Here is a 545241-nt window from a genome sequence, read left to right on the forward strand (position 1 = left end):
GAGTCAAGATGGTGGCCAAAGATGACTTCCAAGATGAAATTTTACATAGTCCTAGAATATTGTGTCTAGAGATAATTTAGCTGCTTGTAGTCCAGTGTCTATTTTTCCAGGGGGCTTCTGATTTTTCCTGATGAAAATGCCCTTAATATCTGGTTCCAATGCCAGAATAGTTCAAAAGACAGAGGGTGACTGAAATGATTCCCTACTGCAGATTGCTAAGGAGGATACATCATGGAAAACATCGTATTTTCCCACACTTCCAAGAGTCTATTTTATTAAGATCCAAATAAATGCTGTCAGAACAATGAATAAACTGTTCTTCCAGAGTATGAGAAGTGCAGTCTTTCTTCAGTATACTAACTCCCTCTCTAAGGAGCAAAAAAGGATTTGCTTTGGTTAAAAAGGCACTCTGTTATATGACTTTCTCTTTTGTAGTATCAGATCTCATGTTTCAATGAGTAAACTTTGCCAGACATATATGTATTCAAGTCTAAAGTTATGTATTGTTGCAGTAAAAAAAAAAAATAATAAAATCAAAGGAAGCAATGATATTGATCTATGGAAGAACAGGTGGGAACTGAACATATCTTCTCAAATCTTTTTCTATACTTGGTGGCACTCACGTGCCTTTAACATATGGAATGAATTTTACCCATTGCATGTAAAGTTAACCTTGAATGGTATGTAGATTGTGTAAGTGCCTGATGTAATTATTTGAGTTAATTAACAACTTGTACTTTATGACAGTTTGGAGATTTTGGTCACAGTATTTTGTCCTCAGTGTTCTATATTTAAAATAGATCTCCCACTGAGATACCTCTTCCCTTTTTTACATTCAACGCAGTGGGCTGAAATTCCTCTGTGGCCTCCAAAACATAACTTTTAGGAACCTCAGGTCACTATCCAAGGCATTTTAGTAATTTTAAAGTCCATAAAAAAGAGCTTCATCTTCCTATTGAAGTGACTTGATTTCAGTTTAAGGATTAAAAGTAGGAGTAAAGATTAAACATAGGCTAGTTTAAGCGTGAGACTGAAGCCTAATGACTACAAAAGAAATGGGAGGTTCCTAAGCACCTACTGCTCTATGTAAAACACATGAAATTGTTTTGTGTAAAATACAGGCTGTAGGAGCACAGACTGATATGCCTCTTTCAAGTCTCCCTGCAGCCACCCATCCAAGCTAATCTGTTCGTAAAAGGACTCAAAAAACTGAAAAATTGACATGGTATGTATGGCATAAATATTAGTGAATTATTATGCATTATGTATACTAAGTGGTTTTCAATTGAAATATTTTATACTTAAACAAGTTTAAAATATTACCAAGCAGTATCTTCACTACATCATTTATTTCATGCTGATTAGAATGACATTGTTTGTTATCTAATTAAGCACTGAAAAATGCAAGTGAAATCTTGCTATTTTAGACCAAAAAAAAAAAAAAAAGTATACAAAGCTACGGAAAGAAAGCCAACACTAATTGTAATGGTTGACTAGTTCCATCCCAAATGAAGGTGAACTAAGCTGAAAGAGATGCTATGGGGCTGTAAGAGCTAGGAGGGGAAAATCATCCCCAAATAATAGTACTAGTTTACTTTCTTGTACTTGATCTGCTTCTTGAACTGCTAATACTGCCTGAAAATGCCCAGGAGCAGGACAGAAAATGAAGACTTACATAAGTCATTGTCTGTTGTCACCATCTTTCAGTGAATATTGAAAGATGCATCTACTGCGTCAATGCCACTAAAAGGATTTACTAAGTTAATGCAATAAAATGTAATTATCTTGATTTGAGTGACACTTTATCTGTTGCTTTTACATGACAACAGTGCTGTAGGCCTCATTATTTTAAATAAACTAATTTTCTATTCATGGTTGCTAAAAGAGTTGTTCTTGAATCAACAGCATGAAAATGAACATTTTATTCACTTCTGCATGGTCAGAAGAGTTCATACTTGAAAGTTCATAGAATCACCAAAGTTGGAAAAGACCTGGATGATTTTGGAATCATCCAGTCCAAGCATCCACCTAATAACTCAGGCTTTGTCCTGAGCACTCAGGATGTCTGGACTGATGTTGATCAGGCTCTCTTCAGGGCAGAACTTGAACTGCCTGGAGATGAATTTTACTTGGATAGCTGCAACAACAGTTCTTCTAAAGGCTCACTGATTTCTTTAGGTAATGTTTATATGGCACATCCTTTGGTTTTAAGTGTCTAATAGTAACAAGTAGTTTAGCTACTCTTCACATTACAACAAAAGCATGCTACAAAACTTTAAAAAAAAAAAAATCATTAAAAAGTGAATAGAAAGATTAGGAAGAAAGGAGGAAAAAGAAACCCTCACAATCAGCATCGTACTCCCTTGGAAAAAGGACTTACGTTCTGATTGAAATACCATAAACCGTTACCCCAAATCCAGATTTCCCATAATTACTTATAGATTAATAGTAATTCTTTGATTAGACAGTTGAGATTTCAATAATACCCACAATAAATTACTCTCTTTTCATAGAAAGTATTTTCTTTTAGACCCTAACAAGATCTTGAGCACAATATGCACAGTAGTCTCTGTACTGTCCTTACCTTCTAGTGGAAACTATTTCAATAACATAAAACAAACAAAAAGCGTAGAAAAAGTAAACATTCTACCTGCTTCCTCAGTTCTAAGGCTATTAGGAAATCACAACCTTTGCCTGAAAACACTAAATTTAACTGAAAAAAAAATCATAAGATGTCAGAGAAAATGTAGTAGATTGACATAAGCACTGCAGTGTATGTTTGGCTGATGGATGTTTCTTCCTTGCAGCAATTCATATTCTGCAATCCAAACTAGTCCTCCTCTTTTCCTTAACCCTGTCCTCCAGTAATACCCAGAAACAAAAACAAAGCATCAGAAATACATGTAAATGCAAGTAATGGAAAAAAAAAAAAAATAATGAGAAAGTTCACTGGAGTAGCAATTTTCAGGTCAATCTTTCTATCACTCATCCTTCCTAATACTTTTCATGCTTAAGTGAAGAAACATTTATAAAAAGTTGGAAAATGGGTTTAGAATGACAAATACTATTAAAAAAAAAAACCTATAAAAACAGTAAAATCTTAAAATATTTTTTCCTATCCAAAATTTATTATGAGTAATGGTTATCATTGAGGTACTATGTGACATACTGATTAAGTCGGGTTTCTGTCAAAAAATACACAAAATGATTTCAATTAAATTATTTATTCTTGTAAAACACTTCTTTCTCTACTGTGTAATTTTCAGGATAGAGGATAAAAGCTTGGTGCCACAAGTATGTATGCTGCATTATCCACTTTCAAAAACAATGCCATGCAATAACTACTGTACACACATCATGTGTAAGTATCACAGAACTCAAAGGAATTTGCAGATCCAATGATCCATAGAGAGGAAAAAACAAGGTATTTAATTCCATCAATCAATAAGCTAAATAGATTTAATGAAACTACTTATAAAGGTTATTTTTACCATAGGCCAAGCTACATCTGATCTTGTTTTCCACTCCTTTAGCAGTCATATGACATTATAATTTAACTTGAAAAATTGCACAGAAAAACAGTCTTAAGGCCATAACAGTTTAATTTAACATGTTAGACAGTAGCCAGATATTTCCACACTCTTATCAGAATCATTAATATGCTACGTGAAAACACGAACAACAAAAATCCCTCATTTATTCTCCCTGCATATCAGCAGGATTAACATCAAAAGCTCTCCAACTTCCTGAATAAAATGTTTCTTGTTTTTGCTATGACAAATGAGAAAGAAATCTCAGCCTGAACTTTTTCAACTGCAGATTATTTTCTTTTGTGATATGTATTTTTTGACAGCTCCAGGTAGACCAGAGTTAATACCAGACACCGATCTTTGTTGGCAGAAAGGCAGCAGAAAACTACAGATCGATACAAAATCCTAAATCTCAGTGTCCTATTTTCATCTCAGGTTTTCCTTCCTATACTCTGCGAGTTAAAAATGGTGATGCGATTCCATTAAAATAATGTTAGGACATGGGTTAAAGATTTCTCTGATACTGTTTGTTACTTCTCTGGTGTAAAGACCTGTGCAAATAATCACTCTCGACATGGTCTACAAGTATGTGGATGCACATCATCAGGGACTTTGTACTACAGAGTCTCTACCCTGGAGAGGCAAACTAATTCTATTTGCTCTTTCTTTCCATAGAGAATAATAACAGTTCTTCCTTGTCCTTCAGAAACGTGCAAAGGCACTATTAATACAGCTCGCTCTCTGGAATTTATTAAAAAGCTATTTTCTTAAATTAGATCTGAAATCTCTACTTTTGCAGAACTGTCTGGATCTAATCATGGCTAAAATCATGAGCTAAAAGTGAATATCTGGGAAAAAGAAATTGCCATTGCAATTTCAAATTATTCACCCTAGATAAAAAATATCAGGTATTTTTGTATTAAGACTTCTTCCCTTTCCAAAGCCACACAATACAGCTAGGGAAAACAGAGGAAATCATAGAGCATTAAAAGAAAATTCTTCATTCCTCCAGCCCTACAACCTGTATTCCACAAAAATATTTTCATGCAGGATTAATCCATATCTAAAGTAAATGAAATAATTATTTGTGCAGAGTTTTTTCAGATCAGAATGAAATGGAATCAAAATGGGAATGAGGTATAATTTTAAGTAGTCTTAATGCTTCTGTGCTACGAATTCCCAAATTCATTCACTTTCTCTTGCAAACAATATAATTTTGCTTGTGAGTTTAGTAATGCCAAGAATAATATCTCTAAAATGAAAGGATCATTGGACTTGATGATCTCTGGAGGTCCCTTCCAACCCCTACGATTCTGTGAACTATTCTCAGTGACAAAGCTACAATTTTCAGTTCAGCTAGACTAAAATACTCTTTATGAGCTAGATGCAACTATCTAGAATAATCATAGCAGTTACAAAAGAAGATGACCAGAAGTTTCAAGAGACAAACTTTTTTTCTTTCCTTACCCATCACTCAACGGCAAATCTCAGTACCGTTTGAGAGTTTCAAGCTGATACACACTAGATTTTTGATGGCTAAACACAGTCATTGTACAGCCCCAAAGCTGACTTTAATACTAATAAATAAATAAATCTAAAAAGCTACACCTAGAAATAATGAAGTTACTGTCATTCATAGGGCTCAGGCCCTTCAGTGAAAATTTCCAAGATAAATCTTTCTAGAAAATTCCACAGAACATTTGTTGTAGCCTGTCCTAATGCTTTGCTTCAGACTTCATCTGCCCAAAGTTAGTGTAGCTACATTAAGCCCAGAGCTTCTGAGTCACCTTAGCTGGCTTTCAACCATTCAACATACTATGCTTCAGTTTGTGTACTGTATAGGCAACCCCATGTGATTTTATATTTAGGACTCTCTCCATCATACTGTGACTCTGGATCATAATGTCTCCCAGAGCAGCAGTAATACTACATTCATGCAGTCACCTACAATGTTTTCTGCAGTTCAGAAATCAAATTTTAATTAGTATCAAAGAAGACAAGAAGAGGGAAACTATTTTTTTCCACCTTCCTTCTGGATTTAAATTGATCATTTGATTAAAGCACTGTGGAACCTTGTTTTTCTTCTTTTTTAAATTTGTAGTTACTCAGTGTTTCTGAAAATGCTTTACCTTTCCCATAGATATGTAAATTCTGTTTCTTGAACCACTAGTACCACAGTGGATAATTTCAATTCTTTTTCTCCCTTCACATCTCTGAATAAGACTTCCTGAAGTCATTCTGGCACTAGTATGACCAACTGTGAAACTTCATCTGAGTATGAAGTCTTTGTATCCTGATCTAAGTTTCCTAGCTAAATTTGTGGCTGTGTGAAGTCCTAGTTATATCCATCAACATCACACATTTAGAAATACATTCCTACAAAATAAAGTACCATAGAAGCACTGATGAGTTTGATAGCATATAAGATATGCTCTCCCATATGAAATTGATTTCTGAAACAAACTAACTTGAATAGACAGTACTTTGAAGTACTGTTTTCATCTTATTATATCATTTCTGTTGTATGGTGCCTTCTGTCCCCAAATATATTGGCTTGTCAATTAAATAATAGTCTCCTTAAATTAGAAATTTGAAACAAATAGTTACATACATTAAATACAAGAGTCTCTATGAAAACTAATTGGATTGTATATGGAATTTATTGACTTGTAATAAGAATATATTGGTTTGTATGTAGCAAATTGTTTACACTGTGTATGCCGTCTGCTGTGATTAGTAATCATCACATTTAAAACAGATGGGACTTCTTTAAAGAGCATATTGGGTTTTGTGTGCGTTATTATATACTGTAGCAGTTGACATGCTCAAAATCATGTATGAAGTTAAAGAACTCAAATGTTTATGGTTTTTTTTTTTAGCCTCCAGCCATAGAACCTATGTATTTCAAGAAACAGTCAAGCTATTAGAAATGTTTATTTATGATTCTATTTATTCTATTCTCATACTGTGTCCAAATGAAGGAACTATATCCCACTAGCTGTTAATGAAATGAAGATTCCCATTAAACTATATGAATTTTACATGATTATATTTTGCCTTTGAAATGTATATTTAATCACACTAATATATCCAAGAAAATCTGATGATGGATAGCACCTGGAACACTTGTAGCAGCATGTAACACAGTGGAGCATCAAGGTTAGATCCTTATAAACAGATGTCCAGTTTTCTTTTGTTTCAGTAAATCTGTGTGTTACACCGTGAAGAAATATCAAGCTTATGTTTGGGACTGCAAAAGACCATTGTAGCAAGTGGACCTCCATAGACAATGATCACACACTGACAGTCTGCTTGAAGTCCTAAACAGAGACAGACTGACACCGCAGTAATAGACAGAAGCATCTTCAGAGAGACATGGAAAGGAGACATGGGAAACCTGAGCACTGCAGGACATAATCGACTTCAAACTCTACTTATATATGAACTATCGGGAAACATGAGAGAATTACAGATTGAGTTGCATCATTTTGGCTGCCTACTCTGTAGTGTCATATTTTATCAGACTAGAGCAATGTAAATAGCTTTATAATACAAGTGGAGGAAAAAAAACCAACTATTTTCACTGTTTGTCTAAGAACAAAGTAAATATGTTTTTGTATTGTTCTTTTTTTCGTATACTTTTACAGCCAGCAGACAGTTGTGTGTTATTTCCTCTTTCAAAGCTGTTATTAATTTTGAATAAAGTGGCTCTCAATATTGACACAACAATTATAGAAGTATATTAATCATACATAATATAGACATATTTAATTGAAAACTTCATGATTATTGAAAAAATGACACTTTTTATTCTATGCTATTTTGTATATGCTGATGTATATAAAGTTCAATTGACTCCTTCTGAAAAGTTATTTGAGTACAAGGCTTATGGGTGGCTGATCTCAATTAAGTAGAGTGCCCTCAAACATCAGGTGAAGCACCTGTTGCCCTGTTAAAATAAATCAATTGTATTCCTATAATAAGAGACTGTACACACACACACACACACACACACACGCAAACACTGTAACAAGCTCTTAATGAGGAAGTGCCTTTTCCTCAGCACTGTTTGGGAGTCTGTGCTTTATGGCTTTCTCTGGTGTTTATGGTCTTCTCAGTTTCCCCTTGGGCCCACATTCTGTGGATCTACTATTCAATTCCAAAAGCCTTGTAAAGCTCTCCATGCTTTTCCCCTCAATGTGCAAGCCTCTTCTCTCCTTGGTCTCTTACTGCCACATTATCAGAATCTTGTAAAATCTTCAAAGTAATTCAGATATTGACACCCAGAGAAAGATTTTCTGAGAAAGCTAAGTTCTACCACATTTACCGGAAGCCCTTCTGAGTCAGATCCACTGTACATAATACAACTTGAAATCATGAAGTGTTTGCTTTTAATTACAGAACATATGTACTATACAACATACCTATTAGAAGGGTCACTAACTTTTCATTATATCAGGTTGGCCAGGAGAATCTATGATATTTGGATTGATAACAAGAAGAAAAGCTACAAGATTTCACTTCGACAAAAAAAGTTTGCCATCCGCAAGAACTATGCCATGACTAGCATATAAAGTCATGCCTAGCTGTCTAAGGAAAAGGAGATTAAGATGCGTTTGCATATGCAGATACCCAAGACCTATGATTGCTTAATTTTGATTGTTTTTGTTTTCTTTTTTCCCCCCACTGTTTTTCTGGGCAATGAATTTTACCCAAAGCCATTATGTTTTTAGATGACCTGGGATAGTTTCCAAATTTATGTTAATCTCCAGGAATAAATAGCATTAAAGAAATGAGAACCACAGACAGTTTCAGACAATACAAGTGACTTTCCATATCTTAGTGGTTTTCCACATTTCAAAAGGCTGCTGAGTTCAAGAACAGAAAATTGGAAAAGACCACAGACCAACAGAACTTCAAAAGCCAATTGTCCTTGTTAGACCTCAAGCAAAATGCAGCACAATGCATGATAGAGAATTAGATTTTAACTTGTTTACTAATGGCTATTTCTACATTTTTTTTCCCTAACTATATTTTCATGTAATCAATAAAAATAAATTCATTCATTTAGTCATTCACTTTAAGTTTAAAATGTAGCTGCTTTTTCCCCCCATAGCATATGAAAGTACTTTAAAATAAGTTTATGAATAAGTTTTGGCTCTAGTAGAACTGGAAAAAAGTCATATGTAACACCTTAGACTCATAGAAGACCACTGCCTGAAAATTAGCAAGTTGTTATCTTGCCTAAAATCCTTCTGAGAGTTAAGAACATTTTTAAAACCTTTCTCAGCATGACTTTGTCTCATGTTTCTCACAAGTTCGATTTAAATGGAATTATCCTCATGTTTCCAGAGGCAAAAAGGGGCCAGACATTTATGTAAATCCTCCAGCTTCAACCTAGCAGGATAGAGGCGATGACAAGTCTTCAAAGGACGATTTTTGTTTGTGTACATATCTTCACAAGTCCTGGAGCTTTGGAGAGTTCATTCCAATTTAGAAGCAAGCATACAGTTGATAACACAGATACTTAGTATGTAATTAGGTAAATGGACTCAAGTGCTTCAGTTAAACCCATTCATTCACAGATCTACTTGTGAAAAACAAGGGCAATGAGAAACAAGCAGAGGATGCCCTAGAGCAGTAGGTCACTCTTCAGGCTATAGACATGACAGTTCTCAGGAAAATGAAGTAGCAAAGCACATATTCTCCTAAACAGAAACTTTAAGAGGGATTGAAATTAAAAAGAACAGAGATGGAAGGGATCAGCTAGTTCATCCTGCTGACAATTCAGTAATGTTCCTGTGAGGATTAGCATATTGTTCAGCATGGTGTTAAATATTCCCTGCTAGGAGCTTCCTCTTTGAGACCATTTAAACTAGAACAGATCTTACTATCAGGAAGTAGGCTTGTCTGTTACCTAAATATTCATATTTCTTAATTTTATCCTATTATGTCTGCTTAAGCCATGACACATTCTGCTCTGTCAAATAATGCCTATCCTGTTTAACTCCTTCAGATACTGAATATTGCTACAGAGCCTACTAGGGCTGTGTCAAAAAACAGTTTTGTTAAGTGTTCTTCTCACTCTTGCTTCATGAGTGAATTGCCATTCCAGCAGACTTATTATCATCATATAATATACTCACATGTTACAAATGAAGTGGAGTATTTGATATTTATCAAATGAAAAGCAACATGGGAGAACAAACTCCAGAGTGAGTTATTTTATGTCAACTGTCTTAACATTTGCTTTAAAAGTTCTCATCAGTCTGCCACAATAAAGCATGAAATAGAAGACATACGTTTCTCTGAAAATATCCCCAAAGGTTCAGACTTAAAGATTCCTGCTGTGGCAGTCTGCCAGTAAGCTCAATTAGAATTTTTGACTGAATTAAGTAGTGCACAATCAGCATACAAAGAAAAAAAAAAGCACCCTCAAAAAGAATAGCATTCCTGTAGGTGTAACAAAATCTTTTCTTCTCTGCTCAAAATAAGTCTTAAATTACAGTGATGTTATTTGACTTTAGGAGTGCACAGATGTGTTAAGTATTTCATTGGGAATACAGAGTGGTTAGTTGGACAAGCATAAAGTATACATAATTAATTTCAGTCTTGCAGAGCCTCTGCTCTTTAACATGATATTTGTTACCGTAGTAAAAGAAGCTTACTAGGCACCATGTTTAGTTGACAATGTTGAAGGGAATTGTTAAAAAGAAGAAAAATCTGTTCGCATTCCACTCTCAAATTTGCACCTAGTTTCAGACCGTATGTCTGCATTTAGTGTTTTAAAGCAGGCAAAAGAAGAATGGCAGGTTCCTGGAGAGAAATATGTCACTGGTGATAAACAGTCAGTAGAGCAGATAATGCATTGCAGGTCAAAAACTACACCCCTGACAATACTGCACATGCAGGTAATACACTAAATGTCACATTTGAAAGGGGTAATGCTTTTTCTACTGCTACATCCTCAACAAATTGTAGTACATAGCTGAGTTACAAATTGTAGTACCCAGCTGACATGGAAGCATGAAGGATTTTTAGGAGGCAGAAAACGCAATGAGAAACTGAACAAGATAGACCATTGAAACAACAGCAAAATAAACAAAAAACCCAGCAATATTAACAGCCCAACTCTCAGGAGTAATATGAGCCACACAACAAATCATTTTAGACTGTAATCATAATCTATAGAAAAGTAATTGTTCTGTATAGCTCTGTATTAGAAGATTAAGCCCTGTACACATAAAGGCATCAGACATCAAGTTAAAAATTGCTTCTTTTAGTATGGATACGTTCTAACCTTCATGAACAGAATTTCTAACTGCACATTTTCTTCTCATAAATAAAGCTGAATTCATCTATTTTGTTTATAACTCTTAGAAACATATATATAGACATATCTTTACAGTACTGACATTTAGCTTGCTCATTCTGACCATACACAGATGAGCTAAAGATGTTGAGAGATGATAGTACTAGAAAATCTGCCTAAAATCATGCTGGCATTGCTACTGGGATGCAGTATTGGTGCTCCATCCCTGGAAGTGTTCAAGGCCAGGATGGATGGGGCTTTAGGCAATCTGATGTAATGGAAGATGTCCCTGCCCATGGCAAGGGGCTGGATCTGAACTGTGAAGTCCCTTCCAACCCATGCCATTCTGTGATTTCACTAACATGCTATTCCCCTGGCTGACATGTCTTCTCAATCACCATCCTCTTAGACTACAGAGGAAGACATAGACTGTAAGCTTACTTTTTTTTTTTAATGTAAGAAGTACTGACAGTCTGAAGTCCCTAGTGAAACTTCTAGTCTGGGCCAAGCTTTCTTGGGTAAACAATGCAAAGGTCAACACATGGTGTATAAATAAGCACATATGCATGCAGAAGCAAGGACACAATACATGAAGAAAATGCAGCAGTCTCTAACACAGAACATAGAACATAGTGAGAAGCAAAGAAGCACTGCTGGTTAAACAGACTCCCTGAGTCCCAGGGCAACCTAAGAAAACAAATTCTAAAAGAACTTTCTTTTGCTGTACACAGCATGCAGATCCCAGATAAGCTCCACATAAAGCTGTTGTATTCAAACTACTTCCAAGTAGGAGTTTCTTAAAATGCAGGAATATTTTAAACAGGGGCAAATGGCCAGTCTGTTTTCTATAATGAGTCACTTCTTGATTGCCTGAAAATGCACCTTTTAGTTTGGGAATCAAAGAAAATTCTGGAATGTTTCTGTATCACCGTTTTCTTAGCCAGAAGGTGATTCTGCTGGTGACTTATCAACTCTGTCTTGTGCTCAGGTTCAGAGATCAGCAAATCTGCACCTAATAGAACAACATGGTAGATGGTCTCCTTTAGCATAGTAGAGCTCAGTTAGCATTAACCCTTCCTGTACAGTAATCAAACAAGTATGAAGTCTTGATTTCTCAGCTGAGAAGGATATTATTTTAAGTAAATTTTGCCCCCCACAGAAAAATCATGCAATTATCTGTGAACCATTTCTGCTGACTGTAATAGGAATGATTCAGATGTTATGCACACTCTATAATCCACTATTTTTGGTGAGGTTTTTTTTTGTTTATTTATTTTTCATAGTGCTTTTTGCAGTATCTTCTAATGACATGCATGACGATTCCCAGGATTCATGCAAATGATACCGAAAGCTACAAAAAACAAGTAAGTGATGGACAAACACAATGAAAGCTGGGAGCAAACGTGTAACTTTGGTTCTTCCTACACTGTGCAACATTTCATAACCAGCTCTGTAGCTTTTTGCAATCCTGTGACACCTTTTAAACTCTAGATTTTTAACTCATGGAATAGGGAGAAAGTGTCTAGGAAGAGGGAGGCAATACAGATGATGAATAGAACTACTATGAAACAATATTACATCTACATATGTACTCAACCTACATTTACCCAAAAGACTGTAATGAGAAGGCAAATTTGATGAGGTATATGATAGAGCTTAGTCAGCAGGTCATTAGTGGATGGCATTTGTCTTTGCATTCCACTTCAGTTACATAAATATGTATTAAGAAATCTGCTACAGCTTAATTCATCAGAAATCTCTAATCTTCCAACTGGACAGGAGGACTTGATACAACATGCTGCCTGTACTACCACTTTTTAACCTTTCAATTTTCATGCTTTTTCAGTATTGGCAAAGAAATCCTCCTAGGCCTGCTCAGCTACACAGTTACCAGAAAACTTGCAAAAGCCTGGCATGTCAAATTCAAATATAAAATACATGATATGACAATCCCAGATTAAAGTTGCAAACTGTATACATGACAGCTGTCTGTAACAATTGTCTTGTCAAGTACAGACATGATGGTTAAGCGTCTATGCTAAGACCAGCTATGGAACCATGCCTTCTGACAGACAATAAATTTCAATAGTTCACCTTCTACATCTAATTTTGCCTTAATTTACATAAGATCAGAGATCAGCGGATGTCAAACTCTAGGTGAGAAAAGATCTGAAATCTCAATTTTCCCTCACTCTTAAGAGCAATAAATATAATGTACTATAAGAAATAATATAAAGGAGCCCAACTCTATACCGTTGTGCCATTTCTGCACATCTTGTCATCAGTTATTGAGCAGAGACACACTCATCGCTCCGACAAAGCTACTCCACACATTGTGAAATAATCTTTGTCAAAAATAGCAACATTTCAATTACAGTTATTAATTTATTGGGGGGGGAAGAAAAAGAACCAAGACAGAGTAACAGTACTCACTGCCCTGACTAATCACTTCTAACTCTCCCTCTCTGATTTTGTATGAAATAAGATGACATGATGACATTGCCTCCCACATATCTTCCTGAATGACCCAGCACCTTACCATGCCCTATAGTTTATTTCCAGTCAACAGAAAATTAGTCAAATAAAGCATCCCTTGAATTGTTTGTGTCATGATGCTAAACCTGTGAAATATCTTTCCTCATTAACATACAGACTGAGTGTTTGCTTTGATAGCAACAGTTCATACTGCCACAAAGGAAAAACTATGAGGATAGGAAAGATTTGAAACAATCCTAAGTGAAACCTGAAGGGCTTTTCCTCACTGAATGGTAAGGAAATTGTGCAAGAAGAGATTCGTCATGTATCAGGAGAAGGAATGTAACAGCCAGCTTTTCCTCCAGATTTTTTTCCTGTTTGTTACCCACAGTGGTTATTCCCTATGAATACATTGATTTTTACTCTTTTTTTTGTCTGCACAACTCCCAGGATGCAAAAATCCCTTTGCTGAAATGCTGCACTCGGATCATGTGCTGAAACTGCATCTGTTTGATTTTCCCTTGCATTGAACAGCATTGATGTTTTTAGCTTTCTGACATACTTTTCAAGCACAACCCATTTCCCTTTCTCAAAACTGGGATATAAATATTGTATCACCTCAGCTGTGTGAATATAGCAGCCCTTTCCTAGGTCTCTTACCAGCATTACTAAACTGTCTCTCAGAGTCCTGGATTGTTGGGTAGTCCTATTTCAAGGATGATTCTCAACACACACAAGAGGGCTGATGCATGGGTTTTTTGTTTTTTTGGTGTTGTTTTTTTTTTTTTCCCAGACTACAGATGAACTTCAAAAATAAACAGAATAAATAGTCTTCACTTAAATGTTACAATAAATCAAAAAGAAGATAAATTTCTCAGTTTATTTCTTCACCCAGCTCCACTACCTGGAAACACTTCTCAACATTTACACTGAGGTTGATGAGCTACAGGTTAATCACAGAATATCCCAAGTTAAAAAAACAAAATGAAACAAAAAACAAAAACAACAACAAAAATAAACAAGCAGAATCTGCCTTTTTTTTTTCTTCTTCTTAAACAGCTTTTTGTTCTGGTTGTGGTTTCCCCCACTTTTTACTAAATAGACAGAACAACTTTTCTTTCATGAAAGCAAAATCTTTTTGTCATGAGTCTGTTAAGATGTATCGTGTCCAAAATCCAGGTGGTGTGTAGTTTTGCCTGTGTTTGCCTGTTAGGGTTTATTTCTTAAGGGCAGCAGTGTGCTAACTGCAAAATCTCCTGAGCATTTTTTCCTAGTACAGGACTACACCTAAGAAGAGCACATGTTTTTGGTATGATTGTTGACCTCAAATGTCATCTGACTTTTTTCTTGCATCTACAACATGGCTTTACTTTCACTGCAATAAACTTAGCACACAAACTAAAATGAGTAAAAGACTGAAATCAAGGAGCAGGACTACATAAATATTTTATATTATGTTCACAAAACACTAATATGAAATCAGCTTCACCAGTTTGGTAAATAGGAGGATTTTAATGCGTGGTATTTTATACAGGTATAAATGCTCTATTGCTTGTGTCTATTGAGCTATCTGTGTTTCAGCTCAAAGTAGACTGATCTGTAAAAGCAGTATAAAGCTATGTTTGAAGAGAATTTTGCCATTGTCTAGGTTATTTACTTACTGAATGATTTTTCTTCCAGCACACTGGTAACACTACTACACCTTCAAAATTACAGATGAAACAAGAGAGTTATTTAATAGATAGGTAAGTAGAGTAGAAATGAACAAGAAAATACTTATTAGATCAGTCAGCCTCAGATAAAGAATTTCACTTGCTTATACAGAACTTTCTCTGATGACTTTCTTTTTCTCAGATAGCTCAGAAGATGTGTTTGGATGAGTCATAGTGCTCTATATCCAGTTTGGCAGACTCATTTTTTCCACTTGGCCTTGCAGCACCATCATGTGGTCACTCTTAAGGAAATAAGATTATTTGGCCTATTGCCAAATACCACCTGCCTGCCATAAATACAGATTAAATTTGTAAGCAGTATAGAATTAGGGAAAAGTCTGTTTAGAGGGAAAATGCAAATAACAAGTGCTAAAAAATGAGGAACACTGCATGTTTTCTCAAGGTCATTCGGTTTCTTCTCTGTAGTAAGTTTAATAGTTGATATTACTTGAGCTTTTTCTGCTTTCGATGTACATCTCACTTGAAGAATGAGAGTCAGGTCTTTGCTTAGGCTTTCTGAACATAAAAACTTCACAGATCTTCACTTCCTCACAATGCCATCTGTACAATAAAACTATGGTCTTGTCAATTCAGTGTTGAACTTTTAAATACAATCTAATATAATAACATACACGTGTTAGGTCACAGATGTTACAATGAGAAATTTTAAATTATACTACCTGAAGTAGCAATAGTCTGTTTTAAATTCTAAGTATTTTCTTCTCTTAAGTTACAAAATTTGATTGAGACATGGCCCAGAACGCATCTTCCCATGCTGTTTCCTTTCAATTTCTGAGGTTTTCTTATAGCACTTTAGAAGATCAGTTATAAGAAGAAGTCTCACATACAGGCTACCAGTTAAATCAAAAAAGGGTGTCTGGCAGAGTAGGGTGACAGAAATCATCCATTCAATACAGTGATTATACTTCCTCATACTTAAAAACTCTTTCTCTACATCTTTCTTGTATAAAGATGGAATATCTACTTCCCTGCACTCAAAAGAAAACCTCAGGAACATTCAGCAGAAATAAAATTCTACTTGTAACAGAGTGCATCTGTCCTCAACTGCAAAATTCATAGGTTAAAATTGATTGGTATCTGGTAATACAGTAAAGTGAAGCAAAAGCAAATAACATTGCTACCACAGGGCGATCAACAAATTCTATGAACAGAAGGTAATGCAGTATTGCCATATTTCATGCTTCTCAAAGCCTGGCTACATCACACTTGGAGTTCTTGGAATAGTTAAATATTTTAAGCACATAGCTTGTCATGCCACAGAATCTGAAGCTGGTTTCAGAACTGTTTTGGTGTTTTACAGACCACAGAATTCAGTGAAGGTCTTAAACTAGACAGGATTATTGGTCCTATCACTGTGCTGTGAAATAACATTTTTTTCTGTAATGGTTTAAAATGCTCGTTGTCCTTTTGCTTAGTATTCACCAAACTATCCACTAATGACTACTTTATGTCCTAATCATGATCTTCATTTATGCCCACTGGGTATGTAACTGTTTACAAAGGGCATCTACTATAATTCTCTACCAGTTCTATTTTTTCCTCCTAAGAAATATTTATCCTGAGCATTATAGTGTTGAACTGTGAGGATTTGCTGCACCTCTGGGATAAATTCAGGATATTGACATCTCCTGTGTTCTCCTTTAAGAGATATTACCATATACCTGGGATTACACAGTCTGACCTAGAAATGGATTATTTTGTGATAAATTCAGAAAACTACTCGCTCTTCAATGTTATTGTATCAGAAAAATCTCTTATATTTTAACATGGAATGAAGCAATCTTATTTGATTAAGAAACATCCGCATTAACATTCTCAGCTTGTCAAGAATTCTGTTTTAACAGCTAGTCTGTGAGCCTGTACAGTTCATCTAGAAGTGCCTTAGGTGTTAAGGATATGAATATTGCTTAGTATAAGGGAGATAGCAGGTCTCTACCCCAGTGAGTATTAGTACTTGTTCCTTATCTAAGAAGATAGACTGAAGAATTGAGTTGAGCAAAAGTCACAGCAGTGCAGGTGGTGTAAAAGACTATTGGAAAGAGGAAGGTCATGCTTTCAATGTTCACAAGAGCACAAAAAACAGCAGTGAATCACATCACAGTAAAGCAGACTCATGTCAGACAATATGAAAGGCATTGTAAAATTAGAAACAGGTAAATTTTGAAACAGACTGCCAATACAGACAGTTGTAATAGCTTACAAAAAAAATCATGGTCCTTGTGACTGTTTTGAGCTCTTTCAGACAAACATCATTACATCATTTTTTTTTTTCTGAATATTTTGTTATTTAATGGCAAAATGAAAGATCAACAGGGGGATGAAGAAGAATTCATATTTGTTTCCAGTCTTCAGATACTGTAATGCTATAATGCGATAAAAAGTGCAGTAATAATTGCAGGGCAGCAAAATCTTTGGCTGCAGCAAATGAGAACAAATCCAAATGCAGCAGCTAAGGACACAGAAAATAATGAAGGAATACTGCTTACCTTTAGAAGGGCTGAAGTAGATAGGAATCACCAGCAAGATACCCTCACCTCCTCTGCCAACACTTAAGTGAGGTCTGGGAAGTGGTGGCTCCTGGCTCCACACCTTCCAGTCACTCAGGTGTACTGCATGCACCTGAGCTCCCCTGGATTGGCCCTGCCTTCCCACCAGGTGCTCAATCACTGGTTCAGGCTGTGACTTAGCATTTCTGCTACAGATACCCTTTTTGATTTTTTTCTTCCATATTTGTCTTCAGACAAAGAATTCCACCATTTTTAACAGATAAGCAAGGGACCTGACTTTGTTTATGTTTTACGCCTCTGAATTCCACAGATAGTCTTCAGCACAGTCACTGGAATAACACTGCTAAACACTTCAGTGATTTTGACAGCTTTCCAGCTATCACTTGCTGTTGCTTTCACAACCGAAGATCAGAGTTGTTATCCATAAAATATGAATGATGTACACAAATTGTAGCCTTCCACAAGTTCTCTGGTTTTCGTGGCTGTTTTAGACAACACATGGTGCAGCGTACCAATGAGGTACATACTGCTCCTTGTCTTCTTTGCTGCTCTACCATTATCCTTGGACTGCAGAAAGAGTGGAGGGCTGAACAGCAGAGGGCCACTGTCTCAGAGTGAACATGCAAGAAGCAGACTGAGAAACCGTAATGACCAAAAATGCAAATACTTTTCCTCAATCAGGTTCATTATCTATCCTTTTGCAGAGTCGGACTGTGATAGTCACACTGATCTAGCCTGATAACTGATAATTTATCCTCACAGTCAAGTGAAAATTAACCCCTCAGGAATATTGCCATATCTTGCTATAGTTCATTTAAGTATCAGTTTTAAATATAGAACCCCCAGTTTTAAATGGAAGAAACCCTATCATTTTAATAGGCATCATGGATTATAAAACAATCTCCAACTTAATACTTTTCAAAAGTAGATAACTGAAATACAAGACATGCCTAATATCTTCCCTAAAATTTTTAACATCCTACTACTTTTCAGTTTGAATTCAGAATGTTTCTTGTTTTAATTCTAGTGGTATATAGAGCACCTCTCTTTCCTATCCATATTAATAACATATTAATCCTGTCTTTAGGATTAAACTTTGATTAATCAAAGCCATCAGGAGCTCTTCTGATTTGGAGAGTGTGGAGGGGGAAACAAAATCAATTTTTTTTACTTATTTAAAAATACTATGAAAATATAGAGTATATGTTTATCTAGAATAAAATGCTTTAATACTGACTCCCCACAATACAATCTAGATGGACAGATGTAAGGAAATGGATTTGGTACACATCTTCGTATGTATGTATGTAACTACAGAATGTAGTCACAAGTTGATGTGAAAGAAATGCAAATACAATTATTTTTACCGCTAAAAGAACATATTTTAAATTCACAGTACACACCACTGAACTAGTCCAAGATGACCCTGTGAAGGAAAGGTGTAATATGAGGCACTACCTTGATGGACAGAAATAGTCCTGGATTGACTGATGATCTCCTGTTAACTTCCTGAGAGAGGAAAGATTTCTTATTTACTTTATACTGCTGGAAATGCCTACTCAGATATTGTGTGTCACCGTGAACTGAGCTGGTATGTCTAAGTGCTATTTCAGGGCACTGTTGCATAAGCTAGATATTACACTCAATCGTGTTTTGACCACTGCTAACAAGAAAAATCAATAGAAATTCCAAAATATGATTAAAGCATGTCTGCCCAGGAAAATGTATTGATATACTCAAACCAATATAATTATACCACCCTTGAGGTTACTGTAGGTTTTCACTTGTCTTTGAAATTTGTGTTATTTCTTTTTCTTTTGTTTTCTTATTTTTGGCATTTTTGCTACAGTTGAACCACTTCCAAGGATACACTAAAGAATACTAAATCCTGGGATGTGTTCACATCCCAAGTTACATCACTACATCTGTATCACTAAATTTCCTTGCTTGAATACTCCTCATGTTATGTTTAAGCTTATTTAATCTCTTATAGCTTATTGTGCTATTCATAAGCAAGTTGTATACGTGATAGCAGAGCTGTAAATTCACGTTACAGAACGACTGCAATTGCTGTCACAGTGAAATACCAGACAAGTCACTAAAGACACTACAGTGTTATGCACTGAAGTGCAAGATTTTCTGCTGCACAATGTTCATGTATTCTAAAGCACATTTACAGAACTCTACTCCTGAATCCTGTAGTAATCAATAAATTGAAACCCACTTCTTTGCTGAAGCTATCTTATTCTGGCTGCAGCTTGATCATGCTGGATTTAATATAACATGTATAAGAAAACAACTTTAAACTTACAAGAGAACACATTTTTAAAAAGCAAGTTGTTTAATCTTCCCAGGACTCCAGATGGCACCATCAATTAAAAGCAAACAAACATAATAAAAAACTGTAGGTAAGTTACTGTACGTATCTGATAGTTAACTGCAGTTCTTATCATCTTCTGTAAAACTGTTGAAAGAGAATTCCTAACAGGGATAAAGTAAATAAAGCAAAAATAAAAGTGAAGAGGTCAGGAAGTTCTGATTGATTCTCCTGTTGAAGCTTTCAAAGATGGCTTATATAACGAGTCACGTGTATATGAATTGTATTCAGCTGTCATTGACTTGTCATTGATTTCTTACCAATTTTTTCTATCATTAATTTTATTGCCTTAGATTTTCTTATTCATTATAAGGAAAATATCTTTACAAATGAGAATTCCCAAACTCCTGTTAGAACTATTAAAGCTTGGAGACAATAAGAAATGTCTTCTAACTGTGGAAGACAATTAATCATCTCGATTCAGCAGCCCATAGCAAGCCTGCCTCAGATGGGAGAGCCAGAAGCCATGGCGTACTCACTAATTCCATAAGAGGCAACTCCTTGTAACACTTGGTTTCCACCCTATTCCTAGCCCATCAGAGGGGTGTATCAGCATTATCTGCCTCGGCATTAAGGAAGAAATCAGTAACATCTTGATTCTTGAGAAGGAAACTCAGGAGGAGCCAGGAGACATTGAGAATACATAACCTCTAATTTAGAAAAAAAAATCAAATTTAACACTTAAATGAAGTTGCCAAAGCTAGCCTGGAGGCCAAACCCTCCAACTGTTTTGATCAGTCATCATGTGAGATTAGCTGACAATGAAGCTATGCTGAAAATTAAGATAGGGTAAAGGATATTCCATTTGATAATTCCCTGATTACAAAAAAAGAGACTGGCACACATATGCATGTACATACACAGAGTACAAAGATAAAGTGACACTGAGAGGAGTTCAAGAATACTGAATGATTCCTGCCAACATGAGCCATTCATTGTTCTCTGAGGCTGGAAGATTATCTATTAGACTACGCTTGTCAGCCTCTCAATGGAAGAGGCATCTACATTGTTACCAAAATTATAAAATAAATACCCCCCATTAACTGGGGGTTCTGCACAAACAAACCATGAAGACAATAAGGGCTGACCCTACAAACAAACAACATTTTTTCACAATAATTAACCATGACCTAACCCAATATTGCATTTAACTATATCCACATGAAAGTCTAAACAAAATTTAATGTTAAAAACGTTAAACTGAATGTACAACTTTTTTTTTTCATGGTAGAACTAAACAAGCTACAGTCCCAGACTCTACTATGCATGTTAGGCAAGACCCATTTCAAGCACATTTGTTCCTGAGATAGTTACCAAGATAACAGTGTAAGAAGTTTCAAGAAAGCAGAACAGAATTTCAGCTCTTCAGGATGATTCTAAAATCCTTTTATTTATTTATTTATCCATTCATTTTTAGTGTGTCACACCAGAACTAAAAAAAATTTAACTAGTAATTCTGTCTAGGTAAGAATGTTTGAGAGTCAGATTTAATGTTAACCAAAGTAACTGGTTGCTACATGTTTGAAGAGCTATCTTGCAGTTAGCCTGAGATATGGAATATATTGTTAAAAAGCCTTGGTAAATTCTACTAAACCTAGTAAATAGCTCTGAAGTAAGCAGTTTATATTCCAAGTTCATTTAATCTCTAAAGAAAGCAGGCTGAATAAATATAAGCTTTTGTTTTTGATTTATACAAAGAAGAATCTCTTTATGTATAAACCCCTGAATTGGCATGTTTACTTCAGTTGTAAGTTGTGACAGGAAAGCAAATCTTTTGTGGCTTTAATCAGAAGCATTAGGGCTTGAAGTCTGAACAACTGTTTACTATTCCACTATCTGATAAAACTTCAGAACCCTAGGGAAACTAATTGAAAGGAAAGACCTGAGACATAGACAAGCTACTGCAAATCTAAAACTAGTCAGTCAAGATGGAAATGAGAGTTTCAGTTTACCAATAAATCTCTATCTGAACAGTGGTGTTACAATTAATGAACATTAACAAATAGAAGAACATGACAACTACTTTAAATCCCTTGATTTGTAAGGCTAAAAACACAATAGAAGTTGAAAGAAAACAGGTTTCAGGATAATTTTAGGTTTTAGAATACTACATTGTAAAGAAAAAGAAAGTGTGCCTAACTCTAAGTACTAGTTAAATGAGTAACACCAGTCTGCTAAATTGAGCTTTGACGTATTCAAGTTGATTTAAGTGGAATCTTCAAGGTATTGGGGCACTTAAAGTGTTAGGAAATTAAGATTTATTAGACCCTTATTCAGCAAAATACTTAAGTATCTAATTTAATCCTTCCCTATTCAGCAAAGAACATATTCATTTATGTGCCTGACATTATACAGACTGTTGTATAAAAAAGAGGGAATTTTGAAAAAAATGATCCTTAAAGAGAATCAAATTTAATACTGAAGTGGAAGTAAACATATTTACTTTATTCAAACACATTTCCATTTTCTTAGAGTTCTTAAAAATGTTGCAGCACTCTTTACAATGTATTAAGGAACCCCTTTAAAAATGAAGAATACAGAAGTGATGCTAAACTTTGGTATATTAAGCATGCAAACACTGTTAGCCAACCAAGTAAGAATTCAAAAGAAAAGAGAAAAAAAAAAAAAAAGCATTAGAAATCAATGTTTTTTTTTCCACATACATCATCAACAGAAATCTTTTTGAAAAAAGTCTGTAAGGTCAATACGCACACTCCAAGAGAAACATTCAGAGAAGATAACACTACTTCTGAGAAGCAGTATTCTTCATATATAGTCCCTGTGGCAGAGATAGAAGAGATACTTGTGCCAGAATCATTCTCTGTGGAGGGCTCAAAGGATCTGCCTGAAACTGAAGTGACTACGAAGAGTTTCCTGGATGTTTTCACATTATGAATAGCATCAAGTCACAAGGACTAAGTGGTACTCATCCACAACTTCAAGAGCCAGATTATTCACAGCAGCAAATAATCTTTCATTTAAATCAGTTTGGCTGAGTATTGGGGTTTGGGGTGGAATATGGTACCAAATTTTAAAAAGATGATGGAAGAGACATGAGAAATAGTGTCTGGAAGTCTGACATCTATAGAAATCATTAAAAAAAAAAAAATGGACATCTGGATAAAAATAATGTACTTTTAGAGAGTCAACACTGCCTCCTACTAAAAGAAACTGCCCCTCATCAACCTAAAGGAAGTCTCCAACAATGTCACCTCTATGAAGTTAAAGTGATCCAGATGATAAAAGTCTTCAAACACTTCAAAGAGGCTTTCAACAAAATTTTCCATCAAGTCTTTGAAGGAAACTAAGAAGCCATGGCATAAGAGGGAACGTCATAGATAAATGATTGGTTAAAAGATAGGAAACAAAATGTAGGAGTAAATGATCTGCCCTCATGAAGAAAAGAGGTCACTAATGGCATTCTGCAGGAATCTGTATTGTGACTACTGAACATTCAAAAGAGGGAAAAGGGAATGAGCACCTGTGTGACAGAAGTTCAACAGTATGAAGTCATTCAAGGCACTAAGGACAAAGAGTAACTACAAAGAACTGCAGAAGGACTTTAAGATGGAGCAGCTGGGCACTAAAGCCAGAAAAAACTCAAAGAGGAAAAATACAAAGTGATGCATGTTGGGCTATTAGCACTCAGGACAAAGACATTGGCAGTTATTATACATAGTTCCATGAAAATATTAGCACACCTGCAGTCCAAAAGACAAGGCAAATTTTAACCATTTGTATAAGGAAAAGAAGAGAAAGCAGCCCAAGCAACCATGGTAATACACTACTCCTTGATATCTTGAATATTGTGTACAGTTCTGGTCCTCTCAAGGAATAAAAATAGACCTTGAAAAGGTTCAGAGGAGAGCATTAAGCATTATTAAATTTATGAAGAGTCTTCCTCATGAGGAATGATCAAATAACTGAAGGCTCTTGAGCCTGGTAAAGAGAAGTCTGAGAGAGGAGTCTCTTACAAATCTGTAACCGTGATTGGTGTTGAAGTGGCCTTGTATCAATTTGTTCATTGATTTTTTATTTATTTATTTATTTATTTATTTTGTATGAGAACTAGATGGCATCAAGCAGATAACCAGGATTCGGGTTCCAACCTATATCATTCTAATATTAATGCAATATGTCATTAGGATATATAACTCTTTGCTAAAGAATATCATTGATGCCAGAAGTGTATATGGGTTCAGTAAGAGTCTGAATGAACCCACAGAAGAGAAATTCTATATTAATCAGGGATTACACTTGGTATCCTGGAATCCTAAATAAAGCCCTAGACCTGAAACCAATGCAAGAAAGTGTAATAACAAATGGAACAGACATCTTGTGTTACCAGAGAAACTGACGTCCCTTTTTTTCTCTAATAAGAACATCATAAAAATCATTATCCTTTGGTAATAACTGTCTCTGTTTTCTGCTAAATACAGAAATATTCAGGGAACTAGAACAGGATGAAGAAAAGAGGGTTTCTTATATTATGGGACCTGATAGCAAAGATTAATGAAATAATAAATTAAAAAAATACATTCTAATGGCCACTTCTTTTTCCTTATGACAACCCCTTTGCAGAAAGGCTTGACAAAGAAATGTTACCAAATCAATAAAACTGCCCTATAAGCCTCTAACAACACCTGTACTGTGAGTGGGTAGTTGCTTCTGTAAGACTATTATTTACGCTATTTCAGGATCTTTTCTCAGATAGCAACATATATTGCATGAAATTCATCTCAGGAAAAATAAAAAATCCCAGAAGACTCATACTGATCTGAGGCTATGCTTTGTCTTTCCAAAGCTCCTCCACGGAGTCTGTCACCTTTCTTGTGTAATTTTGAAATTTGATACTACACAGCTCAACCGATGTGCTGACGCTCATAGGAAGAAGATCTTAGTTTATTAAAAGCTCTAATTCTAGATCACGTTATGTATTTACTATGTGGGATGTTCCATCCAAAACAACATAGGATACAATAGCATACAACACAAAGCATGCTGTTGTTGATACTTCTGCTTCCCAAAAATTAAATAGTAGTGGACACCAGAAAGATGTTTCCTTTTTTTTTTTTCTTCAACACCTTAATTTACTTTTCCAGAAATCCAAAGAGGCATAGCAATGTAAGTTAAGCATTGCAGTTGCAATAGGTAATACATCTTCTAGATCTTTTTCAAATAGTACAGACACGTGACTATATGAAGTTCATATTTTAAATAATGAATGCAAAAAAAGGGCAGTGAACCTGTGGCTATTATGAAAATGTTTTAAGAATGAAATCTGAAAAAGAAAAGAAGCTATGGCTAACTATAAAGAGTAAGATTTTAACTACTCGCATAGCTGTATACATAGCATACTCCTAATTTCCTATTGTACCGGTTAGCTTACCTCCCTCTCTGTAGCTTAGGGATGTGAACAAAATAGTTTGCTTCCGTTGTCAAACAGTTAAAAAATGCAGATTTAAACATGAGAAAAATATACATAAAGAAATAAGAAAATGCCTGGCCTCACCAGGGCAGAGCAGAGGGCAAGGACCATCTCTCTATCTGCTGGCTATGCTTTTTTAATGCACTCCAGAATATCGCTGGCTCACAAGGGCACACTGCTGGCTAATGGCCAATCTGTAAACCACCAAGAGCCCTAGATCTTTTCCGCAGAGTTTCTCTTTAACAGGTTATCTCCTAACCTGTACTGATGCATGTAGTTATCCTATGGTGATAAATAAATCCTCATTCCTACTTGGAACATCCTGTACTTCAACTTTTTTCCATTTTTTTTCTCAATCTGTCCTCCCTGTGCATCTCCAAGAGAAGTCTGCCTCTGCCCTTTCTGCATCTTCACACTGGGTAGCTGTAGACAGCAACAAGGTCATCCCTTAGCCTTCATTTCCTTATGCTGAAGAAATCAATTTCTCTGACTCTCCTAAAGACAAGAAAAGAGGCCACGACAGGCAAAGATCAGCCCATAGCTAGTATTAAGTATCAGCTCTTCAGAGTGATCTTCCTTTTCATATAGACTTGAATCCTTAACAAGATTCTGTAACAGTAACATAGCGCAGCCCTGATCGTAAGGAACAAAAAGGAAGTCCAAATCATAAAAATAACCAGGACAGAGGTGGTCTTATTTTTTCAAAGTTTTCTATAATAAATTTAAAGTCTGAAAGATGCATTTTCATCTCCACATACTTGGCCAAAACATGCAACTCTACTCAAGACAGCTCAAGGGGCCTGGGAGGAAGCCTTGAGCCCTCTCTGTCTCCCCAGTGTGATCTCAGCCATACTGGGAGTTGAACCACTCAGTGGTCACCAGCACTTCAGCAGCTCCACTGGAGGACACTTTCCAGCCCTATGTCATGTGCCTGCAGAGCAGGCTGCTGCTTGCTGCTAGAGAGGAGTCCACACCTTGCCACCAAACCAAGCAAGCAACCAGCAGCCAATGACCAGCCTGAAGACATCTCTCACTGAAGAACCACCCATTAGAAATCAGGTAACAATCAGTCACACTCCACAGACTCCAGAAGCTTCTAGAAGCTTCCAGAAGCAATCAAAAGCAGCAGTGCAGAAAAAGAAAGTCAAGTAGATAAAACAACGGAATGGCGTTGAATAAGAATGTTATGAGAGCTGGTAGCTGGTAAACCCAAAGGTCTGATGAGCTCCCTGGGTATACACCTTGGCACAATATCAGGAAAGTGCTGAAGAAGCAATGCTTTCTCCTGACATTTGGAGATTCAGCTGTTGCTGAGCTGACATTGTTGGTTGGGAATGACATTTAATAACATAGAGGATTTCTCTTCTGGTAATTCATTGTGTCTCTTGAATTGATTACGCTCTAAGCAGTGCCTGGAAATGCTAGATGTGAACCACATGAAGAGCCACCTCCTTTTGTGTGCCTTGAGTTCTCGCTGGTTTTGGTCTACTTCTTTGATGAAAAATTAATTCCTCTTTGCCTGTTAGAGACCCCTCATAATTTTCTTCTTACTCTACCCATGAGCTTATTGCCACTTACATCTTGTTACTGACTTACAGGACCAAATAAACCTACGACTGCAGGATAAATGTGGGCCTTGAAGAGATCTAAGCTTTGCTGGATAAAGCTGTGCTGCAGCTATGTTTGCTTCTTAGAAAAGGTTCAAATATTAGGTTTTCTGAGAGTCCTGAGACAACGGCTTCTCATCTGTGCAGACATTTCAGTCACTCAAGGACCTGAATGGTGCTGTGTTTACTCCTGATAGATGAGCTCTGTTGTCAGGTGTCACTAGCGTTTGAATCTGAAACATCTCATGCTATCCACTGTTGATCTGACAGATGTTGAATAAGATGGTGAACAGTATTTTTTCACATGGGACTTGACATATGAGAGCTTTCAGTATTAAAAATAGCTGCCCATCTCAGACCTATGAGATATAACAGGAAAGAAATGAGTGAAGACAAGATAAAGTCACCCTAATGATTCATGCCATGTTGTGTGGCTTGGTCAATTATACGTTATGACTGACCGATAAGACAGGAGGCTGAAATATTTTTTCTATGTCCTATCAATGCTTTGTGATCTCTGTATTATACTTTAAAAGAAATTGGTTTTTAGAAATGATTTCTATTAGCTTTTGAATCCCTCCCAAAACCTTCACATAATCAGGATTCACCAAATTCGTCCTAGAAGATGGTTCTCTGCCAGGCAGCTATTCCTTCTTCCAGGCAGAGGTACTTCTGTGTAGCTCCCATATTCAGCCTTTACTAGGGATTCAACAAGCATTTGCTGAATGCTGATCATCTCAAAATCACTGCATAAGAAGGTACCCTTACACTCTGAAAGACTTACTACGCTTGTAATTTTTTCTGCAGATGTATTTCTGTATAAAAATACAGAGGAAATAAATTGTTTATTTTATCTTCAGCATAATAGTCTGAAAAGAAAATGAGAATGTGTAGGATTCTAACAGCAAGGCAACCAACATACTCCCAAATACTGAAGTTAAGAAGAAAAAGAACTAATCTTCAGTGTAAATGTTAATTCTAAACAGCTTTTATTAAATAATGCTGTTATTTTTCGACAAGTATTGATACAGCAGGTATGCCTATAAAAATAATTAGGAAAAAATCATACATTTTACACTTCTATGAAAGAAGTCTTAATCATTTAGTATGTGACTCAAGGCCCAACAAAAGTTAATGAAAATCTTTTGGTGGATTTCAATAAGGTTTTGTTCTGATGTCTCAGCTCCTGTAAATTCCAGCCCCAAGCAAAAGTGCATGGAACAAGGACTTAAGATTTAATTGGGATGATCTGTATTTCTTTCAAGGATACATTAAGAAAAATCATCTGGGTAAAGAATGTGCCTAACATTTTATCTATAGTATTCCACCAATTTAATCATTCACCTGCCTGCCGTATTTGAAACAAGAAAATGTTTTGTCAAATAACTCTCTCAAACTGCAGCAGAAGTTTTATCACAGGTTTGAAATGGAAAGTAATGCTGTTGTTAAAATCTAGTCTTGCTACCACATAAATCTACTGACATTATTGAGGTTGTCCTTCCAATGCATTTCAGCATGTTTTGCTAGATTTATGATGAGTACGCATCAGTGGAAAAACAGATTAGATTGAATGCAAGGTATGACAAATACATTCTCTCTGGCTTTGCTTTGACTGGCTTACACTATAATGAAAATGTTCTTTTGTGTATGTATATGGATAAATAGGTATCACTTGCCCACTTACCTACCGTTAACTGAAAATATTTTAAATAAAATATACAAAAAAAATGCATTTCAACATTATCAAAACTGGGTAGAAAAATATATTAATACTTGCGTGGCTCTTTCTTACATTTCAGTTAAGCAATATAGAAAGACTTCAATTTTCCAGAGTAAGCGCTGAAGAAAATTTGCATATACTCCAGGAAGAACATGCCTTTCTTCAACATATTGCAGAATTCTTCAATATTTTGAAATACAAGCAGATAAGATAACTTTATTCCAGAGATGCAGCACATAAAGCTAATGAGAACACAGGCATGTTTGGAGAAAATTTTGTTCCTTCAGGACTAAACACAAGGGGTAAATGTGTAAATCCCATAGCTCCAGCTTGTAGCTTTCCACTTGGGAAAACAGTATCTGAGATGAAAAAATTATCTTTCTTTTTGTCACAAAATACTAACCACATTTGGTTTGAACATATGGTCACTAAATTCAGTGGAATTTCAATTCACTGAATTTCAAAAACCCATTGATTTCAATCAGAATTGGATCAGTTTTGAGTTCTCAAACTTACTAGTAGATCCGAGCATAAATGTGGCATCTCTGCATAGGATCGTGGATTTAGACATGTCTGCCAAATCTCAGGCTCCCAACTGGATATGCAGTCTTCAAAGCACATTTAGAAATATACAACTTCCAGGTTGATGTCTTCATTAAAAAGCAGCTACATTATCTATATTGTAGCATATGGAAATACGTCATACTTGGATGTCTACAATATGCTTCTTCAACATTAACTTTTAGGTTTGCATAATCAAAATTAATTTCATAAAATTGTTCAAAACTATTCTAGCAGCTCTTTAGCTTATCAGTCTCATTGACACGAAGTCAGTAACTCTGAATATGCCTGAAGTACCATGCTCTCACTTTTCATACTTTGAAAGGTAATATTTATGCCTTCTTGATCACTTCTTTCTCATTCTCCTTTGAAAAGATTTCACTGTTGGCAAAAGACTAGGAAACTGCGTACGTGTTGAGGGGGCAAAATGAAATTGAGGAGGAAGAATTGATTATCCTGAGAATTAAACATCAGATCACAGAAACAGCAAGAAACCAAATCAGAATCTCTTCTCTATTGGATAACTCTGTTCTTATGAACAGAAAAATTTATTGAGAAGGCTATTTCTTTACGGCAAACGTATGAAAATGCAGAAACCTAGCATGGACCTTTTTGCCCTTCAAGAAGGGCAAAATATTTGCACTGATTAAAAATAAATATAACAATCCCATTTCCTGTTGTGAAAATTGAGTAATTAATATTACTAGAGATTCTTTTTGTTATATTGTGAATATTCTCTTCACTATATTCAATTTGAGTACAAGTTGCACTATTTGAGATTCTTTGAATAATTCAGATGCATTCATTGAATCTTGATTAGTGGATCAGGTTCTTCAAAAAGTGGGTATTTATTTTATTTGATGACATGTAGCATTAATAATGTATTACCTTTCTCACAAGCTGCTTTCTAAAGAAAGCAATAGAAATATGCAGGGAGAGAAGATTTCTGAATAGAGATTAAGGAACCATGAAGCCACTTAAGCTGTCATTTTGAAAATAGCCTACTATAACTGCTATTTCTCAGGGAGGAAAAATACAGTCTTGATAATGCAGAAGGGTGAGTAACCTGTGTGGAACAGGTGGTTGCAATGCCAGAAAAAAGCAGCACTGACTTCCATACTGTACAAGACAAAGAGGTATTCTATGTCTTCACCGTGATGAGTATGTGTTTGGAGAACAATTTTGAATACTTTTATGAAATATCTCTGGATTCTCAAAAACTGTGTGAAAATTGCAGTGGGCAAAGGCCAAAGAAAATCTCTAGGACCACTAGTAATATTAGTTAGGGCAAATGAAAAGTAAATCACAGCTGAAATGTCTGAAGACGTTAAAGCTCGCATTCAAAGGAGAAAAAGTGTTAAAAAAAAAAAAAAAAGCATATGCTTATGTAGAAACTCTTTTGAAGAGTTGCCATATGTCTACAGACATATTAAAGTAGTGGCTCTTGAGAAACATGATCAGTCCCAGTGTGCTGTGGGCATTGTTAATTGACCAGGTGTCCCTGACCGCCTGCCCAAGCACATGAGAAATGCCCTACCTGGGGAGACCAAAAGTGTGTCTGGATCTGTGGTCACTTCAAGGGACCTACAAGATCATTGAATCCAAAGGCAAACTTCGGAAGATTAGGAAAACTCCATTATATTTTCTAGGTTCATTTCTGTCGTCACAAGTAAATTACTCTAGAATACAATAAGGAGAAAAAACTGAGAGAACTTAGAAAAAGAGGTTAACACAGTCATACTACGAGGAGTATGTTCCAGGATTTTTAAAATGTTTGTGATACAAAGAATCAAGCTGAGGAGAAAATGTAGAGTAAATGATGTACAAATACCAAATAAGTAGAACAACACACAATTCCTATTTACACTACTATGCATAATCATATGCAACTGAAATAGCCATTTATTGCTTGCCAACATCCATGCTGCTAATTTACCTGTGCACATTTCTAATGTTTGAATGTAATTCTCAGGTCACCTGTTTTGAAGAATTCTACTAAAGATGCTTATCTGTCACAGTCTGAAATCATCATTGTACCTGCCTCAAACTTTCTGGCTATATAAGTTTCTCATAAAATTTCTACCAATGGCATTATTAAAGTTGCTATTTCTTTAAGTTGCTTCCAACTACAGCCACCCATGATCTTTTAGAATGTTTCAGGAAATTTCCTGACTTGAAGGCCTTTCTAGAAAGCAGAAAGTTGACAAACCTGGAAAACAAATCCCAATTTTAGCCTTTTAAGCATGTCAGGCAGACTAAGCCAGCTGCTATTAAGTTACAGACATGTGGCAAATTAGTCTTGAAGACAGGAAGAGCCCACAGTGTTGGCAAAGTCCAGCCAACAGTGAATTAAAAATGGGGAATAAACTGTCAAAACCGGCGGTGTAGGTTGGAGAAAACTTGTGAAACCTGTGAGAATGAGGTTGAAATATGCATAGGATCTACTGAATACTGAAAGAATTTACTGGAGAATAGGTCTTATCACTTTTCCTTTTAGAAATGACAATGCCAGGTTTGTGTGACTGTACAATGTGGATGATCAAGTTGCAGGAGGTCCTCAAGTAAAAGAGACCCAGGGATGTCACCAAGATCAGTCCAGTACGTCCTTCACACTGAAGTGCTAGTTCCCTGCATATAGCCTTCCTTCACGTGACCAGCCAATGCCAAGGACAAGCTGACATAATTATTTCTTGGTTTGTTGCAGTTAGAGGTTATTCAGATATAAGCACTTAAATAGGTAAACACACACACCCCAACAAAGCCAAGACACCTCTTCCCAGTTCATAAGAATTGTCTCATGAAGAGACAAATCTATCAATTTTTCTGTATTGTGGCAGTGCTCCTCGCAGCATCTTTTTGCTGTTGATGTTTCTCCTGCATAAAGGGAAACATTATTTAATGTTTTCATTTGGTTTCTCTATGGTACAGGTGCACATGCCTAAGCACAGTTGGCTCCCTGCTAGCTTTCCGAAAGACTTGTCACAGAAAAGAAAGTGACGTGCCAATGCAGCATTTAGCAAAAGAGTGAAGAAAGGGAAGTGAAAACCCAGCAATTGTTCTTACCTTCTTAAATAGATTCTGTTTTGCACTATAGGAGCACACTTCTCTGCATGGCTGGCTCTTGTGCTAGTTAAGCAAAACTTGTCACAGGAAACAAAAATATTTGCCAACTTGGCTTTAATGCAAAACCTATTCTTTGTTCTTTTGCATACATCAAATGTCAGCCTCCCTATACCCCTCTGACAGGAAGCTGGCATGAAAGACAAAACACAACCAGGTGCATCCTGGCAAGCAAAAACTATTCTGAAGAGCTTAGTAGCCCTGCTTGGTGGGGGAAGAGGGGGGCTGGATTTGTTTTATTTGCCACCGATCAGTCATTCCAATTTTCATACTTAGAATATGGAATACAAATTTTTATGTAAATACTAGACCTTAGAAACATCTGATTTTAGTAATACAAAAGACATATCATCTTAATTTTCTAACTTTCTTCCTTCATCAACTGAGTACACAGAGATTCTGAAGGAATTATCCTTGCAGGTACATTTTTCCCAAAATCCAGCTTAGAAGTCTATTAAACAAAACATACCCCTACAATTAGGGGTGATATATCTGTCTCAGTTATTGTGCCTAATTATAAGTATTATGAAAAATACATTTTTCCTGGATGTAATAGGCAAATACATATATTAGTATCCTTGTTTCTATTTAACCTATTGCCTAGATTTACTTTTGTTGTGATTACTGTCATGTACTCTCTTTACTAACATCAGGCGTTCTTCGTACAGGAAGCATTATTAACATTACTGAATTTTCATTACATGTATCTTAGGAAATGTTATATGCAAATTCACCCAAATTTCACAGCATAAATCTCCAATATTAGCATTTTTTCTTGGTCTTTTCTGCATATTTTAGTAGCATATTTTGAAGGAATTTCAGACAAATACTTCCAAAACAACAATAGGCTTAAATAACTGCCTTTTGTAGACTGAAATGACAGCTTTTATATAGGAAAATTTAATCTTTTCTGTAATATTCAGTAGTATTACATTAACAAAAATACATTTGTAATTTCAATAAGATGAAATCTGATAAAAAGCATTTAAAAATCCTAGTAGATCGATTGTGCGTAACCATTGCAAGAGAGCAAATTCAACTAACAAAAAGGCTTTCTAAATACATTTCACTGTGCAAATTTTTTTTCTATGGGTATAACTGCGTGATACATTATTTGAAGTATGTAAGCAGCAAATATGACCCTTTATATAATTTTTCTGCCTTTAAAATACTTGTTTAGAATTTCAGAGACTTGTTTTCTTTGCCAGTTTCCGCAGCATAGTTTTTATGAGCCAGTCAGCTCAGATCGTCTAATCTTTTTAGATGTCAAGGTCTTGTATTGTTTCCTATGTTACCAGGCAAGCACAGTGCTAAATGTCTCTGCTGCAATTAAAAACAAACAACTTGTATCTGCCAAGACAAGCAGCTTGACTTTGTGCACACCTACATAATATAATGAGTATTCTCGGAATATAAATAGTAATCACTGAAATGCACTGATGGCATCTGACCCATATACATAGAAGAGGAACTTCAAAAGCAAATAAAATAAAATTGAGAGTGTGTTTATCTGTGTGTTGATCAGCTACATACCTTTATTTTTTCATTTAACTTTAACATTCAAATTTCTATGGCCCGTATTCCATTAGAATAACTGGAAAGCCCTTGCTCTTGTGCAGCAATGGGAAGAGATCCTTTGTATTCACTAGAAATGAATCTGTAGGCCTACCTGAATATTTGTTAGCTGGAAAAGTTGACCATATTACCTACTTGCCTCTTTCTTTATAGTATTTCTCCTATTCAAAATATTCACCTTTTTTCCTACCTGCTTATAATCACTTCATTTTTTTCAGTCTGATTTTAACTTTTTTGTTTGATTATCTTCCAGAGAACTATACAACAGTTATCCAAAAAGCCTGCACCTTCAGATTTAGACTTCTGAAAAAATAATTACTTAGCCCTAAACATGAAGACAAATTTCAGATAAGAAATGCATTTACTATTAGAACTTCTGCTTTAAGCCAGAAATTAAGCACCATCAAAATACCTCTATGTCACTGAAATAATAAAAAATGGAAATATACCATGAGTCTCATTGCAATTATGATTTATTGTCATGATGGATTGTGAATGCAAGGACCAAAGAAAAAGATTACATCTTAGAAAAATACCTGTTATTTGCAAGTAGAGTTACATGGACCTTCTGAAAGTCCGACTTCCACCACCACACAAAGGAGGAGAGCTGCTTTTTGTTCACTGTAGAAACTAGCTTCTTGCTCATTTTCTTCTTCGACTTGATACTTACCCATTCTAAGGAGAAGCTAGCTGCTATTCAATCCAACTGCAGCTCAATTCTAATGTCACACCTGAAAGAAACTTGAAGAAAAGGCAAAGAAAGTGCTAAATGATCACATAGGCAGCACATCTCCAATATTGCCTGCTACTGGTAAACCCAAGTTCTTCTTTAAATAAATCCCTTTGTACATTCTAACAAGCAATTACCTTGCTGGAAGACTTCCTAGCAGGAAGCCTTGGAGTCTGTCTTAAAGGCTTTTGAACACTGTATCAGCCCTTAGTGCTGCAGCACTTTGGTGAAAACACTGCACCCTATATAGTTACCCAACAGGTATCTGGGATTCACTTATTTCCAGCACGGCCAGAGAAGCGTACCATGTATTCTTCTGTGCTCATAGGAAGGAATGCAAACAGATGATTCTCGGGGAACATTATTTCTGCAATCCTGCTGCAGTTTTGCAATACACCAATGCTAAAATTATGCAAATCTTCAGATACTGCTTACTTTTGTCGTGCTCTATTATTCTTAAAACTGGCTTATAATAGCTCTGTGAAATTCGAGTTTCATTGCTTCCTGAGTTTGCCCTTCCAAACCAGTACTGCTTGAGAATTTACAATCCAAGCCAGGGATGCCTTCTCTCTAATATGGTGTGGGTTTTTGTTGTTGTTGTTTGTTTTTGTAGGGTTTAATTTGTAGGCTAAGCATGTTCTTTTCTTGAAAGAGGTTCAGCAGACAGACAAGAAATCTGGCTTCCAAAACCATAATTGCGTCAAAGAATAAGATACCACTGCCTTGATGTCAAGAGAAGTTCTCTTTTTAAATATTAAATAATACAAAAAACGCATGAAACGTTATTTCCTTAGTTTCTCATTTGACTGCTAGTTGACTATCATTAGATGACAACTATAGTGAGAGGCTCATCCCTTTACCTCAACAACATACTAATCATGTTCTCTCAATCAGAAATAGCTCATTTTCTCATGTTCTAACAATACAAAACCTATAAGTGTTCCAAACTCCAGCTTGTAATGATTTTCAACAAATAAGTGTACCGGAGGCATAGTAGAAGGTGGGAGGTTTGTACAAAAAGAAGCAACTCAGAAGCATAAAATATATCTAATAGTAGAAAGCTAGACTGCTATACACATTGAATTGTGAACATTTCCACTGCCTATCAAAAGGATTCTGTGAAGCAACTGCAAGGTAATCAACTTTTCCTTCTTCACAGTCTGGGGGTTTACAAATAAATGAGTCATGGGAAGCAGGGAATGAAGGAAGCAGAGGTGGAGGAATATTTTAAAAAAAAAATATTAAATCTGCATTTCAGAAACTCAAAGAAGACAGTGCAAAGGAGAAAACTGCTTTTGTGGATCTAGTTTATTAATAAACATTGTAATTAACAAGACAACATGCTGTACAGAAACCTGAAATAGAACTACTGTAAATTTACTGGACTTTAAAAGCTGCTGGACAATGATATATGGTGTCCAACTGCACGATTTGTAAAGCATGGTTAGGGCTGCTTCAATACACAGACATATACTGCTCACTTTCAGATCCTGTAGTATGCCATAGAGCAGGGATATTTCCCAGAAATACAAACCCAGATATTTACAAGAAATTGTCAGTCTCTTTTCTTCACTAGGGATAACATGTTATACACAATTTTCCTACATATACCAAATAAAATCTTTGCCTTCAACTTTGCTTTGTGTCTGCACAAACCGATCCCTCCCTTTTTACTTATCTAATTAAATAATGGTAGTAAACTGCAGTGTAATCATGTAATAAATGATTATTTAATAAGGAGTAGCTTCAAAGCTGCAAAAGCAAAACTTGAGCTAGAATTGTTAAGAACAAAATCAAGTGTAAATGATCAAACTTTCTCAAACCTTATAAGCTTGAATCAAACAACCTTGTGCTAATCAACCATTAATGACTTAATTGTTTAAGTCAACTGTCTCACTCAACCATGCTAGAAGCGTGCATAACAACGATAACTTGAGGCTGAAGTGGTTCCTCACTGGATTAGAGCTTGCCCAGAACACAACAGAGCAATGTATCACATCTCCCAGGGGGGAAAAAAAAAAAAAAAAAAACACACAAAAACTGAAAACCCACATATCTACATACACAGGGTACATTAATACCTGATACTACCTGATACAAAGCAGCTAGAGCCTTCGTCCCTGTGCCAAACAACAACAACAACAAAAAAAAACAAAAAACAAAAAACTGCCCATATTCAGAACCACATAACTAACTTTCCATCAACCAAGCTATCACACTAACACTCTTAAGCCCTCAGGTCCTATTAGCGTGGGCTTGCTGCCATGATAATTAGCTAAATGACCCTGCATCTGCCTAGCTCATAGCCCTGAGAGAGCAGGTGCTCTGTAGCCTGTTTGGCTAAGCAGACAGGGCCTAAATATTCTTCCTTTAGAATTAAGTTATACAGCACAGTTTAGGAAAACAAAGACCTGGCTTTTTTTTTTTTTTTTTTTAAACAATGAACAGTTTGACTTCATCTCTTTTTCTTACACTTGACTATTTTACACTATCAAAAAAAACTATCTGTCTTTCTGCTGCTACCACTTATATTCTCAATGCAGTAGTTGGAAGTGCAACAAGCATGTACTGAGCTTGGGAAAAAAAAATCTAGGCTAGACTGTGTGACACATTACTTTGAAGGCAAAGGTTTTCCTTTATTGTTACACTGTATGAAACAAATCTAATCATGTAACTACCATTTTACTGTATATTGTATATAGGATCGTTTTCTTCACAAATTCACACAAGTAAGATAAAATAAGTTAAGTGACTAAAAAAATTACACAAAAATATACAGCCTATGCACGAGATAAATTACTTATATATATGGCAAGATGTGTAATGAGTCTATAGTAACGTTATTCCTCTGGATACTGACATGATACTTGAACAGTCCACAGAAAAAAATGTTGCCTCAATGCATAATTTTATATATTAGATATATAATATGTAAAAATGAAAGCAACATTTAACTCCTGATACAGTATGTATTTACAATTAAGTGTTACATATCTTGATGACAATACCATAACACAATTTCCTGGATATGACATTTAACACTTCCTATTATCAGATTCATCTTTACAATTCTTGTTTAAGCAGTTGTTCTTGGGGTTTTTGTTTTTGTTTTTGTTTTTGTTTTTGTTTTGTTGTTGTTGTTGTTGTTCATTTGTTTTGGTGTTTTTTTTCTTTTGTTTGTTTTCTTTTTAGAAATAATTTGCTAAACTTTTTTTTGTTTTGTTCTTCTGCCTCTGAAAAAAATATAATTCTAGTGTCTTTATCTTTTCCTGTGAAAACAGCAAAACTGTAGGAATGGATTGCTTTGCCAATAAATTTCAATTACAATATTCTGTCAGAAAGGACATGTTGAGAGGAAAAAAATAAGTTTTCAAGTGCAGCTGCCAATTCTATACAAACACAGTATAGCAGACTTCTATAATAAAAACTAAAGTCCTCTGCTTACAATAGGAAGTATTATATGCCAGCCTTATTCTAAATTTGCACAATTAATGTGTTTGGTAAGGCTGTGTAAACTACAGATAAGCTTTTTTGTATATCCCTGAAAAGGACTGCTGAATTTTTCTAACTACAATGTCTCCAAAGCAAACAACAAATGGCTCTGTATATATTAGGTGTAAATTAATTTGTCAAATTTTTAGTTGTCCTGGAACTGAAAATGAGCTGTATCAACCGTTGTGTGTCAGTAGCCAAAGGACTGTTTTTTTTTTGTTTTCTCCCAGGATTTACATGCAACCAGAAAGCAGTGTGCCACATCTTTTCTAAACATTATTGAAAATCACATTAACAAAAAAATAAACAAACAAACAAAACAGAAGTACGTAGTCAGATAATCTGATGTTTATGAATTAAACCCTATCAGTAGATTAAAAGTGATGCTTTTTTTTTTTTTTTTTAATTTTGCACATAAAATGTAAATGTGATTTGAATAGCTTTACAGTGGGGACAACAATATATAAAGCTACTTATACCTGCTGGGCACAAAATAGAAGCTCTTTTAGCATTCATTGGAAACCCTCAACAACTTGAACTTCTGTAAATTTTACAAGCAGCTAATATTACAGCATTTTTACACTCCTTTTTTTTATTTAATTTTATTTTTATGTTACACGTAAGTTACAGTATGAAGCTTACAGAGAATTCTACCCATAGGAAATATTCATACACTTTCCAATTTCCCTCCACGCAACTTCAATTGTCTCATTTAATGTAGTAATAAAACTAAACAAAGTTATGCAGTTTGTTAAGGAAAAAGATCTTGGTATGTACACACTGTAAATGATGATGGCTAAACAGCAACAGAATGCTAAAAGGAAAATGTGGTGTTTTTTCTTTTTTTCATTGAAGAAAGGAATCTCTGTTTTATCCACTATAGAATTTACTAGTTTTATTTCTGCTACTATTATAACATCCAGTACACAAAACACTGAGAAAAAAATCCTAATCTTTACAGAGAATCATACTGAGACTTTGTCAAATAATATGATTGGAGTGTGTTTGTAATTATAGTTATCCAGCACTCATTACCTGGATTCCTCTTTCTTTGCTGAGAAATGTCTGTGATTCTCTAATAACAAACTAAGCTACAATGACAACTACTCCTTTATCTTATAAGTTTGGGGTGAAGTAACTAATAATATTGCTAACCTTTTACTGAACACTTGCAATAGGTGATTGATTATAGCTGTAAAACAAACATATACATCGCTATAATATTTTAAACACCAGTAGCTTAAAGCCACAATAAGACATCAGCCAAAAAGCTACCCCAGTTTCCTACTGATTTCAGCAGTGCCCATGTAATTTTCAACTAACAGGAACAGTAGCCAAAGCAAGCTCTGCAAGATAAAAAAAAAAAAAGAAAAGAAAAAAAAAAAGAATTAGACTTATAGCTTGAAAAGCATATGCATTATACTGTTGCTTTTATTATTGTAGAAAGGAAAATCTTAGAAGAAAAAAATCTTGTAATATTTTTAGATCTATATTGTATCCTGTTCTGTTGTCTATTTCACACAGAAAAGCCTAGTTAAGAGCTTTCTATTTCATCTACTGCATTCTTTCAAAGAATAAATACCTGTAGATTCAACAACTGAAAATTAAAATCAAAAGCAGTTGTCATGTCTTTGAGTACATTCTCCTTCTCAATTACATGAAAAGTAAATTTTGGTAGAAATGTACACCATCCTTCCTAAGTATATCTTGTTATATTATGTAAGGTAACCAAAAAAGAAATTGACCACTTGATCTCTATTGGTAAGCAAACGGAAGGTGAAATCTATGAATACCTTATAAATTATAACAATGAAGACAGAAAAAAATTGGTAAGTTATGTTACTGCAATGTTTCCTAAGCTGTATTAAGAAATTGCTTTCAACAGGGAGGAAGACCTGCTAGCAGATATTTGCACCATATAGACCCATATAAGAAAATAAGCAGGTTTTTATGGTTTTCTTTTGATTGGCTCTGGATTGCGAGTTTTCTTCCCCATTTTATATATTTTACCAAGAATTGTGGTGAATTTTCTTTAATTAAGTCAAAAGGATTTAGCTTTTCAAGTTCAAATTTAGGATTCTATATACATAAATATTCACAAGCCTAACAAATTGTATATGCACTAAGAATAGTGTTAGGCTGTGACTATATACAGTAACACCTTAAAGCCTGAAATAGCCGATTTGTTAGATAGGCATTTATAGCTGGTGCTCATGGATAAATGTAGTGCTACTCCCAGACACTGCTGCCTGGTGGGACATGGCAAAATTTGCCAGAGGGATGACTTTGACAGGATCTTCACTGGTGCAGTGTCTTTCACAGGTGTTGTAGAACTGGGGCCTGGGCCCACCTTGGCCTTTGTCATTGTCATCCTTTGGAAGGGGCCTCCCAAGAGTGTGTCGTCCGTCAGACCTGGCTCCTCGGCCCCAGCTTTGCTGGAAGCCAAATGATGGCAAAGTTGTGTTGGATTGTTGATACTGTGTCAAAGAAGGTGGCATCCAGCAGTTGTCAGAATGGCCCAGGATGAGACACTCCTGTGTGCAGGTTTCAGAGGCCTCAGCCAAGGCTTTCTGGAGATTTACTTCAATAGCTGGGAGGACAGAAAAAGATAAGAAATTATCAAAAGATTTAAACAATGATGTACGTAGGGAATGAAGGTTAAGAAAGCAATCCCAGTTCTAAAACAAAGGACATATTTTGGAAAAAAAATACCTGCAGTAATACGACTTAAATGAACATATAGATGCTTTCAATTTGGAGGCCCACAGTGATGTCACTGGCAAGCATCAGAAAAAACGTTAGCATTTTAAGAACAGATGATAACATCACTACAGCCCAAGTAACTAAAGCCCATATACAGTCTCCTTATAATGATGTTTTTACTTTCTAAAATCGCCCCTTTAGTAATAAAGCTAAAAGCTTTACAATGATCTAGCAATATAACACTTTTTTGCATTCGTGAAAAAAATAAGATTAAAATTAGATTTTAAAAATATGCTCTTAACGCTGGATTTTTTATTTATTTATTTTTTGCTCTGTTTAAGGAAAAAACAAATTTAATTTGGGTATAGTCAAAGGTGGTACATTGGTTTCAAAAATGCACTCAAGAACTTTAAGAATGAAAGACAGCATTACAGTTGTTTTAAAGAGGATTGATTTCTTGATGCATTCAATACTGGAAACGTTGAAAAAAATCAAAGGGTAATAGCAAGAAAAGCTGTAACTTCTGTAGTTTACAAGTAATCGAACCAGAGCTCTTCAGTAGATGCAAGGTTTGTGCTCTTGAAAAGGATTACAGAAATGCTAATGTGTTCAAAGGCCAACTAAGAAACACATAATTTTCAATACATAAAAAATCTTGATCAATTTCATTTAAATGATTGTGGTTTTTCTATGTAGTGTAGATTCTAATTAATGTAATTAAAATTCTAGAAATCATCCCTTGAAATGTTTTTCATATTATATATAATAATTTTATATGATCTTACTATGAACAGAGTTAAAATATGTCAGAAGAGAGGAAAAGTCTCTGTTCAGATATTTCATTGTGTCTTTTCACAAAACTTCAAGACTATCCTTTTTTGTGACAAAAGCTATGTATGTATTTTTAATATCTAGCTTCATGAAGATAATCTTTAGAAATGGGTTCTGGTTCACAACTAGCACAGAAATTATGCTGCTACAAACTACTTATTGCAATATGAGCTCTGAGTAGGAGCCTCTCATCATTTGAGCTTTGTTTGTAAACAGATGCTGTATTTCTGCTTTAATTTAATGTTCTGTTTTTATTTTGAATGTTGAAATCTGTGTAAACTACGAAGCATAAGTACATATTTCCATATTACATCTAAATACAAATGGATTTAGTTTTTCCTTCAGACATTAAAATACATTATGCTGCTGTCCAAAATACAGGCTGCATCTTTTTAAGTCTATCACTTGTAAGTAGTCAATTGGTTTCTTGCTGTTTCATTAATGTTATATTCTTGATTATTTCTCCTGAAGGACACTGTACATTGTATCTGCCTGTTAGGGAAATGAGTGTTTATAAATGTTGCTTTGCCCTATTATTAGCATTACAACATGTCTACCGTCATTTTGTCTCCATATGTCTGAATGTAATCCTGACAAAGCTTTGGCACCTTACTGTTGAAATACTAATCCGGTTTTGATGGGTGGAGGGATATATAAATATGAAAATAATTCAGCAGAGAAAGCAGTTCACTCAAAAAAAGTTACTACTGCTAGATTAGTCTAATCTGTTTGTGTCCTACTATGTGCTATTAGAGACAGAAATCTGAGTATATATAAGCTCTTAAAACTCTTCATTAATTATCTCTAATTATCCAGGTTTGCTTCTCTTCTGATCAAGACAATTCACTAAAATCAGGTACATCCTTGACTGAGAGTTGAGTAACCCCTGACTTATGCAGAATCTGATATTTTTGCATCTATTAACAAAACATTTTTGATACTCAATCCTTCAGTGTTCTTTTTATTTCAAGATATCACTTAAAATTTTAATTAATTAAGCTGGAAAAATACAGTTATTTGTTTGGAAATAATAATTCTTATGTATTACTAGCTCCACATAGCAAGTAGTTACAATACTTGTAGTATTATCTAATGCTCGAATAAAAAAATAAAATTAAACAATCAAAATCTGCATTTGGCAATAAAAACATAACATTTAAGCTTTAGACAAGGCAACTACAGAAATAAAAGATCACTTAAAAAACATTCTTGACACCATCTGGATAGATCAGTATGACAGTAATTTTGTGTCATGAGTTGTCAGACTGCATGTAGACTTGGAACATGCTAGTGTGCAAAGAACAACAATGTTCTCAGGATGCCAGTCTCATTTATTATCTTAATAAAGTATTTGTACATGAGTTTTAGTTTTAGCAAAAATATTACGAAGAGACGCTATCAAATCGTTAGTACAACTCTAGGCACAATCCTGTGATATGACTACAAATTATTTTGGCTTTGAGGTTTGAGTTTAATTATATAACAATCCTGCACTTGCAGACTGTTGAGAAGATAAATTTTTTTGTAGCAATCACAATCTTTCAGTGTAGGCATTTGTAAGACATAATCTTGATTGTCAAAATAATTCTATTTTTCATCACTACTTATAATTAGTGACATGCAAAATATACAGTTCTCATTAATTTTGAAGAGTTACTTCCATTTTCCACTGAGCAGCTCTGCAGTGCTGTAAGAGAACAGGAAATAAAAAAGTATTTAGCACATACAAGTACTTTTCTGTATGATGCCTGACTCATTTTTTTTCCAACAGTAACAGTCAAGTTTTGTTTATAACGCACTGCACTTAAAAAAAATTATCAACCTCTACTGTAACTTCAAAAGGAGAACATGTTTTATAAAATGAATAGAATAGTTTTGTTTTGTTTTTAATTTAAAACATCTGCATATAGGCCAGCATTAGTGCAGCCCTGAGGCAGTTTTTAGGAGATTGGATATGCTGTAGGAAACCAAATTAACTAGGGGTGTGACAATGAATATATTGTGAGACAGGCAAGGTCCTCACTATTTACATTTAAAGGAATCTTAGAAAATCTCAGCAACTGATCTGTTGCAGTAAAAACTACTAGCAAGGACAATCGGGATGCAAAACAACTTCTATTTGGCATGAATTAAAAATAAATAAATAAAACCATTATTTTTTAGCACAACGAAGTAAAAATGACCATTGGAGTATAATTCTGTTTTTCAATGACCCAGCACAAAACATAGGATTTTTTTATTCATGAATATTCATGAAATGTAGCTTCTTTCAGTCCTTCAAATTCAATCTCCTAAGATATCATTTTCCTAAGATATCATTCTTCTTCTTCATTAGCACTTGAAATCTTTCTCACTTGCTTCCAGGCTCTGGCAGTCTATTGCCATCTAAACTATGTTTAGATGCTTTAGTTATAAAAATTTTACTTTTAACAATTCCATATTTTATCAAACCAAAGAGCTTTTTATCAGCAGTAGAGTGTACTGCTAATGGTGCCAACTTACAATACAATGCTGCTGATTTCCAAAATTCTGTTACCAACTTAGAATGAAAGGAGTCAATGTAACTAGCACTGAGCCTGGCTCCCCCTTCACCATTTGCTGCTCACTTAAAAGGAGGGAATCAGGCTGGCTCCACAGAGCATCCCAGAGGACAATATGAAGAGGAATGCAAGCACTGCTGGGCGAGTGCCAGTTTCAGTGCTCAACAGGCCGTTTATCCAATGCTGTACAAATTGACCATCGAATTTTTCTAGATGCTACTCTTAAAGCTTCCTTTTGCTTTCCATCTTTTTATGCAGGCTACTGTTTGTAATAGTTACTTCATGCAAGTCACTGTTAAATGTAGGCGAAAAGAAAACCTTTTTAGTCTTTCTCTCATTCAAAATTGGTAATATAGGTAATTATTCTTCCAGTCCCATAAGTATTCTGGTGAGAAAAATCTGTGGAGTCTGCCTCTAACAATCAAGTTAAAGGTAGTTTCTTCCATTTCTGAGTATTTTCAGAAGAGATAGTGGTTTTCTGTACTGAAATTCAGCGTCTAGTAACATCTCATGTAGGAGAATCATCAACCATGACATACAAGTATGAAAGAATTTTTAATTCATCCAACAGATCACTCTCATACACATGTGAATTTACCAGTGTTGTTTGAACTCTAGATTGTTTTAGGAATGAAGGTGTTATTTAAACTGCCTGCCTCAGAACTAAGAACATTTTTAAAGAAAATGTATGTCAGTTCTTATGAAATGTTTAGATCAGAACTGTCAAGTATAACTAAAAGCACAATAGTTAAAAGGCTTTCTTCATTGTTCCCCAGTCTTTATCATTTATAGGTCAAAACACTCTTCAGTAAGAATAATTATTTTCACTTAAAACATTGAGTTTCAACTTTGTCAGGTAGCTATCCTTCAGTAAAAGCAGTTATAAAAAATACTACTTGATAGTTTTGTTTGTTTTTGGTTGTACATTTCTATGATTATAACGTCCGTATATGGTATAGATAGAAAATACTGAGTGTTCTTGCATATGAAATAAAGCTGAAGAATTCTATAATGCTTTTTGCACTATCAGTCTACAAAATACATAGCATAATGCTGCATACTTTGATGCTTCCAGCTCAATATTGGAAGCTTAAGACTATTCCTCAAAGAGAATTCTCAAAAGAAGACAAGCTGTTAATATGACTGTGTTACCAGCATCCTCATAATGCTGTGTACATTGCTGTATATAAGATACACTTTCTTTTCTACTCCTATACCCATATGTCCATGCCAAACAGGAGGTGTACTACTAAGATAAGATCACAAAATTCATTACTTGCATTATGGCATCATGCAGGCTTAGGTTGGAAGGGACTTTTGAAGATAACTGGTCTAAATTACTGCTCAAAGCAGGCTGTCTTGATCAAGGTAAGTGTTTTTCCAGAAGTTTAGGCCAAATTTTAGGAATTGCACATCTCCCCTGAAACACATTTTAAAAGGGAGCTGCACATTCTTAAAGCTGACCAATCAACAGTGTGAATTTCTGGAGAATCCTTAAAATATCCCTAACTTTATCCACATTAAATGTAATAATAATCAAAAGGAATTGGTAAATTTTCATTAGGAAAGTATTCATATTCCAGGCTTAGGAGCTTATAAATTATATTTAAAATTTTCAAAAACAATTAAAAAAAATATTAAAAATGGAATATAGATAGAGTGGTTGAATTTAATACTGAAGTCTTAATGAAAAGCCAGTACTGAATATGATACATTTTGGATGCAAACCATCCAGTGTTGCATTTAAAGCACTCTTGTTTCATAATAAAGCAAGCAACAATTAGCAAGCAATTAAGCAAATTGCCCATAATTATGCCATTGCTGAGCTATTTTTCATATTTTCACAACACAGCACATATATGAATACATGGCTTGCAGTGCCAATGCTATTCTGTCAGCATCCAGAAGTGCCTCTCATTTACTGAAGCGTTTCATATTAAACAGCTCCCATTGCACTTTCAGTGCTCTCTGCTCAGCAGGAACTCACCAGAGTGATGAAGATGACAATCTTATACTGCTCTTCTCAGCCAATGGCTCCTAAGGAATGGGTTGTGTTCCCTCCTGCACTCTCCTCTTTCCCTTCTCCCCCTCCTTCTTTTGCCCATGTGTATGTACTAAAAGTGGTATTCAATCTAAGCAAGAATTCAAGCATAATATAGGGAAATAATAGCCTAGAATTACCCTGGTGACCGAAAGCTGCCACTTGGGCAACATCATTTAGCAGTCTCTGCTATGTTAAAAGAACTAAAATGACATTAACAATAAGAAAGGAAGGGCAGAATAGTTTGTTAGTATAAACTGGGCTGTTTTAATAAGTTCAGGAGGAAGAAGCTTGAATGTAAAAACCCTGAATAACTGCTGCTATATCTTTTTTAGCTTTTATAATAGAATCCCTTTAGGAGAAGCTTCCTATGAATATTTTATTTCCTGTATATATCTTGGTTACTCAAAAACCTAAATAAATTACTGAAGTTTTAGCCTTTCAACCTTTTTATTCAAAGAACAAGTAGGACACATCACTGCCTTTACTCTTCAGCCTTCCATACAGAGCTTGCCTCTCCCATATCCCATGTTAAATTACACTCTGAGGAAGGCTGATTCTCCTGACATTCTGAATATGAAATCAAGAGGCATGCTGGAAATAACATATCTCTGTGTGGCCATCTTGTGCTGGATAGAATTTCTAGAATAGGCTCTCCTTCCATTCCAGTCATCACAGTTACATATCCTAACATCCATGTTTTTAATTTGAATTTAATCCTAAAAGATGTTCTGAGTGAAGCTTTTTATTATAAAATCCCACTGGTATGAAATGTGGATATTTTGCATCTCGCTTCAACTAGTCTAACAAACATTATTAAAGATAGATAGGGAAAGTTGGTGAAGAAGAAGACAGAGAAGGGAAGATGAATCAGGGCAAAAAGAGAGAACATATGGTAATTCCTGTATAATTAACTACACTTGTGAAGTGAAGTGAATCTCTCCTTCACAAATAATAGTCTTAGAAGGAAAAAAAAAGAAACAAAAACAAAGCACATTACTCTTTCATTAAGCTTCTCATTGTTATTCTGACTGGAATTCCAATCTTGTATTAATCAAAACCAAGAAATTGTTTAAAAGCAACAATCCCATAAGAAGTTTGATTTCAGTAATTGCTGTTTTCCACAGAAAGATATTTCACGGAAAAAAAATAAGCTTCTGAAAAAAAACTGAGCTCCTCAAACACCACCAACCTCTTTTGCTCAATGTTAATGAACAGGCATATGAGAATATTGCAGAGTGCATGGTATTGACCCTTCTTCTTTCAGCAGCCCAACTGTATTATTGATCTTTAACGTATGGGCCTTGTTTACAGCAAAACAAATATTCTAATTTGCAAAAGACATATGTTTCTTATATTGAGTTATCAATGAGAATTTTAACCATACCTTGTAAAGTATAATAAACATCTGAAATGAATAGCCTAAAATCTAGTCTATTGATTAAAATAGCGAGTAATACAATGTTCTTTATTTAATATTTAATTAACTGCTTTACATTTGTGCTGAAGCTTTTTAATTATTAATACGGAGTTCATTATTTAACACAGAATATAAATTTAAATTCAAATCAATTAGATAAGGTGAAACTACACAGTGAAGAATGGTTTTTCCTCCAGCAATAACCTTCGACCTGGAGACAAAGTAAAGAGTGAAATCTGTATCTCTTTCCCCCACACATGCATCTTCAGTGGTATACATCAAGCTTTTCTACTGACGTAAAATTTCTGCAGTAAACCCAATATCCCGCAAAAAAATATGCTGGATGAAAAAGACTTTCAGCTGTGATTTTACAGCTGGCCCCTGGAAGAGAAAACACTTTCAGTAAGAGTTTTCTGAAAGGCATTTGTAACACAGCAAATTTTTCTTCCTCTTGATGTGTCAAACTTCTTTTTAAGCCTCTAAAGATAAAATTATTGTTTGCGGGAAGGAAAAGAAGAGTCTGTTTAAAGTTTTAGATACCCAGCAATTATCATCTTGGAATAACTGTCTCCTAAGTATTGTTTTTATCTTAATGTGGTGGGCTGACCTCAGCTGACAACTAAGTGACACACAGTGGCTCACTCACTCCGGCAATCCCAGCAGGATCGAGTGCAGTGAAAACCTTATGTCATTCTCTGCAAGATGAACTTCTCTCATCAAAGCCATTTTTTAGAGTGATCACAGAAATGGAAGGTATAGTAATGCTAGTATATCCTCAAGCATTTGTAGAGAGTCTGAAGCAATAAGTACAATACTTATTTCACTAAGTACTCTCTAATATGATGATGTTTCTAAGGCCTTACTGCCCAAAAATACGTGTATTCATATTTAAAAACTAGTTTTATGCTTTCTTAAATATCCTTAAACATTACTTGAAATTTGTGATGCAGAAGTTCTATGAGGATTAGTATATCTCTTATCAACTTCAAGAGATTAGATTGCAAATGTGTTGTAAAAATTGCTTTCCATCTTTCAAGTGGAAGTCACCCTTCAATGTTATACAAGTTGTCTCCAGTTTCCTGCTGCTTTTTTGACAATTAGCCCCCTTTAGATATTTCCAGCAAGAAGTTACATCTAACGTTTAAATATCTATGCCAAATAATATTAGAAAAAAGTTCTAAAATAAAACAAAACAGAATTAAAAAAATAAAATCTGGAATAAAAATACCTGCATATTTATTTTCTCTTTATTAGAACCACAGACATGTTTGTTACCTCAGAAAAAGTAAGAACACGTTAGAACAGAAGGGGGGCTAATTGACAGAAAATTCATTTAACCAATACTGGGTAACACTGGACATTCTGAAGTAGCATTTATATCTCCATTTTTGTGATCAAATACTTATCCAAATGCCTCATTAGGAATGCACATGAGGAGCCCTTACCAATTAAACAGATGTGTTTTGCTTAAGTTCATTTATTTATTTAATCAAGAGTCAGTTCAACATGATACGTTCTCTCATTTAATTCAATAAGAAGAAGCTTTTGCATGTGGGTTTGCTGTGGGATTTAGTAGTGTATCAACATTATTTTGAGAGGCACTGAGTGGAAAAAGAGAGTGTATTATACAAAGGAAATATGTGCATTGCTATATTTTCTCTTCAAAAAACGGGAAAAAAAAAACTATATTAATGTCATACAAAGAGCTTGAGGTTTTGTTTGTACAGCGCTCCTCAAAATGCAGCTTTTTAAGCTCATAATTTGAAAATGAAATTTATTTAGCAGTCATTTCTACTGATAATTCATAACATCTGTTTTTTCTCTTCTTCCAACCTTTCAAAAGAGTTTTCTCCCTTTTTCATTCATAGTTCCATTCTTACACACGCACACACACATATATTTAAGATTCAGAAAAGAATTATTGTTTACAATACCTGGACTTTAAGTATACAGGGAAGATTACACCATGCTCAGTTTTTTAAGGCCAGGGGTGTGGGGGAGAAAGAGGAGTGTGAGAGAGACAGGCAAGGGGACAGAGAAGTAGGTCAGTGTTTTTGTGTGTGTTTTTTTTTTTTTTTTTTTTTTTAATAAATCACTAAATACTTAAAGCATGAAGATTCATATAGAGAACTAAGAATCACTAAATCTACATAAACTCATTTACTGTGGAAACAGCAGAAAATACATTCTTTAAGCTTCAGCTGTGAACACTGCAATCAAAAAAATCAATTACCTTTTGTGGTTCTCTGGCTAGAGAACAAAGATCTATCCTCGGAGACAGGAAAATAGATGAACTTCAAAGAGATAAGGGAATAGAATTTCTAGGTAGAATAAGGTCAGTAGCATTTATTCTTGATAAATGACCTCCATCAAAATATTAGTGTATACTCATACTACTCTAATAATGAATTCTAACACTCATGAGTTAAGGAGATCAGGCCAGCAAGTCATCCTCAGCAGTGTGTAGGGTGATGAAGAGGACAAGAAGTTCCTCTTCAGGTATATTTGAGACACCTCACATGCAGCATCCCAAGGGATAGGCATGGGATAAAATAACTACATTTCTCCTTTAGTTTTCAGTATTTACACTCTTAATTCACTTTAATAAGTTTCTTGATGCATTTACCAAACTGGGGCTCTGTTTTCAGAAAGTTCAAAGAGCTATTATTTTCAATAGTACTGAATTTACAGTAAAAGTAATCTAAGATAGAATACTAAGCAGTTATATAAAGTAACTGAACAATCGTTTGCAATTGTTCATAGTTCAGACGTATTAATGAAATCTTTATTTTCAAAAGGAATTCATAAAAAAACAGATGCTAAGTAAATCAGTAAGCAGATTTTTCCTGTGCCGTCCTAAGCGGTAGGTAATAAAAATGTGTTTTAAAAAATTTTGCTTTCATCAGGTATAAACAAACAAAATTTAAAGTCAAAGACCAGTAGAGCAGCAAACAAAAACCCCTACAACATTCTTCAAATATTCTGTAGCTTTTATGCTGTGAGCCCAATTGCATTTCAAGAAAACAAAACAAAACATTTCCTTTATTACAATGCAAAACAAACACCATAAAAAGGTTCTGTTTTTATTTTGAATATTACTCTGTGAATATTTCTAGATATTTTCATGATGTTCAACTGTAAATACCTATGTAATACTGCTCATTTGAGTGCTGTTAGATACTGCATCTGATTGATCAACAGTACTAAAACTATTTACTTGAGTTCAGTATTCAAGTAAAGCTGGCTGAAGCTTTTCTGGCAAAGCAGTTTTCCATCAAAGTTGTTTTTTTAAGTTCACCTGATTTGTGACAGCATTGATTCAAATGAAATTTTGGGGTACAAGGTATAGGAACTAATAGTTTCCATTTTGCCTCCTTATTTCCATGTAGATTTTTCAAATATGAGAATATCTGCTAGTCCAACATTATGCAGTAAGGACATTATTGAAAGGAGATATTCTCATTTCACCGAAGCTTTTCCTCAGATTTTTCATTTCACAATGTCATGTTCAGCTTATGATTCTGAAAAACAGCATTACTTCCATTTAACTGCACCTGCAACATGGCCTAACACAATCCACATTCATTTCCATTTTCTAAATTTCCTGTGATTCCCTTACCATTACTACAGAAGGACAAGCTTTATGCTCCACCTAATTCTGTTTTGGAGGATTTTCAAGTTTTTATGAATAATTATTTTAGAAATATTTTAAAAATAACTACTGCAGAGTCGGGAAGTCACACCCTTTCATTCCCCTGTACTGACCAGCAGCTTGTCAGATCTCTTGCGCTTATTAAACTCCTTACTCACAATGCACAACCTTGTGCAAAGGCAGACAAGAGATGTAAAACTCTGACATTTCATCTCTCCACAGGACAAAAGGATTCCCCTCCTGCAGCTTCTGTCCTCCCCAAGACGACACTCTCCTCCATATGGCTGAAGCCCAGGTGGGTTTGTTTCTTGGAAAACCCTCTGAATTGCAGGCTCCTTGATAGCTAGACAGCATTTTCTAACCAATTTTTCACAGCAGTTTTCTGTCACTACCACTTTGTCAATCTGCCACAGATTGCCCTCTGTGGAACCATGTAGCTACTCATCCCTTCGAAAGAGACTCCCAAAAAATGTGAAAGGGCCATGTTTGATTAACAACTTTGTGATTGCTGTAAAAATGAAATTTGAAAGGTAATAATTACACTTGTAATTACTTAGGTCTAAATCTCTTATGTCTTCTGTTCTCCCTCTTTCTGGGCAGCTGGAGCAATGACTCATTAATAATAATAAAGTCATTTAACCCTGCAGGCACATTACAAGGAGAAAGATGTCATTTGTCACCTACACAAATAGAACAATCACTGAAGGATACAGAAAGAACACTATTTCATATTTATTGCAAATGATAAAAGGGACATTTTGCACTCATTCTTACCATGACATCCCAATCTGCTTTTAATTATCAGCAAACATAAGGGAACAGCGTACAACATATGAGAGGCTACTAATAATGCATTGTCCTGCGGTGACATTTCCATAATCACTTTAAATCTATCCTATACATATGTACTAGTTAGAGCTTTCTGCTCATGAAATCATACCCCCTAGTAAGGAATGAATTATCCTTTGCAGATTTACACAAAAGCAGCTCTCTCCAAGAGTCTGAGGGTTTGACAACTGACATATGTATTACTGTTACTTTAAGTGATAAGGTTTGGCATTCTATTTCACTTATGGTTGAATACAGCTTGACTTATATTTAAGTACATTTGTACATTTGAGTTCTTTAAGCCAGGATCTTTACAGTTACAGTTCCCACTGGCATTAATTCAGCCAAGGACCTCTGCAAGTTGCTCCGTCTTCCAGTGCTTTTCAGTATTGTTCTGAACTTCACTACAAGAACTCTGTATGAAGCATTCTCTATTAGATGATATAAATGCTGTTATTCATAGGGAACTTGTGTCAGTACCTCAGAATTCAGTGTATTTTAAAAACAATCACAGATGGGACTGCCTGTCTGTGAACTAAAATTCTGAGAAAGAGATGAGGCTATTCTTTCCCTAAATAATTTGTTCAGATGTGAAACCTTGAAGAAAAACACAAGAAAGAAACTTTTACTGTGATATTATTATAAAAACAATTGAAAGAAAGTTTCATGTAAATAAAAATCACTAAAATCTGAGTTTCAACTCCTTCAGGCTAGAACTACAAATTCTTTTTTGGCTTTATGATCAGCACTTATCTGACCATGAGGCATCTGGAAAAAAAACAGAACAAATTTTAGCAGTATGAAGTTATAAACTCTTATTGTGAGGGGCAAAAAGGAGGTAAGCAAACCTCCTAAATCTGTTTATATTTTCCCTAAGTACCACAATAGGCTATATAAAAACATTCTTTAAGAAAGTTAAATAAGTAGTGTTAAGAAATAAGGCACATCAGGAAGGAGTAAAATGCACAGAGTAAAATGCATATTTTCACTCAAGATAGTGACAACACAGAAAAGCTTATACATGGAGTGAAATGTTTTGTCAAATTGAAAAATGGAAATAATATGAACACTACAATTTTCACATCAATTCGAGGTAAAATGTTTTGAATTACAGTCATTTTAATCTTGTTTTATAAAGAAAATTACTTCAAATGGGTGATAATTTAAAACAGCATAATCCAAACTCATTGTACTCCAGTCAGGCATAGAAGTGAGAATGGCTCTGAGTGATTCGGAGCAATCTCTACACAGTAGCTCAGAGCCTCATTCAGAATAGACATTTGAAAGAAGAAAAGGGATACTTGACCAGAGTTTCCATCTGATGAGTAGAGAACCACTTACTGACTGTGATGGGATTTTTAGGCACTGCTAGCACCTTCAGAAATTTTGGCATGATTCTGCTGTGGTAATACTTCTCAAAGTCATCTCTTTAGGTGATCAGTTGTGACCAGTTACTCCGCTGGAGTGGAGCTGTTTGGTTATAAGTTTCTCATATCACTTCACATAAGCCTTTTCCAACTGTTAAGAAAGTTTTGGCACATCGAGGACTTCTGTTGGTACATGTGTATTATTTTCTCTTTTTCTTTGTTGAAAAAAACTCTCAGAAAATACACTGCTGAGTTTTAATTCTCATTTAGCTACCATTGAACAAATTCCCGCAGTGGCTTTCAGATTTTCTTTGACATTCTTTTCACTTCTCCAAAGCATTTTATGATTAAAATATAAAAATATTCTAACTTTAACTAGGGTGATATGTGAGTAGTTTGTATTTCTAATCAGATAATTTTCTCAGCAACTGGACAACTGACGCGTGATGGGAATAATTTAGGTCATATCTATGTTTAACGCAATTTTTCAAAGTAAGAGATTTCACATAATTTAAAAAAAGACAGTTTTAGAGAACAATTATAGCTATGATTATTTGGAAGAATTTAGGGTCAGCAATATCATCCTTGGAAATGTGAATAAGCATCTGCTGACAGGATTTTTTTCAGCCCATTTTGATTGCTGTCAGGACACCCACAAGGATTACTTTAACTGTTGAAGGAAAGTGGTTTTTTTTAATTGCTATTGATTTTGTTTGTTTTTTTAGAAATATTTTTGAGCACACCAAGTATAGGAGTATAAAGTCAGGTATCCAATTTTTCAGGAAAAAAAAAGGCATTATTTAAAAAATAAAACTGTTTTATAATTGGAGCGTAATGCTGATTAATCTTTAAATTATGCTTTCTTGAACTTAGTTATACAAGCATCTTTCTCTTATCACCACAAGCTGTCTAAATTGAGGATGCTGGAGATCTATTTGTGGAGCTTTGACTTTCAGAGTGTAGATGTTAAGTTTTCACTCAGCTCTTTTTAATAACAAGATGTCCTAAGATCAGACAGTAATTTCATTTATATACATTTAATACACCATGACTTTCTTTGCAAAAGTGATTTTCACTCTTATTTGATAAGATTTGATATATTTATGCTAATAAAAATGTAATATATATTAAAAAATGAAGTTAAAAACCAGCCTTCTGATTTGTCAAGGAACTTCCCACTTTCCTTAATACATGAGATTTAATTAGCCATTTCTCTATTGAATTTGGAAGAGGATCCTATAGAAACAAGGTTTAAAAATGCTCAATTCATATGGAGTCAGTAAAACGTAGCATTTAGCACTTTCAGAAGTTTAGTTTGTAAATCTGGGATGTAGGAGACATATGTCAAATAAAATAACATCAGAACAATTCTTGTTAGAAATGGCAGTCCATATACTGCCCTTAAATGTAGTTTATAAAAGCAGATACAAAAAAGCACATGATTTATGTTTCTTTTTTTTTTTTTTTTTCATAAGCTTTACAGAAAGGATTTTTTAAGTCTAGGGTAAGTGCTGCTCTGGCAGATGTATGTCAAAAGTTCTCAGCATGTTTGGCACACAGATTTCTTTTTAAAAGGGTTCAAACCTGAATTTCAGGAACTAATGTTAGTTAGGCTTCAGTGGAATAATGTGACAATCATCTTTTCTACAGCAAGTATGGCTGGCAGGAGAACTTTATGTCTGTATTCCAAATGGTTGATTTGAAATCTTTCTGTGGTTTTAATTAACCATAGAATACAAAAAGACCTAAATAAAAAGCTACCAGTCAATTGCTGACCAAGTGTTCACTAGACTGTTATTGAATCTCTTCAACTATTTATTCCTTAATTCATTTTTAGTCTCCTAGAGATGTCATTAATGATCAAAGTTAACTCATTATCATCTATTGCTTCTATTCCAGCTCATGTTAACAGAATAAATTCATGAAAAATGGTCTGACTTGAAAAGGAAGATTTGGATTCTGACAGAGAATAATTTATCATGGCTGGGTAAAAGCCTCCCACCAACTGGGCTTTATGAATGCTGGGAGATGAAATTGTTCTGCAGAACCTCTGCAGAAAAGGATATTAAAGTCTCAAGGAGAAAACAAACAAACAAAAAATACAACGCAGGCCCTACTGCCAAAAAATTTAAGTTCCTGACATGGATTCTCTTTTATTTTTACACTCACTGGTCCTTTCTCTCACCTTCTGTAGTGCCTTGAGGCAGAAGTAATCATTAAGGCTTTGCTGTCTATTTGCATATCACAGAACCTGTGACACACAGACAGGCACCATCACACAAGGACAGGAGAGACACTGACAGTGACTTTCAAAGTTGTACAAAACATTACTGATACTTGAAGGTCACAAATTGTTAATCAATAGATCCATGAAGCAAAAGTCTTCACAGTAATGCTGCATAATGTACCAATATTTTTTTATTTTTTAGAAAACTATTTTGTTGTAATTATCACATATAATAGTAATTAATATTGAGTAATCTACTGCTCTAAGTTTTATACAATATTTTCTGAACACAGTTTATATGTAGATACATAGAACAGCTGGATATAACAGCATTAATAACATGTCTTAGGTGCTAATAAATTGCTTATTCCCAATGTTGGCTTGGGCGTGTTTTTTGTTTGTTTGTTTGTTTGTTTGTTTTTGCCATTTTAAGTCTATAATATAGTAGAATTGGAAAGCATCGTGATACTGTCATGAATATGGAATATGACTTGTGCAAGTTTATTTTAAGGCCTGGATACATTTGATTAATCACAATATTTCAGTCAATATAGTAGCCAGTACTATTTCACTTAGTTACTGTTCTTACTCCCTGCTGTAGCAAAAGGGGAATTTTCCCTCACGTGCACTAGAATCTGCTGTATACTGGACATGGCCATTTCCCTACAGAGTTGTTACTCCATTTATCTATCACTTTATAGACTTATATTCTAATTCTCTATGAATCGGAGCCACTTTTCTGTTTCTTGTCTTGTCATAGTATGAGTAATTATGCAACTTCAGGACTTGAGGAACTTAATTTCCCTGGGGAAGGGAAAACAATAAAACCAAAAAGCTGGCAGCAAATACATCAGACTTGCTCAAGAAATACAAAACTTACCAGGCCTAGATATTTTGCAGATTATCTTAAATGTGTATAATCATAACTATTTGTAAATGGGAGTAAATCTGAATATGAGTGTATATATGTAAGTTTATCTGTCTGATTCAATCAGAACACACATCCTAGTTCTCTTCCCCCTACTTTATACTGTATTCCAAATTCAAATGGAACTGTGCTTTCAACTTCACTGCTATCAGCATTTTGGCATTCCTATTTAGATTGAAGATATATACTTATTATATTAATGCTGTCAATTTAAAAAAATCAGTGGGGTGAATATGTACCAGTCAAGTGTCTGACTGATACATGATGGCTCACTGAAGAACTACTACTGAAAAGCACCAAAAAGTTAGGAAGTACAAATTCTGCAGTATTAATTCAGCTCCCTTGTGTAAATATGTTTTGATGAAAATTTTAATTAAATTATCATAAGCTGTTTTTGTCACAGGACCCTTGGGCCCAATTCAGACAGTAAATATTCGATATTTCTCTTTATCTAGTTTAATCAGCATGTGGCCATATACCTTTTTAATTAACACTTTCAAAGCCTTGTTAGGAATGTAGATTTCATTTTTTATTTTGTTTTCACAGCACAACCAAAATTTTCATGAACACGAACAACATTCCACTTGGATTATTTGTTTTACTGAGGCTCTTTGATGTGAGGAAACTGAGGCATATAGAAAATCCATGTCTCTGGCTCAGGGCTTCAGAGCTGGATGCATTACTTCAGATGGGGCTCAAGGACATCGTAGGGGGGGAGAATCACCTCCACCATCCTCCTGGCCACACCTCATTCTATGCAGCCCAGGACACATTTGGCTTTCTGGCCTGCAAGTGCACACTGCCAGCTTATGTAGAATTATTCATCCATCAGCAGTACCTTCAAATCCTCCACAAGGCTGTTATCAATCCATTCATCCCACAGTCTATACTGGTGTTTGGGATCACCTAGAATCTCGTGTAGCACCTTGCAGCTGGCCCTGCTGAACTTCATGAGGTTTGTGTAGTCTCAAACATGTTCAAGTCCCTCTGGATGCACCCCCCTTTTTAGCAAAAATTTAGTTCTCTCTCTACCAAAGTGCTGTGTTACACATATTTTAAAGAATCTTGAAGCATAAATGAGTGTGGTTCCCTTATACTTCTATCAATTTAAGAAACCACTGTGTTTTTTACCAGATTCAATAGTGCAACCATCAAAACTTATTTTTGCCAACTGCCTTCTCCTAGAACATTATGAATTTATTGACTTACTTTAAAATAATAATTGTAAATAAAATCTATATTTTAAAACTCATTGAAAGCAAGAAAGTAATGTTTCTGACATTGCTTGAGACTTTTATTTAAGAACAGATTAAATGCACCAATTTCAAAATCTGAATTTTGTGAACCTTACAAATTCCACTCCATTCCAAATATGGAGAGTAATTCTAGTTTTTCTTCAGTAAGTCTATTCATATAAAGTTAACCATATGTATGACAATATTATATTCAAGTGGTGAAATCTGTATTGCAACCCTGAATTTTCCAGGGCAAGGTCTTCTGGGGTCAAAACTCTGAGTTTTGTGCATCTGAAAGCAAAGAATGGCCTCTTTTCCTATTGAAGATCTGCTTGAAATGTTACTTGAATTATTCACAACTGTTGTTTTATTTTTCTTCCTGCTTAAAGTAGAAGTATTAATGATTTATCTTCCATCGTCATTGGTAATGACAATATATATATATGTATATATATAATCGACTCTAATTTAATAAATTGTAATTCTTAATAATATATAAAGTTTTTTATCATTTATCTGTGTAATTTAAAATTAGATTTTGCCTCATGTAATTAAAACTACACATATGTATCTTCAGTGCTCAAAACTATAGTGTTATCTTTACTAATTAGTATTTTATTTTGAAACATTTTTGGTGTATATTTCTGACATGAGCTGTAAACTTTCTTTCTTAACTGCTACAGACAGGATACAGTTTCTGTACAATGAAGTTAATAACTTCTGTCCTCAGTGAAAAATACAATTACAAATACGGATAATGTGAAGGAAAAATTTGCAGAAAGAAAGTGTAAAATATTTGAGTGCTGAAAGTCTGTTCTCCCCTCCTAGTTGCAATGCAATCATCATCTGTGTAAATCTTCTAAATTGTTATCATACAGATGGCAGAAAGTTCAGAAGTGATTCAGAAGAGCTGTGTACAGTTACATACAGGGGTCTATTCAGCAGTCAGCACAATATGCTCATTTTAATTAGTTCTACTCCAGTCAGCTCAGGCATAACTAACGTTACGGCACTGGCACCAGGGAGCTCAGTTACAACTGTGCTGTGCAGCTTTTCTGTGGAAACACTTAAACTACATCCATGTTACTGCAACGCAACACTCCAATTTCCTTGAATATACTTGCATCCACATATGCTATGATTAAAGTGTTGCAGTTACAGAGGAATTAAGAGACACATAAAAACATGTTAAAATTTGCTAATTTGTATAGATTATATCAATGTAATTATATAACAGTGTATAAACAGAGTTGAGGACAACCACAAAGGAGGAGGGAGAGGAAAAGACAGCTAATTTATTCTGTAACACAAAAGCTTCTTCACATTGGCTCCTACACATATGTCAACTTGAAGATTAAAAGCTCTGAACAGCTATATTCCTGTAATCCAAAAAACGAAGAAAAACAACAGGACCATCTTTCCTTCCACGAAACAACAACAACAAAAAAGTAAAGTCGGGAAAGCAATAAGTCTAGCAGGGCTCTGGTCTATCGAGTTTCAATGCTAGACTTGTCATTATAAAGTTTCGCTTTCAGAAGCAACAATTTGCTGGCCAGGTCTGTTCAGAAAACCATTTTCTAATTTGAGCCTCAAGTATCCACTAGAAAGGTTTTTTGTCCAAAGATTTTTAGATACAACTGTGCTTCAGAAATTCCACCAATTCACAGCAAGCATCTTGAATCCAGGAGGAAAGGAAAAAAAACCAACACAATAACCTTGTACAAAACCTTCTGAACACAGTAAAGATTAGGGTTCATAACTTTTGCTGATCCTGCCAACCAGCCCAGAATAGTAATGCACACATGCAGATATGCCCAAAGAAAAAATAACTATTAAAAAGCACGTTTATATTAAAATCAAAGCTAATAAGGATGGTATTCCAGTCAAATAATAGAACAAGTAGCTCTTGAAATAGAGTATATCTGATGTAGCCTAAGAGTACAAGCAAACGGGAAATTATACATTAAGGGAAAATTAAGTTGTAATAACTGCCCTTCAGATTGTTCACTGACACTATATATCAAAATCTGATAGAATCATATACTAACAACATGGCTTTTTACTTTCTTCTCCTAAATATATACTTTTTGTCACTCACTAGTCATGCATTGTTCGTTAGAGACTCCATTTTTTCTGACTTTATGTACAGCTCATCCTATTTACTGTGTTCGCTTCTCCATCAAAAAGACAAATACAAAAAAAGCATAAAGCACCTAAAATGCAGCTAGCATGATGAAAAATTTCATAAGCTTCCCCAAAGCCAAGGCATGATCATTTTATTTCCTCCCCTTCATAACAAAGTTAGGTGATACTTTAGGAAATCTTTATTATACTCTCAATAATCAAGCTCTTAAGCACCTGCAAAAACATTACCATGCTAAATAGTATGCCATTACCATAACATCACATTAAATCTATTACATTCACACGTTATTTCCATGCAAAATGACCAATAAAAAATTACTGATCATGGCAAATGGCTGGTAAAATGGATCTTCTTAGATGACATACTTGATTTCTAGGTCAGCCAGGTATGCCCTTCCTCTCATATAAGACATTGGAAAAAACAACAAAAGTCATGCTTACATCTGAAGAATCCAAACTACTTTTAAATTTCTAAAATTTGATCAAAATCTCAGATTCTGAAACATAGTTGTATTTGGGTACTTCTGTACATGAGTCCCACTGACAGCTCATGCCAAGCGTTCTGTGGAACTTCTGCCATAAAGCATGGTAAATTGCTCACAAATCATGTTGAGAAACAAGAAAAAGGTGAAAAGAAAAAAAATCTTCAAATCACCATTTTGAAATTGGAACGTATTCTCCTTAGTACAGACAGTTAATTCTTTTAATGGATATGCATCGTTATCAAATTTTGAGAAGCATTGCTGGTGACGATGCAGGAAGAATGAATAAAAGAATAACAATATACCCATAGGAAGTGATCGGGATTTTTCTCTTGACTATAATGTGATATTGCTATGGTAAGTAAGCCTATATTGCAGGGGAAAAAATCTTTAGGCATTTGGAAGTCTATTTTAAATGAAGGCTTTTCAGAGTAGCTTTCATAAATCCAATAATTGATAAAGAATTGCTTTAATTTTATTTATCAATTTTGTTTCTAAAGAAATAAAATGGTATTTTAACAAGTGATTGAGTACAGAATATATAGCAACTACACACAGTTAATTTGTTGCAAAGAAAATATGTTGTGTTTTTACGATTTTTGATTGGTATTCCACATCATAACATCATGCAGTGCACTGGGAGTTAACGCTGCTGTTCTGTGGATGGTCGATAGTTCTGGTTACCTGGTCTCAGAAGAGAAGAATGAACTGTAACTCCCAGAAGACTTCATTTTTCTGTTTCCATGTTCTTTCCAGAGGGCAAGATAAAACTGACTGGGAGTCATGAGATTGCACTCCTTGCTCTCTATGCTCCCTGACTGTCTCAACGATAGCATTAGAGTAAGGACTTTGGTTTCAGAAACAGTCTCTCTCTCATTTTATTTGATTTATTAGCTTCAATTTCTTTCCCAGGGAATGGGTCTGTGGGTCCCTTTGCCTCCTTTGTCACAAAACTAGGCCAAGCCAGGCCAAACTGTGACAGAAGGAAAAGATTTCAGTTTACAAAGGACTAAATATTTATCTAACTTATTCTTTCTTCATCTTTCCCTTTCTTTCATACCTCCCTTTCTTTCCTCTGCCTCTTTTTTTCCCATACGCCATGCAGAGGTGGGCTCTTCTGTTTAGACTGTAGCCTATTACAGTTTCTCAGGTGCAGTTTTTCATCACAAGGGAATTTGGTAATCTTACACTGATTAATTAAACTAGGGTCTCTAAGCAAACTGCTAAAACTCCTATATTCACAGCTTGCATATCTAATCCAGATAACAGGATAAACGACGAGACTGCCAAAGTACACGTAGAAATGAAAACAAAAACACCCTGTATTCATTCTTCTTTGTAGAGTTCCTAAACAAAGAATAAGTTGTACTTTCGGGTAGAAAATCTAATCTGCATTTAAATAGAATTTTTCCAAATAATAAACAAAAGCCTGAAGCAACATTTTTACAGCAAGTCTTGCTGCTAGTTCACAGTCTAATCCTTCTATCTCTATCTGTAATTCTTTCTACCCTGTATATTCATTTTCTTACCAGTTTATCAAGGCATCTTGGCAGTTTGAGTTCACAGGAACAACAGTATTTGCCTTTCCTCAGTTTTTTTCAAAACTGAACCTAAAACTGTTAAAACTTTGGCTGGTCAGCAACTCAAGGCAAAGGGTAGAATCTCCTTTATAAAACCAAGGAGAAATGATTAACCTAAAGAGTGAGCAGCATGACAGATGAAAGGGATGTGCTTTCCCTACGAAACACTGACTACTACAGAATGGCTTCTAGGAAACCTCTGACGCATTTGAAGCTGCCCCTGCAGCTCATATAGACAGCTATGCTTCTCCCATGATCTAGAATATCCAGAATGGCAAACCAGATGTTACCAAAATCAGCAAGCAAATGCAGCATAATCAGCAGCTAGCCAGACAGCAAGCAGTGGTGAAAACGAGCATCTTGTAAACATAAGTGTGTTTACTTATGTAAGTGTGGGCTACATTTTCATTCTCTGGCTATGACTTTGCTTTTTCTCGAGGCTGTAGAAGAGAATCTAAATGAAGAAATGAAAACCAGCTCCAGTGTAGTATTCCCCAAAATGAGAATTTTAAGTCTCAAATAGGAGGATATTAAACACTAGAAAATACTTTTAAAAATATTTTGAAATAGGAGGAATTATTTTTTTAGATTCTGCCTTCTTACACCAGCAGAGTATATTATTCTGTTTAAAGGCAATAGACCTGATCTTACTTCCAAGTACCCACCTCCCCTGCAAAGCTACTGCTTTGTCTTTGAAAATAATGCTTATGCATTTCAGTGCAGAAACTGAAAGATGGCCTGAAAAAAGACCTCTGTCCTAAACGTAAAAACACTGAGAAAGCTATTATTAAGTGAGAAGATGCCTCAAAGAAAAGGATTGAAGGACTGAATTAGCATACTAGATGAGATTTACCAAATTCTCGGATAGCAAGAAAGCTAGTGCCAGATGAGCAAAAACTAATTTAATTCAGACTGCTTTACTTTAATAAATGCCACTTCTAATTAGACAAATGCATCCTGGGTTTTTTTCTTCTACCTGACTCCCACTTTATTCCTAATATTGACAGGCAATCAGCACATTATCCTACAAAATATTTTCTCATTCTGCAGCCCAACAAATCTGACCTATTACTATTGGATTATTAGATGTGTTCTAAATGCGTTCATTCTTTACATGGCAATGCAGACCTGTTTGTCTTTGGATTGACAGTTTGCAGTGCCAGGCAGGCACTGCAATAATTTTGTTTAGAGGCCTCAGCAATGTAAGTTGTTTTTTTTTTTTTCCTGAAAACAGAGTTATAACCCAACTTGTGATTTTTATTTACTTTTTATATCAAGAAAGAGATAACTAAGGAATCAGTTCTCCTCCAGTCTGTCTGTAGCATTTATTCACATTCAGGAAATTAAAACAAGATTACTAAGGATCCTTTAAAAAGACTTGATAAGCTTCTTCAGTAATCAGGAAAAACAAACTAACAATTACTCTCTCAAGGAAACATTCTTGTTATGAGCTAAAGCAGTGTGACAATCAGTCTTTCTTGTATTTTAAGTAGAAAACATTCGGTCTTCAAGGTAGGAGATGGTCACTGAGTAAATTGTTCAGCTGAAGACAAAATGGTTCTAGGAAGAAAAGCCTGGCTGAGAGAAAAAAAACTTTCCGCTTCACAATCCATGATAGCAAGTTCAAGAAAGAAAAACCAATATATATATAATTCATTCATTATTTATGGATAAATAAAGTATTTATTGCAGAGTGAATAATAATAATACACTTTTCATCATCACAAGTGCTGTGTATCCAGAGACTGTTACACAAAATATATGAGGAATATTTTAACTATGGCTGGAGGCTTAATGTCTCACCATTCCACTGAAAAGCATGTAGGCATCTACTTTCTGGCCTATTTATAAAGAAATATTTAAGTTCCACAAATTATAATCTGCTAGAAAACAAATCTGTCTATGTAATATTTCTTGGAATTATGTTTCCTGTACATATTTTGTTTTTTTGGGGATTTTTTTTTTTTCTGAAAAAAAAATAATGTTATCAGAGTTTTTCCTTTAGGAGTCATACAATACAAATAATTACATTTATAAAGTCAATTAGAAGTCAAAAGTAAATAAGTGTTGAACTGCAGTAATTAGACCATGCAGTATAAATAATTAATCCATTATAGTTCACAGCAAAGGTAAGATGCTGATCCTGCATGTACAGTGCCACTAACAGAGAATGGATTTAAAAAACCCTTCTAATTAGATGGAATTAAGAGGTCAGCTCTCTTAACTGGAAGAAAAGTAGAATTCATACATAAGAGCTCTGACTGCTGCACCCTGAGCAGCTGGAGGAAAAGGACACTGCTGCTGAACACGTAGTGCCAGCTCTCCCCCATCCTTAGGGAGCTGAGCACGCTGATTTCTTACTAAGTTACTGATGGCCCACCCCAATGGATGAGATGGAAATAAAAAGGTAAGTACTGGTCCAATAGCCACTCCAAAAAAACAGGTATTTTGCAGTATTTCTTAGAATAGTTATTAGCAGACTTGCACCTCCCTGTCATGAAATCAAGTTTCACCTTGAGAAACTGGAGCAGTTGAGATTGAAAGATAATGGGAGAGCATTTTGGAGCCAGGTGACAGAACGAAAGATTGAGTTGTATTAAGCAGTGCCAACCCCAGTACCACAGACATGACCAAATTATCAGAGTACCTCCAAGTTAGCATTATCCTCACTGGGAAAAAAAATAATCAGAATAATCAGAATTTTAGCCTTAAAGCACTTTCTTTATTTTTGAGGAACACCACTAAGACTTTACCAGCCACCTCTGAGCACAGACTTTTTTAAAATTCTGTTTGTTGTTAACATAAATCACACTTCTCCCACAATCTTCCTAGTACACATGTGGATACCATAGCAACTATCACAATGTATGAATCCTACGCTCATAAAACACACAACTGAGTGATGAAAGGATTGCTATCTGTAAATCCAGAGATCTGCAATCACCTCATAGCCATGGCTTAATAGTACAAGTAATTATAGAATAGCTTAAAAAAAAAAGAAAAAGAAATCCAGCAATTACAGAACAATCACATATTGCTTTTCCTACGTAACTATGTAAAGATCAGCATCACGGCTCTCTTAAAAAGCTGAGTAATTAATTATATTACTTTCAATGTTAGTGAATAACTGTCAGAAAATGGACTTAAAACTCAGATTCTGTTTTATGTTATTTATGGGCACAACTGAGGTTTTCAGGTCAATTAATACAAAATAACTTGGATTGTGAATTCTAAAATAGCAGTAGATTTAAAATAGATATAGATTTAAGTAGCATGCTTAAAAATGAAGAATTGCTTGAAAATCTGATGATCAGAGAAAACACAAGGATGGGGGTAGGAACATAAGGTCAAGGTGCAAAGAAGAGCAAAGCCAAGATCGTGCAAGCTAAGATCCAAGACACTAAACCATCTCTCAAAACTAAGCCATTGCAGACCCATCTCACATCCTGAGCCACACGGAAAGAATACTTTAGAAGATTTTGTAATCAATTAAAGCTTCTTTTCCAAAACATGTACTTCTGGTTTCTGTCAGATGAGAGAAAGTGTATAGAACAAGTCTTGTTCAGAACTGTTCTTGTTTTGCCCTGAACTGCCTTTTCTCAATATCCACACTAATTAAAGAATGTTCAGAAGAATAGGTTTTCCTCAGCCTTTTTACCATGGGCAGGGATTTGCTTCTGTGTTATAGGTCTACAGAGGTATTATTCAGGTAATTGAAAAGAAGGCCAGATATTTGTGAACTACAATGGAAAACCAGCCTAACCATTTGATCTGTGCTTCCCTAATGGTTGCTATTACACAGTGTAGTTTGTTATTGTATTCAATTCTTCCAGAAATATCAGGAAAAAAAGGAACTATATTTTTGTTCGTTTTAACTAAAGTTAGAGTTTCTCTAAGCATTCATATGCTTAGATCTGCATTCTATAGAAATCAGCAATTCCTGAATAGCTGAGGCCCTTGAAGAAGAATCCCTTGGCCATATATTCCCTTTATAAATTCCCAGATGGAGCAGTTTTGCAATGCTCCACTGAACTCTGAACTTTGAGTTACAAAATATAAAAGAGAACTGCATAGACAACGTTATTATGTTATCCAGTTGATACCTGCTTAATTAAGACTAGTTCTTTATTCTTATAATTTGCACAAATAGATTAAGAACAACTTTCTCCTCAATTTTGTATTTTTGTTGTTGTTGTTTTTCAGTAGGGACTACTCTTCTACAATATTTAGCTAGAAATGAACTAAAAAATACACAAGAATATCTCCATGGTATGACTGTATAGATTACATAAAGATGTAGATGGAATTCTTTTCCAAAGAAGTGGCAAAATTGCATCTGAAATACCTGAAACCACAGAATTTCACTTTGATTCTTGCTTTTGGGAAAACAGGTGAGTCTTTTAAACTCATATTTTCCTGTTTAAAAGGCTTTTATTTTTTTTGTGTGTTACACATTTACTTGTTTAGCTCAGATGATACAAGCATCAACTTTGCAAATGGCTGCTTACATATATGCACGATACTTCAACTGTAAATCTTCTGTGCATTCACTTACAAGCCAATGGCAATTAAAGACACAATAGCTAATGTAATAGCATTTTATAATTGCAGGGCCATAAGTCATGACAATGATCAAGAATCTAATTAAAGTTTTTACTAGAGTGTCCGTGACAGATGCCATTCCTCAAAATATACCAACAGTAATAAAATAAATACATGATCTATCCCAAATGAGGAGAGCTTTGAGGGGAACCTATGTTAGGCTGCTGCCAGCTACCTCTGCCGTGCCCTGGTGTGCTCTTCCTCCATCTATGACAGCCACATATATAACATACGGCAGCCCTGATAAAGCAGTCAGCCTTCCTGTTTTCTGGCTGTGCCATGTTCTTACAAAAAATAGTAGCATAAAGTACCAATACAGTAAAATTCAAAGAAACAAATCAGCATCCATCATAAAGAGTTACACAGGATTAACCTGACATGTCAGAGGAACAGTTACAGCATTAACCAGCAAATGCAGTGATTGGTGATTATCATCACACTGTAGGGAATCACTGCTGTGTTATTTTGTTAGAAAAGCACTAACAACCCCGGACTAAATTGAAACTGGTGTTGGAAATGCTGACTCAGATAGATCTTGCATGAACTAGCCATACAAAATAAAGAAATTGAATTTTTTTCTTATGTGAGTGATCGTAGCAAAGTCATCTGTCATAGTCTTTAATCCCTCCATTTGGAAAAAACAGAATACACCATTTTACTTGCTCTGTATCTGAGAGCCCTGTTAAGAAATAAAAATAAAAACAAACAACAGTATGACATTATGTTCTGTTGTCCCCTGAAAATAAATGAACATTTTAAGAAAATAACTTCGAGAGTTACCATTAATGTGAGATGTTAAGACGTTAGTAACAAGGTATTGGAAAGGTATTGTACACATACACATATATATATTCTTTTACTATTGCTATATAACTTCAATTTTCATGAAGCCTGAACCCTAGAGTAATAATGCTTGGATGACTGAGAATATATTAAGGCAATCTCAAAACCTTGCTTGACAAAAAATGTCTAAAAAATGGTTCAAAACACTGTTAATCTGTTACCAAAAGAAAAACATATCCCAATAGATGTTTCACAGATGACTACATTTATGTGAGAAAATATATGGCCCTCAAGACAAACAGGTTACCTGAGAAAACGTAATCTGATGGATGGTCCTAAGAATGGATGCATTAGAAAATTAAGGAAAACACAAACCCTTTGAAGGAATTCATGTACAGGAATTGCGCTACTTAAAAATGGAGAATCAAAGTTGACCATAAATATAGACATATAACAGGTAAATCACATACAACAAAACTTGTTCAGCTGCACAGATACTCTTTTTCTTTAGCATTGAGCTTAGAAAAATTAATCATTCTGATAGCCTGTATTGCACTGCTTCGTTATATAAAAAGTACTGTCTTCTCATCGTTAAAAGGAACTACATCTTAGGATCTGGCTTAAGGGTAATTTTGTTGTCTGACTGGTCCAGTTATACATCTTTGAGGACTGGCTGTTGAGACTTAGTGCAACAACAATGAGAACACTAATGAAAATATTAGCTGTTTTCATTCAAGTAATAACTTGTATTAAATATCAGAAGACATTTTGCTGTGCCAGAGTATGCCAAATGTAATAAACAACCAGGCACCATGCCCCTAGAAAAATGTAAGCAATATGATAACCACTAATGAAGGCAGAATGAAAGGTTAAGTGAAAAATAATGAATCAATGGAACTGCTAGACATTCAATAGAAATCCCAGTTTCTCCTCTGAATACACTTCTGATGAAATTTGTCTAAAGTCTCAGATCACTTGCAGATTACACTCCCTGCTTTTTGAGTTGTAGAGTTTGAGCATTTTGAAAAGATCCAAGTGAGTTCTAATTAACACTATAACATGAACAGCAAATTCACGTTTGGCCTGAACTTTAAGACACTCATTGCAATCTCCTTGAAGACATGACATTGTAAGAACCCCTCACAAATTAGCTCATATAATGGAAAATAAAATTGACTTTACCCTTTAGTAAGACAGAGTTCACAGTCTTCAGGTTCTGAAAGTAGAAATTGGAGCTGAAAAGACACCAAATTGTTTTAACATTTAACCAATTTGGATCAGACAGACTGAAATCTACGGTCACGATGAACTAAGAAAAGTATAAGGGAAACTTAATTGTCCCATTTTGTTCTACTGAAAAATAGGTTTCTGGAAAAGCAGTCAATACAGTGAGGAAATGATCTGTCATAGTCATGGCACAATTGTGACAGCAGTGTTGCAATTTATGAATGACTATTTGTCTCTTCTCCATATACCAAATCAAAGGCTGATGGATGGAGCATTCCAGGCCTGTATATGAGTTTGCCAGCTTGTGCAGTGGATCCTTACAAGATAAAATATCATCTATATTTACCATTCTGAAAGTTTGGGCATCTACATGTTAGGACAACTAAATTAAGTATATAGCTTTAGCATGGCTAAAGTTTGATGTGGAGCCCTTTCATTTTTTTGGACTGATTTTAAAAAATAGTAAATATTGCCCTTCCTTGCAAATAACACTCCAAGAAATACTATCAGAGGATGAGAACAATTTTGATAGGTGCAGGATACACTTTGCCTTTGCCTTTGCCTTGATTTTATTTTTCCTGCCTAGGAATCCCTTTAATGAAGAATGGAAAGAGGTGCTCCTGAACTAAAAGTTTCTCAAAATGTTATTTTACACAGATGCACAAACACAGGAACCCATGCAATGGAAGTCCATTTGCTACTTTATGTACTGAGTAGCAAGAAAATATGTCCCAGCTTTTAAATCAAATTCCAGTTCAACTGACCTACACTTCTACTTGTGAAGAGATGAGGTAGATGGGAAAATGTAATAATTCCCACCTGATAAAAATTTCCAAGACAATAATAAATTTCAAAACATTATTTTTCTTTGGGTTGATAAAAATACTATTTCTGAGAAGGCAGAAAATAAATGTATTTCTGCTTATTGATCTATTCAATCTGATGAGAATAGGTATTGGAATTCTTACTACTGTGGCCTGGGAACCAGTTATATGATGTGAAAGGGTAAATCCCAATGTTAATAAGAATGTGTAAGAAAAGCTCCCTGCTCAGTAGCATATGTTCCAAGCAGACCATCTGAATTTCTGCTTCAGGAAAATAAAAAAAAAAGAACATTCTGCATCAGTGGCAGACACTTTAAAAAGAATTTCCAACACAAAAGGTGTAATAACAGTAACAAAAAGTAACATCTAGCCTATGATGGACATGCTGCAAATTGGATAGTACCTTAATAAGCAGGGAGAATATGTTTTTTGCAGATGAAAAATAATTTGGAAGAAATGGAAACTGTTTCTTCTGTATGTGGTAGGCTTAATATTTAAGTGGCTATTACTCTACTCCAGAAATTTGTTCTGCTGTGTGTTCTACTGAATTAGATCAAGAATAAATTTGGGTGAAGTTAAAGTGCCAGTTCCATCAGTGAGAGTGGAATAGAGATCACACTCCAGTCAGAGGAATAAAAAGAATGATTAAATGAGTTCTATGTGCTTTTTGTAGGACATAGGGCTGGAGGCTCTTTTATATGAATCTAGAGTTCAAAGCTATCTCCTAGGAGTACATTAAAAATAAAATAGCACCAAAAGAAGATCGGAGAGGGCAGAATTTTTACCCTGAATATTTCTACTTTCTGTGTAAATTATGGATAACCCTTATCAGCTGTACTTAAGCCCACTTCTCTTCCAAAAGCTCAACAGTGGCAGCCAGGAATGTGATGATAGTCCAGCTTCTTTAAGAATTAAAGATAGAGCATAGAAACACCAAAGTGACAAGAAGACAATCTTAAAAGTATAGCAATTGAGGGAAAATCTCTATACAGAAAAGCCATTTACATCATATACTGAAAAAAAGACAACACAAAGATACTAAACTGTATTTTCTAATCTCATAACAATTGATTTTTGTAAATTTCCAGACAGTAGTCCTTACTGTTGCTGTATCCAACCCAATACTACATGTGTGCATTATATTATATATCTTCGTATCTAAGAGAGGATGTCACCATGGTTCCATATTGGAGAACTAGACTTGTGGAAAGTTAAGCCTACTGCCTTAAGTTTTTGGGCCTGGGAGTCACTTACTTCATGTTTAACGTAGGAAGGGGCAGCGATATGAAACAAGGGTTTATGTTGCATTAGCAGCTCAGATCACCAACCATGAAACAGATTGAGAGCCTGATGAAATATGAGTTGAGAAATCTTTCCATATACAGAGCAAGAAAGCTGTACCATCTCGTGCTCCCTGCTAGCTTTAGCCATGCTCCTACCCATAGGAAAAAAAAACAACATAAGAAACACTTCATTTTTTCATACCTTCCTTATTTTATTTCTAGTTGTAAAAGAAGATCTTTCTGCACAGAGATTCTGTGCAGAATTCTTGCAAATTTTTTTTCTACATCCTGATTTTTGTATATAATAACCTCTGTGCAAAAGAACCCCATTATTTATGGAAGCACAGCTGGTGATCTCCTTTCAAATCATTTGATGCATTTTTACGGCATCTGAGTAAGATTGCATACAAAATAAATAGAGGAGATATGTTGCAATATTAAGATATATACTCTTGAACAATAATGTAATATCAAAATCTGCTATGTTCTTAGAAATAATTTATGGTGGGGAAATAATCTAACGAGGGATATGCATACATTTTTGTGTGTGTGTGAAATGAGTGTGAAGAGGATAGAGTAGAGAACAATGTACAGGCTTGAAAGAGAGTACTTGCATCTGTTTCATTTGTCACTTTTTTTTTTTTTTTTAACTTTACGAACTTGAAGGTAATTTCCAAAAGAATTTTCTCCCTTACAAGTTAAATACTTTTTCTCCACCTCCTGTTCCACTGCCGTTAACAAAAAGGAGCTCATAAATCAAACTTTAATCAAGCTGAAAATCCCAATTTTCTTTCTTCACTTCCCTAGGGGGTCAGAGCATTTTGCAGAATCTTTTATTTTCTGAACTTATCCACTTCAGAACTTCTGTTTGCTACTTGCTTTCACTCCTAGTAAAATTACTTTCATTTAGGATTACTACCCTCCTCCTCTTCCTGACATTGCACTTGCTTCTTCAGCCTCTTGTGATTGAAACTATTTAAAGCCTTGCAACTTAATTGGAAGAAACATGACTGTAAGGGATTAGCAAACCCTCAATTCAATATATAGAATTATGCTTATATAGCTACAGAGAGATTCATCTGCTATTTCTCTGATTTTTCTTGTTTTCCTAGCTTTACACTTCAAATCTTTATAAATCAATACAGAGTAGACAAATGACATGGATACAGGACATTATCACAAACTACTCATGCTGTTGACAGTGATTATGCTGATTTAACTTCCTAAACTTTCCAGCAATATATATAAATTTAACTCCTTTGAAACTCTTTCTCATGGTACATTTCTGAAAAACAACAGCCTGATGCAAAGTTTAACTGCATCAGCACATTTAGTGTATTTTGAATCAATTCCTGGATTAATTTATCCTGGAATGAGGCATGATATCTTTTTAAGATTATAAACATGCAAACTGGTGCTAACAGACCACAAAACACTGATTTGAAGCAGACAGGTCCTGCCTTAAAATTTTGAATAGATTATAAATATATTGTTTCTTATTACTGTTTTTTAAAATATAGCTTAAAATGTACTTGAGGCACCACAAGGCCTTTTAAAGGCTTTTTTAATAGGATAGGGGCAAGAATGAATAAAAACGAGTGTTTGGATTGCATGATAAGAAATTCAACCAGAGTAAGCAAATGAATGTTTCCTATGAGATTCCGCTATGAGATTTCCAGAATGTCTAAAGATTGTCTTTAAGGTGATAAGCCAAGTTTTATATTGTAGTTCAGGGAATCGCTTCCCAAGAATGAACAGAATTACGCCTGTGGCATTTAGTAAAATCAATGTTGAAGGACAAGAAAACCCCATAGCTAACCCTGAAAATCTGTGTCTCTTGCTTCTTTTTTGTTACCTAGCTGTTTTCTTTTGTTATACGATAAGGATAGCTCTCAGCTATAAAATGTGAATCAAAAGGAAAACTTTTTCACACAATGAAACTTCCCACTTCAATCTGTAGTAAACTCAGACATTCCAGTTACAAAATTTAACTTCTTTTCAACTTACCTCATTACTCAACAACAAAAGCAAAGGAAAAAAAAAAAAAATCCTACCAGTAAAATGAAAGCTTTAAAAGGCACATGCCTTCCTTATCCCTTAAACAAGAAACCAAAATAAAAGTTCTGAGCAAAGCAATCAAATTGATACATCTGCCAAACACCTGAGTTCCAAGTACATATTTTTATAGCAAAGAATCCACGACACGAAGCTCAAGATTGACTTTCCTGTCATATGGAGGGGGAATGTCTGGATCCTCATGGCCAAACAAAGGAATTAATACTTTGGGCAAGTGGCGTGGCAACGGTTTGCTTTGAGTCACATTAAAATGATACAATTGCATAGAACATTTATGTAAGCATCAAAGTGGAATAGAAGCAATACACATAAATCAACACCAAAATATACTCAAGTACTCGAGAGTAAGTATGAAGCATTTTAAAAATGATATATTACAGCCTACTTGTTTCTCTGTTTCTTCTATTTCTATAAGTCAGAAGTCTCTCCAGGTAGCTAGTGTTTTCTAGATTTCAATGAACTGTTAAATATTTTTTGATTTTGCTGACTACCATTTTTTTGTTGACAATTAATAGTACTTCAGTGTTTTCCTGCACATAACTAGAAGACAATGATTGTCACAAAAGCTTCCAGTGTGTTAGTCCTTTCAACATCTGATCAGTGAATGACAAGTAAGAGCCTACTGTAAGGTTACGATCTACATTTCTAAAATAATACAACTAGATAGTTCAATAAGAAAAATTTCTTCTGCTGTACAAAAGTCATTGTAATACATTTAGATGGAAAGTCTTTACATCTGATTTTAGTGGGCTTAATGATCTGATTTGCTTAGTAATATGAACAAAAAACATTTAACTCATTAATGCATTTTCATTTCTGGGTTTTGTTTCATTGTTCAAATAGACTTTCAATAAAGTAACTTGAACTTGACAAATAATAGATTAATTCTTTGAGGAACTACTATTAATTCAGCACTGAATGTCATGAGTTTACCCTCCTCCAGAAGTATTAACTGCTTTTATAAAATTTTGTTAAACCCTTAATGAGACTTTGTATAAAATTAATTCTCAGAGTAATTATCCATAATAAGTAGCTGACTGCCTCCGCTTCAACTTAAAATGTTGAGTGTGCTGCATTTTAGGTGTATCTAGCTACCTAGTCTGCCTGTGAACAAGACTGTACAATTGAAATATGATTCAATGGACTGTGTAGATAGTATACTCCATCACTTTCAAAAGTACAGGTAAGAGAATAGGGATTTGCATGAATGTGCTGATGCTTTGAAGAAATGGGGGACTACTCTTACGTGTCCTTCACACAGCAGATGGTATGTGAAATCTGTTTCATGGTTGGTAAGCTTTGTAAAGGCTTGTAAAGATTTGTTGCCTGCTGCTTTAGCCACAAAATGAAGATATATACCTACACCAAAAACATTAAGAAAAAAAATCAATTGTAATGGTATAATGTCATAAAATAATGCAGGTTTTTCATAAACTAAAAGAAATACTCATTAGTTTCAGTTAAATCATGGCTTTGACAGACTAAGAAATTTTGCACTCCAAACAAGAAGAAGCTACACTTGTGTTTCTCTGAAGCCACATTTCCAATTACAAAAATAAATCAATCAACTAAAGTAGGAACAGATATTTACAACTTTCTAAAGGATTTAAACATATATTGCCACAGCACTTCATAGGAACATGTCAGTAGGACAAATTCACTTGATCATAATGTGCACATCATACTCATGCCTCAGACATAGAAGAAATCTAGATGAATATCTCATTTTAAAAAGAATCTTCTGCCATTCATGGCAGTATCAAGTACTAGATAAATTGTTAACCAGTGTTTAAATATTATTGAAATTTAGTTATAAAATATATTTTCATTTCTGTATATTCTAAATGTAAAGCCCTAGTCAGATTCAGTCACGTGAAAGCCAAGAGACGGTATCAGACTTGATGAATGTAGTAAAAAAAAAGCAATCTTTACAAAATGGTGTCACAAGGGTTGTAACGTGTAAAGCATCGGGAACATTCATATTATACCTTACTATAAGGACACTGAAACAACATACTATACGGCAGTTCTTCTTTTAAATATAGCACAATAGAACCTTGAGGCAATCCTATTTAATGCTTTGCCATCTTCTAAATTGTTTACTTATTTCTATTCTATTTTTGGTATCTTATCAAGTTTCTAATCCAAAGCAATAATTTACGTGACAATTCATGACAACTTCTTTTCTATTAATCTGTCAGAGGCTTTAATCTTTTAGTGCAGCAAGAAATTATTCCAATACGTTCTAGCTTATCTATTATTCAATCAACAAGCCAAGGAAATTCTAAAGAATCAGGAAGTAAAATGTGCTCTTTCAGAAGCTATACTAACAATTCAGGTTTTCAGAATTATTTTTAAAGTAACTGGAGGTTTCAGATTATTTTGAAACACTTTCTCGGAAAGTTTTCCAATTTTTAATGATCCCCAAATCATTTCTAGCATTTAAAAAAAAAAAAAGAAGAAAGAAAGCTGCTATCTTTTCCCTTCTATCATTGTTTATTTAGATGCAAACTACACACTTTTGTGAGCTTGCTCCTGTTAGTATGTGCCTTCAAAATTCATTGATCATTTATAATTAGATATAATTTATGCTTTTTTGTTTTTTTTTGCTCCATTTCTAGTGGCAGTAAAATAATGAAAGTAAATCTTAATCTTTCACAATCATGATTCCCAACTAAGCTTTCTATCTCCTGCAATTTTGACATCTTCTGATTCTTTCACAATCTTCATATTACCAATTCATTCAGTACATTATTTTCCATTTCCTTCTCATAATTTGTCCAGTTGTTCCATGTTCTTACTTTAGCTTTTATGATTTTCTATTCACATAATTAAATTAACTTTCCACTTCCTATTTGAAAAATTTACGTCAGACTCTACTATCAAAATCTTTGAATTAACCAATATAATTTTTTTTAAAAACATACCACTAATACTGATGACTGTTTTTTTGTTTTTTTTTTTGTTTTTTTTTTTGTTTTTTTTTTTCCCCAAGAAAAGAAAATACAACATGCACATTTTACTGCATATCTAATGATGTTAATATTATACACAGAATACCTCATGGAGTATACTGAGGAACGAGTTCTTGTTCTACTTCATAGCTTGAACCTTCCACAGTAAATGGCTTGCAAAGACTCACAAAAGGAAAGGTTTTCACATTCTCTTCTGCTGTACACAGACCTCCTTAAGCTAACTGAAAAGACTCATAAGTAAGCTTTTACACAACTGAACTACTGCTGCAGCTGACCGAAAACAGGGGAAGTGATAGACCAGACTTGTTGCTTAACAAAGTACAGAAAGAAAATTGGCAGGCATTGACCTTACTCTCTCCTAAATTTAGTTGCTTCCAATTTCAACCTATTGTTGCAATTGTACCTATTTCCATTCAGAGCTTTCCATTAAGAACTTGTTAACAACTTTATAAATATTTCAGAATACTGTGGTTCTGTGAAAGATCCTTGAAATGTTTGCCATAATTTAAGGATGTTGGTCATACAAAATAACTCGTGTACTAACTACACCATTTACACTGTGATTCAGCTCAGATTTTAAAAGGGGTTATCAATATCCTACTATTACACATATGATATACATTTATAATAATTCTACTGAATTTTTTTAAAAAGGCAGCTATTAGGGAACAAAATATTCAGATTCTGCAATTCTCTAAAAGTTTTCTTCAGATAAAAACACTACACAAAAGACTGATTTAACAAAGTGTGCTATCCTCATAATGACAAGGAGAAAAAATAAACAAAAATAAAGAAAAAGAAAATAATGAGACAAAAATTTACTGATTTTAGGAAAAAGTCATTTGTCTCTCATTAGTGACTTTTCTCCTCCTTGACCTTATTTTCTTAAGAGATGGGATTTACTAACCATCTCAGCTTTTATCATACAAGATTTCTAAGAGCTACATTCTGGAAATTGGGTTTGTGTATCATGGCAGGTCTGGCATGCGAGGAAATCAGCTACATGCTGAATTTTTTCCCCATTCCTATCCAAAAATACACAGCACAATTTCCATCCCATCATTTCAGCTAAGAAGAAAATCTGACAATTTATTACAGTCCTCCTGTGCCAGATAATAGTCCAATTGATGGTATGTGACAGAGCAGCTTAACTTCAAGAGCAAGCGCTTCTTCATATAACTGCTGTCATTTTTGCTTTTCTCAACTTCACCTCAGTAACTTTTTTCTGTTGCTGTTGTTGCATTCTTTTTTTTTCCCCGCTCTTTGAATTTTGATATGTCTGTTTCCTCAGGAGGTTGCCAAGAAAGTGAATAAAAAAATAAGTTGATGTAAAATGCTCTGTTTACAGTGCATCATTTTCCACCTAATGTATGTACAGGGAAGAACAGAGTGCAGATATTTGACATATCTGCACACGAATGCCTAAAGTGTTCACTTGGAAAAGTATCTAATGCTACAGATCTGACTATACTATCTATTCAGAGGAGCCTTTTTAATTTAGGCTGAGTGCTGAGGTCAGACTGCTACTGAAATAAAATTGCCCATATAAAACTATCTTGGTTGAGTTACATTGCAGTTACAGCTAAGTATTTACAGTACAGAAATGTGCTACTTTAAATAAGGTGGAAAGGGCAAACAGGAGCAAGAAGTTTTGAAAGTTTTATGCCAATTTTTTACAAGCAAATTTCAGAACACTCTGCATTTCAGTTCAAGGTCTTTTGACAGTTTACACAATTCCTAGTCATTTGTAAGTACTGCCTATTATTTTAAGATTATAACGCAAGAATAAGAGACATAATTACCTCTCCTCTTTGCTATCTTTCCAGCCTTAATGTCATATTAACATTAATGTCATATTAACATTACAAAATATGCAATGTCTAAAAGAAATCATAAATGTAACTTGAATTTCTAACATTCATAAATCAACCAGCCAAAGGAAAAATACTACAAAAGTAATTTGAAAATACAAGATCCAAATGATTTCAAATCAATCTTTACAATTTCACAAAATTGTCCTTTCTTTAGACAAGCTTCCCTGGATCGGTTTAAAGAACTTGTGTTGAAAATGATGTATTAAAAGGGGTCCATCCTGAACTCTTGCACATTAGGACACTGATTAGGTAGATAACTAAAAAGACTCAATTTACACAGCAATGGATGCAATAACATCAGTGGAATAAATCTGCCTGAGGAGAACTATATTTACGCATGTGATCACATACTCATGTATTTATTCATATGCGCATTTAAATTTGGAAATAGTTACAAATAAGCAAGAAACCTATATACAACATAACATGTTCATATGTATCCATATATACAAATATTGAAGAAAACTCATTATATGTAATATAAGCATTTTAATATTCAACATTTTGTAATTTAAATGCGTTCATATGTGTACATGCTAATGTAAATCCATACATGAGAAAAACTTCTCCCTCTCTTTCTCTTTCTGTAGTTATAAACATGCATATGCATACATTTCAAGGTCAAAGAACTCTCTCTTAGAACCACCTTAACCTCACTATATGAGGACATTGCCACTTTATGAAGGCATTACGACTGTAAGAGGACATTGCAAGTGGGTCATGATAAAAGACCATCTGCCTCAGCATTGTGAGTCCAGCAATGACCAAACAGATGACTTTGCTGTCCCAATCTGCTGTAATTGAAGATCAGGAACTGTCTGAAGCTCTGGAGGAGTGGTGTTCTTGAGAATTGAAAATGCACTCCAAACGAGTGTTCATATTCATTTGCTATTCTCACAGCACTCTGCATATACTCCCACCCGCACACAGTGTTTTATATGCATAATTGCTAATGCTTACAGGTTTTTCCCTCTAGTAAAAATCCTGCCTGCCTCAATTGTCAAAGAAGTCAGTGAAAACACAACTGATATAATTATTATAACCGATTTTAATTTATCCATTTTTAAAATAAAGGTAATACAAACAATTAATTGTAGAATATAAGTGCTCAATCCTTGCCATAGCAAGCCTGTACTTAGCTGGAGACTCTACAAACAGGGTAAGTTTTGTTAATGCATACAGTCAGGCTTTTAACATACTAAAGGTATCCACTTTTCAAATGGACCAAATTGTTTGTAGTGATGCTCAGCTTAAACATCCATCATTAGAACAGATGTGAATGAAACACAAGTTAATTAATCCCTGTCAAGGTTATGCAGGGAGTCCTCACGTATTAGCTGTTTGCTTTAAAGATTGCTCAGAACAGTTTTAAAGCTTTTTTTTTTCTTTTTAAATAAACTCTTAAATAGGAAAAAAAAGTTAGACTTGTTCACTGAATTTTTCAGAAAGTATCAAAACAGCCTGTATGTTGGAATCCTGTGCTACTGAATCATACTTAAATCTTTTATTACATCATACCATACCATGCCATTTTATATTCATATTTGAAAGAAGCAACAAAAGCACTTCTTCAGAACACTTACAAAGCATTTTTATTTTAGAACTATGTATTTTCTTATAATATTTCCTACCCCCAAATCTTCCCTAACACATTCATTTAAATAATCCAGCTGTAATTTACTAACAGTAGCAACACAAAATAAAACAACAATCTGATTGTCCTATGGAGATACACCTTGACTCCTCTTCTGTTCCTATCTCTTCTCTGCCACTCACAAAGAAAGGCCTGGGATAACTGCTAGACTAGACAGAAGTAGTCAATACTTAGTACACACTCAGACGCTGGAAAAGAAAAGGTGAGCATTGTGCATTTTAATTAACTCTGCACTATAAGCATCTTCAATGAAAGGGATTTTTAAGGTTTTTGTCAAATTTTGTATTTCTACACCACTCAAAGACTTGGGCATAATGTTTCACTGTTAAACAAATGTGAGTGTGAATCATATTTTATCAGATTAATACATAATTTAATACACTATAAAGAACAGCAACAAAATTTAAATCATTAGTATTTTTAGTGAATCTGAGCTACTAAGTCTAGTGTAAAATTAAAATCTTTTTAGCCTTGGCTACTAGAGCCTGAGATTTCAATCCAGTATCTACTGAAAGTCAGTGAAAGGGCTTTTGGTGCATTACATGCGCAAAGGGAAAAGCACAAAGCTTACCAGATCAATTAAGTCACATTGCAAATTGTGTACAGCTGAATGAGGGAAGAGTAATTCTGTCAATGTGAATCACCCTTAGACCTTGCCCTGAGGTTTCTGCTCACCATATGCACACGCTAACTCATTTACAAAATTTTTTTTGAAACAAAAACAAGAAATATTCCACTAGATGAAACCTGGGGCTTTGATCCACTGACTACTATATGAGGTATTAAGGCAGAAGGTGCCATCGCTCCCCCTGCCTAACTCAGCCTTCCAAACTGTCTTTCAGAACCACTCTCAAGCACCCTCTACATGCTTCACAGTGCCCTGCTATAAAAATACAACACAGCTCTCTGTGATTATGCTGAATAAACTATTAATACACTTTACTTCTTAAATTAACTCTTTAACAAGTTTCAGGCTCAAAGAATTACTTGAGCATCCACTGATGGCACTGAGGCAGATGGATGACGAACTTGTGATGGCAGGCCTCATACTATCTTAGCCTTACCAGCAGTACGTGGGACTTCTGTGAAAATCTTCATGACCACTTCCAGGAATGAAACAGTTCTGTGATTCTGACCTAGAGTACTCCCTGAAAAAGCCTTCCTTAAAGTCCTATAATGAGATCCTAGAGAATATAAAGCAGTAAGGATCAGGCAAGCAATCCACCAACTGAATTTGCACAGTAGGAGCCGGTTAAAATTTATTTTAAAAATTCTAAGACACGATGGTCACAGTTAGGAACCATTAGCTACCAGACGGTATCACAAGACTCTCCAAAGCCTGGAAACTTTGCGTACCATATGTGCTGTGAAGCTGGCCTCTTTTAGAACTATGTAGTGTTTTGTGTTATATATATATATATGTGTGGTTAGATTATTCTTTCATAAAGAAATAAAGCAGAGGGAAGGAGCGTGTGCACACGTGTGTGTGTACACAAGCATGCACAGTTCAGTGAGCAATTCATCCAGTTAATTAAAGTAAAATAATGTAACTTCTGGGAACAAAACAGGATCCTATTTCAGCACTTAGGTAACCATAATACTGCAATTCTTCAAGCATGTACTCCTTAAACATAGTATTTTCACCAGAAGTACTAGCCCTGTTTATGACATTATCTAATTGTCAGAGGCACACTGACCTTCATTAACAATGAAGAAACAATGCTTCTAAAGAGCTATAAAATGCTGGTATTTGGGGAATAACTTCAAACATCTGTTTATTCCACTCTCAAACCTTTTCCAATCCAAACAAGGGCATTTTTTTTTACTCTAACCACTGAAGATGTGAAACAAAGAAAATCCAAAATGTTTAGCAGATTATAATATAATCTCTAGAGTATTATCTGATGCCCTTTTAATTACAGTAGCACAGACTACTCAGTGTTAACATCTCCTTCTCATTTTCATTACCATCAACTACTTTTGAGTAGGCCATAGTTATTCAGTGAATATTCACTGTGGCTAAAGCTTGACTGAAATTCTCAACCCATCACAGTCCTTTGTCAGATCAGGGAGCAACCCTCCATCTCCCAAGGCAGTCAGATGATCAAAAACCTTTAAGGCGACAAGTTTCACTCCTAGAACTCCTTCACTGAAGTGTCAGAGGAATGGCCAGCACAGATCAAAGCAGTCATCCATCTAATCCCAAATCCTGTCTTGAACAGTGATACTGTACAGGAAAAAGAACCAAACTCTTAATTTAGGAGACAAATCTACCGCTTAAAAAATGTCCTTTCTACCACATGCACCACAAGACCATTTATGCAAGAAAATATGAAGATTTGTAATGCTTTCTGTACTCTTCACATACTTTTAAATACTAATCATTTCAAAGTAGCACATTATCTTATTCTTATTAATGTTCAGTCCAAGATGCCATATGGCAATGTGTGATGCAGATTAATCATTAGTCCCAAAGGAAAAACAGCATTTCTGTGTTGGTTTTTGACAGGCCAGCTTTCCATTGGTGCCCTTCCTCCTTAGAACATGAAGAATTTAAAAACTCCAAATCTATCCTTTCCACATCTTCCACGATACAATATCACAGCTTTATCACATCTCTTACAAAATTATCTCCCTTTTATTAGAGGAGCTCAAATGACAACAATGGAGACTCAACTGGGTTGTTGAAAAATTAACAGAGGATTTTTTTTTGAGGATGTGTTAAACATTAGGAAAAAAATCAATGCTTCATAATGTTAAGGGATGGCAGGGACATAAAGAAAAAGAGCATGAAAGCTGTCTTTGGAGTAGACCACCAAATATCTGGAGAGTGTCCTAAATTTGGAGACTCTTTTCAGTTGTACCTTCTGCATGACCTTATTATTATTTTATTTATTATTTCTCCCATATATATTCACCTCAAAATTCCTTGATGAGATTCAGAAGGATTTTGAAGTGCCCAAATACAAATTCAAGCAAGAACACTAAGTGCGATAATAAGGATAAACAAATGAGTCCTGTAGTATTGGAATGACTGAGAACTGCACTCTAAAAGTGAAAATAAAAGAAACTTAGACAAGATGGAAAGGTGAACAATGCCTTTTTTTCCCTTCTTTTTCTAATGAGAGAAAATTACAGTGACTGAAGTGAAAAACTGCAGGTTTCTAGAAACATCCTTGCTTCTTATCTATTTTTTGTGTAAGCCCTTTGGCATCATAGCTAATGTTATGTTTTTGTACAGTGCCTACTATGTCTGAGAGGCTACTATTAATAATATATAATCTAGCTAGACTTGCAAATGTTTTTTTATTACTTTTTAGATTTATTATAGCTGCTCAGGCAAGTTTGACAGTTGAAAATAGTCACTAAAATGGTATCTTAACTTACAAGCATACAAACAGGTCAGTGCACGTCATAACTTAATATTTTAAGTTAGACTTCCTACATTAGGAAAGTTGTTTAATTAATATACCAAATCTCAATTCACGACAACTTTGAACTTTCATTGAGAAGTTTATATCTAAACTAAGGTTAGGTGTGGGATTTGCTTTTTGGCTGTGACATGAATCAATAAATGCTTGATTTTCTCATCACTGGTGACAGGTGACTTGGGTCATGGCATAATTAAGGGCAGTGTTAACACCTGTATAGGAGACAAATTTCAGTAAAGTCCATAGGTGCACCCTTAGAGACACAGTCTCTCAATTTAATTAAGACTTATGCTTGATATCACAGGTGGTTTGGAGGACTGAAATGCCATAGGCAAGACTGGAAAATCACCTGAGGAACTGCTTTTAAAATGCAAATTCGTTACATGAAGACAATGTAGGATTGATTGGTCACATTCGTGTACCTTGTGGCAGAATGACAAGTCATTGTCATTCTGCTAGAAAGAGTTCCATTTACAGTGCCCATAGTGTATACTGTCAACTGGTTAAAAACACCTAATATTGGTATTTTAGGGGAAGTATGAGCAAACAGATAATAAATATCAAAACAGAGCAAAACATTTGGCTTTCCTATGTCTTCATGGGCTTAAGCAACAGCCAAACTCAATGCTGTAGGAATTCATTCCATAGATATTATACCATATCTTGAAAGCCAAATGGACTTTCATAATTCTGTTTCCATTGGAGTTTCCTCACCCTACAGGAGAATTCCCTATTAACATGGAATAGCTTTTAGGTTCTTTACTTCCTCTCAGTACTTTGTAGCATGACTGGGCTGATGGCTCACATCTTGACTGTTCTCATTAGTAATTAATTGTTCACTAAGTAAATGGTCACTGCTACCCTTTACCCCGATGAAAGAAACAATGTAAGAAGTCTATAGAAATGCTAAGGTATATTTTCATATTAGCCCTCATAACTATTTTTACTGTAGGCAAGAACAGACGTGCATGGTATACATCTGTTTCCTCGCAGTATAACCAGCCACATGGATCTGCATAGAGTACATCACACTGCTTAGTGTGTATTCTGCCTGCGCTTTTTTCTTTATACTATTACATGATTATATATATTCTGTACATTATCTGAGTAAAGAAAGTATACATTACTGCAGTTTTGCTCTGCAAAAGTCACTGCAGAAAACAAGTCTGACTACATACTCTTGTCAGTTTTTCTTTACAGAAAAGTGATAGGTGCATTGCTTATACAAGTACAACAACAACCACATCAAATAAACTTCATTTTTCACGGAATAAACTGACAGTGACACTTAAATTGGGGATCAGGGGACAGATCTTCACATCAATGGAAAGCAGCTTAGATACAAAACCAGGATTGGATACAATAGCTAGATCAGGACAAAATAAAGTCTCACTTTTTAATAAACAATAGAACAGGATTTTATAACTTAGCTATTTACAGGCTACTCTACTCAAGGGTATAATCACTATATTTTCTCAAATCAACTCATGATTCATATTCATCATATTTAAATACATTGCTTTAAAAAGGAGGTTGAATATCCTTAAACTTCAGGTGCAAAATTTCTCATGGTTTGCCTCTAGAACAGACAACCCATATGAATCCAATGAATAAAGGAAAAATGTTTATATTTGAATTTTTAATTTTGTGGAGCAAAGAAAGGAGGGTTTGATAAGGACCGTAAAGAGAATTTCTGCCATATTAACATCTTTACCTTAATTCCTGGAAAATAAGTGGGGAAATACATTCACAGACAGTAAAGAAAGGGAAACTTCAGATTTTCATTGTCCTGTATGGGATCCAGGAAACTAAGAATCCTAAATGCAAATTAATGCAAGTAGTACTGGTTCCCCACAGCATGTTGTTTTGATGGTATAAAATAAAATTAGCTTTTCATGAAAATGAAATTTGGCATTGAAATATTAAGTTTATGAGTTTCAGAACATTCTGCAGGTTATGTATTATATGGTAAAAACTGGAACATTTTAACTAAGAATTTCTATCTCTGTTTCCAAAGAAAGCACAACAGCACAAGAATGCACCCTTATCTTGTTTGCTCACAACCAAATTGAAACAATGAGGCACTTACCAAAGCGTGAACATCCCTCATTTATCTGGATAGAATGTTAACATCCAAATGCAATTTGCACAGATTAAGTGCTAATAGGTGTATGGATAGTTTGTACACAACAAAAATTAGCTTCTACCACATTATACAATATTGCTAATTTAGGATTACTGAAAAAACAACTACACTAAAGTAAAGGTAACTACACAATTTTCAAAATAATTATGAAATGCATGACAGTACGCACTTCAGTTTCGTGACACATAGTTTGTTTCTGAAAAGCTGACACAGGATGTAATTATACACTACATTTTAATCAAAACTGGTTTAACACACCCAGTCCAGACAATTATTCTTCTCACTCACTTTACTGGCCCTCCGAACTGGAACTGCCCCAGTACAGCTATTTGCAGGTCTTTGTTATAAATCAAATTAAAAACAGCAGTTGAAAAGATTTTGGGGGTTGGGATTATAGAGAGGTGTTTGTTTTTACTCAGCTAGAACATTTTTAGGGTTCACAAGTAGATGTATCAGTACAAATAGGGTAGAGGAGGCAGGAGAACAACACACCTGCTGTAGAAATGAGAAGGGCAGGCAGAATTAGTGAAATAGGGCAGGACCTTCTCAAACCAGATCTACAGCTAAAGAAAATATGTTGTGTGCCTTGGGGCTACAAGAACAGCGATGGTCTAGAGTAGAAAATGTATGAGGGGGAACCATGAAGTTACACCAGGGGAAGTTCAGAGAATTTGATTTCAGACAGTTTGATTGACTGAGAGAAACAAGACAAAAAGGCAACACTCAGTGAACATTATGATTCCACAAAAGAGACTTGATTTACTTGCTGTATAAACTAGGAAATAAACAAGCTATCTTTCAGTACTCAGCTCTCCTGTGGTCAGTTTCCTTTCCCCATGAAGTTAGGAAACTTGTGAGACACTCCTTTCCTTGTAAAGACAAATAATAAATAGTCATATAGCATGACTTTAGCCACAGCTTTGTATGTAAGAATCAAAAATGAAATTATAAATAAAGGAAATGTGGTAGAACTAATCTTTCTGAACTGCAGCATTAATTATTTGACACATATAGTTAACAATTAGTTAATCTGAAGGAAATTGCAATAAAAAATTGTAAAGGTAAATAAGGAACTTGATAAGGTTATTGACTTAAGGTTATTGATTAAGGTTATTGCTCCTTGTAAGATAAAGGTACTTAGCAAAGACACTGCAAAAGAAAAAAGAGCAACTGGGCTGGAGGCTTTTTATCTAATGTTAATGACTTCCCATTAAAACAAACAAACAAACAAAAAACCAGGAGGTGCTGGTGGGGTTTTCTTGTAACAGGAAGTTGGAAGCCATCACCTTGAAGGGCAGTAGAATATCAACCATGATGATGACCAAGATGACCTTGAGGATGATGGTAGAATGAAATTTCAGACTATTAAATTTTAAGTGTACTAATAACAGGAAATGGTAGCCCAGGGGGTAGTTCATAGGAAATGTTACAAGATAAAAATATCCTTTGAATATTAATTGAACACGGAATGTCTGTCTCCCAAAATTCTTCCACACTAGCAATTCCCATTATTCCTCCATAACTCTTTTAAATGCCTCAATCTTCCCATCTCTGTTTAGAGGTATCCCTTTTTTCTTTATATTATGTATATCTAAAGATTTACAAAGGTGTTTCTGCAAGTAGACCTGGAAGAAAATGGGTTTCTGCAAAAGTGCTTCAGCTACTCCTCTTTCTAAGCATCCCTAGTTATCATAACTGTGAAGAAATATATATGTATATTGCATTTCTCTAATAACATTTTTGGTAGCTTTCTGTAGATATGAGGAAAACCCAAGCTCTATGTCAGTACATTAGGGTGTCATCTAGGTTTTCTAGAATTCTTGTAACCAACAGTGAAAGAGAGATGTTAAAATGTCATGGGCATAGAGATGAATGGCCAAACGATGAATGGTGAAATCTCTCGTCAAGAATGGACTACAGGATGCTTGCTCTTTTGCTTACTAAAATGAATTCCAAACTGCAATTGTAATTTATTTCCAAACAATAAAGATCAGAAAATTAGAAGTTATTAAAAGAAAAAGTTTAGTAAACTTGCATGGAAATTAGAAAACTTAAGAACTGTTAAAGGAATTTGATAGCTCCAAGCAGTCCTAAGGGTAATTTTTAAATGAGAGCTTGACATAAAAGACATTATGTGATATGGTTGCCAGAGACAGAAGCTGAATTTGTTAAGCCAGTGTTCTATGGTCATTTGGTAATCTGCCTGTGCCTAAAATGAGACAGACTTAAATCCCAAGAATCTTTCTTGGTATATAAGAATATTCACACGAGAAACTTAAAATATGAAAATATTCAAATAGGTTTTAGTCAGAGAGAAACACATAGATCCATGCATGACTGACTTTACATAAATGACATTATATTGGTATTGTTTTATGAGAAAAGAAGTACATTTCCTTCAATTTTATCTACTTTTTGTGCACAAAGATGCACACATATATGTGTATATCTACATATTTAATATATATATATTTGGAAAATAACTACAGAGATTTCTGTTATTTAGGGTCCACTGCTGCAGTTAGCAAAAAGTGTTTGTTACTGTAACTATGAACATGAAATAAAACAATAGCAGTACTTCAGTGAACTATCAGTTAGGATGACTTATCAAAGCTATGCTATTTTTGCCAAGGGTTGAAGGCTTGTAAACATTTCTAGTGAAAGTCTATACTAATCTCATAGTTTGAAAATTCACTCTACAAAAAATACTTCAACCACATTTTTTTAAATACACTTTATACACTAAATACAGTTGATTATTTAAAAAATAAGCCACATTTTTTTTAATTAAAAATTTAAAAAGATATTTTTATTATTCTTCTGCATTGCACATTGGAAATGGATGTACGGGAAAACCCTATGTTTGTGATTTTGTGATCAGCAGTTCTAGCCAAAGGATAGGTACTGTATGTTTCAGAACAACTTCAGCCTCTGAGGTACTTGTCACCTACATAACCAGAATCCAATTTTGTGTGCAAAGCGCATCTTAAAAGTGAATAAAGTAACTAGTACAGTATTAGGAGTTTTAACTCATAACTATTGAAATGGCACTGGTACCACATAAAGCGGTATAAAACTCTTCTTAATTTATATCTGCTTAAACTCCATTGTGAAACAAATATACATAACAAAAATCATTTTTTATCCTCTGAGTAAAAGTTATTCTAGCCAATAGCATGGGCAATTCTCTAATTTACTAAAACAAATCTTTGAAGCATTTACTGTCTCATAGAGGCATTCCCTAGATATTTTTGGACTTGTATTCTGGAATTGCCATGCAAGTAACGTATCACACACATCAGGATTTGCTTCTTTAAAAACATCCAAAATATTACAAACCACACTGCATTTATTAAATAGTCAGTTTAAATGCTATAAAGCAACTCAAACAGTACATTTTTACTTGCAGGCTGACTTCAGCAAGCTCAGCCCACACAGCTGCAGCCCACCACTGGGTACCAACCCAGATGTGTGCATCAACACCTTGCAAAGCCCACTCACAAATTACAGAATCATAGAATCACTGTGGTTGGAAAAGACCACTGAGATAACCAACTCCAACCCCAGCCCACTCCCACCAGGCCCACAACCAAATCCCTCAGTGCCTATTTCCATGGTTCTTGAACACCTCCAGGAACAGTGATTCCATCACCTCCCTGTACAGTCAGCAGCAATGCACTGCAACTCCTTCTGAGAAGAAGCTTTTCCTAGTAATCCAAACAAGGAATCATTAATTCACAGCACATGTGTAAGATACAATGACTTTCTAGAATGCTCCTCCAGTATCTAGTTTTACTACCTTGCTGATAAAAGCAGGATACAAAGACTGGGACCTGACACTTAGATTAGGAGTTCCCACGCAGGTGCTGCTCTCCCAGGGAGAGGCAGTACTGCACTGTTGGATGTGGGATTTGTTTTGTGTTCTCTCAGTCACATACCCTTTCTCTAAGAAGAACCTCGCTCAGGAGCAACGCTTAGGAGTGAAGGAGAGCTGCTCTGCACTTCAGAGGCCGCTGGAAGCCCTCTAGAGAGGAGCTGGATGAGGTCCAGGCTTGCCTGCTCTTTGCTATTATATCTAGGCGTGCCCTGGGGCTGACCAGTGCTCCTACAGCTCAGTCAGGTTCGTGCATGAGGATGATTTTTTTCTTTTAAGCTAAAAACCCTCCAGGGAACTCTAAAATAAGATTTAATGCAACTAATATATATAGTTCTGAAACTTCACAATGTTATTTGTTTTAAGTGGCTGCTAGGGTGAGTTCATTAAGCCTTAGACTAGGTGCTTACCGTGCTTTAAGAACAAACTAGTACAGAAAAGAATTGAAAAGCTAATTATGTATGTTTCCATAAAGAAAAATCTTTTAAACAAAGCTTAATGCTCAAATGGTTGGTTTCATACTGTTGACATGTAGTTTATGTGCAGTTCCTTTATGTGCAAACAATAAATATTTATTTCTTTAGATAGCCTGTCAGTATATATTGGTTTGTGTTATTTAGGGTAAAATATCAACACAAAACCTCCGTGTATCAGGTCCCCTGTGTTTTAACCCATTTGGTGCATACGATTCTATCACAGTAAGTCTGTATATGGAAAATATGCACAATTTTTTTTCTGCTTGATAAGACTACACTTCAGGGATCCTAGTGTATTGAAACAGTTATGCATGTCCCATAAGCTATTTTACTTTTTCCTCCTATTTTTGGATTCACATTTATTTTTGTTTTTAACAGAATTTAAAATTAAAATTTTTTTAGAACACTCAAGTGCTCACTGATGCTTTTAGGAAAATCCCTCTTTTGAATGCAAAAGATGTTGCAGTTCATGCTATCCATAGCAGATCAGGAAAGTCTAACAAGCTTCTGTTGAAGCAGTGAGCTTTTTTTTATTATTATTCCAGTCAGTCAACTGACAGCAGCTCCAACTCAGAAATCCTTTAAACTGCACTTCAGAAATCACCATCACAATTGCTACTAATTGGCACTTTTGTTGGCAGCCTCAGGAAAAGAAAGAAGCCAATGACTGAATGGGCCATGCTCGTCAGAAATCTTTTCACCAGAACAGGGTGAAAGCACATTCCTGTAGTAGTGTTTTTGTATTGAAAAAAATTTACATATATATATATGCCCATAACGCACAATATCTCTGCTCTATCTGGTTTGCAGCTAGGAAACATTACCCTTGGGACTAGCAATCTGAAGTGTTTCCAGGATCTTAAGAATCATTAGGAAAGGTTGTTGGTTATTTGTGGTTTTTTTGTTTGTTTGTTTTTTGTTTTCTTTTCGTGTTTTTTTCTTAAAGCTAACATTGAAGCATTTAACTTTAGGAAGATCAGTTCTTATCTCATGTTAAGGGAAAAGCTTATTCACAGGTGTGAAACTTGCAGAAATGATGTAAATTACCTAAATGACTTTCCCATTGATTCCTTGATAAAGTGGCTTTCCTAATGTGTGGCAATTAAAGGATTGTGGTATTCTTTTCTTGAAAGGTACATTATTGCATGTCAGCCAAATACAAAGATTTAGGTTTGTGCATTACTTGAAAGTCCTATTGCACAGCTGGATACTTACAGTACTTCTCTATAACTACTGAATTGCTGACATTGTTGGGTTCACTAAGCATATAATTAGCATAAGTAAAATCAATCTGTCCACTAAGTTTAAGAAACACAGAAGAAATTATTACACTTATTTCACATACTAATGGACAAAGCTAATTTTCCTATTTTGAGCAAGTCTGTTTTTCACTGAAAGCTCCTTGCTGTCAGGCATCCTCATGCAATAAGACTACTGTGTGGCCTACTGCTTAGAATTAAAGTCAGGCCGAATGCTTAAAATTATTTATTGTTTTCCCAAATGGCAGTTTAATAAGACTAAAGTCTGTACATTTCAAACTTATTTCTTCTTATGCTGAATAGGTGGCAATTGCAGATCAAACACACATAGCTTGGGTCATTAAAAAAAAGGGGGAAAAAAAAAAAAAAGACATCTTTAGCCTCTATAAAGTGTCAGAGCAGTAAACTACTGATCCTGTCAGTGCACAAAATGGGAAACCAGGAAACAACATGCACTTGCATCTCCCACTCACGACCTGTGAAATAGGTCTCCTGGGCTGTACAGAGACTCCAGAAACTCCCAAACAGGAGAACTTGTTGCCATCAGACATGTTTTTAAAGCATTTCCCCTACTACATAAGAGAATAGGCACTGTCAATAGGCATTGGTTGTCCATTGTGACAGCCAAGAAACATCATACATAACCAGCCCAGCACTATCTAAAGATGAATATTTAATTTACTTCTGCAACAATGATGGTAGAAATGAAATTCTTAAATAAAAAGCAGAACTTCACTTTAGCTGCTCAAAGAGCATACCAGCCTGAGCTAGAAAGTCACTCTGTTAGCACAGGCAGCAGTACTGTTCAAAAAAATAAAAAAATATTGAAACCAACCAACCAACTAAACAAACAACAAAAAAAAATAAACAAAATATAACCTCTCTGTGTTTGAGGTTAATTATAATTTAGTTACTTCTAGTTATATAATGTTAAAATGTTCATGCAGTATACAATATATAGTGTGCAAATATTACAAGATAAAACAGTTTTATGCCAATTTAGTGTAATACAGCAAACAATTATTTTCTGGATTGGAAAAAGAAACTTTAAAACACTTTTTTTCCTTACAATGAAAGCAGTTCTTGGCAGCACTAAACATTTTTTCTACATACTGTTTTATTTATTGTTCTGTCAAGCTAAGAACATTCAAAGCACTTCAGTACTAAATATATTCAACTTATCAAAAATCATGTACAGAATAAGATGTGTCAGAATAAAATTAACAAGATTTTTTTTTTAGTGTAAGTCGTAACAAACAGAGCTTTATATTTGGTGCAATGTAATTTTTGCTGTAAAGCCAAAGATTAGCCTTTAAAATAAACTACAGATTTAAAAAGTGAAATGCTGTTTGTTGAAGAGGAATTTAGAAACAATGTTATGCATATAATTTTAATTAATGAAAATTACTGCAATACAGTAATTATAAGACAAACATTTGATTGACTCCTGATATTCAAGTGGAAAATGAGTAATGTTTTTTTTGGAAAAAAAAGACGTAGTTGTTCAACATGTTATGCAAGTGCAGTAAGAATGGGGAGTAACAAAATTAACACCCACAAGCTTTTTATTTAAGAAATCCCTACAATTTGAATTCAACTGAAAAAGCAAAAATGAATTAGCTATGAAATATTAACAGAAGTTTTCTCCAAATTCCTAAAGGAAGCTTCTAAAGGAAGACAACTTTGTAGCATGACCCTTGGTGCACAAGTTGAGATTTCTGTGGGTAAAATGTAAAACTTACCCAAGAGAGGAAGGACATTAAAACATACTGGCTTTGCTTTCTTGGAGCGATCAGTCAGCAATAGAGAGGCACAGTGTACCTGATTATACTTGATTTGCACAAATATCAGCTATTCCAAGATATTTCTGGGAGTCTCATTTGCTACCTATTTTCTGGAGTAAGAAGTAGTAATAATTGCAAATTTAGTTTTAGTAGTAGCACTGCGGGAGAGTTCAAGACTCTTGCCTCACAGATTTTTCCAGAAGCTTGTTATGTAGTAATGTCAGATGAGCAAGAAAAAAATATTTCTTTATTCTGATGGTTAAAATGCTAAAGTGGAAAGTATGAGATTTTTATATATCAGATGACCTGAAATAAGCTGAAATTTTGATCATATCATGACAGACTATAACTCTCATGTACATTAACTTTCCATAGCCTTTCTCTGTTGTTAGCTCTAACATTGCTTATACAGGTCTAAAAACACTGAATTGCCTTGCACTACCAAGATGCATTTCAAGAAGGACAATGCTATACTTGATCTGAATGCCCAATTTGCAGTGCAAAGAGAAGAAATCAACTACTTGTTCTCAACACATATTTTCAATGAGCTTGTTATTTGCTTTGCTCAGTGTTTGTGCAAGAAAAATTGCTCATTGGAAAGTAAAGTAGAAAAGGACAAAGAAAAGCGTTTTTAGCTTAATTTTAATTTGTACATGCTGGGTAAACAGCATGCATTTTCTTGTAAAAATTGTGTTGAAATTGGAGCCATTGAGCTAGGGAGTGTTCAGTCTCAGTTTTGCTTGTTTAACTAGTTCTTGATTTCTATGCAAGTGAATCTAATGTAGTATGGCTTGGGGATGTTTCTTACTGTATTTCATTACAGCTGCAGAGAATTTAAAGCAATTAGCTTTTCATGTTTCTTTCTGTTTCTTTTTGTATAGTGTTCCCTATCATGGGACTACTCTTATTATCTCGTATGTTAAAGCTCATCAAATTTGTATCCTTGTTTGCCAGGAAAAAATCAGCTATAAGCCATATGAGCTGAGTTTTAGTTATGTACTCTGCTGATTTTACAATATGCTTCTCTTCAAAGATCAGCTCGTAGATTACTGGTGCGCCTCAGGGCTTAAACAGATGCTTTCAGTTTTGGTTAGTTCATATGAATTTGGACACCAAACACTTCTTAATGTAAGTGTCCTTTCTCATTGTCATTGAGACTTTCACACTCTTCAGATGTATATTAGGAAATGGATTCTAGTTACAATTCTGAAAGATCAGTTGCACAATACTTGTTTTCTTTTGCACCAGTGGAGGTTGCTTTTTTTGTTTTTTCAGTTTCTAAAAAGTCCTTCTAGATCCTGACTGCCCCTTAATTTTGTGACATTTCTGATAATCACTCAATTTTAAATATACTCAAATGTGCTTACAAGTTCCAGAATCTGAGGTAGGCATTTAATTGCTTTGAAATGAACTACCAAAAATCTCTAGCAAGATTTTCTCAGCATGAATGAGATCTTTTAATTCTTCTCAGACCTGCAAACTAGAGTAGGGAAACCTACTTTCTATTTAAAATACTCGAAGTTGTAAGAAATGGCTGTTTCATTAGTTACAAAAGTGCTGCCACTGTGCTGCAATAATGTCCCAACAATGCAATGCTTATTTGAATGTTTTAAGCTTGAGATTATGCAAGGTTCCAATTCAACCAGGCTTTGAGAGCCTGGATCTGTGTTGTTTTTCTATTCATAATGAGGACCATAAGAAAAGGTCTTTCAAGCTCAAAAGACAAGTTTGATTAGAACACATCTGGAGCTATTAACTTCTAAAATAGTTCAAAATCAGGATGAGACAATATAACCAAAAGATTTATAAGCAGGATGCCCTCTTTGTCATCATGTTTTAACAGGATATTGAAAATGCTTTCATTTCAAACTTGCTCTCAGTCTAGTAACTCTGACATTGTTACAAACTTCATTCGTTCTGCTCTAAGTCCCTAAGATGTTTCTGTCTGCTGCATCCAAGGCCCCCACATCTGTCTGTATGTCAGCTCACTGCTGGTTGCCTCTCACTGTCAGTCTTTTCTCTCCTTCATGCATTAGAAAACCTGAGAGTTTGATCAGTTGACCTCTTCAATTAGGAGGAGATATGGAAGACTTACTCTTCTCTACCCTTCTTGCTACATGACCTAATTTGCAGTCAAGAGGTCCATACAAACAGCAGCATATAACCACACTTTTTGAAAACAACATTGCAAAAACAAATAAAAAAAACCCTTCACAAGGTAAGTCCAGCTTGTGCATAATGGGAAAATGATCAAAAAAATCCCTGGTAGAAAAACAAATTAGTGTGAAAGTGTATTTTGTTAAAACCAGGACAGTAACCTCTAAAAAGAAAAAAGTGGGGAAAGCCTCAGACAACCAAGGATCTGAAATTTTGCAGTAGATCTACCTTTGGGTACCATATGCAAGATGAAACAACGGCTTGCCACATTATGAATGCCAAACTGGTTGACAATTATTCTGAAAATGACAATGGGGCTTAAAAAATAGTAAAATTAATTTTGTTCTACAATGTACTACAACTCCAACCCTAGCTGTGCCTGTGGCACTTCAATACCGGGTAGTTGGCTTCATACATAAAGGACACAAACACAGAATCATAAGCTCTGGGAAGGAATATGACAGTATACAATCAAATACATTTACAGAGATGTATCTTTTCAAACAATTTAATAGTTCACAGCCTTGGTATTGATGAATGGTTCTTGAACATCATTCTTATTTTTTACCACTTTCTGAAAACAAAAACACGCAGGCAATAAAACTAGCATTTGATGAAAAAGTATGACTAGACTAGTTGTAAGCAGTTTCTATTTTACTCATGTTAAAGACATGACAATAGCAGCATGAGAAATGTCTTTAGAATTGATAATTCCATCCTATTCAATTTTTGATCCGTCTGCAACAGTTAACAATGAGCAAATTAAGTATAGTGCTCTTTTCTGTTACAGACTTTTTTTTCTAGCAGAAACAGGTTAACTCCCATTTATCTGAATGCGCTGTAGACAAATGAATCCTACATAATAAGTACTACCTCAAGGCAAGGCTTCTTAATGGAAGATAAATACCATCTCACCATCCAAGCGGAAAAAAAAACAACCTGGAACTAGTCCTAGTTTTTGGTGGTTTTGTTTTCTCCTGTAAGTGGTAGTGTGTGGGAATGTAGATTTCTTGCTGCAGAGGCCACCTTAGCAGTCAGGACCCCAACACAACCTTGCTGATGTAGCAGTTGCAGAAGGCACAGTTGTCTGAAGCTCTGGCATAAACAAGATAGCGCGGGCACAACTACTTCTGTGCTTGTTCTCTTGGTGATTTGAATGGACTCTGTTCTGTTCTCCTTTTCTGAAGATTCATGTTCCTCCAAAAAAAAAGTTGAAAGTAGGACATTTTCTTACATCTTCTCTATTTCCTCAAAACTGTCATACAGTTAAAGCTGAAAGGTTTTTTTTTTTTTTTTTTTCTTTTTTCTTTTTTTCCTGGAATACAGTTCTTTACATCTAAACCTCTGTTCTGCATTTTGACAGTAAGCTTGAATCTGGTAATCTAACAGAAGAAAAAAGCAGTCTCAGCAGACGTGCTCCAACCTTGTGTTCGACCATATTAAGAATTAATACTTAGTCTTTCCGTACAACCCAGCTTTAATAAAGCTACCTAAATCCTCTTGGCTGCTGCTTTGGCAAGGCAGCATCAATCAGAGTGCTCAACTTTTGTATTTGCTAATTCAATAGGCAGCCTGACAAGGCTTTCAGATCTGCATTTATGGGATAATGAGGCTTTTTACATAGTTTCAATTTTTGCTATGGTGACAGAAAAAAAAAAAAAAAGAAAAAAGAAAAAAAAGAAGCATTTTTGAAAACGATGGATTTTAAGAATATTTTCCTAATAAATGCTTCCTGCATATTGAATACTCTTGATTGGGCTAACCATTTCAACTTTCTTTCAAAGTGTTTAGTAGAACTTCAGGAACCTGGGGCAGGGAATATGCTCCAATTTTGTAACTTCACTGGCTGTTTTTACGAAAGAAGTCTTAAATTATCGTTAGCTTAGAGTGAATCTAAAACATTTCAAAATTGGAGAACAGGCTTTTTGTATCTTTTTCTTGTATTTTATGTAGCTTCTGCTTCTCTGGAGTAATACTGCTACCCATTTTGGCAGCTTCACTTACATTTTAATATTTTAAAAAGCACAAATATGCATGTTTAGCCGAATGTTTGTGCATCTGAGTGGAAATCTGGAAGCCTGTTTAGTGCTGATCTGGTTAAACACACCACCTCCACAAAGAATTTTGTCTGAGATCTGCCTGCACACAGCTCTTTGTTAAACTTCACAGTGCAGCAGAGCAGCTTGTCTGTACAATGGCCAGCTCTGGCTCACTCACAGGACAAATGTTAACTTGCAGATCTTTTTGATACAGGTTATAAGAGAGAAAGAACACTGCTATGCTGTGAGTAAATTCTACAGTAGATTAATAAACCGATACATAAGAAAAGTGATTGTTGGAACTGACAATACACTCTGCTAGGTACAGAAAGTTTAACACATTCTGACTTGACCACCTTACGCTCTCGATAACTGACAGAATAAAATTTAAATAGAACTTGTCACGTGACTACTTGTTTTGCCTCTGCAACCAGATGATGTTTGGGACTCTATAGAACAATATTTTTAAACACATACCCAAAACGCCAATGCAGGGTTAGGAGCTCTTAAACTACAATGGAAACAGAGACTGTATTAGTATACAGCCTCATATCTTGTTCTTGATATTTCTCCTCACCCTGCTTGCAGACACCTTGTCTCTGTAACCTGATAATTTAGTTGTTTCAAGCTCTGCATCTTTTGACATTTACCAAGGTCCTTCATTGATTTATCTTAGTTAAGTACATTCCTATGTTGACAGCTCTTGATGGTTTACTCTTATCTGCCCAAATGTAGCTGTACAAGACAATCACTCTCAATCTTCTAGGAAAGAAATTACCACAAATCAAAGCCCTTAGGTAACTAAATAGAAAACTTAGTGGGCAAACTTTGCAAAAAGAATCAACTGTTATCTTTTTAAAGTAGGTTTCCCTTAGTTTTTCCTCTATTTTGCACTACCCTGAAGAGAGCTCTGAATGGAATTACTATCCAGTAAGAATCAGTTGTGTTACTAGCTCTGTTTATGAGGTTAACTTGTGGGAAAACATACATAAACAGAATCTGGCACCTTGCTGTTTAAGAGCCATACTTGCTAGTTGCTCAAGTCCGTGAATGGCAGTGCTAATGTTGTTAGGGAGTTAGTCTCCTATAATACCCAGGTGAATGTAGATGCCTGTTCACATTAAAACCCATTTCTCATGCAATATGCAATGTTGCTCAAAATGTGAGTTTGTCTCCTGCTGCTGCTGAGCCATCCCTTCACTTCTCTAGCCCAGGGGCATGCTGGTTTCTATTCATAAAAGCTTCACATCAGTGTCCCACTGCTGCCTAATTGCAGCTAGGAACTCAAAAGAGCAGCACCGTGTTTTTTTCTAATGGGTTGTGGTTAGAAATTCCCATGCATAATATACTGTGGCAGGATATCAGATTCTTGTCACACAACAAAATTCTAGTCGGCCATTTGAGTTGTAATTGTGTTAACAGCAAACTGGCTGTTGCTGAATTCTTTTTCCCCAGTAACAATTTGTAAAACTATCACAGAGTTTTCGAAGTTGAGAAAACATTATTTTCATTAAGTGTGCCTAGATTTTCCCCTGCTCTGGCAGTACTGTTGTCGTTGCCATTTCTAAGCCTCATAATTCAGTGAGTTACTCAGTCCTGCACTCTCACCACCACTGCAGGTCAGAGATGGTGACAGTTTTGCAGTCTTGAAAGACCTCGCTGATCTCGCAAGCCCTGTAATGACAGTAGATTTAGACAATTATCAGCATTTTTAACTCCAGTCACTATGGGGTTTGTGACTCAGCCATAAAAATAATCATGTAGTGCTAAAACATGACAATGAGCTCTAACTTGTACTGCTATTAATATTGGGTTATGCATTTTAAAAGGAAGTCAACAAAAAAATTTTTTTTTGTTGTAACTGCATGCCAAAGAACAAATCACTGTGGAAGCTATTATTATTATACTCTTTCATTATCAGATCTGTTTCCAAGGAAGGTGTTTGATAAGATGAAGCAATATGGAAGATAGCTAGTTATTTTATCATAGTGGTTTGTTGTGTATATAGCCTACAAGCACAATGAAGCCTTGATTCTCCTTGCATTACATATATTTGTTAAAGAGGAAAAAAAAAAAAATCTAACAGACTACTTAAAAACAAACCCTATACTTTGAACTCAATTTCTTAATCATTAGATATCCCAAATAAGCTGACTGAAAAAAGGCATAATATCAACCTAACTAGTAGCTTTATAAACATGAAAGATGATGTACGAGTTGATGATTACATAGATAATAAAACTATTTATGACTTTCTGTATTGTAATAACAAACAATGTCTCATTATAACTGAATAAATTAGTGTTAACAAAGAGTACAAGTTTTTGTAATATCAGTAAGCAGAAACCATTACAGCACTGTCCTTGTTAAAAAGGTAATGCAATTAGATCCAAAACAGAGTTATTGATATATTTATCACAGACTTTACATTAAAAGTCTGATTAAAATTTAAAAGTTAATCTGATTTTTTTAACAATTTTAACATAATCACAGAGACTCCTCAGGAGTATACATGACCACTATCAACTTACTGTTCATGTTCTGGAAAGCTACTACTTTGAGACCTCTCTTCTGCTTATCACCAATTGTTTGATTTTAGCCAAAGAATATTAGACTTACTATATATAGCAGGAAAATCTAACATAACTGACATCCATGCATAATTTTGTGTACATGTATGCTGTAGTTCACTAAGACAAAGGTCTTGTTATATCTGGAAGTCTTGAGAGCTGGCTAACTACACAGTTACATATTAGAAATACTAAACTTCAAGCTTTTAATTCTAGTTTACATTGCTCATTTGCAGCTGCCAGGAAATTGCATTCTGAATTTCTGTTGCCACATTTCAAGTGGCAAATAAACAACTCATATGATAAACAATTGTGTGACCTCTGGTTTCTTGCAATTTGAAAGTGAACATTAGCAACAAAACAAGCTTAATCAATTAACTGGTTGATAGATACTTAGGGAAACTTGGTAATATCTATCACTGAGATCTATGAATGAAAATATCTAGATTTCATTAAGCATGTGCTTAAGCATTGTTATTCCCACAGAATCAGAAGAGGAAGGTTAGAGGGACAACAAAACCAACTAGAGGTTTTTCTTTACATCTCTAAATGCCAGGTTTATAGAATCTACAGCATTAATCGCTTTCATGCCTATTTTCACTTTCATTCTTACTTTCACACTGAATATAAATGTATGTATTTATCCATTCTATATGCACAATCACTTCTAGTGTGAATAGTTTTCATCTGATACCAAGAGTGCAGAATCTTAATACAATCATCTATTTCTATAATATAAACCTTATTATATAAAACAATCCCTTTCATTTTTGCATTTTGAATACAATGCTAATTTCACATTCATATCAATTTCAAAGGAATACTTAATCAAAATAAAGGATTAAATGGAACCAGTCAGTATAAAATATATAACACAAGAATAAAAAATAAAAATAAAATTAAGAAGCAAAAAAGAATTTCAAGTCAGATCCTTTAAGAGATATAAAATGTCATATTTAATTTTTTATCCATCTAGACTGGAGAGGGACTGCTGAATTATCCATGAAAGTGAAATAACTTTTGATAATTTGACAGCAATGCTGCTCAACATTATCCAAAAGAGCAGAACCACTCCATCATTTACTATCTTATGTGCAACATCTACTAACTATTAAATACAAATAAACAGTGAACTTTCCAAATTACAATATTCTAATTCTTAATCATTAGAAAATGAAACGTCCATATAGTTGCTAAAACCACAAAAGTCACTTTATTTTTTTACTTTAGCTGTTGTTTTTTTTTTTTTTTTTGGCCAAATATTTAGAGCAGTTGTGACACAACTTTAGATGATTTTACCTTGCAAGCAAGGTATCAGTGAGAGCACTTCCATAGCATGGCTAAGGCTGGCAGGACCTACTCTGGAGACTGTCTTACCCTCTGCTCAGAGGAGGGCCAAGTAGAGCAGGCTGCTCAGAGTTGAGTCCTCTTAGGATCTGAGTATCTCTAAGGATTTCGTTTTGCAATATAGAGAAAATGTAAACCATTGAGATAAAGGATGTATGTGCTTATGTGCTGTTTTTTTCTGGAATGTTCTGTGTGTAATGCTCCCATAAACCATGAAGTTTTTATTTAATAAAAAGTCAGAGAAGGAAGTACAAATAGTTGCGTTCGCTGATGTAGATAACTAAAATCTCTCAAGTTACAAAACTATTGCAAATAAAATAGTTTGTTTTATTCAATATTAATATTAATCAACTTTTGAAAATGAACTTCCTCCAAACTTTATTCTACCTAATCAATTGCTGAATTCTTTTACTCATATTCAATTCTTAAGTGGCTGTTCTTTAAAAAGCAAGTAAAATCTCTCCTCACTCATTCAAAATCTTCTGAAAGATTTTCTTCTGGTTTTGTTCATCTCAAATGCTCACATTTTAGCCATGGTGATGGCTACTCTCATGCTGAAATTGCAAACACTTACGTAAAATTCCTGTCCATCAACTTTAAACAAGACATGTATGTTACAACCTCAGAATGCAAAAAAATCTGCCTACTGTTTCTAGCTATCAATCTTTTGCTGTCTTAGACCATACACTGATGATATTTTCTCCTTTGTTTTTACTAAGGCATTTTTTTGACTTGTCTTGGTGGTAACTATGGTGACAGTGATGTCAATGAAGAACAGAGCAGGTGAGATAGAAATGATGAGACCTCAAAAACTATATAGTCCTTGGTATATTAATTTGTATTTATCAATTAATCCAATTACAGTTCTGTGTATAAATGTTCAAAAAATACTTGAACCTAACTGGCAGCCATCAGCTTTTTTGCAACGTTGAAAATGAAATCATGATTGGATTACAAAAAAAAAAAAAAAAAAAAGGCATCAGTCATACTAAGCACCCATCTGGAAATTAAATGTCAAAGATAAATGCAAGACAGGGGAAAAAATCAAATCAGAAAGGCAGTGCGCTTACAGGAAGACACAGACTGTTCTGAACAAAATTACCAAAGAAATATTTGCTGAATGTCAAACACTTGTTTTGATGTTTTTTTTTTTTCTTCTGAGTATGCCCACCTTAGTATGTTCTAAAAATATAATATTTTTGTAAACTCACAAACAGCTATTTCTCCGATCCTTTTCAGAGGAATTCATCTTGTGCTTTAATTATCTTTAACTGCTGATAGAAAGGGCCACAGTATGAAATACAGAACTTCTTACAACTTTATGACACAAAGCAAATCACCAGATATAAATGGTAAATACTTGCAAGCACTGAGATAGTTAGTTCTGAAGTAATAGGAAGAACTATACTCAATTTGCTTTAAACTTCAAGTAGAAGTATGAGTTCTTTATGGCTTATTGTACTGGATTCATTTGAATAGACTATTTCAGTTAGTGTTGCAGCTATCGAAAGTGTTCATAATTATACATGTGGAGATATTCAAGCTTCTGTTAGAAGAAATCGCCAGAGTCAACACATGGCACAAAACCTGAGCTTTAAGGAGGCTGCTGAAGGAGAAGTTCTGGCAGGTCGCCTATGATAACTAAGGAGTTAGCAGCTGCTCCTGCAATGCTTCCCCTGGATGTTAACGCACACAAAGGAGCTGGGGGAAGAATGGTGAGAACAGCTGGTGGCTCCATAGATTCTCACAACCACAGCAGTCGAGAAAAGGGAATGTCTGCGTGCATCTTCAGTACTGCAGTGTGAAGTCTACAAACTGAACTTAAATCAATGCAGCAGCAAAGTTCATCAGAACTTACTCTCAGGCACGTTTTGCTGCTCAGAGTGCACAGGCACAAGTTTTTATTTTGATGAAGTTTATCCATTGTTAGGGCCACTTTTCATTTGTCTCAAGAGTGAAGCTATGACACATTCAAAAATTCAATTCAAATTCACATTCAGAAACCTATTATAACTGTTGCTGGATGTAGAATCCACTTCAGTCAGTTTTTACATCAGAATTAGGGACTAATGAGAAACATATAGTTATGAAAATCATAAATATGCCCTAGAAATTAATTTATTATTGTTGTCCCGTTTTCGTTATACACTTGGTCTTGACAGGATGAATGGTGCTGCTAAAAGCACTGCAACAGGTTTCATGATATCTTCCTAAATCTGCAAGCATGAGCAAGGTGGATGCATCACTGAATATTACCACATATGAACATCAGAGGATATAACCCAGTTACAAACTTGAACACTTCCTTGTTCTAGGTGCTCATTAATGAGTGATTCAGACATATGTCAGATTTGGACTTCTGGGAAATAATCATTTAATCAAGTATATGCAACAAGTTTCACTGTTTCACACACATTCAATCATCTTGTATCCTATTGATTTGCCCCTCTGTACAGCACTAAGCCACTTCTTTTTTGTCCCAAGAATTTTTCTCTTGAGAGAGTTTCTGCAATATTGAATGCCCCATGGCAGATGTGAATCAAATAAAAGCTAGCTTAGTTAGCCTTGATCTAGTCTGGCCCCTTTTTCCATGCAGCAGGAAATATGCAGTACTTTGCAAATTGGATTTTGTTAAATCAGTTAATTTAAAAGAAAAAAATACAAACTTGAAGAACATGTGGCTAACAACGCTGAAAAAACAGTAAAAACAATAAGGGTATTCAGTTTCTCTAGAACTTCTAGGAAAATGATTATTTGTGTTGCAGTACAAAGGTAAGATTCAGATTGTTATTAGTGTTAGTGACAAGGTAAGACAGAAAAGGAATTTGCTAATTAATTAGAAAATATCCTGAGATAGCCATTAGGGACTAATCTGTATGAAAGCATTAACATAATCAATTATCAGGGATGCATTCTTAATTAAGTTTAAGCAATGAGAATGGTTTATTCTGCTAGGCTAGTATTGAATTATTTGTAAATAAAACTGTGGGTAGAAACAGCAACATAAAATTCATATGAAAAATCCACTCTAAGTTAAATTTAATTCTATATTTACTTTAAATTTTCCATTTTATGACCTTTAACCTTAACTAATTGAATTAAATGATATGATTAACAAACACACAATGCTGCCCAGGAGAGAAGTACTTTAAAATAAACATATTTATCATGCTAAATTCCAGCATTCATCAACATCCATATGATGGTCTAGGTTCACAAAGAGTCCCCAGTCATAAATAACATCACTGGGTATGACATTTTAATTTTATTAAAGTTTCAGTATTCTCAAAGTCTATTTCCAGGAAAATAAATTTTCTGAACTAAGAATTAACTACTTTCTAAGATTTTTAGGAATACAATCAAGCAGCTAATGCAAGGAATGACCTATATCATTCCTTGAAATATTGGCTTCAGTAGCGATATTATGGGACACCTATTACTTTATCTTCTCTACAGATCATTTCACATAGCTTACCCTTTTCAGGTTATGGTGAAGATAGTCTTTCCTGAGGCAGACAGAAATACTTAGTACTTTTGTCATTCTACTGAGAAGAACTTTTTTTCTTGGATTTACTATGTAAAGATCAAGAATAATTTACTTAAAAACAGTGTTGTGCTGTTTTCCCAATGCTCTTTCAATTTAAGCTCTGGATGCCCTCCAGAGATTCTTTAAACTTCTAGAAGTACGTGTTTCTGTGCTTCTAGTATTATATCTGGAATATTTCCTCCAGTATTGGAGAAGTTTAACAAGCTGGTAAAAAACTAGAACACAATGCTGTGAGAGTAAACCTATTGGCAGTGGTACCAGCTTGTTAGTGAATAAGCATGAATGAAAGCATGAAAATAATTTTCTACAAATGTGAGCAGTAGAGCCATGTCATCTTGGAGAACAAGGAGAATGAAATTTTAAAGTTAGATTTGTAACAATTACCACATATCCAATGACAGATACGGAGATTACTTTTCATATACAGCATGACTGGTGTGCAAGTAAGCTGTTAGTGTGCACTGCTTTCTTCTATGGGAGCATCCTAAAATTGAAGGATGACTCATGCCTCAGGGATTATTTATGCTACAAATCAACTGAAATAACTGAATAGGAACACCTTACTGTCAAGGCAGTTATTATTAGGCCAAATCAAACTATATAAACGTAAGATTTTCTTACTCTGAAATACCCATGTCTGTTATGATCACAGAGTACTAATATGACAAAACACATCAGTGAGCCACTTTAAAGTGAAAATACACTCTGGGCCCACACCTCATTCCTTCCTCTTGCCTCATGGTTGAGACCTTGCTTACTGGGTGAAAACTTCTTAATATTGATTTCTCTGCCTCTGTGAGAAAAACTCTTAAAATATATATTGGTCTCTAGTTCTTTCAGCATGGCTGAAACAACTATAAAACATTTTCTGCATACAAATTTGTAGCTGTCATCACAGTTTTGGCATAGTGGTATTTAGGTATCTTCATGTGCCAGTTAGATTTGTGATGCATGTGACATGCAAACATTCTGTGCAAACACAATCAATTTGACATGTTCAACACCAGGTCTACTTTGCATGCACAATATGTCTGCATGAAAATATGTACTTTCTCGTCAAATCTGATGCTAAGCAGGTGTGTTTTGGAGATTCCTTCACTCCAAAGGCTTCAGGCTCTGAGCAGAGATCATGTGAACCCAGAATATACTAGCAATGAGGCTACAATCTACCCTCATTGTCATGTGTCTTATGGGGACACCAGAAATGAAGATTTTAGTAATCCAGGTTGGATGCCTTTTTCAGCAAGGAGGCAAGGTACTGTTTCTTTCTTCACTTAATTCATAAGGAGGCAGACTGAGCATTGGATAAGATTAGAACCCACTTTCATTTTAGCCTTTAGTTGTCTATTCATTTTTTAGTATCTATCTGGCTTATATCTGACAAGCTGAAGAACACAATTTATCAAAAATGACTGAAGTACATGAAACAGTTTTAATAAATTCAGCCTTAGGTTCTTTTTCTCTGACAATGCTTTTCAGTATATCCTATATTAAGAAACTTATTTAATAGTGGCCCTCAATAGCTTAGAAATACATACTTACATGTTAATTATGAATTGATTTACTCATTGGATATATAATACTGGCTCTCCCTTAGCCAAAGGCATCTATCCTAAGAGTATGCTTTGTTAACTTTCCAAGGAAATAGGATCCAAATATATTACCACAGCTGAAGCATCTAGTGACGGAGTCATTTTTTGAAATGCCTTTGATTGAACTGCATTCCTACAGCAGGTATGCAAGAGTGCACGGTGAATGCATTCTCAAAGTGACCCTGTCAGACTTATAGTGACTGTATCTTCTCTCTGAACTTTTGATAAAATGCTCATGATTACATGCTGATTTTGTCAGAAACGCCATCCAGGCATGAACAGCGTATCTAGTGGCAGCAAGGTCATGATACAGCAAGTTTGCATCCCACAAAATAACCTACCATTAAGAACTCATTTTTACCAATTTATAGCCAAAGCTCCTGTGGAATGCACCTACAGATGTTTTCCTTTTATACATAACTTAGCAGGTGATCAGGTATCCAGTGAATTCTAGTAACAAAAAAGTGCAAAGAAATGCTACTTGTATACAAGTATATATACAAGATATTTTTCCAGGCACTGTTGATAGTTCCATTTCTCAAGCCTCTAGCATTTTAACTATTCATATTATCACTGACTGCATTTATCTTATAAAAATCAAAATGGTGGCAAAACAAATTCCATCCATTTTTACCACTTAAATGCACTTATTTGTTGGAATGCAAATACTTTCTATTAAAAGGGTATCATCTGGTATGCTTCAGTTCAAATTTGATATGCAGTGTTAAGCCTAGCTGTTCTTTTTTCAGCTTGCTTTCCAATCTCTTCTGCTTTCTGAATAGTATTAGGAGAGTTTTGTGTATTTGAACTGTGGAGAAACAGTGGTGTTTGTGGAGATTCTCATTGCTTTTGCATACCTGTAGTAAATCACAGTACTTTCCCTCTGACCACATTTAAAGATGTTCCCTATAAAAATTTATTATTTGGAATTGGACTTTCTTTGTTGTTTGTGGTTTCTCTGTGTGCAGAGGTTTTTTGTGAGTTTTTTGGTGTGTGTAGTTGTTTTTGCTTGTGTGCTTTCCCAAGCTGTAAGTCCTCTCTTTTTTTTTTTTCACAGCATTGTCATGATCTGTTACCTGATTCATTGTTCTTTCACAAAAATATAATTATACAAAATCATTGAGATTATTTGATTTAGATGTCAAGAAGCACATAACGTACTATTCACTGAACATACTGTAGTCCTGACCTGTTTAAAAACAGCAAAAAATGATGAAGAATACCTCGTTTATTGGTTTGTTCATAGATTTGAATCAAAACAATGCCAGAAAATTCACAATCTACTGGAGAACCTGTCCCTTATGATTGGAGCACAAATGAAAACTGTTACATAGATTGTTTCCTGATTAGGTTTCCAGGTTTTATTTTTTCTGAATGTGCCAAAAAAACTGGAAGTTTCTGTAACCCTACTGAATGTTGAAACCCAGAGTTTGCATTTAAACCATGTACCTCAAGGCTCCGTCTCACAGTCCTACTGCAGTTTTCCCCATTTCTCCTTGTTAAATCATAAGACCTCATAGGAAAAAGGTTGTATAGAACACTATAAAAATTAGTAAAGACTAAAAAAAGACACTTAAAAATACCGACACTTTCTATAAGCTTAAATTTTCATCCTCTTTCACTATTTGTCTCTTGGTTCTGCTTCCCAAATTTTCTGCAGTCTAGTTGTTTCTCCCTGACACTTCCACAGTTTTACCTGACAGAGCATTAGAGGGTAAAGGCTTTTAATGAGATCTCTTCACCTGTGCTGTATATTATTTGAACATTCTTCTCTTTCCCCAGGAAAGAAGTGGTGTTATCTTACATGGTGTCTTTTTGTTTACTATTGAGTCTCTCTTGCATAACAACAGGCAAGAGAGTACAGTAAGAAAAGAAGAACTTACACCATTATTGAGATTTAATACTGCATTTATAGTACTATTGGCATTATAGAAAGAGGGTACAAAAGTGTTTGCTAAAAATAGAAGCAAAAATAATTAGATAGTAAAAGCACTATCACTAAGCTTTGATCATTGCACAGAACCTCTTGCATACTGAAGGAGTTGATAAAGCAGCCTTGTGTAACTGTTTGGTAGAATTGATATGGTTTGGCAAATGTTCAGTGTTTAGCTGTGTAATGTGAATATGCTTCTAACAGATGAGTTTTCTTGAGACAACTTTTATGAAATTCTTAAGAAACCAGTTTTGACCAAGTCTTTGAGACCTGAGGAAATATCTAATATAAACTGAGCTTTTTTAAAGTCTCACCCCTTGGCTCTCCTGTCTTCTCAGAGATAAATAATTGGTTAAAATGATTTACTTCATGACTTCACAAGCCTGCCACAATATACAGTGTAAATCACATCGTTCTTTTTACTGTATACCTCCTTTGCTGTGGTACCTAAGCTGAGAGAAAACTTTTCAGTGTACTCTGAGGATCACAGATGGACAGAACGATTATATTTGTCATGACAGGACAGATTTGTTATAAATGCAAATCCTTCAGGGCCTATTACTGAATTAGAAATGTATTTTATGTAACATAGTGTTTGATGTACTAAAATATGACATGGGCGACAACATCAGTAGTGGAACCAACCAAAGTATGTTAAAATAGCTGCTTAGTAATTCCAGAAGTGTGTCTTGACATGTGTCTTCTAGCATTGTCAAGGAATCTTTATGCCATTTCCTAGCCACCTCCAGCACTGACTTAAGTCAGAAAGGTTTAATACTACTGCTGCTGTTAACCTCATATTTCTGCAACAAGGTCGGTCTTGAGCTTTCTCAACCTTGAGGCCTTCCAAGGGAAAAGTATCTGATCTTTAAATCTCTAGTGACCTCTAGCAGATTTGAGACAAATTGAGATAAGCATATACTTTGTTTTCAAGATGAGGCTCCTCCTAATCTTAACAATTGTAAAAGATTACAGTTTGGAAATTGGTTTACAGATTCTTCTAAGAGTTGGTCTCCTTTCATCCCTTGGTTTGAATTACTGATGCTACTGCTCCTTCATATGGTATGTATTTACTTTTACCATGTGAAGTTTTAGCCTGGTGGCATGGATAATGACAAATGCAAAAAAAAAACAACAGTCATTTCATACTTCTGCACTAGTGAGAGCTGATCTATCTCCGACATGCACCAAAATGTAGGCTTACTCTTTTTTTTTTTTTTAATCAACAGTGCTTTTAGCAACAATGTTTAAGCCATCAGTCTTAATCTGTTGTGGGTCTACTTGCTAAACAGTGACTTTATAATGGTACTTCATGTTGTGCGTAGTAGGAAATTCATAGCATCCTCTGATGATGTGTAAAGTCCAACCTAACAAAAGATGTCATTCTATGCAATGTCTCTGAAAACAGCATCCATTATAATTGTCTCAACCCTGTGTTCACTCACTTTTTGAGATATTATGCTGAGTTGGAGAATATTCACAACTTCCTGTAGGGGCTGCAGAACAACGTCACTGCACACAAGTATGTTTTAAGATATTCAACATACTCATTTAAAAAATAAAAAAAAAACAAAAAACAAAAAAACCCACGTTTACTGTACAGGTAGTTTTTGTATATTTACATAGTTTAAGAAAAAAAGTATTTTTGACACATTTTTCCACTGCTTATTTCTAGGTTGAATCTTACCCACAGTTTCAAATTAATGAGGTACTTGAATGGCATAGTTTGCAACAGTGCCTTCCAAACACAGTGATTTGATCAGTATTGACTTACAGTGCAATTTATTCAATGAAAAGACTCTAAGGAAAAGAAGGATGTTTCAGGAATGGTATGAAGTACTGACCTAATGCAACCTTGTTTAGAAAAACTAGCAATATGAGAATTGAAATTGTACATCTGGAGGCAAGAAGAAAAGTGTCTGGTGCCTCTACAATTTACATATTCTCCAAAGCAGTGATATAAAATAAAGCCTGAACTGCTTCTGTAAAGCAAGCCTTCTGGCTATGTGTAAATTTCTGCACAAAATTCTGGTAGCAGATCCTGAGCTGACGCAGACTTCAGACACAGTAATTTACATCTGCAGATGATCTAGCTCTGTTTGTGGTTTTTTTTTTTTTTTTTTTTTTTTTTTTTTAATGTTGTAGTGAGATAGAAAGATCTGGAACCACATTTCAAATGACTGGCTTATGAAAATGATTTCCCACATGGCTCACAGACCAGAGGAAGATCACTGTGTGATCACATTTTAGCCCATGCTGCAACTTTTCAGAAGTAGAAATAGTGATTATTTTTGACCCAAGGGAGTAAGAGGAACTCATTTTCCTGTATCAAATGTAAATCATTGCAGATGCAAAATAAGAAAAAAAAAAAAACAAAAACAACAAATCAACAACAAGAACACAAAACACAAATAAGACATGCTCTCTTTACTAAGCATGATACTAATATCATAACAATTTCCCCAGTGACAACCTCATAACAATCCACTTATCCTTCTGACCTGAGTTATGGTGCAGGCTAACATTCGGTTCCTCTGGCATACTAAAATGCTTATTCAAAACAAGATCAGGAGAGAATCCAGAAGTTCTGCCTTGTTTAACATTGTCAGCACACACATTTCAGGATTATTTTTTTAATAAATGTCAAAATATTTTCCACAAATATTTTGGCACTTTTGAAGCCAGCATGTGTTGCTTCATTTGAATTCAGCTCACTGTTTTGATATTCTTTGATATTAAAGAGCATTTCTGACAGGTACACTATTTCCTAAGAGCTACAGAAAACTCGGTATCCCTTTTGCAGATTTATCTCCCATTGGGGCATCCTCTCACCTAAGGAGTAGAAATATTTTTCCGTAGTTTCATTTTAGGCTTTCAAACATACTCTGCAGTTTGCCTTTAAGAGAGTCGTCTTGATTTGAGGGAAACCGTAGTCAGAAAATATGACCTGAAGTGCAGCTTCTCACAGCTGCTAAGAAAAGCAGGCTAGTAGACCAGCAGCTCTGCATTCTTGAGAACTGATTAAAAAGCGTTTCAAGGTCAAATTAAATTGCATCACTGATATGAAAATCATATTTTTCTTATTTTATTGGTGTAAAAATTCAGATTTTCAGCATAAAAGCCTTTTCTTATTTCCATTTTACAGCAGCTTAATTTTTCCTTAATGAAACTTTGCCTTTAGAAAATCCTCAGAATAAATCAAATGGAAAATCCAAGAAGAAATACATGTGCTCCATGGTGCCAGTCTGAAGGGACACCTGTTTATATTCCTACGGTACTCTCTTGATTCTGCAAATTTAATGAGAAGTGGCCTTTTGCAACACTGGTACATATTCTTAAATTAGAAAAGATTAACTAAATTCACACATGGAATAATGGTTTCTACTTCCAGGATTATTCTGACTTGGTGCTGAGCCATCACTCATTTCATCATGTGGAAAGTCTGGAACAGAAAACACACATATATACAGACAGACACAGCTATTAAAAGCTCTGATTTACCTAACCCAATCATAAAATAAAAATTAGTACCTTTCAAACAATTACTGATTCTGCAGTAACAATCTGTGCTGAATAACAAAACAAATATCACTGCTGCAGATAAGCAGATGTGTCTTCTCTTGGAGCAGAGACAATGTTGGAGCCCATCATTTCTTTCCATTCTTCTGTTTGTGTGCTTTGTTAAGAACTGAATATCTTTTTTTTTTTTTTTTTTTTTTTCAATTTTCCCTTTTCGTTTTCTTTTCACTATGGAATAGTTAAAAGACATACATTTAATCACTGAACAGTAATTGGCCATTCACAATCTGAATCTCCCCCTAAAAATCTCCCACAGCCAACTTTAGTCCTATAACTAACTGATCCAAACTTAAGGCTGGTGAACAGGTTGGATCAGAAAGTGCCATGTCATTGAGTCACTTCACCTACCCTAGCTCAAGGCTCTCTTCCCTGATCTCCCTCCTAGCCCAATGCTCCTGCATTTGACTCCCTACTCCATGCTCCTGCCACAGCAAAGATCTTATTGGAAGAAAATTGTGAAGAGAAAGAGAATTTTGAAGAAGCAGAATGTATCTATTCAAAGTATCTATTTTGCCTGATTACGCTTATAATCAAAGTATTTCCTCCATTGTTCTTGTTATCCTCCAGATCATAGTGAATCTTCATTATTAAAAGATGGGCTTTTCTTGCTGTTTTCATTTCTAAATCAGTATTAGTTGTAAGAGAAGATAATTGGTTAGTTTTTTATCTAAAGTTCAATGAAAAGTAAATTATTGGATATTTTCTATCTGAAGTTGCATGAAAAATAGAATATTTGAGATTATTGATTCATGAATTTTATCACAGACTCTGAGAAAAATATTATTAAACAATGTATGGACAATAATAATAAAGATTGCAAAAATGATTATTTGATGTTTAAGGGCATTCTTGCTGAAAAGTTGAATTACTTTAATGCAATGATCCTACACTTCGGAGTTAGCTTTATGGAGATAGCTTTATGAATATGTATTGCATAGCTGTTTTTCTTTTCTAACTTTATATAAAAAGTCTCATATGCAAATTCCCACTGCAGAGAATCTCTAATGAGCCCTGAGTATACTTCTAAATTATAGTCTCTTTTATTATGGACTAACCTTAGAACATTTTTACTCAGTGTTCAAGAAGAAAATTTACTGTCCTGAAGGTCAAATCATGTGGAAAAGTCCAAGTGAAAAACAGCATGCTTGGAACATGCAATGCCATAATGATTCTGTATCTGTCTTTCTCTCAAGTAATATTAATTTTAATAATTTTCTAACATTACTAACAAATGCAGAAATGGTCAGTCTTTCCTATTGCCAATTTTAGGTCATTTGGCTTTCACAACTCATGAAAATAACAAAGAAACAAATAAATAAATAAATAAAAACCAGCAGAAAAAAAACAGTTTAAAAATACTATTGCAAACAAAAGATGTTGAGAAGACTGGTGGCACTTAAAAGTCATATGAGCCTATGTAAAAATGACCTACTTTGACCACAACACCAAGAGAATTTAAGATACTTCTAAGTAGTGTCAAACCTCTCAAATTACCCACAAAACACCACTGCTCTAATAATGTTACTGAAAACCAGAGGATTGAAGTAAGTTGTTCTTGTTAAAACAGCTTAATCCATTCAACAACAGAAGTTCATGTTTTACAAGCCATTTAATTCCTCCCATCATTAAGAGTTTTGGAAACATTTTGTTTATACAGTGAGGTCTTGATGTATGATATTGCATGATATTCCGTGGTAGTTTTTCAAGGACATCTGCTGGATTTTGCAGAACAATTCTCAAAGGTATTGCTGAAAAATATCCACGCTCCAGCAGTTTCAGCAATTTTTAAAATTTTGGTTTTTATTCATGGAGTAAGTGAAAGTATTTGTTGTTGTTGCTCCTTCTTAACAGTCACTGCAAAATGCAACACAATTAACTGGACTGATTTACTATGAATAGTGTAGAATAACAGTGGATTTTTTTTTCTGTTTCTACTCTCCTATTTTTGCTTATGTGATAGAACATCTCTTCTATATACAAATATATATAGAGAGAGCTGCAACTACTGGATAAAATAATTATGGTGCCTCCAGGTAGTTGTGGAGATATTAGGCCTCTAGCTAGGCCTAATTTACAAGGGAAGTCAAGTTTTGCTTGTCCACAACTCAGGATAAAGTAATTTTATTGTCTGTAACCCTGTTTCGTTGCTGTGGATAATAAATTTAAAACAAAGCTGCTGCCAAACCTAAAAAATCAAAGGAAACAATTTCACTCTGAACATTCTTCCTTTCCAGTACTGAGACAGTACGTATACGGCTCTACTACAGCTATATTATTACTGTACCATAATTGGTATTGTAATTGCATATAATGTGGTGCAAAATGTCATTTTCTGAAGTGACAACCTTGTCCTTTCAAGTCACCATATTGAGGAAAAAAAAAAATAAACAATATGTTTAATAATGAAGGATTCAAAAGTAAGATAAACAGATTGAGCCAACACTTTTTCTTTTTTTTTTTTTTTTTGTTTTTGTCAGCAGAAATGTACATAAAAGCAAATTAACTTACAGATTTATTGCTATTATAGTCCCTGCACACCTGACCATACAGAAACTTAAGAGAATCACTCAGTATGAGTATATATATACTCACATATACTGGTATATTGTTACTGAGCTTACACTTTTAGATACTATCTTGGATCTTTTATGGCTTAGAAAAATTTTAAGTATTTTCTTCGGGATTTTTAAGTGGCTGCAAGTGTTAATGGTTGACATCATGTTAAATTTTAATCATTTTACGTAAATAAGCCTTTTCCACAAGTTTTCAATGTTTTTTTTTTTTTTTAATCATTACTTAAACTTCACTATTTTATTTGAATCATTATGGTTGGAAAAAGACTTCTGAGATCATTTAGTCCAACCGTTCACATACTACTAATGTTGCCCATTAAACTATGTTCCTTAATATGACATCTAAACATTTCTTGAACATCTCCAAGGATCGTGACACAAGCACCTCTCTGGGCTGCCCATTCCAAGCCTGACTGCTCTTTAGAGAAGAAGATAAAACAATATGATGTCAGGAAAAAAAAGTAAACTAATTTATAATGTTATCATTTGTATTATTACAAAAATAGAAACCCTATATATTGAAGCTAAACAAAAAAAATGGTGTGCTCTTAAAGAACAAAACAAAATAAAACAGATGGGAGACAGATGCAGATAGATTACTTAACAGAATGGAATAAGAAAACATGAGGAATGACAAGATATCAAAGAAGTGCATGGCTGACTGTTAAAAGCATCTGATCGCTCACATAAGTTGGGAATGACTAAAAATGTGTGATTAAAAGTTTAGTAACAGTAGTTTCAATTGAGTGCAGAAGCTGGAGTGAGACAGAGAAAAAGAGTTCCAGACAACCTTAATGAGAATACTGAATATAACAAAGAGAATAGAGAGAATGGAAGCAGTGTTTTGTGTCTTTGCTTTTTTTTTTTCTTTTTTTTTAAAGGCTGAGATGTTTAACACCTTATCATGTTTTCATTTTCAAGGAAAATAAAGAAAATGAAAGATAAATACAGAGCAAAAAGAAGAAGAGAATGTGATAGGATTAGTAGAATAGGAAGTAGATGAGAAACTTGTGCTTCTTTGTAATGAAGGATGTTTGTGATGGAGAAAAGAATGTCAAAACAACATGAAGGCATATATAAACACCTCATTTTTTCAGTTTTATTTTCAGAAGAAAGTGACAAGATATTATGCAGAGATGTAAAAAATTTGATGGAAGCAAGAAGGAAAAGAAGGGAGCACAGATTTGAAAGAAGTTTAAAACAAGTCCAAAAATGTAGGATGCAATATACATGAAGAGGCTGATGGCAATATTGAATGCATCCACTGAAAAGGAGAAACAACATGCCTCAAAGAAAGAAGTGCTCAATAAAGTAGGAAAGAAAAGTTATTTTGAAGCAGAGAACTCATGAAGTAGGGCCACAGATTAAGTGAAAATGTGAACAAGGAAATATACAGCTCAAAAGAAATTGGTGATAAGCCTGTAAGTTGAAACATCCAGAATGAAGGCAGAATATCACAGGAAGAAAAACAGAGAACCAGGTGGAAATCTGCTGCTGCTAATGGGAAGAGCTGATTGAAAAGCAAATGTCAGTAAGTTAGAGCATGAAAGATAGAAGCTGTCTGCAGTATCACTCTGGGAAAAAGAAACCATGGGGAGAGGAAAAAAACCCAAAACTTTTAGAAAATAAAGTATTTCAAATGGAGTGTGTAAATAGAACCTGTCCATGCCTACTTTCCATTGGTTCAGCCTGGTTTTCCATTTTATTTTATTTTATTTTAGAGACTATTCAGAAATATGTTTGGGCAGACCATAGTAAAGAAAAAGATTCTGGAGGTTGAAGGTTACAGGTCGTGAAGGAATTTTCTTATAAATTCGAATTTTATTCCTTTTTGATAAAGAATTCCTTTTTGATTAGAGATAGCCTGCTTGCAGGAATTTACCAATGTTGCCATCCTCAAGAAGGTTAATTGGAATTAACTAAAATAGATGAACTTTGAAGTGAATTAATTACATTACCCCAAGTCCTGGTGCAGATATTCCTATTTAAAATTAAAATGATCTTAATTTAGTTTAGCTTATTTCACTCTTAAACTAAAGATAAAATGAATTAAGATAATTTCAAAACTCATTTGCATGAATTTTCCTGTGTATACATGTGTAAACAAGCACCAAGATCCTAAAACCTCATTTAGTTTTATTAAGCATATCAATAATGTATCAGAACTGGAAGACTGGTTTTCAAATACAAGTTCTTCACATTGATATCATTTAGGATGATCATAATCTATGAGCTTTGTAAATTTTTTTAAATTTTTCTGTAGAAGCAGAAATTCCTTTAACAGAAATTACTTTTTACACAATGGTACTCGTAAGTGGGGGAGAGCAAATGGCAAATTATAAACATCCTGATTTATACATATTTCATCTTTGAAAATGAAGAGTTTGCAGACGTATTTCACACACATAAAAAACATATCCTCTGATTACCATGCTTCTTTAAAATCGATGAGCCTAAAACACATGGGAAAATATGGAATTCTGCACCTCACAATTAGGATAAAATAATTTTTGAGCAGCCCTGATAAATGATGGCAGTTTATTCATTGAGATTATTCAGAAAATAGAGGATGAGTAAGAAATTTTAATGAAACCTATGTACATAACTAAGGAATTCTGAGCAGAACACTAGATATGTAGTAAAAAAGAAGTCTGAATGCTCTGTCAAAGGCAGCTTAACTCGTATTATTGCAGAAGAAACAGTAGTGTAACAACGATAACAAAAATACTTAAGAAAACTAATGAGAATGTTCTTCTAGTAGAAATTCCTTTTTTTTTTCCTTTATCATAGTCGAGTAATATGTAAACTGGCAAAAATTTATTCACGAGAGAACTGTTGAAATGTTTCATGAGTGAGAAAATGGTCCAGAGAAAACAAGAGATTTGAATACAATTAGCAAATTAACTCTTAGTGAATAACACTATTAAAGGAGCAGTGCATTGCATTCCCAGAATCACAGAACAGTAATTAGAAGGATTTTCATCAATAAAATACAAATTACACTGTACTCTCTAATGACTATATCTTATTAATTATGGATATAAAAAGCATCAGAGGAGATGTATTTCACATTAGTAGATAAAAATATTTTTTCTTAAAAGAAACAATATTTCTTAAAGTTTTGCTAGATATATCTTAGATTACAGCTTTAAACAATCCACCTTCAAAATGTTCTTTTCTAATGTTTTTTCTGACTGTCTTATGTCCTGTGCAAAGATACAGCTTCCTGAACACTTCTATGATGAAGCAGTATAATGGTAGTAACATTGTAAACAAGGATGAAATGTTGTAAGGAACAGGAATCAGGACAAACCATCACTGTTTCTAAATCTAGTTGAAGTATTCTGCGTGTATCTAAACACACAACCTTGTAGGTATTTATCTCTTTTCCCCAATTTTTCAGTTGAATTTGGTTGTCTTTGTGATACATAAAACTAAAAAGAGATGTGATAAAATTTCATGCTGTTGAATAAGATTTTTATTATTGTTAGACCATAAGACTTTAAAAAAGAAAAAAAAAAAAAACAACAACCCAAAAAATCCAGCTTTTCAAAGATATTCTCAGCATGGCGCTCAGTTGCTCTGTCAAAGAATGGGAGAATGCCTGAAAAACCCCACAGTCCTTACCTGACAAATGAATTTGTTAAAAATAGTGGAGGAAGATCAGTCAGGAGTTAAAAGACAGTTTTGAAAGAATTAGAATGCAAAGTTTTCTTTTAGATCTCTGTCAGACTCGAAGTCCTCTCAGTTATGTTTTGCATCTTATAACCACACACAATTTATACTGCAGTTTTCAACTACTGTTATTCCTCCTCATCTCAGGCACACAGCTTTGGCAAAGCATTTGCTGCCCTTTCACCATAATCAGAGCACTGAGAGAAGAAAGAATAACATTAGTTCATATTGCTGCTGGTCTGACTGCAATTATAAGACAGAACTATGACTAGTTTGTGTTCATTAAATAGGAAGGTCACAGGTATCTTTGAACTGACACTCATTCTTTGTGTGAAAACATATTCTCTTTCATGTTCTTACCCTCAGAAGGTGGCTTTTAACTAAACTTAAAAAAAAAAAAAAAGAATTGGCAGTATATGCTTCTTCTTTCATAATATCTAACATGATTTTTTTGAGACTTCTTAAAATATTTTAAAGGAAACATTTAAAAAGTCAACTCATTAGGTAACAAATTTATAGTAAAAACTTCTATAACTGAAGGCAATAACAAAAACCTGTCTGAAAATCTTCTCCAGACAATAAACAATCTCTTTGAGTTTGGCACTTTCTAAAGTGACTGATGATGACTTTCTCAAAAAGTTATTTTCTAGATGTACTCAATTCAAGGAAGTGTTGCCGAAAAAAGGAAAGTATTCTAAATTCTATTTAATGTAAGTTATAACATTTTATGTCCTGAGATACATTAGAAAGGTAAAAAGCATTTTTTGAAAGTCCTGTCACTTTCCTATCATTTCCTCTATTTGTGACAGCAAAAGTTGAGTTTGCTTCTGAACCGTACACTAACTGTGAATGAGCAGGATCTCCAATAAAGATAGCATGTAAACTGCATGCTCATGAGATGCAGTTAATGGACATCTCTGTTAGTTTATGTGAGGCAAGTAGCAGACATCTAAGTAAATTCCAATTCAGGCTACAATGCTGAGTGGAACCTACCTTTGATTTCTCTGGAACATCATTCACAGTAAGGTCTATTCAATATTAACCAACAATCACATAGCTCAACAGTAAGTACATGTTACTTATTCTAGTTGCATAAATGCAGAGCAATGCAAGACACTGAGATTACACTATGTAAACATAAAAAAAAAGAAAATCATTAACCTGCAGGTCAGGTATGCAGCACCAAGAAGTTGAGTTAGAAGCACTACAGTAAGTGAAATAGTCTTTCCTTTACAATCCCATCTAAGGTACATTTGTGGGATACTTGCTGCACACAAAGTATTTGTGCAATATCTGAAGGACCTCCTATGTCAGAAAGCTGCAAGGTTAAATTGCCATTTTAAAGCAGAGTGTTTGGGCACATCCCGATTGCCTCTAAGTGCTCCAGATTCTTTATAAGTCTGCTTCTGTTTTCTTTCATTTTCATTTTCTATTGCCCATGTTTCCACTTTATAGAATAACTGAATCTCGATTCTTTATTTCCATCATTGCTGCCCATTCAGGTGGAGAACAGACAGACAAGTGTTGAACTTATTCTTATCTGAACTTCCTGGTTCAGAGCTACTCAGCCAGGAATACAAATTACACATCCACGGTGATCCTGTAAATTATATCACTCTAATGCACCTCACGCCTCAGCAGACTCACACTTTTTGATAGCATAATATGCAGAACCAGAGAAGCACTTTAAATATACCCATTTCTAATTCAGTAAAGACAGAAAAAGAAGAAATGTTTTTTGTAAGCTGTCTCTTCTGCATCTCACACTGAAAGTATTTCTAGAAAGAGGATAGATTTTTGCTCTTTTAAAAATGAGTTACGTGATGATTACCTCAAGGAATATTAAGAGAAACATGAGGATAATTCCATCAAGGCTTTTAAAAATCCTGTATGTAATTTGTCTTTCTTTTCAGAGAGTTAAGAATCTAAACTGCAGTGGCAGAAACAACCATTTATCTGCCATTGTTCATTCCTGGGAGTTATTCATAAGCCCCACATTAGTTTTCAGAAGGAGCTAACTACCTCAACTTTTATTCCAAACATGTACTGTCTGCGCTGTTCATTGGCTGGGTCATACACAATTTACTCTTTTATGCATTCTCATCTCATTTTTGCTTTCTTATTTAAATGCAGTATTATTTATCATAATGTAAAAAGAAAACAGCCTCAATCCAAGGTGATTGCTAAGACAAAGCAAGTGCTAAGTAGCTTTTGCCATTACTGTCCTCATAATGTCATTATCAACATGCTTGTGCTTACCATCGGGAAAGTCCGAAGTGGTTCATTTTTTTTCCAGATCTTTATTTCCAAGGTAGTTCTCAACCACTATTTAGTTACTGAGAAGCCAACAGTCCAAAGAGATATAGGAAATGAAGAAGAGTCATAAGCATACTATAGCAGTGTACGATAGAATCAAATCATAAAAACACAGATATTGACACAATGGATTTTAATTGCTATCATTGCATCTTTTTGCCCTTTCTATTTCTTACAAGCTTTAAAATGTACTTGAAGATAATATGAATTATGCTATTGACTGTCTTCCATAAGCTGTAGAAATGTGCAACCTTTGATCAATCAGTAGGAATCATGTATGCACTCATGACATCACTAATTTCAGACAGTGGATTGTTAAGATTGAAAGAGTCAAGTACTCAGAGAGATGATATGTCTCAGTTAAGCTTGTCTTTGCAACCTTTGAGGCCTTTCTATGTCTGTAGCATGATGCAGTTTTTGATTCTAGTATCTTTACTGCCAAGTGTTCATTTAATTCATTCATTTTGTTGGTGTGTCTTCATTAGTGAATGACTAGTTTCTTTTTATTGCACACGTCAGGCTCAGCTCTCAGGATGGAGCTGTTCACCTCTTCTTGGGAGAAACATTCATCTCTCTACTACCTCTTCTATAACATTCATCACTGAAGTATCTGACTTCACTAATATTAATGTATCTACTTGGACAGAGTTTTTGTGAGATGAAATATGTGACAGACTAGAACTATGGAAATTAATGTGGAGAGAAATAAGATTAAAGGTACTCTCAAAATTCTGATTATCAGTCTGAGGCAGTTAGAACCTGTTAGTTCAGAGTACTTATAGCACTAATGAACAATATACTTTCCATTTAAACTCTTAAAAAAAAAAAAAAAAAAAAAGCCACAGTAGAACAAGTTTACACTTACACAGGCTTTAAGAAGTTTGCCAGAATAGTTGCTTGTCATTCTATCAGTTTCTGATTTCTCAGTACTCCATTTTTGCATTTCTGCATGCATGACAGCAGTACTACTCATTTCTTGAAAGCCCTATTTCTACTTTATTTCCTTCAGGAAAGCATTTTACATTATCTTAAGGAAAATGATACATAAACTAAGCTATACTGTGTTCACTTTGGAGTACAAACAGGCATTGCTATAGATACTCCACCTAATTGGGAGATTATATGGATCAAGATAGTCCTTTTCTATAACTATTTCCCATTAAGCTACCTAATGATCCTAGGATATTGGTGAGTCCTAACTATTTTTTAATAACGGATATTATGACTCATCCATCCACCCTACCTTACTTTTCAGTGCCCCATGGAAAGGATAGGAAGCCTTTTAGTAACATATCCTAATATATCATAGCAATTTAACTCTTAATAGATTTTATTATTGCTTTTAATTCTTTTTTTTTTCCCAAAAATATTGATTTTGAGAGTACAGTATTCTTGCAATTAGATACAACTAGTTTTTCAGTATGTAATCATTTTTGTTTTGTAACTTTTGCTGGAGACAAACTGCCTTAATATAACCTCAGATCTCTCTGGCTTGTACAGATGTTGAAATAACAAGAACATAAATATGATACACAAGTAAGTGAATATAAAACAAGACTGTATCTATAATACTTTAGAGAAATGGCTCTATTTTCTGACTTGTCAACACATTAAAACTTAAAACTACTGTATACCTATAACACACAGCTCTTAAAAAACAGTTAGGTGAAGCAGACAAAGGTAACATAGCTTTTCACTGGTAACATGAAATGCCTTTGTGGTTTTTTTTTGAAGAGTTCTCATGAACAGCCTACTAAGAAATAAAGAAGGCATCTTCATGGCAGTCTCAGCCATCCATTTCTCAGCAAGCACATACTCCAGCCTCAGCAAAAGTATTCTGTAGAGAACATATTTTATGGTCTGCTTCCCTGTGAAAATTTACATAAAACCAGCAAGCTTCTTTGGTTAGAAGGCAGAGTTTTACAGGGCTAGATCACTGTTTGTTCTATCAATAGTACTTGCTTAAGCATTACACTGTGAACTGTTTCTCCTTTATTAACAATTTTGCTGCTGTTCTTCATATATTAAGCAGCTTCCCTAGTGAAGCAGAAAGGAGGCATTAAACCGTGACTAGAAATGTTATTCTAATATCATCACAAAAAATATTATATTTACTATTCACAGGAGGAGAATCAGTATTGATGTTTAGTTCTTTTTGAAACGTAAAGTGTTAAGCACTACATAGAGTTATGCCAGTATCTTTTTTCACAATTAATGCTGAGTTTTATATATATATATGTAAACCAGTCAAAATGTCTGTTTTGTTATTATAACTTTTGTTTCCCACTCACAGCCTTTAGTTTTTAATCCCAAGTTACCTTTTATTTTTGGGGTACTTAGAGCAAGAAATAGTCATTTTTTCTTAGATAGCAGCAGGGTGGTACAAGTCCTTTTATTTATGTTTTTCCAGTGCAAGACTAAATGACAGATCATTGCCAGAGAATATAACAAACTAAGCAAAGATCCTGCTTAGCACTCTGGAGTAGAAATAGTCATTTCTCATTATTCTGTCAAAATTTAAATAGGATTTAAATGACTTGAGAACCTCAAGTACAACTTGAGGATGAAGATGTCATGTTTTAAACACCTTCAATGGGTACATCAGCACTGTAGTCAATACTGCCTCAATATCTTTCTTAAGCAATAGGAGAAATTACCCTAAAACCCTTCATATTTTTAAGTAATTATTGTCTTAAGTGATTAAGATAAGTACAGTTTTTGAGAAAGCACCAGAAAATTTGATTTATAAGAGTTACTCAAATAAACTCCAAACACCTTCAGAACCACACAGAAATCATTGTGCCATTGATCACCAAGAGCTGTCATGAAGTCATCTAAAAAATCTGTGGGAACAAATTTAGGAATTAGCCTTTCTGTTTTTGTCTTCCTACTCACAAGAACTCAGATTTTTTTTCTGCATGTATATCTTCTTTTGCTGTTAAGAGAAAGATTAGCTTATAGCGTTTATAATAAAGACACCAAGCACATAGCATCTTTCCTCAGAAGCAACAAGCTTCTGCACCAGCACGGGTATCTGAAACACACAGAAGTATAAAACTGTCCAAGACCATTATTGATTTTAACATGTATAAAGCAACTCGAGCATTAGACAGCAGACATTGCTAGTCATAAAGATTACAAGGTATCGCTGTATCTTCAGCAAACACATAATGCTTCTGTTAATGCAGCAGATTATTCACTTTGGAATCAGAGTCCTGGAAGTGTCCTTGGTATCTGCTTCTACATACTTCAGTTGCAATCACAATAAGAGGGTTAAGGCTACTGCTACGTATCACAGTGTAATGCCATCTTAAGTAAATACCTGAATAGCCATCTTGCTGGTGACTTTGTAATTGCAGTTGAAAATCCATCCTATCTGGGTGCCTAAGGAACTTTTTGTAGTCTTATTAGACACTAGAATCAAGCAAGCTCCATGGTACTGTGCTAATGAAAAGTAACCCAAAAAAGCTTAACCGACTGTATCACTGTAAGTATACAGGAACAAACAATAGGAAACCAATAACAACAAAAACCACTCAGAACTGTAATGGTCTTATTTTAAATCACACACTGTACTGGGATTACAAAATAATTTTTCTTCTTTTAGGTAAAGAGATTATCATTCTACTAATTATTCTCAGCAGAATATAAGAGATGAGAAAATGATCTAAAACTTTTCTTGATAGAGCTAAACACATGACTAGGCCTAACAAGCTCATTATAATGATCAACAACTTTTGCCTTGGTAGATCTAGAAAGAGAACTGCTATTAAGATAACATTTGTAGCTGATTTTCAATATACAAAATTCTGTTGCTGCCTATACTATCACACAATTAAAGCTGAAATAATGCCTTTGTATTTCAATGCAAAGAAAGTTCATTTAAAAAATGACTTAAGGGTAGTTTATATACAATTTGGGCATTTTAAAAACATCTGACCTGAGCAAAAAGATAACTGGGCAAATTTGGTTAACAGATTGGGCTACCTATAAGAGGGGTAACAGTGCTCCCAATACTCAAGCCAACATGCTCAATGCTTTCTCATATGGAGATGTTCTTTAAGTTGGTGTGCTCTGAGGGAATTATGAACCTACTGGCATCTGAGTGTCCAAATTGTAGGTTTCAACTAGAACTATGCTTGAAATCTAAGTTTATCTAAGTTTATCTAACTTTATAAGTGCTGATTGTAGCAGACCGACTCACCACAAGCAGTGATGCAATACTTGCACTTTTAAAGATTTTACTACATGCAAATGATTGAATCAGTCTCCATACAGTTAGAGAGGAGGAGTTAGAAATTGTTTATGAACTGTATGACAATTTATAGCCCAGAAAAATTAACACCGATAGTAGATAGCTGTTTGAACAAGAACCTCTACAAACTGTTTTCTTGTTCTATGACTGAGTAAGCAGCCACATCAAAGTTCACTTTAGTTTACTACTGCAATGATTTGAAATGAAATTGGAACTTGTTATAGGAATTACTGAAGTATAAGATCATACTCTCTGGGTGGGTTTTCCCCAGAAACTTGCAATGCTGATTACAAAACTCAATTATGAGCATTTTTAATTTTCAGTTGTTTATCACAGTTTTATAATTTGCTATCATAAAAAAAATATTATTTTACAAGTTCATATTTACCTACATTTAACAAATGAACAAATAAAAAAATAAGAAAATGATAGGTTAGCTCCCGTTAGGATTTTCGTTTAGTTTCAACGGAGTACTAAAATGTATTTAGTTTATATAAACTGAATTATTCAATGACGGGTCACAAAACAAAATGTATAAACAGAAAAGGGTTTTTTGAGAATGGTTTTGCAGAATTTGTTCACACAGTCTGTTTTAGAATTTATTCTATTTATTGCAAAGTGCGACTAAAGCAGAATAATGATGCTGACTTCTTTTGTTGAAAGTACCATCTAAATCAAAACCTTAGGATGCTATATTGTCTACATGAACAACAACAAAAAAAGAACAAAAAAATGTACTCATTTACTTATAAACATTATAGATTACACAACCTTATAAATGTTATACATGTGAAAAAAAAAACAAACAAACATGTTGATCAGGCCTTGAAACTAGACAATAATATTTGCATTTGAAACCGACCATGCTATTGAAAATCATCAGTTTCCAGTAGCATTGTAGAACATTTTGTAGCTAATACTTTAGTTTATGGTGAGAACACATTAAAAATGAGTTGTTAACAGAAATAAAGAAAAAATATGTAGATATATTAATGAATAGAGCTTTTGTTTAAAGAAAAAATACAGATCCACAATGAAGGAATTTTAAATGAAGTAAACAACCTAATAACAGGTTATTTATATTGACTCTTTAATTATAGAGCTACCATAGTCATTACATGTTACTTTGGTTAAAGTCAATCAAAATTATATAAAAAGTCTTGTGAATAAGGAACCAGAATATGGTAAGAACAATTTATTGCCATATCCTCTCCATCACAGATATTCTAGGGGATAAAAATGTTTTATTAAGTCTTTTTCTGCCTGAGTTTCCACCTTTAAAACAGAATCCAATGACAGCCTACAGAAGAAGCTTTACAGAGATGAACTGAACAGTGTTGATGAAGTACTTAGATAATGTCAGGAAAAAGGTCAAGAAGAAAATTTATCAAGCTTTTCTTTGAGTGTTTCTTTGAACAAGCTAATTCATTGCAATATGAATACAACAAGAAAAAACACTGATATAATGTTACAAAGCATTTCCTCATTTTATGCTAGATTGGTAGCACTGAAATCTGCACATTTGTCTTCCTAAAAGATGAAAATAAAACATAGCAGTTGAGAAACCGCAGTAAAATGTATTTAAAATTGAGATTGAAAAGAAAAGATCAGAGAGAAAATTTCCCTCTCACTGGAAAGGAGCAGTGGGCAAGGAGGAAATTCAGAAAATGGTTGTTTTTACTATTTGATGTTACTTGCTGTACAACAGTAAATGCAAAAAGGACAGAAATTTAGTATTTCTCTCCATGTATCCTAAAGCAAACAATAGCTGCTGAACCGTATCTACTTCAACTCAGATACCCAAATCTCATTAGCTAATATCACACTGTTAATCCTACTCAGTCACATCCCTACAGATGAGAAAGTTTTATAAGGTATATTGTGTAATGCATTCTATGATTTATATTCTGCTGCAGAAATAAAGTACACAAAACAAAAGCATTGATTTCCCTAGCATAACAATAAAAAAGTATCTGTAAGAGAGATTTGCATATAGAGGACAATGAAATGTCAAGTTTTTTTATTCAGTTCTCTACTTTAAGATAAATAACACTGACTTTAATCTGCATTTACAGATACTCCACTCTGTTACTAATTAACCAGCCACTTTCCTCATGAGCAGGCACAACACATGAAAGCAACTAGAAACACGGTTTGATTTTTGATTTCTCATGTAGTCACATTGAATAATATCTATACTATCGTGCATTCAGTTCTGATCCACGCCATATGTCCTCTCTGAGAATAGACTACTTGATCTAAAAAAAGCCATCCCTATTCTTTTCCACTTGTTTTAAAAACATTTTTTTTTACTATTCTTTACTCAAAATATAAGTAGTAGCAGCCATTTCACTAATTGCATTCAGTTGTCAAAACTAAAACATCTCCAGAAGACTGAAGATTTTGACATTTAGGAAACAAAACCTTCCCTTAACATAATTTCAAACTGCATTTCTTTCGTTAGATTAAAAAAACAAAAAATCTTGAAAACTCAACAACAAATTATGTGATTTCACCCACAAGTATTGTTTTAATTTGACTTTACTGGGTGTAATCTCTAGCTTTTGCTTTTAAAAATAATTTTTCAGAATTTTTATTTAGCAATGTATAAGCTATTTGAACACCTCAAATCCTTTTCTGTCAGGGCTTAACTGGTCTTGAAAAATATGAGCTACTGTGACAAATGGACAACTCCTCAGAATATTTGACAGCACACGTATAAGAGCTGATGCAAGTTTCAGTATGAAATGTTAATTGAAAACTACAAGTTCCAAGAGTTTTGGACACTGGGTTTTGTGAGGAATGTTTAAAATTGTACATTTAATATGTTAAAAAGTATTAAATATTATAAACATATAAAAGCATAATAGTTGAGTACTCAGTTTGGTGACTCAACTGTCACCAGTTAAGAGTAATAAGACACTTCAGAATAAAAGCTAATTAAAAATTAGCCCTCCTTAAACATGAAAACAATCAAATGGTAAATAATCACCTTAGTCATGTGACTGGAAGTTTTAATTACAGAGGCCAAGTTCATCTTTCAGTTCCACCATGTCACATGCACCTATATCTTCCATGTACATATCTTGTTCATTAAATGTACATGTCAAGTTCTGTTTCCACTGTAAGAGAGTAGCTTATTTCATTGTATAAGAGGCAAACCAACATTGCAGATTAAGAATTAGCAGTAAATCTGCAGTGAATCATAAGCTGATGCAGCACTTTTGCTAAGGCCTTAAGAAAAGTCTAGTTTGTTGCCAGCTACTTTGTTGCTTTACTATTTTGTTTTGGAGGGATTCACTCCTGATTTGTTGAAGGCAGTTACAACACATAAGATATGTCAGGCAGAAGTTGTATACATTTGCCTTAAAAACTGGGTCAAAAGGCAACCCTTTTAAGAAATGTTAAAAAAAAAAAACAGGAAAAAAATGTACACAAATGCAAAATGCATTACTTAGGGCATGAAGTGGCTTACCTTCTGTTAAATAAACTGGGCTGGTTAGAGCAACAATATTCTGGAGTTATTTATGAGGTGAAGATCATCTCTTTGTAGGAAAAAAGAAAGTTTTGTAAGCATTGTGGAGATTTTCAGAAAGAAGAAAACAGATAAATTCTGAGAAATTGTTTCTGATTACATGAATCTAATCTTACTGTTCTTAGTGATACATATCACGAGCAAGATGAATCATTAAGTTAGCATAAACAGGCCAATCCCCTAACAATATACTAAACATTGCAATAAAGAATGTGGCTTGGATGTACCAGCCAGGAACTGGAAAAGACTCAACATTATTATTAAAGAGATGGGAATCAGAAAGGGTTAAGTGTAAAACAGATTTTTGTTTATTTTAAATGGTCAGTGCAATACATGAAGATTTCTAGGATAAGAAGTCAAAACTGTATAGTTTGGCTAAAATTAGGCTGCTTTGCAGTTTAAAATGGTATTTTTTCAAGGTTTTTGAATTACCAGTTGAAGAATGTTGGTGAGTTCTTTTGCCTCCAGTGTCTTCTTAGTCACTACGATCATTGCATTTGAGAGATCATCTCCCTTGGGAACTTATTACGCAGGAAATAAGGCTGTTAATTTATAGGGCACTATACACTTGCTACACTTGCAGACTCCACTACTATGCCATAAGAATCCTCTGTCAGAGTTTGCTCTTCCTTTTCAAAACCAAGTAACAGTAAACAAAGAGAACACGTGTGGGGAAGCAGCATGGATCACTAAATGTGATGTAGCTTCCCAATTAAAGGTACCCCTTTCAAATACAAAGTTATTTATGCAGAATGCACAGTAAATTTCAATCTTTATGTGTGAGAGCACTTACTATAGAACCTCTTGCTCAAATTTCCTTATCCTGAGAGCCCCCATTAACCACTGTAATATGATTAACCACAGATAATATGATTAGATTTCACTCTGCTGTAGATGTCAGAATTGTTCCTCTTTATTATAAAGAACTAAAGGAAATATAGTTCAGTACAGAAGTAAACATAAGCATAAACAATAACTGCAAAATATGAAAATATTATCTTTTGAGGTACATTAAGTTGTCCTTCAATGTCTTAGAAAACACTGCATGCCTACTAAAGTGCCATCCCCATTAACCTTGCATCTGACTTGTTCCTACAATTAATAGTAACAGTGCTAAAACACAGAAGTTTTAAGAGCTCAAGCATGAAATGTGATCTTTGTTGCAGTTACTGTGCGTTCTGAAGTTTTGCATTATACTGCTGCTGGAAACTACAACGCTTGGTTTTTATTCCTTTCAGTCGAAAGTTGAACACTTGCAAATGTTACAACTTAGCAAACTTTCATGGTCTTATACAAAAGCAAAGGGTGAAGCTAGAAATTGAAGAAAGAGATTTGTTAGATAAAATTTAACAGCTACTTTGCCCTGGATAGAAAAGAGAATTTTACATAGAGTTCCTATGAGAACTTCAGCTTGTATGCTGTTTTATAGACCACAACATAGCCTGAATAAGCCTTTGAATCTTGTATTCCTTGGCTCTGCCTCAATTTATTTGTTTTATTAAACTATTAGCTTGCAAATGTGTTATGGGAAAGTGAAAGGAAAAAAAAAAAAGCATCAGTAGGAAATCCAAAACCAAGCGTTCCTTTCATTTATGGCTGCCAAGAAAACTAACTAAATAAATAAAAGAACAGGAAATGTAACAAGTTTTATAAGAATAAATGGAAAATACCTGAAATGGTCACCCACAGAATTCAAAATTCAACATTAATACTTGGAATCCTTCCTAAAACTCTCTTTATTAAATGTGAATACACATAAATGGAATAATGCATTGTACTTTAAAATCTGTAGCAAGTGACCGTGCTGTGATGTCACATGTTTTTCATCAACTATCTGGAAAAGTAGAATTTTCCATGCTGTTAATAATGATTCAAACTTACACAAAAAAAACAAAACAAACAAACAAAAAAAACCAGAAAGACACAGAAATAGAAAAAACACAGTAGTGCCACATAAGCACTCCTCAATCTATATGACTTTATGACTTTAATAGTGATATCTGACCTTAAAGTGTTTTTTTTTTTTCCCAAACATTTCAATATGCTCTATCCATTTGAAAATAGAAATGATAACCTTCTGCACTGTGAAGTATCTACATGAGCTGAATTATTTGAGGGTAGTTCAGCTCATCACATTATTTGTGGCATTTCTTAAAGCAGGATGTGAATATATTCAGCTGAAGGCTTTCCAATACAATTTGTAAAGAGTTATGAAAATTGGATGTATTTTTCCTTTTACAATATACACTACATCACTTCTCCAAAGCCACTGCCATTCTTTAATGAATATTTCTGATTATTTATAACAGAGTAAGGGTCAAGGAGCATTAGAAACTGAACGCAGGCAGAACAGAGCTGCCTCCCAAGATACAACACTAGCAGGCAAAGTCTGAGATTTCTTTCACTCTGTTGTTAGTGAGCTCTGTCCTGACCCATCTGTAAATGTGAGAGGTAAATATGTCTGCTTCCAGCACAGACCAAGGCCTTTGACAACCATATACCACGCAGTTGTACATGACTGAATATGTCCATCAGCTCGTTGAGCATGGTTTATACTGCAGTCCACAAACATGTCTACAGACATCTTCTGACAATATATTTTTCCTACCACACCCCAAAAAACTGATGGAATTTTATCTTTGTTAGTTTATGTTAGTAATCTCACTTACCAAAAAATTATCAATGATATTTCAAAATTGATTAAAACGTGCAATATAAATTCTGAGCAATTTTAGCAGTAGTTTTTTAATAACATATCTACTATATAGATTGCATATGTTATAGATTAGCTAATTCCAAAGTAATGGGATAAGTGTAGCAATTGTCTGTTTCTCAATATGATAAGGTATCTGTGTATCTGCAAGAAATTGTTATCTCAAGACCACTTGCAAAGCAAAATTAAATAGAATTGGAAGGTGAACTGGAAATGGACTAAGCCAAAAAAGGAGTCGTTAATAAAAGAAACTGAGATGTCCACTGTTGAATGTACATATATATACACAGAGAGATACAGCACTATATAGTCCACGTACAAATATAAACTTTTCTACTAAAGTCTATATGAAAGAATTCCCTACCCAGGCTAGAAATAAGACAAAAGCATTAAGATGATATAATACTTTTTAAAAGTGTGTTTGGTGGGTGGAAGTATAATCATTTATTCTAATTCATGTAGTCAGCAATATCATATTCTAGTATTAAATAGACTCATCCAAATTTATGAATATAATCAAAACTGTAAAATGTAAAGGCTATTATCTTATATAGTCTTGTTCTTTTCTACCTATGATCACCTTGTAAGTCCTAATGTACTAATTCTCCATCTGCAATTCTATTGCACTGCTAATTTTCAGAATATTACCATATCACCTTTGGAGCTCAACAAAGGCTTACTTGTGTTACCTCATTCAAGTGAGATACAATAACAAACAAACATACAAACAGAAAAAACAACAAGACCAAAGAATTAAATAAATCATTTCTGCAGACTATTTCTTTTGCTACTGAGATACTTCCTCCCATTATATAACATTTTTAAGATGAGCAAAATTCCCACTGGCAAAAGGGTTAAGTCAGTACTTTGGAGATAAACAGTTTTATTTAAAGCATTTGGGAAAAAAAAAAAAAAAAAGTTTTCTTTTTAGAGATACACAACTGTCAGATATCATACTGAGCCTTCTGTATTCCAGACAATATAATTTTAAAATTATAGGCTCTGAAATCAGTCAGAAAATGTTCTAAAAACACCAAGTAGTCAAAACACAGGACTGAAATTAGCTCTACGAAGAAAAAGCAAATAAAAACTACTCCATAATGGCAGACTTCAAAAACACCTGATGGAACACATTTTCTTAAATAACCCACTGGACACTCCAGTTTACTGCAAAATAGAAAGTGCTGCACTCACCCTTTGAGTCCATATAGTGATATTAATTCAAGTTGGAAATACACTATTTATTTCTGTAGCCCCATCTACCTTCCAGTCCAGACAGTAGCTAGAGAACTTAGCAGCGTTGTGACTAAAAGTCTCTTGGCAGAATTACAAACTGACACACATACACACAAAAATATTGTTCGTTATATACAACATTCTATCTATCTTGTTTAATTTTGGCAGCTCTAGAACTAGAAAGCTTCACTTATACTTGGATGTTCAAACGGACAATCAGCTCTTCATGAGCATTTGGCTTTAAACTATTTGACTATTTCAAAATTAGTGCATTGTTACATTAGATATATAAAAATCATAATTAATGCTGCAAGCATAGTGCACAAGGAAAAGATGTGACTCAGATCATGGGAGTCTTTGGAGATTTATCATAATTATGAGATACTGTGAGTTATGAAGTATTAGGAACTAAATCCATAAAATACATGGGTTTTGCCCTGAGCATTTTTAACGGGTTAAAAGACATTTCACAGACAAAAGCAATTAGAGAGTATGTTTGGAAATGGGTAATACCATCTTGATGTGGCTCTGAAGATGCCAGAGGGTTCAATTTGAATCTTTTTGATGTTTCAAATTTTAGTTAATGATAAATCTTTTTCTGCAGGAGTTATTCATCTACGTATATCAGGCAGCAAAATTATGTCTGTGTCCTTCTCCAACACCTCCCTTCTTCCTTCCCCTCGTTCTTTCTAAGCATTATAGATAGTTACTACAATTAGGAAATATAATTTTAAAATATTAGTAATAAATACATCAATAAAGTTATATCAATGACTGCAACTAGGTCAACAGATTAAAGTAGAATTAACATATTCAACCTTACCGAGATGCCCTTTAAGATGTGGTCTTGTAAAATACTTAGAAAATCATGAGAACTTGGGCTATATGGAGCAGTCTAATATCTCACTACTGCTCATAGAATCACAGAATGGTTTGGAAGAGACCTTACAGCTTATAATGTTCCAACCCTCCAAGCATGGGTAGGAACACCGTCCACTAGACTAAGCTTCCTAAAGCCCCATTCAATCTGCCCTTAAACATTTCCAGGGATGGGGCATCAGGGCATCCATAGCTTCTCTGGGCAGCTGTTCCGGTGCCTCACTACCCTCACAGTACAGAATGTTTCCCTAATATCTTATCTAAATCTACCATCTTTTAGTTTAAAACTATTTCACTATGTAATGAATGGCTTTACTCTCAGCTTTTCTGCAGGCTTCCTTTAGGTAAAGGAATGCTGCTACAAGGCCTTCCTGCAGCCTTCTGTTCTTCAGGGTGAAAAACTCCAACTCTCTCAGACTGTCTTACTAGGAAAGGTTTTCCATAGCCTTCTGAGCATCCTCATGGCCTCCTCTGGACTTGGTCTAATAGATTCATGTCCTCTTGGGGGCTCCAGACCTAAGTATGGTACTTCAGGTGAGGTCTCACAAGAACAGAGTAGAGAGGGAGAATCACCTCACTTAACCTGCTGGTCATGCTGCATTTAATGTAGCCCAGCTCAGAGCTGGCAATAACTGATCATTATTGCAGTAACTCATTAGCATTCCATATGAAAATAGAGTTGAAGATTTGAACCTTTTATTGTAAAAGGAGATTAAAAAATCCTCTTTAATACAATAAAATCATTATTTCTTAATTTTCTTTTCCAGACATCATCTCTTTATTTGGATGACAATTATCGAAAGCCCAGTTGCTCTTGCAAAAAAAGATCCAGTTGAACATGTTATTGAATCTCTCTAACATCAAATAATAGAAAAACAAAAATATAAAGTTGGAATACGCAATGAAGAGTAAATTCCCAACTCTGGTTGCCCTTGTTTAAGACCTACTTTGACTTGTATTTTAACTCTTTTTTTTCAGAATCCCCAAACAACTGATTACTGTACAATAAAAACACATCTTAATTTCTTAGTGCAAACTGTATGAAAGAAGATCTCTAAGATGAAGCATAAGGTAAAAAGGCAAATACATACTGGACAGTCATGGTGAATTAATTCTGTGCTAAGGTCTAGACAATGAACAGATCACAGAGAAAGCAAAGACTGTATGGATTTGCACATAGATATCTCTTTCAGCTACTGAAGAAGAGTTCTGGAATGAAGAATACAATTTTGTATTCAGGCCTTGACTTATTACACGTTAGGCCTATCCTGGTAAAAAGCAGTCCATTCAAAAAAAGGAAATCTTTGTGAAGAGTTTGAAGAGAGAAAATGTTATTGTCTATGAAAATGTCAGTACTAGGCTCAACCAAGATTTTCAAATAGGAAAAGAAGGAATTTTCAAATTCCTTCCAGAATTAGGCAGTTTGCACAGTGAAGAGCAAGTAACATTTTGGATTCTATGGATTCTATCTTAAAAAAAAAAAAAAAAAAAAAAGAGCAAATGAATATAGTAGAGAAAAAGGCAACTTCATACTTCAGGATATTGTACCAAACTCAAGAAATAAAAAAGAATAGCTTCTTTGTAAAAAAAGAATAAAACTAGCACTTGTAGTGATTATATCTTCTATTGCTGCTTTACAAATCTTTGCATATTATATGATTTTTGTCTATCAGGCCATTCATTGCCAACAAATTATTAAATGAATTATGACTCCAAGTGCATTAGAAAATGCAGGACCTTGTTTCTACATGGATTTCACAGGTATTTTCATCAATGGCTTTGCACAGTACTGTCTTTAGTTTAATGTTCAAGTATACAAATATAATTTACTGAGCTATCATTTTTTGGTAAACTGCACTTTGCAGACAGCACAGAGTGATTTGATGACTCTCAGGGTGGATAATAGCATGAATAATTCATTAGACTAACTGAAGTTGTTGTATTCAAGGTTAATCATAGAATCATAGAATGACTAATGGTGGAGGTGACCTTAAAGATCATTTAGTTCCAACCCCCTGCCATGGGCAGCGTTGCCAACCACTACATCAGGCTGCCCAGGATCTCATCCAACCTGGCCTTGAATGTTTCCATACATGGGGCATCCACAACCACTCTGGGCAACCTGCTCCATTATCACACCACCCTCCGAGTAAAAACTTTCTTCCTCACGTCTAGCCTAAATCTCCTCTCTTTTAGTTTAAAGTCTTTCTCCCTTGTCCTATTGCTATGAGACCATGTAAAAAGTTGGTTTCCCTGTTTGTAAGCTCCCTTCAAGCACTGGAAGGCTGCAATGATGTTTCCCTAGCACCTTCTCTTCTCCAAGCTAAATAAGTCCAGCATCCTTAACCTTTCTTCATAGAAAAGATGTTCCATCCCTTTGACCATGTTCATGGCCTTCTGATCATCTTTTGAAGCTGTTCCAACAGCTCCACATCCCTCCTGTGGCCCAGATTTGGACACAGTACTACAGATGGTTTCTCACAAGAGCCAAGCAGAGGGGAACAATCACCTCCCTCTCCTGCTGGCCATTCCTCTTCTGATGCAACCCAGAATACTGTTGGCATTCTGGGCTGCAAGAGCACATTTCTGGTTCATGTCCAGCTTTTTGTTCATCTGGACCCCCTAGTCCTTCTTAACAGATCTGCTCTCACTGAGTTCTTCTCCCATGTCTGAACTTACATCCAGGATTGCTTCGACCCAACTGCAACACATGATCTGCTGGAGAGTAGCTCTGCAGAAAGGGATTTGGGTGTTCTGGTGGACATTAGATTGGCCATGAGCCAGCAGTGTACCCTCGTGGCCAAGAATGCCAATGGCGTCCTGAGGTGCATTAAAAACAGTGTGGCCAGAAGGTCAAGGGAGGTGATCCTTTCCCTCTACTCTGCTCTACTGAGGCCTCATCTGGGCTCCCCATACAAAAAAGACAGGGACTTCCTTGAAAGAGTCTAGCGGGGGCCCTTGAAGACAATAAAGGGCCTGGAGCATCTCTCTTATGAGGAAAGGCTGAGTGACCTAGGTCTGTTCAGCCTTGAGAAAAGAAGACTGAGAGGAGTTCTGATTAATGTCTATAAATATCTAAGGTGTGGAGACAAAGGGACGAGATCAGGCTCTTTTTGGTGGAGTGACGATAGGACAAGGGGAAACAGCCACAAATTGGACCATAGGAAGTTCCACACAAACGTGCATAAGAACTTACTCTTGGTAAGAATGACGAAGCATTTGAATGGGCTGCCCAAGGGGGTTGTGGAGTCTCCTTCTTTGGAGATAATTCAAAACCCACCTGGACGTCTACCTGTGCAACCTGGTCTAGGGAGCCTGCTTTGGTAGACTGATTGGACTAGATGATCTCTAGAGGCCCCTTCCAGCCCCAACAATTCTGTGATTCTGTGATTGTTAAACCTGATTAGATTCTCAGATTTTCATGTGCCCACTTTCCAAGCATGTACAGATCCTTCTGGATGGTGTACCTCTCCCTTCTGTTGTGTCAACTGCACCACTCAGCTTGGTGTCAAAAGCAAATATGCTGAGGGCAAACTTAGTCCCACTGTCTACATCATTGATAAAGATGTTGAAGAGCACCAGTCCCAAGATAGACCCCTGGGGGACACCACTCATGACCAGCCTCACCTTGAGCATAGTGCAAATGACAACAACCTTCTAGCTATGATATCTAGACAATTCTTTATACATCTTATAGTCCAGCCTTCAATTTAATATGAATATGGCATGGAAACATATCAAAGGCCTTGCACAAATCTAGGTAGACAACATCAGTTGTCCTTCTTTTGTCCACTGATGCTTCCACTCCATCATAGAAGGCCACCAGATAGGTTAGGCATGATCTGTCCTTGGCAAAGCCATGCTAGCTGTTTCAGATCACCTCTACATTTAGCATGTGCCTTAGCATCACTTCCAGGAGGACCCGCTCCACATTCTTTCCAGGCACTGAAGTGAAGCTCACCAGCCTGCAGTTCCCCAGATCTTCCTTTCTACCTTTCTTGAATATGGGAATGATGCTTTTCTTTGTCTAGTCATTTGGGACTTCACCTGACAACCATGATTTTTCAAATATGATGGAGAGCAGCCTGACAACCACAACAGCCAGCTCCTTCAGAATCCTAGGATGCATGTAATCTGGCCCCATAGATTGTTCATAGTTAGCCTCATGAGGTGGTCTCAGACTTGCTCTGCTCTTACACTGAGAGGAATTTGGCTCCCCTGGTCCCTGCTTAGAAGTTCAGGGACACGAGAGGCATGAGAAGCCTGACTGGCTGTGAAGACTGAGGCAAAGAACTTATTAAGTACCCCAGACTTCTCCACGTCTGAGAAAGCCAGCTTTCACTTTTCATTTATCAGAAGGGGTACACTCTCCTTTGTCTGTCTCTTCTGCCAATGTATCTAAAGAATCTCTTGTTGTTTTTCACATTCCTCACCAAATTTAATTCCACCTTCGCCTTGGTTTTTCTGACACCATCCCTGCACATCTGGACAGCATCCCTATATTCTTCCCAGGCCACCCACTCCCATTTGCACTTTTCCTTTTTTTTTTTCCCTATACAACTAACAAGCAATTTCATTTATTAAGGACTGTAAAAAAAAGCAAAATTAAGGGACAATGTCTAAATCAGTTATGTGTGATTAACAAAACTAACAAGAGTAAAGCTGTGTGCTATTTAGTAAAAAACACAAACTGTAGCATTCAAATTATCCTCTGGCAAACTGGGGGGGAGAGGGAAGAGGGGAAGAACACGTATACACAAACAAAAACCTCTGAGAAACAAGGCTATGGAAATGAGTCAAGTTGTTTGGCTTGTGGTTGATTTAATTAGAAGCAGCAGTCAGGCAGCTAACTACACCTAACAAAACAGCTTTACTGTGTCCTCTATGAGCAAGTCCTTCTGCATGGCAAAACCAAATTCTGCAGAACACAAAGTCCTTTCTGACAAGAGCCACTTTTACCTCTAGCTAATAATTCCCTGATCAAAATCCTGTTGAACCCAGGATGAAACAAGAACTTTGTTGATCATTCTGAAAAGATTCAGCACCTTGAAGAGGGATATCTTGGCCTCTGCAGTGATGTACAATGCAGATCATTTGGAAGGGAGTATTTCCACAGAGACAAAAAGAAACTCACTTAAAAGTTCAAGGGACAGTGGACACCAGCTACCTTAGATTCTCCTATTCTTTAGAAACTAGAGTACATGTTAAATAATCTTGATGACTCCTGCTGTAAGATATTTCCAATATCTTAGAAATATGCTCTACTTCAGAATATGGATACTCTCTCTAATCACACTGAAAGAACAAAAATAACTTGAAAGCATCACTGAATGTATCTATTATTAATGTACTACAGGTAATAAACTATTGTGGAAAACTATTTCAGTTTGCTTGCATTCTACCAATATATTTCAAGGGTTTACTCTTAGTGATATTTACTTGTTTTCTACCATTGCAGTGGTTCTCTTCATTTAGCTGCTTGCCATATCTCTTCTTTCTTCCTTCAGCACATGATAACAAATTATTAATTTGTCTACAGATGACATCTACTCACAGCATAAAGCAGAAAGCTACACCAAAGAAAACAGTGATACAATAGCTTAAAAAGGCCTAATTGTCAGCTACCAGGTACTGTCATCATTGAAATAAATTAACTATATTTCTGTTCTGTTGAAGAAATAATAGTCCACGCTATGAAAGCTGTAATCATAAAGCAAAACTGCACTCCAAAGGAAGTGTCATTTAACAAGCCTGGGAAACTGAAAACAGAACCAGTCACATACTACTTTTTACTCACAAAACAAAAACTGAATTCCCTGAGGGGAACTGTAACAAGACCATATGATTTCCGAATGTTAGCAAAGGTATAGGACATATGAGGTTTTCACAGAGTTCAGGTGAAAATAAAAAGCTATGTAAAAATTTATTATCATGGGAGATAATTAATGAGCTCTCTAATTCCTGCTAACAAAATCAGGAACTCTTCCCTTCTAACATAGGTATGCGCACATTCTTTTCCCACAAAGCATGCATATAGTATGAATACTGCAGAAAGTTTTGAAAAATCTAACTTGAAATTACAGTCACGAGTTCCAGAATTCCAGCAAGATGACATAAAAGTAACAGCATTTTTTTTCCTTTTTTTTTCTTTTTTTTTTTTCTTCCCATCTTGAAACTCAAATAAAATAATGACAAAAGATTAATTTAAATCCTTAAATATATGTCTAACATGCCAACCATTCCATGGGCACAAAAACCATTAAAATAGACAGCAGGCACGCATCTCCAGGCTGGAATTCAGAGAACTTACCTAGAATTACAATACAGCTAATTGCCAGTTCTGAATGAATAAGAGCATTTTCTCATTCTGAAAAAGCAGGAATGTATATCCATGCTTTCCACATTATTTCAAGACCATATTAATTTTAATTTAAGTATTAGGAGGTAGAGTGCAGCATTATGTTTCTATGTGAGCACGTTAGAGAAAAAGTCACAGTGGTTCAAGAGGAAATGCAATATATAGGAAGAAAGTAAAAATCAAAGATAGAAAATGGCAACCTTTAATTATTAAAGAGTTTCCTTTTTTTCTTTAAGCATAATATACATGGATCAATTTTTAGCTAACTCCCTTAAGAATATTTTCTTTCTCTACCCAACATCACCCAAGAGCTTCATGTTTCCCTAGCGGGGATTATAATTTGTTTTCCTGCAAAAGTTGGTCTAACAGACTATCTCCTCTTCAACTGAAGTTTTATCTGATGGTAAAAAATCTTTCGATTTTCAGTTTAAATTAATTAATTTAAATTAATTTAATTAATTGCATCATCCTAATTAGGATGATTAGCCTATGGTACTGGGACTTCTTAAATTAATAATTCAAAAATATGTTCAAAGTTGCACAACATGAAATTTAAATTCACAGCCATACAAATAGAAAATAATATAGGCCATTTATATGTACAATTTAACATAACTAATCTGATTACTTTTGGCTAATACCAAAAGTTGTTAATTTTCCTTTTTAAGAAGTTAATGTAATTGACATTTTTATTTATAAAGACAATGATAAATACTTCATTTGAAAGTAAGATTGATTTGTCATTTGAAAAAGAGTTTGTATGCTCTAAAAAACATTTCTATGTTTAGTCAGCTTAATAACTCCCATAACTGCTTAAAGGTCATTAACATTAATATTTTGAAGTCATAAAGAACATGCATTTTGTGGGAGATTTCTGGAGGGGAAAAAGACAGGCAGCAACTAGGAGAACAAAGTTACCAAAATGAAAAGGAAGCCACCAAAAGCGCACCAAAAAAAAAAAAACCTAAGCCCAAAAGAGACTGAGCAAATTAAGATTCATAGGATAATACTGGCTATGGATCCCTGGCAAGCCATATAGCTCTCAACTCCAATTTCCACTGTCACATGTACTACTCGGATAGCACAGTAAATGATTTTCTAATGCTGGCAGTAATATTGTGTCGAGCGAACATTTGCAGTTGGACAGTAAGTTCAGTCAGTCACAATTATCTATTGCCAAAACTCAGGAAAATATTCTCTACAGCTGTTATTCCAAAAGCACTTCTAACCATTTCAGATGAGTGGGCTTGCCGATCTTTCGACTAAATTTTTATGAAAGGCATCTTTTGCTCCTATAAATTTTATATATGTCACTTTATTTTTTTAATTATTATTTTGCTCTCAGACATCGGTGACAGCACATAGCAGTCTCTCCAGGAAGTTTATGAAGGCTGAGATGCTACTGCTGGATTTCTGTTTCAGAATAATGAGAATGAATGATACCAAACAAAAGATTGGGAAAATGAAAAATGTCAGCAAAGCTTTGAAAATACATTTGAGGATTTCTTTCTACTTTTGTGTGTGTGTGTGTGTGCGTGTATGGACTATTCCTAGGACATTCATCTTACGTACTCCTTGTGGGAAATGGGGGGTTTGATCTTCAAATCTTCTATATTATCTTTTAAAAATTCTACTAGTGAGAGTAGATTTGCAGAGGTGTGGTTTTTTAACAAAACTTTTCTTTATAAAACAAAACAAATTCATTTTTCTTACAACTATTAGAAAAATCCAACTACTAAATAGGGCAATAGAATTCATATAAAACTCCTTATAAACCTTTCCTTATGTTACTTTGATGTAAACATCATTTGTGTTTGGCTACCTAGAAAATTATTTAATTATAATTATCAGCTAAGATGAATGTTTAAAAATATTATCATGAAGAAAATATTTGAGAAATGTATTTACTGAACTCTCAAATTCATCTCTGAAAATTCTTGTTACTTCCATTGCTTGATTGCCCTCCCACAAGTAACTACCAGCCATTTTTCCAGCTATGTATCACACATTTTCATACTTTCATGACTCATTTATCAGACAACCTCTTCACATAACAATTTGGATACATATTTTTACTGTATCTTAAAATGAAAACGTATCAGACTATTTTTAACTATCTATGCAAAAACAGGTTTTGTTTGCTTGCTTGTTTGTTATTTCTAATTTGAGACATGGAAAACGAGACATTTGAATATGGAACACAACCAAAGGCAAACAGAAATTACAATTTTCTCTTCCCTACCTTGAAAAAGAGACACTATTTCAAGTTATTATTCACATTGATGAAGACCTTACGGGAGGCTATGCCACTTTTGTACAGAGAATACAGGAAGGTGTCCACCTTATTTTCTAGTACAAAATCCAACTTCTGAACCACATATTCTATGTATTATGTCAAGGTAAGTGGACTAAATGGGCATTTACAACAAAGTAAAATCACAGGGTCAAACCTAAGGTACTGGAGAAGTTTTCATATCCTCTGTAATTGAAACCCATCCTTATTTATTAACATTGACGAGATATGAAGACTGTGGTCTAAATAAAGTTCTTGAAGATGCTGATAGGACGTCATCCTACATATTTTTGTACTCTAGTTTATCTTTTCAAAAATAAATGATTTTACACTTCCTTGCTTAATCCTGCTGAAAACCCTTTCATTGTCACATTAGGCAGGATTTATGAACATTTATAATATGACAAGACTACACATTCCTTCATTACCGCTTTTTAGCTATCAGGAAGGCCTGTCACAGCCTTGCCAGCTTTTCAGATACTGTAATTTGTTTGGTATGTATAGTCTGTTTTATCAGGAGGCACAATGTTTACTTCTCTATTAGATTAAACAATTACTAGATAATAAATACACATTTTTAGTATTTTGAAAATGGAATGGAAATGTTTCACTCTATCATTTCTATCAACATATTAATTTTTTCTTTGGTATTGATTATTATATATACCTAATGCATACAGTATCTGTAGAGGCAAGTTGTAAGCTACCATTTCTCCCAAGATGAACATTTATTCAGTCAGATTCATATTGTAATAGTTTTATCTATGCATTTTTTTTATATCTTCCATTATTTCACTTATTAATGTTTCCTAATATTAAAAAAAAAACAACAACAAAATCATATCCCTGAAATCCTTCCATCATAAACATTTCTTACAATTATTCCGTATTTTCAGAGAAAGCAGAATGAAAATCCAAAAATGCACACAATGTTTGAAGGGATCACTTTCACTCTTCACATGAGACATACGTATGACATCTCTTGCATTTACTGCATAACAATATTTCCATATGAATATGTGAAATCTCTGCAAGGAGTATGTGTTATTCATAAGCACATAACTTATAACATTCTGCAGAGATACTGATAAAGTTTTCAAATTGAGGGTTTTCTAATCTCAGTTTCTCTTTCCTTTTCTTCTATTTTCTTGGATCTTACAGAATCATGTCTTTCTCCATGGATCTTTGTGTTTTTTTCCAGATAGGCAACCCCAAGCCTGTATTTTCCAGAAGTAGGCAAGACCTGAGTTTGTGACTATGTTGCTACTGGAGAAAGCCAGATTGAGTTGGCATTGTCTGCATCAAGGTGGACTGCTATTCACTGCTGGTGGCATACATATACTATGAAACACATTGAAAGTCTTGTTTTCTATTATAATTTTGCAAAATACTTCATTTTTTAAAACAATTCAAGTTCTATATGCTCTGTATTTATGTATATGTAAACATAAAATTAAGTACATGTATTTAATTAATTAAATTTATATTTAGATTGGTAACGCTTATATTCTAAAGAGAGTAAGAAACCAGTATAATTACTAACACCCCGGTTCCCCCCAAATAAAGCTGAATAAAAATCAGTTAGAAGAGATGAGAAGTTTTTGTATTTCCTTATCTTTAATCTACCTGCTGTTCTCTGCTAGAAAAGCATATTTTATCAAACATAACAAGACTATTATGGTTTGTTAAATGGAGACACTAAAAACCATTTTCTGTGAGAAGTTCACTAACAGATTGAATATGGTGGGGTCAAGAGTCATCCAAAACACAAATTTTCTGATTTTTTTCATCAATAACTGAATGTCTTTTCTTGTGCTGAAAGTATAACAGCATGTTATTAGATTGGCAAAGGAAAAATTATGTGCATGAAGTGTATATAATGTTTGCAATACATTACTTTCAGCACCTCTATCTTGAAAAGTACAATCTCAAGTGAAACATGAATTTCTTACAAGTAAAGCATTGACATTACATTCATTATTAACCAGTCTTTCTACAAACTTTTCAGTATTTATGTCACAGATGTTTCATTGTTGCAATGCTTGATTATTATCTTATGAGTAGTCTTAAAAGTTACACAATTCAAATGTATTTTTTAAAGATATAACACATCAGAAATAATGTCTTTTTTTTTTTTCAAAATGAAGTTATTTATATAGTGGCAATGATCTCTTATGACAGCATGATCAAAACCCAGGGGACTATGGATAATATTCTCTCAACCCTACAGAGGAAAGGTAATCTTCATCCCACACGATTCCATGCAGAAGTCTTACCTCATTAAATCAGGCCAACCTAGGAAAGGAGAATATACAAACAGGTGTTTTCTCAGGTGTTTTTAAAGAACTCATGATAAAATACCTACTCATGAAGTACATTAATTTTTCATCAATCCAGTGTGATGCCATGAATGTCAGTATCAATACTGTGCCTGGGAAAGAACCCAGCCATTATGGCCATCATTCATTAGAGGGATTTTAGAAATCAGAGCGTGCTCAGAATTACTGTTACAGATTCCCATCTGGATTCTTTAACAGTATCTGGAATAGGAATAACAATAGCACAGAGTAACTAGCACTTTTCTTTTAATGTTGATAATGAAGATAAAATCAATGCTACCTCATATAGGCAGATACACTGCCAAACAGCTTGTTACTCTATTAATAGAAAACGCAGTTTAAAATTGAGGAGATTTTTTTGAGGGTGCCTATTTTAATAATTTTCACACAAATGGAAAAAAATAAAAAAACATAGGACAACCTAGATTAATGAAAGGAATTTATACCTATGCTCTTCTTTCAAAGACTGAATGCTTTTGTGACCAGAGAAAGCTGTGAAACTACATTGCCAAGCATTAAAAATTTCAGTCATTTTTTGTTACAAAGGAAGAATAAATAATGTATCTGTTTCAGGAAATGCACTGTTAAAATTCTACTAATTAATGGGGAGAGAATGTTGCTAATTCCAAAGAACACCAAAAAAAGCAGACTGCAAGCTGATATCATCTCAGATGCTCACTAAGCTCCTGCAGCCCCCACAGAGAGCATCACTGTCTGTACTCTGCTCCTGCAAAGCCAAACCATGGTACAAACTCATCATAACCTGTACATACTTTTACCAGTGCCTTCTCCATACTTTCATGGAGGGAAGCATGCACGCTTGAGACACTTTATTAATTTTAGCAGAGTTCTTGATGAGGAAAGGCAAGATAATTATAGTGTCCTACAATGAGTCTGCAGAAGTATGTATGCCTCTGACAGGCTGGCATTACTGATAAGTTTTCTGAATATCCAATCTCTACATTATGCAGAGTGTTATAATTGTATATTTGTAATTTGTGTAGCTCCTGTATAGTTCTGGATAAGAGTTTTTACAAGATTACTTTCCCATTTGTATATATAAAAGTATTGTAGCAACTATACTGTTGAAAATAGTGCACTTACAAAGATTTAGCAAAGTTCTTTACTAAACACATACAGTTATTACAATTCAGTATAATATAAGTCGTTTACAGAATTTGTTTTTATAAAGGGCTTAGGGAAGTAGGATACCAGGTCTCTTAAAAAACAATGTGTTTAATTATAATTAAATGTCTTCAGTGTTTTAGATTTTTTTTTTTTCAGACTGGATTTCAATCATCACTTCAATTAAATTCAGTGACAAAATACAGTGCAATCATCCATTTGTATTTACCCTTTTTTATGACTGTTTATACTGGGAAAATTAAGTCTCAAAAAGAAGCTTGAAAACGTGACTCTGATGTTTGTTCTGTAAGATATTATCTGTGGACAAAGCTTTACTTATCTCCAGGTCTCCTCTGTTCCTCTGATTGCAATCTCATTTCACTTGTCCTTGGAATCTCATGTCTGCTATGACCTCCAGATTGTTAAATATTCAGCAGAAAGTTTATGGACTTTCCCATAACCTTGATTAAAAACCTATGGGAAAGCTGAATGCTGAAAAAACCCTTTATTTGAAAAGTAACTCGAGTACACTGTGCTGATTTCTGTTTCACTAACAGTATTTATAATCAGCAGTCATTGGCAAGGAATCGAAGCCAGAGGAAAAAATGATGATTCTATCTTACCTGTTTAATAATTACTGTATTATCATGCTGATATTTAACTAAGCCAAATATGTGAAGCAAAATAGAGATGGAGTGGAAAATTCATAAAGAGATGCACACAGAAAGAATATTTGCAGAACTACAAACATTTAAACCTCTGTCCACCTTATGGGAGGAATATTATCAGTATTTTTAGATGTGAGTTTCTGTGGTCTTGGGTGACTCTGTCTCCTAACACAAAGATGTTTTGCAGTCCTGCTCCCTTTAGCAGTCCAGGTCTGTCTGTTGGCTTGCCTTACATCTCTTTCCACAGCTCAAGTCCTGCAACATTCTGAGTCCACCCATTGTTATTGTGAGACAAGCACTACAAGAAAACGAGCAGATATCCCTTTTTTGTAGGGTCTTTTTAATATTTTACCCATCACTGTTGGGCCTGAATATATAAGCAGTACAGGAGACAGATAAACTCCTTCTCACTTTTAGTTTGTCATTGTACCTGCTCCTATTCCTCGACTTTTTTTCCTCTTTCAGTAAAGGACAGAGATTTTTCCCTCTATAATTGTCAGGTGATTAAAGACCCATGAGGTAATTTTGTACTTAACTATTATATCCTTTCTACTTTAGGCTTCAAAATAATTTGCTCTGAGTGATTCTATTTTTGATCAAGACACACTCACTAACTGAAAGATATGTCAACTTTTATTGGGTCTTTTCTGTTATATCAGTAATTTTCTTCATCAGCACTTTTGGAAATTATCTCAATACATGAGGAAAAGATAGCATAAAAGGCAAGTGATGTCCAAAATTTAAAAATGTATTTAAGCGTTAAGTAGACTGACAGAGGATGCTATACTGTCCAACACAATTCTCAATCATGCATAGATTTGTCACATGGTGGGAAATGGTTTCATGACGTAGGAAGACATATAAAGCATACAGTAGAACAAAAATTAAGACCTTTCCAAAACAAATTAGATAAAACATAACAATTAACGTGTCATTCAGTCTTTTTACTCAGAAAAGCATTTTACTGCTATTAATCATTGCTTTATATTTAATTCTCCCTCAATTATATAATAACAGGAGAATGAGTGAGATAGATACAAATTCTAACTCTGTCCAAAGGCTAAAATGGAAATGAGATATTACTTGCCTTAGGAAATCCTGACTCTTCATCATAGCTAATTACCATAGATAGTAATACTTGCAAGAAACTATAATAAAATAGAACATTTATGTTGTTTTTCATTATTGCCATCTTATATTAAATTATCCTTGAACTGAAGTGACTTTATAAAGTTATTTTTGTTATATACAATTGCAAACATGTATGCAGTTTTTATCTAACTATAATCATACTAACAGCATCATTTTCTGAATGGATTACCCATGTGTTGCATTGATTGGGATCCTTGAATAAGATGCAAACCACTGAAGAGGTTTAAACAGCTATATTCTTTCTAAAGTACTCTTTAATTAATGTTGTCTAGAGTACTAATTATGAAAGCTCATAAAGCCCAAAGCCTGAAAACACTTATGCACCTACTTAACTTTGCTCACTCAGAGTAGACTCACTGAATTCTCGGAACAGTTCAGAGCATGTAACTTAACTACAAACGCACAAAGACTGTTGCAAGTTAAAAGCCAAATAGTGAACATCATTTTGCACACTTATATCAATGAAGGACTTTAAAAAATAAAGGCTCTTCCATTAGCATATTTGCCTTTCTCCAAACATATGTGGAATTGCTCCCTAATAGTCTCTTGGATAAAATGTTAAATTAAGCAAAACTAAAATGTTGAATTAAGCAAAACTAAGCCAAGAGTAAGTGGGATATGAGATATAAGTATCTATATACGCACATGTCCAAATGCACATATAATTTGTTCACTTCATGAAGGCAGATAAATCTGCACAAGTGTGCACATAGACAAGCATATCTCCTATACAAAAAAAAAAAAAGGAGAACTTAGAATAGAAGCTGAATTATAGTCTAATGTAAATGGAAAACCTAACTTTTAAAAAATAAAAAACTAATATTTCTAGTTCATTTATTTTAATTGCAGAAACCACACTTATTTTGCTAAACAGATTTCCATTTATGTAAATAAGAAATGTAAACAGAGAGAATTTTTAAAAGCACAGACTACCAGGACTCCTTTTTATAAACACTCTTAAATTACTATACTTTATTTTAAAGAAAAAAAAGCCTAACTCAAGAGATGACAAAGGGCACTAGATGCCTCAATTTTATTTCAGTGATATATTCCATCTTCCTCATATTTTTATCATTTCTTTCTAATTTTTGGCCTGGTTGCATATGTGCTGGTTGGCCAAACTGTTGGCAAATATTAAACATATTTGCTTGTCCCAGCTATTGGCAGGTCAAACAATGACTCTGGAGGAAGTGGTTGGCCAAGTGGGCATACAGGTCCCTTTTGTAAGCTCGTTAGAAATATGTAGCTAAATTCCATCACTGTGTCCAAGAACCATTCCTCTGCCCAGCAAAACCAGACTGTGATCCCAAAGATCAAGACTGCCAATTATGCTAGTGTGTCAACTGGAGCATTTACAGCTTTGTCAGTTGTGCTCCCCAGTTCTCTTTGTTAGGATCAAAAAAGTGCTGAGGAGCAAGAGGAATGCTAGTCTTTATTCAGACCAATTTTTAAATAAGATATAATAATTGCATGGTAGAGAGTATTCATTAAAGATAAAATAAATGTTAAGAGGCAACTCAAACTGCACTGTCTATTGTATGACTAAATAAGCAAGATTTGTTGTAGAAAAATAAGATTGGATTCAAAGATCAAGTAAGCATCATATAGTATATGCAAAGAATACCAAACTAAGATCATATAGGCGTTAATTCTCATTTTACTCTTTTGTGTATGTTTGGTTTGGAAATTTTAACCAGCTCTACATGTAAATTATGGCCATAGTAACAACAGTGGTGTAATTCAGGCTTCATATGGAACTCCCGTAAATCCTTCTGTTTTCGTTAAATGAACAACTACATAATGCAAGGCTAAACAAAACATTTACAATAAGTCAAAAAGTAACATTTTTCATTTAGATATATAAAAGCACACTAAAAGAGGGGCATCTGACTCAGCAGAGAATTTCTCTATGATTCACTGTGTTGTTTATGGAACTATGCCATTAGCAAAATAACAGTATACTGTGTAAAGGAGTCATTGGTTCAGACTGGTACACTCCTTTCTCTGCCTTACATTATTTATGCCAACTGCCTTAATCAAGACTTCAAGTTCCCCAATAGAAATCTTTTGCAGCTAGTAATCATCTCATAGGTTTAAACTAGCATATGATAGTCGCATTAAGTTATACGTGGATTTGAACCGTTCCCCATGATAAAGAACACTTAGCCTCAACTTTGGCTTTAATAATGGAGCATTTTCACTGACAGGAGACCGTATACTCTGTGTAACAGCAATAAAAAAATCTCAGGAAATAGCAGAACAATATACACTTTACTATATATACCACATAATTTCTAGATCAGCTGGTTTGTTCCATACAGTTTCAGGGAAAGGCTAGGGGATAAAGCCACTCTGTCAACAGCAAGTGTTAGGTATCACAGTGATCAGCGCATGATTTAAACCTACAGATGCAGATAAATCATCTCTGCTTTCAATGGGGAGACATCAAGAAGAAAGAAGTCGCTGCAAGATGAAAGAAGTAACTTTGAAACTCAACACCCAATTGTATGTGCAACATTTGGAATGGAGTATACAATTATGAAAGAAGATCATCCTACTGCCATATACTTCCTTATCCATATGATCCTCTGGACCAGAATTTGAATCTCCAAGAAAAAGACAGGTTTTTTTTCCTCCCCCCCCCACAGTTTTGACTTGCAGTCATGTCTTAACTATAGTAAGCTTCTCAATGTATCGTGAGTAAAATACTCCAAGATTTTCCTAAAAAGTTAATGTTCTAGTGTGTAAACAGAGCATTGAATTGTTCCTAGTGACATTCTACCCTCAGTGGGGTAGGGCAGAAGCTTGTGACATTAGCAACAAGTAAGACTTTCTCCACCTACGCATTCTTCTGGAGAGGCTCTGTGGAGGGCCAGAGAGACTTGGCAAGAGAAGTACGGACACATTCTCTGCTGCTTGTCACCCTAATACATCTGAGCTGAATCCAGCTTAATACAACAATGAATCAGACAAATATCGTGGCATTATAAATCAGCTTTATAACACCTGATGCTGAAGATGGTAAGACCATCCTTGAATAACTAGACTACAAGTAGACATTTCCGTTCAAATTGCAATCTGGCTTTGTGTATACATTTCATAGTACTAACACTCAGACAGGAAATAGAAAACTCTAAAGTGAGTTTTCCAGCACAATACAGGTATTAAAAATGCATCATCAGTTCCTTCAGTAAAGAGATGGACAACAAAAATTGAACCACAAAAATTTCCCTATGTGTCCACATAGTCATGCAGAGTTAATGCTCCTTTTAGTTACACGTGTTTGTCCTCAAAATTCTAAGTAGCAGTGCACTTCTAGACAAGATTGAAAACACATTTCCTACAATGTGTGACTTGCTTGGTACAGTACTATCTGATAAGGCATATGAAAGGCATTATTGCTACTATGTAAGGATCACTGAGTCTTAGTTCATCTCACACAAAAATGATGCATGTTTACAATCCATTTCTGTAGTTGCTTTACCAAGTGTAATAGCGGCTAGGGAACTGAGAGAATACAAATGAGACACTATCATTTGATCTACAGCATTTCCTTATATTTCCAAATCCTGCTACAGGAGCTTTCATGCATACTTAACACTACCATTGTTCGATAATTACTCATTATAAATGAGCACAGGCTAAAGCCTGACATAATATTCAGTTTTCTGAGCACATATAGGTTTCAATGTTAAAATGAAAATATAATATACTTCAAAACAATTTCAATGATCAAATGAGCTGGATTTAAATCTAGGATAGTTTGTTTTTCTGATGAAGAAAAACCTATCTTTGCAGCTCCTAGTGACTTGCAGAATCACAACGTAAAAGGTTACTTGAAATTTACATTAATACATCTCCTCAGAGTTTAAGAATACAGACCCTTGAAGAAACTGTCCATATGAGACTGTGTGTTAACTAGATCTCTCTTTGATTTGATATCATGCCTGTAAGTAATGTGTGCCGCATTACTAGCAAGTGATATCTACTGAATGCTTTGAAAACTACCTTGATAGTTTTACTCCATTTTCCAGAGGGAAACTGGAGTTATGCTAATCTTTCAGAAGCCCATGACAGGTAGTTTGTAACATATTCAAAAGTCTGAAGTAAAGCATACTAATATCCCTTGGAAATACAGTCTAGGATCAGTGTTGAGCTGCTGTAATTTAGTATGTTGTGGATGAGAAGCTCAACCCTCAAGTTTGTCAGTTATTCACAACCCCAACCTCTCACATTTAAGAGTTACAAATTCTCAAAATACCAGTGAATTTAAGATAGGCAATCTCCAAAATGAGTCACTTCTAAAAGGTTTAGTTATATATAAGTATACATGCACTTCAAATTCATAACATGCCGTGGTTGCTACAGGAAAAGCCACAAAGATATTATGATCTTATAGTCTAATAATAATCACCTAAAAGTGTCCACCTTACAAACACAGGAAACCTCTTGTGTACTATCAACATTTTTCTTCTGCTGTACCTCCTTCTGCAAATACAGCAAATTTTTAGATGCGGTTGTATGTTAGCAATGGTCTTTTGTCTATTGCTTTAGCTACTAAAAAAAAAAGTTATCTCCACACATCCAAATAGTCTGATTTGTTTGCATTTTATTCATAGAACCTGTGATTTACACAGATCTATCACTTTATTTATTCATTTCACTTCATAATGAAGTTTGGCCTTGGTTGTGCCTCTTACACTGGTGCCCTGAGTTACTGAACTTGATATTAACATTTGAAATTGCACAGTAATTGTAATGATTTATGGACTGATAGTTCTTGTTATTATTCACAGTTTCATTGCATTTGAAGCCAGAACATCTGTCCTACAGGTCTTTGTCATATATAACTTCAATCCTGATCAACTATATTAACCCCAAAATTAGACTAGAAAAATACATCCTTCAAAAGCCCAAATAGATTGCAACGGGCAGAGCAACAATAACTAGAATCACACCAGTACTTGAGACCCACTTGGTGATAGATGATTATTTAGATGAGATATGCCCAAAAGATCCAGGATGGCAAACCAGGGCTTTGTTGAAAGGTAATTCTATTAGATACGACTGGGAAAATCTATTACAACCCTATCACTTGATGTTGAACACATGAACAAGCTGAAGCAGACAAAAATAGAAAAATAGAGAAAACTTGCACTAGCTCTGTTGAAATTTTCAGAGCTTTTGTTTCTTCTCAGCCATTCATCTGTCTGCTCTATTTAATCAAGGCTGCAAATTGTCCAGTTCAGTTAGGGTTGCTCAACATTTTTCAAACAAATCTAGTACAATCAATGCAATGTTACTATTATGTGTTATACATGCTGGAATCAAACTAGAATTACTTTCTCACCAAATAAACCAGAAGGTGTTTCAGTTCAAGATTCTCAAATAGCAATCTACAAATACATTTTACAACTGATACATTTTCTGACATGAACAGAAGGTAGATAAATTCCTAGCACAATGGGAATGAAAATACAAGTTCCATCAAGGACTCGCAAGCAAGTTCTCATATTCTCACAAACTCTGAATGATAAGTGGCATACCACTTGTTAACTGAAGTTGTATTCTGAAAAAAGAACTTGTAGAAACATAACTACAAAGTTTGGTCTTTATCTTACTGATTTTAGAATGAAGTCTGCTGAACACAATGCTGTGTTTCCTTACTGATAGCTTTACATACTTACACTCTCAAGCTTTCTATTTTTCATTTCTCTCTTCAGAATTTGAAATTATTTCTTGTATAATATCAAGAGTCAGACAGACTATGAGCAGCCCAAAAGTAAGCTCTGAACAGAGATGACTCACTGTGCAACTGTACAGTGCTGTAGCATAAACACTCCTCACAGCAAGAGCTGCGTTTATACACATACTCTTAAATAGGTGACTTTGCATAGCATACACGACACACAAATGCTATGAAGTTAACTGGTGGTACAGAGAATGGTATGAAGCCATTATTTACATACTTACCAAAAAAGAGTTACGGAAACATTTGTAGGTGTGGGATATTTTAAAAAAATAACTTGTGAGCCCATCCCAAGCACAAGGAGCTGCCTCTAGGAAATCAAGGACAGAGAAGAGAACATAGCCATAAACACTGCCTCACTCAACGGGAGCTAAAAAGGAAACTATCTGGACTCTAACACAAGAAAGGAATTAAGAGAGTAAAGTTAGTCAGGAGTTTCCAAGAATTTTCAAGGTCAAGATCAGAATGTGAACTCATGCTTAGTTTTGGAAGGTAGTCATGAACATAGTTGACATAACTGAAGGTTGAAAATATGTCCAGTCTAACAGATATGAAAGTCACTGAAGAAGCTGGACATTCTCACTGCATGTTAATTGCACTGCATTTGAGAAAATCATTTAGTAAAAAACTATGTCGCAAATACATATATAAGAGTACTTTTTAATTTGCTAGTCTTTTTCTATTATTATTCTTACCAGCGTAAGTGTATTTGAGAAGCTAAAATTCTGCCAGATTTTTCCAATTGTATCAGAGATCTGCCAAATTTTCTCAATAAAATGAAATCATCACCCACATAATTCTTATTTAGAAATCTTATTTAGAAATGTACACAATGACATCAGATTTTTAATTTTTTTAATGCTTTATTAACAGCTTTTTATTTTTTAAAACATTTTTCTTTCTTTGAAGTGGCCTATATTGAAGGAGAAATGCCATCTTTAGCCTTGAGATACCTGTTCCTGTTGGATTGTGTTCTAACCTTATTATATAAAAGCAATTCTTTGTATTTAACATCTTACCTCAGCATGCTACATGGTTATAGATTAGAGTGCATTTGCTAGGAGAAAAAAGGATAGAGTGGCTGTGAATTAGAAATGCTGCCTGATTGGGTCATCATTTCCCTTCCAGCTTCTGGGCCAGAAAAAGTCTCTTTGTGAATCCCCCTTTCCTTATTTCAAAGGATAAACATCCATGTGCTTATTTTAAAATTATGCTGTAATAGCTGAAGAAGGGTTAGCAGAGAATGTTAGATACAGTTTCTCTCGTTCATTGTAAATACTAAGATACAGTTACAGTATATGCTTAGAGTGCAATCAATTTTTAAAGCATAAATGAAACATAATACTGTACTATATATTCTGGAGCTTCATCTATGTTCCAAGTAAGAAACAATCTTTTTGTCTACCAGTGCAGGAAGCTGTCTGCTTCTGGTTTCTAAATTCATGGATCGGGCCACCTGTAATTCAGCTTGCCAATCATTTGACTAAAAAGCCAAGATCTTTTCTGACATACAGTCTATTCTAACCAAATAACCTAGAAAACTACTTAGGTAATGCCAGTTCCAGTTGAATAATACAGTGGATAATCTGTGTCTACATGTCAGTGGCAATCACATGCCCTGTCTGCAATGCTGCCTGCGTACAAAGCACCAGGCTGGGGCAGGCAAACCCCTCAGGCTGCAGGCCTGGTGCCCTCCTTCTGAAATGGGCAATGACTGTAAGACCACCTTGGGAAAAAATTCAAAAATAACCAACAGCAAGAGCATCACAACAACGTTGTTATTTGGGGTCAGCATTTCTTTAACAATTCTCAGACAACATTAAAATTGTAGGGGTGCAGTTGGTAGCATTAAAATACATCACAACCACAGCATGATGCTACAGAAAAAGATTATGGGAGAAATGGCAGCTCTGTCAGAGAATTAAACACTTCTTTTTATCGTGGCCGTGAATAAAGACTGAACCAATCCACATTTCACAGACTTGTTAAGTCTTAAAAAGAATGAGCAGCTACCATTTCTTTTAAATTCACTCTGAAATTGTTACTGGATAAAGTATTCCATCAAATGGCTGTGCAGCACAGCTGTTTATCAGATTCCTATTTTTACTTCTTGACTTTCGACTGTGACTATGTATAGGAGTTTCTTCAGCCAGTAAAGCACTTTTTAACAAGAAATATTAATGTACCATTATATATAGCATCCTCACTCCTTATTCAGCAAGGATAGCTGTTATACAAAACAGAAAACATCTGCTTAACAGTGGGATAATTTCTCTTCAACCCACCAGATTAGAAATAGAAAGTTAATAGCAGAGGTTAATGAAGATTGTACCAAGGAGGACTGAGTTTCTGCAAGTATGTTTCAGAAGCAAAACAAACCCTAAATTCAGCGTTTATAAAAAACATAAATAAAACTATTTAAAAGAGTTTCTAATAAGAAATCTCTACTGACTACATCGTTATCTTAGGCTTTGTAATTCCTTTAAGTATAATGATTCACTCCTAACTCAGGAGCTAGAATCAGGTCAGGGCATTTACTTGTTTTCCCCGCTCCCAGATATTTTGCTTTTCTTGGGATTTCTGCCAGTATTGTCAAGCAGAGTAGTTGATTTTTATGTTGGTGCACTGAATTATCATGATGTGGACAGCTGTCTCCTTGGCAATTTTATGTAACGTGAATCTCTTTCCTTGCTTTCAACTGCTTTGGCTCTGTGAGAAGAGATCTGATTGCAAGATGCCTGTCACAGCATGCTCTCTATGAGAAACAAACACTACTCTGAAATGCTCCTTAAAGGCCTCACTGTATTTGCCTCATCTTAGCTCAAAGATAGAAAATCTCCTGCTGCTTGCAGTGAGATTTTGTGAGTTGGCTTTCTTGTTACAAAGGCAGACACTTTCACATAAACCAAGTGCACTCATTAAGTTTATTGGGCAGTTAAGTGTTAATATTAGAACCCTCCTAACTATTATAATAGCTGATACCAGTAGAAAAGTAAGTCATAGTAAAGTCAGAGCTCGTTCCTTAGTCCTTTCTTTTATTGCGCCAGTTACAGGATGACAGAATATCATTTCTGAAGCTGTGACACAAATCTGGCAACCCACTCCATTCTGACACAAATTAAGGGCCAGAAATCACACAATGATTCTGACACAAATTCCCTCCACAGAAATGCCCTCACTCTATCAAACAATCAGAAGAGTATAGAAAAATAAAAAGGGAAAACAAAAAAAAAAGAGAAAAGAATTGTCCTCTTCCAGCTCCAGAACACTTCACAGCACTGCACTTCTGAAATCAGTCTGAAGATTAATAGAGTCATATAAAAGCATAACACTGAATTGAAGAGAAAGTACCTTCACATTTTCCCAAAATCTAATACCTTGCAATTATGAATCCTCAAAGGGAAAACTGGATATTTTGATAAGGAAGTTGATATCCAACTGCTCCTCTCCTTTAGAACATACAAATCATAATTTAATCAACTAAACTAATTATCATACAATTCAGATTCCACATAGAGACATATCTAAATGCCTTTCCATTCATAGGACTCAGCAAAGAATTGTAAAGGATGAGCTCTATCTGCAGATCTCTGGCACGGATCTTTTTCACAATGATGTGAATACATTCCAGTACGGGAGTAGGTCAGAGTGATGACATGCTGACAGTCAGTGGGGCCTGTGGAAAGAGCTACTTGCAATCTTCCCAAAAAAGAGAATTAACAAGCTAATTTTAAAGACAGATGTATAGGAGCTCCACCCCCAACAGAATATGTAATCAGCGATACTTGATTCCCAGTGAAAAAAATTAGCATGTGAATAAAGAAGAGCTTTGATATCAATTGTATTATGATAAAAACAGTTTTTGCTTTCATAGTTTTCAAAGTGCTTTCTCTCACCAACCCAATCTGCCTTTATTGCCACTGTTTTTCTTCATGTGTTACCCTACTGCAGAGTGGCAGAGGTGGTCTTTCATTTTCTAAGCTGCTCTTCAGTGTGTGATTGGTATGAGACTCAAGTACAGTCTTTTTCTTCGTAAGAGAAATGTTTGCTTTCTGTTAAAGTATTAGGTGAGTGAGGGATGGACTTTATAACATTTCATCCCAAAGAGGACACATCTTCTGAAACATTTTTGGACCATCAATCAAGATAACTAGACAAAAGAACAGCTATTGAAACAGTGCCATTGTTCTTCCTGATATGTCAAGGAAGCAGAGTTCTTCTGGATGAGAGGAATTCAAGCACAGTAGACAAGGCAGAATTAGATCCAAATCCTTAAATGTGGAAGGAGCATTTCAACTGGATCAGTTGTTGTTTCCAATGACTATGTAGAGGGGATTTTAATTTGAGGACCTAGGGCTTTAAGCAGAGCTTTAAAACATTACTGAAGAAACATTGCAGTATTGCTGTTTGAAAGCAGGACACGTCAGAAACAAAATTTTAAAGCACAAAGCAGAAAGAGGGGAGATGCTGTGAGCTCCTGTTCTATCTCTCTATCACATCTAAACTACTTGATTTAGGCTGCAACAGTTATGATCACAGACAAGTAACACAAACAACATAATTTTTAAATAAAATCAGCAAATCAGTGTTAATAATGTGCACAGATTCAGGTGAACATTTGCCAGCCACTTTACATGGTAAGGTTAAACTAACCTCCTACTGCAAGAATCTGAAAGAAACAGCTGATCTGGCAGACAGGTGACTGCATATCAAACCAGCATGATGCTGGCCCACCATGGCACTGCACAGCACTATTAGTGCATGCTGACATCTCCACATTCAGAGAACACTCCTGCCTGTCCACAACATAAGTTACCCAATCCATACCATTATTAACAGTGTGATTAGGTTTAGGGGATATAGTACAAAACAAGCTAACTACCTAATTTAATAGGATGAAATGATAGGAAAAAAATCTGATATGCACTTAGAAGAATTGCTAGTACAGGCTATGTTGTTTGTATAGATTAGCACCACTTATATTATGAAAGTATTAGAGATCATTTTTACTGCAATTGTACCAGGAGCATAAAATCAGTGTAACAGCTGCATTGTGCTCGGAGCCACACAAATACATAGCAAAAGTGCTGCCTGTAATACAGGGAGTTTACATGGATATGTACAAATAACCAAGACAGCATGCAAGCAGGATGAAAATTATGAAAAGAACACATGAGAGATCAGCGTCTGGCTGAAATTATTTTGAGATCAGGAATATACACAGTTAGCTCCAAAAACAACTATGAACAATTAGAATGTCACTTGGTTTCATAATATAAGTATAGAATAACATTTTATTCTGAATAAAACAATCCATAAAAAAAATCTTGCAATATCGCTCAAAAATTGTCATCATAAATATTTGGTTTATGGCCCTCCAGCTTAACTCAGACACATTTATTTCATCTTTCAGAATGTGTATATAAGAATAGTGGCCAGCAGACTTCAAGAAAAATTGGCATTATCACGCCAGGATCAACAGTATATTGACTGCCAACAGCCCTGTGTTCCCTTGATGCAGGGCTTGCACAAGTACTTCTCTTGACCTTACTATAGAAAGGTTAAGGTTTAGTAAGTAACCAGAAAATAAAAGCATCACAATGCAGATTAGATAACCTCAAAAAATACAGAAACAGCAGTTTGTTAAAAAAAAACAAAACAAAAAACATGCTGTTTTTCCAGCAAGCAAAACGATCTTTGAAGAGTGAAGGCAAAATATCTCACTCATTCAGCAATATGAGAGTATACTTGAGCTTTTTAGAACAAAAATTCTAACTGTTCTTAATCTGCAACCAAAATTCCACTTAAAGAAAATTTTTCAACCAATAGTCATCCAGGACTACATCTCCACACAATGACAACAATCACTAGATTGACTGAATTGATAAGATTTGTCTCAACAAATACTGCAACTTCAAGAGTACAGTCAATTATGAATCTTCTTTCTTTCTCTTAATTTCTAAGGCACATTGGTAGTTGTAATCAAGTAATAAAATAACATACTTCAAATGCAATTATAAACATGCATTTTTTTTCATATGGTTTAAGTAATTTAAAATGTAAAAAAAAAAGAAAAATAAAAAAAATCCTTTTTAATGACTAACAAATGTCTTAACACTTCATATAGCCAAATGCTCCTCTTGGTGCTACTGATCACTTTAAACTGAAAAAAAGGGAAAGCAGACTGCATCACTGTAGTCTCAAAAAAAAAAAAAGCAGCAGTGAAAGTATCAGACAAAATAAGACTGACAGAAAGACATGAAATGAATTGCCTCATGTAACTGAGAAACACAGATGTCATATTAAGCTTATTTTACTGTATGGGTGGCCCAGGAAAAATTGGAAGCAAAGACAAGCTTACCAAGAGAAGACCACCTCTTCCCTCTGATGGAGCACTCACTCAAGCTGCGTGACATGGCAGTCCCTGTGACTGCTGTTGTCACTTGGCACTTGTGCCAGGTCTTCACACTTGTCATTTTCAAACAGAGTGGACAAGATAAGGGATTGCTTTGCTCACAGAGGTCTGCTTCTCTGTGATAAACTTTTATCTCATCCATAACTAGATTTAAGATAGGTAGGATACACTCATCTTCAAAGCTGTCACCAGAAGGGAACTCTATCAATGGCTTCAGCTTTCATACATTACAGATAAACTTTCCATTTTAATCACTGCCCTTTGTGACTTTTCAAGGTATCATAACCATCAAACACCTAATATACTCCCAGATATAGGGTGCTCCAAATTAGATTCCAGTTACCCAGTCAAGCTTCAGGGCCTCTATTTACTGCAAATGTGACAGCTAATCAGATATAAGAGGAGTTTGAAAAAGTAGAGGGAAGAAATTTCCCTACCCAACTCTGTCCTGCCAAGCTGCTTACCACAGCAATGTATTTTAAAACTTTTATAAACCTCAAACAGAAAAAAAAAAAAAAAATAGGTTTATCCATTACCATGTCAGCTTAAGTGATAACATAAATTCATATCATGGAACGTCTGCCACTACATCACTATTTACAGATGTCAGAGTTCATTTATTATTAAAATAGAAAAACAAAAAACCAACACCACAAAACCAAATGTTTTAAAGTCTTCTTTATTATTTCACAAGAAATGACTGATTTCTAAACTGTAAGGTGAAGCTATTCTTTCTAATCCTTTTATGCTGACTTCTATCATAAATGCTATTGGATGCTATTCACAAACACAACATTATTGCCTGGACTACTTCTTCCCAGTGTGTAGTCTAAAAGATCAACAGAGTGTGATGAGGCCTTAAAGAGAACTGTTGCAAAACAAATTTTCCCCATTGATTTTGCATGAAAGAAAACAACACATCCAAGAAAGTGTGCATTTTATCTTCCTTATCTTCCCAAAGTAGAAAACATTAAGGTTTTATTAATAGCCAGATATCAATAAAACATCCATAACTATTTTTAAAGAAAATTTATATAGAGTGCTCCTTATTTCCTGGAATGAAGAAATTAAAAAAAAAAATCACTATCTCTTTATAGCACTGTTGTCCTCTGTGTGTTAGAGAGAGCTGCAGAACATTTTGCATTTGTAATTTTTATTTCATTCACTTTGTCCATTTTCTCCCCTTTGTGTTTGCCGCTTCAGTGATACTTAAGTCAGGCACTCAGGGATCAAGTTACCAAATTACAGAATTATTTCTGAATATGCAATCTCCAGGTACAAGTAAAAGTCCACTTGTAAAAGTCACTCACCTGCATTGCTGTGAATTCATTTCTACAATGTGACCTTCCCCCCCTCCAATCTCCAGTCATCAGCAAATCAAGAATCTCATAACAGTTTGTTCATCAGTAGTTTTTATAATCACAGAATCACTAAGGTTGGAAAAGACCTCCAAGATCATTTGGTCCAACCATCCACTTATCATCAATATTCCCTCACTAAACCATGTCCCTTAGTACAACACCTAAACATGTCCAGGGACAGTGATTCAACAACTTCCCTGGACAACCACCTCCCTAGACAGCCCATTCCAGTGCCTGACTGCTCTTTTAGAGAAGAAACTTCTAATGTTCAATCTCTCCTGAAGCAACTTGAAGTATTCCCTTTAGTCCTATCATGAGTTACACAGAAGAAGCTGACCCCCACCTTGTCACACTTCCTTTCAGGTAGCTGTCGAGAGTGATAAGTTCTCCACTGAGTCTCCTCTTCTCCAGGAGAAATAATCTCAGTTCCCTCAGCTGCTCCTCCACAAGTCCTGGAGACTTGTGTTACAGACCTCTCACCAGCTTCATTGCACTGCACCGGACATATTCCAGTGCCTCAATGTCTTTCTTGTAATGAGGGGCCCAAAACTGTACACAGTACTCAAGTGCAGCCTCACCAGTGCCAAGTAAAAGGGATGATCACTTCCTTGCTTCTGCTGGCAATAATATTTCTGATACACGTCAGGATGACATCGGCTTTCCTGGCCACCTGGGAACAATGCTGGCTCATGTTCAATTGACCAAAAACTCCAGATCCATTTCCTCCACACAGTCTTCCAGTCACTCTACCCCAAATATGTAGTATTGTATGGAGTTGTTGTGGCCAAAGTGCAGGACTTAGCACTTGGTCTTGTTGAACTTCATCACATTGACCTCAGCACAATGATCCAGATTCCTCTGTAGGGCCTTCCTATCCCCAGGTATATTGACACTTCCTTCCAGCTTGGTGTCATCTGCAAACTTAAAGGTGTACTCAATATCCTCATCCAGGTCATCAGTAAATCTATTGAAAGAGACAGGTCCTAATACTAAACCCTGGCAAACACCACTAGTGATCAGGTGTTGGCTTACTTCATTATATGTGATGATCAGATAGAGATTTTATTTTATGAACAAATTGCTAAAACGTCTGGAAAATATACACAGTTGTCAGCCTCAACAGACATTTAGTACCTTCAAAGACATGCCAAAACTATATAAAGGTGCACTTCACACTTCACTTTAAAACATAAATGCTGAGTACATCCCAATTTTGATCTCTGCTCATTTCCCACCTTTTAAATCAAATGCCTAGATGATGACTACCCTGCTGGCTGACATGCACGTGATTCATGGTGGTGCTCTCCGGAGGTCATCAGAAAGGTAGGCATTTCATAAGAGGGGTGCAGAAAAGTAGTCAGCCACTACATACTCCCATCTACATACAAGCTAATTTGATTAAAGGTAGAGGATCAAACTCTGTTGCCTCAGAATGATTAATTACCTCAGCACTTTCAGAATTAATTATTAGTACACAGCCATGGGGATAGGAAAACTCAATATAGCAGAAGTAGAGGCACCAGCAGGCAGATTTACTACACTGGGATCTATTTTAGCCCAGAATTTATTATCCTTAACTAATGACAGTGTCTTACTATTTTTCTCAAATTACAGTTAAGTGCTATAGTGAGTTTACAATTTAACAATGATGGAATTAAAATACTCTTAGATTTCATCCTTACTATGAAATGAAAAGCACATGAAAGCAATAATAAAACAATAACGTAAAAATTACATCAGTTTTTGAATAGGGAACAAAACGCTTAAAATGCTGAAGTTTTATTTTTTTCTCGTGCCTCAGTACAAGGTCCCAAGTCTAGCTGCCAGAGCAAAGTTACTGCTGATGCTTAAAGAGTATATTTCAGCATCTTCAGTGTTTCTGATTATCAGATGAATCAGTATGGCCAAAAATGCTGCCATTTTCACCAGGGATAGAAAGCTTCCTATCACCAGCTGTCTGCCAGCAGCAGCACTGGCCCCATCTTCATAACAACATCAGGGAGATTTACTGGATCATGCACATCATTACGAAGGCTTACTTCCCACAGGGCCACCAGCTTGGCTCAAACAGCCTGTGTGGTCACCAGCAGCACACTGTGGTTGGCAGCCAGGAGCTGGAAGCAGAGAGTAGAGCTGAACTGAGATGGCCAACATTTACTGACAACTTTTGTACTGTGAACAAAGAAAAGAGGACCTCCTGGACAACAGGATACATTTGCTGCTGTTACACAAGGCATTCTGTTTGCTCCTCTCATAAATTTATCAAGCTCCTGTTTGAATCCACTTAGTGTTCTCTCTCTGTTTCTTTACTTACTGTTCTCAAATATGAAATCTCAAAATGTCTGACCTATCCTGGCTTACTGACAGCACCAACTAATTTGTCCATAGAGCAAACAGGTACTTTATTCTGCCACCACAAACTCTCTTCCCCCATTCTCTATTATTTGAAAACAGTCCTGGTTCTCAGCCAGATTTTACTCTGCAGTTTAAACAAACTAATATTAATTTCTTTTTCTGTGTCTAGGTGTTCCATTCCCTTATTATTAGTAAATCATTCTTTATACCTGTTTCTCAAGTGAGTTCCCCTTTATTCAACTTGGAAAGTCATTCTGTTTATTATATTCCAGTTGTGGTATCATCATTGCCTTGGTTGGTTTTATTTTTTTGCTTTTCACTTTTGCTTTCTTTTTGTTGTATTAGGAATAAACTGGGATTTTTTTCACATTGCATTTGGTACTAGTGATTTATAGTTTATCTTTGTCATACTCTGCTTTTTTCTCTGTCATTTTCAGCTGGAGATTTATATACTAGTTACATACACCAGTTCCTATGAGAAAGACTTTCTATGAGAAAGACTTTCAACTATTAGTTTTCATCCCACTGCTATTACTCCAAATCCTTAGCAAAATCCAGTTCTTATGTCACCTCCTTCTCCAAATTTTTAAGTGATGCTTGGCTTTGAAATAGTAGAATTTTTAATTGTCACGTTCCTACCTTTTAATGACAATTTCATTAAGATAGATAATGAAGATTTTTCAAACCTTGCATTAATGTCTTTCCCTTAATTATTAATGCTCTACCTTAATGTCATAATAATAGTTATTAGGTCTTAAATCTATATAGATTAAATCTACATTTGTTTCCCAGTATAGAAAGTGTAAGTGAAATTAGATAATAGAGCTAATCTAGTACCATACTGGGAGATTTATGATACCATTTAGTCTCTTCTGTTTATGCATATCTTGATTTCTTTCTTGCAAAGATGTTCCAATGGAGAAGTCATATCATAATGTCACCACTTGCTCAGGAGCACAGATTTTTCTTGAAGCATTGTCTCCTAGAATTTCAGAAAAATCAGTACAACATTATCAGTTTTGATACTCTGGAAGAAATATCTCCTCTCCACCACATGAAGGCATTGAATCTGCTTTGAACTTTTAGTTCCATTATCATAACTCTTCATCAGCCACTCACCTACATCATCGTCAACCTCTACAAAAATTAAAGCAAGGTAAAACGGTTCTTGTGTTTTGGAGGAAAAAAAAACCTATGTCATCTTTAATAATCAACATACATTTTTGCTGCAGACCTCATTTGTATGCGGCTAAATAACCATAGATTACCACTGTTAAGTATTAAGACTGATTCTCTTGAACTTTGTTGATCATTTAAAGCCAGGATAAGCTTTGTCCCAGCTTTTCATTCACTCCTGTTTGCTGGCCACAGGTAAGGTCCCATGTAGTAAATGTGAATGTGACTAAAGAACTGATCTGCTTAAAAAATAGTTTTTTTTTCTCCACAAGAGCAAGTTGAACTCAGTCTAATTCTACTATCCAGTTTGCCAAGCAGTTATACACATGCTTTGGCTATCACAGGAGAAGGTGCATCAGTTTGCCTTTTGACCATTCTCTCCTTAGCTCTACATCAGGTCAGAATTGTTTTCGTTTTTTCCACTACTGACTAAATTTGCCACACATGCATTGATGAACGAAACAAACCTCAGTCTGAACACTTTCACAGACTGGTACAAGAAAAAAAATACTCCTGTTGCTCTTACCTTGTAAAAGTGTCAATTTTCAGTAGTGTACAGAATATAAATATGTCACAGGTCCTCCTTTTATCTCTTGGTTAAATGTATGAAAGCAGATAAGAGATATCCATTTATACATCCATGTTTTTCTGCCACTAGTTGCTGCCATTAATATAAGCAAGAAACAAAAAAAGGACTGAAAACTACACTTTACATACTGTAAGCATCATGTTATATAGTGTCAATTAAATTGATACAAAAAGATACAAGTTAGAAAGGCAAAAAACCATGAAAAAGAAATGCTAATTAAACTGTGATTTCAAGTTTGAAACTAAGCTATCAGATAATTAGACAGGTGATTAAACTTTCTTCAGTTTTCACACTTGAAGAGATACCAGGTGCCTGTACAGTGATGTGTCAATGAGATTCAGATGTATTGGTTTTAGGCCAACAATTTAGAAGAGTTGTGAACCCTATCTCTCCTGAAAATGCAACATACTGGCAAGTCCAAAACCCAAGTCTCTTCTTATATAGCCAGACAGAATCCACATTCCTCTGCTAACAACTCCCACATACCCCACTCTCTGCATGAGATGACCCCAGTACTGATTTTATGCATGTTCTACATAGCAGATATAAGAACTACAAAGAATAAAAGGAAGAGGGAGCTGGAAAGGAAGTTTAGATCACGTGCATGCATACAAAAGACAGCAACCAATACATACTTGAAACTTGCTTTCTTCTGGGATGTATGTGTAGCCTCTTAGAGTTTCATTTTGTGAAAAACACAGGTTGACTAACTAGAACATTCTTAAGGGTATATTACATCCTCAAATACGTGAGCACAAACAGAAGCAAATGAACAAGCAGAAGTTTTGAAGTTTTTGTCAGCTGTCTCATCTCAGAAAAAAATATTCTGGCATTACTTCAGGAATCATAATTTTACAAAGTTTTTGAAGTCTTAACATTAGGATCCACAATTAATAGTTACTGAACTAGAAGTGAAACAGAGACAGGACCTCATTCATGCAGACAAATCCCTCAGACTCTGGTCTCTAGTAGCACATGGCAAGGACAGCAGCATGATTTCTAAAAGCCAGGATGACTTTGTCAGAGGCAACTCCGAGTCAGACCTAATGCTCTCTGCTGGATGTTGTGTTTGCCATTGCCGAGATATACTTCACAGAGCTATTTCAACCTCACTGGATTTACTAATTCATCCGTTAAAATATAATAAAGCAGACATAATACACGTTTTGGGTCAAGTTTTGCCCAGAACAGATGTATTTCCAAATCACTTATTAGGTCTTTAACAAGGCCTTAGAGGCTTCCATACTTACAGGTTTCTTTCCGTCAACAGCATAGTTCAATTTAATCTAGATAAAGAGCCCCTGGATAATTAGCAGTTGCCCAAAGTGTACTAGAGTTTCTATTAGGTCAAGTCAGAGAAAGCAACACTAGTCTCTGACTAGTCTCTTGCAAACCTGGATTTTTCCTGTTTTCCATGTCACAAAGAGCCAGTGATAACAGCTGAATTAAGTCATATAGCAGAGTTCTTTGAGATATCTACCACATACCACAGTTGCTCTCAGAAGAGAAATTGAGAAACCCTTATTTCTAAAGGCTGCAGTGCCATCCAGAAGTTCTTCCTGTAAAAGCAAACTAGTGTGTGCAGTAATGTTGGATACAAAAACAAAGAAGAAAGCATAAACTCTCTCACAACAGTGTTTTCAACTGCAAAGGCAACAGTGTTAACATCTTCAGGAAGTGCCTATGTGTACAGCACCTCAGATTTACAGAAATACCAGGCAATCTATAAATTCTTTATAGCTCAAAACCATTTCTTTTCAAATGGGCAAACTTACCCTGCATTGATAGAAATACAGGCCATTCTGGCTACGTTCAAATCAACATTCAGTTTCGATCAGTGCCTAAAAAGGAAGCCCTCTTCTGCTATTCAAATGATTTAATGACCAACACGACCAGAGATCGTCACTTACTGGACTCAGGGTCTGAGTTTCCGTCTCCTTCTGTCCGGCTGTTGGGTGATGCTTGCTCATAGTACTCCTCCTGCGGGAAGCCGAGGGGCAGCGGGTGCGATGTGCTGGCACCACTGCTGGGCTCGTGGTCTCCAAGTCCACTGTCACTGCAACTTTCCTGGGAGCCATCTGGTAGGTGAAACGTGACACGGCGCTGAGGCTACAAGGAAGGAAAAAAATTATATGGTTTCCACTACAGTATCAGTAATTGCTTAATGCAACCAATTTAGGAAATGTATTATTTCAGTTATCTGCTGAAGACGCATTATCTACAGTTCTGCACAATTTCAGGCTTTCGTGAACAGGCAGCCTGCTTTCAAACCCGCTTCACCTGACATCACTGCTTTTTTCTACTTTTTAGAAAAGTAAGCCCTGATGCAAAATGAGAGACACCACAAACTAAGGAGATTCTGTCAGACTTCACAAGTCTTTGGATGCCTTTTGTATACTGACTTGTAGATTTCAATCAGTTTTTGAGGCTCAATTTATTTCACTACTCAGTTTTCCAGTTTCTAGAAAACATTTTCTTTCCCATTAAAAGCTGCTTCACACTTTTGGGCCTAAAGAAATGTGACATACTTCTAATGTTGTTGTATTCTTCCAAGTCAGAGAAAGAACAAACAATAATACACCTTATGTATTGAAAACAATTTTAATAGATTTTGCACATCCATTAAATTAATGAATTGAAAGCAGATTCCACTACTCTGCTTCAGACATTTCATTACAACCCCTTTGATTTCCATTATACCACAGATCTGCGTCTAACAGTAAAAGACTGGAAGCTGGGAAACAGAGGAAGAAGCACAGGTAATGACTTGAAGGAAGGGCCAGGAGAGTAAAAGACTTAACGCATCAGGCACAGGACAACATTTTCGTTCTTAATGAAGTGTAAATCTATCACTGTATTGAAAGAAAATGTAGAAGCAAAAAAAAAAAAAAAAAAAAGAAAGCAGATCTGCTAGGAGTATCTTGAAAACTTGCAATGTTAACATTAAAAAAGAAAACCACAAAAATAACCAAACAGCAATCTGAAATGCATTTAACTTAATAATAAAAACTTTTATTTCAAAGTCAAATCATCAAAATTCCATCTGAAAGGGAATGCAAAACTGTCCAATTCCAGAATTGCTGAAGAAAGTATTTTTCAGCTATGATAAAAAAAGATGAGAGTATACACTACCCTGAGGTGTTTAGTCACTTGTAGGGCACAGTGTTGAATGCAATGAAGTATACGAAATTTTTGCTACAAAGTGAAGTTCCTCTTTTTCTTCAAAATGTCTTGCACTGTGGCAATACTACATATGCTACAAGACAGCTGCTGCACAGTGCAGCACAGCCAAGATCAACTTCACTTACGTAATTCCTAACAGATGTGAGTCAAAACTGTTCTTAGAAGTTACCAATAAGAAATTCATTGCTTTCCCAGAAAACTGGTTTGAGTGCTTCACCATTACTAATGGATAGGTTTTCTTCTAATGTCAAATCTGACTCTTTCTTGTTACAAAATAAATCACTGCTTCCGTCTCATTCATCATGCTCTGCTTATCCCCACTCATCTTTCTGGTATTCGGCACTTTAGTCTATTTCAGATCTTATTATTTCAATCTGTCTTGTGCATAAGGGAGAACAGTAAGAAATATCAGAGAATACATGCTTGCACATGATTCCTTGTGTACTGCTTAAAACTTGTTACAGAGATTCAGTGGATGTCTTCAAAGCACAGAGAAGAGATGAAGGATTATTTCACATCTCCACCAGGTTCCACTGCCTCTGTCTATTTTTAAAAGTACATTTTCCTTGCCAACTGATAACTCTGTCCTAAGTTAGGGTGAGGGCTAGGGTCCAGCTCCATCTCTAATGATCTTTTGCCAGTTGTCTCCTTTCTGGTGTACCACTGATCAGTGCAGCGTAGATCAGCACTTTGCATTCATTCTTTCTGGCATTCTGTTTTTCCAGATGATTTCTCTGGAAATCAAGTACTCTGTATGTTCCAGTCCTGCTTTCTGAAGCAGTTCCATACATTTACTAAATTTCTAGTGCTAGATTTTCCCCTCATTTGGCAGCTGAGGGAAACTGGAACAGATCAAGCCAAGAAATCTGGAAACCTGAGCACAGAGCAATTCTTCATTGCACTGTATGGAAAGGGGTGGGAAGATCACAACCAGGACCATAGAAGTCTCAGAATCCATTCAAAGTAAATTGCTGCCATCAGAATAATATTATTTCACTCTTTGGAAATAACTAATATATAACTTATGAAAGTTTATAACTCATAAAATTTATAAGAAAAAATAACACACTATTCTACTTCTTAACTGGCAAGTGCCTCTCAGAGCCCTATTCACACCAGCAATCTCTGCCTACTAAAAAACTAAAGTTTTGTGGAGTTGATATAGGAAAAATATCCCTGTAATGATCTAGATTTACCCCCCACAAAACTGCACCTGCCTGCAAGCCATTGCATGTGGGAACTGATCAGACAGTTGCCTCTGCCTTATATGAACCTGCTGTTCACAATAGCTATTGGAAATCCGAATGTCTCTAAAATTACCACAAAAACTACAGAACTGCAAATACTTAGCTGTATAAATTGAGACGTTAATTGTAAGAAAGATGAAAAGCAGATGATGTAAGATTAACCAGAATGAGCTAAAAGCTCACCACTTAGGATTTGACAGCGCTTATGTCTCACCTGACAACACCAAGACAGGGCACAGCACTTCTGGCATAATTTATCAAGATGAAAAAAACATTTGTTTCTCTACTTAAAAGTATTGCCATACTCTTAATTCAAGCAGACATCAGACAATGATCTGGAACAAGTCATTCTAATAAAACTTGGCCAAAATCTGGGACTTATCTTCTGTCACATTTATTTTGTAAATTTCCTCCTTGAGGCATTAAAATTTCAATTGATATGATTATAAAATATCCTCAGCCTCCAGCTGCTTTTCTATTTATTTCCAAAGGGAGTTACACTGATAGCAATAGAATAACGAGATTATGGTTTATTTTATTTATTTGAATGACATTTACTATATTTTCTTCAAAAAGGGACAAATGCGAGCAAAATCTTTATGTATTCTTACTGCATTTCAAAAATGCTGAGGAACTTGTAATACTATCTGACCAACTAGTTAAAAAGAGGAAAAAAATAAGAAAAAGTATCCAGAATTATATGATTTCTCTGGTACATTAAACAGTATTAAATTATCTTTGTTGTTCTGAGAACAAAATTCTGGTTCCAGAGACGTTATGAACCCAGTCACAAGTTCTGTCAGAAGTCTCATATGGCATCCCAAAATGAAATGCATTTAGTAAAAGCAGCCTGTGTCTGGAGGGATCAAATTATCTCAGAAAAACCTCAAACCTTTCACTCTCATTATTGAAATTTATATGAAGACTGATCAAAGCCCCAAACTATTATGTGTTCAATCTTTCACTACAATAATTAGGCTGTGGCAGAGGGAAGAATAAAAGATGAGTAAATAGCTTTGGATACTCTGAAGGGATAATTTCTGGAATTATACACCAGGGGTTAGCCAATTTATAATCAAAAACTGAAAAAAGGTAATAGAAAAAGCAGCAGATATCAACTGAAGAACATTAAACTATTAACCTTATTATCTTCATTCGTTGAAGCAAATTAATATCCTTTTAAAAGGGGATCATAAAGAAAAAAATTACTGTTTAGTTTATGTTGAATTTATTATATTATTTAGATGATAATTCTAATTTAAAATAGAATTTGTTTAGGAGACATTCTGAGGTAGCATGAAAATAAAAGGATTACTTCAACATTTTTTTCTACTAATATGCAGTCAATGTATATACAAGTACTGAAAATATTTTTTTTATATTAAAATCTGTTTTTGCTATTAGTATTCATTTTCTCTATTACTTATATCTTTTAAATGCTAGGAAAGTAGAAAATGGAAAACTTTAAGAAGATGTGGTCATTTAAAGTTTTTAAATAAAATTCCTAATCAAAAGGTAACTTCCAGGTCAAATCTTTATACACTATTGCATTTTGTTCCATATGCTTTGATAGAGTTACACCAATGCTCTCATCTTCCACTTACAGAACAGAGGCCATTCAACACTCATTAAAACGAATAATTAATGAAGAAAGTGTTACAAACCTAGAACTTCACAAGCTTCTGACAGAATCTCAGTGAGTATTTACTTTCAGAATCTAATCCTCCTTTTACCTAATACGTTTTCCAGTAACATTTAACAATTAAATTGATTTTTTTTTTTTTTTGCTTCTCAACATAACAAAGAACTGAAAGAACAAATAAAACTGAAAATAACATTTAAAGCTTGTCAAACATTTTATTTTGCTTTTGAAAGGCAGTTATTGTATGCTAACTAGATGTCAAAACGAAAGCTGAAAGCATGCTTTTTAAAGTATAATACATGTAAGTCTTCGGTTTGACATGTGATTAAATAAAAATTACACACAAAAGTAACACTAAAGCAGTGCTGCTGCCAAGGCTGAGAATTGGGGAAGTCTAAATTCTGATTTTTTTTTTTTTTTTTTTTTTTTAGTATCTTCTTCACTTTCCAGGTTATCATTTTTGATATTGTTATCTCACATTATTTCTAATAGGAAAAGCCATATCAGTTACAATAACATAATAGATTATGTAGAAATATTTTTTTTTTTTTTAACATTTCACATCACTTCTGACTGCTGACCCAACAGCATGTCTCTCAGAAATATTGATCAGATGTTACTAGAATCGTGAATATTTGTTTTAAAAGCAGTAATATTGCTTACCTCCTATTTTCTGTGTGTTTTCATTGGAATAGAGCAGAATTTATACTTTCATAAATGCACATAGCACTCTAGCTCTACCTTCTTTCTGTTAATTTCAGTTGTGCTTCATATAAATGCATTTCATCTGTAGGTATAGATTTATGGAATAATAAATGATGTTCAAATGAATTACTGTGCCTACTTTTGCATTGTGCCAGTCAAGGCTAAGGCACTAAGTTCAAGCAGAATGAGTTATTAAAGCTTTTAGAGACGTAGAAGAAATCAAGAACTTGATTCGATTTCCATGCATGATTTTCTACTATTCATTTTTTCATTTAGAGATCAAAACTTTCCACAGCAATAGACATGCATAGAACTTCATAGGCCATCATAAACATTCACACGAAGAAGCTTAGAAGTGTGCCCTCATCGTTTCTAACCAATAAATGGAGCTATTTTTAACAGTGTTTCTCAGAAAAAGGGATTTATATCTAGTTTTGGTTCTTTTAGTTCAAAGTATACTGAAGTCAGGAGAAAAACAGATACACATACAAACTAAGACATGCTGACATGCTGAAGCATTGTCATTAAATACTCTACTACAAGTAGTTGTGCATCAGTTCATCTGTACTTCATTCTACAAAATAAATCCAGGTTCTGCAGAATTTATGACTGCAGTATTGCTGGATGAGACTATTACCAAGTAGTTTATATTTGATACAGACCTGATGCACAATATTCACATACATATTTGTAGAAAATGAGTTTGCTCTACAACAGTTTTAAAAAAATAAAAAGAGAAAGGAAGAAAGAAGAAAAGAAAGACAAAAAAAGGTGAAAGTACATTAACAGAGAGCAAGTGGCAATATAACTTTTGGAACCTAAAGAGGTTGAGACATCTAGAATGAAGATAAGAGAAAGAAAGACATTCTCAATTTGTTCTGGATAACAGCCAAATATTTTTGATTCCAGAGGTTTTTAAACTACATTTCCAACAATTTTGACATCTTTCACAATAGCCTTCAAAAGCCATGGGGACCCCCGTCACTCCTGGTCCACAGGAGCAGCCAGCTTTTGCTGCATGCTGACACAGTAAAATAGCAGGCTGACACATCTCTCTAACAAGACTCAACACAGAAGCTCACAAGAAAGCAATGGACCTTTTCTAAGTGGAGAAGAAAAGAAGTGCTTTGGCATATCTGGGCTAGATTGCTTCTCTAGAAGTAATGCTTTGAAGGTGGCACATTTTCCCTTACTTTTATCAAAACTGCTACAATCTTCTTATGATACAAGAACGTGTAGCATTTCAGAGTGTTTCACCGACTGGAATGTTATCTCAGTATGTTTATTACATTAGTATTTGTTACAGCAGTATGACTGTGATGTTAAATATCACGTATTTTATTAGCTAGAATGGAAAAGAAAAATAGTTGAAGTGGAAAGATAAAATTAGTATATTTTAGTATAGTATATATTAGTATATAGTATATATATCTTGTAGTTGTTAAAACAAACACATTGCTCTTCCAGGAGAAGAATGACAAGAAAGATACCCTTTCATTCCAAATGGGCTCTCAGAAAACCTCAAGACTTACTAAGACAGAAGTGAAATCACTCTTCTGCTCTTTGCATCAATATTTCCTTGCAACACTTATCTTTGTGTCCTTCAGAAAATATCCATCAACCACCTAGCTTGCCGATTCTGATAAATGGATAGTGTTTTTGTCATCTGAGGTAACGTAAAGTACATTCTGAGGGCAGTTATATTTAGCCCATCTTTGGGTGAAATAGTTAATGAAGTGGCAGGAAAATATAAAGAACATCTGCAGGCTGAAATTGTTTTGTACTCTGGCATTTAAGAATGGGAACTTTTATCAGTATTATGTTCATTAAAATCCAGTGGTCCAGAATAATCTGTCCTGAATCAAGAAGAGATACCACTGAGAAAGATACAAGAATGGTTTTCAAGATCAAAATGTGCATCCTGAATTCCAATTGCAATATGAAAGTTTTACTCCTAATATGAGAATTTACTCCATACATTGACATAAATGAATTTCTGACTGGTAGGCTTTGTTTTGTTTCAGCCACAGTGAACACTCTGTTATTCCAAATGTCTAAAATATTCATTTTATTCTCAAGTTGTTTTAAGAAGCATTACATTTTAATCGATTAAAGCCAGAAATCTCCCATTTCTATGGCTAAATGATCAGGTTGGAAATGAATAAATTTTTAAATTGTTTACAGTAGAATACATGAAATATTCAAAATTACTAAAATATTCGAGCTACGTTCTGTTAACATTCTGAAATGGATGTCTGAAATATGAATTTGTAAATGAATAAAGTGTTATAAATTTAAGTGCTGTATTGTATCACTGATAATATTCTTTGCTCCTACAGAGCTACGTCTCTGCAATTGTCCTCTCAGGTAATCAGAATAAATAATTGTCTTTCAGCATTCACCACTTGCACGATTTCAGTAAAACAAAATATACAGCCATTAGCCTTTCCCTGTTTCTTGAATCTTCTTAGTTCATTTCTACATTCACTGCAGCCATTCTTTGTGACTATTAAGATTACTATCTTTCTTCACACAGCAAAATACACAGTGCAGCATATGTTAGTTTGTATAAAGAAGTAATGCAGCTCTGGGCAGGGAGAAGAGAGGTCCTGGCTCTAACCTGTGGAAAATCCTTTCTGCAGCATCCACCCTCAGCCCAAGAGCATGCAACCCACCTGTACCTGTTGCTGCTATGCCTGCAGCTGCCCCTGCTCAGCACCAGCCCTGCCTTTAGGCAGAAGGTGTGTCTTTGTAAAACACAACCAGAGTGTAGCTGTGGAAAGCAGCTGTAACTCTGGGCTTGGTTTTGTGAGGTTCAGGTCTGTCACCACAGACCTGGTTTGGTAATGCTCAGAGCTGTGGGTTCCTTTCCTAGAAGATAGTCTTAATGGCACGAGTGAGAAAACAAACTAAAGCCATGCAAAGTAAACTGTAAGAAAACAGAAGTGACTCAAATAGTCCAGAGAAATATACTAAAGCAAAAAAACATAACACCCCTAGGAGAAGTAGTAGAGTGATGCATGCACACAAGGACAGCTGTGGTGCATAGCCAAGGCCAGATTTTCCTCACAGGCCTGCTGTGCAGAGCAGAAGCATTGAGCACACCACTGTTTTACACCAGAGCAAGCTAGTTCCAACCATTTACTGTATAATAACAAATAACATTACTGGCATACTCACAAATCACACCATCCTAAGGAACGATGTCCAAAGAACTGAGAAATGGAGGAGGGTCCAGAGAAGGACAAGGGCACAACAATGAATGCCATTTCTGAAACTTCTTGAGTGCATGCAGTGGATACTATTTCCTCATATGATGCAACAAAAGATAAATACTTCTACCATCTTTACTTCAAAATTATTCAAATTAAAAAAAAAAATGTAAGTTTCAGTAAGATCAAAGGTAAATAATCAGAGGTAAATAAATGCTCTACTCAACTTGCTACACTTGGAGTACTGTGGCCAGTTCTGGGGTTCCTTCCAACCTTAACCAGTCCATAATTCTGCAATGCTGTGAAAATACTCTCCACACAAGCCACACAGAACACACAACCAATAAACCTACAATACTCTAAGAACTCTTACAGCTTGGAGATGATCAAGAAGGGTGAATGCCTGCTCCAGGTGACCCAAAAAAGTAGTCATTCTTCCTTGTAAAATAAAGTTCTTTAAAAACAGATGTAAGGCTTTGGACCTACACTATGTTCTTACTGCTTAGGAGAAGGAAGTGAGATTGCTGAGAACAAAAGAGCACCTTTGAAAGAAACCAGCAAGAAAAGAGGGCTTGTGGGGGGAAAAGCATTAGCATTAATATCAGCAGGGCTTACATAAAAGTCATGTGGGCAACAGGTGAATGCAGTGGGCATGGGCATTTTCCACACACATGCCCACTGCACATGCAGACAAACTCCTGTATCAGCAACACTACTGATTACCCATGTAACTGTCCTGCTAGCTCACCCTGAAGCTATCACTATACATGAATTTGCCTGAATAAAGAAGTCATATTAATTCTACTCCAAGGTATTTCTTATTTTATATGTTTTATTATTATTTTATATGTATTATTATTTATTTTATATGTTTATAGGCATACAGTAAGTCTGTGCTTTGCGCAAAACAAGTTGCACTTCACTTATTTTCTAGTCAAAGTGTTTAAATACAAATTTGCAGCACTAGTTACATTTCTTTGCCTACTATTTTTAATGAATTTGACATCTGTTTTTTTTTTTTTTTCCATTCAGGTGGCATATTGCAATCAGAAGAAAGCTACTGTGTAAATATCCTGTTCTGCAAGTCACCAACTAAATGAGTAAGCAATGGAAAAAATCCATAGCATGCAATTAGCATTGTTCTTTTGATTTTTCCTTTACAGCACTGAAGTCATTAATAACTTTTAGTAGGTAAAATTGAAGCTAGGAACCCTCCTACACCTTAGGTATATTATATTATATTCTACCCTTGCACAAAATAAATTCTTTTGATGTACTGGAAATCTTATTAATAGATTCATCTGAAAACAAGCATGTAAGCTGGCAGAGGCAATTGCAAGAAGTAAAATGAATGTAAATGACAGATGAAAGAAAATTTCTATTCCGTTCAGATCAATATAAACAAACAAGCTGCAACAACCACAGCACAAAGTGAATTCATCATACTTGTTTTTTTGGATTATTTGTCCTGTACCAAATGCACCCTCTTGTGTTCCTGAGCTATGTTCTTCCTTCACACAATTAACACTACGTTAAGATGCACTCCTGCAGGGTTTTTTTTTTTCCTTTTGTAGCTAAATTGAAGTTTTTCAGAACACTCAGATATGGGGTCGGGAGGATGGGGAGGAAGGTGTAGAGAATAGCTTTCTGCTTCTCTGTACTGTGATTCAGAAAGCCTGTAATTGCAGCGCTTAATAACTATCTAAATACTTAAGCCAGAATTAATTACCCTGCTATTATGGCAGAAGTATGGATCATATATTGGGTATGATGGAGAGAATGTGTGATAAAACATTTTATTGTACTCAGGGCATGCAGTGGGTGTGCAAGGTACTTAAACTATTAGAAGCAATAGGCTTCTCTACTTGGATTCTTCTCAGTGTGATCACCAGCTATCTACACAGCCTTGCTCATTTCATATCTTTTATTGTTACCTAATTAAACTAAATTAACTTTCAGGACACTCCATTTACCAGGGACTAATCATCACTATAAAGTAAACCTGACTTTCTTTAAAATCATATTGATACTTGATGAAAAATAAAAGGAATGTAAGTGCTTGTTGTTAAACAACTTCCATTGAAGGAGATTTTGAAATGTACAGCCAGATTAGCAGCCAGAAATCAAGACCTTTCATCTAGGCGAATTCCTCTGTCAATTGGCAGGTTTACATGGTTCAGAGAAATAAAAAATATCTGTAGCTAGTGTTAAAGCTATTTGTTCACATTATTTAAAAATCCCTTTATACAGAAGCTGGACAAATACAGGAAGGTGTAATGGTTGTGGAACTGATGCTGTAGTCAATAAAGCTGTAGAAATAATATATGTAACGTATAACACATATGCATTTCAACATATATAACAAAACAAACAAACAAAATAAATAAAAAACAAAAAACCCAACCCAGATAAACGTGGTAATCATAAGGGGAATTCAAAACTCCAGGAGATGAAGCTTCACTCAGAAAACTTGATTCAGGCCTTTATGCAAAATACGAACTATAGTTATCTTCGATTTTATTCAACACATTAAAAACAAACAAAAAAAAAACCAACCAATTCCCTCCCCCAAAAGATAATGCCTAAGATTAAGCAGAATAATTTCTTAAGGTGGAGGCTGTTTCATTGATTGAATAAACTTTGGCAGCATTGCTTTCGTTTCACAGTAGTTTATCAGGAAATCAGAAATGCTGAAACAACAACTTTTGCTCTAAGTTCAAAAGCCTTGTGCTGTGAAGACGTCAGTAGCTGAAGCACATGCAGGGATATATTTACTGGAAAAGTGTACAATCATATCTCAAAATAACACAATCAGAATTAGCAAAGGTTTCAGCCAGGGTTCATATAGGAAGGTGGCAAGTCCATCACTAACATTACAACTGAAGTAATTAAGTCCCTTTCAGCTATGTAGAGTTGCCTTTTAGACTTGAATGATGTTTATTTATTTCATAAAAACATTAATGACTAATACCAAGAAATTCTCACAATAGAGATCACACAACTGTGCAAGAAACTTCCTTAAGCTGGGGAGCTATAATTTCCTCTCATGTTGTATGTCCTTGCGTTGGCTCACTCTAAACCCAGCCAACAAATTCACTTTCTGTAATTGTTTACAACCCTGCCTCAAGATAAGTCCCATTTTCTCCACAGGTAGACTATAAATCCACTCTCAGTACAGACTACAGTCAAATTCCCCACTGAGTCCCTAGGGACTCATAGTAGAAAGAAGACAAACAACAGCTACAAGAAGATGACTTTCTAGCTCCAATCAATAATTTGCTTGTTGCTCCACAAGCACATCGCTGTATCAGCATAACTTTGCAAAGTTCCTTATCAGTGATGCACTCTGCACTTACTAGGTAGACATTAAGCATTTTTGCATCCCATGGGTTTTGTATTTCAGTAAATCTCCTTCTCTGTGATACAAATATACAGTAACTGCCACAGACTGATAATAGAAGTTAGAAATTTGAAACAGTCTATAGTGCAATAGTACTTTGCACATATATATCATCCTTTTCTCCAATGGGCTTCAGAAAAATGAATTCAGTTTTAAAATAACAGAACAGATAGTTATTAAACAGTTTTCAAATCAACAAACCAAAGCACAAACAGCAATGCCCTCTTGATTCTTGAGATTGAAGGTTAAAGTTAAGTCAATGGCAGAAACAAGAAATGAAATAAGGAATCATGGATACTGCTATGCAAGATATAATTACATTTTATGTTTTCCATCTACTGTGCCTCCACAGAGAAAACGCTTTCTTTTCTCAAAGAACATATTTTTTTAGAAAAAGTATTTACCTGATGTAAAGCATGACAATATACTACTTTATTGCCTAGAGAACTATGGATGCTTGCTTTATAAGAATAATGCACATAAAGCATTTCTTAAAAATTTATAAAAGCCAGAGAATTCTACACAAAACGCAAAAATATACAATAGAACTGCTTTCTGATCAGTCTGGCCAATATGTTCCAGGTATTCACTGAAGTGAGTGCTAATGCAGTCTGTTTCAATGGAGCCATTTCTTAAAAAAAATGCTATTAGCAATACCTCCTAACCTAAACCTCTGTGAACAAGTGAGAGAGTAGTAAAGACTGCTCAAGACTGGAAGTCTAGTGACTGCAGAAGACGCATTCTACCAGATATTCCATCTGTGAATAACAGACCAGTTCATTAATAGGAGTCCTCCAATTAGAACTAACAAACTCAAAGCTAGGAAAGGACTGCCTTGACAAGTAAAGATCCTGTTAAAAGCTCTATGGTTCATGAAGTTTAAGATTGAGCTATTATAACTATCTGATATCTCTTGAAAACATGGCTAGCTTTTGTTTCGAAGCTGCACCTGCCAACAGTGCTCCAGGCAGCATGTGCCACTCATTCCAGAATTGCTAGAGCACTGAGAATGAACTATGTCTCATATAACATCTCAGCAGTATACTGAAGAATTTAAATTAGAAGCTTGGGTGTTCTTCTCACTGTTTAGTCTTACAGTCTGCTCACTCAGACATTATAAAATGCTTCTAGGCAGTACCATCACACCCTAGACAGAAGAAGCTTTACCTATGTGTAGCAGTTTATCTCCCTCCAAATAACTACTGGGTGAAACAAATGATAAAAGTTTGAATAAGATCCATATTGATAAACTAGACATGAAAGATACACAAGAGTGCTAAACCTTGAGTTTTGACATGCTGTCACCAACAAAACTAGATATCCTCAGAGGAAAAGTAGGTGCTGTTTTGAATAGTACATTTCCCTTCACAAAGGAAACATTAGTAGACAAATATTCAGTGATTTTCTTATATTAGTCTTGCAATTCAAAACTGACACAATTTGTACCAAAACATCAGAAGAAAAAACATGCTATGGAGAATGACCACAATATTTTTTTCGGTATTAAATAAATGCTAAAATATTTCAGTGTTACTCATTTTGGAAACCCAGGCAGAAAAAACTACAGAGCTCCAGGCCCTCTGCAACAGCGTTTCATCTAATTTTAAGGTTCTGGGAGCAGAGCTGCATTCAGCAGGAGGTCAGAGGAGAAGTGACAATTAAGCATTGGGCATGTTTTTTTTTTTTTTCCCCCCTGTAGCTTTTTTTTTTTCTTTTAATTCAAGTTCACCAGAATGGAACCAAGCAAAATAAAAAATTGTCCGACCCTACAATGATACATCCGAAGTGACTATATAACAATACTGAGCTTCTGAATGAAACTGAAACAGAACTCAGGACCAAGAAATTCCGAAAATCTAAAGCGCAAAGCATATTTCATCCTGTCTTAATTCCATTTAAGTGAATTAAAATCAGACAAGCAAATAAATATTTGCTTAGATATTCCAAATCCACATTACTCTATTCGTACAGTATTCTGCCATCAGAAAAAAATTCTGAAGGTTGATACTCTTCAACTCACTGCTAATGCTCATCTCCTTGAAGCAGGCTCCCAACTGCTGACAGCTAGGCACAGAGCTACAGCATAACTGTGCCATTAGTTCTTTAGTCGTATGTAAACCCAGTAAATCTCTACAGACAGATCACACAATATCTTTCACACTGGAATGGTGGCTATAATCTGGCACATAGAGCACTATTTGCTGCTTAAGCACAGTCACTCACCCTTGGGTATTTTGTAAGGAAGATTGATTCTTCCATACACAATAAAAATGCTAAGATGCTGAAGTACTGTTACCATAAAACAGTAGCTAGAAGGCTGGAGCTCCAGCAGTACACCAGGAAGGCAGAACATCCCTGATGTGTGTCACACGGGAGATCCTTGGTTCCTTTCTTTACAAGACCTGGATTACACCTGGAAATATTTTTAAAGTTGTTACTTCAAAACCAAGCATATTTCTCTACCTCTCCCAGGAGGAGGAAGGTGTGAAACAAGGTGACTGCATGCCAAGAATGAGTGTAGCAAAAAGAAAATATGTCATTCCTGAACAATGTGTATGTATTTATCTCTTACTGGCTAGGTGATTTTTGGCAAAAAAAGCAAGTGACAAAATAAAAATAGGGAGAGCATAACACAACTTTATGTTATACCTACAAGTTGCACAAGTTCAAATATTTATCTTCCCTGATTTGGTGATATCTAGTAACACTGTGGTGCATGCTTACGAGTAAAAAGTATTTTAGACATTGTTTGCCTACTGTATTTGTACTTTATACCTATGTTATTTTCCTGTCAAACCCAGTAAACTGTGGAACAGGCTATGTATGCCTAGGTAGATGAATCATGGTATGCTTTACAGTAAGTAATGAAAATCTAATACTGAATAGAGGAAATGTACACTGGACAACTATTAAAAATCCCACCTTTGAAATAAACAAGTTACCTTTTCTTCAAAGAAAGGAAAGCTTTTAAAGAAGACTGAAAGAATGAACTATTGGTCTATTGGACAGCCATATATCTTAAATTAAGAATTTTCATTATGTAATCTCCCTAATATTTGAAGAGCTGGTCCGACACTTGTAAGTGCTAATGAGAGGTCAGCAGTAATTCTGCAAATAATAATTTGTAACGGAACTGCTGCCTCTCTTTTGCATTCATTATTATATACTATGACTCAAAAGCATAGTGAACAAAGGATAACTCATTTCAGAAAATGCTTAAATAGATCATTTAACCTTAGTACAACATCAAGTATTACACTCTAAAGTCAAGCAGAAAACTTCACATATTGACCTCTGTAAAGCAAAGCTGTTGTGCAAGTACAGTTATCACACCAAGCACATAAAAACAGCATCAGGAAGATCTATGCTAACTCAGGAAGACAGATAGATGAACGTTTTAGGTATAGGCTCACAGTTTAACCTCCTCTCCCCTTCCCCCTCCCCCCCCCCCCCCAAAGGCTTATTATTCATTTGGGACCATGAATGCAATCACATGCATTACTGTCAGCATACAGGCAGAGCAGTGCAGTAACAGCCTACTTTTGTCCATATCCTCTTCACGTGGACATTTCCATTATTCCTTAAGATCTGACATTCTCAGAATCTCTGAACCAAACTAATCTACCATAAAAAAAATCCTTGAGATCTTGGACAAATACATGAGAACTGGTCACATGTGAAAAAAGAAAAAAAACAGGTATAGCAAGAACTATTTTCTTACCTTTTTTCTCTCATTAGTTTGTTTTCTTCTCAGTACCAACTAAAAAAAAACAGAATTACAAAAACCCACAGTAACAGTCCCAAAATGAAAATTGATATAAAGTCTTACATTGTACGCAGTTCATGAAATGGGATACTGTGGTTATTTAAGTTGTGCTCAAAGCACTACCAAATCAACACTCCCTTTTTTTGTTGATACTTGAGGAACAAGCCCACTTCATGGCCTTCTGGAATATTTAAGATTCTTTTAAGCTTCTGAAAAAGATTGATTATTGTACACTTACATGATACAAAATATGTGTTTTGGAAGAGAAATACACACATGAGAGACCATCCACAGATTCCAAAACTTAGTGAGATTCACCAGGAAAGCAATTTTATGTATTATTTGATTTTCAACATCCATTTTTTCCTTCTCTTCTTTGATTGCTAATCATGGGAGGAGTAAGCATCATTATTTAGAATGCATATTACAAATTTCTGTGAGCTCAGGTTTTTCCTCTTGGTGTGCTCAGTACTCAGCATCTCTGCCCAGACACAGCCCTATTCCCTCTACCTGAAATTCAGAGTCTAAAAAAAACTAGGGGGAATATAGACAAGCTTATATTTATCCTCACTATTTGCTAAGGGGGAATCAAATATCCAGCATTCAGATCTCTCACAGAACTTTTTAGGTACCTTTCATTCACAGATAAAAAATAAGCAGAGTCCCAGAACATGGATGACACAAGCATATGAGATCTGGGTAGAAGGAACTGTGAGAGCAACAAGGATAAGTTCGCGAACAGGTAAGTGTGAAAACAGCAGTTATAGGTTTTATTTCACTGTGATGAAAGAGAAAAGTGAAACGTTTAGTTTACAGTTATGTTCACAGAGAATAAACTTGCTGGTAACTCAGGCTTTTTCTTAGTTACGTAGCCCTGTAGCACAGTAAATATAGTTGCCTCTGCTTGAAACAGGCCACATGCTGCTGACTTACAGCACAGACCTCAGGTGTTCTCAAGCTCTGTACGGTCTTTTCTTGGCCATGCAGAGATGTGTTTTTCTTCTTAGCTTGCTTTGTTTCCAGAAGCAAGCATCAGAAAAGCAGACTGTTGTTTCTGTACTTCTGGTATAGTAAACTATCTATTGTTTTTTATATACACATATAAATATCAACCATGAAACTAATAGACAGCAATAACATGCTGCTACTCTAGTTAAAGTGATCTACAACCGTAGATAAAACACAGCATAGGAGAATATAGGCATAGGATTACAGTAGTGGTCTTAAAGTACAGGCACATAATGATACAGGAGGCTAAAGAGCTGAGAGAAAAGAAAAAAAAAAAAAAGAAGATGGTGAATTCACTCCTGGGAGCTGGTCTAACTAGTTCTAGGCTTAACAAAGAGAAGGAAGATCAAGTACCTAACACACGTAGAAGTCACTGTATACTATCAATTTGTATGCAAGCAATCCTATGAAAAAAAGAGCAAGGTGCAGAACATCCGGCTGTGCAGAAAGATAACTCTAGGCTGGAGTGGAAGGCAAGGAACAAGAAACCACTGACATCAACATCACACACTTCTGGAAAAGGACTTGAATGCTCATGTCTGACATTCTCATCTCCCCATAGAGCAAGCCATCCAGTAGAGAGACAACCAAAACCTAACTTAATATCTGAGAAAGGGGAAGGTACTAGAAAGCTTGCATACATAAATTTTCATCAGTATATAATTTGAGTGATAAGTGGAAGTATCAGTGTAACTGCATGAATAGTAGTTCTTTTGGACCATTAGAACTTCAATTACACTAAAAAAATGCCTGCTTTGGCACAGAATTTTTTTTTTTTTAACCTGCCACAGGATTTGAACTACAAGCTTGCAGAAGTCAAGCAACCTGCTTTGTGATTCAGATGCAATAAACTGATAACTGTTACAGCATACAAGACTATGTCTGTATAGCAAATTGGGAGAGATGCTTACTCACTTGAGAGGTTCTAAAATCTGTGACCAAACCCTACATCAATTCTGTTTTCAGAAAATGGAATGGAGAGATTGAATTAAGAAACTTGAAAAGAGAATTATTGATCTCATTCCTTACAAAGCAAATTAGTGCTGTTCCTTCTTCCCAAATAGCTTGTTCTTAGTCTGCTTTCCAGATTAACTAAAATATTATGTATTTTGAAATGACAATATGCAATTCTAAATAACTGTTTAGGTTCAGAAAAAAAAATGAGAATGCAATAACAAGAAAATACACTAGCATCTCACTACAATGAATAAGGATGCAAATATTAATTAAAAAAGCAAAAAAATAAAAGTAGTTGAGCTGATACTTGTACAAGCATAATTATATTTAGTACATCAAGACCTTAACACTGATTAATTATTCAACTCTCATTTTCAAAGGTGGGCTCAATAGCACACTCAAAAATGCAATGGCTTTCTTAGAGCCAATTCCTAAGCAAAATTTTTGTGGCTTACTCTGCAGAAAAGCCACACCAAATTTTGAAAATCAATAGTGTAATTAAGGTGAGATGAAAAGCAGCTCACACTCACAACGAAAATAAACTTTGAGTTCTTAACAGATACCTCAGAAAACTGGAAAAGTTTCCTTTTCAAACTCTTTTTATGAATATTAATTTGGATTGCCGATAGTCAAAACTTCTGGCAAACAGTTCACTGAAGTTCAAATCATATCTTCATTTGTTAGAGGCTGCTCCAAAAGCAATACCTTCAAACTGAGTACGTGGCCAAAAAAATTATAATGAGCTGTGATGAAAAAGAGAGTTAAGCCCTTAATCAATATCCTTTCAAGCCATCCTGACAGACTGGAGCTAAAGAGGTGGTACAACTAATGAGATGAAACTCCAGCAGAGAAAGAGTTCCATGACCAAAGCACTGTGCAGAAGTCAAGGGGGAAATCATTTCAACCCTTTAAGCTATAGGGAAGACCTCATCAGAGCAATCTTGAGTTCATTTCTTTTTTGTTTCTGTAATAGGAACAGAGGCATCCGTGTCTAGGGTTTTCATTACATTCTACTTCTACACTACTTAACCTAATACCAAGAAATTTGAAAAACTATTTGAAAACTTCATTTGCTTTGTGAAAATTGGTAGCTTCTACAGGAGGACGCAGATATAATTACAGGGTACAGGATATAGAAAGAACAAAACTTGTCTTCGTTCCCAATTAATACCCTAACATGCATAAGCCACACCAGCTCAGCATGCCTTCATTGGGCCACATCTTCCTCAGATGACTGAAAAAAGGAGTGGGATGTGCTCCACATGCTTGCATGACAGAACTCCAAGCTTCCAGTGTGTATCAATACTTAAGGCAGACAGGTATCATCTCAAAACCAGACTTTCTTACAATGGTCTTTTAGATACAAAGCAAATAGATTATTTTTGAGCTAAAGTGAGAAGGAAATACAAATTATAGTGAAAGGGTCGATAGAAAGTTGAAACCCAGAAATATAATTCGATATCCATTCTTGACCTATCATTTTTTTTAATAGCAACACAAACACTGGAGCACTGTAAGAGTTCTCTGGCATTGTAGGCAGGACCCACAAGGAAAACTCCCTTCACACATGTGAATATTTCTCTTTTTTTTTTCCCCCCACTTTTAACAAATGGTCACCATAAGAGAAGATGAACCAAAATTTAATATTTTCCCCATTAATGCCAGGACTGAAATGCAACTGAAATGTTTAATATCCTGTCATACCAGAACCAGCACCTTAATAATACTCCTATGTTTGGAGGCAAAAATCAGTAACAATGTGAATGAAATGTCTGCTATCTTCTGTAACATTATATGAGCACAAGTCTAAGTGCTATACCAAGTTGGAGTCAACACGATGAGGGAACAACTGTGCCATCTTTTCTAATACTTTTACTCATTAGTAACCCTGAATGCAAAAGTTTGGAAGTTGAATTTAATTCCATGCAAATGAAAAATAAGGATTCTGGATACAATCTTACTTATGGTACAGAATCTTTACCACGTTCTCTCTCTTTGCAGACCTATTTTGCCTGGAAGGTAGGAAATTTAGAACACTTAACTAAGTGGGCAATCAGACATTTCTAGTAATGACAACAACTGAGCATCTGAGCAATTCACAAGCTGACATTTGTCTGCAGGAAATACTTAACAGGTAATTCAGAATCAGAAAATTGTAATGATGAAAGCTTGCAAATGAGACACAAAATTTGTCAAGTAGATTTGCTCATTATTGCTGAGTTCTGCTAGGTTTACTTTGGAATGTTCTTTTCATTGATGTGTGCCACTGCATGACTGTCTGCCTTTGCAGGTGCTCACTATAGCTTGGTTTTTGTTTCAGCTGTTTGTTGTCTGAGTAATTTCACTTCATTGTTTGTGTGAGGTAGTGACAAAGTAATAAACTGTCTTTTGGGAAACAGTCTGATATGTGTTGAAAGATGACTCTGTGATCCTGCAGGTTCTGTCTCATAGCAATGCATGCTCCACTTTTCCTCTCATTCCCACCCGCTCGCTTTAGCAAAAGTAGTAACTAAGAAAGCAGACAGCAAGTCAGCCCATTTAGTGACAGCAAAACACAGTGATCTCAAAGAAGATATATTTTGGGAAGATAAAGTGTTATGGGATTACAAGTTAAAATCCAGATATGCTTTGTTTCTGTAGAACTAGATCCAAAGGTTTAACCAGGGACTTCAGGATGGTGAACAACACAAACATCACCACTCACCGATCAGGAATCTTCTTACCTTTCTACAACAGTATTTTAAATCCTTTTCTTAACTGACATAAAAAAAATGCTCCATTAGTACTCTGAATAGAAAAAGTATGCTTTGTTGCAGCTACCTGGTAAACAATTAGAAGGGTGAATAGCATTTGGAAAAAATATATACCTGATTGCAAACACTTTTACAAGGAAAAAAACAACTTTGTGTTCATCTCAAAATAGCTGCTAGAGTTTATGGAACGCTGTTTTGAAAAACATTTCTGTAATAATACATTTTAATTATGGAAATCTATAATTAAGAATCTAATACCTGAGAGAAGTAGAAAAATATTATTACTAATTTCTTTTATGTCATCGCTTTTAAATTTAATGTCAGGATTCATTTCCAAAAGTGTGATCAATATTGTAAAACAAATCCTCAATGTTCATCCATAGAAATAAATTAATTTGGAAGGTGGACATTCATCTAAGAATGAGAAGGACATTCTCATGTTTGTTCTCACTAGTTAAAGGGCTCAGAATGGTGGTCACAGTCAAAAAATCCTTCATTTCCTCCAGAGCTTGTTCATTTTGCCATACAGCACAGTAGTTCCCACATAAGGCCTAAAATTTAGGAGCAGACTCAAGTAGACTGTCTTTGTCTATTTATTTATTTATAACTAAAGTGAATGTTGTACTTGATCCAAAGTATCTGAAATAAGTAAGGTCAAATTTTGCTATAAACTATTTTCTTTGAGGATATAGATGCTCAGAATAAGAAAATAGATCAAAACACAGCTGAGCAGCAAAAGACAGAATGGAACCCATATCAAATGCCTTCAAGGAAGTATGCCTGCGCAACAATAATGCAAGCTATGCAAATAAGAGAATGATAGAGGCTCACCAATAAGAAAAGAAATAACACTGAGAACACCTAAGACCAATACTTTATGCTTTTCCAGTTTCCAGCTGAGCAGGTTCTTGTTGCATTTCTTGTCATTGTAGCTCGTTAGTATCCCTGTTAAACAGGAAATTAATTTGAGCTATGACAACAGCACCTATAATTGTACTGTTATAATTTCTTTCACTATAATTTCAGTCAAACAGAAGCATTGAATCCTGAGAAGACAATGCTCAGAATGAGCAGCATCAAATATATTCAGTGAATAACCTCACATGAATAGTTAGACAATTATGTTTGAATGAGAAATGAACACTGAAAAGCAATACTTGATCTACAAAACAATGGGCTTAAACACAATCAAAGCACTGGAACCATCCAGTTCTTCAGTGACTTAAGTCCCTTAAGGTCATAGGCAATCACATTATACACGAGCAGTAGAGAGTGAGCAGCAGTACATCTTATTTCAAAAGTCATCACACAGATGAGACCACTGAACATATCCCAGTGTCCAATAACCAATTCTAAGGATGCAATGAAAGAAAAATCAGAAAAATGCCAAGAAGTGTCAAACTGTGGTGTATCAGAGTGAGATGAAGAAGGATCAGATTTTAAACCAAAAGTGCACCCCACCTTAGGTAATACAGAGGTGGAGCTAAGACTTGAGTGAACACAAGGTCTTAATCTGTGAGGGAGACCGATAATGACTGCATGACAATGTAACTTGGCTTCCCAAATACTGAAAGCAAACTTTTTGACAAGTTAGATTAATATCAAGAAAGGAGTACTTTGTACTGCATTTACTACTGCTGCTCCACTAATAGATATCTTACTAGCAATTAAATCACAGCTTGGAGTTTCATAATGTGAAAGACAAATCACTAGCACAGTTAGTGCAACAATAAATTAATGCATAAAAGCCTCAAGTACATTTTGGAACCAAGGCAGGTGGACAAACAACATCAAAGGTGACAACACAATAGAGAACTTGACCAGAGTAAAACAAAGCAGCAATGTAGGGAAACACAAATGTCACTGCAAGCAGTAAGATAGATGAGCCATCATGATGGATACAGACTCAATTTTCTAAGTAGACTGGATGCTCTTACTCACTACTCTGCCTAAAAGTAGAGAACTGAATATATTGTCCTGATAAACTCAGATAATGAGTTCAAATTCAGAAAAGCCTATATCCAGCACAACCCAAATTATTCCCATGTCCTGTATCAGATGAAGTATTTGCCACAGCAGGGTATTTTAACATTGCTTATATTTATTGAAAGCATACTCACATCTGAGTTATCAGCAATTATGGGAAAAGTAAACAGTCAATCCAACTTTTAAAAGAAAAAAAAAAGAAAAAATCTTAATAAGTTACATACATTCAAGGCCAATGATGCTTGAATTGTCTGAGTTCTGGATTTTTCACAGGCACTATGGAAAATTACTGAAGGCTTATTTTAATACTCTGAATGTCAGCATTTCCGAGAAAGTCAGAATGACAGCTGTAGAGAAAGAAACGTATTTATGCCTGTAGTCTCAGGGGAGTTACTGTGATAAGGGTAAAGGCATGCAGCAGTAAATTTCAATTGTACCAGAAGTATTCAGCTGACTCATCGCACTACATTCTCTTATTACAAGGAGAAATAAACCAGGAACCGAACAAAACAGTTGAAATACACAACATACTGGGAAATACTTAATGAAACCTCCAGATCTCTGACTGAAAAGCAGACAGCTGCCTCTAGATTTCAATAAGAAACAATTGGCAGAAAAAGGCGGAAGTTTACAGCATTTAATGTAAGAATTTAATGTAAGAATGTAGACTGGACTATTCATGCTTATTTCTCTCTATCCATATAAATATATAAAGTAATAGTATTGTCTGTTTAAGAGGTGAATTTCATTACATCATTAAAACCAGTAGCTAGTTCCTTCATTTTAATGACTGAAGAATGTGATGATTAAATTAATCACAGTAGTTTTGAATACAAACATCTGAATAGCATGACATATTCCTGCCTTCTGACATACATTAGCAAAAATGAACAAAAGTAACTCTAAACGTGGTTTGACTGAAAAAAAATGCATGGCTTAGGGTTTTTGAAGGGGAGAAGGTTAGTTGGTTTTGTTATCAGTGGTGGTTTTCTCGCTTTTCTACAAATCTACAAACAAATCTGGTGGATACAGTTTGGCAGTGGTAAGCTATTAGAAAAGTGCACATGAAATGAAAAGAAAAATAGTGTTTTTTGCCCTAGGCATGAAACAGTGCCCTTGAATTATGTGTAACAATCAATTTCCAAGCTTACACTATAGATAACATCTTTCAGTTATGTCTCATCAAACAAATTAGATCTGACCAGTGAAATACTGTAAGTTAGCTAGAATTGATGAAAATATTAATGCACTTGCTTTACTGAGCCTGTAGCGCCTGAAGTATTAACTCCCTTAGAGACCAATAGCTACTTTACCCTAAGCAGGGATTTCTGACCCATGGACAACAAAATCAGTGTGTATTTACCGCTAAGAAAAATTAGTATTCTACATTAAGCAAATGCTCTAATTGAAATCCAGAGTAGTAAGAATGTTACTTTTTCTTATTAGACAACACAACAAAACCAGCATTTCCGGAAAAGAAAAGAATCCCAACACAGATACAAATCATCATTTGTTAGAGTAAAAACTTAACAGGTGGCATCTGTTTGGCATCTCTTAGTTAGACTTCACAGAATGAACAATTCTTAAAACCTTCAATAGTGACCTTTAAAAGTTTGGTTTGAACCTTATTTATTTCCAGGTTGCGTAATCAATAAACATACAGATGTTATAATTAAGAAATACACAAGAAAGTTAAACTATACAGGTTATCACACTAAAGAAGAATGGATGGAAAGCTTACCCTTGTCCCAGGCTCGCTAAGAAGACTCCAAGAGGAGCAATCTCCAAAAGAGATCCTTCTCTAGTGGCAGTCAGCTCTTAAATGGGGTCTAGGAGAGGTGCAGCCAGGCTCCACGCCTTCCCATAGCACAGGAGAATTGCCTTCACCTGTGCTCTCAGGGCTGACTCATTGCTCGCCTCAGGTGGTCAATCAGAGGTTCAGGCCCTCAGGTTCAGCAGTTTCCATACACAGGTGAAAACAAGCTTTAGTTCAGAACTAAACCTTCAATGCTAAAGTCGCTATGCCATTCTTACATATTTTTTAATAAAAATAAAAAATAAAAAATATTTGCAGCATTTGACATACTGCAAATGAGAAGATCAGAGATTCGGGCTTTATACAAGCACTTAAAACCTTGTATGTTTATTTGTTTTAATTATGTGTTTAAAGGAACGTTCCCATATATATTTTCACAAAACCAAAATCTGTCCTTGTGAGATGTGTGGGAATTGCAAGTGGATGACATTTAGAAAAATTAGGTCAAAACTTGTCTAGGAACTGGAATACTGCAATTTCATTATGTACATCTAATTTCATGCACTTCCTTGTATATACCTTGGCTTTCATTTACTTGAATGTCAGAGTTCCCACTGATAAAAAGTTCTGTCTCTGCTATTCTGACAATTTGGGATACCTAAATAGTGTAACAGGATGAGCTTTAGAAAATACAGCACCCTCCTTTGAACATACATATTGTACCACTGTCACATAAAGACACCAGAAGGTTAACATCTACCTGCAGAATAGGATAAGCCATATATATACCAAAAATTATTTGGAAAAATATAAGTTGATAAAGGATTTGCAATAAATTAGTATTTAATTTAGGTGAATCCAAACTAAACAAGCCATAAAAGATCTTCCTTCAATTTGAATAAGTAAAAAAAAAAAAAAAATACAAAGGGAAAATGATTAATCAATACCCCATATTGATACAGCATTAAACTCTTAAACACCATTAATGGCATTTCTCTCTCCCCCAGAAAAAAAGCAAATTAAAAAAAATTATAAAGCATCTATTTAGATTATCTCCCAGGGACTATTTCCCTCACGGATTGCAATGTGGCTGCTTGCTAGCAGTAGTAACAGAAAAACATCTCAGGATATTTTTACATCACAGAAAGGAGAAGTTGGTGAAGTGGAGGCTTTGTGCTCTTCTGACCCTCTGCTCTTCACACGGAGCAGATAGACTCTGCTCCTGCCCAGAGCACATAGCAGATCTGCCATCTATACCACCCAACCATGTAAGACAGCAGAACTTTCCTTAATGCTCTACTAGGATACCTGTAAAAAAGTCAGCAAACCCAGTGGTGCTTTGGTTTCTCTTAAGAGTTTGAGAGCTGAGAGTCTGAGATTTAGACATTCTTGAGGACTAAGCAGAAAATAATAATGACAGGTTATGTCTGCACAGACACTCGGGTGTCAGATTATTGCACTGGAGAGCTTGGCCACATATCCACAAATAATTCTCAAGGCAAATATTCCTATCACCACAATCATACAGTCACTATCTGCTTTAATTTCTTGTTGAAAGTAATAAATAGAACTTCACATGTATTATCATGTGGTACACACCATTGAGCAGCATCCCTGATTGTTTATGCTACAAGAGCTGATGGCAAACGTGCCAGATCTCTACCCTACATAACTACATCTGAAGGAGGCTTTAATGCAGAACAACACAATTTCTTCTTATGGAATGTATTGGCAGTGCCTCAGACCTCAGAGCAAACAAGCAGCCTGTAATTTGCTGATGCAGTAATGAGGCAACCAGAAAGATCCTTACAGATTAGCAAGCAATCAAGGAGTTTCACTGTATGCTAAATGCTTCACTGTTGGCAAATGTGGAAACATAATAAACATGGTGCTTCATGCTTCCCTTACTAACATAAGCTTTTTAATCAAAGCTGAAGAAACATATTGTGCAAAATGCTGAAACACAGGACAGCATTTTAAAAAGCCTCAATGCTAATCGATGAATGCTACACCTATTAGTAACTACAGAGTAGGAGAAACTACTACTTATGCTTTTAACTCTCAGTAAGCAGGTTTGTGACACTGGTCTTTCCATTATTAGGCCCAGGGTTAGTGTGAAATTGTGCAAGCAGATGTTTCTTTTTATCGATCTCCTTAAAAAAAACGAAAAGGAAAAAAAAAAACTCTAAAGGAAATAGAGAAGCCAAACCTGCATTGTTATCCCACCTGACCTCAAGAAGCCAAAGAACTTTATATATGAGGCTTTTCTGAGCTCAAAACAAACAAATTTCAGATCTCAAGATGGTGTAAGGTCTCAACTGATAGATGCATTTATGACCTACACTGTACAAACACACTGAGAAACCAAATTTTGTCTGCAGTTTCCCTGTACAAATCAGTGAAAAGGGATTCAGACTTCAGTACAGTTAGTGGTAAATTTGAAAACTGTAAATATAAAAGGCTCTTTTATATTTTTGCCAAACAGAAAAATTCCATAAATCAAGTTTTTGAAAGCATTTTGCATGAATAGAATGAAGATAAAGTTATGTGTCAATTAAGCTAAAAAAGTTTGTTCAGTGTTCTAATTGAGAAGAAAAGTAACTTCTGCAATAGATTTTAAATATATTTGCAAAGCAAAAAGCAGAAAATTCTACCTCTTCACTGCTCAAAAGTTTGAAAAACTTTTTTTTTTTTTTTTTTTATATTTATTCAATCTTGATATATTCTTCCAGGAAAACACTTAGGATGCAAATGTATCACATTTATTCACCGAGATTTCCACATAATAGGACTATATGTAGAATATGCAGTGTGGGCCCACCATTCCCAAACTGTCAAACCTCCAAATCTCCAAAGCATAGCCAGTAGATACTCAGCAATTTGAATATGCTCAAGGCCTGTGGGATTTATTGTGAAAGCAGAGATTACCACACAGCACTTACAGAGGCGATCCAATCATTTTATTGGTCACTGCTAAAAGAACCAGTTTTTCTGAGTGTGGCTGAACCATTATCAGGGCCAGCCACATGTCAGGCAGCCCTGTGAGATAAGTATTTAGGAACAAATAAATTCGGCACGTCTATGGAAAAAAGGGGCAGATGAGTATGCAGTAACTCAAGGCTGTGTAAAAAATACATGGTTACTTGACGTGATCTGAAAACACAGAAAATGATTATCAGAATTAGCTGATTATTACATCAGTGGTCACCTAATTTTCTTCTCAGACAAGAGGGTCTATTCACGATGCTCACTTTCAGATATATAAAAATTTAAACGGAGATATCGCAGAGATTCCTTCCATGTATTTGGGCAAATCGTTGACCATGATGAGCTTGTCTAAAAAGTAGAAATGGTCAAATGATTTGCAAATATTTTGCAACTTGAATTTTAAAGATAGAAAGTTACATTATTTCCTTATAAATAAAATTGTATTAGTTAACAGTGTCAGGAATTCACTGAAAGAAAGTATTTAGGGATTTTCCAGTGATGGACAACACTTACCTTAGTCTTGTTCACCTTTGACAAGCTACCTTGAATTGGGAAACTACATTTTGAAATAGAAAAGTGAAAGGCACATAAAAATATTAGTACATATCCCATTGATGTCCATATCTAGAAGTTCATGGAGAGAAGCATATGCTAAACTAGACTCATAATCAGAAGCTAGGGAATTTTTGAGGAATACATGTCTGTCAAATGTAGGCGTTGATCTCACAAGTCCTTCATAGCCTTAACTCAATCTACCTGCAAAGAATAAGTTTCCACGTTACATAAAATGTAACTTCCAAATTATTTTGTTCAAGTAAATTAAATAATTAAGTTCCAAAAGCAAGCATAAGAAATCAGTGAATTAAGGACACTACTAGTGCTTTAGTTTATTCATTGTCACAGATACACCATGAGGCTGTCCTTAATTAAGAACATGATCACATAGGATCTTTCCTGCAGGACTGAAGGCTCATTCACATAGAGGGCAGATAGTGCTCCATGGATAAGGAGCTTTTCACTATTTCGTTCTCTTTGCTTAGTGCCAAGAAGCATACAGTATTTCTATATATTTTTCAAAGATTTTCTCATACTTCTGATTAATATTTCATTATTAATCTTCTTAATAATTTTTATACGTTGTCCATTAGTGTAGCTTCTTAGTGATTCAGAAACGCTATTTACTATTGAAATAGTAACAGTAAAATACTTTAACTAAACTTTTTTTTTGTAGTAGTAGTAGATTTATATAGAGAAAAGACAAGCTTTGAGAGCTCTACAGACAGTTCTCATAAACAATGAGAATGTACAGCCATTCTCCTGCCATCCCTTACTCTTCCATGCTTGATGAGAAATATACAGGGATTCCCCAAATCCCTCTGGGCATCAAGTATCACTGCATCTGGAACTTCACACCAGGAACCTGATTCATACTCTCCAAGGCAGAATAATACATGATTACATTATAATGAATATGCATAATAGTATTGACAGCTTCACTGACACTGTATTTCTAATACTTTGATTTTTCATTAATTTTGTGATTTATTTCCCTTTTTTGTAATTTCCTAGATTTAAATCAACTTCAATCTCATTCATATTACCAAAAAAATTACAAATCTCAAACCCTTTCATTTGCTGCATTACTCTTGGGCTCAGTGACCCAATCAAATAACTGATAGCAGTAGGTTTTTTTCTTCTGTAAGAATCAGAAATGGACTGAAATACAAGATGCACTTCATATCATTAGGACCAGTGAGACACAAACACACTCTGAATAAATCATCCCTAAATTCCTTCATTTCCCTTCCTCTCCAGTCAATTGTCTTTCAGATCTAAACATTGTTTAAAACCCTGCAATTTGCATATACAATTGCTTCAGGAATGAGACGTTGTCTTTACTCAAAAACACAAAGGATCCTACTCTCTCAGGAATGACTAAGATGCATTCCTGCTCCATCTTACATTATCCTCTGACACACACTGCTACTGGGGCAATTTTTTCTAGTGAATCCCGTTATGTTTCTGAATTTAGAGGAGTTCCAGCAGATGTGTCAAGAATAATGTTCTATTCATATTAAAAATGAACTTTTTGACAAATATTGTTAATATCTTGCATAGAGTTTATACGTATTCTCATTAACTTGGGCAGACAGATTGGTTATAAAACCTTCTGACTTGTAATATGAAGTCAGAAAAAAATGCAAAACTGTCTTCATTTTTTCAGCTACTTCTGCCAATCTGAGGAAAATAGTAGAAAGAAAATCAGTACAATGGAGGTTAAAGCCAATCTTGTAAAGTCAAGATTATTTTAGGTTCTGAATACAGAAGTATCTGATTAGGCATTATTGTTTTCTACAGTCTGCAGAACAATAGAACTGTGATCACTGTAAATAAATATTTTGCTTTGTATGTTCTTTAAAAGCTGCAAATCAACTGGCAGGCTTACTTTTCCCCTCTGAATTGTGAAATGTTCTGTATGGGTTCAAAGCTTCAAACAATCAAAGGCAAAAATGCAGAGATGAGTGCCAATTTCCCATGCCTGTTACTAAGCAAATATTTTATGACAAAACAGAAAATAATCAAGGTGGTTGAAGGGAACAAGGAAACATTTTAATAACATGGTAAGAGGACAGAATATAAAGTATATAAGAAAATTTACACCACTGCCCCTCTACACATACACATATATTTTGAATATCCCAGTGGAAGTCTTTACAAGATTACCTTTCCATAACTGAAATAAGCAAGAGACAGTCAGAGCCTGTTTCTTTGTACTCATGAGAACAATTTATCATGATCTAACAGAATACTAATATAAAAAATATGAGCAGATGTGATATTATGAGAAGAACGTAGACTTCCAAACTGCAAATAACTGAAAGGAAGAGGACGTGGACAGAGTCCAATACTTCACACCTTGACAGACTGAGATGCAAAGTAAAGCTGAGTTGTAAAGCACTTGGTTAATTATGAGAGGAGAAAGAAACGACATTTTTGTTTATTTGTTTCTTTAAATGTTGTCTTAGCTTTTAATATATAAACATTTAGAAAATACTATTATTGTCTGCTTCCCCCTTGTTTCAATTTACTTATGCACTTCTAAAAAGAATTTCCATGCTGTAAGCAAAACTTTAATGGACACGTTAATACACATTATACAGATGGGTGAGCTAAGGATTTATTAGAAACTCCAACTGTTAAATTTCCTTTGAAGTGTACAGATTCAGCACATCCGCACTATAAACTCAGAGGTGAAGTGATAAATTTTGTAAATTGAAAACATAAGACACATTGAGCTCCCAGTTATTTAAATGGCTGCTCAAGGGATTTAGGGCAGCAATTGATTAGTTTATGCAAGAAAGTTAGATGACATGGTTACCTAGGATAACAGGGAATCCAATTGTGCTCCAGGATTTTGCTGTCATGGCTGAAACTCACACCTTTACTGTGTGAGTGTATCAGCAGAGAACTGTCCAGAACTTGTTGTTCCTCTTCACACTCAACTGCTTCATTCCAATATAAACTGTATTTGCTCTAGCTTTGATGCTATCAAAATTTTGAATTCTCCTTGAGATCCAGAATAAGATGCTTTGTTGATCATAAACAGAAAACATAAAAGAATATTATTAATGTAATTATCAAACTTATCAGGAATGTAAAAAAAATAAAAACAAAAACACCACCAACAACAAAACAACTCTTCAATAAAACCTACTTAAAAAGATTAAAGATTCCCAAGAGACTCAGAGACATTTATGTGTTTTGATCTGAAAAGAAAGGTAAAACAATACTAACGACAGCAAATCACAGCACATACCAACATCTCATTGTCTCTAGAGAGAGAGTATTGAATGAAATAGAGATAAACTGGCATACAAAGCTCTGCCCATCAGAGGTAACTCCTGAAATCTAGGACAAAACTATGTAGATACATTTGACTTCTTTTTTATTGTAAACTCTGCTCAACAAACAGGACAGTTGTGCTTTGTGGCTTGTGAGGACTGAGAATTGATGCCAGCCTTGTTTCCAGCTAAAAAGCTTTCCAAGGAAAGAAATGTCAAGAAAAAAAAAGTTTTGAGGATGAAAAATGAAATTCAAGTCCAGAAAGTAGAGGGGAAGGACTAAGAAGAGAACTGGCCTTGAAAAAAAAAAAAAGAAGAAAGAAAGAAAATATTACCATAGGCAAAAAGTGGAGCCAGCACTCCAAAAACAGGAAGCTACTAGAGAAAACAAAAGGATATGAGAAAAAGGAAGGGGGAATGTGAAATGGAAGGGGAAAGGGAACACCAGGAGTAAGGATCAGGGGAAGAAAAATGGGATCTTAGCTGCCAAAACATTCACCAAATCCAAGTCTTGCCCTCATCTGCTTATTTATATCAGCCTTCAGAAGACTTGGAATTAAATTCCCTGTTTAAGTAAATAATCAAGTTTCTGTATTTTTCAAATGGTTGTTGATATTCCAACATACCTAATGTTAACAAAGACATTGACCAATTGATGTATAATGTCATGTTGTTATTTCTGATAGCGAAGGATTTTAAAAAGCTGCATCTGGAGAATAAGAAACTATTTATAAGCAATTCATGTCGTCTTTTGTATTAAATATAGTATTAAATCAAACTGCATGAATATGCAATGCAATATATTTTTCCATCACTTCTGAAATTCCTTAATAGGTAATTTCTGTGAAAGAATTATTTTATTCATTACTTATTAAATAATATTCACCAATTATTGCCAGAAAAAATGTGAAAGTGTTAGCTATTAAAAAATTTATCTTTCTTTGAAGGATATTCCTTACGTAAAAGGGCACAGTAAGAAAAAAAGCTACAAAGCTGATTAAAACTCAACACATGCATACAAAGGTACACAGAGGAAAAAAAGACACTCATCTAAAATGATTTTATTCTATATTCTAGAAAAATCAAAACTTCCTTCAAGCTTATTAATTTACAGGTGGGAAAATTTTACCTCATTTTATGCCAAGTCTCCATGTGTACAAAGCATCTAAATGCACATACACACACTTAACCTAAAGGTAGACTGCATTTAAATCCTTTTTATTTTAAGCTGGGTTGTGGAGTTATGTTTCTGAACATAACTCCACAGAGCAATAAAGGAAAAGCTATTGCTCTTATTACTATAATTAAACTATCATGACTGCCAACAATATTTTTTTTCCATTTTTATATAGCCCGTAAAGGTTAAAAAGAAGAACAGAATCTTGTTTTATAGGTAAAGGAAAGCTTTAAAGCAATAATTTATTGAAATAAATCATTTAGGTAAATATACACATGGCAGAAATAGATTTAGAAGACAGAGTAGAGATGAAATTAAAATTAAAGCAGTACAGAAATGAAGTTGTTTCTTATACAGAGCTCAAAGGAATTATGAAGTCAAACTTTATGTAGGTAATATGCTTTTATTTACAATCCTTTCCTTTGTGCCTTATAAGCACTACTTGCTGCACCACTGCTCTTAATCACTTTGGTCAATGATTTGCTTGGCTTCTCAGGCTGTATGTTCTGCCAGAAAGGAAAAAGAACTTGCAAAATCCACTCTGAGTAAAAACCATGAAATATTTTCACGTAGTAACATCAATCTGGCCTCAATGAGTCTTTTATTATGTTTAGATATGTGATACAAAGGATTATTTTGTCAGGAATTAGGAGTCAAGAGAGGCTGATTTTGGAGGAGAACAGGAGAAAGGCAGACTGCATGAAAGAAGGATCATGGTGCAACGTTAGAGGAATCTCATCTGAAGACGACTTAGGATTCTGTTATCACAAGGTTTAAGTAGTTTAAACTTTGTGGTATAAGATAAAGTATAGATGTTTTGCTCCAACATGAATCTCCATCTGGGCTGTTCACTGACATTAAACAGACATTTCTATTTTACAGGAGACTATGACTGCCTGATAAGAGAGACATGACCTTTCCTTTTCCTCTCTCTTTTCCTCAACAAAAATGGTCTACTTCAAAATGTCATGGAAGTGTAAGGACTTAATCTCAAACGTGTCACAGGACCAATAGATTCACTGCCAATGCAGTATCTTTTTTTCCCTGTTTTTAACGTGTGATAAATAGCAAATCAACCTTTGCTTTCCTAATTAAATAAGCTCTTGAGTTTACCCTCCATAGAAGTACAGAATGTAAATAATAGTATTCGACGAACTGTAGATTTACATTTTTTTTAGGTTTTCAAAATAAGTTTAACTATCTATGATCATCCTACTAGTTCTAGAGTATGCATGCAATAAGGTATTTTATTTGAAAAAGTATCATGTTTTGGATGAAATGACCCAACTAGGAAGACTGATTTTTTTACTATCTGTTTTGCACTCGTGTTTTATCAAAAAAGTAGCAAATGCTTCTTGACTGCAGCTCTGAAATCCTTTAAAATTTAACAGAGGAGTAGATAGTAATCAGAACCAATACTCATCAGTTCAGAATGAATACTATAGTCTATAGTTCTTCCCAGAATGAGATTCGAAAGACAGGTACTTGCTGCTGACTGAATAGCAGGGTGCTTATAGACATATGAACCAGCCCAGCTTGCAGACTGGAAGAGTGGAGGAAAAAATCATAGTATGTCCAGTCCCATGCAGTTTTCTATATAAAACCTTTTTTCTTCCATGTCTTATATTATAAAAAAGGTGCATTCCCTCTAATCTAAGCCCTATAACTAAACAGAACTGGTATATATTAAACTTATTTGTTTGTTTACCATCTCTTATTGACAGCCTGTATTTTGCTGAGTTCCTATTTATACAATCAAGTTTAAATAATTTTACTTCAACCCTCCACATGCATAGTCTGGAATGATCCTTCTGCATTTTCTCATGACTTTGAAATACTTTCTTCTTTAGGATAGAAGTAATTTAAATTCATTTTGGGGAGAAAGTGGACATATAAAGATGCATAAAGGACAGATAATTCATTTGATTTTCTAGTTGGATTTTCTTTTGGAAATGGTACTATTAAGAAAAGTAGAATTCTTCACTTTCATTTCCCAGTAAGTCTTGATTAAAATATAGCTATAATAGAAGTATTTTAATTGGCTTCAGATGATGTAGAAATGTGGCATTATTACAGGTACTACCTGTTCAAGATGGATCAATGCATTATCTAAAATGTTAAGAGTAAGTTATAGTGAAGACTCAATCTTGCAATAAGTGTAATGTCCTTTGCTTCAACTCAGGCAGTCCTATCTTCCAATGACTTTAAAAAAGGTTGAGAGAACTCAGTAATTTCTAAGATTGCATCTCAAATGTACATAATTGACCACAAATTTGTGAAGTAGTAGAGTTCAAGGACATGACTACTTAATCTCACAGATGTCACACATCAACTTTTTAACACCCCTTTTCTCATTAACTTTCAAACTCTTCTGCTTAATTACTAAATGCAAGCAATTCAATAACATCAGAGAAAGATATAAAGAAAGTTCTGTATTTCATAGCCTAATTTAATCCTCTTCTTTTCGAATTTCTTTTGAAACTGTTCAAAGCTTGGATGGAACTGAGACTCTTAGGTATTGCTCTAACTAAGAGTGGAAGCAATACATAATCAAAAACCCTTTGAAGAAGCAGCTTTACACCTCATTTTAAGATGCAACCCAGCAGAGACCATGACCTAATGCCTGAGTGTGCTACAACAAACTAGAAATTAACAACTCGTATGGAGCGGGCTGTCAATGACTTGCAAACAGTCAAGTGTCAACTGATTTCTGAAGCCTTCCTGATGCAATGCTGTACCAGGCTGCTTCACAGGTGAACCTTTCAGGCATGCAACATACTGACATAATAGCACAGAATGTGGGAAAATACATGGGAAAGCATTATAGACCAGTAAAACACTGTTATGCAGTGGAAGGCATCCAGCTTTTAAAAAAGCCTTGTTTATTTATGTGCCATCCTGCAAATTCAATTACAGTATTGAAAATCAGCTACAGGTGTTCTACTTAAAAGTGCTTGTACTCATTTTAGTATAGACTTCTTTCTGTTTCTATGCTTAAATTATTCCATTAAACGTAGCAGCACAGTGACAATCTTCTATGGTTGCAAATTCTGCACAGTGCTATCCTACCATGGACTGGTCAGACTAGCAGAGTATGGAACTCATCTTCTCCAAGACATTTACTATTAACTTTGTGAAAAACGTCAAACAAAGAAGAAGCAGCTATCTCTATATATTTACTTGACATGCAGATTTCAGTTATAATTATACTTTGTCAGGTTTACATGGTCTGGAAAGTGTGTAAAGAAAGATCTATGGGAGTTATCGTTGAATACGAACATATTGCCTTTGAAAAGTTCACAATCGCTTTTGTAGAAGGAATTATGAGTCAATTTCTTCCTTCTTCCCACAATATTTTGAAATCTAATCAAGGACTACAATCATTTCTTTTAATTAGTAATGTAAGATGAGGAGAAGAGGGAATATACAACAGTGGCTTACTGTTTTGTTGTTGCTGTTTTGTTTTGGTTTTTTTTTTCAGTCATTTTGGAAAACAACATAAAGGATATCATGTTGGATAAAATGTGTATTTAAAAAACCTATGACATCATTCCTATGAGCTCAGATAAAATCTCAAGCTCTGCAAGCAGTTTCCTCAGTTTTATACACTCTTCCTGGCCTTACTGCCCTGTGCCAGCTTGAAATAGATTTTGTTGTAAAGACTTAATAGCCAAAAAAAAAGAGATAAGCATGCTAACGAAGCTGTCATTGTATGTATTATAAACTAAGCTTGTAATGGGATTATTCTTTGGAAAATTCGTTAAAGAAATGAAGTTTGTGGTGCAGCAAGCTTGGAGAAAAATTAATGAATTCACAGATGTTCACCTTAATGAACAACAGATTGAGAATATATTATTAAATTCAAAAGGAAAACTTTGCATATGTTGTCAAAATTAGGTTTTGATCTTTACAAGCGTTGTGCTCATGTGAATAATCAATTAATAATTGATTAAAGGCTTCCTCAAAATTTATCATGTCTGTACACTTTATTATTTATTTAATTCCTCATGAGAACTCAATAGATCAACCTATGAATGGTTTCCTCCTGGGTACCTTAATATATAATATGCATCCCTGATTGAAAAAGTTCCATTAGAGCGGTTAAGAAGTTGTCATACTACCATGGCTAAGAAATAATAACCTTCATAACACAAGAACCTTTTTTCAGAGAGATTTTTTCATTTTCTCCATGCTTATGCCAAGCAGCAGATGCACCAGCAATCATTCTTTCAGCATGAGAGACAGAGGTATTGGGTTACTGCAACAGAGACAGGGCTAATGCGGGTCGCTCACTTTACAGAATGGAAGGTGGGGAAGCTGGCAGGGAAGCATGGCCTGCTCCCAGCTCTCACATAAAGCCCAGGCTTCAATCCATTTGCTCCTGGTAAAAGGCCATCTAACTGATAAGTTAGAAAATGTGAAAGTAGTGCCATGTATAGGTGCAGTTTATGGCCGTGTAATTTAAGGAATGAAAGCAAGGTGCAAATCAGCTCTATATTGCTGCTTTGCATTTAATCCTCAAATAATTTGAAATTCAAAGGTGAAAGAAAACCTCTAACAAACAAGAAGAAAATCTTATCATGTCAATATTTCTCCATAAACTGCAGTCTGGACTTTGGGCCAGTCTTGTAAGCAATGCCATATTAAATTAACAGCAACAAACATCATGGAGCTTAACGAGCTCCCTGTGGATGGTGGCAAGGCGCTCGCTGGATCCTTCCTGCTGACAGCGTGCAATGCCTCAGACAATAAAACCTTGTGCTATTTCAGTGGATTAGCTATTCATATCAGCATTCTGAGCATTCAGCCATGCAGGACACCAAGACATGATGAGCAAACATTTTACACTAAAAAATTAAAACTTTGTTACAAGAAGAAATGATATCTTTTATGTGGTTTTTGCCCTGGCCTATAAAGTGAGCGTGGTATTTACTATTGATCATAAAAGAAGAAATCAGAGAACAAAAATCAGTTCTCTGTTTTTCACCAATAATGGGGTAGCGAAATGATGGTAAAAAGAGGCATAAACAGTTTTGCACCTATATGTTTATGTTACTTTTCTTAGGTTTGTTTCATATTACTTACAACAACATATATACAATTTTTAGAACTAAACCTTACTGGATGGAGTCTGGCTTTGGTGCCTACAGGTATTAACACACAGCACTTACACATAATAAATGCATTGACATTTGCTTCTATACATTCTGTATATGTAATGTTCAACATTGTATGAAAGCACAGAACAAATACATTAGGAGTTTTTTCAAGTCCATCCAAAACTAGCCCACATTCATGTACCTTGTTGCCAATAACTGAGTGCACAAACAAACAAGAATGCAGCTTAAATGCTGTTTTATAATTGGATCAGATACCAGAAGTTGTTGCAGTAAACAAACAAATCAAAGTTAATGACAGACAAGACTGCAGTAGACCACATGGAAGAAAGTACCTGAACTGCTACAAAAACGTAGGCAAACTACAAAGGAAATTCTATATTCAAAGCTACAAAAAAGTAACAAGAAAAATTCCTCTGAAATATTCTTCAATTTCCTTTTGACAGTCACAATGTGAAATAGTGATAATTTACTCACAAGATTTAACACTGTAAACACTAAGCAGGTCCAGCATGAAGCAAAGTGCAAGGGAAATGGCAGAGGAGCCTGTACATATGCAAAATCCTGCTCTAAGTAGCTGGCCATCCACTGCAATGTAGTTGAAGATGACACTTATAGACTGAGACCGCCTGTAGCACTTCAACACATTTAACTCAGTAGTAGGGGCTTAAATCAAATCGACAGCAAATTCTACTGGGACAGCTAGGAAATGACTCTCACTAGTAGCCTGTCCAAATCCCCTCCTAGAGGATGCTGCTCTGCAGCCCCACTGCAAGATCACTGAGGAGCCTCTGCTAATGCAGCTCACAGGCCAATGGCTTAAAGGAAACAGTTCTGCTTTTTTTTTACCCAGCTAGGCTCCAAGAGAGATGCTTGAGTGCCTGCAACTTCTGCAGGGGTATCACTTTCACAAATGGTATTCAGCTGCCTCTGGACAAGGCTGAGAGAGAAATGCTCACATTATTCACTTAACAGATGCTGGAGTTCATTACCTCTCCTAGCCAAATGTGGTAAATTTTAAATGAATGTTTTCAAAGGATTCCAAAACTAAAAAATGTGGAGTAATCTTACTTTTCTTGGCAAAATCTTTGCTATTATAGAATTAATTATGGATTGTCAACAATAATCTATGAGGAAAAGTTGTGAGATAATGTTTTGGATTTACAGCTCTGTATGTAATAGCAAGCTATAACAGTAAAGTGAATTCATGCCACTGTAAAACCAGCTAAAAGTCTCCACACAAAATCAAAGCCATTTTGCCAAGACTTAAATAGCACAGCTTATTTTCCAAGGCATAACGAAAATAAAAATTCTTCTCTATACCTGTACTCCTTCATTCAAATTCCAAATTTTTCAAAAGTTTCAAAATTTCAGAAGTTAATATAAGTCTAAAATGATTTCACTTTAGATGAGCTGATTTTTAATACCAATACTTTAACTTAGAGCTATAGAAGCTCATCCAGAACATATAACAAATGTATTCCTCACATATCGACTCATTAAAAAAAAAAAAAATTCAAGATAAGGGCACAATTTAACAAAGCTTTCATCTCTAAAATAACAATTTCTAGCCTGGTGAGAAAAGGCTATCTTGTTCAGATGCAAATACACCAAAACCTAGACAAATGGAAAATGAAATAATGTACTTTGAGAGAGCTGATAACAGAGCTTGTAACAAAGCACTATTTTTCACCTGGCTATGGCAGTCTAGAAAATATGTTAGACAAATTCAAATACATATTAACTTGTAATGGAAAATACCCAGATACTCCACAAGATGCAAAAAAAATCACTGAGATAAGCTGTTTTCATCTGCCTACATTTGAAAAAGGTTTACAATAGTTCATAGAACCACAGAATGTTCTGACTTAGAAGGTATCTACAAGGATCGTCAAGTCCAACTTCTGGTTCCATGCAGGTCTGCATAAAAATTAAACCACTTACAATGCATATAGAAACTGGTCACCAGAGACAGTTGTTTAATAGTTTTATTAATTCTGTTTGTTTATTGCAAGTGCTCAACCAAACTGAATATTAATGTTATTTCTTCAAGATGTCCTAACAAAGTTAATCCTCAGATGAGTAGCAAATAATTAAAAAGTTGTGCAGATGAGAATTGGGTTACCCTTCACTTTGTCAGCAGGCTTACACATCTAAGCATAGATTTCCTCTACTTGTTTAGAATGAAAAGGATTTAATTCTGAAACAGAATGCAACTGCAATGCAAAAGCAGTTTACTGCTTTACTGAAACAAAAGAAGTAATTGTAACTATGTAAAAGTGTAAATTCAGACTATGTAAATATAATCTTTTACTATGAAAGTGAATGTTTTCTGAAATAGTTGTGATCATGAAGACAACATTGGAATGCTGAAGAAATGCAGTAAAGCTAAGTAGAGGAAAATTAAAGCTTTTTAACAGAAGAGAGACTTTTCTATAGAAACAGTCATATTTGCCAGAGATATCACTCTCATGCAACTATTCCTATTATCTTTTGCCATTTCAAAACTACTTTTAGGCATAAGAATAAAAAGAATAAAGATATTGAGTACTGAGCAGTTGAGTCTAGACAATAAACTCAAGAAAGCCATTATCTTCTATTGAGGGACCTGCTGAGATTAAGTGATATAGTACCTGGATTTTATTTATTTTTCCTGTGAAACGGATGATTGAAGTCAGCAAATAATTTAGACAATAGCCATTTTTTGGAAGCCGAGTCGGGAGAAAATTACTCTGATATTTTATATTTTTCACACAAATGTCTCTATTCATTTTATGAATTTGAATACAAAAAGTAGCACTGAAATGAAGATCATCTTTCCTTTAACTCCCAAGAATTCCCAAAGAATAAAATTATTAATAAAATCAAATCAGTCAGTATTTTCTATTTTTGTAATCACTGTTTACATGGGTGGATAGAATGACTGTTTACATGGGTTGATAGTGCCAGGACAAGGAGGAATGGTTTTAAACTGAGACAGGGGAGATTTAGGTTAGATATTAGGAGGAAGTTTTTCACACAGAGGGTGGTGACACACTGGAACAGGTTGCCCAAGGAGGCTGTGGAGGCATTCAAGGCCAGGCTGGATGTGGCTCTAGGCAGCCTAGACTGGTGGTTGGCAACCCTGCACACAGCAGGGGGTTGAAACTTGATGATCTTTGAGCTCCTTTTCAACCCAGGCCATGCTGTGATTCCACAGTTCTTCTTTTAAATACTTTTTTTTTTCTTTCTTTTTCCTTAAATCTGAAAAATAGATGGCATTTTAACCCACTGTCTGTATGTGTTAGTACTTCTTTGCTACCCAGAGTATTATTACTGGAAGTCAGAGACGAGTGTAGAGACATACAGGGACATGAGAGCGTTTTATATGTTTGCCAAGATTATAATTTCTTGTATACCTAACATTCAAGACTAGAAATGCAATGTGCTTGCAAACACTGTTTTTCTTCAAGAAAATACGACTGATATTTATATCCCTAGAAGACAGCTTTCACCTGTTTACATACAATCTATTTGAAAAACAAATGTCAGAACAGACTGCAGATGGAAAGTAAATGGATTGTCCTGATAGTTAATTACAATAAATAAATAAATACATACATACATGCATACATTAATCTATTTATATTTGTCCCCAGTTTCAGTGGTAAAGATTAAAAATCTGCAGACTGTAAGTAATACACAGTTTTGAATGTGTCATGAAATTTACATTAAAAAGTTACTAGAGAATTCACTAGTTTGGTAGATTCTAAATGAGGCACAGTCTGACCTTGGCATTACCCAGTTCACTCTCACAATCTTGCTTGGAGCAGCAGTTTGTGTCATGCTCATGGAAGAAGTTCCCTTCTCAGTAATTCAAAAAAGAACCATTACCCCTGCCAGATTTTAGTACAACTACATGATTACAGTTCCAAGACTAGAAGAAAAACTAGAAGAATAATCAGTCTTCTAAAATGATTAAGTATCTCCTGCCCCCCATTTATTTTTTTAAGGTGTCCAACATCTAAATTACAGGCAAGATTATGTCTTCTAAACTTACAAGCATAAAATAATAAGATGAACCAAAAAAAGTGTTTATTTTACACTTGCAAATTGCTCTCCTTGAAACACTTTCTACCATGTCTAATTTGAATGCAAAGTTCTCATTATCTTAGATATAGCTTTCCTGGCCAATGTTTTGTCAGTCCAATCAGGTTTTTATAACGATACAATAATTCTAATGCATGAGAGCATCCATGGGCAATAATCAACCTGTTGTAATGCAGGAAGGACCAAATGAGACAGATCTACATTCTGGAAAGATCTTTAAGTGTCACCTATCTTTTATTCTAAAACAGATGTTTGTTTCTCCTTAACTTGAAATACTGATATGCCTAAGTGTTTATAAGAAAGCAGTAATATATAGTAAATAGTTAAATAAATATATATATAGTTAAATTAATTGTATAGTAAAAAATATAGTAAACTATAGTATTTTTGGATCAGATCAAAAACATATTAAAAAGATCCTTTTTTAAAACTGAAAAAAATTAAAAGAAAAAAACATAAATCATTTTATGACTCAAATTCTTGCCAAACTTGCAAGAATTATGCATGTTATTATTGCCACAGAATTTTTTCTTACTCACATTTATGAATAGAGTAGAAATTATGTGGCATTATGTGGCATGATTTCTCTGAATCAAAGACATGATCCAATAATAAAAAATTACAGCCAAAGTTCCACTTTCCATCTTTCTCTTTCAGATGCATGTGATACGTGACCTATGCAAAACTTGTTTTGCTGTGTTCACGTGCCTTTTAGTTTACAAACTTACTCTGAAATCTATTCACATCTTTCAAAGTCTCAGAAATACAAGCCCTAGACACAGATTTACTCAGTTATTAAGTAACACTGGGAAACCTTGATGGCAATATAAAGCATTTTAAGACATGCTGCAGCAGGGTGCATACATGCTTTGTACAGCAGTCCAGTGTGCAGTCAGCAGACTGCAACATCACAGATGAGAAATGAGAAATTTTGAGGGCAATTGAGCACAATGAATTTTCACAGTGGATCAACACAAAGTCATTTAGAATGGCTATTTCTGAAGCACTGATACAATGAACACATTTACAGCGTTCAATGGCCCTAAAAATTCACCCTTTCACCTGTGGCATAGCTACTGCTGTGAGTTCTTAGCTATTTTTTTTATATTTATATGCAGTATGTGTAGCTGTACATACATATACATGTGCATACCTTAAATGTATTAATCAACCTGTTGGCACACTATAAAAGAAAGCACGTATCAGAAGAGAAAAACATCACTGAACTTTAGAAAAATTCCACCTGTAATGTAAACTCCATGATAAGGGCAATCGATGTCTCAAGAATGCAAAATAACCCCACCAAAGCTAGTCAGCTCCAGAACTCAGATTACCTTAAAGAAATTGAAACCATTATCTTCTCCAGACCTTTTCTTGCAGGAGAAAGAATCATGGCATCATAGAGTGGTTTGAGTTGGAAAGGATCTTTAAGATAACTTAGTTCCAACCCCCCCTGCTCTAGGCCGAAACACCTCCCACTAGACCAGGTTGCTCACAGCCCCATCCAGTCTGGCCTTGAACACTTCCAGGGAAGAGGCATCCACAATCTCTCTGGGCAAAAGGGATGAACTGAAGAGCAGGGTTACCATCAGCTGACTGTCCTCAGTTTTGACAAAAAAGCTTGACTGTGGGAGGGAGAATTATAAAACACTGTCTTCGAGTTTCTAACAGTTTGCCTATCACAGTTTCCAGGACAGCATACACATACATACTCACTGATACATTCTTATTTTTCTTTTGGATTTTTATACCTGAAGTTATTTGAGGTACTAAATAACAAGCATCAGATCTACAGCTTTTACCAACCAGCTATTCCAACTGACCCATTTGTTAGTATAGGGTGTTTTAAGGACACTATCTTTCCATTAAACTCTTGCTGTGGTCAATAGCTAATTATTTTATCTCCAGGCATGGCAGCTAACAAAAAGTGACACATCCCAGTTTTGTTTCAGCACAGTCTCCATGCTTCTCTCCTCAGAAATTAACTATGTTAAATAAACCATCTTGTTTCTTTTTTCTGTGACCAATGATGGTTATTTCTGAAATAACAGTGCATGTTTAATTAACAAGTTATTTCCCCTTGCTTTTACTACAGAATGGGTTTGCCACATACTTAATCCTTTTAAGATCAGTTAATTTTTACCTGTATAACAGAATGCTGTCAGTGCACTGTACCTTTCACAGAACTTGACAATCAAGTATGTAAGAAAGGAGAGGTCAACATTTACAGATTGTGTAAAATTTTGGCATATCTCTGCCATTTGAAGTAAACAACTTGCTACCTTATGCAGAGGCTTAACAGCAACCACAGGAGTTTCTTTTCCAGCAACACAATGAAGAATGGACTGAAGTGTAATAATGCTGTCCCAACACTTTTACCGAACTTTGTTTATATTAGAGAACTCAGAAATTTCTAGAAGCCACTCCATGCTTTCCATAAAAAAATAAAATCGTTTATTTACAAAGACAAGTCATATTTTACAGTACAAGCAGTTCTTAAAAAATAATAAACTTTGTGCCACATAAGGCAGCAAATGGCAATCACCTGCTAGTTTTAAGAGCAGATGAATCCTCATTATTCTAATATTCTGTCTCTTCTGACTTCTCCAGTCATCAAAAGGTTGTTGATGTGTCAAATTGTAATGACATGAATGTGTGACACCAAAAGATAACATCTGGTAACAAGAAAGGTTATTTTGCTAAAATAGGGAGCTAAAAAAGGGAAATTTATCTTGATAGCTACATGCCTGCGCTGCCTCTCCTCACTCTATGATATACATCTCTGGACTTCATAATACAAAATACTAATAAATCCTATTTTGTTGTTTGATGTCTTTTGAAGAAGTGTTGTGATCGGTGAATAGTGACAGTCAATAATAATTCTGTAACACTACTTTTCTACAGTCCTTTTCATGAAGGGTGCTATCTAAAACCCTTTCCTTATAGAGGTTTTCTATTAGTAGAACCAGGAACAAAGCAATAAGTAAACCTACTAAATCTTGCTTCAGTTCACAAGGCCGTTGCAATTGCTGCCAAAGGTATCTGAGGTATCACTGAGGTATCTCCTTATCTGCACAAGCCAGTTTATAAAGTCACTAAAGACTCTCAAAACCCAGAGTGTTTTCAGGACATTGATAGGTATTCACTCACTGCGTCCTTGTACATTTAATAGCCTGATGCAAGTCCTCAGTGCCAAGATGGAAATTAATCTGTGTGAATCTCAGAGATAGGCAAACACAGGCTGTCAGAAGCAATTGCAGTTAGGAATGGGAAAGCAGAACTTCATCTGCAAAGCTGTTAGCTTTTTGACTTTGCAGTTCGATGGTTGAAATGCGATAGGGAACAGAGTTGAGGAAATACCAAGTGCATAGATTACGATGCTATCATTTGCAGCAAATGCAACACTCATTTCCACTGTCACCCCAATACTACAAAGATAACTTAAAAGAGTTTATTTCTTGAGTTTCTCTGAGAGAGTTCTGAGATCTCAACAACCTTTATGAGGGTTTTTCTGGCTTTTGTCCTCTCATCTAAATGCTTTTTTCCACAATGGTAAATATTGGTCAATTTGTATGAATATCTGCAGGAACAAACAGTAAAAAGAATCCTCAAATGTAAAGCCTTTTTATTTTTCCCTTAACTACTTTTGTAGATGCTGAATACATTTCTGACAAGGTTGAGAAGAAAAAAAATCAGTCAGTCATTTTGGTTGAAAGCAACCTCTGGAACTCACCTAGTCCAACCCCCTGCTCAGACCACATCCTCCTGGAATAGGTTGTCTCATGCAATGCTCAGTTGGATTCTGATTGTTTCCAATAATTGGGATTCCAGCATCTTGGGAAATTGGTTTGACTGTTTGAACACACCCATGGTGAAAATAATTCTCCTTTAATCTAACTGAATTTCCTATTTTGTAACCTGTTTCTGCTGCCTTTCATTCTATGACTGTGCATCTTTGAGAAAAGACTCCACCTTTTCTCCATACTTTTATCAGAAAACTGCAGTTTGCAACAAAACCTTCATCTCCTCTTCTCCAAGCAAAACAAATCCAATTGTCTCAGCCTCACAAGACAAGTACATCAACTCACTGCCTATCTTAGTGGCTTCTGCTTAGCTCCCTTCAGTACAACAGTGTCTAAGACCCCAACCCTGGAAACAACACATCAGACATGTCTCACGTGCTGAATGGAGGGGAATAATAATTTTTTTTGGATCTACTAACTGCACTCTTGCTAATGCAGCACAGTATGTGTTTGTATTGCTATATATGTAGCATTTTGGCATCGAAAATCCCTTCTCCGTCCGTTCTCTAAGTCAAGAAAAACAAAACAAAAAAAGACAAAAAAAGACAAACACATGCAAGTCCAAATCATGTATTCCTAGAGTTCAGGTTCTGGAAACTTCATTGTAAAGGTTAGTATAGGGTGTTCTCCCAGGAAGAGCTGACAGAGGAAAAAATCTGAGAACACAATAGAATGCACTGTGCAGTGCTCTTCACAGCTCACTCCAATTGGCAACCAAAGGCATAACCTCAATAAATTCTTAATAAGTCTACAAATGCTTAAACTACAGTTGTTCACAGACCATTAATATCTAACCTCCAGAACACTGTATCTGATAGTATATGAACTTTGCAGAGTCAAATACAATATTTTCTGTACTTGGACAGAAAAAGCAAGTACTTCAGATATTGTGGCAAAAACAGTGAAAACACAGACCAGTTTAGGTGCCAAGATTCTAACAATCTAGACCAAATTTGTTTTAATATTTAATTATATTCTGAAACTATTACAAAGATGCTGATCCGAAACATTTACTTGAAATTATTGCTCTAATTCTCAACTTCACTGAACTCACTTTTTTGCAGTTGCCTAGACAAAAGGATCATAAGCTCTATAAATTCTTCCCCCATAGAGTGAAAAACTGTTGTAAACCAGCCACTCCAGCACCAGCCCTGTCAACTTAATGAAAGTAATATGAAAAAGAAGATAAGATTTGTGATTCTCTGCAGACTCATCTCTTCTTCCTAAGAGTGACCCATCAGAAAGAAAGGAGTAAAGTGGCCCCGTTGATTATGATCACTCTCAGGAGATTCTCTGTACTTCCCTACAAGACCTCAAGAAGCTCCAGAACTGGCCACCAGAGTCATTCAATTGCAATTGGAATACAATTTTACCATTAATTTATCTTTTTATCAGGTTAATGACGATTTAAAATAAGTATTCTTTAGGGAAAAAAGAATTGTTACAGTTTTCACTGGGTTTATAAAAGTTGTTTACAAGCAAGCACAAACAAGCATTCCTTCTCTGCTTCATCAGTCAGTACTTTAGTTGCACATTTCTTCATAACGTTTCGGGTTTTGTCTGCTTTTTAGTAGCTTTCTTAAAAAAATTCTTGCAAAAAAATAAAAAATAAAAATAAATAAAAAAACACGCAACCAAAACCAACCAAACAAGGAAAAAACAAAGAAACAACAAAAAAAAAAAGCCCAGACTATAATCTTATGAAGCCTAAATCAGCTAGAGAAACAAAACTGAAAATGAAAGTTGCACTGTATTGTACTATTGTAAGCATCACTTGGTATATTAAAGTTACTTTTCTCCATAGAAGCTCCAATCAAACTGCAGGTTGGTCATCAAAAACAAGTAAGACAGCAATTCCAGTTGCTGACTTCACTCAAATCTTCACATTAAAAACTATCTGCAAAATCTTTAGATGCAAACAATGCACAGCATGAGACTTATGCATCTCAATGGAGCAAAGTCCATGAAAGCAAGTAGATGCTAGGAAACAAAAACACAGTAATACCTTATTGCAGCTAGCGGCTTTTCTATTTATTCATGCAGGACTCTTTTTCTCTTTTGGAGCCTGTAACAGCAATAGTACCCACCCATCCTCCTCTGCACCTATTACACTTATCTTACACACGGGAAACAGGGAAGCTCAGCAGTTTGAGCACCAGTGAGGGAACGACATACAAAAACTGAAATATTTTTTATATTGCTATAAAAGCAGACGACAATATAAAGGCAGTGCAGTGCCAGCTAAGAGAGTATTGTTGACAGGTATATGGATTGAAAATATGCTGGCAATTAGAAGCGTTGGCTAAAAAAAAAAAAAAAAAAAAAAAGCAAACATATACAACTTTCAAACTATGCTGCTGTCTACACATTTCAGAGCAGACTTTGAGCTCTGGCATCAGCCACCAACTGGCAAGAAAGGAGAATTGGTCCTGGAAAGGCTTTGTTTCTCACATGTCTGCTAACAGTGTGTGGTGGTGCTGAATGGGGGCAAACACCTCCTACTGCAGGGAGTTGATTTGAGCAGCAGGCCCCAGAAGAAGGATTAAGGATTGGTAAGGAAGGCAGCATGTATGGACATCAGCCCGTTTGTAGTACCAAAGCATTCTTTATGAGAAGAGCTTTTGCTCTGCTTGAGCAAAGTACTCAAGCTCCAGCTGCAGTGCTCTGTTCTTGCTGGATCCCTCCAGCAGCCCATAGGCCAGAGCCTGGATGCATTCCTGCAGATGTCTGCTCACAGGCACAAATGAGCAGGAGCTGCAGGCCCAGCCTGTCCCTGGCACCTGCAGGTAGAAGCTCTGATGGAGTATATCAAAAGTTTTTTTGCAAAACTTCTTATTTTTCAATATTTTTCCAAACAGGCAGGCAGGGGTTTGAATGTGGCTTTGGAGGCTTCCAAGGCCAAGAAAACAGCTGATTCAGTCAGGATCTCGGGGGCATTCTGTTCACTGTGAGGTTGAGGTTTTATTTCCTCCTCTGGTAATTTGTCAAACATATTGTTATAAAGAGTTACAGAATCAAAAAATGTCAGACAAATACAGAAAAGCTTTGAAACCTTTTGTGATAACGCAGAAGTAACAAGTACAGTTACAACAGCTGCATGCACAACTGTGTTTCCAAGGCAACAACTCACAATCCTTACAGTTATAAAAAATCCTATACACCATGGGGGAGTTGTGAAATTAGGGAGAATCCAGCTAAAATAGAATATAGAAAAATAGACTAAAACAGAGAAGCCACAGGAACACTGAAATTATGAAACTCATGCTGTTTCGAACAGTTGGAGCCTGACAGAGCCTTGGCTGTGTTTTGGTGAAGTCTTGGCCTTCAGATCTGTCACACAGGTTCTCCTTTGTCCCTTAGGTTGCAGATTGCGCATTCACTGGGGTCACAGGAAAAAAAAAACTATTAGCCAAAAATTGGCAGAGGTTTTACTGTCACTCCATTTACTTGCAGAGTAAAGGCACAATCCTGCCCATGTTATTTTCTGGCTTAAGCAAGCGTGTAGCCTATTAGCAAAGCAGCACACTGTGACAAGCAAATTCTTCAAAACCCCTTCAAAAAAGGAGAAAAATATCCATTACTTTCCTTTTAGTATTACTGTAATGCTTATGCGACAGTAAAATTTTAAACCTTAGGATTTAAAAAGCAATGTTTGTTAACATGCTAAATTCTTCAAAAATAGCTGCCAAGTTTGCATACAGAACTTCTTCAGCTTTTGAAAAAGCTGCAGCTGTCCAATCTGCACCATCTGACCAGCGAGGGAACCTGGGACATGCACTGAAAACTGCTTGTGAGATTCCTATCAAGGACTTGGACTAGTTTCTAGTTACATGCTTAGCTGCAATTACAAGATAAGTCAGTTTTGTAGCAAAGCCCCATTTGTAAGTACTGTGGGTGTTTCACAGATGCACTGGATTATATTTTATGTAACCAGGTATGTTTGTGTGTAAATTGTAATCAGAGAAAAATAAAACTTGTTAAAAACATAATTAAACACCATTGCTTTGGAAGATGTAAACTGGTCATTTTGCTGCTTTTAGGACCTTGCAACTACTGAAATGTTAACATTTACAGTATTTAGTGTTTGCTATCAGTGTACACTAAAGACTTTCATCTTTAATTTTTGCTTACTTTCACTTATATTCATTTTTACATTTCTCTAAATGCAGCCAAGGGGGCCTGATGGCTGTCTAGGCTGTCAGGGACCTCTTCATGTTGGTTAGCACCGTGGCTCTGGACAAAGTTTGACTGATGCACTCAGCAGTGCGTGCAACCGAAACCTGTGTAAGCAGAGGGATGGCCATCCACCTGCCTCCGAACTCTGCACAACTTCCAGGTCTTTCTTCCTGTCTCAGGAAAAAGGAACTGCTATTGGTGCTAGTGGGATGCGCTCAGAGATGAGAAGAGGCTGAATGGTATTTGCAGACCCTGTGCTATTTTTATATTATTAGTCTCACCGCATTTCCTCAGCGCACATATTGGTAGAATGTTTTGGCAATTCCTCATAATAAATTTGGTATTTAAAACGTGCATTTAAAATAAACAGCTACATTGAAAGGTTTAAGACATTTTAATGAACATAGCGTTACCAAATTTCAAATTACAAAAGTTTATATTTTCTGTAGATGTTTTCTCCAACAGCATATCAAGAATAAAAATGTTGCAGTCTACATGGTAGCTGATGTATTTATTAAGAATTTCTATATTTGCAGTCAACTGGCATTTATCTTCTCTCTAAAGTATTTGAATTTGCCATGTGAGGATTAGTGAGGTGCAAAATCAAGTTAGAGAATTTAGCAGCTATTTCATTACCAACCCTAGTAGTTGGTGCTCTGAGGAAAATATCTTGGACAGGTAATCAGGCACTGAAGAGATTTACGTAACAGTCTCCTCTGTTGTGTGAATCCAGAAGAATATGACTGAAATCAACAGTTATTTTGCACTTATGGAGAAGTAAAGGCACATCTTTGCCAAGTGCTTCTGCAGAACCATTGGCCTTGTTTCTGTGTCATTGATTCAGCTGTTTATTGAATACCTTCACTTCTTTTCCTTTGAATTCAGGACATTAGCTCTCTTATACCTTAATGGTAGGTGGGAGAATACAAATATTTGATCTGAATACGATTTGTAATTTATTACATGTAGCCAAGCTTCCAGCTAAATCTTAACACTCCGTTCCCTTCAGAGCATCACTTCCCACTGTTCACCAGGACACACAGACACTGCAACTTGATGATCATGCAGCACATTTCCCCCACTAAGTAGAATTTCCTATAGAGGTGCTGATCAAAGACTAAGTGACAGACTCCATACCCTGATGCCACTTCCTTCTTTCATCAAGTTGGTATAAATAAGAGATGACTACAAACATCCCTTCAGACACACCTGGGGAATTTTTAGATCATGATCATTGTTTTTCTTCTTTGTTATTTATGTGAGTAAAAACAGATTTTGATTGCAAGGTAAACTTTACAAAGACAGCTTTAGATTGACTAATGTGAGCTGTGATCTCTTCCATACCTTATTTTCTGTTAACATTTATTTTCGTTTTAACAATGGTATCAGAGCCACAAGGATAATTCATGATTTCAAGAATCATGGAAGGGGTACAACTCAGGCCAGTGCTTGCAGCCTACAGAAGCATTCATATTTTGATGGTCAAAAACCTTGAGGGAGAGTCTCACTGCTGTGTATATTAAATATACTTATTTCAGAGAGAAAGCAGAAAAGCAGCACAATGTACATATCCTCTGTTGAAAAGAACCAATTTTCACTAGCTAATTAAGTGGCTAGTGAATTTTAATGCTTTGGAAAGCATTAATCAGTCACTTCTATTAAAATATTGAAGATAGTACACGCTATGTCATAACCCCTATACATTCAGTGATACAAAAGCCTATAAAAAGTAATATGAATATAGCAGTAATGGAATTATTTTCACAGTCTTTGCTGTACAGTTTTCTCATACCTTTGTTAAAAATGGAGCTAAGCTGGAGATTCCAGGTTGAGCTTGTTTCACTGTCAGTGTCTTTCCCCCCTTCACACATTACAGTCAGTACTCCGGTATTTCTACAGAACCCAGAGCTGAGTCTGGGTGGATTTTTCTACCACACTGAAGGTAGAGAAAGAGAAAAATCCAATAACACCATTGACAGGTGGATTGGATCCAATCTTATCATGAAATATTGGCATTCAAGAAAATATAAACGGACTAAAAAGCACCACCTCCCTTTAGGTAGGAAAAGATTTTGCCTTTTCTACTGAAAGTATTGTTAACAGTTGAAGACAAGGGGAAATACCAATAGCTTCTTAGAGATTCAAAGCAGCAGCTATGTAACAATGCTTTTGTCTCTGATGATGAAGCTAATTGTTCTCTACTTTCTAAAATGCCTCTATGTCTCCTATAGATTTTCCATACATTATTTTTCAGCCACTCTGGACAATGGGAAGCTTTCTTAGAGTTACAATCAATAAATGAAAATATAAAAGTCTTTATTTACACAACCAGACAGGGACTCTAATGCAGTCCTTGTAGCACAATACATCACCGTACTATAGCTTTCCCTAGGGTTTATTCTCTCCCTTACACAACTGCAAATGTGTTTAAATCAGACCAAACACCTGGAGACTTTACAGCTGTATTTTTCTATCCTAAACAAGTAGATGTTGCTCTACCTGTCATATACTCAGTCCACACAACAGTGAGAAACAGTTTCAAAGTAACAGAGAGGAAAGCAAGTCACTGGCAAATCCTCCAGTCTGTGTGATACAATAGTTTGTGCTGACATCTATCCCTTCCTATTTATCAAAAAGAAAAGAACACGTATCTAATTGCCTGTATCCTTCAAAACAAAGGAATCCAATTTGCTCTAAATAAATACAAGTAACATTAACCATTTGAAAAATTTTAGAATGAAATAGTCCTAAGCCTTTCTAACAGCAGCAGAACTAGGTGCTAAACACATTGTTTTCACAATTCAGACACATGATACATTTATCTGTAGAGTAGGTTCCCCTTTTTCTCTTTACAGCTGCAGCAGCAATTACAAGTGCAGTGAATATTGACACAACATAAGAACTAATCACTTTTTCTTCGTGCTGCTTTTAAATATTTTATAAATATGCAGATATTTTTGAACAAAATTTCACCATGAATGATAAGGCTGCAAACAAGAGATGGCTGAAATGTCAAACATGAAATGTCCACAACAATAAAGACAGACTCTCAGAATAAAAATAATACGAGACGTATATGAGAGAGAGAGAGAGAGAGAGAGAGAGAGAGAAGAGAGAGATTACAGAGAATTGAAGATAAAAATCTGTCCTTTCAGCATTTGAAAATAAAATACTTCATAGATATTTATGTACCTGACTTCTTTGGGAAAAATTCCATGCATATCCACAAGTGTCAAGCAAACGTGATGTTATTTCTCAGCATGTGACTGTCATAACTTTCAGACACACACATAACACAAGACTGGCACTGACACACTTAAGCAGAACTTAAGCTGCCAGGACTGTGAGCATGCTTCCTTTCCTTTTTCTCTTTGTTCGTTAATACATAACTATATGTATCTTGCTTTTTTTTTTCTTTTTTTTTTCCAATCAGTGTCATGGTTTTAACCATGGACTACTGCATGGGTAATACCTGTTCAATCTAGCACCTACTAGCATCCACTCTCTACCACTTCTAAAATATGCGGGAGGATCAACTCCTCTTCCAGAAGTAGCCTAACAACATTATCAGATTTATTCTTAAAATAAACATGATAAAGGCAAAACAGCTTAAAAAAGTATAAATTGTGCATATCCTTTGCATAACAGTCACTGGAGCAATTGTCAGTTGCTCATGCTATTCCATGTATCTTCAGTAGTTTGACAAGACTGTATCCCTATAAATAAAACAAATGTTTTTAATGCCCAAAGACAATTTCCTCTTGTTAATCTGTTGCAGCTTCTGGTCTATAATTCTTGTCATCTTGTGCAACTTGTGGATCACCTTGTTTTGGTACTTTGACAAAAAGCATAGTTACTGTCTTCCAGCTGCCTTCTCTCCTGTTCGTGGCTGCTGGTGGTTGATTCATCAACACAAATTCCACTTTCTAAAGGCATTTTCTCCATTGGATTCTATGTGACCCTAGGAATGAAGAGCTACTTGCCACTCTGTAGGAATTGAGAATTTTCAGAAATACAGATCCACCTGATTGTCACTCGCAAAGGTAATTCTGAATATGATTCTTGTAAGATTCAATGAGGCTCATAAAATTTACATGAGGGTTTAAATTTCTAGTCAACTGTACAAATTTCAAGCTCCCAAGCTTCCTGGTTCCAATTCTAGTCAAAAACTTTTATGAAAACAGAATTATATATACCCATACATATGTATAGACTTTGGCAGCAGACAAGTAAAATTCACAACTTCAAATGATATAATATTTCTAATAACTATGAATCTTAGAACAAGACACTATTCTCAATTGTTCTAATGTTATATATGAAATTACTGAACTAATCAAATGCATAAATTACCCATAAATCCTATGCTAACTATAAGTCTTTGGGAACGTTAAGAAAATTGAGGTGAAAAACAGAAGGGTATAACTGTAGTCTAAAATTATAAGTAGGCCAAAAGTCCATTGCAAATGTAACTCACTGGATTAACAATATATAGTTTTTTCTATACCTAATAGCTGAATTTGTGTTAAAAATGCATTCTAGTAATCCAAATGAGTTTGTCTGACTACCTAGTAAAGTATATATTAGATGGAGTTGTAATGATTTTTTTTCCTAATTATTCTATACATGAGAATAAAAAGAGGAAAGTGCTCTAGAACAGAATCATGGAAATCTACCAACAAGTCTAATGAAATTGTAAGTCATCTTTTGAGTCTAGAGGGATTAAAAATTAAAAAGTAAAGCTTTTGAATGTCCTCCAGCCAAGTAAATGAACCCCGCATATGCCACACTACTCTGTGCACCTCAAGTCTACTCACTTCTGTTAAGACAGCTATTTTAGTTTCAGCAGCACATTAGCTCTATGACTCTTCCTTGTCCTAACTTGAGATTGAGCTTAAGTTTAATGTTCTGTTTTTCAGAGAGCTGTGTCTCCACACATTTTTAACCTTTCTGAAAATCATTATTATAATTAACTTTTTTTGGAACTCTCTGAATTTCCTTCAGCCATTTTTCAAACTAAGCTTTTATTTTCTCTTCTGTTTTAAATTAAAGATAGCTGCATAATGCAGTCCTTAAACATTTATCTATAATCTGTATATTCCCGTGCAGACAAAAACATTCTGAATTATATTGTTTCAGGAATGTAATTTCAACTGTATGCATGTTCTTGTGAGCAGACTTCATGTTGGCTTCAATATTGTTTGAATAATCTCATGTAGCACATATTTACCTTCCTTTGACACTAAATCCATTTCTTCCATAATCAGTTTGGTTACTTATTTTGAGATACAAATTTTCCACCATTTCCATTTTACACTGTTATTATCAGCAACTTTACTGTAGAAACAAAATCATGCTTTTTGCACTGAGATTTGGAAGCTCACTGCTAATTGCTGCATTATTAATTGCTAAGTCAACTAGTGGCAACAGGGAATGCAACCACTGTCTCTGGAGGAGCAAATGGATTGTCAGGGAAGTATCTTCTTTATCAGCTGCTTTTTTCTCTTCCTTTCTTTCTTCCTGGGAATGAAGCCCGTGTTGTTTCCTTGAAAACATGTAAGCAGTGACAGAATACAAAGAAACTCTATGCAATGGACTCTGCACTCTAAGAGAAGCACACTTTAATTTGATTATGTCGCTAGAATTGCTTAGTAATGACTATTGAAGGCACAGAAGAAGAATGCTACAGCTATAATTATACTACCTGACAGACCAACAAATTAAGTACTAGATACCTCCAAATTTACCAACCTTCCCCTTTCCTGTCTTTCTACTGATGCATATTTAAAATGCTTCACACAGATTCATGCGTGTGTAGCGTGACAATTGATTGGCAGGAGGTGATTTGTTTTCCTGAATGATGCCGGTATGATCTTCACTCACAGTCTTTTATTGATCCTTGAAACAAATATCATCCTGTACTGGTTTCATTAAGTAGGCTCTCTCTTGTTAATTACCGCTCACTCAAATCTTTTGGTGTTTCATTAAGGTGAACAAATTGGTAGAATTAAATAAACAATCCATGTCAGCCTGCCACTGTCGTTCTCTCATTCCTGGTCTTTAATTCCCCAGAATGCCAATAAGGAAAGGGATTTTTTCCCTCTTTTTTTTTTTTTTTTTTTTTTTTTTAAGCATTTCTGACATCAAATCACAACAAAGTGGTGCAATGCACCATAAGAATTGACTAAATCAAGTTGGAAAATAGTCTGAAAGACTTGGCTGACTACACTGCAAATCCTTTTGGACTTTAGGGAGAGTTCTTCTACCTAACTGCAGAAACATGCAGTATCATCAGCTTCTCTGCAATGGATCAAAATTGTTCTTTTTCTCTATTTACAAGGATGAAAGGGAAAAACTAACAGCAAGGATGATTTGTATGGAGGTTTCCAAAGAGTTATATTAAATTGCTTTGATAAAAAACACTTAAAAACTGTTTCTATGAGGGAATAAATAAATAAATAAAGTCTAAATAAATTTCCTGTACAAATAAAATAAACATTTCTCTCTCAATCAGGAAATTTGAAAGAAGGAGAAAAGTATAATGCTACTCATTCCTGATGCTGTATGTAACTGATTTTGGAAGGCTGCATAACACAAGACATTGGAATTAGAGAACATTCTCTGTAGTTCAGAGTATCTAATATAAGCTCAAATTCAAGATGATTAAGAGCAGCCAGGGCACTTTTAACTAATGAATCCTTTACTCTGTGTGTTCTCAGGCTTCTGGAAAGGTCTGAATCTCCCTAAGCATATTTAGCAGCTTTATCAGTATTAATGTAATGATTCCTACACCTCTTTTCACTGTGCTGTCATCCAGTCACTAACAGATTTCCTTATGACCTGCAATGAACTGCTAGGAAAATATAAAGAAGCAGAATTCAGAAGAAGCTGCTATTTTTCAGAATCTTCTAAAAAGCAAAAAGATCTGAAAGTAATTCAGCTGCTGCTTCAGTGTCTTTTTTTCCCCTTCTTTTCACTTCTGAATAAGCTTGCCTTCCTCAGGACACAAGTGCTGTGGAAAGAAACCTCAAGACCATCAAGAGCTAAGCTGCAATAAATAACAGACCAGGAGTGGATCTAGATAACCACAGTCTATGTCATACTTACACTAAAGAAAGTGAAAGGCAATAATCTTAAGACATAAAACAGGTATATTTTTGACATCTCAAGCACAAACTTTCAACCGATGCCTTTGATTTAGGGGTTAGAGGAGTGCTGGACTTAAGCTTTCAGGAGACATCTGCCCATTTTCAGAAGGATAAAACATGCTCAAAAATTAAATTGATGAGGGTCACTGTTTATTAATAGAAAGCAGTAAAAATTAACAGTAATAGTAACATATATTTAAATGGACTGGAGACCAAAGGAATACATATACAATGTGAAGTTGAAAACACTGATTTGCCATCCTCCCTTCCTCCTCTATCCCCTTTTCACTCCCCTTTCTCTTCAGTTTTCTGTCGTCTTCTCGTCTTTATCTGAAAGGGACCTATCAGCTATTATGTGGCTGACTGGTAGTGATGAGACTGCCAAAATGTGACAGCCTTATCTACAGCACAGCCTTGCAAATTGCCAACCATTGATCCAGTAGTCTGTGCCAGCTGATCAGTGTAAAGCTGTTTTGATTTCTTTTCTTCTGGGAAAGAAATGAACTTCTCTGCCAGCAGCGACTATCCTGCCAGTGCTATTCCCCAGTCAAACAAAGGGCCTGAAAATTAGAATTTAGTTAGATGAATTTAAATGACATCCCTTTCTCCTCACTTTATTTCTGCAGTATTATGGATGTTGTATCCGATTCCAAAATGTGAAGAAAAACAATACAATTGATTATAATAATTTCCCTTCAGGCTTTATGTACATAAACATCTTTCAGGTATGTAGTTTAGAATTGCCAGATCCTTACAACCTTATATCACAAGAGCTTTTCAAAGTGGTCTTTGTCTGTTATTACAATCAAATTTCACAACTGAAGAAATTTCAGCTAGTTGTATCCCATTGTGCGAAGGATTAATATTTTGCTTAGTTTCTTCTCTCCAAATGATGTCCTTGTTGGATTATTTGGAAAAGTGTATTTATTTCACCACTTACAAAGTAAAAAGAAAAATAACAAAACCTAAATAGGCAATCGCATATTTCTATTCTTTCATCTACATTCAGGAGCTTATGTACATTTATCCCTCAGTTTATAAATGCTGCCAGCTTTACTGAAATAAAGAACAGATGTACTCTTCAACACAAAGAGCAGTCTAGATATGCCCCCAAAAGATCAACAGTATCTTTTTCTTTTTTTTTTTTTGGTCTGATTTAGTCCAAGGGGGACATTTTGTAGCTTTTCTCTGTTTAATTCTGCAATCCAAACAGCCTCTTTATGGATCACGGATAGGTTTTTATTTGTTTGTTGCTTTTAAAATTAAACAGACACATTGCTAAATATGAAAATAGCCCAAGGGTTGGCAGAGAACTTGATGACACTGAAATCTTGAAGATTTGACTCTTGATTTAATATACAGCAGGATTAAGTAAATAAATAAATAAATAAAAAATCTTCACACCAAATTCCTTCTCTACAGATTTGTTGTCCTTACACTTTTCTGTATTCTTTCTGCTTCATCCTTCAAAAATTCTTAATTTTGTATCACCATTTCATTCCCTAACTATTTCTCAGTTCAGCTAAATTTCCTGGGAGGCATGCTTTCATTGGATTTAATTCTACCTCTGCAGACACTTTCAGTTCATTTTCTATTTCTTCCACATTCCTGAAATATTTCCTCAAACTATTAATTGACTTCATCATAATACTTTAAGTCAGAATATTTATCAACCTACACAGGATTTAGCAGCATACGCACCAAACCTTCCCTAAATTCCTGAGTCAAGGTTGAGTGTATTGGAAAACTGGCTCCTTTCTAGTTGCAAAAGATTTTTTGCCCCTTCACCCGAAACAAAGTATTTTATATTGATGGACATCTTCTGGCTCCAGGCAAGTCTAAATCTGTTATTGCCATCTCCAAAACGTAACATCAGAAAGGAACTCACACCTTTCATTACATCAGAGAAAGATGTAAAATATGCATCATGGCAGCTGAACTCTTCAAAAGAAACTGGGTTTGTCACACTTTATAACAGTTCTTTCCGACTGCTGTGTTACCTTTAAAGAACTCCAGTCTATGGGATAAATCAAAGGGGACACAGGCACTCAGGAGTCCACAGGCAACCGTTCAGCAACATTAGCACAGACCTCTGCAAATACAAAGCATTTTGCAAGCCCTAAAGAATATTAAAATGCTTTCTATCTTAATTCATCTATATAGACTGAAGTCATATTTCTCTCTAGTCTTTCTGGGAATGAAATTGAATTCCTCTTCTACATGTTACTCATGATTCCCCCTACGAGCTTTAAGTTTTAATTATGCACACAAAAACACAACGATTCTATACCAATAAAAACATTTGAAGAATGAAAAGTTATGCAGAAAAAGAATGAATTACTGTAAGATTATTGTAATTAAACAGCAAACACAAGATAATTCATACTGTTAGCACGGGAAGGCACAGGAAGGCATAACTCCACTTCCCTCCAATTTCCTTCAGTAGAAAGCAAAGGCTGTAAAATCTGCTGTAACTTATCAAGGTATATTCAATATTCTGCTTGACCAAAATGTAATGGTATATGGAAAAATAGCATTCAGATCTAAATAAAGCACTTGCACTTAATTGCTTGGAAAGACTTAAAGTACCTGAGTAGCTGAAACTAAGTATCTAGTTAAATAAAATTGTATTTAAGTGCTAAGTTAGACTAAAACAACTCTACTGATTTCTTAATCTTAGTATCTTCATCTGGATATCAGATGAAGCAGTTTGAAGTTTCATGGGAACGCCAAATTCAAAATAATTTCAACACTAATGCTAACTTCTCATTAGGATTTTATTTGCTGACTGCAGATGTGCTGGGGTTTAACAGCAGCCTATCCTTGAGGGTTCAGGAATCAGAGTCAATTGCAATTATGACTAACAGTTCTCTTCCATTACCTTTTCACTACCACTTGCACAGGTCTCAGCCATACAAAGAAAAAAAAAAAAGAAAAAAAAAAAGACCAGTCAGCCTTAAAACTCATATAAAAAAAGTCACTGCTTGGCTTCAAGCAATTTGCCAAAAGAAAGACTCAGTCAGAACCAACAGCAGAAAGAGAGAGCAACAACAGAATCCAAGCCAATGTTCCACAAGCTGAGGGTCTAACAGCCTATTGACAAGGCAGGCAATTCCAATTAAGAGCAAATTATATAAACAGATGAATGTGCAGTTCTGAACTCAAGACTGTGTTCATAAACTCACTATTTAGAAAATAAAAATTTGTTGAAAGTCTGGGCCAGGAACTTTCAAAAATGATACTGTGAAATTGAAATATGTCATTGAATGCTTCTTAGTTATCTAGAAAGCCTTGGAAAGGTTTATTACACCACTTATTTAACAAAATAACAAAACAGTTAGAAAATATTGTTTTCTGTTTCTGCAAAATCCATTCTTCTGACTAGGATCAATGCATATGCACACTCACTCTGAATTCACACACAAACCTCCACAAACATCTGTGCAAATATATAGAAGTCCACAGGCATTGTCCATTCAACAACAACAAAAAAGTATACAGACGTAGTTTTAAATTAGTTTATCACTGGCAAATCTTTCCCTACAGCACCATTCCATCCATGGCTTCCTAATTAAGCTGTGGAAAGAAAGATAACTATAGAGGCTCTCCGGCGTGCTCCTAGTGCAGAACTGTGCAAGAACAAAGCTTCTCTCTGTTACGTATTTCTGTGAATAGGACAGAGAAGATAAATGTACTGGGGTCAGGAATCTGGACTTCTCATGAAACTATTAGTGAATTCTTCGGGCTACAGACAAGTAAGAGAAAGGATCTACAGCAGCTCAAAGATGCACAGGGTTCTGTGTAGGCTGGAGAAATCTGTTGTGCTCAAAGTGTAATATGTTGGTTTATTTCTCCTTTTATAGGTTTCTAGGAAGTAGGTGAATTGTTAGAGGGATCTGACCTCTGTTAGCTAATGCCCATTCCTAACCCTCATTACCGACAGGAGCACAAAGCCTGCCAAAGTGCTGCTGGACCACAGGCTAACAGCGCTGCCACAAACTAAGACAGCACTGATTTAACTGTGCCACTGAACTAGGCTCTTGTAAGCTGTTATTCTGGCGGCTAAAAAACTAAGAAAGATTTCCACATTTCAGAAAGATTAATGCACCGCTTGTGCTTAAAACAGTCATGGTGTGGTCTCTGCTGAGAAAGGTCTACTTCAGATATAAATCTAATTATTGCACACTCATTCAGATACTGTTTTCAAACAAAGTTGAATAAGTTATTTCAAGCTTTCCTTCTTCTAGAAGGGCTCCTGCCATACCTTCTTCAGCTCTCCAGCTAGCAAAGATCGCTTCTCCCAGCATTCTGCATCTACAATCTCCTGTCAGAAGCCAACAATGTCTCTGCTGGTCTAGACCACGTGGTGGTTTTCATTTTGTTCCTTCATAGATTTTCATGAACTCACACAATGAAGTGATGCATTTTTACAGCGCTCCTTACTAATTAGTTTACACCCTGAAGCAGGAAGATTAAGAATCTTAGTAAACAATATCTTTTGTAATTAATAATTTTATTTACATGCTGTAAATCCTTTCCAAATCTAAGCTATTTAATCAATGAAGCTATGTTGTGTTAAATGTTACATTTCAGAATATAGTTTTCATTTTTCTTCCTTCTGGTATTTGAGATATGAACAAAGTGCACTAATGAGATATGAGCCAAAGCCACTTCTGCAAAATTAAAACCACATCCATCATTTCTGTCTAGCCCCTTGAAAACAGAAGTCAACCTGAAAAAGCCAGATCATCCACAATGTATGTGACAGAATCTGAACTTAAAGCTAGTTGGTGCTCAGAGAATCTGCTGTAAGTTTGCATCATCTTATTTTGTTACGAGTTTACCCAGCAGTAACACATACTCTTATCAAAAAAAATTTAAGTAGTGTAACAAGCAGTACCTGAAAAACGCAGCAATGACCGAGTTTGACCAAGCTTTACCAGAGTGAGATACTGTAAATCACTCATCAGGAAAAAGGAATGACATTGCCCAAAACTCACAAACAGATCTAGATTTTTATTTTAGTTGCCACAGATTTTTTAGAGCTGTGCAAAATCTGCAATTATTCCCAGTATTGTTTACTTGTATACAAATTGTGGATCTTAATAGATCCAGATCCACAACTCTTTATGAATTATACACCTGGCACATATCAATAATGGGGAGGCAAACAAATATTAAAATTACTGCTGAGTTTGACAGCATAATGTACACACAGGATTTGTTTCTATCTTTGCCTTTGGAATATGTTGAGCTTTCAGAATTTCTTCTTAGTTACTCTGTGGTTGCATCTGTTCCCCTCCTGAGTAAATCACAACAATTCACCTTCTAGTTAGAAGATTTCTGCGGAGGAATGTTTGTTGATTTTCATGAACAATCCCATAAGATTCATGCATGATAGAAAATTTAATTCTTTGAAGAGAATCAAGCACTTATATTAATAATATCTTCTTGGCCGTAATTCAAAATGTCATTTATGACAAATATCCAAATCCCCTTGATATTAAAAGGTAATATATTGCTGAGGTGAGCCACAGATATAAAAGCGGTCTACGACTAATTTATGAGATGGTAATGGCACTATTTCTTGACACTAGATGAGAAAGAGAAAAGGTTGGAGAATGACTGAGAAACATCCTTAAAACCAGAACAACAAACAGAATTGCGGAGTACATTTGACAGTATTGCATGCCCAAAGTCAAACTGCCTTCTTTGTGTACCTGCTTAAATGGTACACAATTCAAAATAACTATGAGGCTAGATAATATTAAAAGAATATAAATTCAGATCTGATATTGAATACATTCCCCAGAGAAATAGCATTTTGAATTTCAGAACTACAATCCCCTTTTTATTCAATGGTTTCATAAGCCACTATTAAATAAAGGTAATTATTTGCTATAGCAACTATAACAATATGTAATTTACATATAGTTTTGAGCTGTAACAATCAGTCCATTTCATTAAGGAGCACAGTCAATGTACAATGAAAATATCTGTACTCTCAAGCAAAAGGAAATTGTTTGACAAGAATGAGAAATGGCTATTTGTCCCTATTTTACAAAAACAGGCATCTGTTTTTCTGTAAATCAGAGTTTCATTCTGTACTTGATTACATTAAGATAGATCAAAGCACTTAGTTCAGTATGAAAATACAAGGTCAGTAATTGAGATGATTGTCATTTAGCTTAAAAACAACCAAACTAAAAGCTAGTTTACACAGAGACATTTAAAACTGTATGCTCAAAAAACATCCTTTATTATATTTCAGCCATGGACATTAGCACCCAAAAAAGCTTATATTTATCCATTAATTTTATCACTAGTGTCAAAGCTAGAAAAAAAAAATTGGAAAATAGAAGAGTTTTGACATTTCATTCAGATCTTTTCCACTTAGGATCATATACGCCTGATTTTTCTTACTCTGTAGTAGCCTTTTAAGAAGGAAACCTATTTTATGATAAATGGGCTGGAAAACTTGATCCAGACGCTTCCATTTTTTCTGTAGTTACACAAATCTGATTCTCTTCTGGCACTGGGCTGCAGTGGTATGGAAAGCCGCTGCCACAGTGCCAAAACACATCACAGGCCTTGAACACTGCAAGCCTGAGATGAATGTTTGAGTTCCCCACAAGAATCTACTGATGGGAAATTAATAAAAAGTTGCAGTCCAAGGAATTTTAATTCCAGCCAAGAATTTAGCTGGGTATTGCATTATTCTAAAATAATTATTGTATTATACTAGAATACTGCAATCACTCAACTGCTGGAATACTGTTAGCTTGAGTTTGATAAACTCTGTTTATGGTCTGCAAAACATAACTAGTCAGGCCATTAAGGATATCTGACACATAACTCAAATCAAATAATGAGTAAGAAAGTAACTCAGGAGGAGAAATGTTTTCAAAGTGAGCATATTTGTTAATGTCTTCTACTGCACTTGTAATTTTATTTTTGCATATCCATAGTTAGCAAGCTATCATAATGGTGACATTTTCTGAAGTCATTAGATCAGTCTGAAAGGAAATGTCTTCCTAAAGAAGCATGCATTTATACTAGTCATTGTACTATAAGGGAGTTAAATTATTTAAATGTGATTACAAATACAGCAAGGCACTGAAGCCATGTACCAATATTACAAGCTGACGTGGTAACAATACATAATGTATTTCTATGAGGTGTGTCATGAATGCTAACAATTTTTTTCTTGTATACGGAGGAGTTTTTGAACGTACCTGTTTAGGCGCAGAGAATTCACCTCTTCTAATTTCTTTCTGTGATACTTCTACACATTTCTTGTATAAATCTAGCTACAGTGTGCCCACTAGATGATCAGGCTTGATTTAAAGCAAAAAAAACAGTACAAAACAAAACAGAAAGAGCAAAAACAGCAACAAAAACTAATAGTTCACCACTGCAGAGGGAAGTGAATGACAGCTGATAGACAGAGAATCCCAGAAATACTTTCACACCTCCCCCCCTCAAATAAGTAAACTGTATTTCACATACAAAACCATCGTGATGACGCAGCGCAGTTGTTTCCATAATCATAATATATCCATTTGACTTCAAATCTGTGGTATCATATCCTATTGAAAACAGATGCACTTTTCTTATTAGAGCACAGTTTAGTACTGAAAAAGCAGTTTGACAAAGATACTCAAAGTCTGATTAGAAAAGTGGGCTGACTTTTACTAGTCTTCAGCTAGTAAACTACTACTTCAGCTAGTAAGTCAAATTTGGGAGTTTGAGGCTAAGTGCTAGAAGGCAAGAGAGATGCTATAAAAAAAATGAACAACAGAAAATGGACAACATAATGTAAATAAGTACTTTGATCCCCTGTGTGTATTGCAATCAGCTTTTCCCTTTGTACTGAGCCTGAGTGACCAAATCAAAACCCACACAGAGCTCTGCTTCTGGAGAGATGTGATTATATGATATTCAGAGATTTAAGAGACTGCAGAAGGATTCAGTATATGAACCTTAATCAAACAAAGCTGTAAGGCAAATGTAAAAAAAACCTCCCTAAAATATTCAATGCAAATTTTATGATTTCCAATACAATCTTATGATCCCCAAACAAATGAGACTGGAAATGTTGGATAAAAAGTTCCTAACTTTGCCAAAAGAATATGCACCTCTTTTTAACTTATTTTTTAAGGATTTCTGACATTACCAGATGAGATAAGCTACATACTTCCTGTAGCGCAGTACTAATTAAGAGTTCCAGCACAAAAATCCGTCAGAGTATCTGTGAGAAACAAATATTTCTCCTCACATTATTTCTTTTTTGCTCATTTTCTAAGACAGTATCTTCCTTGAAAGATAGTTAGCTATGATTCTTCTTATCTGAAGCAAAAAATAAGTACATCAGAAGTGTCTCTCCAGAAGGTTTACAACGGTGTCCTAAAGAAACAACTACTGTCATCAAGTTTATGATCAGAATATTATTTCTCCCTAAAGTGCCCTCCTACACAGGCTCAGGACCACAGTAGAGCCAGCAGTCAGTTTCCACCACAAGGTGCCAGTTCTTGATGGCATGACTGTCTGTGTATCCTGTTCCATCTTGTATTATAGGTTCACGGCTTCAGAAAAAAAGTAAAATGAAGGATTTCTAAAAAGAAAAGTCCTTTCCCAGTCTAGATATTCCAGTTTCATGTCTTCTCTTTCCAAAGCCAGCAGATGTCATTGTCTCCTAATCTTCTTTTTCTTATCAGGAGTGATATATTTAAATTGAAAGCTCTCATTCATAAGCAGAGAGTCAAGTCATCCAGCAAAATTATGTTAGCTAGAAAAGAGGAAAATTGGATGATTTGCCACTTCAGCTCCTTCCAGAGGATTCCAGCTGCCTAGGAAGTCCCAGTACACACAGCCTGCTGTGTAGGGTCTCTACTCACACCTATTGCAGTGCTAAAGCTCTTATTTGTTCGTCATACTGTGCCTTCTGGCTTCAAGTCCTCACTTGTATGGGTAACACAAGAACTTCTTCCCTATTAGGAACATCTCCTACTGGAAAAAGCAAAGCACCATCACCTTTAATGATAAGCATCCCTAATGCTTTATAAGTATTAAATTGATTTGGTTCCAAAGATGAGTCCAATATAAAAGGTCTGTGTATGGCTTTTAGCAGTCTTCCTCAAGTGATGATAATGAGACCTAAGAACGTAAAAATGAGGAAATGTAGTTTTAATCTTTTCTGGTAAGAACTCTCCATCCACTTGCAGAACCAATGAATGCAAATAGAGGCATGCATAGTCTCATGTTGAAACAAGAAAAATGAAACGGAAATGAAAATAAAATAATTGCAAATACTGAAAAGTAATTTTTTAAAGTGCAAAGTTCTCAAACAAGGACTAATCTGACATTTTTCACCCATTGAGTCTGACTTGGTCCTCTTATTCAGATCATGGATTTTTATTTGCCAATTTTTTTTTAAATTATGCTTTCAGGCTCAGAATTCTGCTCACAAAAGTGAGCACAAAAAAAGCACAAAGTGCCTTTGATTTTTTTTTCATCATTAATATGTTCCTATTTCATTTACTGAAATTACATCAACATTGGTTTTATTTCCTGACTGAAATATAATCATACTCTCACTCACTAACAGCAGACAGTGCCACATTGCTAAAGTTGCTACCACAAAAAAAGTCAGTTACAGTAATTTACCAGCAACAATACAGTTTTGATTGGAAGTCAAAAAGCTGTAAAACTCTGAATCATGACTCATGTACCTGTTTTATAATTTTGTCACATTTAATACAAATGATTCTTCAGACTTCAATCACACTACGAGCGTCTTCTACAGAATTAGTTCCATAATAAAAATATACTCTTCTGTGACTAATGAACATAGAAGAATTTTGCTCATTACCATGACTGTCATCATTTTAAGAACTTTATTAATATAGTTACATGTTATTGCTCTCGTAGGAGTTAACAGTCTAGCAGTTGTTGCTCATGTTTAGAGAGTATATAGAATTAATATTTTGAAAGTGGTATCACTCTTAAAAAAATACTCAAAAAAATCACCTCCATGGAACATACTTCTACTTGTCTATGCAGTGAACTATATGATATGGAATCTACCTTGTTAAATTAATATTGGTATGATTTTGCTAGAAATGAAATCAAATCCCACAGTAGTTTTTGTGATGGAGATTAGAAAAACCCACCAAAATCACAGAATCATAGACTCATAGAATGGCTTGGGTTGAAATGATCATCTAGTTTCAACCCCCCTGCTATGTGCAGGGTTGCCAACCACTAGACCATGAACCAGCTGAACCAACCAAACCAAATAAAAGCTCCACCAATGAATTAGAATTTCCAGATAACAATTTAGAGGTTTTTTTTTTTTTACTAAATAGAGGTGTTTGGTTATAGTCAAACACATTTTAAATCATAGAAGATGGAGACTTCAGGTCTATTCAAATTTCACAATTACAGAACACTTACAGTACAATAGTTAAAATAAATGAGAAATTCAGCTCTGTACAGGGAAGTCATGTAGGTCACCTCAAAATGCATCATCTCTTAATATGTCTCCTAAAATGGATTTCAAGCAGTATGCATGACTTTCTCTGGACAAAAATGAATTGGCAGATGCCGCAATTCATATTAAAAAAATGTTTTAAATTCTTGTTTCACTGTTTATAGATGTTTCCACGCAAAATGTGTATGTCTTAAATAGACCTTGATAGCATTTTTATAACAGTTGCTCAAAAAGCCAGACACAGGTACCAAAACCAAATAACAGATGAGTTCATGAGGTTAAATGATCATTTTTCTGTCCATTATTTGACAGAGCACTTACAGATACTTAAACTGTTGCTATTACAGTGCGTCCAAGTAATTTTTTCTTAATAAGTCATCCCCTTAATTTGTTTCCACTGCTGCACTAATATAAATGCTACATGAAGTGAATATGATATTTCTATCTCAGACATTTATTCATTTTGAAATTTTTGTTGTAGTATTTTTTCAGAAAATGTGTGCATGCATGTGTGTAGTTCTTTCCTATAGACAACAGCAACATGGAAGTAATACAAGCAAAATTTATTGCAAACCAAATGTTTTGATTTCTGTTTAGATAAAAACAAAATTCTGGCTTTGCTTTAGCTATTTTTCCACTGCATATTTACATGTTTCACACAACACTTAAAACAGCCTAACTCGTGTTTTCTGGTTGATCCTACTTCAACTTTAAGATAGCTCCAAGCTGCCACATTTTATTCAATGATATCAGAAAACCTATGATGATACAACATTATATTTAATTCCTACATATTACATATTACACAGTAGCATCCATCTGTTTTCTGTTATCTAAGCCACATTTTCATGCTTTAACATTGATTAGTTCCCTAGCTCACTATGGAGCCATTTCTGTCATGGTATCAACCTAATAACACAGCTAACAGAATGTATGCGTCCTTGTGTATTATTTCATGACATAAAAGAAAGAACCTCTAAAATAATGAAATTTTAGGAAGTTAAAAGTCACATTAGATTGAGATTATCTGTGGTTTAAGCATTTTAAATACATATTTAGGAGAAAGATCATTAACTAAATAAAAAATCGCAGAAAGACTGAGAAGATTTACATTACTGAAGAGGTATCGGATGCAAAAGAATTCTGAAGAATTACTTAAAAACGAATCAGCTACAGATAAACCAATTTCACATTTAATAAAATAGTTTGTACTATAGACCAAAAGTAATATCCTTCTCCTGTCACTGAGAAGATCAGGAAAGACTACATATCCTATAATTACCCCAAAATAATAATTTAGCACTTTTGTCTTTAAGCATCCCTCAGTTAATCAGAGTACAATGCACTGAGAAGAACTAGTCTACCAATGATGCAAATACCTCTATGTCAGAAACTGCGCGTTAATATAATTATTCTTTCCATATATACAGTTATGGATATTTACAGACATATAGAGTACAGTCTCTGATTCATGTTAAATGACTTTATAATGGGGATATCCAAGGTATATGAAAAATCCAAAGTTAATTAAAAATATGTATAATCTTCTTCTGTGTAGCAGTTTCATTAGAATTTGCAATTCAGAGAATTAAAACATTTCTGATGCACTAAAATAGCAGGTACAAAACCATTTGCTGTGCAGTTCTAAATGAAGGTGTACCTGCACCTGAAGTAAAACTGTTCTGTCAATAATATCCAGTATTTGCTGCAGTCAAAGAAGCGCTTAAAAAGCAAGCATAGTTTAATGCCAATATAGCCCTGGGTTTTAAATTCTAACATTTTACAATGATGAAAACAACATTTGAATGTCAAAGTATTGTATTGGGAATAAGACTATAAAACATTCTGAAAGCTAATACATGTACTGTTATTTAAAAATCTGCTTACACTCATGGGTGTCTTCATGTGTGCGTGTTCATATTCAGTAAAATGTATAATGTCCCTTTGTCCCTAAAATGTCATCATCATGTTTTGCTTTTTTTCTCTCCATCCTGATCTAAATTCTCCTTAATACTGCAATGCAACTTGGTAATTCCATGAACAAAAGGAAATCATAATGTTCTGCTAGCATATAATGAACAGAAAAATAAAATAATATGTATTTTATTGTATGCTTGAGGTAGTTAACTGGAAAGTCTTAAAGAAAGCTGAAGTGTTCTTATTTTTCCAATTTTTAAATAGGCAAAGAAAAAAAAAAACAAAAACATACGTAGGTTAATCTGTCTTTCACTGAAGAGTCAGAATACACACATCAGCAAAGACACTTGAAATCAACTTGCATTCTTGCTCAAAAATAGTATTAGTTTGCAAGGGCTATAAAAATGCCATACACATTGTTTCCTATTTAAATAATTTTAAAAAGCACATACTGCACATAGACTTAGACCAAGACTTTTCAGTTTTTGTAGTTTTGTTTTCTTTCACATTGCTGGGGTACTGGAATGCAATCATAACTTACAAGTACTTTTCTGTAGCTGGCTGCTGCTGCACATGTTCAGGGAAATCTGTCTACCAGGAACAATTAATTCCAAAGAGGCCATGATGTATACTGATGTGCATTTATCTCAAAGGAAAACAATTTCCTGTACTGCTCTCTGACTAACTGAAAAGTAGACAAGTGGGCAGATTTCATTCGAAATATGGGATAAACCTCACTGCTGAGGAGCATTTATTTTGGTATCTCCACAAAACCATTCGTCACAGCAGGAGAAGTGCTAACCCCATTGTGTTAGAAAATAATTTGATTCATGGCACTTGATATGGAATCATCCTGAAGCGACAAATCAAGCTTTAGGCACTGCATCAAAAGCTGTAAATGGCGAAAAATGTATCTGGAAGCACATATTCCATCTTGGTGGGTGGTAATATGAAACAGGTCCCAGAGTAAGGATATGGTGATTCAGGTGAGAGGCAGTGTGTTAACTGAGCGACTCCATGCCTTTGACACCAGCCTTTCAACTTAGTTGTCTTTATTTCAGGAGAGACAGCTAGAAGTCCTCTCAAAACGAAGGCTGAGAATTCCTGGAAGTCACAGGACAACAATGCCTGCTCACTGTGATAGTGATCTGCCATTAGCACCTTCTCTCTTCTGCAGAGAACTCTCTCCACACCACACACTGACCTTCAACTAAGAACCAACTAACTAGTTTAATTATCCCAATCATTTCAAGCTACTAATGCAAATGGGTTTTTGCAAATCACAACTCAGCATACAAACACAAACTTTCCCCCAGGTTCTTCCACATCCCTTGCTCTCCCTCCTGGGCACTTTATGTCATTCTTATAAACAGCACTGCTCCTCAGAGACATTCTTTGATCACACATTGTAATCCGCATCTGGAATCACGGTCTGTGTGTTTTTCTTTTTCAGCAAGGTTCTTATGAGGGAGTAAATAAGGTCTCTCTGATGGGCAGATTTTTGTTGTTGTTGTTTTGTTTGTTTGTTTTTTCATAATTTTATAAACTCTTTTGTTTGCTGAAATAGGTGTCTTATAGATGCTAGAAATTCATTTCTCCCTAAAATGTCCAATCTAACATTGTGGTGTGAACTATCACAGACAAGGGTTCTTGGGATTCAATTGTTCTTGAAGACAAAAGTCAACTGACTTCATGCATCATTTTGATGAAGATCAGGCTACACATGATGTCTTGTCCTCAAGGACAGAATCATTTTCTAGACAACAAAAACACTACAACAGACTCAGTGTGAAAGACACATTCATTGATCTGGATTCAGGTGGTAAATCCATTTTAACATCTAAGAAGTTGAGCACTTGGTTTAGACTGTAATAGATTCTTTCATACTCTGTCTTCTTTGATCCCAAGTACCCTCTAGCTACTAACCTTGAAGGTAGCACATAGATTAAATTCAGAATAATATTCTTAAATAAGTTGCTGTTAGCAATCGAGTTATCTTTTGACACTTGGGTCTTTGAATTCCTTCAGTCTTCAATGACAGCTTAGTGATAAATTTCCCTCTCAGCCATAACATCCCCTGATGCACCTTATTTTCCCATTTGCTTTTATGTTTAACAAAATGTCATGCAGATATAAACAAATATGAATATATTGCATCAAATATTACTCTCAGTAGCATTTTCTTAACAGACAATGACACAGACAAGAGATATATTTGTTTCTTAAGAAATTACAAGAAAATATTGAATCAACTTGTTCCTGTTTAAGCTTAGACCCCTAAGCAGAACAGAATGTATACTGAGCTTCTTCTTCTCCCTGTATTTCCAGTTCTAAAATAACTCATTGGTTCGTATTCTAACCGCCCGAAAAGCTAAATTTTGGAAGTGTTAACCCATTGCATCTTTCATTCTAAATTGTTGTTTTCTTCCAGTAATACCTTCTGATGAGAAAGGTTAAAGAATCAGGAAACTTTCCCTGAAGTTACTAGAGGACTTCACAGAAAGCACTTGAGATCCCCATTAATTAAGGAAACTGCCACAAAAAAAGTGTTATGCTGCCTCAGCATCAAATAGCTGACCCCAAAAATGTTGTTAAGCTATCTAAACTCCATATAAACTATAATAATAAAAGACTCATTTAAGTCACAAATTCAATCTTTTTTTTTTTTTTTTTTTTTCCCCTTAAAAAAAGAGAAGGAAAAAGGATATTACAATTTTGGGTGTATTGAGAAGAATAACAGTCAGTATTCAGTATGTTATAATGGTCACACACACCAGACAGTATGGCATGTGAAGCAGTGTAATGAGGGTGCAGAATTCCTGGTTGGTTCTTTGATGTTATGAATAACACCAGGATATATATATGCATATTTTAATTGTAACAAAATCTTTCTCTGTCAGAAAATAGCAAACATCAATAATCAAGACAATACATAGTTCAGTGTATAATAAATATTTTCTTTGAATGAATCTTTCAAGCCTACATCAAAGATTTTTATGTAGCATAGACTCCTATACACACATAAACTATTTCAACAGGCCATTTATTAAACTGGGTCAATAATCCCATTTATTGTTTACTGTTTCTCAACCTCTCTTCTTGAGGTGGTCTTAGTATTCAGCAAACACACTCATTCACACCACATACCTACAAGCACACTATAAAAAAATGCATATTCTCTGTTAACACAATTATTGTAATCAGATGTTTTCCTTCTTGGTGTTATGCTCACATTCATACATCCAGAAAAATGGTATGTTTTTGTTACAGTGCATAGTATACAAGGATATGCCACAATTCCACATTTTCCACTCTGCAACCTATGAGATCTAAGTGATATCATATCTTCTTGATTATTTTATAAATATAAATTTATTCAAGTATGGAAAAAGAATAGGTACTGTAGAGGAAAATAACAAAGAAAAACTTCTAACTTGAACTAGAAGAAGGAAACTTAAAGAGGAATAAGCAATATGCAACACAGTAAGGGTCCAAATGAGGTACTAGTTATTGGCAACTCTCAGACTTGTAGGGAATGCTATACTCCAAAAATAACAACAGCAACAACAAAAGAGTATTCTAACTTTAAGTAAGCATACACATGCACATAAAAACATTACAAAGGGCTCTGATCAACGCACAGGAAGTATGTATAAACCCGAAAATCAAAATAATGCAAAAAATAAAAATTAAAAAAAAAAAAAAAAAAAGAAAGATGAAGTCAGTGACTGGTCTGAGAAGACTGACAAGTTTTTCATTCATTTATTTATTCAGCAACCCAATGCCCAAAAAGCTGCCAAAAGAGTTGCTGGAAAACAAGTTACATGGGTTCTCTGCCACATTGGTTCCAGCCTACTGATAGTACACAAAGCATATGCCAGTCCTCATTCAGGATTATCAAAACAATGTCCTTACATGTTTGCAGCCTTAAAAAAGAAAAAAAATTCACAAAGATCCACTTTTACATTAAAAGCCTAATAAAGTGGACAAAACTACTTTTGAAAATAGCATTTAAAGTACGGGAACAAACTGAAAGCTTCAGAATTAGTTATTCCACTCAGAAATATACTGCATCCTTCTTCAGCAATGAATATGATTTGTTGTTTGTTTGAGGTGAGGTAGCTGTTGTATTTGTGTTTTTTTTACAAAGGAGAGGATTTTTCTATATAATAACTTACAGTATTCTGTTCATTTCCTATTCTGTCCACCATTTTTCTCTGTCTCCCTCCCCAGGTTACATTTGTTAATACCATACTTTCAATTTATTCTACTGTTAAATCTATGACTGATCAGAGGCAAGGTGGAAGGAGAGCATTAGGCTCTTCTGCATCATCTTCATTCCAGCAACTGTGTTACGAGAACAAACACTTCCAGTTCTCTGAAACACTCTGGTAAACACTTCACAGCAAATTGTTCCTTTACAATATAGGTAAGTGAAGCACAGGTAAAGCTGGCAGTCTGGGCAAAACCTTCCTTTCGCTGCTCAAGATGGAAAAGTTATTTAATTACATTAACATCTGTAGGTGGCTACTAGATGATCATTATGGTCCTGTTCAACCAAAGCCATTCTACAATTCTATAATTCTATATATATTATATACAAGGTATTGATTGACAGTATTTTACAGTCGTTAAGACACAAGAAAATTAAGGTGATGAGTTGGCCTTTTTCTTGGGCCATACAGTGTACCAAGACACAGCGCAGTAGTCAAATATTGTGTAAGTATTCAAACATTCAAACAGGATCTTGATCAAGATGCTTCTTAAAAAGTTAAAGTATCCTTTCTGAAATTTAAAGACATAACTAAAATCTCTGAATCTTCTTTCAGAAGTTATATGGATATACATAAAGCTTCAGCTGTTGATGTGCTATTCTACCTAAAGATTTAAAATTTAAATGACTGCTTATGCCCAGTGTCCAGGTAGCTAGATTTCAATAAAGCATTAGGGCTGCTATTGTCAATGTAATCACCATCATGTAAAATTTATTAGAGCATTATACTTCTAACAAGATGTACTGGTGTATATTTTCTTCCATTGAAACTGGAACTCAGTCTGTTTGATGTTTCAGGGGAAGCCATTAAATAAAAGAAATGTCTACTTGCAGGAAAATTTTAAAGGATTTCAATTATTTGCTCTTAAAAACTAAGCTAGAAAGTATCCAAACTACAAAGAGAAATATTAATATAAGATTAATATATGACACCCAAATCCATAATATATACCTATATGAGGTGGTCTAGCAGCATTTCAACAGCCACAGAATTTGCATGTTAGAAATTGCTAAGACAGGCAGAATGTAATGCCTGATGAGAGCTGACAGCCAAGGGATTAACAAGAACAGAGACAAGTAATTCCACTACAGGTTTTACCTACAACTGACACAGGTAGAAGTATTTAATGAATTATTGCGAAGAGATGAGAAGAGTGACAGAGTACTCCACCTGTCTCACATCAGCTCAGGTACCTTTTGATAGCTATTCTCACCTGTTAGCATCCTGAATAAATCCTAGATGGGATTGCTCAGTTACTTCCATAGAACTGGGAATTAGTTTCAAGCACGTGAAATGCGTACTGACTTTAGCGTCCCTCAAGGTACAATCTTCATACTGAATATGGGTAGAAAGCCACACACTAACAATAGTTTGTACTGCATCATTACATTTCTTTCTGAAGACAATGGAGAAACAATTAAGCAATTTGCTCAAGAATACATCACGTTACTCTTACAAGGAGTCCGAGCACTCTGACTTGCTAGTATTATGCTTTCCTTAGAGGATTACCCTTTCATTCCCTTGGCTATCTCAGTGCATTATTGAATATTCATTTTGCGATTCACGGGACTACAGCATTTTAGAGTTTGCCTCTGGATCAGAGATAAAATTTCTGAATAGAGCTTTGTAGCTTGGAGTGTTTAGCTTTCCTGTAACATCATTACTGAGCTAGCTATGCACATCCTAGGACATCAATTCCAGATATCCTGCCAAAGATCAGATGAGATCCAAAGGGCTACATTCATTAGCTGCCAAAAGAATGCTGGGGGGAAGAAATAGAAAATTGCCTACATCTGTGACAGTGAAAAAAAAAGAAACACAATAATGTTAAATATGAAAATACAAGCAAATATTTATACAAGTTAAGAATGAGTGTAGCAAACCAAATTTTATTTTCAAAACACAGATAAGCTTGCTGAGTATTAAAGAGAATAGACTTTCAAACAAAGTCTTATATAAACACTAAAGGAATGCTGTCATTCAATATTTAGGTAATATTTTCATTTGTGGTTTTTTTTTGTGTTGTATTATCTTAGTATTCTCCCAGGAAGAATGCGAACTGCTTTTCTTAATTGTTCCATTATAGTATCTGAGCTTTCTGTATTATCTACAGATGGAGCTGTGTATTAACAGAGCTGGTTTTGTACAAACAGTTCAATCAGTGTAACACAAGAATTAATCATCATACTCGTATGACTGATTTCCTGTAAATGCTAGGGAGAAGAACAGGGACTTGTAAGAAGACCCCTTTCAGCTCTCCCAGACGCTGTTTTTCAACATCTTAAGATACTTGGGCCTCACAAGGAGCAGAAAACATTTTATCTTTTTACTAGTAAGTATCCATCTACAGATCTTAAATGTAGTATGAAAGGATCTGGGGGCATAATCCTGTTTCCTGGCATTGATCTTACTTATTTTCATTGTTCACGTAACACAAGTTCCCTTTTTTAAAGCATTCTTACTCTAAAGATGCTTTCTTTTACAGCTTCCATCTCAGAGGAAGTATTTGATTATTGTTTGCATGTGTATATTGCTCATCTAGCAGCTGTTCAGTCTACACTGCTAAGTGAATATCAACATAGATGGATCTATGCTGTTAGTATTTTCAAAAAAATAGTGATTACACCTTTAATGGCTGTACATTAAAGCAACATACATTAAAACCTTTAAGGTGTAAATTATTAAAAATACACAAATCTAATGTTTTCATCTCCCTGTTATGCATACCTTTGTAAGGTTAATTTGAGTCATGTAACATCATCAAGAATATAATTCCTGGAACTGGTAATAGAAGAACAACATTGCTGATAAATGAAAAGCAAAGAAGTCAATTCCATTTTCTATACTTTGTCACAAGCACACTGTTAACTAGTATTATCTTGCTGAACTACCATTTGAGATTTTAAATATATATATGAAATCTAAAGGCAATCATTTTTCAGAAAGGACAGTCTTACACATTGCCTTTCAGACAATTTGAATTTCCTTTCTCCAAAGTAGAATTGCACATAGAAGCAATTATATAATATTTATATGCATTATATTAGAATCAAGAAGGCACCTTCGATCCCAAAACAAATTCAACAATTTAAAAGACTATTTATTATCATTTCAGTGTGAACCGAATCACAGAAGCCTGCCTACCCTCGGAATTGAAGCAGATGTAGTTTCACGGCTCCATTCCTCCTTGCAAGTTCTTTTTGAGCCCTGCATTGACAGTAGTTTACTCCCTCTCCTGCCAGAACTGATTGGTTCTGACCAGACAAGCAAGCAAGTACAAAGAGACAGGGATTTATTTTCATATTCAGCATAACCCTACACATCAGTAAGGGTAACTCCTTTGTAGGACTGCATACGGATACAGGAGCAATGTAAAGCATCACTGACTTCCTTCAGAGCTCTTTCTGAAACACTGGAAGGTAATTTAAGGATAGAAAAACTGTGAGGGATATTTCAGCTGCTGCATCCATGAACTAAAATAAAGAGGGACTACTGAAACTGGTTCTAAGGGCCTGAAATGGCAGCCAGTTTTATACAAACACAAGGCATCTTGGGGTATTTCTCAGAAAAAGATGCAGCTGAAAGGCCCTTCACAACTGCTGTGTCTCCTCCCTTTCCCTCACATCTAGTTACCTCACTTGAGTGTATTAGCTCTGTAAATTTCCCCACTACAGGAAGAGGATGTAACAGGGAGCCTTGCTAACCACAAAAGTCTACATAATTAAGATCTAACTTCCTATTTTACAAATCATCTTTGACAATCCTTAATAGCTACTTAGCAGAATAACAGCATAAATATTACTTTTATAAATAGGAATGATCTATTTAATACCTTTTCCTTTATTAAGGTATTTAATATAATTATAGAGGAAATAAATTTCCCTAATTTGAAGCCAGCCGTGCAGCCTGTGCACTGGAAAATCTGACTTCTCCTGTTCTGCCAGCACAACGCTGGGCCTGAGGGATCTGCTCCGCTGACCACCAGTTACTGCCCAGCCTCCATCTGAGGAGAACACAGAGGTGCCGAGCCCAAAGAGCAAATGAGAGCAGTGCTCTCCAAGGCACAGACTGACAGAATCACAGAATCACAGAATGGCCAGGGTTGGAAGGGACCTCCAGGATCCTGAATCTTCAACCCCCCAGCCACAGGCAGGGCCACCAACCTCCCCATTTAATACTAGACCAGGAGAAACTGTCAAAAACTGAAGGAGATCAGTATGGGAAATGGTGTCTGGTTGCTTTATAGAGATATGAAGTGGCTAGTTGGCTACTTCAGGATGAAAAGGTACAGTGTGATGCTTGCAGGCAAACAGGGAAGTTGGTGTTGGAACATATGTTCTCCCAAACCCTCCAACGGTTCCGCACACCTTCATGTCGAACACACCGACTGTGTGGTGACAGCTGCTTTAAAGGCAACTGGCCAGGGGCAGGCAGCGACTTTTACATTGCCAGCTCCCAAGCTTCTATTTCAGTTACCTGCCTGCCTCGACGGATGGAAACCACTTTGTAACTTCACCTCAGGCAAGCACGCAGCAGTACGTAATGTGCTCCGCTGAGAATCCCCATCAGTTCAGCTCCTGCCACCTCTCGTTTAGCACTTTGGTGAACACACTCCTTTACAAGGCTGGCCATTTGCTCAGGGCCTCAGGGCGATTTAATTTTAGACATTAGTAAGGAAAAAATGCTGCCACATTGAGCAGAAGCCTTTCCACCTTAGGATCTATAGGGCAGTTTAACTACAAGAACAGATTTCTGCTTGTAGGAATTTCATCTCTTTGAAACAGCTAAACAAAGAAAAAGAGTCTCTGAGGGACAAAACCTCTACCTATAAATATATTCCAGACAGAGCCCTGAATTATCTACTTATATTTACATATGCATGCACAGATTCATTCCTTGGGTGTTTTGTACAGAGGCAGCAAAACAACTCATCATCTATGCATGGGTAGTATACAGAGTTGACAAAAGCACAGTGAATATGTGCTTATTTGCGTGGTATTCATTGCTCTCTTCTCTAATGCCCTTGCTCTGAGAAAATTGAAACTTGTATTAATTAAGAAAAGTTCATTAGTTCAACAGATTCATTAACCTTTTTTGGGAAAAGTACACTCAGGACCAAATTAATCAGCATTCTGAAATCAAGTCACAATTTATCTCCCTGTGCAGTAATTTTTAAAAATATTTTTCAATACAAATGTGCATAAGAATCATTTTGGGAGTATTTTTCTTTATTGTAAATCTGTAATGGTCAGCTGTCACATAAAGATACATTATTTTACCATATTAAAGCAAAAGACCAATATAAGAAACCACCTGGGATTTCAAATGTTTTCAGACTTTATTAATTTGGAAGCATTAGGCTGTGCCCTCTGCTGACTCCAACAGTGCCTACTGCAGAAGTCGTCTTTCCACCAAATTAGCCCAGTCCCCACTGATAAACCCCCTTTAGATCTGCGCGTTCCTTAATCACTGTCAGCCAGATGAGTTCATTTATTTTAAGCTCAGGCTTTGACTACCGGGTCTTTACCAAACATCTTCACTTTACTTGCAAGGGCATACCTGAGGCTGTGATAATGTCAGGCACATTTTGATCTGGTTCTTTTTGTCTATAGATAATTCCAAGAGAGCTGAAGCAAGGTGAGCCGGTCAGGCTGGTAATTACTGATGTTGCCTAACAGTTTCTGGGTTATGCCTTCTTTATATTTGTTTATAAAGACATCACCAGATGTTAACAGTTCCATTTGATCTCCTTTATGGCCATGTCAACTTAGCCCATTACTGAAAAAATATGAAAAGTAGATTGCTTTGTATTAAAATCTCACAATGACATTTTACTTGAAATTTTCTCTCAGTTCCCCAGTTAAGGAACATGTGCTAGTGACATGCTATTTGTCATGGATTTGAAAAACTGCCTATAATGTAAAACCTTTGTTCTTCATAAAAAAAATAAGGGCAACAGCTTGTGGACCTACTCAAGACAAAATTAATTTAGGACTGATCAAGTCTTTTCAGTGGCAATGTCAACACAGATATTCCAGCTACCCTTACAGCAAAGGCCAACCTCATCACCATTTTATCACATTTGTTTCAGAATCCCTCTCATTACCTTACAGCTCCTATTCACTAATTTTTTGACATGGTTATATGAAAATTAACATCAGTGTAGTCCACTTTATCACAGTGTGTTACATTTTAATATAAGAATATTTCAAAGTGATGTTACCAGCTGCATGTAGTTTCCAAACAGCAGGAAATACATTACTGGTGGGAAAATAAAGACAGGCTGAAAATTGCTTACAAGATGAGTATCAGACATTAGTATTTTAAAATACTTCTTTCACAGAAATCAACATTTCTATATGAAGCCAAAGAATTTCAGGAAAAAAATTCTCCTCTTCATCGATATGCAGCTAACGCTTAATTTTCTTTTCCTAATGAGTTTCATCTTGAAAAGCTTCTATACCTTTTGCAAGATCCCAGTTTCAGAAGAAAATCTCCTTTTCAAACAAAGAGAAAATCATAACTGCCTGATCAGCATAAGAAATAACAGAACGCTATTCATATACATACTGCCTACTCCCATCTAAAGGCCAGAAACTTAAGTACTGGAGAGACTAACTGGAAGCTTCAGTTACAAATATATACTTTCCCACATATTTGATAAATTCTGATGCAGTACAAAGATTACATTAGTTTAAATGTTGGGGGCAGTTACTATTTTGTACCTATTATTAGATTTTATACAGAAGACCAGCCCTTATGTCTTTGAAATTTTACATGGCTTTCATGTGCAGCATAACTCAAAGGCAGTTATCTATCAGATGAATCATTGAGAGACAAAATACTATGTCGTATCTACACACGTGGAAACAAAGGTGTGGTTAAAAAGCAGCACTGTGTCTTTACAAGAGTATGATGAAGAGCAAAAGCCAAAGCACAGTCAAATTCCCAGTCTATGCAGGCTGGAAATCCAAGTACCTACGTGACTTTTTGTTGTTACAAGTTGTAAAATCGTTCACCTATACCAATGACCTTCCTAAGACTAGTGACCCAAGTGCTGAATGTCACCAATGCAACCAAGTCATGCTGCTAACTGAACACAGATCTCACATCTTCCTCCTCTTGCCCTTTTTGCTTATGAATCTATAGCACAATCTGTGCCAACTTCATTCTGTTTCCCTTAGGGAAGTCAAACTGTATTCTGTGTGCTCTCTTTTAATAGAAATATTGGATACCACATCCCCAGAGAACCTTGAAAACTTGCAGTTGAATGAAAAGAATACACTTGACCACATACCTCAAACTGATGGAGATACACTTCAAGCAAGTAATATAAATAAAATATTAATTCTAAGGTAATGGAAAAAGTGCCTTCCTAACTTTTTCTTCAATTTAAAAAAAAATCTTGTGACTTTCTTAGCTCAAGAGAAAAATTCAAGCAAGTTCTGAATTTTCATAAAAGCAATAAAACTCTTTCAGCAAAAATAAAAATACAAAATCTTCTCAGATCCTCAAAGACATCTGGACATTTACCTCTCTGCTGAAATCAGTTAAACTTAGGCGTCAAATAATTCTGAAAATATGCCTGAAAAATGGATTCTTATTTATTCAAGTGAAGACTGCATGCACCCTTACAAAGATACACACATACATATTCATCTTCATGCAAATTTTACTAGTCAACACTTAGGAGTGTTTTGGTGAAACACATGATTTATTTTAGTGCTGTTACAGACGTAAAGCTGATTTCACTGAGGTCATGCTCCAAAAAAAAAAAAAAAAAAAAAAAAAAAAGCACAACATAGCTGTAAGCCAGTATAACAAAGTATTAAATCAATACGGTGTCTCACATTAGCTAATAAATTAAAAGTGTGCTATCAGACCATCTGCTGGGAGTGAAGCATGATGAGTCGCAGTGATCACACTGACTGACATCCTTGTTTGAACATCTAGTCTGCCTTAGTTCACCTTCTTGGCTTCAATACCACTTTACTTGTAATGCATACTTACAACATTGTTGCAGGCCAGTGGGTAAGAGGAAAGTTCAACCTTTTCCTCTCATAATCCTTTGCACTTAGCCTAACAGAGTCTCCAGTGAATGCCAAAGATAAGCACAGTTTCATGTGCAACTGATTGCATTAAGCTACTAATTTTATAAATATAAATTGATGGTTTGATACTCTTCACAGAGTTTCTACACACCCATCCTAAGCCAATTTTAAATCACTGAAGAACTGTTTTTATTATGTTTTGCAAGATGATAGAACTGTCATCTGAAACAGACAAAACAGGTTGTATGCATAGGAGAAAAACTGTGATCCTTAGGTTTTCCTTAAGTAACACCCTTTTATACCAAAGAAGTTTGTCAACCATTTGCATTTATTTACACATGCCCTGTGTTCACTGGCATACAGAGTTACAGACTAATTCACTCTGGGATCTTTTGTGCTGCATACTGTGTATTTATGTTCTCAAGAAATGCTGTTTATTGTTATCATCAGAATGCTGTAAAATTTTACTTAACAATACCAGCTAGTTAAGCCTAACAAGAAAACTCCAATGTATCTGCACAGTTTTCTATACAGATACAATATCATTCTATCCTTCCTTGAACTGCACTATTCCTAAATGTAAGGAAATTGAAAATGAAAGCATGGAGGGTCCTTATGTCAAATATCTAAAGTAAGGCTTGGTAAGGTCTCCATCTGAGTAGCTTGTGATGATATTTTAATTTTGAAAATCTACAGAGAGAATTACTAGGGGATTGAAAAAAAAAAGTTGTTTGAACTTCATCATAACAGTGGCTTAAAAAACAAAATATAGAACAGAAATGTTGGATTCAGATCAGTCTGATTCGCCAAAAATAAACAGTTGTGCATCGAAATTTCTTGCAGACACCACTGGAAATATTTGCTTACTTAGCAATTCAACCACAATTACATCATGAAGGCTGACCAGCAGAAAAATCTCAGAGTCCTGGCGCTTAATCCAAAGTAACCACATTAGTTGGTAAATAAGCAGTATGGGACCATTTGAAACATAAGCACCATGAAGGTTGGGTCATACATTGTAATCATGTAGCATATCTACTTCTGTTCAGAAAGCTAATGTGACAAATGAATACAAGCAAGTAATTCTCAATACCTCCTAGTCAATAATATGTTAACAATTCAGAGTTTAAATATTTTCACTTACTATCATAATTGAGTAAAGCAGGCACTCACGATGCATTTATAGTACCATTTCAGCAGTATAATTGGAAATACATTTCCAAAATCTTTGCTTTTCAAAGATTTACAAAGTTGATCAACAGTAAGGAGATGAAAATACTTTCTCATAAACATTAAGACACAGTCAGTGACATTGCTATCTATCCCTATGCAAGGAACTCAAGGCATTGAGCTTGTCATTCACCTTTGCTGTCACTCAGCAGAAGATTAAATGGAGCAAAAAAATAGCAGAATCATCTTTGCAGTGTTCTATATATAAGGCTACCAGAACAGAGTGAAGAAAGTTAGAAAATAGATTTCTGTCACCTAGCTAAGTTAGAGCAGACTTCAGGCAGCTGAAGCATTCACTGTGCAGTAGAGGTCACCTAACTATCATTTCAGAGTGCAGCCGTACACCAATAAAGCATTACCATCTGGCCACATCTCTTCTGTTGCCACTAGGACATGAAGGAGGATGCAAGAGCATCTAAGGAAATAACACCCTAAGAGTGCCCAATATATCCTCATGCTTCAGATGCTTCAAGTGTAGCTCCAATGCTGTAGCATGGTGCTGCTGTAATCTGCAAACAAACGCAGGAAAATTTAAATGAAAATACCCTGCCCTTGCTGCTTGGCTATGGGACAGAGATATAGCGCAACCCAGGTCCATCTGTGTGGGAACAGAAGCAGAGCTCTGCCTGTGAACAACTCCTAGCTCTTCACCTTCAGTTTCACAGGTATGTGACAAATGCTTTCCCCCATGGAAATGTTTTGCTACAAGGTGCTCAGATTCAGATACACAATTGTTCTACCTGAACAGACCTTATATATAAAGCGCTTCAAAGCAGAATAGCAATGGTTAGCAATGATTATGAGAGGTGCTCCCTCTGATAGTTGAATTCAGAAATATTAAAAAAAGAATCCTAGTGAGGCTACTAATAAGTTACCCTGCCTCGTTTGCTCCAGAATGACTAAAACACACCACCAAGCTGAACAAGCCAAAAAGCCTAAGAAGGAAACAACACTGAGATACCTTTTCCCTTCTAACCCTGAAATGAAGTCCTTAACTGTTCAGAAAATAACAATGGAAATATTTTGTCCAACACAGAATTGCACAGAGCAACAAGGAAAATCTGGTAGAGGCTGGCAGTAAAAACAAAATTTACAATCCATAACATGCCCATGTCTTGACATAAGAATTACTTTTATTGAAATGGTTATATGTTCTCCAACATAATTTGAAGCCAAGTTCTACAGATGGCATCTATAATGAAAACAAACCCTATAAGACAACTTCAACAATAGAGTGAAGTACCATGAAGGAAAAATGAAAAAGCAAACATTTATTGCTAAAATCATTAAACATTTCATGCGCAATGCTGTAGAGCTGATATCATACACAAACACACTACACATATTTGCAAATATACGCCTTTAGCCAAAAATTGAAACAAAGAAATGGAAAGATTTCCTCAGATAGTATGTAGCTCAAGTTCAAGGTGAATTTAAAGCCATAAGTTACAGGAGACAAAAAGTGCCAACATAATTTACTGAGAGAACAAATTAAATATGCTGAAAAACTGAGAAAAGCTCTGAAGTTAATTTAAATGTAAGATACAGAGTAGAAAAACATACTCTGTTTAAACAAAAACTCCACGTAAAAAGTAATTATTATTCTTCTGTCCTTTGTTAAGAAAAGTTTCAGGGATTTAAAGGATTGATGTAAAGTTGAAGAAAGTTTCCTCACAGAATTTATATGAAAAGCCTGACATGCTAATTTTGCAACAAGACTTACGATAGTGGTTTTATGGAATCTAGTTAAATCATCAGTAATTGTTTTCAAGGCACAAGTCTTAAAGCAAAGTACTCTCACACAAAACATAAAGAACAACATATAGATCTTTTGAGAATCCTAAATATATCAAACAACTGTAAACTGTATCTTTTTCTAAACCAAGATTCCTGTGCCTGGAAAGATAGAGTGAAAGAATAATAATGAAGGACATGAAAGGATGCTATGCAAGAACGCGTGAATATTGCCTGTTGTTAATATCCTTCCATATTTTGATTTTACATAGATTCTGTTTCACCACTTCTTTTACTGTTTTTATTTTTTATTTTTATTGCTTATTCATTTTATCAATATCAAGTGAAAATGAATACATTCAGCTGATGGCAGAGGGATTTCCTTTTCCCCTCTTCCTTTTTATTCTTGCCTTTCCATTATTTTAAGATTTCAATCTGCAGTAGATGTCATGATCTGGAGCATATATTTGTCATTAATGAATCACAGCCTTTCACAATCTGGGTGAAACGAGTCATCATTATGATACCTTTTTGCTACACTGCATTATATGATAGCAGGATCCCAAATGGCTATACTTGTCATAATATGGATGCTGCTGGTATTCTCAATCCTTACAAGAAGGGCACAAATAAGGAAATTCTATTATTTGTAGTCCTCATGGATGAGAACACAAGAAGTCTTTCTTCATAACCCACGGAATAGTAGAAACTGGCTGCCCTGAGATATCCCATCTCAAATGCACCCCCAAAAAAACACATATACAAACATTCACTACAATACAGAGAAACTTCATTCCAGAATAGTTTTGAAGTATGTTAATCTGCAATATTCTCATCTGAATTTGTAGCATCTCACTATTTTACTACTTATATTGCATATATAAAAATCTGTGCAAGTATGAAGGAAAGAATGAAGAAAATAATAATAGGAGAGGGAAGAAATCAGTTATTCTAAACAGCTCTTTTCATTTCTTTACTGTTCACGCTCTGCTTCTCAATGTGATCAGCAAAGTGAGATCACTGTTTTGAGATTTGTTTTATACAATATTATGAATTATTTATGTATCAAAATACAATAACAGAGTTCACATATATAAAAAACCATAATCATGAGTGTTAATTAAGGATGATACATAAAGTCCACACCTTCAGGTACTACTTAATATAAGCTTAGTAACAAAAAAATACTATATGCCATTTCAATTCCATTCTGACAAACTGGGACTGCATCCAAACATGTACAGACAAAACTTGTGGCAAATTTCAGACAAAAGATGATAAAGTTTAACTATTCAAACATAAAAGATGGCAATCTGGTAGCAAGTGTGAAGATGATGATGATTTTCAATCCTAAACTACTTGCTGTAGTTAGTTCCTCCTGTGCAGCAAAGTGCTATCAACACTGTGAAAAAGGAGACAAAAAAGTGTTTGTAAAAAAGTATTATATAAGCCTTTCAGGAACTTGCAGCACTGTCAAAAATCTAACAAACAGTAATAGTAATAGTTAGCGAAGACTTTAAAAAGTAATTTCTTTTCTGTAAATATTTCATTTCAGTATTTCTGCTCCTCACATTCTGTTTCCATGCTGTTATATAAATTCATATTACTTTATTCATTTGGTCTGTGCTGAGACTTCCATTGTTTACACTATCGCTTAAAATGAGCACATCTTCCCAGAGTGTACTCTTCTCAGACTACTAATTTTGAACTCCACTTAAAATTCTCAAAATTCTGCATGCAATCACTTTATGATGAATAGCAAGAATGAAAAATACCTTTTTTAGCTAGTGAAGAAAAAAAACCTTTTCAGTCAACATCAATATACCTTCACATTTATAATTTTTCCTTACATTACTGCTGTGTAGTTCAACGTAACATAACTGACAGATTTGAAACCTCATAAAGAAAGGAGACAGGGAGTATAGTAGCAGCAATCGAGGTTTAAATTTGTGATCTTCAAATTATTTCCATTGCTACTTATAGTATGCATGTTTTTAAAAGGTTACACGGAGGAAAGGTGACTTTCCTCCATGTAATAATAAAGTCACATAACTCAGTCTGTTGGTATTATACCATCAAATCGCTTTGCAGTTCAATTCCTTTGCTCGTGAAAGACTATCGATTTTCCCCCTATTGTTAAGAATTTTTATGGAAAAATGAGCTAATGCCACATGAACTCCAATTCACCTGAATTTAAGTGTCTCCATTCTTCAAACATGTTCCTCTCTCCACACTGCCAAGCAATGACTTCTTTGTGTACAAATTCTCATGGAAAACTAGCTATCTCCAAACTCTCCTTTCAGTGCAAGCATAATTGAAGGAGAAGTAATAAGGTTTTACACAGAAGAAGGGAAAAGGTCTTAAAACACCATCCAGGAGAAGGAGTGATGTAACTGAGCCCCACTCAGAGGTATAGCCCCCTTTAACTCTAGTGAACTTAGATTCTGTTAGTTTAGACTAAGCAACTAAAGCTTCCTAAGTTGCATCAAATCCTTACTTTGAGTCACATGCTTCACCAAACTGCAGGAAGCAACATCAACTGAGCTGAACGACTCAGATCTGATAGTGATGAAGCAAATAACCAAGACAAATAGTCCACTGCGTCACAGGTTAAATGAAGAGGAGCAACAAACATCATGAAGGAAACCAAAACTTGTTTCAAACTTGGAGTTGAAAAGGAAGATAAATTCACTAAGAAAATTACAATCTGATTATTTTCAAATCTCGATTTCAATAGAAAAGCATTTCATTAGGCTGGTTCCATCTCAGGTTACTTCCTACACTTGTTTTAGATGGTTGCTATGAACAGGAAGCCATCCACTCTTTAGAACAATAGTGCAATTTAGAAAGTGTACAGCTCTAATACTGCCTTGAAATTAACAATTTGATCCAAGCTGTACTTTATGTACATAGAAAGTAGTTATATTGTTCTACAAGATGAATTACCCCAGGTATGATTATGCTTCAAAATTCAAATCAGCATCCAGAATTCACTCGCCTTTAATTATATTTTCAACAATCTTGTCACCAGAGAGGTCTTAGCTGATTTTTTCTGTGTGCGGGGAAGACTGCTTTATATCCTGGTACTTGCAATGACTAAGTGATATCCTATGAATACTCTAACTAGGAAAGACTTACAAAATCTTGTAGTATTTGTGCCTTAGAAGGTTTAATTTGCAAATACTTTAAAACCTATGTTTGTTTTTAGGAAATTACTTGTGTTTGACTAAAACAAAGAAATGCAGAGATTTACCATAAGAATTCATGATTGATTAAAGTGTTGATAATTCCAACATATTTTCATGCTTCTGACATGCTACTTTTGCCATTTGTATCGCATTTATACCAGCTTCCTTGTGATGTCAAATTATTATTCCAGTTGCTTTAGTTACATCATTTCAGTATCTAACATACAGATACCTGTAGCTTATCTATACATAAAGATTTTAGAAAATTCTTCATTTTTCTATGCATGGAGTCTTTATTCATTGAACGCTGCTTGCACATTGGTGGCTTCATTTAATTCTGTACTTTGATCAGATAACAGAGAGAAAGTGAACCTGAAGAATTTCTCCAGAAGATTTATACGAAATATGGCATTCTCTATTTTCAGTAGCCTGACATACTTGCTTTTCATGCTACAGCTAAGTTTCTATTTGGTTATACAAAATCAGGTATGCAAACTCTTTTCCAGTTTACAATTTTATCGCACATTGGTTCAAACTTCATTTTTTCAATGAAAAAATAAATAAACATATCCTTAATTTCAATAACTTTCTTCCAGGGAGAAGGCTGGGGTGTGGGTTCATGATCCAGCAACTGGGATGCCAAATCACCACACAGAGATCAAACTATAAAAAACCATCTGGCTTTGACTATACTCCTGTCGTCAGGTTAAGTTTATTAAAAGCTTTAAACATTTATAAATCACCAGGGAAACATGACTTTAATACTTAGCGTTTAAAGTCAAATCACTGGTGTAACAGAGAGGCTCCTTCCTGTTACCTCCCGGGATCAGACGATGAATTCCTTTATCATCTTCACTCTAATTGTAGTCTATCTTAAAGTGATTAGATCTATTGTTAGAGCAGGCCTTGTCAGCAGCTAGGACAGTGATTAATAGAAATTTCTCTTTAATTCCTTAGGATGTAAAAGTCTAAAGTCACAGTTGAGCCTTGGACCCCAATTATTAGGTAATTAACGAAATTATAATTGCTACCCTTTGGTTCACATTCATCACTAGGTTTACTATTAATCATTAGGCTGAAAGCACGAGAGAAAGGAAAATAATTTACAAGCAGTATGCTATGGGTATATGGGAGAAGCATAAATGGGTCAGGAAAATGTTCTCCAATGCACCAGGTTAGAGCAAATGTGTATTACCAACAACTCAACTGTACTGACAGTTCGAATGAAGGCTGAACTTACTAGTAGGAATCACTTTTCTGCCTGATGACAACCTCAGGTACCACCTTACTCTGCACTTGAGAGATAAACAAAGACTGTTTGGCCGAGAAGGTAGAAAAATTTGTTTGTAGCTAATCAGTCAATTAATGTAATGATCAAACCCAAAAAAGAGAATTCTTTTCTGAGCATTAAGATTTTTTCATCTAAAAAGAAATGCAATATTAAAACCATATCCATAGTTCATGCATGTCTGCTTGCAGCCAGTCTTGCATGGTGGACATGTTCCCCCTACAACACGCATCCAGCCCATACTGGCCATGTTTTTTGCACCGTGTTTTCCAGCATTTCCCAAAGACAGCTTAAAGTGGTTCATGTGGTTCCACCAGGAAGTTAAATGAGTTATTTATTATATTATATAATTTATTATTATAAATGAGTAGGAGTTAAACGAGTAATTATCTTGTCTATAAAATACACAGCTGTTAAAAAAATAGTAATTCAAACTGCTTTAGCCCCGTGGCATTAATGTAAGGAAAGGTCAGATCCAAGATGGTTTTCCCCTTCTTGACTGATCAGATTTTACAGAAAGAATAATTTGTTTCTCACAAATCAAAATCCTGTGCAAGGAAAGGAAAGGAAATGGGACTGAAGATAATGACTGAGGACCCTTTATCTCCTCTGACACAAAATATTTAATATCTAAGGGCTCAACTTTCACCACCCCCCCACACAGACTGCAGGAGGAGAAATGAGGCTGCTCAGGTTGCACCCAGCCCTGTCCAATCCCCTGCCTCAGACAGAACCCCCAGACAGAGAAAGGAGCAGGGCTGCAGCCCTTCCTCCTGAACAGCCTCTGCTCATCAGCACCGCAATACATATTCATACACCACAGCTACAAGGTGTAATGTAAATGACTATTTACTTTGCAATGATCTATATCAGGTGAAAAATCACTGTAATTTAAATCTCATTTGTTTATATAATAAAAGATTTGTTTATAGTGAACTTGATGCTTTATCTCAGCTACTTGAAATTTCATTAAATAACAAATCACTTGTAAGACCATGTCTCACTAATTCAGAAAAAGCAAGTCTGCCACATATGCCCTCTCTGTATTAACATCCAAAGCATATAAACTACTTACTGTGTCTACCTGCAGAAAGTAATGATTTCTAAGATCAGCCATTTTTTAATATATCTGAAATTCCAACTGCATGTACCTTTCTCCAGTGTCAATTTAAGCAAATAATTCTCAACTTTCATCCTGTGAGTTGGGCTGGGTGGTGAAAATAATGCTCGTTAATTTTCATATTAAGATGCAGTCTCCCAGGGAAAATAAAAAGACCTTAACCGATCTTTGATGTAATTCATCTGAGCATATGCCAAAGTGTGCCAAATTGTATAAGAGAGGATAATAAATAACTACAGTGCATGACAGAGTGGGAATAAAGCACCGCAGAGTTGTACTGCACTGCTCAATCAGACAGTTAGGTCAGTTAATGCATGAGCTCAAGGCTGGAACATCAATCTTGTAAGCTGTCGGGACATCCAGCACATGCACCCCTAGGGACTCAGAGTTCCTCAGCTGAGTGAGGACGAAAACAAAAACACCTCAGAAATTTACAGAAATAAGCAATACTATCAGTCATCTTACCCCATTTACTCTGTATAAACCAAGAGTAAACTCTATTCATGTTATTAACACCATTTCCTAAATACTATTACAAAGTCTGATCAGGAATTTAAATCCTAACATCTCTTATTTCTATCTGGAAGCTATCTGACATGTCTATAAATTGCGTTACAAATTTGGTACCTAAAAATTTGGCATCTTTTTGACAGTGGATTTCTCCTCCTGCAAATTATAAAAAAGTTGCCTTTCATCATTTTGCAATCTGATAACTAAATTCTGAGTAGATGCTAGAATGATGTTGTCTTTTTAATCCTAGAGTTTTGTTGAAAAACTGATAAGCTTTTCTTATTCCTCATTCTGATTTTCATAGGATAACAAAATATCCTGTTCCTTTTTTCCACAGTTGCAGTTTAATAGTCATTTCACAGTAAAGCAAAACAGCATCACCTAAATGCTAGGAAAGATTTTAAAGTCATTTTAAGCTAGTGATCACTCATTTCTATTGTTGAGATGACATTTCTTTCTGCTAATATTTAGCTCAATGATGCAGCGTTTTAAAGAATTTCTTTTCTAGTGAAGTCCACAAATATTCTTGCTCTTGAAATGATGCTATTATTGTTTAATGTGCTAAATAACATATTAAACAGGAATAATCTCTCAAAGACAAGTGTATGTATTTCAGTCATATAAACATCTCACATACATCACATAGATATGCTGCGCTCTTTATCTTCTCACATGCACATAACAATTTTACTTGTTTGATATTGAGAAGGAAAATCACTTTAATTTAGTTCACAAGAATAGCGGAACTTTTTCACAGATTTCGTACAATGTAATTTAATCTTAAGAAGTAGAACTTATTTTGCATAGGTTAATCACATATGTAAAAATAAGAATTGAAGATCACCTCAAAATACTCCTTTCTGGATTCCTTAAAAAATTGTTAATTGTCTGTATCATTAAGAAATGAGAAGTCACTAGTTGGAGAACACATTTGTGGCCACCGGTTCAGTCTAAATGCAACATGGTATGGTTGGTGCAACAGATACATAACATAAGCTAACTAGCTAACTAGATATGTAAGTGGATGTGCCATAGAAAGATGTACTTAAAAAGAAGCCCAAATTCAATAACTTCTTGAATAGATTAACTCTAGGGAAACAGCAGCTTTCTAAATAATACAGCACATGTTATAAAGGGTCACATTTATAATGGCTTTAACAGACCCAGGAGGGAAACTACAGCAGTTGTCTTTGATCTATTGGCCTATATTAAACAGTGATGTGCTGGAGCACTGGGAAATGTTCTAATTTATTCCTGGAAAATATGTGTGCATATTGTGAGATGGAACATTCTTTATACTGCACCAGTCTATTATATGGGAAGGATTAAAAAAAAAAAAGTAAAATGAAACAGAGAAGTACATCATTCTTCCAAAATTGAACAAAATAGATGGCTAAATTGCTGAGAAGCAATTTTGATTGAACGTCTTTGCATCAAGATATTCACTTCATTTTCTCCAACAAAGTGCTTCTATTTCACCTCAGAAGCAAAGTAAAAACGAGTGAATAATAAGTGGCTAACTTCAGATTACAGATATTACCAGTAAAAATAAGAATTGATAATAGATACTAAAATATGTGACGGTACAGGTAAATAATAGAACACCTGGATTAGAAAACTTGAATTTGGGAGCTGAAGATTCAAGAGAAGGAGCATGAAAACATGAACACTGCGAATTTCACTACGACCTGAGAAGAAATTCTAAAGCACAACAGTAGACACTTCATAGTCTTAAATTCAATGGTGGTGTTCACAAACTTCCTGAATTTTAGAGAAAGTTACATCTATATCAGACATATTCAACCTACCCCTAAAATTCCATCCACAGCTGTAATGTTTAAGAGTTTTGTAGCAGGAGTAGAAAAAGAAGCCACAAAAGAAAGAGCCTCTCCAAACACTGTCAAAGAGGTACAGCTCTGTTCTCAAGTACTAGTCTTTTATTTAGAGCACTAATACAACATAGAAGAAAAAAAAAAATCCTTTTCCTTTGCTTATTCTGAAATTGAGTTTTCCTTCTTCTTCTATATGCTCATATAGCAATGTAGCATTACAGCCTATACTACACAATTCTGTCTGTAATAGGAAAAGTTGCACAGCTGTTTCTAATCAGAACTTCATACCATTCCAACAATCGAGGCAGTTTGCATTTATACCATCACTTTTATTTCTTATTATTATTCATAAGAAAGGAGTGTGAGCATTTGTTGCTGGCCAGAGTAGCTGTGGACATGAATAACAGTCTAACAGCCTCCTTCTGCATACAAAAAGTGTATCCCTTGGTTCCAGATGAAATTCTAATCAGAGTTCCCTCACAACACAGATATTGTAGGTGTGCTACGCTAGTCATTTCTGTTATTATAAACGACCTTTCAGGAATTGAAAAAATTGCAGCTTGTCAGCTGAGACCTGTAATCGTTATCCATTCAGCCAAAGGATTTAACAGGACTGCTTGTAAAGGGAGAAAAAATAGATTCCCTTCTCACTCATCTCAGAAAGACACAAGTGGTCTAAATTAACAATTACGTTAGACATCGAAGGAGATTTCTAATAACACTGTATTAGAATGGAAGTTAGTATATTCTGATGGGAACCTAATAACCACCATCAACTGCAGCCTTACGAGAATATGTACAACAGTTTGATCACAAAAGAATCAGCTGTGATTTCTCTCTCCCCCCTGAACTGCTATCCTACAAATGCCTAGTGAATCTCTCTGCTTGGGTTACATCTGCATTGGTTGTGCATTTAGTGCAGTGAATTTGACCATGCTGAGGGTCCAAGGGGCACATCAAACAACACAAAAAGTTACATACCCTAAAGTAGAAAGCACATGATAAATTTACAATAGAAAGAAAAGCTGTGTAACCTAACAGGATTTTCAATGCCTGGTGCTGTTACATTACAGCAGTCTTGAATAGGAAGTTACTTTAATATTAATTCCTTATGATTACTGTAAATTGCTCCTTAAAATGTAGAAAGTGAGAAAGACGGTTTAAACTTCCAGATCTTTAGATACTTACACATATAATCAGTATAACATACCCGCTATTGTTTTCACATGAAAAGGGAACTTATAGTGAGAAATCTAATGTGTAAGTTACACTTCTAACACTTTCAAAATATTTAACAGGCTTTCTAGATGACAACCTACATTAAAAATAAATGTTCAGAAAGAACTCATCGTACAAGAAGATAACTATGCAACAAGCTGTGAAAAAAAAAAAAAATAAGAGACATGTATCTCAGTTCACTAGATTATTTCTAAATTTTCAAAACTTACAATTCTCCATAGAGAGCCTCAGCCATTACAGCTGAACGGAGCAGCCTTTTTTCCCTGCTCTCTCCTGTGCTACTCCTGCTGCTACAACCAAAGCACTGCTGTCAGAGCAAGTTGAAATCACACTGCCCACTTACTCATAAAATCTGAGCTACCTCTCCTTCACATGAAGCACTTCATACTCTAGTAAGCATTACAAAAAGTATGAAGTGCTCCACAAAGAATGGCCGTGTAATAAAAGTATAATTGAAATGGCTCTGCTGCTGCCTCATTTCATCACTCACGCTGGCCTCTGCTTGTTAAATTTTAAGATCTCTTGGGAAACCAGTGCATAATATAACTACACTCCAGAGTGTCAAAACAACCAGAGCAATGATTTATCTTATGCATTACATCAAGGGACTATTTTAAAGTAAGGATTTTACCAGTAAAACAAACTCTTAAACTTTCACATTTCCCGTAATTTAAAGAAGGTGGTGTAAAAATTTGAGGAACTTAAGGAACCTGTAGAGTTTCTATTGCTGTCTTTGCCTTCTGGAAACTTCTGAGCAGCAAATGTCTCCTTACTCTTTTTGAGTGTCCAAACTCACTGTCAGAGGACTATATAATGCAGAATTTTTGAAAGAAAGTTACTGTAAGAAAAAGGTACTCATGTTAACAAAAATTATCAGATGAAAACAATTCAAATAAATACAAAATCCAATAAAGTGACCTAAAATAAAGATTTTCTAAGGAATCTTGTAAGCTATCCTAGGTTCCATTCAGCACACAGGGCTTACAAATACGACATAAAATAGGCTGCTATCACTCACTTAGGTGACACAAGTAGCACTTGAAAAATTCCTTCTAGCTTCACAACCCACTGCAGTAGATAAGGTCATAAGAGAATTGTTTCTTGAAATTTGTTTCTAAGGAAAACTAATACATGCACAGCAGCAGAGCAATTTCTTCATTTTGCATTTATTTCACTGTAAAGTCTTCCACATCCATATGATGTTACCTATAGGAAACAGCACATAAAATTTATTTTGCCTAGGCTTAATTACCAGTTATACATTCAGTTCCTTCCATTCCATAGAGAAGCCTCGATTGCTATGTAATAATGCCTATAAATCAGTAATAGGCCATATAACACGCAATATTACTTTTTCCTTTCTGTTCCAATATCTTATGGCAACTATGGAAGACTTATAAATTCCAGTTTGCTTTTCTTCTCAGGAAATTTCTTCTTTGTGTTAGGAAAGAGTGGCTAACTTTTAGTAGGATAGTTAGCTACCCCTACAGAAGAATATTCAGAAGAATGCAAATGTAATTATGTAATGTAAGGATTTTAAACAAGTAATCTTTCTCCACCTACTGTCCCCATAACAACTGACTGAAATATCAGAAAAGGCTAAGAAGTGACCAAAAGCTGCTTCCCTTCAGGATTCTAGACCTGACATTTCGTTCAGTCAGTTTGACACAACTGTGTGTTCTGAAATAATGTATGCATCACATATTATAACTCTGAGAAAAAGAGTAATAGGACACAAATTACAAGGGAGAATGAATTATCTTTTTGAAAAAATCACCAGTGCTAATAGCAGATGAGACTTTTTTATTCTTAGTTTTACTGTATCTTCCTTGTAGATCCACGAAACTAAACCTTCAAGCTATGACTACTATGCATCACTCAGTATTCCTCCATTTACTCTGCATAAACTGGCATAACAAAGTAGTGAATTTCCTAGCCATTAATAAGAGGAGAGGGCAGCAGGATGTCACCATTAAATCTGATTATTACTAGCTCTCCTTCATTGTCTCACAGTTTTGGTAATTGGTGCTCAGTCCTCAGAAAGTGACCGAATCACAAAATACCAAAGTCATATCAATGCATATGAAAGTGAAATCGTGTGACTGTCTCCACAGTGTTAGCACATTCTATCTATTCCCCCTAATTTCTACATAAATTTGATCCAAATCTTGCAGTCTAAAGTATATTAAAGAAGTAGAAATCAATGGAAGCTTTGTTATTTTAAGAAAGCAATTCTAACTAGTCTGAAACATTGCCTCCTTAAGACTTCAGTTTGCATTTTCATGCAATTCTGTGGTGAATTCTTTGGCTGTAGAAGAAAAACGAATGATTTGTGTGGGTTTTCTGTGTAATGTTCTCTACAGAAAGTAATGAATACGCTTTTTTGACCTTCATTTTGCATAACCAGCATTGCTCATTATTTGACTAAAAAGAAAAAAAAGAGATCTTTGCAGAATCTAAACTTTTTCTGAACTCTGCAGTTGTCAGGTAGATAGACTGTAATGATCAAGATCTCAAGGTCAAAAATATAAAGAGCCAAGTAAAACAGTAATTTCATGCTGTGAAACAGTCTCTGAGAATACTGGCCCCTGACATATAATGCCATGAAAGAAAACAATGAACTTTCATTTTTGATTTAAAGAGTGTAAGTTTACTCAAAGGTGCTTTGCTATCCCCCAAAGTTTTAGAGCAGTATAACCTGCCTTTACCACTTGTCAACATTTAATAGCCTACACCCCAATGATTGATTTTGTTCAATTGTGTGTTTTTTTTCCTCCTCAACTCAGGTATTTAGCTTTTAGCTGCAGCAGGTTGACAATGCATCTATCATACCCAAACAATCTTATTCCGAAGCATTTATTTTCTAAAGCTATATTTGCTTCGTCTTCTGCTATATAGGTTGGGTTTTTGTTCCCTCCTAAGAAACACAAGTTTACCTTGCTTCTGCTTATAGTATGAGCTATCCTGTTTCGTGCCTCTTCCTCATTCTGAGTATTTCTCTATATCACCCCTCCTGCTTCCAGTGCCTTGTAAGGGATCTTGGTTTGTATGCAGAATGATCACCACACAAGGAGCAGTGTAAGAGTTTCAGCAGTCACTAAAAAACATTTAAAATATTCCTATGCTCGCTTCATTTAAAAATATGATGTCTCCTCCAGCAAGACGCTACTTAAGCAGAATGGGAGTTTTACTGTATAAAAAGGAGGCTGTTATATTTCCCAGCAACTTAAATTACACCCTCTGATAATTCTGATTTGAGTGCAATCAAAATATTATTTTAAATGTATTGTGTCACTGCCATTCCAAGGTTTCTAAAGAAAAGCTATATGACAGAAAGAAGCTTAATAAGAACAACTTCTATTATAGCTAAAATATATCCCTTAAGCCTTAAAGTCTGCTGTTGTGAGGAGTGAGGTAATTCAGTAAAACATACAGCCTCTTAAGCTGATATCAATGTCAGAAGGCCTCACAAACCGATGGGACTGATGTAAAAGAAAACAGTAATTTTGGGGTCTGATCTTCAGCTGTCTCTAAGTGTGGAAATAGAAAAGTCAGAGAGTAAATCTGCCCAGGAAAAAGGCAGAAAAAAAGAGAGAAATCTACCAGCAATTCTGCTTCAGGAAACAGGTTTAGGCAGTGTTTTCAAGGTGCTTCTTAAAGTGAAGTCCCACCTCCTTTTTACAAAGATAATTATGAACTGCCTTTCAGCTTATTCCTGTCTGGAAGTTTGGCGAAGACAGGAGCAATAAGCAATTACTTGAGAAGCATGAGTTAAATAATGTCTGTTTGCAGAAACCAAAATCAATCAGAGTCTGAGCACTATTTTGCAAGACATCTGCATAACCAGCAGGGCAAAGAGGTGATTCTCTCCCTCTGCTCTTCTCTAGTGAGATCCCACCTGGAGCAGCTCCACTGCCCCCACAGAGGAAGGAGGAGGAGCTATTGGAGTGGGTCCAGGGGAGGCCATTAGGATGCTCAGAGGGCAGTACCTCTCCCATGAGGACAAGCTGTGAGAACTGGGAGTTGTTCAGCGTGGAGAAAAGAAGGCTTTGGAGAGATCTTTTGGTACTTAAAGGGGACCTGTAGGAAAGCTGGAGAGGGACTTTGTCAGGAAGTGTAGTGATAGGACAGGGGATGACACTTAAACTAGAACGGGAGATTTAGGTTGGACATTAGGGAGAAATTCTTTACTCACACCCTGGCACAGACTCCTAGAAAAGCTGTGGATGTCTAATCCCTGGAGGTGTTGAAGGCCAGGATGGGGCTTTCAGCCAGCTGAACAATGTTTCCCTGCCCATATCAGGGAGGTTAGAACAAGCAAATAAACTAATATTCTACTGATATATGAAGAGCAACAAGTTCATATGTAAAGAAAGACTTTAATAATTACCCAGCTTCAAGCTCTTTCTCTTTTTCCTAGGTAGTTCTAGCACAATTTATTTCATATAAATATTGGTTTCTATTGCAACTGAGAGCCAAAAATCTCTTTTTCTTATTCAACAAAGATGCTATAAAAAACTTCGTAGAAAAGTTGCCTAAGCAGAGTGCAGTTGTCAAGCATGATTGGCTTACTTTACAATGGTTAGCAAGAATTATTCATTCCTTCTACGAGGAAAACAGTATTTTTCCATTAAGTGAACTCTTGTATAATACAGCAGCATATCTCTGCTTCTTAAAGTATGTGCAGTGCTTGCTATCCCTGTTTCCAACTGAGTTGTTTACTTTCTCTCAAATCCTCAACTTGGCAGAGCTTGTGAACAGACTGCGACTCTGACGAGCAGAGTTCCACATTTATGAAAGAAAGAAGCAATTCTGAAGGAAGCACATCTGAAAGAAGCAAGATAAAATAGTGATGGCACGCTTATTTTTATTTTATCCAGTTGTTGTGAAACTGCCAAGCCTAGAAGCCTACCATTATAGCAATGTTCTGAAAAATAAATAAATAAAGCAACCTGGCCCCTCTTGTTTCTCCTCTTTAGAAGAAAGTTAAGATGTTTCTTGAGTTGCAACACAGTAAATCCTGAAATGGAGAGAATGGATTACAAAGCATCATTACTTTTATTTACACAAAGATCTGTGTTTGACATATAAAACAGTTAAAGAAAAAAGAGATCTGAATTCAGAAGCACCAAGAGCTTTGTTCTCAATGAGACCAGACTGCTTTGTCCCATCATTTCATATGCAAGCTGCTGAAGACAAAAGTAAAATCAGCAAATACAAATCATAAGTATTTATTTTGTATAATAGAAGTTGTATGGATATTGACAAATGATCAACAGCATTCAAAAATTAAACCCAGAAGGAGAATATCACAACTCACACGTGCAGAAATGACAAGGTAAAGCAAAGGAAAAAGCATGAGTATAGACAAGGAAGAACTTTCTCATTCATCTTTGAACAGATGTACACAGTAGAATAAAACTACAGCAATCTGGAGGGTAAATTCCAAGCAAAAATAACAAATTTAAGTGCAGAATATTATCAGATAAACAATCCAGTACTACAAACATCCCCAAATTGCAGATATTTACGGAAATGTTAGTACTTCAGTTTTAAGAAGATACAGCCCTGAAAGCCTCAAAGTGTAAAACAATAAAATAATCTTGGCCATCATAGTAACTAACAGTGGGCACCTCAAGAAAGAAGGTTTCCACAAGTCATGGCATCATGACGAATAAGGTGCAATTTCTCCTTTGCTTTGTGGCTTACACCATACATACTGCTATCACACAGTGAAACTCATCACATTACCAAATTTTCTGTCACTAGTGAAAATTTATGGATTTAAAAACAAAGCAGTAGAATATGCATCTTTTCAGGGATGATGGATTCTACTACAAACACTGATGGCGGTCATAGTGTTTGAAACCTTAATTCCTTTCTGTGTCTGATCTACGTCTACAATGTATTGGAATTAGAAAAAAAAACAGTATAATACACAATAAATGTATTTACTATCCTTATGTGGTATTTGGGACAGCACAGAGGCATGTCAAAATAAATTCAAAACAGAAAACTGTTGTGATCATCATTTTCCAAACTATAGTCTTGGTTTAGTACCAGAATCTACTAGCTGGAATGTGACATGCTTTTCTAATGGCACTTTCTTCAACCTAGCTTCATAAATAAACAAATCAATTAGAATTAGCTAGTAAAATCCCTATACATAATAGTAAGGAAGGTTGTGTGAGCCTTGCAAATAAATGAAAAGAATGATATGTACTGAAAAGCTATCTCCAGAAGTCAAAGCAGAGTTCATGGCTCCTAAATGGAATACAACATATGGCCAGGAGAATTTAGTTACCTTATAACAGTGTGAAAAACATGTTTGTTCAGATGCAAGTTATATTTAATGGGAAATATCTCTTCTCAAAGCAAATTTTATTAGTATATTCAAAGTAAAATTTGCATTTCTATTATCAACGTTATCCATGTATACCCAAAGTATTTCCCTGATTACTGTCTTCTTTATGGAGTTTTCAGTCTTTATGCTAATTTTTTATCTTGTAAATAACTACAGATTTTGAATTGCTAAGAAAAATTTTAAGATTCCACTTACCTAAAACCTCATGAAAAGCTATAAATTATATTGGAATGCAACTCATTCAATTATTTAAGAAAAAATATGACTGCAATGATCAATTCTGGAATTAATTTTTTGCATGCATCTCTTGGTTGGTTAGTAAATAAAAATATTTTAGTTTCTAAGAGAAGACAAGTACTTGTACAAATTTTGTGATGCTAGAAGACAGAGATAGGATCAGAGAGATTGACAGAAATGGCTTGAAATCATCTTCCAGCTGCCACCAGAGCAATCTCCCTTTTCAGATGAAAGCCTTCCTGAGTATGTATTACAGCTACTCATTTTGATGACCTGCATGAAAATCAGTAGTTGCTGCTGAGGTGCAATGGGATAACATGACACAGATGAAAGAAAGATGGAAGAAGGTCTTATTTCTTAAATTCTGAGAGGATGCACATCCTCTGTGCACACTGCACAGGCACTTGGCTGTAGATCAGGGGGCACCTGTAAGGCAGCCATGTGGTCAGGCTGGACTTTGCACTCCCAGCACAGCATCAGAATCTGCAGCCTGAAGCAATCAGAACAGGCAAAATCCCCATAATGTTGTTGTTTTTTTTTTAATCCTCTCCCTACTTTGCAGTCTCCTGCAGATCAAGACAACCAATAAAAACTCAACATGAGCTTTTAAGAAGTTGTCCAGGCTCTGCAGCACAGGATGTTGGGAAGAAGCACGCAAAATTCACCTGCCACTTTGCTTTCTGCAAGCCTACAAGGCCCAGCCTGAGGAGCAGAGGCCCAGCCTGAGAAACTGAGATGGGTGACAATGGCCACCTGCAAGGCTGGGCCGGGTGAGGAGCTCAGCACAGGTGCAGTGCCTGCCTGCTCCAAGTGGGCTCCTGTCTCCTCGCCAGAATTAATGCACAAACTATACTAATTTATACAACTTACAATTAAGCTACTGTAAATGCTGAACACAATGTGATAATCCTCCCTTATATAACTCGTTATTTATTGAATTCTTTCTCAAAGGCAGATGGAGAGAGCAGTGGTGTTAATCTCATTTGGGCTTTCAATGGATATGTAATATCCATTACTGGATAGCCACCGGCGAACCAAGTTGCAGTGTATCTGCTTTATACACAATAATTCGCAGCCAAAAAATTAATCAGTCCATAAAGCATCCTTCAAGAAAAACAACTGATTTTGTAGCCGAGAAAATGACTGTGAGGGGAAGTGACCTGGCAACAGCAATCAGGAGAGGCACAGACTACACAAGGGATGCATGACAATAATAATATAAGTTAACGGACTGAAGAAATACCTTATTTCATCTCACAAAATTCAGTTAAACACCAATTTCCAGCACTGAAGATGCACGAACAACAGTTTGATCTATGTACAGAGAGGGCCCTCACTGAGTTTGTGAATAATTGTCAATATTTGCATTTTAAATGAATGCTCGCATCGGGTTTTGTTCTTTTTCCATTACCATCAATAGAAAAATGTTCAGCATTACAGGATCGGGATAAGGGTGCATCGCATCAGAGGGTGGTGATGCACTGGAACAGGTTGCCCAAGGAGCTTGTGGATGCCCCATCCTTGGAGGGATTCAAGGCCAGGCTGGATGTAGCTCTGGGCAGCCTGCTCTGGTGGTTGGCGACCCTGCATATAGCAGGGGGTTGAAACTAGACGATCACTGTGGTCCTTTTCAACCCAGGCCATGCTGTGATTCTATGACATGACACATCTAGTATCTCATGTGACAAGATTTTATGGCAGTCTGTGTTTGCTCTCCTGGAAAATAAAATTTGCATAGCTAATGCATCAGGAGGGAAGGCTTAAAATTCTTATTAAACCTAGTAAAAAATGATAAATCATAATTAAAAAAAAAAAATAAAGTCACCTCCAAGAAAATGTGGTTAAGTTTCCCAAAAGCACAGAGAGAGAAAAACCTCAGGAAGTTGCCAGTTAAAAGCCCAACAAGTCGAAATTCATTCCCTCATGCACTCAGCCATGCAAAGGTCCTCTCTGATGCCAATTTTAAGGTTTAAAACACAAGAATGCTGTTACTATGTTCATGCTTTCCTAAAGCTTTTCAGCCAACTCCCTCCATTCTGAGATGCACCAGGACACTCAACAGCAGCAGCAGCAATCAGAGGGATGTTTTTGTTCCTGAGTACAACTCAGCCTCGTGGTACCACTGACTGCTCTGTGAGGGACATTGAACCGGACACCGGAAAAACTGACACCTCTGTGAATGTGCCCAGTTTATGTTTTCTATTTTAAGATTTACGCACGTTGAACACAGCTCAGAACATGTAAGTTACAGTCCAATGCAACTTGATGATTCTCTTAATGCTTTCACCTGCATAATGGGGCCGTCTCGGCTTTCTTGTCAAAAAGGAGAGATGCCAGAAGAAATACTGTGGGAAGGAAAGCCGTTCTGACAGTCCCAATAGATAACTAAGCACCTTGAAGATCTCATCTACATTTTCTGAAAGCTGCTCTGAGGTGATTTACTTAAGCACTGACAGGGCTTTCCAGCACCTTACAAGATGAAGGAGTAGCTGTCTACCCACCCTTTTTAAACACCTTCACTGGATATTTCACTACTGAGAGCCCCATCTCATCCACCTCAGCATACAGCAAGGGAGAATAAATCAGCTGCCTGTTATAAGCAGTCTTCTCCCCTCCTACAGATCCAGTGAGAAGCAGGTTGGCAGCATGCTTTCTGCATTATCTGTTTTCATGCACAGTGGACTGCATTTGTGGGTAATGCTCTGCAGCTGAGCTCCCTTCCCTTGTTAACAACTCTTTCCCCATTTCCACTGCTGTTCAAGTCTGTAACAACAACTCAGACATGTGACAAGCAAGAGGAAGGAAAAGATTTAGCACTGTGAGCCAAAGAAACTAGACACAGAACATTGCTGCTGCGGTGGTTGAAAAAGGAAAAGATGTTCTTCAGTGTCTGAGTGAATGAGTTAAAAAAGATTTGAATATTTAAAGGTAGCAAGGACCTGAAACCTTCATTACCCCTCACTTTTCCACCCAGCAGTTTTGACATTTGGGAACTGAAAGTACATGGAACAGTCTGACACAGACAAACATGCAAGTGTCTGTCCACAGAGATACAAACCATAAAGTGACAGGCTTTTCGCTTTTACAGATCTGAACATCTGAAAATACAACAAGGCAAGTATGGAAACTGCCTTTTGAGTTCTCATTTATTTTAATTAACTCATAAGAGAACAGCAGCTTAGATCAAACCAAGAGTTTTTAATCACAGAATCGTCCACTGGTGTGGAAAACAGACAGATAAACTTAAAAATGAAACAAGCATTTTTTCTGCCTCTATAATGGTGTCCCCTGCTGAAATCAATGCAAATCCAGTGCTTGCAAGGCTCCGATATCTTCTGGGTTTTTTTTTTATTTTCTCTGAGAGACTTTCTAGCTACATCAGCTACTAACTTCCAAAATTCAAATGCTATAGCAAAAAGTAGATCTTGAAAAAAATTATGCATATACATACATTCATACCTACATATATATAAATTGTATAAGTATATACACAGAAAGCACATCAAATTAATCCTACTAGATTAATTAAAAAGAGAATTATTGTTGCCCAGATTATCTAAGCAACACTGCTCCATGGCAGAAGTGCTTATTTAGATTTTGAATAGTTCTTCAAATAAATTAGATTTTATTTGCATTTGCATTCATCTCTAAGTTAATCGTCACACAGAGCAAAACAAAATACAATTGCACTTTTGCCATCTTCTTAGTTTTGATTTGCAATAGCATATAAAAAATACAAAGCTCCATAATATTTACATCACCTATCATGCTTTGAGGCACCACTTTAAGGAATTCTATTATTCTTTATTTATTGTCACAAAAAGGTTTTCAACCTTCAAGAAATCAAAACAAATTCAAAGCTAACTCTTTTCCAAGATATACTACTCTCACTAGCTCTCAGAAATACATAAAACAGTTTTCCAGATAAACTTGAGTGGCCCTTCAGCTATGGGATAACCAATGTAATCAACAATCTCCTGGGTCTCTTGCAAAGAAACGATACACAAATCAGGAACCCTAAGAAGTATTCTGATCATTTATAATTCTAGAAATAACTGCATTTCTTACTTTTGATAAACATTTTACAAATATATCAGCTTACTTACATCTGCAATTGAATAGCCCTAGTGGCCTAAATCAACCACACATCATTATAGTGATATAATGTTTTATATATGGTATATTGGTATTCTTCTATTCCAGTCAGGGAAAATACTCACTAGACAAGAAGTAGTTACTGCTCTTTTCCAATTAATAAATTTCCTTTCAGAACTATAGCCTGATTTCTGAATGCATTGTTTCCATAGAATGTCAGGAATACTACACACAGCATAGCCTAGAGTCACAGCTAAAATGAAATAGCATTGTTAGCTGCAAGAAATTAGCTTTGTACTTTTGGGTAGCCAGGTATTGCACCAGCCCATGCCAGAAACATTCAATGTTTATTAGGATACCCTCTATAATTACTTTTAAAGTGCAAAAATTTAGTGTGTTTTTCTCTCAAGTTTCATAATAAAAGACTATTTCAACCCTATCGGTACTCAAGTCAGATCGAAACAACTGGCTGCTATCAGTTAGCTTCTAGTTTGTGAAGCCTCCATTTAAAGAGACAAAAAAGCAGGTCTGTAGTGCTCGAAAACAGCTTTGCGGGCAATTCTAATTGCATTTAGAAGACTAACATTTTCTGCACTGATCTTCCTCTCTCTCTTTTTTAATTACTAAGTCTTTTGTGTCAGAATCAAGGATTATAATTGAAGTTCCATTCAAACAAAAAAAATGTAGTTGAGGCATATGTAAATTTATTAAGGCATCAAATAAAATGGGATTATTTTAAGCATGCAGCTCCTAAATACAAAGTATAGCTTGGGTATGGCTAGGCTGAGTAGATATATTTAAGTGACTGATTTGTATCTAGGCTAAAGACACTGAGTCAGAAATAAGGTTTACTTTAATTCTGATTTTTTGCTGATTTAAAATCCTAAAAGCTGAAGCTGTGAGCCAGGCAAACAGCACACCAGGACGTTATGGAGAATAATTCTGTTCCCACGAACTGTGGGAGAAAATAGGCATAGAATTCTCATTGGTTGCTTCTCTTCAAATATTTAACCACGATAGTTAATATTTCTCCCTAATGTAAAATGCTCTATTGTTCATAAAAAAGTAGAAAAACTTTTGATTTAGTTTTGACAGTCTCTTTGAAGAAGAGCACAAGATGTCATATTGCAAAAAACTCTGCTCAGTAAAATGAGGATCTAAGTAACCAAAACCGTACACCTCAAAAGTGCAGCGCTGTGCATGCTCAGACTGTGGTGGTTATGGGAAACTCTTCCATCCCAGGACTCCCTTCCACCCCAGCAGGAATAGTAGCGTTGTGCAAGGCCAACTCTCTGTGAGACAAAAATTATCCTACAGAGGATGCTTGGAGACCTCTCTCCCACAGTCTCTTTTCTGCATATTGAAAGGGAAAGCTTGACTGCAAATGGGAGTACAAAGCTTGGAGAAGAATAAAAAATAATGCACATAGCTCTGCTGGCAGTTGCAGGGCATTTAGAGTGAACGAGAATTACATGACTTGATTTACTTCACAAAAACTGATTAGTAAAACCCCCTGTGGATTTCTTAACTATACTGTGGAGGGATATAAGATTAGTGTAGCAATTCCCATCATCAAACGTATTTACTGTTAAAATATTGGATTAGCGATGTTGTTATCCACTGTTCTGAGATTATAAAGTGATTCTTTAAAATTGAGCAGAAAAATACTGCACTCTATCATTTGTAATTAGATTTCAGTCTGAGGGGTTTTTGCCTTTCCACAAAAAGTAATTGTTTCAAAAAAGAAAAAAAAAAAAGAAAAAAGAAAAAGAAAAAAAGAATGTGCACTGCACACCAAGAGAGATAAAGCAAAACTAGAAAGCCAGACTTGCAAGTCATTTTCCCCTTTTGCTTTTGAGAGACAAATGTTTCCCTCAGCCTGTACCTTATTGCTCCTGCTGGTCACACTCACTGCTGCGGTAAGGCACCAGGTGGTAATAAAGCCATGTTGGTGCCGGATGGTGCTTATTTACAAGGCACATGTGGATGTACGCTACCGGAGACTGACAGATCTCTAATCCCTGGATATTCATCCCTCCCTGAGAACTCCTGGGGGAACTATAAACCTTCATGGATTGCATTTTCATGCAGCGCTGTGGAAAAGGAAGAGCATGAGGGAAGAGGACAAAAGTGTTCATTAAGGTAATTACACTACATTTAGGCCAAGAAAATTAATGCAACTTCACCCTGGCTTTTTAGTAAGAGCAACTGAAGCTGTTAGAATTAGTAAAGAAAAGCTCCAACTAGTAACACTGTCTTCTCATATTGTACTGTGTGAAACACCTCCTGGTGTTTCCTTGTGTCCTTGTAGGCATTACATTACCTATATGCAGAACGGACAGTCATGAAAGAATCAAACGACAACAACAAAAAAGTTTAAATCAAAAATACTCTGCTACTGAACAGTTTTAAGCCAGGTAATCTTAATCATTGCTCTTTTTCTTTATTTTGGTAAATCCTTATTCCCTCTTTCTAGTTTTATCCAATTAGTAATTTGTCAGCATAAAACTGCTTCTGAATTTGAATAATCCCAATCACTATATTCTGTAGCTTTGCCATACAAAATTCAGATTTTAAAACACTACCTGCAAAGTTCAAAAACTTAAACCTCACAGAATGGTTTGATATTAAATTGCCCTTTGTATAACTGCCATAATCATAGAGGCTATAAGCAGGTATTCTCAACTGCAGTAGCTGTAAACAGCCTCGGTAGTGTTTATGAGCTAAATGTTTAATCAGACAAAGTGGCAAAAATATAACCAGAGGAATACATGGTACTGAGCATTTAAATAAAGCTTGTAAACCAATGACAAGTCTATTTGGTCAACTACTAGCACACATTCTTTATGTGCAAAGGGTTTGTCCCACATTTACTAGAATGAGTCTTGCACTTTTCAGAAAGGGACATCAGTTTCCATTCATTGAGTAAACAGAAAAAGATGCAGAAAAACACAAGTTAAAGGGCATGGCCATGAAAAAGAACTGCCATTTCAGCAATGACATATTGCTCTAGGAATTCATTAAAAAAAAAAAAAGAAGAAACCAAACCGAAAACATAAACGAAAAAAAAAAACCCTACCCTAAAGAAGCCAATCTGACAAAGCACCATAGTTCTTCATTTTTTGTGTAATTGAGCAGTTCAGTTCCAATTTTTTTTCAACTAAGCAGCTATATCTGAGGTGAATCCTTGAGCAAATAAAAACAGAGCACGAAACATGCAGCCTTCCCTTCTTCCACGCAGAAAGCACTGTGTTTGTTTCCGTCAGACTCTGCGTGAAATTGTCCAACCACTAATATGGATCAGCTTCTCACCTCCTGGTATTAGGGGACAGATGTGGTACTTTCTGCTTCACTGACTGGTTGGCCCTGAACACCGAAGCTGTGCTCTCAGCTATTTTTTTTTCACTCACTCTGTTGATAAAACGTATCCCACAGCAACTCTGAACATGGAAAATGCAGTAAATAGCCCAAGAAAATGTAATGATTTTTTACTGTTATTATTAAGTAGACAAAAGTAGTGAGTCCTTCCCTCAGGGGGGGAAAGAAATAAAAATCAAAAAACTTTCATGTAAATAATATCGTCTTGTAAATAGGAGTTGGTTTTACTCACGACTCATTCTGGTGGCTTTTAAATATATTCCTCCTCCTTTTAGAGCTGGAAACCATTTGCTTTATGAGTACCATTTGGAACATTTGCCTGTCGCTCATAAAATAGACAAAGCTTTTATTCATGCCATGAATTTTTACTCACTTTATACAAAATATCTAAGGAGGGATTTGCAGGGGCCAGAATTACATCCGTGAAAGAATTAACAACTAATTTAATTTTGTGCAACAATAATGGCTCCAGCAGTTTTTGATTTTGTTGATTACATTTCTTCTCTCCATGAAACAGAAAGGCATATGGGTGTTAGCTTCTTTGTGTGTACTTTTTTAAAAGGCAGGATTTTTTTTTCCAAAAATGAATAGGAATGACAAAAGCAGTTCACGTTTTAATCCACGTACTTATTAAACAAAGCAGTGGCAAACACAGCTTTCAAAAGTGATCATGTAACACAGTGAAAGGACGTGGAAAAACAAAGATTGTTTTTTGCACTGCAACAGTCCAACAGAATATTTCTTCACCAACACAGGCAGCAGTTGCACAAGCCACCAGAGAACAGGCTGCAAAAGATCACCTCTCTCACCCACATTCATGCAGCAGACCACACCACACTGTGATCATTGCATCACGCTGTTTCCAACTTCCTCTCAGAGCTCAGAAACTCAGCTTCTCCCTTGAGTGCCAACAAGCTGAAATTCAGCCCCCAATATCAGGATCTTCGCCTCCCTGCAGCACTTTGTGCAAGCTAGGGAGCAGGAGGAATCTGCTATCCTTCCATAACGATTCATTAGCTGTTCAGTAGTAACTGCTTTAACAAAACACTTTCCTCAATATTTTCGTGCCTGCACATAAGAAGTTACTGTCTATTAGCAACTATAGACCACTGCAAGCTCCTGCGGTCTTGTGCATAAACATTATTGATTGCAGACACAGATCAATGCACTCCTAATGATTGTGATTAGCAACTGTCTGGATAGAGGCGCTTGGAGTCTTGGCCATGGAGTTTTGGCCATGCAGTACCTAGAAACAGGTAGGGTGCATGCTGTACGTAGGCATAGTAACAACTTCCATAGTAAGGAAGTAGTAGAGAGTAAATCTGAGGGATTTCCTTGCAGTACAAAGTTTCTGTGACTGCACATAATAGCCTTCTTACTGCATGTAGAGAGGCACAAATACCTCGTGAGATTACAGTGAAGAACTTACTTTTAATGAACTACGAGCAATGCTACCAAATTGGAATCAGCTGTATAGATAATCCCACAAAAGCCTGCACAGTTAGCATCACAATTAATTTTAAAGCAAACATACTAAAGCTTGAACAAAATAAGCAATAGTAGAGACGTGTGTTTTTTCTATTTCCAAATCCCTACACTGTTTGCCACACGCTTTTGGAGTCAACAAGCCTCTAAAACAAGCTTAAGCTCTAGGATCACATATCTTTATAAAATATGGAAGAAATGGACCTGAGGCTGTTGATCGACTCTCGGCTACACTGCCATGTCGCCAATGAGCTCAAGTGGCCAAGAAGCCCAAGGGCATCCAGGCTTGGAGCAGGAACAGTGCTGCAGGAGCAGGAGGTGATCCTTCTACTGTACTCTGCTCTGGTGAGGTCGCATCTTGAGTATTATGTTCAGTTTTAGGCCCCTCACTACAAGAAAGATGTCAGAGCCCTGGAGCATACGCAGAGAAGGGCAATGAGACTGGTGAGGGATCTTCTAAGGAGCAGCTGAAGGAATTGGGATTGTTCAGACTGGAGATGAGAAGGGGAGATAAGGGGAGATCTTATCACTCTTTACTACTGCATGAAGGGAGGTTGTGATAAAGTGGCAGTTGGCCTCTTCTCCTGCTTAACTAGTGATAGTATGAGAGTGAATAGCCTCAAGTTATGCCAGGGGAAGTTCAGGCTGGATACCAGGAAAAATTTATTCTCCCAAAGAGTGGTGAGGCATTGGAATGGGCCGCCCAGGGAGGTGGTCGAGTCACCATTTCTGGAGGTGTTCAAGAAATGTTTAGATGTTATAGTAAGGGACATTCCTTACTGGGGAAATATTGGTGGTAGGTGGACTGTTGGTCAGGATGATCTTGAAGGTCTTTTCCAATCTTGGTGATACTATGATTCCTTAGTTTTTAAAACTAAACAGGAGAATTTTTGTTTCGGTAGATTGCTTACAGCCTGAAAATACAAGGCAAAGCCTGCTCTAGACTACAGTAATGCTGTAATTATAGAGCAAAGGTTGCTACCTCTTCCTGGTTCTCTCAATCTCTGCCAGTAAATTCTCAACTTTGACATTATACACACAGATTCACTGCTACCGTTAGCAACAAGTGAGCACTGCAGAGTCGAGGAAGGCTCTTGTGTCAAGAAGAAGCACTGTACCAAACAAATTACAAACCTGCTGCTGAAGGAAAAAATGCCCCTACATCCATAAAAAGCAGCAGCTCTCTTCCCCTGGGAATTTACCAGGCAGTCTGGTTTTCCAGATGGGGCCTTCCAGCTCCACACTTCACCTCTACCTCTGCTCCATCTCCTTCTCTTTTAGGACCCAAACTTTTTCCCAGAACAACAATATCTAGTTTCACCTACACAATGAACTGTATCTTTCCTACCCTCCCGTCACTCAGAAGCCACATATTTCAAAATGCAGTACAGTGCACTGATACACAGGGAATAAACAGCAAAAATGGATCTGAACTTCTGCATGTCAGAAATTTACAATGATTTGCTAAAGAAAACACAGAAATGCAAGACCAAAAAATCCAAGCCCCTCTGTGTAAAGAAACATAAATGCTGCACATTAATCTCTCCATTTCTTTATATCTTGTGTGTGTAATTAAGTATTGCTTCCCTTTCAGAGAAATCCCATTACACCATAGGCTGAACCTCAAACTTTCCTTCCAAAATAACACTCCACAAACTCCATTTCTATGCCAGAAGATGCTCACAGTTTCTTGACACTCCATTCAGAAAGTGGTTTGGCTTTGTAAGGTTTTGCAGTCTTTCAAGCATGTCAAGAACACAAGCTGAAGGAAAGATAATTGTGGCATTTCTACACTAGAAAAAAGCTGAATCAGATCCTGAGAGTTTAACTAAAAAACACTAGCAATCATCCAGATAGCCAAACAACAAAACAAATCATTTTGACATATGATGGTAAGAACCACAGACCTACCCTAAAAGCAATGTTTCTTTAGAGACTTAGATTGATTCTATTAAGACTGAGAAAAACCACCATTAGAAAAAATGCATTATGAGAAAAGTCATTCCACCCTACCTGTGGCTGAGTCCATGGCTCCAGCGTTGATTCTTTTAAAGGAGTTTGTGGCCTTCCCATTTCTTTCGAGTGCTTTAAGGAGAGAAAAGTATGCTTCAGGTTATGTGTTCAACCACTCTATCGGCATTCAGCATTAATTTCCCTTGAGGGAATAAAACAATACTCATGCACAAAATTCATACAAAATAATCAAAATATATGATGACTGCATGCATTTAGAGTAGACTGCAGGTCGGATATTTTTGCAGCCAAGTAACCTAATTTTCATAGAGTGGGTTTAACCTTCCAGGTGTGGGGGTGCACACCTCCATCTGTGTGTGCAAGTGAAAAACCTCAAACAAAAGCCTGAAATTATTTGCCAGTGCAGTGAGGTCCAGCAGCAGAATTTACAAGAGAATCGCTTGTGTTCTCCAGCCTTTCACTACCTTGGAATTTTTCAATATTGACTGCCTCAAAGCACGTGTCTGTGTAATCAAAGAGATTTAAATAGTCTTCAGAGATTTGCTGACCCTTCGCACTTCCACTTCCATTTTTTAATATTATTGAAACATGCTGCAAATAATTGTTATTTTCTGTAATTGCTCTGCTTCAGAAATAAATACATGAGAGTAGTAAGCACCGGGACTAAGCACTGAATAGGATGCCAGCTCCTTTTAATTTTCTCCATATGAATTTCCAAAGGAAGAAACTCTGCACATTGCTGCAGAATACAAACAAGTCTCCTTCATTTTTTTCTGCCTAATTCCCTTAGGTTGTAAAATGAAAACAATGGTTTTCACAAAACAGATCTTCTGTTGATATATACTGTATTTAGGTGCCAGAAACTTCCTCTTCCTGAAATACAGTACCTCTATCATGCTACTCTTTGGACAAGACCTTTGAACAATATGCAATATAAACATCATCTTATCTGGATATCATATTAGAGAGATCTAAATGCCAATGGAGACAGCAAAGATTGTCAAAGTGGGAGTCATATGCCATTGGATTTTCTGTCATATGCAGTAAAATATGATCTCTTGAAATGAAACAATTTTTTGAAATACAGAACTTGTGAACAACTTCAGTTAGCACGGAACATTCACAAGGCTCATTTCAAAAAAACACCTTATTAAATGGAAATTTTGTTTTGGCAGGTTAGATTGCCTGTAATAATAGATTACAGACAATCATTTGTACCACTTTTGTTGCTTTATTTTGAGGTGGCAACTGAATATGATTCATTCTTGAAATAGAACAATAAATGCATTTCAAAAGAAAAAAGAAATAACCACAGATACAGTGAACGCTAAAAAGAGTTAAAATGAATGCATCTGGAAAGGGAAGGCTGTGTTTTCCATATGTTCAAAAGCAACTGTATTCTACCTTGTAATCTTTCTTTAAATGTAATAATCAAGCATCAAAAGGACCCAAACACATACTGGAAATTATTAAACATATCAATTGTGGTACTAAGATACCGTAATAACTCCATATGGGATAACCTGCCAGGAAGTGACATTGAAAATCTGAGTATTTCATTACAAGTAGTTTTCCTTTGAATTTCACATCTTTTTTTTATACAACATTGATCCAATTAGTGCTATTATAGAGCAAAAGAAAAACAAAAAGCAAAAAGAATGTGTATGAGATCATAAAGCATAAAGGATACAAAAGTACTTTTGGGTGAGATAGCACTCAAAACTTTTGAGTATCATTTTAAAACAACACTGCCTTTTAAGTATGATGACTGAGTCACATCTTAATGCTGAGCTTCTCATTGACTAGCACCTTGGGTTCCTCATTTGCTAGCTACTGCTCCCACTACCCCGAAACCATGAGTACCTTTCCCCCTCCAAAGGGGAGCATCAGTGACATAACACTGCAAGAGTGACACACAGAGCAGATCTTGGGGCAATTACTAGTTATTCCGTGCTGTAACACGTGGAAGAAAGCTTAAAAAAAAGAACTCATCTGAAGAACCTAGAAGTCACTGACTTTTTTTTTTTTTTTTTAATTGCAGAATAAAAAAGACACACAACATCTCTGTGAGCTGTGACTGCACGCAAGGTAGCTCTCAAATACCAGCACTTGGACTGCTTACAAGCAGCACATCTGCTGCAACTTCAAACTCAGCATGTTACAAAACTAAGATCGTGCAAATAACTGTTCTGAACTAGCAATTGTACTTCTAGTCTATATGCTGCCTACTTACAGCATGCTGAGATACACTTATCCACAAGTTCTCTATTCCTTTTTTATTTATTTATTTATTTTATTTTATTTTTAAGAGAAGAGGAAAGTGGTAATGATAGACAATACTCCTGTGAGCATCTTTCTTCCAACATAGATAAAAAGCTCTTTACTAAATGCAGGGAGCTTTTGGAAGACTTTACCCCCCCCCATTTTGCTTGGAGCATCATCCTACAAGTTTCTGCAGTTTGTACAATTTCTCTAAAGAAACAATAGGAACATGCCCACAGTCTTTTGTTTACGTTCTCTCTACTTCTTCAATTTGACATTTAAGTTTCACACATAGAAGAAAATTGTAGTCATAATGAGATAAAGATGGAATGATTTCAACCTGGATATTACTTTATGGTTTCAGCAGTGCCATTAGAGCTCCCTTAGCTCTTGTACATGCACAGATTAGATTCTTTCTAGCAGGCACTGAGACTTCTAGAATAAATGAGGTTCCCTCCATTTTTGATGAAATGCCTGTCAGTTCTGGTACAGCCAACGACCCCACAAGCACAGGGCATTTCTGGACAACTGATTCAGTTCCCATTGTTCTGTCTTATACTGCTGTTCTGGTGCAGGCAGCGGTCAAAGCAGAAAAAACACCGAGGTTTTACTGACTTTAAAATTTTCCTTTATCTTAGAGATCCCAGTGGGAAATGCACTATTCCTAGCAGCTATTCCCCAAGCCCGAGCAATCCTGTCTACCCACAGAAAGTCCAGCTTTCAGGTATTTTCTCATTTAAGAAATGACATCCGTCATCTTCTGCCCGACCCCCCAGAAAGTACCCTGAACTACTATGTCAGCAATCAATAAAGTCCAGCACAAAGGCTTGAAATACTGAAATTACTGTGAGCAAAGTATTTTGCTGATACTTGGAATTTTCTGTCTAGTGTAACAGCAAAACAAAACTTTAGTATTTAATCAAAGTAGTCATCAATCTTTTCGTAGGCAAAAATGAAATTCATCATGAAAATTTCCTGTTGTTTATTAGGTACAATGAGTTAATAAACATATAATTACTTATGACAGTTTGGCAGGTAATATCCACACTTCCAAAATCTACAAGAGAAAATAAATTGTAAAATGGATTCTGACAGTCATAAAAGTCATCATTTTTAAGTCAGGCTTCATTTTTATCTTTAAGTTGCCACACTGCTATCTCCATTCTGAAATATGAGGGGGAAATCTCTTGTGCAATTGAGACTATTCAAACTAATCTTACCACAATTGCATGTGCAGAGATCTCCCTTCTGAGAGCATCCTGTCCCAACACTACTCAGCTCCAGGTAGCTGTTCAAGTTAGGCTGATCCATAACAATACACTGCTCATCCGCTCAGCCTATTTCCTGCAGCAGGCTCAGCTCTCTGCCCTAAGACTGCTCCCTATGACTTGGAGACGCAGGTCAGGAAGAGGAGATATGGCTGACTAGGAAGACGAATAGCCATTCCCTGTGACCCTGTCTGACAGCCACCTGTCAAGCTCTCCCTTCTGCCTCTCTCTCCACAGTGCATTACAGCCAACAGAGCAAGCTGCCCACCTGCACTGGCATCAGTGCTGGGAGCTGCTGGAGGCCGGTGGCTGCCCACACTCATCTTTTGCTGAGCCACAGCGCTGGCTCTTGGCTTCCTCTGGCCGGGCTCCCAGGCTGTAGCAGCCTTTAATGCAGAACTCATATTCTGAAACCGTGGGAAAGTTCCTCCCTTTTTGTGAAATTATGTTCAACTGGTTGGCCTCAGCTTCATGAGTTGGGCTATTAAAGTAATCATAAAAATATACAGTAACTTGACCCATGGGTATGACCAATTTTTCAATGACTATCACTTTTCCAGACCACAAAGGCAATTTGTTCTGGCCCTTAAACTCTCTGTTCCAGTACTAAATACTGGATTTGTTCAGCTAGGAGTCATCTACTTTTCATCCCACCTCCCTATTGGCAGGTTTTTGCTTTTCCTCAAAGGAAATCCAGATTTATTAAAGTTAAGAAAAAGAGAAAAAGTTACGATGTGACAATTTTGTTTTATGTATTTTGATTTCTGGAAAAGCCCTAAAATTATCTAGACGGATATTACCACCAATAATACTAATGGTTATTGATTGCTGTGAGAAGCAAAAGCAGACTGAAATCCAAAGATAATATGATGCATTTTTCTCTGGTGCCTTACAAAATTGCTATGGCAGCATTAAGATTGTCTGACTCAAAAACGTTCCACTCCGGCACTTTACAAGAAGGAGAAAAAAAAGAAAAAGGACTTTATGAAATTGTCTTTCAAGCTGAAATACTGTATTGCTTAAAGTGAGATTTAGGAAACAAACAACAAAAGACATTCTGTAAGCAGTATATTAGCACAAAGTCTGGCCAGGATCGCATCTGTTCGTTTGGGACTGCTTTTGTCTTTTGCATTTATTTTTAAACAGCCAAAAATTACACTTTTTAGACCTGCAGCATTTACTGTTTTTCTATCCCATGCTATAATCACAAAATCATGTGTACTAATTTCACTGTCCAGAGAGAACATCTTTATCATCACACTGAGCCAGAGAATCTCTATAGCCTGAGAAAGAGATTATCTCCATGAACAATGCCTCCTTCTTGCCTGTAAGTTGATTTCAGGTAATTGGATTCCTGCAGTCTGCTTCTGCAATCCCTCAGGTGAAAGGTGATCACTTTGAGTGAAAAAAGGTTAATTTTATGTAACAGACTGCTGGGAAAAAAAAGAAAAAAAAAGAAAAAAAAAGAAAAAAAAAGAAAAAAAAAGATTTTGTTCCATACTTCCAAGCTTTAGGTAAATATGAAAATAAATCTGTATAAAGTAAGTTTTCCTATGGGAAAGCCATAGGATAGCTGAAATCAAGATGTTAGAAGAGAATATGGGAATGCTTTTGTTTTCTGTTTGAGAAACACATCAGATCTGCCTTTTGCCAAAGAACAAAAAGACAATTTAGAGCTCACAGATTAAACCCTTTGTGGAGTTGTCAGTAGGGAACCCACAGTCTAGACTCCTGAAATGTGATTTAGGAACGATGAGAACAACTGGCTATCCATGCCAAACAGCCACCTGGCGTCACCATTTACACAATACTGCTTTGGCTGCAGCAACCACAACTCCCTTGCTGGAAATACCAGAATGCCTTGTGATGTTGCAGCATGTCCTCCAGTGATTCCTTGGCCTCAACTGCAACAATTTAACCTAGCAAGTCTGTAACAGTTCTGCCAACAGGCAGCTTTATCTTGCAATTACCTCTTCAAAGATGCAATAAATCACTTAGTGCATATACAGTCAGGCAGCAATTATAAGGGCATGATTTCCAGAGGTGCTGTGCAACCTCCATCATTTAGAGCTGTTACACTATCACTCTAGAAGAAGTGGCTCCTCCTGCACTTCATACCTCCTTTTGCTGAAAGGTGCCTTCAGGCACAGCGGGTGTTTGGTGGGAGTTGGGGGACGGGAGACCAGGGCCAGCTGTGGGGAGGGGGAGGAGTGGTGCAGCTACTAGGAGAGCTCAGAGGTTTAACAAAGCCTGACATGAGATTTGCCAGATGGTTCTGTATCGGATTGTAAAACTTTAAACTAATCTTCATTTAAGAGTTTTAAGGGCTGTATCCCTCTTATAAAGCCTCTTGCTCTTTTGCCTGGTTGATTCTGGTAAATTATAGATCAGACTTTAGAAAACTGCTTCCATGAGCAGCGGCTCCTTAAATCTCAGCTAAACTGAGCAAGAAGATTACATGTTATTATGATGTAGCACAGCAGGATTTTTGTACAGCAAAACATAATGATGTAGAGAAGGATAAAACTATCATTCTGCACAAGGAGGTCATCCATACAAGAACAATGCTTTTTATACAGCTAGCAAATCCATACATGGGGAATTTTCACGTGGCAAATTCCTTTTCTTAGTGGCTCTGTCAAGAAACCCAACCATAAGCCAAAGCCAGATCTATATTTCAACATCTTACAGGAAAGAAGATGTCATTGGGGAGAAATTATTCCAAACATTACTAGAAAAAGTATCTATTTCAAGGGCAATTTTAGGGTAAATGCATCCTTATTGGTTTTATGCAAGGAGAAAGGATTTCCTGTGAATCCCCTGTGAAATGTCAGATACTGTATGTGGTATTAAAAATTAAAATGCTCACTAATCTTACAAGTGCACATATATACTTTTAATTGTAAATCAAATACACTCCATATGGAAAAGAACAAAGCAATGTCAGAACAGTAAGGGGTAGAAAATCTTTCTACATGCTGTCAGTATTTGTAACCTTACACACTATCTTCACAATTGTACTGCTACAAATTAGAGAGAGAATTTAGATATTTTAGGCACTAGGCGCTGACAAAGTTGAAGTGAGAAGAAATAAAACTATTTGGTGACTACTGACAGGAAAACCTCAATAATCAAGAGAATGAAACCATCATGTTTAAAAACTTGACACAGTAATGTCATTACACTTGTGACCTAACAATCTTATGAACAGCTGATATAAATATTTCAGTCTGTTCTGAGTCTGCAGCCTATTGAATTTGCTCTCATTTTCATTTTCTGTACATGATTTTGAATGCAATAGAGCAAAGTCAAATAAGTTCCCCTTTCTCTCCCTTTTTAATTGAAGCATTATTTCCTGCACATGAAAGCTTTTGACTTAAAAGCAATCAGGTGTGATATTCACAGCTCTGGGCTTTTCAAAATGTCGCACATAGGAATTATTCGGATTTATCCTAAAGCTCTCAGTAAGAACATCAGCATTCTGCAAAGCCTAAGAAAACTTCCTATCTATATTATGCTACTCAAGACTTCATTTTTCAACTGAATTTATTACATTTAAGTAACAATCAGACATTGTTTCACATCTGTTTTATCTTGCTCTTCTTTGCTAACATTCTAAAACTACCTTCTGCAGTATCAGAAAAATTAAAAATTTCTTAATTGGTGCAATTCCTGCTGACTGTAAGAACAAATGTATTCTCACAAATTCAGATAATCCTAACAGAGTAAAGTCACTTTAAATTTTTATCAACATAGAACAATTTTTTAGATGGTACATGTAAAAATCTCAGTGGAAATAGCTGATAAAATATGCTCACACTGCATGTTTTGACTTGAAAGTATTTACATATATAAAACTAACGTGACATTATATGTTAAGGTATTCTGTCATCAAGTGAAATGAGAAAAAAAAAAAGCATACTATCAAACAACTTGTTTTAGCTGCCTGGTCTCTACTTAGCTTTTAAAGAATTAATATAAATGTACACAAGTCTGTTTCGTGACTCAGATATAAAGCATCATGTTAAAAATGTAATACATAGTAGCAAAACTACGAATTTTTATGTTCGTGCGTATTTTTTCCAGAGTTGTTAAAATTCACATTTCCTGTGATATCCTTTGGAAAAAGAGTTTCTCTTTCTGTGGGTTACCCAGAAAATACAGCATAACCTCTGCCAGCATCCACCTTGTCCAAATGTTGTTTTTTTTTTTTTTCCTTGGGCCTGTCATCCTCTTGATCTATGCTGTGACTAAGTTGAACATTACAGAAATCCAGCTTCTTATAGCAAACATTTGCAATTTAAATTGCTTTCTCTCTCAACATTAAGTCTGAATTGGATAAAGGTGTTAAATGCTAAGACTTCCTAGGTTTTTTACTTTACTAATCAAGCAAACTAAAATTACATTATCACAGGCAGCCAGGACTGGCTAGGACCTAGCGGGTGGAGAAAGGCCTGAATGAGAAACTCACATGCCAATTACAGCCAGAGAGAATGGCTGACAAACTTCTGCACTTTAAGCTTTGAAGTGTGGCAGAACTAAGGAAGATGTGCCACCTTAAATTAGATTTTTCCAGAAAGTTGATAAATAGGCTTACTCATGAAGAACAGCAGGACTAATCTGCAATTCTCTTGACATTAGAGACAACATGATCTATAGAAGCCTTGTTGGATCATCAGCTTTTTTCATTTGATGTCATCCTATTTATATTCCTTATCCCCAGCTGCGACTATTTGTCTTCTAAAAAGTGTTTGATTTTTCTAGTGCCTATTGTAGTTCTTAGTATATGAAGTAAAATAAGCAGTCAGACTTCAGGTGGCAAAATATTTATGGAATAAGTGTCTGTTCTGGGCATAATCTCTCAAGAAATATATATACATACATACATATATAGATGTGTGTGTCTGTGTGTGTGTGTGTTTGGAAATTTTTTCTCTTATCTAGTCTGTGTAAATTATTCAGTGTGTTTCCTAACCCATGACCCAGAATTCGGATTGAATATACACAGTGTAACTTTTAAAACAGAGAGGAGAAGGGAAAATCATATAGGAGTCACCAAGGCTAAGTACAGGCAAACATACATCCATCTTCTTCTCCAGCAGATAGATGCAAGGTGGATCCATCACCCTACTGAAGTCAGGAACGCCTGCAGGCTATAAAAGCAGAAAAAATACGTACCAGTCTTTTTGTAAGCATACATTTCTGTAATCACATTCTCCTGTCCTTGGTTATTTAGTTGGGAGTTTGAAATCTCAATATTATGATAGTAAAATCAATTTAAAGTTCTATTACACTCTTGTCAACCAAAATAAACCGGTGCCTGTCTGCCTCTGTAGCTCCTTCCCTTAGACAACTATGCACATCGGCTTTCCATTAAGATAAGCAACAGGAAAATACTTACTTATTTACTTCTTCCAATGGCAAGTCTACTATCCACAGACACAAACCATACCCTCACCCTATATCAAGAATGCCTCCAAAAGTTGCAAGTAAAAACCTATTTTGATATTATTCACTTAGCTGTGCTAATAGCGTTTGCTGTCAAGGTAATAAGGTAATTAGCTGTGCTAATAGCGTTTGCTGTCAAGGTAATAAACATTCTACTTCAGGAAGAATTCTAAAATTTTAACTTTTTTTTTCAGCCAAATAAATAATGACAGTATGAAATTATTTCTCTTGCTGACCTATATAATTCTGTCTGCTACGCTGTCCTCCTGGAAGGAGGGAAAGAAGCCCATGGCATGATGCCACCAGAACTTCCCTGATATTTAAGTGCCTCTGTATTTATGGTAGATCTTTTGGTGGCTAGAGTGAAAAGCAGGAAGGCTGAGAAGCACAGTGGTGCATCTCCTATATCCTTCCGTACTCAGATCAGAAATCTGCTCTGAGGTGAGGCAGACAGCAGGGACAGAGCCCGGCTCCTCCTACCTGCACCCAGCATAAGAGTGGCACCAGCTGCCCACGCTGCTGCAAAACGTGATTGCTATTCTGATTGAAGACAATTAACTAGAGCTTAGAAGATAATACAGTGAACACAAGTAGAAATAAAAGCCATGCTCTCCATAGGTTTTTAAATGAAGTAAGAACTGAGAATGCAGAAGGATCAGGTTAGATTTGAATCTTTTAAATAATGGGCAAGGCAGGAACAGTATTTCAGAAATACTGAAGAACACTGACAGATGGGTGTTAGGGTGGTGTTAAGGATGTCTGAACTTAATTCTGCGAGGTGTCTTCACTTAAGTTTCTGAATGTCTCCTACGGTGTTGTACCTAGGTCTGAGTACATTCTCACCTTCCAGTTTAAAGTTTAACTCTGACACATACAGTTTCTCAAATAATTTTCCTGACACTTTCCATGTTTCATCATTTAATTTCTGTTATTCATGAATTACTGGAGGAAAAATAGTTTTTCCCCTTTGAGCAGGGTAGGTGGAAAAGAAAAAAGAAATTCCAGAACACTCCATATGAAATGAAATGTTCCATAATTATAGGATTAACTTAGTTTATGTCCCTTTCTGCTAATAAGCCTTGTTCTAGAAAAATTTTTAAACACAGACCTTCTGTATTAATACGTAAAGAACTGTTATTAATATCACTCCTCTGAAAGCATCATTATCCTTTTTTTAAAAGTGCCAAAAAGTCATTTCTAAAGCAGCAGACAACCTATCTCCCTCAATTTTGCCTAGATGAGGGACAAAAATCTTTGATAAGATTGGGAAGAAAACTACTGTCACAAAGTAACATACTAGTGCACTGCAAGCAGATTTCACAATACAGAATACTAAAATTTGACAAAAGACACCTTTCAAACAGGTACATATTCACACATGCTTCCTCTGTCTTTCACACACCTCAGAGTTCCAGAACCATTCCAAAATTCACACATTTTGGATGTGCTACATGAAATTGTAATATATTCCTGTTATGCGTTTCAATAAAATAGATTATTACATTGCAGAGGATACTCTTATTAGACAACACACTGCATAAGTCCTGCTCTTCTCTGAAAACTCCACATAGTTTTAGAAGACAGTGCAAAAATGTTTTTTGTTATTTTTTAGAAAGATATACATCACAATGGATTAAGAAAAACACTATGAGAGAAGCTACTATTTTGTACACTGAGCTCTTATACACACTAAAGAGACAGATTCATTATTAAAGGAGCATTGCTTTAATTCTTTCATAGGATGTATTCCAGGAATAACTATTTCTAAAAGCTCAATTTATTAAGATAAGAATCATTAGAGCATCATTCTGATGGAAGTTGAGGGATTTTCTTATCTCACTTAACAGAAGAGATTTGCAAATAAGCATTTGGAAAGGCAAAAACATAGGAAATTGCCATCACTAGATTTCTGAAGTCTTTACACTGAATTGCTCTTTGTCTTACACTAAGCCCACTTTTGGTAAAATAATATATGGCAGTGAAATCAGACACAGTAGCCACTTTTATTAATGTATTATGAAGTGCATATATGCACTTTATCTATACAAGCAGACTGAGAATAATTTCACTTATAAAAGACAGATAATTTTCTAAAAGGTTATGCAAGTCTTCTGTGATCTTCTGTAATACACATTATTTATGTGTTTCAGAAATACACATTCAGTTATCTCATGATTATTGTGGTAGACTTGCTGATGTAAATTCAAAATCCTAACTATAAGAAACACTCTCACACAACAGTGCCCTTTAGACCTTTTCAGGTCACATTTTACTGTTCAGATTCCAGCACGCTATGTAGTATAACTAAAATGAGAGATCTGAACTCACTTGTATAGGAGCAATTCTAGGGTGAGGCTTACTACAAAAACAAAACAAACAGAAAAGATCTTAGAGTTCTTTATTTTCACAGAATATTTGATTGTGCAAATGCAAGTACAGTTTATTCTGTGTAAATTAAAACACTATTGACCAGAAAGACCAAATAAAGATGATTTAAATGGTCTTTTTCTGAAGGAGAGAAATAAAAATCTCTTCCTCCCTCAATACTTCAAATATTTCTGTTATTCCCACTGTACTGTAAGTAAAGGTACAACACCATTATTACAAGAATGCAAAGCTATTACTATCTGTATATACAGAGATAGGCAGCTTCACTTGCCATGGTAAAATACATCCTTTTCTTTATTATTCTAGACTTATCTCAAAGAGAGCAGTAAGAAGGAAAGAAGAGGTCACATAAAACTTGTTGACTGAACCAAATAGAATTTTCCAGGCAAGAATATGCAGTACATATAGGCTGGCTATACTAATACAGCAACTTCTCCTTCCTTCTCTATATAGTTGAGAACAAATGCTGCATTTCAATATTAGTGAAGTGGAAGTCAGAAAGCAAATATCAAACTTTTCATGTCCTTCAAAATGTCTGTGCTCAATTCTGGTGCAGCAGTACTGAGCAACTCAGGCTGCTCAGTACACCCAGCCAGACTGACACTGGTCAATCCAGAGTCTGTTCTGACAACATCTTGAAACAATCATCCATTTCTCCTTCTTCAGCAAATAATAATTTCAAATAAACATGAAAAGAAGAAAAACAAAAATGCCACTTCTGCTCATTCGCTGGATGCTAAGACACACTGCAGATTAAAATACTAGAGAACTGAAAAGCCCCCAAAGATGAATATTTTTTTAAACGGGAAGTGAAAAGACATTTGTTCTCATTTTTAGACAAACACTGATTATACAAAGAAAATTTACCCGCTGGAAATATGTAAATCGCAGATAAAATAATTAATAAAAATTATAAATGACATACAAAGAAAATAACATAAAAGAGTTCCCTCAAACAAAGATGTTTTTGATATATACCAAAATGAGCAGGTGTCATGCAACTGAAGTTAGACAAAAGACATATGGACAAGGATGGAGGAAGATGTGTGGAGAGCAGAAAATCAAACAAAAAAAATTACAAAACTGTTTCCTATGTATCATAAATATAAATCCTGGAACAAACGGACCTAATCCTCCACTGTCCTGCATCCTCTGAGTGAGAAATTGTATATGACCTTTCTTCACTGTGAATGAGTACGAAATTTGGACAATATTTTATCTTTAGCTTTATAAAACAGCAATGCTGGATTTTTGTGGGTTTATTTTTGCAATGATATATACATGTTAAATGCACAGTCTTGTGGTCAGTTACGGGCATGGTTCCCAACTGATTGAAAGTTATGTAAAAACAACAGAAAGTAGAAGCAACCCAAAATGAGAATGCCGTATTAAAATTAATACATTCTTCAGAAGATTAAGTTTTAGAGAAATTATCAGTTTTAAACCTTGGAAATTTACTTTAAAAATTATTCCTCATAACAATGTGATTATGCTTTCATCCTTTCTAATCAAATATAGCGAGCTTATTAATAACTGTTCAGCATTTGTCTTTGGTTTTAATCATCAGTAACTGCCACTTCATGCACTTTCCTGCAGTGATACAGTGGTGCCAAAGGGTTTACACCATGTGACAGCAATTTCTCAGTTTGTTTAAGTAACAGAACGCTCTGTGCTGACAGATCAACAAAAGATACATTAAATCCTCAGCAGACCCATTTGTCCACTATTACCAGTCAGAGGACTACTGCTTATGTTGTTCAGTGTTCTGAAACAGTTCTTTCAAAAACTGAAAAAAGCTACATATTTTCAAGCTACTCAAAAAGACTGAAGAAAGTCACAAAAAACTGTAATATCAGCTTACTTCCAGCTGAAGTGCCAGCCCCATCCCTGCAGTTGAAAAACTGGAGTCAGTAACAGTTTCTCTTAGGGGATTAGGAAAAAACCATAAAGAGAACAAACAGGCATAATGTAAGGAGCAATCTCAGCTAAATTGTAGATGGTAAAGCCATACAATTAGTTTATCATTTATCACTCAAATAATAGATGATAACAACGTACCAATTAAACATGAACAAAAATTTAAGAATATAAACGAAGCCTTCCTCTATAGAGAGAAAATAAGATACACAGTAGGGATATCTGTAACTTATATTGAAGTTTGTTTGCTTTCCAATTTATCCATCTTCTTTCATATTCTAGCTGTTTTTAGCTTGTCACACATGGGGTTGTTGCTCCCCTTCCCCAGAGAGTAACTACAAGGCAACAAACAAGTGCGTCCTCACAAATCTCTGATAACTGGGGACTGAGAAAGAAATAGAAACAAATTAGAAAGAAATAGAACAAGTCAGAGAAAGAAGAAGAAAGAGAAAGAGAAATAAGAAAGAAATTTGAGACTTCAGAATTCTGTTTCAAGGAAATTTTCAGAGACCTATGCTACATTATATATATTTTAGACTCTTGTTAAATAATCTCAAAGATTAATAGCAATAAACATAAAATGGCAAAGTATCGTGCACTCTTATTACGTGTCCCAACCCTATCACCAGAGACACAGAAAACTTAGAATCCAGAATTACTCTAGAATAAGACACTAGAGAAAATAATACAGAATCAATACTGAAACTTCCAATCAAAATATAGCTATAGATGCATCAACTACTACAAAATTACAAGATTTACGGTAAAAAATCCACTGTGGAAATCATTTTTCCACTTCCTTGTTTACAAGGCTTTCCTATATTTATCTCTGACTTTAAAGAAATATTCTAGCAGAGCAGAAAACTTCAATGATTCATTTTAAGAAAACCAGTTTGTTTCAGCAAAATATAGTGTGGAAGAATCTCATCATGAAAAGCTAAAACGACTATGAAGAAAATTACACAGCTCAAATAAATGGTTAAATAGTCATCTCCTTATAAAACTTAATAATATATCACAACCAGAACTTAAGACTCACTTTAAAAAATCGTGATATTTGTCTCCCAGTTACATATTGGGATTTGACTTTTGTTTTCCTTCTATTGTCATCCTTCTGAAGCTTTATTAAAATATCTCTCATTTGTAAAACTTCTTCAAACATTTTTCTGTCAATAATTGACCTCTTTCATTTTCCTCTATCATAAATTCCCCACCATAACAGCACATTCTTGGCTGCTTTGAAATTAGCATTTAATTCTTCATTCCTTCCATTCACTTTAGAATGGATATGCACCATTTTACTTTGGGGCATCACTTAACCTGGTCCTCCCCAGTCGCAGTTCCAGCAGACCCTCCCACAAACTTCTCACTTCAGTAACTTGATTTGCTGCCTCCTCTAACTGTCCTTCCCATCAAATCGATCCTTTGACTCCTCCAGTTTTTCTGAAGGTTTACCTCTTGACTGCAAGAGGAAAACTGGAATCATCCTTCTATTCTTCTGCAATTCTCTGTGTCACTGGAGAAAGATTCACTGCATATTATCATTGTATATTAAGCATTTGCCATCACATTTGAGTTCAGAGAACCAATGAGCCAGTCAGTGCTCCCAGACTTAGTGTCTATTAGTGCTGGAAGATGAAGGAGCACTGCAAATACACTGCCACTAATAAAAACACTTGCTTCAACCACTAAGGATTCTCCACACTATCACATACACAAACATGCATGAAAGTTAGAATTTCTCTCAGGATAATGCCTTTACAGCTTTATAGTCTGGGAATACTTATTTCGCTTTCAATTTTCAGACATCCTGAAGGAAATTAATAACTCACTTCCACGTATGACATTTTTCTATTTAGGAAAGAACAACACATTAAGTAGTTCAGTGAAGAAGGAAGAAAATGGATAAAGATAAGGTAAACAAACCACTCCTACAAAAGTACTCAAACAAATGGCATTTTTTCATCTTCCAAGTTAAAAAAGAAAAAGAGAAAAAGAAAAAAAAAAGAAAATCATGCTCTAGAAAGATGTACTGATTCACATAGGTTTGTATTTGCAGATCAAGTAAATTCCATGGGGACTGCTCGCAAAACAGTAGTTTTAGGGGCAGAGATCAAATTAATATATTGGATTTTAAGGGAATAAGACAAAATACCTTGTTTAATCTATGTTTAAAGTGCTGAGCACATCACCAGCAAGACCATAGATTTCACAACATGACATTTGAGAGTAGCAATATTCAGAGCTGCAACAACACAGACAAAATAGACACAATCACCAGAGTGCAGTGTAGAACCTCCTTTTCCCGCACCTCTAGGCCTTTCTAAATTGTGGGAGTGAGATCTTTATAAGTGATAATTCCACCCTCTGGCACTTCTAACACATTTTTCATAAGTAACTCACATTTGCCCCTGTTAGCTCTGATGTGCTTTACAGTTTTAGCAACACAATGTTTCGTGTTTCTGCAGATTTGCATTTGTCCACACACGTTTGATATAAGCTGGCAAACCATAGCTTGTCTCCAGAGTGAAACAACCCACTGAACAACACGAGCTCTCTTGCTGACAAGCAGGCGATGCCAAGGTTTCACTGTGTGTGTGCTCTGATGACTTCATTTCAGTACCTAGAAGTCAGAGCTCTGAGGACAGAACTTGCCCATTTCATGGTTCTCATCTCAGCCCACCTCAAAATCACTACAGATCACAAGACCGCAGCACCAGCAAAACCTCTATACTATATTAACAATTTTTTTCAAATCACAGTTTCCATCATAAAAGGCTACTACCTGGGAATGAGAAGGTTAAGGAAGCAAGCAATTTGTACAAAGAATATTTCTCTTAGAGCAGAATTATTGTTTTATAGCATAGTGTTTCAAACTTTCAAGCACAACATGTCAGCAGTCTCTAAACATATACACAGAACAGATTCCGTAACCACATACACTGTTCCTAATGCAGTGGTCTGTAAAACATGCAGAATATTTTCTTTTGTTAGTAAAAAAAACTAACGTATACTAGATAAATTCGTAACCTGGAATATTCCTGAAAGCTTAGTTAAATTAACCGTATTTGAGAGTTCAAAGGAATATTAGATCTATAACAATAAAGAAGAATAAATTCACCTAGAAAGTAAATGCTTTAAGCAGTATCAAAATATTTGTATCAATTTAGAATAGAATAGAAGTCCTCGGTACAGAAGCACAGTTAGGAAATTGTAACTTGTCACACAAGACAGAAAAGAACAGGAAGAAATGGGAAATCTGTGAATTTCATAAACCAGTTTAAAGTCTAAGTAAACTTTTTCCAAAAGGCATGTTCAAGGACCTTTTCAGTTACTTAACACTGTGGTAAATGGAGTTTCAGCAATAATAAAAAATATTTTTTATCACGATTATTTTCTCTTTATGGAAAAAATCATAAGGTAACCATGGGAGATACACTGTCCTGCATTTTCCAGTGTGTTGTGCCAGTCAGTTTCCAATCCTGTGCTGTATTTCTGACTTTCATGGAAATCACTGAAGCACAAGTGTTAGGAGAGCAAGACATTGGTTAGAATAGTTTTAACATGGAGAAGTATTTCTTTGGTTTGTTATTGCTATTATTATTTTTTTTTTTTAAAGAGTGTTTCAGGGATTTTAAAAGAAAAAATAAATAAATGTTGTGGACCATTAAGGTCAGCTCCCTAATGCACAGTAAGCACTCACTGGAAGAAAAAGGTTTTACTGTTTCCAGAGGTTCAGCATGCACTCTTCTGCTTTTAGATGTCAACAGGTCCTTTCCAATCATGCCCTTGGTATTCGTAAGGCATCCCTCTTGTTATCACCCTGCACAGCTGCCAACACACAGAGATGGCCTTGGCTTCAGAATCTGGAGGTCTGCTAAGTCATAGCTTATATACATACACACACAGAGGCACTTGTGCTTAGATTTCCCTCATTTAAAGATGACTATTTAAAGTTACCATCCAACGGTAAAAAGCATGGGTGAGGGAGAGTCTTCTGGACTTTTCTAGTAAGGTTGTACAAAGGCTTTTATTATTATTATTATTAAGATTCCTATCAGTGAAGAGTAATCCTGTGACTTTCCATACCCATAAATATCATGTTATTATGGAAAAGCAGGAATGTATGTCCATTTTCATGCAACACACCCTGTGGTATCTGGCAGAAAATTGCATAGAAGTTATCACCAAGAAACTTGCCCTATCCAGAATAAATTTGCTTGTCAAAAACTGGTATGCGTAGGAATGTCCCACCAGTATGAATCAGCATAATTTGTCTGTACTTCATAACAATTGTGGTCACAAAGCAATTCTTTCAACCTAGCTGAAATTCATTTATTCCCTAGTCTCCAGTTTTGTTAATGTTGGAATAAAACCAAAACGCATTCAGCTCAGATCCCCCCTTCCAAGGAACTCTAAAAGCTTGTCTTTTGTGCCCTCTATGTTTATGAAGAACCAAAGGACCATAGATGCCTGTGCAACTGTTTATTTACATTATGTTAACTGTCACCAGCTTTCAGCATGCCATAAAATATTAACAGAGTATGCCTATTTTCCTAGGGGAAATAATATGATGCATAGTCTGCTGCATATAAATTTACAAGTATTTTATCAATTTTTATAGTTAGTGTACGAATAAAAACGCTAGTCACGATTAACACATCTCACTTTTGTACTCTTTGGATATATGTATGTGTATCTATTGAGATAGTGCAGTATCACTTAAAAGTAAATAAGCAAATTAAAATAATTTACTAAAATATGTATGTGTACAATAGCCACTTCATTTCTTTCAATTATGCAACAACTGTGAACTCTAACAGCTCTCAAAGTAACTGGTTTTGATGGTGTGTTGCAAGGTTTTTTTAGAGGATACCTTTTTCCATCAAAGAGTCCCTTCTGGTCTCTCAAAAATATTTTAAAGCATTGTAGGTACAATATAATTGCAGAAGTCACTAACTATAAAAATCCATTAGGGTTGATGTGGCACTAAAAGTCCTTGTGGGAGTAACTGTATTTTAAGAAGGGATAAAAGCTTTCTGTGACTTTGTGTTTTCTAGTTGTTTTTTTTTTCTCAGAAATTACAGTTGCAATTGTTTGCTTTTTTTAAAAGACATTTTCAAGTACTTTCAGATTTTCTCTTTCCTAAGCTGACAAACTTCTTCACCATTTCAGGTACACAACAACAAACAGGACCTCTAATGAACTTATTAATTACTTAACTAAACCTTGCACTAAGAATTGAACATAAAGTGTTTATTTATTTCACTTGTTCCTCTATGCTTTTAGTTGTCTGTAACTAACCATCTGGATTTCCACCATCAAAAAAACATTGCTTTTTGCTGTTACATGGGGGTCAGCATCTTGAAAAGACTGTACTTCTAATTACACAGATATACAATTACAACTGTGTGAAACACTTAACATCCACATACATAAGCTGTAACTTATAGCCTAAACTGAAATAATTACAACAGTGAATACTGTTATGTACTTTGTTCTTTTGATGTAAGAAATGTGGGCTCCATTCACAACTACTGAGTAGATACCGAAGAATATGCTCATCCCAAACTCCAAAATAAACCACAGAACAGCACCCTCCAGCAGGGCACTAACGTACGGAACAATAAACAAAGATGTTGGCACTCCTCATCCCTTTCTACACGAGCTCTCACCAGGGATGGCTCCAGGCACCCCCCCGATCACCACAGAGCTTCTCTCACCATCACTACTTCCCCGCAGGCATTTCACTCCAGGTGGCAGAAAATGTAATGCCAGATTTTTCCCCAGAGAGCCAGAGCTGTATTTCAGCCAACCCATGAATCAGACACAGAAGAGGAGAATTCACAACACAACTGAATTATAAAGCAACAATCTCCTGGATCTTTGAATAGAGTAACCAGTGAGATACAGCCTTCTAAAACTCTACTGGAGAGAACACATGATTACTAAGAACTCATGATTACTAAGCTAGTACAACAGTTCTCCCCTGAAAACTTTCAAGGCAACTGGAAACCCACAGAAAGCACTTTTAGCGAGTGCCAGAATGAATAACTCCAGTAAATACATTCCAGAAGTTGGAAGATAAAAATGCGAATTCCTCTTTTGTCTTGAAAGCTTTGTCTTACACCCTCTTCCTCTCTGCTGCTCGCGTCTCCAGAATACAAAGACTTCATAGACTTAGAAGCACAATGCTGTGGAAGTGACAGACTCAGCCTGGTTTCCTTACAGGTCTGCTTTTATGTGAAATCTCTTTTTCATCTTTCTTTTCTCTTTACACACTTTAGCTACAGAGCTCATTCATCCTTGTAGACGAATAACGTATGCTTCTCTTCTAACACAGGAATATTTCTTTGGAAAAAAAGCAAAGAGATCAAATTAGAGCAATATGAGTGCGTGCATACAACCATTTTAATTTAAACAGCTTATTAAATAATAGAAAAAGGCAGCTTTTTTTTTCATATAAGTACTCATTTGATGTGAGTATTTTTAACTACCGGGGTCAACAGGTATTCTAAATGTGAAGTACAGAGATTTCTGCTAATGTTCTTACATATCACCATGCAAGAAACTTCAAGTATCACCATGAGGAAAGGCAAGCACGACCTTGCATGTGATATGTAGATCAAGTAACACTGTCACAGAAACTGACTTTGTTATTTCTTGAAAGAAAATTGTCATTCCAAATCTTAGTAGGTGCTTTGAATATTATTTAAATTTGAGCTTTAGATATTTTATGCTCAGTCAGAGCAAAATGAATGCATCTGCAATATTAACTGACCAGTCCTGATAAATCTACTGATTTCCTTGGGGTTCCTTCCAGGTAGATAATTTTTTTTGAAGAACAAATATGCTTGGCAATATTTTATAGCCCTTCTGAATGTATTTAATTAATTATTCAAAGACTATGGAAATATCAGATAATCAAATAATTCTTACTCTACGTAAAGACAATTATCCTTCTTTTTGCAATGAGAAAAAGAAAAATTGAGAGATTAAATGAGTTGTCCAAGGTGGTACGTTGTGTAATAAACAGAAACAGACTTAATGGAAGGAGCAGCTTCAAGCATCAAAACCTATAGCTAGTTTAGCAGACTGAAAAATACGCAAGATGAAAGATACGATGGCCCTTCTGCAGAGTGTCAGGAACATGTCATTTCAGACAGTAAGTAATATTGCAACAAGTCCTAGTGACTCCTCTTCAGACAACAAAGCCAGCTATCGCACAGTGCCAGCTATTGGAACAGTAGGATGAAACTATGTGGTTCATTCACACAAATTATTTTATTCAGACAGAAATACATTTTGCTAGAGCACGTGCTTTAGCATTGAGATGTATCTGAAAATACATGAAGCAAGTTCCGATGATAACTTTTATTAGCAAGAATTGTTACATGATTTTTATGCCAGTTTTAGATATTACAGACACAAAAGTTAAATATTTACACTATATATTACTTCATTCAAGAGAAAGTAATTTTAATTTCAAAAATTACAGTTATATTATTTTGACACAAACAATTATTCAATCTGCTAAAGATCACTTGATTTCACTAAAGTAGTAAGAAGTTAGGCAAAACCTCTTCTCTATCTGAAGTACAAAATACAAACCAAGCTAGAAAGAAGCAAAAAGCAAATAGGATCGAGCTAAGGAAATGTAATGAGGTACTCATCTTGGAAGTGTTAATCCAATCAGGGGGAAAAAAAAAAAAAAAGAAAAAAAAAAGTGGAAGTCTCTTAATGAAAAAAAAAAAAAAATCTAAATTAGAAGGTCAGAAACTCTCTGAAGTATTTGTGAAGAGATGCTTAATCTTAAAAGAATGTTTTCCAAAGTTCAATATCTCTTTGTGTAGCATACACATTTTCAGAATGGTCATCTTCTATTCTGAAGTCCATTTTTAAGTGTTACTAAAGTTTCCAACACTTTTGTGTTGTGTTTTGTTGTGCTGTGTTTTTTTTTTCCTCTTCTTTTTGCTTTTGATTATTCTGTGAAAGATTTCCCAAACTGTCAATCGTTTTGCAGTGTCTACAATAGCAAGTCTAGCTTTTGCTTGGATTAAGAAAAAGTTAGAGGAATAACAGTTCATTAATATCTCCTTTAATAATGCTAAAGTTATTTTTAAAAGTGTACTTCCTCTAATGGAATAGATGACTTCTTTGCCTCTGTGACTTTCTTTCCAAACTGCACATACTTTATATGAAACATAGCTCCGAGGCTGTCAATTGAGCTTGAAAGTTAATGTTCCTGTAAATCACCAACTGCCAAAACGAGTTACACCATTTACCTTGTGACTGTTTTTTGAAAGTTATCATCGAAGTATTTAGCTAATCGCTCTGCAGACTGTTTATATGGCCAGCAGCCACAGACACATACAGCCTCAACAACAGAACTGCATGCTCACTGGATAAGCGATGTTATGGTAAGTCATTAGTGTGCTATAGCAGTGATGGATTTCAAAATTGAAACTGCCATGAATCATGTCATTAACTTAAGATTCTCTCTCCATACTAACGTATCTTGCGGCAGAAGAGCCAGAGCAACAGCACAGCTTTGGAAGTGCTTTCCACAGAACTCAAGAGGTGAAATACAGGGTTTTTGTTCTTTAAATTCACAGGTTTGGCAAACAATTTTCGCAACCATCAATCTTTATTTCTTTATATATTGGCTTATTTTTACATCCTTCCCTGAACCTACTTAAAAATGATAACCAGAGCACAGCCTTAACGTTTTACAGTGGGAGTATTCAGAAAATGCTCAGAGTTCAATAAGCATTAGCAGAGGCAACTACTGCTCCAATGCAACTCAATGGCTGAGGGCAAACAATGTGCAACATCCATAGCAAAAGATAAGAAAAGACCAGCCAGATCATTCTTGACACTTAAGTTGATACATTTCAACTGAGCGTAATATTTCAAAGTAACAACTGGAAGAGACAGAGCTTAAACCACAATACCAAAACAGAGGAGAAAGATCAAATCCCAGAAGAGACAGGAGTCTCCTGTGGAGTGAAATCTGCACTGCGAAGTGGTCCAGGGCCCACATTGGATATTTGCCTTGTGCGTATTTTAGCAGTTTCTGCCTTGCTCACTGTTAACAGTGACTTTAAAACAAAGCACAGAAAGGGTCCTCTTAAGTGAAAGGCAGAGTTTCAACTAAAACTAAATCCAGTTTGCATACTTCAAAACCATTTCACAAAGTGAAGGTCGGTAGATTAATTAGAGACCATTTTATCCCAATAAAAAAGTTAACTTAACCTTCCACATCCAGACAACTGGCAAATTCAGGATCATCAGCCTAATTTATTTTAGCTAATATCTCCTGATTTATAGTAAACTGATCTTTTATCTAAGATCAGTTAAAGTCATCTGATTGCAGTTTTGGAATTACTGGTTTTAGACAAGCAATCTCAGACAGTAAACAAGGAACAGGCAACAAACCATTGTCAAGCTGAGAGTTTGGTAAATAATGTGCTGACAGAAAGTAGTTCAAGAAAGAAAGGACTGAGCTGCTGCAGACAACTGGGAAAAAAAATCCACCTAATTTACATTTCATTAGGAAATAAATTTTTCCTAATATTGTATTTTAAAATTATATCCTCTTTCCTTTCATCTTTAAATCAGTGGAAGTCCCCTGTGTCATTACAAAGCTATAAACAGCACTTCAACAACGATTATATGCCAGCATTGTCATTTTTCCTCATGCCCATTAAAGGACAAATTTCTACTCAGACAGCAAGATGACTGTAATGTTTCAGGCCAGCAAGGATTAGTAAAAACAGTACATAAATGCTATAATACTGCTGGCAACTGAATTTGAGGAGAGAAAGAGGCAAGTAAGGATTTTAAGTGACAGGGAACTGATTACTTTAATGTTCATAATAATATGACCTGCCAACAGAATAAAGAATAGAGTCATCAGTTTACTACCAGTGGTGACATCTCTTGTTGTCATTCAGCAAACTAATTGCCTCTTTTGTCAGGTATGAATTTCTTTTAACAGAGATGTTAAAGACAATGGGGCCTGGCCAAGAAGATACTCTGATTTGTAAAGGCTTCTGTTTATTAAAGTTCCTTTTCAAGTTTGTTTATCATTTATGCTGATGTCTGAGGAGCTATTGGGTACTTGCTTTTCAGAGCACAGCATAGAAATAAGACAGAAAGCATTATGAAGCAATTTGCCAGCCTGTATATAATAACCTAAAGCATGTGTCTATTTCTTCTTTAGAGAACAGGAAGCATTTAATCATTTCTGAAAGACCTACTTATCAAACTGAATTACTTGAAGCATCTCACTATAAATCACAATGAAAAAGTGTTTTACGTTTCCAGAATTGAAGCTGCTGTTCCAATGAGTGGAAATGTTGGCAAATATACAGGTTCCATTATGCAGAATTTTGCAAACTCCCCTAGTTTTGCAATGCCTCCTTTGTGAATAAATTCTTTGCTGAGTAACATTACTCAGTCCAAAAATGTGGTATGCACATAATTCTTCTTAACTCTAACAGCCTGTGTTCAGAAGATGTGTACAGTTCTGCAAAGAGTGTCTCTATCTTCCTGAGTTTTTGTAGGTATTTAAGAAAGCACTTTGTGGGATCAATCCTGACTGATCAGGCTGAATATAATTATACATATTCATCAGGATTTACTTATTTTGCATTATCAGACTATGCATCACAATATCTGCCAGTAAATAAGAATTGTATCAGACTAAAAAGGCTTTACTTAAAACAGCTGATGTACTCACGAAAAACAGACTTAATTTGAGACCTGCATTTGCTGAAAAAATATTTCTCAAGAATTCAACACTTAGCTCAGTATAGCACTGGAGCTTACCTCAGTATAGCACAACAGCTCTGCATTGCTATCAAATACACTGATATTTGGCTTTTCTCACACAAAAACCAATACGTCATCATTACAAAGCATTGTCAGAGATAGAGGGCAGTACACAGGCACAGCATATGCAATTGTTTAAAAAAAAAAAGGATCACGCACAAAACTCCTATTAGACTGAATATCTGTAACTTTGCATACATAATCATCCCAGACCCAAGAAAAAGTGACATTTCAGAAGAAAAAAGGTCAGTAGGCAAAGTGACTGAGCACATTAGTGGTTATCCCTTCTATTCACAATGCTTATGTGCCGTTACCAGTAATGACAGTTAATTGGAAGATCAGAAGTACGATGTGAGTAACTTAAAAGCAGTAAGAATACCTATAGCAGTGCATCACATCTATCCAATAATACTCTGTGATGTTGTAACACTGCAACACATATGAGCACACAGTAGAACAGATTACACATTGCCAGTCAATGTGTCACAAAAGCACAAATGTCTAACTCAATGCAGTTGTGCTTACTTTCTCATCTTCTGTTATAATTCATAAGCTAATAATGCATTCTGCATTTTTAAAGTCATGGAAATCTACCAGAGGAAAATAAACGGTGCTTCTTGTGTTTTTGTTTCCCTGTAAGAAGGATTGATTTTAAGTTTTAGTGTCTTTTTTATGTTAGTATCTATCTACTGGTATTTTGGAGTGTTAAATTTAGGTTGAATTATTTGAGAAATATATATTTTATCACAAAAATGTCATCCATTTGCCACTTGTGTATACGTTCAAAATAAACTTGTTATGACTTGACGCTAATGAAGTATATCCCAAACAAGGGCTAACATGGCAGCTCTTATAGGCTCCCTTAGGAATATTACTGCCTTAGTACTAAAAATAGCCCTCAGTTTTTAATAAATTGCCTATGAAATACATCAAATTATGACACAGGTTTCCAGGAACTTACTTAAATCACCAGTGATTTACCACTTGTTAGTAGTTACTAGCACAACACAGTTCAGTCTAGCTGTGTTTATACAGCATTTACCAAAACACGGTACAAAAATAGTTAAAAACTCTTGTTTTCACTGTTTCCAAACACACATGCAGGGTATTTTATTCTTTCTGCTGTTACTTTACACTTCACTGCACTTCTTTACTGAGCTCCCTTCACAGCTTAAGCCATTTCCAAGCACTACTTGATCAGAAGGCTTCAAATGTAGAAAAAAAAACCCACAGAATTTGTCAGTGTATACAATATGCCCTAATTTAGACACAGTTAACGTGAGAGGGAAGGGTTGTTTTGCTTCCTTTCTTATCTCAAAGTATAGACAGCATAGTAGCTGTGATAAATCTATGAGATGCTTTCAATAGGAGGAGTATTTAGGAGTCATTTTCCCTAGACAGGGATGTTTTTGATGCAATTAGAAGAGACAATTCCTCTCCATTTTCACACACTCATATTGTGACTATAATGAGCATGATGATACTGATATTATGAAAACAAGTAAATATTTTTCTGGTTTCATCACTGTTGATCAAGCTCCTCTCCAGTGCCCACAGCAGTATCCAGCCCTGGCTGGAGTATCCACTTGCATGTTGAGCTACTCACTCTGTGCTATGAGACGTGCAGTTCCAAACAAAGCCTGCATTCTGTCACTTGTTCACCAAGAATATGTAAACACTCCAATTTAAAAATATCAAGATGGTAGTTTTGACTACATCAGATCCTACTGAAGCATAACGAGTTCCAATGCTGGAACAGATTTTGTATTTCCTGCTCATGTGCCTTATAGTGCCAAACAATCATCCTTGTGATTTTAAATGGATTACTTCTTTACATGAAGTTAGAAACATAACTTCACTAGATACCTTTGCAAAGCTACTGAGCACAGTGTGAGTTATTTTTAGTGAGGCCCAGCTAAGCTACGTGTGCATAAAGCTTTACATATGACTTTTTGCAGCCTTAGAAATTGAAGCCTCTCTATATTATTCTCTGTACATTTTATTATGTTTCAACACAGAAATACTTTAACATTCTGATAATATGTATAAAATATGTATAAGTGTCCTTATGACATTCCAGTCACCAATGCACAAGAAGTCTTTTCCTTCCTTAACTATAATTAATCATCATTATCAGTATCCCCCCAGGACACAGACACATTTTTGTCATTAAAAATTTGGTATTTTAAGACATTAAAAAAAAAAAAAAGACAAATTGGTTGATGAAAATACAGGAACTGGTGTGAATGAAGCAGATTTATAACAGGAACACTGATTAAGTTCTTGAATAGGTAGTAATTATGATCAAACAAAATGCTAAAAGCAGTTTCTCCTTAGCAGATATGCTAGATGTTACAAAAAAAAAAAAAAAAAAAAAAAAAAAAAAAAAAAAAAATCCTACTTAACTAATGAAATTTGAAATTCTAAATATTAATAGAAGTCAAACACCTATTGCCTCTCATAGGGTATTCGTTACGGATATTAAAGTCCCCAGAAATAATAGTTGTGAGGACACTCAAATAGAAGCCAGAAAGTATTTTGAAAGCCCAACCAGAAAATGCTGCATTTAATTTAAGAAAGGATACTGGTATAAGAGACGTGTGTAAGTATACAACTAATATAAGTACATAAATGAATGCACTAGCAAAATGATAAAAGCAATTTGCCCTGTATTACATTTACATGCAAATACATAAACAGAATAACATACTGTGTCTGTATATGTATGATCATTTTAGCCTTTAGCCCATGTTTTTTTAAAGATAAAATTAATGCAGCAATATTCTGACATAGGCAATACTGTAATACAAGGGTGATTTAATTGTGGTGTAGAATGAATATTAAAAACATTGTGAAATGCCTCAGAAATGGGTAAGAGTTTACATTATAGCTGTGAACAACATAGCTTAGAAGACAAAAATGATGCTTTTCTTTCTTCCACTGAACAAGGCATCTGACAATTGTTTTGCTCACACACTCAATAGTATGTTGCTGTACTGAATGATGCAAGTACAGCAGCATTCTCAAGGGTTAAAACTATTAAACAACTTACTGGACTTATTAACATCAAGGAATATTAAATACAAAGTAATATTTCTATAGCGAGAGTACAATACTTAGTATAATAATTTATATGAGTTTTGCATGACTCTAAAGGGAAGACCTAATTAAAGAGCATGCATTTAATAGACCTATTTTTATCTGCCTCTATATCAACATTTAATTAATAACATTATTCAGCTAGCACTTAAATTTTGTTATTGTTCTTCAAGGTGTAAGGAACTCCATAGTTCAACGAATTCCATATTCTGCCCCTCCTCAAAGATAATTACATTTATATCGTACAGGCGTAACAAGAAAAAATCTGTACTAATTTACATAATATGGATACTGCAATAAATATCACATTGATCAGTCTTCAAAGAAATAGATAATATCTGACTCAAAAAAAAAAAAAAAGAAAGAAAAACAAGAAAACACAACAACACTAAAGGCATACTTCATCAGCTCCAAAAACTTCTAATTTCTACTTGGGAAGTCTTTAGCTCTTGTAGCAAGAACTGTGAAATTTAAGGTATAAGGATATAAGTATAAAAATCAAGGTTGCCTCTGAGTTACAAATGTAGACTGCTGGGTATAAGCACTCTCAGCACACCCAGAACTCCTGCCCATGAATTCCCCGGGTGGCTGAAGAACTCCCAGGCCATTTATACAAAATGATGATTCCCAGTATCAACCCAGAACTTCACAGTGCAACACATCTTTCTCTTGTACCAAAGAAAACTGCTGCTGAATAAAACAGCAAGGATAATTGCTGAAAAGAAAGCCAAGACTTGGAAATCTACTTTGTAATCTGAAATTAGAATTAGAATAAATTTTAACCAAAATAAATTTAATCAAAACTTGTCTAAAGCATTTTAGTTCTCTATTTCATTAGTGTAAACTTTGATTGATAAAAAGCAAATCTAAGATTGGGAAGAACTGTGACAATTTTATTTTAGGTTAGTAAACAATCCAAATGCCACAATATCCAAAGCAAAACACTATAGGGGGGAGAAAGAATTCAAAACTCTAATGATGGTTTTTAGCTTTCCCTAAATTGTCTGAGACATTTTCAGCATTCAAAGCATTCATGAACTGTTCATGAAGCGTAACAGAAGCTACATAAGCAAACATAAATCTGCTATATTGTTTAACAACCTTGGGGAAAAATCACTTATTCTGCTTGAGATTCTTAAGGTACAGTGATTTAAAGAGCCAACGAGCAGATCATACTAAGATAAATAGCACTAGTTGCTACTATTGTACTACTAAAATATTAAAGAAATAAAAAATGATTGATCATTCAATTTGTTAATATACGCTTTTGGAGAACATTCCCTAGCTGTGGCTGCCTGTTTCTCACTCTTCCCTTACTACAGTCAATTAGCCCTCCCCAAGACCCTGTACAGCTAACTCACCCATGAAGTCCCAACACTGGAGATTCCTGACTTTTCCTGGTTGCAAACATTCTGCAGTTACAATCACAGAACTATTTTCTCTTTAAAAGCAATAGGTACTGAGCATGCTGGAGTTTTCAGAAATCAACCTTGCCAATAGACAGGGTTGTAGGGGAAAAAGAAAAGTCACCTTTCATATTTGAGCTTGCTCAACAAGTATATTAGTGATTGTAATATTACAAAATCTAGAAATAAATAAGAAAAAAGTTAAAAACGACATGTTGAGTGAAAGAAAACATTTAGCAATTGGATTCTGTATTGATCTTAGATGTTATATTATTCAAAAATAAAAAAAAACAGCCTTCTCATCTTCTGCAGCGCTTCTTGCCCTAGACAAACGTTTGTGTTTCTGCATCTTTCTTTTTGAGGTTTTTAAACTTGTTGCACTCTTATTAGCTTAAATAGTGTTTCTCCCACTCACAAAACCACAACACCTGCACAGATATGTGATGTAATACTACTTTGTTATGGATTTACCTGGCAACTGGGGAAGGACAATATCCCATGGGAGGTATCCTATGTTGGAGCAAAGACAGAGAGAGACCATGAAGGAGAGGGAGAGATGAAGCATCATGGACTGACTGCAGCCTCCATTCCTTTGTGCTGCTTCTGGGGGAGAGGGTAGAAGAGGGAGGATGGGGGCGAAGGTGATTTTAGTTGGCTTTTACTACTCTAGCCTTTGACTAATAGGCAACAAATTGTATATAAAGTATATTGTCTCCCTGTATTGAGTAAATTTTGCTCATGACTGTAACTGGAATCCCTCTTTCCTTATTTAAGCCCTTGAGTCCTTTTTCATCATATTTTCTTCCCTGTTCCTTCGAGGAGGGTGAACGAGAGAGCGGTGTGGAGGAGTTTAGATGTGCATCAGTGTGAGAATGGCACACATCTTTTTACCACTATTCATTCTTAGCTGAGAGCACTCCTTCCACCTTAATAGTCCAGGTAACTTATGACACTCACCTTTCCTTTCTCTTTCCAGCCTTGTTCCCTCAACTGCCAACCTTCTGTCACTCTGTCAGTCTGGGTAACGCAGTGTATCCTGTCTTGTGACTGATCATTGAAGCACTAGAAGCCCTGTCTTCTGAGATGATTAAGTTGGCAATTTAGCAGATGCCTTTAGCAATCAAGCCTAAGAGCTCTGCAGATGAGATGAAGTACAAGAAGACACTAGCTCCCGAAAAGGGGGAATTAAGAAAGTGTTTCCAGCTTCCTTTGGAGCATTTGTATTTTTGACAATGAAACTTGTCACAAAAATTTTTTCATAGAAACATATATGATGACTGAGAAGTATTTGGTATTCGGAGCACAAAGTAAGATAAGCACTTATGTTTGCCATGCAGCATGGGAAAGACTAACAGCTACAAAGAAACTAAGGATTTGTTTATTTGTGCTGGGTACCAAAGCACAGAAATCACAGCAAAAGCCTAGAAGTAATGCTCTGACATCCTCTTGCAAAAGATGTTTTGTGAAACATCTCAGGACACCCAGACCCAACAGAATATTCAACATTCTACCTAAAAAAGACACCACTTTTTACAGCTACCAAGGCATACTGTCAGATGCAGACTAAACAATAGCCTACAACTTCTTTCCAAGTTCTATTTCCAAGTCTGGATAAACACAGTAAATCAGCTGCAATATTCATATGTAGACAGCTTTTATTTGATCTAATGTCATACTTATACTGGTGTCCTTACGATGGTCTGTGTATGGACACCATGCCTAGGAACCAAGAAAATACAGAAGGATGTGATGCTCAACTATATAGCAGCATTATGTTTGCTGAAGTAGTACATGACATTTTATATCCAACATGAATGACTGTAGCCACGGCAAAATGAAAATACATTTGCTCAAAGAAGTAAGATTTATCATAACAAAAAGATTTTCAACTCATTAAAACCAGAAACCCTCTGACCTTCCAGTCAACTACAGACTAGGGACATTCTGTTTCTGAACTATGCAAATGGCAATACAAAAATCAGGAATTTTTATTATCCTTTTCCATATGCATAAACCCCACACTCCCATTTTAAAATTACATTATACATGGCCTTTTCATTTTGAGTGACTGTTGCTAGCTGAGTTTTATTTTTTAATATGTAGCACCTGCATTTGTCATAATGAAATTAAGCATTCCCTTGGAAATCAGATAGGTAGAATGTTTCTGTTTCTCTTTTAGACAAGGAGAAGACCTGCCTCCAAATTAGCATCTTTGATGTTGACTTTTCATCAGTAATAGAGAACTTGGTTTAAAAATTAAAAACCCAAACATCAAAATGCATGAAAAAGCTGTTAGATGTATGTAACAAGGTATAACAGTACAAACTAACTGGGTTCTAGGACTGCATCTGCTCCTTAGGACCTGATGAAAAAACCCCACAAACTTATTTGAAAATGAAAGCATAATAATCTTTGTGAACTTTCAGCCGTTATGGTTAAGACTGGCTACTATCAAAGAAAACAAATGTCTGGGTTCAGATGTAGGCTTAATTCTTCCAGCTCTAATTAAATCTTCATTCAGAAAGCTATCCTATTCTAGATGGGAATTAAATGGAAAAACTCCCTAGTTTTCATAGACTAGCAGTTTTAAAGTGACTGGTATCTGATTGGGCTGCAAGATACTGCTCTGCTGTACAATGAAAGGAGAAGATTTCTGTGGCATGTCTGGTGAAACAGCAAGCACATTGCTTCCTTACACCATAATAAACATAGCTGCATTGAGCCTGGCCTGAAATGAAATATTATCAGGAACTAATATGAAATTTGTGTGCCTATTCCAGAAAAGAATTTACATTAAGGAGGCAGGATTTTGCTCATACTTTAGGCCTCAAGGTAACACCTCTTTTCAACTGTTCTGAATGCTGTTAAGTATGGCATAAATGTATGAGACGCTTTTTCTTTTTTTTTTTTTTTTCCTCCCTGGATGAAATATATGAATGCAAGCTGTGATCACAACATGACTGGTACATTCGAAACAACTATGCTCTCTAGAGAGCCATGGAATCCACGTGCAAGAAATAGGAACAAGTAACAGGGACAGGAGATATTAGAACCAGGTTTAGCTTGGCTTAGCACCAAAGTAAGACTTCAGGCAAAGCCATAAATTGGCTGCTGCATTAAAACCATTGTTTTTGTACAAGCTTGATTTCTTCTGCATATTGCCAGTAACCACTGAAAGAAAGAAAAAAAATAAAGAAGAAAGTAAAACCCACAATAAAGTAGCATATCTAGCAGGGAAAATGCAGAGTGACACATGAGAATGGCTAGATGCACAGGAAATGCTCAGAAAGAATGGGGGCAAAAAAAAAAACAAAAAACAACAGAGGCTTCTCTAGCTCTGTGAGCATATCCAAAGTGCTTGTAGAGTGCCCTGTTTAAGGTACTAAGAGCATCTAACATGCTAATTCTAAGCTCCACATAGTGAAGAAATGAATGAGAACAAAGAGAAAGCAACTACAGTTGGACAAAGGAACTGAGAGTGACACAATGGATTATATCTGTCCTGCAAGACACCAGCAGAACCTTCAGAGTTTTAAGATACCACAAATCTACACTCAGCAAAATTTAAAAAAACAAACCACGGATAACCACTAGCTCTGCAGAACATTATTAGCTCATTATTAGCCTCCTTACATATCTTTTGAAATCTGCAAATTATATTCTGCAGTTACCAGGGAAGCTCCTTTCACACCATGGGTGTGAGCAGAGGCCAGGAGGGATGGCTAGAGGAAGACTCTGTTAGATGAATCCCCTGCTCTGTTCGGCGCAGCTCCTTCCATCTCCCATGAGCACCCACCTTCTCAACTACCTGTGCTGGTACACAGTGCTTCTGGATTGATTTTCACCAACTTCAGTTTCGTACCAGCAAAGTGACCTTATGACTCCTTTCATATTTATGAATCACTTCATACATTTCTAGGGTGAAACAAAAGCTATTTAACATTGCAAAGCAAGCTACATAACTGTTCACAAAATAAAATCAAGGAGGTTGTATCCAATTAATAGTATGTGGGGGATCTACTGTAAGTAGTAGGTACTGTAATTATCTTGTTTCAGTGTGAATGCATCCAGTAATGAGAACAATGTAGGCAAAGTGTCTAGCTTTTACTTTTAGAGACACACAGTTGAATCCAGAAATAGTTCTGATGACACTACACATATAAGCAGAAATTTATGTCAATGTACATACACATTCATACAGTGAAACACTAAGATGTCCATTTTCGTAAACCAGAAAATTCAGTGTAAATGCAGATCCTTACGAAGTTAATGCCTTAAGTGTATGTGTAGGGAACTTTTCCAAGTTTTGTAAATTATAAAGCTGTTGTTAAAAGCTGAACTAAGAAACAATGCACAACATCTATCAACAAAAACCTTGAATATAAATTATTATTAAAGTTGGCTTGAAGACACTGAGAAAGAGTGTAATTGTTATATAGGTAGAAACTCAACATTAAGTTTTACTCTGGTTTTTGTTATTCTGTAGCATGGAACAGCAATGCACACGTTTTCTTACATTTCTTTGACAAATTTGTATGTATTTTAATGAAGTTTAGAGGAAAAAAGGCTTTTATAAAATTGCTGATTATCTCCACAAAAGTAGCGGGATGTTTAAAAACACCTAAGCTTTCCTACCTCAGTAAGTGGATGTTTAGTACTGGCCCTGTTTTCTTCTTGCACACTTTGTTGACATGGGAGAATTGGCAGGACTTCTGCTAGAAGTCCTGAGAACAATGCTGCTCTTGCAGTCCAAGGCCTGCTAACTGCTGCTGTCTGACTTACGGCTTGCTCAAACAACATGGAAACTTGGATAAATATAATAAGATCTAAAACTCCCACACAACAATAAAATAAATACAGTTCTAGATCAAACAGTCTCAGCAGCATTTGTTAAGTGATTCTAGAAGCTTAATATCAGCACACAAAAATCTCCTCTAACTTTAAACACATTTTTTCATAAGGAAAGGGATAAATCCTTAAGTGAAGTTGTGTGCTTCTTTACTCACCGTTTACCTGAAATATCAGAACTTGCTCTTATTAAACTATGGCATAATCTGATTGATGTTTAGCTTCTGTTTGACTTGAATGTGAATGATGTATGTGTCAACTTCTCCAATATGACTGACATAGGCAAAAATAAATCTAGGAGGAATTGAAGAATTTATTCAAATGCTCAAATCACATTGACCTGCAAAGCCAGAAGGATTGGGGGGAAATAAACAAAACAACTATTGTTTATAAAACCTGAAAGGATAAAGTAAAAAAAAAAAAAAAAAAAAAAAAAAAAAATACAGTATTTAATTGAAACATGAGAATTTTCCACATTGCAGTACTTAAGCAGAGCACAGAAATAAACTCAAAATCTATACAGTATGTGTGTAAATTGTTCTAGAACATTTGACTGTATATTTTGAAGTTACAGTCCCCAAACAATTATACATGCAGACAATTTAATTAGTTCAGAGTAAAGAACTGTCTTTGAATATGGCTGACAGATTCATTTTTTGTCTATTAACACACCATCCTTCAGCTCAGATGAGGTCTTGATATTATCTTACCTTATAAAAATAATGAAGAAAAGCTTAGGGAAGAAAAACTAAAGTATCTTGTCTAAGTTTGACAATCCAGTGCTCTGTTAAGCCACAACTTGACAGAAGAAAAATGCATTCTCTGGTTTGTAAGACCTATGATGTTCATTGTTACTGCATTTAAATGCAATACATTGAATTTTAAAAAATGTTTTGCAGACATTTTTGCTGCATTTTGTTGCAGGCAGGGAAAATGTGCTAAACCTCCCAGTTTCCAAAGAACTGCGTGACCAGACACACAAGCAAGTACCACCAAATATTTTATCAGTCGATAAGGACTGACAGTGATTTCAACCTGCCGTGTTGTTTCATGCTTGGATAACCACCCATTTGGCCTTGAGCCAGTGCCCCAATTCAGTAAACCATTCCATTCAAATTAATAGCAGTGCTTTGTCTATTTGAATTTAATGGTGGCTTTTAATTTTGTGCAGAATTTCTGCTTATTAGGGATAAAACTTACCCTAGGCTTAAAGTATTCATCGACAAAGCGGAACAGTGACAGGGCACATCACAGCAACAGGCATTTTTATGTCATCTAATTCCAGAGATACAGTAATAAGATCATCAATGTAAAATAAAATGCAGCTGTAAAAATGAACAAACACAAGTATATCTTGACAACATACAAGTTAATGAAGACAAAGTAACCACTAAAGTCAACCATAGTATTTTGATAACTGAATTTTCAGTAAATTCACAGATAGATTATAAGGTAAATATAAATTAAGGTATGGGATACAATGACATATCAAAATGCTCTTAAGTTTGCCTCCCATTTAAGTGCTGGAATCACACAAGGCAGCTTTCCCTGCACTAAGAGAGCAAAAAAAAAAACGTCTCTTGGTGCAGACCGGCCAACCCATATTATTTGTTGCAAAAACAAAGAGAAATAATTCACCACAGCTAGTGTGCTCTAGTAAATTTCTTGAATAATTAGGAGAATTTTCTAGTAAAATAAACTTATTTATGTATTTATTACTTATGCTGATTACTTAAATATATACCCTCAGATTACTTTACTGATGATGTACAGTTGTATGCCACTCCAGAAAGTAATCTGGAAAATATGAGTGGCAATCTCAAACTTTCTCAGTTCATGCTTTGACCTGTCAGAATAATAAGGATGAACGAGGAGCTGTTTATCACAAGAAATCTCATATTTTCATCCCTGAGGAGAAGCTCTGAAGAGAAGTGGATAACCTTTGCATTTTAAAATTCTATACTTGATGAGTAGAAAAAGAGAAAAGAACTGACAGCAAAGGCAAATCGAGGCCTGTAGACTACAAAGAACAAGAACAGCTTTAGAAGTGCTCTGGGATTGAAGCTGGGAGTTTGGGTCATTTTAAAATATGAGGACAGATATTGGTGACACATTTCATTTATTTAGCTTTTGAGATGAATACTCATGTGACATATTTATTTGATAGTCTTCCTCAGGATTTGAATCAAATTGTTCTTTTCCATACAATGAAAGGACTGAATTTTACCACTGGCCCAGTGTTTTTACAGTGCTGCTAGTGAGTCTAATCCTTGGAATTCTGTGTTTTTTAAGTTGGTTAAAAGTTTTTAAGCTAAGTCTGTATGCAAACACTTAATCAACACATATGATACAAGCAGTGTATCATATAGCACAATGGACTATACAAAAGCACTATAAAATCTGAAAGCAAGTCTGGCTTAATTCTTGATAGTCTACTTGGCAAAACAATGCACAGGGTTAAAGAAAAGAAAGGAGATTTATGTTTCTAATGTGATTATATCAAACACTGAAAAAGAAAAGATATTGTGGTGAAGCAAATTGGGAGAAAAGGAAATTATTCTAAAAACATCATATCAACAGAAAAAATATGTTATATTTATTTAAATTAATTTAAACGTTCACGACCAGATGAAAGCAACTAATTAAAAATACATTGTTTGATGAGGTTATTTATTTGAGAAGCAGATACTTAGCACTCATTAAAAACAAACAGGTAAAAAAAAAAAAGGAGAAAGTAAAAGTTGGGCCATCCACTAGCATGGAGTCACAATGACAGCTTTAAGCTGCTTTGATTGAAATCTTTCCTTCGCATCTCCCCCTGCGACAAGTGAAACAACCTTCTAACAAACTCTCTTAAACCTTCTAACAAACTGAACCTTTGACAACTTCTCTGCTGGACCCTGACCTGATGCAGGTCAAGAAAATTACAGTAATTCTCTCTGGATGATTTTCTGTTCTCTAGATGATAGCTGTTCAGAATGAATGGAATGAACAGCTATCTTTTCAAAGTCCATCATCTGACAAGAATTACCATGCCCTGGATTCTGAAGTGCCCCAGCAAAATCTTAAAATCTTTTTATTTAAATCAGTTAGTATTATTAGTATTTCTATGTCCTTTAATACAGGCCAGCAATACAGGCATGCTATGTGCATTAAACCTGTTACTGCAGCTTTGGCCCATTTCTTACCAATTAACCTTTAACTGGCTGGAGACTTCAGCACAAGTAACTTTGTACACCATATTAAGTCCTCAGACAAACCTTGCCAAAGTTCACTTTGCCTATGAGAAATTTTAAGGGAAGACCAAGGAACAGGACTGGTCAGTAACAACCAGAGGGAAAAAAAAGAAAAAGAGTGTTTTTTTTTTTTGTGTGTGTTTTTCTTGTTTGTTTGTTTAATTAAAAAGGAACTGTTGAGGAAAAACTGAAATGCAGAACTCACCCTGCTAAATGCACTCTAAGGTCTCTCACCAGCTGGGTTTTACGGGAACAAGAAATAGCTTTAAAGCACAGGATCACAATGAAGCTAAGACCAACAGTAAGGTTTTACCATGAATTTAACTCAGTTACAAGCTAGCAAAGTATATAAAAGTTTTGACATTTTCTCCTTAACTCCTTCAGCTTCCAGTTTGTAGTCAGGCTCCATCAAGGATTGTAGTTTTCTTTCTTTCTAAATCTCACCCTGCCACTCCAAAAAAAGAAAATGTGCATATACAAGTCTTTGATTAAGAAATGGAAAAAACAGGCTGAAGAAACAGCTCAAGCCTGAGTTTTGCCCAATATTTGATACTCATTTAACAAATGAGTTAATAATACGTACAAACCTAGTACCTACTTTCGTAATTCAGTATTGAGAAACTTATTATGTAAGCAAAACTTGTTAGGAAAGAAATCTCCATCAAAATTAAATTTTGAGAAAAAGTCTGTGAAACCAAGAAATATTAATAAAATCAGCTTCCCATAAGGCTAAAAGTAAAAACTCAGCAAATATCAGAAAAAAAACAAAACACATCTATTGTATTCATAAAACACAAACTTATCTCTAACATAAAAGGACCCAAGTCAATAGACTAAATAGAGCAAGCAAACTGAAAAACACACTTTACTGGGAATTCCTACAGGTACCCATTTGTCATCCAACCTTTGACTTTCTGCTTCAAAATGCCGATGTCTAATTTTAGCAGTGGTGCTTTGTCACACTGTACTCAAACAGCTGAACACATCTAATGCATCTATAACAACAGCTGTAGAATCCATAAACAACACAAAACAAAATACTTAAAGCCTCAATCTTACAACAGCTCTTAAGCATCGTAGAGGCAGCAATTCTAAGAAACTAATGCAACATACAATACTTGTTTGTACATTAGGTTTATATAAGGAGCTCTTGAAAAATAGCTGTGCAGGTATTACATCACAACAGTGCTTCTAAACTATCAGAAAACCTCTTCTGAGGTATCTCTCATGACTTCAGGGAAGTGGCTCGCTACTGAATTCATATGGGCTTCCAAGACTGATTTTTAGAAAAGCAAACACCAAAAGCCTACTACCTAACATAATGAATGACTAAAATTTTTACTAGAATCAAGCACAGCTGAACCAACTGGTAAGCTTCTGGGTCACAAATCATTTGACTTGCAGCAGTTCCTACTAGAAGAAGGGTGTCTCAAGTCTCAAGGACTTCAGCCATGCTTGAGAAACTCACAGCAAAGCAGTACAAAATGTTCATGTTATAGAGCAATACTATTAAAAAAAAAAAACTCTCACCAGAGTTGTAAGCTACAGGCGAGACCAATAGCACTTAAAACCCAAGAAAGTTAATGCAAAACACTCAACAGAATATTTTTTGTTAAAGTTGTGCTATTCATGACATGAATCATTCAAAATTGCAGGGAAAATATGCCCAGCCTCCCTTCCCTACTCATACCACACAGCAGTAAATATAACACAAACATGACCTTTGGTAGAAAAGAAATCATTGTCCAGATAGGAAAGATTCAGGATATACCTCTGGGAGCGCAGTTCTAACTCCTGCAGAAGACTAGGCTTTGCTATTATAGCACATATATCAAATTCTATCCATAAATTAGAATAATTTCTTGTTTGTGTAGGAACATACATAAAGTTCTCATCTATTTTTTTTTTAATAGGGTTTAAATCTTCTCTACTGGTATAAAAATCCATGAATACCATGCTATACACAAAGAGGATTTCCCACAGTATTTATTTGCAAATGTGGAAAAATCTGACCTGTCAGAAATAATTGACTGAAATTTACTGTGCACCTCACAAACAGCCTGCAAGAATGGGCTTCCAAAACTGTAGAACAACAGAGAAAAAGCTTAACAGATGATGCTTTTACACAGCAATCCATACCGTGAGTTCTTTGCTGCTGTGACACACAGTATGTTTATTTCTGGCGTCGTGCTTAAGAGAGTCCTCAGATGTTCCTTTCAAAAAGTCAAAGATTAGTTTCATACACTATTTCAATTATTCAGTTTGAATTGAATAAATAGACAATCAATCATGAAACTGCTTTAAATATTTAGGATTGCATTTTATGTGCATCTTTTTTTATTGTCTTCTCCTAAAGCAAGTACTACTTACTGAAACAGAATTCATTAACAAGAGTCTCCAACTGTGTCACATAAAGAGACTGCACAGAAACTGCTGCACTGCTTTAAGATGCCTGTCCAGTTCATTCATACCTTCAGCAGCACATTGCAGTCAGAGATTTAGGGATATTCACAGGCAGACCATGTGAATAACTCCCAGGGAAGCACCACGATTTCCTTCATATGTATTGGAATCTAGCACATCATCTGATTTACTTCTGTGGTAGGATGGATAACTGTCCACCTCATCTAGGCAACGTCAAGCAGATGATACAGTGAAACAGACACCAACTTAACAAATAAAATAGGAACGCTGCATGTGACCAGAAATGGTAATGACAATTTATCAGAGCAAGACAGATAATGCATGGAATCAATCAGGCAAATGATCAGCAAATGTATTACACAAATGCCACACCTGCATAAAGAAAGGGAAGCTCTTGCTTGAACCTGCCAAACCCTACTTTTGTTCATCTCATGAAGCAAGACCCAAAGACATATTTTCTTTGGCTTTGGGGTCTTTACAGTTTTTAATCTTTGCAAAACTCCATTATGCTTCCCCACTTTCTATGTACTTGACATTCTTGCTAGAATGTCCCTGGTTTCTTTCTTTGATGTCTGCTTTTGTCTGCAAGGAAAAATTGTTGATAGGTGCACCCAAATTATTATTTATTTAGAAGGGTAGAAGAATAGCTGTCTTTTATTAGATAATGATACTATCTCTATCTCCTAGAAAAATTGAAGTGTGTCTTCAGTCATAACTAAATTAATATCAATATATACCACAGCAAAAAAATGTTGACAAAGTTCAAGCTTTTAAATAGTATAGAAGCAATCAGATCTCATTAAGCAGATGTTCACACATTCACAAAAATCAACCTCCAGCAAATGAACAGTTTGTGAGTGTACAAAATCCCAACGTGTTTTGGGGGAAAAAATATGGCAAAGTTCCTTTAAACATATTAGATGTAAACACATTATGATTTCTGAAATTATCACTGGAAAATAGAATTGTTTTATTATAATTTATCTCACAAGCACATGCACTCCATTGGCTGCTAGAGCTAATGATGTTGTGCTAGGCCAGCAGCAGAGCTATTCAAGTCCCTGAATCTGATCTTTGAGAAAAAACAAATATTCTTCAGTAGGAGTAACAAGGTGTTTCGAGCAGATTATTCTCACATACTCAGACATAGAAACACACAGTCTTACTCTTTTTTTTCTTTTTTTTTTTCTTCTGTTTTTCAAACCAGATGCCATATTTAACAAACAGACCAAAACAAGACGACACCATTTCCCTGTTACAAACAACCCAGCTTAGACTAATCACTGATCTTGCAAGTATGAGAACTTCTCTTGTCTATTTCTTCCAGCAGCTCACTGGAAGGTCCAACAGTACCAAATGCTTCTACTGGAATCTCCACATTTGCAATTTTGCATGGACAAATTAAAGTGGCATTTAGTTAGACATATGAAGATCAGCTCACACAAGCATTCTTAGCTACATATCCTGCTACTATTGCAATTACAGTAAAAATAAATAACAAGATTCCTTTTGTGATATCAACTGTCTAGATGGGTAATGTTTTCCATATAGGTTCGTTACTTGAAGCCTTTATTCAATAGCACTACTCACTGATTAATTCTTCATCAATATAAGCTTCAGTTTTATAAGACTCATTTTAATTGGCTGGAATAAGAGAATTAAAGCAATATATAGTCACTTTGAAAACAGGAGAAAGTCTTTGCAGATTATTTGTTACTCTTTTGTGGGTAAACCTACAGGAAGAGATGGAACAGCTCTTTCTAAAAGTGTAATCTCACTGACTCTATTGGTACAGCTGACAGTTCAGTACATAACAGAAGGAAATAATTACCACACATCCAACAGACTCCCATGACCTTTAATACTTTAACACTGTAGCTGTCAGTTCAATAGAGTTTAGCTACTTAAAAGAGTTAATTAACATTCCAATAAAGTATACCCATCTTCATGCATCCCAGCTGTACCATACAGGTGTTTGCATCTTATAATAAATAAATGAAAGACAGTCACTAACTAAAAGCTATCCAAAATGCCTTGAACGGTAAGTCTACTCACTTCAGAGCGTGCCTATGCATTCCAAGGTGTTAGCAACAAACTATTTCCACAACCCAAATCTCCTCCCAGTCTATTCGATCTTTTTGGAGCAACAGCCAATGTGTTGGGCTGACAATTGTTAGTCAATGCCAACTTTTATATGCTTCTACTATTTCAATTTTCCACTTGATTTTCTGCAGCTGCCTGCTCAGAGAAGCTTAGGAGGGGCAGACAGGTCACAAGACAACAAGAAATTGGCACCTATTTTTGTGAAAACTAGGTAAATTCACTGAAAGTTAGAAAATAATACAGGTGCCAAAAATTTAAGTTGTAATTATATACAACTTAAATACTATTTCTTTTTGGAAATATTATATGAGAAAGATAGAAGACTATTATTTCACTTGACTCCAGTGAGGCTTCAGGTAGAACAGCATTTGCTCATTGTACTTTGAAGCCAAAGGAAAAAAAAAAAAAAGTTAAGAATGCAGAGATCATTTACAGAAGGCTAAGACTGAGCATTATATACGGTAGAATATTTGTCCTTAGGTAACAGTATTGTGTCAGGAGTGTTTAAGTTTTTCACTAAAGACTGATGACCTATTTGATCTTCTGCCTTTTATGACGAACTCTATCAATTCAACATTATCTACAATAGTCTTGACAGTACTGTTTATTCTTACTGAACTTCAGAAGATCCTAAAGGATCACTCCTATCAAGTTAAAGCACGCATTCAAAATTTGCATCAAGCACTGCAGAATAATATTTCATTTCTCTTTATGCAAAACCCCATAATAATAAAAGCTTATAAAGATTAGTGAAGGTTTTTTTCATTGTTGAATTTTGGAAGTGATGCAGTATAAGCCACATGCTGAAATGAAAACAGGCAAGCTTAATACTGAGAAAGAAATTTGTTGATTCCTTTTTAGGAAAGGTTTCTTGGCCTTGCAGAGCAAAGAGCAACACTGCACAAAGTGCCTCTGTTGTTAAGCATAGGCCATGATGCTCGGCAGTTCTTTTCAGCTCCTTCAGTCACAAAGTAGCTTCCTGGATCAGCTTCTGTAGGTGAGTAATTCCCTCCTTGCTGCATGGGAAGGTTAAACTGTAGCTTCAGGACTCCACAATAGAGATTTTAAGAATTCACAAACTGAGTTATGTATTGCTTAAGTTATTAATGGAATCTAGTCCTGCAAAACTGTTATATCCTCACAAACATTCTTCATTTTAATAAATACATATACAAGGCAATTGAAGTATTGAATTATTTGTAATAGGAAGAATGTCTTGCTTTCCCACAGCCCCCCAAAAGAATAGTAATATATCTTGTGCCAACACAGGAGAGCCTTTAAACTACAGGAAAGATTAGCATCGCTCTCCTGAGATAGACGGCCTCATCACAACCAATTTGTCATAATGATAGTCTAATTAAATGCATTATTCTTCAGCAAAGAAGTGAACGCTTGACATGCTTGAGTTAGACATACAAGTCTTCCCCTCTTCTTCAATCTATACCTTTTCTTGTAATGGCAGGCCCTCAGGGAAGGCTGTGGGCCTTCATTTACAATGATATCAGTGAATATAAGAATAATTTTTTTAAACCATTTTCTGTAATGGTTGGATGAATAAACCCCATGTGTTCAACAGGGATCATGCTTCAGGGTAAACACTGAAGTTAGCTTTGACTGGTTCTTTTAATCAAAACAAATTCTGTTATTCTAAATCAAGCAAAATGAAAGAGCCAATGCCTCAAGGTAAATTTATAATAAAGCCACAAGATGACAAGTTGACCTGAAAGGTAGAAGCACTTATCTGGCTATTGTCTTCAGTAAACACAAGATGTAACGTACAATTTTTCATCAAAGTCACAAAAAGGACAGTACTTACCTTTAGCAGCATTTGAATCACAAATTGGGCAGCAATTCCAATAATTTTTCACAATTTTGTAATAACCTACAGGAATACAGTTGCAGGCCTGCAGAATTTTCATGCGTGCTCTGCAGATTGACAGAAAATCAAGATGCTGTTATAAAGAAAATGTGCAGACTTATGTACTAAGTCTTCTTGTGATAAAATCTGGACAATATTGTCTTTTCCAGCATTTTACTGTTTGAAACACAGAGGGGCAGAAAGGACCTTTAAACACTTCACACTTTATATTGGGTTAGTTAACATTCTTTTTTTTTCGCCCTTAGGTTAGTTGTACTACATAGGATTTTTGGTACTACTACAAATTCCTTTCTATTTCCAACCACAGTAAAGCATGAGACCTTGGATCCATTTATTTTATTCTGGAACTAGGATTGAGAAAATTCTCAGGAAGAATTCATAAATCATCCCTACTTTTCAGAATGCTAATCTCACTTGTGCAATGCAACACTACCCCATCTGTTTTGTTTCACAAATTATCACTTTTTCTTGGACAAAATATCACACAGGTGTTTTTTTGTTACTACAGAAACCAGTCACCATTTCTAGGTACTCAACATACAACATACTAAAGAAGTCTTTTTGCTGAGTGTTTACAGCATTCAGAATTGTGATATCTCAATGGTGATGGGTTGTGATTATATGCCTTGTTAAAATCATGGAGTAAGCACGGGACTAAGTCAATCTGCATTCCTTCAGAGGGAAAACAGAAAAATGCTCTTTCTTCTATAAGTTACCACTGGGAATCCTACATCCAAGAGATGATCAAGAGACCTCCCAGAATTGGTCAATCATTTTTGAAGGCAGTCATTGCACTTTTGCCCTCACAAATCACTGCTCATAAAATGATCACTTAACTATTAGAGTAGGTAAAAGAAACAACCTGACTCACTTAATTGAAATTCTACTTACACCATCCAATTGTTTTTTTCTTATTCTCGTTTGAACAATTTTGTTCATTTTTATGCAACAAAGGATTACAACGCCATTATGCAATGTATCAGACTACTTAAAACCTTCTGAAAACTTTGAGAATAAAATCTGAAAAAGGTTAGTGACAAATGTCTTGAGCTGGCATAAAAAATATTTGAAGTATTCATCAGATGAGACTTTATCTCTCAGCATCAAACAGTAAATATCAGAATTCTGCGGGTTCAACTCCAGAACTCAGGACATCCCAGAGCATAATTCCTTATCCAGGCTTGGTAGAGCCTGGATTGCACTCACTTGTCCCAGTCAAGCTACAATTTTTATTTTTTTTTTTTGCATATTTAACATTAATAATGGAGCAATACTAAGTGTGGATGTTTATTAGTTTAGTAAAAAACCGAAAACATTAAATAAACATGCTCTTTATAGGAGCTCATTCCTAGAAGGTGCTCCATCGCTTTTTCCTCAAACTCAGAAGGAAATCAAACATGCAGTTAAATTGAAATCCCTGTTGCACAAATCACACACTTAACTGTAAGCACTTACATGCGTTATTGCACTGGGTCCAGACTGCTCAGCATTTTGCTGGAGCAAGCCCTGTTGTCCTATTACTACAGAACAGCTAAAGACCTTCAACATTACAAGCTTAATCAATTTGAAAGAAAATAGAAAATTCAAAGCTAAATAACGAGAGGGGGAAATTAAAAAAAAAGAAAAAGAAAAAAAAAAAAAGGAAAACCATTTTCAAATTGCTTTTAATCTGTATATGCAGGCCTAAATCTCCTCAAGCTATATACTCTTTTTCTAACTCACAAAAAATCACGTTTTGGCCTCTGTGCTAAAATGGGAATCCCACCAGCAAACACATCTTTTCTTAACAGAATAGTCTGTAGTTAATGTCCAAGGCAGCGAGTTCTTCTTTAGCACACTATATTTGTACCATCTGCCTGCCAAATCTCTGCACTATCAGCATTTAACTCATTATTTGTCAGTTCCAGGGAAAAATAAAGAGCCTTTTTTACCCTGTTTAAAACCAGTTCCCATTCTCAATCAATTTTAAGACTCAGACTTTTCACTCCCAATGTGCGTACGGCATTTTAGTACAGATAAAACATCAAAAAAGGAACAGGCAACTCTGTGTCTCTTGCTGGCACATCTTCCCCGTATGTACCATAAAAAGTACATCACAGATTCTGCAGATTAAGTCTTCACACAGAAGTATATGATTATTAAAAAAAAAACTTGTGTTTAAACCAAATGCACTGTAGCATTTATTAGAAGAGCAAAAATCTCAATAAACCTTATGTGTGAGAAGCTTAACTTACTGGCTAAAGCATTAATTCATCATGAATTCCTGGTTAAAACTCAGGGCTGGAATATATAATCATGACCAAATTAAAAGTGGGGGTGGGGGAACAGTAGGCATCTTCATAAACCAATCACCAGAATTTATAAAACATCTAAAATCTATCTGATGGGATTACACACTTTTCATTATATGACATTGTTCTCTGATTTATAAATGTAGGATTTTGAGTGGCTTTACAAGAAAAAAAATTGAAAATGAAGTCAGACAGATGTTCACTCTGAGCTTCATTTTCAGCAAAAGCAGAAATCATGAGCATTTTTCTGTTACTTCATCAGTGAAATTTGCACATTTGTATGAACTCAGATGGAAGCAGTGAGCTATACATGATAATCTGAAAGAGATGAGAGTCATAGCACTGTATATAGCGAAGCCTAGTGAAAAGCAAACAAGAAACAGACAAACAAACAAGAACTTTATATGGAGGAAACATGAAAATTAACACAGTTTTATAAATTTCAAGATGTCTGTCATTCATTAATTATCTCTGCTTTCAAGTAATTACTCGACTTTATTGGAAAACTAGCTTAGATGAAAAAGAGAAGTGCCACAATATTTTCTTATCCCTTAATTATGAATCTACAACAGTTAAACAAGGCACGTAGATATTACATCTTACTTTGTGACGGATTTCAGAACTTTGAGAAACAGGGCCATTGCTTTAGGATTGCTTTAGGATTGTGCTATCACACAAATTAAGGGACTTGTGTAGTAACTTAGCAATTTGCAAGTCCATCATATACATGCAATCCGTGGACAAAGGAATGCCATACAGCAGAGCTTTGATACCCTGCCACATCTTCCCTACCAGCAGCGGTGCAAGGACAGATTATACAAAATGAAACTCTGCAGATTAAAGCACAAGAAAATTTTAGCTTGGTAGAATGTAACTGAAAGTTGGGCTGAAGCAGACTATTCTTGCAGATTTACCATGAGTCTCAAAATACCCCCAAAACTACAGGTTTTGAGCCCTGCAACTGCTGAAAACAATACTGGCTGTCCACAATAATTACAAGTCACTGGCTAATGGTGCTACCTAAACACGCCCCATACCACATGGAGGGATGGACATATAGGTGTTTAGTTAAGGTCCATTGCACAACAAAAATTAGCACTCTTTAGTATGAACAGTGTTATTTCATCAGTTTAAAACATTCCTGTCTGCAACAGACATGCCACATTAAGAAAGGTTAAAGTGAAAGGGACCCCATTTTGCTAGGTTACAGCAGAATTAATTAATGTGTTTAATCACAGAGATGCTATTTGGCAATAGCATAAAGCTTCTCTTCTACAGGGATGGTATCAAACATACTGGCAGACTGGTAGCTCTTAAATAAATGCCAAACAATAGCAATAAGTGTATGCTTCTGTCAGAGCTCATGGTTTCTAAGACTTCCTTTGAGAGTCAAACTCTGTACAGTAACTCTTTTATTTTCTTACATGCACTATTAATCATCTCTTAGCATGAGAGAGAAAGCAGGAAGAACTGTGTTGACAGCAACTGTAAAATCAAAAGCACACCAAAAACACAGGAATAAAAGAAAAAAAAATGCACAATATTTATTTACTTAGTTATAATAAAATCAGAGCGTAAAATCTTGTACCCTGTCTTAAAGAAAAGTATTACTTTCTTAAAAATGAACAATACACTTTCTTTTCTGTCTTTAACTGAGAGTTTAAAAAGGGCTTAAGTATTTGGGGGATTAAGTATAAAACAGAATCTAGGAGTATTTTCAAAGAGAATGCTAGGATGTCTTTCCCATAGCACAAAGCATTTCAGTGCAAATGGACTATTTGCCAAATAAGCAGTCAAGTTCATTGAGCAACAATTCCCATAATTATCTTGCTAATTTCCCATGATGTTTACTGCAGTTACACTGAAAGTGCAGCTACTGATATTCTAATTAGACTGATTTTCAGAGGCCACAGTTTCTCTGATCTTTGTTTTTTCTTGAATTCACTGAAATTTTCATAGCACACATTTCTTAAAATCACAGTTTCAGAGCCATAAAGAACAGCACGAATAAAACAGTTAATATTACATTGTAGATTAGCCTAAAGCAGCAAGATTTATTTAGAATCACAACCCAGTATATATCCAGCCATTTAACCCGGAACATCTTCTAAATTTTTACAAACCCTGAATTGCCATTTTCGTTCGATAAGATATTTACTCTTTCAGATTTATCCTAAGCTGAAGGAAGCAAATATCCCTCTTGTCTTCCACGTACTCTCACCAGTGTGTCTACTTGGAAATTCAACATTCACTGATGCCAGGGGCCATAACAAAGTACTCCCAGAAATTCTCCTTCCTCTTTTCCAGCATTATTTCTGTAAAGACAGATGTAATAACAGGTACCCTATCTCTGAGTGCCCTGTGCAGCAGGAGGAGAAATGAGGATTCTTTTCAGAAAAAAATCCACACAATCATTCTAGATACAACTCCAAAAATTGCCTTTAGATTGAAAATATGTGTAAGTAAATTTAGAATCCTGTTTTCTCTGAAAACTTCTGTACGAAACAGCATAGATGCAGCCAGTAAAAACTAACTCTTTCTAAATGCTGCTTCTGCTAGGCTACTTCCTGCAAAAGAGATGAATTGGAAATTAGGAAAAATTACATCTGCTCTTTTGTCCATTACAGCAATTAGGTAACATTATTTTTCAGAAAAGAGATAATATTGTTTACAAGAAGGTAAAATACAAGCAGCAGAAACAAAAAGTAGCATACTTGATTGCCTGAGACAGCATATAACCCCTTTATCTGACATACATTGCAAAATTATGTTCCATTTAAGATGAGACAAATGCCTTCTGATTTCAGAAAATCTCATACTGTGAACATGTAACTTGAGAGTTCAGAGTGGCAATTTCATGCCTTATCAACATGTAATTTTGATCTAAAATAATGTAAAAAAAATCACTTTTCTCACTTTTCCTTTCCAGCACGCATAGCAGTTTAATAAGCTAGATGTTGTAGACATGTATCTTCCAATCTGGGGGGAATAAAATTTCTCATGACACATATTACATAATTTACACAAGAATGGTAACAACAGCATATATGACTAACTATAGATACATTAGTAGGAAGAAAAAGATGCATTATTTTTAGGAGTCAGAAGGAATGCATGATTGCACTGTTTAAACCCAAGCCAAGAATGCAACTCCAGCCACTTCAAAAGCACTGATCTCCAAGGAACCATTTCAGTGACTTGTTGAAGAGCTCTTAAGATGGAGTGATGCCTCAGGTAGTTTCTTTCTCCAAGCACAGTTATGCTTAATACCAAAATGAGGACACAGGTTCTGCTGGTGCCTGGCTTCTGTCAATACCATATGGATTGAGAAGAAAGGGGAGAGTGAAGTTGGGCTGTCACTGCTTCTGGTTTCATACGACCCAGCTGGACTAAGCTGGTTCTGAAGTTGGCTGTTTTATGGAAATCACTTGCCAGAGTTTCCTTTTTCAGAAGCATAATTTGTATCGGAACTGGCATGCAGCAGCCAATGCTATTTCCAATCAAAACTCTACCAAATTCTTCATCTGCTAATGGGGGACATATTCTTGTAGCTAATTATCTGCTGCTTTCCAGCCACGCTCCTCTCTGAAACTAATTATAAAACTTCCCTGGTTTGTAAGAACTAAAAAATTACTTCCAGAACTTTAGTGATTCATAATAGAGGTACAGTTCTTAAAGGAGGATACAGAAAAATACCATGTAACCACAACACTCTCAAACACTGAAGAACTTCACGGTATATTGGAAGTCCAAGGGATTCAGCATAAATTCCTCCTAAATTGTTCAGATAAGTCTGATGCTAGCTTATCCTGTGCTACTGCATATTTAATTCTGTTCTATTTATTTATTTATTTATTTATTTATCTCTCTCAAGGTTTGCAAAAGTGCAGAGAAATCTATCTTTTTCTAATGCTGTTTATAAAAGTCACTAGTAACTAATAAGATGAACTTACAGTCAAGGTATAAGCCTTTTGAGTCATTTCAAGTTTGAATAAATTTAAGCTTCAAGAGGCATTACAACAAATCCTACCAAATATGAATGCTTAGGCCAACTAATTCTGTGTACTGTAAGACAGATTGAATAATTTGCCAACAGAAGTTATATAAGTTATTTAAACAATATATAACTAATGGCCGCACAACAGACTAGAACTTTAAAATGTGGAGCAATAACCTATCTTTAGTGTATCATTCCTCAGAAAAAAAAATGATCAGTTTGGAGTATTTTGAAATGCCTTCAGGAATATTAAAGGAAATGTCATTGTTCCTTAGCCAACAATAGTGGAGATAAATTTGGTTAAATTGTATGCTGCGAAAGCTGTCATAAATATTATTTCAGAATCATATTTTGATAAATCCAAATGAAAATACTTCAAAAATATAGCTGACAAAATAAAATTTAAGATCATCAAAATTAGAGCAAAAAGTATCTACATTGCTGTGTGACAAACAAGCTATTACCCAAATGTAATTTATCTATATAAAAGCAGCTGAACTTACTACTGGGAAAAAATAATTAAAGAAAAAAAGAAGTAAAAAGGTGTATTAACTAAGTTATCTACTGTGTCATAAAGTCACAATAGATTTAATATCTCTACTTCATGACAAGACAAATGAGGTAGGGTCAACCTAAAGGTAAGGAAGAAGAGTCAATGTAGCTTCCCGACACAACTTGGTCTTTGTTCCACTTAGAACATTAAGTAAGATAAAAATCATGAGTCAATTATCTCACTGTAAAAGTTCTAAGACTTTGGAGAGACATTCACATTGTAGGAGCAGAGGAGTAAAAATTTACCCGTGAGATGTGATGGTTCAGTTGCATCAGTTTTTTCAACACTAAGAAAACAAATCTTTTCTTCAAGTATTTCATTAAGCCTCTGACCTAATGAAGACAGAAATGTTACTACTTAGAGTAACAGACAGAGTAACTGATAGAGACTCTTTTCTCCATGCAATATTTGTTAGTATGAGTTAATTTTCTTCATCTGTTCTTTTTTTCTGTTACTAATTATGTCTTTCCTAAGGAACCTTTCTGGTAGGACAAATACTTCAAAAGCATCCCAACAATTTGGTATCCTTTTTGTTACGAATTTCAGCACATCAACACTACGCTTTAGAGATGATTATTTGAAGTGGTGCCATCAAAGATGTACAATTCCTTAATTTATCAATACAACAAGTTTTGTCCTGTCTAACTACAAAATATTTTTTCAACACAATTCTATGCTGTATTTAAAACCTTCAAAAGCAAATGCTGAAAATGCACAGAAATCACATTATTCTAAATAATTATTTTAAAGAATGCTGAAAGTCTTATGCCTAGCAATCAAATTCTATGGAGGAATGGAGTGGCTTAAACATATACTATAGGAAATAGGTATCAAGCATTCAACTACCCTTCTAATCATTTACTACAGGCTTCTTCATCTGAGATAAACAATAAGCCTCGGAAAAAAAAAAAAACACCGAAAAAAAAACTTGTTTAAAGTGATGAAATTCTGTGTTTCATTTACTAAATGCAGCACCAGCACTGATCAGGCACGACATACTCTGTGCAGTGATATACCTTTTCAGAATACAAACTGCCATGCTGACATTAACACTATAAGCTGACCAGATGAATTTTTAGGGAACAAACAAAGAGCAAATAGATCTCTTCCCTTCCTCGCTCCTCAGGAATCACAAGTGAGCACTGATTTACGGACAGTCTTTTGAAGGTGTCACTTTTTTATCGGGAATCTGGGGATAATATCAATGCTCATTACAGAATAGAAGTGCCAGATGTATACCTGGGTTAAACTCACAGATAGAAAATAAAGGGGGTTATAAAGTAGGTAAGGAGAAATCTTGATAATGAAAATTATCAGACTCAGTGAGAGAAGTTTGAAGAACAAAATAGACTAAAACAAAGTGCACAAAGAAAATGCTTCCTTACTTATCAGAAACCAACATTTTTCAGTGAGATATCTCGTATATTTGAAATGCAAGCTGAAATAACCGTTATCAAGTTATGAGGAGTCAGGCGACTCATAGTTAGACTTATTTATTAAGGAACACAAAACCAGTGGGAATTCTTTCAGATCATTACACTGGCCTGAATATACACATGACTTAGACTCATTTATACCCACACATTTGTACAGTACCATTTACATACACTAAAAAATTCAAAAATTCAAAAATTTATCAGTTTAATCTGCTTGTTGTTAAACTAATAAATGTATTCCATACTGAATGAATCCATCTCCAGCAAACATTACAGGATAATGTTATAGAACATATTCCTTGAAGGAGAACTGAATCTTTCAGTAAGCCTCTTTACAAACTCCATAATGACAAAATGGAAGGCAGAATTTTTGCCATTTGAGCATAGCATATTTTGCCAAAAAGTTATTACAATTAATATTTTTCTAGGCTTTAAATTCTTTACATACACCATATTTTTTCCCTATATCCTACTTTACCTGGTATTTTGTATTTTTTTTTTTCCAGTGATGACATCTGCTGCTAAAAAGAACATTACACATGGTGCGTAGTGTTGCAACCAGTATTTCCCTAGTTACAGAACAGAAGAGGTCCATTAAAGCCTTCATAATTTCAATCTGATGAAAGTCTGAGCAGGTAACACTTCAATAATAATTGAAACTATATGGTCTGTCACTATCAATAAATCAGATAACACTCAATCTGTGCTGAAAGATCACTCAGATTAGTATTTCTGCTGTAGTTGAAGCTTCTGAAAGTATCTTGAAAAAAAAATACTCAGCAATTTTCAGCAATAATCAGAAGAAAATGTTAAAATTATACTTCTTGAGTGCAAGCAGTGAAAAACAGCTCTGTAAAATCAATTAAAAAATGCTTTCTCATTCACCATTCAGAAACAATGACTTATTCCCAAAAAGCACTGCAATGAGGGCATGAAAAACACAGTTTTGAAAGGAATAATTATGAAATACTATACCAATTTAAGTATAATGACATAAAAAAGATCAACAGACAAAACCTCATCGAAACTTAAAATGGCACTAAAAAACTCCAGGATATCTGACACAAGCCTTCCTGACAGTATGATCAACATCCATTGGGATACTTTTCCAACCCAAACTTCAGATAGAAAAGAGGCTGACAGTTCTCTCTTATGCTTTGCTCAGCCATTTTTTTTTAATCAATGTCTTCATATAACAAGTACAGCCAGGTCAAAATTAATAATGCCTTTTCTTTTAATACAAGAAAACCAAAATTTTTTAAGTATTTCCTGTAAGAGGAGAATACTTCAACTTCTGAGAATTTTTTTTACTCTAAATAACTATATATGCATATATATGTACACCTCAGTGTGTTCAGTTTACTTATTAAAACTGTCTGAAAAAAAACGTAAAGAATTAATAACCCTCATAATAAAACAGGTGATTTATTTATGCTTTCACTCCCAATAAAGAGGATTTGTAGCAGAGCCTGCAGTTTATGCCAGCTTTTTTAAATTCCAGTCAAGAACTAACTGTTCTTGTCAAAAGTGTAGGAAAATATGTATATGCTTTTTTTGCCAAGACAATTTCTCATTGTATTTATAATACACAAAAATATGAGGAAGATTCTCTTTTTAAAAAGTTATAATTATGTAGGAGACATGTTCTGGCAAAAAAAAAAAAAAAAAGAATTAATCTACTTTAAAAGGGCAGAAGGAAGCAAAGATAGCAGAAACTTTGATGAAAACTCATCCACTGAAAATGCAGTAGTAATCAAGTCTAAAAATATAAAGTTACCAAAAATGTTCTGCATAAACTAGGTGAGAATTTCAAATAAATATGGTACAAGGAATGAAAGAGTAAGAAACCTAGAAGGGATGCTTGAATTTAATTTGTATGGCTTTGATGAGAAATTTATCAGCAGACCGGTAATAATTCTATTCCACTCTAAGGATATTTGTTTGCAAATTGACAGAAAAAAAAAGAGATGAATATGGATTTGTCAGACCACTTTTTATTGATATTTCTTCTGAAAAATATCCTTATCTGCTGAGCAAGGACTGCTGACTTAAGCATTTTGAGGAAAAAAAAAATGATTAAAAGAAAATTAATCTATTAAGTGATTCAAAACCATCTCAGATTGTATGTTTGTACTCAGAATTCAAGTGGCACATCATACAAATCTGTGGAGACTCACCTCTAATAAAATACTACAGATACAAATAACACAAAATGAAACACAAAAACGTTTCTAAATCTTCTAGTTTAATATTTAGAAAACTGCACTCTTAAATGGTGGATAAAAATCTTCAGAAGCCAAGAGTTTCACTCCAACTTCACAAAACAGATCTAATGATCAGTTGTTTAAAATGAAATTTTAGAATTCTTTTTCAAATGACAGTACCAAGAATAATTTAGTCAAAATTGGAAAGTCAAAATGTTTGATATCAGACTTCCTATGAAAAGTTTTACAGAATGAGTTACCTCAGATCTCAGGTAAAGAAATAACAAAAAAATTATTTTTCAACAAGCCCTTTTGAGCTTCCTAACCAATCAACATTCACTAGCATTTCTCAGCTTTTCCTATGAAAATGTAATTACAAAATTGTCAGTTGTTCTGATAAACTTTACTCTGTTAATGAGCCTGATTATTTCCTCTGTACAGATGGGAAGAATATTACCACATGGGCTGTAAGCTGTTATTAACACATTCCCAATGACTGTTTTTATTTTCTGACTCACCTGTCAGAGCTCATCTATAAATCTCATACAATTTACAGAGACAAAATGAAATCAGCAACTTCCCCTTGTTAAGTGTCTTGTGCTTTAAACTATGTTCATAACTGAAGCTGTTGAAATTAGTCTGTTTAAAGTAATTTCAAATTGTACAAAGGAACAATATAATAAGCATCTGATTCTTCACCACTCCGTTTATTTGCGCTTCCAAATGGATTATGTGCGTCCTGTGGTCAATCTATTTAAAAGGAAATACAATGTATTTCTATCACAGACATGTCACAATAGACTTAATCAGCCAAAAATCCAAATAGTTTCATAAATGCATAATATAACTCAAGAAACTAAGTTTTGAGATCAATTCACAGTATTGATTTGTCAAAAAATAATTTAAAAAAAAAAAAAGAACAAAAATGTTTTGGGAATTCTTTGTTTCATTATATCTAGTTATCTCATATGTGTTAACCACAGATTCACCCATTCTCACTTAAGTAATCCATCAAAAATACAATGGAGAAAGATGGGTGACCAATAAGCACAAGCTAAGACATCTGCTGCAATGGAATTACTATTACTTAGTTTCTTTACATATCGAGAACGAAATATATCTAAACAAATTATATTTGCTGAATTGAAATGCTTCAGCCAGTCTGAAAATAAACTGTAGAAGCAGTAATTTAACCTTTCACCTCAAGTCAGAACGACTGAAATACAAAAATTGGTGCTATTATCCTCAGTCATAATATACCCTAGTATACTCTGACCAATAAATATTAGGCAGAAGTATGAACTACATGACATGATGCTTGATACTGAACAATAGAGGTGCTAGGCCAAAACAAAACAAATGGAGCTTGTGGATAGATGCTAGATAGATAAATCAGAGATTGTATCCTAGAGGAAAAGGGTATTATAGAGAAATAACTGCCATTTCATCATTTCAAAAGGAAAATATTCTATGTGTTAGAATAGAAATTTAAGTCCTGAAAGTCTGGTCCACAGAACATTAACCTCGCAAACACTAACTACGGAAGCTTTTACACAAGTACACTTACATTCTTTACTATAGTGAGCCAATTCAATCAAGAAGTTTCTTCTGAGTAAAAATTCAAATTCACAGAATCACTTCATGCCACTGATTGACCTGAGACTGAATTCACTGCACTGCACGTTTGCGCAGACATTTACATTTAGTATACAAAGAGTGTGAAAACTTCTGGCATATCCATCTGTTAAGGAGCCCTCAGAGTTCACACATAGTAGAGGGTACAGAGAGTACTTAATAGTAATCCACTGGTAAGAGCATCCTTACGTCACTGCCTTTCCAAGTAGTTTAAGTGCCTACCACTACCCTTGAATGTACAGAACTCTTTACTTACAGCTGCATCTCCACTCAAGTAACTCATTCCCAAGACTTCTTGAAGCCTGTGATAATCTCGCACAGTTGAAGTCTAAGAGCAACCAGCTCGTGATTAGTTTCTCAACTTCTTGTGCGTAGATGACAGCTTAAATTTACACATACTGCAAATAAACATTAACTTCAGAGAGCTCCAGAATGAACTACAATACCAGCTCATCTCACAGAACCATCAAGGAGGCTTTGTGCATCCAGAAATCAGCATCCTATTGCTGATTACCTTGCTTCTGGAATGTCTGTACATGAACAGAAGAAGTAAAGATAGTTATCAAACACAAAACACTTATGAACTGAAGGAGAAAAGGACTGAAAGGATAACCAAACAAAGATGAAGATATCAATTTCCCTGATTTGATATTCCCTAACTTTTGTCACACATGTACAGACACACTGCCCTTTAAGTTCTGGCAATGTTTTTTCTTTTTTTTCATACAAAAGTTTAAATTTGCATTCTGAAATAGTGATAGCATATATTTATGTCACAATTCCACTTATCTATGAGATACTTACCTTGCTGTTTCTCAGAACTAAGCTTCAGCATCATCAGCTTGCAAAGGAGCAGCCACAAAAGCTGGGATTATGCCACCTGGCATATTCCCTACAATTCCTTTGTCACAGCAATTCTAAAGATCTGAACATTATCTGAAACAGCTGAGATGATGTTTGACAAGTAAAGTGGGATTCAAAACTATAAGAGATGCCAAACAATCAAGTATCTAGGGGCTAGTCTTGGAAAGATTTCTTTTTGATATTTTTTCAACCTCTTATGAGGAAACTACCTTTGATAATTTGGATGACTGGCTCAAAACCTTATAAAATCAAAGTCAGGTTCCACAACATCAAACTTTAATTTAGGCAGAAATGCCTCCCTCAGAGTTGAAATGCTCTTGGTTGGATGGTTAGCCTTAATCTTGAATGTTCCCTTGATTCAACATATTATTTCATCTTGACCTTTTGCTGAGAGATAAAAATAAAAGCTGACAATTATAATTATGTACATCTGATGATAAAAGTAGACTCTAACAGTCTACTCTATATTAAAAACATTCCACCCATTTTGACCAATTTGCTTTCTGCAACTTGCAAGGTGAAGGAAAGATTAAAAATTAACATAGTAAAGCAAAATATCTCGACTGTCACACTCCAAACTAGACTTAAAAAAAAAAAAAAAAAAGGATAACATGAAGGATAACATGTTTCTAAAAAATGTTTTCATTGTTTCTCTCTGAGTAAGGCAAATGTATATAATGTTCTGCTTTATGAGGACATAAAGGGGAGAATTTTTGCTAACTTCAGCACTGCAACAGCCAGTCATGTTTAGTCATGTTTATATAGAAGACCACAACATCTGTATTGCTTTGGAGAGTGAGAAAAATGTGACGACAGACAGATCAGACAAGAGAAGACAAGAAGTCTGGGAACTAGTCTATGCTGGAAGCTGAATATTGAGGTTAAAATGGGTGCATCTGCAATCAGAAAAATGCTGCTTCAAATACTTTTCTGCCTTTCCTAAAGCATTTTTAACAATTTTTTGTTGTTACTTTGTTGTGTCTCTTTTTTGTTTTTTTTTTTGTTTGTTTTGATTCTTACCAATTGACTTTCAGTTTTAAAGATGTATAAGCATCTAAGCCACTTGATATACCATGGGAAGGTGACGAGGATCACTAAAGCCTTGCTGTTCGTGCTAATAAGATAGTATTGCAATTTACTTGAGTACTGATCAATGCTAAGCAGTCAGAGAAGCTCATGTATTATGTATTTCTAAAGAATCTGTGCTTTTTAGTGGAAAGTCACAAGGTTAAACAACTGGTAGACACTGGATCCCTTGAGCCCAATTTCTGTTACAGTGCTTCCTATCCACATAATGAAGAAACAATAGCAAAATAAAGCATTGTTTGGAACACATAATGAACTCCTCTCATAAACTTCAACCTTCAAAAGTCATTATATTTTACAGTTTGATACAGCAGACAATTACTGGGCTTCCATTTGGCTGGCTACATCAAGCCATGTACACTATTTTTTACCATGTCTCAGTAATTATTGATAGAACAATCTTCATGGATTGCTCTCTTAATGCCAGTGCATTAGCAATTGAAACTGTTTGTTACATTCTTCCTGTCAGGTATACTGCAGTGCTATAAAATCTGCCTCTACTTTATCATGGTTAAGAATTACTTTAGGAAATATCCAAAATATAAAACATTCAAATTTTTTCTTCTTCCTGGCACTGACTGTTTTCTGTGGTTTAATTCTTTTGCTACAAATAATCCTGTACTACTAATACTAAGCAATGCCTTATAGTTTACAGTGATTCACAAGAAAGTATTGTTTGATTCTTAACTAAAACAAGAGCCTTTCTTACTCAAAATAAAAATATTTCTGCTTTTTCTGTACAGCATTTTGCTGGAAGTTACTTGTAAGGGCATTCTTAAATGGTAACTCAAGATCAATAGCAAATAGTAATAATTAATACTGAAATTTAATTGATAAAAACAGATTCATTTATTAGTGTTTTCATGGCACACAGAGGAACTCATTATGGTAACAAATGGCTCCTCTTGAAGTTCAAGGACAGGTATATGTTGATCATCATACTTCAAAACTTTTTGTTTTTGATCCTGTAATGTTCAAGAGCAGAACCTGAAACAAGTTGCTCAGCATTTATGGGATCACCATGCTCAGAAGCATTTTTAAATGACTGGAAAAGTTCCCGAGTAATCTAATGAAACATCAAAGTTTGCCCAGCTTTGAGTGGAGTTTGAACTACAAGAGATCCAAAGATTCTTCATCGCCTCGATCTTTCTGTAGCTCTTTGATGATAATTGGATAAGTGGTTTATTAAACTCCACTAACAATCCTACTCACATGAAGAAAACCAAAACTGTTTTAGAGCAGCTCTGTAAGGAATCAGCTTCTAAAAAAAATCTTAAAATTACGAATACTAACAACAGCTTTTAGAACAGAAAGAGGGAGTATGTACGATACCATAAAACACTTATCGAGATCTTTAGAGGCACTAATGCCACTATTTATATGTCAACATTTCTTGCAAAGGTTACTTAACATCTTCTTAGATTAGTATGTTGTTCAGAATTAAATTAAAATTTATGATTGGAAACTTGAATAATTTATAGTTATCATGTTAGAGTAATTCGGAGTTTCAATTCAGTGGAATGAATATGTACATCAAGATCAAATACATAATATATAGATATGGAATTAAGTGCATCTAGAAAGAAAGACAAGGAAAAGAGCTACATGAAGAGGAAAGAAGTGTGTGTTTTGCTGAATGTAGCCAAGTTTTTCACAGGGTAAGGAGAAAACACTTCAAGAATGGGTCGCAAATGAAGAATAACCAAGTGGTCACAAAATACTTCATCCTTCTATTTTGAAATTTGTAAGAAAAAGTGATAAGAAGTCCTTACAACATACACGTGGCTATTTCCTAGAATTCTTTGTGGAACTCCTCTTTTTGAACAATAGCTGAAAATCAAAATATGGAGCTGCAGTAACTTTTTAATAAAGAACTTCTATAGGAGCAAAAAAAATTCAGGTTAAATACAATTTTGGCCCCCTTTTCATATATTATTTATAGCATACGTATGCCAGACAATCATTTAAAACCTTTGTCCTAAAGATGACAAAAGTATAGACTGACAAAGCGTAGATTGATGCCTCCTCCTTCTGAGGATATGCACAATGGTATTCTTTTTACATTCATTTCATTTTTTAAAAGCCAAAATAATATATTCCCCCTATCAGTTCTGACAACTACTGTCTTAACAGTTGCAAAGGTGGTAGGAATAGTGATTCTACTTGACATTTTTAAATGTTTTTCCCTCTTTGCTTTGTTTTGCTGTGTTTTGCTTTTTCAATTTTACTTTATCTAAATTTCAAACATGTTAAAACTAAAAATGAAATAGGAATGATGCTCAAAGTACTAAGAACTAGCAATTTTCTCTCTGCATCATTTTTTATAATTTTAATAACCAAAAATTGATGCCTTTTTGAAGCTGAGCTATAAAGGATTTGATAGTTTAGTTGCTTTGTTTGTTATATAGCATTGATTTCAGGCTTCAAACGCCAATACAAACAAATTTGCATCCCAATTAGCTGGCATTTATCGGTTTGTTTCCTGGGGCAGTACACTACCCACATAGCAGACACCAGTTAAACTATCTGAAAGCAGCAATATGCATTTTTAAGTAATTTGAAGGGAAAAAAAAAAACCATAACATATAGCAAATGTTACAGTCTTAGTCTTCCACTATTTTCTCGTGTGCCAAATAGAACCTGGTCCTGATTTTCAATTTTTATTTTCCTAATAAAGAGATCAATAGGGAGTACAAAAAATAAAATAAAATAAAATAAAATAAAATAAAATAAAATAAAATAAAATAAAATAAAACACTTAAAGCAGCAATGTAATCTGCAGGAAAGAAGAGATTTACAAAGTAAGCATTTTGACTAGAATAGAATATAGGACAACTTGTTTTTTGATGGCTGAAAATACTAATTATTGATTACCTTGATGATCAGTAAAAAGGAGAAAAGGCAAATATGACTGCACTTTTAATTGTCAAAACAAAGACCATGTGGAATCCAGAACTCAGGTAGCCAAAAAACACTGCATCTCTATCTTTTGAAGTAGGACAAGGCAGGGGCAGTTGCTCTTAAATCTCAGGTAATTATCTAAAGACTCTTCTTTTCCCCTTCCCTTCTCTTCCCTTGAGCTAAAACAATAAAAACTTTTAAATGCATACGTAAATAAATAATTTAACTAAATCACTTTGATCACCAGAAACTGTTAGTTAACATTAGAATGTTTCAACTGAGAGAGATTCAGAGAGATTAATTTGTCTTCCACTGTGCACAACAGCTACTCAAAATCCTCTGAAGACCAGGCTGTGTTGTAATGAAGCATATTTACAGCTTTCTCTATATTTTATTTAGCAAGTAAATACTCTGGCATTTTCAAACTAAAGGAATCTTTTTTCTTTTCATGGAACACATCTTTCCAAACAGAGAACATTATTCTACACTGCTGTAAAGCAGTGCACACTGTTCACAACCAAAAACCACTTGGGAAATTGTCTTGGGTCCTAAGATTTTTGTATTGCATTTTATTATGCATGGACATTAAATTTTCTGTCAAACCACACACTTAGATTCTGAAGACCATCATGGTATCTTGCTGACTGCATCTATTATTACCATTTTGTTTTCCAGAGACACATCTAAGTTAAATTTTCTCACTAAAAGACACTTCTTCCATACCTCAAAATCTCATTACCAAATGGCTATGAAATTTCTAAGGGAATACCCATCGTTATTTTTTTAAAATACTTCAGAGTAAACTGTTAATGATTGTTAAGTATTACTCAGGTTTCCACAGCCTCTTCATATACTTTACACTTTTAATACCCTTTGGTGAAAGCTTGATTTTGAGCAGGAAAACCTTAATATTAACCTTAACCTTCGTCAAAAGTAAATTGAAATTAAAAGTAGTTTATGCAATATCCAAAGTAGACATTACTAATGCTCATAGTATAGAGCAAAAAAAAAAAAAAAAAACAAAAAAAAAACCATCAAACTACAGCTTATCTCTAAGGCCTCTCCCTTCCTCTATCCAACTGACTTATTATAGATGATTTCCTGATAAAATCTCCTCAGAGATTCCTGACTTCCTCAGGTTTCTTTAGCCAGAAAAGCCTATTTCAAAGTGGAACATGTTTGCTTTTATAGATAATCTCCATTTTGAGTTCCTCACTGAGATGAACAGATTTAACACATTCCTCCCATCCAAGGATGTTATCTTACTTCAAATATGTTTATTTCTCATTTATTTACATATTATGAAACAATTATGAAATGTATCAAAATTTTACGTATATTATTACTTCACTGAGATGCACATATTGTTTTCCCTGACCAGGCAAGCTCTCTTTGCCCGAATGACCAGTAAGAATTTACACAGTAAGATCTTCTCTACTCATCCGGTCAACAAAAACCTGCAGACAGACAGAATCTGCAAGAAACTGATAGCAAAAACTGTGTGTATCTACTACACTTCAATTTTTAATCAATCCACACATAGAATCCTTTACAAAAACTCTAACAAAGATTAAGTATATTTTATGCCGTGTGGCTTTATTGAAACTAGATATGGAAATCAGAATTCACTTTCAAGTCAGTAGTTTCAGAATATGACTCTCTTCAAGGAGCACTGTAATATCATCAAAAACCTTCAGTGAAAATATACACTTTCATGTCTTTAAAGTCAACAGATACCATCAACTCAGAGATGCAACTCCCTGCATCCATTCCAAAATATAAATCTCCAACCTGCTGTGACAACGTAAGAAGGTATCAGTGGTTTTAGGTTATCTATGTACAGTCATGTTATCCCAGTCTTTCATATGAATTTTTAGTACAGATTCTTTATTTTTAAAAGTAGACATTTATGTGATATTTGGATTTTTAGAACTGCAAAATTATACATTCTATAAATGCTGACCAGAAACTGTTTTTTTAGACTTCTTATCAAGGTCACTTCTTTCAGCACAGTACATGGACTAATGCATGAGTGATGAGGTATCTTAGCATAATTCCTATGGAGTAACATACAGGCTTAAGAATTATTCCTTGTTTTGTGACTAGCAGTCTTGTGAACTGAACTAAAGGCAGCATAGCACTGCTTTCATTCAAGTATTTTACAAACTCTGACTTCCTATTTTAGCCTAGCAAGTTTCTATTCCCCAGGATGTAACTACTAGGAAGTGGAAGAAGCTCATGAATTGAAGATATAACAATTGTGATTTTTATAATTAAGGATAAAATTTTAAACATGGTTCTGATTCAAAGGAAAAAGAAAATGAAGAACAGACTAAAAAGATTTCAGAGTTAAGACTTTCACAAGTCTTTACACCAATGTGCAGTAAATATATTCTGAAGATGTATTATGTATTAGGTTTCAAATAAGGAACTCTATTTATAATTATCTCATTAAAAAGAGGTTTTTAGACATACAATATCCAACTAGTAGCAGGTTAAGATCTACTGTTACCACTATCACAAAAATAGGTTTTAAAAAATAAAATAACTGGCCACAATGACTTTTTGAAGCATTAAAAGCTAAGCAGAAAATAAACAAAAACTTGACAATGTGCTGTTATGTTAAAATAGTACTTCAACTGAATTAAGGTGAGAAAAAAACATTTACATTTTTGGCCATGCTATATACTCAAGATATCAGATAGCTTTATGCTTCCAGAAGTGAGAAATACATTAAGAAATGTTCTGGGTTTTTTTGTTTGTTTTTGTTTTTGTTTTTTTTTCTCTTTTTTTACTTCATATACTGAGCTTTGCTACTTTAAACTAGGAACAGCATTGCAGTAGATAACTTCTGTTTCTTTAATCTGCATTCTGAGAAGCCACATACAGTGAAAAAATGCTATAGAACATAATTTTTATTGTGAAAGAATTTCAATTCAAATTACGTAAAGGAAACTGAATATCTGAATACCAAAAGGTACTCAGAAAGGAAAATCCAAACCTCAAGCATTCATGTTTATCTGGGTATGAGAAAGCCCTGTTTAACAGCACAGTTCTGAGCCTCTGCTGGTGTGCTTTGCTGTGGCGAAGGACTAGAGCCTGGAAGCTCAAAGAAGGTGGTAGAGAAACTCCTGTCTTTTGAATAAGCAAAAGCTGAAGAGTTTCAATAGATGATAGTTGAAGTGCTTCTGCTCCTACAAGAATGTAAGCAGCTCATAAACTTTACCAAGATTAATTTAGGTCGGAAAAATATGAAGAGGAAAATGGATGAATTCCCTTCCTCAAAAGAGCCAACTTTGATCCCTAAAATCTTTCGGTAAGTTTAAATTAACTACAAGCAATCGCTATTCACCAGTGCGGTCTTTTCTTTACCCTCTAAACCTCACTTAAGGTTTTGATCTCATTCTTACAAAGCTAATTTCATTCTGCTTAAATATTACAGATTGCTTTGATAAAGTCCGTGCTTCACAATTTTACAGGTTTGTCTTCCATAGTAATGCTCAATAAAGCTGCTCACTTAGAGCTACATACTAAAAGTGGAATCTATAAGTCATTTTTATCTTTGAAGACACTCTACTCCTAAAAAATAAAGCTTTACTGATTAATTTATTACATTTGTAACTATACAAAGAAAAAAAAAATATGTCAGAAAAAGGAAAATTTGCCTAGGCTGACATTAAATACCTCCAACAAGAAAGTTATAACTTATACACTGCAATTTTTATTTATTTTTACAATTCTATATTTTTAAAAAATTACAAATTAACTTTTAGGAAAGAGGCAACTAAAATGCAAATATATAGTTGTCCATTTCTTCCAACAACCAACTGCTCTCTAAGTGAAAGACAAAATTTAACACAGAAACTGAGTGGTGCTTTTTGGTTACCTGACAGCTGCTTTTAAGAGCCAAGAGCATGCTGCTGTGGTGTTGGGAGAGAACACAGCATAAGGCAATGGGACAAAGTAATTTTTTCGTTGTTCATTTTGTCATCCTTACCGCGCCAGTGTGAAGTCAGACTTAGCAACTATAAAGTAGATGCAGAATAAAAATATATTGCAGCCACTCTCATGGAGATACATTATGACAGAGGGTTTCACAGAATGTAGACTGAAAATCTGAAAAGCACATAATATAAAATGCTATTCCAACAAGCAGTGAAAGTAACTGTCTCTCTGAAGAAGGGATTTTGGGACGAAACAGGACTCCTAACTTCTGAAACAAAGGGAGAAAACAATTTCGCATTATTGATTTCAATGACAAAATATCAGTTGACATCAGGAAGCATGACAGCCTCCTGAAGTGAAAAGAACAAGATTGCAAGTCTGATAATAGAATCTGCATTTTGTGTTCTTCATTATTCACTGTCTTGAAACTGCAACTGAGAAAGGGAGATTTTCTCTTGAAGAACTGAAATTTCTCATGTTATCACTTAGGAATGCTGAGTATGATGAAGGGGATGGTAGCTCACACAAGTTAAAAACCTGATCCAATCTCTCTGCAATAAAGCAGTTCTTCCAAAATGAAGACAAATGTTTGAATGCAATGCAGATACATCACAACATCACAAATGGGGGGGGGAAAAAATAAAAAATAAAAAAATTAGATACATTTAGACAGTAGCAGCTGTCTAAATAATTTAGAACTATCTTGATTATATCACAAACTGCTACTGTGATTAAAAGTACACATAAATTCTACCTTATTGAATGCAGTACAGGAGTTTGTATTACAGAGATTTTATTAATAGAGTGTTTAGCAAACAAGTTCTAACATCTCATTCAGAATACAATCAGATATTTTTCTAGAAAAATCTTCAGAATATCATACGTGAGAAGCATCCCAGTACCTCTTCAAAAAGTAATTTAAAGCTGGAATATTTCTTGAAAGCAGTATCTGAAGGTATTCATGGAAATATCTACCACACGTTCAATTTTCTCTGTTTCATTTCTCAAGTGTGCTAACAGGTACTGAAACTATAAATGTAATTGATTCTTTGAGTCCTGAGAAGTATTTTCTGTGTATAAAGCATTCAAGTTGATGAGCTTATGTCTTAGAGACCTCCGTGTAAGCAAGGAATAAAGCACTCCATAAGTTTTTTGGCCTGAGCTTTTCAATAGAATGAGTTGTAGTAGAGATTTCAATATTATTGCCATCAAGGAACATTATAAAGATTTTATTTCCTTCTGCAAACATGTGAAAAAAAGGAAAAGAGCAATTTTATTCGCACACATATCTATACTGGATCCTTTCAATTTGTATTTTTTCTTTAATTGCTCTGCTCCGGATTGTAACATAAATTTCCAGGTGAGATTGTAAGCTTATTCGGAAATACTTCTCAGAAATACTTCCCAACTACTTATGAATTTCATAACGTAAGGAAAAAAAAACAAACAAACAACAACAACAAAAAACATCGGTGTAAATGTGTAGACTTAGTACTCGCAATAACCACGCAATATTCAGCAAGGCTCTAAGTAGAAGACACCGAGGTGTTCATAGGTGTGCACCTACATGGCAGAAAGATAAGCAAGAGTTTGAAAAAAAAAAAAAAAATGCTAGGTTCAGCATATGCCTCCCTAAGGGAAAATAAATACATTTCAGAATCCAACTCCAGATTCATGAAAAGGGAAAATAAATAAAATTTCTCTGAATAGAAATTGAATAAAACATAGCATATTGTGTATAGGAAATAATAACATTCTCTAGTGCCAAAAAGGCTTTTTAACTGCAAAACTGTATAAGGAAACACACAGAAAATGATTATTGCTTGGATATGCTTATTGCTTTATGTGGATTCCAAACTGATTATGTTAGTTAATCTTAAATATCTTCTTATTTAGGTTTGTCACAGTTTTAATGCTAAATAACTGCCTCAGTGGGCAGTGCCTCATTTATTCATTTATCACCAAGTTTTCAGTGTCAAAGATCAATGAAGATCTTTACTCTGAGAGCAACTGCTGGTAAGAAAGCCTTTTCTGCCCAACAGGCAGATTTTGCAATACTAAAGTGGGCCCCAAATCTTTAACTTCTCGGAAATTCTGTTGAAGGAGATAATATAGAGTACAACAAAGAAAACATTCCAAGCTCTTGGAGATTCTGGATGTATAAAGTACCTTCATACTGCAGCAAGCCACTTATTCTCATGCAGAACACAGGTAACTGGCAAATCTGCAGCTGGTCAGGCATATTACAAAAGCATCAGGATGTCACAGGAATAAATCACCTGCACTTTGCGTGAGCAAGGGGCACCTGCTCTCTTTGAGCATTCAATGGGCCAAGGAAGAGCAGACAATTGAGAGAATCCAATTCCAGGTTAAGTAAGTTCCAGTCTGTCTTGTTGTCTAAAGAGTGCGCTGTGAGCTGGATGAATAGATCAGGAAGAGCACTCTTACCAGATCACCACTTCTACTGTCACCATGGGAAAAAAAAACACCTCTAAAAAGGAGCTAAAAAGTAGTAACCAGCTGGTTGATTAAGATTAGACACTTCAATAACATCCAAGGATGTTAGGAAAGGAAAAGGCTGCAGGTAAGACTGTATCCACGGACTTGATATATGCTATGCATCACTAGTTGGGAAAATTTCCTCAGCCTTGAAGACAGTTCCAATCTCTTTCTCCTAACCAGGAGAGGTGTCACATTCTAGCTCAAAACTGGACTCTGCATTCTATCACTTCTCTAAGAGCCATATCGTGTGACTGATGTTCTCACATCCATACTTAGTATTTGAATGAAGGGTATCAGCCTCCCCACTTTTATTCTTTATATGCAAGTAACAAGAAGATACACTTCTGAAGCCAAATCAGCATAAGGCAAATGGATTTTTTTTAGTACTCTGAAGTGGCTCCCTTACTTATTCACCCCACATACATTTACCCACCCGCTGCTCTCACTACAATCTCACTGGTATCTGCTTCGCTTTCAATATTGAGTTCCTTTAAAATAAGCTAAATTGGGAACCATTTGATGTCTCCCAATTTAGCTATTTCTAACAGGAACGTCATCCTGAAAGAAGCCTAGCCACCCGGGAAACTCTGTCAAATGCAGCAGACATCAAAGAGAAAATGCTGCCTGCCATCCTCTACTCAGCTCAGCAAGAAGTATTCACCCACCCAGGCTTCTTCTGGCCATTCTAGCATCAGAAATCTAAAAGAAAAACAAAACAAATGCAGAACGTTTTCCTGCACTCTGCACACATCTCTGCAAAGCCAATAGCCCCTGGGCTACCAGGGAAGCTCTGCTGGAGACAACAAATGATGCCTCTGCCATGCAGCAGTTATTTCAGCAATGGTCATGATTTCACCACAGAGATTCTTTATGCTGAAACTTTTTTTCTATGTTAACCTGACACACACACAAACATCTACCCACATCTTACTACCCAGCACATACAGAAGTAAGCACTGCTGTGGTTATTGAAGAGTTTTTAATTTGTCTTCATGCTGCAAGTACATATGGAAGCGAGCATATGCAGCCAGGGTAACTGAAATAAATGCAGGTATCTCGATTCCCTCCCACATTTCCCCAAGTATACTGCATTTTTATCTACACTGTTTTGCCATTTTTGTGCTCTACTTTCAGACAGTAGACTGTCTTAACATTTCACTGATTAGTATTCATACCTCCATGAAACCATGCTTGCAGTTTCAGCAGTCTAGACTGTCCTCATTATCTGAAGCGGCAATGGCCCCTACTAATCCTGTCCAGAAGTTTGTACAGATTCATGCTAATCTCAGAGTCATAATCTTACAGCAGTTTGTGGCTGACATGAGTAAAACCCATGACTTCAACAAAGAAGAATATTGAACAAAGTGTTTGTAAGAAGCTGCAGGAAGAACATGAGATAAGGATGCTAGACATCAGTGTACAGGAAAGATAAAGTGATTAAAGGAAGGGTACTCAGGAGTAATAAAACTTTTTTTTTTTTTTTTCTCCATTCAGTTGTAATTCCAGGTGGTCTCTCAGATTTCTTGGCATGACAGACCTCACATTGCTACCACTGCTACTTGCAATTCCCATTTGGTTATTTATCAGTTAAACTGTCAAAAGACATACAAAACGTTCTTTAGCAAAACCAGATGGTCTCAGACCCAGTGCCTGAAATAAATGGTCTCTCTTACACTGCAGTATCTAAGCATCACACCTTGTAAAATTGCAGTAGCTGCAAAGATTATTTGAGTGGTAAAAGGTAGAATTATTCAACTATTCCTTCTTCAGTAATAACCTCAGCATATACGTACATGCAGAATGAAAAAATGTCATTTGAATAAAACAACCAAAAAAAAAATCCATTACTATTTAATTGCAATAGTGTCTCCATATGCCAGAAAAACATACCAAACCAAGTTTTCTTTCTGGAACAAATACTAGACCTGTCAAGAATAGAGCTTGATGTCAGGATTCTGAAGCTGTGGACAAAATGACAGTAGAGCAGTAGAGAGAATCTAATAACAGATTAATGAGATATACTCCACAAATTCATAAATATGCTTGAAATTGGGAATAAGGAAATGTTAAAGAAAATAGACAGGAACAACAGTGAGATAAAGGAGTGCTTCTGAGACTTCTAATCAGATATTGTGATCCTGTGAAAAATGAGTGAGATGCAGAATTTTATGAAAAGAAAATGCAGAAACTGCTTCAAAAGACAAGGCAGAGAATGGGAATACACTGAATTTGTGTATTTATCCTCACATACTCATGAACTACAATGTCTGCTACGCGATATTTGAGGTGCTCACTATATTTGTTTTGAACTAAACTAATTCAAGGCAGCTCTATATCCGCTATTTTAAAACTACTAACATTTTCATTTCTACAGAAAGCATCAGTCCGAATATGCAATCAATCGCACATTTTCATATACCTGCCAACCAGGTAGCAGGCATCCCCACCTGCCAGGTAATACAGCTGTCAGTTATTTCTGTCGATTTCTAAAAGCAAATTCTGTCCTGGAACAATAATAATGACTATGTGATTACGTTCTTCTCTTCCCCCTTGATTTCTCATTACATTGATTTATATGGTGTGCCACAGCTGTGTAGTGTAGCATGCTACACATCACCTAAGAGCAATGCCAACACTTACAAGCTCAGTTGACATTTAAACATGTTATTGACCTGCTGGCATGCAGCTCTCTCAGCATGAGGATTACTCAGAAAGGGAAGAGAGTGAATACTGGGCTGTCACCGGCTGCGCTTTCCACAGGAATGGACTCCTCTTTACAACTCTTATTGCTGGTCACATGAAAAAGGAGGTGCACAGGACATCCTTGTATACTGCCTCTTTTTCCTATGCCTGCTTCAACTACCAGTGAAGGCCTTAAGAATTCTACAGGCATGCCTCTAAAGGTCTGTATAGTAGGAAAAGTATTTTTTTCCTAAACTTATTTGCTTTGAATAATATACATAGGATATTTGTGTACCTCTGCAAGCATCTTGGAAACCTCCTCTATTCAATTCCTGCAATTATTATGGGAATATGTATGTTGTTTTCAACTCTGGAGACAACCTCCATAAAATGACTCACAAACTTCATTGACCACTGTGCCAAACACAAACTTTCCCAAACACTGTGTTGACATTTTTCAGAGGCTCTCCTGTTTGCCTGATCAAACTGCATCACGGCAGAGACTTGGGCTGACGCAGCGCACTGCACTGACAGTGGAGCGCTACCAACTCAAACAGCAGGAGGCAGAGTGAGCACAACAGGGTGGAACAATCTGAGGTTACTGTGCATCCGCTGGTACTCACAGATAAAACATAATGTATCATGTGTTCCTCGGAAAATAAGCTCTTCAGCTACATCTCACCAACTGATTTAACAAAAAGACAGATGGATCATCATCATTGGTATCATTACTTATAAAAATGCAGCCTGCAGATGAAAAGAGGTAGTTACTGACTTTAAGATATTTCAGGAGATGTTCTAGTAGCCAGATAACACACATTTTCACATATACACAAACACGTAACCTTTAGCCTTACAGAACAAGAGCAGCTTAACTAACAAGGAGAACATATACTGCCATAATTCACTTTTACAACAGAACTCAGAATGACAATCTTGTATCTTCAACTTTGTAACTTGGATCTATGAAACTGCTATGATACAAGGAAATAATCTGAATGTATCCTGAATTTATGGATATAAGAAGAAGAAAAATAAACAAAACACATTCAATTCAAGCATTATTTCCCCACTTAACTGAAAAATCATTTAAATTTAAATTTAGGCCAAGTTTTTTCTGGTTGGTTGGTTTGTGAAAAAAACAGCAAGGATTCTGCTAAGTTAGAACAACTCGCTCTATTTTTTAAAAGACATTAATTTCTTTTTTTTTTTTTTTGAGAACTTAACCATAAAATGTTTGTCACTCTAAAGAGTTACTTCAGTAATTATCAGCTCAGCCTAAATGTGGAAATGAAAAGGGATGATTCACAAGACAAAATATATAGCAACAAGAAATGATGCTAAGAATAGAGGCTGGTACATGATGCATCATAGTTGCTGGCTTGTCAGTCTAGATGACACTAGACTATGGAAATAAAAGAATTAAGGAATTGAAAGGAAGATAGGCTATCTTTAAAAGTCCTTACCTCTAGTAGCTTATTCTAGATATTTTTGATAACTTTCTAGATCAAAAGTCTTAGTCTGAACACAAATAATGCCAGTTCTGATCAATGAAATTACAAAAACCACCCTTACAGTGTCAATGTGAAGGAAACAGAAATATTGCTGCATTTCCAGTTCAAGTGCCTACAGAGCTAGACTCTACTGTAGATTTTTATTTGTTGCCACTGTTTTTCTTCACATGAAAATGGCCTTGGCTGTAAACTTAAAACCTCAATTAAAAAAAAAAAAAAATAGCACATTTGCTGCTGTCTTGCATTTCATATTGTTTTATTTATGGATATTTTTCTTACCTCAAAAGTTTAATGGAATTTTTACTGTGACTTTATAGCTGTGTGATTTATAATACATCAAACAAGCCAAATCAATCAGCAAAGGCTTAAAAATCAGCACAGGTTGACATGGCCCCTTTAAAACAAATCATTACAGCTGTTAGAACTCAAACATACATAACAAGGATTGACCACTGATGTGAGTTATTTTTAAATCTCATTTTCTTGGTAAGAAATGCTGCCCTTTGTGTATAAGTAGTTAAATTTCTAATAAAACTGTCTGCAGAAATACAGAACAAAACATATTTCTTCCTTTTAAAGCTCTTTAGATGCTGTTCTTTTAAAGAAGACCTATCTATGTTCTCACTGATATGAAAAGTTAAAAAAAAACTTTTTAATTGGCACTCCTCTGTCATTAAGCTTTAGAAGTTGTTATCCCTATTATGCTACAAATATGATCACATATTCTTTAAACACTTTTAAAATCAGAAGATGTCTTTTCTATTACTTGAATATCTAAATTACAGAAAATGCAAGGCAGTGTAACAGAACAATTTGAGCGTGGACTTTCAAGCTAATGCTTAAAGAAGTCACACATATATACAAAGAGTTTCAGAAAGGAGATGTTAATACTCCTGCTGATGTCTGCAAGATGAACAAGCCCATTGATCTTCCTGCATTTTGCAACCCCTTTCAGCCAGTGGTTTCCATGCCTCATGGTGTTAGGCACTAGAAACATAACAAAGCACAAGGTACTGTTCCAGATTTGAATGAGCAGCTGCACAAAGACTGGAGAGCTGCAGAGCTGCACTTCGCCTGGTGGAGATACTGATACACTGATACTTTTTGACCAGATTCTACAAAAGCTGCAGAGTCTGAAGTCTGGAATCAGTGAGTGAGTAGTGTTTTCTTAGTAGTCAGGGTTGGCTAAGTCTGTAGGACTACTAAGGAAAACAGGAAGCTCTTTTATCTTATTAAGCACATCTCAGCAAAAAGGCATCTCTGAAATATAGGAGACCATTAGCCAGCTTTAACAGAAAGAAAAAACAATAAATAATGTTGTATTTGAAGAGTTTTTTACAGGAGTTAATGAGTGCAAGATGCACAAGTACAGGTATGTATTACACCCATAAATCTTAATTTTAATTATGAATGTTAATATTATGTTATTATTCTGAAATAAGCTTTTTCTAGTTAGAATTACATTTTGATTGTTATCAATTCAATCACTCAATCAAAATGGTCCATTTGAATAACCTCCATAATTGTCATGGTTATTTCACTTACGCCTCTGCAAGAGCTCCAAACACTAGCTAAATTCAGCTTAAAAACCACAATAAGTCAGAAAAAGAACAAATCTTTTTCTATATCCACTCCATTCAGTACAACAGTTCCATTTTTAAACTCATTGCAAGTAATAAAAGCTATGTCATTTCCTTCCTAAGATTCCTCCTTCCACTTTCAGCAAAATATGAACTTGTAGCACAGAAAAATCATTAAGGTTGAAATAAAATTTCAACATATTTCTGCATCTTTCTTTACACTATCATTCCAAGCAATTAGTAAATTGACAGTTAAGGCTGTTCCCCAATTAGCTGGATAGTCAGAGAATTACACCACCACTTAGACACAATCCATAATAACATACACTAAATGTAAAGGCAGATGTTTGTTATACTTGGGTTTGATCTGTGTTCATTCCTGCTCTCTGCAGATACAGCACAACAACTTATAGAGACTGTATCTGCATGGAGTATAGAGATTTTCTTTCTAGCATTCTTTCCATAATTACAGTTTGATTTTATGTATTTTACTCTGTCCATCTGAATGTACTGAAACTGCCTTCTAGCAGCATTCTTGTTGATTTTTGGTTCCTGTTGGATTTTTACTCTCTATCAACCCAAAGATGAGCAAATGATCCTACACGTGTATTTTCTCAGAGCTGGTGTTTATTTCTGAAAAAAGAAGTTGCTGATGAATAATAATAGAATGGAAAGAGAATAGCACATTTCTGAAATAAGTACCAGAGTATATGGTGGTGTCACTAGGCTACTCGATAGAGAGCAACACTTGAACGTTCTTTCAAATTCAGAAATTTCCTTCTTCCTACACAGTCAGTCACAGTGTACTGCTGCCTGACCATTCCCCTAAAATTCATGTTAGCATCATTATTTTATCTCTGACAGAAGTCAGAAGCCATATCAATAGAAAATGATCCTTGTATTCTTTCAGTGTCACTAGAAACGATGAAGAGCTGTAATTAATCAGTTATAAAAATCAGAGTAAGAAGAAACATAATGCGTTCAGTAAATATCCACCACTTGACACCCAGTTCAACTCACCTCTTTCTAACACGTTCTAATAGTCTGCTCTGATTCATTGCATTGATTTTTATTCCAGGATGTTAATAGATTTCACTATGCACACATACTTTAAAGACTTCACTAGGGATTTAACAGATTTTGTTGTGTTGTCATTTTCAAGGAAGCTCTTTTCAGAAGTCTCAATTTTTAGATTTCACTCATCATATTCTCCTCCATGCTTTTAGAATGAATTTTTGTTGAAATAATTTTGCGTGGGTTTCCCTAAGCTGACTTAGGGGAAAGCAGACTAAGCAGACTCACCAAATTCTGACCTGGAAATAAAATTCAATGAGTACAACACACAGTTTAATCAATGATTCCTTAGATATATAAAGCAGGAAGAGAAGTAAATTATTGATGTCTATAAAAAGAGAAAATGAAACAGCACTCAGAGGAATACTGCTAGCATACTTTACAGCACAGAATTTAGTCATGATTACCTAATCCATTTTTTGTAGCTGGTCACATTTGGAAGAACTTTCATAAATGAATCCACACTTATGGGACTTTCAACACTGAGATACTAGAGACAGAATCTTCTTATTATAAAGATACTCTATCATTAATGAGGTAACACTTGAACAGTGTCAAAATAATAATCACGGTCTTGTACTGAATTTTTAAGGATCTTTAAGTTCAGCCTTGTCAGAAAGGAAGGTGTACATATCTGAGTTATATCGGGGAAATGATTTACTAATGTATTTGTTAGCTAAGAATCTGGCATATAAAGTTGCTAAGTGTCAGAAGTGGTCATAAGCTCTTCTGATCAGAGACTGAATGTGTCTGAATAAGAAACAAAATTGACTTGATTCCTCTAATATTATATATGCTTTAGTTGTGAATTAATTTATAAAAGTGAATCGAGTTCAGGAAGGATTAGCAGTTAATTAATCCATTTCTATTTCATCAGTTGTTTCTAGCTCCTGGATCTGAATTGCTTTGTTCTTTCCTAGTGGACAGAGGGCTATGGTTCCTTCGTCCACAGATTAGGTTTGTTGGTACAGTGAGATTACTGCTATAATAGCAACACAACCTTCAGAATCCCATGCTGAACCCATATTTTGGGTCCAAATGAGAAATAAAATATGCTTTATACATTTGACTACAAGCCTCCAGAGATCTACAATTTAGTGACTGTAGGTGAACTTTACAACTTGTATCTGTCATATTATGTGTCTGTCTAGGTTTAGATTAAAGAAGTAACAACCAGCTAACTGTAAATAAATGCATTTGTACATTTGGCCAGAATTTGTACTTAAAATAAAATGCATTTATTCTTGCAAGATTTAAAACTCAAGCAACTAAACTATTCATGCCCATCAGAACATTATCAAGTCTTTCAAAAAGTATCAGAAAACATACAAAGTCTTTGTTTTTCAATACTCAGTTTAGTAGCGATAGACGAAGTAAATATCACATCTTTTGAAATATTCGGATGCTTCAGATGCCTACTAAAAATGCAGGTATATTATCTCAGTGTTAAAAGTAGATTTCTCATCTTGAAAGGAGGATGATGTTGAGACAGTAAACTGTTTAAAAATAAATCTGTTTCTGACAATCCACAAAACAATGGAAAATGTATTCGTCTTCATTTGGTTTACTTAGAGGAAGTAAAACTTTAATAGACAACACAATCATCAGAATTACTTTGTCACAATTCCAGAGAGGTTTAGCTAATTCTTTTCAAGTCCATTTCATTAGTCAGAAAAAAAAAAGAAGTCAAATCCTGATTTAATAAGTGGTGGATTTGAATAAATTACTCTAGTTCTACGTTCATTGAACTTTAAATGAATTGTTCCACAACTCATTGCCAAGCAACTGGAATGTATCTTTAGGAAGTTGAGCTACGTACTTCTATTAAATTGGTAGGATAAATAGTTTACTAAGAATTTCAGGCTTGAAAAATGAGGACTTAAAAAAGCAGAGTTTTTCTAACTAATTCTATCAATCTCCTACAAATAGAAACTAATAATAAACTGATAGTTTCATTAAGTCTAAAAGCATTTCCATTTCTGATAATGTGCTTATCCAGGATGCTGATGCTGTTTTAAGAATTTTGAAATTTTAGAACCTTATTTGCGCACTGAGACAACTATAGGAATTAATGTCAACCTTCCTTATATACACATATATATATATGCATTTATACTCAGGGGAGACCTCATTGCACTCTACAGTTACCTGAAGGGAGGTAGTGGTAAAGAGGGGTTTGGCCTCTTCTCCCAGGCAACAAACAGGACCCGGGGAAATGGCTGCACGTTGTATCAGAAGACGTTTAGGTTAGACACGAGGAAAAACTTTTTCTCTCAGAGAGTGGTCTTGCACTGGAATGGCTGCCCAGGGAGGTTGTGGAGTCATCATCCCTGGAAGTGTTCAAGAGGCGTCTGAATGAGGAGCTGCGAGATATGGTTTAGTAGCTTGTGGTAGCAGTGGTAGTGAGAAGATGGTTGGACTAGATGATCTTAAAGGTCTTTTCCAACCTCGTGATTCTATGATTCTATGATTAATGCATTATATATTAATATATCAGTTAGATAATACAGATTTGTATCTAAATAATGACATCTGAGAACAGAGAAGTCACAGCTTCTTTTTGGAAATGTATTAATGTATCTTAGGTTTATTATCTAGGATCTATTGCCTACTATAGCATAAACAGGAGACATCACTTTGCCCTGAGATTGTCTGCAGAAATTAAGATGACATAATCCCGAAGAATCCCAGATATTAAAAAAGAGTTCTGCTGAAATAAGGGTTTTGTGTTTTTTGGCTTTTTTTATGAGACACTATTGAAATTTTTCATTTTATTATGTTTTGGGGAACAATTTTCCTATCTCTCCAGATAGAAACAACGTTTAGGCTGTACATCCAAGCTGTACATCCATTTAATGATTATAATCCTATTTACTGAATTTTCCCAAAATACTATTTACTCAAATCGATGTAATTAGGAGAGAACAGACTTACATCTAATTGCTGAATGCAAAGAAATTTACACTAAAATAAGGACAACTAAAACCTTCTCTAAGGTGCTTACACTGAGAAAGAGGAGAAAGTTTGACCCTTCAAACTTTCAATCAGACTATACATACTTAATCAGACAATACATACTTAAACTAACCATCTGAGAAAGAAATAGAAAGCAACTGCTGGGTATTTGTTGGTAGCGTTCTACTGCTTTTTTTCTCTTAAACATTACTCAATAAAAAAATCAAAGGCAATCATCTTTGAAAGAGACCTTACTGGATTAATCACCCTTGTCTGAGTGATTTTCTACATGAATTTTTTACCTTTGTGAAAAATCCTACTCTACATGGTGTTGTTTTCCTAAAGACTGCAATAATATTTAATAAAAACAGTGTATTATTAATATTATGCATAAGTGATATATATATGTAGTATCATATTCTATTCCTGCTTCACTGCTATCTTCTAAGTATTCCATAGGCTTTCCAAAAGACAAAATTGTGCAATAAAAAAAAAATCAGAAAAATCTTCTCGCTTTGCATTCATAACTTCCATGAATGATTCTGATGTATGCACAACAGTGTGAACAAGTGCTACTGTTGTTTTCTTGTTTTTTTGTTTTGTTTTGTTTTAATGCTAGCACTTACAGAGCCATTTAAAATAATACAGTTGAGCAAATTCAAAAACAAAGATGTGTATTAATTACCCTTTTGCAAGACTGGCTGCTTATACCAAGTCTCAAAACAAGCTTTTTCTATTGATAATGATTAATGCTGGAGGATTGAGTCCTTGACATAAAACTATTTTGAACAGTATGTTAGGAAATAAAAATCCTACATATAAGAATAAAAATAAAATGGAAATTGAATCAGTTATTTTAACTCTGAATTTCAAAAAGTTAAACATTTAAAGTCATTCCACATTACTTTTGCTAACTACAAGATTACAGAGGGGTAAAAAGTTCAAACACAATCCACTGGTCCCACTCCACTCTGCAAAAATAGCCAATTTGGAGCTATTATGAGAAAATAACTTTCATTAAGCTTTCATCATTTGTAGTCTACTACATACCGTCTCAGCTTTCTAAAATGTCAACACCTAAAAGTATCATCATTCTTCATTATGTTGGAGGGAAAAAAAAATAGATCAAATGGAAATGAAGAACCATCACTTTCCTTTTGGATAAGCTCACAAGGCTAAGTATAATGCCACAGCAGATGAGGATCTAATGGTTTAGCACTTACACTTATTCTAACTATTTATAATAATAAAAGCTAGCACACACTTACATGTAAAAATTGTATATATTTGATTGCATCTCTCTCCTGTCATCATTCATGTGGACCTTATTAAGCTGTCATTTTATTCTGGTCAAGGACTGTAAGATCATTTATCATTCAGAAGTAGCTAGGAAATATATATGAACAAGCTTTGTATATTACTGTATGACAAAAATACCTAGTTTGCACCATTCTTTGGACTCTGATTTACATGCAGGCATAGCTAAACGTGATTGCTATAAAACCTCCAAAATTTATTAATGAAATCCAAAAATCAGTGATAGCTTAACATAGTTTGAAATGAATCACAGTGGTTAAGCTGCTGATTCACAAACAAGGGAATGTTAAACGAAGTAGCAGATGAGAAGAGTAGGCCATTTTGAACAGAAACAACAGCTGTCAAGTTAAGCAGGTCCTTCTTATGAGTCACTCCTTGTCATCAACTTTTTGCACAGTACCTGATCTTAGTGAAACAGGAGTAAGGATTCTCCAATAAAGACAATCACAGATTAAAAATCTTCCAGGAATTTTTTAAACAAATACTGATAAACTACTATGAATCATGCAAATTTATAAGAAACTCTCCCCAGACATAGCTCCCTGAAAAACATGCTTCTTGGAAAATCTCTAACAAGAAATTCACTACTGATCTTTAATGCATGTTGATCAAGGAAAAGACACTTAAGATATTAACAATGTTTCTGATAGATAATTGCAGATTTCCAAGTTCTTCAAAGTCTATACCTATTTAGAAAAAAGATTATGACAATTCCACCTCCACTCCATAAACCAAAGGAACTGTTTAAATACTCACTGAAGTGTCAATCCAGGCTTATCTGTCCAGAAAATTTATTTCCTAGACCTGTTGCACTTCATTTATTCTGGAGATGTAACTCTCAACCCAGGGTTCAGCTGCCTGTGATCCGAGGCTTAGCTTGAAGCAGCATAGCTGTATGACCCTGGCTGCGGTTACTGAGAAAGGTGATAAGTTACTAGAAAGAAAGTGTGAAAAAATAGGCTAGAGCCAAGAAAAGAATAGTGAAGACAGAGTGAGGTGCTGGTAGCTACTGGCTCAAGGATTTAAGAGGAAAAACACTGATTTAAAAAGCTATAAAATCTGGAAGGCCCAGGAGTGAGGGAAAGCAGGATGAAGGGGTAAAAGACCTGAAAGCTGGCTGCTCTATCCATTGGCTTGTCCCAGAGAGCTTGGATAGCCAGCCTTTCCCATCTGGGGGATAGCTGTAAGGTTGTCCAACATAATTCATTCATTTAGATTCTCTTTTTCTCTTTGGTGTTAAAAAAACTTGAGAAAAATTTCACAGGTGCTAATTGTAGCTGAACTAGATTCCTGCAAAGGTGAGAAGATAGAAACTAAATTTACATATGCAGAAACTTCTTAGCCTAGATATGAAGATATATTAAAAGCAGATTTTAGAGATAAATTGTTTCACACCAACAGAATTTTAAAAGAAAAAAGAAAAAAAGGAAAAAAATCTCAAGCAGAAGATCCACAAACTGTTGGTACTGTTTAAAGTTTCCATTACTGCTGACCTCATATCAAATTCCAGAACCATTATTCATTTTCTTCAACATGCAGACAAAATGAGCAGTTAAAAGGCCTCTACTGTTATCGTCCACTGTCTGAATATCCATACTGAGACTGTCTAAATAGATTATAGATAAAGAATGCTTATTTATATCTAAAAATTACCTGCACTTTTCTCCAGCAGATAGGATGCTGAACCTCACCTCCTCATTTCAAACTAGTTTATGAATCTTTGTGTACTAGCATAATTTCTCTCTTCTCTGTTCAAATACAGCAGTTTATGCCAGTGACGTGTTTTAATTATTAGTCACAAAAAAGCTACTAAGCATATGCCACCAAAACCATGCTTTGATCTGATTTCCTAAATCACGATTAGTTCTTCAGTCAGCAATGCTCAGCACATTCGAACCTTCTGTGAGTGCAGGTTTTGTAGCATCAGGGTCAACTGTTACAGTCTTTAAAGGCACTTTGAAGTCTAGTGAACTCCATGAAAATTACAGTGGAGCTAATGAAAAGTTTTGAGATGTAGCACTAATACTCAGAGCAAGCATCTTTTTGAGATTCAGAAATATCTGCCACAAAATTGCTACTTATGGATGAAAATGTGACACAACAAGACAACTCATAGCGATTCATCCTATAAAATTTAGAATATGAAATGTCTTTCTGAAAGACTTAATAGGCTAAAGTTAGTGGCTTCAAAAGCTTTTCCAACAGGGAATAACTAAAACGAACCACTTGTTAAGTAAATCCAAAGAATTCCTCTGCTAATAGTAAATATGAGAACTTGGTTTCTTTTAAATAAGAAAAAAAACAAAACACACAAAATAAGCAACAGTATCAGATAAACAAAGCTTCTGCACTGAACTTGATGTTACAATAATCCTTTCTTTATGATAATTTAAGAGATAGTAAGCAGAATGAAAACAATGTTAAAAACTGTAGTCTTGAAGTAATCACTCATCTGTTTTATATTGATATGGATCAAATTTGTATACTGTTGGGAGTTCTGGAAGTTTCACAGCATTAAATTAGTATTCATTACGCACATGGTAGAGGGAAAAAAAATGTAGCAGGAAAGGAAAAAGAGTGCTGTGTGGGAAGAAATACCAGAGCTTAACTATAACTGGGAATTTTAATTTTTCTCAACCTTCCAGATGCTAACTTCACTTGAAGCGTTCCAGGTCTTGTTTTGGAAACCAATGACTAGCTGCTCTATATCCTTTTCTCATTTGACTTGAGGGTTTAGAGCTCTGTCACATCACATCTCCCACCCAAGTGCCCTTTTTCCTCTTTGAGGGGTTCTGCATCTTGCAGTCACCCCTCAGACAGAAGCATCTCCTATGATCTCTGGTCATTCTCTCCACTTGCGAGCAACCTCTCATTCTACTGTGCTTTTCACATCTATGGAAACAACAGTAACAAGCACCTCAGGCTGGTTGTTTTTTTTGGCTTTTTTTTTTTCAAGTTAGTGCTGTTTTAGAATGATTTGTAAAGTGCAAAGCAGCACTTTCATGTAATCTAGCTTTGCAGAGCAGAGTGAGTGTAAATTCATGAAGTTACTTCTACATAAATAACAATCTTGAATACCTTGTCCAATATTTTCTCTATCCCTATTCCATTCTTACCCAGTATTTGGATGCTTCTTTACAGATTCTCTTTGGTCATGGTTGTGCTTATCATGGAACACAACTACAAGGTGCCTCCTTTGATCCCAGAAACTTTTTTGGGGGATGCAGAGGTAGGCCTTCAGCAACGTTCAGCAAATAACCGGCCCTGTATTTACTACAGTGGTGAAAGAACTTAACATTCTGCTGAATGTTTTCTCACATTTCTCTTAACTGTCTAGCACACACAGAGCTGATACTTCAAAGACATTATTTAACATGTGGCATAATTAATCTCAGTGGTCTCCTTCTTCATCTGCTTGTTTTTATGTCATGAGGTGATGAAACCTCTTTTTCTTCACCACTTCCTTACTTTCTCCAAGACAGAGATGACACAAATCTTTCATAGGTAGTTATTCTTCCTTACAGTGTGCCCTAATAGAATACCACTGACACAGAGTGTCCTGTCACAATTTGGATACACAGTGACTGTTTAATGAGTATCTTCACTATTTTAGAAATTGTGTTCTGGATCATTTTGACACAAACTGATAGCATTCAATATTTTCCAGGTACTTTAACTCTTCGGGCTTCAGAATACTCTAACACATCAGTTACTATGGATACTGTGAAGCCCAGCAATTTTAAACAGGCTTATCCTCAGAACATGATTCTTTTGCTGTGTCCAGCAAAAAGAGCATACACCTTTATTTAGGAGTTTTTTGTATTTTAAAACAGTATATTAATTACTAAAATTTCTTAACAGATGAATTTGATCAAATGCAATCTTATCACTGATCACCTGAATAAATAATCAGCTTCACACTCCTGCCTGCTTGAATTACTGATTTTTCCTATCAAGCCAAATGGAAGTCCAGGTGATGCATATGATTACCACAGCTAATGCTATTACTGCATGTGAACTGATTGTACTAATCAGGAAAGTATGTGTTTGTATTAAAAAGAAAAGTAAATTGCCTTGTAGGTTTTAAGGAACAAAAATAACAAAAAGATCAAAAAAATAAAAATTTTTAAGTATTAAAACGTCACAAAATATATATGATATGTATGATGACCTCACAAGAAGTTCTAAAATTTGACAGCTCTGTATGGAAGATAAATACAATCTACCAGATATAACAGACTTCAAATGTCTTTTAAATAACCTAGATAACTTCAAGTTTCCTTTCTTCATCTGTTTTCTCCCATCATAGTTATAAATCCTCTTTGGGTTATTTCCAGATTAATTTTTTTTTTTTTTTTTTTTTTTTTTTTTTTTTTTTTTACAAATATCTCACCATCTGCAACACTCATCTCCAAAAAGGAAACTAAATATGTTTGTGAAAGCAGGATTACTTGTGAAGATTTGGGGAGGAATTGAATACATACACACAATTAGGGAGAGATATATTTACCTGTCCCAGAAAATAAATTTATAAATTGATTTCATCTTCTTGTTTATTGAGCTCAACTCTATTTTTAACTGGGGAGATTAAAAACTGATTTTGAGCATCACGGAAACTAGTGGATTAAAAAAACAACCAACCCCACAGGGAAACAGGAAAACCAGGAATTCTACTTGTACCTGGTTTTGCTTTAAAAAAAGATATCTCAAATCACTAGGGTGGCTAAGTACGAAAGAAACTGAAACAGCGTGGAAAGAAGGGGAAAATATTTTTCCCTTTACATTTATTTTTATATAAAAGTTAAGGAACAACTTCTGTCAAGCCTATTTAAATTGTTAGCTTGAAAAATAACACAGTTGAGAAGATGTGCCAAAACTCATTCTTCTTCTCTCTGAAGAATCTCTAAGTTTAGTCACAGAAAGGTGACAAGTGCAGCAGCAGGAAAGTATCCAGCAAGATCAGAAGGGATTGGCAAAGAAGGCAGAAGGAATTGCCCATTCGCACAAGCATCCTAAGGATCACACCGCACGCTCATAAATCCTGATTTGAGTACCCACATGTAAGCTCAAGAATACATGAAGTTTCTTTTCAGAAAAATACTACTGAGAATGGTAGGGAGGAAACTGTGCAGAAGGCTGCCAACGCTCTTTCTGCAAAGACCCACAAATAAGAATTTAAGTAGCATGCATTGTATTTGTATAAATTTCTGATGTATATTCCCTACTATGAATTTGAGTTTTCAATCACTGATATTTTTTACCCTGTAACAGAAAAAAAAATACACTGGCAAATTAGGAAACCTAAGAAAAGTTGATTAGATAGGGGTGCCAAGAAATGAAACTGGCCATTAGCATTCAGAAACATTGCACAATGGGATGTTAGCTAGAAGAATATGATAGATAGATAGATAGATAGATAGATAGATAGATAGATAGATAGATAGATAGAAAGAACTTGCTTTGGCTATGGAAGTCTTGGAACTGAAGGATAGTGCTGTTCAAAGAAATACAAGACAAATTACTTCATTAGGAAAGGTATATCAATGAGATTTAATCCAGAGGAGTATAAATCTGATTTACCACAAAACTCTACCAGATTTTTGCATAGAAACGAGATATTTTATAGAAATATTAAAATATAAATATTAGCAGACTCCTAAATGACATTGTGAAGACAAATTTACATGTTTGACTATTCAGACATATTAAGGTCTTAAATATCTCCAATACATCTAATCAAAATAATCTAGAAATAATGAAGGTTTGTCTGACATACATTCACTTCCTAAACTCATCAAATGAAATCTCAGAACAGCAGAAAAAGACACTTAAAAAGATCATATATCAAGTCTTGAAGACAAATTACTGACTTAAGGTTAGGTAACTTACTTTAGAGAAGAAACAGCTGTATTATCATTAGGACAAAATTCTCATGATCGTATGGTCACCTGTATAAAATATTCAGCTACCTCAAATTTAATGAGCATTTTATCTTCCTGATTAAATTCATTACCTGCAGAACTGACAAGACCTCTTGGTCTTACACTTCAAAGCTTTGCTCACCAGGTAAAGAACTGAAAGCCAAATGACATTTTTTGTCCAAGTGCTCTCTTCCAATCTCTTCTGTTTTCAGTTTACTGACTACCTCCTTTAAAATCAGAAGTTACATGTCCTTCCCAACTTCACAAGTGCCCAAGACTAAGTCAGTTAGCCTAATTGAATTATTTTGTTGTTTTTTTTTTCTGAAGTATGTTAAGCTGTAAGCCTTTGTTTTGCTATTGTAACCTCAGGCTACAGTAAATGAATTCGCTGGTACCTTTGAAGGGAGAGATGAAGTAAAATTCCCCAAGTGCAAAATCAAACAGAAAAGAAAACCTCTTCTGGTTTGCTTGAAATATACATCTTGTCCTGCTGTTCCTTTAATGTTTTCTTTTATGATAAGAATCAGTGAAGGGCAGGTAAAGGGTTTTTCTTGCCCCCAAAAGTACCAGTTTATTATAAAAGTGTATTGATGATTGCAGACCATCAGAACTCAGATTAATCCACTTGTTTACGTCAGATCAGTGCTCTTATTTACGTGTCAGATCACACAAGAAGAGGTTCTATTTTTTGGCTTCCCACACTCTTCTAACATTTTAGCACATTTTTGTGCATCACCATGAAGCCAGAGCCTCCTGTGGTTAGTTTGTTGACACAAGATACTTTTTCTCTTAAGCTATGCAGTCTGGGTTGCATTCAACTGAAACTAACGAAGAATGATTTTTAAATTGCCAATGTGTCATTACTAAGATGAACACTTTAAAACAAACCAGGTCTCTGCACTTTGTCACTCATTTCACAGCCCCAGACTCTTCCACAACCTAAACTGTCTTGACATGTGGAAATATTTGAAAATGCCCACAGGCTTCAAAAGAGTTCCTCCCCCAGATTAAAGTAAATCTCAGGCAAAGAAACAGCTTTTTCTAATTGTAGCCACTTTTCAGTAAACACCAAACACTCTAAATTCTCACATCCCCCCCACAATCCACATGGCAAAAACAAGAATGGGCACACCTTTAGGTTATAATGAGAGACATTACAAGCTAACAGGTGGAGTTCACTAATTAAGAAACACACACCTGAAAACTCAGGACCAGAATTTAAAGTCATCTTCTAGGTAAGAGAATGCCTTTTGTTAGGAAAATGTGTTAGATTTTACCCCATTCACTTTTCATAGAATCAGAGAGTGTATCTCTACTCTGTAATGAGAGGACAAGTTCTCAGCTGAAAGCTTATTGAGGAGAACACTGGGAACAAAAACACCTTCTCCACAGATGATCTTATAAAATTTTAAAATACTGTATTGATGTCCTGTATCTCCCAGTGAGCTCACTAGAGATTGGCCTCAAAAAAAATGAGGGAAAGAAGAGAGGTCAAGGTACCCAACCCCAGAGATTTGCAGTGCAGATTTCAAGGGACTGATGGTTGCATCTTTAACTCCAAAAAAATCAGTAAAACCCATCTCTTTACATATGAAAAATACTTAAAAAAAAAAAAAAAAAGCATCTATCTTAAAGAGAAAAAAATTGATTTTACAGTCTTCTCCAACATTCAACTACTCTACCTATATAAGTATTAAAATGATTTTTTTTTGCATATTTTAAGGCAAAGTTCAGAAAACTCCCATACTATTTTGAGCTCAGTATCTGACAATACATTTCAAAGACCTGCAAGAGACAATGAAGTTTGAGTATACTTGATGAGCAATAAAATATAGCAGTATTCAGTATAAGATATATTTTTTAATTTTATAATTAAAAATTGTTTGCTTTTTATTTTAAAGCCATTTACATAGTTTGACACCAGAATCATAGAATATCCTAAGCCAGATGGAACCCACAAGGATCATCAAATAAACCACCTAAACAAGGCAGTCAGACTGGTAATAACAAAAGATTTCTGTAAACTTATTTTAGTGTTGGTACAATCATTTAAAGATTACTAATACAAAAAAATATATAACTGCTGACTAATATAGCTTGATATACTCGAATTCACATAATTTTCAATACTATTTTTCCTTGATTAAAGCTTTTAGAAAGATCTTTACATTTCTATAAATAAATGGGCTATTTACAGATGGTTTTCTGTCAATCCCTAGATAACAGAGCCAATCTCTCAGCTACTTGTTGAGACCAGAGTTGTTAAATACTATGTGTTTGAATCATCTAAAAATGCAGATATTCACATAGGAAGAACTTCTGCTTTGCAGGGTGAGAGGAAGTATCAATAATTAATAAGTATGTATTACTTTAATTACTTTAAATCACTGTATTATGAAGACTATCATATTTTTAGTGCTTTTAGATATTTTAGAGCTTATACTAGTCTACTCTGAAAAAAAATCTCATTTAAATCACTAGTAAAGATATTATTCACAGCTTTTTGTTTATTTTACATTAACAATTCTCAGACAAAACTCTTGCCACCTCTAGCTACAAACAGCCACATCTCACTTCCACTAACAGATGAGTTGATGGGAAACTCACATTACAACACATACTTCAAAATGTTAAAGAGCCAGCCTTCAGGCTTTCAGCCCCCTGAGCTCAATTTGGTATTGCCTTCAACAAAATTTGAATCAATACAGTGTTTTTGATATATTTGTATATAAACAGTAACTAGCAAAAAATCCTGGATTAGCCTCCCATATGCTAAAAAAAGAACAAACAAAAAAAGCCACTGTATTTGATAATTACTTTTATTCTATTTGCAAAATAATGGATTTGGTGGGGATACACATCTGGGAGGTTCAGTAGTGTAAATAAAATAGAGCTCCAAGTAGCTCTGCTGTCTTACAAGGAGAAATTCCTTCTTTTTGCTTTCCAAATATCCCTCACTTTGCTTTCTCCATTCCTGTCCAAAAAATACCAGCTCATTTCAGAAGGAGATAAGTTGCACTGAAGACTCAGGCTAGAGCTGTGGTTAACAGCGCCTATCCTTTGGAGAGCTAAACGTGAGAATTATTTGATCTGGGAAAGCAGCACGATAAATACTATATTTTGTATAGGAAACAGTGCCCAAGTATTCCTAGGAGTTGAAATATTAAGATGAAAGCAACTTGCAGGGTACTAACTAAGGGTAGCTAAAAATTCGTCTGTGTTTTCCAAAATTACTCTTTTAGACAAGCACAAGTGTTGTCTTTTACATTTGCAGAAAGCTTTCTTTCCATTCATGCATTTATTTGGGAACGAATCTAATGCTAACATAAAGCAGCATTCCTGAACGTTACACAAACTCCAGAATAAAAAGCAATCATCAAATCTTTCATTTTTTTCATCAGTGTTGAGTATAACCACATATGCACACAAAATCACTGTATGTATAAAAATTTGTGTAGCATTACCTTCCATGCCATCTCATCAATGCATATTATGGTTTGACTCCATGTATGCCAATCACGAGGAAGGAACTGACTTGGATTTTATGTCCATTTAGTTTTTCAGATTCTTAACAGGATAGTGAAGGGACATCCCAAAAGAATAGTTCCTCAGAAGACAAACACAACTTGCATTTTTCTTCGTGGTGATATAAAATACCTCAAGGTGGATGCATCCTAACACGTTTTGATATAAGCAACAGCCTTCAAACAGAAGACAGAAATGCATGTGTGTTTGAACAGTCCGTGAGAAGGAAGAGCTATTAAAAACAAAGATTTTTTCCTTCCTCTGAGTATTGTGAAAGACTTCTGCAGAGAACCAACAAGATGTGCTTTAACTGACCACTTTCTATAAATTCAGACCTCAGTATAATAAGTCTATTTTACTTTATGTGAAAAATTGATCACAAATATCACAGAATGGTTTGGGTGGAAGGGACCTTTAAGATCATCTAGTTCTAACCCCAATGCTATAGGCAGGGATACCTCCCTATAGAACAGGTTTCTCAAAGCTCCATCCAGGCTGGCATTGAATGCCTTGAGGGAAGGGGAATCCACAAAATCCAAGATTTTCCCCTCTGGTCTGTCAGTGGTTTATGGGCTGATTTGGCCCAGTTCCGTGAGTAGCAAGGCAGGGCGACCCATGGACCCATACCCCAGGAAAGAGAAAAAAGGGAAAAAGAGGAAAAGGGTAGAGAGATGGGCCTAAAAACAAACCAGCAATGATCTGAGGAGAAACAAACTAATTTACTCAATAAGATATCGGAAAGCATATCTTATAACACACTATAATACAATATCATTAGAATTGAAGGTAATAAATCAAATAAAATGAGCGTCTGAGAGCTAAAGGCCTTACTCTAATGCTCAGGTGAGACTATATAGGGAGCTCACGCACTGTTGAGATCAAAAGGGAAGGTCAAGTGACCTACGAATAGCATTTATCTTTTCCCTCTGAGCAGAAATGTTAGAAATTCAAGACAAAATGAAGCTTTATTACATGTTCTAGCAAAAAGAATTTCATGGGTGCTAAATTTACATTATCATATAATCCAAAGCCCAGAGCTCAAATTGCTCTGTGAGTGAAGGCAACCTTTTATTCTTTATTCAAGGTTGGTTCTCTGACTTAAAGCACTGAGTAAGCACTGTATCTTGCTCAGACACAGGTAAAACAATCATGCCACAGGCAATCAGCTTTGGAACACAAAAAGTTGAAGGAGGAACTTTTTTTCATTACAAAATATTTTCAGTTATCAAACACTATTGCAGACAATCACAGGCTCCAGATATCTACTGTTCTGGAAGCTTGGAAAGAAGTTCGTCTTTGTAAACAAGTTGAAAAGAACAAAGTGATTTCTTGTGAGACCATCAGCTCTCTTTCACACACAGCTGAAATGAAGAAGAGTTCTGGATGGTTGAAAGTATACAGCAGTCCTGAATGTAGTGCAGAGCTGACCTATCAAAAACTTGTGCACATTCTTCAGTTTGTTTTTGTATTGATATTTTAGCTATCTTGTAACAAAAAACAAAACAAAACAAAAAAACCTTTTTCTCTTTTTCTCTCCTTTTCTTTCATTTTCAATAAAAACAAACCATTGAAAGCAAATTAATGAAGAACCAAATGGCAAAGCAGATTGGATTGCTCCTACCAAATGGTGTTTCAAACAATCTAATTAGTTGACAAAATGGACCAACATACAGTGAAATTAAGTAAGCAATTAAGTGTGGTGTATCACAGAGTGGAGAGGCATCAGTTGTACAAGACTGTAGTGCACGATACTTAGCATTTAGCTCTCTAGCAAGTCATCTGTCCTGAGGGAAGAATAAAATGAATCAGTAGAAGATGACTTTTTCTTATTGAAGCATCCTCATTTTCATTCTGATTTTATGACAAGTCAGAAAACCTGTGAAGTATTAATAATAACTATCAGGAAAATATATGCCTCAGTCTTCAATGCTACCAACACTTAACCACATACCACAAAACCTGGTTATAAGATTTGAATATTTCCTACGCTCCTAAACCCATTTCCTAAACTCAAAAACTCGTGTAATAAAACAAGAAAACAAAGAAACAAAAAAAACATTATTTGTATAAATTGACTTTAAATTTAGATATCAAGATGGGAAAAGAATAACATAGTTTATTTAGCAAGAAGCAGCTCGAAGCATAAATTTATCATCAATCTACTCTTTTTCAACTTCTTCAGAATTCGAAGTCACATCCCAGGCAGAATTATTCACACACCCGCATATATGTGCATAAACAATCACAAAAGAAAGGCAAAAAGAAAGCATCTTACACCATGAGATACTGATGCTATTAAATCTTCAGTGTGCTTTCAAGATACCTTCTTGAATATTTCCTTTTTCCATTACTGTGCATATCTGAATCCAAATGGATCCAAGCTAAAGAATAGCTTACATGTTTTGAAGAGTACATCATAATCAATGGCTGATCACACGTGTTTGTAATTTAGAATATAGTGAAAATGCCACCATGGATTTAAGGACACCAAAAACTCCCAACATCTCTAAATAAGATTCATCTCTAAATAAGATTCAACTCACGTGAGCAGTAGTTTTCTTCCTGTGCTCTCAGGGAAGTGCTTCCATTACTCTATCAGAATCTTGGAATTGGAAGGAACCTTTAAAGGTCATCTACTCCAATTTTCTATTGCTATCAGTGTATCTAGTAATTCAGACGTTGCAACACAATATGCCGACACACAAATCAAATTTGATTTCCTAATACATTCAGTATGTGAAATAGGTCTCATAATTGGGCTTCTATATTTATATCTCAATCACTGCTATGCCTAGATTAAGTTTTAATAGAAATACATGTGTGCTTATATACATCTGTAAGTTTTTATGTATAACAAATGCTAGCAAAAAAAATGTTTCTTAGATTTGTGCAAGACTCTACTTCTTTGCTGGTGACAGCTTGGAGACAGCTCATATTGTTTTATTCTGTGATAACAATGTGCAAAGCACAATATTCATACCAATATTTTTTGGCAACAAGAAGAAAAAGCTTCTTGAAAAAGTCTTAATTTTTTCCAGTACAAATTCAAATTTTGAATTACTATGAGACAACTTGCATATAAAACATGTTTTATGTGTAACCTCCATGAAATATTTTAAGTAGCTTTTTGAAACTATTTTCATTTAAAGATACGTTGCATTCAAAATAAGTTTCTACATTAGCTGCTCCTGTGATTTGGCTTTAGAGATTCTATTCTCCAAAAACTAAGAAAATTTGAAGATCAGAAAGTTGAGTATTCAAGCATACCCGTTATTAAATTCTAATACTTTCAGGAAGCCAGTTTTCCAGTTAGGTTTAAGCAAAATGATGCAATTATCAGTAAGCAAACTATGAAAAGAATAATAATTTAATAATTCAGTATTCATCTCAGACATCAATATCCATTGATAAATCAGTGCCTTAAAACAGAATAATACAGCTCACAGTTTCATAGAAAAACAACCTCATCTAAGTTAAGAGTTCAGCTCTACTTATTCTTTTATAAGAGATGCGTAGGCATTCATTACTTTCTTCATGCACACTTTGTTTGTCCAAATGGCAGATTTTGCATATGATTTGTTGCATTGCTATTGTCATACTCCACCAATCTCAACTTCTATGTTTTTTTCTTCACTTGTAAAGAAAAAATACTGCAAAAAGGAGGTCAACTACTAACTACTGCTGAAGAAGCTGAACAGATCCCTTTTATACCGAAGAACCCACTAAAGCAATGCCCCTCTGTACTGAAGATTAAAAAAAAAAAAAAAAAAAAAACTATTCTGTGAACTGGGGTACAGTGAGTACAATATTTAATTTTCAATTATGTGTTTGTTTGTTTTTAAGTTGTCCTTCTTCGTATATATACTTAAAGATTACGTGACCTGGTTTAAGCAAAGTTTCCAAAGTGATAAATTTGCAGCATACCCAAATTCTCCCATTCTGAAGAATTTCTTTTCATTGTGGAAGACCAAAGAAGCATGTGAAAGAATGTGGGTGCAAGCTAATAATGTTTGCTGAAATTAATATTTGCAGGAAAAACTGAACTAGCTTATCAAAACTGCTAACTAATCATAACTTTGACTGAAAGCTAGAATAGTCTGATTTCCATTTAACAATAAATCTTCTCATACATGTGTGTTATTGTATTTCCTCAGTGCCAATTAAAGCCTTCCAAATTAATTTAAAATTTATGTACATGGCAGAGTGAATCAGCTGATGCTATATTTCAGTTTAAGTTTCTAGGTGTCACCATACTTCCTCAAACCAGGTTTTGGATTTTAAAAGCCTTAGTCTTCAAGGATTATAAAATGAAATTGAAATTAATCACAATTTGTAGAGCATCATATATTATTTTCCTTTACCATCTGGCTGTTTGGTTTTTGTTTTTTTGTTTTGTTTTGTTTTGTTTTTTCCTTCAACCAACCTGCCAAAGATTAATTCTCCTTGAGGCAGTATAACTTGAAGCTGATTACACCAGCAGCAAAGAAGTGCTCTGTGGTATATACTACAAGCATACTACAGCCTTATTTCAAAACAGTGATATATGGTGTGCACGCAGTATGAAAAATGGAAAGTGAAAACCACTTCTCTAACAAATGGCATTTCAATAACTTTAATAGCAAAAGCAATACAAAATTTTTGCAGAAGATGGGTTTAGTATTCAGTACATTAAAATGCTGGTACTCAAGCTCACTGCTGTTGCTACACAAGCAGTACGTTCTCAACTGAATTTCACAGTATTTCTGAATGTTATTTTTTCCAGCCATTTTAAAAGGTCTCTGAACACTGAAAAATGAAGCACTGCTTGTTTATTAAGGAGAACTACTGAAAATCTTCTGCACATACTGCCAGATATAGCACATTCTTTTACATACCAAGGGGATATAAAAATTAAGATTAGCTTGTGGTACACTGATTTTTATCAAGAAAAATAAAGTCTAGATGGCTGTTCTTACTGCCATGGACTGCAGCAATGGGCACTCTTTGAGCCTCATTGTGGAGCTCTCTCTGAGCACTCATTGTGAGTGGCTTGTGCACCCAGGTCTCAAGCAATGAGGAAAAGGCAAACTCCAGCATGATGGGACAAGTGATTTTGTTCCAGACAATCACTGACTGATTAATCCTCACTTAGGGAGAAGCAATACTGTTTTCTTCATCTTCGTTTTCTTTTGTATTCCCTTTTCTTTTAAACCTTGGCTGTGTTTGGAGCAAGGGCTTCAGTAAAACTTTTCACAGAGTTTTGTGCAGTATAAGAAAAGAATAACAAACATTTCCTCTCCACAAACAACCAGATGTGATAAAAAGCTTTAAAAAAAAAAAACTTAGGAAAGAATCATTTTTCAGTAGATTCCATGCATTATATTCTGGACATTAGGTACAGAACTACTTTATTCATTTATTGCCACATTCTAAATTAATAGCTTCATCATAAATAAAATTAATCTGAACTTAGCAAGTGAAGGACAAACAACATTCTTTCTCCTCCCAGTTACAAAGGGGGTTACAAAGCTCACATCTGTGTGGTGCTTACAGCCAGTTTATCAACTTGTATGCTACATGAATCACAGCTCTCTGATCAAGAAGGGGATTTCAGAGAACAAAACCGTTTAATTACGATCATGGGAGAAAGACTGTCTAGTCAGAAACACTACTGCTAACATTTCCAGAATGCCTTATATAATTAACACACCCAAGTCTTTCATTACAACTCGGAGATATACTCCAAAACTACTTCTGCAGACTCTTCCTTTCTATTTATGTTACAATCAGAGAAGCTGAGATTTTTTTTTTTAGGTTTAATTCTAGATATAGCATAATGGTCTGCAGGTTTACAGTGCAAATAAACTTCAGACTTCCAAGAACTAGAAATCACTACCTGCTGATCTTCAGATGAGATTACACAAATGTTTTAAGCACACGCCATGGTGGTAATATAGAATCAGACAACTGTAAGCACAGGTAAAATATGAGCTATCTGGATGCTTGCAGAGGTATAAACAAACTCTTACAGAATGTTATGAATGATGCATCTTGTTATAAAATAAGAAAAAAGGAACAGCTACATTAGAAAGCAACACAAGCTTTATTCTCCCATAAATTAAGTTAGATTAGTAAAACATTATGATAATTGGTGAATCAACAACATAGTATTTGAGCTACTTCTAAGATTTTTCTACAACACATAGCAACATGAACAGCTACTCACTAAAGTAAAGCAAGCATGGTGATTCAAGCATTGAAAATAGCACATAGTAAAAAATACCCTCACTTTCTCTACAATGCATTAGACAAATTGATAAGCAATTTTGTAAAGCATTGCAGACAGATTCAGGTAGACGTGATAAGTATCGGACACAAAGCTCTGAATTGACATAAAACAATTTCAAGAACATATTTGTCTCCAACTCAAGCATTTTATTTCTGTGCACAGACATGAGAGGGTCTCACCAATCCAGAGTTACTGAGATTATGTGTATTTAATAGCAACAGTGAACATAAGTCATAAATAAATGTTCCTTTCAAATCCTTTACAATCTATTAAGGAGTGCAATATTTAAACTTTGCAGGATTGATTTTTGTTGTTGTCAAGGTTTTTTTTTTTTTGGTGTTTTATTTAAAAGCTTTATTCTCAGTTTTCAATCTTACTGTGAGTAGACACATGGCATTCTTCTGCGCGACTTTCACTTCTGTGATTTATCTGGCTTTGGAAAAAATGTGATGAATAAAGCCAACAGCTTTGATCTTTATTTTAAAAGTAAGGAGCTTAAAACACTCATAAAAAAAATAATCCAAAATGGTTGCACCAAATAAAACAAAAACCGTACCTATCTTTTTCAGTGCTTCAGTGCATCCAGCATTGACACAGATAAAAATATAAGCTTGCATTAAAAAAAGAAAAAATACAAGGAAACAACTACGAGCATTGCAACTACAAGGACTTAACAGCTCTTCCTTTAGTAATGTCACATATTAGTATACTGTTATTTGTGATGTTTGCAGTTTGTCTTCAATGCTGATAGAAGAGAGAATTCTGAAAACAATATAAAACATAGTAAATATCTGCTTGCTCCCTTTTATTTTATTTTTTATCCTGATCAACTGTTTCAAAGGATGCTTTGTTTGAAAATGCACCTTTTTTTCCATTTTATTTAGTACACCAACAATAGTGGCCATGGCATATGAGAAACATTGCTAGGATGCTGAAGATGGTCTTTTTAAAGCAAGGAATTGGGTTGCACAACATGGGGGAAAATGTGGCATAGTTGGTGTTTATTAATAGTCAGCAGTATCTTAATTCCAGGGTGCCTGTCCGTCTCTCTTGAAAATTAATGGCATTATAACAAAGCATTCCAAGAAACTGGGCTAGTAGCAACGAGTACATTTGCAGGCTACTTTTGGCCAAATGATGAGATGAAAAATTATTAAGAAAAACACGTATTTGTTTCTTGAAAAAGCCAAGCAACAAGCAGTGAAAGAATCTACAGGTCCATATCTCCTCAGATAGTGTTTTGCCTTTCCTAAAATATTTCTAAAGCCAGACAAGACCATAATTTAATTAAAGAAAATGAAAGAACATATTTGCACAAGAAAAATCGATGAGATGAGCTGTCAGAAGAAATAAAGTATTGCTTTTGCACCAAAACCTACAGACAGGAGAGTAAACAAACTTTACTAAGCATTACCACAAATAGAAGCTAAAGTTACTTTTAATAACATTTTTTGAAAGTGTACTTCTATGGAGTAACTGTGTCAAATATTGTCTGTTAAAATTCACATTAAAAACAAGACTGTTTTCCTATAATTACTGTATCTAAACAGGCTTATTTTATTTTGCTCTTTTCCCAAAAAGAGAAAAGACCTCCTTCAAAGTCTTTGGAAGACAGATGCAAAACAAGATCACTAGAACTTCCATGAATTGCCTCTTCCCCATACTCTCAAACTGAAATACATTAATCAAAAGCAAACAATTTCTCATTTATTATATAAAGAATCCACTTTGCACATTTAACAAATCCCTCTATGACCATACTAACTTTAGTACTTATACACAGATCCAGTGGGCAAGTTACACCTTACCCTGGACACATTTATGTCCCAAATTGACCCAGAAAATTAGGTTGAGAATGATCAAGTCCTACCGATTATTTATTTAATTTACTTGATAACAGGGAGAAAATCTCATCCTAATGAGAAAAACTCTAATAGAAATATACCTCTCCCCATTCAGAGAAAGAAGAAAAAAAAAAGTAAAACCCATGGAGTTTAATAGATATTAGAGTTATTTCTGTGATCCTCTTATCTCTTAGCCTGCAGATGGATGGACCATTTAATGAAAAACAACAGTCTCCCTCATATCAACAGCCCAAAGAGCAACCAATTTCAGTTATTTTCTTAAGAAATATTTCAGAAGTGCTCTGATTGTGTTATGCGTTGTTTCCAATTGGAGCCTTACAAAATGCTCCCAATTGTATTAAAATGAGTTCTCCACTCCTTAAACATATTTCTTCAATAACTAACTTGTTGAAATTCAGTCTACTGGTTAACATGCACAAAATCATTATTATAATAGCATAAATCATAGCTATATTACTGAAATATTCAAGTCACAATTCAATAATTCTTCTTAGGCACGTCTCAGTCACGAGATCACAAATACACCTCTTGCTATTTCTATATATACATAGTTACATAAGTAGCAATAGAAAGTCATACTAACATTACAAGTTTCTTCAACTATTTTTTAGCTAAGAGTGTACATTACTTCTTTAAGATAAAAACCCTTGTTTCCTTTGAGTACTGCAGTGAGGTTTCCAGTGTCAGGCTAATAATCATGATGTTTATCCACTAAGCATCCCCAGCCTGTTTGTTTCTGCTTTCTGATTACTGTCCAGCCAGTTAAATTCTACAGCTTTTCAAATGGCACTAATCAGGAATTAAAAGCTACCACCAGCTTTGCTAGATACAGATTCCTGCCCAATGGTTAGAAAGGATTTTCAAAACAGTCAGTTCTTGGCCTTTCCTGATTATCCACAGACAAGCTCATAATCCAGTCCTTAGTATTTAAGAAATCAAGCAGTGAAACAAACAATGTTGATTATAATCTATTGCTCTTTTTTTCCCCCCACCCCCCAATGTTGATTATAATCTATTGCTTTTTTCTTCTTTTTTTTTTTAAAAAAAAAATCAAAGAACAAAGCAGAAAACTTGAGCATTCTAATTTTGACACATCTGTGAGATTAGATCTGGGGGGGAAGATGAAAACAAAGGCTAGGAATCCAAAAAGAATTGCCTTTTAATGGGATTCAGTTATAATGGCCAGTACATTTTATGTCTAACAGTGACAAAGAAACAGTTATAATGTAAGAGTTATAATAGTTACAGCAAAGTTACAATAAACCAGACTAAAATTAAGACAGTTATTGAAGAGATTTTGCAGTTTTAAAACAGTAGATTTCAGTGAGAGGGAGGAAGAAGCATTTGCTATGAAGATTGGATCTCCTTTTAGATATTCAGGTGAGAAAGCTCAGTTTAAGTCTCTTAAGACTGTGCTCTTAAGACTAGCCCATAACTATCAGAAGAAAGATCACAGACTAACAGAAATTGTTACGTAATGGAGTATTTGAATTGGAAGATAATAGAGTATCTATTTGCTATTTACATTTTCAAGTAACATAGTTTTTAAATCTTTTCCCCTTGAAACAAACACCACATGCTTTCCAAAGCACAGCCTTTGAAATAGAGAGAAATAAGATTAAAAAAGAAAGTAATTAAATATAGTGATGTAGGAACTCTGGACAGTGGAGAAGAAAATCTAGATGTCATGATTGGGAATGAACCATCCAGAATATACAAAAAAGACACAATAATAATTGCTTATTTTTAATTCAGATTTCACATACTAGTTGTATATTTATTCAGTTCAAATGACTATTGCTTCTTTTAGGACAGCCACATCTGGCCTGACTGTCCACTGCTTCCAGCTTTCTCTGTGCCTGCTTATATCTACTCGAAGTGCGCAGAACGTTTCTAAACACTACCACACAGCAGAATCTGAACACATTTGAGCACAACTAAACACAGGTGTAAATGTTTCAGCATGGTAAAAGGAAGGACTAAAATTTGATTTTTATAAGCTTGCAGGAATGGTGATGTGCTACATTCTATTTGCCATTTTCCTGCATTCCAAGCATAGAATGGAACTGTGGAAATGTTCTTTATTAGTTGGAACAACATTTCCATGTAGATATAACTGAGTTTTTCTGTGCTTAAAAAAGGAAAGATCTGTTACATCTAGCAGCAGCAGTTTAACGGCAAGTTAGTAAAGCTGTACTGTTTAAACTGGTATATACTGAATGCAGTAACACACATTGAGACCCACTTCCATGGCTAAGTAAGACTCTTTTCAGAAGACAGATATCAAGAACAGCTGAAAGCTGTTCCTCAAATACAGCCAAAGCACTTGAATTTATAAAGGTATAGTTCCCCTACAGAACATAATACTTTATTTATACTAATACTCTTACGTACAAAAGCTAGTCCCATTTATATGACTAAAATTAACACAGTGACTCTCAAAAGCCGTACAATTTTTTAGAAGTTTTTTAAATACTTTTTTTTTCAAATTATCTTCTATAGGATCACCCTGCTGTTTTTAAAATCTGAACAGCATCTGAGTAGCACCTTTTACTTTGGGCTTTTGCCTTGGAAAAGGAAGAACATTCTATAGTATCAAAAAAATACTAAACAAGAAGTTACTTAAAAATCCTGACTACAAAGACAACAAGTGTCTGAGGAGATATGAAAAGATGAGCCACCTTCATATAAAAACTGTACTCATTAGTTATAGTAGTGCACCTTCAAAATGGCACATCTACTGCACAAGTTTGAATAACCCTCTTTAGAAAGAAGATCATTTCCCCCCACCTTAGATCTGAAATAATAATTATCACAATCTTGGATTTTATCTTGCAACCAGGAAAGATGCAGGTACCAAAGATGCTTAGAAGATTCAAGTATAACACCAGGTGAGAAGCAGGCACTTCAGAGATACTGTAATCTGAAGAGAATCAAAGAAAAGTCTCAAAAATATCATGTTGAGATTGCATACAAATATATACACTCTTAAGAAACCATTATCTTATAGAGCTGTCAGTGAGCCTTTAATAATGTTGCACAGCAAGTGAACAATCAGGGGATGAAACCAGAAGCCAGAGGAATACCAATGGAGATGACTACTTGTGGGTAAATAAGGTAAGTGACATTGAAAGGACTTGCCTCAGGGCATAACAAAACCATGACAAAAACAAGGTTGCATGGATAGCTTAGTTGTGCTTCATGAAGACATTATGTTATGCTACCAGAAAGCTGGATCCAAATGGTGAGGGTAAAAATGAAACTCTTGATAGAGAAAATTTCTCGTTTTGAGGGATGGCAAAAAATAATAGGAACTTGTTCTGTAATATCAACTCTAGCTATTGTGAAAGGTCACACATTGTTTTGTAACAACCAGATAGCACAAGTAGCCTTGTCTTTTGACCTTATGCAAAAGACTAGAACAACAACAATAAACACTAATTCTGTCACTCCCGCATTTCACGTTAGGATAGGAAGAGCTGATCCTTCTAGGAGCTTGTATTGCTACATACATAAGTACTTCCTTGCCTGACTCCCCCCCTCCCTCCCTTAAAGGGAAAGTAATAGCTTGTGTCTGAGTTAATACTCCACTGTTTCAGTTTAATCTATTATCCTATCTTCAAGGATGATGAATTTGGATGCAGCCCAGCAACATACAGTGGTAGTCAAGGCTACCAAAAAAAAAAGAAAATAAAAAAAATCAGAAGCATAATTCTGACCATTACATTTCAACTAGATGTCTACAGGAGATATTGGATGTAGAGTACAAATGTAGAATTGAGAATCACTGGCACTGTGATGGCCTTTAAACTCATCATATCTGGATATTATCTTCAGGGAGACAGAAAAGGAAGTGACAAAAATGCACTGAAAGCGTGGTGGAGGATAAAAGAGGAGGTGATAACACAAAGAAATGATCAGAGAATCAGAAGAAGAGAAGGAGTAGGTGACCGAGAGAGGAAAGTCATGACAGTACTGCAAAGGTTTCCCAACTGTAATTTCAAATCTGTAAAACAGCAGCTGTAATTTCAGATATTCACTAAATAACTCAGTGGTGGAATCTCAGTCAACTTTTCCTTTTGTTTTAATTTCTTTGTTCCTTCTTGTTGGAAGAAAATCTTAAAATATCTGACTTATTACTAGTTCATATCTGTGTAACGTGAACTTTGTGAACTGCACTAGACAAAACTAACATTCAAATGGATGGTCCTGAATCATTTCTTCATATTTCTTCACCTTCTTAAACTTCACACTTGAAGAAAATATCATATCAATTCTATCAACGTTGACAAATTGTGTGTAGATGGTAAGCAGATACACAACACCAAGAACAAAGAGCAGTATCTCCTGTAAAATGAGAATGAATGCAGTGCAATTCAGAATACTAATTTAAGGCTTCACACATATGACCCAGCCAGAAAACCTGACTGACTGATGAAGCAGGAAAATCTTCTAGTAGCCTAAAAGAGAGTAAAACTGGCTTACATTAAATAAAATGATTGCCTGAAAAGTTTTACTGACAATCGTAGATGCCTCAACAAAGGAGTATGAGCTGTTCCCAGAACTACACGTAATTTTAAAAGGATGATCACTGATAACTGACAGAATGGAAGAGAAAGCAGTAAAAAAATAAAAAGATAACAAAAATGTTTGAAACCACTGCTCGTATTCTCTTTTGTTCCCATATGCTCTCAGACCACAGAAGGTGAATGTGATATTGAACCCAAATGTACTGCTTTCTGTTTGGCCGCTGCTATGCACTCATTATTGCAGGAAGCTTAGTTTCACAAAAGAATACCAATGATATCTTTTGCCTCGTGAGAGCATGATTCTCTTCTTCTTTACCCTAATCTCAAACCAGTAGAAATCTCTAGATTTCAGAAGAACTTTTGAATTTGAGTAGCAAAAACAAAGTAATCTTCTCTAGGTTTTCACACAAGAAAAATCCCTTTTAAATTAGGTTTTCAAAGTTCTTCCATTGTCAATAAAGTATATGAAGTATATTACTTGTTACATGGGAAGTTACAAGTATGAATTATTTAGTGTATCAGACTTGACTGGAATTCTAGAGAAAGTGCCTCAAGTACAATACAGTGTATCCCTGTTTCATGCACCATTGAACAGAACATCTACAAATTGCCCTAGAACTCAACGAACTGCATAGGGCTCACTGACATTGTTCCTGAGCTGTGGTTACTCCTAATGCTCTGCTAATCGTTCTGTGCCCTAACATGCTCTGAAGGAAAATCTGTATGTTCCCACAAAGTCAAAGAAAAATCCCACTAATGAAATTAAGTGAAATGAATATAATGTATTTTTGTCAATGCAAGTCCCCTAAGCTAAACTTTTGAGCGTGAAGCACATGCATTATTCAAAGGAAAAGCTTTAATTAGTGTTTCTTCAAAATTACTCTGAGAAAGGACTAAAGGAATCAAAATACTCCATCAGGATTGCTGAAAGCGTGGCTAAGTAAACCTAAAATAAGCTAGCATCACTGTATTGATGTGCTCAAAATCTACCTGAAAGCTAAGTAAAGACAAGTGACAGTAAATCAAGTTCTTTTCACAGAATATCCAAGTTCTTTCCTATGACGTACATGATGGCAATTTTAATCAGAGTCTGGCATTCATTTCTTCCTACACCATTTTTAATAGCATTACCTGATTCTAAGAATCCTGAAAGTAGAATGGATAACACTCACACTTTTAAACAGCAGTAACTCAAAGCCTGGAGTGGGAAAAAATAATTAGTTTATTTTAAATAAAACTGTGCAAAAAGAAATGCAAATATCTCACATTTGCAGATATTGATTTCAACCAGCCAGACATTTGACTATAATTGCTTTTACATACCACTGTCTTTAGCTTGTAAGCTTGAATCAACGTACATCCCTCTTTTACTAAAAGATCCAAAAGGATATTGATTCACACATCGTCTCTTAAATTGAGATAATCTTTTCGAGATTTCAAACTTAATTTGCTGATTGCCTCTAACTGACATGAGTTCAACGCTGTCATGAGATGAGTCAAACTGTCCTTGACAGTTCTGACACTTTAAATAGTTTTGCACTGACTGATTCTCTGGCAATGGACTCATTATCAGTAGTGCCACGTGGAACTTGGATGACTTGATTCTGACCTAGGTAGTTTTCATCTGCTTCTGAGCTGTGGATCGCTGTGCACCCTACTGAGTTTCAAAGTAATTTTCACTTTTTTTTTTTTTTTTTTTTATTTCCTAATTGTATGCTTTTTATTTCCTATCAGTCTCCTTGCGGCGCTCCTTTGTGCTGTAGCCAGCAGGTGACACCCTGTACATGATTCCCTAGAGAGAATCATTGTCACTCCTAACTACTTATCCAGTATCTGCCTAGCGTTGTTTCACTTCCAACTGCTATTTAATGTCCTCCATCTCACGCGTCACAGAGAAAACCAATTATTATACAAACAAAGTAAAATAAAAGTATTAAGTGTCCGATTTAGTTTTATAAACCAGACTCTGGGCTCCAATGCAAGATGCATAGCTACAGCTAGACTGCTGAGCTGTGTACCAGATGCCATGCTCCATGCTTCCACCTACCACCTTAATTCCCTACAAGTCATAAGCACTCAGCTCATTATGTTAGCTAATCAACATAATGGCTATATTGGTCATTCATAATCTGTGATATTACCATGGTTCAGGATACCGTGATTCTACACTTTTTCAACTATTTCAGCTCTGGAGGTGACACACACATGAATTATTCATTGTCTGTGTGCATGATAACCCCATTTAATCTTTTATTTGTTTGTACTACTGCTAGCTTCTTAATCTTTAGTCCACTATATTTCTTACAAATTCTCAGAAGACTACATCTTATATTACACTGACAAAAAACATTCTCCTTGTAGAATTTTTCACTTAGTTTCCAACAGTATATTTTACACTTTTTAGAGCATGACAGAATTAGACAAAAGAGTGCCTTCAGGAAAACTGCAAGAGAACATAATTTTTATTAACAGTTTTTCCCTTTCAGATGACCTTACACATCATTGGTCTTCCTTAAACGTAAAATAAAGTAGCAATACAGCAACTACACAGCTTATCATTGAAAAATTTTTCAAAATGTATGCTTAATCATAATGAACCCTGTTCAGAACTTCTTACTCATAACCACCTCATCCAAGTCACACTTCCTTGGGAACTTTGAAGGACTACAGGGTAAACCAAGGTGATTATTGTGACCTGTTACTGTGGAAATACAAGAAAACTTAATATTGTACATCCTCAGATTTAAAATAACTTAAACGTAGATTGTGCTGAGACAATGTTCTTGAGGAAATAACTTGAAAAGTTAAGAAAGAAACACTAACCCACAGCTTAACTGAGATTTTTAAGTGAAGCACAATAGCACCGAAGAAAATCTGCAACGGGGATTCTGATTCTTGCTCTCCGGAACAACAGTGCCAGACAAGCATTTGGAATCTTCATGTTGTGAACTAAGCTCCATGCATTCTCTAAGCAGCACCAACATGATTGGTAACAGGAAAGCAGTGATTGAATTTCCAATAGAGTACACAAACAGTGTTAGCATGTTTGTGCATATTGATTCATGGTATCAAAATATTTCTCCCTAGATTGCTGTAAGACATAGGCATACAATTACATTCTTAACTAAGGATGCCTCTGCAATCATTATGGCAAGATATATTCATAGAATGCAGGCAGATAAACAAAACGCAATTCAAAATAAAACTGATACATAAAATAGCTTTGAAAATATATGGTCAGTTCCCCTGCTCTATCAAGTCTTGGTTAAATGATTCATTCTGAGAGTAAAACTAGCAGTTGTTTTCTGGTTTCAGTAAGATCATTAAAACATCATTAGGTTATTTTTAACCTTAATACAATCACAATCACTTCACTTATAGTTTTCCAGCCATCAACTACTAAGCTCCCAACTATATTTTCTAGTCTACAGATGATCAAGTACGTTACTCAGTTCAGAAAGTAGTTAAATAATACTGACATTCAGTAATTTTTTACTGACATCATGCAAAATTGTGCGTACATTTATTGAACTCACACGTACACTAGTGTTTTGAAACTTGCCAGATGATTTCTCTGCAAATAGAGACATGAAACAAAATACATTGTTGTATATAAATTACAAATATTAGATAATAGCTATTGTGTTTCATCTCTAAAGTGGTGTATTAACAAAGCTTTAAAACCTCACATGAAATTATGCAAGGACTGCTGGCCAAGTAAGGGATATGCACTTTCCATCACATATCCCTAGAAAGCAGACTTGTAACTGAAGCAAACAGTTATACAGTACAGCTATTGTTTTGAAGACTATCTGGTGGTAAGGAATTTATCAGTTTTCTTTTATCAGCCACGTGCCTACCCGTAACATTAAGGACCAGGCCTCAGCTACACTGTTCACTAAGACACACAGATGAGCTCCCTTGAACAACTCAAGTGTGTGTCTGCCTAATCTGAATGTGAGTCACTTGTTCATTGAGCACAACTGAACTATTCTTTTATTTGCAGCTGAAATAAAAACTGATCTAGAGGTTTCTCACTTGAGTGGTTGAGACACATTTTCCTGTGTTGGCAGAATACAAGGCCAGTCTAAGAGATGTTCCTGATTTTGTAATCACCATGTAATGTCACTACACTGCTACTCACTTTGAATTAAAATAACTGTTCAGCTGCGTTAATTTATGCTGGTGGATTGTTTCAGTACATCATTCAAATTGTGCATTCCCTGCATTCTGCTCAATGAAGAGGAAAAAAAAAAAAAAAAAAAGTGAGGTAACCATCATGCAAGTAGATCTAACATAGACTACATTTTGTCAAATGTCTTTAGGAACTGCCACAACCATACTGCCAGTTCTAAATGTCATCAATTACATGGTGTGCATTTGCACTTATATTATATACCTTAAGTATGGCTTAGGGTATTTGATTGTGTGACTACTTGTACAGAAAAGCACAAAGAAATGCTTTTTTCCCTACTTATAATTAAGGTTGTGTACAGCTGCAGTTTTTGTGGATTATAAAGCCTTAAAATGCAATTGCATAGATACTATCAAAGTTATCAGAACAGGAGTGGATGAACTTCATGAAATAAAAGCAAAGATGAAGATTAATCTATTCAGCAGCTGTGTACTTATTATAAAGATGTGGACAGTATCCATTCATCATCTTTATTTTATAAGCAGGTAGATAAAACCAGAACCTGAAGAACATCACTCAGCTGAGATTGAACTCCTTAGATTTATCTTAATTATGAAACTCTGACAGATAATATCTGACAATGAGTGCAAATAAGTCTGGAAATGTAAGAGAGAGACTTGTCTGAATGAAGATTCAGACTTTCATCTGGAATCTTTCAAACGGTCAAATTTTGTATTACTGCTTCACAGGAATTTCTATTACCTATAGGAAAATGGGAAAGAGAAGATACTCAGATCCCATCCTTTTTTGGTTGCCACTTCATTCTAAATAATGGCAGATTTCAATAAATAGCAAGCTTCGACATCTGCGGGAAAAAAATGTAAGTTCTATTTAATACAGTCAACAGGTTTTGAGAAATTTGTTATTTATGATTAGCACATCTCAAAATTCTGCTGCTTCTTTTAATGAGTTTATTGCAGTTCTTTAAGCCATAAAATTAAAACCTATACTTCCTTTGTCTGATGACTTTTTCCAGTCTGTTCAACAAAGAAACTTCTACCATCAAAGCAAGGTTTTATAGTGCATACCTTTTACAGTTCCTTGATCATTGTTCCCAAACTAGAAATAAGTATGATATTCAATTGCTTTATACTTCAATGATATTTTACATACCAAGTTACTACATTTGTATTTATACCCACTGTCTACAGTTTCACAGGTGGAAAATGGTTTTTAATGTCCACATACTGTCAAATCAGCATTTCATTTTCTTTTAAATTACTTTTGTTACAGCAGAATGAATGAATAACCAAGGCATACCAATATCTACATACACATATTAGCTTCTTAATTTTAGCATTTAAGGAACCAGTTTTATCATTTTTAAAAAACCCAAGCTACTCTATTGTCTGGATAATCTATAAGATATTGTATTGGATTTACTCCTTACGATACTGTTTTGACTCACATAAAAAAAGAACAAGGCCATGTTAAATCCTTACTATGAGTATGAAGGACAGTTCGGAGAATAAGAAGAGTTGAGCAGCTTCCAGCCAGACAACAAGAAATTATATACTTGATCCTTTTAAGAAACTGAGAGAAAAACATAATTAACCACTAAAGGACTAAAATTATGGAGTTCAGTAAAGCTTAAAAAATTCAGAAAATATTTGTGCAATTGGAATCTCACACTGACCAACAATGCCAAGCAAAGCCATTAGCAAAAGCATTTTCCTGATGCTTTCCTAATTTGGAGAAACTGTGAAATTATCATTTCACATGATTTCACTGATAAAACTTGCTTTTGTGCAGTTAGCGTGCATGAGAACTTACAATTCTAAAGAAAAAGAAAAAAAAAACTAGCATAGCAAAACAACAACAAAAAAACCACAAAAGTAAGACAACAATATCTTCTCATTTAATTCTGAGTGAAATTAGACCTGGCCAGTAATATGCCTCAGCATATGGTTGACCTCATCCACCTTCCACTGTGGTGAAAGTAACATGGCCTTTTACTGCAGTTTTACCTCAGGACAGCTTCTATAAATAAGGTAATTCAAGCAAGAATCATTTAATACTGAAGAGGAGGTCTTTGGTTTCTAGATGTCTGTTTTGAAAGGCAAGTACACAGAAACAGTTTCATATTCTCTGTACGCAAATCCTTTATCAGGATTTATTTGAATGTTAGCCTAACAGTTTTAAACAAGCCCTTTCTAGTTCAAGCTAGGAGAACGTAATAATATAGACTGCAGGATTCTCAAGTTCTTACTATGCAGGCATTTAGATGCAGAGAGGCATAATATGGAAACACGGGGATTACAGATTTATGAGAAGCAAAACATAAGGAAAGCACTGTAACAGAAAAACTTCAAACTTCATATACTCCACTTAGCTGGGAAGAATTTCAGGATGCGTTTAACCAAAACTCTTAAAGATCATATGGTTATTAGTAGAATTCATTAACAAGTCCAAATATCATATAATAGATTTCAACACTATTTTCAGTATTTTTTTTCTAAATCTAATTGTCAAGCTTGCTTCAACTTAAATTTTTTCTGTTGGACACCTAAGAATTCTCTTTCTTAAGTGATGCAGTTCATTTAAATAATAGGTAAAATGGGTAACAAGTCCCCCATTATATAGAACTAGCTAACTTAACAATAGGAATTATCCTAAAATCCTTTTCAAAAAGCCTACAGTGTCCTTGATATGTAATACAGCTAAGGGGGACTGAAGGCTATTAAGCCTCAGAATGTTCTAGATGTAGTCAAAATAATACCAGGTTTCCAAATGGTGAGTAGTTACGTTACCTGAACTAGGAAAATGTATGACTGCACTTTAATAGACTGCAAGGATACACACTGATTCAAAAAACAAACAAAAAAAAATTACAGCTAGGTTCTTCTGTGAACAGGTTGGTGACCTTAACATGATAGAAAGCATAGCAATGACAGCAGAGTAGCAAAGTCCTAGGCTACAGCAAGTAAGGATTTGCTCAAATGCAACAGCTAAAGACATAAAAATAAAGGAAAGAAGCTGCTTACCTTCAGTAGGCTTCAAGTACACTGAGATCTCCAGGAAGATTCCCTTACCTTCACTGCCAACCCCTAAATGGTGGAGCCAGGATCCACCCCTTTTGGTCACTCAGATGCACTGCATGCACCTGAGCTCCCCTGGGTTGACCCTGCATTGCTATCAGGAGCTCAATCACTGTTTCAAGCCTTATCCTTTCCTCTATAGAGATCATTCATGAGAAAGTATCAGGTGTTAAGCTTGAACAAATAGTTCCACAAATGAACACTGCTCTATTGGTTTATTTAGAACATTACAGGTAAACTGATTAGTCATTTCTAGTTTCTTCTTAATTATTGTCTGATTCTAGCATGTCCTTAGATTTAAGATTGCAAAATGTAAAGAGACATAGGACAGGATGCATTCCTCAGCAATGCAGTGCACAAGTTCTCTTCAAAAACAGATCAAGAAATCTCATCTTACAATTAACATCTCTCATCATCCAAATTATCTAAATCTTGTTCGCACATTTTTCAGTATATAAAATAATAGGAAATACCTTGAATGAATCCCTGTTATTTTTGTTTGTTAGAGTAACGTTTCTTTTTAGGTAAGTTTAAAATTTACCACAAAATGCTCGTTAAAAAGACAGTTGATGAGGGGTGACCAGCAGAATTTAGCATCACACTGGTCATCTGTCTATACTGGTCAAATCCATATATGTTGTAATTTGCAATACCAAAATGGAAGTCATTTTTTTTCCTCCTTCCACCGCTTCTTAGTAACCTCTCCATTATGAAAAAAAGCAGATAGTCATTTCTATGCTGACTATTCCTTCCCTCTTCAAATAGCACGGTCCATCATCTCACTCTCCTATCAAGCTAGAGACGTATTGTTTAATCTTAGTTTCATTCAGTTTAATCTGTTACTAAAAAAGATATCCAGTAAATAAATGTAAGTAGCAGTAAATACATAAACAGAAGGCTTTTCTGTTATCTATTCTTGAAAGCTTAAATCCTAATTATTCTTACTTATTTTACCAGAGGTGTTTCTAAACGAGTGGGATAAATATACATACATAGACAATCTCTCTGATTACTCAAAACTGAAGTAATTTCTGCTTCCAATTTCAGAATTAGAGTTTAATTTTATGTCTAACCTAATGTAATGCTGCTTTATATAGACACGTATAGAATTATCTGATTTGATATAATGTCATAAATGATATATGTAATTCTCAGTGTACTCCACATCAGATTGGCACATTGCTAAAAGGATGGATCTCTAAACTGCAGAGAACACTGAAGAAGTAATTATTTTAAAATTAAATCAATGTGATATTAGATGAAAGACTGACAGTAATGGAGTCATATGTAATTCTCGCCATTTCAGTGACACCTGCATTCACAGTTAACCCCCCTGCTTCACATTGCCCTACCTTGTTAATGATAACCTGAAAGGAAAATGGATAGATAGAATTTTGTAAAGCTCTGTGCGTTGACCTTACACTGCTACCCCAGATGGTTATGCTTCTTTAGTGAAAGCAGAATTATTAGCCTGCACAGCTTTCAAAAGCCTATCTTAAGCACGTACAGAAGAGCAATTTTCTGAAGAATAGGAATGATCTCATAGTCTGCCTGTGACACTCAGCAGTTTCATCTACTAAGCAAGTGTAGTTTCCTCTAATTCACTGTAAAGTATGAATACTCATTCCCTATGATAATCAAGTGACAGTGCTTTGAGTCTCTGAAACTAGATATGACCTAAACGCAGATTATGACCCTAGATCCTGAACTTCAATAATTCACTTATTAAAATAGTTCCATTACTATTTTCATACACTTGTCATTTGTTATTTGGTATTTGAGATCATGCAAAGATGCTTTGTTTCATATAAAACTCCAAATAAATTCTGTCCTATCAAGTAATAGCAATCTTTCATCACTGAACAAAGAAATAAAATATAACGTGAAAGTGTAGTGAAGGACAGATGATTCTGAACTTTTAACCCATAAAAATCTGTAGCTCATATTAATACTGCAAAGTGGGATGGAAGAAAAGAGTAGCAGAGATTATCAAATGGATTTCAAAGCATGTGAAAAAAAAAAAAACACAGAAAAACAGAAAAAAAAATATAGAAGGGAGCAGGGGTAGCAATATCCATGTAGTTTCCCATATACATGTGAAAGAATCCACATCCATAGTTAATGAAAGAAAAATACAAACATTGAAAATGAAGCCTCATTAATGATTTTCAAAAAGATTTTTTATTACGTTTCAACTCACTTTATAAAGTGAAACCCCAACTGCCTTATTTACTGCTAAAGAGCCACAGATTGCCTGAATGAAGAATGAAGAAAATTGCATGGGACTGCATCACATTTTTAAAGGTTGGGAAGACACCTTACGCTCTGGTAACATTTGCTCTTATTTCTCAGCTCTCTTTCTCTTGAAGTTTCATACCCTTGTAGTTTTTTGTTTTTTTTTTTTTTTTTTTTTTTTTTTCCTGTGTAAGTTATGAACACATATAATGCAATACAATGCATACTACTGTAAGGAGTATCATTTTACTTTTTCATTATTACATATATTTTCTCAACTTTTATTGTATGAATAAAAGTAAGTTATTTCTTCCAACAAACAGAAAGCAAAAGAGATGGAGCATCAAATAAAAACTGTATGTATTGATTTTCCATTAAAATCAATGTAAGATATGGCCTTGATAAAATCAAAATTAACATATAATGAACAGTAATGGAAGTTCATTTTTTACTTTTAATTATCTTAACGGAAACTAGATTACAATACAGTTTTACTTTTTTATTTCTTATATCACGCATGTAAAGGTCCAAGAAAACTGTCCAGTCTGAAAATACACCACAGTGTATCAGCGGCTTTATCACGGCACTGCAGCACATGTAAATGCTGACACAATGGGAGCCATACTTATGCTGAAAAGATCATTCAGCTGTCAGATGCTAATTAGTCTTTGAAATCCTTGTGGGCATCACAATAAAAGTGTTAATTAATGTGACATGGGATGGCAGCTTCTGAGCTTTGGGATGTATATCTCTGGAAACAGTAAAAGAATATTAGACTTTTTTGATAAAAGGCAGAATTGTATTACAGTGGAGATTAATTTCAGCTTCCCTACATCGTAAGGTTTCTTTCACCCTGAATACTACTTCTTCCAAAGGAGTGACAAAATAAAAACTGCTTAACACACATAAAAATTCCTGGACTTTACCAAAAGCTGTGCAAAGTAATAAGTTGATTTCGCTTCAAAGATTCTTGTGATGTTTTAGGACTTTCTAGAATTTAAATAAAGTAATTATGATAAATTCCTTCCTCTTCACAGTGTTTACTTCGTGTCTTCCTATTACTCTATTTCCAGCTTCTATTCCTATACTTTCACATAAAATTTAAAGATGCTGCAGTCTTCCAAAGGTTGGTGGAAGAAGGAAAGGGGATACAGAATCTGATCTAAATTATGTCTTACTTCACATTTATTATACCAGTGAATTATTATTATATCTTAGTCCAGTTTTTCCAAAAGCAGTCTTGGTGGCAACTAAAAGTAACGTGAACTCTTTAAAGCTATAAACATCTTTTAGACTTTGACAGTAGTATTTATACAATAAAACACCTAACATTCCCTGAGAACAAGCTGAACTTTCCCCAGAATGTTTTGCTGCAAGTTACTAAAAGCAGTATAGGAAAAAAAAAACACTCAAAAAGACTCTGACTGACTTATCTCTTGCAACATGACATGAACTTTATCTTTTAATGATGTGTTGCCAAAGAAACTCACAAAACTGCCCAATGCTTCATTGACTGAATTTCATAGTGATGACTGTCAGAAACCAGAGTGAATGACATTTTTGCAAAGGTTAAATGCCATCAAAAGAAACAAAAACATGCATGTTGACACCTGTGAACTTTGCAAACAAGAAAGTGATTACACTATCAATGCAAGCTGAGGACAACAGGTCTCACTTTCTACTAAGACATATTTTTTGGTTATTGGAATGGACTGGGATCCATTGCAGACTGTCTGATGGCACTATGGAGGTGTGTGCTGATCTACTAAATACATGTTCTCCAAAATCCTTCTTTGTTTTTGGTTTGTAAATATCCTGACAAATTAAACACTTAAATAACAAACATAATGAAAGTACTTTGACTTTTAGCAGCTTACGGAAAAAAAACAGAGGAAGTGAACCAGACTGAAGGAAATAAGCATACAGAAGTAATGAAGAGAAAATATTTAAAAATTAACAAATATCAGTGTTATAATCTAGCATATAAAATATTCATTCTTTAAGTATGAGTAAAATTATTGTATAATTTAATTTCTGTTCACATATATGTAGTAAATTTTAGTAATATTATAAACAACTTCTCAAAAAACATACAGTAATAGTGGAATAATCAGCCTAAAATTACATTAAATGAAAATGAAAATTTCTGAGTAAAATACTTCTATTCACTTTAGAGACTTCTTTTTGCATTTATTATCTATCATTTGATTGCCTCCGCTGTTTCTATCAGAGTCAGTATGCATGCCTCTAGCACCAAAAGTCACAGCTCCTAAAAATACTCAGCTTTTTGAGCTCTACATTTTAAAATCATTTTTGTGTTAGATTTCAGAAATCATCCTATTCATCTTTAGCTATCTGAAAATGAAGTGCTCATATAATTTCCTCCTACAATATATGGAGAAAAGAGTTACCAAGAGTGACTCATTTCAGCTTTTTCTAGGTATATGAGACAGCTACAGTGGGTGATTTTCTAGGTGTGCCTCTCTTCCTTCACTTCAAACCTAAATCCTTCATAGACATATTTCTGTTCTCTTTAGAGCCATTCAGAAGAAAAAAGTACTATCGCCTGGAAGAAATCAGAATGAAATTCTGATGTATTTCTTCACCACTAAGCATTATGTAATACTAAGTGAATGAAATAATAAGCTCTGCTTATTCTATTCTTATTCTCCCTTTCTTAAGCTTGTGCCTCAGCTCACTGAAATCCAGTACCTATGCATGATACAACCTATTTTCTGATCCAGTGTGTCAGTCAATCTGTTCTTATTTGCAAAGAGAATTAAGCAACTCAAAGACAGTAAAAACAAATAGAGAACATTACCTCATAGCTTATCAGTATTTTTCCCACAGAAAGATTCAGAACATTCACTTGTATAAGGCAAAGGGCATCACTATGTCCATTGCTTTGGTGAAGTCTTATCGAGATCTGAATACAATCTATTCCCTTTGCAAAAATACTGCTGTGTGAAGGTTTTCCCATCTTTATAATTTTGCAAACTAGAACTCATATAAGAAAACTCCACTCATCTTCAGAAACACCGTTAGCACTGAAATTCAGTTTTATTTTATTACCTCTGTTGGGCATTTACTTTAGTTGTTGTCCATCTGTTTTAAGATACCTTCTCAAAAAACAGTCACAATACATCCTACTTATTCATCTTTCCTTCTAACTATATTCTTCTCTCTTACAGTCTGTGTACTGCTTCCCTGTATGGTTCTGCAGTTTGCATTTGCCACTTTAATTCAGAGGTTATTGGTTGATCCAGCTGTAAACATTTAAGCTGGATCAAGTGGTCTCTTCCTTTTGAAAACCAAATTACTATCAAGCTTCTCTGACCTTTTTTTGTTTGTGTTTTCTTTCAATCTCCAGCCACAATATGGCCAAGGCAAAAACAATTACAAAAAGAAAATCCATACAAAGCCTAAAACCACATACAAATCATGGAATGGAAACAGCACAAGACAATCTTCCACAATCCCCATGGAAGATTACAATACGTTTACTTGCAAATTCCCACCACGCAGTACTTTTTTTGACCAGTAGTGGAACTTACTGTTCCAGCTTCCCACAGCCAGCCTTGAATAACACCTTAACGAAGTATCAGATGTGTTGTATACTGCTAGATAAAAGCAGAAATAAACAGAAATCAATTAAACACTTATCAAAAAGCTAATAACCCTCGTGTTCTATCTTCAAACAAAATAAGGATTGTCTTGAGCTATTATATGAAATATGACAACTTTTGGTGCATTACATCCAATCTGATTTCTTCTCCCATGGAACTTAATACTATGGGGGTATATAAATTATAAATGACTTCTTAGATCCTTTTTCCTCTGGAAACAATACACAGAATAAATATTTATATTGAAAATAGACCAAATATTGCAGCATTCCTTAGGAATAAAGGCTTGCAAAGATTTACCCATAAGATTCAGACATATATTGGTAAATTCAGATTTATTAATAGAATATTCTGTATTTGAATATAGAAGAACATCTTCTAATTTTGATTTATTGGATGAAATGAGAACTAACTGAATTGAAGGCTCACATTTCAGCACACATAATACTAAACTAAATACTTTCATTAAATAAAGATTTACATTCTTGATTTGCAGGCTTTAAACCTGTCTGATGGAAAATAAAGAATAAATGACATTTTTCATCAGGATTTTATCTTGACAAAAAGTCTTTTTTGCAGATATATTTGATATTCATTATGTTCTTGTAACAGCCTCTGCATCTCAAATGTTATCAAACCCTAGCAGAATCTTTTCATCTTAATAAGGCAAAAGCAGACTTTGTGTTCTCAACCCTATTTTGTTCTGATTATCAAGAGGAAGGGTTTGATTGACACAGGAAGAAAAAAAAAACAGTTCTGATTAAATCTGAGAGTTTTCATTTGGGCCAGCTTCACAAGGAGAAAAGGTTATCTATCTGTTATGACAGGACAGATTCTTTTCTGGCCATTATTTTTTATATAGATGATAAGACTAGTATTTTCATCAGTAAGTGAAGGTAGACCTCAAGTAAGGTTTGAATTTGTAGCTTTGGTGAATACTTTCAATTTATCAAGCACCCAGACTGTGTTTTACTTCATTTTCAAAGGGCTTATCAGAAGATAAACAGTTGACACATTTGGACTTGTTCGGCACTTTTGTATTTTGAAATTTTTACTTAAGTAACTAAGCTTCGGCTGTGCCACTCATCTCTTTACATATATACTTTCAGATATCCATAGTACACTGTTGACTATTGGCTTATTTTCTATGTTGTTGAAGGGGGAAAACAATAAACATTTATTTGTAGCAGAGAGTAAATACCTTATAAATATACAGCTAGAAACTAAGACAATATTGAGGCAGGCTCAATATCATTATTTGATTGATAAAAAGCCCACTAAATAAACCTAGCTGTTCACTGTAGAAAAATCCCTCTGAGGATCTCAGATGCTATGAAGTGGTGTGTAGATTTCCCCATTCATTTCCATCCATGCTATGATCGTCCTTTCATCTAGTATAGAACATATTGCACTGTAACCACATTGGACTAACTAGCCAAGGAAATGTAAGGAGAATTTAAAACCAGATTTGGATTTATTCTTTCCCTAGCTTTTCCCTTGATAGCTCCTCAACAGATTTGGATGCTCAGAATAAATTTGCCCTGCACTCAACTATTGTCTTTCCTTCTTTTAGATACAGGAACACAATTTACAAAATAAAATTTGAGTGATCTTTAAATGGAGAATTTAACAAAATATGTCGTGCAAGTATTGGCAAGAAAAGTATTTTAAGGTTTTTGAGGAAAATATTTTACGTTTTAGAGCTTCAATGTAAAGAAATAATCAAAAAGTAACATATTAATAAGAAACAATCACTTTTGCTGTAACTTAATATTTACAAGTGACAAAACAGATGTCTGAAAAACATGGAGTTACAAACTGAAATTCAACAATAGAGGCATAAAAAAGGATCTGTAGTCTGTAGTTCCAAAAAAAGGCAACAACAATGTGAATTATACCCTGGGGGGAAAAAAAAAAAAAAGAAAAAAAAAAAGTTTGCTTTAGTCAGCTTTGTACTTTTTCCTTTCCTAAAATGTCTAAAATAATTTCAAAATCCATTATTTTTCTCTTTTTAATATAAATATGCTTATCCCTGTGGCTTTTTATGACAGAGTACAGCACAGTAACTTTCTTTGCAGAATTCTCTAATTTGAGAATGAACAAATTCTTAGAATATTCAATATGTAAAAATAGATTGTGCATGTTGCTATTGCTTGTGGTGCATTTCACACAAGTAGTAAAGGCCCTCTGAAAATAAAACTTCAAAAGAGTTCATTTTAATGGTAAAATTTTACGTTCTCCCATCTATCTCAAGAAGAATGATGTTCTTCACAACTAAGATTACTACAGTTCACTCTGTGAAATTCCACAGTTATCATACTCTCGTGTGAATTTAATAAAGCTTAGCCTGAGCTGCTCTTGAACAGCAGCCAAGCATTTGATTTGTTCTATTTCATTTTATTCTTCTATATGCATCTTGTTACCATCTGGAATCATAAAAACAAACAGTTCAAGCAGCTAATGTGTTAAAAGGGGGCAATGACATAATGAAATGTTTCCTTCCAGTTCCCTCCAACACTCATTTTTTCTTTCATATCCATTTCAGAACTCACATTGTCATTTACTAATTCCAGAAGGACTTTCTGTAAGAGGATTTTCAAGACAGATGTTGGAACCCTTACACAACAGAGCACGTGCTGTCTTATCCATGTTTAGTGTTTAAAAGCCAAAATACTGTAACTAATAAATCGTTCTTGGTAGCTGATTGAGAGCATGTAATTGCACCATTGTGTGTCTCATATACAGAACACATCAAAAGAATATTTCCCCCTCAAGTTTTCTTTTTCCAATTGTTTTCAAATTCAACTTTCATGATAAGTTTCTGAAAAGGTTTGATCCACTTTTTTACGAGCAAAGAAATGATGGTATGTCAATTTACCAATGTTTACACTAGTAGGACTAGATGGAATTCAAATGAAAGCTTTCAATATTTTTATAAATTAAATATAAAAGTCGGTGAATGACACAAGCTAGCAAAAAACGTTTCATTGGACTGTACTCTGAAAATGCATATGAACAGATATCTTTCAAATATAAGTAAATTGAATCCATTTGGCATTTATCCATAAAAACAGATGGGATTCTGAGTTCTACTAATACATCTATATGTACTTGATGGTCCAGGAACACTAAGAATTTGAACTGACATAGAAATATATTACTTTTAGAGAATTCTGGAAGAGACTTAGGGTCATGGCAGTTGTTCTTAGTTTTATATTTTTGTCCTTTTATCTGAAGCATATATGTAGCTGAAAAATATATGAAATTTGAAGCCTAGAAGAGAAAATATCACTTTGGATGTCAGAAAATGGAATCTCAGTACACGATAATACAAACAAAACAATCATGTTAGTGGAAGAACTTAAACATTTCAAGTATGTATTTTTGTAAAATGGGATGCTATGTTCTTTTGGGATAATTTTATGCTGTGCTAAGTTCCAAGATGAGGTAAAACTCCAAAAGAGTCATAGTATTTGAGTCTTTAATACTAAATACTGCTTTCTGGAGGAAGTAGAATCTCAGAAATAGGATGAACAGGAAAAAGGACTTTCTTGAAAATAATGGCAAGGAGCCAAATTCGCACAAATAGAATTTCAGCATTAATATAAAATTTGTGTGTGTACACATTAATAGAGACTATATTAGCACTAACAGGAAATGACAAAATGTGTCATCATAATACGGAGAGTGGCAACATAATACAACATGCACTACACGAGAAAGACATGAAGATGAAAAAGGTGGAAGACAAGTTTGGTGAAGCACTATGAGACAGTTGAAGATGGCTCAATATCTAGAAGTGAAGAGAATGGTAGAGCTACAGACATAAGTTAGAGTGTGAGTAAGGAACCAACTTATTTTGCATCTTCCTGATGTGAACGTGTTTGGTTTCCTCATTCAGAAAGAAGCATTTGAAACTGGAAGGAATTAAGAAAGAAAGGCACCTGAACATGCGAGGGCTTCATTAGAACTGAAGTGAAATTTTAACCTTATCCCACTAAGACATTTTCAACCATGAAACCAGGGAAAGCAAGCTTTCAGTTTCACAACAGAAGAGTCAAAGTATGGTTGAGCATGTACAGTTTCTGGGATACAGCGCACATCTTTGTGAAAGAAAAAAATAGAGATATAATTCAAAGAAAATGAATGATTGGGATCAGCTTTAATGACTTCTCCTGTTCAAAACAGACTTTGATGGATTGTCTCCAAGGGCCCTGAAAAAGTTTCACAGGTATGCAAGTACTTCCTATCTATCTCTAAAATACCTGCATGCTTTTTCAATAGAACTTAAACACAGCAAGAGAAATTCCAATTAAGATAAGGAAACACTTTTCGCCATGAAAAGTAGACAAATAGGAACCAGTGTTTCAGAAAGGTTCAGGAATCTCCACCCTGACTATTAGTCAGGGGTAGACTGAATGAGGTCCAGAGCAGGTCAGTCAATACTTGAGCAAGAAATACCTTAGAAAACTTTCTGACATAGAAATTAGACATGGAAAATTATCAGAAAGATACCTTACTTTTGTTTGTCTGTATATAAGCCTCTATAGCTCTATAATGTGTAAAATAGGAGTTAATAGGGTAAATATTTTGTGTGAGGAATAAAACTCACAGAAACTATTTATCTTACTTCAGTGTGTCTTATGGGACACACCTCTGAAAAGTATTAGATATTTGTGTTTGGAAGATTAGCCTAATGTATTTTGAGGGAGGAAAGTAGAGTTTTCCCATAGGATTTCTCATAAAACCATTGTTCCCACTCGATTCTAAAAATATAATAGATCTAGCTGACTCTGCATGAACTGTAAGACGTAAATACAGCAATGCCGATTACTGCTAATAACAGTCTCAGACATACCTTTACAAGCAGCAGCAACTCTCAGCTGCAGCTCTTTCTGAGTTTTGAGTATAGCATGAGTTGGGAGAGAGATTTCTCCTATAAATTGCAGTGGTTCAGGATTCTAACTTTGAAATCAATAGCAATCAAAATCTCAGCAGGCTGTAAAAGTCATTACCTCCTTTCTGCTAAGCTTGAGAACGTAACCCAATATTTTTCTCTTCTCTTGAAGATTTGTTTACAAATATACTTATTCTAGATTGAAAAACATTTTCACAGCTTCAGTTTGATCCACTGGTATATTGTATCTGTTGAATCCCCAAAACAGATGCTTTTGAAACAAGACAGGAAATGCTTACGCTTTTATAGTACATGTTCTAAATATGCATACCTATACATTCATATAACTGGTTAATAATATGTTTTTACTTTTAAAAAATACATTTAGAGAAGTGAAATGGAACAAAGACAGAAGACAGTTACAAGGATCAGTATTATTATTACAGTCTATTTCTTTCATATATTTCTTTTACATATTAACTATAACTCATGTAAGTTTAAAAATGGAAGAAAGGTAAGTCATACAACAATTTTTTTTGTAATATCATTAACAATTAGATAGTTTCATCCAGTTAAAATAACAGTGAAATCTGTACTATACACCATTCAAGTCTAAGTTCCATCACTTTTTCACTTTCAGTTTGAAATACATTAATTTTTCATGGGTGGGAAAAATATTTCTGAAAATCAATAAAATTTGGTCATGCAATACAATTAAGATGTCTTACTTTCAAATCACATGGTAAGCCCGACACAAACCAAACGTTAAAATCATGTGTGAACACAAATCTAAGTGTTCACATACAAGTTAGAAGGCAATGTTCCACAGTTAGAATTTGTGATCCTTGCTACTTGGTGAGAATAAAAGATTTTCTTTCCCTGAATTGCTTATTTTCCCATAAAGTATGTCCAAGTAGTAGAAATATTCAGGAAAACGCATCTTCTAGTCACTCAAGTACTTTAAAAGTTCAAAGTGTGAAGTACACCTGTTTGTTGCTCATTTGCTTATCTGAAATATATGTGCACTCCAGCGTCATCTGTCCTTGTCTCGTTGGGAGGAGGTTGGAGAGAAAGAAGGGAGGAAGCAACGATGGATCAACCCATCAATGATTTAGGTAAGGATCTAAGAAAAATATGCTTGTTGAGTGTTTCAGAGTGAAGTTATCTACATGACTGAAACTTATTTGTGATTTACGCACCCAGATAAAAGGGGAGTTTTTGAACTGCCAGACACTAAAAAGGAAGAAATACTTTTGAAGAAAGACGTTAGATTCAAGTTTCACGTCAAAAATCTGGTGATCAGATCATTAACAAAGACAGACAACATCACAGCCTAGTACATAAGCCGAGGTAAATTCATCCATTTGACAACCATGAACATCTCATAGGAGAAAAAGATGAAAAACATAAAAAGGACTGGAATTCAGTTGATAACTCTGAGGTGCTCTTCAGTAATGGGAAATCAAACCTCAAATCTTTGATAATCATCATTTAGCTTTTATTGGAAATAAGTTGACTGAGCTTTAATGAACAACTTCAATTTAAAAATAAATAAATAATAAATACAAATGAATAAAGGCTGTTTAAAAGATCGTTGAAGCCAGAAATACTCCTGAAAAATTCATGGTAACACAATTATTTAATATCCATCTATATTAATTTAAATAACTGAATTTGATTTACATATGTCTCTTCATTAAATCTGCAGAGGCAGATTTTTACATTGGAGAAAATATAGAAGCATCATTTTCATGATATTTTCAGTGGCAAGATTTAAGAGAGCCTATACAACAGAAAAATGTATTAATTCAGAATAATACATTCCAGTAAGCTTAGTACTGGAATGAGTGAAATACTTGAAGAAAGAGAACAGAAACTCAAAACTGTATTTATCATATTTTATCATAACCTCCAAGCTAAACAAGAGTCACTTTCTAATACAGTTAGAACACAGTACACTCTCAAAGGGAAGACCAACTTCAAAACAATGTGTAAAGTGAAGTCCTAGTCCTTGACTATCTTTCATAGCAGGATATATTGTGTACTGGGACAGTCATATAGGTACAGTTTTTTTAATGTAATATATTGCCTGTAAACTGTGCTAACTGAACATGAGATATATGTGTATTCATTCACCCTCATGCTCTCTTTACATACACATGCACAGAGAATACATACATACACAGACATATATATGTAAAGACATACTATATATCTCTCTCTATAAACACTATATAAACACTCACACATATGTAAACATTCTTAGAGGTTGTGTAGCTCTTGGGAAGTCCTGCTTAGAGCACATATAGTTGAAGAAAATGCAGACAAAATGTATGTACTGGTAAGGAATATGCTTGCTAGTAATCTTTGTGTGGTAAATTTAGTTTAATAACTATAGACTCCAACCACTGTAAAAAAAACACCGGTATATGTATAGAATTGACAGTGTGCATGCACTGCCAAAAGAAATCGAAGGTGTGTTTAAAAACAGTGCTTCTTCAAAAGATATATAAATATAAACTTTAAACAAAATTTATTTTAGAAATAGATGATTAAGACATAAAAGAAACAGTGCTTGATAATTCAATATGAAATCAAAAATATATGCTCAAAAAGTCTTGTTAAAAAGATTTTACAAATAATACTTAAAATCAGGCTATGCCATAAATATTCGCACTATGATAAAACAGGAAATCACTAAAAATCTGTAACAACAACAATAACAACAACAACAAAACCAAACTGCTTTACAGTTTACGTTAAAAAAATAATTCTGTTTACAACACAAACTGTTTCATTTTTGACAGTACCCTACTGCCTTTTAGCAGTATTCAATGGGATTCAGAAGGATATAGAGATATCCTCCAAAGTTCTATGTACTTTCTGATATGACAGGCAGCTTTCATAAAAACTGCAGATTGTGTGCCATAGTTTTTCTTCAGAGTCTTGTTTGACATTAAGTTGTCTGAGATCAAGTGGCACCAAGCTTTGGTAGACACATATTCATACGAAATCCAAGCACTGACAATATGACACAGGATGCAGAATGGCAAATATGAGAGCCATCTTTGGCTGCTGGCACTGCAGATCTAAAAGATGTGAGGCAACTAATGCACACTGTAAAAAAAAAAAACATCAATAAATAAACAACTATTCTCTATGCTAAGCCAGACACTGCACTGTAAATAACCAAAAACGAACTCTAGAACTTCTACAGGCACAGATCTTTCTGCACTGGTGACAAGGATGGTGATGTGCAGCAAACAAAAGGATAAATCTCTAAATAAGTTTACTGAGATCATAGTGAGTAGTAATAATTACGGTCTAAATCACAAGAAAATAACATAGAAAGTGTGGCTGATATTTCCAAGAAAAATATAATGAATTTTCAATTTCAAAAGCAGCACTTTGAAAACTCAGTAATTCTTGCTCTTCATCTACCCTGACTTCCATGCAGTCAGAAAAATCATTTATTTAGGTGAAAGCACAAGAAAGAAATTATATTCAACACTGAAGTAGGCCTGGCTTTGATTCAGGATTCTAATATTCATTAAAAAAATCTAAATACGGAATTTTTTGACTGGCCTCCACTTATCCTTTACCTTTTTTAAAACTGTAGAAATTAATATTCAGCACATATAGACATTTGGTAAGTACACATCAGGCTTTCACGAGACTTTCATGGATACACTTAATCAAGAGAAGGAAATAAGCTCTCTGACAAGTCTTATACTAGCCTACGAAAGCACACTCTTTAAAAATATTTAGATAGAAGAAAACAAAAATGGAAACAGAGGAACATATGAAACCGAACTACTTAAGAGGTTGCTGGTTTTTCCAATAGTGCATTTGAAGAGTTATCATATTTGGCTGAGCTAGCTCATGAGAGAACTAGAAGAGAGATTATCCATTTAGACCAATAATCCAACCAGTTGATGAGCCTCTATTTCATATACGTGTGTCTTTTCTAAGGTTAAAAATCAGACTAGATTCTTCTAGAATAGAATGATATGACCAATGAAATACCAGGAAAATGATAGATCTTCAGCTTGGCTAAAAGAAAAAGAAACAGAAGTCTCCTGAGAAGTATTTTTCTCACAAACAATCAACATTCATCTCAAGAAACTGCAAGCACAAGTTATCAAAGGTTCTTTTCATACTCATTGTAAAAAATAGGCACTTGTAGAGGGCATGCAGCCCTCTAGCATGTAGATGAACCAAGTACAGTACCTCAGCTCAGTATTCTTCAATTAAAAGAAAAAAAATCTCAAGATAAGCATTCCTATTATTCGGTGCTTTTCCTCCTAACCAAACATGAATTTTACACGTACAAGCTTTCTCATCTCTGCTGTAAGAACAGAAATCCAAAGATTCAATTAAAAAACAAAACATAGTAAATAAGTCTGTGAAATCCTACTATCTTGAACAACTCTACTAGGCCAAAGGTTAATTACTCTTAACAAATATCCTTGCATGCTTCCCATCACCAAACTATGAGGCACCTAAGCAAACAACTGTAATAGCAATAGGCAGTTCCCATCTTTAGTTACACTAAACAATACTTCTTGAATAAACTTTTTACTATGTCTGGAATGGAGTATAAAAACCAAAACAACTGGCTAAGTTGTGGCATTGAATCAATAAATATCATTACTGTATGTCTATCCACTGAATGTGTAGTTTAATCTGAATCGTAAATGCTGCAAGGGTATGGTATGGTAAATAGGAACAGCAAAACTGTCTTACAGATACATAAACATCTTTCCAAGAAAATCATCTCATTATAGGAAGGAAATTTTTCCTGTAACAGTCATAGCTATAATTATGCAATACAATATGCTAAATTACAATACGTACTTAATTATTAATAGAATTTATTTTACAGATCAAATAGCCAAATACACAATTTTGAAAGAGCCAGATAGCAATGTGGAGAATACTATAGGCAACAGTCATGGTAGACATTCTGCAGTCTAAGAACTGAGGCAACGTGAATATTAAGTACAAGCCTATAAATATCTTTACATCAAACATACAGGAAGGTGTAAGAATGTCATGTTGTAGTCTAATTGATCAATCATTAATAACTTTTTCTTTAAGTTATATATACTGTATACATCCCAGTTAGAAGTGTTATTCATTTTATTCTAGCAAACTAATATTACATGTCTTCACATAAGTGCAGAAAACAGGGTTCTTTATACTCCTTTGCTTCCTAAGAGATTTTCTATTGCACGTGAAATGCTAATATTATAGATGATACATATTAAGCGTTATTCTCTAAAATATACAGCAACTTACAACCAGGCTGCAAACCAAGCAATGATACTCAAACTGTATTTGTTAAATGAATCATACTAAATTAAAAAACATTGTGTAAACAAATTTAAATTAAAATAAGAAAGGTAATAATAATTTGGAGAGAAATGAAAAACAGAAGGCCATATTTTCCCCTATGTGCTAGGTAACAGTGCAAAAAATTCTAGGTTCCAACAAATATTTATCATTTCCTATTTTATCACAGTGAAAAGCAGGACACTGGATCTGTGATTTAAAAAAAAAAAAAAAAAAGTATTTCAAAAGATTAGGTGTATAGCACCTGTTATGTGTTATCTAGATTTCAGCAAGCAAAATGCAAATTAGATTCTATTTTAGGAAGTGAATATTTTGGAGTTATTTAAAACGTGATCATTTATTACAAAATTTTGTGGGTAAGAAAGTATTCATTGTTCATAACTAATATTGTGGCTATGAAATGAGAAAGCAGTGATTTGATCAATTCCATTTATGAACCATAGCAGCGATATTATCATTAAAAATATTATGGAATAGATATAAATAATACTTGATTCTTAATACGTGTAACAATGCTATATTGTGACAACAATTTTTTTTCTTTTTAATGCAGGGAGTATAAAGAACTTTACATTCTCCTTTCAATGTATGAATAAAATTTATTGCTCCCTTTTATTATACTTATATAATCAAAACTTCTACTTGTTTCAACTAAAATAAATAAGGAAAAAATCTGGGACAAGAAGTTGGTTACAAGCAAAATTAGAAAACAATAGATTTATCATAATCGCCAACTGCGATGAATGATGGGTCACATTACTTTTTTCTTAGCAAAACTACATTATAGAACACTATAGCACAACGTACTAAAATTTCGTTGTCTTTTCCTTTTAAAAAATTCTTGCCCTTGATACCTTTCAGTAGGGCAGCTTGAACAGTTCATCGTCACTTCCAAACCCCTCTGGAGATCAGACGATAAATTTCTTCGGCAATCAGAGAGAGGACAAAGGGCTTTCTCGTGCTATTTCCTTGTTTTCATGTTTGCTGGCTTAACATCATTGTGTACACGTACGACTTCAGTATATAACATCAGATGCGATGGCGTTCAGAGCTGGCAAACAGAGAAACAGCATGAGAAAAGCCCTTTCCTACATAATTTTTCCCCATATATTGTAAAGTTTGCTTCCAACTTTCAACCATGTCAACCACATAGCTTGAGAAGTACCAAACTACTGCATTTCTATGTAACCAACTACCTTCGGTGAGTGTGTTTGCAGGGCTCTACATACACAGAAAGACCTGCACTCATCTACATACATGCACAACAGAAGTGTTAAAATGGGAGACACAAAAATGGCTTCTATGTATGTTATTCTAGGTTTTTTAATATTTTTTCTTTATCAGCTCAAAACTGTAAATGCTGTATCAAGCACACAGCTATCAGAAAACTCCCATACTACTTAAAATACATTCTACTGGGTTTTAGTAGATTTAATTCAAGAGCACAGTTCCTAAGAGCAAAAAATATTTTGAGGAGTTATTTCGCTTCCTTAAGTTGTACTTATTATCAATAGAGTTAGAGTCTTGAAAATTCACTGAAACAAAGCCATTCAGACCAATTATTTCAAGGAAAGAAACCCAGTATCAATAGCAGTCACCGAGACACTAGTCACTCACTGGTTAGGAAATTGCTATCAACTGAAGATCATTGAGTGTAATACCTTCTGTGAGAAAATAGGAAAAGAAATAAGTGTGAAAATTAAACTAAAGATAAATCAGATTTCATTGTTGACAATGGTTGGTAGCCATAAGTTTCTATTAAGATAAAAATAAAAAAAGGAATTAAGAAGAAAAGAGTAAACATTTCAGCTCCACCACGAAAGCATGAAAGTGAAACATGCTTAATGTTTAGGGAAAATCATATGTATTTATACTGCTACTATCCCAAAACAAGCTGCTAATGGATAGAGAGTTGAGTATCATTCTAGCCTGAAAAAGAATCACCAAATGTTAATGCTAGAACATTGCCTGCCAACTTCAGTACAAACTCAGTCAAATAGTTTTTACTAGCATAAAATAAAAAACAAAACAAAACCAAAAACAGCCTTTGTTTTCTCCAAAGTAGTTTTTACTGCTCAAAAAAAAATTGAGATGCTATACTGATGGACACAATTTAGAGGTGAAGTACTGTGGTAGGTGGACAGTTGGACTGGATTGTTTTGGGGGTCTTCTCCAATCTTGGTGATTCGGTGATTTTATGATTCTACTTAAAAGGCACATTCAAAATCGTTCCTTTTTTTTTTTTTTCTTCCTAAAAGACAAGAGAATTTATTTTTTGTTTTCTTTTCACTTGTGCTTGGTATTTGTTTTATACCATAAAGTGCAGAATATCAATTCCAGACTTCCTTTCCCATGTTTTTTCAGTAAAAAAACACATCTATGAAATAAAAATTGACTTTTCTTTCTACAAAGAATTCCACAGAGAAAAAACATTTCCTTGACCAGTTTTGCTTTAGTAGTACTACATATCTAATTAACTGTTCACTAACATAAGAGTCTGCAAATTTCACTTATCCTTCAGTAACATCTTTTTCTCCAGATACGAATTTCAGTTCTTACTGAAACATTCATACACAGAATCACACCAGAATTACCAGCAAAATTACCAGCTAGAAAATTAACAGAAAATAACAAGAATAGTCAGAATTGTAGTAATCACTTCTGAGACAGCTTTTGGGAAGGCTTATACCAATAGATATTTATCTGACATTTAGAAGAAAATGTTCCTTGAGTGTATGTTCCTTGAGTGTAATTTACTCTGTATTTGTCAGTGCAGAACACAGAGTTACCTACACACCCTTTCACATATCAGAAGCATCAGCATTGCCTATTGATGATTACAGGATACTGGATTAAACTCACTACTCTCCCTTATTATCCAAAACAATAAACCATGCATCTCAAGATCTGCACATCACATGAGTTTTCAGAGTTTTTTGTTTCAGGAAAGTACAATAATCTTTTAATTTGTATTCTAAGCACACTGCTCTCATACTAAGTGGAAAACAATAATGGCATTTCACCACATTTCAAATCAGAAGCAGAAAACCATATGCATCATAACTGTAAGCCTGCATAAGCAGTTGGTAGTAAGAAAGCAGCCCCCAAAAAGGCAACGTATCATAAATCAGGTCTACCTTCTAATATAAATTTAATGTGTATCTCTAATTATTTTCCAACAAACAAGTTCAGCAGAGATCACAGTGTTATTTGAAATCTCCATTCATACACATAGGTACATTCACACATGATAGAATTCTTGCAAATAAATCAATTAATGAAGCTTTACAGTAGTAAATATGAGAAAATCAATCTTCATACCTGTTCATTCCCACAATTTTTTTCTCAAGATAGCATAGTGTACTAACAGTGGAAATGTTAACATATGGATGGGAGTCCACTGCAAAGCAGGCATAACCACCACCAAGTACAGAAACAGAGCATGATTATATATTTGTCATTCAAACAATATGTTCATACATATATTTAAACAGTTCAGAGAATGACTATATATTCCAGCTGTACCAGCTGAAGAAATGAACTGAAACTAAACCAAGTCCTGCCATCACTGCTTTCATGCAGTCATACTTTTTCACTAACAAAAGGGCAGAAAAAGTGATGGCAAAAAAGTTAAGGGGACCCTTCCTCAGTCAACAGCAGTTTATTTTAGGATATTTATACTGTTCTTATAGTGTGCAGTAAAGCTTTTCCAAATGAACGAATGTCACAAATAGCATTAACTGAAAGAAAGAGACAAGAAGGAGGAGGATATGTGAAGTTTTAATCAACCTCTGCAGCAGTAGTTTCTTAGAACCCAGCTGCCAGAGGTAACACTGTATACTACAGTTATGAATGTTTTGATTAGATATGTTGATCCCTCGACAGGCATTTGAATTGTCCAAATGTTGTTTGAAACACCTGAGCAAAGATTGCAGATTTTAAAATTTGTGTTACATATGATATGAATAATGGATTGAAAAAAATGAAAACATCTTTTTCAACTTTCCAATGCAAATGGAAAAAAAAAAAAAGATTTTTGAAAGTACATATTTCATGCAGCTTTCTCTCACTAAGGTAAGCGTCAAAAGCAATTGAGTTTTTACAAAGCTCGTGGATAGACAAGCTGTAAATGTATATATGTTTCTCTCCAAAAAAATACATTCGTCTGAAGACAATGAAAGTTAGCTTGATTTTATATACCTTACTTTAAAAAAAAAAAAACAAAAAAACATATTATGAATAAGAAGCCCCTTCACATCCTTAATACATCTACAGCATCCCAAAGGAAAGCATGCAGTTCTGAAGATACCAATTTACTCTCACTAGTATTAAATCCTAACATGTGACTTCAAAATAATACTAATGTCTCTTTCCATTACCTTTCCCACACAAAAGAATCAGAGAAGCTTACTCTCTCTTCTTCTTTGCATTATATTAGCACCACACGTTTCCCTCTTCAGCTTCCTGCAGTCAGCAATCCAATCTGTCCTCAGTTGCTTCTGATTCCTATCCCACAAAACTTTGAGCTTTGCTACTGCAGTATTTATTAGCCCACATAGACATACTTTGGGCTTTTTAGTAGAAAATCCTTTACATTCTCTTTTGCGATTTTTTTGAGTACAACTGTTATAATGACTTGTCATTTTGTACATCACTTCTACAAATTTAACAGAAGAATTTTTTTTTTTTTTAATTTAAAAACCTTTGATATCATTCTGATTTAAAGCTTCAAAAAATCCCATAACTTTTTATCTTTAAATCAGTAGTTCAAATGTCTTGCATAGACGAAGCTAAGAGGTATTGAGATGTGAGGCTTGTTAATATCAATAACCAATTGAAAATGAAAATAAATAAATGCACAGCAAGCATGATCTTTAGTTTTCTCCTTCAGAGAGATTTTGGCTTGCAATAGGGAAGTATGACAGTAATTATTAGAGTAGAATAATGTTTCTCACACTAGACATCTTCCTTATCTTCATTTCTCAAACTAGCACATCTGCCTTTTTAACTGAAATTATCCCGCTTCTCCTTGCTGTCCTGCATTTTCTGAAAATTCAGAGAGTGCACAACACGAAGGTATCACTAACCACAAAGATCCCACTTGTCTATAAGGTTGGAGAATAGAGGGCAACATGGCATCTGAAAGACTGGAGTAGAAGTTTCTTTTGTTTCATCTCCTTACTGGCTAACAGTGGCAACTCTAAGTCAGTCTGTCCTGAGTGTAGCTTCACAGAAGATAAAACTACACAGATTGTAACTATACAAAAAAACAGGTTAGGAGTAAGACTTGTTATTATAAAAAATACTGAGATTAAAGAAATATAGTTTGTTTTGCTATCATAAAACACAATGCTGTAATTACAATCCAACACAAAAGATTAAACTCAAATGGCCTCTTTTGCTCAATTTATGTAAATAAATGCATTAATATTTTATTACTTATTTAAATAAAATGCAATTAAGTCACATTTAAAAGCAAATGTTGTTTTCCAACTAGTGGAAAGAGCCAGTGTCAGAGAGGAGTTGCAATTTCTCCAATAATCAGGTCACTTTTGTATATGAAAAGATTAACCTTTTGAGCACCATACTAATATAATTTCTGGCACAGTTATATCAGGTAATGAGTATTTAAGAACAAACAAACAAACAAACAAAAAACAGTTTTATTCTTCTTTCAATGACAGGAAACCCCTGTGAATGACTTTTAAGGCATAGATAAAAGAAAACATTTTTTTCCCCAAGAGACATCTGTAGAAGATAATTGCTTTCCATTCTACTTTAAATGTCCCTTCTGATGGAAGAACTAAGTTAGTAAAAATCTAGAGTATCATGAGCTTACCTTATTTTTTAATAGAATTAGTGCATTATAAAGTCTGCTTTTGAGCAGACAGTGGAAGAATCTTTTTGGCTTGGAGGAGATATACTGGAGTCCCTGTACTCAACTGAAAAATCACTTAGATCAGGCCTACAGAGCACTTAGATCAGATCTCCCGAGATGCTGAAAACAGCACCACCCACCTCATCATAAGGAAAAATATAACAGATGAACAAGCTAGCAAGAAACTTTTCTAATGCCCAATTTAAATTAACACATTTAAATACCTTTGATACAAAATATTCAAATCTGATAAAGTACACACTTTCTACTATTGTCATAAAAATAATAAATTCTATTATTTTTTCCTCAACTTAACTGTTAGTGAAACTCAAAACTCCATTTTTTAATACACAGCTATATGGGTTACCACAGAAATTTGTGTTGTTAAGGGGGAAAAAATTAAGTAGAACAAGCAGGCCATCGTGCAATTTTCATGTACATTTTGTTATCAATGTAGCTCACAAAAAAAAGCTCACAAAATTTAAAACCTCAACTGAACAAAAAGTCTAACAGTCTTGCTGAAGATTTGTTCCCAAAAAATAATATTAAAACAAAATATCAATGATATAATAAGCTCTTCTAAAATATTTAATTATTGATTCTTTTAAAATTTCACTAGAAAACTGTTTTCACTGAAAACATTGTGATATTCTTAAATAAAAACAGACAAATAGACAAAATTTATTATTTATGAAACTTTCCAAAATATATACAGAAATTAGATTTGATTTTCAGTTATTTACAGCCTTTCTGTAGTGTTATTATCTTATTTTTAATTTTAAGCTAAGAAGTCTTTAGACATTATGCTGTACTGAATTGTTGAGAAGTTAGTATCTGGTTTCCCAAGCAGAGCAAGTGAGAGCAACTGTACCAACGCTTCTTATTTTCCCGCACCTTTGCCTATTGACAGTGCCATTCTACTCAAGTAGTCTGGTACTTTGGAAAATGGCACTGAAACTCTCAGATGAAAATCCTTGCCTGCTTTTAGTGACTTTGAAGTAAAGCTATGCCCAAATGATGGCTGCAATTCCAGACACCATTAATATTAAGAACCACTTATGAGGTCCTCTAAAGCTTTATTGTTTTCCACCTGGCCTAGATTACTTCAACTCTTGAGCACACAATACTACAGAGGACAGTACCATAAACCCTCTTTGTTTCACACAGCTGCACAGCATACAGAGATAATGCAGGAAGTGCCATACTGCCATCTGCAGTCCGGAATACCCACCAATGTAATAATTCACAGCTCAATTTCCTTGCAGCAGTCATTTTAATTTTTCCCTTAACACTAAAGAATCTCAAATTGTTTACATTTCAGTGCTTCTATCAAACATGACTTTTCATAAATTTTAATCCTTGTGGACAGTTTTATTTTGCAGTGCTTAGAATTAGAGCTAAATTAATGGAAAAGAAAGAGGCGAAGGAGAGAGAACCTTAAAATTTCCATTACCTGTCTGGTGTGAATGGGGCCTGGGGTCTTGAAGCCTCCTTGACAGCTGCATTCAGAAACACTGTAAGGGTCCGAGCTGCTTGATGAGCACTTGGAGAGTGAGTCACAGCCCACCACAAAGGTGTTATCCAGAGGCAGTTCCTGAATGACATGGTGCTTCTTGGGGGGTACAGGAGTCTCAGGTTTAATTTGAAAGGTTGGCTGTGGAGAAGCAGACTTGTAGTGCTTTGCTAAATCTGGGCTATCAGGCTTAAATGTGGTTGGTGTAGTGGCCCAGTTATATTTTCCCATAGTCTGCTCTTCTAGTTCTACAGGAATGTCTAAAGTGCCATTTATGTGCTCATGGCCAGGATCATCAGGCTTAGATTCTTCAATAGTCACAAAGTTGAGGAGAAGACTTTTTGGAGAGCGTTTCTTCTTCTTCTTCTTCTTCTTGATCTGCCTATTCTCTTGGTTTGGGGAAACCCACTCACCACTCTGCTTATTTTTCTGGACAACTTTGTGCCTGGGAGTCTGGCGGCACCGTACTAACGCAGTAACAAAAATTACCAGAATAACTGTCATTGTGCCTGCAATAATCGCAATTATGATCTTGACATAATCATTGGTTTGTGGGGTTATCTCACCATCCCCAATGTTCTGGCCAACTGGAGTTTCCATATTCCTGCGCACTAGCTCTTGTATGTAGGAACTATTGGTGACTGTCTCATTCACAAACAAATGCACAAGAGCTATAGTATAAAGGGACTCTGGCTGTCCTAGGTCATTGACTTTTATCACCAGTCTGTGCAAGCCATGATCTGATGTAATTACCTTCTCTTTCAATGTAATATTGCCTGTTAATTGGTCAATTGCAAACAAGCCCCTTGAATTCCCTCCTATAATGCTGTAACGGAGCTCTGCATTCATTCCTGTGTCATTATCAACTGCAAAGACTTTTGTAACAACAGACCCCGGACTGGATGATGTTGGAACCAACTCATATGAATAATTTGACGAAGGAATTACAAAAACAGGCCTGTTGTCATTTACATCAACAACATTGATCGTCACTTTGGCCGTTGAGGAACGCTGCAGTCTTCCTCCATCCACCGCTTTCACCTGAAAAGTGTATGACCCCTGCTGTTCTCTATCAAAAGTAATATTAGGTCTTATTACACCAGTAAGTGGATCGATAATGAAATTATCTCGACCATTTAATATAGACAGAGTGACTGCAGCATTCTCTCCAGAATCAGCATCTGTTACTGTGATAAGCCCTACTGTGCCATACATGGGTAAGTTTTCTGGAACATAGAAATTATATTCATTGTGTGTAAAAGCAGGGCTGTTATCATTCTGGTCCAGGACTGACACTGTCACAGTAGCATTGGTTTGCAAGGGTGGCATCCCATTATCCTTAGCCAGTACAGTGAAGGAGTACCTGTCTTGTTTTTCTCTGTCCAGCTTTCTCACTGCTGTCAGAATGCCTGTACGGCGGTCAAGGTTGAAAATAGGGGGTGCATCAGAACCCAGAATATAGCTGATCTCAGCATTGCGCCCACTGTCGGCATCTGTAGCACTTATCTTGGTTAGCTGAGTACCAGGAGCATTGTTTTCAGGGATGGAAAGACCTATGATAGGCTGTGTGAAAACTGGGGCATTGTCATTTTCATCTTTAATTTTGATCAAGAGCATTGCAGATTGGTTTAAGGGAGGTTTACCTGAATCTGAAGCTACAATTTTAATAGCATATTCCCGTGTGGATTCATAATCTAGAAATGTAGCTGTCTCCAGAAGAAACTGATTATCAAACACTGGCTTTAGTCTAAAAGGGACATCATGATCTGTAAAACAAGTAACTTTTCCATTCAGATCAGCGTCCTTGTCCATTACTGTTATCAATGCAATTTTTGTATTAAGTGGAGCTTTCTCAGACAAAAGCACTGTCCCATTCACTGGATTGATGATGTATCTCGTGTCTATTGATGGGACATTGTCATTAATATCTGTGACATTAACAGTCACTGTTGCTCTCGATGGAGTTGAACTGCCATCACTTGCCAAAACAGTTAATTTGTGTACAGGAGATTCTTCCCTGTCAAGTGGCTCTCTTATGGTGATGAGACCAGTGGCATTATCAATGGCAAACAGCTTTTTGGCCAAGCTGGAGATTTGATTGCTGAAATAGAAGTGGATTTGTGCATTTGAGCCCAAGTCTGCATCAGTGGCATGGAGCTGAGAAACAGAGGTGCCCACTGGAGCATTTTCTGGAATACTAACTTCAATGTCGTTCTCTTTAAAGACTGGGCGATTATCATTCACATCAGTCACTGTGACTTGCAGGATTGCAGTGCTGGATCTTGGAGGACTTCCACCATCTTCAACTTTAATTTTCATCACATAGGTATCCTTCTGCTCTCTATCCAGGATCTGCTGGACAATCAGTTGAGGCCACTTATCTCCCTCAGGTGTCTCAATTATATCAAGACCAAATACATTCTGACCCTACAAGACACAGAAAAATAACATACTTTAGCATAGTAGTACATTTAAGCAGAGAATCATCTCATTAATGGTCTGAAATTATCACAAAAAATATAAGTGTTATATAGGAATTGACAGTTTTATATTTACTCCTAGTTTGCAATATTTAATTTTGCTTTAAGCCCAGGGACCTTAAAAAAAAGCTTCAGAAGATACTTTAAAATAACAGGGTTATGAGTATTTTCTTTGTTTGTTTTTTTGGGGCAGGGGTACACAACACATTGTTGTGGTTTGTTTGTTGGTTTCTTGGTGTTGTGTTTGCTCTTTAAACCAACTGCTCTCTTCTTAAAGAAAAGAGAAAATTCTTGGCCAGATGTGATTTGCTTTCTATACTGTATCAGTGAGTGTGGAGAAGAGAAATGTAGCCAAAGTTCAACAATGTCCAAATGTAAGGTAATACGCATACACTAAAGGATTTAAACAAATCTTCAATTTGAAGGAAAACAAGGAAGGTAAAGGGACTGCTTCATGGTTCATGGAACAGCTCCGGACATGATCTGAAGCCATCATAATTTAAAAAAATAAAAATGAAATAATTTACTATACAGGCATTAGATAATTCAGACAAAACTAAGCCATAACTGTTTATTAGAAATACATAACAAACTCCTTAAAATTATTCTGTTATTCCTCACAATTTGCTTTATATTTATCTTCTTTTTTCACTTGGATTGTTTTGAGTAGGTGTTTTTTTTTTTTTTTTTCATTAAAAAAAATCACAGAACTGTGACATTCACTTTGAAAATAATTACTTCTTTTCACAGGGATTATTGAACACCTTACACTCCTGTAATAGAAAAGAAATACTATATATATTTGACAAACATGGCTTCCTTCAGAAGCCTTGTGTTGAAAAATAAATACAATAAAACAAAACAAAATAAATTCTGTGTAAGAATGGACTGCTTTGTTTAAGTGTTTTGCCAATCAGGATTTGACATAAACATTTCTTTCATGGAAAAGAACTATCCATTCCCATTTCAAACATAACTGTGCAACTTGCACAGTATTTGTGACATTACGTTGCAACCAGGGGCAGTCTAAAGTGAACTGGAGCACATTCAGAAACAATAAATAAAACACAGCTTTTACTTATTCAGTAGAAGAAATGAAAATATTAGTTTTAAAAGAAATGTCTTCTCAAACAGCAATTCTACATTTATCTCTCTATGGAGAGAAAGTGTGGGTTTCCTATTCATCTTCAATCAGCGTAGCAGTTAGTTGTAATAAATTGCATAACTACTAAGAAATAATGAATTATTTATGTTTTAATATAGAATTCCAGAAAAAAAATGTAACAAGCTGGTGGAGGGGGGTGGACACATCAGCTATCTTTTACTTCTTTATTTGTACACAAATTGACAGATGGGCACTGATTATTCTATCATTAGATCTCACAACTACAACAAAAAATTCAAATAGACTTTCAATACGTTCAATTATACAAATGAATACACATTTCTGCATTTCTTTAACTGTCAAGTTAAAAGCAATTTTTCATTATACCATAAAATTAATAGATTTGATTCTCCATAACTATCAGTAAACTCATGGAGAAGCTGAAAAGAATGCAGAGAACAATTCCAAGTCAATTATTACCATTTAAGTAATTTTTCTTTACGAAAAAAAAAAAAAGTTACTTAAGAGAATTTCTCGCTGTTCATTAAAGGATCATGCATCTTTTTAAACTGCTAAAATAAAGGGATTTTTTAATTTTTTTTTTCCTAATTTAATTCACACTGGGATAGAGTTAAATACAGTGATACGCTGCATTTTATCAAACAAATTTTCTGAGAGAGTGCTCCTATTCTAAACATTCCCAAAATGATGAAACATTCAAGAAGCATATTTTGAAGATTACAAATATCTCATTCTCTCCCTCATGAGAAAAGAAACTGAAAGTTAAAAAGAGAAACAGGACGAAAAACCTTCAGTGTAAAATTTTTACTGTTGAAGTAAATGGATCTATCATCACCAAAACCTCAGTGAAATCAAAATTTCCTACAATCAGATTGGTTTTTGGACTGAACCTCAATCATCTCATTATCCCAGTGATCTGAAGGTTTCACCCACGCTAGAGCATTGCTATAAATCTTTAGAAGTATAATAGGTAATTAACACTTACATAGTACCTTTCACCATTAAATTAATTTTAGAAATAACCTGTTAGTTTATTTCCTATATCAGAGCTATATCAGAGAGTGAAAAATAAAATGCTGAATTTTTAATTTGAAAAGACAGTTTAAATGATGTAATCTAATTACTTCAAGCAGAACAAGGTTTCAGAGCCAACATCAACTTTAAGAAGCTCCAAGTTCTGATCACCATATTATTTATCAGTGGTTTGAGCAACTTGTAACCTTATTGGATTTTCCTAACATACTTTTCAGTTGATTCATGTCTAAGGTAATCTTTAAAATGATGAAACTGATACACTTGCTGAACATTCTTTGCCGTATATTTACCTGATCATTTGTAATTGATCCAAACGTCCTTTTCGGAGCTGTTTTGGGCTGTCATGTAAAATAAAAAATTAGAAAGTTTTAAAACAATTGTAACATTTAGGTAAGCTAATAAATGCATAATCAATTAAACATGGATATCTAATGTGATAACCTAGAAAAGTTTCCAAGTATTGCAAACAGGACTGCATGTAGCAAGGTGTACCTAGTCTACACCTAACTTGCCTCTAAACATGCACATGGCACTATTACACTCTCATCACAATATTTCATTAAATTCATTAGTTGTGACTACATTTGCTTTGTAATGGTTTTTATTTGTTTTTGCTCTGAATGTTCAAATCTGCAGTAAAAAAAGAACTTGGAAGCTTCAAGTTATAAATCTGTGCAGTCATAAACCTAACATGCTTCACCCATACACAGAAGATAAGGACATGATGTATTACCAACATCTACATAATAATTCACTGTTTTTCAGCTTCCAATAACAAAACTGCCTCTACAAAAGCTGGTCTGAAAGTGACAAACACTTCTACCAAATTACTAATCATTTCATTTAAACTAAAGAAAAACAAGATTCAAAGCCTGCCAGTAAGGCAATTAGGTAAGTAAGCCTCCCTCTTAACCTTCTCCATAACAATTTTTGAGACATTCAAATGCATCCTATTAGACAGGAAGCTGATAAAAAACCTGAAGGACAGTTAAAGATATATCATATTTATGTCTGAGATATGCTGTAAATTCCCATACCGCATACTATCCTGTCCTCCAATAAATGCCCTTTGTATTTCAAGTAAACACTAGATTTATATCTCTAGATATAAAATGAAGGAAAAAAATAGGAGTTGTTAGGCATTAATATATTTAGTAAGATAATTTTTATGTTCACATTACGTATGTGCGAGAATTACAGATTTGCTCCAAAAATCTAAGAACTAAGAGAAAGAAATGACTGTGTTTTAGCCATGTAACTCTTTAACACATCACTGTGTTTCTGGACGTAACAAGTAACAGTTCTGAACCAGCTCCTAAATCACAACCTCATCTTATTTGACAGCCAAACAAGACACCTTGGGCTCATAATCCCACATTTTAGAGCTCTCAGATGAATGCTGACTGGGTGTTGGAGCAGTGTGAATCCGTAATGCCCTCCTATTCACTACCTGCACTATAACCATATCAGTACTCTCAGGCAGAACGGGATTCAAAATGACAGCCACTTGTGTATAAGAAAATAGAAACAACCGAGATGTTTCTGAAAATTACTTTACCCTAAAGCAGAGGTTGTCCAGGATCCTCAGCTTCCGGTACTTTTAGTTCAAATTTATCATGATGGACATTTATAGATTTGGCTCATGACAAGTGGAAAAAATAAAATTAAATAGAAAAAAACCTTTGGTAGGACTTATTAAACAAGTACAAATGTTTGTGAGTTAAGGTTCATTGAATTATTTTCTTCTCTCCTATTTTCAAGATAATTTCATTTGAAAAGGTGCATGATTTCTATAAACAGGTGCTATCTTCATTGTACCAAATCCATATCCGTGCTTTTAACAGAAAGTTATTTAGCATGGGCAACTTATTTGATCAGAGGCCCATCTAAACTGAAAGTCTGGATACAAGCAAAACCACTGTATCCTCTTTTTATGTTTATGTTTGAGGACAAAATGTTGATAAAAATTTTCATTAGAATGGCATGACAGACCTCTCATCAGAGATCCAAAACTAAAGAAAAAAATAAATGAATAAAACCCCACGTCCTCCAGATTAGTATCAGAAAGCCATTCTTTCACACGTACACATTTTTCCCAACACTAACATACAGCTTTTTGGGTTGTAGGTCTGGAACAAATACTTGTAAAATGAACATGACTGTAAGTCTTTCTCAGGGCCCTCACTCCTCGGAGAGTTTTCTAAAACTCAAAAGAGGAAGTTTATGTGGGAGGTGTAACAATCACATGAACCTTTCTGCTTTTTAAAGACATGAAGCTGTGCTTTTCAAACAATGAAACTCATCCTTTTTACATTATTCTGAGAAAATAACAGTGGAGCTAGCAAATCAAACTGTAAAAATGTGTGACATAACACAAGTGCAAGATGCCCCTTCTCTACATATTGGAAGATAACAAATGACACTGCAATTTCAGATTAATAAATCAGAGAGATGCTCAGAAGAAGTAACAGAGTACTGAAAGTACTTCCATAGAGACTAAGTTCTAATACTCATTAAATAGAAATCTTTCGACTATGTTAATCAGGGAATGCTGGGGATAAACCAAAAATGTATTTTTTGGTGCTGGATTTCATCAGAAAGCCAACTTCTTACTCCTCCAGTATTACTGATTCCCATTTGTGTGACTCAGTAGAACAGCAGGAAAAGAAAAAAAATGAAAATACTTTTCCATAGTGCGTTACAGTACAGTAGCAAACTCATTTTGAGACCCAACTCTGAAATCCTGTCATACCTGTGTGCACTGAAAATTTCAGTGTAAGCCATCACAACTTTCAATGTAAGAGTTATATTCCTAAAAATGCCTTCTCTGCAAGTTGTTTGGAATCAAAAATCTTAAAAATGTATCTGATACACACATTTACAAGTATTCATACTCAAGATGGTACTACATACAGAAATTATTATTCTATTTATTTCCTACTTCCAATGCAATTCAATAAAACTGCACAGAAAGATAAATAATTTATTATTTTATTACAGCAACACAAAGAGTTCTATCAACTGCATGTATGAACATGTAAGCAAAGTCAAAGGTACTGAAATAAGACAAAACTCTCTAAAAAACAGAATAACATCTAGGATTGAGTCAATTATTTCATAGAAATGTGAAGGACCACTCACTACAACAAAGTAATTTTCAGTTGTTATAAGGATTAGATTAGTATCTCAAAATCATAAGGTCACACAATAAAACTAGTTGCTAGATATGTCATGCATTCTACCTACAGATTTTTTATTCTACTTCCACCCTCAATTAACTTCACTGTTACTGTAAGAAGAGGCACACTATGGGTATACACGAAAACCCCACTGTAAACTGGAAAATTAAATGAAATCAGTTTTGAAATTCAGTATTACGGCTTTTAACAAATCAGTAAAACCTAGACTAATTTACCAAAAGCAAGAATGATAGCTGGAATGCAGAGTTTTCATGATAGTTAAGCAGTATTAAAGTTATTCCTTATTATGCTCTTAAGCACAATCTGATTAGTTTTAACAGCTGCCCAGCAGGAAAAGCCAACCAATCATTCCACAGTAATATACATATTAATGTACCTCTTTGCATTTAGTTTTCACTCATATCAGAGGCAGGTACACACCGCACTACAGTTAGAGCTGGTATCTTTTGATTTTAAAGTGATATCAAATATTCAAAATGAAATCAATATCAGAAAATCCTGATAATCACAATATAACTTCATACCTTAAAATCTTTTCTGATAAATAAACTAATACATAATAGGCAGCAAATTGGTTTTGAGGTTTCATGGGAAACGGGATGGAGAGGAAAACAGAAAATACTAATTTGTTTGTACTTTCAAACGTGCTACAATGAATAGTATTTAAAAGTACATAACAGAAATGAGGATAATATCATACAGCTAGGGTTAAAATGTAGTGGAAAAACTCAAAGAAAGTCATATAATATTCCATTCTTAAAAACATAGAAGAACATCTTGACTCAAAAAAAAATAAATAAATAAAAAATAAAGACAATATGCTTGATAAGGCAAAGAGAAAAAAATTACAATAATTTGACTTTGGAACATCAGCAATAACCATGGCAATAATACACATCACATTAATAGAGACAGCAATTATAGCACAGTGTGATAAAAATGTATTTCAATACTGACAGCTGATGATTCAGAATTTTTTCCTTTCACCAATGTTTCCTTTTTGTTTCCTTAAAATTGTCTGAAATGCTCTATGCTACACATCCCAGCGTCAAAAGCTCTACAGGACTTCAGTGTTCAGACCCATTGTATTTCTGGGCTAGGGAATATAAATTACTTTGCAATAAACCTTTCTTTCAGGAATAAAAATAACCATAGTAATGCAGTCAAATGCCACAATCTACAGTTGACAGTGGATTTAAAAGTATTCTTTGATATTTATAAGTTTATAATTTTGGACTTTTTCTTCCGTTTTCCTCCTGAAAAGAAGAAAAACATTCATACTGTGTATTTAGAGTAACGACTACAAGAATTATTTAATTCTCTATCACTATTAATCTGAGACCTGAAAGCTAAAACTAAAAATCAAGAACATTATAATCGTATAAGCTTCTTTAATATTTAAATTGTCTAATTAATGACATCTAAAACTAGGAGAAGCTGTAATTTCCTCTACTATATTCAAAACATATCTTAAAAACTGGAAACTTTTATCACCCCAAAAACAGAGTTCATAGAAAAATGATTTGGGGCAAAGGAAAAAACTCACACATATGTGTAGAGAAGCCATGAAGTAACTCAGAATTTTTAATAATAAATTTGGAATATTACTAGGATTTATATGAATCTTGTTGGAAAAATAATTCAAGCTTTCTCAAGACAGACATCCAAATTATAAGTAAAATTTTTATTGCTGCATCCATAATAAATAAAAGGAGCAGAAAATAACATTCACAATGTTATTCTGAAACTAAAATTAGAATGAATTGAGAATTTGCACATTCCTTGCAGCAATACAAATGTGATTAGTCATTTTCCATCAAAATTTGTGAGAACCATTTTTAACTTGGTCAAAAAATAATGGTATTCAAGTGAAATTGTTCCTGGATGGAGACAACTGTTGCTTGCTTTAGTAATAAGGTTCTTATTTAGCAACAATGAGTTTAGTCACAAGCAACTGAAGTATGAAAAAAACAAACAAACAAACAAAAAAAAAAACCACAAACACCCTGCTGGATACACTGCTGAAGAGTAACACAGAAAACAGAAAATGAAAGTTAGCCTCACTATCTCAATCTAGAACACTTTAGATTTTTAGACAATAGTAGAGACTATGGGTATAACATGTCCTAAGTGCACTGTTAGCAATGTTCCAGAATAAAAGATGTTCAAAATACAAATTCCTAAAAATAAATATATTGTCTAAGCTGCAGTCATTTCCTTTTCTACATACAAGAAGTTCCCTGAATCATAGAATCCTCAAAGATGGAAAGGACCTCTGAAAGCCATCAAGTCCAGTTCTCCTGCAATGAACAGAGACACCACAGCTAGATCAGGTTGCCCAGCCTCTCCTTGGAAGTCTCCAGGGATGGGGCATCAACTACATCTCTGCAGTAACCTGTTCCAGTGCCTCACCACTCCCACTGTAAAAGATTTTTCCCTTATGTCCAGCCTAAATCTACCCTTTTTGAGCATGAAACCATTTCCCTTTGCTTTATCACCACAAATTCTGCTGAAGTGTGTCCCCCCCTTATCTTCCTGTAGCTCCCCTTTAGATACTGAGAGGCTGCTATCTTGGAGCCTTCCCTCAGCCCCAGCTCTCTTAGTCTGTCCTTGTAGGAGAGGTGTTCCATTCTATAGACAACTTTTGTGGCCTTTCTCTGGATGTTTACCTGGGCTCACTGTTCAAGTCTGTGTAGATCCCTCTAGATGGCATCCTATTTCTTTGGTGTATCAACTGAATCCAACAGCTTGGGGGCATCAACAAACTGGATGAGGGAGCACTTGACCCCAACGTTGATGTCACTGATGAAGATATTAAAGAGCATCGGCCCCAGCACCGACTCCTGTGAGACATCACTTGTCAATGACCTCCATCCAGACATTGAGCCATTGACCACCACTCTCTGGTCTCAATCCTGCATCCAGTTCTTCATCTATTGAACAGTCCACTCATCAAATCCATATGCTTCCAATCACTGGCTGTTCCCTTGTCCATTGATACAGTAACACCATCATAGAAGGCCACTAGGTTGGTCAAACAGAATTTGCCCTTAGTGAAGCCATTCTAGCTCTCCTGTATCACCTCTCTGTCTTCCATGTGCCTTAGCATGGCTTCCAGGATGACCTGTTCCATGCTCTTCCCCGGCACAGAGGTGAAACTGACAGGTCAGTAGTTCCCACAGTCACCCTTTTTATCTTTTTTAAAAATGTGTTGATAACAGCAGGACAAGGGGAAAGAGCTTTAAGTTGAAAGAGGGAAGATTTAGGTTGGATATCAGGGGGAAGTTTTTCCACAGAGAGAGTGGTGAGGTGCTGCAATGGGCTGCCCAGGGACACTGTGGATGCCCTGTCATGGAGGTGTCCAAGGCCAGGATGGATGGGGCCCTGGGCAGCCTGGTCTAGTATTAAATGTGGAGGTTGGCAGCCCTGCCAGCGGCACAGTGGTTGGAGCTTGATGATCCTTGAGGTCCCTTCCGATCCAAGCCATTCGATTCACTCACAGTGAGAGGGACCCTATCTCCTCCTATCACACCAAATGTTTGAGGGCTGTGTGGCAAGCAGTTATCAGGGAAGACTGAGGCAAAAAAAGTTAAGTACCTCAGCCTTCTCCTTGTCTCTTGTCACCAGTCTGCCTGTGTCTCTTATTAGGAGTATGTCCTCTTGGACTTTCCTTTTCTAGTTGAGGTACCCATAGAAGCCTTTCTTGTTCTTTCTGGCATCCCTGTACTTGTACCTAGCCAAGTACAGTCTAAGTTGGGCCTTGGCTTTCCTGACCTCATCCCTACAAAGCCTAGCAGCTTCCTTACACTCTTCCCATGGTACCTGTCCCTGTTTCCACTGTCTGTACATTTTCTTCTTGCCCTTCAGTTTGACCAATAGGTCCCAGTTCAACCACACTGGTTTCTTGCCTTCCTTTTCTGACCTGCTATACCTAGGGATGGAGAGGTCTTACACCCTGAAAAAAGTCTCCTTAATGATTAGTCAGCTCTACTTCCCACCCTTGCTCATGAGGACTGTCTCCAGGGTCTTCTGTTAACTAATTCCCTGAAGAGCTGGAAGTTAGCATTCCTGAAGTTCGGCTTCCTAATTTTACTCTCCAGTCATCTGGTGTTCCTCTGGAGAGAGGTAACTTGTAACATATATTTCTCAGCTGGCAGATTTGAGGATAGACAATAACTGGAAACCTGCCGGCCATGCCTGATGCCTTGAACGGCTGCAAGATCAAGGCATGTCCTGCTACCTAAAGGTCTATTTCACTAGAAATGTAGATTTGGTAGCTCCAAAATAAGTTAAAAAGCTATCAACTAAACTGTTATAACTGCTCAATACATTGTACCTGGAGTACTGTTTATCTGTTTAAGGAATTACTATTAAATTTTTTTGTTTGTTTCCACTTCTATGTGATTTACCATCAAGAAAATTACAAATTCTTAAATTGCCAATTTGTCCATACAAGTGAAAGTGAAGTCTTTACTCAATGTCTTTTGGAAGAGTTTAAAAAGAAGGAAGTGTTTCTCCCTAAATGTTTCCTATGCAGTTGGATTCAAAAGACTATGCAAGGATATCCCAAGTCTATTATGCTCAGAAAGCATCACCCTATCTGTGTAAACATGCTGATCTGTCTGGACATCAGCAAATGATAATATTCACATAAGATAGATGAACTGAAGATCTCCATTTGACAGATTTGTGCCTTCTAGCTTGAGTCTATCATCTTGCCCACACAGAGACATGCTAAGTTATATATTATTGTTTCATGACAGCTAGTGTGAAAATCAGAGCCTTGAATGCAAAAAGATACACCAACTTGTCCCTCACCCTAAGTCACTGAACTTACTGTGCCTGGAAGCAAGACTTCCTCCTCCAGTCTTCAGTCAACCCCTGAAAGGGATGTCAGGATAATGGAACCTGACAGTTTTACAGTAATGATGCCATAAACCACCCTAAAGGAGCCTTGTATCAACCAACAAGAAACAATTACCTTGACTCTTGACTCACTGGATTCAAACTACCACCGGTTGTTAGCAGAGTTTTATCTACTTAGGGACAATAATTCACAACTGTAAGAATGCAAATCAGATTATTTTCCCTCTTAAAAATAAAACAGTGACTATTTTAAAAAGAAGTTCACAGATGACCACTTACCTGCCTAGATCTCTCTGAACAAATTACTATTGAGCAATATTTTTATTCTACCACAAAACCTTCTCATAATGAGATATACTTTAATACTTCATATAATAAGAAAAATTGACAAATTGAGGGTTTTGTAGGAAGGCGAATGTTGAATTACATAATAAAATAATGACAAAACGGTTTTGATGGAAAGCTGAAGTTAAAATATTTTGAAGAAAGGGAGCTCTATAGAGGGATGACAACAAATCTATTGTTGTATTAAATTTGCTTACATATCTGAAGTTAAGCAATGGGAAAACAGCGAGAATAAAAATACATTTTGCCAGATTTCCAAGAGTAAGGACAAACAGAAAAGATAAGAATTCTACCTATTTATAATATAAATTTCTCCTATCTTCCTATGATTATTAATAGAAAATAAGATCAAAATGAAAGTTATTTGTCCCTTTCATATATTTGAAGAGAAGCTTTTTGAGACTTTAGGATGTCACTTAACATTCATAAACATGCCTCAAGTTTCCACATCTCATTTTATAGCTAACTTCAGCTCATGTCATGTCAACCACCCACTCAAAACTTTTCACCTAAGCTGAAAGCTGGATAAACTCTCTATTCTGTTTGAACTATTTCTCATTATTATTTCAGAATATTTTATATCTCGTAAGGAACCTTAACAGGAAAACTGTGCACATTTTGTGTTAAAGTGTATGAGAATTGCTTCAAAAGTAATACCTCCTGTTTTATTATGTTGGCCCAGGATGCCAGAGGAGTGTGTTGGATGGCAGTAGAGGTTGAGCCTTCCAGATAATATTCCGTTACATTTTGTTGCTATGCAAAAGATGCCAGCAGAGGGGCAGTCTGACAGAATGGCATCTGACGTGGATCAGTGTATGAAATACAGGTAAAATTGAATTCATCTATACAGAAGTCATTGCACCCATTGACATTCGTTGACACCTGTTGAATGTTTATGAAGACCAAACAGTGGATGTAAGCATCCACATCACAGTGGATGGAGAGTTTCAGCAGCAGCAAAAGCTACATGAAAGATAAGCCACGTTCCAGACAGCCAAGCACAACTGTCACAACACAAAACGAAGAGCATTTCGATCAACTCATCCACATGAATCAACTACTGGCACTGATAGAGTTTTATAGCAAAGAATTTTTCTATTAAATGGTGGTATTGTGCTTTTTGTATCTGTTGTAGTTTCTATGGAAATAAAGAGGACGCATTAGTTCTAGGACTTACAAGGCTTTACAATGGTAAGGACCTACGCGGACTGAATGAAGCTACATTGTAACATCAAAAAAATACATAGATCCATAGCTGCAACAGAGAAAGGACAAGACGTTTCAATTTTGACCTATTCCTTATAAGCACTGCAGACTTCAAAAGAATTACTCTGCATCACTTAAAATACAGACTCTGTCCCCTAGCAAACCTTTCTCTGCTGAAGGGCAGCTAAAAGTTACCTTAGAAAGACAACACATCCAACTCTCCATATTTATTAAATTACAGGCACTAGAGGGTGACTTTAGAGCTTGGCAGGAGTGCACCTCTAGAGCAAAAAGTTTCCTAAATCTACTTTAGAACCCCCTAAATCTATTACCTTTCCCACCTTTGCTGGCACATGAAGAAAGAAAACAAAGCAGTGTTCTCCGAATATATGAAGTATAATGCATAAGAGCTATTACAATGAAGATGGAAGTTAACTTGTCCTGCAATGTTACACTTAAAAGTCCCTATGTTAACTCAATTAAGGGATTGTGAAATGAGAAAAATAAATCAGGAGCACAAAGACAGGAGGTTTAAGCAGCTGATGATTGGGTCAACGCAGACATTCTGGTGAACACCTATGCTGAGATCTTTCAAAGTGGATAACCATCCATAGGCTCTGTTTGTGTCACCATGCACCTTGTTTGCAGAGTGCTTCCTTCTCTTCTGTCTAATGTACTCAACTACTAAGAATCATACTGGTATCACACTAAAAAGCAAGCAGGTCATAGGGAATTTCTGTTTTCCCACCTTCAGTGTCAGTCCTTTTGCCTATCAAATTTGTAATTCTGTTTATGATATTATTTTCAATGCTAATTCCATAAATCTCTTTTTCATTCTAATTTAACTGCAGATCTAGTCACACTCTGTAATTTTGATTTAACTACCTTCCTGGCTTTCATCTTACATAAAATATATCTTCTTACATTCTCAATTTCCATAGACAAGCAGTGACATTAGTTACTTGATCCCAAACTCCTGAAAGGCTCAGAGAAAAAACTAGTTTCAAGATAAGTCTAGAAATCTGATAAAGATTTGTAATCTCCATCTTCCATAAGTCATGGAATTGATAAATTGTATCAGAAAGCAGGGAAAAGCTTAGACTGAAAGACATTGCAAGAGATGATTTACAGTACCAAGAGGTAACTCTCCTCATCAGAGGCAAGACTGACGTGTTGTGAGACTGACTAAGAATCTATTTTGTCAGATTACAGATGTATGAACTGACAGCTACAAAGAGATTATTATATAAATCTAGAAGGAATCCACCAGCTGCTTCTGATGATAGGTAAATACAAGAATAGTACTCTGACAAGTAAGAGTAATGGAACTATAGCAGTAACGCCAACCTAATTTCCCCCAAACTGACACAGATTAAACAAGCAACAAACTATCAGAACAAAGAATTAGCTCATATTAGGAAATGCTCTGCTCCTGTAAAGGAAGAGTTCTGCTTTCACTCTAGTCCATTGCTAATTGCATGTTGTAAATATGTACCGTGTAGTTTATCTGCTTGTGCTGGTTGACAAGAAATGCTAAGGAGTCAATAATAAGGATTTAATTTAAGCAGGCACAGATATGAATCCATGTGGAATAACAAAGTTGACTCTCCACGACAGTGTTCTGAGCTGAGATACGGTTCAAAAAACTGCTCTGAAACAGCTCTCATTTTTAACAGTCAAGAGAATAACAAAATGCTTCACATAGCAATCCTCAAAGCTAAAGCAGAGACCTGTGTAAATTCCAAGTCTACTGATCAGGTTATACTAAATATTAGCTTGCCTTGAACTCAAACATGTGCTGAAACACTGTAATTAACAACTGCATGCAGGTATTTTTAACACTCTGATGGTATTTCTGGACACAATTTGTAAAGATTTTATATACATTTGTGAGAGCCTGACCACCTGAAGAAGCAAACAAAGACCTGTGGACCATGTAGTTGCTCAGGGAGGCAACCACGTGATGCAAGAAAAATAAAATATGCACTGTCAACTCCCACTTTATACTCAACTAAGACCAAAATCACTGCTTTCTTATCTGGCCATTTCCCTCCCCGAACTACTTCCCCACCTGTCATAGTTGTCTTCTCCATCACTTCCTACTATCAATGTTATGCCATCCTTCCTCTCTCTCTAGACTTAGGGCAGTTGTTCATTGTAAATAATTAAAAATAATTTTCAAAAGAAAATTAAGTTCACCCTCCCTCGCCTTGTCCATAGTAAACACTGTACAGCATCTGCTATTTGAACACTTAATGTTATCCTATCCATAGCTGGCTTTGGGCATTGCAGTAGAGCATCATGAACGTTTATAGCTCTATGCGCAATTTCTTTGGCTAACAGCAAGGTTTACTGCATGACTGTTTCCTGAAATCTTCTTTACTGTGACAAAAAAGAAAGCTTAATGTATTGTTAGAATATCACTATTTTTAGGTAATTTAGTATTTGTAAACTAGCAACTTGGTCAGTTGCTAGAATTATCACACTGCTATCAAATCTTCAAAAATACTGCAATTGCTTTTCTAAATAAGAAAACAATTCAAAATAAATCCTAAAGTCCATATTCAGGTTTTCTTACAAACACTGAAATGAAAACTAAATACACTGCTTTCCTTAGAATTTTCCTAGGAGCCTGTCCTCCGTATGACTCCTCAGTAGGACAGGAACAAATGCAGAGGTTATCAACAACTGCTGCCTTCTCAGAGTTCACAGCTTTCAGACAACGTATTGTTCAATCACAGACACTTGGAAAGGTTTGAAGTTGTCATACCATGAATCAGTTACAAAAAAAGTCTCTTTCTATTCAGATGTTTTGAGAAAATGCAGGAAGGAAAAATATGCAAATGCTAATTTGAGTGGTAATTTAAATTGTACAAAACTGTGAGCGTCCCATTAGCCAGATCAAACCCTGTGTTACAAAACTTGCTAGTAAATCTGAACCCAAAACAAAAGAATAACATTTTAAGATGTTCTGTTTTCCTTTTAGAAAGAGGTAGGAGTTTCAAATAAAGGGAGTCACCTAATTAAATAACTTTGTAATTCATTAATGATCTGTTTTGCAAAAGAAACTGAATACGACAATTAAATGCAACCTTTATCTCATACAGGAAATACTGTAACATTTTATTATTTGAAATAAAATATAGAGTTGCTGAAAATGTGCTAAAGACCTCTGAGCTACACAGATGAGTTTGTAGTTAGCAGCTTGGTGTCTTTAGAAAATTGTTATGTCAAAAATTTCTTTACCTTTTCTGAGAAATAGGCTTGTCTGTACAGACAGCAGAGCATTTTAGCTAACATTTTTTAAAAGTGAAATGCAACTAAAGAGATTTCCCTTCATTGAACAGCTTGTTAATTTGCTATTACTTTCTCTAAAGTATGTAGCAACATATTCACTCTGTTGCTGCATGCATATTAAAGCTTCAGCTTTTGTGCTTCCGTGAAGTGACATGATATGCATGTCTAATCACCTCCCACCTCCATGCACACTGCCCTGCCTTCACATCCGCTGCTTACCCCAAATCCCCACAACACTGTTACATTACCCCTGCTAAATTCATCCTGTGCATATGCTGTCACTTTTCTGTATGCTAATTAAATAGTGAAGGAAAATATTAACACATCAGAAGACATGAGAAACTTCAGAGTGTACCCCCAGCAAAAGGCACAGAGTAATGTATGAGATGCATTTCGGAAGAAAATGCAAGGAACATCATTTTGTGTTCATTCTCCCTCCTAACAAATTCTCATGCACCACTTCCCTTCCCCATTCGTCTCCCTAGTCTTCCACAGTGAAGGATGGATCTTTGTTTATATGCTCTGTCCTACCTGCTCAACAGCATCTTTCATTTCTACTGCTTCCTTCTCCTTCTTTTTTCATCACTTTTGATACTAACACTGTAAAAACTATCAGGAATTGAGTAGAATAATACATTGATGCTACTATTCCAAACAGTGTCTGTCTGATGGAAACTGTTTTTGGGATATACAGATACTTTCCAAGCTAAGCGAAATCTCTTATTTAAAGTCAGTTAAACCATAGGTCAAAAATTATCTGATAAGAAAGCACGCAAGAGAAAAATGAAATTAAACCATAGATAGAACAGCTATTACTGAACAGAATAGTCTGTCTTGCTATTTCATGGCTTCTCTATAACAGAGCACATTACTTAGTCTCCTGGGCTAAGCACTACTGCTCAACTATAACAGTCATGCAAGAGGGAGGCACAAACCCACTGCAACATATTGTTATATTATTATGTTGGTGGTCATGAGAGCATATCCTTGATGGTGCAAGAAGATTATTAGCCAAAGCTATACAAATAATTTGAATGTCAGTGGACAGTTAAGGAGGATATGCATGTTTCACAGTTACACAGCCACACACACACAAGCAGTTTTCTCCAAGATGAACTACAATGCTCTCAGGTGTATAGGTTAAGATTTCAAAAGTTATCTGCAGTGTAACAGTACCACAATTCACAGTTTCATATTTCTAATTATTTGATGAGGACTGACAATAGTTGCGGGTCAGCAGTAACACAAAGACAGACAACAACACATTAGAAGGGAAGAAACTCACCTTAAGTAGTTCATAATGTTGAATACCATTCACACCAATGTCTGGATCAATGGCAGATGGAACAGAATAGCGAGAATTAATCGCTGTGTTTTCAGGGATAGAGATGTTAATAACTGTAGAAGGGAAGAGGGGGGCATTGTCATTTATATCCTCTATTAGGAATCTGATCTTGACCAGTCTGAAAACTTCATCAGGCAGAACAGCAACCTCCACCTCATAAAAGCAGCGATTCTCACTAAAGATGCCAGAGCACAGCTTCTCTCGGTCTATGCGGTTTGCAGTTGTAAATATCTCACCAGTGTTCTCTTCCACTCGTACTAGTGGTACATCCCCAGTCTTATATACAAGCTTGAACTGTAGCGGCGAGGAAAGGGGGACATCTGGATCCAGTGTTAAATTAAGATCCTTGAGCAAATTGCCAATGAGGACATTTTCAGGCAGTTCTTCCCGCACTGTATAGTTCTTCTCCTGCGCTCCAGATTGAAATACAATACAGGCTAATAAGACTGCCAAGAGGTAGGTTCCAGACAGCAAGTCCATTTCCAAATTGACTAACGAAGGTTCGTGCAGAACACCAGGAGTAGCTGGAAAAAAAGGAAAAGAGAAAAAAATCTTAAGAATATACAGAATATTGTGGTTTGTAAGTGGTGAAGGCATGAAAGGACTACCTTTCCCACAGCAAACAAGCTGCAGTGATTGAAAACCCATCTAATGAAATGGTATTTGACTCAACAGTCCTTCAGAAAACTCATAAAATGTCTTGCATGTATTTTTACTTACAACTACTTAACTTGAGGAAAGAATCCTGGAACTGAACCAGAGTTAACAAATACAAATAACAACAAAGACAAATAATTATTCCTATATCCAGCTTCAGATTTTTCTTTTTTTTTTTCCCCCTTTTTTTTTTTTTTTTTGAAGAAAATCTTTTCTTTTGAACCCCCTGCCATCTGTCCTCAATTTTTTGTCTCCAATAAAAGTTTATGCAAGGAGATGGAAGCAACCATCTGCCAGGAACAGGAGCTTTTTATACCTTCTGCTTAGAGGTGGGAAACTAAGAACATGCATTTACCTTGCCTCCCAGTTTTGGGCTGACAAAGTTATATATTTGTTGAACAAATTTATTTGCTCTTGTTTTTAATAAAGGAACTTAAACTAGCAAGAAAAACTAGCAGACAATCCAGAGTTCTTCAGGCACCAACATGCTGAAGACTTTCTAGCAAACAAATCGTAATACAGCACTCTCCAAGGAGAGGTCTGATTTGGCCTTTGAAAATAAACTGCTACTCAATTCAGTCAGATTTACGTTTGTTACCAAAACCCATGACAAGAGTGGACAAATTCCGACACAAAATAAGGAGAAGAGCAAAACACTGAAACTTTTCAATCTAGCATTAAAGCTAAAACATTTTTCCTAGCAGCAAGCGTAAACTTGTAGTGGCTTCAGCTATCCAATAGCTCACCACGCCAGCAGGCAATCTCTACCTCGGATACTTGCCATTAATCTCCAATACAGTGGGATATATTGTCCTTTCTTTCATTAAAAAAAAAAAAAAAAAGAAAAAAAAAAGAGAGAGAGAGACTATACAGGAAGGATTTCCCCTCTGGTATTTAATGTATCTTCTGGAGAATCAATTGAAAGAAATTTAATGTAACTCTAAATCTAGTGAAGTCTACTCATACATGAGCAAAGTACTCTGAGACACCATCACCTTTAAAGTGAAACAGATTTGTTTAGGGTAAAAGAATATTATGTACTTTACATTCTAATTTCTGAATAACCATATATTCTCTTCTCAAGATCTTTAGCAACTGAACTAAATTTACTGAAGGACTGAAGTAGAATGGGATGACTTATAGGTATATACAGATAAATACCTCCAGCTGATAACCTTTAGAGAAAAAAGAATAGAATATGCTGCTTTGCCTAATCTTTACACCACTCTGCCTTCACAGAATGCAGGATAATCTTGAATACAATTTAAGGAAGATAACTTTCAAGAGTTCTGTCTAAATTTATTTTCATAGTTAATGGAACTTCAGATCCAACCAGCACAGTGTCTTTTTCAAATATAGCTGTATTTGCCCATTTGTATTATTTTCACTGCTTAGGTTAAAAACATTAACTTTTTCCCTCTCTTTTCTGATGTCATTCTCTACTCTCACTGTCATAGTATGAAGTGATTTACAACTGTGGGTCAAGCTGCATTGATTTAAGGAATTCCTAAAGCCAGTATTTATCTTCACCCTTTAGTTACTGCCTTTCAGCAGTATCACTTCCAAAGCAATTTAAATTAAAACATTTGACGTGGCAGTGAAACAGATTAGGAACACAAATTTAATTATTCCATTTCAACTCTGCAACCTGCTTTTCAGTGGGAGTAAGTAGCAGATAAAGAAAACAACTTCTAACATTCCAAGGTATTATCTTGCTACATCAACATGATTTAACTGCAAAGCATTTTCTGGCTTTGTGATTATACTTAAGGAGCAACATATAAGAAAAATCCAATTCTGCAAGTCCTCACTTATGAAAAAAGTCATTACCAAGAAGAGTTATTCAATTAACCTGAACAAGATTACAGACATGGGTGAAAACCAGATACGCAATTTATGTGCACAGGTACTGCATTACCTGCAGTATATTTCAGTAGTTCAACATCAGGCATAACACAACACTAAAAAGGTATTCAAGAATGAAGAAACAACGTACTATAAACAGCCATTTCATAAATCCATTACAATATTAAACTCCATTTACATATGCAAATGAGCAAGTCATCAGCAGATACTGGCTATCACTAACAGTAACACTGTGGTAGCAGCATGAATTTAATGAAAGAATTGTGGTGATATTGCACAAATATACCAAGCGAGCTAATAATAGTTCTAAGCTACATTTGCTGTACTCGTCCCCAACTCTCTAACAAACATCACACCTGCTACAGGAATTGCACACGTATACTCAAGCTGCAAAAGGACCTTATTTCAGAAAACTACTTTTTTGTATACATGATTGTTTAAAAAAGAAATAAATTTACCTTGTTTTCACACAAAACAACAACAAAAATCTGTATGGGATACTGAGATACAGACATGGAGATGCTGGAGACTGTAATATATAAGTAGGTTAGTCAGGAAACTGTGAAGTGGAACATCCCATCATTACATTACAATGTATATTTTTCCCCACTTTATTTAAGGATACAAATGTTGAATCATTCCATTAAAGCTATTTTTGTTTTGGAAGAAATAGAGTAAAACACTTAAACAGTAGGGCACCATTACTGTAACCATGACATAAATAGTTACGTCACTATGTTATTCCCATAGATTTTCCTGAAAAACAAAATGGTAAAGACATGAGGTACACAATGTTAAGAGTTAAAACTCCTAGAAAAAAAAAAAAAAAAACTGCCTGGCCCTAAGACAGAAAAAAATAAATTAAAAAAAATATAGAAAACCTCATAATTCATAATTCTTAAAGTTTTGGAGAACGTACTACATTTAAATAGTTTTTACCTGTCTTTCTAATCAGTTCTAGGAAAAGTTTTGGACCTTTAAGAACTGTTCTACAGCTACAGCCCTTTAAGGTGGCAAAAAAAATTAGTCAAGTTTTCTGTTTAGACATATGATGGAACATCTTATGCCATGGGAAGAGTGTTGTTCTTCAAGCAACCTATTTATATAGTCATAGCTGTATGTTGCCTGTCATTTATGTCATAGCACTGACAGGAATACTATGGCAACAGCAATGCAAAGAGAGGAGCAGGAGGTATTTGCTATCAACCAAGCACATTTCTGTAAGACCTTTAAAAAAAAAAAATCAAAGTACCTCTAAAATTCTCAAATCTTAGAAGAAAAGGAATGCAAAAGGAATTGCAAATGGAGACGATGGAGCCACATAAAATGGGACATTAGGAGACACTGTCAAAAGAGAGCATGTGAATGGTAACAGATGGTGGAAAAAGACACAAATCCAGAAAGACAGGCAAGATAAAAATACGAAAAGGGGAAAAAAAAGGAACAGAGCAGAAAGTCAGTGACAGTATGTGTGGGGAAACAGGCTCTCCTGATGACTGAAATATAGAGGCCAAGCAGAGTAGTCCAACTCTGAAGCACTTTCTACAATCTCCAACATTTACACTTCTAAGGTGAAAAAAAATAAGAAATAGAACTAAAAGAGGCAATACTTAAAAACTGTTTAGCAGGAGGTAACCTTGAGCTTTCCAAGCTATTTTCCTAGCTTTCAGAAGAATTCACTGCTGTCTCCGTATGCTGAATTCTGAACTAGAAAGGCAAATGGCCCAGACAGACAAGGTGGAAGACAGGAGGGGAAAAAACAATTACTAATCTACTCTAACATCTGAGCATCTATGTTCATAAATGCAGCTATTAGGCTGTCGTTGTTTTGTCCAATACACTAAATATTAGTGTCATAATCTAAATATTATTATAGCAGCCATCAAATCATACCTTGAGAAATAATGAGAATATAAATATTACAGCTACCTCATGGAGTAAGACTTGAAGGTAGAATCTAAACCCACCCTTTACACACAAGACTTTATCGAGTCCCTTCCAGTAAGGATTCCCAAAGCTTAATATAGGACTGGACTAATGGATGTTGCTGAGGAAAATCACAGATCGGTAGCAAAAGCAGCAAACAGGCTGTAAAGGCAGCACTATTTCTTGATATCTAGGGTCAGATTTGATGAATAAATATGATCTGACGATACCTTGTAGTTCTACAACAGGTTTGAAGATAAATGCACCATAGATTGCTTTAGGAACATTACACTGAAATCCAAAAGTCCTACAGTATCTAAATATTGAAAAATTATTATATTCATATTAATCACATGGACAAACTGAGTTAGTATATCACTTCTTTTCAATATAACATTCCTTTCATTTGCTTCTAATCAACTTGGGACTCCTTAAATAGGCTCAATTAAATTCCTTTGTTAAAACAGTGTTTCTCAAAGCAAAAGATCCCCGTAACATCAACTCTCTTTCAGACAGTACCATGATTATAATGCTATTTAATTAAAGACTGGGCAATTTGTAAGTATTCCAGTTCACAAAGGCTCCCTCTGAATAAAAAAGTTCCATGCTGTATTTCAGTATTTGAATCCTGTTGATGTTAATATGGATTATAACTTTATTTGGAAAATCTCGGCTGCTGGATTGCTAGGAATGCTATTTTTGCCATAAGACACCCCCATAACTGATTAAGTAACATCTACCTTCCTCATCACATGTATCATGCTTTGTTTAAAGAACTCACCGATTTTTATGACAGTTAACAGCCTTTATTGGTATTTCTTATCTTTGATGACAAGAAAAAAAATAACATAAAGCTTTAGCCTGACAGGAATTCCCCTCTTCTTTATAATGCCAAGAGAACAAATGATAACAAACATCCTTAACTTTCTTTCATGCTCCAAACTGAAAATTATTTTCCAGCCCTTACTACTTACCCACATAATACACTCCCCACATAATATATTTTGTGATCATATTCAAAGAGTGAAACCTACCTCACAGAGAAACAGACAGTTTGTTATATTCTCAGGGCTTTCCCATTCATTCCTTTGTATGATTTTACTCTAAACCCACTAAGGGACTGATTTATTCTTTGATCTATCTTTTATTAGTGTGATGGTACTAACTTCAGTGAGGTTACTTTAATTTGATTCTTATCCAGTGATGAACTGGAAATTTGTCTCACCAGGCAAAACACCACCCTACAGCCACTGAAGGCAACAAAAGAATTAAATGAGCGTAAACCACAACTTGCTTACTGCCCTATGGACAGTTTTCACTGTTTAAAAAACAGTATTTGTCTTTTTTTTTTCCCCCCATTTATTTTACTTATTACCTCCCCCGCCACCACTATTACAGGCAGTCGGAAACACTCTTTCCTTAAAGAAATAAAGTTGATGAGAAAAAGGCAGATTCCTGTAGCTGCCAAGGTGTGTAAAACAAGAAACTCTTAGATTCCTACTGAAACAGAATTCTACATTCCTGATACTAATCTGCAACTAAAAGCAAGAGTGCTTATTAAAACTTGTCTCAAGATGCTGGAAACAGCGGGCAGAACTACAAATACACAACAGGCAATAATCACACTGCACGGACAAACTGTACTCAATCACATTGGTATCTGGCATAAACAGTAATTTCTTCTAATTGTTCCAAATGAATCCCTGTAAAGCTGTTTTACTAAAATGGTAAGCACAGACCACATTTGGGAGAATGCATCTACCAACTACTCAGCAAAGACTTTTAAAATATCCTTTGATTTCAAACCTGTGAGAGTAAGAAGTACAAAGTTTATTTATATACCGTCAGCAATAGGAAGCAGCTGCTCCTGATGTTAGCATCAGAAACAGTTTTATCTAAAGCTGAACAGAAAGCTAATGGTAGAGGACAGAAATAGTGGAAAAGATCTCCTTGATTATAAGTATGGATATCTTTATTTTAAACATATCAGTGTCTCTATCTACGAAAACAAATAAATGTATGAAGGTCTGAGTGCCACAACTCCCAGGCCAACACATTGCTCTATAAGTTAAAGTATACATATATTCACTAAAACTCATTTACTTGCAGAAAAAAACCGAAGTTATTAATAGCACAATACACAATGTCACTGCCTTTTTTTAATTGCATTTCAACACAAGAACTCCTCTTTGCATTAAGTGAAATTTACTTTAGGGTTGTTCCTCGAAAATCTGTTAGTGACTCAAATCTGAAAATTAGACGTTTACTAAAGCAAGCAACAGCATCATCCATGAGCCAGTGACAAAAGCACATGCTATCACAACAAGAAATTACACGAACATGTAGATTGCTGGATGTATTTCAACTTCAAGCACGTTTTATTTATTCAAAAGGGAAAGTAAATCTGATTTTAGTCATTTGTGTCAAATCCTTCGAAATAGTGATTGTCAAGATCACCTGTTTCATACATAATGCATTCTGCCTTATTGACTTACTGCCAGTTCATAACTTTCATTATTGAATAGTAGGAAAATACACTTCACAATATCTACAAACAATTCAAGCATTTCTGAATAAAGACAGGAATACTGCTTACAGCTGAATGCTATACTGTCTATTACCTACTCACAGCAAATACAAGTCTGATGAGAGCCCAGGCACACACATAATGACATTTCTTCATTGTAGAGTAGCAGAAAACAGCCGCTTTCTTACCTCAACCCTTTTCAGTTCAAAACACTGAAGTGACCTGGCTGCATTAACATAAACCTCTCAAAAGATCTACTGGTGAAAACATTGTTCCAAACACTTTTAGAAACAAATACACATACACATATACCTCTTTTTCTTTTAATAAAGAGCTGTCGTTTAAAAAGAAAAACTACTTGTGTTTTGAAATTCTTGCTAAATTCAAAATATATGAAATTTTGCACCAGCTGAACCATTTCTGAAAAGAAATAAAAATGTAAATGCTCTCCTGGGCAGCAGTAATCATGTATTAAATTTCGATTAAAATCAGAGCCTTACCTTTTTTCTACAAATTACTTTTTCAATCGGTTAAACTTTCATATTTCCATCAGTTACTCTCTCATGATACATTCCCAAAAGCATAAGCTTCCTGTGAAGTCATTCTCAGATTTTTTAACGTGTTCTTAGAGTATTCCCACAAGCCAAAAAGGAAAAGACTGCTGAACTTTCTCCATATTGCTTGCTCAGCAAGTAATCAGTGTGTATCATGATGGAGAACCGGTACATTGCATTAAGAAAGCATTCATAAAATATATTGTAATATTTGTTTATTTCAGAATCCCATCAAACTGTCTAAAAATGGACCCTTCTGTTCCATTTCTGATGCTGATAGGCTCAGGAATGACCACGTTCCAACATACAATCTTCATATATTTACACAGCCTTTACTTAAAATAATTCGTTACGCAAAATTATAATTAACAATTAGCTAAGAATCAAAGACCTTCTGCTTATTTTCTTACTTCCCAGTAAAACGGAAGAAAATAGTTCAGGTAGTTTTAAATTCACTTGAAAAAAAATTCACAAGAAGTAAAATGGCTCCTATGCAACCCACTGCCTTTAAGCAGAAGTTTACACAAAACAGAAAGAAAGCAAACTTTAATGGTGCCCTAGGTCCTGCAGAATCACTTTGGTCAGAAGAACACATTCCTCACTCACTGGCAGCACAGCTACCAGTTCTCATATGGGATTTTTTAGTCCTTTTTACAGATTGCTTAAATGGAAATGAGATTCAAACTAGAAGGTACCGGTCAAGAGTTGAAAGCACAAAGCATAACACAAAAGAGGTTTTCCATAGTTCAGCGTATAATTCTCACCAATTAACAGCCAAATCAGCATTTTTGTCCAAAACTGCCATGTGGATACAGCACAAAGGAATAAATATTTATAAATAATAAATGTAAACACAAGCCTAGAAGCTGTAAGAATACCAGGCACAAATTGCACAGCAGAAGAAACCTGTGTCTGTGAAGTTATGGATGGGCACAACAGCTTGCTCACTACTTCCCCAGCAGCAACAAAACACGGCAGGACAGAACGAAGAAGATTCTGAGAGAACACTTGAGCGTAGGTTTTGAAAGGATAAACCAACCCCCTGGTGACAAGAACCTAAGTTAGAACCACGGACCTTTTATAGCAGAGAAAACAAAACAAAAGCGTTAGGCAGACGCCACTCGCTCGCCATCCAGGCAGGCCAACTCCTTCCTGCCCTGACCGCAGCGAGCTCCGAGCTCACCGCTCCGCCAGACTGAGGGTGGGCAGAGGCTTCACGGGAACAGCCGCCTCAGCGCCCGCCCCCACGGCCGCATTCGAGAACGTTCGGCGGGCGCCGCCAGCTTCCCGCTGCGCGCTGCACCTCGCGACGGAGCCTGCCCGCATCGCCCCGTCACGGCCCGCTGAGAGCGTGGGAGTAAAGGTACGAGTAAAGCAGCGCTAATGTAAAACGCTGAGGCACCGCTCGCCTGCGGTAGAGCAAACCTGTTCGGTTGAACTGGCACAGGTTTGTGCATCATTTTTTGCACACCGCCAGCTGACAAAGAAAGCTAGGCTAAAGGGCTTTGAAAATTGTTACATGAATAAGCACTTGCACTGTGACCCTCTACGCATTCTGGCCCAAGTAACCTGAGTTCCATAGCATCCATGGGATAAATTATTCTGTGCTCCCCTTCCCAGAGCTCCTTCAGCGCGATGGTCTTGGTGCAGACTTTCAAGAAATAATCTCCGTATTTAGAGTCTGTGAAGCGCTTTGGGGATCTTTCAAGATGAAAGGTGGTAAATGCACTGAGGGGTCATCAATAGCAGCTGCAGCACTGTGCAGTTTGAGAAAAACCTATGAGGAGAAAATGAACCACCCTTCTCCTAATAACTACAGAAAATAAAAGTATCTAAAAGGAAATGAAAAGCTGCTTGTCATAAGAATGTCTGAGTTTGACCTGAGTTTGTTAGAGTTAACAGGATTAAGGTCAAGCCTCACATATTCCTATCTTACGTTGTTGATAACGTTGTTTGTCTCTCATGCTCTTCCACCAATCACATTAAATAATGCCATTATTTCCATCTGACACAACTCTATTTTTAGCTATTTGTTCTTCCTGGTCTAAGGAGGAATTCTTGCTGTATCTTTGTACCATACAGCAACCTTTACTTCAACACATTGATTCCACAACTGTAGTCAAAGCCAGCAGTAACAGTAATGGCTATTTTATACTCTGATTGCTGCAAAATTCTGTTTTCTTAATGTTTGGTGTAGCTTTTAATCAGAAAAGGCATTGGAAAATACGCAGGAATTGCAACAACGTTTTGTTTAATACTTCATATATTAACGGCGTAGGACTGAACTGTTAATGACTCAGTATTACCATATGCATGACTAATAAAGATATGCCAACTTTTGACAAGTGAATTAGTATAAATTTTTGAGAATTTTTTCTTTTCTTAGTAAAATGTATAATGCATTTTTGTTACATAAGAAAAAAAGTCTAAAATTATGTAGTTTCTATAGATACAATTAAAAATTATTTTCCCATTATTAAAGTAAAAGTAAAAAAAGCAAACACCACTATAATCCTTTCACTCTCCTGGGAAAATAGTTTCTAGTGCATAGCTCCTCTCAACCTGACAGAGCCCCAAACTGCTCTAGAGATTGCAGACACACGGATTGCTTCTCAAAGCACTGAAATTCTGTGCCAGGAGCACTAGAGTAAAGTGGTTCTGGAAAGAGGATTGAAAACTAGATTATCCAGTGGAAGTGGCAGTGTGTAGCTCTTTAGACCTGGAAGAAGGCAGATGCCAAAAACAGTTGGACTACTTGTCCTAAAAATACTCAGTAAAAAGTCACAGGATGGAACGTTATTATAAAAATCCCTATAAAATCTATTGCAGTAATTTGATATGCTAGGCCTGATTCCCTATTTTAAATTTTCTTTTACTTGTATAGTAAATGTGCTATAAAAAGTGGCAGAGAGTTTCCTGTTGATTCAGATTTCCTAAATCGATTCAAGTCCACTGAAATCAGCGGCTTCTTCTGCAGGATTTACAAAATGTGCCAGAACTATGGCTTTGGAAATGGAATGGATTATCTTAAGTGTAATGTGAGAGAGCCCACACATCCCAGCAACAGAACTTTATTAAATATTTACATATTGTTATGCATCTGCACTGAATACTTCATTTTACATTCTATTACAAATGTTAAGCCAGATCTAAACAAGCTATACGCTCAACTATAGCCTGCCATGGTAAACCAGATGCTTAACAAAGTCTCAGAAAAAAAAATTAATAAATAGAGGTTTTGCCAAGTTCTGTAAGTTTTTGAAGACACTGAGGCTCCTTGCTATGAAATTATACTGAAGCCATGGAAATTGTACTAGTTGCATTTTGTCACTGCCTTCTCACTGAGAATTGTTTCATTGTTACAATGAAATAAAAGTTTTTAGAATGTGTACAAAGTTTTCCTGTCTAGAAATACACATGTTCATTGTCTCGGTGTTGCCAGCCTCACAGAATCACAAAACATTTAGACACAAGTGATAGTCATGCTAATACTCCATAAACACGTGTGAAAAAGCTGGTTCTGCATATAAATGAAGGGACTTCAACCTTCACTCCTGAATAAAGCTTATTATTTGAATGTGTTAAAAAAAAAAAAAGTGCAAAGAAAAAAAAACCAAAAGCCCCAAAATCACATACTGGCCAATTAGCTAAAGCAATCACAACACAGAGAATCTTCTAATAACATGGGATTGTATTAAATGCTGGTATCATTTGTAAGTTTCATCCTGTTTCTGATTATGATAAGACTCACTGTTTCACAAAAAATGACCAAATACTTTTCAGTTATTTCTGGAGATTAGATGTTTTTATTAGAGTTGTAATATAAATGTCATGAAAAAATGGCAGATAGATTATTCCTTTTCATCAGCTAATTATGTCTCCAAATCTAAGACCTACCAAGAAAATTGATCTTTTTCTTTTTACTGAGAAGCTATTGTGAATGACTTAAGTAAGATCAACACAAATGACATAAGGACATAATTATATGTTGCTTTACGAGGGATAAGAACAACAGTGCCAAGATTTACTGCTCCATCAATTTCTGGTGATAGAATTAGAAATGTTGACTTGTGATTTAGTGAACAGAGAAAATAATATTTTAAATCTTTAACCCCTACAATGTTTATGTAACTGTCAGTCTCCTAATGACTTCCAGTAAAATTACAGGTGCTCAGAATTTTCAAAATTCAAACCCAGAGTGTTTAGTAAAGAAAATTTGGTGTTATGTTACCAAAATCTATCAGGGTTACAATGTTGTATCAGCTTTGATATGTATTAAATGCACTAGAGCAAATTTCCCAGGGAAGAGTTCAGCTACAGGGATTGGAAGTATTATGGTATTATCGTATTTAAAAGTAGCCACAATTTCTGTAACAACATAATTATTGGGACTAAAATATCAGATGGCTTAACAAGACTACTGGAATACTTTGCTGGAATTTCATGACTTTAGTCCCATTTATACTGCAAAGTATTACGACGTATTTTTAACATTCTCAAACCTGAGACTATTAAAAAGAGTGATGTACTGTCTTACATCTCCATGGGATCTGCAACCCTATTTGTCCAACACAACTCTGCTGTATTTTACATGACTCTGCACATGACACCTGTTTTCTCATAACTAGAGATGATGGTTTCCTAGAGGCAGTGTAATGTCTCGCAGTGATATGTTTCTATGCATCAGTAGAAGTATGCATATCATCTATTTGCTGACTACTGCCAACGCCAGCATTAGTGATGATTTATTTATTTATTTGGTTGTATGCCACATATCACTATTTTTTTTTTTCTTTTCTGACAGCTTGAGGAGATATATTATCCCTCAGTGCACAGTGGATGAATGCTGCATTGTTTCAAATGGAAAATCATTCTCTGTAATTCAAGGAATACTGCCAAGTCTGATTTTTTCAAATCAGTTCAAGAGGTTTATGTTCAGACTTGGCTGGAATACGGAGGCATACAATTTTTGATCAAATCACACAAATACAAATACTTCTAGTTCTTCTGTCAGCATGCAATGGTTTCTTGTTACAGAAGAAATGAGAACTCTTCATGAAACATAACGTGTCAAACGTGCTTTATCAAAGATTTGCTGGTGTGTTCTACTTTTACTCTGATTAAAATAAAAATCACCTTGAAATCTATTTATTTTGTCCTAGAAAAATATATTCAGTGAGCAGAATTGTTTAAATTCATGAGATTTCAAGAAGATTTCAGGAGAAAAATGAAACAAGTAATTATGCTGCTCACACAGTTTCCTTTCTTATACTATTAGACATCAGTGCATGTTATTTGTTAGTTTTATCACAGAGACATTAGGGGAATGCAGTTAAAAAAAATATGATGAATTTTCAAGCTGATGACCAAAATAGTGCTGTCTGGAATGCAGATTATGCTCAGATGTATGGTTTTTTTTATCATGCTCTCTGGAAAACAGTAAGAGCTTTGCAATCTCCTTGACTACTAATAACTTAGAATTACATCAGAGATAGATAAAAAAATCATTAGAAAAACAGCTATTTCATTAATCTTGTATTTGACTTGAAAAGAAATATATGAATAAGTATATTGAAATAAAATTGTAGTTAAGTTTTTAACCATTCAGTTGAGCAATGCAACTATTTTTGTTTATCAGTAGCTTGTCACCAAAATGTTTCTTTCATAAAATTTTAAATAAAGAAAAATATACTATTTGTTGTCTAATTTTAAAATGTCCATAAGCTGGCCATTTCAAGTCAGTACTTATCTTTACTGATACTAAAGAGAGTCACCAATGAACATATGAAAATGTTAAAATTGCTTAAAAAGTTGATCATGTTTTATTCCAGCACAGAACTCGGGTTGCAAGAGTTAAGGAGTATTGGTCACTTCTAGTCTTCCATTGCTGAAATATATATATATTTTATATATATATATATATATATATATTTTTTTTTTTTTTTTAAAGGTGATGTGAGACTTTGCACTGTGTACTCTGCTTGATTTTCTTTTGTTGTTGTTTTGTACATCACTGTCTTGGGATCAGATAGAGTATATGTGAACAACTGTTTGTTTTTACATCTGCTCTTCAGAAATCATAAATAATACTGACCCTTTTTAAGTTTCTGAGCATAATTCAGTAACCCAAGCAGGTTTCTAAGACAAATGTTACTACTACGTTGTGTTTTCCACAGGAGAAGCAAGAGCTTTTGCTTTGAGAATAAACAGATCGGTATGGTTTCTGTCTGTGGGCATCTTCAACCTTTTGTGGTAGTAGGGAAGAAAAAAGTCACATGTAGGTGGATGTCTCAGTGATGTCAGCACTGCTAAGACACTACAGGGTGGGAGAATATTTTCAATGCAAATATGAATGGCATACGGAGAGGAACTAAATATTAATGATCTGCAAGAAAAGAGCAAAATAAATGTGCACTAAGTTGTGTTTAGGCAGGTTGTACTGTCTTTAGATTCTCATTGCACATTACTTTGCGTATGATAATTTAAATGCAACATCCTCCCTTGGAAATGAAAGATGCATTTTTATTTATTTATTTTCATCCAGAGCTTTTGCAAATAGTCTTATGTATAGGTCTATATTATTATGTTTTAGCAAGCAGGCCACCTAGTGCCTAACAATAACAAGTACTCTATAATGATCTTAAAAGTTCTGCAAGAATTAACACTTCATTTGTTTCACTGGATTTCAAAATAATTTTATCCTGTTACAAATCTGCAAAAATAGGAGAATTAAGATTTTTTTCTGTAGAGTGGGATTTTGAGAATTTCCTGTAAAGTTTTTGAATATGAGATACCCAGCTTTTTCTTGTTAAGAAAAACCAGTCACTTTTCTTTAAAAGCTTGTTTTGCAAGTAATCAAACTACTTGTATGATTTCTACATTTTTCTACATTTTTTCTGAAAAAATAAATGCCAGTCTTTTTCTGCAACTTGGATTTTCTAATAATCCCAGACAGGTAAATTCTCATTTCTTCATCTAGTAGATTGAAGAACAGTGTAGATTTTTAATAGTGTGGATGGTATATCTGATATTACCATTGCAAGGGCTATTTCCTCTTAATTTCATTTGTGTCAGTATTTTAGAGTTCAGTTAAGCTTCTTTTAAAATAGTTGGCAAGGTTTCTGTAAACATCAAGAGATGCAGTGCTTATTAAGCTTTCCATTTCATCTTGGTGATATACTGCTTTCTTGTACATTGGAGTGAAAATTTAATAATCTCAAGGAGAAGCCAATAGTCCCTCAAAGTAAAAAAGACTACTCCATTTCCCTACTCAATTACAAATTACCCTTCATGCTTTCCTTGGTACAGTGAGACTTGTGGTAAGGCTATGTTCAAAGTTATTAGAAAATACGGAACGTACCTTATTATTTCAAATTCTATTAACTAATTTTCAAATGTTCTAATTGGATATGTCACTGTGAAAGTAAGTGAAATTGGAAATGATTTAATCAGAACCAGTGTTTTAGCCCCCCTAAGCTTCAGCAGGACTCAGGTTCCCACAACACTGGGAAATACATACCCAGTGCTGGATAGCTCATCCAGTGCTCTTCAAGTTCAAGTCAAATGCTATTTCAAAATCCTATTTACTCTGGAAGCATAATACTCTGAATCTTCTCTTTCTGGTTCAATTTGTAATCTTACTTCAGGCATATATTTGTGTATGTATGTGTGTATGCGTGTGGGTTCAAGAAGCTGACAAATTTTACTTTTTCCAGTCTTGAGCAATCAACTGTGGAGCTGAATCCAAGAAGTGAAACTATCAGTAATGATTGCAGGAGTGGCTGCACTATCAATGCAGCCCATCCTTTTCTGCCTAGCAGTTTTCCTTCTTTAAGAGTGACAACTGTTAAAGAACTTCCTTGATTTAACTATATATGTCTGAAGTAGAGGACCTGTGACTGTTTTGTTGGTGTGACATCCCTTGGGTGATGGGTTCTCTCATTTATCTGAGTGCTTGTGCACATTGACAAGTACGATGCCTGACAAAAATAACAATGCTACATAGTACAACTGTATCCAGCTTCCTAAATTGCTGCATGCACCAGAATAGTCTGCTAACTCAGACTTTTTCACCAGAGTTCTTCCAAAAGAACCATGGCCTTTCCTTGGAAATCTTAAGCTTTTTTTCTTTCTTTCTTTCTTTTTTTTTCTGATAGGGAGGGAAGGGTCTTCAAGAGAGTCAAGTCATGCATAAGAAGGCTTGTCCTATTACCAGGCTAATCTATAAGGCTCAGTCTTTATTGTTTCTATCCTCAGTATAAGACCAGATTAGAAATAGCAACAAAAGGTTTTGGTTTTCTGATGAGTTAAGTAAGCTGGAGGGAGAATGGAATGGGCAGTTGTAGTTTCAACATTCACATCTGGTCTAAGCTTGAGTATTATATGCTGCTGCAAGCAGTGCAGAAGTGACAGCATATCTGTGTATCAAAACTGGTCCTGGAAGAGAAACACTGGTGTTATTTGCAAAGTGGTTAATTATTTATAATTCTTCTATTTGAGGAAATGGCCAATAGTATTAGCCACGCAAGCCTCTGTACACTAATGTAATTAGTCTTATGCATTTTAAGACCAGATAGAATGGTATTAGAGAGAATGGAGGACTATTTTAATTGGATGATGGCAAAATCCTTCTAAGTACTATGGCTGTCTCCAGTATTCAAAATCCTCTAACAAGTTAACAGATTCCAATTGTTTTCCTAAGTAACAGTATTTCTATCTAAATTATATTAAATGTGTCAGCTCATTTCTCGAGTAAAAAATGATAAAAGCAAATTCAACTTCTGCAAAGCTGATCACTTTAAAGAAAAAAAATAAGATAATTAAAAGCTGTTACAACTGACAATACAACACTGCAGCTTCAAACTTCTCCACTAATTACAGCTGGTAACTTTTAATAGTAACAGTGAGTCAGATTTGACATTACAATAGACTCCCAACCTCTTCTTTGGGAGAAAGACTCTTGCGAAAATACAATTGCAAGGTGAATATACCTAGCCAGGACCACTGCAAGCAACCACTTTCATTTCTACTCTTTCTGAGAAATCTAGATTAGTTCCCCTTCGAATGCAGTCTTTAACTAGGTCAAATGTTACAAGGTGGAGCTGATCCCCTGGCAATATCAAGGGGTCCTCAAGTAGACCTTCTCCTATGGGCAATTTATGAGGCAAGCATTGGGCTGATAAATAGCTTCATACTGTTCCTGTTCTTTTTAAGTATTTGCATGACAAGACACAGGAAAAGCATTCTGAAGCAAACTATGCTTCTTGATCTGGTATTAATTAACCTTTTCTTAGTTTAGTATTGAAGTTCTACAGAAGCCAGAAAAATTCTGAAACTGCTATAGGTTAAAAAGAGTAGATATTTTTTCCTCCAAGAATAGGGTCTACAGTGTCTTTAATAGAGATTAAAGGAGGAGCAAAAATGAAAATTAAAGCCAGGTAGGCTTTTACTGAGCTGTATAACAGGAGTTGTTCCCTGGTCTCCCAGTCAGCCAAACTGAAGACTGGGCCAGCATGTTTCTTCATAAAGCTTGTGAAATTGGTATTTCTTTCTACAGAAGCAGAATACAGAAGTGAAAAGGTCTGAATTCCTCACCACCACAAACTGGTGAAGATTCTCATGTTGGTCATTTTGTCTTTTTTTAAATTAATTATAGATTTAAAATCTTAAGGCTACACATCTCCATACTCCAAGGACAGTTGTGTGAAATTAGAGTGTGTTTTAGGAGCATATATGACAGTCATTAAGTTCTTTTTAAACCAAATCACTTCTAGTGATTTTTATCTGTCACTGGGAATTTGCTTGCATGAAGAAGTAGTTTCATCAGATTGTATTGGTAGTTCAGTGCACAGAAATCAGAAGGTATCTTAAGAAAATATTATTCCCTGCTTCTACTATGCTTAAATGAATGCCAAAATCATTTTATGATCAATACAGTGGAAAAACAAAACAAAACAAAAGTCAGTGTTTTAGGCTTGCCAAATTAATGGGTAATTCTTTGTAGGCTTTATGCCTTATTGTGTCTGTTTCTCAGATCAAGCAAAATTCTCTTACTGAGGAAATTTTTCAGCCTAAAGATAAAAGCCAACATATAGGTATGGAAGAACTATTTCTTCAGGCTTTGATTTACTACAACTCTAAGAATAAAAAAGAGCATAGACACATAATGGCTGGGTTTTCAATGTCAAAAGCATGTTCTTATTTGTGGTACTGCATAATTTCCAAAGAGTCTATTTTGAAAGGGTGAAATAGAACAGTGAGAAAAAATGAAGTGTTGACTTACCATTCCTTAACAGAGATCTTCCTTAAGATCCACCTACTTGTAAATTTCGCACTTCTGTCACTATATAGCTAGTAAGACTGATGAACCACCATCCTGTTCTTACAGTAGGACATCAAGACATCAGTGAGGTATCCCATGGCATTCAGGGATCCACAGCAAGGCAGATTTTGTGCAGCTGTCTTGCAACATTCCTGCTTACTTATAATTATTTCAAGAGATGTGGCCATTATGGAGTGAACTACGTAGAGCAATTAAAATGGGCCCATATGTTGTTGCTATCTGCTATGAAATTTTCAGAGAACTTAAATGCAAGGAATGTAAAACCGTTTTAAGGCTATGCTTATCTGAATATAACCTGTACAGCCTTGCTTATCTCACTGTCTTATCAGGCAATATTTAACTATCTTGAATGTATGACATTCCCTCTGAAGTGATCATGGGAAGGAAAAACATTCTTAGTATAATTTCAGGTCTCATCTGGTTTTAAAAGTAATTAAAGAGGAGGATTTCCTTCCATTTAAAGTATCCCAGGAGTAGAATTTAGTGGAAAAAACTTCGAAGAGCAAATGAGGAAAGTTCTAAAATAAAAATACTCAAGGGATCGTATCTCAGACACAAATATTTTTTTTAAACTTACAGGTGCTCATAATTACTTGTAAGGCAGAAAACTAATTACAGTAGTCTTTAGGGAGTTTAAACATGGTAAATACTGAGTTAAATAAGCCTAAGTTTTTGAAAGTTATTTGTATATATTTTTTATTCAGTTGTCACTGGTTAGTAAATGTGGGTTGTTTTTTTTTTTATTTTATTTTTAAAAACAAATATATTTTTATGTTATATAAGGGCAATAATTATGAGAAATAGACCTCAGTTCTTCTAAATTGCCTGCTTTGCAGTATTTAAAAAACTCTTCTTCTTATGAACAGAGAATATGTCTGTGCTTCTTAAATGAATCCATGAAATCTTGTTTTTATCAGCTACAAAAGCTGGTATATCCTATGTTATCAGTATATATTTAAGCCATGGCAAAACTTTTTTTCTTTAATGTGAATTAGTGTGTTCTTATACTGAGATAAACAATAATTAATGAAATATTTTTCTTACATAACTATGTAAAATTGTCATTATACTAGAACACAACATATGATAAAAAAAAAAGACTGGCTTAAAAGACTGAAGTTAAACATTGAGAACAGCTACTTTTTTTTTTTTTTTAATAAGGCTTCTGCATATATCCAAGCTACTGTTGTCTTTTATATGCAATGTATTTAATTTATTTAATTATTGTTGAGACAGAAATTACCACAACCCCAAGGAAAATGTGCACAAGCTACAAGCCATATGTTTCTCTCTTTAGCTATGTTGGCAAAATATAGAGCAGAGAAGCAAAAAATCAGTTTTATTGTATATTCCTTTTCTAGTGGATTATTACAGCATGTCTGAATTCATCAATAAGTTGTAGAATTAATCAGAATAAATAAGAATTAAGTAGCTTTTTGTTCAGTAACTTCTCAGTATTGTAGTTTATCATATATGGTTTCTAGTTGCATGTCATTCAGACAGGATGCTAGGAGCTTTTAATAACTCCTTTTGTATTGACATTAGTAAAATAGAAAGGATGGGAAAAATTAATTAAAATAAATATTTTACATTAGAGAAAAGTATGGCCCACTTCTTTCAATTTCCTACTGGAATTTTATATAAAAGCATTTTAAATAACACAAAGAAAAGCCACCTTATAAAGCTAATGTTACACAGATGTAATTAATTTCAAAGAACAGTACTATATTCTTCTGATGTGTATGGATGTTCCATTGACTTGGGCAAGATTCCCATTGGTGTTGTTCAGTTGGAGTCAATGCTGATGTTGGTGTGGTGAGTGAGAGATTCACTGTTACAGCATTCCAGGTCTTTGGCATAAACCATCTCTAATATTTTGGCATTATAAATATTATTCTCTAAATGCTAGATTTGATGACACTGGATATCTCTACTTTCCTGGCCCAGTATATGTGTTACATTGTTTTAAAACACAGCACCTATGTGAAATCCTATGAGTGAACAGTTACAGATCTTTTCAGTTACCAACTTTTTTTTTGGTACAGCTAAGAAATTGGTTAGCTCTATCTCTAATATTTTTGGGTTATGTACTTACTACTTAGATCTAGATTCATTTAAATTTGTAACAAGTTGTCTCTTTATTAAATCCAGGAAGATGCACTTGACAAATCCTTATATGGTCAACTGGTAGTTAATTAGCAAACAATAGCTACACCTCGTTTAATTTGGTAAAGATGTGTCTAGTAACATAAGAATGTTAATTAAAAGACAGATTACTGCATATTATTTGATTAATTTGATGTTCTCAGTTTCTCTGGAAAATTAACCTTTTTTCCATTTTTCTTTTTTAAGTAAGGTCACTCTGACTTTTGAAATACACTACTTCAGCAATGGTGGTTAAGCAGTCACTGCAGAACGATCATATCCAGCTCTTCTACAGTGTAGACAGCTGACCTTCTTAGAACTAGGTTCATTAAATATGTGAGCCGCTCTTTCAAAAGATGGATGTATTATTGGGCCTGTGGTTAGCCCATGAGGAAATAATGTAAGAATACTGCCACAGAATCATAGAATCGTAGAACCATTTGAATTGGAATGGAACCTTAAAGGTCATCTAGATCAAATTCCCTGCAGTGATCAGATTGCTCAGACCCCATCCAGCTTGATCGTGAATGTCTCCAGCAATGGGGCATCCACCACCTCTCCAGACAGACCTGTTCCAGTGCCTCACCATTTTGTGATAAACTTTTTCCTTATATCCAATCTAAATCTCCCTCTTTTAGTTTGAAACCGTTTCCCCTTGTCCTATCACAACAGATCCTGTGAGAGTCTGTCCCCTTCTTCCTTATATCCCCTCTTTAGATTCTGATTCTTCAGTGTCTCTGTGGCTGAACCAAAGACCATGGCACAAATTATCAGACACAGCAGGCGGATCTGCTAGTCACAAACAAACAAGGCCAGGGATGCTACATTCAGTGGGAACTTTTCTATAGTGCCATTGAAATCACAATACCTTGTCAACATTCGGTTAAGGCATGGAGGTCAAAGGAAGACAAGTAGTGGAGTATAGGCACTGGACTTATAAGTGGCAGACTTCAGCTTAGGTGGGTGGGATCCTGTGTGAGGCAGCTCTGAAAAGAAGAGGGTCTCAAGAGAGCTGGACTTCTAAGGGCAACCTGCAAGTAGAAGAACGCTCCATTCTAATAAGCCAGGAAAATGAGCAGACACAGCAGGAGACGTGCTTGGTTTCAGAGGGAATACATGTCTGAACTCCAGTACAAAAATGACATACACAGGATATGAAAGTGGAGACAGACATCAAAGGAGACATAGAAAAGACCTCACCTTTCTGCCTCTGTCTTTATGGAAAAGGTCTTTGTGCCTAAAGACAGGCTTCAAGGATGAAAAGAGCTACTGGCACAGGAGGACAGAGCAAAGCCCTATACTGAGGTACATGGTAGAAGAACAATAAACAGCCATAAACAGAAACGGGAAAGGTTCTGACTGAATATTAAGGCAAATAGATATATGTATCACTCAAGATAATGAAGCACTGGAGCAGGTTGCCAGGGGACAATGTGGAATCTATCTGTGGATGTTTTCCAGGCCTGCCTGGACAAAGCCTGGAGCATCCAGCTCTGAATTCATTGCTGACATGTCTCTGAGCAAGTGAATATTGGTCTAGAGACTCCCAAGGTTCCTTCCGCTGTGAATTATTCTACGATTCTATAAAAATTTAATCGCAAGGATAAGATACAGGTGTAAATATGAGCTTGATGTGTAGGTAGCAGTACTTTCATTTCTTTAATCTTCTGCCACGATAAAGGTATAAAAAACCAACCTTCCCTGCTATCACATTTGTGCCTAGTCAAAGAACCCGTGTCAGTTTTTTTAATATCAGCCAGAGGTTATCAAAGACAAAAACTTGTTGAGCATTCTGCACAACTGAAAAAGTAGAAACTGCTTCTCAGAACTGTTTTAAATAATTCTTAGCAGTACAAGGCTTATGGGGCATATTTTTCCTTTCTGCTAATGAAAATTATTTGAACCATGAAAATAGGTTCACCTTTAATTTGAAATACTGATTCAAGGGGAAAAAAAGTATTATGGATTTATTAAACTAGTCAGCATACCTTGAAAACTGGAAAACTTCCTAGCAAATGGAAAAAAATATTTCTCCCATGCTGTAAGTAGCTCTTATTACGTAGTTAAGTGCTCCATTTTCCGTTCAGTTCAAAAACAGTGCTTCACTGTTTGTTATAACTATACACTACTATACAACTATATAATTTTCAGCAAGAAAAAGTACTTGTGCTTATCATCCAGTAAGTTAAAATAACAATCTCTGTAAAAAAAAAAAAAAACTACTTGCCACATAATCAGAAAAAATTACCTTACGTACTAGTCCAGATTTGGAAATGTCTGATTCAAAGCTAGAATCTACATAACTGCTCTAAATGAATTTCTGCTAGCTGTGATGCCAGTGTGTGTCAGTTCTCTAGCCTGGTTACTAGTGTTATGAGGAATATTTATATGAACCCTCAAACACAATGAAAATATCCAGCTGTTACAGCTGTGCAGCTTAAAAACTGCTGTGCTTATAGTTAGAAAGCTAGAGGAGATTGTTAGGTCCACCTGATTCCTTTCACTGCCATATCATAATAATCACTTTAGGAAATGATATTTGTGTACTGTGCATCTGCAGACGTTAAAGTTTGTCCACTGAGAAATGACAAAATTATCCTACAGATAAACTGTAATAAAGCAGAATAACTCTTCTGCCTTTATAGATGGAATTAAACATTCAGGCTTCTCAAACCAGGAGCAATGTTCTAAGCAGAGATAAATTCAGATTTATCTTTCAGGTTGTATTTGTGCAGTCATTAACATATTGTATACAATTTTCTTGTATAAATGATTTACAGTCCTGCTGTTTCTCTTAAACAAGTGCTATTTAATTTAGTTTGTTATAAGCTTAAATATGGTGGGTAATGAAACCAATTCATGTTTCTATATACGTACAACTCCAAGGAAGACAAAAAGAAAAATGATTTCAACTTTATGACAGCAAACTTTTTAAATGGGTGTGATAAATAAAGGATGCGTATCACTGGTCAAAAGTTAGAAGTACTTCAGAAATTTTTGTTGTACTACAGAATGAGAGAGAGAAAATACTCTGAACTTATCTGAAATTATAGCCAGTGGGCGGTTGTGCTTTAACTTTAAAAAACATGCCTGAACTTTATGACTTTCTGCCTTTATCTTCCAGCAAGGTTTATTTTTGGTTCCTTTCCAAGTGAAAAAATGGACTATGAGATTCTCTTCAGGTTTAAAATAATTAGTAAACCCTTAGAATACTCATTATAAATAGATCAAAGCTTCAGCCCAACCTCAATACAAAGACAAGCCTTTTAGATCAAGCTTGAACTACCACCCATCCCACATATGTCCTGCTGATATCTTACTTTGGGTTCTGTTTAATTATTAACATCAAAATACTGAATAATTCACTATTTAAAGAAAAATACTAAGAAACTTCATTTATACAACTTTTATACCAATTATATTTTCTCCTGTTTTTTTCTTTCCTTTTTAATCTGGAGTGGTTTTTGCTGTAAATTTAATGGCCCAATCCTTCATTTATAGTCTAAAGGAAGTCAAGAAAATACAAGCAGGAGACGTTAAGCATTAAATCAGAAGATGAAAATAAAGATGTTTTAATGAACGAACTCTCTACCAGCAAGTACACAGAGTTCTTGACCCCTCGATGCTCAGTTGCTGGAGAAATTTTGGATTAAGGTATTCTAATGTGTCACAAAAGAAAGACAGAAGTATCCCTGGATGTCACTGTCATCTACACTATCCAGGTGGATCTGCGCAGTAACCTAAAAAGAAGCTGTGCTATGAATCTGAACTCTGGAAAGAACCTAAGAGCTTTCTAGATATCAACAAGTTCTCTTGTTGCAGAATCTGTTGCTTGAATGGAAGTAGTCAGTAAAAACTGTGTAAAAAAGGTTTGCTAAACAATTTCAGAACACATTGAAGCTGAATACGATACAAAAAATCCTGAAGTAGCAAAATATCTTTATGTCTGTTCCTTTAAAATACAAACAACATGAAGTCAGAAACATGACATTTAATGAAAGTTATCTTCAATTTATAAAAAATAATATCCTAAAGGTGATTTATTAGTCAGTTGACAACTGATATGGATGGCACGTTCTTTCATGGTCTCTTTGCAATGAGTATTTCAGTATTCACACAGGTACGCTCATCCTGGCTGATGTTTGCCTTGTATGCTTAGTGCTTATAGCTCAGAGCAATATCTTTATATTAAAGCAGCAAATGCATTTATACAAAGGAAAATCTAAATCTACAGATTTATGAGTTAGCATTTCCAATTTGAAAAGGCGTGTATAATTTAAGAAAAGGGTCAAAACTTTAAGATCTTTATTTTCCTCTTATTTTAAATCTTCTACCACAACTTGAAAATCATTACGTAAATATATAAATTTAAAAATCACCTTATTTTTTTTAAAAAAACACCTTTATTTTTGCCTTTCCAATTTACTAAGAACGTAATAGGACAGAATTATGAAATTCATAGCAACTCTTCTCTTGCCAGGACCAGAAATAAAGTTTATAAAGTATCTATCTATTTTTATTTCATTCCAGTTATTCAGGAATAAATATATTTCTTACACCCACTTTATATTCCTAGATTCTTCTCGTGAGGGTTGTGTATTTACCTTCAGCAATCAATCCTGATTAGAACTTTTCAGTTCTCCAGAATCTTAATTTTAAAGCTCCAATTACTTTCATTTCCAAAGGATTTATTTTACCCCACTGTTATTTATGTCAGAGAGAATATTCTCAATACTGAGAATCATGACTATGAAAAGAAAATAAATAAATGGAATAAAAATGTTTTTAAAATAAATCCCAAGTCATAGAATTCAATTCACCTAAACAACAACTACAAAAAAGTAAATACTTCTTCAGATGTAACTTTCTTCTTCATTCGCATTTTTTGTCATTCCTGGAAAATTAGTCTTGAGAGTTATTCTACAGGACTCAAAATTCGATCAGCATGAAGAGGAAAACATGCAGGACACAACAGTTTCCCCTAATTCTCGCAGATAAAATACAGCCATTCAAAGTTCAGAACTGCAGTCTCAATAAGTGTAGTTCAGTATTCTTCCAGTTTTGTTCCTTCTGCACTTGCTTCAGTTCACCATATAGATTCAAACAGCTGCGCAGTGTATAGCACACAGTGTATTACTGTACAGCAGCTCAGACTAAATAAGCAGATCTTTCTTTGGGTTTTTCATCCCCTGCAGAATAAGATGCCTCTATTAACTCAAATCATCTGGTATATCTGGCAAAATGAGGCACCAAATGTTTACCACAGGTTAGAGAGCCGCGTTAAAAACATAAAATATTCTGTGCTTCTATCTCAGAAACACAAAATGAAATGAGGTTGTGGTACATTGTGAAACTGGGTGAGTTGAAGCTGCAGCATATTTTAATTTAGATGAGAGTGAAGATTTTTGTATATCACTTACACTGATGCACCTGAAACTATATTCAGATTAACTGATAGTTCTAACAGGTGTAACTCCTCAAATTTAAGAGTAGCCTTTAAAGAAACAAACTCATTATCTAAATGGTTACATTTTATTTAGGAAGCATGATGCTAATTTTAGTTACTCACAGAACTAATACTTATGCAATTAATCTAATTTACACACATTCAGATGCATTCACATTCTTATTGAAGGCAGTAATCCCACAAAAAAACAGTAAAACATTAAAAATTATTCAGCAGTTGAAGCAGAAGTCAAACAAAAAGTATTTCCTTTGAGACATGAATAACTCATGGAATCTCATCCAACTCCAGCTTTCCGTCCAGCTTCATGCAAGCCTTTCAGTCAATTTGAACACACAAGGGTGCAGTTGCACATGCCTATCTCATTAGCATTAACTGATGATGGAAAAGCAAGATACAGTTTTCTTATTTCTCATGAAACCTTGGGAATTCAATCACTTTCACAGGGTGTAATTCTGCCAGTAATCATGATGGAAATTCCATGAAAAAGAATAAATAAAGATATCAAATTCTAAGAATATAGATAAATAGATTCAGTGTTAAAATGTATCATTTCCTATTCTGTATGCATTCAAATAGTATGCCTAAGTATAAAGTGAGAAGGAATTTAAGGATTATTTGTTAGTGGCAAATAAAAGGATATTCACCTGACATATGGGCAGCACTGTAAAGTAAGAGGTTTCCAAGGTCTGTTAAACTAACAAATGTGATTTTTCTTCTCTTTGATTTGCTTTGTAAAGAATACAAGATCATAACTTAACTTATTGGATTCCTCACTTACTGAAACTGAATTACACACTGGTTGCCACTTCTGCTACTTATAAATGGTCTGTCACATAATCCACTTCTAGGTCCTCACTACTCAGTGCTGAGTATTCACTATTCGGCGCTTTGCAATTTTAGTGTCACAATTTTAGTGACACAGCTTTACAATTCACTGCAGTCATACATTCAAGGAAGAGTTCATTCTAAACTGCAGGTAATGGGCTTTTGGAAGTTAATCTTATACAAATTAACACTATGGACAAAATAATTTCATATTTCCTCAGGAGTAAGTACATTTAAGTCAGCATAAGCCCAGCGGTGTCAAAAGAAGGACATACAGGCTATGTCTGTTCACATCAAACTATATTTTCAGAGTACCAAAATGTATGTAAAGAGAAGAGCTCACTTGAGGATCCTAGGCAAGATGATATGGAAACATTTTTATGAACAAAAACACATTATTTTAGAAATGGCAGTGCTTATGTTATAAAATAATTAAATAAATTCAAACCCACTAACTGTAATGCAATTAGTTTTCAAAGTCCCTTAAAAAACGGAGTCAGTGTTCCCACTAGTTATTTCCTTATGTATCTGCTTTTCCAAAATGATATGTTTTCTAGAAAGCTCTAATATATTAACTGATTTTGTAGCAAGGGCCAAGTCTTTCACTGATGTAAGAAAGGCATTAAGGCTTTGGAATTATAATAATATACGATATCTGAGACACTAGACCCTTTTTATTGTCATGCCTGTTTGTATGCAAATCTACCATAAAAGAAGAGTCCATTTTCCCATCCAGAACCCTACAAATTACACTGCTGTGTTGGAAACACATTTATGTGATTGGAACAAGCTCTGAAAAAAAAAAAAAAAAAAAGATAAACAGAAGAAGAATCATTTGCTCTATCAATTTCAGTTCCTAATAGCAATGAAGAAGACTTCAGTGCAGGTCTTCCTAGCAATTAATAGCTAGATGAGCTCTCTTTGATTACTGCAAACTATCAGCTTTTTTCAATGTGTCATTAATCCCCCAAAACTTTATGTTAATTGCTATTGCTTAAGCTATACTCATTTTGACTGAATGCCATATTGTGCCACGTTATTCAATGCCCACAGGCAGTCATGTGTGACTTAAGATTCTGGCTTTTCACAGTTTCCTGCCATTATCTCCCACTGCATTTCACCAATTGTTGTTTGTCCTTCCATTAAACAAACTGCAAACAGTTTGAAGGGAGAGAATTCTTTCTCACCCTTAAAAATGACCCCAAAATAAAACAGGAACCTATGAATATAGGCACTTAAAACAAATTGTAAACTTAGTTTCAGCTAGAATGGGAACCACATAGGGATTTAAAAGATTGAAATTAGTGCAGGTGCACTTGCATGTAGCATCACAAATCAACAACAACTCTGTGTTGATATTTCACATTCGTATTATCTTCTAGAGACAGTTCACCTCACAAGAAATGCACAGTGTAGTTAATGTCAAATATGTCAGCTTTAAATTCTTGCATCTGAGAGTTTAAATTTGATATAACAAAATGACGTGTCTCTGTGGGATTTTGATGGAATTTTGAAATTTGTCACTTCTTTGCCAGCAAGAGAAATGTTTATATTAATCTACTTGGGAAGGAAAAAATAAACAATGGAAGTTCTAAAGCAAGTAATAAAGGGATTATGTTCATCCAAATTTTAACCCTTTCCCACTGTTTTTAATAAGATATAAATAGTCTGTATGCACAAATACAAAAAAGACTACATGATATGGTATTTGCAGTAGCAAAGTCCAAGACTGCTAAGACCCACAAACTCTATTCTATCTTCACATACTCATTATAGGAGTGAAAATACGTGTGATAAATAATCCTCTTAGAACTCTCAAGGAATTTTAAGAGTCGTACTCAATCTACACATTATTTAATGAGCATATTGGTCTATGAAGGAGGACGATAGGCATGGGACCAGGCTTGGAAGATAATTATTTTGACATGATCAGCTGAATTTTATCACGATGGCTATATGTTTGATTTTGTACATTTTTACATTTATCATCAGTATTTGCATTTTATATTATGTTCTAAAGCTATTTGGAGCTTACACTAAGATTACTGCAATTTGTGTAAGATACACACTACGATTTCCCAAATGGTAAATATTTATGGGACAGATTAGAATTGTGCTCTACAATTTGGTAACACAAATCCTTTTATATTTTTAACTTCAATAAAAGATTGTTGATTAGAGTTCACAAAGCTTTAATCTTCAGATAAGTAGGTTTATTCAGATACATATGCAAGATATGTAACAAATAGTATGCTGCTGATAAGAATTGGATCCTACAGTAACCTATATCTACAGTGAGGCCTAGGGAAGAAACTCATTATTATGAAAGGGAAGCTGAAACCCAAATGTCATTCATGTGAAAAACAAAAGCATTGAAAAAAAATTGTTAAAAGTACCAATGATTAACATAAACCAATGTAGAATTACAGGGTATTTCCTTCCTTTGGACTTACTTCTTTCTAAATTATCATTTAATATCATATCCCACAATAAAATCAAGTTCAGCAACCTTGCAAGCAAACAGCATTCTGCTTGGTGTCCCGTGGTTACTCCATGGCAAGTCACAGAGCAGTTCATGTTGGAAGAGTCCTTTGAAAGGGCTCTGGTCTAATCTCCTGCACAGGTATGTGTCAGCGCTGGGCTCCAACCAGATGTTTCTCAGGCTGTGGGCAGTTGGACCTTGAATACCTCCAAGGATGGAGATTCTGCAGGGTTGCTGGGCAACCTGCTTCACTGCCTCTATTAGGAAAGTGGCATATATTCCAGGAGTAAATAACAAACTTATGTTAAAATTTGAGTACTGTTTAGAAAATTCTTTTTCTTAGGAGGTCAGACTCATTGACTCTGTTACACATGCTTGAGAACCATGACCTGTAGTCATTCTAGGAACTCTAGTAGCTGAAAACAGTGATCGCCAAAGAAAAATGTGTTAGTGATTACATATAGGTGACACTTATGCAATCATTATACTGGCTGTCATGTTGAACAATAATCTGTATGTGTTTAATATGCAGACACCTTATAAATAGCTAATAAATGATTAAACAAAATTGCTGTTTTCATAATGAATTAGTACAAGATCTGTTGTACATAATATTTGGAATATTTAAATAGTTTAACATACTCCATTTATACTCCATTCTGCAGCTGACTGTTACAACACAAATTCATCACTGAAGTATTTTTTTTTTTTAGTTGTTTCTATGTTTTTACAATATGCCAAATCTTGCATAAATGAGTAAAAAAATTAATTTTAATTGTCAGGGTCAACCCACATGCCAGTTCAGAAAAAAAAAAACAAAAACACACACTTGAATTGTTTCCATCTTTGGGCAGAATGGAATGGAGCAGAAGTAGGAGCTTGACTGCAGCACAACTGAATATAAACTGCAAGGGCTGAGAATTTGGTGAAAACAAAATTTCTTTCACCAGCTCTCATTTTGGGAAGCTAAATATCATTCTTTCTAAATCTGATCTTTACATCATTTATACTCTTCCCAAGTTCCCGGCATGCTATATTTGCCCATGAGACACTTTCATCATGTACAAATTCTGTTCTGTATTTCCAGTAATTCTCCCACAAATTTCCAAAGCCTATAAAATTATAATGTGTTCAGTGCTACAGACCAATGTTGCAAACACTTGAAGGGTAAAAGAAATTTCAACTGCAACAAGATCTTTGTTTTCCAATGTGAAGGATCTTTCCTAAAGTGTCTGTGTGATTTAGCCTCTGAAGATTTTAAAACCTTGCACTCAACATCTCTCCTTCCATGAAAAGGATGTTCTGGAAGATGGTAATCAAAATCCTTTTTCCATATTTCATGTTGAATCTGTGAGCAAAACACATATATCTATACTCTGCTGCAATCAATCTGTCAGAATCCACAAGAACACAAGATGCTGTATACTGTGGAAGTGTAGGTCATTTGCTGTCTGAAAAAACAGATGAAGATAAGTGAAACAACACTGGTCTTTATCAGGTTAGGTAGTATTTATGTCTTAGTGATAATTGACACAATAATCAGAAGTGTAAAAACCCTTAAATTAAAGAAAAAGGAAAGAATAAACTGTCTCTTCTGACATAAAGCTAAATTCTTTATGAACAGCTCTGCAGCTATCTAAGTGTATCTGGCAGTCCAAGTCAGTCCCTGCATGAAGTGATAGTTTATAATCTATTCAGTTGGCAACACAGCAGTTTCTAATGAAAACAAATGCATAGACAAATAGCAGTTTAGCAGCTCTGTGGACGACAGCATGTATATAGTTCATGTTCTTTTTCAAGGTGCACTGAACCATAGCAACTGTACATTACGTTGATACATTTTCCAACATAAATTGTCATCACTCTGGTTCTTCAAGCATTATTAGAGTGAGACAAGTCTGCTTCAGGTTGAGTTGACTTTAGGGGAATTTATACCTGTATCCCTCCTTCTACAGTTTTGTAACATTTTGCCTGAAAATAAGGGCAGTGAATTCTGATCTTGCCTCACCAGATTTTCACACCGGCTACAGGACACCATTTATTTGATAGTCTCCTTGCTACTTCTTAAATAAATGCAAACAAAAAATACATGAGTATTCAATGAGCTAAATATTAATTAAACTATACATTTCTGCCATATTAAAAACAAGCCCTTTCTATTGTATTACCATGTACCTCCTTTACATAAATGAAATTGAATGGGTGTAAGTTAGGGTAACCTTTCCTAAAGATCTTTTAACAGCAGTATCCACACTGTGTAAAAGTGCCAACAGGTCATTTAGCTATTAAACAAGCCTTTGATGCCTTTGATCCTAAGGCATGTTGGTGACACTGGGTAGTACTCTGTGGACTATAAGCCTCTCAAGGAGAATTTTTACTAAAATTATTTCTCCCTTAGAATCTCATACACAACAAATAGATCTTCTGTGCCCTTCACATACCTCTTCTCTTTAGTGAAAACTCAATACTTTGTAATAACCGCTGTTTATGCCATATAGGACATATCTAATACCAGAGCTAACTGTAACAAGAGCTTCACCCAAAATGTAGTTCCACAGAGAACTAACCTGGCAGTCGCCTTTACAGTTCTGCCATTCAGTTTGAAGCTATTCTGCAGCTCAGTTTTGCCAGTTAAGTACCCTGCATTAGAGCCATCAATTTTTTCCTCAGCATCTTAGCATTTTCCTTCAACACTAGGGTGCTTTTCCTTGAGAATTTAATGTTTTGCCTTGTTTCTTGCTCTCTGATAGCTTAGCAAAGTGTATCAGGGTTTTGTATATTTTTTCTCAGTATTTGCATGTCTTGCCTCAAAGCTTTTCTTTATTATGAAGATTCAATGTCATAGTTTCCTTGAAAACTTATGCTTCATCTTGGCACTTTGCCTTGGTATTGCAGCACATTCATTTCAGTTCTTTGGTGTTCAGACCATGTATATCTTCTGCCCTGTCTTTGTGAAATTTTCAGGTAGGACTTTGCTCTAACTCTTTCTTTCTATAGTTGGTTCATTTCAGCTCTAAATTTTCCAGACGTAAGGCAGGGTCCAGCATATCCCAGACAGTGGCATATCATGGTGCTCCTGAGTAATGCAATGTACTCTCTCACTTTTTTTTTTTTTCCTCAACTAATCCTTTTCCCAACTAAAATGGGCAAAATCTAATTACTGACTGAGCATCAGCTCCTGACATAGAACATTAAACAGTAAGTTTTGCTCCGTTTGTTTTCTTTTTCTTATTCTGACACATCAGAATCTCCTGCAAAGAGAATTATCATGGGAACTTCGTTAGGTAGCCTGTTAGATTGTCACTCTTATAGTATTATTATTACTACTATTATTATTCTATGTCTATTTCAACTATTCTCATTCTTTTTTCAAATCAAATTATGTGATGGTTTTCTACACCTTCTGATATAAAACAGTAATAGTTTGAAAAAGTTCAAGTTTCAATTCTTTTCCCAGTACACCTAAGTTTAATGTTTTTTTTAATGCTCAGTGTTGGTGCTTTCTTTTGAAAAGAAATGATCAGGGAGAACTAACTCCATGTGTGTGTATATATATGTGTACATACATAGTATACTGACTATTCCTGGATCGGTGTCAAGTTCATATCGATTGTTTAATGACAAGAATATACTAATAAGGAGACATTTACTCATCTTTTTTCCAAAGTTGGCCACTTCAGTGAGCAAAACATCCAAAAGCTAACACATTAGATCATCTCAGAAGAAAACAAACAGCTCTTAAGCACTGAAACTATCTTGTTTCATTTAATGTGCTGCGCAGAATTTGTGTGTTTGAAAAACAGATTCTGCAACTTTGAATGATATGTAATAGATAAGACCTGCTTTTTATGTCAGCATAGCTCAGCAGACATCAATTGAGATGAGCACATTTATGCTGCTGTAAAAAGTCTTATGCATATGAGTGTTTGCACATATAAATATATTCAGCTCTCTTAACGCTGAATTTAATTTTGTAGAAAAATAAATTACTCTACAATTAGATTCCTTAGTATACATAGTTCTGTATCTCAGTTCAGTGATTGTCATACTGGTCAATAAGATGAAAGAATTTCATCAAACTGTAAGACCTCATCACTGCCCATCTAAACTTTAAAACTTACACTTCTGTAAGTGCTGTACAAAAGAAGCAGGAGAAAAAGAGGAAAAAAAATTAAAAAAAGCAATACATTCTTATTAGACTCCTCACTGTGTCCTAAAAACAGCGGGGTTTTGAGATAATGGCAACGTGCAGCTATTTACAACTTGTTAACCTTAACACTATGTTCTGAGAGCCAAACTGTCTGTGCACTCGCTGGCATTTTTCCTAAAATACTTGCAAGCCTTTGTAAAGGAAACAGTCACAGGGCTTCAAATAACTTTTTAGTACCTACTGCCTTCATAACAAGAAATGTTATGTTGCTTTTAGGGCCTATACTCACAGAAAAGAAGGAGTCAGTGTGAGACAAAAGGCAGAGAAAGGTAGGGGATAGTGGGTACATGAAAATTGGCAAAATGCTTTTTGTCATACAATAAAAAGAAACATAAGCATTATATCTAACAAGTTGCAACAGTGACACTGCTTTTTAAGATACACCCAAAGACAAAGCCACTAGAAAACACATGATCATTAATCATCTTTTAGTAACTTTCTACATCACAAACATAATTCTGCATGAATGAGTGTGTTCCTTTACATTTTGTGATATTTCAGTCTTAAGCCAGAACAGACTTGATGTCCTTATTCTTGTCCTGGTTTACATTCATTGTCACACATTTAAAAATGCCATGACTGGCAGTCTGCTCAAGAGGATTCTACACATGGGTATTTCCAGTCAGAGATGAATTTTGCTGGGAACGCTTCATAAAGAAGCCTTCTCAAAACCCTAAGTGTGTAACTTAGACCAAGGATATAAATAATGACTTTCATAACGACAGCATGTTCATACACATATAAAAGAAACACACACATGGTTTTAATACAAAAAGATAAAGGCACTTACACATACCTTGAAAAAAAGAAAAAGAAAAAAGTTGCAGGTAATCTTTACAAAATACTAAGAAATGTGTACTGAGAGAAGCATCGATCGTCCTGCTGTCGTGTTTTTATTTTGAACTCCGGAATATTTCCAGTATGACAAAAAGCCCAGATTCACAGTCATGCTCAGAACATTGTGAATGGCTGTGTCAGCTGCAATACACACTATTCATAATGATGAGGCACTGTGAATACAGCAGTTTTTCATGCATATTATTTGCAAAGGGTGTGACCTCTCCAAAAGCTGAATGAATGCAAAACTACCGTTGTTATGTTCAACAGATGCGGTTAGAACACAGTTCATGTTTTGTTGTTATCCAAGTTTTCACTACATTTGTACTCCATTCAAGAGTTACACCAACAAAACAAAACTAAAGCCAAAATTCACCCAAACAACAAACAAATCGGCTTTTTCATGGCAATAAAATGTTTACGTGCATCTTGGATGACCTATTTGAAACTCTGAAGCAACAAATTTTGAGGAATTAATTTAGAAATGTTTATTTGCATTTTTGCTGTTCACAATACATTCCAAATTCTGCATCTGTGTTACTTCAGAGGAAAAAGCAACAATTAAACAAATGATTTCATCACAAATTCTGAGTCTTACAAGTAGGCTTCTGGCTTGGTCAAGCCTGAGTGAATAATCAAAGGTATGAAGTGCCTTGTGGAAAGGAAAGCCTTTTAGCACTCCTGTGCTGTCACTTTTTGATTTACTAAAAAAGTAACTCACCAGAGGATTAAGCTGTTTTCATGGAATTCATTTATTTCATCTAAGATCTTTTATTAATTCATATTTATTTAACTTAGAAAATCAGATTTTCAACATAAGGCTCTCCAAGTTGATTAACGGTGCAATAAGTTTTGTTTTTCTTTCAACTCTAATGCTTTTTCTAACTTAGAAACCAAGGAAAAAATATTTTCAGGCTTCTTTCATAGAAATTCAGATCAATGCTGTCTCTCACTATTTTGTTTGGAGATTTTTTTAGTTAACCACATCTCGCCTCACAAACAAGACGTAACCTTACTTTGTATTTCCTTACATACTGCAGCACTGGAGACCATTTAAAGATAAAGAGATTTTTGGCTTGTAAATCATCTTCCATACCTCTCTTTCATAAGTACAGATAGCTCCCATTCATCTTGTCTTTAATGACTACTCCCAGTAGAATGCTTACAGCTTTTTTAACCTGTAAATCTGATCATCCTCCCAAGAGATTCATTAAAAACTTGAACAGGACTTTCTTCTCTTACAAGAAACAATACTCTGGTATTGTTCCTGATGCCTTCTAATAATGAACATATTCCAAGAGAAATTGAAAACCTGTGATTTCCCCCTGGTTATACACTTCATAAACATATTATCCATGATGCCAACTATACATTTAAATCACACTGTTTTGCCTAGCTGGGATTGCAGTGAAGTATCTTTTGAAACAAAATTTGCTGATTCAAACAAAGGAAGGATCAGAACAACTGCCAGGGTTCTGTGTCTGTGGATACCAACTTATATTTGCATAACACTATTTTCTTTTACTAATGTAACAATAAACAGAATCTGTTCATGTGCATGTGCCTTATTGAGAACATTTACTATTAAGTTTCTACAATGGAATACATGTAATATCTTTATAGAGGCAGGCTGGATTAGCATTAGAATAGTGTAAGTAGCTCACTTTATATCCAAAGCTGACCATGTTTCTGATCATCAGTCAAGGAACAGCTCTTGCTGAATTACCACTATTTCACACTGGCACATCAGGGCATCTCTTTCATTAAGATTTGTCTTACAAAATAGCCCATCCCTGAATACAAGATGGAAAGAAAGTAATTGGGAAATGTTCCCAGTTGATGGCAAAAATAGAAAACCTAAGTGATAAAGAGTAATAGAAAACCAGTTCATCCCTTCCTCCACAGAGTGAAAAAACAGCAGAAATGATTTTCTGCTGAAGCTGAATAATTATATTGACATTTTTATATTCAGCACTATCAGGGTTGATCATCTTGAAGTAAGTCTGAGCCCCACGTCTAAAATACGTGTTAAAAAGCATATAGTGAATGTCACAGGTCTATTTTTATGGAATACATTTTTCCTATGGAATATTCTGTGTTTTTAGGAAGTTTTACAGCATACTCTATATTAGCACTTCATGATTAAATTCGCATTGATGGAAAACCATACCTATGCAGGACCTTTTTGGAACCCAAGAAAACTTTGATTTAGCCTATTGGCCTTGCAGATACTTCCCTGTATTCCATCTGCTGTTATTGCCTATTTAAAATCCAAGGAATCTCAAAATATCAGCCTGAGATGATCTATGGTTCAAATGCAATACATTCCTTTACACCCATTTATTAAGATAAACATATAATTAGGTTAAGAGGTTTCTCTTAGTGCAACAGGAAACAGTCCATTGTTGTGTAACAACTGTGTTTAATGACCAAGAAGCTACAAATAAACTGCAGACAGCAGAGATTTATTGTAATATTTCAGTAAAATCTAAGTATTTTTTAAGAGAGAGTTCTTGTTCAGATAGCAGAAACAAAATGGATAATTAAATGGTATAAGAAGAATCATGGGTGGAAAATACTAAATATGTGCATTCAGTATTCTGCTGATAAAATTGGCCAAAATAAACTAACATGGAAGTTTCTAAATTCCGGTTACATTTAGTATATGCAGTATTATATTTCTTTTGGAGATTTTAAAAAATGTACCAATGGCATCATATGATACAGACAGCACAGAAAATAAGTGGAAGTACTTAAATGAAAAGGAGTCTTATCTAGATTTAACAAAAAAAAAAAAAAAAAGGAAGAAAGAAAGAAATGTAGTTCAGACTCAGAATATCTTCATAACTTCTTTTCAGTGCACAATTTTGGTTTATTTGACTGCTTTGCCAAATAATTCCATGATAAGACAAAGAATAAATTAAAGGCTTAATAACAGTAAAGATTCTTCAAAAGATACCCAGCTTTATACAGTCAGACAGAAAATTCAAGTTTTGTTGCTCTAGTACTACAGCGTAGAGTAAAAGACGACAAAAAAGGACAGCAAAATCAACCAAGGCAAGCTAACAAAATTCCTTCTCTCATTGATATATTTTGCATTCTGGAGATTTTAGGAGAACGGTTGCAAAAGTTCAAGAGTCTCCAAATACCTTAACAGTAAAAAGCCATTTAGGATGTCATTCTGCAGATCTGTTTTAAAAGATGTGTAAATACCAGTCTACAGTATTTACATGCTCATAGGAAAGAAATTGGAAGATTTGTTACACGTTCTAGTACATCCTACCTGTATTATGAGCTAAGAAGACATGGAATCATAGGATAATCCAAGCTGGAAGGGACCTATGCGAATGAACTACCCAACCTCCTGCTCAAAGCAAGGTCAACCATAAGTATGAGCAGGTTGCTGAACTTTTTATTCAGTCTGATCCTAAAAAGCTCCAAGAACAAGGACAACACATTCTCCCTACACAGCTTGTTCCAGTTGCTTTTCTTTACTTGGTAAACCTAGATCACTCATTTCATTACCATCACTGAATACTATTTAGAAGCAGTGATGCAGTGAGTTAATGATAATTAGCAGAATGAGGAAACTGAACAAAACTGTTCATTTTTGGGGTGTCTAGAAGATGGCAGTCCTTTAAGTAATTTAAAAATTATTGGTTTTATACAAATTTTTAAGAACTTTAGATTAATTTACAGTGGATTTTTTTCTTCCAACATACTTACATTTCTGTCCATAAACCTATTGTCTCTTCTGACCTTACCTTATTTGCTCATATCCATTCAGCTCATACAATATGTTAAGTCTCTTTTCAGAAACTTCATTTTTTGCATTTCTACAGTGGATATGTAATGTCAATCAACTTCCAGACACTCCTGTTGTAAAGAGCACTTAACCATCAATATGAAGCATCAGCAGAATGCTCTTCATAAATACAAACAAAATCACACTCCGTCTAATGTGTCCACTCCAGAAAACCCTCAGGAAAACATAGATTAACAGATTTGTCTTACAGCTCTGAATGTCAACTAACTTAGGTCTTTCAGGACCCCAGGAAAAGAATTAGTCTCAGGTTTTCTTCCCGTGGGCTTCAATGTTTATAAAGCTGAGACTTCTGCTTTACTTTTATCTTTTACAGAAGAACTAAATCATGCAGCAAGTTTTACTCAGAAATTGAAATAAAACTAAAAAGCGTTTCCTAGATCAAAAGCAATACTTTAAACTGTATTTAGAACAGCACTGTACAAAAGCAGTGAACAGATGACTTGTAGAAGTGTAGATCTATCTTTATAACCTCAGTTCAAGGAGGCCTCCAAAAATTACATGAGGTAGCACACACTGAGACAGGAATAGCAAACAAAATTGAGATCCAAGTCCAAGAACAAAAATAGCAGCTCTCTCCTGTTCACTAGTAAGTTCTTCCTGTCCTGCTCATCACTTCTTTACTACCCTTTGAACAACCAGAACCACAAGGTTATGGCAAGCTCCTGAACTGGAACAAAAAATCCCACCCAAAACACAGTGAAAATGTATCACCTATATGGAGGAGTCCCTGGCTTTTTCATAGAATCATAGGAAAGTTCACATTAGAAGACATATTTGGAGAAGCAGTCTAGCCAAACTTGCCCAAAGTTTTTAAGTTAACAGTAGGTTGCTAAGAGCCTTAAGTCAAGTCTAGAAATTTTCCAAGGATTCCTCTGAATATTAAAGAAGCACTTTTATATTATGCAAAACCAAAGGAGAAACCTCTTGAAGTATTTTAGTTTACTGCCAACATCATCTTACCATTGAGCTTCAAATAATTCACACCTATCCAGGACTGAATTTTATTGCTAAGAAACTCAGTTTAAGGAAAAGGGAAAAGGAATCTGACTTAGTGCTAACTGGCATTCAAAACAGCCTAAAATCTTACAGCTGTCAACTCTCCATCTTGACAGAACTATTCACTACGACTGGGGTTGCCTTTTAGAGGATCCTTCGTAGACCTGAGTAACACCTCCAAAATATGAGAAAGAAATTATCCAACCCAGAAAGGACTTGAAATATTTCTCCCTCCAAAACATTTACAGCCAGGGCTGTAAGAGTTGCATCAGTTGAAGCTAAATTTATTGAAAGAGGAGAAAATGAGATAACAGTGTTCCAAAAGACAGTGGTATCCTTAATCTCTTTAAAATGGTAATTCCCCTGATGATGTGACTAAAGAATATCTGAGCATGTCTAACTGGTGTTAGATTTATCAGCAGGCATTTTATTCCCATAATAGCTTACTGAAGCTGTTTCCAAGAGTATTTTGAAATTTTAACATTCCTCTTCATTATTTGTCTGTCTTCCCAGTCAGAAGTATTCGTAAGGTCATGCTGATGCATATTCCTTATATACACACGTAACCACATGGATGGCAATTGAAGAGATTTTCTGATCCAAAATTTTTTAATCACCAAAGGATCCTAAGCTGTTCTGAAAGTAGCTTCTGTTGATTGTTTGATGCATCCTCAATCACTACCTTGTGGTTTGGTTACCACTGACAAAGTCAAGGCACAGATCTTTCACAGAAGTGACTGAGTTTTTAGAATTTAGTTATCTTGCAATAGCTATACTACACCACCCACCAGCTTCATCACTTCTCTAAAATTTTTTCAATATATATATATTTTTTAGTGTTTATAGCACAATAAAACATGAAAGTACTGTACCTATCAGAATGAATTACATATAAGTAACTGAGACTGTAAATGTTTTTTGCAGACTGATGTTCCGCTATTTTTTGATTCAGCCATGATGTTTTAAATACTCATTTTTGTTAAGTAGAGCTCAGTGAAAATACAGTTGTTAAGTGTAAAGGGGACTCATAACAAAAAAAAAAAAAAAAAAAAAAAAAAAAAAAAAAACACTTATTTGGGGCCGGATCAAGCTTTTATGAAACTTACAAGGAAAACATTCCATTTGTTTATGTTTTTCCACTGATGTTAAATAACAGTAACCAAAACTTAAACCTGCTTTAAGTTACCAAGACAAAAAGCATATGCAGCAAGCAATCGCCGAACAAATTATATATCTTGTATGAAGATAAACAGTCTGAAATAGCAGTAATATTTTGTCAGTTAAGATTTAGGGAGTAATTTTGAAATATCCTACACAGTAATTCAGAAAAACACCACTCAGACACAAAACTGGAAAGAAATTCATTTTGTATTTTTATAAACTTCTCACTGAATTTGAGCTCTGCAGTGAAATACAATCACTGAAGCACTGTCCTATTGCAACTAATTTACAGCACATTTACTTTTTTTCTCCAACTTACGAGATAGTAAAAAAGATCTCAGGTTTAGCCTGCCATACTCTAATGAATAAAAAACAAGTTCAGCTATCAGAAATTCACAGAAATTTCATTCAGTTTTTGTTTTTGTTTTTGTTTTTGTTTTCCTTTAATAAGAGAAGTCTTTCTCTTATGTTTATTTGTGTCAGTTTGTCTAACTGGATTTCAAAGTTTAGACTGACAGAAAGTAGAGGTGATCTCTTTTTCTGACTGGAATACGTGCTTACTGTGATTGTCTCAAAATACAACCAGGACTTTTTCCAGTGCTGGCTATTCAGCTTAGCAACAGTTAGGGTGAGCCTTCTGCTACCGCACATCTTTCCATCACTCACACTGACATTAAGAGAAGCAATACACACAGAGAAACTAGCCTGAATTCAACAGCATTTCTAAACATGGTCAAAATCCACACAAATACATTTCTGTACCCCAAACTTTGAAATAAAGCACCCAGTGAATGGAAACAGAAGACAGAAGGTAAAAGTGCTAATTAAAACTGTCTCTGTTTAATCAGAATCATCTTCTTTCAACTTTCATGTAACTTAACAGGCTGCTCGATGCCTAAACTTACCTGCTTAGTGAGATACAAATGCAGAGAGTAAAATAAGATGTAATAGGCCCCAAACTGAACATAAATTGTGATACCATACAGTCTTACTAGAATGGATTCATTCCTATCACAGCTTTTCTAATTCTTCTGCTCCTCCTTCTTCTCTGTTTAAGTATTTACAATCTACTTGAATAGAAAAGATTCAGTAAAAAGAATGTGATCACCCATTATTGGTAGCATAAGTGTACTTGAGTTGCAATATTTTTCCAGTATCAGATGGTGACTAGTTTTAGTGTTTCCAATATTAAAGAAAAATAAGAAAACATGAATGAGGTACGAAGTGTTACTATAAATAGTCTTTAACAAAACTTGTGCTGTATATATACGTATATTTCTTGAGAACAGACAAGCTTTAGGCTCTTTCAGAGTTCACTATGAACATCCAAGTCCTATTACTTACACATCCAAACTGTGGAAATCCTTTCAAATGGAATTCCACAGTTGCATGATAAACATTACTTATTTACTGATTTTTAACTTCAATTACCAAAGTTATTTCAAAGACATATTGCTCTCAAACAACCCAAACAAAGTGTCTTTTTCATTAAGGAATAATCTGAATTCTTTGTTATTTTATACTTATTTTCTCATTGTTTTAAAAAAGTCTGATGTTATTTAGAAGCTTTCACCTACACATTGAAATGACTGTTATTTCTACCAGAAAATATCCTTCAATTCTACAATGTTTTGCTTTAAGAAAAAATTCAGTCTATTCTTTTTCACTTCAACGTGACACCATGTAAGTATAATTTTCTTTGTTTTCAGAGAAGAAAGTGATCATTTTAAAGCAAAACATTTCCATTAAAACATTCAAAAACAAGGAAGCAACTCCCAAACTCTTGAAAATCAGTGGTATTTAGTCACCAAGAACATCTCTTCCTTTAGCACACGAGATTCAGACTGTTCAGTGACACTCACATGTCTCAGAACTACAGACAGAAGGTGTTGCTAGTTCATTTCTCATTGTAAGGCTACGAATGTTTGACATATCCCTAAACTCCAGTTAAGAAAACAACATTTTCTGACTTCACAATAGTAATACATTTCTTCGACATGAAATATCGGTGTATTTTCTGAGACACATTCACTTTCAGGAAGTGGTCATCTTTATTTCCCCTGAATTGCCAAATATTTTTGCAAGTTGATTTTTTTTAATTACTTTTTTTCCCTCTCCCTTCTGGCTTGGAACACACTGAGTTAATGTTCCATGAACTCATCTCAGACCTACTCTCTATATAATGCCTTAGAGTTCCTTCAGAGCAGTTCTTTCAAACTTGTAAAAGTTCTACAAATATGTAAGTAAAACTTAGCTCTTACAGACATGCACTGACAGCCAGAATGTCAGAAATATCTAACTGATAGCTCACCACTCTGTAAATGTCTTAAAGGTATTTTAAAGATAAGTTTTGCTAAGAAGGCATAGTTAACACTGTTCTCCTAGATGTATTGTCTTTTTAAGGGACTTTTACATGAAAAATGAATTAGGTAAAAAATATGTGAACACAAAGAATGTTACAATAGTTCCATTTTTTAGTCACCGTTATTTTGGATTATACTCAAGTACACTTATTTAAGGGTATTTAGGAGTGTCTTTCACAGTGTTATCATCAGGAATATCTAAGGTCTCCTCTGTAATTTGCATTCCTCAGATAACTAACATAAACAGTTGTACATTAGTCATGAAGATGCAGATCTCTTGAACATTAATTTTAGGAAGAATTCCTTGATAATTAGACATGCATGTACACTAATCTGGCAGACACTTAACCTCATGGTTCTGAATATAATTCTCAGAGAACAGGAAACTATTACAAAACCCTTAGTAGGAATCTATTTATTCTCATAAAGTCTCACATGTGAACAAGGCAGAAAGATGCATAGAAAATGAATTTTATGCATTTAATTCCCACTTTTCATCTCCAAAATTAGTACTTCGTTACCTTGTGTTCTTGATCTTAATTTAAAACACATTGCCACATACATTTTTCAAGGGCCAATTAAATGACAAAGTGAGATGGTTAGTCCATTTAATTGTAACTTTAGTTTCATTACCTACATCTTGAATATATTTACAAACCACTTGCATCAACTATAATTTGAAAAAGCTGCTACATTGGGCTATAGTTCAGATTTTCTATCATTTGACTCCAGTATTCCATATACACATTACAGATGCTCTTACATCACTATTTAATGGTGACATTTCAAACCATTGGAGTTCTGCATTTTTCCCTACCAAGGTTAGGGAAGGTTGTGGCACATCCTTCCTATATTTAACATCAGCATTTAATCATAAACATAATAATAGTTTGGTTAAAATCTCCTTCCAGTATGTGAATCCAACCTGCTCCTTGACATAATGGTTCCCCTTGAAGCTACCCTCCCTTTCAAGAAAAAATAACCTATACCTAAGTTAAACCAGTGATCCAAATGACCTGTGTGCCTGCTAGAACACAGTTCCATACTTGTTTGTCAAGAAACAGGATGAAATGTGCTTATAAAATCATAAAGCAATCACAAATCCCACACAATTGACTAAACAAGAGCTTAAATATGACTTCCAGTAGCAGAAATTGAGCTCATTTTCTGCTCAAAGTCAGGAAACTTCCTTTCTCAGAAGGACCATCAAAAAATGTGACCTTCTGGTGAAATTCCAGATACAGACTAGAAGCAGGTGGGTGACTTTTTTTTAATAGTTTTTTCTTACTTTACACTTTAATGGAATCTGTAATAGTGTCACTCTCCAAATAGCATTTACATTTCTTCTGGTAGACATATATGTATATCTGCCAGGAACTAAAGCTGTAAAGAAGCCTGTGTGTGGCTTTCCAGGGTTGTGATCACAGGTCTGGTAGACTGTAGATTTCCATGTGTACACATTCATTAATTTAACAAGCTCACATGGAACTGTAATACTAATGGTGTAAGCAGTTGGTTAAATGAAATACACTGTGCCTAGAGCACTGCAAACTTTTACTTGCTTTTTTTTTTTAATATAGTATATATATCCTGCTACTTCAGTAGATAGCCCACAAAATTACTAATTAAATGCTTACAAAAATAATAAAACTACATCCTTAAGGATGTAATATGTAAACACTGCAGACTACATCACCAGTGACATATTATTTCTATACCAACTTGGAAGCAGAAAAGCATTCCCTTAACAGCCCTATCAAATCAAAGCCTTATACAATGCAAAATGTTCCCCTGACAGGTAAATGAAGCAGGCAAAGTTTCCTAGCACAGAGAACTGCCCTATCTAACCCCACAGTGATGGGTTTTAAATACAGTGGACCACCTTGGTTTATAATTTCACTATTAAATTTGGAAGTCGCATTAATTTCAAGGTTCATTTGTCTCTCTGAGAACATATTCAGCTCTGCTGAGCTGGTTACAGAGATTCGCTTGCCATGATACAGTCCTAGTTGTATATCACAACTTATGTAAAGGAAAACAACATTAATTTCAAAAGAACTTCCCTTGAAAAGTTAAAAGCACTTGCTGTTTAATAGCCTAAGTTCTGCCATTCTTGCAAGCAAAACTTCTATACAACAATACCTTTGATACCATGTTAGCATGTTTAGCTCCTAAATAAGTGTTAGGTGTTAAAGTATATATGTTTCATAATGCAAAAATTATTCAAAGCTCTGTTCCAGTAGAAATGCTTTTGCAGACAAGAATCTTTGGCTCTCACTGTGTTGGATGAAGAAGTCTTACATTATCTGTGGAAGAACATTTATTTTTTAAGAGTATCTGAAATACATAATGTTCAACAGGCCACTTATTAAAAGCAATGACACGACTCTTCACAGTTTCTTGTTTACTGTCAGAACCATGATTTGATTTTATCTGCACTTTTATAGCAATATTGTTTTTTACATTAACTTTCCCTGGACCTTAATGAAACCTTCCCTGCAACTGGGGTGGGCTTTTTCTTTCCATTCAAATATAAAATCTTACTGTGTAATTGTGAAAAGTATTATTTGTCATCCTTATTTGGACATGGGTTTTGTTCTAAAAAGTTTTATGAGAATTAAAAATTGTTCCACTTGCACCAGGGGTAATAAGCAGCAATACTCAGAAGATATTTTCCATGTATTCAACTATTAGTCACAGTGTGACACCTTTAACATCATTTTAAGGACAGTTTGAACTCCTCTTACAGTGGAGCTTTTAAAAGTGCAAAAGCTACAGAAGCTTTTATGCTTCCTGGCAAGTCACTCTGCTAATTCAGAGTCCGTAATTGAAAAAGACTGCCTTTTAAATCTATTTTCCTTATTTTACCATTGGATGATGAGAATGGGAGTCTCCCTACAGATCTTACGAGATAATCAAATTCCCATTTCCACAGTAAATTTCCCACTTCATATTAGTTGCCGTTATATATGCAAGGAGCATGAATTTTCAGAAGAGACAAGAAACGCTCATCGCTCCTTTGCCACGCTGAAGACTAACAACTGCTATAAATTCCCTCAGTGATCTCACTGCAGAAGGAGGCAATTGAGACAGCAGACTGTTAATCCTCCTTATCAGTTTTTATTTAAGGGGCAAAACTTTTGTTGAATTGGACACCCATTTATTCTAATGTACTTGGGAAAATAGCATGTAATGTCTGGGACCCGTGCCCAATCATAGGCACCGTGTAGCACGTGCAACTGAAACACTGACTGCACATGTATTTCCACATGCATTTTGTAACTTCTAGCCTGCAGTACCCATGAAGAGGTTACAAGCCTGAGAGTAACGACCTCACTCTTTGAAGACGGCCGCCTAACTGAGACAGGCAATTGTCAAAGATCTGGGGATGCTTCAGAAGAAAGGTCTCCAAGTGTACACTGACCATTAGTACCACCCCCGGCACCTGTGACAGAAGGACCTGATTTCTACACTGCTGTTCTCAAGTGAACTATCTGGTAAGTGTGCTTCAGCCACTGCACCCCCAAAATCCTTTTAACACCTGTGTCAGACACTCAGTGTTAATCAAAAAGTACGGTCCTTGTTAGCTTTTTGAGAGGATAACTTAAAGGGTTCAGACACAAGATAGGGGGCTGTGCTTGGTTTCTGTAACTCTGCCCCTAGAAGAAATATCTAGAATAATGCCAAGGGCATCTAAAACAACCTCAGACTGAACCAGTAAATGGAGATCTGACTAATTCCTGTGTTAAGACAGGGCTGTGCTACTTTAGGAAGAGTCCTACTGCCTCCTTAATAATCCCAGGCCCCTTTAAAGCCCAGTATAAACACCCACCTGGCTCCATAAGGCTTTCCAGATTGGAAAGAAATTATTTTGTTGTTGTTGTTGTTTTTCTTCTCTAAATTGCTCAGGCTGGCATTATTTTCTACCAAGCTTTCTATAAATTCAACTTTACAGTGCTATATTAGCAAATGTCAATTGTTATTACACTTCATTACTTAGGATAACTTCTTTTTTACCATATGAATGTATTAAGCTTAGATCCCATCTGCAAAACTAAATGTTAAATTACTAAACAAATGGGTGTTCTAATAGAATGATTGGCATATCTTAACTATGGAAGTGTGAAAGACTACAGTGTAAGACTACAAATGCAATACAGGACCGCAGGTTCAGATCTTTGATCTCCTTTTTCGCAGAGGCTGTGATGTATAAAGCCAATTCCACTGAGCAGACAGTACTACACTGAATATAAATTATCCTTTAACTACAGCAAGGCTTACACTCAAAGAAATGCTGCAAGGATGAACAATGCAGCCATGAAGCAATAAAGAGTTCTTCTGCAGAAAAATTACAGACCCAGATCTGCATGGATAACCATGTTTTCAGAAGACAAATTTTGTCTCAGCTGTTACTTGATAAAAACTAGAGTCAATTTTGGAACATTTGTACATACAGAAACATAATTAATGAACACCGCTTACTTTTTCCATTAAAAAGTGAGGCAGGAATGCTTGCCTTATTTTCCAGACTGAGCATCATTCCCCTCAGCATCGTAACAGTTGTTTTGGAAGGTGGATATCAACAGTCTCAATTGAACATGGCTTGAAATTTAAGCACATCTTTTCCAGATCTCCTCAGAAGAACCGTCTGCCTACTGAGCCTACACTAAGCTCCCTGGAGCTTAGCCATGAATATTCTAAACTCATCTCTTACAAATCACAAGAAGTCTCCTTTTGCCAAAATAAAACACTTAAGAGGAATTCAATACACTTAAGCTGCTTTTCTTCATTTCCTTTGATTATTTTAAATGAATAATTTCTGTCTAAACTTTATGCTAAATATACAGCAAGAGAGACACTCAACAGTAGAGCTATTACCTCTGATTTTGTACACAACTCAAATGGGAAAACAAATTACTTGTGACAACCTGAGATGTTTTGTTTTGTTTTAATCTACATAATTTTATAATTAACCAACTCTTTTGCAGTTATACAAAGATACTAATGAGTATCTTTAGAGGAAATTTCTCTATTGTTTATTTAAATTGCAGGTGGCTCTAAGAAATGGGTCATTTGCAGTCTATCCTGTTTATTTGTATAGCAGCTTCCATTGTGTGTGAAGAAGTTTGTAAATAAATGAGTAACTTTTCTCCTGTCTTACCTCTTTTGACCTGTGCAGTCTGACAGATCAACACTGCTTCCACCGCTGACAAGCAAAAAGTGAACATTTATCTTTGGCTTAATCTTTCTGTTCTCTTTGGGTTTCCTTTCAATAAGACTCAAAGAAGGTGCTCTTTGTGGCTCATGCCACAACGTTGTCTTTGCCAGAATAAAATTCAGCAAAAAAGAAGGCAAGTTTAAGCTGATATCCACTATTGTCCTCAGCTCTGCTTTGGTTCAATAAACTTGAACATCTTCCCCTCCTTTGCCAATTGTGATAAGCAGGAACAATTACCCAAAATGCATTATCAACTCAAGCTCAAAAAGACAGGATCAGATGAGTTGAGTCCACCTTTCTCAAGCTTACAGTTGTTTTTCATGTCCGAGGGGGGCAAATAAGTCCCTGTTTGCCTCTTGTCACTGAATTCAGAGCTACTTCTTAAAGGCAACTACACCAAGGTTGCAAAAGGAATAGAAGACAAATCCTCTGCTTTCTACAGCCTACAGGGCTTCCGAGTGTGACCAGCAGGCTGTAGGCTTTGTGCCATTATGGCAAAACTCATAAATGAACCATCCTTCCCTTCCCTGAATGGTAAGAAATATTTTATCCTTGCCTTTTCTGTGTTCTCTTTCCTTGCCTTTCTGTGGTCTCCATAGCTGAAACCAAGTATTCATTGGACATCACTGCAATGCTTCTCTAACCAATTCTAACTGCATACGGAGCTTGAGTAATTTAAAATATATTTCAGCTTGATCTCTGCTTTATCCCATTCCAGTACTCCACATATACAGCAACTTTAAGCTCACAGATATCCCTCCATGGTTCAAGAAAATCCTTCAATCTAAGAACTTCATTTACAATCCAGCATAGTTTCTGCTTTCTTGTCTCCCCACAGCAGCTAGACATTTTGATGCAATCCTCATTTAATGCAATCTCCATTACAGGATTATGATCACATCAATAAAATGCTCCATATGGTTTTTATTTTTGGTTGTTTTTTTTTTTTTTTCATCCCTCTCCCTCTCTCATTAATACCAGGCACTCTATCTAGAAAAAAAAAAAAAAAAAAAAAAAGAAAGAAAAAAAAGAAAAAAACAGAAAAGAAAAAAAAAAAAGAATACCACAAAAAGCCACCCCACCAAATCCAACAGGATGATAGGATGCTCTAGGGAGGCTGTGTGGGGGTACACATTCAACACAATGTAACAGCCAACGCAAACTGCCCAGCAGAGGCTGAGCCCACAGATCTCCTCATTCCTGAGCTATGCAAGTTAGCTCTGTCCTCGCTGTTGAGCACAGATCGTAAAACATTATGTTACCAGACTAAAAATAAATATATATTTGCAATCACTTGCCAGCTCCATGTGCTTTCCACAAGAACATTTTACTCGATCGGTTCCATCCTATTAATACTGCTGTGAACGAACTGCTGATGCTCTGCTGGAGGGGGATACTGGACATGAGCTCTAATACGAAAGGATGCAAAAAATCCCTCTTTTCCCCAAGCCCCTTCTTACCTTCAATGCCGTGGCTGCAAAAGATATCCCTATGCACGGGCTCCTCAGCACATCACCACGGCGGTTAGAATAGCGAAGGCTGCCCCACTGCATGCAAGTTGGAGTGCTTTGCAACAGCAAATCCTCGATCCAGAACACAAGCTGCTTCTTCCCGTGCAGTGAACCGAGCACGATGCATAAGCGACTTCCACATAGGGAACAAAATAGTAAAAGAAAGAGGGGGGGAAAAAAGAAAAAAAGAAAAAAAGATTTCCTAACTTTTAGGTAAGCCCGAGTTTGTTTTATTTTTGTTGGGTTTTGTGAATCATTTGCTTTCGCAGCTGGCAAAAGGCCGGAAACGCGATCGCGCCCTGGAAGCCCCGCACCGGTCCACAGAGGTCCTGCCGCCTAACCTAAGTTGCGCGGGGAGACTTTGAACTCCGTGCCGCCGGGCAGCGCTGCCGGCAGCGCCCGGCCGTGGGCTGGGGGAGCGCGGAGCCGGGTCCCGCCGCAGGGCAGCCGCCGCCACTGGGCGCTCGCCTCCTCCCGGCGGGGCGGGCTGCGGGCTGCGGGCCCGGCGCGGCCGCTGCGGCGCCCCTGGGGGCGCTGAGCCGCGCTGCCGGCGTCGCCCCGGAGCCCGCGCTGTCCCGGCGGCGGCGGCGGCGGCGGCTCCGGCTCGGCACTGCCGCGGCCGCCCGCGCCCCGCTCTGCCGCTGCCAGCCGGCCCTCCCCGCGGCTGACATCAGCGCCAGGAGGAGGAGCGACGCCGGGGATGCGAATAGCCGAGCCGAGGGGGGTTCCCCCTCCCGGCGCCGCCCTGCCTTCTCCTCTCGGAGAATCCCCCGAAAGCGGCGGTACGGTCGCTCCGCCGCCTCGGCGGGGGGCAGCCCCCGGCCCCGCCGCCGCCCCCGGGCCGAGCGAGGGGGCCGAAGGGCCGCCCCGGGGTCGGGGCCGCCGGGCGGGACCGGCCCCCTGACCCGCGCGAGGGCTCGGAGCGGAGCGCGGCGCTGCCGGCGGGGGGCGGCGGGCGGCAGCGCCCTGCGGAGCCCGCTGAGCGAGCGGCCGTACCCGCGGAGGCGGCTCCGCGCCCGTCCGCCCCGCACCGCCCGCCGCCCCGCGTCTGCGGCCGCTCGCCCGACTCCGAGCCCGGGGAGCCGAGAGGCGGGCGGCGGGGCCGTCGGTCGAGCTCCACGGCGCAGCGGGAGCGGCCGCGGGGCCGGGCGGGGGGCGCCGAGCGGAGGCCGAGGAGCCGCGGAGCGCGCGCGGCCGGGGGCAGCGCCGGATGGCGCCGGGGGCCCGAGGGCGCGGGGAGGCGGCGCGGGTCGCGGTCTCGGGGAGAAGCGAGGGGGCGAGAGGAGCGCCGTCGTGCCGCGATCTCCACCCGGGAGCGGGCGCCGGGGAGGCGGAACTGGGGCGCAGAAACCTCGCATCGCCTCCCGCGGACTCGGAGCCGCCCGAGCAGCGCGTCCCGCAGCGCTCCCGGGAGGGGCGGCCCCGGCACCGCCGCCCCGCGCTCGGGAATCGCCGGCCGTGGCTCCAAAGCCGTAGGGTCTGTGTGCGGAAAGTGCCACGTGTGAGTGTGTCGGTGAGTTCTGCCGTTTATGAGTGCTAGCGTGAACGTACGTTTGAGTTAATACTTAATTTGCGGCATTTGTTTTAACAATTTCACTATCTTGAAGTATTTGCGGTATTTTGCCAAATGCTTACAGTAGGCGCTTCTTAGCAAACACAAAAATTATTTGTAACTAACTTGGCATTTTCTCTGTACTTTGCAACTGGGTTTGAACTCTTTTTTGATGAACGAGAAAAGAAATTACACTTACCCTACCAGCACAAAATTTTACATGTCCTTCAATAAAATAGTGTAAAAATGTACATGAGAGCTTTGATTCACTTTGTTCACCACAGCAGTGTGTAGGTAGTGTCTCAATGTATAGCTAAACATGGCTTCAACAACACAATTTCTCTGGGGGAAAGGAAAGGAAAAAAAAAGTACTTAAGAGAGAGAAGGAGAGCTCTAAAGCAGCTTGTAAAAATCCCCAGTCATTCAGTGAATTGTATCCATTTTTACTTGTTAACTCATATTCATTGAGATTCCTTGAATATGGACCTGGAATGAACAATTGCATGGCCATTAACCGTGTTAAACTACTACAGAACAGACATAATTCCTTTTCTTCTATGTTATATTTCCCTGTTGTATTTCAGTTGCTTGAGTTTGACCGAACACCCATGGTATTTTACCATATTGGGTGCTAAATTCTATGAATGCAATGAATTGGCTGTCGCTTCATTTTTTTGGTGCCATATATATAGGGAGCAGAGGTGCCTCATTATGCACGAACAGAACATTACCCACAGCTAAGAGTTAGTGTCCCAGCTGCAGGGCAGCGCAGTGCTGAGTGCCTACAAGCTGCTTCCACTTATTTATCAACGTTTCTGATTTTCTTCAATACTGTGTGAAATAAACATACGGGAACAACAACGGAAGGTCAAAATATGAAGGAAGTGTGCAGCTATGTTTGGTGTACATCGTGATGATGGCATACAGATGAAGAGTGGTTGTCAGTCCTTTTAATACCTGTTTCACTTGGCTGTCATTACAATGATTTCTAAACCAGTCAAATCCATGAAGGCATATTCTACCAAACAACAGTTTTGCATTTATGAAGAGTCAGGAGATATCTGGAAACATGCCCCCCTTGCCTAAGAATATGTTAAAATAAAAATTGGTAGTTGAATATATGTTTTCCTGAAAGAAGTTTATTACTGACCTACGTGGTGGTTTGTCCTGAGCCAGAGCGCTCAGCCACAGGAACAGCAGCCGTTCTCAGGAGGGAAGCAGGCAGTGTGCCGGGCTGGGTGGAAGCCTCACAGTGCTACTTGAGGATGAGCTGCAATCGATCCCACAGTTCTGTTTGAACTATGTTGAAACACATGGCCAAAAGTCAAAGTTAGTGAGTATATTAAGTGAATAACAAAGTTGTTATTTCACTTAAAAGTAACTAAAAAAATAGCTCAAGGCATTGATGGCTCACGCAACCGATTTGGGAAGCAAGCTGTTACCTCTAAAAAGGGCAAAAACTCCCCACAAAACAGGTTTCTCATTTTTATGAGGAGTCAAAGGCAGAGTAGGATTAACTATGTCCATGTAGCATCACTTTACTAAGGACAAAATATTTCCTCGTATTGGAATGTATTGCCGCTACCCTTGATTCAGATCAAGGTCTAAATCCTGAAATTGCTTGTTACTCTAAGCACATGAGGAGGCCCCACAGGAACTATTCACATGTGAAAAGAGCTAGGACCAGAGCCAAAGTTTTGCATACTGTGAAGGTCAAGCTTGCTTCCTTTGTAAGACTTGCACTTTAGAGAAAAACTCTCCGAAATATGGTTTCCATACAGAAACTTCAGCTGATTCTTCTCCTTCAGTTGTTGGGCAGGATGCTGTATGTGCTGTGGCTGATTTAGAGCGGTTTGTGTAATTCTGGCCCCTGTGACTACGGTGCTGGCTGGCTCCAGGCACTGCCTTGCAGCTCTGGGAGCTGTCCCTGCCTTTCCCGGATTGTTGTTTCTATGTTTTCTGTTCACACTGACTTTTCGTAAACTTCTCAGAACAAAAGGAGAAAAGCCTCATAGATATTATACAACTGTTGGCTTTAGAGCTGTTATCGAATAACCTCTTCAAAAAATGCACTGGCCCTGCAATGAATTCTCAGCATTTTTGCAAAGGTCGTACAAAATATATTGGTTGAGCGGCCGTACTTTGGCCACTCAGATAAGTCATAGGGAGACCACAGCAGATGACAGTTTTCGGGAAATACAGTAATTCACTTTTATGTCTCTATGCAGGAAAATAAGAGACAAAACCTTCCCTTGACTACTGGGGAGGTGTTATATGTGGAGACTGGCATAGGGAACAAAAGGGAGCTACTCTTGCAGGAGTGACAGATAAGGTAGGAGGTCTTTCTGCTGAAGGCCTTGCGTAGCTTTGCTTTGTTTCTTTTTGTTTCTCTTCAGAGCAACAGAAGAATGCAGAAAACAAATTGTAACTGCATTTTACTACGTCTTTTAATAGGATTTTGCCTCAGTCCCAAGTTATTCTCTGTGCACATATTTGAAAATTAGTTTCCATTTTCTCCTTTTTCCATCATGCTCATTTAATGGAAATGTAAAATAAATTTCACTTGGGATCCTTGAGCACTAGAACTGTTTTTACTTCTGCTTTTTGATAATAAATATTCCCTAGCTTTACCTTTTGTAAGAGCAATCCTTACCTAGGTTGCACCATGCTTCGTAAATGTCAGTTGATGCTCTATCTGGACTTAACACTGAATACCGTTGTTCTTTTAGAGTTCCCTCCTTTGCAATGAACTGTAATTTATAATGGCTGAACAACTTTTCTAAAATATTTGTTGAAAAACTATTTTTGCCAAGAAACTTACAAATCACTTTTCTTTTTTTCCCCACTAAGATTCATAAATACCTGAAATGCAAGCTAATTGAAAACCTAACTTCAGAGGAGCTGGAGCAGAACTGCCATAAAACATTCTGCTGCAATCATATTTTTACACCACTGAAAATATTGCTATCTGTTATCAAATGAATACAGTATAAATTAGAAATATCAAACATGGATGGCTACAGCCACAAATCCAGATGAACAACTGCCATGTGGCAACACGTACATATTCCTGTCATTCCAAGAGCTGGAGACACCATGCATCTACAGCCAATGTGTAGGAAGTTCAGCCTGTATGGCTTTAGTAGGGTTATGATTTCATGAAACATCCCTCGCTGGGTGAGAGCCAGGTACCAGAGGTGGTTATTGTCTTGCGGGGTTGTTGTCAAAATGATTACAATATGGAACTTAAGAAGTCCAGTTCCTAACAGCAGGAGGTAGAACATACAAACTTCATCATCCCAGTTGTCAAGTGACAATGTTTTATAAATGTCATGAATAATGTATAAAACAACTTATTCTTTATACTGAGCATTTTGAGAGTTCGTGCACCCACCCCAGAAGGTCATGCTTTGGGATGGGAATGCAAGACGACAAGCTAGAAAGATTCAAAGCTAAACACAGTGCACACAAAGGAATTTGTGAACCCAGCTCCCTGCTTAACTACACGAGAGCTGATCAGGAGCCATGCCAGCAACAGTACCACTGCTATTTTAGCTGAGTTAAATGAAATAAAAATCATACTGAGTCTCTAGCTTAGGAATTCCTGCATACCTTTTGTACAATACATATTCGTCATGTCTTTGAGCATAGTAAATTATTTTATTAATAAAAAACTGCTCAGAGCACTCATTTAAATTAATTTTATAAACTTAACAAGTGTTACTCTGTGTTCTCTGCATTTTTAAGAGTGTTTGGGGATTTATGTCTTGTAAAATAGAAACAAACTAGGAAAACTGAAATATATTGTGTCTTTTGCTGTATTTTACAGCACAGCTTGTGTTTAAGAAGCAGTCTAGACATGTAAAAATGCTAGAATAAACAATATTTTTTTTCATTATTTTAAATTAGTTTGTACAGGAAAGCTATAAATTTCAGAATGATGCTCACTAGAAGGAGTGTGTACCTTTTCAAATATTCAAAACAAAAGATACTAAGAGGCGATTATATTACCTGCTGTTATAAATATAAAATCCCTTCAGAGTTAATGCAATTACCAGTGATTTCCTATAAAAGAAAAAGAAATAATAACTTTATTTTCAAATAACTTCAGGATATTTAATTTAGGATTATGAAAAGTCACACTCTGGGTGTTTCTCTTTTTTTTTCCCATATTGTAGTTTGTTATTTAATCATTTCAACATATAAACACAATTAAATATTATTTAATATTCATTACAGGTCTTCAAATATCGGTTGGTCTTAAATATTTTCTCTATTTTTTTTCTAGTTTCAGCTGAGTTTTGCGTGCTTCATTTGTCATGAAGATTTCATCTAACTTTTCCTTGAAGCATAATAAATTCCAGAGACTCAAGACCTCATCTAAATCAAACTGGAATCTGTATTAAGCTCAGAGTAATTTCCATTGTATTTATGTTCTACTTATTTTTCTTTTTTTATTTTTATTTTGCTGTCTGAAATTAGCATGTATGGAACACCAAGCATAGAGGACTAAGCTGTATTCTACTCTTCAGGATATTAAGTAAATGGAAAAATAAATGAAAGAAAATGAATCACAGAATGAATCTACATGACTCTGGTATATCTGCATACTTTACAGTACTGCAGGTTTATAGCTGAGTTTCTGCAGAATTATTTCCTTCTACCTACAAGCTAATAGACTACGACAGTGCTGAAAACTTCTGAGGAACCAAAATTGGTAGGACATGGGGAAGAAAAGTCTGAGGCAGGCACACTGGTGGAGAATCTGTACAAATAGTTCTGGCTGTGTACTGCTACGAAGTGCTTAATAATTCCCATTCCAAAGATTACTGTATAATAGTAGTGAGTGAGGTTGTTCAATTGGAAAATGCTTGGGATTCTTTTGGAAGACAGAGTTATGCAGAAATGCACGGCACTGAGATATGGATTCCTTTCCTTCAATTTATATAACAAGATGTTTCTTACTGAGTTTTTCATAGGATTATGTAACATGCCTTTCAAAACAAGAGCATGAAGAGGTTTATTGACAAGAAAACTAAAGATTCAGCCTACATTTAATCTACACTTGTAGACTAACGTATCACTCTTACCTGGCTTTTGTTTGACCTCATATGGTCTATCATTTAAGTCTTGGCTATTACTTGTGGGCACTATATCTACCTGCTGAAAAAATAGTTTTGTCAAACAAAATCTGAAATTGCCTTTATGCATGGCTTTTGTTTTTCATCAAGACATCACCTGTACTTCTGTGAAATATCCATAAAAATTAAATTATGAGATACATGCAGGCAGAAAATTCCTGTTCAGAACAAAAATCATTATTTATAATGATATATAGCAAGTAATTTTTTTATGTAACATCCTCTCGTTTCTAGAATACTTTTGCAACTGATGTTATCCTCCTGAATGCAGAGAAAAGCAGGCTAACATTTGCTATTGCCAGATGCTTTGAGCTCTCTCAGAGGGCATGTGGCAAACTGAATGCAGGCTCCTGTTTGTTAAGAACTGATTGGTGGTGTTTCCAAACCTGACCACAAATGTGACATCCAGTTATGACCGGGTGAAATGTTAGCTTTTCTATACCAGTTTATATGGAGCAAATGTAATATAAGAAGTTAATAAAACTCACACTGTTAAAATGCTTATGAAAATTAAAGACATGCTTTTAAAAGGTTTTAGAGATAGTGTGAAAATACCAAGCAGTGGTAACGGTCGGCAACTACTGGATAGAAGACTTTGGAATCGTAATGATAGAGAGAATGTAAGTTATAGGTACACCCAGTAAAGTGGCTGTATGTTGATCATATCAGGACATTGTGTCTTACTGTGTCACAAATGAATATAAAAAGTAATATACAATATCATGCAGTAAATAATTTAGAGTGATTTTTGTGTGGAAGTTTCCCAATCATCCCACAAAGAATGCTCAGCATTTTTTGAAAATCAAGTGCCTTTAACAATATCAAGCAAGGGATGCAGTGTTCATTTTTAACATCTAATCTCGTACTTCTATTGGCTTATCAGTTTTCCATTTAATAGAAGGAAGAAAGGCTTCTTGCATATAAATCTGCTGCAAAATATGTTTCCCCAAACCGTTTACATTGAAAAATATTTTAACCCACTGCAAAACCAGTTTAATTTATTGGAAATTTGATTGCCATTATTCAAAACATTATGCAAGATGTAAATTATTTATTTAATGAAGAATTTGAGGTGATTTTGTATGGCTATCTGCAGATGGCTGCATTTCTCATAGCAGAATCGCTAGAGGGAGTCATAGGCAATGATACTCCTTCAGGATCTCAAACAGGCTTGCAACTGAAAAATTAGAAAATAATTTTAGGTAATATTTAGCAGAAAAAAATACCAGATAATTGCAATCAGTGAAATTTAATTTCACTGTCTAGTTACTGATTATTAATGAAACTAGTTTAGTCTCAGAAGACACCTATAGCAAATCATGATTTTGCACAACAAACAACCACAACAAACCAGCAAGATAGATGTCCCACATAAGACTTTAAATTAACATTAAAATTAGTGTTAACGCGGGTGCAGTGCTTAGAATGTGCTCACAGGACTTTTAGAGCAAATAGCAAAAGAAAAATCAAACATAAATAGAACTCAGTTAAAATGTATTTGTCAGTCATTTTTACCAAGATTTCCCCACCTTTGTCTAATTACATTTAGCCCAGGGCCTCCTTTCCTTTTATGTCTAAAATTTAGATTTCAGTGCACTAGAACAAAACTAGTTTTATTCAAGTTTTGTGTAGCAACAGGACAAAAAGGCTCATTGGGAAACATATATTTATATTGAATTTTTGCTGTCCTAGACAGTTTCCGTGTTAAATCCAAGTTGTGGGTTCACAAAATTTCTCACAACTAGGAGAAGAACTAGGAGAAAGAATATGGCTCTCGTCCTTAATCCTAGCAAGTTTTGAATGCAATGAAATAATATGCTCATCTACAGTGATAGTTTGTAGATAACACATTTGATTTATAATAAGATAATCATCAAAAAGATACATACATGTGTATATATGTAAATACATACATACATACATACATACATATATATATATATACATATATATACACATATATATAACATAAGGTTTCTTGACAAAGTTTATGACATCAAGCTACGTGGTGCAGTCAACATTCCTGAGGGATGAGATGCTATCCAGGGAAACCTAGAGAAGCTTGAAAGAAGCTTGAACAGTGAGCCCAAGAGAGTCTTGTGAGGTTCAACAAATCCAGGTCTTGTACTCAGATCTTGGCAACCCCTCACTATCAATACAAGCCAGGGAATGAAAGAATAGAGCACAGCCCAGCCCTGTGAAAAGGACTTAGGACACTGGCTGATGGTAAGCTGGATATGAGCCAGCAATGTGCCCTCACAGCCTAGAAAGCCAACAGTATCCTGGGCTGCATCAACAGCAGTGTGATCAGCAGGGTGAGGGAGGTGATCCTGCCCCTCTACTCTGTGCTGTGAAACCTCACCTGGAGTGCTGTGTCCAGATGAGGAGTCCTCAGTACAGGAGAGATGTGGACCTGTTGGAGCACATCCAGAGGAGGGCCACAAAAATGATGTAAAGGATAGAACACCTACCCTGTGAGGGCTAAGAGAGCTGGGGCTGTTCAGCCTGGAGAATAGAAGGCTCCAGGGAGACCTGATAGCAACCATTCAGTATCTAAAGGGTGCTATAAGAAAGAAAGGGACAGATTATTTAACAGAGTCTGTTGTGACAGGACAAGGGGATATGGTTTCAAACTAAAAGAGGGGAGATTTAAATTGGATATACGGAAAAAGTTTTTTACAATAAGATTAGTGAAGCATCAGAACAGGTTGCCCAGAGAGGTTGCGAGTTTCCTGTTTGTGGAGACATTCATGGTCAGGTTGGATGGCGTTCTGAGCAACTTCATGTAGCTGTAGATCGCCCTGTTATTTGCAGGGGAATTGGACTTGATGACTTGTAAAGGTCTCTTCCAACTAAAATGATTCTATGATTCCATGTTTTTGATGGTTTGTTTTGTATACTTTGAAGAAATGTAAAGTCAGGACAAGGCAAACTAGGAGAAAGCTGCTCTTTCTTCATAACATTACCACTGAGTGACTTGAATTGCTTTAACTATATCAAGAGAGAGCTCAGATTTACTCACAAGTTATTGAAGCTAAACAAACATAATTCATCAGCTGACCTTAAGTAACTGACCAAGTCATTGCTCTCTGCCCACGGCAAAGGCCTGGTAAAATGAGTTAGCTTAGCTTTGTAGCACACTCCCATGCTGCACTTAGAATGGCTTTGACCACACAGCTAGCAGTTGCCATGGATAAGCTTATCCTATGCTTTAATGCATTGCTGTTACAGTCACTGGTGTGCCTGAACCCCTGCTTATAGCAAAATATTTCTGCTCATAAAATTCCCTCCACAGACAAGACCAGCTTTTGCTTTTATCACTATTTCAATCACTTTAGTGTAGATCCAATTACACAGGTAAAAGAGTCTTTCTACTGGCATACCCTGGCATCAGTACAACAGCAGTTAAACACATAACTCTAGAGTCAGGATAGATGTGTGAACAACAACATCTGATCAACAGCCATGCTGACAAAATTTAAATGAGATCAAGCTTCAATCTTATCCACCTCTGACAATGGCAATGCATGTTATGTGCCAGGCCTACTGGGCATGAGAGGAGAGTATGACCAGAAGCTGATTTAGTAAAACTTCCCTCATGCACATTTAATGAAAGTCAGAGACATCCATCCCTAGCTATGCTGTAGACAGTGGTGTCCTAACCCAAAACCACACGCATGGCAGCAATAAATGCCAAATTTATTACTACCACCAGAGCATATACATATACATTATGGCACTGTTTATCTATAACTATATACTGTTGTGTATTACAATTTCTTATGAGCTCTGCATTCTTTTGCTATGTGGAACAGAGAAACAGAGCGTAGATCTCCTTAGACACTATGATTTTCTGCTGACCAAAGCCATGGGTCAATATACTAGAAGGCAAAGGTGAAGTACTGCTGTAGTTTTTCTCCACTTCTGCTTCTATACGTTTCCTTGCAATGTGTTGTAAATGAAGAGCAGAGGCTGTGATCTATATTAGACCTGAACCAGAACTGTCTCACTTTGGTCTATGAAAGAAAAAAAATCTCAGCTTGTAATCTGTACTGCCATGTAATTCAGGTCATATTCTATCCATAGTTAAACAAAATGCTTTATCTGAACTGAAAATAAAGTATGCATTGCTGCTGATATATCTGCCAAATTTAAAACATGATATAAACTAAACTCGACAGCATAAGCCACTCAAACAAGGCCTCAGGGACTCCAAAATGCTCCTTAATATTTATTTTTCATATTTGATTGCAGGTTATGCACAGGTAAGTGTAGTGCTACCCTGAGGGTTTTAAGTGTAATGTAGTCAACCATGATAATACCTTCAGTATCTCAGAAGACAGTTCTCACAATGACTAATATGAAATGAAAGCGAAGCTAAGTGTTTTTCAGACTAGTGTTAAGTTTTCTCTACAGTTATTTTAGTAGGTTTCTGAAATGCTTTCGGTGTTTGCCTGTGAGTAAGAGAAAAACAAATACTTCTCTGTTTCTATCACAGTATTTTCCAGCACTCAAAGAACCCTAACATTAACTTGCTTTCATAACCCTTAATACATGAGAAATTACTATCCTTCTGTCCATCCAATACTTCCTGTAACAATTTAGAATGGTATTTGCCAGTCATTTCCTCAGAATGAATCACTAACCACTGGCACATATGCAAGTAGTAGTGACAAAAGGAAATTAGCCAGAATTAGTCTACTTCAGGTGTTCCCATCCATTTTAACCTCTCACAATGGTAAAACCTGGAAGAGTTGGTCACAAAAATATCATGTTTTTACAGATATTTTTTCTGAATCTTGATTATTTAAAAATAAAAATGTAATATCATAATGGATTTAAATATATTCATATATATTAAACAAACATGGAAAAATAGTTATGTCCCAGAAGAAAACTGTCTACACATCAGCCCTATCAGCTCTGGCTGCTCTAAGTTGCTCAACTGCTTCAAACAGACCTAGAACTGGCTTAACAGTGAGCAAATTTCAAGCAGATTTGTACTGTTAGGACACAGAACACTAAAATGTATTACCTAATTTTATCTCTAATAAGACAATAAAATGAAAAAAGAAGGTAAAGGACGAAGTTAAGCCTAGGCTTCTTACATAGTTTTTTGGTAGGCGTTACACTTGCAGAATGGGATCAACAAAAATTAATATGCTGAATTTTGCCCCTCTACTCCACACTACTGAGGCCTCAACTGGAGAAGTGCATCCAGATGTGGAGTCCTCAGTATGGGAGAGACAAAAACCTGTTGGATTGCGTCCAGACAAGGGCCACAAATGTGATCCAAGAAATGGAATACCTCCCCTCCAAGGACAGGCTAGATAGCTGAGGCTGTTCAGTCTGGAGAAGACTGTGAGGTGAAGACTGGAGTTATGATTTCTGTATTGAGTTTGTCTTCTAGGCAGTGAGAACATGCTTTATCACAATTCAACTTTAAATTTTGAATGCCTTGCCTTGTGAAACTGGGATACTGCACCAAAATGCAGTTCCTTTCCTTTTATCATCTTCAGAGATGAGTTAATGGATTATTATTTTTGTTATGAAACTATTGCAAATATAAAACTTAATCTGGGCATAAATAATAAAGTTTTGTTATTGATTTTTTTTTTTTTTTTTTTTTTTGAGTAATCCCCTCAGGTACATTTTTAAAAGAACAAGATGCATGATGTAAAGCGCTTTAAACATCACATCCAAAATTTAAAACAAAAAAGTATTGCGGTGTTTCAAGATTACTCTTGGATTCATTTCTTATGAAAAATTTTTGCTCCTGCTTTTTTTTTTTTTTTTTTTAACTTTTTCACTTCATACAAGCAGAATGCATGCAGACATGCATTCGAATTAATGCTGCAGGTTTCTGGGGTATAAAGCTATTCACAGCAAGGGACTTCAATGACACTGTGCTACACTGAAAAAAAAAAAAAAAAAAAAAGACTACAGTGGTTTGTTCTGCCACCAGGGCCCTTGAAATGTACTGACAACCTTTTTTTGTACTATAATAGTAACATTTTTAATTTATGTTGCACAAGAAGCAAGTTAAAATCTTACTTCCTTTACTTTTTCCTCCTCCTGTAGCTTGTCTTATTGGTTACCAGCTTTGCACGGTATTTATTTATTCTTAGAACTATTTGCAAGAGTATTTTTATATGCTCTCCTGTAAGTAAGGTTACTGAAGTGGTTGAATGCTGTTAGTGAGAACTTTGGTTCTCATTGTTCCTCTGACCACTAGTTTGAAGAAGCAGATAGTGTTAGGTAGAATGCTACAGAGGGGACATAAGCTTCTAGTCTTTCATATTACATTATTTTATCTTTAAATTGTTCTGGCTTTTCCCTTAATAAGCTCCAACTTTGATAAGTCTCTGTTTTTCTTTCTCAGCCCGTATTGTTACTACTAAAGAGGATGATGCCATTGTCCTAACCCAACCTACTTCACCTTCATCTGGGAGATCATGCAGTTACTGCACAGATCACCGCAGTAGAGTGCAGAGACCCCTGAAGCTTCATCAGAGCAATTTGATGCTGGACAGGTTAGTTCTGCCTTTCAAACTAGGCTAATACGATCATATTCAGCCACACCAATCTGCTACAAAACTCTGCTCTTTCTCCTCTGCCATCATGGCTGAACCAAACCTTGCACTATTATTTCCCCTTTATATTTTATTAAAGTTATTAAAAATATTTTTGCCCTATGAGAATGGCAATGAAATCCAGCCTGGCAGAGAGTGGTGCATCCAAATGTTTCCCATAACAAAACCAGTAATTGCTAGTGAGTTGCATGTCTCAGTCTGGAGTAGTAAATAAGGATTGTTTTTTCATGATTTATATAGTCAGTCCCTATCAAGTGCTGTCTGTATGCATCAGTGACAAATATCTGCAAACAAATCGTGTAATAGGGCATACTTCTACTGTGTACCAACCCCAACATGCATTACTGCACTATTTAAATACTGGAAGTACAAAGCATTTCACAGAATTAATTTCTTCTCTTTCATGAGAGAGATATAATGCATTAACTGATTTGAAAACAGAGTGAGTTTCTTTTATAATGTGGTCACTCACTAGGCAGGCTTTCCACAGGGTACAGGAGCTACAGTAAACAATCACTTAAACAGAAGGAAGCTCTTCAGTGCCCTGCTATGCTGATGTTTCTGGAAAAAGAAAACAAAACAGAACAATGAAACAAACAACAACAAAAAAGAACACACAAACCAAACTAACACTTCATTGCATGTTGAAAAGAAAGTGCAAGCACTCTGCTTAGAAAGCTTTAAAGCATAATTGAAATTCAACATGCAGATTTCTGTATTATTACATTGCTGTGTGCATTAGATTATTTGCTGAGCAACCAGCATTTTAAACATCACATTTTAAGAACTTTGTGCTAGTACAACAAGAAATGCAGAAAAATTAGGATGACAGCAGAAGTATGCTCAGACACACAAAGATTCTTCAGCTGAAAAGGGAACAAACAGTGCAGTGCTAGCCTATGTACTGTGAGAAACATTTCCCCCTCCATGTGCAGATGGAGCACAGATCACTGGTATGCTGACAAGCAAAACTCAAAACAAAGAGGTAAGTTACATATGTAATGGCAGGTAAGCTCACTGATCTTTTTAACCCAATGAACATCTGATACGATGTGAGATTCACTAAATTATATATTGCAAATCAAGGTCAGAATGAAGGGTGTCTCAGAATTCTGTAACAGTCTCTCTGCTTCACTGTATGAAAACAGTCATGAATTTCAGGATACTTTTTCCTATTTTAATCTGATTTAAATTCAAACACGTACTTGACTATTGAAGTAATTGTACCTAAACACAAATGTGCATGAAGTAGAAGGAAAATAATTTAAAAATGTATATGTTATTGTTGTTCTTACATAATGCTGATGCTGCTGAGCACACAGGCCAGTATCTCCACACAGAATTAAGGTACCATGTTTGCTGCTAAGAGGACCAAGATATTAAATTGGCAGTGTAATGCTCTTGTCTAACCCTTCTTTTTACTCGCTACTGTCACAGCAAGGAGTTGTAGTGGTATGAGATTGCATGAGACTGAAGCCTCCTCATTGCTTCGGAAGATGGATGGCACTCACAGAGCCGTCCAAAGCCACAGTGCACAGGAGAATTTGATCCATTGTGCAAAGTGTTAGCCATGCCAAATAAAATTATAAGCAAAACTATCAGACCGCTAACCTAACTTCTAAAAATGTGGTCCTGACTGTTGAATGTATGTCTTAAATATACAGTACAGAACTACATTTATTGAGATTGTAAAATACGTCTTTTTTTTTTTTTCTTTTTTTTTTTCAGAATAAGTCATATTAAAGAAAAGTATACACAGAGGAACAGTGTGTGAACAAGAGTACTTACACACACGGATGTGTGATAAACTCATTGAGGTTTTTACCATTCAGGACATCCTGCAGGATTCTCTGTCACTACTAGCACTCAATGAAATGCCTGTTCTCGGAATCAGTCCTCTATTTAGCTACTAAATCCTTCTATTACATCCAACCTAAAGAACTATTTGCAAGTGGAAAATATAATCTATACCTCGAAAAGAGGAATACATTAACTCTTCAATATGGACTTGAAAAAAAATGTGATCTTGGATTATAGCTGTATTTGCCTGTAGATCATTAGCAAGGCAGACAGTGAAAATAAAAGATTCCCTGGCAACCCTCCCCCTCTTCAAATGCCTGCTCAAGCAGAAAAAAACAACCGCCCTGCATACATATTCCAATGAGCCACTGTGGGGCAGTAACAACAAAAACATTCCTAAGCAAAACAAGGACTTTGAACAGCCAGTTTGCCTTTTCCGAGCAGAGGATACATAGAAACAGTCCTTTTTTCTATTATAAAACGTTATTAGGCTTTTTGGGAAGCATTTTATAGATATGCTTAGCTTCAGCTCTTTCCAGAGAGATGCCTGCACTGAGCTACTCTGAAGCTCTGTTACTCACTTTTAGAGTGGTGAATAGAAGCTGCATGTGAGGTATACAAGACAGTTTAAAACACTATCTGGATTTTTTGTGTGTGCATAAACTCCTCCACCTGAGGACTGAGTAAATAAGTTCTTCTTGAGAGATTATTCTCTGTGCAGGAATTTTTTGTTGTAAAGCATAGAAACCTCTGAAGATTAGATATTTTTGTACAGTCTTTGTTCCTCCCAGGGCAAAATCTTGAGCGAACAGAAGTTATTATAAAATATCTTCCAGATCTTAGGATAAAATAATATATTTTGTTCAGTTCTGGATGCAACTTAGAACCAGAATTGCTGGGCTGCTTTGGATCCGTCACTTCACTTTTTTAGGCTCAAAATTAGATTAACAGTTTTGTCTTCTTCTATCCCAAGCATTCTGTAGGTTTAAAAATATCAGTGAAATATGAAGAAATTAGCTGTTGTTTCTTTTTAAATAGTACCAACAGTGGCTGTTTAAATATCTCCAATTGCAATCTGAGCCTTGTATAAATATGATTTCCTGTAATATTCATTGCGTATAGGCATTGCTCCTTAGACTTGAAAGTTGTACCAGATGAGTAGTATATGCTGAAAGATATAGTCTGTAAAAAGAAGAATCACACTTTGACTGAAGTGTTAGGAAAAAAAAGGATCAAATCATACAGACATCTGAATTACAGCCATGTTTCTTCAGTTACTCTTTCAAGATCATGTTCATTTTGATCTTAAATCTAACTCGCAAGTCATTAACATTTGGGGATGCCTGACAGCTGGTATGTACCACCTTGTCTTTCGGGGCAGTCTCTTCTTGTCTTGACTTTTCCAGATATATCCCAGACCTAAAATATTTTTTGGAGAAAAAGATAAATGAATTTACTTTGGTTTGCAGACAATAACCAGAAAAACCAGGAAGTTTCCTATAATATTTAAAGATACTTCTAACTTTAAGTTTTTCATCTATTAGATCTGTAGGTTTTATCTCTGTAACAACACCCCATTTTTACAAACATGAGGCTATAAATTTCTTGCTAGTACCATAAACGTTACTCCAAGTATTTCTCTTTATATATTCCAGCTAATAAATAATAAAGTCAATGCTACTGATGGTCCGGGATATGAAAGATGATGTTTTCATTCCATCTACATGAAGTTTCTTACTGATATTCCCCCATTTTCCAGCGTTCATGACTCTCATGTTTATCTGTACAGGTTTCCTTATTTTGCTTTGCTTTTTTTCATCAAATGGAAACACTATGAAATTTTATGAAAAAAGTGTATGCAAGGTTTGTTTTTTTTTTTTTTTTTTTTTTTAATATTTCATGGTCTAAACAGCCAGCTGAATTTCCCACTGAAGCCTTCAAGGCTTCATTAAGCATCATCCTCAAATTTTATTGTCCCCTCAGTTTTCTAAGATAATTGCTGTGATGTTCTTGATTTTTCTTTAAGTACTTTTTTTTTTTATTATCTTTAGAGCAAACATTTTTGCTTCAAAGAAAGAAAGGACACAAACAACAAAAGTAGAAAGATGGTAATACGTATTTACCCCTACTCACCCTGAAGAATCAAGACAGTCGTGAGAAGACACTGTATTTAACCAGTGTTAAACAGAAGAATCAATGAGTTTCATAGCAGAATATTTAGTTTGAGGTATGTGGAACTAGTAAGTATAGTCACATTTTTAATTATACTTCATGAGACATGTTGCTATTCTAATACTAGAGATAACAAAGCAGTAAATGTACCAAAGAAAAGCTCAGTGTGCTTTTCACATTCCAAGATCAGTTTAAAGATTGGTGAGTTAAGCAAAAACAGTCTTTCTGTCTCTCTGATACCTAACAATTTGTGCACATAGTAGCATGATTACATTACAAAAGGCAGATGTGAGCTGCAAATGGGCACTTGGAGATGAAGAAATTAATCAATCAGAAAAACAGGAGAAAATATTAGTAGAGTTTGCAGCGATTTGATTTACACACTGGTACTTCTAATAGACCTTTGTATTAGCCCCTTGCTGAACTCCTAGCCAGCCTTTCCTGTGACAGGTTGTTATTCAACATCACAGAGGCATAGCCAAAGAATCAAACTAATATTTTAGAGCTCTGAACGTTACCAAATTAAGAGACTACAACTTGATTTATTTTTATTTGAGATCTCAGGTTCACTTTTTCATTCTTTTCTGTCCAAATATAGATATTCTTACTCAAAGACAGCCCTTCAAATGTTCACATAACTGTCCACTTGTGCTTTGAGGGGAAAGAGAAAGTAAATCGAGAATGCCTTTCTTACAAAAACTGAAGATTAAATCTCAGTCTCAGTTGAGTTCCTACACTTTGCACTGCTTTACAGTCTATGGGCTGCAAGTCTGTTCTGAGGCTCAGGTACCCCAAATGTACATTTTACACAAATTAAAGAACCACTGTGGAAATTACTTGAAGTACTGGAGAATATAATCCTTTTTGAGTTGTCTGACGCATTTCAGAAACGGATCTCTGCCAGAAACACTGATTATATAAACCAGGTTTAAAAGCAGAACTAGCAGTTAAAAGCTTGTTGAACAATGCAATGATACCATATTTCTTAACTTGGAAGGGTGTTCATCCATCCTGCTCAGCCAGGATGTTCATCCGGCCCGTTTACCATTTATGAGACATTGTGTTAGCATTGAATTAGCTTATAGATTGTTTTAATATGACTTGAAGCAGTAGGGTGTATAATTGTTTGAATGTTCCTTTCCACTGACTGCACAGCATTACTTCTTTCTGCACCTGAGAAAGCTTTTTCCTCCACCTGAACACTTAACGAGCAAATTTCCAGACATTCAGAAGCAAATGCAAACAATTTAGAACAGACCTTGTTCCTGCGATTAAGGCCTAAAAAGAAACTGCTCAAAGGAGCCCATACAGCTATGTTTTGTAACATTTTCTCTTTTCTGTGGTACTTGTTATTTCCTTCAGCACGGCACTGTGGCACAAGACACCCTTCCTTATCCTGTTCTCTGGAGAGAAAAGTAGTTCTACAGTCTCTGTACTGCAAGGTCTGTGTGAAAATAAAATGTATGAAGACTCAATGAAATGAGCAATTTCAGTTCCATTTAGTATTCTTTAGGCTGCTGTTATTTTCTGCAACAATTTTTTTTTAAGTTCTATGTCATGTTGTTGAAATTGTGAATTAAATTTGCCACTAATTAACAAGAGGACTTTACCAATGAAACCCTGCTTTGGAAATCCCCACGACTGTGCTTTAAATTGCTTATATACATGCACTCTATAGCATATTTGCATCAATGACAGCATGTGATAAATAGCATTATGCGAGTTAATTAATGACTGCATAGCATTTTCAGATCATAAGCAGTCAAAAGCATTACAATGTTGTTTTTTACATCTGCTAAAATTTTTATGTCAGAAATAAAAGACTGAGTAAAGGTGGCCATGTGGGTTGGCAATTAATTGGAAAATCACCAAAGATTACATAGTGAGTGAAGCAATTACTGCAAAAATCAGAAATTAGAAAATGCAGCCATTTGGGATATCTGTTATTAAACCCTCAAACAAATGTAAATATTTCCTTTAAAAAAATATATACAATTTTGTATATTGCATTGGTTTGCAACAAATGTGATGTTTAGTGCATGAGAAAGTAGTCCTTGGTCTGTATGGGACATAGCAAAATGCCTAACGCATTAAAGTTTGTGTGTGAAATGTGTATGAATACCAGGTTCACTAGTGAGGTGATATCATATTTATGTTATTCTAAATATAAAATATTATACACTTATATCTACATTCTCTTCTTCAGACAATCTAGTTACTTGTATTCTCTTTATTACAAAGTGAAGTAATTTACTAAGCCATGAGTCTGTGTCAATTACATTCAGATTTAAAAGAAGTTCCAGAAATTGGGCAGGTAAATGACATTACAAGACCAGGTAAAGTAATTATCAATTATGATAATTACAGGGTTTTTTTTTTTAATTTGAAAGTTTATGACTTACTAAGGCTTGCAACAGCCTGGGAAGAGACATAATATGATAGATGTTTTACATATGGATCGATAAAAAAGGTTTGAAGTAAGCTGATCAGGGTCTCTGCATCTGATCCTTACACTTAGGTCTTACTTCCAGCTATGACATCACATATGATAAAACTGTTCAAGCTAAGCAAATCCTGTTATTTATTAGTCTCTCAGTATAACCTTCTCTTTCCAAAGTTAGGAATAAAAATTGTATCAGATTCAAAATAACTTCAGATTAACTTCAAAATAACTTTAAGCTCAAGGAGGGAAGGTTTAGTTTAGATGTCAGGGATAAGTTCTGCAGAGAGAGTGGTGAGGTGCTGGAACAGGTTGCCCAGTGAGGCTGTGGAAGCTCTGTCCTTGGAGATGTTCAAGACCAGGTTGGATGGGGCCCTGGGCAGCCTGGAGGTTGGTGGCCCTGTCTGGGGCAGGGGGTTGGAACTTGATGATCCTTGGATCCCTTCCAACCCAAGCCATTCTATAGTTCTACGATTTTATGATTCAGGTAGACGGCCACCACACCTGAGCTCTATGATCACTGACAATAAAGAAAGTTTGCGGCAGTGACAAATGTCAGAAGTGTCATCAGAGTTGCCACACTTTGGGCAGACTGTAAACTTTATAACAAAGCAGACTTTCGGGGGGTTGAGGAGCTGGGAGGGAATGGAGTTACGGATTAAAGTTGGCAAATGGCCAACTGTAAGTTGTATTTTGTGCTATTTGCTAAGCAATAAGGATATGTTACACATGAGCAACTAATTACCTATTACTATCCACTTAGTAACATTGTAGTACACAGTTCTCAAATAATACTGATACCTCACTTTGGCGGGATTGTCAAGAGAGATCTCATCTTCTTCTAAGAATTTGCAAGGGAAGCAGACCAGGAACGGGATGGGAAAGAGGCCCAGAGTGACATGTTTGAGTCAGACAGGAGAGAAAGAGAGCAACAACTGTTAACAAAATTCATGCCTTCAGGCTTCAACTAGTACCTTAAATACTATCCAAGACATTACTGGGAGCTTTGTTACTGTAAATACACCATATAGTTACAGCTGTTTATAAGTGCATGACAGTGTTGGGGATCCATTTCCTCTAGTACTTAACACTGAAAAAAAGCCGAGAAGAGTTGTTTTCTTTTGCTTTTGCGTTTCAAGAAACATATCATTGACACAAGGGAACAGATATCAAAAAAGGCTTGAAAATGATTTATTGAAAAATATAGTTCTTGCCAACAGAACTAGACAGCTGAATTGTAGAAGCTGTTATGCTTTTATTAGAATAACATAAAATAAGAGGTGTACGTGGTTCTGGAGTCCCTCACAGGTCCCTTCATCTTTATCAGCATCCATTCTCGTGGAAGGAGAACTGAGATCTCCAAATCACATATACCAGCCACATCTTCTCCTCCCCCCAATATAATAAAGATCTGCTTATTGCTAACACACCACTATCTCTGTGAAAAAAAATCCACTAAAACTCCATTACAGAGAGGGATCTTAAAAGATAATGGCAACAAGGAGTTTGTTTTTACTAGTTGTTACTGTGGAGAGTTCGTTGAGACAGGACAGGCTAGAAATGCCTGACTTAAACACGTGTATGGACTTCTCAGAGTTTGGCTTAGATCAGCCAAAGATAAACTACTAATTGCATTAAATTGTACCTTTTTTTGACATGTACCCTAAAAATATCCCGTGAATATGGAATTGCTTAAATTGTTCATGACTAATAATATTAAAGAATGAGAAACTGATAGTTCTTCACAACAAAATATGATTTCCATTATCAATGGTGGTAGCTTTTTCTGCTATAGTCTTTCATTTAATAATCTTTCAAAAAATGTACATAAACAAAAGCACGACAAAAGAAAACAAGAAAATTTTCTATGTTTACCGAGAATTTTTCGTACAATTCTGATCCTATGGGTTTACCTGTTTGTAGTATAAGAATACATGGGCTACTACTTAGTCATGCCGTTACACAAAGTATTGCTTAATTTTAATAATGACCTGGGTAGAAAACTCAACATTTTTTTCTAGTTGCAAAGACATTAAATCTTGCTGCAAACTGCAAGCTTTGGCTTTCCACATAAACATCTATCTGAAGTGCTGAGTACTGCATGAAACTGGTGGGGGAATGTTTTGTTTTTTGATATCATTTGAGACGTGAATCTCAGTCTACGTGGGAAATGAGGAGGCTATAGTAAACTGTGCAGCAGAACGACAGGTTATGCACTGTAAAACAAAGAGAGAATGTTGGCGCTTCGTATTGGTGTGAAGAAGCACTGCCGTGGGGCTGTGTAAAAGGTGTGCAGGGAGCAGAAGAATAAAGAAAACAGAAGCAGAGAGGGAAACCAGCTGTGAACATCATTGTTTGAGGGTTTTTTGTTTTTTTTTACTGAACAACCTATTCTAGAAAAAAAGGTGAAAGAACATCATCAACATTTGCAAACACTTTAAAATGCTTACTAATATTACTTCAATTATGTTTCCTTTGTCTGCACCCACATGTTTACAGTCTGATAGAGAATGGTGAGAATGACTGCTAGAGATGCCATGTAGTTCGTATTTCCTTGGAAATATATTTTCATATTAAACAATTGTCAGTACGAACACCTGCAATTTGTATTGCTCATAGCAGCAAGAAATAAATGCAAGGTGGTTCACCATCACTCTCTTGGATTAAGGTGATTGTTACTTTGTGACTGCACTGTGTGTATTTTTTCACTTTGAAATGTGAAGAAAAGTAGGTTAATTATTACAAACATTGCTGCCTGTTTGCAGAACAACAAAAAAATATTAATATATATAGTCTTCAGAGAAGAAGAGACAGTGAATTGTAATGGATTTTGAAGGGTATACTCTATCAAAATCATTGTTTATTTAGAAGTAATTTGGTTAACACTTAATTTCAAGGAAAATGCAGAATCAAACTGAAATATGATGCTACTGTGAAAAAAACACTGGAATTAATTCAGAAATTATTGCAGGTACCTGGGCAAAGAACAAACCCGTAACACTTTGTACTTTTAATTTCTTCTTTCTCTCTTTTACACAGCTGAGTTACCTGAGATCAATGTGTATTAGTCAGCAGAAAAGAACAAGATTCTGTGCTGAACTTTGAGCAGGAGCATATTAAATTTGTATTAATTCCCTTCCCTGTTGGGGAAGGAAGACATTTGGGTAGGAAACAAATTCACATTTCTCTTTGTTCTGTGCCTGAGAAACGTGGAAAAGACATGAATTGCCAAACCTTTGCTCTGTCTTTAGTATCTGCAGTGAACAATTGAAGGGACTGCACGGAGGTGTGTTTCTGTCTCCTACTATTTGCATGACAGTTTGTTCCTGTAATGAAAAACCAAGTGGCATTTTTGAGCAGACAACAGGTCTGATCCTTCAGGCTTTTTGGACTTGAAGAAATACCTACCCACACCACTGAAAGTCTGCAGAGTGGTTTCCATGGCGAAGTGGGTAAGAAAACAGCTGATGGGGCATACAGATGCTATGGCTAACATTTTTATACAAGCTAGAATGAAATTAACAGCTGGCTAAAACCTGAATGTTGCAATATTTAGCATGCTTTTTTTAAATTGTTGTTCTTATTAATTTCAGTGTTTCTCCTTTGTTTTCCTTTTGAGTGACAAAGAAATAAAATGAAACGTCAACAGAAAAGTAGTTTATGTTATTGCACTTACTTGATGGCTCATTACTAACATAGTCTTTTTACCCACTTGTACCTTGCCTATCTTATTGTAGGAACTGGGATATAACAAAGGATTATGAACGCGTGGATCCAAGGTATGAATATCTGAGATAAAGATGGCTACTTTAGAAACTGTTTGAATAGTTACATAGAATTCCACATATCATCACTGTGTAAAGTGCTTTGTTTTTTTGTTGTTAGTTGTTTGAATTGCCCACTTCACAGAACAGAAATCAGTTTCATGCATTTTGTGTAGACTTTTTTTTTTTTTAATAGCAAGTTATTCAAATCTGTTTAAATTATATACATCCTTAACAATGTAAAATATATTTTGAAGCATTTAACTGGTATGGCTCAATTAAAAAACAAACAAACAAACAAACAAACAAACTTCCCCCCAAAACAACCAAACAAGAAATACCCCACAACTTTTCCCAGTTTACTATTAATACAGTAAAGAAAAAAAAAAATAATAAAGGTATTTTAGAGGTGATATAATCAGGAAAGTACCATAGAATAAACTAAAGTTAAAAACAAAGAAACAAACAAACAAAAACAAGTAGAATAGTCAAGAACCCATTCCTTAAATTCTTAAGTGCAGTACAAATAAATACATAAATAAATAATTATCATCCTAAAGTTTTGTTACACTGAAGATTCTCCATTATTCTAGTGTGAAGCTACCTGGTGTGTTTATAGTCATCCCTTCTCCCTATGTATTTGGGATTTCCGATGTGCTCTCTTCTACATTTCTGTCTCTATAAAAAATCTTGGATTTAATCGTTGTCTCTTCTATAAAAACACCAGCAGGCTGTTTCAGGGTAGCAGAACCGCTAACTTTGAAATAACTTTTAAACAATGAATTTGGGGGTATTTTTATTCACGTACAACTTTAGGCCAAATACCTTGATAAGAAAAGAGCTGTGGCCCACTTACTGCTTGTATTTACTTAAGATCATGCCCTTGTGTCAGTAATGCAAAACTATTTGATGAATAAACAGTAATATAATAAAAACAGATATACACAAGAAAACCCCAGACCTAACAAGGAATGTGACATTCTAGGAAATGACGTTCTAAGAAATTAAAATTTTACATTTAAAGGATTAATAACTGAGAAGTCAGAAGGAAGCTGTCATCCAGCTGACATCTGTCTGATAGGATCCTAATGTTCTTTTTCCTTCACAGCTTTTATCAATGAGCTAGAAGAAAACATGAAATCATCTATGACATGGATTACATTAAGACAAATACCACAAAGGCCCGGCCACTGATCCAGACTGCTGAGACGAATTCAAAAAACCATTATATATTAATGTAAAGGTATAAAACCCTACACATCTAGCTCCCAAAATGCAGTACTTACAGGACAAACAGCACACGGCATCTCTGTAGGTGGATGGTGGAACGTGAGGCGGTGTTGTTAAGATGGCTGAAGAGGGAGGTTGGGGTCACTGCGGGGGGCTGCCCCACACTGCCAGCAGCCCTCACCTCAAGCTGCAGTCCCTGAGAGCTGGGGTACGGTGAGCAGAGCAGTGACACATCGGAGGCTGTCCAGTGAAGACCCTGACGTGGTCAGCACACGGAGAAGCCAGCACATGATGTCTGCTGCCCCGTGAGGCCAGTGTCAATGAGCACGAGAGCAAATGTGTGAGAAACACTCACTGTTGTGTGGAGGCAGTAAGGTACGTGGGATGCTCACAGCACGGCATGTATCACAGTTCACAAACCCTGAGCCTCATTAATATCTGGGTTACTTTGCTCGTCTCTACTTAATAAATAATGAAAAAACATAAGGCCTACCACTAGAAAAGCTCTCAGTGGTTGCATGTAATTGACAGGAAGCTTACTGATCCTAAACACACACATTTAATTATTCTCTGTCATCCTGTCTTGCCAAGTAAAAGATCAGGAGAAGTGGAGGTCTTCTCCGTGTGATCACAGGAGGCTCAGAAGAGACAACGCAGCAGTTACCGGGCGGCTCGGCGCCGTGATGCCTGAAGGTCCGCTCAAGCACTGTGTGCCGCCGGCCTGCGGCCCGTTTAACCCCCTCCTCACTAAGGCGGCTGAGGGCACCAGGGGAAGCTGCTGAACGCACCTGCCGCTGCGCCGCTGCCGGCTGCGGGGCGGTGCGATCGGGTTGCAGCGCTCCGTTCCCGCCCAAATGCGCGAAGCTTCCAGGCGCAATGTGAATACCGCGTGGCCGCTGGGTGCTCAACTGCGTTGCCTGCGGTGGTTAGCGAGCTGAAGTGAGCAGCGGGAGAGGCTGCCCTTCTTTTCGAGGCTGCCCTTCTTTTCGAGGCTGACTCTTCAAGCGACGGAGGAAGCAGAATTTCTGGCTGGCAGCGGCCCCAGGATTCGGGCAGAGGTGAGGACGCGTTGGCGGGGCCGCGTGGCGCTGTGAGGGGCGGTTCGTCCGGTCCGGCTGTGGTTGTGGCACGCGGTGTTGGAGGTTTTCATGCCTACCTCCGCTCTAACTGTTTTAAGATGGCCAGTATAGACCAGTTTGAAAGTCTGTCTTTGAACGACCCGTGTTTAGCCAGTCTAAGAGGAAGCCGTTATTCCGTGGTTCCACGAAGCAGTCTCCTGACTTTGTTTCCTCGGGATTGTGCAAGGAAGAAGGATGCTGTGTCTTTTGGGTTCCACGACCTAATTTCAGGAGATTCCTAATACGGTTGCTTATATTTGGGTATTTCCAGTAATACTGTTATGCATGTTGCTAACCTGAAGCTGGTGTCTGTGTTAGGTTGTATGAGGCAGAACCAGGCGGAGCGGGGCTGGTTCCCATGCAGTTGCACGTGTGTGCGCTTCTTTCTGCCTTGCAGAGGCACGTAAAGCCGTGGAATGGGTTGGGTTAGAGAGGAATGGAACAGTAAAGACTCTTCAGCGTGAGGTTCTGAGAATCAGCCTTTATCTTCGTTGCAGAAGATAGCGTGGTGGCTCTCGCCCACTTGGGTTTGCGAAGTGCACGATGGCGGTATGCTTGTCTCTTGTTTAGTGGGATCGCTTCTGTGCTACCATTACATTGCTAATTTAGAGAGGGGAAGGTGCCTGCTCTGTTTCACTCATCACCCGTAGCATACCGGTTGAAAACGTGTCAGGGAAAAGAAAAAAAGCCACCCGAAGATTCGTGTTGTGATCAACAGCTTGTTGTACGACTATTGTCATTTTCCTTCAGTTGTAATTGAGAACTGAAATACTTGCATTTTGTAACACTGACAAAATCACTGCCGTAATTACAGCTTTCTCCTGAGCTTAGGTGTCTTTTGTGGCTGATAGTAGTGTTTGAAATGTTGACAAATTAAGGGATTAGATCTGTTGAAATGGGAGTTGGCAATTTTTAATTAGAATTTTTATTTTTCTCTTCTGAAAGATTGCTTAGGTAGTAATTTTTTTTTTAATGTTTCCCATAATCAAAATGTCTGAACTAAAATCATCTTGCATTTGTATTGTGTGCCAAACATGTACATATTTTTAAGTTGTAATATTACTGATTTGTCTATCTGTTTTTGTATGCCTGTGTATGGCATGTATTTCAGTGTTCATCAATTTGGTGGATTTGAAACAGGTGCTTGCAGATAAACTTGTGTGCCTGGCTTATTTGAATAATGGCTGATGGTTCATTGAAATTTGATGATGAAGTGGGAAACCTTGGCCACTGAAATGACATTTGTAACAAAGAGAAATTGGAGAGAGCTTATTGACCAGTAAGTTTAGAAGTTAAGGTTTTGTTATTGTGAAGTTTTAGATGTCTATGATGTTAGCTACATCTTTATGATAGAGCTGACATTTGTCATTGTTTTATCCTGAGATTGATTAACATTATGAACAATATGTAGTGAAAATGGAAGAAAACATGTGATGGCAGAAAGTGAGGTGTATATAGTGGTGAAGACCTTCCAGAGACAGTGAGTATGAAGCAGAATTTTGACTGGAATTGATCATATTAGTCAAACTTTATTAAACCCAAGCTGTAACGTTTGTCAGGACATAGGATCCTGTCCATACATTCTATTTTCTCAGCTGAGTTAATAAATGACATTCCTATTAAGAATACTCCTTGTCTTCCGAGAGCTTTGGTACTTGTACAAAATACTTCCCATTGTTCTCCTACTAAGCTATTCTGATTTCATTGCTATTTTTTTTTTTTAAAAAAAAAAAAAAAAGAAACTGGTTGTATAACTGCAACTTCACAAATGTATCATTCTTTTCCTTTGGTGGTAATTGTACCAAATATCTAAGGTGAGAGCAAAGAAAACACAATTGTTTCTGAGAATAGGCTGTTCCCACACGTCTCTGTAGGATATAACTCATTCAAATGTTGTGTTTCTTTTTGTTTTCCATCACTGTCCCCTTCATAGTAGCATGAACCCTTTATGCATGTGAATTTTCTAACCTTTGTGCTTAATGCTGACTGCCCCTGCTTTGTAGTTTAAATGAATATTGTCACTACAGTCCGTGTGGCATTGTATAAATCTTAAGAGATTGTGAAAAGAACAGTATTCATCATAATATTGATTCTTGTGACAGTCCTATACTTGCTGCACTCTTTCAAAACTATTCCCACTTGCAAGTCTCCTTTGATTTGAAATCTGCTTTTATTAATCTACTCCAGTAATTCGTATATTGTAAAGCAACTTTGTAGATTTGATCTTTATACTGGGTTTTCTCTAAAGCTTTACGAAAATACATACAGACTATATTCTCTTGCATCTTTTTTGTAAAATATGTTTTTCTTAAGTGTCCAAAATATCTTTATAATTTTCCTTTATTAATGACTGAATAAATTGGACAACTTTGTGAGGAAAGGCTGTTGTATTCTTGCATCCTACAGTATGCTGTAAAGGTACAGAAACAAAACGTGTTCTAGAAAAGGCTTTGCTGAGGGAGCTGGGCTTCAGCATAGAAGCTTCTCCTGTTTCAGTAAACTCAAAGATTGTTTTATATTAAGACATAGGTTATCATGTTAATTGAACAGCGAGGATCTGAAACAAAGAAACCTGGCTGGGAACCTCGGAATTTGACTGTTTTCGTGTGTGGTTTCACAGCTGTGCTGTGACGAGGATCCCAGTCAGTCACCAGCCTACTCTGCTGAGAAGATGCAGAAGTCAGCTGATAATAAATGTCGTGTGTTCTTCTTTATTTATCCAATGTTGGTTATTTGTACCCAGATATGTTCATGACATAGTTGCTTTTTTCCTTGTTTTGGTGTAGTAAATATACTTTTAAGTGGTTGTCACTGATACATGTACCTCTTTCGCCTGAGAAGGGAGGGAACTTCCATGATATGCATATCTCATGGCTATTGTAACAGGATGCAAACCTGTATGTTACTGCATTTAATCTTTATTTCTTGTTGCAGATAGATGTACGTGATAGATGCAGATATTTATTTAATGTAGAAAAGCTAGTACTATATTGTTTGGCAAGTAATATCATAACTACTCAACTGCAGTTGATACTTTATCACTTGAAAATAGCACAGATTTTTTTTCCAAGTCCTGTACTTTTATTTTTCTGATTATCTATTCCTAAAACAATGCTAAGAATTTTCTTATGTATTTCTGACTGCTGAGCCTTACCAAAAGGTTTCAAGTTAAAATCCTTAAAATGGAAACTGATACAGACTTAAACTGAAACAGATGTTAGTATGTGAGCCAGTGAAGTATTCAGCAGCCTCTCCTAGAGGCTGCAGGCTGGTTTGTGTCAGGGCTTTTTAATTGCTCTGACGGCTATGGCTTCCCACTGCAATACACTGTATAGGCTGTGTGCTGATCCAGGACACTCTGGCCTTGCCGGAGCTATATCATAGGTGTACCTGTATCCAGCTGTGTGCCCTGCTCTCTTGATTTATTGTTTAGTTTTCCTGGACAGACCTTAGACCTGTGTTGTGAAGAAATTAGGCCAAGGAAAGGAAATATTTCTTCTGAAATAAAAATAAATACACATTCAATTGTAATATCTGAATCTGTTCTTAGCGAAGGAACCGTAATTCTTTAAACTGTTTCCAATTCCCTTATGTGGAGTTAAGCCAGTCTTAATCTGTCTTAGAAAATGGTGTTATTTTCTAGAATAGGACACAGAACTGTTTGGTGTCTTCAATTTTTTACAGGTGCTCTTAAGATTGGTTTCAGTGCATGGTTTGTGGTTTTCTCTTGCTTTCTGCAGTAGTGTGAAGAGCAGTTCAGGGCAGCGCACTCATCCTGGGGGTGGGAAAAGCAGAGTCTGGTTGTGTTAATACATCTCAGGAGAGGAAAAGGGAATGATTCTAAATGGCATGAAAGCAGCAAAGAACATGCTTTTGAAAGTCCTGAAGCAACTGAATGTTTTGTAACAAGGTGGACTGTTAAAAACTCATGCAATGTGGAGAATGTACAAGATAGAGCTCTTCTGCATAAGTGTATGTTTTCATTATGCTTTTACTCAAAAAGCAATGTTTCTGCAGAGGAAGAAACAGTGTCCACTATGAGACAAGTAATAAAACTAAGACCTGATAAAATAAGTGACGTAATATAAAGTAAATAAAGGAAGGAGTAGGTGGTGTAGATTTGTATTCCTACTTACCTTCATTTAAACTACTAAGTGACGTTCAGTATTTCAGCAATGGAGACAGGATTTTATTCACTCATTGTTCAATAAAACAACTACTCACTGCTATTTTGTGAGTTTACTTGCACAAAAGAGGAACAAGAAGAATCCCATGGTAAATGGACAGTCTGGCAACACTTTTGAGTTTTTTTGTCATGTATGCATAGTTTTCTCTTGCACACACCATGTTTCATCTGTATTACAAAGATAACTATGGGAGCTCTCGGCAGGTGTTCTGCAGTTAGGAAAAAGTTGGAAAAGATTAGGAGTTAAACAAAGAATGTTTAGCTGATTAGGCTACAGCAGAATATTTTAGACAGCACACACAACAGGGTGCTACTACAAAGACCGTTGCAGTATCAAGCTAAGTGACATTAAAAGGAACAAGATGATTTAAATAGGGATTTTTTTTTTTTCTACTTTCCCTTAGGGGTTTTTATAATGTTCAACTATGTGGTAGCACAGAGTACCAAGTAAATCTACATAGCAGAATTTCTCTACATAAGAAAAAAAAAAAAAAAAGTCCATGATTACAATTCAGGGTTGTCACTGGCTGCAATTTATTTATTCGTTTTAATGGAAGGCAGAGTGACTATAAACTGATTGTCTTGGAGTTTGTATAGTTTTAAAATTTATGCTAGAATGTATCCCACATAAGAATTTCTCAGTATTATCCCTGTAAGGTATGAAGTCCAAACAAATGCTAAAGACTTTTCACTGTGTTTGGAAGCCTGAATACCTTTTCTTTTCATTTGTGCTAGCAAGTTTGCTCCATGAAACAGAACAAAAGAAAAGAATAGAATGTTGCCATATGCAAACGTGGAGCTGCATTTCGGGGGCCATAATTATAGCAATTCTTTCTGTTGGATCACTGAAGGCCCTACCAAAATAGTTTAGTTTAGGACTTGCTGAAAGAGAGCTTTATTTCAGAGTCCTTTTTTTGGGATTTCTGAAGATTTTTTGGGAGCTATTATGAAACTTACTATATTACTTGCATTTTCTTACAAAGTCAGATCTCTTATTAACAAATCTTGTGTATTGTTGTCTGGCAGTTTGATGTCAGAATCAGACACATTGTGTATGTAGCTTTTTGGGAATACAGATTGGATATCTCTCCCTGTGATTTTTCTAAATTGGTTTCAGTTCTTACAGGGCTTATTGAAAATCTGGCTAGATGTCATTTCCGAACTGAAGAGGTTCTGAATTTTTTCTCCTTTGACTTGAAAAACATCTCTTCAATGGTTTGGTCCACAGTGCATTTCTGATTCTCCTGGGTTCAGTCACAGAAAACTGTGGCCCAAGTGATAAACCAGCTTATTTATTACATGTCAGCAGTCAAAAGAAGGTCAAACTTTGACAAACTAATTCCTGGTAGATCGAATAGCTGTGCCGTGGAATTCAATAACTCATTTGTTCTTGTAATACTTCTATTTTTAATGAGAGTGAGATTGGTCTCAGGGTTATTGTCCACTTAGTAGTGGTTTGATGCAAACCAGAAGCAAGTAATACAAACATTTCTCCCAATCAAGATTAAAATTATTGTACCCAGCTATTGTTGTGTATATAATTAAGTGATGGGGGTAAATGTACTTAGTTTTTACTTGGCTTATGTATTAAATATGTCCATTTTGAAGAAAGCAGTCTACACTTGTGAAGAAAAGGGAAAAAGAAAAATTAATATAAAATGCAGGGTGCTATCCAAAAGCCTGTATCCAAAGTAGAGAATGGCAATTTGAACTAGGCAGGAACTGAAAGGTGAAAAACCAAAGACACATTCAGGCTATCACAATAATAGTCAAATTAGGAAGACGTAGTCCTGTGTTTTCTAAAGGATAGTTCAAGATACTGCCTGAAATCAGTACCTGCCAGTAATTGCATGGAAACAGTTTCCTGGTGAAATGCAGGAGAGATGCATGATTTCTGTAGCTCTCAATCTGTTGTGTGATCTGTTTTGATAACCATTGTGAGGATAGTTTAGTGAATTCAAAACTAAGAACGTGGAACCATCAGCACCTAGTTGTACTTGGAATTATATTTTGGTTAACTCAGATGTCTTGGGTTTCTTTCTCCAACTTTGCCCTGAAATGTGGAATCTGTATTCTACATGTTTTATGTTCCGAAGTATCAGCATCACATTCCACAGCTATGACAAACTGTGCGAATTAGAAAAAAACAGTCCTCATTTATGACTGTATTTGTTATACCACAGAAACATTCATAAAGCTAAATTTCTGGCTTTTGTCAGCATCTAAGTTTTCTATCTCAACAATACCTTAATAAGATACCTGTTATAAAAATGAGTATGACAGTTTATACCTCACTGAAGTGATCTGTTTCTACTTAGTATCTGGTGAAGATAACTGAACTAACCTAGTATAGAAGGATGAAGGAATTCAAGCAGTAAGTAGCAGCAGCTGAAAAATTGTGCAGAATTTGCCTTAATGCTATACTAGGTTTGTTTCTATGACAATATTTAGTTTCCTACTGAAAACCATTGCTGCATTCTGCTGGGTTTAGGTGCATGTGAATTTGTATGTCTTCATGGCCTTACCTGGAACTTTAGGATTAGCCAAGGTGCAGAACAAAGAAAGAAACTGTAGACTCGAACCATCTGTGTAACTGAAATTCTAGGACAGAATGTGTTTAAGCAGCCATGAAGCCCACAAAGCACTACATCTGGGATTTTGCGTACTGATCACACTTTCACAGGAGTTTAAAATGTAGTCATTGCCCAGAAAGCGTGCCAAGTGAGTGCTTTGTTTATCAGTGAGAGCTGCAGTCCTCTTAGTACTGGAGCCAGGGGTGCTATTAGGAGCCTAAGAGACTGAGAGCCAAAATTGTAAAATTTTCTGACTTTTATTTTTAAAATACAGCACAGTATAGCAGATCTTGTATTGTGACCCTGGATTTATTGGTGACTGTCTTGACTTGCAATGTAAGCAAAAATGACAAGAAGTAAAATTATGTTTATCTTCCATATGAGTCACTTGAAAAATGGGAATATGCAATGGGAATGCAAAACTTCAATAAAATTGGCTTGGATAGCTGCTTTTCTTTTCATTTTCCAGCTGAAGTACTTTGACTGTGAGGTTTTTCTTTTATGCGGGGCCTAAGTTCCTTGCTTGCTTACCTCTTTTCAGTTCTAAGTTTATATTAATTGCATGGATTGAGGTTTTAATTGAGAGAAAAAAGACCTGAGTACTTGAGGTTATTTCCCTCATTTTTCCATGCTTCTCTCAAAGACTTCTTAAATGGAACAAAAAACATCTTTCCTCTGTAGTGATAAAAGGAAGATTCCTTACTGTTTCAGCAGGATAAGAAACCTTTATCATATCTTTTAAAAATGGTTTAAAGTGAAGAATTTTTTGTCATCTGTCAGCTCAAAAGGTCATGGATTAGGCAGTCATTTCTAAGCCCCTTGGATAATGTTTACAGTGCTCTCAAATGACTTAAAATGGACTAAATTGTTTTCAGCCGACAGTAGTAAAGGTCATGAAGGAAATCTGTTTAGTCAGCCTTGCTTGCTTCCTAAGTACACATAGTAAAAATGTACTATAAACTTCAGCAAGAAAGAAGTTTTAACTTTAAAAGACACTGGAGGCTAAGGGAATGGAATGTACCTCTTGAGGATATAAATTGCTTGGCAGACTTTGCAAACCAGGGGTTGTTATGGGAAACTTCTGTCCAATCGCTGCCAGCTTCTACCTTTTCCTTTTGTTGTCCCCATTTCACATTACAGTTCATTACTCAGAGAATTTGTAGACTTTGGGGCACATTCCATTTTCAGTATGGGTGCTCATAATTCCTTGAGACCGTAATGAGAGGCAGGCATGCTCATGGGGTGAGGAATGAGGAGAACTAAACATGGCTCAGTCTTGAATTCCGTGACTCCTTGTCAGTGCTCACTTGTAACAAGAATCTGGTGCTGTTAGGCCCATTCTGCTGACCTCTGTGCTGATTATGGTGACAGTTCTTGCTAGGTAAGGTATTACCAAGTGTAACAGTGAAATAGTTTCACTATTAGAGAAAGACTAAATAAACTGCTGTCTCCTGTGGCATGCTCTTAATCACTTTGCTGTGATGCCACTGTAGTAAAGAGGAAATTTAGGAGCTCCAGATAGAACTTAGGGAACCAATTTCAATCAACTTCAATTGCTGGCTCTCTGAAAATTGGCCTTTTAAATGATTACCTGCTTATTAATCAGTATTTAGTGGTGTCCTTTTTTATTATCTAAGGCAACTTCCACCAACACAACACCTTTGAAACCTTTTCACTACAGATACATGTGTGCATTAAATGTGCATTTAACTGCTCAGATGAATTTTCATCATAGTAGTGTTTTATTTTGGACAATCACATGGACAGATTAATATTCAATTTTATTCAGTGTAGGACCAGTAAGAGGAAGGGGAAGTGACAAGGTTTCCCCATTCATGAGTCATCTGGCTGGTTAAAAACTGCTACAATCTTAGTTCCAGGGGTTGTCTTAACATTGCAGGAGTTTTGTTAGGCACACCTCTCCACTTTTCCTTTTTTCCAATCCCCATTCCACAAAGGGAATGAAGTAATACTAAATTGCAGCACTTTCCTTATGTTTTCCAAGGAATGAAATATTGTGCAGAAGCATTAAAAAAGAATTGTTATTCACATTTGAAGAGAAAATCAAATTATTTATGGATTAATGTTTTGGCCTTCCTTTCTAATATTTTTTTTCTCTCTTTTAGTAAGTATGATTAACTAAAAATATACAAATAAAATTATTTATTTATGTTTTTGAGGTTACTCCGGAAGTGTTGATATGCCATTTTGGAAGAAAAAGCAAATAAATGAGGTGGGATAACAGAAGTTCTTAGATTTATTAATCTCAACATTATGTGATACTCAAGATCAATATTCAATTTCAGTGCTATGGGATTAATCAGAAGTACTGTTTTTCATGGAGAAAATACCAAGTAATGTAACAAGATTATTCAGCTGGGCACTCTGTACACTTTCTAATTTGTTATGCTTTAGAATTTTTTATCTCAAGATTTTAAGTCTGGCTTTAATGAAACCTGTTACCTATACACAAACCTCTTGATTTTTCCAGAATAGATGTTGCAGACACTGGGACTCTGAAACACTCTGGTGATTTAGCTAACTACTGAAAGTTAGTTAAATAACCAGGACAGAAATTTTGATTAAACTAAATACAACCAAATCTTCTTCATATACCTTTGGTTTGTTTTGCTTTGTGAAGAAAAACTGAGAAGGCCACCTTGCACAGGGAACTGAACATTTGTTTAATTTATATTGCCGTTTAAAAAGTACTTTGTATCAAGTATAATAGCCTTTGAAACAAGTGAAACCCTGGTATAGCTCAGGAGAATTACTGTTTGGTTGTGCATGAAAAATTTCACTTCTCTGAACATACATTTAAAGTCCATGACGGGTAGGAATGAAAAAAAAAAAAAAAAAAAAAAAAAACATAAAAGCATTTAAAGTATAGTGGCATGGAAGTAGCAGTTTGTTCAAATAAATAATGGCATAGTATCTAAGTACTGCTGGGTTGGTTCATTTCCCTTACTTTAAAAACAAGAAAAAAGGGGAAAAAAAGAAAAGCCCCACATATCTTGTTGCCTTCGTGCATGTTTTGTAATATTCATAAAATGCCTTAGAGTTGCAAGTCAGTGGGTGCCAGCTGAGTTTGTCTGCAAGATAAACCTTAAGCATCTGGACGCTATTTGTTCTAATCTGGGATGTACGATTGGCTTCTCTGGGTTTTCTTTAAGCAGTAAATCATGTGTTTTTTTTTTTTTGTTTGTTTGTTTGTTTGTTGTTTGTTTGTTTTTTTGTTTGCTTGTTTTTTTTCCTGGAAACTCAGCTTGTTTTTCAAGGATTCTTTAGGCAACCCAAGTAACATAAGTTGTCATAAGGTTTTTACTAAGAGTGTACTGGGTGCAGTTTGATAAAGCATAGTGAAAGGATTTTCTTCCTTTCTCAGATGGCATGAAAAATTGTGCTATGTTCTTAGAAATGATGAAGAGTAAGCAGCAAAGAGTGAAGTTGCTTAATGATCTTTTTCCACAAAGAAGCAGCAGCTGAACAGAAGAACTGGTCTGACTTAAAATGTGCGAAGTGCTTGAGAAATATGTAGCTGCAGAAGATAGCGTTCTATAAAACTGAAAAGTTGCAGCCCATATGTAAAAAGCAATGGAGAAATAGAGAAGCTTTTTTTTTTTTTTTCCTATTCCTATAAATAACAAATTCAGACTGAAAAGAGCCTAAGGGCTAAGTAGACCCTAACAGGCAGGAAGACAAAAAAATGTATTTTACTATTTAATAGCATTTGAATTTTTTTGTTTAAAAAATTGAATTCCTGATTGTTTTAATCTATTTTTTTTTTTCCTTAAAACTTGAATACTTTTAGCCTTAGCCAAGATTAGGCAAAATATGCCATAAATTAAAAAAACAAAAAAACATTTTTTAAATAAAGTTTGCCAAGATTATTTTTGCCCATAGTAATATAAAGGAGAATAATCTTTCTTTAATACCTGCTTTCTTATAGTCTTTCGTTTTTCTTTTTACTGATAATGTGCTGATTTAATAATAATTTGTGTATCAGTACATAGCCTTTGAATCTCAGTGTAGCTTTGCTTGTAGTTTTTCAAAAGAAGTGATTCGTAATTCTTGCTCTCACATTCTTGAGTAACTTTCTATTAAGCAGGTGTGTGTGGATACTTGAGTAAGAAGTTCTGAAGAAATTTTGAACTAATTTTTTTTAAAGTGAATCTTAGAAAAGTGGCAAATCTACAGTAGACTTACAATTCTAACACTGTAATAAGTGATAAAGCCACTGAGCAAATTGTGTCAGGAAGAGCCTTCTTGCTGAAGGTCACAGCCATTTCTTGTTTTAAAAACAAACCAAAACCAACGAACTGCTTTGCCAAAGCTAAACAAAAATTCACCCAAACCAACCCAAGTCTATTGAGAAGGTCTGGTACTCTGTTAACATCAGTCAGTAGTCGTAATTGCACAGAACTGTGGGAAATACACCTCTTCTATGAGTTATAGCTGATATTTGAGTACTTTCATTCTGTACTGGAAGAAGTACATTTAAATGTGTATGTTAGTATTTGATATTACTTTATTGCACTTTACATACCTCCTCCTTTTTAAGAAATGCGTCATCATACCTACTGGAAAAAAAAATAATTAATGAAAGAAAAACCTTCTGCACTTAAATAATCAACAAAAGCAAGACATTCAAATTCAGCTGATGATTTTTTTCTTATCGCTGTCCCATGGACTGATGTTACTATGATTTGATTGTTTTTCTTCTTAGATTGGGATTATTCAAGATGATTTGAGCCGTTTGTCGTCAGTAAGTCAGGCTGAACTGGGTGACACCCTTCTCCCTTCTGCTTTTACTCACCTTTCTGTTTCCATGACAGTTCATCATCATTGCCTTAAAGTAGGTTAGTTAGACAGATAGGAAGACCTTACTCTTCTGTGATATTTTCATCACTGGATATTAATGTGTCAGTCTGATACGCATCATTTCACTGCGTATCATATGTGACAGACTGAAGAACTTTGTCCAAGCCTGTATAGGAATTGGTAGTTCCCAACAGTCAATATGACCATAATTTTCTGTAAGTATCACTGAAAAAAAAAAAAAAAAAAAAACATGGAATAAATGGAAATGCAAATCCTTCCCTGAAGTATTTTAATGAAGAAAGATAAGTTAATCAATAATCTAAATTAATAATATATTGTCAAATTGATCAGCATGGAGAAAGGGCTGTAGAGATGCAAAGCAGCCCTGTTGTACTGGCACTTACGTACTTCAGTATAACTCAGCATGGAAGCTACTAAATGCTAAGGTAAAGGCAAGCTTGCTAGCAAATTGGAAAGATAGGTATTGACTAGATGTTGTGCCACTAGAACCAGACATTCAGGCTCCCTGAAGTTTTAATTCTTGATTTAATTTTTTGATAATACCACACAGTTGCAGCTGTGTGTCTGAGGCAAGGTTTAAAAAAAAAAAAAAAAAAAAAGACAAGCAGAGCCATTAGGAAGACCACATCTGCTTACTGCCCACCACACTGCAAATCCTGGTGTGCCCCAAGTAATGAAAGTGCACAACAGAAGAATTATCTGACAGTAGGACAGGGTTCTAGACAGTATTAAATAAAATATCAATTGAAAGCTTAAATTCTATAACTTTTCTAGTTAACAGGTACTTGTATTTTTAATGTAAAATTCTCAAATGTTTCTTGTTTGAAGTATTTTTGTATGCATAGATATGTTCTTCAAGCTGTCAGAATTAAAGTATCAAGGTCGATGAGCAAGGGAGTCAGAATTACCAAGTATGCTTCTAATAACTTGCCAGCTATCATGCGCAAAACTTTGTCTGTGGTTCCAGCTCTAACAGTGGTGAATGTTGTTAATGTTAGTGACTTCTTTACTCATCTTTGGTACCATTTTGTAGGTCATTTTGAAGTTTGCCTTTATAAAAATCTTTGGTGTTGGTGCTAAGTACAGTATTTTTTTAGCAAGTAAAGTGTAAAGTTAGCTCCGGTCACCTTTAATTTTTCTCTCACTTGAACTTTTTTCTAAAGAGGAATACTTCTTTTTGTAGGGGTCGGTCTGATAAGGACCTCCTTTGAGTACTGACAAAGAGTTTACTATTCATATTAAAAGTCGAGACAATTTGTATATCAGTGCACTAATCTAGAGGTACAGTTTATTCCACCTAAAAAATGTGCTATAGCAGTGGAGACAAAAATTAATAATCTTAAGAGGATGTTCTTAGAAATAGCAAGTGGTAGGGCACAGCTATAAAGTGACAAATATCAATTATATATTAAAGTATTAATTTATGGCTATGGTGACATTTTCATGCTATACTAATAGCAACAGAAGTATATGGAAAGATTAAAAAAAAAAAAAATTCATGGAAGATAAAAGTCTGAGAAGCAAGGACAGAGGGGAAAAAAGGCTGGAAGTAGCGGTACAGATTGTTGCATCTAATGCCTGCCAAATCTGCAGGCCTTTTGGTGCAAGGAGGATGGGGAGTAGATGGTTCAAGTGTGCTGATATTCAAGCTGTACTGTCTCCTTGTGATCCCAAGGGAGCTGTGTGAAGCTATTTCAACAAATGAATCAGAATTTAGAAGTTTTTATTATTATTATTCCTTATGAGGCTCCATAAAGGAATACTAAGCTATTCCTAGTGGAGGTAAGACTGTGAAGAAAATGGGAACTTCCATCTTGGGTGACCCAACTATAGTTTCCCAAATAAATCTGCATTTGTTCTAGAGTTTTTGTTTTGTTTTGTTTTGAAGTGGATTGGCTTATCTATCCGGAGAGAAGCCAGCTTAGAATGAGGATTTTGAGAGCAGAAGGTGGATTAATATTTAAAGTTTTAATATTAGTTCTGTATATTTTATAGCCACATAACAAATGGCTCTGCAAGACCATGGTGAACAGTCCATAGAATAGTATCTATGGCAACTATCCAGGTAAACTAAACAGACTTGGGTTTCTAATTGCTGTTGTGTCACATGTTTCAGATACTTTTATTAGACTTCAATCTGAAGTAAATTTTCCTTTTTTTCCTTTGTATTTTTATTTTCTGACAACCAGGAAGATGCTTTCCTTCCGCCTTTCTTTTTTTTTCTTGATATACTTCATAGGTGTCTCATACCTTGTACCTAAGAGGAAACTTAAGACCATAAGACTTCAATTAAATTTGACTTGCATATTAATTTGTTTTCAATAGACTTACAAATCCTATACTTTACAGCTGTGACTCTATGCATACTTCATGATAAAAGTTGTATTGACTCAGTGAAATTTGATTAAATATATATTTTGAACATGACATTGCCATTTAGCAAAACTAATTATTGTCTCACCAACGCTGACTCTCCCCTTCAATGTTGTTTTGCCTCAGATATTTGCCCATTAGAAACTCAAATTAGCTTTGCAGCATTTTAATGTAAAATGTTGGTATTTCTTCGGGTGCTGCTGTGCAACTGATCAGTTAATTACCTAATAGAGATTAAAGGAGGCATGCAATACAAAATTTAATCAAAGGGGATGATTGCTTATTATGTTGATAACTCTTTCTGCAGGTGAACAAAATTACAGTTCTGTATATGACACAATATTATTTTATTGTACATGTATGTCTGCTTATTTCCTGTTGACTGAAGTTTTTCTTCCCTGCATTTTGTTATAGTCTTTAGTGTTACCTAAGGACCCCCCAGCCCACGTATTTAATTCATGGCAGTACTAAGAAGGGTGAATTTTGGATTTAAAGAGAATGACTAGAAATGTATAATGAATAATGAATAATGAAATGTAAATGAATAGAGGAATGAATAGATAGAGTAAGTATAGTTCCAGAGATTTGGGAGGATGATCTATTACTGATGAAGAAAGTGGATAGGTTTCCTCTTGACTTTGAGCACTAGAATTTTAAAAACTTTGGCCTTGATGCATCTTTTCTTTGAAAATGAAGTGATGTGTTTGAATGTGTTTTTGATCTACCAGCCATAATAGTGATGTTGTTACAAATACTTTTCAGTGTAGCTTTTGTTAACCTTCTTGACTTCCATGCAGAGTAGAAATGGGACTTGTATGATTAAACATCCTAATTCCTACCAAGACTTAGAATCTGTAAGCCAGTTGCAGATCTACACTCTGTATATTTTCTAAATATAGACTGTCTACATAATGATATTACTTTAAATAATCATGTAACATGTATAGGTCTAGTCAGAACAATGATAAATGTATCTCTAGAAAGAAAACCACTTAACTTGGAAATAAATTAAAATAGTTCCCAAGCACGTATCGAAAAGGAAAAGATAGAATCAAAATAAATCATTTTGATGTCCCAACCCTGGTCCAGCAGTGTGGTATTTACAGAATTCCTCTAAAAGTCTCTCAGGGCAGTATAACCAAGTCTCTTGGCTTGTGATGCTCTTAAAGAGACATTCCAACCTGTTTGGTATTGTTCCAGCGTGGAGATGTGTGGTCACTAAAGCAGAAATAGTACGTGTTGCATTGACAACTCAGTCACCCTGTGAGGTGGAACATCTGAGATCCTGTTTGTCCTCCAGTATTCCTTTATTTATAGGGACTGCTGTAGAAGCAGATCAGTACTCCTCACACCGTTGCTGTTGCAGACAGTTGTCCTTATAGAGACAGTGAAATGCCTTTGACCTGTAAATAGATGAATTCAAATGAAAATGAACGAGTTTTATTTATGTCTCACTTAGCCATTTATGTTTAGTGGGATGTGCTAGTAGTATACATGTATTTAATAATTGCATAGTGTATCTACACACTGCTAAAATTAATTTTAATGGCTTAAAATATATTGATTACATTAAGTGGTTCCTATGGCAAACATTATAGTAAGAAAGACAATTATAAAACACTGTTAAATGTTCATTACTTTAATTATCCATTATCAAACTTCAAATTGCATTGCAATTACACTTATTTTTTAATTTTCTGTTGTACTCTGTGGCATTATTTTGCAGTTATTCCATGAGAGCATAATAGTATATTTTTTACCACCTGAAAACTTGTATGTTCTCTAATGGGAAGAAATAGAGCAGCAAGTGATAACTTAGGGTGAAGCAGCGGTAGAATGTTTGGTCATACCATCATCTTAAAATCTTCAGTGAACACATACACATTTGTTTCAACTATAGACTATTTATTTATTTAATTTAAGCAGCTAAACCTCTTTCAGCTTAAATTTGTATAAACCAATTTTACTTTTGTAGAAATGAAGAAATAGGTTATTTCCCAGAACGTTAGTGAGAAATAAAATGGGTTTGCATTCTGGGATCAGTTGGGTGCTTTAGAAGATCCTTGTGGGGGCTTTTATTTCTCCCTGGTCCTTAATCTCTTTCTCTTGTCAGAAGTCTGCCTTGTGAGTGTTCTGCCTGACACTTCTGCCCTAACTGTCATAACTAATTACAGTATCATCTATCTGCAGCGTGCAAAAAACTTTCTAGAAATTTCTGGGAAATCTGGGAGAAAATGTTTCTTTTGACAGGTGCAGCTGATCTGATTCTTTTGTAGTTCTGCAGACGTAAATGAGTTTATACTTTTTCTTTTTGAAGAGAGATGTCTGTGAGAATGGCATAATGAACAGTCTGTCTTTTCTGTCATCTGCTGATTATTTTTGGGTCTTGTTCAGTCCCGGACAAGTTACCTTACTTGTACAGCTGTAATACATCATTTTGGATTGGGTGGAGAGAATTATAATAGCTTCTGGAGAGTACATTAAGATTAGTTTGTCTGTAACATTCATGTCCAGTTTAAAATGAGGTACAGTGTATTTTGTTTTAAAGTCATTCTGAGAGATAGAAGAGTCTAGGAAACTGTTAATGAGACACTTTTATATGCAAAAAGCTCTTAGAATGGAAGGGTCTGTAGCTCATGTTAACATATTTAAGCTATATTTGAACTACGTGATTAAGGATTCTAGGTCGAGTAGCAGCCAGAAATCTGCTGAGTGACTGTGTTTGGGTCACTAGCATACATTAAGCTTTTTGCTTGTTAAAATGGAGAGTTGAATCGCTGGCATTTGTTTCCTTTTTGACAGACCTTTGCTGATAAAGGGGAAGAGAATTTATCTTGACAACAGATAAACCCTTCTATTTGCTGCCCTACTGAGTATAAAGCAAGGAGCTGTTTGTGGTATATGAGGAACAGATGGGAATGACTGTATGCTGAGATAAAGCAAACTTCAGGAATTTGAACCTAAGGAAACTTTATATTAAAGAGCAGCCTTGGTATCCACTGTCAGTGAGAAGAAGCCAAGAGAAACCTCATCAGGCTTAGTAAATGTGAACAATGTGTTTAATTTTTACTCCATAAAATGAAAGTTAAGGCTGTAGTAGTAGAAATTCATCCAAACTTTGTTACAGATTCCAAAACTACATCTGAGTTCTTGGTGTCTTTTTTAGGAATAGTATCTTATTACTTTACAAGCAGTAGGTGAAGTGAGAAGTCTGCATGTGCTTCCCAAAAGAGGTAGTTCAATAAACCAGTAAGTGCATGTGGTAAAACTGGGGGCACTGCAGAAAGTACAGTTTTGTCTTAAAACAGCCTGGAGGACTTCTTATGTTCTGCTTCTATAACCTTTTGTATTTTAGATCTAGTATACTTAGCAGTTGGTGGCTTAGCATTTAGAAGATGACAACCATGTCATTTATTGAATCTATAGCTGTTAATTAACAAAGTCTTAAACTTGATTATATTAATAAATATTTGAAACGAGATGCTGGTAATCTAGTTTGAGTAAGGTAACTGTTAGATTGTTTCTTGTAAACTACTTACGAAAACATTTTAAACATTGTTACGTGTTGAAATCTTTTTTTATACCTTTAGAGGTGATAGTTTGTGACTCTTGTCACTAGTTAACAGTGGCTTCAAAATTTTTATTTTTTTATTTTTTTATTTTTTTACTTTGGTGTCAGACTGCCAGTTCCTTCCTTCTTTCCTTCCTTCTTTCCTTCCTTCCTTCCTTCCTTCTTTCCTTCCTTCTTTCCTTCCTTCTTTCCTTCCTTCTTTCCTTCCTTCTTTCCTTCCTTCTTTCCTTCCTTCTTTCCTTCCTTCTTTCCTTCCTTCTTTCCTTCCTTCTTTCCTTCCTTCTTTCCTTCCTTCTTTCCTTCCTTCTTTCCTTCCTTCTTTCCTTCCTTCTTTCCTTCCTTCTTTCCTTCCTTCTTTCCTTCCTTCTTTCCTTCCTTCTTTCCTTCCTTCTTTCCTTCCTTCTTTCCTTCCTTCTTTCCTTCCTTTGGATGAGCATAACTCTTCCTACCAGGACTTTGGTGCAGATGCACATTCTAGATGCTCTTTTCAGCAACATTTGCTAGTAATTCAAGACTCCATTAAATGTTCTTGTCGATAACCTGAATTGCTGGAAAGATAACAAAGTGTATGTAGTCCTGAAAAATCTGACTCTGTGATATATTGTGCATGAGTAATATAACTTCAAGGAAGGTATTTAAACTGTCAAACTTCATTGCCAGTTATATCGCTGAGAACCTTTTTTTTTTTTTTTTTTTTTTTTTGAGCAGAATAGTTTCCCTTGCATAACACTGAAGGCATTTTCTGTCTGTAAAGTGGGAAAACCCAATAATGGAACACTTTTTACAAAGAAAGCAAAAATAAAGGCTTGGTTTTCATTGCTAATTGTTTCACTAACAGGATGTTTTTATTTTAATTTATTTTTAAGACCAATGTACGTCTGGTAGGAGCACCACCCAAACTTGGAAACTCATTTTTATGTGGAAGCAATTATCTTAGCTGTAGTTTTGTTTTGTCACTTTGTGAAAGTGCTAGGTGTTCTTTGGAGATGAAGGCTGAACCAAAATATTCTAATGCAGCAAAGCACAGGCTGTATTTCAGAACAGTTAATATTGGTCTCATTAGTGTGAAGTACTTAAATATTTTTCCAAAGTTTGTTTATTCTTACATATTTCTGTATTCTGGTTAAGAAACCTTCACTGACTTGTGGCTGTGACAAATAGTGTTTCTAATAGAGTTTCCTTGGGTGTGATCAACTGGGCATTTTGGCACAAACAGATTTCAGCTTCTAGGACTGTTACTGATCATTCTTTTGAAAATAATCTAAGCTGTACAAAGATGAACACCTGAAGTGTTGTATGAGTCAATCAGAACAAAGTATGATTCTTTAGCTGTGCTCCATTCATGAAAATACTCACCATGCGTCAAGTGAATGATGAAGTCTTGCCTTATTTAATTTCCAGAATCCAGTAACTATTGCATTACACATTTTGACAGTAAAAACCTTGCATGTCTTCAAGTTCTATCTCTGGAAATATAAGCAGGGATTCCTGGTGTGATTTTGAATTTGGAACAGCTCATGAAATGTTACAAACACTGTCAGAGTGTATGAAAATAATTATTGCAGGCTGTGAATAACATCCTTAAGTAGAGTGGCTAGATGAAGCAACAAATTAAGGGCATAACCCTGTGCTATGATGGATGGTTTTATATACTGTAGATAGAAATTTTCATTTCTAGTAACCATAATAAGTAGAAGGAAGTTCAAGATGCAGGCAGGGTCTTAGGGAATAAAAATATTTTCATCTATTAATACTATATTGTGGCTCGTGAAGAGAGGAGTGACTAATACCTCACCTTAGCATTAAAGTAAAACCTCAGTGACCTGAGGGAAATATAGCCATCATTATCTAATGTGGGCCACCATAATAAGTTAAAATCTGTGTTAGAACATCATGTATTGAGAAAATCCTATGTTCTTCCACTATCTAATGTGCTGACGTGTTTTTATTTATTTATTTATTTTTATTTTCATTTTTATTTGTTAGTGCTTAGAGATCAAGCAAGATCCTTTGGTTTTCCATCTAACACCAGCCTAATGCCTTGCTTCATCTGAAAGCCCAGGAATCTAAGTTTGAGTGAGAGAGAGCTCACAAGAAAAAAACAAATCCAGCAGGACAAACAAATATAAGAGGAGATGCTGCTTTCACAAGATAAATAGCAGCACCTGGAAATTCAGCAGAAGGATGGAGAGGAAAAAGCGCCAACAGACTAAAGCAGTTGAGAAGACTGTAGAGTGGAAAAGACTGTTCAGTATAAGGAGAGAGGATCATGGTAAATATTCTAAAACAACAGTTATAATAAAAACACCAAATGTGGCATCTTTGGTGTCATATGGTCTTGCTTCTTAGATGGTAAAGTTTTGTTTTGCATTGTTAGTTAGCAGATAATTTCTGTTGGAGTCACAGCTTCCTTGAATATATCACACCTTGAAATTTCTGCCTTTAGGCAAAGAACAAATTTTTTCCAGATCTAATAATTGCTTATGTTGCCTCTCCCAGAATGATTTTGAAAGTTCCTTTTGTTTGTTTTCAGCTTTATGTCCTTAAATGAACAAATGTAATGAAGGGGAATTGCAAATACCAGAAGTTGGTCTCTAATACCAATTGCTTTGTTTTCCTTGAGTAATTTGAAGAGGAAGCCCCAAGTAGTGGAAGTAAAAATGCATTTTGCATACCAACACTTTTAGCAGGCTAATGATGGCACTTGTGCAAATAGCAACAGCAGCCCGTTCAGAACTGCTAAAAATATTACTTGGCTATTATAGCTTAATTGTGAGCACAGGGTGATTCAAATAACAAAGCATGGGTCTGACCTTGCTCCTGCCTTTCCATGTGTGTGTCTTAATCGTTTTTACAAAAATCATTGTTTCTGTAGTAGTGTGTCTAACGCTGGCCACTATTTCTCTTTCTTTTAGCAGAAACTTGAATTCTTGCACTGCATTCCTTTTTGCTATTTCTCCATAGGTTTTAGCCATCTGATGTGATAAGTTCTTTTATAAGTTATGTATTTTCAGTAATTCTCATGGCAGGTGTGTACTAAGAATTTTATATTCAACCAGCAGCTTTGTGCAGGTGCAATTCATTGGAGACAAATAGTTGAAGCTAACAGAGCTGTAAATTTATGTTAAGTGTCCTGGAACATTGCATGTGTGCAAACTTCCACTACTGTTCTGGACTCCAGGAACGATAATATCTTGATTATAAACATCTCACTGTGTTTAACATATTGATGACTGTTATGGTACGTTAAAAATCCTTTTAGATTTTATTGATGTTTTCAGAAGAAATCTAGGTATGTGGTGTTTTTTTTGGCTTTTTTTTTTTTTTTTTCACTGAGAAAGCTGTGTGTTCCTCTCAGCTACTTTGTTCTGTCAGACAATTACCAGGTGCCTGGCTATGATGATATATCAGTCTGCATTTATCTGTGTCATCATTTCTGGATGTCTTGATATTCAGTGATAACATTTTGAACTAAGCTGTTTAAATGGAATTTGGTATGCCTTCAAGAGATGGAAAGGATTTCCTTTCATGTTGATTCTTTCTTCCAAACCTCAAGGAATTAATCCCTGGAATGTATAGAAATGAAATAATGTTCAAGTTGAATTGGATGAGGAAAAACAATACATCTGTTTTCATTTATTCAATTTTTAGAGTTTGTGCAAAATCTCTTTGAAGAGAACAACTCTGTGGTTATTGTATTGACTTGATCAAGATCACTGTCAAAAGTGTAGGGAAGATAAAGTAGTGTGATTGCTGTTGAACATCACAGAGTAAACCTATGAATGATCGCTTCGCAGCAGGACAATTCAGTGAACATAAAATTCTTTATAATCCAATGAGAATTCTGTTATGTTTTAAAACAAAACTTGTTTTTATCTGAAATTCATTTAGGTAGTATAATTTGTCTGAAATTTACAGGAAAAAAGTCTTCAGTCGAAATACATGGGGAGTTGGAAGCTGGAGTAACTTCTGTACAAAAAGTGAAGCAAAATAAGATTAGAATTATTCCTGCATCTTAAGTATTCCATATTACAGTCCAAGTCCAAAAGAGGTAGTATCACAAAAATCCTGAGTGTTACTTGTGTGTGTTAGGATGGTCAGTAGTGCTTTAATGCTGAATACTGTTGTAAATTAACTGATACCTATCGTAACTGGGTTGACTAACTGTAGCGATTTCAGCTGAGATGTTCTTGCTTCCTACAATGTTGAGTCAACAATTAGATGTTAATTGTGTACTAGGTAGCAGGTGTTTATAAGTATCTCTTTGTACTAATGACTTCCCAGAATGGTGTATTTTTAAGGATCAATGAATCTGTTAAGGGTTATGGTCCTGAGAGTGGAAGATAGCACAGGCTGAGAATTTATTTATTGCTAGCAAAGATCAGAATATTTATTTAACCATTTATCTGCTTTAAGAAAAATTAGGAAAAAAAAAATATTCTACTGAGCTGAGGAAAAGAAGCCAAATGAGATATGGAGAACATAAAGAGTAAGGAAAAAAGTGAGTGTTTTTTTCTTCTTTTCAATGGAAAAGGAAATAAACTTTCAGTAAATATTACAAATAAATTTTAAACTATTCTTCACTGTTAAAAATTATTTGTAGTATATGTATAGAATAAACTATAGGAACTATGCAGCTATCTTCTCTACATGGTTGTAGAGTATATGGAGTACTTGACTGCCTGTTGTGGTTGTTGCTATAGCCAAAGCTTTGCAAGGAGATCTTTGGTGCCACTGCAATCCTGACAGGAGCAGAAAACAGTTGTAATTTCTTCTTTTCTTCTATTGAGGATCTGATGTGAAGTATGAGCATACCTGATAATGTTAATTTGTATTAGCATGATATACATGGTCACTGTAACTCACCATAGATGATTAGAAAGCATCACTGCTTTCAAGCAGGAAACACATTTATCAGTTTGAACCACAATAAGCAAATCATGAAAAGTAGGGAGTAGGAAAATGTTATTAGTTTACTTTCACCTAAACAGAGTCTGATTTAGATTGCTTTAGACTTTTCTATAAAGACAAAGAAGAACTTGAAGTTTAAGCCATTAGGCTAATGGACGTTTTAGCTAGAGGAGATCTCTTATTCACCTTGTTCTCAAGTGTAGGTTAAATAGGAGTGTACAGTGATTCGTAATTTTTCTTAAAAATGTAACATTTTGCCCTTACTGTATTTGTTGTTAAATGTCATGTTGCCCAACTGGCCTGTTTTCTTCTTGGTATTTTCCTAAGTGAAATTGAATGTGAAAGCTTTCTTATATGGGAAAGAAATACATAGCTACATATGTAAACCTGTGCAGGAATGACTTCTGTATCCTTTCTGAAGCCATGTTTAAACTATAATTAATCAAGCAACATAATTCATTATTCTAAATCTTTAACTTCCATACTCTCAAAAATCAAGTAATCCTAACTCAATATTCTGATCTAATAATCATTTAACCAGTCTTGTAACTGGGATTTTCTCATCCTGCCGTGTTATGGTCTTTGCTGTGTTTGATGTGATTTTTTTTTTTCAGTGCTCTCTATTAAAGAGCGATTCAAGGATTGAATATGCAGCTTTCATAAAGGACACTGAATTCAGGCTTTCTGCTAAGTGCATAAATCACGAATCAGCAATTTGTTGGCTCCTTGGACTGTTTATATAAAATGCATAAGGATTTTATGATGAGAAAAAAAACAACGGACAAGAGCTTTAGGAATAAAATCTGTGCATAGTTTCCTGATGTAATGGAAACAGTTGAGTGTTATTGCCTCCTCCTTCCATTCAATTAATCCAAGATAAACTTTTTCTTTATATTAACAGCAGCCAGGAATACATTTCCTGTCAGTGCACGTGGGTAAGGGGAGAAATATTTTATTGGTAGTAATAAAGAAATTGTGACAGCAAGGGATTTTCATACCACCTGATTATTAAAGACATCTGGGAACTGCTTGCATCTTACCATCTCAGTCATCTTGTAACTCTTGTGTTGCTATTGTGTTTGAGAATCCTCTGCTTTTAACTTTCTGTCAGGCTTTAGAATATTGCAAGAGTAAAATATCCAATAAAAAATAATTTTAAATATCCTGTGAAATAGAAAGGAAATGCATCCTTGGACTGTGTAGTAAAAATAGAGATGAATTATACTTAGAAAGAGTTAGTCTTGCAAGACGACTCTGATAGTGACTGTCCCCATTATAATGGTATTCTGTAATTATGAAAACTCAGCTTTCACATATAAGTACCTACTGAATAATTTCATGGTAAGAAAGGATCAATTAGAGAATACAGTTGGTTGTTTTAACTATATATATGTTAGGGAAAGCATTCGTCTTGCCAATTGTGTGTTTTTTGTGGAAGAAATACCAGCTACAGTGAATATATAATGTATATATAAAAATCTTTGTTTAGGCTCTTTTTGGAGCAGAAGGCAGGAGGAATTGGGTTATCACTTATCAGAGTATTTTCCTCTGTTTATTACATCATGCTGAGCTCCTTTTATCAGCGTATGAAAAATTGTGTTGGTAGGGGTGACATTCAGACATTCAGGTATCCACTATAGCTGCACAATAGGGATGAGCCACAGCCCTTGAACTGCTTGCAGCCTGTGCTGTGCCTTGTGCAGCGGGACAGGAACAGGCCATCGCTCAGACCATGCACATGTTCTACAAATGTCTGAATCATTTACTTAAGGACATTTCAGTTTGTTCCTTGGCTGCTTGCTGAGGATAACTTAGTATGAATTCATACTATTTTGATAATGGTATTTAGATTTCAAACTGTGCCTATGCCTTAATCACACACGTATATATATTCACTCTTCTACCAGCCATTTAGAATTTAAACAATTTGACATATTTGTTGATGGAGCATAACTCTTTTCTGATGGAACTGGTTGAATGTGTTTAATAGCAATGGAAAACAGGAATAAAAGTTACCTAAAACCAATATTGTCAGATGAAAGCTATTTTTATTTGACTTGAGAAAAACGGAGGTAGGATTCTGAAGGGAGATAAAGGGTTACATATTGCTTGAACAGAGAAAGACAAATACATTCTGACATTAAAAATTAAATGCTACTGAAAGGGAAGAAAAGTAGCTGCTGGATGGAATCTGCTTACTCTGCAGTGGATCTGGTTCTTGGCTCAAACTAAGAAAAATGGAACAGCATTTATCTAATGATGTGAGTTGATGGATGTTAAGCACAACCAGCAGTTTTGACTGAGATCTACCATCAAGCTGTGTAAGATTTGATCCCTCCAGGGTCAGAGCTTTCTGTGTGCTGCTGAATAGATGCATTCTCCAGTGTGCCTTCAGCTGTAAACAATTAGGGAAGCTGCAGGGGGATGTGTAGCAGGTCCCTTCCTTTCCTTGATGAGTTCCCTCCGGAAAGAGGTCTGGGTCTGCACGCATGGTGTTTTGGATGTATCTGAAACAGAAACCTAAGGCCACAACTGTAGAGGGGACCTTCCATGCAATATAAGTAAACAGAAATAGAATTTAAAGTATTAACAGATTGAATCTTAATGCAAAAGAACATTATTACTTAGATGATGAAAATTGGCCATGATCAAAAGTGCTTCTTAGAAGTCTGATTTTTCCTCAGTGAGTGGCTTAATGTTTGGCTATTTTTTCCAAATCTTACTATGATTTTGGTTATAGTAGTCACTAATTCTAAGATGATGAGAGAAGCAGTGTTTTACTCACAAGCTACCTTTACAGAACTCTACTTATGTGCCATGGAAGACAGAACTGTCCTGATACTTCAGCTAACAGAGGAAAAAGTGATTAATATTAGTCACCTAATTTTTGTAGGTTAGCATTTGTAGATCTCTTACTAAGCTACCAAAATTTTCTTCTTGGGATTATAGTATTCTATTTGAACAGTGGCACAATTCCTAGGAGCATGTTTTCCTGTGTACTGTGCACGTCAGGAAAGAGACTGCCATACAGGCCATGGCAACATGTTTGGATTGCGAAATTTTAAAGTGTTACAATTTTTTTCTTCTTTCTTTTTCTTCTGTTTGCTAATATTCAGAATATAAAAGATAAATACTGGAGGCATTAAGCATTTAGTTATGGATTTTTCATAGCCAGCACCTGATGTATAGTATAGTATCAGATTAAGCTGAGAACACAACAAACTAAATAGTTTGAAGGGCAATGCTGTAAAGTACAGATGTGTTGGATTATCTGAAGGTGGTCTGAGTTAGCAAAGGACCTGAGCAACAAGTACTGTGGAATAAACAGCAGTACCATCTGGCTGAGATTGAGAACTTCTTTGAAATAAGTACAAGTTCAGGTCTATTTGTGGGAGCTCTGTTAACTAAATGGATTAAATGAATGCTAGTGAGGAAACCCCTAACACTTCAACTACCTGCTCATGAAAGAGATGTGGACATTAGTGGCATCAGCAGTTAGCTTGGATGAGTCATGCACAAGGTATCTTGCACTGATTTCTCACTCACTTTGGCGTTCCCGTGATGTCAGCTTGTGTTACAAGAAGGGTCCTTAAACTCCAGAATTTCATTCTGGTCTGGAATCATCCAAAGCAGTATGCCTTTGGGCTCCCGAATCTTACTGTAAGCTTTACCCCAAAGTTGCATCAAGTCTTTGTTGTTTGTTTTTGATTCAGGCAGTTTCCTAATCAACAGAAGTAGTGCATTTGAGCTTATAAACTTAATTTATTAATTTTAAGATATGCAGCAATGTTAGTGTAACTGTGGCTGACTGTAATGTTGCTTCATTTTCACTTGCTGGTCTGAGGAATATCATGTTATTATGAGTAACTTCCTTATCGGTGTAGATCACAGTGGATCGCACAGCCATCAGAGCAGTGTTGCAAGAGGCTTCCGATTTGACACGCATCTGATGAGACAGAACATTCTGCTCAACACTTCTCCTGTCAGCTGCCTTCCATCACAGCCTACTCAGACAGGATTTCAGAGGTCTGGGGTTTTTACTGTACACTCAGTATTCATTTGGTGACTCAGTAAATCTCTAGTACACAGTGATTATCTTTCTATTCCAGCTTGCTGTGTGTTTTTTTTTGTTTGTTTTGTTTCGTTTTTGTTTTTTGTTTTTTTTCCTCTCTGATTCTGCTTTCTATAGCTTGGTAGGGAAGAGCTGATCTCAGGTTGCAGGCAGGGGGCTAATATCTTGTAGTGACCTGGCAGGGCATGGCATCAGTAATTGTCATTGATGAAGTGACCAGTTCCATCACTGTCCCTTGGTGTGTCAGAACCGTCCTTCAGTTCTTGCTTGCTCTGTTTGCTTACTCTCCATCCTGAGGAAAAATGAACAATTTAATTCCCAGTCATAGACTGTCATGCAGCTTTCAGAAACACTGACATCAATTTTTTTTTATTATTATTTTTTTTTTTAAATCACTACTAACATCAGGACTTTATCCATGTATAGTATTTTGGAATGAATTGTGCTCTTGAACATCCATCTGTTTGCCATAAATGGTCACTAGAGGCTAATAGTCTAGATAAGTTTCATTTGAAAGAAGACATAGCATATACTGAAAATTTCTAAGAACAGTGACTTGAAGTGATTCAGAAGTTACCTTACTGCAGGGGGTCCCAACTGAAACAATTTTCTATATAGCGTGGTTCAGCCACTACGGTGAAATTGTCCTTCAGTACTAGATGAGAAGTGGCAACTCTGGAAATATTTCTGGTTTTGCTATTTAGGTTTCACTGTTTTATAAAGATGAAATATCTTCCAAATGTCCCTCATAAATTCATATAATAGCTGTAGAAAGAAGACAAAATCTGTGCCAAGCAGACTTGAACAGCATATTGCTAATATATTTAAGAGATTTCTTCTAGGAAATTGGAGCTCTGAAATAGAAAGCATGTTTTCAGATTAATCTAAATGACTGTATTATTAGACTGAGATGGGATACTCTCAGCCAATCAAGAATACCTTTTTCCCCAGTCAGTCCATAGGGTGAAAAGCAGATGCATTATCTGGTTCCTGCTGATGGGAACCAGGACAAGAATAATCAGCCGAGAGCTATCCAGAAAGCATGTGAATGATACATAGATAAGGATGGAAAACAGAACAGTACTTTTCCATCTCATTTATGCTTATTGCAGTCTGAGTTGCATAGGTGGGTCCTGATAAATAGAGTGTATGATACACAAACCAGGCTGGGAATTGAACAACAGCCATTACGGCCCACTGAGAAAATATTTCATTACAGTGCTGTCAGTGTCTAAACATAATCTGAATTAATTAAGTAGATGTGTGGTTTGCCCATAGGATGAATGTAGGTAAGTATAGATACTGGCATTGAGCAGAGAAAAAAAATTAAAGTGCTTTTTAGGTGCCCAGTTGTAGCTGTTAACCTGTGTCCTTCTCCATCTCCTTGTGTTTTGGAAATGAGGTGGTACTTCAAAAGCAGAGACAGCAGGAACTTACTGCTTTCTCTCCCCACTTGCTTTACAAAGTGGGAGTGGTCATTTGGTCAATGAAGAGCCACGCAGATTTTTGCACAGACACACGTGGCCTCTGGGAACCATTATAAGATTGCAGTGATTCTTGTTTAGCAATTTGTTTATTCACAGAACTCTGCTAAGCAGAAAAGAAGTAAACAGGGAACTTGAACGGTGGAATTAATTTGTTGGACTTCATCTTTGTCTCTGGTATATCTTTTCCCATTCATAGTTTTTGTACTTTTCTTTAGTCTGCATGATTAGGTTTATTTAAACTTATTCTTGTGTAAGATGGCATTTAATAGCAGCAAAAGAAAAATATACAGAGCTCGCAAGATACTTTTCAAATCCTGCTAAGTGCATTTTGAATACGTAACATTTTTATGGTTTTGTGGAACTTTACAGGATAGATTGAATTTGGGAAATCTGCCATGCCGGCAGGCTAACTGCACATTCAATGAATTAGGGCCAAAAAGAAAACATGTTCTGGATTCAGGACAGTAAGTTATGCACTCTAGTTAACAGCACAGATGAGGATGAAAAACTAATTGTGTTTGTAGGCTTAAAAATGTCCGTCCTTAGCTAACAGTTACTGCACAGTGTTCCTTTTAAGGTGGAACTCTTTACCTGTAACTTCTGATGTGTTAACCAAACCCACCTGTAATCATGTATTTTCCTTTCAGTTCTGCCATTAGCTTCAGCTTTTCTACTAGGGTGATGGTGAGGAGTAGCTCTGTTATCTATCCCATTACCTTACTTGCTATAGCTCTGCTGTAAGTGTTCTAAGTTGCTTTTATGGTCCATCCAAAGCACAGATACTAAGATGTCTTCTTGGTACTGGTACTACAGCAGTAGAATCATAGAATCATTTGAGTTGGAGGAAGCCTATAAAGGTCACCTAATCCAACTTGCCTGCAATGAATGGGGACATCGACAGCTAGGTTGCTCAGGGCCTGGTCCAGCCTGTGCTTGAATGTTTCCCAGTACAAGGCACTCGCCACCTATCTGGGCAACCTGTTCCAGTGTCTCACTGCCCTTATTGTAAAAACAGAATAAAGCATAACAAACAAAACAAAAATAAAAAAAAAAAAAAAAAAAAAAAAAGACTGGATAGAAGGAAAATTTCTTCTTTCTAAATCTCCCCTCTTTATTTTGAAACTATTTCCTCTTGTCCTATCAAAACAGACTGTTAAAGAGTCTGTCTCCTTCTTTCCTATAGCCCTGGTTAGATACTAACAGGAAACCATCAGGTTTCCCTGATGCCTTCTTTCTCCAGGCTGAACAGCTCCAACTCTCTCCATCTGTCCTCATAGGGAGATGTTCTAGTCCGTAAATCATTTTTATGGCCCCCCTCTGGACTTGCTCTAACAGATCCACATCTGTCCTGTACTGAGGACTCCACATCTGGATGCAGTATTCCAGGTGAGGTCTCACCAGCACAGAACAGAGGGGCAGGATCACCTCCCTCGACCTGAACACACCATACTGGTACTTGTAAAGGGCACTGGTGAAAGATACTCAGTGTAGGATGTACAAGTTGTTTCTTTCTGGAATAACTGTAAGTACTTGTCTGATTTTAGAGAGATTATCAGTTCCTCAGATAACTTCATAGTAGGCTTAATATTTAGTTAGAGTAAAGTCTTCTGTAGTATGAGTTTTACACAAAGTGAAGAATTGTTGGGGAAAAGTGCTTGCTAATGTACAACAGAGATTTGTGTTCTGTGTAACTCTGGCTTGTACCTGCTTTTCTACCTTATTACAAATTGTGCAGCCCTGAAGTTAAATGCAGTCATTTTGGGCAGGTAGAAGAATAGACTAGAGAATATTTATATACGGAATAAACGCTGAAACATGCTGCAGGCCTTAATTAAGCCTCAAGAAACATTGTGCTGGAATAAAGTAGACACCAACATGAACTGAGTACTGATCTAGTGCTCAGAGATCATAACCTTGGTTTAATTACATTATTAGTATATAAATTATTGCATTAATTATTTATTTTAAAATTAATATTACAGATACTAGTTGTCATTAATAACTTGGAGGTGCCTTTTTGTCACAAAAGAACAGATTAACGTTATAATTACTGCATGAAAAATAGATATTGAAAAATTGTGGCTTGAGACGTCATTCTCATTATAATATGTATTTTTTTCTGTTCACTTTTCCTGCTCCTTATTCTGCATATCTAATTATTGTCTTTGAGAAGAGCTGTTAACACTGTCATTTTTCAATAGATAAATTGAATAGGGATATTTTGCACTGTTAAATTCTGGTATGCAGCTAAAGCCCATTCATCCACTTTCTTGTGCCTCCCTGATGGGATGGGAAAGAGAGCTAGAAAGTTGGAAGTGAGAAAATTCATGGGTTGAGGGAAAGACAGCACGAGAAGTAAAGCAGCAAGTGCATGGCAGCAGAGCATCTCAGAGTTACACTAAATTCTGCTGTCTGTTGCCTTGCCTTGTTCTTAATGTCTTTCACTAACTTCTAAAGATGAGTAGAAAAACTGTATTCCAATCTGTTATCTGCAGTGCAATATTATTTTACAGTGTCCTATATGGAAGTCAGTCTTACAAACAAACAATCAGCACTTCCCAAAACCCTACACTTCTGTAACTGTACTACCAATGCTAACAGTATGAAAAAGCAAAATCCTTCAGTCACCATCTACCTGGTATTTTTTTGTTCTCCTTCTTTTGGCACCATGTGATGCCAGAACATGTATGTATTTCTTTTTTGTTGATAGCAAATGACATCTAGTAACAGATTGTCTGTTTGAGTTGCAAACAGCATCTAGAAGTCATAACACTTAATGACCCAGATTAATGTTTCTTGTTTTGCGAAAATGAACAATAGTTGGTAGAGGCAGAATGCTATGTTTGAACTGGAACAATTCTCTTTCAGCATTAAAAAGCAAAGAAAATGTAGAAGTAGAGATAAATACTGGAACAATTACTGGGTGGAGCAACTCCATTTCCTTCCAGGAGATGAAACTGTAGTTAGGACACATCCAGCAACTGTGAGCTGAATCTGTCTTTTCTTACTTTGCCTTTTAATTGCAAAGATTTCAATCAAAATTTCTGAAATAGGCAATCAGGTGCTGAAATATGCTGAAATGACCTCATTGTGGCAGGCTCTGGAACATGTTGATGGGAGGCTCCTGTCTGCTAATGGAAAACCCCTGCTTCACTTCATATTAAAATATGCATATATTCATGGAATAATAATAATGAAAGGTGTATGATTTTTTTGATGACTCAGATACTCACTGGTAAGCAGTGTTCACTGGTAAGCATTTGTTTATGCCAAGTATAAAAGAATTAACAGGACGGAGTAAGATGGAGAACACCGTGTAGCATGGCAGTCACAAAGTGTAAAGAACAGGAAAGACTGTGAGCTCAAATTTGAGTTTATCTCTAAGATGAAGTAAGAAGGTTTCCTGAAGCTGAAAATATGGACTACATAGATAATTGCTTCTTAAGCCAATTGGGATAGCTCCCTAAATGCTAGGAATGATAGGTCACTTTAACCATGACAGAAGAACACAGCTCTCAAATATCAGAAAGAATATATTGGTCTTGAGCAAGTATAAGCACAGAGTGCAACATAGTGTACAATTTGTTCTTTTTGTACTGCTTGGATAAAATTCTGTTCTTCAGAAAACATCCAGTTGTTCTGCACCTCCATATTAAATTTCTCTTCTCTGAACCTTCACTTCCCCAAAAGCAAAATACAGATAATTGCCTTCTGCTGTTTTTAATTTATAAGGATTTGTTCTTAAGTATTTTGTTTTGTAGGCACATTTTGTGGCTTACCAGTGGATGGCTGTAATCTAAGTTGAACTTCCAAAATCAGCTGTCTAGTGAAGTATTGTCCAGAAATGGATTCACAGCAAAGTATCATTGCTTCTGCCTTGCAGCTATTTGCACTTCATAGTATTCTTCCCATTATGCCTTCTAGATTGCTGGTTCAGTCTCATTCAGATGCATTCAGAGAGATATTCTATTACAAAATTCAATAAGAAAAGTCTGTCTGGTGATAGACTGTGATCCAGATCTGCTTGCTCTGACGTACATGAAAGCATTGCAATTGAAGCAGGTTTAGGCCTGTCCAAAGACAGGGTTCAACTTTGCAAACTTCAGATTTTTTTTAACTGAAATTGTGATTTCAGTTTTATTCTAGATGAAAAGGTGAACAGTGTGTTTATAATGAGTGAATATACTTTTGTATAGGCAAATAGCTCAAGATAATGCAAGAAATGCTTAACAGAGATGAGTAAAAAGCTCAGGCTGACTCATCTTTGCACATAACAGAATAATACTTCCATAAAATTCGATATCATAGTGTCTTGGCACCTGAGATCATTATTATAATTCAGATAAACAGTTATCTTTTGCTATTGTCTTATAGGGAAAGAATTCAAATACTCAGAATACTTTAATTTAGAGTTAGAGCTATGCACAGGCACAAAAAATAATAGGTATGAAGAGTTTCTATGGAGTCTTGAGACCATAAATGGAGTAAGTCACAACATCTAATTTTAAGCCAGCTAAGTGTGGTGGCTGGAGATGGCTTTCATTACTGTCTGATTTAGCTATTTTTATCACTGTCACATACTCAGAAGTAAGCAGTTATTGGTGTTTGAAATGCTGCTAGTACGTTCTTCCTCCTTAGGTCAATAAAGAAAGTAATTCTCCTTGCTTTGTGAAACACACACCTACTGTGACAGCCTTAGCAGATACAACAGCTAACTGCTCCTGCAGAAAATGAAAAGTGTCCTTTTCCATGTATCGTAGCCAGAATATTGAAGACTCAGACTCAGCCTTCAGATTGAAGTAATTTGTACTCGTGTCTGAATCAGCTAAGAAAAAAAATTCTAATCATAACAGTATCGTGATCAAAAGGAATCAGATGGCTGAGCAGCACATAACTGCTGATGACAGCCACAAGACACTTCCTGCTTTAACCATTTTATATAAATTAAAACAAAATAAAATGGAATAATAATAAAGAAACGACAAAAACACCAGGCAAACTAAACCAAAACCCAAACAAAAAAACTCATCATGTGTGCATCTATAGTAAGGAAACTTCCCCTACAGTCTTAAATAAAAAATATTCATTACGCAGAATGGAAATAATTGCACTTGACCAAGAGTTCATCTGCTTCTGTAGAGTTCATCCAGTCTGCGTGACACAGTGTAGACAGCAGTGATGTTCTTAAATCGCAGCTTTCATTTACTGCCCACACTGCCAGGGAAAAAAAAAAAAAAAAAAGTTAAAATGAAATTAGAGAATAAATATTACAGGATTTTGCCTTTTACGTTTTCAAAGGTAAATGGATTACTGATTTTAAGGTATGCTTTACTCATATTGAGCAAAAATGTAAAAGAACCTCCACCACCAAGGTAAGTAACTCTGTTCAGTCATTCGTAAGATAATGATTCATTTTACCAGAAAAGCACAATGTTCCTTCTGAAGTATTTAATAAATATATTGGATGTGTGAATTGCTGAAAATAGCAATTTGAATCTATGAGCTGTTCTTGCCGTGTACTCAGAAACTTCGTTATCGTCGTCAGACATCAGACTCACAGTGATGGAATTAAACTTGTCTGAATTCTTAACACTCTCTAACTGCTAGGATGAGTCAGGGTACAACCCTCAGTTTCTTAGAAATAAGCCTCTCTTTAATGAGTGGTGTAACTGCTTAGAAGGAAGCAGCAGTTTATTGGTTTCGTGGAACAGTTGTACAAACAGCAGCCTGTCACGAAAGGCAGAATAGCTTTCCTGTCATCCTGCTGTTCCTCTCGTGATAAAGCTAAAAAACAGTGATTGGAGTGATTGGGTAATTGGGCCATTTGCTTGCAACCCAGACTAAGCAGAAATATGATTGCATGGTGTTTTTTTTTTTTTTTAAAAAAAAAAAAAGTCAGAAGCAAAAAGAGAAAAATTAAAACAACCTCCCTTAAAAAACAAAAACCCACAGCCAAAGCCCATAGAGTTTTCACCAAGAATTCCTTGTACAGTAAAGGGGACTATTGTGTGTGATTTTCTTCTCAGTTATGTTTGGATTGTTTCTTGTACAGTGTTTTCTGTTATTGTTGTCCATTGAGATCACACATGTACCACTAATGGAATGGTTTCTATATAAAGATCTACAGAAGGCAAAACCCTGTTGGGAAGAACTTAGCTGACGCTTGAGTGTCTTTAACTGTAGAGCGCTGCAATCAGTTGTAGAGCACTGCATCACACCAACATGAATTGTGCTCTGCTCCAGCTGAAGCTTTACAGTTTGCCAGAGGGCAAATAAACTGTCCTGGTGCTAATGCACTTCTGTTAGGAGCTGGGAGAGCAGTAGTGACCATAAAACCCATGTGGCTGAAACACAAAATGATGATTGCTCCTGTAATGTGTTCTGTGAGTCTTTGGAAGCCGTCAGAGAAACATGACTGATGCAGCGTATTAATTTCCTTAGCAATAGGAAAAGACAACAACCAATTGATTGTTATGAAGCTTCCTCTTTGTTGTGTGCAAACTACTGACAGTGGAGGAAAGATTAGTAAGAAACTGAAGGCTCTCTTCCCTTTTAAACATTCATGCAGGAAGAGGTTAGGAAGAATGGAAGGAGACAGCTGTCAGTGTGCGAGGGCAGGAAAGAGAATGAGCAGCAACAGGTCAAAACTAATCCAAGAAGCAAAGACGTATGAACAGGGAAGAAACTAGGTATTTATTCACAAAAGGACATTTTAACTCTTTTAAATCTAAGTGCATAAACAAGGCAGTCCCATCATCAACCTAAATGTTTAATATGCCCACTAAATGTCATGCATGAGCTTGTGCCGATAATCTTTACATTTCCCTTTAGGTAATCTTGATCATATGTTAAGAGACGCTTATAGTTTTGCCTGTCCTATCATAAAAAAGACAGAGCTGGCTTCAGAAATTTTCATGCATGCACAGGGTGCTGGTGCTTTTCTACAGGAATGTACTGAAGTTAACAGGAAACAGTTAAAAAGGTAGAGATATCTTTGTAATATTTCTGTGGGGATTTCATAGGTGTGGTCTAAACACCAAGGAGAAAAAAATTTGTCAGGAGCCTTTCTAGCACAAGATGCCCCAGAAAAGAGGCACTGTATTTTGATTTTTACTTTTCAGCCTGCTTCTGTATAAACTGTCACTTCCATTTTCAAAACAGAAACTTTTTTTTCCTGTTCAAGTCATAGAAGTAACACGTACGCATGCTCTTCATGAGATTACTGAAATGTTTTGTGGAGCAGAAAACCTCCAAGATTACAAGCAGGAATTATTGAGGAATTTTTATGATCTATTTTGTGTTTTTTTGTTGTTGTTGTTTTTTAATTTGTTTGCTGGAAGTGCATTTCTGTGGATGATCAGGGATATATGATTGAGAAAGTTCAACTGCAGCTAATAAATACACCATGTTTACACTGAGCACCGTGGTTCCAGAGAAAGTTAGGTTTTGTTTGGTTCATTTTTTTTTTTTTTTTTAATCATGTTGAAGCTTTCATGTGCCCAAGTGTAGAATACTTGATGTCTGAGCAGCCATAGGGTACTGGGTTCATCCAGATCAATCCCCGATGCTTCTCAGTCTGTTAATCCAGGAATGTTGCTGGGTTCACTGTAAATGTTCCAGAGCAGAAATAGATTTTTCTTTCACTACAGGTAATAGTCGCTTTTTTATTTGACACAGCTTCCCAGCTGCGGAAGGTTCCATGTACGTTCTAACTTTACTTTCCTGTAGTTAAAACAATACAAATTATCGAGACTGTATCTGTATTGAAACTGTCTTCAGATTTTTGGATATGCCAGATTTAAAATAAATGCATATCCGACTAAAATGAGTTCAAGATGAACAGGCAGGACAGAGAAGTGTAGATTACTTTAAAAGCTTCTAGATATTCAAAGTTAATTTATACTTCTGATGTTTGGCCACTATGAACTTTCCAGTGGTGGCTTAAAGATTTTTAAGGATCCTTTTTGGCTTTGAATCTGAAGAAGTGACAGCTTTGTTAAGAAAAGGGAGGACACCTGTCTTAAAGGCTCTGAAGGTGCAGTAGCTTGCTCTTACATACTGCTGACTTGACTGCTTACTCTGCTGGCTTCTCCTCTGCTTCTTGAATTCCTCTTCCCTGCTGAGTTGCATAATGAATGTTCTCTGAACTCCCTCAATTTCAACATACCTTCCCACACAGCCTCTTTCTTTTACTAAAAATGGATGGAAGAATTCTGACTTACTTCTTGAAAAGATCTGCATAGTGTGCTGCTGAATCGCATCTCAAAATAAGAACAAAAGCTTCAACTTCTCTTTAAAAAACAAACCAACAGACAAAAAAAAAAAAAGCACCCAAGTAACCCAAACAAAAAAGAAAAGCACAATAAAGCATGCAACCTCACCACACCTTTAACTTTGTCAAAATTGAAACAACATTGTAGATGGGTGACACAACTATAAATCAACTCAAATTTTTGCAACATCAGTGTAAAAAGCTGATGTGCTAGCTGCCGTTTTGAGAACACAAATCCATAGGACCTGGTTCACACAACTGCCAGGTGGCAGCAGCTAGCAGTGGACAGCTATTTGCAAGTCAACCAGGTTCTTGTAGGCGCTAGCAGCCTTATCTTTTAGTTTTGTTATTTAGCCCAGGAGCTATTGGTGGATTCCTGTGATGAAAGAAACTGCACATTCTTTTTACTTCAGTTCCTTACTTTGATGAGTTTCTGATTTTTATTTATTGTGTCTTCAAGATCCCTGTCCGTAGTTCAATCACTGCATTCATACCACAATTTTCGTGCTTAATAGACCTTTTACCTACATAAATTTTGCTTTCCAGGAAGTTTCCTTGGTGTAACGTGGAATTCTTCACTAGGAGAATGAGAATCATCTTCTCATGAACATAGCAGCTGCACAAGGTAAATTGCATTCGTAGCTCTTCACTTTTCAGAACAATTAAAGATAAACAGAGGAAACTGAAGCAAAATGTAATCCAGTGCTGAAAATGTCCTTCCTCAATAAACTGTTTTCAGATGATATCCATCCAGCTAATTCAGTCCCTCAGAATCTGTCCGGAGTTACTGTTTCTGTGGTTTTGGTTTCTAGGTAGACTTGCAGGGTATGCCTCTTTGTTGCCTCTTGAGAGCCTATGCTCACAGTATGATTGCAGAATTCCTACGTCAGTACAAAGTCTTTTAATATTTTTTTTCCTAAAATGTTCTTTAATGGTTTTTCCTACCTATGCTATATCCAGAGAGGGAGCCTAGTTTCTTTTTTTGTGAGCATGTTAGACCAACAGACACAGATGGATTTCTGCATTTCTCTCATCTTTCTTCAGGCTAGAAGTACATACAATAGATAAACCAGCAAACAAAAACAGTGGATGGGCTCCCACTGTAATATTCTCAAGGCATTTTAGGAATTCAGATCAGTCATTAACAAGCATAATTCCAATGTTTTCCCCTTCTTAGATATGAAATTCTTATTCTCGGTTTCTTTTTATTTTTGCCTAGCTTTTCATGGCACTTTGGCAGACTTTAGGTAAATCTGTCCATAGCTTGTAACTTTCCAAATAACGCCACCCTGCAAAAGTGTTTTTTTTTTTTTTTTTTTTTTTTTTTTTAGTTAAAGTTTTCATGAAACCTTTGTCACATTTGTCAAATGGGGTGGCTGGGCACGGTGAGAATGAGACTTGTAAATCACCAAGGACTTTGATTTTCTTGTATCATGTGACTTGGCTGTTTCAGTAGCTGCAACGTCTTAACCTCCCCTCATGGAGCAGGCAGGCAATTAATTCTACTCTTACGTTCCTCCTACTAGTGGTTAAGGTATAGTATAGGAGGAATCATTCTTCATGATTGTTAGATTGTTTTCTTGGTCATCCTTAAATTCTCGTTTGTTACAAACATTCCTTTTAAGCACATTAAGAGTTTTGCTTATATTCCCCTCTTATTGACCTGTTTTTCTCACTGAATAGAAGGTTTTCATGGTTCAGAACATTACAAAGAATTAAAAACATTGTGACTGACTCACCCATTGGCTATATCTTAACGAGTTTGCACAAAATCAGAGTCCAATTATACGCTGTTTGTTATCAACTACAACGAAAAGATGATAAGCAAAGAATGGCCCAGAGGGTAAGAACTGCATATGCTATCATGGTTGGTGGTAAAAACTTTGACAATTGAATGTTGTTTTCAGGTTTAAAGGGAAACTTCTTTCTTTTTTTTTTTTTTTTTTTTTAAGTATTCAAATAAAATTCCAACTGTTGCTTATGATTCGATCAGACACTCCTACTGATTAATTACAGTAATGCCTATGTTCAGGATACCCAGTGTGCCATCCATCAGCTGTGATAGCTGCTGGATTGTTCTTTAGGGCTGAATGAAGCACCAAGTTGTGGAGTCCAAATTTCTGGGCAGTGTATGTGTTGCTCTTCTATAGTGCTTTATGCACTGTTCTTACAAAGAATGGTGGTTCTATCAGTAGGAAATCTAGCCCAGAGTACTTATATTTGTAACAACTCCGCTGTTTGCTTTGAAACTCAGCCATGTGTTTTGTACCACTTGACAGTGTTTGATAATTCCTTTCAGGGATAGGGAAAAGATTCAAGATTATGTTCTTCCTTCTGACTAACAGTTAGCTATGTAATGTGATATTCAGAGAAAGATCTCCAATATAAGCATACACCTAGGAGGCAAGTAACAAAAGAAATACAGTCTGTTTTCTTTCATCTCTGATGCTGAGTAAGAAGTCTTGAGAGTCCATGGCAGCAGCAGTTGACTACCAGCTTGAAGGGATCAGAGCAGTAAGGTGGCCATTAACAGGATGTTTAAGAGCCTTTCATGGTGTTTGCCAAATGCAGGTGTCAGCTAATTTACATTGCCAAAAGAAGGAAAACAGTAGTGCTGTTACAATTTCGTATACAATGAGAAGCATTCTCTTCATTAGAGAGAAATAAAATTAGTTAAGAGACTTGAGTAATAGAAAAGCAGAAAGGAGAACAGTGGGAGACAGCCAGTAACCCTTATCAGCCATATGAATTGCTGCCTTGGCGATACTTTGAGCATCCTTGCCATCTACTTTTCATCTGTGTATAAGGGATCCCAGAAGTGGATTTGTACAACAATAGGATCAGCTAGCATTCTCTGACAAAAGGTGTTCTGCAAAAAATGCTGTCATGTTAAAGTAATGATTTTTTTTTTCTACCTTAACCTGAGTGTTTTTAGACAAACAATTAAGCTACGCCTTGTAGAATTTAATGTCCAATCTTTCGCACTGTCCTCTCAAGTTATTGGTGAAAGGCTTTACCTCATAGAAATGTTTTAAACTCCCCTGTCCTTTCCATTCTCCAGTTTTTCTTCCATGTTCTGAATTCCTCTGTGGTTATGCTGGTTTCTCTGGGTGGAAGCTCTGCTCAGTGGTTCTGGGCGGCCCCATTCTAATGCATTGTAACTGGTAGGGGCTTCTGCTTCCCTCATGCCTCACTGCCATGTAATCTTCTGCAGTATGGGCAGAGATCGAGGAATCACACAATCAGAGGGTCTGAAAGGAACCACAACAGATCATTAGGTCCAACTCCTCTACTAAAGCAGGTTTCCTACAATAGTTCACACAGGTAGGTGTCCAGATGGGTTTTGAATAACTCTATAGAAGGAGACTCCACAACCTCTCTAGGCAATCTGTTTCAGTGCTCTGTCACCCCTACTTTAAAGAAGTTCTGCGTTTTTTAAAGGAACTTCCTATGTTCAAATTTTAGGCCATTGCTCCTTGTCCTATCACAGCATGCCACCGAGAAATGCCTGGCTTCATCCATTTGCTTCCTACCTCCCTTTAGGTATTTATAAACAATAATCTTATCAACCCTTCTTGGTTTCTTTTCCCCAGACTGAAAAGGCTCGAGTTACTCAGCCTTTCCACATATGGGAGATGCTCCAGGCCCTTATCATCTCTATGGCCCTCCACTGGACTTCTTCTAGGAGAAACTTGGGTGTGGTGGGTTTGTTTGTTTGTTTGTTTGTTTGTTTTAATCTGCAGAGCACAGAACAGGACATAGTAGTCTGAATATGTGCTCACCAGGGCTGAGTAATGGGGGAGGATCACCTCCCTTGACCTGCTGGCCACAGTCTTTTTAATGCATCCCAGAATACCGTTGGCTTTCTTGGCCACAAGGGCACACTTCTGGCTCATTGCCAACCTGTTGTCCACTGGAACACCCAGGTCCTTCTCTGCAGAGCTCAAAAATGACTGCAAAATTACTGCCAGGCTGAACACATTGAAGGCCTGGTGCTTGATGCTGGTTTTTGTTTTCACTGAAGTTAGCATATTGTATACAATAGCTCTATTAGTCATGTCTTTCATCTCTAAAAAGCAGTCATGCTCCTATAATATGGAGCAAGTCTTCTTTGTTTTGGAGTAAACATGTACAAAACTTTGCATGGAATGTGCTTTAGGTGACCACTGAATTACTATGTGTGTGTTGTATATGTGGACAACAGGTTTTCCAGCACAGCTCCATTACAAGGCTCTGGAGGCACAAGATGCTACCAGTCCTGGTGTTCAGTGATAATTTTTGTGTCATGAGACCCAGCAGGACACACAAACTGTGCTGTGAGTTTTCCATGTAATGAGGAAGGGAAGCAGGGCAAGACTTGTGCGGCCCTACCGCAGTGCTACTTGTGTGCAAACAAACGGTTTGTGGGACTCATAATGAGCTGGCGTGGATCAGAGCAGCCCTGGGAAATGAATGTGTCCTTGGCAGTCCTGAGAATTGAAACATGCAGAAACAGCATTCTCAAATCAGAAGCAGAAGCAGAATGTAGCTGGATCCTACATGTAACTATCTAAGTGGCATTAGAAAGCAATGGGTAAATAAAAAAAAAACATTAGTTTTTCATGAAGAAATTTTATGTAATTTCTACAAGCTGTGTTACATACATTACTATATATTATTTTGTAGTGCATGCTTAGATTTTTCTCATTTGATCTCCTGTAGATTTATCTACCTAGTAATTTGACAATTTACTGTTCAGTTGGTATACTAGTGTAATAATCTAAAAAATGACTGAAAAGCCAGCCCCACACTACAGAGAGCAGTATTTTTGTAACTGTTTTCTCATAAGAGCTGTGCAGAAGCCCTTAGTAATGAAATGAAAACAGTAAACCATTTACTGTTTTACATAAGAATATCAACACAAAATATGTTCACTCTGGGAAAAGCAAGGACACACACACACAAAAAACAACCAAAAACTTTGAAGGATGATTTTGGTTTTCTGAAGCATGGTGGCTTCAGTTCTTCCAAGGTCTGAATTTTGTGCAAGGCATTACTCTGTCCATAGGCCTCAAGCTGAGATTTGAGCCAAATAAAAATCTTTGTAATTCTTTGGGTAAATCAGTTTAGAATCAATTTTAGATTTCATTGGAAAGGAAAAATATGATTTATTTTTCAGAAGCATCTTTTATCCTTTCAATGAATCCCAAAGAACATGAAATTATTTTCTTTGTTATTATTAAAAGGATTGTTATATCCTTTCGTATGCTTACTGTGGGTGGAAGAAACACCTGGTGGTTAATTCATTATTTCTAAAACAAAGAAGATAGTTGCAGTGAGTGGGACAGCTGTGACATGCAGTATCAAGTCCTGTCCCTTTATTAGAAATTACTTTAAAGTGCTATCTATAAATATGGAAGAACTGTCCCTCCCAGTACCTCCTTTGTTGTCGCTCTAAGAAAATCCCAAGGTCCAAACCAACTTGAGGCACAAACTTTTTAATTAGAGAGACAAAGCGGTAACTGAAATGTTTAATTCAATTTAATTGTATTTATTTATTTATTCTTTAATTTTTACTCCATGTAAAAATATACCGAATAGGATCTGTTCACAAAATTCATTTAATTGACTTTGAAGGTGAAAGGACTCGGGCTTGCAGTTTATTTTTGGTATTCTTGGGAGGTAACTCTGTCCAGGTTTAGTTGCAGTGATGCTAACATCTGGGATTAGGTCCTCAGCTTAAATTAATGTAACATTGTTTATATCCTGTGAGGTTTCTACTTTCCTTGTTTTGAATTCTGCATAATTAAGTGTGGAGACATAGTAACATAACTATTTAAATATAAATAAATACATGAAGTAAAATACCCCACAAAGAAGAGACTGACAATGCAACCACAATTACATGATTGCAATTCCAAGGCTGAACTAGAGGAACTATTTTACTGCAGCTATTGGACTGATATTTTGCTGTAGTTGCATCTGATAGCTTCTTCACTTGAATTTCCAATCAGTGTACACAGCTTAAAGAGTCCAGTCTTCACCTGTAGGGTTTTTTTGTTTTGCTCAAAGTGAAGGTACTGTTTCCACATAAATTCTGATGCTTTGTGCTGTTTGTGATCTTGTCTTCTACTGCAAATATATTGATCTAATAGATACCTTAGCTACATCCATTGCAGTGCTATTAGCCTCCTGGAATATGGAAGATTCCTTCTTTATTTATACACACTTTAAATGTTGATTATAGATAATGAGACTAAAAGTAAGCATTGTCTCTGTGATTATGTCCCAAAATGAGAAGTAAGTGTAATCAGGTTCTTACTCACGTCCGTTCTAGTGGCTGACAAGGACTGTAGCCATTGGAAAACTGCATAGATTAGGATTTGTTAATTGCTTATTTAGAGCATCTTGATTTTCTGGACCAAAATTGATTGTTGCTCAGGCTAAAGTCATGAAATAGCAAATGGTGCTGACACTAATATTCTTACACTTCTGAGTAATCTAGGTTTAATTTTTCTTTGGCCTATTTGCACCCTTTGTGCAGGTGCATTTTTGCCTCTGGTAGAGCTGTATAGGGAGTATGTTAATGTTATGTGAGCCTGCTGTAGCAATGGGAATAGTTTGAGGTGTCTGCAAGCATGTGCAGCCAGCAGGGCTGTGTTTACTTTTATCCTGAATCATACTCCTTGCATGGTAGCCACCACATGCTGAACAGCTGAGGAGTCATGGGATGCTGGCAAAATTAAAATCTCTGCTGAGTTATTCTGTAGTGCCCCCAGACAGTTCTATTGCTTGTTTTGCCTTGCTGGTGAGTGACAAGACCACAGAGTACGACTACTCTGTATATAAAATAGGGATTCTATCTTCTCAAAGGAGCTGAGGATTCAGATCATGTCAGGTAATTCTTTACTTGTACAAGCCAAGAGCACAGTGCAATTCTTTGTTAGTGAGGAAAAAGTAAAGAGTAAAATTAAATATGTGTTTTGGGCAGTTAATTCAAAACAGCAAGTTGTGATTTACACTTACAGCTTCAGGATTCGTGTTTGAAGAATTCTTGGAAAGCAGATTTGATCTGCCTTTCTGCCTTTTTATACAGAATTTTTCCCTTCTCTACTGAGCTCTCCTTAGTGCTCACTATGGAATACAGTGTTACATCTGAAGTAGCTTTTTTTTTAATTTCAGTTCCTTGTCAGTTACTGTTTATCTCTGATCTGTGTCATCACAGTTGTTGCTGGAGTAGCAGATTATGATTTCTGTCATTAACAAAGGTACTATTGTTCCAGTTGCCAGAGCAGGAGGACTTGCACTGTGCATTGATTATCTTCAGCTTCAATGACAGGAATTCTGAGGTAATTATGTAGTCCAGCACTATAGAGATTTTCAGCTATACTTCAGATGGTAGCTTTAGTTCTTACCTTGATTTTTACCTACAAATGGTGCCTAAAATAAAAGATTCAGTTGCTGAAAGGCTTCTGGAGAAGTTCTGTGTTCTTTTATATACATAATAATTAACAATCAAACTGCCTTTTTTTCTTTTAATAGCAAGTCTGAAAACCACCTGCTATCAGACTTCTTTGTCATGTACTGAGTGGTAGATTTAAAGTTAGAGGCAGGAGGTGAGAGTTTAGAAGACAAACTAAAAAGCAAACAACAAAGAACCTCCTGTGGTGCCTCAACAGTTGTAGCTGACAGTTAGCGTTGATAAGTTGGCTTAAGGTGAGAGGTGGGGCAGAGTTGCTCTGCCTGTTTGCTTCTCAACAACCTTTTTGGTCCAGTAGATACCATTTGAATTTAATCTTGCCTTTGGGACAAGTCATGGTAACACACACTTGATAGTGATGCTGATATCCACAAAGCTGTTGAAGGCCTGAGGAGAAGCTGAACAATGGTAGGATTTTTTTGCTACAGTGTTGTGTTTTTGAACCTGAAAGTGAGTAGCTCTGAAAAATTAATGGTGTTTGGTCTTCTGCACTAAAAGAAAACATAATTCTCTTTGGCATTTTCTTTTTATCGTATAACATTCTTATTAAATGGAAAGGTCTGTGGCAGAACTACAAGGTTGGCGCAAATAAAACTTGTAAATCTCTGGGATTTTCATGATCAAGCGATTTTGTATCAAATATTGTTTGTTCGTCGACAGAGATCATTGCTCTGTATCTGCAAGCATCAGATGTGTTTGTAAGTGATGTGACTACCAGCAGCACTGGGTGAAATTTCTGAGTACCACACTGTAAGACCAGGTGTCATGTGGGCAATAGAGCAACTGGGAACCCTGTAGACTGAGTGCCAGTGGTTGCTTTCAACCAGAGAACTGCAGTGTGCTTGCAGCAGTGAGAAATTTATTCCCCTGATCCTCATTAGGTATTACAGTAACTTCTACTTTGTCTTTAAAAACGGAATGCAAAGCATTCTTCTGATTGCTATAGAAATGGGCAATTTCTGAATTAGAAATCCACGCTATTGGTCTAGCAGACTAAGTGTGAAGGACAGAAAATACAAATCTGAATTACTGTGTTTCCTTCACAGGGATTAGCCTTTTTTAAGAGAAATTTCA

At 35.5% G+C, this 545241-nt stretch overlaps 2 protein-coding genes across 11 annotated transcripts; one reads left to right on the forward strand and one right to left on the reverse strand.

Annotated features, from left to right (window-relative positions):
- Nucleotides 1-35965: 35965 nt before the first annotated feature.
- On the reverse strand, nucleotides 35966-474864 carry PCDH11X (protocadherin 11 X-linked). Of its 10 annotated transcripts, none has more exons than XM_085230306.1 (9): nucleotides 474561-474864; nucleotides 425639-426222; nucleotides 411730-411777; nucleotides 406739-409225; nucleotides 284915-284986; nucleotides 276343-276414; nucleotides 165851-166049; nucleotides 40518-40757; nucleotides 35966-39513 (listed from the first exon to the last, which is right to left on the reverse strand). In XM_085230306.1, the coding sequence occupies exons 2-9, from the start codon at nucleotides 426176-426178 to the stop codon at nucleotides 39482-39484; spliced, it is 3690 nt and encodes a 1229-aa protein (XP_085086432.1). In that variant the 5' UTR covers nucleotides 426179-426222; nucleotides 474561-474864; the 3' UTR covers nucleotides 35966-39481. The 10 variants fall into 10 exon arrangements, with proteins under 10 accessions (XP_085086432.1, XP_085086430.1, XP_085086431.1 ...); XM_085230307.1 differs by lacking the exons at nucleotides 35966-39513; nucleotides 40518-40757 and adding exons at nucleotides 159123-163157; nucleotides 163878-164012; XM_085230304.1 differs by having other exon boundaries at nucleotides 35966-40757.
- On the forward strand, nucleotides 439445-481879 carry LOC104912167 (uncharacterized). The gene is made up of 3 exons (XM_085230954.1): nucleotides 439445-439505; nucleotides 474958-476124; nucleotides 480452-481879. Exons 1-2 carry the CDS (start codon nucleotides 439445-439447, stop codon nucleotides 476085-476087), a joined length of 1191 nt encoding a protein of 396 aa, XP_085087080.1. The 3' UTR covers nucleotides 476088-476124; nucleotides 480452-481879.
- The last annotated feature ends 63362 nt before the right edge of the window (nucleotides 481880-545241 follow it).

The sequence above is a fragment of the Meleagris gallopavo genome, chromosome 9 (genome assembly GCF_905368555.1).
Source record: "Meleagris gallopavo chromosome 9, MGAL_WU_HG_1.1, whole genome shotgun sequence".
NCBI lineage: Eukaryota > Metazoa > Chordata > Aves > Galliformes > Phasianidae > Meleagris > Meleagris gallopavo.

Excerpts from the sequence above, each read along its gene's own strand:
- PCDH11X (XM_085230304.1), bottom strand. The coding sequence starts at position 426,178 with ATGGACTTGCTGTCTGGAACCTACCTCTTGGCAGTCTTATTAGCCTGT. Across the intron at positions 284,987-406,738 it reads GCCCCATTCACACCAGACAG|CCTGCAGGCGTTCCTGACTT; the intron begins GTAATGGAAATT and ends CTGCTTTTATAG. Across the intron at positions 166,050-276,342 it reads AGCCATGGACTCAGCCACAG|CCTCAGCGCCGTGTCACGTT; the intron begins GTAGGGTGGAAT and ends CCTTCCTTGTAG.
- LOC104912167 (XM_085230954.1), top strand. The coding sequence starts at position 439,445 with ATGGTTTCTGTCTGTGGGCATCTTCAACCTTTTGTGGTAGTAGGGAAG. Across the intron at positions 439,506-474,957 it reads AGGGAAGAAAAAAGTCACAT|TTGCGCGGGGAGACTTTGAA; the intron begins GTAGGTGGATGT and ends GCCTAACCTAAG.